General features: G+C 40.1%; 3 protein-coding genes and 3 pseudogenes across 15 annotated transcripts; 3 read left to right on the top strand and 3 right to left on the bottom strand.

The window, feature by feature from the left end:
- Positions 1–78203: 78203 nt before the first annotated feature.
- GFI1 (growth factor independent 1 transcriptional repressor) lies at positions 78204–90726 on the bottom strand. Of its 7 annotated transcripts, none has more exons than XM_033196099.1 (7): positions 90532–90726; positions 87206–87419; positions 86697–86879; positions 84387–84874; positions 84133–84270; positions 82017–82182; positions 78204–79642 (listed from the first exon to the last, which is right to left on the bottom strand). In XM_033196099.1, the coding sequence occupies exons 2-7, from the start codon at positions 87318–87320 to the stop codon at positions 79464–79466; spliced, it is 1269 nt and encodes a 422-aa protein (XP_033051990.1). In that variant the 5' UTR covers positions 87321–87419; positions 90532–90726; the 3' UTR covers positions 78204–79463. The 7 variants fall into 7 exon arrangements, with proteins under 7 accessions (XP_033051990.1, XP_033051986.1, XP_033051989.1 ...); XM_033196095.1 differs by lacking the exon at positions 90532–90726 and adding an exon at positions 89824–89953; XM_033196098.1 differs by lacking the exon at positions 90532–90726 and adding an exon at positions 89481–89727.
- Positions 90727–112094: 21368 nt separating this feature from the next.
- Positions 112095–383402, bottom strand: EVI5 (ecotropic viral integration site 5). Of its 7 annotated transcripts, XM_033200700.1 has the most exons (21): positions 382959–383402; positions 374255–374367; positions 328102–328331; positions 299992–300181; positions 298847–299071; positions 297624–297698; positions 293310–293435; positions 290403–290546; positions 289389–289478; positions 288890–288987; positions 269540–269600; positions 257196–257249; positions 254672–254704; positions 253971–254117; positions 236076–236210; positions 230671–230811; positions 228704–228862; positions 213124–213270; positions 210877–210972; positions 170586–170681; positions 117023–117337 (listed from the first exon to the last, which is right to left on the bottom strand). In XM_033200700.1, the coding sequence occupies exons 3-21, from the start codon at positions 328248–328250 to the stop codon at positions 117023–117025; spliced, it is 2481 nt and encodes an 826-aa protein (XP_033056591.1). In that variant the 5' UTR covers positions 328251–328331; positions 374255–374367; positions 382959–383402. The 7 variants fall into 7 exon arrangements, with proteins under 7 accessions (XP_033056596.1, XP_033056595.1, XP_033056590.1 ...); XM_033200699.1 differs by lacking the exon at positions 374255–374367 and having other exon boundaries at positions 115324–117337; positions 382959–383400; XM_033200701.1 differs by lacking the exons at positions 374255–374367; positions 382959–383402 and adding an exon at positions 382363–382476.
- Positions 197433–198366, top strand: LOC117076813 (40S ribosomal protein S2-like). The gene has a single exon (XM_033200706.1). It carries the CDS (start codon positions 197617–197619, stop codon positions 198316–198318), a length of 702 nt encoding a protein of 233 aa, XP_033056597.1. The 5' UTR covers positions 197433–197616; the 3' UTR covers positions 198319–198366.
- On the bottom strand, positions 296272–296393 carry LOC117076920 (annotated as a pseudogene).
- On the top strand, positions 306550–324629 carry LOC117076069 (annotated as a pseudogene).
- LOC117074171 lies at positions 344219–352558 on the top strand (annotated as a pseudogene).
- Positions 383403–426725: the final 43323 nt, after the last annotated feature.

The following is a 426725-nucleotide window of genomic DNA, read 5'->3' as shown; positions in this document are numbered from 1 at the left end:
GGTTCTAAGGCTAGAGTCAAGAAAATGCAAGATAAGCCTGGAGCATCTTATAGTACCAGAAAGTAAGCAAGTGCTCAAAAACAAAAGGATAGAAGCATGTCAGACAGACACAGGAGCCAATCTGAAAGAGCGCCCTGGCCAGGCATGGTGGTTCATGCCTGTAATCCCAGCACTTTGGGAGACTGAGGTGGGAGGATCACTTGAGCCCAGGAGTTTGAGACCAGCCTGGCCAACATAGGGAGACCCCCTCTCTACCAAAAAGTAAACAATTAGCCAGGCATGGTGGCACACGCCTATAGTCCCAGCTACTCAGGAGGGTGAGGATCACTTGAGCCCGGGCAGTCACGGCTTCAGTGAGCCATGATTGTGGCACTGCACTCCAGCGTAGGCAACAGAGTGAGACTGTCTCAAAATATAAATAAATAAAATTGTAAAATAACTGAAGAGTATAAGTGGATTGTTTGTAACACAAAGGGTAAGTGCTTGAGGTGATGGAAACCCTATTTACCCTGATGTGATTATTATGCATTGCATGCCTGTACCAAAATATTTCATGTAACCCATATATAATACACATCTACTATGTTCCCACAAAAATTAAAAAATGTTTACAGGAGTGAACCACCGCACCTGGCCAGTGGAGTCTTTTTAAGGTATTATTTAGCATCTTCTGCTTATAGTCATGTCCAAAAACCAGTTGATCTTCCTACTCATTAGGGGACAAGATCAAATCTGTAAAAAATTAACCTAGCCCAAGGTTAGTCGTACTATTCTGAAATTTGAAAATCTCTAGTAGCCTCACATTATAAGCCCTTCATAGAAAAAGAAAAGTAAGCATTTCTAGAAGCACATTTTTGTTGGACTGAGGGTGGGGCAAGGAGCAGGGGTGACTTTCATCTGAAATATACCTAGAGAGGCCAGAGTCTGAGTTGGGACTGGCTCCTGGGACTTCGCCATCCAGGCCAAGAAGCATGCTCCAATGTGCATGCACTCTCATCAAAGCCCTCCTCAGGAATCCCAGCCACTCCTCTCCTGTGCAGCACAAGCTGGAGGATAAGGTATGGGGCAGTGACTGTGTGGGGCTGCCTGTGTGATTCCTGATGAAGAAATGCCTTGATGAAATTTATTGTTCCCCAATAAAGCTCATTTTCTGTGAGAATTCATGTGTCCTTTTCCAAATTAAACTAGCAAAATATGAACTTTTGTAAAATGTCATTTTGTAAAAAGCCAGCCAGTTTTCTACTCTAAATTTTCAGGCCTTTCCCTGTCCTTCCCTCAGCAAAAATACTGTGTTTTGGAAAACATTACCAGTAAAGGAGCTGGGAGGTGGAATTGGATCAAAATACCTTTAGAGGAAAGCAGCAGCACAGCCATTCCCTTTAAATGAGCTGGCCTCACCTCTGGGGCCTATGAAGAAAAGCCTGCTTCAAGGTGATAGTTTTCATTTTGCTTCCCAGCACCTCTGTAGTCATAACCAAAGTGAAGGACAATATTGCATGACTTCAGAAGAAAGCCATCCAGCCGCCCTGCAACATGTTCAGGAAATTCTGAACTCCCTTGGGGCCTGCAAAACTCCCTATGTCTTATAGACCAAAAGCAAGTTCTCAGTCACCTAGCTCTAGTTTGCATAATTAAAGAAAGTGGAAGCTGGTTATTTTCTGGGTGACCCTTCACCCAACCAAGCTCATAAGGACTTGTGACAGAAATAAGATAGCAATAAAATGAAGTTTTAACAACAGTGAAAACTTCTCATTTAGATGAGCAGGAAAAGCCAGTCCCCTGGATGCCCACCTGACCCCTACCTTACTGGGGTCATACAGCCAAGGCAGTGTCCACTTCAGGTACTGTAATGTTTTGGAAGTTGACACACATATAATTTAATGTAATTTCATGTCATCATTTATAAGACTTTTCAGAGAAGCAATTTAGTAATATCTTCTGTAATACCCATCTCATTTTTTATATGAAAAAGCATAGCCTATGATCTGTCACCTTGCTCACTCCCAAATCTTTACCTCTTATCCTTCTCACATCGTCCCATTAACATTATCCATCTTTGGGGGAAAAAAATAAAGACACCAAATTTTAGACAGAGTCACTTTCACTATGGCCACAATGGGAGAAAAGACAGTCCACCTTCAAAGTCAACCAGAATGGCTGTAACCTCTCTTGTCTGGGTTGGGCATCCAGATAAGATTTTCTTCGTACAAAGAGTCTTGCTACTAGGAAAAAGAGTTTGAAAATCACTAGTCTGTCTAAATCTCTCACTTTAAAAAAAGCACAAACTAAGACTCAATAAGGCTTATCTTCCACAAGATCAGCCAGTTTTAGCAGAGCAGTTGCTAAAACCCACGTCTCAAACTCCTTGTCTATGGCTAATGTAAGCAACAAAAAGCACAATGAGCTCTGGAGAGAGGGAGCTAAAACAGGACTCAATCAAAACCCACTTGGGATTAGGAAGGCCACCCTGTGTGAGTGAGCTAAACTGAGATTCCCTCCCCTTCACCCCGGCTTCCTTTGAAGAACAAGGGTCACCGCCAGAGGAAGAGCTGAGTTTGCGGAGGGGATCCTGGTTGGCATCAAAGTACACCTTAGTTTTGTTTTGTGGCATTTTTTGAGACAGGGTCTCGCTGTCACCCAGGCTGGAGCACAGTGGCAGTCATAGCTCACTATAGCCTCAAACTCCTGGCCTCAAGCAATCCTCCCACCTCAACCTCCAGAGTATCTGGGACTATAGGCATGCACCACCATGCCCAGCTAATTTTTTTTTTAATTTTATATTTTGTAGAGACAGGGTCTCACTCAGTTACCCAGGTCTCAAGCACTATGTTACTCCTTGCCTCAAGCAGTCCTCTCACCTTTGCCTCCCAAAGTGCTGAGCTTACCACTGTGGCCAGCCACAAGTTGGTTTTAAGGTCCAGAATTTTTTTTTGTCTGGAGCCTTCACACTTAGTTTTAGGTTGAGAGACTGTGAACCCACCAAGCAGCCCTTTAGCTCAGCGTTTGGAAAAAGAACTCTGTTGCTTTAGGAGTTTCTCTGGGAAATCCTCTAGGGCAGAGAAGGAAAATTTACCAAATGGGAGAGTGTATTAGTCTGTTCTTACATTGCTATAAGGAAATACCCCAGACTGGGTAATTTATAAAGGAAAGAGTTTTAATTGACTCACAGTTCCACATGGCTGGGAAAGCCTCAGGAAACTTACAATCATAGCAGGAGGCAAAGGGAAAGAAAGGCACCTTCTTCACAGGGCGGCAGGAAGAAGTGCAGAGCAAAGTGGGGGCAAAGTCCCTATAAAGCCACCAGATCTCGTGAGAACTCACTATCACGAGAACAGCATGGGAGAACCACCCCCATGATCCAGTCACCTCCCACGAGGTCCCTCCCCCAACACGTGGGGATCACAATTCGGATTACAATTCAAGATGAGATTTGGGTGGGGACACAGAACCAGACCATATCAGAGAGAAAGCTATTACTGAAGACCTTTCTAACTCACTTCTGTAAAGATCAATTCAATAAAACCAGCAAACACGCATACTTTGCTCTCGTTGTGATTAACACCTTGACTTTTTTGTGGAAAGTAACACCCCAAGAAAGCCAGCTACTCATGTTGGCAATAAAGGTAAAAATATCTATGGAATAAGGACCATTTTTAGAAAGACAATACTTTCCCTACTACTTCGTTCTAGTACCTTTTTTGTAGAATTCTTAGGACTTTCTATATACACGATCATGTCATCAGCAAATAAAGATTATTGTACTTATTCTTTGCCAACCTAAATGTCTTGCCTTACTGCCCTGGTTAGGACCTTCAGAACAATATTGGATATAAGTGGTGAAAGCACACATCCTCCCCTTATTCCTAATTTTAGAGGGAAAGTACTCAATCTTTCACCATTAAGTACAACGTCAGCTCTAAGTTTTCCTAGAGACCTTTTCTCAGGTTGAAGATGTTCCCTGGTATTCATAGTTTGCTAAAAGGTTTTTGTCATTTAAATCATACATGGGTGTTGAATTTTGCCAAAGGCTTCTAATGCATCTATACAGATGATCCAAGTTTTTTTTCCTCCTTATTTCTGCTAAGGTTGTATAATTATACTCATTGGTATTTTAAATGTTAAATTAACCTTGCATTCCTGGGATAAGACCCACTGATCATGATGGATTTTCCTCTTTGTAAATTGCTGTATTTGTTTTATGTTTAGTTTGTTCAGGATTTTGCCTATGTTTGAAGGATATTGGTTTGTAATTTTTCCTGTAATGTCTTTGTCTGGTTTTGAAATTAAAGTAATACTGGCCTAATAAAATGAGTTGGAAAGTGTACTGCCCAATTATATTTTCTGAAACTTCTGCATGGATGAAGGATTCTATTATTTCTTCCTTAGATGTTTGATACAATTCACCAGTGACATCATCTTGGCCTGTGAATTCCCCTTTTGAGACAATTTGTAATTATGACTTTAAATACTTTCATTAAAATATGTATATTTAGGAATATTTTTTCTTGAATCATTGTTGAAAACATGTTTCTTCCAATGAATTCTTCCATTTCATCTATGTTTTCAAATGTATTTGCATAGTCATTCATAATATCCTCTTACTATCCCCTTAATTAATGTAGAATCTTAGTAGTGTTTTCTCTTTTTTTTTTTTTTAAGAGATGGGGTCTCACTGTGTTGCCCAGGCTGGAGTGCAGTGACTATTCACAGGCACAATCCCACTGCTAACTAGCACAGGAGTTTTTACCTGCTTCATTTCCAGCCTGGGACAGTTCACCCCTCCTTAGGCAACCTGGTGGTCCCACGCTCCCAGGAGGTCACTATACTGATGCCAAACATAGTGCAGACACCTGACTGGCATGCATATTATAGCCAAGAACTCCTGGGCTAAGCAGTGCTCCCACCTCAGCCTCCTGGATAGCTGGGACTATAGGCGTGCACCACCGCATGTGGCAGTGTTATATCTTTTCCCAGATACTGGCAATTCGCGTCTTCTTTTCTCTTGATCAGTCTCAAAATAAAAGAGCCAGGTGTGATAGCTCATGCCTGTAATCCCAGCATTTTGGGGGACCAAGATGGGTGGATCACTTGAGGTTGAGTTCAAGACCAGCCTGGCCAACATGGTGAAATCCCATCTCTACTAAAAATACAAAAATTAGCTAGGCATGGTGGTGGGTGCCTGTGATCCCAGCTACTCGGGAGGCTAAGACAGGATAATTGCTTGAACCTGGGAGGCAGAGGTTGCAGTGAGCCAAGATCATGCCATTGCACTCCAGCCTGGGCAACAGATTCTGTCTAAAAAAAGAAAAAAGAAAAAAAATACTTTATCTCGCCTTCATTTTTGAAGGATATTTTCACTTGTTTTCAAATTGTCCTTTTTTTTTTTTTTTTTTAATCCTTTTGGCACTTCAAAGATACCATTCCATTGTCTTCTGGCTTGCATAGCTTTAGACAATGAGTGTGCAGTAATTCTTATCTTGGTTTCTCTGTATATATTGTATCTTTTCTTCCTCTGGCTGCTTTTAAAATTTTTCTCTTTATCAGTTGTTTTTCAGCAAATTGATTATATGCTTTGGTGTGAGTTTGTATGTGTGTAGGTTTATCCTGTGTAGGGTTCATTGAGTTTCTTGAATTTTTGCATTAGCATTCTCATCAAATTTAGAAAATTTTTCACCAGCATGTCTTAGTATTATTTCTTTTCTTTTTCTTTTTTTGAGACAGGGTTTTACTCTGTTGCCCAGGCTAGAGTGCAGTGGCATGATCTTGGCTTACTGCAACATCTGCCTCCTGGGTTCAAGTGATCCTCCCACTTCAGCCTCCCAAGTAGCTGGGACTACAGGTGTGTGCCACCATCTCTGAGTTATTTTTTGTAGTTTTTGGAGAGATGGGGTCTTGCTATGTTGCCCAGGCTGGTCTTGAACTCCTGGAATCCAGTGAGTCACCTACCTCAGCCTCCCAAAGTGCTGGGATTATAGGCATGAGCCACCATGCCCAGCCAGTGTTATTTCTTAACATTCAGAAAATGCTTAACGAGGTCGAGCATGGTGGCTCACAACTCTAATCCTAGCACTTTGCGGGGCTGAGGTGGGCAGATCACAAGGTCAGGAGTTCTAGACCAGCCTGGCCAGCATAGTGAAATGCCATCTCTGCTAAAAATACAAAAGTTGGCTAGGCATGGTGGTGGGCACCTGTAATCCCAGCTACTTGGGAGGCTAGGCAGGAGAATTGCTTGAACCTGGGAGGCAGAGATTGCAGTGAGCTGAGATCATACCACTGCACTCCAGTCTGGGTGACAGAGTGAGACTCCATCTCAAAAAAATAATAATAATAATAATTTTTTTTTTTTTTTTGAGACGGAGTCTCGCTCTGCCGCCCAGGCTGGAGTGCTGTGGCCGGATCTCAGCTCACTGCAAGCTCCGCCTCCTGGGTTTAAGCCATTCTCCTGCCTCAGCCTCCCGAGTTGCTGGGACTACAGGCGCCCGTCACTGCGCCCAGCTTGTTTTTTGTATTTTTTAGTAGAGACGGGGTTTCACCGTGTTAGCCAGGATGGTCTCGATCTCCTGACCTCGTGATCTGCCCGTCTCGGCCTCCCAAAGTGCTGGGATTACAGGCTTGAGCCACCGCGCCCGGCCTAAAAAATAATAATAATAATTTTTAATGAGACCTCAGTGCAGATTTCTGGAGCACTTCTGCATAACACCCCCTTATCTGAATTTCTTCCCAACTTTCAGCTGCCTCACCCTTGCTGAACTATTCCAATATCTCTGTCTCTCTCTCTGTCTCTCTGTCTCTCTCTCTGTCTCTCTGTCTCTCTCTTCAACTCAGTGAGAGGATTGTGCTCTGCTTAGGATCTCTCTCCTTGCTCCATGGTCTGAAATGTGCCTCCAGGTAAAAACCTAGGTGATAATAGAGCTCACTTCATTTGTTTCTCCTTTCTCAAGAATCACAATCCTGTGCTACCTCTAATTCAATATCAGAAAACAGCTGTTTCATACATCTTGCCCAGTTTCTTGTTTACATTGACAGGATAAATATTGTCCCTAATACTTCATCATGGATTAAAGACAAAAGTCATTTATGCTTTTTAAAAAATTATTTACTTTGGCAGGCTGAGGTGGGTGGATCATTTGAGGTCAGGAATTCAAGACCAGCCTGGCCAACATGGCAAAACCTCAACTCTACTAAAAATACAAAAATTAGCTGGGCCTGGTGGCATGTGTCTGTGGTCCCAGCTATTCAGGAGGCTGAGGCACAAGAATTGCTTGAACCCAGGAGGTAGAGGTTATAATGAGTCAAAATCACCCCACTGCACTCCAGCCTGGGTGACAGGACGAGATTCCATCTCAAAAAAAAAAATTACCAACAAATTTTGGGAGGTAGTATGGGGCAAACATATGTGTTAAATCTACCACATTTAAATGGAAATCTACTTCTTTTTTTTTTTTTTTTTTGAGACAGGGTCTTACTCTGTCACCAAATTGGAGTGCAATGATGCAATCACAGCTCACTGCAGCCTCAACTTCCCAGGGCTCAAGCCATCCTCCCAGTTCAGCCTACTGAGTAGCTGGTACTACAGGTGTGCACCACCAGGCCTGGCTAATTTTTTGTATTTCTTGTAGAGATAGGGTCTCACTTTTTTGTCCAGGCTGGTCTTGAACTCCTGGGCTCAAGGGATCCCCCAACTTCAGCCTCCCAAAATGCTGAGATTACAGACATGAGCCACTGCACCCAGCCTACTTCAATTTTTAAAACTATAAACAAGACATAATAGTTTCAAATTAGTAATTATTCCAAAACAGAGGAACAAGATCATTTTCACCAGGCGCGGTGGCACACACCTGTAATCCCAGCACTTTGGGAGGCCGAGGCAGGTGGATCACCTTAGGTCAGAAGTTCGCAACCAGCCTGACTTACACGTTGAAACCCCATCTCTACTAAATACCAAAAATTAGCCAGGCATGGTGGTGCATGCTTGTAATCCGAGCTACTTGGGAGGCTGAGACGAGAATCGCTTGTACCTGGGAGGCAGAGGTTGCAGTAAGCCGAGGTCGCACCATTGTACTCCAGCCTGGGTAACAAAAGCAAAACTCCGTCTCATAAAAAAAAAAAAATTGTTTTCAACTTTTTGCCAAGGTGTCTGTGGTCATCTTGATAAGGATTGGCTTGAGCCATAAGTCAGTTCCATATCTAGTTGTTTTCTTCACTTACTTTCAACAGGATCTTTTGATAAAAGAACTATGCCAGGTTTGTTCTGCCTTCTCTCCAAGCCCTATGCTTGTCATTAGTTTAACTTAAGCTGATATTCAAGCATCCTTACAGTAGTATGACTTGTATATGTTTTTGCTCTAAATACAACTTTAAGTAATACCTCTGTAATTTTAGTCTCTGTTCTACCTTTATTAACAAAATTAATCCATATCCTCACATACTCTGGAAAATGTCCATTGATTTACCAGAGAAGTAACCATGTTTTTTTTAAACTTTGATGACCTTTGCCACTATTGGACAAAGTGTCACAAGAAACAATATCCTTACAGACCATTCACAACCCAATAAAGTCCAATTTTCAGATAATCAGCACTGTATTTCCTATTTGAACTCCTCTTTTTAGCTACTGTGCCAAATCAACACTCCTGCTGATTATATTGTCCTAGTTCATAAAGATTCATGGTGTATACCCTATTAAATATTTACATTATAACATTATTCTCTATTGCACTATTGACAACATTATTCTTCATCATTAATTTTACTCTTTGATGAACTACTTTTGAATCATGAGAAATAATGCAACACAATAGTAACAACAAAAATGTAGACTGTCTGGGTGCAGTGGCTCACGCTTGTAATCCCAGCACTTTCGGAGGCTGAGGCAGGAGGATCACTTGAGTCCAGGAGTTTGAGACCAGCCTAGGCAACATAGCAAGAGCCCATCTCCACACACACACAAAAAATTTTAATTAGCCAGCCAGCTGGGTGCAGTAGCTCATGCCTGTTATCCCAGCACTTAGGGAGGCCAAGGCGGGTGGATCACCTGCGGTCAGGAGTTTGAGACCAGTCTGACCAACATGGTGAAATCCTGTCTCTACTAAAAATACAAAAAATTAGCCAGGCGTAGTGGCAGGCGCCTGTAATCCCAGCTACTGGGGAGGCTGGGGCAGGAGAATTGCTTGAACCCAGGAGGAGGATGTTGCAGTGAGCTGAGATTGCGCCATTGCACTCCAGCCTGGGCCACAAGAGCAAGACTCTGTCTCACAAAAAAAAAAAAAAAATTAGCCAGGCATGGTGGCTCATGCCTGTGGTCCCAGCTATTCAGGACACTGAGGTGGGAGGATTACTTGAGCCTGGGAGGTTGAGGCTACAGTGAGCCATGATCATATTACTGCATACTCACCTGGGTGACAGAGAGAGACCCTGTCTCAGAAAAATAGATTTTTATGACTAATATTTTAACACTCATAATGTGAAACATATTCAAAATAAACTATAATTGATAACTGAAATTAGCTATGATGAACTAGCCAATACAGTCCTTGCAGTAAATGTCATGAAACAATTATTAATAAAATAATAAAAGTTCCATGATAGTTGTAATCTTTTTCTCTTTATCTTCTTTTAATGAGACAGAATCTTGCTCTGTCACCCAGGCTGGATGTACAGTGGCATAATCTCAGCTCACTGTAACCTCCACCTCCTGGGTTCAAGCAATTCTCCTGCCTCAGCCTCCCGAGTACCTGGGACTACAGGCATGCACCACCATCCCTGGCTAATTTTTCTATTTTAGTAGAGACAAGGTTTTACCATGTTGGCCAGGCTGGTCTTGTACTCCTGATTTCAAGTGATCTGCCTGCCTAGGCCTCCTAAAGTGCTGGGATTACAGGCGTGAGCCACCACGCCCAGCCAGAAAATCTTAATCTTATATTTTTATTTATTTAATTAATTAATTTATTTATTGAGACAGAGTCTTGCTCTGTCGCCCAGGCTGGAGTGCAGTGGTATGATCTCAGCTCACTGCAACCTGTGCCTCCTGGGTTCAAGCAATTCTCCTTTCTTAGCCTCCTGAGTAGCTGGGACTACAGGTGTGCACCAACACATTCGGCTAATTTTTGTATTTTTAGTAGAGATGGGGTTTCACCATGTTGGCCAGGCTGGTCTCATACTTCTGACCTCAGGTGATCCACTGCCTCAGCCTCCCAAAGTGCTGGGATTACAGGCGTGAGCCACTGCACCTAGTCCTTAATTTTATATTTTAAACAGTTAAGTGTATATGAACAAAACTGTTTCATTGGTCTTTACTCTGAAACTATCAAACCAGTTGCAAACTCCTTGACAGACCACCAGAGTTTTGTGGACAACCTTTGAGAAACCATGTTCCAGGATAGGCATTTGTATCTCTAATCAGTTGTAGTAATTACTGATTTTCAGGGCTCCACACATAGAAGGCATTTAATAACCATTTAGCAAATGATTAGTCAATATTTATTGGTTTTCTTCATATGTTAAGCACTATTCTAAACTCTGAGGATGTAGCAGTGAAAAGACATTGTTTCTGTCTGGAGGTGCTTCCTCTCTAGTGGTGAAAAGCACACAATACAAAGAACTACAAGTTCAAAAAATATTATTGATATAAAGTTCTATGGTTGAATGTCCCCTTGAAAACTCATGTTGAGGCCCAGTGCAGTGGCTTATACCTGTAATCCCGGCACTGTGAGAGGCCAAGGTGGGGGCATCACTTGAGCTCAGTCATTTGAGACCAGCCTGGCCACCATGGTGAAACCTCCGTCTCTACTAAACATACAAAATTAGTTGGGCATGATGGCACATGCCTGTAATCCCAGCCACTCAGGAGGCTGAGGCAGGAGAATCACTTGAACCCAGGAGGTGGAGGTTGTAGTGAGCCAAGATTGAGCCACTGCACTCCAGTCTGAGTGACAGAGCAAGACTGTAAAAAAAAAAAAAAAAAAAAAACAAGCAAAACCAAAACTCATGTTGAAACTTAATTGCCATTATGACGGTATTAAGAGGTGAGACCTTTAAGAAATGATGGCATTATGAGGGCTCTGCCCTCATGAATGGATTAATGCCATTATCACAGAAGAGGTTATCACGGGAGCTTGGCCCCTTTTTTCTCTCTGTCTCAAACACTGGTTTGCCCTTCTCCCTTCCACCATGGAATAATATAGCATGAAGACTCTCATCAGATGCCAGCACCTTGATATTGGATTTCCCAGCCTCCAGAATGGTGAGAAATAAATTTCTTTTTTTTTTATATATAAATCATAGTCTGTCTTGTTCTGTTATAGCAACACAAAACAGACTAAGACATAAAAGGAAACAGTATAATGATATAAGATGTGACTTGAAGAGGGCAAGAGCTACTTTAGATGGATGCTCAAGGAGAACCTTCTGATGAGGTGACATTTGAGAGCAGAGAGCAGAGTGATGAGGAGAAGGCAAACACTGAGGAGCTGAGACCATTCTAGGTAGAAGGTCCGTACGTGCAAAAGCCCTAAGGCAATAGTAATGGTTTGACCTTTTGGAAGAACTGAGAGAAAGCTGAGGTACCTGAAGCAGAATGAGCAAGAAGAATGATGGAACGAGAAGAGGCTGGGAATACAGCCAAGTGCTAGATTAGCAGAGACTTGTGGGCTGTGGTGAGGACTTCGGGAGGCTACTAGAAGACTGTACGCAGGGGAGTGAATGGAGCTAATTTACCCTCATAAAAGACCGCTGGATAGTGCATGGAGTATGCAGGGATTGGAGACAGGCAAAGTGAGAGTAGAGAGACCAGCTACAAGGGTTTTTAATAATCCAAGCAAGAGGTGTCTAGGGTGGAAGCAGTGAGGATGGAGAGAAGTGGATAGATTTTGGAAGCATTTTTTCATATAGAACAGGTAAGGCTTGCCATGCATTGACTGAATTAATCAAGGAGTCCATTAATGAATCATTACTAAAATGGGATGATCCAGAGAAGAAAGGTCGGTGTGTGCTGCGGAAGTTAAGGAATGCTTTCTCGGGGAGGCAGAATGAGAGCTGGGCTTGAGAGATGAGCTAACTATAGCTGAAGAAAAGTGAAACAGTAGGGATCTGATCTTAAACAACATCAGTGAGGTGGGAATGAGCTTCCATGTGTTTGAGGGATCTTGAGAACCTGCCTGCTAGCTTGGTGTGGGTATTGGTTGCTGAGCAAGATGATAGGATAGGGTGAGATGGGAAGAGCCTGGATGTAGTAGATCTGGAAAGCCTAGATGAGAGAACCTTGTACCTACCCTCTACTTAATCCTCAGAGAGGTGTACCATAGGCTTCCTATCAAGCTGACAGGCATTGAGCCCTTTCTCCAAGTTTTATTCCTGGACCCAGACATTCACTTTATTGCCTCCCAGGAGAGGTTCAGTGTGATCACTGACCTGCTCAATGTCAAGGTGACTGGTGAGTCAGTGGGCTTGGAACTGGAACAGGTCCTTGTCACATTTACCATCCCTGGCAGATATGGCAACACCTAACAGTCTATAAATGCCTCAGTTAACAAGTAAAGTATCCCATAAACTCTGAGCTATGGAGGCATCAGTTTGTCTCTGCCAAAGGTGGTGAGTTTTTGCCAGCACCAGATGGGAAGCACCTCCAGGGCTACCTGTCCAACCACCCACCCCCAAAGCAGCAGCAGCAGCTCCTCCTTCTCCCTCTCCTCTTCCTTGCCCCCACCCCTCGCCCAGCAGGCTGGCAGCCCAGCCTTTCCTGTCTCCACCAAGGAAGGTGTGTGTCCCACAATTCCATGAAAGGGCCCCTGTTACACCTGGAGAGGAGGCTTGGATTTTAAAATGTGAGACTCTTTCTAAGAGACCCTATTTAGGTGGTCAAGCTTACATTTCCAGGCCCTGTCATCTCTGTGACTATAATAGATACTTCCCTGCCATGTGGTTCCAGCTCAACTGTGAGCTCTACAAAGGCAAGGATGATGCTATCTCATACCTGCTTGTCCCCAGCAGCTGACACAGTGAGTGTTTAGAATGCATTCACTGAACAAATGATTGCCCATGATGTGGACTTAGGGATGGGACACAAAAACTGCTCAATGCCTATGCAGCTCCTCTGGAGGTCTGCTCACCACCTCCATGGAATAACAGCTGGCTTTTATTCAGTTGTACACTACGGTGGTAGGCACATTTCCCACATTAGTTCATTTAATATTCACAACACTCACCTTTTATGGGGCGCATTCTTATCTGCATTTTACTGATGAACAAACTGAAGGTAAGATGAGTTAAGGTCACACTGCTAGCAAGAAGCAGAGCCAGGACTCCCACCCAAGGCTGACTGACCCCAAAGCCCTCATCCTTTCAGACTGAAGGCCTAGAGTGCTTCTGTGAGCAAAGTCACTGGAGTCTTCCACCTGCCACTGGGATGGCAATACAGCAACCCTTTAGCTCCCCCTCCCACCTTGGCAGGAAGCGGTTTATCAGATTAACAACCTGCCTGCTCCCACAGTAGCGACCAGTGCTCTAAGGAAACAGAGTTGGGCTGGGCTCAGTCTTCTGTGGGGGTCAAGGACACAGGGATACCCCAGGCCTTGGAACTGGGGTGCTACCTTGTGATTTTCCCCTTCCCAGCGGGAGATCCTAATGTATCCTTTAACATCAATGTCAGTATGAAGTAATAGGAACTACACAGAATTTGGAGACAGACAGACATGGGTTTGAGTCCTGACAGGCTTTGTGCCCTTGGACAAGTAGCACAGCCCCTCAATTCTCAGTTCCTTCAGCCAAAGAATGGTTTCATAACATCATGGGAGTTATCTTCAGTATTGAATGAGATGGCATGTTTAAGGAGCTCACTCCACAACTTGCACCTAACAGTGCTTTTAAACAAGAGTTTTCCTTTCCTCTCAGCTGGATAGGGCAACCATTATTGGTCCCACTTGTCAGATGCGCAAACAGGTGCCAATAGGTTGAGTGGCCTACAGCTAGAAGAAGGGTGCCATCCCCTAACTCACAAGCCAAAGCTCTTTCTGCTGCTTTTTATCTGGCTCCTCAAAGCCAAAACAGTTTGTTCTCCCCAAAACTGCTGATTTTGCCTTGAATACGTAGCGGTCTGAGTCCTCTTCCTTTTCTCCTTGCTCCCTTTCCCCATATTCTTATTTTACCAGTCTCTTTGCTCACAAATCAGACTTATCATCATAAAGCAATAGAAAGGGCCATGGGCAGAATGGGAGGTAAATACAGTCCTCTCCACAAGGAAGACAAGCCCTGTCTATTGGTGCACAGTCATGACTCACCCCAGGCCTTTTATGAGGGCCAGATGCTGAGCATGTCTGAATTGCTTCGAATTACTTCTTCAGTGTGTGCTGGTGGTGGGGAGGGGAACAACCAACATCTATATATATCTATACATTTACCAGGAAATGTGTTTATATTGTTTTCCAATCAGGTTTTACCACAAGCTGGGAGTTCCACACCTAATGAGTAGGCCAAACCCAACCCATTGTCAACAGAGAAAAGTACATCTCAAACATGAAAGATTTCAAATCAAAATGGATATTAGAAGAGCATGATTCTTGGCATTGTTGAGCAGCCGGAGTTGTCTCCAGCAGCTGACAGAGTGAGTAGTAGTTGTTTCAAGGCTGACTTCATCCTGGATACCTTAGGAGCAAGGCAATGAAGGCTTCCAAGGAAGGAAAGTATCTCTTTATGGCCTGCAACTGCTATACATTCAGACCTTTGTAAATCCCTAGTGTGGCTGCTTACCACTGAGAGCCCATCCCTGAGTTGGCCCACAAGGCAGCAGCGCTGCCTCAACCTGTCTGTTGCTCTGGGGCCACAGCTTGGGTCTTCTCTAAGACAACTTGAACCTAGAGATCTGTATAGTCCCCTCACATCCAGATGTTACTTGTTACTTTCTTTTTTCCTTCCTTTTTCTTTTACCTTTTTTTTTTTTTTTTTTTTGAGACGGTCTTTCTTTGTCACCCAGGCTGGGATCTAGTAGCACAATCATAGCTCACTGCAACCTTGAACTTCTGGGCTCAAGCAATCCTCCTGCCCCAGCCTCCCAAGCAGCTGAGACTACAGGCATGCACCACCGTGCCCAGCTGATTTTTAAATTTTCTGTAGACAGGGTTTCACCATGTTACCCAGGCTGGTCTCGAACTCCTCGTCTCAAGAGATCCTCTCGCCTTGGCCTCCCAAAGTTCTGGGATTACAGGCATGAGCCACTGTGCCCAGCCCAGACATTACATTTTGTAGTCTTCAGTCAGTGTCCAAAATGTAAGCCTTCTCATTTGTTCTTTCTCACATTCTCATCACCACACTGTTCTGTGTCCTCTCCCAAACACCAGCTGCTCCCTTTCCCTTTCCCTGCAAGGCTTTCCTCTGTGCACACTGGATTCTCATTCTATGGCAAATCAATCCCCTTTGTCCTTCATCTTCTCACAGAATGTTATCTCCTCATCTTGGCCTCCCTAAGGCCAGGTCATCCCGAGTCACAGGTGTGACTATCAGCTGTTTTCAGTGATGGCTTTTTATTCTGCTACACCTGTGTATCTACCTGGGTCAGTAGATTGTGCCCACAGGTAGGGTCAGTGTTCTCACATTCCTGTGCTCCTCTAGACCATTACTCTCCTCCCCCAGGGAACTGCCTTGGGGATCACACCATCTGGCTACACCAGCTTCCCTGTATTTTGTGTCTCCTGCCATATTCCTGCAGTCCAGTGTGCAGTGGGAGGACTCTCCCAGGCCATGCCTTACCCTTCTCATATTGAGTGACCCTCATCTCCCTTCCATATCCATCACCCACTGCCATACTCACACTATCTGGTTTTTAATCCCTCTGAGATTACTAGTCCCTTTATCCCTCCTCCTTCTCCCAGCCTATCATCCCCCAAACAGCATTCTCTCCTTTCCAACATAGCTTAAACTATTCTCTCATCCACACCCTCCATGCCTGGTACTGATACTCTGCTGCCCCCCAACCTCCTGCACCATGTCCTGTTTGCCTTCTCCTTTCTGTACTGGTAGCTAAGAAGAGCTACAGAAGAAAATCACATGCCTCTACCACCCCACAAATGTGCCTGCACAGAAGCTGCTGACTACCAACCCTAATATGTCTATTACTACCACCTTAGGATCTTGATTTGGAATAAAAATATTTCCCAGCATCCCTTAGAGCAAAACATGGCCACATCACTCAGCTCTGGTCGGTAACATGTGAGTAAAATTATTATGTGGCAGCTTCTAGGACATTTCTTTAAAATACACCCGGAATGTACCCTTCATCTCATCTTCCTCTCTTCCATCCTTCTTGGAACACGGATATGATGGCTGGAATTCATCCTGGACCATAAGGATAAGGGTCACACCTGACAGATGGCAGAATGGAAAGCTGGAAGCAGTCTGGGTCCCACAGAACTGTAGAACCTGGATTGCCTACAATAGGCTTTCTTTTATATGAGAAAGAAAGAAATGTCATTCTGTTTAATCTACCGTTTTTAGGTCACTGTTACTCACAACTCCTCACAATGGAACTGACTTCTACTAACACAATGCCCTACACACACAGTTAATTCTTCTGCTTTTCCTTGGTCTGCTTCCTTTCCTGACCTACTCAGGCTCTAGGGCAAGACAGTGTCTCACAGTTTTCAACACACTCAACTGCCATCCCTTAAATAATCTCACCAAGTGACCTTCCAGTTTTTAGTTAGGTGGCTAGATACAAGATAAACATTTTAAAATTCATAACCTTTCTCTATTCTACCAGCAAGCACTAGCAAAGGAAATGGGGAAAGTATTACACTTAGGCAGCCACAATTATAACACATTTAGAGATCTGTTTCATACAAAGACACTGAAACCTAAATGAAGAAAATGTATTAGAAGATATAAAACAATATCTGGGTAATAGAAAGCTATGCCATTTTCTTGGAGAAAACCTACTAACTTAAAAAATGTCAGTTTTGGCCAGGCATGGTGCCTCATGCCTGTAATCCCAGCACCTTGGAAGGCTGAGGCAGGCAGATTGGTTGAGTCCAGGAGTTCAAGACTAGCCTGGGCAACATGGTGAAACTTCACCTCTACGAAAAGTACAAAAATTAGCTGGGTGTGGTGGCGTGCACCTGTAGTCCCAGCAACTCAAGAGGCTGAGGTGAGAGGATCACTTCAGCCTGGGAGGTTGAGTTGTGATCACGCCACTGCACTCCAATCTAGGCACCAGAGTGAGACCCTGTCTCAAAAAAAAAGTCAGTTTCCTAAAAATATGTGTGTGTGTGTGTGTGTGTATGATTAGTTCCAATTAGAATCCCAACAATGTTTTTAATAGAATTTTATAAAGATCCCTGAAAAGAATAAATGACTGAAAATACTAAGAAAATTATTTAAAAAGAACAGCAAAGGGGATTTGCCTTACCAGAACATATTATAAAGTCAAACGGAAATAGAGAAATAGATCAGTAACAAAATAGAAAATCCACAATCAATAGATGTATTTATGAAGTTACCATGATGCATGTGAAAGTCTAATTTGGTAGGAAAGAAAGTTTACTTTTTTTATAGTGTACAATGTGATATTTTGATATCTGTATACATTGTGAGATGGCAAAATCAAGCTAATTAACATACCCATCACTTCATATACTTATCATTTGTTTTTGTAATAAGAACATTAAAATACACACTCTTAGTAATTTTCATGAATATAGGCCATGGCTGAGTGCAGTGGCTCACACCTGTAATCCCAGCACTTTGGGAGGCCAAGTCAGGAGGATTGCTTGAGTCAAGGTGTTAGAGACCAGCCTGGGCAACTCAGCAAGACCCTGTCTCTAGTTAAAATAAAATTTAAATTAAAAATAAAGACACTATGGCCAGGCGCAGTGGCTCACGCCTATAATCCCAGCCCTTTGGGAGGCTGAGGCAGGTGGATCACCTGAGGTTAGGAGTTCAAGACCAGCCTGACCAATATGGTGAAACCCCGTCTCTACTAAAAATACAAAAATTAGCTGGGTGTGGTGGCAGGCACCTGTAGTCCCAGCTACTCTGGAGGCTGAGACAGGAGAATTACTTGAACCTGGGAGGCAGAGGTTACAGTGAGCTGAGATTGTACCATTGCACTCCAGCCTGGGTGACAGAGCGAGACTCCGTTTCAAAAAAAAAAAAGACTCTTATCATTCAGAAAATAAGAAAAAAAAAAGAATACAGGCCAGGCTTAGTGGCTCATGCCTATAATCCCAACACTTTGAGAAGCCGAGGTGAGAGGGTCACTTGAGCCCAAGAGTTTGAGACCAGCCTAGGCAATATAGTGACACTGTCTTTACTAAAAATGAAAAGAAATAGCCAGGTGTGGTGGCACATACCTGTGGTCCTAGCTACTTGGGAGGCTGAGGTGGGAAGATCATTTGAGCCCAGGAGGTCAAGGCTGCAATGAGCTGTGTTCATGTCACTGCACTTCAGCCTGGGTGCCAGAGCAAGACCCTGTCTTCAAAAAAAAAAATACAAAAAGAATACAATACATTCTTGGAAGACTGAGTCAGGAAGATCACTTGAACCCAGGAGTTTTAAGATTGCAGTGAGCAACCATATCATGCCACTGCACTCTAGCCCAAGCAACTAAGGAAGACCCCATTTCAAAAAAAAAAAAGTATAATCCAATGAGTATATTAGCATGACCCCAAAACTGTGTGTGTGTGTGTGTGTGTGTGTGTGTGTGTGTGTGTGTGTTAGGGCTTGAAGAAGTCTTCCATGAATAAGTAGCACCCTTCTTCTTTGCCCAAGGGTCTGAAAAAGTTGAGAGTAAACAATGAATAAACACAGGGCCAAAATATCCTTTTTTTCTTTTTCTTTTTCTTTTTCTTTTTTTTTTTTTTTTTTGAGATGGGGGTCTCACTATGTTGCCCAGGCTGGTCTCAAACTTTTGAGCTCAAGTGACCCTTCCAGCTTGGTGCCCCAAAGTGCTAGGATTATAGGTGTGAGCCACCATGCCTGGCCTTTTAACATTTTATTTATTTATTTTTTTGAGATTTTTGCTTTGCCACCCAGGTTACAGTGTTGTGATCATGGCTCACTGCATCCTCAAGCCCCCACAGGCTCAAGTGATCCTCAGCCTCAGCCTCCCAAGTAGCTGGGACTATGGGTACATGACACCATGCCCAGCTAATTTTTTTTTTGTGTGTGGAGATGGGTGTCTCACTTTGTTGCCCAGGATGTTCTCAAACTGGTGGGCTCAGTGATCCTCCCATCTTGGCCTCCTAAAGTGCTGGGATTACAGGTGTAAGCCATTGCACCGGGCCCAAAATATCCATTTTAATGATGTGGCTCATTCTCCTACCAGCAGACTGTCACTCCTTAAGCCCCTCCTCTGTTAAATTCTGGATTGCCCATAGCCAGTCCAAATATCTACATCCCAAGAAAATGACTCTTTGGGTAACTCACTCTCAAAATCTGTAGTTTTTCCTCATTTCAGTAGTTGTGAGTATACCTCTGTCCCTGAACTGATCACTGTGACAGGCAGAATGGGATATGTTGATTGGCTTAAACAATCAGAGCCCTGCCTGGAGCTTGGGGAGGAAAATCAGTCGTACCAATGAGGGGGTGGAGTGAATTTCCCAAATGGGACTCCAAGAACTGCCCGCAAGAGAAGAAGGGAAGTAAGTCCAGGAGAGGTGGCTCATGCCTGTAATCCCAGCACTCTGGGAGGCCGAGGTGGGCAGATCATCTGAGGTCAGGAGTTCGAGACCAGCCTGGCCAACATGGTGAAACCCTGTCTCTGCTAAAAATACACAAATTAGCTGGGCATAGTGGCAGTCGTCTTTAATCTCAGCTACTCCGGAGGCCGAGGCAGGATAATCACTTGAACCCAGGAGGCAGAGGTCACGGTGAGCTGACATCATGCCATTGCACTCCAGCCTGGGTGACAAGAGCGAAACTCCATCTCGAAAAAAGAAAAAAAAAGAGAGAGAGAGAGAAGAAGGGAAATAGAATTGGGGAGCTAACCAGCAAACGGGTGTGAAGTACCCAGAACTAGAGAGCCAGGTCACAGTCAAGCTGAGACCTGAAAGAGAGAAAGGACTTAACAGGAAAAGAGGGATAGAAGACATTCTGGGCAGAGGGAACAAAAGTACAAAGCTTGGAGGTAAGAGATAATATAATGCATGCAAGAACTGCTAGTATTTCAGTATGCCTAGTGCACAGAGTGATAAAAGATGACAAGAGAACATGCTGAATGGGTGAGCAGAGAGCAGACAAGGATTGTGAGCTCTTTGGTGATGGGATGGAATTTATATCTCCTAGGAGTTTAGCACAGGCTTCAGATAAATAGACCTGGGACTGAGTTCAAATCCCAACACTGTCCTTCAATGATTTTGGACAACCTCTCTGAGCTTCAGTTTTTTTTAATGTCTAATTTTATAATCTATAAAACACAGCTATTAATAGCTCTTTTTCAGAGTTGTTGAAGGGTTATACAACAGGGTATATGTATGGCCTCTGACATATAGATAGTCTGGATAAAAAGCAACTGTTATTATTACTATCAGTGCTTCTCTCAGGCCTGGCATCTCTACCCTCAAAAACCAAACAATACCTAAGTAAACATTTGTAGACTGAAGGGCTGGCATCCCCTGTGAATCAGCCTTGCCCCTGTACCTAGCTCCATATTCTAGCAACCCTTTAGCCTCGATTCCAGTTCTGCAGTGTCCTCCTCAATCTCACGGTGCTCACAACTGCCAAGCAAAACCCAAAGCACAGGTATCAAAAGACTGGGACCCCAAGCTGTTGGGCCTGCAGAGATGATGGACTCTGCCCCATATGTGTACTCTGACTAGCAGGTCCTGAAATGACACTGCAACCAGGGGTCATGAGGGACCAAAAGACCAAGGAGGACACAGCTGCCTGAGGAAGATTAGAAAAAGCTTGTCTGAGTGAGACATCCCAAAGGTGGTTTTCGTTGGCCTCCTGCAGAGCCTAGGAGACTAACTCTTACTGGTATATATTCTGGGATCTTAGCACCCCTCTCAGGGCATTTGGAAGTGAAAAGGATCACCATGTATGAAGATCTGGATGTCAAATCTGTCACTATATATCTCCCCAGAGGCTGAAGGCCTTTAGGTGTCTCTATTCAGAAGCTGCTGGACACAGACCTTTTTCAGACGTCCCTAAAGGGTCTAGGGAATTGGTAGGTGTTGACCACATTATACCTGCCTGATCATCAGTGTGCACAGTGCATAAGAACTTGTACATGGAGGCCAGGTGCAGTGGCTCACACCTGTAATCCCTGCACTTTGGGAGGCCAAGCAGGGCAGATCACTTGAGGTCAGGAGTTCGAGACCAGCCTGGCCAACATGGTGAAACCTCATCTCTACTAAAAATGCAAAACTTAGCTGGGTGTGGTGGCGCACACCTGTAATCTCAGCCACTCAGGAGGCTGAGGCAGGAGAATCACTTGAACCCAGGAGCTGGAGGTTGCAGTGAGCCGAGATCACACCACCAGTCCAGCCTGGGCAACAGAGACTATGTCTCAAAACAAAACAAGACAGAACTTGTACGTGGAACTCTCACAGAAACAGGCTTGAACCTCAGCTCTGCTATTCCATATTTGACTTTGGGCAAGGTACTTTACATCCTCATCCTCAATTTTCTCATCTGTAAACTGGGGATGGCAATGCTGAGAATTAAATAAGAAAAAATATGCATAGTGCAGCCGAAAGCGGTGGCTCATGCCTATAATCCTAGCACTTTGGGAGGCCAAGGCAGGTGGATCACTTGAGGTCAGGAGTTCAAGCCAGCCTGGCCAACATGGTGAAACCCCATCTCTACTAAAAATACAAAAATTAGCCAGGCATAGTGGCATGTATCTGTAATCCCAACTACGCGGGAGGCTGAGGCAGAAGAATCACTTGAACCCAGGAAGTGGAGGTTTCAGTGAGCCAAGATCATGGGCCACTGCACTCCAGCCCGGGCGACAGAGCAAGATTCCATCTAAAAAAAAAAAAAATATATATATATATATATATACACACACACACACACACACACACACATATATGCAAAGTGCTAAATATGAACATCCTTCCTAAATATTAGTTCCTTTCCTTCTTTTGATGTTATCAGGCTTTTTTCCTTACTGTTGGGTTCTTTTCCCTATTCTTCAGCACCCATCCATCTTGTCTCCTATTCTTGCTATGTACTGACTGTCAGGAAGCTTCATAGTGCTGTCCTCTTGGATTAACTTCCTCCCAACCCAAGGCACTTGCACTTCAGAAGACTTGGCAAGTAAAAAGAGCCATAATCATTCAGTCATGCAAACTGAGCACTCCATGCTAGGTCTTACGCTAAGTGAAGGAAATACCAAGGATAATAAGGCAGTCGGTTCTTCATGAAGCTCCACCCCAGTGAGAGACACCAGCACAAAAGAGCTCATAATAACGCTGTGTAAGAATGCAGTGACTTTGGCAAAGAAGGACCTACCTATTGGGTGTGGGAGCCTCTAGGAGGAAGTAACACACCAGATGAATCTTAAAGGATGAGTATATACTGGCTAGAGGCGGGAAGGTGAGGGGAAGCATGAGCAAAATCAAGGAGGAGACCCAGAGCGCGGCATGTGCAAAGAAACATGGGCAGTTCTGCATTGCTGGAAAATAAAGTGACACATAGCCTACAGTAGATGGCCAATTAATATTTGTTTGGGTAAGCATAGAAAGAGACTGATGGACAATACATCAAACTGTTCAATACAATGAAGTTGAGAACAGGAGGCAAGGAAATCCTTCAGTTTGCACATTATACACTACCATGTTGTTTGAAATTGTTACAAGCATGTATCAATTTTATAATTTAAAAATACACTTTTGGCCTGGTGCGGTGGCTCATGCCTGTAATCCCAGCACTTTGGGAGGCCAAGGCAGGCGGATCACCTAAGGTCAGGAGTTCAAGACCAGCCTGGCCAACATGAGGAAACCCCGTCTCTGCTAAAAATACAACAGATAGCAGGGCATGGTGCTGGGCACCTGTAATCCCAGCTACTCAGGAGGCTGAGGCAGGAGAATGGCTTGAACCCAGGAGGCAGAGGTTGCAGTGAGCTAAGATCACACCATTGCACTCCAGCCTGGGTGACAGAGTGAGACTCCATCTCAAAAAAAAAAAAAAAAAATACATTTTGAAAATAATAAAAAGTTAATTTTGGCTGCAATGTGTAGAACAAGTTGGAGTTTGGGTAAGTCTGAAGCAGGGCAGATGATGGTTTTTTTTTGTTTGTTTTTTGTTTTTTGTTTTTTTGTATTTTTAGTAGAAATGGGATTTCACCACATTGACCAGGTTGGTCTCAAACTCCTGAACTCGTGATCCGCCCCCCTCAGTCTCCCAAAGTGCTGGGATTACAGGCATGAGCCACCACACCTGGTTGATGAAGGAGTCTTAAACCAGAGAAGTGGCTATAGGGGTCAGGAGAAGGAAAAGTCAAAAGCTTCAAGATTGTACAGCTGTGTGGGTGGTGGTACCTTTACTGAGACAGAGACCATGAGGGAAAAACAGGTCTGGGTTAGGAGGGCAGGAGAGGTAGAGACAATGAAAGCAGTTTTGTCCATGTGGGAGCTGAGATGCTCATGGGATACCCAGCTGGCAACTTGACTATATGAGTCTGATGTTTAAAAAGAGACAAGAAGGGCTGGGCACGGTGGCTCACTCCTGTAATCCCAGCACTTAGGGAGGCTGAGGCGGGCGGATCACGAGGTCAGGAGATGGAGACCATCCTGGCTAACATGGTGAAACCCCATCTGTACTAAAAATACAAGATAAGCTGGGCATGGTGGCACATGCCTGTAATCCCAGCTACTAGGAAGGCTGAGACAGGAGGTCGCTTGAACCTGGGAGATGGAAGTTGCGGTGAGCCGAGATCATGCCATTGTACTCCAGCCTGGGTGACAGAGCAAGACTCCGTCTCAAGCTGGGCATGGTGGTACACGCCTGTAGTCCCAGCTACACGGGAGGCTGAGGCAGGAGAATCGCTTGAACCCGGGAAGCTGAGGTTGCAGTGAGCTGAGATGGCGCTACTGCACTCCAGCCTGGGCAACAGAGCCAGACTCCGTCTCAAAAAAAAAAAGAGAGACAAGAAGAAAATGTAAATTTGAGACATACCAGCATGTAACTCATTAAAACCAAGAGGATAGATGATATCGCACAGGAAAAATATGGCAAAAAAGAAAAAGAGTGGGTCTGGGATGGACACCAGCCTTTAAAATCAGGCGGAAGAGGCCAGGCGCGGTGGTTCATGCCTGTAATCCCAGCACTTTGGGAGGTCGAGGCGAGTGGATCACCTGAGGTCAGGAGTTCTAGACCAGCCTGACCCCATGGTGAAACCCAGTCTCTACTAAAAATACAAAAATTAGCTGGGCGTGGTGGTGTGCACCTGCAGTCCCAGCTACTCGGGGGCTGAGGCAGGAAAATTGCTTGAACCCAGGAGGCAGAGGTTGCAGTGAGCCAAGATCGCACCACTGCACTCCAGCCTGCGCGACAGAGTGAGACTCTGTCTCAAAAACAAAAAAAAAAAAAAAAGAAAAATCAGGCGGAAGAAGAATCCATGGTGACAGAGGAAGAACAGCCAGAGGAGTAGGAAGAAAACCAAGAGGTTATGCTTCCTTGGAGGAAAAATGGTTTGGAAGAGGGAATATATACCAGTGTCAAATACTTCTAAGAAGTCAAGGAAAATGAGGCCCCAAAGTGACCATGACATGTCCATCAAGACCTCTGGGTTTCCTGGGAGTGTCACTCAGAATAATCCTAGGTAGGAAGGACAGATTATGGAGCTTCCATCCTGCTAATGGCTGTATGTGTGAGCTGACTCTTGCCTTTTCCTTTCTTATCCCAATACTGCAGGACCCAAACCTTATCACTACACCTAGTCTGGCCTTGTACATTCTGAGTTCTAGAAAGTCTCAAATGGAAAAGGCTGCGAATCACATTTGGGCATCCTGAAAAAGGTGCCAATCCTGGAACATCCCTAACTTTCTTTTTGACCCTGAGTAAGCCATAGTTCTTCTGTTGGCCTCAGTTTTCCCATTAGTAATTAAGAGGGTCAGAGGGAATCATCTTTAAGGGCCCCCTCCCAATCCTCATATTCCCAATCCTCATATTCCATGATTCAAGAAACCCCATGAAGAGACAGCCTAGCTTTTTCTGAGCAGGGAGCATTTGGCTTTGGCCAGGTGCGGTGGCTCACTCCTGTAATCCCAGCACTTTGGGAGTCTGAGGCCGGCAGATCACGAGGTCACATGGACACCATCCTGGCCAACATGATGAAACCCTATCTCTACTAAAATACAAAAAGTTAGCCGGGCATGGTGGTGCACGTCTGTAGTCCCAGCTACTCAGGAGGCTGAGGCAGGGGAATGGTTTGAACCCGGGAGGTAGAGATTGCAGTGAGCCGAGATCATGCCACTGTACTCCAGCCTGTACTCCAGCTCAAAAAAAAAAAAAAAGATCTGGCTTCCTGGCTGGACCTGGCTGGATGACATGGCTGACACCTATAATCCCAACACTTCGAGAGGCTGAGGCAGGAGAATTGCTTGAGCCCAAGGAGATTGAGGCTGGACAACATAGTGAGACCCTGTAAAAGATCGGGCTGGACAACATAGTGAGATCCTGTCTCTACAAAAATAAAATTTAAAAATTAGCTGTGCATGGTGGCACATGCTTGTAGTCCCAGCTACTCGGGAGGCTGAGGCAGAAGAATTGCTTGAACCCAGGAGATTGAGGCTGCAGTGAGACATGATGGCCCCACTGTACTCAAGCCTGGGCGACACAGTGAGAAGCTGTCTCAAGAAAATAAATTTAAATTAAAATTAAATTAAATAGTAAAAATCTGGCTTTCTGATGTAAAAGCTTACTCAGAGATCACAGGCTGTGGTTTCCTTTTTTTTTTTTTTTTTTTTTTTGAGATGGAGTTTCGTTCTTGTTGCCCAGGCTGGAGTGCAATGGTGCAATCTTGGCTCACTGCAACCTCTGCCTCCTGGGTTCAAGCAATTCTCCTGCCTCAGCCTCCTGTGTAGCTGGGATTACAGGCATGCACCACCACACCCAGCTAATTTTGTATTTTTAGTAGAGACGGGGTTTCTCCATATTGGTCAGGCTGGGCTCGAACTCCTGACCTCAGGCAATCTGCCTGCCTCAAGCCTCCCAAAGTGCTGGGATTATAGGCGTGAGCCACCGTGCCAGGTCACAGGCTGTGTGTTACTTAGCCATGGGCAACAAAGCACAAGGCTTTGAGTGGCTACCTAACTCTCCAGCCAGGTGCAGAGCAGTTACCTAGATCAAACACAATGATGAAACGGTATCACCTGAATAGGTATTTGACTTCAGAGAACGCCCTACCCCTTAAGTCTCTTTTTGGTGCCCCTGTACAATGAGAGATAGCATAGGATTGGTGGTTAAGTACAGCTTCAAATCCCCACTTATGAGCTGTGTGACCTCAGGCAAGTTACCTAGCCTTCCTGTGTTTTGCTTTTCTCTATCAAAAAATTTAAAAAATAATACCTACTTCATAAGATTATGACTAAATGAATTAATATTTATAAAGTACTTAGCACAGCACCGGGCACATAAGAAACAAAACACACATGATTGTTAAATGAAATACTGTACACGTACAAGCATGCACATGCTGTTTCACCTGTATTTCTGCCCTGTCTTCTGGGATATTAGCTTCATTTTCCACACACAGTTCTCAGGCAGCTCCATGCACCACCCTCATGCTAGCAAAATAGACAAACACTATCTTTATACTATATCACATAGGGAAAGAGAGACACATCTCTTCTTTTTTTTTTTTTTTTGATTTGGAGTCTTGCTCTGTCACCTAGGCTGAAGTGCAGTGCAGTGGCGGGATCTTGGCTCACAGCAACCTCTGCCTCCTGGGTTCAAGTGATTCTCCTGCCTCAGCCTCCCAAGTAGCTAGGATTATAGGTGCAAACCACCACGCCTGACTAATTTTTGTGTTTTTAGTAGAGACAGGGTTTCACCATGTTGGCCAGGCTTTTCTTGGACTCCTGACCTCAAGTGATCCGCCCACCTCAGCCTCCCAAAGTGCTGGGATTACAGGCATGAGCCACCGTGCCCAGCCAAAAGCACATCTGTTCTAATTGCTGCCACAGAACAGAAAGGAAGCTTTTCTTTCCAAAAAAAATGTGTATTCTCTAGTTGCCTAAGGAGAAACAGAGCAGGTCAAAACGGAAAAGGTCAAAATTCCCATGCTAATCAGTAGTGGGATTTCGCCTATGAATGGGCACTGCACTCCAGCCTGGGCAACACAGCAAGAACCTGTTTAGAAATGTGTTTTTTGTTTTTGTTTTTTTCTTCATTAAAAAAAGATTTAGTATGTTTTCTTCTCACTTGCTGTAATTGGAGGAACCTATTCCTGGAGGTAGGATGAGGTCAGTCACATCCAAACCTATGGCTCAACAGAAGACAGCAGACAGGTCCCCAGAGGAAGATCAGGATATAATTTGACAGAAGGGTGGAAGATGTTTACTACAAGTCTCTGCTAGACACCAAGCACCATGCTACATTCTGGAGACATAATGTTCAAAGATACAATTCCTGCCTTCCAGTTCACAGGAGAACAGTGATGAGGAAACAGTTATAACACAGCACAAGGAGAAAAGCATGAACCTGAGAACACACAGGAGCTCATCCTGCTCAGCCACTCCAAGGGGTGAAGGGTCATAAAAGAGTGAAAGTGGGGGGTTGTCATGGAACTTCCCAAAAGAGGTAAATCTTTTAAACTTTTTTTACGTTATTTTTTACACACAGCCTCCCATAGGAGAAATCTTGAAGGATAAGTAAAGCTTTATCAAGTGTAGATGGAAGAAGGGATTTCTAAGCACAGAGCACCACATCAACAAAAGCATAAAAATTTCAAGAAAATGGGAGTAGCTGAGAATGACTGGACCATAAAGTACATGCAAGAGCCAAGGAGAAGAGGAAGCAGTCAGGAGAGAGTGGTGACACACGAGGCTGGAGAGGTGGGCAGACCCCAAAATCAGGCCGTGCTGACATTTATGCCAAGATTTAAGTGGCACTGACATAAACTCAACAGTTGAAGATCTGGGTAGGTGTAAAGCATGAGGAAAAGGTCAGGCAAAAAAAAAAAAGGAACCAGAAAAAAAGCCTGAAAATGTGTTACCATGGAGGTGGAAGGACCAAGTAAAACAGAAGGAAAAACATTTAAAAGGGAAAGATAGGAAGTGGCAGTTGCTGCAAAGAGATTAGGGAGGCTAATTCCTGAGAAGATTGTGATTAGTAATTAATATTGAGCTTGACCTCTGATAGAACAGTTTCAGTGATAGTGAAAGGGTCAGGAATTCCAAATTGCTTGGAATGTAGTGAATGGGATTTAAAGTTGAAGTGATGACGGTAGGCTACTCTTTCAAAATATTTATGTTTGCAAAAGCTATGTATCCAAATACTTAAAATATGCATTCAGTAATTCCTTCAGAAATTTATATTAAAGAAATAATCAGAAATATGTGCAAAGATGTATCACAAAGGCTGTACTTTATTAATTATAGCAAATAATTGAGAATAACCTTGTGGTTATGGTTTAAAATGGCTAAATAAATTATAATGCATCCATATAAAGAAAAGTTTAATGCAATGATTAAAAAATGATGTTGTAGAATACTTACTGGTACAGTAAAAGTGTCAGTTTACAAAATACAATATCCAGAATGCTCTCAATATTGAAATAAATGAATATTATATATGCATAGAAATAAGATTTGAAGGATATAAACCAGAATGTGAACCTCAGTAGTTACCCCCAGAAGTGTGATTACAAGTGTTTGAAACATGTGTAGTTATTTGTACTTTCTATTTTCTACTATAAATACATATTACTTTTGTAATGAAAAATACTAAGAGCTTGACAATAGAGAAAGGAGGAAGGGATTAGCTTTGAGGGAAACATGGTAGAGGCTTCTACAGTTCAAGGAAGATTTGAGCTTGTTTATGGGTCAAGAGAAAAGAGGGGAGAAATTGAAGCTATATGAGAGGAAATAATGGGAGACGCTCTGCCCTGGGCAGAGAAGAGGGGACCTGGGGACGAGGGCCCTGGGGAGATGAGGTGAGGATGGCAAAGAACCCAAAGGCAGCAGGAAAGACAACTGTTCACGGATGCATGATCACCTGCCACTGTGTTGAGAGCAGGGAGGGGATTAAGGAGATGGAGAAGAGTGGAAAAGGCTTATAACAGCTGCTGTGAAGAATTAGGAAGTCAATTAGCAATAAAAAATAAAAGGCTCCAAGGGAGGGCCCAGCTGCCACTGAGGAGCAGGACTTGATTCCATTGCCAGTTAATTTACTAACTGCAGCTAAAGAGGAGATATGTGGCCTGGATCCATCCAATGAATGTCCAAAAAATATCCAGAAAATGTGACCCAGAATAACTACAATCACTAAGGACTATACTAACATATTAACTAATTTAAGTGCTGCTTCCTTCTTCTAGTTTGGTCCCAGGCAGTTGTACATCATCACTATAATTATTATTTTTAAAAATAAGTAAGAGAGGTGAGCAAAGTTAGTAAAATGAAAAAGAATTTAAGAAAATGACATTTTATCAGCCAAAATGAAGAAGTATCAAAATACCACTAACACATTCAACCAAAAGACAAAGCTGTTTTCAGGGCTGCTGGTGCTTGTTCACATCTAGATGAATGTTTGTAGAAGCCTTCCTAGTGTCTGATGGTAAACATTTGCTTTGCTTTGGCCTTACAGGTAGGTGATTACAAGGGATTCTAGTCACATAAATAAATGATACCAGATTTTTCCAATCTGGCCAGTATAATCATTATAATTCACCTGGAAGGAAAGTATGAAGAAATTCAGGATTGCTAGCAACCAAGCAGAATCCTCTTATAATGTAGTATGTGCTTAAGGAAATTATTTCCTGGACTGAAGGAAAAGAGCTACCATCTGTTAAGCACCTACTATGTGCATGTTCTTTGTTAAGCCCTTTACGTTCGCTATTTGTATGTAATCCTCACAACAGTTCTGCAAGGTAGATATAATTTTCCTCATTTTACAGATGACAGAAGAAGCTCAGAGGTGGTAAATGGTAAAAATGATAGTACCTGCCTCATAAAACTGTTTGTGTATTAAATGAGGTAACATCTGTAAAGCATTTAACACATAGCACTTAGCATAAGCATTAGTTGCAATAATGATTTAGCCATAATAATATACCAGCATTTATGCTATTGTTTGACAAAATAAGATAGATCTTCTTATCATCATCTTTACTTCACAACAAATGAAACTGGTTTACCCAAGTTTCCAGTAAGCTCTCTATAGTCAATATTTCAGTAATCACTTTCACTAGGATCTACTGGGCCTTCATCCTTCCACACTGGATCTGAATTTATGTTTTCTCTGTGTTCCCAGTCAAATAACCTTGCAATCCCTTGAGCACACATCACTGGGAAGGAGGACAACCCACAGAAGCAGCTTAGTTAGGCTCCAGTCAAAATAAATTTGGCATCAAAAAAGTGCTGCACATAGGGAAAGGAAAATCTTTTCAGCAAATGGTGTCAGGGAAACTAGATGTCCCCAACCACAAGAATGACGTTGGACTCTTACATTATATCATATACAAAAGTTAAATCAAAATGGATCAAATACCTAAATATGAGACTGAAAACTATAAAACTCTTAGAAGAAAGTGGAGGGAAAAAGTTTCATGACATTGGATTTGGCAGAGTATATTTAGATACCAAAAGCACAATGAAAGAAGAAATGGACTGCATCAAAATTAAACACTTTTCTGCATCAAAGGGCACTATCAACAGAGAAAAGGCAACCCACAAAATGGGGAAAAATATTTGCAAATCATTTATCTGATAAAGGATTAATACCTGGAATATATAAAGAACTCCTATAACTCAAGAACATAAAAACCAAATAGCCCAATTAAAAAATGAGGCACAGTCTCGAATAGATATTTCTCCAAAGAAGATATACAAAGAGTTAATATGCACATGAAAAAGTGCTTAACATCACTAATCACTAGGGAAATGCAAATCAAAAAAACCACAATGAGGTCCGGGCGCGGTGGCTCACACCTGTAATCCCAGCCCTTTGGGAGACCTAGGTGGGTGGATCACGAGGTCAGAAGTTCAAGACGAGCCTGGCCAACATAGTGAAACCCCATCTCTACTAAAAATACAAAAATTAGCCAGGTGTGGTGGCATGTACCTGTAGTCCCAGCTACTCAGGAGGCTGAGGTGTTTGAACCCAGGAGGCGGAGGTTGCAGTGAGCCAAGACCATGCCATTGTACTCCAGCCTGGGTGACAGAGTGAGTCTCCATCTCAGAAAAAAACAAAAACAAACAAACAAAAAACTCACAATGAGATACCACTTCACATCCATTAGGTTAGCAATTATCAAAAATTGAAAATAGGCAGGACACAGTGGCTCACGTCTATAATCACAGCACTTTGGGAGGCTGAGGTGGGAGGACTGCTTGAGTCCAGGAGTTTGAGACCAGCCAGGGCAACATAGCGAGACCCCTGTTTCAATTCTTTAAAAAAAAAAAAAAGGGAAATAACAAGTGGATGTGGAGAAATTGGAACCCTTGTGCACTGCTGACAAAAATGTAAAATGGTGCAGTTACCATGGAAAACAGTACGGTGGTCCTTCAAAATATTAGCCATTGAATTAGCACATGATTCAGCTATTCCACTCTGGGTATTTTCAAAACAGAATTGAAATTAGGGACACAAACAGATATTTGTACACCAATGCTCATAGCAGTATTATTCACAACAGCCAAAAGGTAGAGATAACCCAAATGTCTACTGACAGATGAATGAATAAACAAAATGTAGTATATACATATAATGGAATATTATTCAACCCTAAAAAGGAAGGAGATTCTGGTACATGTTACAACATGGATGAACTTTAACAACATAATGCTAAGTAAAATAAGGAAGACACGGCCAGGCGCGGTGGCTGATACCTGTAATCCCAGCACTTTGGGAGGCCAAGGCAAGCAGATCACTTGAGGTCAGGGGTTCAAGACCGGCCTGGCCAACATGGTGAAACCCTGTGTCTACTAAAAAACACAAAAAATTAGCTGGGTGTGGTGGCAGGTGCCTGTAATCACAGCTACTCAGGAGGATGAGGCAGAAGAATCACTTGAACCCAGGAGGCAGAGGTTGCAGTGAGCTGAGTTTGCGCCATTGCACTCCAGCCTGGGCAACAAGAGCGAGACTCTGTCTCAAAAAAACAAACAACAACAAAAAAAAAAACATAAAATAGGCAAGACACAAAAGGACAAATACTGTATGATTTCACTTACATGAGGTACTTAGAGACATAAGGTCAAATTCAGAGAGACAGAAAGTAGAAGAGTGGTTGCCAGGGGCTGGGGGAGGGAATAATGGACAGTTATTGTTTATGGACATAGGGTTTCAGTTTGGGATGTTGAAAAGTTCTGGAGATGGATAGCCATGCCGGTTGCACCACAGTGTGAATGTAATTAATGCCACTGAATTATACACTTAGAAATAATTAAAATGTCCAGGCGTGGTGGCTCACACCTGTAATACCAGAACTTTGGGAGGCCGAGGCAGCAGATCACCTGATGTCGGGAGTTCGAGATGAGCCTGACCAATATGGAGAAAAAAACCTGTCTCTACTAAAAATACAAAATTACCTGGGCATGGTGGTGCATGCCTGTAATCCCAGCTACTCGGAAGGCTGAGGCAGGAGAACTGCTTGAACCCGGGAGGTGGAGGTTGTGGTGAGCCGAGATCACGCTATTACACTCCAGTCTGGGCAACAAGAGCGAAACTCTGTCTCAAAAAAATAAATAAATAATTAATTAAAACAGTAAATTTTACATTGTATGTGTGTTTGTGTATATACGTATATGCGTATATACATATAATTTCTGTGTGTGTGATTCTCCTGCCTCAGCCTCCAAAGTAGCTGGGACTACAGGCACGTGCCACCACACCCAGCTACTTTTGGTACTAATATTTTTAGTAGAGATGAGGTTTTGTCATGTTGGCCAGGCTGGTCTCGAACTCCTGGCCTCAAGTTATGCACCCACCTCAGCCTCCTAAGGTGTCGGGATTACAGGTATGAGCCACCACACCCAGCTGGTGCACTGTGTATATTTTATCACAATTTTAAAATGTAGTTAAAAAAAGTGCTGCAGATTAAGAAAAAAAAAAAGACAAGGAGTTCATTTAAAGCTTCACAGCGATTATCTTTGGAGTGTGGATTACAGGCAACTTTGTTTTCTTCTTTATATTTTTTCTTATTTTCTACATTTTCTTCGATGAGCTTTTAAAATGAGGGGGAAAAGTTTTGGGTTTTTTAAATATCAGTTATATTTATTTGATTGCACAGCTCCCTCTTTCCTACTTCACCCCTCTTAAAAGTAGATTGTGTATAAGCTATTTTAAAAGTAGATATGTATAAGCCATTTTACACACACACACACACACACACACTTATTTTTAGAGCAGTTTTAGGATCACATCAAAATTGAGCAGAAAGTAGAGAGATTTCTCATATGTCCCCTGCCCCACATGTGCACAGCCTCCAAGTTTTGGGTTTTTTTAACTGCTGTCTTTCCACTGGGATGACAATGGAAATAATGTCATCAAGCACCAATTTTTAAAATGCCAATAATGATTTTCTCCAGAACAAATATGGAGTTTATCTTAATATTATGCGTTAAAACAGTTAAAAGTATTCTGAAGAGCAGACAAGCAATTTTGATACTTTGGGGAAGATTGGGAATTTTTTTTAAGATGATTGTTCACTGTACCAGCAATAAACTTTAAATTACATAATACATACTGAAAACATGATCCAGTCTCTCTTAATCAATTTAACAGACATTAGTTGAGCACCCAGGATGTGTCAGATCTGAGCCTCAGTGCCCAGAAAACCCTTATCCTTTGTGCCTAAAATGTAAGGGGGTGGATCTTGACTGCTGAAAGTTCTCTCACTCGTCTATCTATCACCACTTCCACCCCAGGGGTAACTATTATAAATAAACTGAAGTATACGCTTCCAAATCATTTTGCAATGCACACCACATAAAAATACTCTTTTTACAAATATAGTTACAAAAATTACTTTTTATGTTTTTAAATTTTTATTTTTATTTATTTTTTATCAGTTATTTTATATTATTTTTAATTTTTTTATTATACTTTAAGTTCTAGGGTACATGTGCACAACGTGGAGGTTTGTTACATATGTATACATGTGCCATGTTGGTGTGCTGCACCCATTAACTCGTCATTTACATTAGGTGTATCTCCTAATGCTATCCCACCCCATGACAGGCCTCAGTGTGGGACGTTCCCCACGCTGTGTCCAAGTGTCCTCATTGTTCAATTCCCACCTATGAGTGAGAAACTTGTGGTGTTTGGTTTTCTGTCCTTGTGATAGTTTGCTCAGAATGATGGTTTCCAGCTTCATCCATCTCCCTACAAAGAACATGAACTCATCCTTTTTTATGGCTGCATAGTATTCCATGGTGTATATGTGCCACATTTTCTTAATCCAGTCTATCATTGATGGACATTTGGATTGGTTCCAAGTCTTTGCTATTGTGAATAGTGTCACAATAAACATATGTGTGCATCTGTCTTTATTGTAGCATGATTTATAATCCTTTGGGTATATACCCAGTAATGGGATTGCTGGGTCAAATGGTATTTCTAGTTCTAGATCCTTGAGGAATCACCACACTGTCTTTCACAATGGTTGAACTAGTTTACAGTCCCACCAACAGTGTAAAAGCATTCCTATTTCTCCACATCCTCTCCAGCACCTGTTGTTTCCTGACTTTTTAATGACTGCCACTCTAACTGGTGTGAGAGAGTATCTCATTGTGGTTTTGATCTGCATTTCTCTGATGACCAGTGATGATAAGCATTTTTTCATGTGTCTGTTGGCTGCATAAATGTCTTCTTTTGAGAAGTGTCTGTTCATATCCTTTGCCCACTTTTTGATGGGGTTGTTTTTTCTCTTGTAAATTTGTTTAAGTTCTTTGTAGATATTAGCCCTTTGTCAGATGGGTAGATTGTAAAAATTTTCTCCCATTCTGTAGGTTGCCTGTTCACTCTAACGGTAGTTTCTTTTGTGCAAAAGCTCCTTAGTTTAATTAGATCCCATTTGTCAATTTTGGATTTTGTTGCCATTGCTTTTGGTGTTTTAGTCATGAAGTCCTTGCCCATGCCTATGTCCTGAATGGTATTGCCTAGGTTTTCTTCTACGGTTTTTATGGTTTTAGGTCTAACATTTAAGTCTTTAATCCATCTTGAATTATTTTTTTTATAAGGTGTAAGGAAGGGATCCAGTTTTAGCTTTCTACATATGGCTAGCCAGTTTCCCCAGCACCACTTATTAAATAGGGAATCCTTTCCCAATGTCTTGTTTTTATCAGGTTTGTCAAAGATCAGATGTTTGTAGATGTGTGGTATTATTTCTGAGGGCTCTGTTCTGTTCCACTGGTCTATATCTCTTTTGGTAACAGTATCGTACTGTTCTGGTTACTGTAGACTTGTAGTATAGTTTGAAGTCAGGTAGCGTGATGCCTCCAGCTTTGTTCTTTTTGCTTAGGATTGTCTTGGCAATGCGGGCTATTTTTTGGTTCCATATGAACTTTAAAGTAATTTTTTCCAATTCTGTGAAGAAAGTCAGTGGTATCTTGATGGGGATGGCATTGAATCCATAAATTACCTTGGGCAGTATGGCCATTTTCATGATACTGATTCTTCCTATCCATGAGCATGGAATGTTCTTCCATTTGTTTATGTCTTCTTTTATTTTGTTGAGCAGTGGTTTGTAGTTCTCCTTGAAGAGGTCCTTCACATCCCTTGTAAGTTGGATTCCTAGGTATTTTATTCTCTTTGTAGCAATTGTGAATGGGAGTTCACTCATGATTTGACTCTGTTTGTCTATTACTGGTGTATAGGAATGCTTGTGATTTTTCCACATTAATTTCTGTATTCTGAGACTTTGCTGAAGTTGATTATCAGCTTAAGGAGATTTTGGGCTGAGACGATGGGGTTTTCTAAATACACAATCATGTCATCTGCAAACAGGGACAATTTGACTTCCTCTTTCCCTAACTGAATACCCTTTATTTCTTTCTCCTGCCTGATTGCCCTGGATGGAACTTCCAACACTATGTTGAATAGGAGTGGTGAGAGAGGGCATCCCTGTCTTGTGCCAGTTTTCAAAGGGAATGCTTCCAGTTTTTGCCCATTCAGTATGATATTGGCTATGGGTTTGTCATAAATAGCTCTTATTATTTTGAGATATATCCCAGCAATACCTAGTTTATTGGGAGTTTTTAGCATGAAGGGCTGTTGAATTTTGTTGAAGGCCTATTCTGCATCTATTGAGATAATTATGTGGTTTTTGTCTTTGGTTCTGTTTATATGACAGATTACATTCATTGATTTGCGTATATTGAATGAGCCTTACATCCCAGGGATGAAGCCCACTTGATCGTGGTGGATAAGCTTTTTGATGTGCTGCTGGATTCGGTTTGCCAGTATCTTATTGAGGATTTTTGCATCGATGTTCATCAGGGATATTGGCCTAAAATTATCTTTTCTTGTTGTGTCTCTGCCAGGCTTTGGTATCAGGATGATGCTGGCCTCGTAAATTGAGTTAGGGAGGATTCCCTCTTTTTCTATTGATTGGAATAGTTTCAGAAGGAATGGTACCAGCTCCTCTTTGCACCTCTGTAAATCTATCTGGCCCTGGACTTTTTTTGGTTGGTAGGCTATTAATTATTGCCTCAATTTCAGAGCCTGTTATTGGTCTATTTAGGGATTCAACTTCTTCCTGATTTAGTCTTGGGAGGGTATATGTGTCCAGGAATTTATCCATTTCTTCTAGATTTTCTAGTTTATTTGGGTAGAGGTGTTTATAGTATTCTCTGATGGTAGTTTGTATTTCTGTGGGATTGGTGGTGGTATCCCCTTTATCATTTTTTATTGCATCTATTTGATTCTTCTCTCTTTTCTTCTTTACTAGTCTTGCTTGAGTCTAATCTATTTTAATCTTGCTTGAGTCTATCAATTTTGTTGATCTTTTCAAAAAACCAGCTTCTGGATTCATTGATTTTTTGAAGCGTTTTTTGTGTCTCTATCTCCTTCAGTTCTGCTCTGATCTTAGTTATTTCTTGCCTTCTGCCAGCTTTTGATCGTGTTTGCTCTTGCTTCTCTAGTTCTTTTCATTGTGATGTTAGGGTGTCAGTTTTAAATCTTTCCTGCTTTCTCTTGTGGGCATTTAGTGCCATAAATTTCCCTCTACACACTGCCTAAATGTGTCCCAGAGATTCTGGTATGTTGTGTCTTTGTTCTCATTGGTTTCAAAGAACATCGTTATTTCTGCCTTCATTTTGTTATATACCCAGTAGTCATTCAGGAGCGGGTTGTTCAGTTTCCATGTAGTTGAGTGGTTTTGAGTGAGTTTCTTAATACTGAGTTCTAGTTTGATTGCACTGTGGTCTAAGAGACAGTTTGTTATAATTTCTGTTCTTTTACATTTGCTGAGGAGAGCTTTACTTCCAATTATGTGGTCAATTTTGGAATAAGTGCAGTGTGGTGCTGAGAAGAATGTATATTCTATTGATTTGGGGTGGAGAGTTCTGTAGATGTCTATGAGGTCTGCTTGGTGCAGAGCTGAGTTCAATTCCTGGATATCCTTGTTAACTTTCTGTCTCGTTGATCTGTCTACTGTTAACAGTGGGGTGTTAAAGTCTCCCATTATTATTGTGTGGGAGTCTAACTCTCTTTGTAAGTCTCTAAGGACTTGCTTTATGAATCTGGGTGCTCCTGTGTTGGGTGCATATATATTTAGGTTAGTTAGCTCTTCTTGTTGAATTGACTCCTTTACCATTATATAATGGCCTTGTCTCTTTTGATCTTTGTTGGTTTAAAGTCTGTTTTTTCAGAGACGAGGATTGCAACCCCTACTTTTTGTTTTGTTTTGTTTTTAAATTTGCTTGGTAGATTTTCCTGCATACCTTTATTTTGAGCCTATGTGTGTCTCTGCATGTGAGATGGCTCTCCTGAATAAAGCACACTGATGGGTCTCGACTCTTTATCCAATTTGCCAGTCTGTCTTTTAATTGGAGCATTTAGCTCATTTACATTTAAGGCGAATATTATGTGTGAATTTGATCCTGTCATTATGATGTTAGTTGGTTATTTTGCTCATTAGTTGATGCAGTTTCTTCCTAGCATTGATGGTCTTTACAATTTGGTATGTTTTTGCAGTGGTTGGTACTGGTTGTTCCTTTCCATGTTTAGTGCTTCCTTCAGGAGCTCTTGTAAGGCAGGCCTGGTGGTGACAAAATCTCTCAGCATTTGCTTGTCTGTACAGGATTTTATTTCTCCTTCACTTACACAGCTTAGTTTGGCTGGATATGAAATTCTGGGTTGAAAATTCTTTTCTTTAAGAATGTTGAATACTGGTCCCCATTCTCTTCTTTCTGCCTTGTAGAATTTCTGCCAAGAGCTCAGCTGTTAGTCTGATGGGCTTCCCTTTGTAGGTAACCCGACCTTTCTCTCTGGCTGCCCTTAACATTTTTTCCTTCATTTCGACTTTAATGAATCTGACAATTATGTGCCTCGGAGTTGCTCTTCTCGAGGAGTATTTTTGTGGCATTCTCTGTATTTCCTGAATTTGAATGTTGGCCTGCCTTCCTAGGTTGGGGAAGTTCTCCTGGATAATATCTTGAAGAGTGTTTTCCAACTTGGTTCCATTCTCCTCATCACTTTCAGGTACACCAATCAGATGTAGATTTGGTCTTTTCACACATTTCCATATTTCTTGGAGGCTTTGTTAATTTCTTTCTACTTTTTTCTCTAAACTTCTCTTCTCACTTCATTTCATTCATCTGATCTTCATTTACTGATAACCCTTTTGTCCACTTGATCAAATCGGCTACTGAAGCTTGTGCATGTGTCATGTAGTTCTCATGCCATGGTTTTCAGTTCCATCAGGTCATATAAGGTCTTCTCTACACTGTTGATTCTAGTTAGCCATTCGTCTAATCTTTTTTCAAGGTTTTTAGCTTCTTTGTGGTAGGACTGAACATCCCCCTTTAGCTCGGGGAAGTTTGTTATTACCAATCATCTGAAGCCTTCTTCTCTTCTCTCATCAAAGCCTATCCAGCTTTGTTCCATTGCTGGCGAGGAGCTGTGTTCCTTTGGAGGAAAAGAGGCACTCTGATTTTCAGAATTTTCAGTTTTTCTTCTCTGGTTTCTCCCCATCTTTGTGGTTTTATCTACCTTTGGCCTTTGATGATGGTGATGTACAAATGGGGTTTTGGTGTGGATGTCTTTTCTGTTTGTTCGTTTTCCTTCTAAGAGTCAGGGCCCTCAGCTGCAGGTCTGTTGGAGTTTGCTGGAGGTCCATGCTAGACCTTGTTTGCCTAGGTATCACCAGCAGAGGCTGCAGAACAGCAAATATTGCAGAACGGAAAATGTTGCTGCCTGATCCTTCCTCTGGAAGCTTTGTCTCAAAGGGGCACCCAGCTGTATGAGGAGTCGGTTGGCCCCTAGTGGGAGGTGTCTCCCAGTTAGGCTACTCGGGGGTCAGAGACCCACTTGAGAAGGCAGTCTGTCCATTCCCAGATCTCAAACTTCATGCTGAGAGAACCACTACTCGCTTCAAAGCTGTCAAACAGGGACGTTTAAGTCTGCAGAAGTTTTTGCTGCCTTTTGTTCAGCTATGCCCTGCACCCAGAGGTGGAGTCTACAGAGGCAGGCAGGCCTTCTTGAGCTGTGGTGGGCTTGACCCAGTTTGAGCTTCCGGCTGCTTAGTTTACCTACTCAAGCCTCAGCAATGGCAGACACCCCTCCCCCAGCCTCACTGCCTCCTTGCAGTTCGATCTCAGACTGCTGTGTAGCAGTGAGTGAGGCTCTGTGGGCATGGGACTCTTCAAGCCAGGCGCGGGATGTAATCTCCCAGTATGTCATTTGCTAAGACCTTTGGAAAAGCACGGTATTAGGGTGGGAGTGTCCCGATTTTCCAGGTACTGTCATGGCTTTCCTCGGCTAGGAAAGGGAATTCCCCAACCCCTTGCACTTCCCGGGTGAGGTGATGCCCTGCCCTGCTTCGGTTCACACTCCATGGGTTGCACCCACTGTCCGACAAGCCCCAGTGAGATGAACCCGTTACCTCAGTTGGAAATGCAGAAATCACCTGTCTTCTGGACTGCTCACACTGGGAGCTGTAGACTGGAGCTGTTCCTATTCGGCCATCTTCAGTTTTTATTTATTTCTTAGAAACAGGATCTTGCTCTTTCACCCAGGCTGGAGTGCAGTAGTGTGATCATAGCTCACTGCAGCCTCAAACTCCTGGGTTCAAGGAATCCTCTTGACTCAACTTCCTGAGTGGCTAGGACCACAGGCAAGCACCACCAGGCCAGGTTATTTTTTTTTTTTTTTTTTTAGAAACAAGATCTTGCTATGTTGCCCAGGGTGGTTTCAAACTCCTGGCCTCAATCGATACCCCCGCCTCAGCCACCCAAAGCTCTGGGATTACAGGCATGAACCACTGCACCTGGCTCAAAAAATACTTTCTAAATTCCACATTATGTTACTGACATCTTTCTATGTTACTACATAAAGACCTACCTTTTTGTTTTAACAGTTACAGAGCATTTCAAAGTGAAGGTATTCCATTATTATTTATTATTTAGTTAGGCATGTCCTTATTGATGGACATTTAAATTGCCTATAATATACAATAAAAGCATTTGAATATTTATCCTTGTAAGCACCTATGACTTTTTTTATTATTATTATTTTTAAAATTTTTATTTTAGAGACAGGATCTTTCTCTGTCTCCCAGGCTAACATGCAGTGGTGTGATAATGGCTCCCTGTAGCCTCAATCTTCCACCTCAGCCTCTCAAGTAGCTGAGACTATAGCCATGCACCATCATACCTGGCTAATTTTTTGATTTTTATAGAGATGAGGTCTCACTGTGTTGCCCAGGTTGGCCTCTAGCACTTGGCCTCAAGTGACTCTCCTGCCTTGGCCTCTCAAAGTACTGCTACTGCAGACAGCCTTCTATGACTATTTCTGAAGGACAAATATCTAGATGTGAAGTTGCTGGATCATGTCATACACTTTTAATTTATACTATTTAATTGTTTTTATAATCTATGTAGGCCACCTTAATCCATCTTATAACATGGTGCAGACACACAGAGTGAGAACTTTACTTTCAAAAGACACAAGACAAAGAGGGAACTTTGTGTCTTTTCAGGAAGCCCACAGAACTGGAGGTGGGTCAGGAATGTTTAGTGAAGGCAGAGCAGATTAAGGGATTTTATTCTTTGTGGTCATCAATCTTCTTTGTACCTCTTTCTTGTTTAGATAACAGGAAACAGTTTTGGACAACTGTCTACGGCTTGAACCAACAAATAAAGGGAAGACATTCTAACTGATGAAGCTGCTCAACAACAGAACCAGGAATCTTCTGAGACAGTGAGCTTCCCATCACTGGAATGGTTCAAGCTGAAGCCAAATGGCTTACAAGAGAGGCCACACAGTGTGTTGATTAAAAGCACAGACCCTGGAGCCAGGATGCCTGGATTTGAATCCTGATTCTGATATATAGCTGGGAACCCTGGGCAAGTTTACTTGACATTTTTTGTGCCTCAGTTTATTTATTTATTTATTTTCCAAGATGGAGTCTTGCTCTGTCACCAAGAGCTGGAGTGTAGTGGCACAATCTCAGCTCCCTGCAACCTCCACCTCTCAGATTCAAGTGATTCTCCTGCCTCAACCTCCTGGGTAGCTGGGATTACAGGTGCAAACTACCACGCCTGGCTAATTTTTGTATTTTTAGTAGAGACGGGGTTTCACCATGTTGGCCAAACTGGTCTCGAACTCCTGACCTCGTGATCCACCCACCTCGGCCTCTCAAAGTGTGGGATTACAGGCGTGAGCTACTGTGCCCAGACGTGCCACAGTTTCTTCATCAGAAAATAGGAATTACATACCTTGTAACAGTTTTTTTGTTTGTTTTGTTTTGTTTTTTAATCCCCATAAAAGTTAAATCACCCAAAATGAAGTTGGGAGAGGGAAGACCCTGAGAATAAAAAACTGATCAGGAACTTTGGCTCTGAATCCCTCAGGCCTAGGTCCATTCCTAACAAAGGGGAGTAGCATCATCATAAGGAAACTAACAAAACAAAAATGTATTTACTTCTAGGAAAATCTCTGCAGGGAAGTTGGAGGTCAAGTATTGTATCTCATCATGGTGAAGTGAAAAGAACACTGGATGGGAGTCACAGACTAGGGTTTTAGTTCTAAATCTGTCACTGTGCCACCTTGGTCAAGTGACTTCACCTGACTCTCATTTTCCCTAAAATAAAATCATCTCCATGCACTTTACACCCACTAGCTCCCCAAATCTTTGATTTTAACAATTAGTACTCAAGTTCAGAAGATAGCTGTTGGTCAAGCCCCCCACACTACGGAAAATTAAGGGCTGTCGTATGTATGTAAAAACCCCTCCATCAAGGAAGCAAATCAAGGGAATCCCAGAGGGCTGAAATGTGGAATCGTGTGCTTATTAAGGATTCTGTTCTCTGGAGAACAGTTTGATGTAGACGTTTCTTTCTAACGGTAGATTGTCAAAACTGGAAAGTACCCACTCTTACCCTCTCATTCTGCAGGTTCACAAAAGTTAACTAACCTGGCTGAGGTCATCCACCCAGGAAGTAGCAGAGATGGGACTAGACCTCATGTCTCCTGACAGATCAGAGTTTTGCCACTACCCTTGTTATTTGGAAGTGTGGGGCTCAGGGCCTAGCACACAGCAAGTGATCAGTTACATTTGGTTTTTAGTAAAATAGCATCCTGGACACAAGCTGGGCTGGGACTACAGTGAGGCACCTGGGTCAAGTACAACAAAATTTAAAAAGGACAGGCAGCAAAATGCTCAGTATTCAAAACAAATAATAATATTTTACAAGTTGAGTATCTCTGATCTGAAATGCTTGGTATCAGGAGTATTTTGGATTTCGGTACGGGTTTTGTATTTTTGTTTTTGTTTTTGTTTTGCATATACATAACGAGTTATCTAGGGGATGGGACCCAAGTTTAAACAAGAAATTCATTTATGTTTCCTTTTCTTTTTTTTTTTTTACTTATTTATTTATTTTTTGAGATGGAGTCTCGCTCTGTGGCCCAGGCTGGAGTGCAGTGGCCGGATCTCAGCTCACTGCAAGCTCCGCCTCCTGGGTTCACGTCATTCTCCTGCCTCAGCCTCCCCAAGTAGCTGGGACTACAGGCGCCCGCCACCTCACCCGGCTTTTTTTTTTTTTTTTTTCGTATTTTTTAGTAGAGACGGGGTTTCACCAGGTTAGCCAGGATGGTCTCAATCTCCTGACCTCATGATCCGCCCGTCTCGGCCTCCCAAAGTGCTGGGATTACAGGCTTGAGCCACCGCGCCCGGCCCATTTATGTTTTCATATATACTTTATAACATAGTCTGAAGGTAATTTTATACAATTTTTTTTTTTGAGACGCAGTCTCACTCTGTCGCCCAAACTGGGGTGCAGTGGCACGATCTCGGCTCACTGCAACCTCCCCCTCCCAGGTTCAAGTGATTCTTCCGCTTCAGCCTCCTGAGTAGCTGGGATTACAGGTGCTCATCACCACGCCTGGCTAATTTTTCGTGTTTTTATTAGAGACGGGGTTTCACCAGTTGGCCAAGCTGGTCTCAAACTCCTGGTCTCTGGTGATCTGCCCACATCAGCCTCCCAAAGTGCTGGGATTACAGGAGTGAGCCACTGCACCTGGCCCACAATATTTTTTTAAAATGTGCATGAAACCAAGTTTGGGTACACGGAACCATCAGAAAGCAAAGGTGTCACTATCTCAGGTCCCATGTAGACAATCTGTGGTTGTTTGGCATCACTGTCACTCCCTTGGGGATGCTGAACAAACTGTGTGTTGTGCACCTGCGTTTTGACTGTGACCTGTCACACGAGATCAATTGTGGAATTTTCCACTTGTGGTGTCATGTCAGCACTCAAAAAGTTTTGGGGCATTTTGGATTTTGAATTTTCCGATTAGGGATACTCAACCTATAGTGCACTATTTATTTTTTTTAAAATCCATGATGAACAAAAGACAAAATATAAAAATTTAATCAAAGACAGGATCTGACCCTTCACTTGGACAATCCTGTCTCACCCATCTCACCACACTCCCTAGTTCCAATAAAAGGCTGTTTACAAAAAAAGTTTGCAGATATGATAGTTTAAATGCTACACTAAAATATTATCCATTTTGGCCCGGCAGGGTGGCTCATGCCTGTAATCCCAGCACTTTGGGAGGCCAAGATGGGCAGATCACTTGAGGTCAGGAGTTCAAGACCAGCCTGGCTAACTTGGTGAAACCCTGTCTCTACTAAAAACACAAAGATTAGACAGGTATGGTGGTGCGTGCCTTTAATCCCAGCTACTCAGGAGGCTTAGGCAGGAGAATCACTTGAACCTGGGAGGTGAGACTGCAGTGAACCGAGATTGCGCCACAGCACTCAAGCCTAGGTGACAGAGTGAGACTCTGTCTCAAATAAATAAATATTATCTATCTTGATTTCCATACTTTTGTATGGCTCCTTAAATTGTATGTCCAACGCATAATTTGGACTCTCAACCTAGTCCTATCTCCGGGCACAAGAAATTCTGGGTCCTCAGGCCCAGGTCATCAGGGCATGCTGTACCTAGAATCCAAGGTTTCCTAACCTGAGGTTCATTCCCTACTCTGCCCTGGGAGTCTGTAGGTGGGTTCCTCTGATTACAGGCAAAATACTGTGTTGATATTTCTCTTCCCAGGGAAATGGCTCTTAGTTTTCATCTAAATCTCAAAAAGACCCCAAAAAGGTTAATAAATGCTGCCACAGAATGAGACATTGTTTGCTTCTAATATCTTCAACCTATCCCCCTTTACCAACCCCCCGAAATTTTCCTATGTCCCCATTAAAACGTACCACCCTGCACGTTTTTAGGTAGGGAATGGGGGACATAGGAAAATTTAAAGAATAGGCTAAGATATGCATTCCCACTGAAATGCAAATGACCTTATAAGACACAAAGCCCAGAGCACTGTTTACTTACTGCAGCTCAAAAGCCTTGGTCCAATGGAAAGTCTCCTAAGGTAGCAATTAAAGCAATGGACACAGGCCTTCTGAGGCCTTTTCCAGGCCTTTCCCCTAAAGTAACGCCGGTCACCATGCGTCCTTGGAAGCCTCCTAACCCTTCCCTGGTGTGTCACGACACCTCCAGATGGCCACAATCAACACCCTTTGAACAGGTCGTGGGGCGTGAGCAAAGACAACACCTGCCTGAAAAGGTTATTATCTCAGCAAAGCCAGCAACTCAGCAAACACACTACCTACCTGCTCAGGCATTGGCCTCTGAAAAGCTCAGGCCTCGAGGCCGGAAGCGTGGGGGCGGTGCCTGCGCGGGGGCTCACGGGAAAGGGGCGGGGCTGGGACGCCGGAGCAGCTGTGCCGGTCCGGATTGAAAGTTGATAAGTGGCTCCCTGTTTCAAGCTACCAATGTTACTGCAATCGAACTGGCAAATATTTGCCTTGGGATTAGAGTGACTGAAAATATTTGGTTGGAGCCAGATGTGTCGCGTGTCTGTCCCTGAAATATTAGCTAAAGGAGTGATTTAGCAAAATAAAATGGTGGGTGGGGCCCCTGCCTGGCGGAGCTGTTTACTCGGAGTGGAGCTTCTAACAATCCCGGAGGGAAGGCGAACAGCTGGGAAGCAGGCCAGACCCAGAGGGAGAAAGGGTCTGTTTTGGTTTGGGGCGGGTAGTCACATAAATCAGAGATGTGGGAATACACATTTTCCTTAAAAAGTTCTTTGTAACATTCTCAAAACAAATGACTCGCTGGAGATAAACTGTAAAGTGGTTTTGTTATATATAATTGTAGAGCTCATCTGAAATAAAGGCGCTTGTTACTCTGGAACCAACAGCACCACTCAGAAATGCTGCTATTCTCTGAGCGGCTTGTCTGTTCCCGAGGTGTGGGTGAGCCAAGTCATACAGCCTAGTGTTATCCAACATGCCTACTGCTTCGTACCTAGCAATGTGGTCACCTCGGATGGCGCAATGTCTAGCAGTCTCACAGCCAGCACAAACCCAAGATGCGTTATCATTAGCTCCATTTTGTAGATGAGGATCAGTTTCTGAGCCACAGCAAGATATGCCCAAGATCTCACAACTCGTAAGTGGCAGAGCTGGGATTGGAACCCAGACTCTCTCTGGACCCCTTGAGAGTCCAGGTGATTGTGTTATAGGTCCTGTAATTCTACACATGAGGGCAGTGGGACTCATGCTGCTGATTGGGACACTTGGTGTGTCTGTGGCCAAAGGTAACCTCTTTCGCTGATCCTTGTTGCTAACTATGCAGTGCTGGAAGATGCTGTTTATGAGGAAAATACAACTAAAAATAAAACAAATGCAACTACAATAAGCTGCTAGCAAAGAACTCAGAAGAAGTGGGCCGGGTGCGATTGCTCACGCCTGTAATCCCAGCACTTTGGGAGGCCCAGGCGGGCGGATCACCTGAGGCCAGGAGTTTGAGACCAACCTGGCCAACATGGTGAAGCCCCTTCTCTACTAAAAATACAAAAATTAGCCAGGCGTGGTGGTGGGCGCCTGTAATCCCAGCTACTCGGGAGGCTGAGGCAGGAGAATCACTCGAACCCAGGAGGCAGAGGTTGGAGTGAGCCGAGATCACGCCACTGCACTCCAGCCTGGGCGACAGAGTGAGGCTGTGTCCCCCACCTGTCACCAAAAAAGAAAGTGAATATTTTATTTATTTATTTTTGTTTTCAAATGTAAAGGAAATACAAAGTTTGTAGGGGCATGGACTCGATAGAAATTTTATTTCCTAAGGGCAGACAAAGATTCAGAGGAGGCAGGCTGGGTGCGGTGGCTCACGCCTGTAATCCCAACACTTCAGGAGGCCGAGGTGGACGGATCACGAGGTCAGGAGTTCGAGACTAGCCTGGCCAAGATGGTGAAACCCTGTCTCTACTAAAAATACAAAAATTAGCCGGGCATGGTGGCAGTTGCCGGTAGTTCCAGCTATTCAGGAGGCTGAGGTAGGAGAATCACTTGAACCCAGGAGGGGGAGGTTGCAGTGAGCCAAGATTACACCACTGCACTGAAGTTTGGGCAACAGAGCGAGACCCTGTCTCGAAACAAAAAACAAACAAACAAAAAACAAGAGGAGGCAAATCACCTATAACAGAATGTGTCCACTTTCTCTAACCCTAGTGTGCTTTTTAAAACTATAATCTGTGTCTAAAGACATAACTTTTGTTTTAAGAAGTTACTTTCCAATCAAATAGTTACTTTGTAACAACCGATTGCCTTTAAACTAATGATTTTTCTAGAACTGACTATTTACACAAGCCATGTAATATGAAATTACAGTTACCAAAATGTAATTTCCAGCTTCCCAATCACTTGGCCTAGAAACCTTGAAATTAGCTTCTGCCCCACCTTTGCCACTCACATCCTGCTCAAAACTTTTAGTGGCTTCCGTCTGCGATGAGACAACTGCCTAACTCTAGCCTGGCATTCAAGACACTCCTTGGTCTGTCCCAACCTAACTGAAAGCTCAAGCTGGGAGCCAGGAGAGTTTGAGGTCCAATTCCTTCCCCACCACTGAATAACTGAGAGGACCCCTGTCTCTGTGAGCCTTAGTGCTTTCATCTGTCAAATGAATGTGTTGGGATAAATGATTCATTGCCCTTTATAACTGGAACATTCCTGGCATCTGCTCTTCTAGCCTTCTTCCCTGTGTCTTCCCTTCATGTACCACATGCTCTGGCCCCTATACACCCAAGACGCTTCACATGCTCTGAACATTCCCACTTCTGACTTCCTGCCTTTATTTAGAATGCTCCTTCTCCTTCTTCTCCAGATGACCAGATCCTTCAAAGACTCAAAGATACTGCCAACCCCCCAGGAAGTTTTCTCAGTTTCCTTGATAGGAAGTCATTTATTCAGCTGAGGAATTGCATAGCCTGGTATCTGACATCAGCACCACCACCCCCTTTTGAGCACACAGCCATATGTGGATTATTTACATACTATCAGGGTCTAGATCATCTTTGTGTCTTCCCCAATGCCGGGTTAAAAGAAGCCATTTAACTAAATAACAGCAGGTAATAAATGGGTATTAAATGTTAAGCAATATTAGCTACCAGCAAGTACTAAATACCTATTAAATTGTAAACTACTATTTTTAATACTAATGATGATAATAACAGATGTTTGTTAAATACGTAAATGAATGAAATAAATTGCAAACCAAAAAGCCTATGAAAATATGCCAAGTTTTGTTGGGCTGAGTCCCTAGAAATAAAGTCAAAGGATATACATTCCCTGGAAACATCCAGGAAACAGAGACAGTGTTTGGGGCCAAGATTTCCAGTTGTACATGTGTAGATATGTTTAAATTTAAAGACGACTCATAGGAATCTTAAAGTTTTGAATGGGTAGTTTACATCAGATTTTAATCTCATCACCTCGAAATTCTCCATTCTTCCTATTTGAATAAATATCTTCACATATTGAACACTTTTTTAAAAATGAAACTTTAACGTTTCAAAAACAGCATGACTCCTTTATTAGTTTAACTGAAAATGGTATATAAATAAATTTCAAATTCAGTGGTCAAATATGACACCAAGCTACCTCAAGTATTTTAATATATAAATATCTACAGGTACATACCTGGTTGGAAACAGTCATTGCAAATGAATGAAGGCAAGAAGCTGCTATTGAGCACTGTGGAGTAAGACCTGCAGTTATGGAAAGAAAGTGTCTCTGGGTCTCAAGGAAACTTTTTTTTTTTTTTGCTTGTGAGATAGAGTCTTGCTCTGTTACCCAGGCTGGAGTACAGTGGCAAGATCTTGGCTCACTGCAGCCTCCACCTCCTGGGCTCAAGCAATTCTCCTGCCTCAGCCTCCTGAGTAGCTGGGGCTACAGGCACCCACCACCATGCCTGGCTAATTTTTGTATTTGTATTTGTATTTATTTTTATTTTTATTTTGAGATGGAGTCTTGCTCGCTCTGTCTCTCAGGCTGGATGCAGTGGCTCATCTCTGCTCACTGCAAACTCCACCTCCTGGGTTCAAGCAATTCTCCTGCCTCAGCCTCCTGAGTAGCTGGGACTACGGGCGCCCACCACCATGCCCAGCTAATTTTTGTATTTTTAGTGGAGACGGGGTTTCACCATGTTGGCCAGGCTGGTCTTGAACTCCTGACCTCAGGTGATCCACCCGCCTCAGCCTCCCAAAGTGCTGGGATTACAAGTGTGAGCCACTGCTCCCAGTTCAAGAAAACATTTGACCATGAATTCAAATCAGCACCAAATCTTCACCTTGGCTAGTGAGAGGGCACAGCAAGCATCAGTGAGGCTAGGAATGGAGAAATGTTTCTAACACTGCCTTTCTTTTTTTCTTTCTCTTTTTCCTTTTCCTTTCCTTTCCTCTTCCTTTGTTTTCCTTCCTTCCTTCCTTCCTTCCTTCCTTCCTTCGTTCTTTCCTTCCTTCCTTCCTTCTTTCCTTCCTTCCGATCCAAAAGCAATGCAAAGTTATATAAAATTCAAACATTACAGAGTACATAACACATATATCGTAATCTCCCCAAGTTCCATCCCACTTCAGCCTATCCCCAAGTAATCAGTGTTAACATTCTGGTGTACTTGTATGTTCTTCCAATTTTTTTCCCTATGTATACCAACATTATTATTGTAGCATTGATTTTTACCACTATGCAATCATACTTTATATACCACTCGGGAATTTGCTTTGCTACATGTCAAATCGCTAGCATTGTGACATATGGATGTGCCCATGTCTTTGCTGAGCAAATATTACCAAGGTTTCATTGTTTTAAATAATGCTCTGGTGAACATCTTTGTGTATTATATCTTTTGCTTATGACATTACTTTCAGACAGGGCAGACTCCATCTTCAAAAGCTGTGGAGGAGGAGATTCAGCGAATTTCTCAGTGATAAAGCAGTTAGTCAGCAGAGTAGTTTCAAGGCAGATTAGATAAACCATACATGAGAACAGCAGAAGGAATCCCACCACACCCACATTCAAGGGAACTTTCCCAGAGGCTTGGATAAACCCAGCTCTCTGCCCTCCTCCCTCAGCAGCCACCACACAAGACCGGATTTATCTCTGGAAACCAAGCCAGTTATCTTCCATACCCAGTTCTTTCTGCAACACCTAGATCTGGAGGGTATTATCATATCACAATGTGTGTCAAATGCACAAAGGGCAGGCTATCGCATCTGTGAATTAGAAGGATGATTGGTATGAGGAGTCAAGAAGTTCAACATTGAAGACTTTCAGTGGTGGGGGGGCAGCGAAGTGGGGGTACATTCGAAAAGTCTTTGTATAATTAGGAGAAAGGTTGGCAGCTTCACACCCATCTAGTAGCCCAGACCCAGTGCTTCCATGCAGAACTCTGAGCCTACAAGCTCCTCGGAGAGCCTCTGGAAATCCTTTTGACTGGCTGGAAGGGTGCCTTCCCAAGCAAGGCTCCTCTGAATGGGGGTTTGCTTTGTCCCTGCTCAGACAGCCTCCAAACCAGTCAGGTTCTGGTATGAGAGAGAAGAGCCCCTGCTTCCTATTTGGTGAGCACTGAACTTCTGAACTTGTGGGTGCTTATGATGTTGTGAGGGCTGCTCACTCAAATAAACCATTTCTGACCTTTTTCTCTTTTTTTATGGCTTGAGTCAAATTTCCTCTTTCTCTGGGTTCTTGAGGATTTCAAAATACACTATCATCCAATTTGAACTTCTCCAACCTTCTCATTTTATAGACGAGGAAACTGGGGCCAAATCAGGAAATGACTAGCCTCAGGTTACACCTTGAGAGTAACGGAGCTCTTCAGTTCCTCCACATTCCTTCCTGCCTTAGAATCAGTATCATCAACTCATTAACATCAGGAGCGATCAGAACGAGTAGGACTTGCCTATTAAAGGGTACCTGTCTTGAATGCCACAGAGAGAGATTTATCAGAAAGGAGTAACAGTAATAATAATAAATTATTACATGTAATATATTTTTATTTTTAATAGAATAATTATTATTATACTGATAACATGCCAGGCACTAGTCTAACTGCTCTAGAGCCTGTTAGTATGTGTTGCTTTTTTCTCTCTTTCTCGCTTTGCATTCTCATGAGTTGATGTTTTTTTTTCCAATTTCATTTCCCTCAACTTGTTTGGAAAGTATATTCATTGTATTTCTTATTTCAGGGGTTACACTAGCTAGTTTAGCATTCTGACTTAACGTAAATTCTGAAGTTGATATCTTTACCTTACTCCTAAATAATCAAGAACCTTGGACAACTTTAATTCCAGTATAAGCCCAGTATCTTAATTCTCTTTTTTCCCTCCAAAAGTTGAACATTGTTATAGTTTGGTGTTCCATAGTCAATGTTTGCTGAGATATGCCCTCATGTTCCATATTCACTGCTCCTTTTTATTTATTTATTTATTTTTTGAGACAGGGTCTCACTGTGTTATCCAGGCTGGAGTTGAGTGGCGCACACAGGCTCACCGCAGCCTTGACCTCCTGGCCTCAAGTGATCCTCCCACCTCATCCCCCCGAGTAACTGGGACTACAGGTGCATGCCACCACATCTTTTTTTTGTTTTTGTTTTTTTTAAGAGATGAGGTCTCACTGTGTTCACCTGGCTGGTCTCAAACTTCTGGTCTCAAGTGATCCTCTAGCCTTTGGCCTCCCAAAGCACTGGATTACAGATGTGAGCCACCACATCCATCCACTCACCACTCTTTTTTTGCATCTTGGGCTTTTCAGTTATTATTCTGCTAAAGTATATCCTTTAGGATTTCCTTTAATGAATCTCTTTGGGTGGCAAGTTTTCAAGTTATTGGGGAGGGAGATGTTTTCATGTTTTCATTGTTTTTCTCTGTTTTGCTTGCCTGAAAATATTCTTCTTCTTTTTTTTTTTTGTTAGATGGAGTTTTGCTCTTGTTGCCCAGGCTGGAGTGCAATGGCATGATCTCTGCTCACCACAACTTCCACCTCCCAGGTTCAAGCACTTCTCCTGCCTCAGCCTCCCGAGTAGCTGGGATTACAGGCATGCGCCACCATGCCCAGCTAATTTTGTATTTTTAGCAGATGGGGTCTCGAACTCCCTACCTCAGGTGATCCACCTGCTTCGGCCTCCCAAAGTGCTGGGATTAATAAGCATGAGCCACTGTGTCCGGCTGAAAATATTCTTTATAAAATTCGTTTTCCTTGAAATATAACCTGACTGGGTGTGAAATTCTAGGTTGATAGCTATTTTCTCTCAACACATCAAAGAAATTATGACATTGTGCTGTCTTAGTTGCTCTTAAAAAGTGAACTGTATGCCTAATTGCCCATTTTCTTGTAGGTGATTTGTCTTTTCTCTCTGGAAGCTTTTAAGATTCTCCTCTCTCTCTCTCTCTCTCTCTCTCTCTCTCTCTCTCTCTCTCGTTTATGTGAATATCCAGCAGTTTCACTATGATGTCTCTAGCTGAAAAGTTTCTTTAATATATGCTGCTTGAGATTCACTGAGTTCCCTGGATCTGAGAAATACTGTTCTTTTCCATTCTCATTATTATTTCCTTCTGCAACTGTTTGCTGACTTTCATACTCTAGTCTTAGTCTCTTTATAACACATCCCTCTTTCTACTCTCTCTAATACATGTGGATAACATCTTCAGATCCAGTTTTTTTTTTGTTGTTTTTGTTTTTTGAGACGGAGTCTCGCTCTGTCGCCCGGGCTGGAGTGCAGTGGCCGGATCTCAGCTCACTGCAAGCTCCGCCTCCCGGGTTTACGCCATTCTCCTGCCTCAGCCTCCCGAGTAGCTGGGACTACAGGCGCCCATCACCTCGCCCGGCTAGTTTTTTGTATTTTTTAGTAGAGACGGGGTTTCACCGTGATAGCCAGGATGGTCTCGATCTCCTGACCTCGTGATCCGCCCGTCTCGGCCTCCCAAAGTGCTGGGATTACAGGCTTGAGCCACCGCGCCCGGCCCAGATCCAGTTTTTTAATTCTTTCTTCAGCTGTGTTTAGTTTCTTTTTAGTGCATTGAGATTTTTGAAAGCAGCTTTATTGAGGCATCAGTAAAAATCAGCTGCACATATCTAAATTGTACATTTTGATAGATTTTGATATGTGAATGTGCTTATGAAACAATTACTACAACCAAGACAATGAATAAATCTTCCAGCTCCAAACGTTTCCTCATGCCCCTTTCTAATGTTTTCCTCTCATCTTTCCCTACCCTCACTCCCCGCCAAGCAACCCTGAATTTGCCTTCTGTCATTATTAGTTTGCATTTTCTAGAAATGTATAGTACAAAATCAAACAATACAACTTCTTTTTTTGGTCTGGCTTTTTTCACTGAGCAAAATTATTTGAAAGTTTATTCATGTGTTTATCAATAGTTCATTTCATTTTATTGCTGTATAGTACTCCATTGTATGAATAGACCACAGTTTATCTTGTCATTTGGGCATTTCCAGTTCTTGGCTATTACAGATAAAATTGCTATAAACATTCATGTAGATCTTCAATTTTTTTTTAAATTTTTCTATTGGTACATAATAATTGTATATGTTTATGGGATACATGTGATATTTATTTATTTTTATTTTTATTGAGACAGAGTTTCACTCTGTTGCCCAGATTAGAGTGCAGTGGCACGATCTTGGCTCACTGCAACCTCCACCTCCTGGGTTCAAGCGATTCTTCTGCCTCAGCCTCCCGAGTAGCTGGGATTATAGGTGCCTGACACCACACCCAGCTAATTTTTGTTTTTTTAGTAGAGATGGGTTTCACCATGTTGGCCAGGCTGGTCTCTAATTCCTGACCTTGTGATCCACCCACCTCGGCCTCCCAAAGTGCTGGGATTAGAGGTGTGGGCCACCGTGCCCAGCACGTGTGATATTTTAATACATACATAAAATGTGTGATGATCAACTCAGGGTATTTAGAGTATCCATTACCTCAAACAGTTATTTCTTTCTCTTGGGAACATTTCAAATCTTCTAGCTATTTTGAAATATACAATAAATTATTGTTAACTATAGTCACCCTACTATGCTATTGGACACTGGAGCTTATTTCTTCTATCTAATTCTGTGTTCATATCCATTAACCAACCTCTCTTAATTCCACCCCACCCCTACCCCCATACAGACACCCTTCCCAGTCTCTGGTATCTATCATCCTACTTTCTACCTCCATGAGATCTACTTTTTTAGCTCCCACATATGAATAAGAACATACAATATCTTTCAGTACCTGGTTTATTTCATCTAATGTAAGGATCTCCAGTTCTTTCCATGTTGCTGCAAATTATGGCTTTTTGTGGCTGAATAGTATTCCTTTGTGTATATATGCCACATTTTCTTTATCCATTCATCTGTTGATAGACACTTAGGTTGAATCCATATCTTTGCTATTGTGAATAGTGCTGTAATAAAGACAAGGATGCAGGTACCCCTTTAATATACTGATCTCCTTTCCTTCGGATAAATATCCAGTAGTGAAATTACTGGATCACATGGGAGTTCTATTTTTAGTTTTTTGAGAAACTTTCATACTGTTTCCATAGTGACTGTACTAGTTTACATTCCCACCAACAGTGAGTAAGAGTTCCTTTATAAACACAACCTTGCCAACATTTGTTATTTTTTGTCTTTTTGGTAATAGCCATTCCAACTGGGATAAGATGATATCTCGTTTTGGTTTTGATTTGCGTTTCCCTGTTGATTAGTGATGTTGAGCTTTTTTTCATATGCCTGTTGGCCATTTATTTGTCTTCTTTTGATAAATGTCTATTCAAATCATTTGCCCATTTTTTAATGTTTTTTGTTTGTTTACTGTTGTTTGAATTCAGTGTCTCTTCTGAATATTAGTTCCTTTCTGGATAAATACGTTTGCAAATATTTTCTTTTATTCTATAGGTTGTCTCTTCATTCTGTTGATTGTTTCTTTTGCTGTGCAGAAGCTTTTTACATGTATATACCTTTTTTCTTTTTCTTTTTTTTTTTGAGATGGAGTCTCACTCTGTCGCTCAGGCTGGTGTACAGTGGCTCAATCTCAGCTCACTGCAACCTCTGCCTCCTAGGTTCAAATGATTCTCCTGCCTCAGCCTCCCAAGTAGCTGGGACTACAAGCGTCCACCACCATGCCCAGCTAATTTTTGCATTTTTAGTAGAGATGGGGTTTCACCATATTGGCCAGGCTGGTCTTGAACTCCTGACCTTCTGATCTGCCCACCTTAGCTTCCCAAAGTGCTGGGATTACAGGTGTGAGTCACTGTGCCCAGCCTAAATGTATATATCTTTTTATAGACATGCGCTTTCATTTTTCTTTGGGTATATATGTAGGAATGAAATGGCTGAACTATATAATAGGTGTATGTTTTTGTTTTTGTTTTTGTTTTGTCTTGTTTTGTTTTTTCAGACGGAGTCTCGCTCTGTCACCCAGACTGGAGTGCAGTGGTGTGATCTCGGCTCACTGTGACCTCCGCCTCCCAGGTTCAAGAAATTCTCTGGCCTCAGCCTCCCGAGTAGCTAGGATTACAGGCATGCGCCACCACGCCTGGCTAATTTTGTATTTTTAGTAGAGATGAAGTTTCTCCATATTGGTCAGGCTGGTCTCAATCTCCCGACCTCAGGTGATCCGCCTGTCTCGGCCTCCCAAAGTGCTGGGATTACAAGCGTGAGCCACTACATCTACCTGGCCTGCAATTTTTTTTTTTTTTTTTTTTTTTTTAGACGGAGTCTCGTTCTGTCCCCCAGGCTGGAGTGCAGTGGCCGGATCTCAGCTCACTGCAAGCTCCGCCTCCCGGGTTTACGCCATTCTCCTGCCTCAGCCTCCCGAGTAGCTGGGACTACAGGCGCCCGCCACCTCGCCCGGCTAGTTTTTTTGTATTTTTTAGTAGAGACGGGGTTTCACCATGTTAGCCAGGATGGTCTCGATCTCCTGACCTCGTGATCCGCCCGTCTCGGCCTCCCAAAGTGCTGGGATTACAGGCTTGAGCCACCGCGCCCGGCCCCTGGCCTGCAATTTTTAAATGTTAAACTAAGCTTGCATTCCTGGAATAAAATTCTCCTGGTTACAATGTATAATCCTTTTTATATATTGTTGAATCTGATTGGCTAAAACTGTTACAAAGTTTTGCATCTATGTTTATGAAAGATATTGGTAGACTGAGGCAGGAGGATTGCTTGAGCACACGAGATTAACACCAGCCTGGGCAACATAGTGAGACACTGTCTCTATAAAAAATACATTTTAAAAATTAATCAGGTGTGGCAGCATGAGCCTGTAGTCCCAGCTACTCAGGAGGCTGAGGTAGGAGGATTGCTTGGGCCAGGAGTTTGAGGCTGCAGAGAGCTAATGATTACATCATTGCACTTCAGCCTGGGCACCAGCAGGGAAAGCCCTGTTTCAAAAACCAGAGAGAGAGAGAGAGAGAGAGAGAGAGAGAGAGAGAGAGTAGTTTTCTTGTAAGAGCGAGAGAGAGAGAGTAGTTTTCTTATAATGCCTTTCTCTGGTTTTGGTATCAGGGTAATGCTGGTTTCATAGATTGTGATGAAAAGTATTTCCTTCCCTTCACTTATCTGGAAGAGTTTTTATAGAATTTTTATTATTTCTTCTGTAAATTTTTGGTAGAACAAGGAAAAATGGGGAGGTATTGGTCAAAGGGTACGAAGTTTCAGTTATACAAGATAAATCCTAGAGAGATGTACTGTAGAGCATAGTGCCTATGTTAACAGCACTGTATTATATACGTGAAACTTTGCTAGGAGAGTAGATGTTAAGTGTTATCACACATATATACACACAAATAATAATCATAAATAAAGAGGGCAGGAAATGACTTTTGAAAGTGATGGACATGTTTATGACATTTATTAGTGATATTTTTTATAGGCATATACTTATCCCCAAACTCATCAAGTTGGATACATTAAATACATACAGCTTTATGTACTTCAATAAAGTGGTTAAAACATATTTAGGATTGTGCAGGTGCCATGGTTCACACCTGTAGTCCCAGCACCTTGGAAGGCTGAGACAGGAGGATCACTGGACCTCAGCAGTTTAAGGTTACATAGTGAGCTATGATCACACCACTGCACTCCAGCCTGAGTGACAGAGTGAGACCTTATCTAAAAAAAAATTAGGATTGTGACATTTTCTTGGAGATTCGTCTCCTTTATCTCTGTGAAATGACCTTCTTTATCTCTGGTATATTCTTTGCCATGAAATCTGTTTTGACTGACATTAATATAGCTTTTTTTTTTCTTTTTGTTTTTGAGACAGAGTCTTGCTCTGTCGCTCAGGCTGGAGTGCAGTGGCATGATCTTGGCTCACTACAACCTCTGCCTCCCAGGTTCAAATGATTCTCCTGTCTCAGCCTCCCAAGTAGCTGGGACTACAGGTGTGTGCCACCATGCCCAACTAATTTTTTGTATTTTTAGTAGAGATGGGGTTTCACTATATTGGCCAGGCTGGTCTCGAACTCCTGACCTTGTGATCTCGCCTTGGCCTTCCAAAGTGTTGGGATTACAGGCGTGAGCCACTGCACCTGGCCAGCTTTCTTTCAGTTAGTATTATCATGGTATATCTCCTTCTATTCTTTTAGTTTTAATCTATTTGTTTCGATTTTTTAAATTAATTTTTTTGAAGGCAACATATAATTAGATCTTGCTTTTTTATCTATTCAGATAATCTCTGACTTTGAATTGGGGTGTTTGGAATTGTCATGTCCAATACAATATGTGTAGCAACTAGCCATATATTCCTATTTAAATTTAATTAAAATTAAACACAATTTTAAAATCAGTTACACTAGCCACATTTCAAGTGTTTAGTAGCCACATGTGGCTACTATATTGAACAGCACTGGTTAAGTCATTTGCATTTATATATAATGGGGATTATTGTTATGGTTAAGTTTGAATTGTAACATTTCACCATTTCTTTTCTTTTCTTTTCTTTTCTTTTTGAGACAGAGTCTCGCTGTGACATGCAGTCTGGAGTGCAGTGGCACGATCTTGGCTCACAGCAACCTCTGACTCCTGGGTTCAAGTGATTCTCCTGCCTCAGCCTCCTGAGTAGCTGGGATTACAGGCGTACACCACCATGCCCGGCTAATTTTTGTATTTTTAGTAAAGATGGGATTTCACCATGTTGGCCAGGTTGGTCTCAAACTCCTGGCCTCAAGTGATCCTCCCTCCTCGGCCTGCCAAAGTGCTGGGATTACAAGTGTGAACTACCATGCCTGACCTCTCCATTTATTTTTTATTTGCCCCATCTGTACTGGTTTTATTTCTAGAAGTTATATTTACTTTCAAATCCACTTGGTCTTTTTTTTTTCTGGAGACAGAGTCTTGGTCTTGTCATCCAGGTTGGAGTGCAATAATAGCACAATCTCAGCTTACTGCAGCCTCCACCTCCTAGGTTCAAGCAATTCTCCTGCCTCAGCCTCCTGAGTAGCTGGGATTACAGGCGTACACCACCATGCCGGCTAATTTTTGTATTTTTAGTAAAGATGGGATTTCACCATGTTGGCCAGGTTGGTCTCAAACTCCTGGCCTCAAGTGATCCTCCCTCCTCGGCCTGCCAAAGTGCTGGGATTACAAGTGTGAACTACCATGCCTGACCTCTCCATTATTTTTTATTTGCCCCATCTGTACTGGTTTTATTTCTAGAAGTTATATTTACTTTCAAATCCACTTGGTCTTTTTTTTTTCTGGAGACAGAGTCTTGGTCTTGTCATCCAGGTTGGAGTGCAATAATAGCACAATCTCAGCTTACTGCAGCCTCCACCTCCTAGGTTCAAGCAATTCTCCTGCCTCAGCCTCCCGAGTAGCTGGGATTACAGGTGCCCACCACCACGCCTGGCTAATTTTTTGTGTATTATTAGTGGAGACAGGGTTTCACCATGTTGGCTAGCTTGGTCTTGAACTCCTGACTTCAGGTGATCCGCCCACCTTGGCTTCCCAAAGTGCTGGGATTACAGGTGTGAGCCACCATGCCTGGCCCTCCATGGCCATTCTTTGTTGTCATTATTCTCTGCTCATATTTTCAAGCACTTATTTTATCTCTTTAAACATAATAGATTATTTCATATCTGTTTTCCAGCATCTGAAATATTTGTGAGTCTATATTTGCTGAAATTTGTTTATATTGATTCTCATTTATGGTGCCTTGTTTTCATTGGATGTCTTGTGATTTAAAAAATATATATAAGCTGCCTGTTCTTCTTGACACTTAACCTGTAGGAATTCTTTGAGATCTGGATTAAAGTTAAATCCTTCCAGAGAAAGTTGTTTTTGTTTCCATCAGTTGCCCCAGGTGCTACCAATCTGGGACTATAATTAAACTACAGTTAGTTTAAAATTTTAGACTGAATTCTCACAAACACACATGAAGGCCAACTTGCTTTATGAACTGTCAGGGAAGATTTCCATTCCCTCCACCAGCGCCAAGGTGGAAATAGGCATTTCTTCATTATCTCCTTCAGTGCAGAGTGACTTCTTATTCATCCTTACACTGAGGGTATAGAGGGGTGAGTTTCCTAAGATTCTCCACCTTAGTCAGCCCTAGGCTTTAACTCCTGATTCTGGATCTCTTTCATACAGCTTCACACAACCTCAAAGAAGGAAGGACTCTCCAGAATTTGAAAAAAGCCTGTTTCCCCAACCAGATTTCCTACTTTCACTACTGTTTCTGAAATCAACAAATTCCTTATTTTGGTGACAAATCAGTGATTCATTTATAATTATGTAAGAATACTTTACCCAGAATTTTGGTTGTTTCAATCTAGAGAGCTATTCAGGATACCTAATTTATGATACTGCCAGAAATGGGAGTTTCCAGACCTGTTACATTTATTTTTTTTTTGAGACAGAGTTTCACTGTATTTCCCAGGTTGAGGTGCAGTGGCTCCATCTCGGCTCACTGCAACCTCCACCTCCTGGGTTCAAGCAGTTCTCCTGCCTCAGCCTCCCAAGTAGCTGGGACTACAGGCATGCGCCACCATGCCACGCCCAGCTAATTTTTGTATATTTAGTAGAGATGGGTTTCACCGTGTTGGCCAGGCTGGTCTTGAACTCCTGACCTCAGGTGATCCACCTGCCTTGGCCTCCCAAAGTGCTAGGATTACAAGTGTGAGCCACTGCTCCTGGCCAGGCCTGTTACATTTCAAAGCCATTAAGAATAATAGGATAATAACTATTACATGTTGATTGTTTTCTCTGGGCCTGGCATCTTGCAAGTATCTGCAATCCTCACAACAACCATACAAGTAGGAATTATTCTTCCCATGTATTCCCAACAGATAAAGCGACTAGGATTAAGTTGTCCAAAGGCACACAACTAGTCAGCAAAGGAATTTGAATTCTGCTCTTTGCAATCAATCTTGATCTACTTTGCTTGTTTTTTGTTTTGTTTTGTTTTGATTTTTGTTTTTTGTTTTTTTGTTTTTGAGACAAAGTCTTGCTCTGTCGCCCAGGCTGGAGTGCAATGGCATGATCTCGGCTCACTGCGACCTCTGCCTCCCGGGTTCAAGCGATTCTCCCATCTCACCCTCCCAAGTAGCTGTGATTACAGGCACCTGCCATCATTCCCAGCTAATTTTTTTGTATTTTTGTAGAGACGGGGTTTCACCACGTTGACCAGGCTGGTCTCGAACTCCTGACCTCAGGTGATCTGCCTGCCTCGGCCGCCCAAAGTGCTGGGATTACAGGCGTGAGACACCGCACCTGGCCCTGATCTACTTTTCAAGCCACAGAGACAGTTTTCTTAATATTGACAGAACACAGTGGCTTTCATATTTCAGAGGAGGCACTGAAAGCAAGGTAAGCAGAGAAGAGATTTTATGGGGTAAGTCTTTCCACTTCAGAGTTCCAACACATGGGATCCCATCAGCTCACCCCATATCCATGATAGGTTTAATCAGATTCAGAATGCTCTATAATGAAATAATCGTGCAGAAACTGACTTTATGATATTAGCAGTCAGGACTCTCAGATCTCACTTGTTCTCTATTATTTCCAAAGGTGATCTTTGTTTGCTTGAGACACAAAACCAGTTCCTTCTTCTGAATTGTCTTTTAAACTCTCATGGATCTAATGGGACTTTCTCTCAAATAAAGACTTTAGGTGTCATTTTCTTCATTTTGGGGGGTTGGTGGCTTTCGTCCTTAGCAGCTGTGGCCTTAGACTTTATCTAGGTTTGCAATCAGGAAGCTGTGATACTTCCTGAGACTGTTCTGGGTAAAATTTACACAATACAAATTGAGTTCTCTTTCTTCACTTTGGAGTTGCTCTGGGCTCTTGAAAGGACAGGCTGTGCTCTGTCCAGTTAGCTACAGGTTGAATCCAGCAGTTGGTAAGAACCAGCCTCTGTGGTTTACAGCTGCTTGTGCTTCCTGAGCAACATTCGTGGAGAATTTGGAAAGAAGGCAATGATTAGGATTAGAGTCTAGAAAACCGTTAAGAAGGAGGAAGTTTATCAACTTAGTGGGAGTAAATCTCTAAACCACTCTCAGAATGCTAACACGCACAGTTTCTCTTTGCCATGACCAACTGGCAGGCTGTTGAAGGAAACCAAACTAATAGCAGAGGCAATGGGAGAAGCTGGAGAAGAATAATCATTTAAAAATACTAGCATCTTTTGACCAAATAAGTCAGGAATGGACTTCGTTAGGTGCCCCCTTTTCTTTTTCTTTTTTTTGAGATGGAGTCTTGCTGTCACCCAGGCTAGAGTACAGTGGCACCATCTCAGCTCACTGCAACCTCCACCTCCTGGGTTCAAGTGATCCTCCTGCCTCAGCCTCCCAAGTAGCTGGGATTACAGGCGTGTGCCACTACACCCACCTATTTTTTTTTATTTTTATTTTTAGTAGAGATGGGGTTTCGCAGTGTTGACCAGGCTGGTCTCGAACTCCTGACCTCAAGTGATCCACCCACCTTGACCTCCCAAAGTGCTGGAATTACCTTAGTGCCACTTATTACACACAAGTTTTTCCATTTGTGAAATGCCCCCAAAGTTGTAACCATCATTCTGTATTTATTTCTTCACTTATAGACAGGGTCTCCCTCTGTTGCCCAGGCTGGAGTGCAGTGGTGCAATCATAGTTCACTATAACCTCCAACTCCTGGGCTCAAGCGATCCTCCTGCCTCAACCTCCCACAGTGCTGTGATAACAAGCATGAGCCACTGTGCTTAACCCTATCATTCTATATTTAAAAGTTATTTCCGGCCGGGCGCGGTGGCTCAAGCCTGTAATCCCAGCATTTTGGGAGGCCGAGACGGGCGGATCACGAGGTCAGGAGATCGAGACCATCCTCGCTAACACGGTGAAACCCCGTCTCTATTAAAAAATACAAAAAACTAGCCGGGCGAGGTGGCGGGCGCCTGTAGTCCCAGCTACCCGGAAGGCTGAGGCAGGAGAATGGCGTGAACCCGGGAGGCGGAGCTTGCAGTGAGCTGAGATCCGGCCACTGCACTCCAGCCTGGGCGACAGAGCCAGACTCCGTCTCAAAAAAAAAAAAAAAAAAGTTATTTCCTTGCTGGGTCCACCTTGGAACTCCCTGATGAACTAATCTACTTTTATATTTATGGATACATTTTTTATATTATTTTAAATACTCTTAAAAGTTTCATGAGCTTGTTACTGAGTTTGTGTGCTAGGAGTCTAGTTTCTGAGCCTTCATCCCCAGAGTGCTGTCTTTGTTTCATGTTGGTGAGAGGACTTCGAGAAGTAGCAGAGGGGGAAATACACAAGTTGGAGTCTGTGTAAGCAGATTTGGTAAATGAAAATGAGAGAACAGGGTGGCCTGAGGTTTGGGATGATGTCTGAATTAGAGTGTTCAGCTTTGCTGGCCTCCACGAACAACAGTAATATAGAACAAAATGTCAACTCACTGCCTATCAGAAAAGAGCATAAAGAATGCCTTTGATGACTATAGCATCTGACCTCTGAAATTTAAAGTACTGTCTCATTAAATCCCATAACACCCCCTGCGAAGTGAATAGGATAGGTATTAGCATTTCCGCCTGAAACCCCTTATTTCAGTAGGAGTAGATTAGGGGTAGGGAGAAGAACAGAAGAACCAGATATCTAGGAATGAGACTGCCTGATCCTCGTAAGGCTGAACTTGTCCACACATCTCATGCCTTTTCACCATCACATGCCCAGAAGACCTGATTCAAATCTTGTCTCCACCATTTAGTACCTCTCTGAGTTTCAGTTTTCTCATGTATAATACAGGTGTAATGACAATCATCTAACAGGAATGTTAAATTGGGAAAATATTGGCAACACGCTTGACACATAATAGGTGTTTAAGATATGTATAATCTCTTCCCTTCCCGACAGTTCACAAAACCGAAATTATTATCGAATGTTTCTATAATTGGAAGGGAATAAAAGTAGTAGAATATCTCTAAGGTTGGCAGATACCACAGTCAAACCACACTTCATTTAAGATGTGCTAAACAAGGTATTTAAGAAAGTGACCACATGGGGGAATAAAAGAGACATTTATAATGGCAACCAAAAGAGGCAAACCCCACAAGGACACAATGAAAACTGAAACCACAATAATCTCTAAATAGAGAAGTAATAATTGTAGCCTATATTTAAGTGTACGGGAAGCAAGGGTTTAGGTGGGTAGCGTTGTCTGCCATGGCAATCATGCTTATTATTTCAAAATTTGTGGAGAGAACTAGAACTTTTTTTTTTTTTTTTTAGTCACAAAACATTTCAGGTCTTTCCAGTCTTGTAGAAAAAAAAAAAAAGTACAGAAATAAAAGAAGTAATAAAAAGTGAGGCTGGGGAGTGGGCCAGGGCAGGAGTATACAGGTAGAGTCAATTGTATTGATAAAATTCTTTTTTTTTTTTTTTTTTTTGAGATGGAGTCTCGCTCTGTCGCCCAGGCTGGAGTGCAGTGGCACAGTCTCAGCTCACTGCAAACTCCACCTCCCAGGTTCAAGCAATTCTCCTGCCTCAGCCTCCCAAGCAGCTGGGATTACAGGCATGTGCCACGACGCCTGACTTTGTATTTTTTTTTTTATATATATATATTTTTTATTATACTTTAAGTTCTAGGGTACATGTGCATGACGTTTATATCATGTATAACTCCCCAATGCAATCCCTCCCTCCTCCCCCCTCCCCATGATAGGCCCCAGTGTGTGATGTTCCCCTTCCCGAGTCCAAGTGATCTCATTGTTCAGTTCCCACCTATGAGTGAGAACATGCGGTGTTTGGTTTTCTCTTCTTGTGATAGTTTGCTAAGAATGATGGATTCCAGCTGCATCCATGTCCCTACAAAGGACGCAAACTCATCCTTTTTTATGGCTGCATAGTATTCCATGGTGTATATGTGCCACATTTTCTTAATCCAGTCTGTCACAGATGGACATTTGGGTTGATTCCAAGTCTTTGCTATTGTGAATAGTGCCGCAATAAACATACGTGTGCATGTGTCTTTGTAGTAGAGTAATTTATAATCCTTTGGGTATATACCCAGTAGTGGGATGGCTGGGTCATATGGTACATCTAGTTCTAGATCCTTGAGGAATCGCCATACTGTTTTCCATAATGGTTGAACTAGTTTACAATCCCACCAACAGTGTAAAAGTGTTCCTATTTCTCCACATCCTCTCCAACACCTGTTGTTTCCTGACTTCTTAATGATTGCCATTCTAACTGGTGTGAGATGGTATCTCATTGTGGTTTTGATTTGCATTTCTCTGATGGCGAGTGATGATGAGCATTTTTTCATGTGTCTGTTGGCTGTATGGATGTCTTCTTTTGAGAAATGTCTGTTCATATCCTTTGCCCACTTTTTGATGGGGTTGTTTGTTTTTTTCTTGTATATTTGTTTGAGTTCTTTGTAGATTCTGGATATTAGCCCTTTGTCAGATGAGTAGGTTGCAAAAATTTTCTCCCATTCTGTAGGTTGCCTGTTCACTCTGATGGTAGTTTCTTTTGCTGTGCAAAAGCTCTTTAGTTTAATTAGATCCCATGTGTCAATTTTTGCTTTTGCTGCCGTTGCTTTTGGTGTTTTAGACATGAAGTCCTTGCCCATGCCTATGTCCTGAATGGTACTACCTAGATTTTCTTCTAGGGTTTTTATGGTATTAGGTCTAACATTTAAGTCTCTGATCCATCTTGAATTAATTTTCGTATAAGGGGTAAGGAAAGGATCCAGTTTCAGCTTTCTACTTATGGCTAGCCAATTTTCCCAGCACCATTTATTAAATAGGGAATCCTTTCCCCATTTCTTGTTTTTGTCAGGTTTGTCAAAGATCAGATGGCTGTAGATGTGTGGTATTATTTCTGAGGACTCTGTTCTGTTCCATTGGTCTATATCTCTGTTGTGGTACCAGTACCATGCTGTTTTGGTTACTGTAGCCTTGTAGTATAGTTTGAAGTCAGGTAGCGTGACGCCTCCAGCTTTGTCCTTTTGACTTAGGATTGTCTTGGCAATGCGGGCTCTTTTTTGGTTCCATATGAACTTTAAAGCCGTTTTTTCCAATTCTGTGAAGAAACTCATTGGTAGCTTGATGGGGATGGCATTGAATCTATAAATCACCTTGGGCAGTATGGCCATTTTCACGATATTGATTCTTCCTATCCATGAGCATGGTATGTTCTTCCATTTGTTTGTGTCCTCTTTGATTTCACTGAGCAGTGGTTTGTAGTTCTCCTTGAAGAGGTCCTTCACATCCCTTGTAAGCTGGATTCCTAGGTATTTTATTCTCTTTGAAGCAATTGTGAATGGAAGTTCATTCCTGACCAGGACTTTGTATTTTTAGTAGAGACAGGGTTTCACCATGTTGGCCGGGCTGCTCTCAAACTCCTAACCTCGAGTGATCTGCCCACCTCAGCCTCCCAAAGTGCTGGGATTACAGGCATGAGCCACTGTGCTTGGGCAACATAATAAAAATTACTAATTTTTATTATGTTGCAATAGGTGGTTGAAATAGGTGGTCACGTTACAATAAAAAAGAATAATCAGTATCTGCAAGGACTTCTGTCTACAATCAAAAATGAAATGTGTAATCCCACTTTCCAAATGCTGCCAGAAAACATATTTGCACTTCTGATTTTAGAGTCAATAAGTTAGTTAACAAAGAGCACAGCTTTGCCTCTGGACATTAGTAAGTTGCTGGATCAGGGGCCTCATACAATTGTACTTATTCGGGGACATAGAGAAGCCTGGTCTCCATCAGGCAGATGGAAACAATTTGGGCTATGGCATCAAAGGGCACCAGGCAATGGAATAGTACTGAGCTTGGGAGAGGTGGTCTGTAAATTGCTGCCATCAGCAATGAGTGGCTAATTTCTTAAATATCCTTGTGAATTTTTAAGAGAAAAAAAAATACACCAGGATAGACTTAACTGAATGTATGTGATTTAATAATAAGAATAATAAGATTATCAGGGTTTCCAGAATAAAAATTTGTCATGATGTAACTGAGAAATAAAATCAACCAGTGACGTGAGCTGACCCCAAAGAAATAGTACAAATAATCTGAGATCATCCTTGAAAACCAGACTGCCTGGGGTTCAATCCCAGCTGTTTCACATATTCACTATGTGAACTTGGAAAGATGGTTAACTGTGCCTTAGTTTACTCGCCTATAAAATGGTGATGATAATGATAGATACTACGCTTCATAGGAATATTGCTAGGATTAAATGAGAAAATGTATGCAGAGCATTTAGTCCATTTCTTAACATAGAGCAAAGTCTTAGTAAGTGGTGGTAGTTATTCATATTAGAAGATATCAATAATGATAAAAATAGTCATGACAGCAGGCTAGTTATTGAGTGCCCACTCTGCACCAGACTCTTGACATAGATGATATGGTATATATTTTTTTGCTGCAGATTTACCTTACAAATTGGGTTTAATTTTTAAGGTGCGGTGGTGAGCAAAGGAAACTAGACTTCTCAAAGGGACAATGATCACAGTGAAACTGAAAGCATAAAATTAAGGAAAGATCAATTACGCCCTTTTTTCAGGGACAAGTTTCAGGAATCCAGATTTTCTTTATTTGATAGACACACAAGGAGTAGCTCTAATTCCTAGACTCCATTGGACTAAAAAGAGACAGTTTCACGCTCCAGTTTAGAAACAGGTGCTCATACTCTGAAATTGATCATCATCTAATGTAAGTATGATATGGCATATCTCCAAGATAATTGGACAAAGTGCAACCCAACTGAACGCTGATGGCAGATGCTTCCTGGCTTGGAGAAACAGCAATTGCATTCTTAGTTTTAACCTTTCTGGGCCCCAAGCTTAGGATAATATAGTCTGTTATTGGCCTGTTTCTCACATTATTCTGAAATTTCTAGTGCCTACCTTGTAAGATAAAAACATTACTGGCCAGGTGCAGTGGCTCACACCTGTAATCCCAGCACTTTGGGAGGCTGAGGTGGGTGTATCACCTGAGGTCAGGAGTTCAAGACCAGCCTGGCCAACATGGTGAAACCTCTACTAAAAATACAAAAATTAGCCAGGCATGGTGGCTCATGCCTGTAATCCCAGCTACTCAGGAGGCCGAGGCAGGAGAATCGCTTGAACCCGGGAGGCAGAGGTTGCAGTGAGCCAAGATGGCACCACTGCACTCTAGCCTGCGTGACAGAACGAGATTCTGTCTCAAAAAAAAAAAAAAAAAAATTATGGAGTACATAAATATATGTATGAACTCAAACATACTCCCATCTCCCCATCCAAAATCCTATTGCACTGAACTTAGGCTAAATTTAACAACATTTAAGTAATATTTATTCATTCAAAAAAATACTTGCTTTATAGGCCCTAGAGATGTAGTAGTAAATAAGATAGACATGATCTCTGACTCATGGGAAGTCAGATAATAAACAAGAAAACAAGTAAATAAATCACGAATCATCAGAAAATGCAGAAAGGAAGGCAATTTGTGAACACAATGACTCTGACACAAGTCAGCCTTTTGTGAAGCCCTCTTCCAGGCTAATCTGGGTTCAGGATGTATATAGTCTCGGTCCGTCTCAGATGGTACTCTAACATTTTAGAGGAGGAGCCCTAGGGGTCAAGGCTTTTCACAGCATGAGAATCAGAAGGAGAGGAAATAAGGGGGAAGTGTCATGGCCACATTAGTGTTCGCACACACACACCCAGGAAGGGGTGCCGGCACTATGACCTAGGGTAAGGCTATACTCTGTAGGGGTGTGGGTGTCATCCTGATTCTTGGGAACCTGAGGAAGTGAATGAATTTCCCAGGCACTGCAGGTGTTGGCTAGAAAATCCTTGGGGGAACTCTGTTTCTTGTTCTTCCCTCTTGGGCTGGGAGAGACCACCTCCAAGCTGGGTGTTTCCAGCGCCCAGCCAAGGTTTTGATTAGAATCATAGGACTTAGATGGTCAGAGCTGGAAAGTCCCTTCGAGAGCATTTGACACATCCTCCTCACTTTACAAAGACGAAAACAAGCTCAGAGACAGGATAACCCCCAAGTTTAAAAGCTAGCTAGGGGCCAGGCATGGTGGCTCACGCCTGTAATCCCAGTACTTTGAGAGGCCAAGGTGGGAGGATTGCTTGAGGCCAGGAGCTCCAGACCAGCCTGGGCAACAGGAAACCCTGTCTCTACAAAAAATAAAAAAAATTAGCGGGGCATGCTGGTGCACATCTGTAGTCTTAGTTGGGACTATGGGACTTAGTTGCTTGGGAGGCTGAGGCAGGAGGACTGCTTGAGCCCAGGGTGTTGAGGCTGCAGTGAGTCATAATGGTGTCACTCCAGTCTAGCCTGGGTGACAAAGCAAGATCCTGTCTCTAAAAAACAAAAAACAAAAAACAACTACTTAAAGCTCTGGCCAAGACTGGTTAGATGCTCAACATTTTTTCTTCCTTAACAGAAAGGAAAATTAAATTTCCCAGCATTCTTTGCAGCAAGGTTGGGATTTTGTGTTGGGGTCTGATCAAAGGCAGGTGAACAGAAGCAATCTATACATTGCCCAGTCTGGCTTTACAGAGGTCCCATATGATCCTCTACACACCTTCTGTCTTCATTCATCAGCCCTAAATGCAGACAATGAAGGAGAGAACAAGAAATTCCTGAAAGATGGCAACACTACAAGGTAGAAGGAATTGGGAGCTCTTAACCATCAGTGAAAAAAGCAGTCTGAACACACTCAAATTCACTGTGATATGTTAATTATTTATTTATTATGTAAGCCACTGCAATTTTGGAGTTATTCGTTATAGCACTAGCGCTCTTTACTCTGATAAACATACTGGCAATTTGGAGACCATGATGGTTAGTTTTTGTGTCAATTTGAATGGGCCTCAGGTGCCTAGACAGTTGGTTAAACATTCTTGCTTGGTATGTCTCTCAGGGTGTTTCTGGATGAGATTAACATTTAAATTAGTAGACTGAGTAAAGTAGACTGCCTTCCCTAATGTAGGTGGGCCTCATCCAATCAACGGTAGATCTGAGTAGAACAAAAAGACTAAGAGGGAACTTTGCCTGTCTGACTGCTTGATCTGGGACATCTGTCTTCTCCTGGTCTTGAACTGGAACTGTATGCAAATAAGTAATCATATACCATATTTATGGATCTCCTGGGTCTCCGGCTTGCCAACTGATCTCCTGACCTCCAAATTCAATACAGTTTTTAACTAAACAATTCTGCTTCTCCAAGCTAACGGAAGGTTCCCTAGGAAAGTTCAGATCCACTTCTCACACCTGGAACCTGCCAGTCTTGGACCAACAGTGACCAGTGGAAAATAAACCTCCATAATATAGACCCCAGGGGGTCCTTAGTGATATACAAAGGATAAGTGTGTGGGTGCCCTGAAATCAAATCAGCTAAACCTTTGACACCAGCATTTGGATTGCAAAGAGTCTCCCAGTTCATTGCCCACTGGTTGGTTGGTTTGTTTGTTTGGAGACAGGGTCTCACTTTGTTGCCCAGGCAATTAAAAAAAGTTTCAGGAACAGGTGTCATTATGTTGTCCAGGCTGGTCTTGAACTCCTTGCCTCAAGGAATTCTCCCACTTCAGCCTCCCTAGTCACTGGAATTACAGGCGTGAGCCACAATGCCCAGCTCCTGGATTGAAAGAGTTTTGAAGGTCACCTGATTCTACCTTTATTTTAAACTTTTTATATGTTATTTTATATAGTACCTAAACATATGATGTAAACAATAACCATGCAAAGATGGCATGCAAAAATATTACACTGTGGTGGGACTCCCTCAGCCCAGTTAAGAACCTGTTACTCTTGTTTATTAGAGTCCCATGAACAGTGGTTTTTAGTACAGGGAAAGAGGAAGTCGAGTTTGTGTGATGTCTCTGGGAAGGTATATTCAACAGGTAAAACACAGACAATTCTCCTAAAGGTTAATGAAAGGATGGTTTCTGGCTCTCCCAAAAAGTCACAAGAGGCATCCACTCAGATCTTCCTTACTCTGAGAAAAACTGAAGAATTGCTATTGCAGCAAATCTTATAAAGGCATGACAATCAGTTCTTCTCAGAAAGGGCAACCTAGGAAATTGTCTAATTCATGTTAAAAGACAGAATTGAAACTAGGCTTCCAACTTTACCAAAAATTAAAAAACTTCTCAATGAAGTTTGTAAAACTAGCATCAAGAAACAAACCTAACTTCCTGCTTTTGAGTCTCCTCTACAGTTAAAACAAATGCAAGCTTTAAAAAACCTTGCAAGATAGAATCCTTCCCGAATACCAGCCTGGGCAACCCTGTCGCTAAGGAAAAAAAAAAAAAAAAAAAAAAAAAAAACTTTAAAAAAAAAAACCAACTAGGCCCGGCGCGGTGGCTCAAGCCTATAATCCCAGCACTTTGGGAGGCCAAGACAGACGGATCATGAGGTTAGGAGATCGAGACCATCCTGGCTAACACGGTGAAACCCTGTCTCTACTAAAAATACAAAAAACTAGCCGGGCGAGGTGGCGGGCGCTTGTAGTTCCAGCTACTCGGGAGGCTGAGGCAGGAGAATGGCGTAAATCCGGGAGGCGGAGCTTGCAGTGAGCTGAGATCTGGCCACTGCACTCCAGTCTGGGCGACAGAGCGAGACTCCATCTCAAAAAAAAAAAGAAAAAAAAAAAAAACCCAACTAAACAAACAAAAAACAAAAAACTAAAGACAATGAGTACAATAGAACAATGATTTAAAAAGGAAGAATTCACCAGGAACACATAATAGTTCAAAATTTTATGCACCTAATAATAACCATCAGAATAGGTAAAAGTAAAAGAGTTAACAGAATTCAAAGGAGATTTTTCTCAAGTTCACATGGAAAAAAGAAAAAAGAACTCAAGGGAGAAATTTATAGGTTAATAATCACCATGAGAGATTAAAACTTATATCTCTCAGTGACTGGTTGATTAAGCAGACCAAAATTATTTAGGATATAGAAAACTTGAACAATATAATCACAAGCTTAATCTAACAGACATAGAACTGGCACTTGGCAATTTGAGTATATACATTCTTTTCAAGCACACATTATCTATAAAAATTGACCATGGAGAAGGCCACAAAATAAATATCAACAAATATTAGAGAATTAATATTATGCAAGTCAGGTTCTCTGATCAAAATATAATTAAATTATAAATCACTTACAAAAATTACTGAAAAAACATGTTTAGAATTTTATTTTGCAACTCTAAGCCAGAGATGTTTAGAAATTTTAAATGTACTTCTAAATAATACATCTGTCAAATAAGAAATATTGTTAGATAAGATACAGAAATGAATGACAATGAAGATATGCTGCCAAAACTAATCAAATAGGGACCTTTGGCAATATTAAAGAAAAAAGATAAAGGTACAAATGAACAATATTGGAAAGAAAAACTGAACATCATTATAGGTGGAGTAGACATTTTTTAAAAATCAGAGCACTCTATGAAATGTTTGTGACAATTAATTTGGATACTTAGAATTAATTTGGATACTTATAAATATGCTAAATATGCTGATTGATATATAAGTATATATGATATATAAAATATATCATATATAAAATATATATCACATATATAAAATATATGATATATAAAAGCTGTATCATATATACCATATATGTGTATCATATATGTATATATCACATATATGTATGATATATATGTATGATACAGCTTTTTTTTTTTTTTTTGAGACGGAGTCTCGCTCTGTCACCCAGGCTGAAGTGCAGTGGCGCGATCTCGGCTCACTACAAGCTCCGCCTCCCGGGTTCACGCCATTCTCCTGCCTCAGCCTCCCGAGTAGCTGGGACCACAGGCATTCGCCACCATGCCCGGCTAATTTTTTTGTATTTTTAGTAGAAACGGGGTTTCACCGTGTTAGCCAGGATGGTCTCTATCTCCTGACCTCGTGATCCAGCTGTCTCGACCTCCCGAAGTGCTGGGATTACAGCTGTGAGCCACCATGCCCAGCCATGATATAGCATATTTAAGAAAAACTTAAAAACCTGAATAGACTTACAGTAACTAAAACTTAAATATACCCTCCTCTTTGCTATTCCTCATCAAAAAATCCCAGGTGAGTTCTATCAAACATTCAAAGAACATATAATCCCAGTCCTTCACAAATTGATCCAGAAAACAGAAAAAGAAGAAACGTTACCCTGTTCATTTTGAAACATGTTAAACCTTGGCCAGTATAAGAAATAAAAATTATAAGCCAATTTCACTAGTAAGTATAAATGCAAAAATCTTAAGTAAAGGTCAGCAAACCAAATCAGCAATGCTGTTTAAATGACTAAGTTGGAATTTGTTCGTTCCCCTCTAGGTGGGGGTTTGTTCCCCAAATAATACAAGGATAACTTAAAACATTAGAGTAAATTATAAATATCATTTGCCATGTTGACAAATTAAAGGATAAAATATTAAAAATATATTGATTCTCTCAATAGATGCAGAAAAATCATACAATAAAATTAAATACCCATTGATTAAAAACACACGTACACAAGTGGAAATTCTTACCAAACAGAAACAGAAATTCCTAACCTCATTTTTAACAAGTTATCACCAAACCCTACCAAAAACATCACATAAAACTGTGAAAAACTAAAAATATTTCCCTGGAATAAGGGAATAAGACAAAGATGCCTATTATTCAGCCCCTATTCAATATAGCCCTGGCCAGTGCAGTGAGGCAAGAATAAGATGGCAAGAATGAAATAAAGCTATTGTCACTTGAATATCTTAGGGCTATCTTACTCTGAAAATCTAAAATAATCTGCAAAAACCAAAAAAGAGGGTTCAGCAAAGTTGTAGGATATAAGATCAACATACAGAAAAATTAATTTTGCTCCCATACATCAGCAATTACAAAATTCAATTTTCAAAAAAAGAATTAGGAAAATAAGTTTAAAAAGTAATTAAATTATGCAGACAATGACAAAGTGTTATTGAAAGATATAAAAGAAGATTAAATAAGTAATCAATATACCATATTTATATATAGGAAGAATCAATAGCAAAATAATTTCAGTTCTCTCCTAATAAATGTAATACAAACCAAAATTCCAACAGAGTTTTTCACATGCAAGAACGAAGGGCCAAAGGTAGCCAGGATGTTCCTGAAGAGGATGAAACAGATCACAAGGCAGCCTTCCCTACTAGCTATTAAGAGTTTATTATAACTTAAATTATTTAAGACACTATGGCTTTGGCACAGAGATAGACAAAATGACCAGTGGAACAGATCAGCAAGCCTGGAAATAGAACCATACAGAAATAGAAACTTGACATATGACAGAGGTGGCATTACAATCAGAGGGAAAAGGATGAAAATAGCAATACATAATGTTGGGATAATTGATTATCCATTACTAATGGTGAAGAAAATTTTTAAAATTAGGTCCTGCTTTATACTATACACATACAAGTGGATTAAAAAGCTAATGTTTTACGCCTGTAATCCCAGCACTTTGGGAGGCCGAGGTGGGTGGATTACCTGAGGTCAGGAGTTTGAGACCATCTTGGCCAACGTGTTGAAACCCTGTCTCTACTAAAAATAAAAGATTAGCCAGGTGTGGTGGCACATGCCTGTAGTCTCAGCTACTTGGAAGGCTGAAGCAGGAGAATTGCTTGAACCTGGGAGGTGGAGGTTGTAGTGAACCAAGATTGCGCCACTACACTCCAGCCTGGGCGACAGAGCGAGGTTCCATCTAAAAAAAGAAAGAAAGAAAATCTAATGTTACAAGCATAAATTTAAACATTTTTAGAAGAAAATACAGGGAATCTAATGACCACCAGCTAGGGAAAGAGTTCTTAACTGATATGTAAGAAGCATAAACCATTGAGGAAAAGACTAATACATTTGATTACACACAAAAACAAAACAAGCAAACAAATCCTGTCTTCAAAGTGAAAAGGCAAACCATAGACTGGGATAAGTATGCAACACATTTAACTAATATAACAGTGAGTGTTTAGAATATATTTAAAGAACAAATTGATGAAAAGCAAACAAGCAACAGAAAAATGGACAAAGTACATGGAGAGGCATTTCATAGGAAAGGAAATCTGTCAGGCCCATCAACTTATAAAAAGATACTCAATCTCACTAGGAATCAGGAAATGCAAATTACAATGACATTCACATCCATCTGATTGGCAGACATGTTTAAAGTTTGACAATACCAAGTGTTGGTAAGATTTGGAGTAACAGGAATTCTCCTACATTGTTGGGGAGACTGTAAATTGGAACAACCATTTTGAAGAGCAGTTTGGTAATATCCAGCATTTTCGTTCCCAGGAATACATCCTAAAGACTCTCTCACAAAAGAGATACACAAAAGGTTGTTTGCTTCAGAATCATTTGTAATAGGAAAAACTGGAAATGACCCAAACTCTCCCAACAGGAGAATAAATTACCAAGTATTCATCCCATGGAATTCCATATGCAGTGGTTAAAATAAAGGAAGTAAACTGCACATATCAACATGGATAAATCTCAAAAACAATGTGTTAAGCAAAAAAACCAGAAAAGTGCAGAAGTATAAACTGTAATCCATTTCCATGAAGTTAAAATATGCTAAATTATATATTTACATAATTATATATTTATATATAAATATGAATACGATTATATTATATACTTATATAATTATATATTACTTATGGAATTATGCATAAATTAAAGGCATACAAATATTCATGGAAATTATATATACTGATTTTGGTATAATGGATGCCTCTGAGGAGAAAAGAAATGGGGCTAGAGAGGAACATATCCCAGGAGAAATTCAACTATACCTGTAACATGTTATTTCAAAAATAAAATCTGAAATAAATATGGCAGAACAGTGGGTACACTGATGTTTATTATTCTCTGCAATTTCCAGTATGCCTAAAATGTTTTATTCAAAAAGCGAATAACATGAAACTTCAGAAAAGACTTTTTCTCAATGATTGATAAGATTCCCAATAAAATACTAAGATTTCAATAAAATTTGGTTATAAAATTGTCCAAATTCTCACTGTGAAATATCTGTTTTAAGTATGTGTCCATATAATAAAGAGCTATCTAGACAAAAATTATAAAATATAAATATACGCACATGTGCCTAAAGACTAGAAAGGAACAAACTAGAAAGGAACACATACAAAAAGAACATAAGCTTTTAAGCTAGAAGGATTTAGGGTGCAATTTCTTTAAACTTTTTAATTTTTAAAATCAGACTTAATGAATGGGAAAAGAGGTTAAAATAAATGTATTATATACTTCCTAAAAAGTTTTTTCTATAGAATTAATATGGCAGCACAGATTTAAACAAACAGTGTGTTCTAGAAATGCACAGTAAAAAGTGATGAAGTCCTTCCAGGTTTTCCTCTGAGTTCATTTCTTTCTGTTAAATGATCAGGTTGAACAAACAGGCACACAGCAAAGTGACTTGGGTCAAATCACTATCACCACCCAGTTTTCAAGGGCAATGGCAGTCAAGAAGTCGCCGGGGAGTGATACTCTGCTATCCCTTTAATTAAGGCGGAGCTTTTAAAACTCAATTGTTCCATCCGTGTCTCAAATCAATCAGATGAAATTCAACTTTTACGTGGCCTGAATCCTGATAGCTCAGCACACTTGATAGGTAATTTAATCATGTCTGGTGTAGATGAACGCAAACTCAAATTAGCTGCTGAAAGAGTTGGTCTTCTCAGAGATAGCTGTGCTTTTCCACTTTTATGCAAGAGCTGAGCTTCACCAACTGGCTAGCTGGAGGTGTTATTAAAAATTTAGTGAAAGAAACAAAGGTGTGCTCTTGTGTCTCTTGTTACCCTTTCTACTGTTACTCCAGCAGACAAAAGGCATAGAGCCTGCCTCATGAATAATGTGACATGGAATATTCACAATCTATTTTTAATGGAGTGAAGTAATAACATTAAGAGAGATATTTGCAATCTTCAAATTTCACAAGGTAACAGGCACAGTAATTTGTTTTGATTCTGAACTGGGGATATCAAGATGCATTTTTTACCAGAAAAAAAAAAGACATACACTTACCATCAAAATTACAATTCCTCACTTAGAGCATAAACAGGGATAACGAAAATGGTCCAAATGTTCTAAATGTCATAAGGGAAGAGCAGGACAGCATAGACACCTAGATTTCAATCAGTTCTACTTACCCCTCAGTGCAACTTCTACACTTTTCAAACCAGGTTGGAAATAACCAACCAGTACACAGGGTGACTTCTGTGGGAAGGATGTTTTTCTCATCTTTATTCACTGGGAGGTTTGTCTCCCAGGACACTAGGAAGTGGTACCTGGACGCTGCAACTGTTCATCATCCATCAGTTCTGAAAAACTATCTTAAACTCCATTACAGAGCAAACAAATTTAAATTCTGAATGAGAGTAAACTGACATGGAAAGACATAGTGCTGGAAATCAGGTGAGGACAGCCAAGGACTGAGATTTGGAGAAACTGGAGAAAAGCAGCATTCAAGCCCCCCTTCCCCGCCAACCTGGAGAGAAAGTCCTGTGGATTCTATTTGTTTCTCAGGCTCTCAAGCAATCGCTCTTCTCTTTGTGCTGTAGAGAGCAGAGCCAGCCCCTGGGTTGAAGGAGTTTATTTTCTGTTTATTCACTTACCATCTCAGTAAATATATATTAATCTCCTATTGTGTGCTAGGCACTATTCTGGGAACTGAGGATTCAACAAGGAATATATAAAGCTTTGTAAGACATTGCCCTCACTGCTATATCTCCACCCACTAGAAGAGTGCCCAGCACATACTGGGTGCTCAATCATATGTGTGAAATCAATTGGAGTTGGAAATGGGCAATCTGCTGGTACTCAGCATGGGGCACGCATACCCTGAATGTCTGGCTGGGAGGTGTTAAAGCACTAGTAGTAGGGATTTTGGCCAGGACTTTATTCTGGTTTCATTCTCTTAAAGGACTGACTTATGCAAAAAGCTCCCACAGGTGGGACAGAACCAGAAATAACCCAGATCCTCATGTGCCTTTAGATTTGTGACTTGCATTAGGGGAGGCAGCTAACCAATCTCATACTTTTTCTCCTTTCCAGTCTCCACAGAATCAGAGCAGTCAGGGTTGGACTGGAATGACAGAGCTGTCTCCGTATTACTTGATCAAGGAAACCAGTATTGGGGAAGTCAAAAGATTTACCCAAGTCACATGATGTGTTGGTGACAGATCTGTGACTAAAACTAAAACCTAGACCTAAAACCTGTGATTTCTTTATTCATTTGGGAGCCTTCGGGCCCATAAAAAAATATGTTGACATTTGCAGAGGAAAGAGCTTACTTATGTGCCTGTGGAACCATCAGGGGCTCTACAAGGTAGAAGCTTAGTTTTGTTCACCTCCTAGTTTTTCTCTTATGAAAGAAGTATCTCTGAGGTATAGGAGCAAAGGAGAAAGTATATGGAAACCAGAGCAATTGGATTTTACTCTTCTGGATATTAGCTTATCTGCTTCACTTTTATACTCCACTGCAGTTTCCTTTAGTGCCAGTGTTCCCCCATAGACTAAAACAAAGGTCTTCCCCAAATTCCCTGCCTAAAGGAAAGGCAATCTGTAATAGTCTTAATACTTTATTAACTTAAAACATCACTCTAATAAATATGTATTAACAAACATAATGCATACCAGAAGATCTAAAAACATTTACCAACCTCATCAAAGTGAAAATACCACTTTTTCCCCCCTCTATGGTACACATGGAGGATCAAAGAGTTGAAGACAGAGCCTTCATTCCCACATGCCTGCTAGCTCAGACATCTTTAAAATATCAGCTTAACAATAAAAAACTGAATATACACACATATCTTTGAAGTAACTGTTCAGCTACTTTTTTTTTTACACCTGATAAAATCCAAAAGGGTCAAAAGGGAAGGTTTATAATTCTGTTGTCTTCTCAGAATTCCCTCCAAGACCCAGCCACTTGGAGGTGCAGCCGTTAGCTTTTAAGGAGCAGTCAGGGGTTATGACTTCAGTCTCTCTTCCCCAATACCTAGCGTGGTGCTTGGTACTTTGGTAGCCGGTGATCCATGAACATTTGCTGAGTGAATGAATGACATCTTGTCCACAGGCATTGCTTGTGCTTTTATCTCCACTGATGAGGTTTCACAGGCCTCCTGAAGGGAGGACCTCTAATCCCCTCTCATCACCAACTTCTCTTCTGCCCCTTCTTGGGGGTAGCCTTGATGGTGCATCTCATGACTTCAAAGTATTAAGTTCCTTCCCCAAGTCAGTTTCTGAATCAGTTTTTGAGGAGAAGAAATGATTCCTCCAAGATTTATAGGCAGCACCCAGAAGAAAGGAGTCAACAGACTCCCCAGAAGGAAAAAAAATAAAAGTTAACACTCACTCTTCTTTCTAGATAAAAATAATTAGCATTTGTCCACCTTGTAAATGGTGAGTCCTCCTCTTCCACACAAATATCTGGGGTACGTCAAGAGGGGGAGGGAAGAAACCTGAAGGGCATTCCTGTCTGCAGATTAGGGCTGGAAATGGGAGGGACTGTGGGGTCTAAGATTTATTCTGGTCCCCATTTGACCTTGCCTTTGTCTTCAGGTGTAGAGGAGCCTATTTGTGTCCGAAGCCTAGAGAGTCGCTTGGTTCTCACTCTCGGCTGCACTTTGAAAAGGTACTTCATCTCCTCTGGCAGCTCCAGGAGGTAAGGCAAAGGAGGAGCACCCTGGTGGGATCTGCAGACTGGACCTGGGGTCTGGAAAGTCAGAAGGGAGTGGTGGCAAGCAGGGAGCAGAGTGGTGGCAAGCAGGGAGGTTGCCCTCCGTAGTGTTGTGTAGCTGCTGCTTGCAGCCAGCCAGGGTGCTCATTTGAGCCCGTGCTGCGTCTCCCGGTGCCTTCGGAGGTCCACCTTCCTCTGGAAACCCTTCCCACAAAGGTCACAGCCGAAGGGCTTGAAGCCTGTGTGTTTGCGGCTGTGGGTGATGAGGTTGGAGCTCTGGCTGAATGCCTTGCCGCACACCTGGCACTTGTGAGGCTTCTCACCTGTGGGGATGGGAGTGGGAGGGGAGAAAGTACAAGCCTATGATAAAGCTAGAGGGGACCCACTGTGACCCACATGCTCTCGGCGGCAGCTGGCTGCACCACAGTCTAAGGTCTTCAAGCAACTTGGAGGGTGACGTGTTGCAACATGAACTGACTCCCAGCCTGCAATGCGAGTCCCTGGAAGCCCCATGGGTGCACCAGGTGAAAGGGAGACTTTCTGAGTGGGGGTTCCCAGCCAAAGGCCTCAAACGGTTTCCTGCTAAACGGAAACAGAGCAAAGGCCACGTGCCCTCCCCAGCTGAATCTACCCTGGGAGGACTCCCCTGACTTTATAAGCCATGAACACCCAGCGCAGATGTTCAACAGGAAGGGGGAGGAAGCTGTCCTAAAACCGTGTGACTCCGTTCTAATTCAGAGGAAGTTTTCAAATCTGAATTTCCAAGTGGGTGTTAGTTTGTATGGATCAGTGAGCCTGTCTTCTTTCTTGTTCTTAAAGGACAGCAGAGTATATCTGAAAAAACATCTTAACATGGACTGACTTTCTTTCTTTCTTCTTTCTCTTTCTTTCTTTCTTTTTTAAGTTCCAGGGTACATGTGCAGGATACGTTTTTCAATATCTTATTTTAAAAATCCACATTGGGCCACAAAGTGTTAAGGTAGCTGATACTTTTCTGTCTTGATTTTTCCTTAATTTTATGAGGTTAATAACATGATTCTTTATATACCAGCTATTCTTCACCACAAATTAATAAATAAGAGAACACAAAAAGGTTTTGTCTTGTTCCCTACCTCATGTGTTGTTAGGTAAATGGCATGAATTTCCAAATAGCCCAGCATGGCATTACAGTCAGGGCTCAGCCTTGGAAAAAATATAAAATAGATGAAGTTTGTTTTTGAGGAACCCTCTGTCCTCTTTGCTACACTCTTTTCTGTTTTCATGCTTCAGATTTCCTCGATAAGAAACCACCCATCAAAATGTATTCTATCCCTTTAGGGTCAAACAAATCTGAGAAACAAATTCTAGGTATAACGTAAATGTTTGATAAGGGCTTAATGTTTTATTCAGTCAAGATCCTAGTTGCATTTTGATGTGTCCTGAATATCTTACTTATAAGGAGTGAATTACATGGAAATTTCAGGTAAGAGGGAATGATTAAAGTAGAATACTCTTCTGGGTTTTCAATGGAAATATATACATTACCCAAGTATATTTATAAACATCAAGGGTGGGCATTTAGAATACACTGTGATTTGTTCTAAATCAGTATTCACATTCTACAATAAAATTTTCAGAAATTCTGGGTCTCATGTAAATGTCTTTTGACTATTAGAGTGTTCTTGGCATTAAAACTCCCACCTGCACATAAAGTGTTAGGCAAAGAGTTCAGGATTAAAAGCCAGAGCATTACATGGCTCCAATATTCATTCAGTCTGACTTTTGATAAATCATTCACTCTCTCTGAGTTTCAGGATGGTAAGAGCAGCTCTGTCTACTTTATTGAGTGGCAGTAAGAATCAAATGAAATGATAGATTTGAAAGTACTTTGTAAATTGTAAAGCGTTATAATAGGTAAGGAATTATTATTATGGCATGAACTTGCAGATATTTTGAAAAGGGCAATAAGTGAACAGAAGCTTTCTGTGTCTACCAACCTCATTCATGACTCTGAACATAAAATACAATAAACAGTGGTCAAGAGTGGACATTTGAGAAGTCAGACCTGAATTTGAGCTCTGGCCCCGTCATTTGCTAGCAGTATGACCCTGGACAGATTACCTGGCCTCATTTGTTTCATCTCTAAAATGGGGAGAAGTTGTCGTCTCTACCTCTCAGAGTTGTTGTGAGCATAAAATGAAATAATGCATTTAAAAAATGCTTAGCAGAGAGTTCAATCATATTTGCCATTATTTGTTCCTCTTCAATCAGAATAAGCTCTCAGACTCCTGAAAATGCAGCCGGAGAGGCCACACGAGTCCCTCCCACAAAAGGCCCGGTGGTTAGAGAAAGTCCTCAATCTCTAGGTAAGCTTTAGAGCAACTCTCTAAGAGGACCCTGGAGCTTCCTATTTTACCCAGAGCAGGCAGCAGTGGAAGCAGCTGCTAACCTAAAGGAAAATGTTCTTTCCAAGGATAGAGTAACTGTGAGCTGACCTGCTAAGTGGCCTTTCAGACACAACCCTAAATCAAGGCAGCTCTGGGGAGAATTATGCCTATAAATGAACCTAAGAACCCACCCCTTTGTTTTCTTTAACACAGAGCAGGGAAAAACTCCATCCGAAAGGCCTCATCCACCACTCACTGGGGCCAGAAATCAGAGAAGATGAGTAATGTCGGCCTCAGGGTGTTTCCTAGAAGCCAAGGGCCTTCAGCTTACCAGTGTGGATGAAGGTGTGCTTCTTCATGTCTGACTTCTGGTGGAACCTCTTGCCACAGTACTGACAGGGGTAGGGCCGAGTGTCTGAGTGGATGAGCAGGTGTGTGGACAGTGTGGATGACCTCTTGAAGCTCTTCCCACAGATCTTACAGTCAAAGCTCCGTTCCTGCAGAGAGAGAGAGATGTGGCACTCCTACGGTGGTCAACTAGACTGCTGCTCTCCTCACCCTTGAGATGACCCTAAAATCCCTTGAACACTTTTTCTTTATTTTTTTGAGACAGTCTCCTCTGTCGCCCAGGCTTGAGTGCAGTGGTACGATCTGAGCTCACTGCGCCCTCCGCCTCCCAGGTTCAAGCAATTCTCATGTCTCAGCCCCCCCACCCCGAGTAGCAGGGACTATAGGCGCATGCCACCACACCTGATTAATTTTTGTATTTTTAGTAGAGATGGGGTTTCACCATGTTGGTCAGGCTGGTCTCAAACTCCTGGCCTCAAGTGATTTGCCCGCCTCAGCCTCCCAAAGTATTGGGATTACAGGCGTGAGCCACCATGCCCGGCCCTTCAACACTTTTTCTACCAAAACATTCTTCACCCACAACCTTCCACACCCCATGGCAAAAACATATCCACACCCTGCTTTTTTTGACACCCATTAGCACACACTTCTCCACCCTCCTCAACAGCAGGCTTAGACCTCAGTCACTTGAGATGCCACCTACCCACAGCCAGTGTAGGTGCTGGAGGAGATGGGCTGATACTCTTTTTTTTTTTTTTTAGATGGAGTCTTGCTTTGTCACCCAGGCTAGAGTGCAGTGGCATGATCTCAGCTCACTGCAGCCTCTGCCTCCCAGGTTCAAGCGATTCTCCTGCCTCAGCCTTCCAAGTAGCTGGGAATACAGGCGCATGCTACTGCGCCCAGCTAATTTTTGTATTTTTAGTAGAGACGGGGTTTCACCATCTTGGCCAGGCTGGTCTGGAACTCCTGACCTTGTGATCCACCCGCCTCGGCCTCCCAGAGTGCTGGGATTACAGGCTTGAGCCACCGTGCCCTGCCACGGGCTGATACTCTTTTTAGCTACAAGTAGGCATTCTCCTGAGATATCTATTGGTATATTTACTTGCTCATCTACTCTCCATCTCTCAGCTAAACTATAATCTCCATGTGAGCATGCTGTCAAGGACCTGATGTGCTGTAAGATTCTTAAGTACTTGGCACCTAGAAGTTAGGCAACAAATATGTATTAATGAATGAATGAATAAATAGCAGGGGTGGGGCATGGTGGCTCATGCCTGTAATCCCAGCACTTGGGAGGCCCAGGCGGGTGGCTCACTTGAGGCCTGGAGTTCGTGACAGGCCTGGGTAACATGGCAAAATCCCGTCTCTACTAAAAATACAAAAATTAGCTGTGCCATAGTGGCATGCGCCTGTAATCCCAGCTACCTAGGAGGCTGAGGCACAAGAATCACTTTAACTTGGCAGGGGGAGTTTGCAGTGAGCTGAGATTGTGCAACTGCACTCCAGCCTGGGCAACAGAGCTAGACTCTGAAAGAAAGAACAGAAAGAAAAGAAAAGAGAAAAGAAAGAAAGAAGGAAGGAAGGAGGAAGGAAGAAAGGAAGGAAGGAAGGAAGGAAGGAAGGAAGGCAGGGAGGGAGGGAGGGAGGAAATAATAGCGGGGTAAATATGCTACTAGATGCTCTAAATGAGCTGAGATTTCCGCCTTTTCAGTCGAGAGGGGTCAATGCAAATTAAGTGACAACCATTTGGTGAAAAGAATAGGCACAAAGAAATAGAGCTAATAAGTCTGATATGTCAGCAGCACGAATCAGTGCATATAAACCTACCTCAAGCCCAAAGTAACAATGAGGATCACACTCTCGAGGCTCACCGTGGTGTGACACCAAAATTTAGGGCTGCCTCAAGGCCTGAGCCGGCCACCATCCTCCTTTCCCTACACACATGCACCAGGGCAAGGGGACGCAGCGGAGCGGTTGGGGGAGGAAACTGGGGGAAGCTGGGAAGAAAACTTCCAGGCAGAGGGTGGCTGGTGCTGCACCGAGGAGATGTAGATCTCTGAGCAGGGCCGCGCACGGCGGGCGGGGCGCCCCGCGCTTACCTGCGAGTGCACGGCTTTGTGCTGCTCCAGGCTCACCGCGTGCCCGAAGGTCTTGCCGCACATCTCGCAGGCAAAGGGTCTCGTACCGCTGTGGGACCTGCGCACATGCACCTCGAGCCCGTGCGGCGTGGAGAACACCTAAGGCAGGTGGGGCCGGAGAGAAGGCCGCTTGAGCGGGGCCGAGGGGCGCAGGTGAGGCCGGGGTAGGGGAAGCAGGCGCAGGGCAGGCGAGGTGGTGAGCTCGGGAGCCTCACCTTGCTGCACTTGATGCACTTGTAGGAGCCGCCGCCCAGCAGCAGGCGGGTGCACAGCAGCTCCGACTCCACCTTGACGCCAGCGCCCTTGTCTGCGTGGAGCCCGTGACCACGCTCGGGGTACAGCAAACCCGCCGCTGCCGTGGGCCTCTCATACAGCCCGGCTGCCGCGGACCCGAAGTCGCCGTAGAGCCCTAGGCCAGGGCCAGCGGTGGCACCGGCCCCTGCGCTGCAGCTCCGTGGCGCCCCGGCCCCCGCGCCGCCTGCAGCCCGCTTTGGGCCGTAGAGCGCCGCCGGGTGGTCCGGCTCCGGGGCGGGTTCACAGAAGAGGCCCAGGCCAGCACCGCGCTCCAGAGCCCCACACTGTCGGTAGCTCTGCACCAGGTGCCGCAGGTCAGAACCTGCCAGGCCGCTCCATGAGTACGGTTTGAAAGGCAGGGGGAAGGGCTGGGCTTCGTCCAGCGATGGGCACATCGACTTCTCCGAAGCTGTGGAGGCACAAGGGAGCGTCCGGTCAGGCTTCAGACGGCAGAGCGGAGGCCGCCCTGCTGCGGCTGCGGGCGTGGCGTGTTCGCGGATTGCGGGGCACCCAGCGCTTGTAGAACACTGGGTGCGCCAGGCGCGCCCCAGGGTAAAACGCGGCCCGGGCCCTGGGGCCTCGCAGGCCACTATAGAAGGCAGAGCAGCAAACGGATCATTGAAAAGACCTCGGGAGAGGAAAATTCTATGCGAGGGCAGCGGAAGCGCTCGACGTTCCGAGGATCTTTTCTGGCTGGACCCGCGCACCTGGAGATCCTATAGGGAAGGGCGCGTCTATAAATGCCCGGAGTTGAGCTGTTAGGGAGGAGAAGGCCGTTCGGCCCCGCACAGCACTCAGGGGCGGAAGGGTCCAGCCACCAGCGCAGGCACTCTCCCGCCCCTACTTGTTCCCACTCAATTCTTTTTCTTCCCGGAATCCACAAGGAAGGAGGGAGAGGGTCCATAAATGCGTCCCCGAACTACCCAGAAGGCTGGCATCTCAATAAACCCGAAGGTATTAAGATTTCACGAAGTTAAGTGCCCAGTGTACGTAGCAAAGGTGCAGCAGGAAAGGGGCTTTTGGGCTTAAATTGCCAGCCAAATACTCCCCATTCCTGTTATAGTTTGATGGAGGCAGGGAACTCGAATTTCTCAGAGAATAACTGTATAACTCGTAAGGTTTAGCCACCACCTGCAAGGAGACGGCTCTCTGAATTAGTGGCCTGCTACGCCCCCACCCACGTGAATTTTGCTAAAACTAGTGACCCCAATGCATGTGAGTGCATACAGTATTTACAAATGTGTGTGTATGTGTGTGTGCACGCGCACTCTCCCGCGGAGGGAGAGCGCGGGCCACGGAGGAGCGCAAAGGGCCCACGCACACACACATACACACACTCTCCAGTTCAGGCTGGCCACTTCAGTGAGAGGCTGTACCCGGAGTTTCGTTCGGATGGTGCGGGGCGCGCCCAATCCTTGCCCAGCCACTTGACGCCCTGGCAGGAAGAATCCTCCCGCCGCTGGCTCCCAGACACATTTGCTGGAGCTATGGTTTTCGCCAAGTCAACTCACTGATTGTGGGACAGGTGGTGGTATCTTTTAAAATCAGCAAACATGTTCTGGATATAACCGGCCCTTGGCAGAATCCGGCTGGTCTGATCATTCCTTCCCCAGGCCGGGACCCGAGACGCCCCCACCCAACGTGCAGTTTGCCTGAAGCTGGATTGCTCGCTGGAAATGAAACCCAGAGAGCAGGCCCCTGAGGCTGGGTTAGTCTGGCAAAACGAAAAATGAAACAGGCCCCCAATCTGCGCCTGTGAAGACCAAGCCGCGGGCTGAGATTTTCGTCCTGCCCCCTCCCTGCCGCCCAGCGCCTAACTCCTCTGCCTGGCCGGTTCTGCCCTGGTCTCCGTTTGTTTGAGGTTTGGGGTCTAGATTGAAGGATCCTAGCACTTTATAAAACAATCAAGTCTGGTCAGAAAATGAAAGGTCGGCGTTGCTGCCAGTAGAAACGACTGGTTTGTTTTCCGTCACCGGCCAGCTACGCGCAAACGAATCTAAGCGACGAGCAGCTAGGCTCCCTCCGCCTGGGATGGAGGCAGCAGCCCCAGCGGGCAAGCTGTCCAGGTCCCAGAGAAGACGGATGCCTCCTTCCCCTACGAATCAGCTCCCTCCTCCTGGAAAGACTCTCCAACTCCCCGTTAGCATATCTACGCCCAAGGTCGCCCCGATTCCCCCAGCACTGCCGGGTCCCTGCAGCTCCCGCCCCAGAGGTTCCCAGTGGGTTCCTACCTGGAGACGCGGAGGGTGACGGGGGCCTCCAGAAGTCCTCAAATTCCGAGCTCCGTTCGCAGACGCTGCCCTCGCAGCTGTCTGGGGATGCGGAGGCTCTGTCTGGGGCTTCGGTCAGCTGCGATTCGGGGGACAAACGGTCCCGGGACTCCGCCTTCGCCCCGCCTGCATTTGAAGTGCTGTCTGCAGAGAGGAGGCAGGTGAGGGGCTCAGGCTGCGACCAGTTGAGTCTGAGGGTTCTGAAGGCTCCCCCAATTCCCCGACCAGGGCACCCGAGCATCTTCCCCTCTCCACCCAGACCCCGGCAGGGAACCCTCTCGGATCCGAGGGCAGACGCAGAGAGGCCGTGGCACCTAGGAGACAAACCCGGAGGAACCAGCACAGTAGGAAACAAAAACGGCAGCAAAGGGGACGTTGGGGCAGCCCCTCCCAGCTCCCGACTAATGGTGTGTCGAGGTGCAGTCGGTGTCCGCGGGAGCAGCCCGGCCTGGCCCGCGCGCGCCTCGCACCTGCTCGGCTGGGCGCCGGTACATTCTCTAAACGGAGGGAATAGTCTGGTCCCGGGGAGCGCGGCTGGTGGTAGCTGTGAGCCTTCTTGCTTTTGACGAGAAATGACCGCGGCATGGTGGTCCGGCGCTTTCCCCACTGCGCCCCAAGAGTCCCTGCAGCCGCTGTCACCCACGGTCACTCCAAGGGCTTGCTTAGCCCCAGCCCGGCGAAGACCTGAGAGGGAAAGAAAACCGGGTGGAAACGCGGGTCAGTACTCTCCGGTGCGAGGGACTGGGCACCCAGGCGGAGGGAGAGCGCGGGCCAGGGAGGAGCGCAGAGGACCCACGGGAGGAGGGGCTTGGCCCCGCTGTGCCGCGCTTACCAGGTGGCACTTGGACAGGTGGCGCGAACCCGCCGTCGTTGCCGCCACTGACACAGCTCAGCGGTAAAACCTGTCCCTGGGCCCTGGCTCAGGCCCCTTTCCTCCTCCCTGCCCACGCCCCCCAGCTCCTCCCCTTTCCTAGCCAAGTTCGCTCTGGCAATCAAACTCTCTGGAAAGCCGTAGTTCCAATCGGGTAGGTTACCCCAACTCAGCTACTCAGTGCCTGCCTGGCTGTGCTTTACGGCTGGCGAGGGAGGGCGGGGACACGCGGATCGGTTGAGGGGCCGGGGATGCCCAGTGGTCGAGGACCCGGAAGGGGCAAGGAGCCAAGACATCCCAGAGCCAGCTACAAACTGGAGTGAAAAGGCAGGGGGCGGGGGGGAACGGAACACAAGATAAAACTGTGGGGCGGCGGGGGGGACAGCAGAGGCCAGAGAAAAGAGGTGGGAGAGCAAAGGGACAGGAAAGTGAGGGGAGTAACAGAGGACCAACCCCCGCCCCGGGAGAAACTCGCATCCGGTGATCTCACTCGCCCCTCACTCGTGCCCCACGTAGGAGAAACTTTGGCCCCGGACTCCCGGGTGCGGCGGGCACCGGTCGAGGCTGCGGCGAGCCATCCCGGACCATGGAAACCTAACCTCGGGAATCAGGTCCTGGGAAAAAGCACTTTCCTTTCTGCTCACCAAAAAATCTTGTCCTAGGGAAGTGGAGCCCGATCCGCGAACGTTGACTGGGAAATGCCAGGTGTCCCGAGTCGGTAGTGCACCGATAATTTAGCAGACAAATAAGACAGGACGCCAGAGCGCGCAGGCTGCTTTGGCAGATAGCAGGAGTCGGGCCCGGGCCTAGGAGGGGACTAGCTGCCCGGGGCGTCGTTCTCATTAACCCCCAATCAGTTCACCTAATACCAGGTCGAAATCTGAGCCCGGCGGGAGGGCGTGACTGCGCCTGCCACTAGGCTCCAGCCGGCTCCGGGGGCGGGACTCCACAGTCGAGGTGGTCTGGGGTAAACGAATCTGCCTTCCTCCCGGGGTGAAGGCGATGGGGACCTGGTTCACACGTGAGCTACAGTACAGCAGTTCTCCGTGGCCTTGGCTGGTTCAGAAACGAGGGTGCTGGGAACTCTGGGCCCGGGCAGGACCAGCAGTCCTCTGGCTTCGCACTGTTTCCACTGCCGGACTAGGAGCCCCTCAGCTTCCTAGGCAAGATGCCGGCCACACAGTCTACGTCTGTCCGTTGGCGCTCTCAGCTCAAAACGAATCCTACGTAGGGGCCTTGGTCCCTGTAGGGTGCAGGCCCCCTGCCCCAGATCCCCAGCCCCATTGTGTCCCCTTCTCCGGAGGAATGGGAGTAGACCTGGGAGAAAAGACGCCTGGGACGTGTCGCGGGGCACCAGCGACGTTTCCCGCTACCTAAGCGCCAGAATACCCCTAGGGGTGAGGGTGCCATCGGCCTCCCTCCGGGTTGACTCCTAGGGCTAGAGCTTTGCCGCTTCCTGCACTTCTCATCCGTACAATTAGACGCCACAAACTCCAAACCCAATTCTTTAAACAGCAGCGAAACTCGGAAGAAAAGAAAAACGGAGTGGCGTTGTCCCGAGGGTCCCGCTGCGGCTTGGCCCCGCGTTGGCTGGGAGCGGGACAGATGGGGTCGGGGTAACTGTCAGCGCTGGAGCTGGGTCTGGGCTGGCGCCACGAGAGACCAGGCGGACGCGGAGGCCGCCTTCCCACCCAGGCTGTAAGCCCACACCTCTCTCGCACCCCGGCCCGCTTTGCTGGTTCCTGTGGGGAGGGACAGAGTTTGGAGGAGATAGGGGCCCCGGGGCCTGGGCCGAGCGCGTGGGAAGGCAACCCCGCGCTGCAGCTGGCGCGGGAGGTGGGGCGGCCCGTCCGCGCGCTCAGGCCTCTCCTCACCGTCCGGGCCCGGGAAGGCGGGAGCCAAGGGCGCTAAGGGGGCGGCCTCCCGAGCGCAGCTGCCGCCGCCTCCCCACCAGATGTTTCCTTCCCGGGTGGATTTGGCTCCCCTGCCGAACCACCAGACCGCCTGCTGCGCGCCCCCGGCTCCAGATTTCCAGCCTCGCTGCGCGGGTCGCGTCCTAACCCAGCTGCCGGAGCTCTCGGGGCTCCCGCAAGGCGGTCCGCAGCAGGTGGGCACCCGCCCGCGCCCTCTGGTCGCCCCCGCAGCGCCAGCGCTCCGCGAGTCCCCGCGGCCGCCCCCACCAGGGCAGGAGGCGCAGAACAGGCTCGGCGGACCTACCTGCGGGGTCAGGGCGCGGGCACCGCTCTAGGAGAGTTTTCAAACGGAATCTTGCTTTAGGGAGAGACTGCTCTGTCTCTCTGACTTAAAAAAAAAAATTCTCCTTCCGAGCTCAGCCCCCAAAACCACAAGCTTCACTTCCTGAGCGTTACTGAATCGCTCGCATAGCCCTCCCAGACCTGCTCCCAACCCCCGTCGGGCGACCGAGCGCGCTCCTTTGCGCAAGTGGCCAGGCGGGTGGGGGACCTGGTCTTTCCAGCCCGTCCCGCGCGCCCCTTAGTCGTCCTTCTAGTTCTCTCCCTGTGGATCGACAGGGGATGGGGGAAATTGGAGGTCCGTACACTCAGGCACTAGTAAATGACTCGAAAGAAAATGAACTATTCTTGGCTCCAGGGAGACTTCCGCAGCGAGAGAAGTCACAGATTCAGGACACAGATTGACTGGCGAGAGAGGGGTGAGGGGCGCCCCGCTCCGAGGACCCTCCCTGCCCTTCAGGCCTCAGTCACCCGCTCCCCCCGCCCTACCCCGCCGCTTCCTAGGGCTGCACCACCCCCAGGTCGGGACCGTGAATCACCGGCCCGCGGTGCCGCCGGCCTGGAGCCCGGCAAGTGGCCACGGCGTCCGCAGAGCGAAACCTGCCCCGCGGCCCCGAAATAGCTTGTTGTGGAAACACTTGGGGATAAATACGCCCAACGAGGCTGAAAATACCTTGACACCCAATCCGAGAGGTTTGCTCATTTCCCTTCGGATTTAGGTAATGGTTAAATTTGGAAGAGGTGGGCGAGCGCCGAGCCCCCGGCGCAGAGGGCCCTGGCGGCGCGTCCCGCGGGCGCCCGACGGGACCGGTGGGCGCACCCTCCCAGCGCGGAGCTCGCCGGCTCTCGACCGGGTCCGCTCAGCCTTCGACTAATTTCCGGTGGTCGGAGCTGCGAAATTAAAGGCCGCGCGGGGGCAGCGCGGGCGGCTGCTCGGCTGACTCCGCCCTGCCGGGGCAAGCCAGGGAGAGCGGGACCTCGCACGCGGACTCTGCCACCGCGTGAGGTCATACCCTGGCACTGGGTGCTGGCGGGAGCAGTAAAGCGCCATAAAAGCACAACTTTATGACTATTGCAAAGTAAGCCTTCTTCGCTTGGATTGTATGTTTCATGAGGGTAGGCACTGGATCTTCATCTTTATGTCCTAGGCAGGCTCTTAAAAGGCTGTGGACTGAGTAAGTAAATGAGTGGGGTTAATTAACTAATTCTATTAAAGAACAGGAAGAAAAAACTTAAAACCTAGCTCATAGATACATAAACAAATGCAGCAACCTCCAGCGCTAGACTGTATGCCATGACGTATAGTGTGTGGCCTGCTGTGTATACTCAAAGCCTACACCCTTTGCTCATTGGATTGGATGGATGTTGTAGTCATGTTACTTTTCAAAATGAATCGAGTTGGATTTTGATCACAACTTCGTGCACAATAAGCCTCCAATGTCAGACACACACAAGGAGAAGGGATTGGTGCTCCCCAGTTCTTGCAAAATAACTACCATGTTTTAGGTTAATCTTAAATTGTTATGGGGAGAAGCCCTTAAAGCTCTTTTTCTAGAAATAGTTTTGAAATTATTCTTATTTTGCATTGTAAATTTAAAATTTTGCAGGGAATATTTGGTTAGTATAGCAGTGCTTCGAGCATGTTTTAATAAATTACACGTTTTATTAAGCAATGGCCTGTGCCTCTATTGTATGCCAGGCGCTGGGCACATCTTGCCTGCCTAGCTGTCCTACTTCATTTGCTCAACACATCCCTTCTTTATATATAAATGCAGAGGCAAGCAATCTTGGTCAGAAAGGAAAATAAAGGACATTTTGTTAATACTTTATTTATTGTGTGCTTTGTCTTGGCCTAAGGTATAAAAATCTCACAGTAGTGCAAAAACAAATATTTCCTGTATTCCCTTCTCTCCTACTCGATAGCAGAAAAAAAAAACACAAAATTTTAGAATAAAATTATAAATGGGACAAAATAAAATTTCTTATCAACCAAGTTCTAGAGAAATGGTTAGACTATTTCCTTTGCACATTAGCAAGTTCAAAGTCAAAATTTCTTGAAAAGGTGTGGTGACTATTTTATAGTTTAGTTAAGTGTTGCTATTTGAAGTCTCAGAAAACTTGAGGGATCCCCTGAAGGGGGCAGATAAGCACCTTGAGCAGTGAGCAGTATCGCCTTAGAATAAATCCCTTTCATTCAAATTTAGTCAAGTCATCTTGCTTTTCATTTGCCCTTCACAGACTCTTGGGATTTCTGAGTTTGAAAAAGAAAACTGAGAACTGGAACAGGCACACACAGAGAGGAGCAGGTGGGAGGGAGATGGCACTGAATTTCCCTTTATATCTTTTACATGTTGAACCATGTGTATGTAGTACTAACTCAAATAAATAAATACATGTTTAAAAAGTATTTAACAAGTATTCAACACAAGTTTAACAACACAACACTCCTGGATGTACAGTGTTGAAGTGTGACTCCCACACTTGGGGAAGAATAGAAGAAAGGTAAGAAGAGGGAAACCCGGAGAGGTTAAGAAACTTGCCAAGGAACAGTGAAGAGCTAGGACTAGAAATAATGATACAACGAACCCACCTCTGACTTCCTGCTTCTCCAAACTACCTCTTGCTTCTGTTAAACTAAGGGCAAAGAGAGTAAGCCACTCCTTCATGAACATTTTTAGAAGCTACAAAGACTCCCTCTCTCTCCATATATTCTTTTGGAACTGAAATAGATCTAATGATAAGCAAAATGCATATCTGAGGCACAATTTTCTGTAAATAGGGTCTTTCCAAAGAAATAATTTTACTTTTACTGACTTTTCAGTAATTTACTAATTGTTTCTAAATAGCAATAATAATGTATCTGTAGCTGCCAAATAACAACTGACTTTCTCATACTACAAACATTTCCAAGCCTTGGCCAGTAGCCCATTTATTTCAAGCAGCCTCTCATAGATCAGAATTTCCCTACAACAGAAGATTTGAGACACTAAAAAAAAAAAAAAAAAAAAAGGTGGAGATAGAGTCTCGTTATATTGCCTAGGCTGGTCTTAAACTCCTGGCCTCAAATGATCCTCCTGCCTCAGCCTCCCAAAATGCTGGGATTACAGGCGTGAACCGCTGTGCCTGGCTGAGACATTTTCAAAAAGAAAATTGTAACAGGATATTACCAGTCTCTTGTTTATTTTTTCACAAAGCTTTACAATTATGATCTATGTCCTTTGCGGGATGGCATGGGAAAAGTGGGTGATCCTGAAACCCTAGGGAGGGGTAATACCCCCATTTCCAGCATACATTTCTATGTTTGCCTAATTTGATTCTCATCATGATGATACCAGGAAGGGAAAAAAGAGTTTAGGCATTTTAAAGCTAGTAAGATGTGATTGTCAATCTCTGTTCTGCTAGTACCAGCTTTGAGACCTTGGGTAAGTTAGCTCAACTTCCAGCCTGTTTCTCACTTTGTAAAGTCGGAATACTGGTACCTACCATGCAAGAGTGTGGAGCAATCTTTTTTTTTTTTTTTTTTTTTTTGAGATGAAGTCTTTCTCTGTTGCTCAGGCTAGAGTGCAGTGGCATGATCTGTGCTCACTGCAACCTCCACCTACCGGGTTCAAACGATTCTCCTGACTCAGCTTTCTGAGTAACTGGAATTACAGGCATGCACCACCATGCCCAGTTAATTTTTGTATTTTTAGGAGAGACGGGGTTTTACCATGTTGGCTAGGCTGGTCTTGAACTCTTGACCTCGAGATCTACCTGCCTCGGCCTCCCAAAGTGCTGGGATTACAGGCATGAGCCACCATGCCCACTGGAGCAATCTTTTAAATTGCACTCTTGCCGGGCGCGGTGGCTCAAGCCTGTAATCCCAGCACTTTGGGAGGCCGAGACGGGCGGATCATGAGGTCAGGAGATCGAGACCATCCTGGCTAACACGGTGAAACCCCGTCTCTACTAAAAAATACAAAAAACTAGCCGGGCAAGGTGGCGGGCGCTTGTAGTCCCAGCTACTCGGGAGGCTGAGGCAGGAGAATGGCGTAAACCGGGAGGTGGAGCTTGCAGTGAGCTGAGATCCGGCCACTGCACTCCAGCTCGGGCGACAGAGCGAGACTCCATCTCAAAAAAAAAAAAAATTGCACTCTTTACCTGTGCATTTCGGCAGCAAGAGGGTTCCAATGTTCCAATGAGGGTTTCTGAGTTTTAAATATAAACATATAAGAAATTATGCTATATTATTTGTATATTATAAATGATAATATAAATAAGAATATATTACAAATTATGCTACATATATCTGATAAGAAAATAAAACCCTGTAAAACAACTTTCAAGTATTCTTGCTCTATTATTTAACAAAAATTTAATCATATCACAGATACAACTGAGTAGTCTGCTTTTCCCACCGAATATTATTATTTTTCTTTTTTCTATTGTCCTTATTTTCCTATTTTCTTTAATGGAATATAAACTTTTTATAGTAAAAATTATTTAAATAAAAATAATGACAATCATCTTCCTTGCTTTTTATATACCATCTTTCATCATTTTCAATTGCTATAAAAAAGTTCTATCAGCTAGTTTACTATAATTTACTCAGTCACTCTCATCTTAATATTTAGCTTGTTTCCTTTTTTTACTATTTTAAGTAATACAATGAAAGCATTTTTAAATATAGCTTTCCCTACATTTGGAATTATTTCCTTAGGATATATTTTTAGGGGTGAAATTTCTAGATCCAACAATGATTATTTTTATGGTCCTTGATACATACCAGAACAAGTTTTATGGATGGCGCTTATGTAATGCATAAGCCAAAATAATTCATATCACTTAACAGTTAAAAGACTACTAAGGAAAAGTTAGACCTGGATTAAAGACCAGATATAGAACTGGTCTTTATTTTATGTACAGGAAGTACTTGTTAGAGCCACACCCTGTCATATTGCCATAGTTTTATCTTCATGTATACTAACAAACTATTTAATTTTTATCTTTGGATTAGCTGTCATGATAGGTGTAGTCAAATTGAAATAAGAATTACATATATTTTATTTATATTAATTCAAGGAAAATAAATGCAAAGTGGTAATTGTGTGATGCCTTAACTTAAATGATAGGTAATATAATTATCCCCTTCTACTCTTATAAGAAGCAGGCTATCAAAGTAGAATTCCACTGACACCATAAGTCAGAATATTATTTAATGGTACCATCATTTGTGGGAAGTGGATAATGTTTTTTTGTACCAGCTTATGCAAAAATTGGGAAATGAAGTAAAGGAGAAACACGGAGATAAACAAGTTAATAGAAGAAGACTTATGGTATAGGAACCAACTTTGTATTAATATTTTTTATTTTTCAAACATGAAGAAAAACATTATTTGCTTTTAATAAACATTTTGGGACTGATATATTTAAATCTCATTATATTTAAAAATATTTTCTATTACTATAATGCTTAAATTAGGCTTTTACATAAAGGATTTCAAACATCTGAAGAGGGAGGAGGCTGTCAGCTTTGGTGTTCAGAGTTCAAATAAGAAAATTGTTAATCTCACCACATACATATTTTTACATTGTTCCTAAGAATAGATTGAATGAAGTGTCATCTTACTGTGGGCTGCGTGATATGACTCCTCATAGAAACATACCTAGTGTGAACTTTTATAGGAAAAAAAAGGAGTAGAGTTTGCTTGGTGAATGGAAAATAAAATGAGAGAAAATGCAAAAATTATCTTTCTTTCGAGTTTTTCATCATTTCCTCCAGTACGTTTGGTAATTAGTTCGCCCTACCCCAGATGAAACACTTCACTTTAAAACAGTACAGCCTATATATTGTAAATTTTAAAAATTACTCACAAAACACAACTCCCTTAGAGGAAATATATGACCCCATATCTGGAGTAAGGTGGGAGTTGAGGCTTCTGAAAATCTCTGGCCACTGCTGTCTGCATGAGGCAGGGCTTGGAGGATCAGCCCACATGAACACCCTCAGGCTCGCCCAAAGAGACAGACAGACAAAAGGACAGCGTGAACCGGTAATAGGTAGATGCAGCCCACTGGGTGTTCCACCTCTGCTGCTGTCCCGGGCCTCATGGAAGAGAAGGACATGCTGGGAGTTCTCCAAGGTAGGCATTCTGGTCATTTCTATTTTATGGATAAGGACACCAGTGGTCCATACATGTGAAAGGAAGGGAAAAAAAGTGGGAGACACCAGTGGTTTAAGAAGCCCAGGTTCTGATAACTAGCAGCTTTCTTATTCCAACCAAATCTGTTGATTCCAAATATTATTTCTTTCCACCAAATCACATTACTTGTTTCACATCCAGCATAGGGTAGAAAAGCTTGGAGCCAAAAGTCACGTGTCTGTCACAGACATGAGAGGTGATGAGGATGGGATGGTGGAGAAGAGACACATTCCCTCCCCCTCTGCTGCAAGGCCCAACCCATCACTCCAACAGTGTGGACCTGGCGGGCATGCTGCTCATCCAAAGGTCAGAAAATAATAGCATTTACGGGCTGGGCGTGGTGGCTCACGCCTGTAATCCCAGCACTTTGGGAGGCCAAGGCGGGTGGATCACAAGGTCAAGAGATCAAGACCATCCTGGGCAACATGGTGAAACCCTGTCTCTACTAAAAATACAAAAAAATTAGCCGGCTGTGGTGGCGGGCGCCTGTAGTCCCATCTACTCGGGAGGCTGAGGCAGGAGAATGGCGTGAACCTGGGAGGCAGAGCTTGCAGTGAGTCGAGATCGTTTCACTGCACTCCAGCCTGGGTGACATACCAAGACTCCGTCTCGAAAAAAAAAAAAAAAAAAAGCATTTAAGTTGCTGAAAGCAGCATATTATGTTAATTCAATAGAACATTTGTAAAGTAAACAAAATAAAAAGTAAAAATACAGCTCCATATCTCACTACCTTAGTTCAACCTCTAGTAACATTTCAGAGTGTTTTCCCCCAGTCTTAAAAAAAGAGTCTAGGTATGTATTTTACATACTGTGATGATATTGTATAATTGTCCATTTAGATGATGTGCTGTGATCTTATTTATTATGTTACTGGACAGTGGGATTATTTCCCTTTTTCCCTACTATAAATGATGCTGTGATTTTTTAAAATTGTACCTGGGTTTTTCTATACGTAGGATTCTTTCTTTAGGATTGATAACCAGAAGTGATTCCCCTCCTAGATCAAAGGTTAGGAACCTCCCTTTTGTTGTGTTTTGTTTTTTATGTGTTTGTATATTTGCTTTGTAGAGGTAGGCCCACTATGTTTCCCAAGCTGGTCTGGAACTCCTGGCGTCAGGTGATCCTCCTGCCTTGGACTCCCAAACTGCTGGGATTACAGGTGTGAGCGTCCATGCCCAGCTAAAGGCTAGGAACTTTGTCAAGTCTACGGACACATATTGACAAATAATTTTCCTGAATGGTTGTAATAATTACACCCCTGCCAAGAAAAATTATAAATACCACAGTAGCTAAGAGGCAGAAGAATGTAGCAATTAAGAGCATGGACTCTAAGCCAGATTTCTAATGTCTGGAAATTTTGGCTCTGCCTTCTTCTATCCTTAGACAAGTTCCTTAACCTTTCTGTACTTCAGTTTCTTCATCTGCAAACATGGTTACAATAACAACACCTACTTCATAGGTTCTTGTACAGATTCAATGAGTTAATACATGTAAAGCATAGAGTAGGCATTTACTAAGTGTTAGTTATTGTCACTATTGCAACAGGCACTATTGGAGGCCCTTTTTATATACATTATCTCTAACCATCCCATTGAACAGGCTGTGGAAATAGACTCAGAGAGGCTTGCCTTCCCCAAATCACATAGCCAGAGAAGGACAGAGTCCCGATCCAACGCAGGCCAGCCTGACTCCAGACCCTGGACTACTACAGGATGTAGGCCTCAAGGCCTCTCAGTGTAGGAGCAGTAGCTTTGTGCACTACAGGCAGCCCCTGAGACTTGCCAGGCGGCATTTTTATATAGATTTCTTTTTTTTTTTTTTGAGACAGCGTCTCGCTTTGTCGCCCAGGCTGGAATGCAGTGGTGCGATCTCGGTTCACTGCAGCCTCCGCCTCCCGGGTTCCAGCGATTGTCATGCCTCAGCCTCCTGAGTAGCTGGAATTATGGGCACCTGCCACCACGTCTGGCATGAGCCACCATGCCCGGCCGTTTTTATATGGATTTCTGATATCCCAATTAGACCTGAGAGACTCAGGCTGCCTTCCCCAGCTCATGGACCTTATCTCCCACAGGAGGCTTTCCAAGGGTCACTTCCAGCTGTCATGGTCTGTGTCCCTATAAAACCAAGCAGTTCATCTGAGCTGAGGCTGGTAGAGAAGTGTTAGGGGATCATTGCCTCTTCCTAAAATATTCTCAACTGTTCTTACTGTCTGGCAAGGAGCAATTTATCAGTAGGGACTATCATGAGTTTTCATTTGAACTTTAATAAAAACACATGAAGGGCCGGGTGCAGTGGCTCACACCTGTAATCCCAGCACTTTGGGAGGCCAAGGTGGGTGGATCACCTGAGGTCAGGAGTTCGACACCAGCCTGGCCAACATGGTGAAACCCCATATCTACTAAAAATACAAAAATTAGCCCGGAGTGGTGGTGCGCACCTGTAGTCCAAGCTACTTGGGAGGCTTAGGCAGGAAAAACGCTTGAAACTGGGAGGTAGAGGTTGCATTGAGCTAAGATCATGCCATTGCACTCCAGCCTGGATGACAGAGCAAGACTCCATCTGAAAAAAACAAAAAACAAAAAAACAAAAAAAACCATATGAACATACACACACACACACCCGCACACACACATACACATACCCCCGACCCAGCATCAGCTGGAGAATGAACAGAGCTTCTATACAAATCAGAGATTTGCTCATGTACCTCACAGTCACTTTGTTCGATAGTGGAAGAAATAATGAGTTGGTGGCAACAAAGAAACACTAGGGATAAACTCTGCTCAGGATGCTGACCCAGGGGTGACCAGTATGGAGGCTGGTTTAAAAGCAGTCACTGAGGCCTGAAGAATGGAAAGACCCAATGCTGGCACATGTCCTAAAGGAGGACAGAGTTTGTGGACTCAGTTGTACAGTTCAATTCAACAAATATTTACTGAACAATCTTTGTCCTACGCCATGCCAGATGTGAGGTACATAGACTGGATATGGGGTCTCTGCTCTCCTTCAACTCAGAAGTGATGTAGGAAGGAAGTTGAATAAAGGAGAGAATAAATAAAGAATGTTTCCCTTCTATCCCAGGCCTCTGAGATGGCTGTCTGGCCTGGGACACAGGACTTTTCTTTTGACCAATCAGCACTTTGCACAGTTGCCACTATAGTTCTGAAACCCACCTGATATGAGGCTGGGGTTAGGATTTTGCAGCCTCAAAATATTCTACTGACTGCAGAATAATAAGATCTACTTTTTGCACAAAAATATTTTTGCCTCTGGTTTGGGAAGCATTTAGCAGTTTGGATTATAGAAAGGCATTTGGCATATTCCACAATGCTTCTCTAACCCAAACTACTCATTGTTTTTGCTGGAATTCTTTGAGGAGGAAGTTGGAGGGTAGGTGGAAATGTTTTCCTTCCTTCCTTCTTTCCTTCCTTCCTTCTTTCCTTCCTTCCTTCCTTCCTTCCTTCCTTCCTTCCTTCCTTCCTTCCTCTCTCCCTTCCTTCCTTCCTTCTTTCCTTCCCTCCCTCCCTCCTTCCCTCCTTTCCTCTTACCCTCTCTTCCCTCCCTCCTTCCCCCACTTCTCTCCTTAATCACAAAATTGAGATAACTATGACTATTAACTATTCTTGATACCAGAAAGAACAGACATGTTTCCCGCTGCGATCCTGAACAGTAGTTATTGTGATAGAAATGAATAGTGTTCTTATACAATCTCAAAACAGATGCAACAAAAGTTATTTCCCATAACACTCAATATACATTGTTGACATCACACGAAAGTGCAATTTGGTAAAAACTATACTTTGGGAAACTATGACACTGTCTAGCAAGGTACCAGCTGTCTACTGATCTGGTTTAATCCACGGATATGTTTGAGACTAGACTGTCTGAAAAAGTGCATAAGCTGATATATGCTTCAAATAATCCTCTCTGAAATTGCTTCTCCTTACTGAGTTTTTAATAAATATTTGATGACAGGATGAGATTATGCTCTCAGCGAAATCCTGGAATTCTATTCTGTGTTGTTTGAATTCAGATCCATGTGCCTTAATAGACAATTCAAAGGTAGGTTTGACCTATTGTGAAAGCTGAGGTACCTAAGAACAGCCGGCTGTATCAAAGGCTTTCTCACCCACAAGGGAAAACCAAAGTCAGGTGTAAGTTTTACCCCAGGAAATTGTTTTGAGTCTGCATAGCACACAAATGAGACCCTACAAGGTCACATCCATAGAACAGGACCAAAAGAGTATTTCCCCAAATTTGCAAATAGAGAAAAGTTTAAAGAGTGGGTACAATGAACTTCCAAATAATCCAACTAAAAAGTTCAAGGAATGGTACAATGAACTTCCAAATAATCCAACTAGATTTGACATTGACATAATTTTAACATTAAACAAAATTTAAAATATTAACACCAATAGAAAAAAATCTTAATTTAATCGTGAGTTATTAGTATGAGTAGGGCTACTTCCTGTCACACCCCCAGGATTATTTGTGATGTACAGGGAGGTAATTAAACAAAGTGACTTTTATAACATTGGTATTTCTAAACCAATCAAAAGATGAAAAATACCTACCAGATACCTACCAAATGTAAATTTGCAAATATAAAATATATTTTATTTTGTAAATATCAAATCTTTCTGACAGTGATTAGCCAAAAGAGTTTTATCGGATCTGAGCTTCAGATCATAAGAATGACCTTATCTGCATATGGAATAACGCATGCCTTTCTGTTTTCTACACTAGAAATGAGTTGTCTTGCTCATCTAGGAAAACTTTTCTATTGTTCAGGTTTGTTCTTTTTTTTTTTTTTTTTTGAGACGGAGTCTTTTTTTTTTTTTTTTTTTTTGAGACGGAGTCTTGCTCTGTCGCCGGGGCTGGAGTGCAGTGGCCGGATCTCAGCTCACCGCAAGCTCCGCCTCCCGGGTTCACGCCATTCTCCTGCCTCAGCCTCCCGAGTAGCTGGGACTACAGACGCCCGCCACCTCGCCCGGCTAGTTTTTTGTATTTTTTAGTAGAGACGGGGTTTCACAGTGTTAGCCAGGATGGTCTCGATCTCCTGACCTCGTGATCCGCCCGTCTCGGCCTCCCAAAGTGCTGGGATTACAGGCTTGAGCCACCGCGCCCGGCCGAGATGGAGTCTTGCTCTGTTGCCCAGGCTGGAATGCAGTGGCACAATCTTGGCTCACTGCAACGTCTGCCTTCTGGGTTCCAGCAATTCTCTTGCCTCAGCCTCCTGAGTAGCTGGGATTACAGGCATACGCCACCACACTCGATTATTTTTTTAAATTATTTTTAAATTGTTTTGAGATGGAGTTTCGCTCTTGTCGCCCAGGCTGGAGTGCCATGGTACAATCTCAGCTCACTGCAACCTCCACCTCCAAGTTTCAAGCAATTCTCGTGCCTCAGCCTCCGGAGTAGCTGGGACTACAGGTGCCTGCCACCACACCTGGCTAATTTTTTTTGTATTTTTAGTAGAGATGGGGTTTCACCATGTTGGCCAAGCTGGTCTTGAACTCTTGACCTCAAGTGATCCACCTGGCTTGGCCTCCCAAAGTGCTGGAATTACAGGCACAAGCCACCGCACCCAGCCACGTTCCTTGGTTCTCCACATACAGTCAAAGGTATTATGTAGAGAGTCACTAAACTCCTTGCCTCGAACAAATGGTGAATCAGGAGTGTCAAATGCATTTATTTTGCATAACTCTCTAAACAGTTCATGCCAAGGACTATCAGTGTTCTCCATACTATTAGAATTAGAGCCCTTAGCATTTTTGGGTCTAATCGTATTAAGCAGCCAACCCCAGAAACCCAAAACCAACAAAATAACTCCATCCTTAATATTCTGTTCCTCTAGAACCACTCCTGGTACCAAAATCTATATTAGTCAGGGGTCTCTAGAGGGACAGAACTAATAGGATACACACACACACACACACACACACACATGCACACACACGTATGTATATAAAGGGAAATTTATTAAGTAGTGTTAACTCACACGATTACAAGGTCCCACAATAGGCCATCTGCAAGCTGAGGAACCATGAAGACAGTCCGAGTCCCAAAGCTAAGAGCTTGGAGTCCGATGTTCAAGAGCAGGAAGCATCCAGCACAGGAGAAAGATGTAGGCTGGGAAGTTAAGCCAGTCTAGTTTTTTCACATTTTTCTGCCAGTTTTATGTGCTGGCAATTGATTAGATGGTGCCCACAGATTAAGGATGGGTCTGCCATTCCCAGCCCACTGACTCAAATGTTAATCTCCATTGGCAACACCCTCACAGACACACTCAGGATCAATACTTTGTATCCTTCAATCTAATCAAGTTGACACTCAGTATTAACCATCACAATACCCAAGTCAAGATCTAGAATATGTCCAGCACCTCAAATGCTTTACTGAATTTGCATTTTAAATCAGTTGCTTAAAGTGGGAGACCATTACTGAGCTCTGGTTAAAGACTGGCTTAGGTGCTCCAAAAATCTGGGTCATTGACTATGGTTTGTAGAGTTAGGTAGAGTGGGCTTCCCATGAGCCAACTTACATCTGGGATGCCAGTCCTTCATCTTTCCTTGGAGATTGTTCACATTGCCAAATCCTCAGGTCTTCCCACAAGTTCACAGCAAAGGATGTTTTATTGTTTATTGCTTATTTGCATGGAAAATATCGAACATCTTTTTTAAAAATTTTATTTTACTTTAAGTTCTGGGATACGTGTGCTGAACATGCAGGTTTTTTACATAGGTATACATGTGCCATGGTGATTTGCTGCACCTATCAACCCATCATCTAGGTTTTCAAACATATTTTTAAAAAATCAAACTCTACCTAAGAGAATAGAAAAATACACCCAAAGTACCTATCACTCAGCTTCAGAAGTAAATCCATGGCTAATCTTGTTTCATTTTTGTCCCCTGCACTGCTTCCCTCCTCCACCAGACTACTTTGAAGTAAATTCCAATATCATATCATTTCTTCCTGAAAATATTTCAGAATGTCTCTACAAAGAATAAGGAGTCTAATTAAAATAAAGCGCTTCTGCACAGCAAAAGAAACTATCACCAGAGTGAAGGAAGGAAGGAAGGAAGGAAGGAAGGAAGGAAGGAAGGAAGGAAGGAAGGGAACTGTTCCTAGCAACGGCTTTTGAGCAAAAGGAAAATTATAGAAAATCTTTAATTTTATATGGGTCGAGTAGCCGTTCCAGATTTTAGTTTTATTCATTCATCAATTTAAATTGGTAAATAAAGATGGTATATATTTATGATGTACAACATGATATTTTGAAATATATATACATTGTGGAAAGGCTAAATCAAGCCAATCAACATGTGCATGATCTCACATACTTACTATTTTGTAGTGAGAAAATTTAAAATCTATTCTCTTAGCAATTTTCAAATACAGAATATGTTATTAATGATAGTTAATACTTAGTAGACAATAGTTAATTGTCACCATGTTGTACAACATATCTTTTTAGCTTACTCCTCCTGTCTTATTGAAATTTTGTATCCCTTGACCAATATCCCACCCCACCTCCTCCCCAACCTCCTGGTAACCACCATTCTACTCTCTGCTCTTATGAGTTCAGCTTTTATATATTCCACATATAAGTGAGATTGTGTGGTATTTGTCTTTCTGTACCTGACTTATTTCACTTACGGTTTTTCATCATTAATCCTACTAAGCTTTCTTGGCTACCCAGCAGTCCTTGACAAATCATTTACTAGGAAGATGATGGTCTCATCTGCAGTGAAAACTGGCAATGAGTTTTCTATATCCAAAGCAGTTTATTTAAAATTCAGCTAATGATAAGTCACCAGGTATCTGAAAGCTCTCAGCCATTTCACTCTTCTCAGTGCCCTGACCACTCTAATCTCCAGGTATGCTGGCCTAGGATAGGGATGCTCTTAGTTAAACCAGAGAAAGGATAACTCTCTGTAATTCATAATATCCATTCTAAGGATGGTAAGAAGCATGATAGCAATAACGTGCTGTAACTACAATCTATGAAGTTATCCTTATGATCAGAGAGGAAAATTTCCCCAATTATATTCAATATCATAAATTTCCATTTGTAACGAATATAAGTTTTCAGCCTAAACATTAGTGGAAAAACTGGTAGAATTGAATAAAGTCTGTAGTTTATACTATTGTACAATTCTTAATTTCTTAGTTTTAACAAATGTACCATGATTATATTAGACATTAGAGGAAGTTGAGAGAAGGGTATATGGAAACTCTCTACTATCTTTGCAACTTTTCTGTAAATCTAGAACTATTCCAACACAAAAAAATTATTTTAAAAAGCACTTGATTCCTACTTCTTACCATATACAAAATGATTCATCAACCTAAATGTAAGAGCTCAAACTATAAAAGTCCTAGAGGAAACATAGGAGTGAATCTTGGTGACCGTGAATTAGGCAATGGTTTCTTAGATATGACATCAAAAGCCCAAGCAACCAAAGGAAAAACAGATAAAATAGACTTCATCAAAATTAAAATTTTGTGTTTTTTTTTTTTTTTTTTTCTTGAGATGGAGTCTCACTTTGTCTCCCAGGCTGGAGTGCAGTGGCGTGATCTCGGCTCACTGCAAGCTCCACCTCCCGGGTTCACGCCATTCTCCTGCCTCAGCCTCCCGAGCAGCTGGGACCACAGGCGCCCGCCACTACGCCCGGCTAATTTTTTTTTTTTTTGTATTTTTAGTAGAGATGGGGTTTCACCGTAGCCAGGATAGTCTCGATCTCCTGACCTCGTGATCCGCCCACCTCGGCCTCCCAAAGTGCTGGGATTACAGGCGTGAGCCGCCGCGCCCAGCCAAAACTTTGTGTTTCAAAGCACACCATTAAGAAAGTAAAAAGACAACTCGTGAAATAGAAAATATTTGCAAAATTTGCAAATAATATATCTAATAAATGATTTGTATGCAGAATATATAAATAACTCTTACAATTGAGCAATAAAAAGCAAATAACCCAATTTTTTAAATGGGCAAAGGATTTAAGTAGACATTTTCCAGAGTATATATATGAAGGGTCAATAAGTATATGAAAAGATGCTCAACACTATTAGTCATTAGGAAAATGTAGATCAAAACCACAATGAGATTCCACTTCACACCCACCAGGTTGGTTAAAATAAAAAAGACATAAAGTGTTTAGCCTGATTTAATCATTCTACATTGTAAACATATATTAAAACATCACATTGTACCTTATAAACATATATAATAGTTGTTTTTCAATGAAAAATAAAATTAAATGATATTAAAAAAACAAAACAAAGAAAAAATAGTAAGTGTTGATGAAACTGTGGAGAAATTGGAACCCTTATCGTATATTGCTGGTGGGATGGTAAAATACTCCAGACACTCAAAACAGTTTGGCAAATTCCTCGAAATCTTAAACGTGGAATTATTATATGACCCAGCAATTCTACTCCTAGGTATATGCCCAACAGAATGGAAAACCTATGTCCACACGAAAACATGTACATAAATGTTCATTGCAGCATGGTTCATCATAGGAAAGAAATGACAACAGACCACATCTTCATTAACTGATGAAGAGATTAACAAAATGAGGTATACCCATATGATGGAACATTATTCAGCAAACAAAAAGAAAAAAATAATGAAGCACCAATAGATGCTACAACATGGATGAGCCTCAAAAACATTATGCTAAGTGAAGCACACACAGAAAGCCACGTTCTATTATTCATTTATATGAAATGTCCAGAATAGGCAAATCCATAGAAACAGTAAGTAGAATAATGGTTGCCAGGGGCTGGGAAGAGGAAATGGTAGGTAGTTGCTAGTGAGTATTAGGTTTCTTTTTTCATGATGAAAATATTCTGAAATTAGATAGTGGTGATGGTTGTACAACTCTGTGCTGTACTATGCAATTGTACACTTTAAAAGGTTGAATTTTATAGTGTGTGAATTATATCACAATAAAGCCATTGTTTCTAAAATGTACTCAGAGTACTTGTTGGCACAGAGTAAGTACTATGTTTCCAAATATTCACTGCCCTCTCCCTGGGATGTCTTAGCATGTGACTTACCTTAGCCAATGAAATGTGCCTCTGGCTGTGCACGGTGGCTCACATCTGTAATTCCAGCACCTTGGGAGGCCGAGACGAGTGGATCACGAGGTCAGGAGTTTGAGACCAGCCTGGCCAACATAGTTAAACCCCGTCTAAAATATACTAAATATACTAAACACACACACACACACACACACACACACACACACACACACACATTAGCCGGGCATGGTGATGCACTCCTACAGTCCCAGCTACTTGAGAGGCTGAGGCATGAAAATTGTTTGAACCTGGGAGGCAGAGGATGCAATGAGCCGAGATTGTGCTACTGCACCCCAGCCTGGGAGACAGAGTGAGACTCCAGCTTAAAAAAAAAAAAAAAGAAAGAAAGAAATATGCCTCGAAATTATGTATATCACATCCAGGGAGAAGCTTTGGGAGCCAGCATGTTGTTCACTGTATCCCTTTGCCCTCTGCCATAACACTCAGCAATGTTCAAAATAGAAGTAGCATCATCAGCCTGGGTCCTAGAGTAAAAACAGCGTAGAGCAGAGCCACAGCCAGCATTTGATGGACACACAGTATGAGTGAGAACTGATGTAAACTGCTGAGATTTTAGAGTATTTGTTAACACAGCAAAATCCAGCCTATCCTGACTAATGCAGGATATTACTGTATAATAATAACTACTATTATCATTACCACGACTAGCAATCAGGAAGTAGAGACTGTTGTGCAATCACCTCAAACAATACCTCCAATGTGCCACACATGGCAAACGTGGAGATACCATGCGGACAGAGGATGCAGGTGAGAAGTCAAGTCAGAAGGAACACTCACATCAATAACGATTTACCGAGCAGCCTGTACTGGTTCTGGGGAATTCAGAGATGCCATGTACAATCTCTCTTTCTCAGGGAACTCAGCCAACAACAGCAGCTACTGTTGATTGAACACTTACTATGTGCCAAGCCCTTCAGGCTCCAGTACATGCATTGTCTCCAGTCTCACCAAAGAGCAGTTTGGTGATGAACAAGAAACTTCTCCAATTTTCACCCACAAATAAACAATTCTATTTTAGAGAAATTAGTGAAGCAAATGAAAGGTTGTGGGATCCGTTTAAAATAGCTGCAGAGTGTCAGCGGCTGTGAGCCAGACCAAACAGCACACCTTCCCACACATCCTACTTGGGCCTGTGATTACTCAAATCCCAGCACTGGCCTGGGGAGCTGCCCACCAGGAACATCCCTCCACAGCACAACTAGAAGGCAGCTTGCCAGAAAAGGGCAGAGCTGGACCTGCCTTCAGCCTCTGAATGGACTAAAAGTTAATGGGTGGAAATGCATGAAATTGTTCTTTAAAAATTTGTGCTTAACATCATGACTCCCATGCTTTGGTTTTCTACCACCTCACCTGGCAGTTTGCTTTTGTAGTTCTGGCACTAGTTCAGCCAGGCCGAGGGAGCTGGGAGAGGGAAATGGCTCACAGACTCCTGGGAAGCCGAAGCTTGATCTTCAGTCTATTTGGTGGTAAGGCGGCTGCAGAGACAAACATTCATTCATGTGCTAAACATTTTAAAACTCTCTCTTTGTAAATGGAGCATGGTTAGTCTAATTCTGCACTCCAGTGACAGGCACAAGGACAGATGCTGTACCTTGAGACATACAAAAGTGACAAAGTAGGCTGATGAATAAGATGTCATCTCTTCTACCCACAAAGAAGTCATCCTGGTTGAGGTTAGGCAGAGACACAAAATTGTGCCTTGAATGTAGAAGTACAGCAAGTACCAAGGGGGTGCATCTTTTCCTGTCCTGGGGCGGGAAGGGCATAGGTGACACCAGAGACTAGGAAAGCCTCTGCTGGAGGGGAAGAGCCCCTCGGTCGGGGGAAGAGACAAGGTTTGACTGGTTTGCTGTGGAGGGGGTGGTGTACAGTGGCTGCCGTCCTGCCCTCTGAGGCAGAGGCAGGGAACAGTTAGGAGCTCCCAGGTGCATCTCAACTGCCACACCATCTCAGCCTTGGGAGTCTCTCATGTGTACAGTATGCATTTCCTTTAAAAAAAAAAAAAAATCAGAGAAACAACATCTTTAAAGCCAACCAGTTTCTTTCCACCTGACCCTGCTTTCTCCTGTAACTGAGGACAGCCTCAGACAAGACGCTATGCGGTCTCTGAAAAAGTGGCCAACCGTAGGTAACAGGGGAGTGAGGACACAGCAGCCTTCTGATCTCACCGTGGACACAGTAGCGAACTGAGAGTCAGTTCAGGAGGATTTAAAAACGTTCTCTGGGCCTGGTTTAAGATGCCCCATTTTCAGACATTCTTGGTAAAATCTGGAGTGCAGGAGAGATGCAGCTATAGACCCAGTTAGGTGACATCAACAGGTCACCTCTGAGCAGGTCATAGGGTAGGAGAGAATGGGGCGTGGTACATAAGGGTTGTGGCAGGGTCACCGGCACCATCCTGTACACAGGGTGGGGAATGGGCAGGGAGGGGCTAGGGATGCAAAAGAAGTCCCTCCCCCAAGTTGGATGTAACCTCTGAATTCCCATGGCGGTGCATCTGTATTCCTGTATCTCTTGCCCCATGCATGAGGGTAGGAGTTGGTATGGTTCATGTTTGCTTCCTCAACAGTAACTGATGGGTGCCTGTGCCAAAGTAATATTGTGTAATTAGAGGACTCAGGAGCTACGCTGGCTGCATTGGAATCCTGGACTTTCTACTGACATTTGTATTTCACAGATGTTGCTTATCTCATTAAAATAATGAAGACATTGAGGTAAAATGACTTCTTCAGTTATTCATGCATTCATTCAACAAATATTTATTGCGAGCCAAGACACTGCTGAGATAGAGAAAAAAATCTCTGCACTCATAATGTTCGCATTCTAGTGTGAGGAGATAAACCATAAACCAACGAATACGTAAAATGGGTAGAATGTCAGACTGTAATCAGTGCTATGGAGAAAAGTAAAGCTAGGAAGAGGCTTTTTCAACGGAAGGATCAGAAAAGGCCTCCTGTGCAGTTTGAGCAGGTGGAGGTGGGGAGCTGCCTTGTAGTATTTAGCTGAGCATCCTAGGAAGGGCAGAGTCCTGATGGGAGTCTGGTGTGTCCATGGATCAGCAAGGAGGTCATGATGTTCTGTTATTTGTCCAGGATTAATCAATCCAAAGCTTGAGTCCCAGTCTAGTGCTGTAGTGCTAGAATTTTACACCTAAACATTTTCTTACTTCGTGGGCACTGCAAATTTTATAAACACAGGTTTTACTTTTTTTCCTTCTAAATATCTTTATTTGAGTATCTTTAGTAAATAAGTTGACTTTAAGTTCATTGTTTCTTTTGAGATGGGATCTTGCTATGTTGCTCAGGCTGGTCTTGAACTCCTGGGCTCAAGTGATCCTTCTGTCTTGGCCTCCCAAAGTGTTGGGATTACAGGCATGAGCCACTATGCCTGGCTGATGCTAAATTCTTAACATGCCTAGTATATTTTAAAAAATAATTTTAACCATTTTCAAATGTACAACTCAGTGGCATTAAATACAATCAGTGTTGTGCAGCCATAACCACTATCCATCTCCAGAACTTTTCCAGCATTCCAAACAAAAGTTCTGTATCCATTAAGCCATTAACTCTCTTCCCTCACCTCCATTGCTGGGTAATGTCTACTCTATTTCTGTCTCTATGAATTTGCGGGTTCTAGATATCTCATGTAAGTGGAACCATACTATGTGTCTCTGGCTTATTTCGCTTAGCATGCTTTCAAAGTTCATCTATTTTGTAGCATTAGTAAAATTTTACTTTTTATGGCTGAATAGTATTCCATTGTATATGTAGTATATACCACATTTTACTTACCCATTCACCTGTTGATGGTCATATGAGTTGTTCCCACATTTTGGCTATCATGAGTAATGCTGCTGTGAACACTGGTGTGCAAGTATCTGAGTTACTGGTTTGAGTGTATGTCTACACGTGGAATTGCTGGGTTACATGGTAATTCTACAATTAACATTTTTAAAGACCACCAAACTGTTTCTCACAAAGGCTACACCATTTTCCACTCCCAGCAGCAATGTACAAGGGTTCCAGTTTTTCCACATCTTTGCCAATGGTTTTTTTTTTTTTTTTTTTTGAGCTCTCTAGTTTTCACAGGGCATATTTTCGTTTTTTAAATAGCCATCCTAATAGGTGTGTGAAACGTTACCTCATTGTGGTTCAGATACTACTTTTTTCACTGACTACTGGAAATAGAGTCAAATTTGTGATGCATCTTTAATAGGGGTGTGTGTGTGTGTATATATATGTGTGTGTGTATAATACACACACTTTTTTTTTTCTTTTCTTTTTTTAAAAAGAGACTGAGGCTTCCCATCTTGCCCAGGCAGGTCTCCAACTCCTGGCCTCAAAGGGTCCTCCCATGTCATCTTCCCCAAGTGTTGGAATTACAGGCATGAATCATGGTACCTGGCTGGTGTGTGTGTGTGTGTGTGTGTATATAGTTTTTGTTTCTGTATTTTACAGACCCTTGTGTCAAGGGCTGACTTTCAATATATTGCAGTGAGGGAGCTGCTCTGCAATGTACGAAACCCCAAATGATGTATACATTTTTGTTTGGCCCTAGTGGCTCTTTTTATGACCCAATTCTAAATTTATAGCAGTGGTTCTCAACTAGCAGTGATTTTCATTCTCTGTCCTTCCTGCTGGTGACATTTGACCATGTCTGGAGACATTTTGGGTTGTCACAACTAAAGGAGGGGGTGCTACTGGCATCTACTGGGTAGAGGCCAGGGATGCTGCAAAACATCCTACAATGTACAGGGGAGCCTCCCAAAACAGAATTATTTGGCTACTTCCAAATGTCAGTGCCAAGGTGGAGACTCCCTGGATTATAGCTTGTCATATTTCAGGTATCTTCAAAACGTGCCTTAATTCCTTTTGGGAGTAAAGCAGAATATACAGTAAGCTCTTGTGAACTAAATGACATTAACATTGTGATAAAGATGCAGAAGGTATAACTTTCCTTTTATGATAGTATCTATACGTGTACTCAAATTATATATAATTGAATGTATTTATTGAATTAGTTGCTAATTAATAACCTAAAGTACAATGTGAGATGAAAATACTGCTATTGATATTTCCAAAAAATTACCATGTTCCTGAAGGAAACAAATCTAGACATCTTTCACTGAAGATGGTCTTTCATTAAATTAAAAAATATTTACTGGGCCGGGCGTGGTGGCTCACGACTGTAATCCCAGCACTTTGGGAGGCTGAGGCGGGCAGATCACCTGAGGTCAGGAGTTCGAGACCAGCCTGACCAACATGGGAGAAACCCTGTCTCTACTAAAAATACAAAATTAGCCGGGTGTGGTGGCACATGCTTGTCATCCCAGCTACTCAGGAGGCTGAGGCAGGAGAATCACTTGAACCTGGGAGGCGGAGGTTGCAGTGAGCTGAGACTGTGCCATTGCACCCCAGCCTGGGCAACAAGAGTGAAACTACATCTCAAAGAAATTCACCGAATGCAATCACGTGCCAGATTATTTGTTTAGAACTAAAAATATGTGGGTGGACCAGGTGGATGTAGTCCCTGTACCTTCAGAGCACAAACCTCGCTAATGAACATTTTGCATCAGGCCAACCTTTTTTTTTTTTTGAGATGGAGTCTTGCTCTTTTGCTCAGGCTGGAGTGCAGTAGTGTGATCACAGCTCACTGCAACCTCCACCTCCCAGGTTTAAGTGATTTTCCTGCCTCAGCCTCCTGAGTAGCTGTGACTACAGGCATGCGCCACCACACCTGGCTAATTTTTGTATTTTTAGTAGAGACGGGGTTTCACCATGTTGGCCAGGCTGTTCTTGAACTTCTGAGCTCAAGTGATCTGCCCACCTCGGCCTCTGAAAGTACTGGAATTACAGATGTGAGCCACTGTGCCCCACCCATTCGTTAACAGTGTTTTGATGCCCCTCCTCTTTTAAAGTTGAAAAGCTGAAGGCAACAGAAATTCTTATAAAATGGAAAACTTTAATTGTTTAAAGCAAAGGCACAAGTAAACATTTCAGGTTATCATACAATGTTACAATAAAAAATTCCAACCATAAAATGAAACACATTATAACTTTGCTTCTTGGTAGTATATTGAATGTATTATTCTATCATCTCCTCTTTGAAGTGAAAAGAAAGGATAGGCAGATCAATGGATGTGATGTAAAAACTTGGATCATAAATAGCATCCACTATATCTTTAACCAGAAATTGAATTTCAGTAGAATTAAAATTAATTTTTAAAACTTAGTTTTGTTAATAATAGAGCAGCAATAACTTTCAAGCTAATACTCATTGTTTTAATAAGTAAATAATTGATTTCATGAAATGTTCGCTGTCAATGTCTGGTATGTTAATGTACATTAATCAAGCTGGTCATGAAACAGTTTTACCAAAATATAATTCATATACTTATTTTACTTTAAACTTGAATATTACAGTGCATTATATAAAAGATAAATGAGAATAAGGAACTAAATTATTTCTTATGATGTCAGATATAATATACTTAAAAAGGTGTAGACCTTATTTTCAATCAAAGGCACTATCTGGAGAGTTAACAAGCTGCATCATGTTCAGAGCTGAGAAAAAGTTTTTCTCCTTCCCAAATAACTGGCCGATTAGTTGAAACCTGACATCTCAGTTAGCAAACACTGAATACCTAATATCTAGCCAAAAAACAAACAAACAACAAACAAACAAACAAACAAACAAAAAGGCAGTGGGTGTAGAAATTGTGTAAAGTTACATCTTTGACTTCTTTTCCCAGGAAGAAAAAAAATTTTTCTTTTTTTTTAAAGAGTTAGTGTCTTGCCATGTTGCCCAGGTTGGAGTGAAGTGGTTATTCACTCACAGGTGTGATCATTACACACTACAGCCTCAAACTCCTGTACTCTAGTGATCCTCCTGCCTCAGCCTCTTGGATAGCTGGGACTACAGGAGTGTGCCAATTTTTAAAAAGGCTGTTGAAGTATTTTCTTGATCTAAAAGTGTCTGTTTCATTAACTCAATGCAATTTCCATTTTATTCACATCACTTGTATCCTATACTCGCAACTTGTCAACCCAGGATGGCAATGACACCAGGAATGTAATTATCCCAAGGGAGCAAGCTTTCTTATTATGAGTCATTTCATTCACTTTTCTCCCCTGAATATTACTCAACTCTAAGTGTTTAACTTAACAACATTTAAATATCACAAAGTGTCAGAGATTAAATAAAATTTATCAAGAGAACATTGTTCAATGCTTCAAAGTCTGGAACAACATACTTACATTAATTTGAATGAAAAGGAGTCAAACCAGGGCATGATATCCTATTGCATCCTAAAGGCCTGGAAGATTTTAAACTCTTCTGAGGTGTATTTGAATCAGATCTTCAAAGAAAAGAGTGTTATTTCTAGTTTTCTGTTGTCCAAATTACAAGAGTTTCAACGAATTAAGGTTTCCTTACCATGATTCTTTTAACACCTAATTCCTAATCAGAAATGGTACTTAAGAATATCAAAGTTTAGAATTCAAACATGATTCTGAAAATTTCTTATCTTAAAGTCAAATGATAACCTTTACTCAATAAAGTATACCCTTAAAGGTCTGTGATGCATGCTTTAAAGAACAGTGATGGGATTCTGGAATTCTTTCCTTTCTTTCTCCTTCTTGAAAGATACAGATATCTTTCTACAATTTTCTATGGAATAAGAGACTTCATCATATAAAATGGCTGGCACGTTTTCCCTTTTGAATAGTTCTGAGCATAAGATCCACCATGAAATTTTACGTTTCCAAATCATAAGCTTAATAGCAAAAGCAAACAATTTGACCTACCACTGAGTTAAACTGAAGAAGAAAAACCTGCATTTTAGAGTATGTTATCAAGGGTTAGCAAACTTTTTCTGTAAAGGATCAGATAAATATTTTAGGCTACCTGGGCCATACAGTCTTCCTCGCAATGACTCAACTCTGCTACTGTAGCACAAAGCAGCCATACACAATATTTAAAAGGGTGAGGATGGGTGTGCCCCAATAAAACTTTACTTATGGACACTGCAATTTGAATTTCATATAATTTTCATGTGATACAAAATATTAGTCTTTGGAACTTTTCCCCCAACTATTTAAAAAAGTAAAAACTGGCAGCTGACTGGAATAGCTTGTAGGCTGCAGTTTGCTGACCCCTAGTCTAGGTCATTCAGATCTCTTGATGTGAGGGTCAAAGCAATAATGTGGCCATGAATCATCTCACTTCACTTGGGCATCAATAGCCTTTTGAGCTGATAGTATAGAACTCTGAACGAAAAATCCCCAAAGCACAAGACAATCCTACGAGTAAGTGGTATCTACACTTATAAACTGTGTAGAGCTTGTAAGTGTTGATACTCATATATCTATCTGTATATATATTCAGGAAACATTTAAATCAAATTTATTTAAATTACATTGTCAAAAAAGCAGGGAATTGCCAGGTGTGGTGGCTTACGCCTAGTAATCCCAGCACTTTGGGAGGTCAAAGTGGGTGGATCACCTGAGGTCAGAAGTTTGAGATCAGCCTGGCCAACAGAGTGAAACCCCATCTCTACTAAAAATACAAAAATTAGCCAGTCGTGGTGGCGTGCACCTGTAGTCCCAGCTACTTGGTAGCTGAGGCAGGAGAATTGCTTGAACCCGGGAGGCGGAGGTTGCAGTGAGCCAAGATCGCACCACTGCACTCCAGCCTGGGTGACAGAGTGAGACTTCATCTCAAAAAACAAAACAAAATAGGGAATTGAGAAATTCTTCAGCTGAACCTTTTCAAAAGCTTTGGTGTTAAGGAGATCTAGGTTAAAATCTTGGCTCTCACTGGGTGCGGTAGCTCGCACCTGTAATCCCCACACTTTGGGAGGCTGAGGAAGGAGGACTGCTTGAGGCCAGGAGTTCAAGACCAGCCTGGACAACATGGTAAGACAGCTGTCTCCATATTAAAAAAAATCTTGGCTCTGCTACTTACTAGCTTGTAACCACAGGTAAGTTATTTAACTACCAGAATTTAGCCTGGTGTCAAGGACAGACACAGGGGCATGTTTTCAATTTCATTTCTCAGGCAAGCAAATACCTATAAAAACCTTGCTGGAAAGCCTAGTTCAAAATGTACCTGAAGGCTTAAGTCCTAGGTTTTGACAGAAAACTACTTATCTCTTTTACTCTATTTCATAATTTTTTTCTCCGCACGCAACATACTGTGCAAAACTGTGCCTCCATACATACTGAATTCTACTTTTCTCTTCCAAGGCTTTTTTCCATAGGTTAACAAAAAAAAAATTTTTTTTCATAGACTAACAAAAATGAGAGTAGAAAGTACCCAGTCAACATATTCATGTCATCTTTCCATAGTGCAAGTATAATTTGGGTGTTTTCTCTAATTTATCAGTGACAGGCATCCTGTTTTCTAGGAAATAATATCTAAATGATAAAGGAAAAACTGGTAGGAAAGGATTCTTATGGCTTTATCTATAGAACAAAAACTAGAGATTCTGAAGATCACGTTCATAGGTTATTTGTAGATACAATTGCTATGTTTCTTGGACCTTAGCCCATTACTTAATTTATATTCAGTAGAATATCAGCACTAATATGTGCTATAACCTCTTCAGTCATGAAAAATTTAGTAGTTACATACACATGAAATAAGATTCCACCAATAGTGTTTTCGAACAGGCATCAGTTATGAAACTGCTAGTGTTGAATGCTAAGCAAAATACTAAAGCTCTTAAAATATTAGTGTTTTATTTTTAACTTTTCATTTAACCTATTATTTACAGAAGTCCTGTTAGATGCCAAAAGCAGTCATTTTGCAACATGTATGTTCTTCATATAAAATGATGTTCAATGTTAGGTGGTACAGATTTATAAATATGTACAAATAAACAGTATGTCTGTAGTTAACCTACTACTCTGGTAACCAACACATGGAAGCATCATATGCACATAAAAGTTAAACATTAAAACAAAACTTAAAACTCTCAAAACAGATAAGCATGAATTTGTGTTTATGAAATTATATAAAGTCTTTGTGTGTGGGGACTTTCAGTGGCCCACCAATAATTTTCATGGAAAAAAAAAACCTCCCAGATACAAACATACAAGCTAGGCTGGGTGCAGTGGCTCACGCCTGTAATCGTGGAGGCTGAGGCGGGTGGATCACTTGAGGTCGGGAGTTTGAGACCAGCCCAGCCAACATGGTGAAATCCAGTCTGTACTAAAAATACAAAAAATTAGCCAGGCGTGGTGTTGCGCACCCGTAGTCCCAGGTACTTGGGAGGCTGAGACAGGGAAATTGCTTGAACCCGGGAGGCGGAGGTTGCAGTGAGCTGAGATCACACCACAGCACTCCAGCCTGGGTGACAGAGTGGATCTCTGTCTTAAAAAAAAAAAAAAAAAACAATTAAAAAAAAACAAAACACAAGGTAAATCAGACGTATGTCTTGGTCAAATGTCTGTAGACAGCCACCTTGAGAACAAATTGATAAACATAAATATACAATTTGCTCACTGAGCATAAAATATTGCACAAGAGCAGTTTTGTCTGAAGAAAACTCAATTTTCCATAGTTTTGAACTTCAAAATGGTTCCCCCATATAGATATAGTTGCATTTTCTAAACAAGAAACATTAATATTCAGTAATACTGTTAGAACTTTGTTTTACACATTAACCATATACCAGTCTACTTTATGGCAATGGTAAGTCAGTGGTAAAGATTTGGCAAAGATAAAAAGGCAGATAAGACTGTAAAATATATATATATATATATATGTATATATATATGTACATATGAAACACATTATTTCCAAAAATCCCTAATCCTATGATAGCTGATCCCTTAAATAAATCCATAGTCCAGGTCACAGTGATGGTCAGACAGTGGTTGAATACGACTCTCTTCTTCTCGGGGGCCGCTCCCTTTGAACCACTTGATCGCTCTCTCTGGTCTCCAGCACACTGTCTTCTGTTTCGCTCTCACTACCATCTGCCACTGCGGGGTCCAAAGACATCGAGCCAGATTTTCCGTGCAAAGGAAAACCAACGCCAGTTTCCTGTAAGGAATTATCTATAAAATCTTCATCGGAGGAATGGAATGATTCATCATCTCCTATTAAATGGTTGACAATGTGGATTCCATCAAAAGGAGGTTGGCCTGAGAAGCCCCTCTGGCCTTTTAGGCACCTGAGCTGTTAAAACAAAATCCAAGTTAATATAGTCAAATGGGGGAAACACACACACACCGAAAAGCAAACATTTTTAAGACTCTTAGCAAAGTTTTAATGATTTATAAATCATTTTCATCATTTACAGAACTATGGAGACATTTTAAGGAAGAAGGAAGTTTAAGGAAGAAGATGCCTTATTATTTTTCTATTTACAGGTATAATCATAGTTACTAATTTTTGAGTGCCTTCTATGTGTTATATAATGGGCTTATAACTTATTTTTATTTTATTTTTTTTGAGACAGGTCTCAGTCTCACTTTGTCACCCAGGCTGGAGTGCAGTGGTGTGATCTCAGCTTACAGCAACCTCCACCTCCCAGGCTCAAGCAATTCTTCCACCTCAGCCTCCTGAGTAGCTGGGACTACAGGCGTGTGCCACCATGCCTGGCTAAGTTTTTTGTATTTTTTGTAGACATGGGGTTTCACCATGTTGCCCAGGCTGGTCTCAAACTCCCGGGCTCAAGCAATCTGCCTGCCTCAGTCTCCCAAAGTGTTGGGATTACAGGTGTAAGCCACCACACCTGGCCTGTAACTTATTTTAATTGAATCATAACAACAGTCCTATGTGGTAGATTTTAGTATTTACTTTTCTAATTCTACAGATCAGGAAATGGAGACTCAGGAAGAGTAACTTACTAAGGACATATATAGCTAGTAGCAGAGTTTACAGTCAAACCAAATCTTCAATATACTAGAGATAATATAATAGACTCCATGTACCTATCACCTAATTTCAACAAGTAACACCCATCATGGACAATCTTTTTACATTACACCCCTCTTGTTCCTGGATAATTTTGAGATAAACTCCAGACATCCTATCAGTTTATCTGTAAATATTTTGCTGGTATTTCTAGAAGGTATGAACTTAAAAACCATAGTATCACACACAGTATCTTGAGAGAATGTCTCCATAGTTCTGTAAATGATGAAAATGATTTATAAATAAGTAAAACTTTGCTAAGAGTCTCTATCCTGTTATAATAGCCCAAAGGCCAGCATATCACGGTCACTCACAGTGGGGGAGGAATGCTGCTTCCCACTCATGAGGTTTCCTTCTGCATGGGGGGAGTGCCAGTCCAGTATAGTATTTCTGCCTTCTCTCCCCAACTCCCCCTGGGGAGAAGGTGGGGCTTTTCTTAGTGGGGAGGAGGAGAGAGGAATGGTACGCCTCGCTCATCTCTTTTCCCTTTCTTCCCATCTTTTAGAACGAGGCTCAAGTACTCAATCCGTGGAGTTTTGTAGTATAAGACCCTCACATGAGAAGGCTTAGGGTCAAAAGCTACTTGTTACTGGATGGGGAAGTCTGACCAATTCTAGAGTTTACTATTGAAAAAACTATGCCACATTTAAATCTAAACCACATTTTCCAAAACCAGTTTTATCATAATTAAAACATTTATTTTCATCATCTGCCACTTCTTTGCTCAAGTTTCCTCAAACTCCCAAACCCACAACCATGATAGTACCAGTTCTACTCACATACAATTAAGTCATCAGCTCTGCCCTCAAGAGTTTATGTTTTAAATATAAAGCTTGATTTTGACATTCTGTCACATTTCATTTCTTTCATGCACCATGAATTTTCTCCTACAATAAAGTGAAGAGTAAAAAACCAAAACCAAAAACAAAAATTAGCTACCAAATATCTACTCTATTAAGAATCTTGCTAAAATATGCTCCATGTCACGACTCCTACCCTCATCCTTGGTTCTCAGGGACAAACTCCTAGTCACAACCTTTTAATTCTTTAGATAAAGGCAATGTGAAATATTCAGGAAATATTACATACACTTTCAAAACTAATGGTTCTGAGAATAAAGACATTACAGCCTTGCCATAATACCTCCCAGCTTTCCTGAAAGACTTCCAGGACGAAGTGAAGAAACCTTAGCACTTCCCTGCTTATACAGGACAACAAGAATCAACAGGGATGCTGGGACTCAGAACAATGATGTCTGGCCCGAACAGACCTTCAACTATAAAATTCCTGTGCCCTAGACCAAGTGGACAATTTTATAGTGAGGTACAATGTAATTTAAATAATACCATTCTCCTTGGCAGAACAGAGGGATCTATACTTGGAGTTGAATTTTTGGGAAAAGGGCATAGAGCACCACAAAGGCCTCCTCAAGGTTGTGATACCCACTGCATTGTTACAACTGCCACGTTCTGATGCAACATCCTATCGCCATATTGCAACACACGATTTATAGCTTCAAGTGTTAAATTAAGTCAGTTAATCTCTTCCTTTCTCTTTTTCCCCCAGACCTTTTTGAAGAAATCATATGGAACACGTGTCTTCCTTCTTCCTGGCTGTTATAAAGGAGGAGTATGGCAGAACAACCACAACTTCCCAACTGTTTGGAAAGCTGCAGCTTTCCTTTGCTCTAACAAAATTTATTGCAATTAAAACACGCAGCCTCATCATCAGATGTAATTATAGAAAATTAACTATAGGTTGAAGGGTCATTTCCTCAAAATCAAAGGAATCTCACTAAGAGCTGTTAATATGGAATAGCAAAGGTAAAGGAATTTATTGGTGGAGAGAAAAAATGGTGAAGGTAAGCGACTATCTGGTAAAACTGAAGCTATCCCTTGGTTATCTGTCCCTTAGACTTAGGTGTGTGCACACTGGATCTGATGAGGGAGGAGTCCTGTACTAGGCCTGGAAGTGGGCATTTGGGGAAGGAATTCCAGGGTACTGAGTACCCAGAATATGTTCTAGAAGGGACTGCATGAACTTCAGGTAGACATGTCTTCTGGGAGTCCTCATCCTGTGGAAACGGGTTTGGCTAGAAGAAAGCCACAGCTGGGCCCTCTAAAGTATAGTCCTGGCTATCTGATCTAAATGGTATACTGCTTATCCTTATTACCAGACTGTCAGGGGCAAACTATATTTAGGCAACAACAAAAAGCAGGCAGACAATCAACCTTCCCAACCCCCCTTTCCCCCCCCCAAAAAAAAAAAATCCTTCATGGGTATTATATTATCAGTAGCAAACTGAGATTAGCATATTTCAAAATGTAATCCACTAGTCATCTGCATAAGAACTGAGGATCTCTGTCAAAAATGTAGAATCCCTCTTGAGATCTAAGGATTCAAAATTCTGAAATCCCAGAACATACATTTTTTACATGCATCTCAGGAAATTTTGAAATACGGTCAGACCTCTATTATCAGTGGGACCCACATTCATGGATTCAAACAATTGTGGGTCCAAAATAATTAGGAGAAAAAAGGATGGTTTCCTCTGTACTGAACATGTACAGACTCTTTTCTTATCATCATCCCCTAACTGATATAGTATAACAACTATTACATAGCATTTACATTGGATTAGGTGCTACAAGTAATCTAGAGATGACTCAAAGTATATGGGTGGATGTCTGTAGGTTATATGCAAACATCACATCATTTTATATAAGGAACTTGAGCATCCATGGATTTTTGGTATCTATAGGGATCCTGAAACCAATCCCCCATAGATACCAAGGGATGACTGTGCTCTAAACTCTCAGAATCACTGTGGTAGACCCTCTGGTTCAAATAAAATGGGGCTGAGACAGAAATAAGTTGATTTAGCTGAAATGGAACTATTGATTATTTAGGACTAAAGTGCTTCTGAACTATGAACATGCGACTAGTGTCTGGTATATAGAAATGGACGCGATCTTTCCAGTAGTACAACCAAGCTGTTCTGGGCCAATTCTACTACCTGGTGGTTGACACAAGGAAAACTGTTTAAACGAACTTTTTCTGCAACTTTCTTCTTGTGGTATAGAGGTAGGGTCTAAAGACCTATATGATTAAAAAGCCTGAATAACTCTGATGCACATCTCAGAATAGGGACCACTACTCTAGGCAATGGCTTTTGTTTATATTTTGGTTTTGTTTGAAATCTCTTGGGGCTCATTAGGGAATCAAGAATCTGATAAAAACTACCCATTTGAAAATTACACATACATAATTTATCATATGCTTTTTTTTTTTTTGGTAGGCGGGAGACAGGGTCTGGCACTGTTGCCCAGGCTGGAGCGCAGTGATGCAAACTCAGTTCACTGCAACGTCTGTTTCCTGGGCTTGAGCCATCCTCCTGCTTTAGCCTCCCAAGTAGCTGGGACTACAGGTGCCTGCCACCACACCTGGCAAACTTTCGTATTTTTTGTAGAGACAGAGTTTCGCCATTGTTGCCCAGCTGGTCTTGAACTCCTGAGCTCAAGCCATCTGCCTCCCTTGGCCTCCCAAAGTGCTGGGATTACAGGTGTGAACCACCATGTCTGGCCAAGCGTATGTTTTTCAGGCCCATTGTCTTTCCTAATTTTTGAATACATACTACATGAGTATCTTCAAACATTGAGCAACAACAAAAATTCTTTGTGAAATGCCAGTAAAAAAAAAAGTATTATATTTCCAGGTGAAATGAGACATGGGTTTTTTAAAGTCACTGAACGTGCGTGGAAGTATTTTTGAGACTCGCTAAGGAAATAGAGGCACCAGCACTCTCTGTAATTTTTAGTAAAAGACTCCTATATGAGGGAATCTTGGGATTCCCCAAAAAAGGATCTCAGTTTGATCAACCTACAATGAAGGTCAACAAGTCCTACCCAGGAATTCAGAACACCTATCGGTCTTTAGTTCCCTAGTCTTAATTACCAGAGATTTGAGGATAGTATCTACGAGAAGCCAGAAAAAAAGGCAATTAGGATAGAAGAGACTATCTGGGAAGAAGAAAACTTGTAAAAATCATTTATTGCCTCTGCAGACACTGCATCTATGTAAAAATAACAGGATGCTTTAAAAAAAAAAAAAAAAAAAAAAAGGAGGTCTTAGACACAAATTTCTCTGACCTGAAAGTAATGAGCTTCGAGACTGAAAAGGCCTATCAAGCGTCCAGGACAGTGGATAAAAGTAGACCTATACCATGATACATCACAGTGAAATTTCAGGACACTTGAAAGAAAGAAAAGGTAAAGCTTCCCGCCAAAAACAAAAACATGTTTTATATAAAAGATTTAAGAATCAGAATGGCATCAGACTCTCCAACTGCAAAAGACAAAGCAGTGGCTTCAAAATTCTGAGAAAAAATAATGTCTACATTAACATTTTTATATTTATCTTCAATTTTTTTTTTTTTTTTTTTGAGACGGAGTCTCGCTCTGTCGCCCAGGCTGGAGTGCAGTGGCCGGATCTTGGCTCACTGCAAGCTCCGCCTCCCGGGTTTACGCCATTCTCCTGCCTCAGCCTCCCGATAGCTGGGACTACAAGGCGCCCGCCACCTCGCCCGGCTAGTTTTTTTTTTTTTTGGTATTTTTTTTTTTTTAGTAGAGACGGGGTTTCACCATATTAGCCAGGATGGTCTTGATCTCCTGACCTCGTGATCCGCCCGTCTCGGCCTCCCAATATCTTCAATTTTTAAAATACCCAAACTATCAAATAAATGTGAGGCTAAGTAAGAATTAAGAGCAACAAGGCCTTTTTTTGTTTTGTTTTTTAAACTTCTTTTGGGTCAATTATGAGATGCAGAATCTAATAAAAGTTAGGAAACAACAGGTGCTGGAGAGAATGTGGAGAAATAGGAACACTATTACACTGTTGGTGGGATTGTAAACTAGTTCAACCATTATGGAAAAGAGTATGGCAATTCCTCAAGGATCTAGAACTAGATGTACCATATGACCCAGCCATCCCACTACTGGGTATATACCCAAAGGATTATAAATCATGCTGCTATAAAGACACATGCACACATATGTTCGTTGCGGCACTATTCACAATAGCAAAGACTTGGAATCAACCCAAATGTCCATCTGTGACAGACTGGATTAAGAAAATGTGGCACATATACACCATGGAATACTATGCAGCCATAAAAAAGGATGAGTCTGCGTCCTTTGTAGGGACATGGATGCAGCTGGAAACCATCATTCTTAGCAAACTATCACAAGAACAGAAAACCAAACACCGCATGTTGTCACTCATAGGTGGGAACTGAACAATGAGATCACTTGGACTCGGGAAGGGGAACATTACACACCGGGGCCTATCATGGGGCGGGGAGGGGGGAGGGATTGCATTGGGAGTTATACCTGATATAAATGACGAATTGATGGGTGCTGACGAGTTGATGGGTGCAGCACAACAACATGGCGCAGGTATACATGTGTGACGGGCCTGCACGTTGTGCACATGTACCCTAGAACTTAAAAGTATAATAATAAAAAATAAAAATAAAAAAATAAAATAAAATAAAACCTTTTTATGGTTTATCTCCCATAAACCATTTTTTTCAGGAAAGTAGATGATATGCTCCACCAAAATAAAGTACATCAAGGAAAAAAGGCATCTTTTGTCCTTGATGGAAGAAAGAGGAAGTCCAGTACTAAAGTATGGCAAAGGGAATCCCTAGGGTATTGAAAGATGTCCCCAACATCACAGCTGTGCAAGAGACCTACAGGCATCCAACCCAGACTAGAGACTGGAGCAGTCAGAAGAAAGATTTCTTCAAGAAGATGAAATTCATAGAACACCTAAACTGTTTGGATAGAGGAGATTAACACATAAAAGGAGATTTCATGACACTAGAGGACAGTTACACATAAGAGAACACACCAAACAAATGAAAAAAACAAGGCAATCATTTGGGCAAATGTATACTGGCAAAACAGTCACTTTAAGACACTATTTCCATACAACTGATGCTATTTGGCAATAAAAAGGAATGAAGTACTGATATATGGATGAACTTCAAAAATATTAAGCAGGCTGGGTGCAGTGGCTCATGCCTGTAATCCCAGCATTTTGGGAGGCTGAGGCGGGTGGATCAGTTCAGGTCGGTACTTCGAGACCAGCCTGGCCAACATGGGGAAACTTCGTCTCTACTAAAAATACAAAAATTAGTTGGGTGTGCTGGCGCATGCCTGTAATCCCAGCTACTCAGGAGGCTGAGGTATCAGAATTGCTTGAACCCCAGAGGCAGAGGTTTCAGTGAGCCGAGATCATGCCAGTGCACTCCAGCCTGGGCAACAGAGTAAGACTCTGTCTTTAAAAAAAAAAAAAAAAAAAAAAAAAAAAATATATATATATATATATATATATAGACACACACACACACACACACACACACAAATATATATATGAGCTCTTTAGTTTAATTAGATCCCATTTGTCAATTTTGGCTTTTGCTGCCATTGCTTTTGGTGTTTTAGACATGAAGTCCTTGCCCATGCCTATGTCCTGAGTGGTACTACCTAGGTTTTCTTCTAGGGTTTCTATGGTATTAGGTCTAACATTTAAGTCTCTAATCCATCTTGAATTAATCTTCGTATAAGGAGTAAGGAAAGGATCCAGTTTCAGCTTTCTACTTATGGCTAGCCAATTTTCCCAGCACCATTTATTAAATAGGGAATCCTTTCCCCATTTCTTGTTTTTGTCAGGTTTGTCACAGATCAGATGGCTGTAGATGTGTGGTAATATTTCTGAGGACTCTGTTCTTTTCCATTGGTCTACACCTCTGTTTTGGTACCAGTACCATGCTGTTTTGGTTACTGTAGCCTTGTAGTATAGTTTGAAGTCAGGTAGCATGACGCCTCCAGCTTTGTCTTTTTGACTTAGGATTGTCTTGGCAATGCGGGCTCTTTTTTGGTTCCATATGAACTTTAAAGCAGTTTTTTCCAATTCTGTGAAGAAACTCATTGGTAGGTTGATGGGGATGGCACTGAATCTATAAATAACCTTGGGCAGTATGGCCATTTTCACGATATTGATTCTTCCTATCCATGAGCATGGTATGTTCTTCCATTTGTTTGTGTCCTCTTTGATTTCACTGAGCAGTGGTTTGTAGTTCTCCTTGAAGAGGTCCTTTACATCCCTTGTAAGTTGGATTCCTAGGTATTTTATTCTCTTTGAAGCAATTGTGAATGGAAGTTCATTCATGATTTGGCTCTCTGTTTGTCTGTTACTGGTGTATAAGAATGCTTGTGATTTTTGCACATTAATTTTGTATCCTGAGACTTTGCTGAAGTTGCTTATCAGCTTAAGGAGATTTTGGGCTGAGACAATGGGGTTTTCTAAATATACAATCATGTCATCTGCAAACAGGGACAATTTGACTTCTTCTTTTCCTAACTGAATACCCTTGATTTCTTTCTCTTGCCTGATTGCCCTAGCCAGAACTTCCAACACTATGTTGAATAGGAGTGGTGAGAGAGGGCATCCCAAGAAACTACCATCAGAGTGAACAGGCAACCTACAGAATGGGAGAACATTTTTGCAATCTACTCATCTGACAAAGGGCTAATATCCAGAATCTACAAAGAACTCAAACAAATATACAAGAAAAAAACAAACAACCCCATCAAAAAGTGGGGAAAGGATATGAACAGACATTTCTCAAAAGAAGACATTCATACAGCCAACAGACACATGAAAAATGCTCATCATCACTCGTCATCAGAGAAATGCAAATCAAAACCACAATGAGATACCATCTCACACCAGTTAGAATGGCAATCATTAAAAAGTCAGGAAACAACAGGTGTTGGAGAGGATGTGGAGAAATAGGAACACTTTTACACTGTTGGTGGGATTGTAAACTAGTTCAACCATTATGGAAAAGAGTATGGCAATTCCTCAAGGATCTAGAACTAGATATACCATATGACCCAGCCATCCCACTACTGGGTATATACCCAAAGGATTATAAATCATGCTGCTATAAAGACACATGCACACGTATGTTTACTGCGGCACTATTCACAATAGCAAAGACTTGGAATCAACCCAAATGTCCATCTGTGACAGACTGGATTAAGAAAATGTGGCACATATACACCATGGAATACTATGCAGCCATAAAAAAGGATGAGTCTGTGTCCTTTGTAGGGACATGGATGCAGCTGGAAACCATCATTCTTAGCAAACTATCACAAGAACAGAAAACCAAACACCACATGTTCTCACTCATAGGTGGGAACTGAACAATGAGATCACTTGGACTCGGGAAGGGGAACATCACACACCAGGGCCTATCATGGGGCGGGGAGGCGGGAGGGATTGCATTGGGAGTTAAACCTGATATAAATGATGAATTGATGGGTGCTGACGAGTTGATGGGTGCAGCACACCAACATGGCACAAGTATACATATGTAACAAACCTGCATGTTATGCACATGTACCCTAGAACTTAAAGTATAATAAAAAAAAATTTAATAAAAAAAATATATATATGAAAGCTAAGTGAAAGACACAGGAGACCATATATTATATGATTCCATTTATGTGAGATATCCAGAATAGGCAAATCTTAATAGAGACAGAAAGTAGATGAGTGACTGCCTAGGACTGGGGGAGAAAGAAGAAGAAAGGGGGTGATTGCAAACACGCATGGAGTTTCTTTTGGGGTGATAGAAGTATTCTAAAGTTGTGCATATAGTTGCAAAACCACACAAATATGCAAAACCCATTGAATTTTATACTTAAAATAGAATTTTATGATATGTAAGTTATATCTTAATAAAGCTTTTTTTTGTTTTAAAGTAGAGCCAGAAAAACAAGAACATCATTTTCCAACCCCCCTGATAACAACATCTTGGAAACGTGTGAAAAATAAAACTTCCCAGGCCTGTCTTCAGTCTCCACTCCAGAAGAAAGGCCTGAGAAGAGGCATACTTAAGCACTTACGTGCTTGCTGTTCTGTTGTGAGTGACATTTATATAATTCTAATGATGTAAATGTAAACTAATGATGTACATCCCGTAAAGTAATCTAACAAAAATCACTAAATTAGTAGAATGGAGGGATAAAAAGTTTGTGGGTTCATGGTGGGGGTGAGGAGAATGAAAAAGAGATAAATCCTTCCCTATGTAAAGATGCCAAAACTGAACACTCAAGAATTAGAGGCCAGGCACGGTGGCTCACATCTGTAATCCTAGCACTTTGGGAGGCTAAGGCGGGTGAATCGCTTGAGCCTAGGAGTATGAGACCAGCCTGGGCAACAATGTGAGACCCTGTCTCTACAAAAAACACAAAAATTAGCTGGGCGTGGTAGTGTGTACCTGTAGTCCCAACTACTCAGGAAGCTGAGGTGGGAGGATTGCTTGAGCATAGGAGGTCAAGGCTGCAGTGAGCTATGGTCCCACCACCACTGCATTCTAGCCTGGGTGATAAAGTGCGACCCTGTCTAAAAAACCAAAACAACAAAAACAGAATTAGTTTGAAAATAGTGGCCTGCAGAAAGCAAGTATGAGATTGCTTCTTTTTTTTTTTTTTTTGAGACAGGGTATCACTCTGTCACCCAGGCTGGAGTGCAGTGGCACGATCTCAGCTCATTGCAGCCTCTAGCTCCCAAGCTCAGGTGATCCTCCCACCACAGTCTTCCGAGTAGGTGGGACTACAGGCGTGGGCCACCACACCTGGCTAATTTATGTATTTTCTTTACAGACAGAGTTTTGCTATGTTGCCCAGGCTGGTCTCAAACTCTTGGGCTCATGCAATCCACCCACCTTGGCCTCCCAAAGTGCTGAGATTACAGGCGTTAAGCCACTTTGTCCAGCCAAGACTGCTTCTTTTTGTAAAAGTCTTTTAATTATTCTTTGGCTCTTTAAATTATTTGTATGACAAATGTAAACATTAAAAAATTAAAACCTCCACTTCAAAAGAAGAAATAAAATATATGCTTTATCCAAAATTCAAAGACTGACAGCTGGGTGTGGTGGCTCACGCCTGTAATCCCAGCACTTTGGGAGGCCGAGGCAGGTGGATCATTGAGGTCAGGAGCTTGAGACCAGCCTGGCCAACATGGTGAAACTCCGTCTCTACTAAAAATACAAAAATTAGCGGGGTGTGGTGGCAGGCACCTGTAATCCCAGCTACTCGGAAGGCTGAGGCAGGAGAATTGCTTGAACCCGGGAGGTGGGGGTTCACTAGCTGAGATCACGCCACTGCACTCCAGCCTGGGTGACAGAGCAAGACTCTGTCTTGAAAAAAAAAAAAAAAAAGAATTTACACCCTCAACAACACTGAAAAGTTCTGGTTTCCCTACAACTCTGCATCACTTTTTTGCTTTTTCATTTTTGTCAGTTAGATAAGTAAAAAGTTTAAAACATTCATTCATGAGACAGGGTCTCCCTCTGTCACCCAGGCTAGAGTGCAAGGACACAATCATAGCTCACTGCATCCTTGAACTCCTGGGCTCAAGTGATCCTCCTGCCTCAGACTCCTGAGTAGCTAGGACTTAACAGGTGCATGTCACCATGCACGGCTTTTTTTTTTTTTTTTTTTTTGAGACAAGATGTCGCTGTGTTGTCTCGGCTGGAATAAAGTGACAAGATCATGGCTCACGGCAGCCTCAAAACTCTGGGCCCTAGCAATTCTCCCACCTCAGCCTCCTGAGTAGCTAGGACTACAGGAGCACTCCACCACACCAACTAGTATTTATTTTATTTCTGTAGAGATGAGGTTTCACTCTGTTGCCCAGGCTGGTCTTTAACTACTAGCCTCAAGGAATTCCCTCATCTCAGCCTTCCAAAGTGGTGGGATTACAGTCATGAGCCACTGAACTTAGACTGTGACTAACTTTTTTTGTACAGGCAGGGTCTCACTATGTTCCTTAGGCTGGTCTTGAACTCCTAGCCTCAAACAATCCTCCTGCCTCAGCCTCCCAAAGTGCTGCAATTATAGGCGTGAGTCACAGTGCCTGGCCTTTAACTTTTTATTATGAATTTTTTTAAAAAAAATAAAGTGAATAATTTAGTGAACCCCCATGTTGTCATCACCTTGCTCTAACAATCATTAAAATATGGCCACTTTGTTTCCATGTTAACATTCCCCCCTCCACCCTCACCCTGGCAACCATGGACTATTTATTTGTAAGCAAATGAAAAAGGATTTTTAAATAATGACCTTGGCCTGTTGAAATAGCTATATTTCAACATTTAAAAAAAATTTTATATATATATATTTTAAAAATTACATAATCAAATTCAGTCCTTCATATTATTTTATCTTCAAAGATGGGTATATAAAATAAGTAAAAACAAGTTTATGTTATAATCTTTGTTTCTTTCTAATGAATGTCTTCTAGTTTCTGTGACATTTTAAAATAATGTATTTCAGGTATTCATTAGATGTGCTATCTTCCAAATAACATCAGCAAAAAGAGTCACAACTACCAGAGAGACATTCTCACTGGCTATTCAACTCAGCGAGCTGCTCTAGAGTCTTTACTTCTGTGAGAATATTAGAGATGTTAAGAGTAGCCTTCTGACTTGCTAATTCGCTAGACCAGTAATTTGGTATGTATAATAACCCCCTGGGTGACTGGACATGGTGGCTCACGCTTGTAATCCCAGCACTTTGGAAGGCTGAGGCTGGCAGATCACTTGAAGTCCAAAGTTCGAGATCAGCCTGGCCAAATGAAACCCTGACTCTACTAAAAATACAAAAATTAGCCGGGTGTAGTGGTGCATGCCTGTAGTCCCAGCTTAGTCCCAGCTACTCAGGAGGCTGAGGCAGGAGAAGAGCGTGAACCCGGGAGGTGGAGCTTGCAGTGGGCTGAGATCGCACCACTGCACTCCAGCCCAGGCGACAGAGCAAGACGCCATCTCAAAAAAAAAAAAAGGAACTGCCTAGGTTTATTATTTAAAAAAAAAAAAAAAAAGGATTCTTGAGCCCTACTCTCAAACATGTGAATTCAGCAGGACAGGCCCAGGAGTTTGTATTTTAAACAAGTACCCCAGGTGATTCTGAAGAGGGTGGTCGGTCCATAGATCCTACTTTGAGATGCCCTGCTCTAAAGGAACTGGATTTGGGAATTGACTACATTAGACCATGTTAAGAAAATTTGACAAGGGTAAATAAATTTAGATGTAAAGATTCTTTGTTAATTTATCACTTCCATTTTCACACTGTCCACTGACATATTTTTAAAATACTCTAGCCTAAATGTGGACACACAACCAACCAGAGCGGGGAAAAATCAAAACGAAAATAAACATGAGGCTAGTAAATAATACCTTTAAGATATGACCTAGCCTTTGGGGTTTACAGACACCTTCACCATCTAGTTTCAAATCTAGGCCCATTAAGGTGTTTTGTGGGATTCATCACTGAAGCGCACCCAATTTTAGACATCTCAAAAATCATGTAGACTTGAGAGAACATGTGTGTTTGGGTGAAACAGCATCAGAACCTTTTCTTTTCTTCTTCCTACTAAGTGTCAGTCTTCAAGTTTTATTCCAAGGATCAGCTTCATATCCAGGTGACAAGCCATATCCTTTAAGGAATAACATGTCCACCCTTAGGAATATAGTCTTAGTTTACAGACATTGATAGATCAACTACTTTTTTGTTTTTGTTTTTAGACAAAGTCTCACTGTGTTGCCCAGGCTGGAGTGCAGTGGTGTGATCTCAGCTTACTGTAACCTCTCTGTCTCCCAGGCTCAAGCAATTCCCCTGCCTCAACGTCAGTAGCTGGGATTATAGGCGCCCACCACCACACCCAGCTAATTTTTTTTTTGTATTTTTGGTAGAGATGGGGTTTCACCATGTAGGCCAGGCTGTTCTCGAACTCCTGATCTCAAGTGATCTGCCCGCCTTGGTCTCCCAAAGTGCTGGGATTACACACGTGAACCACTGGAGCCCAGCCAGATTAAGTATTTTTTAATACAACAACTCAACAGGCATAGGAGAGACACATCGGGGTGTGTGTGTGGGGTAGGCTGGAGGGAGCATTTTGTTATAATAAGATATGAGTCAATTAAGAATCAGTGCCAATGACAATGGTTTTTGTTTTTTTTTTTTTTTTTTTTAGACAGAGTCTCAATCTGTTGTTCCAGGCTGGAGTGCAGTGGTGCAATCTTGGCTGACTGCAACCTCTGCCTCCTGGGTTCAAGCAATTCTCCTGCCTCAGCCTTCTGAGTAGCTGGGATTACAGGCCTACACTACCATACTTGGCTAATTTTTGTATTTTTAGTAAAGATGGGGTTTTGCCATATTGGCCAGGCTGATCTTGAACTTCTGGACTCAAGTGATTCACCTGTCTTGGCCTCCCAAAGTGCTGGGATGACAGGGGTGAGCCACTGCAGCGAGCCAACAATGCTATTTTGATAAAATCCCACTAATATACCTTGCTGTTTCTTGACTAGGTAATTTTAGGTTGACTTTTGGAATATTCTTATAATAATTTGTTTGAAATTTGTGGATTAAAAATGATTACGTGCCACTGCCAACATTTTAAAACCATTCTTCATGATCAGCTCGTCAGACACTGGTACTATTATTATACCATCCGTCTGTTGCTTCTTTCGGACCCAGGCGCTCATTAGAACAGTACGAAAGTTTTGCTGTAATTATGTTCCCATTTTATTTTTTTTCTTAGACCAGATATCCACACCAACCCGGTTTTAGATAGGTCTCAGAAGATTATCTCTATGGAAACCCAGGAACTTTAATATAAACGTATACATACACAAACATACAAATGAAATATACGTTTCTTAGGGTCAGGCCCTTTCCAAGACTTTGAGTAGGGTTTTGGCTTCTAGAACAACGGAGTCTGTACCAATTATTATTATTATTATTATTATTATTTTTTGAGATGGGGTCTCCCTGTGTCACCCAGGTTGGAGTGCAGTGGCACTATCACAGCTCACTGTAGCCTCCACCTCCCTGACTCAAGCAAGCCTTCTGCCTCAGCCTTCCAAGCAGCCGAGATCACAGACATGTGCCACCACGCCCAGCTAATTTTAAAATTATTTGTACAGATGAGGTCTTGATATGTTGCCCAGGCTGGTCTTGAACTCCTGGGCTCGGGTGATCCTTCCACCTCAGTCTCCCAAAGTGTAGGGATTACAGGCATGAGCCGCTGTGCCCAGCCACCAATTATTCTTTCTAGGTAGAAATTATCACATGGTGTCACATCTGAAAAGCCTAATTAGATATGAAAACATGTGCTTAAAATATGGAGGCAAGAGAGCATGGTAGGTCTGAAGAGCTGTTAAGAAGTTTAATATTAGTGTATGAGGGTGTTTGGGTTAGGGGGAGTGACATGGAGGAAACTTAAATGCATATTGCTAAGCAAAAGAAGCTTATCTGAAAAAGGCCAGATAGTGTATGATTATGACTATATGACATTCTGGAAAAGGAAAAATTATGGAGACAGTAAGCAGTGGTTGCAGGAGTTCAGGGGGCAGAAGACGGATGAACAGGTGGAACATAGGAGATTGTTAGGCAGTGCAACCATTTTCTATTCTACTGTAATGGTGGATACACGTCATTATACATTTGTCAAAACATATAGAATGTACAACACAAAGAATGAACCCTAATGTAAACTATGGACTTCAGTTAATAATAATGTGTCAATGTTGGCTCATCAATTGTAACTTATGTATTAAAATACTGCAGGATGTCAATTATAGGAGAAACGCAGGTGTTGAGGGGGCATATGGTAACTCTCTTAATTTTCCACTTAATTTTTAATTATTCTGTAACTCTGACTGTCCCCCAAGATAAAGTCTACTGGTTAACAATTAGATGTTCAGTGTTTTTTCCTATGGCCACAATGCTCTAATGGCAAAATTGCTTGAGAAAAGTTTGATGCTATGTGTGTTTCAAGAATGTATTTAGGGCCAGGTGCAGTGGTTCGTGCTTGTGATCCCAGCAGGCTGGGAAGTCGAGGCAGGTGGATCACTTGAAGTCAGGAGTTTGAGACCAGCCCGGCCAAAGTGGTAAAACCCTGTCTCTACTAAAAATACAAAAATTAGCCAGGCAAGGTGGCACACGCCCGTACTCCTAGCTACTTGGGAGGCTGAAGTAGGAGACTTGCTTGAACCTGGGAGGTGGAGGTTGCAGCGTGCTGAAATGGTGCCACTGCACTCCAGTCTGGGCGAAAGAGTGAGACACTGTCTCAAAAAAAAAAAAAAAGGAAAAAGGAAAAAGAAAATAATATATGTATTTAGGCTCATTTTAAAGTGAAATAAAACACAGGAAAATGCACAGATTTTAAGTGTACAAATTGGTAAAATTTTACTTATATACATAGTCATGAAATTATCACCCAGATTGAGCTATAGTGCATTTTCCATACCCCAGGACACTCCCGTGTGTCTTCATCCAGAAATTGCCCTACACTCTTCTGGTAACCATCATTCTGACATCTACCATCACACAATAGTTCTGTCTATTCTTGTATTTAATATAGAGGATTATATGGTATGCATTTGTTTCTGTATCCTGTTATTCAACATTATGTCTGTGAGATTCACCAATGTTGGCATGTAGCATGGTAGTTCATGCTTTTTCTGTGTGGCACAGTATTGCATTTGTGATTACATCATAATTTATCCATTCTAATGTTAATGGCCATTTGGGTTGTCTCCAATCTATTACATATAACGCCATTACAAGCATTCTTTTTTTTTTTTTTTTTTTTGTTGAGACGGAGTCTCGCTCTGTCGCCCAGGCTGGAGTGCAGTGGCCAGATCTCAGCTCACTGCAAGCTCCGCCTCCTGGGTTTACACCATTCTCCTGCCTCAGCCTCCCGAGTAGCTGGGACTACAGGCGCCCGCCACCTCACCCGGCTAGTTTCTTTTTTTTTTTTAGTAGAGACGGGGTTTCACCGTGTTAGACAGGATGGTCTCGATCTCCTGACCTCGTGATCTGCCCGTCTCGGCCTCCCAAAGTGCTGGGATTACAGGCTTGAGCCACCGCGCCCGGCCCATTACAAGCATTCTTTTTTTTTTTTTTTTTTTTTTGAGACGGAGTCTTGCTCTGTCACCGGGGCTGGAGTGCAGTGGCCGGATCTCAGCTCACTGCAAGCTCCGCCTCCCGGGTTCACGCCATTCTCCTGCCTCAGCCTCCCGAGTAGCTGGGACTACAGACGCCCGCCACCTCGCCCGGCTAGTTTTTTTTTTTTTAGTAGAGACGGGGTTTCACCGTGTTAGCCAGGATGGTCTCGATCTCCTGACCTCGTGATCCGCCCGTCTCGGCCTCCCAAAGTGCTGGGATTACAGGCTTGAGCCACCGCGCCGGGCCCATTACAAGCATTCTTAAACATGTCTTTTGATTAATATATGCACTCATTTCTCTTGAGTGTAACTTCTGCGTCATAGAGAAGATTTGGTAAATACTGCCAAACCATTTTCCACAGTTTGCAATAGGCTCCTTAATTTTTGCAAGAGAACTTTTACCTTACTTTCTGCCTAGTTAATTGTCAAAGTCGAATAATGGTCCCTTAACTGACCACACTGAATAACTTAATTCCATGTTCTTAACAGAAAATACAACACTGAATTTTCAGCTATCCAATCATGTTAGTGAAGATATGGAATAGGAAGTCTTGTACATTGCTGGTGGGAGTGTAAATTTGTATAAGCACTTTGGAAAATGGCTTTGCAGTATCAACTAAAGTTGAATGTCTACACCCTTCATACCTAGAGTAATTATACACTTCAGTGTGCTTGGGACAGTCCTGGCTTATCCCTGTTGTTACATAATAATTTTTAATTATTTTCATTCTCAAAAGTGTCCTGGTTTGAACAATTATAGTAGTCACCCAGCAATTCCATTCCTAGGCATACAAAAAACAGAAATGAATATATTACACCAAAAATTTTATAACAGGGCTCATAACAGTTTTATTCATAATAACCCCAAACGGAAATAACTCCAATGTATACAATAGTCAAATGCACAAACTATGATATATTCGTAAGAGATGAACAGACTACTGCTGCATGGGACTACATGGATAAATATCAGCGTTGAGTGAAAGATCCAAAACCCCAAATAACTCATTCTATATGATTACATTAGTAAAATGTTAAAAACCAGGGATCTCGTTTGTGATATGAGAAGTCAGGAAAATGAGGAGATGAGGGAGAGAGTGTGCGAGGAGTGGTGAGGGCCTTCTGAAATTCTGGTAATGTTCTAGTTCTTCACCTGGCTGAGAATTAAATGGGCATGCTCATTTTTGTGATAATTCATCAAGCTAGACACTTATGGTGTGTATTTTTCTGTACATATCTCATATTTTAATAAAAATGTATCCTAAATAAAAGTCTAAGAAATAATATCTATAAAAGGTTGTTGGAAAGACATGCAACTGCCATTCATTCTTCCACTAGTATACCTCTCGATCTAACCAGATGACCAGTAAGTTATGTATTTAGATCCCACTGTTTTTGCTCATTACAAAATAGATCTTTATATGTTAAACCATTACCCTAACACTTTCCTGTTTAGTACATTTCCTTATCCTCTTCATATAGACCCATAAGAGAAATTTCTTTCAAAGTTTAGATATAGGAAAAGAACAACTGGTTTGGCTTTGTCTTACTAGACACATTCTTCAACATGTTATGCTCCTTACTTTGCTTTGGCTACCAAATATGTGACCTACTTTGATACTGTATGCATTTCTGTTTGCTAATATTAACTCTCATCTTACCAGATTTCACCTTACCAATGATTCTTTTAACTGTTAGATTGAATCATATATTGCCACTTTTTAAGTGAATGTCAAGTATCAGTAATTTATTTTGGTCTAACCTAGTATTTGATTATTTTTGTGTCATATGTATTCATACAAACTGTGTAAAAATCTATGGGGAACAAGGTAGGGTATAAATACAAAAATAAACATTTGTCACTGTGCATAATGAGTCTCAGTTTCATTTATTTGTTTGGTTGTATTCTAAGAATAAGGTCATTCATAAAACAATCAAATATGGCTCCACATTTATTGGTAGTTTGACCATTTAGACAATAATAGAAAGACTAGCCAGAACCAAATCCCTAATCCAGTAACAAAATAAAAACAAACAAAAAACGTGCTTCTTTTATTTTAAAAGTCTTTTTTTGTTTTCTAGTATTATGCTGATATTGTTAAACTATTAGCATTTTTATAAACCATTTTAAAAATAATGTTTATAGTATTTAAATCAATAGGCATATTTTCATAAATACTTTCATAAAAATTGTACTTATTGTATTTTCATAAATACTTTCATAAATATTGTACTTAACACATGATTGAATGTGTTATTAAGACATGATTGAATATATGTAGATAAATTTTTTCTAAATCATATGATTTGACACTAGAGCTAAATATTTAAAATAAGCACTGTTTGGAAAAATATGGAATAACTGATTGCTGTAGATGTATTCTATCTCTTCTGTTAGTCCCTTGATGGCAGGGATTATTTCTGAATCATTTTTATATACTAGAACTTACTACTCTGACTTGATAAGAGCAGGCACATTACTTGGTAAGAGCAGGCACATGAACTACACTGAAAAGATGGTAGGATTCTTGAAAAAGCCCTAGGTAGCAAGGTCACTGAGGCCAGACTGCCTCTCCAGATTCCCTCCTCTCTGGGCAGGGCATCTCTGAAAAAAAAAACAGCGCAGCCCCAGTCGGGACTTATAGATAAAACCCCCACCTCCCTGGGACAAAGCACCTGGGGGAAGGGGCAGGTGGGGGCACAGCTTCAGCAGACTTATACATCCCTGCCTGGCAGCTCTGAAGACAGCAGCGGATCTCCCAACACGGTGTTCAAGCTCTGATAAGGGACAGATTGTCTCCTCAAGTGGGTTCCTGACCCCCGTGTATCCTGACTGGGAGACACCTCCCAGTAGGGGCCGACAGCCACCTCATACAGGAGAGCTCTGAATGGCATCTGGCAGGTGCCCCTCTGGGATGAAGCTTCCAGAGGAAGAAACAAGCAGCAACCTTTGCTGTTCTGTAGATTCCACTGGTGATACTCAGGCAAACAGGGTCTGGAGTGGACCTCCAGCAAACTCTAGCAGACCTGCAGCAGAGAGCCTGTCAGAAGGAAACCTAACAAACAAAAAGGCATAGTATCAACATCAACAACAAAAAAAAGGATGTCCACTCAGAGATCCCAGCTGAAGGTCACCGACTTCAAAGACCAAAGGTTGATAAATCCACGAAGATGGGGAGAAACCAGCGCAAAAAGGCTGAAAATTCCAAAAACCAGAATGCCTCTTCTCCTCCAAAGGATCACAACTCCTTGCCAGCAAGGGAACAAAACTGGATGGAGACTGAGTCTGATGAATTGACAGAAGTAGGCTTCAGAAAGTGGGTGATGACAAACTCCTCCGTGCTACAGGAGCATGTTATAATCCAATGCAAGGAAGTTAAGAACCTTGAAAAAAGGTTAGATGAATTGCTAACTAGAATAAACAGTTTAGAGAAGAACATAAATGACCTGATGGAGCTGAAAAACATAGCATGAGAATTTCGTGAAGCATACACAAGTATCAATATCCGAATCGATCAAGCGGAAGAAAGGATATCAGAGATTGAAGATCAACTCAATGAAATAAACCAAGAAGACAAGATAGAGAAAAAAGAGTGAAAAGAAACAAACAAAGCCTCCAAGAAATATGGGACCATGTGAAAAGACCAAATCTACATTTGATTGGTATACCTGAAAGTGATGGGGAGAATGGAACCAAGTTGGAAAAATCATGATATTATCCAGGAGAACTTCCCCAACCCAGCAAGGCAGGCCAACATTCAAATTCAGGAAATACAGAGAACAGCACACAGATACTCCTCGAGAAGAGCAACCCCAAGACACATAATTGGCAGATTCACCACGGGTGAAATGAAGGAAAAACTGTTAAGGGCAGCCAGAAAGAAACGTTGGGTTACCCACAAAGGGAAGCCCATCAGATTAACAGCAGATCTATCAGCAGAAACCTTACAAGCCAGAAGAGATTGGGGGCCAATATTCAACATTCTTAAAGAAAATACTTTTCAACCCAGAATTTCATATCCAGACAAACAAAGCTTCATAAACGAAGGAAAAATAAAATTCTTTACAGACAAACAACTGCTGAGCGATTTTGTCACCATCAGGCCTACCTGACAAGAGCTCCTGAAGGAAGCACTAAATATGGAAAGCATCAGCCGGTACCAGCCACTGCAAAAACATACCAAATTGTAAAGACTATTGACACTATGAAGAAACTGCATCAATTAGCGGACAAAATAACCAGCTAGCATCATAATGGCAGGATCAAATTCACACATAACAATATTAACCTTAAACATAAATGGGCTAAATGCCCCAATTAAAAGATATAGACTGGTAAATTGGATAAAGAGGCAAGACCCATCAGTGTGCTGTATTCAGGAGACCCATCTCACATGCAAAGACACACACAGGCTCAAAATAAAGGGATGGAGGAAAATTTACCAAGCAAATGGAAAGCAAAAAAAAAAAAAAAAAAAAAAAAAAAGCAGGGGTTGCAATCCTATTCTCTGATAAAAGAGACTTTAAACCAACAAAGATCAAAGAGACAAAGAAGGCCATTACATAATGGTAAAGGGATCAATTCAACAGAAAGAGCTAACCATCCTAAATATATGTGCACCCAATACAGGAGTGCCCAGATTAATAAAGCAAGTCCTTACAGACTTCGACTCCCACATAATAATAGTGGGAGACTTTAACACCCTACTGTCAATATTAGATCAACAAGACAGAAGGTTAACAAAGATATCCAGGGCTTGAAATCAGCTTTGGACCAAGCAGACCTAGTGGACATCTAGATAACTCTCCACCCCAAATAAACAGAATATACATTCTTCTCAGCATCACATCACACTTATTCTAAAACTGACCACATAATTGGAAGTAAAACACTCCTCAGCAAATGCAAAAGAACGGAAATCATAATAAACAGCATCTCAGACCACAGTGCAATCAAATTAGAACTCAGGATTCAGAAACTCACTCAAAACCACAAAACTACATGGAAACTGAACAACCTGCTCCTGAATGACTACTGGGTACATAATGAAATGAAGGCAGAAATAAAGATGTTCTTTGAAACCAATGAGAACAAAGACACAACGTACCAGAATCTCTGGGACACATTTAAAGCATTGTGTAGAGTGAAATTTATAGCACTAAATGCCTACAAGAGAAAGCAGGAAAGATCTAGAATTGACACCCTATCACCACACTGAAAGAACTAGAGAAGCAGGAGCAAACAAATTCAAAAGCTAGCAGAAGTCAAGAAATAACTAATATTAGAGCAGAACTGAAGGAGATAGAGACATGAAAAACCCTTCAAAAAAATCAATGAATCCAGGAGCTGTTTTTTTATTTTTTTGAAAAGATCAACAAAATAGATAGACTGCTAGTCAGACTAATAAAGAAGAAAAGAAAGAAGAATCAAATGGGTGCAAAAAAAAAAAATGATAAAGGGGATATCACCACTGATCCCAAAGAAATACAAACTACCATCACAGAATGCTATAAACACCTCTATGCAAATAAATTGAAAATCCAGAGGAAATGGATGCATTCGTGGACACATACACCCAAGACTAAACCAGGAAGAAGTCGAACCCCTGAATAGACCAATAACAAGTTCTGAAATTGAGGCAGCAATTAATAGCCTACCAACCAAAAAAAGTCCAGGACCGGACAGATTCACAGTTGAATTCTACCAGAGGTACAAATAGGAGCTGGTACCATTCCTTCTGAAACTATTCCAAACAATAGAAAAAGAGGGAATCCTCCTTAACTCATGAGACCAGCATCATCCTGATACCAAAACTTGGCAGAGACACAACAAAAAAACAAAATTTTAGGCCAATATCGCTGATGAACATTGATGCAAAAATCCCCAATACAACACTGGCAAACCGAATACAGTAGCATGTCAAAAAGCTTATCCACCACGATCAAATCAGTTTCATCGCGGGGATGCAAGGCTGGTTAAATATACGCAAATCAATAAACGTAATCCATCACATAAACAGAACCAAGACAAAAACCACATGATTATCTCAGCAGATGCAGAAAAGGCCTTCGACAATATTCAACAGCCCTTCATGCTAAAAACTCCCAATAAACTAGGTATTGATGGAACGTATCTCAAAATAATAAGAGCTATTTATGACAAACCCACAGCCAATATCATACAGAGTGAGCAAAAACTGGAAGCATTCCCTTTGAAAACCAGCACAAGACAAGGATGCCCTCTCTCACCACTCCTATTCAACATAGTATTGAAAGTTCTGGCCAGAGCAATCAGGCAAGAGAAATAAATAAAGCGTATTCAGTTAGGAAGAGAGGAAGTCAAATTGTCCCTGTTTGCAGATGACATGATTGTATACTTAGAAAAACCCATCATCTCAGCCCAAAATCTCCCTAAGCTGATAAGCAACTTCAGCAAAGTCTGAGCATACAAAATCAACGTGCAAAAAATCACAAGCATTCCTATACACCAATAACAGACCAACAGAGAGGCAAATCATGAATGAACTCCAATTCATAACTGCTAGTAAGAGAATAAAATACCTAGGAATACAACTTACAAGGGATGTGAAGGACCTCTTCAAGGAGAACTACAAACCACAGCTCAAGGAAATAAGAGAGGACACAAACAAATGGAAAAACATTCCATGCTCATGGATAGGAAGAATCAATATTCTGACAATGGTCATACTGCCCAAAGTAATTTCTAGATTCAATGCTATCCCCATCAAGCTACCATTGACTTTCTTCACAGAATTGGAAAAAAACTACTTTAAATTTCATGGCCGGGCGCGGTGGCTCAAGCCTGTAATCCCAGCACTTTGGGAGGCCGAGACGGGCGGATCACGAGGTCAGGAGATCGAGACCATCCTGGCTAACACGGTGAAACCCAGTCTCTACTAAAAAAAATACAAAAAACTAGCCGGGCGAGATGGCGGGCGCCTGTAGTCCCAGCTACTCGGGAGGCTGAGGCGAGAGAATGGCGTAAACCCGGGAGGCGGAGCTTGCAGTGAGCTGAGATCCGGCCACTGCACTCCAGCCTGGGCGACAGAGCGAGACTCCGTCTCAAAAAAAAAAAAAAAAAAAAAAAATAAATTTCATATGGAACCAAAAAAGAGCCCGTATGGCCAAGACAATCCTAAGCAAAAAGAACGAAGCTGAAGGTATCATGCTACCTGACTTCAAACTATACTACAAGGCTACAGTAACCAAAACAGCATGGTACTGGTACCAAAACAGAGATATAGACCAATGGAACAGAACAGAGGCCTCAGCAATAACGCCACACATGTACAACCATCTGATCTTTGACAAACTTGACAAAAACAAGCAATAGGGAAAGGATTCCCTATTTAATAAATGGTGTTGGGAAAACTGGCTAGCCATATCCAGAAAGCTGAAACTGGATCTCTTCCTTACTCTTTATGCACAAATTAACTCAAGATGGATTAAAGACTTAAACATAAGACCTGAAACCATAAAAACCCTAGAAGAAAACCTAGGTGATACCATCCAGGACATAGGCATGGGCAAGGACTTCATGACTAAAACACCAAAAGCAATGGCAACAAAAGCCAAAATTGACACATGGGATCTAATTAAACTAAAGAGCTTCTGCACAGCAAAAGAAACTATCATCAGGGTGAACAGGCAACCTACAGAATGGGGGAAAATTTTTTGCAATCTATATTTGCATCTGACAAAGGGCTAATATCCAGAATCTACAAAGAACTTAAACATATTTACAAGGAAAAAACAAACAACCCCATCAAAAAGTGGGCAAAGGATATGAACAGACACTTCTCAAAAGAAGACATTTATGCACCCAACAAGCATATGACAAAAAGCTGATCATCACTGGTCATTAGAGAAATGCAATTCAAAACCACAATGAGATACCATCTCATGCCAGTTAGAATGGTGATCATTAAAAAGTCAGGAAACAACAGATGCTGGAGAGGATGTGAAGAAAAAGGAACACTTTTACACTGTTGGTGGGAGTGTAAATTAGTTCAACCATTGTGGAAGACAGTGTGGTGATTCCTCAAGGATCTAGAACTAGAAATACCATTTGACCCAGCAATCTCATTACTGGGTATATAACCAAAGGATTATAAATCATTCTACTATAAAGACACATGCACACATATGTTTATTGCGGCACTGTTCACAATAGCAAAGACTTGGAACCAACTCAAATGCCCACCAATGATAGACTGGATAAAGAAAAGGTGGCACATATACACCATGCAATACCATGCAGCCATAAAAAAGGATGAGTTCATGTCCTTTACAGGGACATGGATGGAGTTGGAAACCATCATTCTCAGCAAACTAACAGAAGAACAGAAAACCAAACATTGCATGTTCTCACTCATAAGTGGGAGGTGAACGATGAGAACACATGGACACAGGGAGGGGAACATCACACACCAGGGCCTGTTGTGGGGTGGGGAGATAGGGGAGGGATAGCATTAGGAGAAATACCTAATGTAGATGACGGGTCGATGGGTGCAGCAAACCACCATGGCACGTGTATACCTATGTAACAAACCTGCACGTTCTGCACATGTACCCCAGAACTTAGAGTATAATAAAAAAAAAAAAAAAGAAAAAGCTCTAGGTACTATTTATTTATCCCATCCTTTTAAACGCTGAAGGAGAACATTAATAAGCAGACAGATGGGAGTACTAACAATACAAGACCCAAATAACATATTCATTCTTACCTGATGTGGACTGCTTCATCATGTTATGCATTAAGAGACAAAGTATAAAAAGTAAAAACATGTAGAATTTATTTAAATAATACTTAAGACATCTGACACACTCAGCACAAGTTTAATAGTTAACAAAATCTTTTTTTATAACCTCTAAATCTACTTTAACGAAATCTTAACTTTGCATTATCAATAAAGAGATTGGATTTTAGAATTTCTCTGTGTGTATTAAATAATGCTGGACTCCCCAAAACATTTAGTAATGATAAAAGGAAAGCAATAAGTTATTATACAATTTATAAAGAATAAAGTATACAAATGCAGTATAGTTAATAAGAAAACAGGAAACTGTCATGTTCATAGTCTGAGGAAAGGTTTTGACAGGAAACAGCAGAGTTTCTTACTGTATGATAGTCAAAATTCAAACACTAAAAAAACACTATTTAAAAAAGATTACAGCTATTCCATGCAACTTATCATTGAAATTCTACAGCAGGGATAACTTGTGAAGATGAATATTCTGAAGACCCAAAGGACTTCATAATCATTAACGATACATAAGTATTTCTAAATTTTGCATTAGTCTTCTTTATTGGCTAAACCACTAAATATTAAGACAAATTTCTTTTGTGAAACAGAGAAGTGTCATGGTTTTAGAGTTTTGTAGTCTTTAAATGTAGGTTCTTTATAAGTGATACAAAAATCTGTGCTGAGAAAATATGATCACCTGGGCAAGTGTCTCTGTATGGCTAGAGGAGACAATGTGCTATGTGTCTGCTTTCTTTTAGCACATCATAGGACACTGATAACTCGAAAAAGTTACGGTTTTTTTTTACACTTGGTTTTAAAGAGACATAACAAGTTATCCTTCTTCAATTTTAACATTTGGGGTAATGGAATTAATAATACAATCTTATAAATATATAATGCTTTACAGTTAAAAGTGCTTTCATGCATATTATTTCAACTTAAAAAAATTTTCCCCTGTGTGTGATTGGAGGTTGCACTGTGCAGACAACTACCACTTTCTGAGATTCAAAAGAATAAGAGGAAGGGCTGCATTGGGTATTTTGAAAGACAATCAATCCACAACAAAGTGGAAAAAAGTCATCCACACACCAAAAAAACCCCTAACCAAATGAACTTTGATCACTACTAGACAGGGTTTAAACCATTGAAGTGAATCATGTGATACCAAGTGAACTGCAAAACAGTTGCAGTAAGTTTCCAAGACTGAGTCATATCAGATTATAAAAGCTCCTATTTGTACATTTGAGTTTGTATAATCAATCTTTGTAAAACAAAGAGCTACACCTTTTTGAGCTAAATGTAGCATTTCTGTAAGTGATATACAATATATAAAATTTTAAATAACAATGCATTTTACTTTTCATGGAAAGATCTAATAATAACATAGTTTGTATTTGTAAGTTCTAGAGGCTTTACTTTTTTTTCCTTCCTCAGAGTTTGGTCAGTAATTTTGTTGGATTCCTTATAGAATACCTTTAATAGTTTTCTCAGTTTTCAAAATCTAAAATACATTTAACAGGAGATGATACGCAAAATTTATTCTCAATTATCAACTTCTTTAAACACTGAATTGTAAACATGACAAAGATTAAACTAGCAATAACCACATAAACAAAATGATTTCCAGAGAATCAGAACAGGAAATCAGTAAAAGTGATCGACTGGAGGTCATGATTTATTACTTTATTACATAGACAAGAGCCAAAATTCCAATCTACAGTACTTAAAAAAAAAAAACACTTAAAAAAATTCAAGAATTTTATTGAAATAATACTAGGTACATACTGCTGAAAATGTTTTTGGTTTTAAGTAAATCATAAAAATATAAAACATTTAGAATGAAAAAAGTGTAGATTTCACGTAAAAATGCATATAATGCAATAGTTAAAGCTGACGTTTTCAGAAGGAAAAAACATGCACCCACATTAATAAGTAAAAAAGGTAGAAAAGACAGGAAAGTTTGGAATTGAAGAAACTTACAACTGCACAATTTTTACCTGAGAAGAAGAGAGGGGGAGTCATTTACAGAGAATTCTTAGTCTTTCTACAGTGCATACTTAGATGTATTCAGTATTGTGGACAAACAAAATGAAACTGCCACTGAATGTCTTCTTCCTGGCAGCTGACACATCTTGATAAAATTGAAACCATTAACATTATTTAGAAGGTACTCTAAGGTCAATGGTGATGAGGCTAGGAATATGTGAGGCTCTATGTAAATTTATGACCAATTACAGGAAATAAATCACTTCACACTTGTTTCACTCTGAACTTTTAAAGCTACATCAAAGTACCATGTAGGTTTCATTTGATTTAACCTTTAGCAAAATGAAGCATTTAAAAATTCAAACCTTTAGCAAAACATCCTCATGAAAATGAAGTACTTCTTTTCTATTTGGATTGAATTCTGTTAAGAGAAAATTATTGTTCTCTAAAGCTAAATCATGTGTTCTTTTTAGTCCATCAATCAATTAACCAAACATGCACTGAGTGCTTAGGTAACAAGTGTTGTGATGCTGGAAAGGCAAAGACAAATGACAAGGCTCCTGCCCTCAGTTAAAAATCTGAAGGGCAAGACAAAAAAAACCAAACAGCTGATTCCAAGGTGGCACACTGTTAAGTAAACCCACAGGAGAAGCAATACACTGGCTAGAAGGGAGAATTCTTAGGGAAGGAGTAAGATGATGATGTTTGAGTTGGGTCTGTAAGGATGAGCAGAGGTGGAGGGAGGAGAAATCAGGCACAGGTGGCATGTGGCATGGGGAAAAGCCTAAGGCCAGAGAATGTATTATGTGTTAGGAAACTGCAAGTGGTTTGGCGTGGCTGGATATAGGTCTCAAAATGAGAGGTGAGAGATGAAACTTGAAAGAAAGCTGGGGCTAAACTATGAAGAATCTTATGCCATGTTAAAGAATTAGAACTTTATCATGAGGGTTATGGGTCACTGAAGCAGTGGAGTAGTGTCATTAGATTTTATCTAATCATTTATAATATCACACTGTGACTATATAATGTATAAGTGTCTTCTGGTATAGCTGGAACAATAAGGACACTTATTTAGCCTTTACTATGTCCCAGGCTCTGCTTTAAGTGCTTTTCCAGCATTAACTTACTTAATTCCCCTAATATCTCCCACAAGATAACTGAGAGATGGAGGAAAACTTTTCAGGTGTCAAATCACTCAAGAAATCTGATGAAAATCTTGAACCCATTCTCCCAAAGACTGTCCTATGTTTATACATAAAATATTTGTAAATACTTTAATAGACCCCATCCATGGGCCCCAGATTAGGAAATTGTCCAGAAGAGAAATACTATGATTTCTAAAATGACTTTGAGATATAATTTGCATTCCATACAATTTACCCATTTAGAGTGTACAATTTGATGGCTTTTAGTATATGCATAGAGTTGTGCAACCATCACCACAACCAATCCTAGAATATTTTCATGCCATAAATAAACCACACACTTCTTAGCTGTCATCCCCTGAAACCCCTCTCTTCCCCTCCAACCCCAAGGAACCACTAATCTACTTTCTTTCTCTATAAATTTACTGTTCTGGACATATAAATGAAATCATACAACATGTGGCCTTCTGTGACTGGTTTTTGAAAATTTATCATCCATGTTGTGGCATGTGTCAGCACTTGATTCCTTTTATTGCCTAATAATTGATCGTATGGATATACTATATTTTATTTATCCAGTCATCAGATGACTGATATCTGAATTGTTTCTACTCTCTAAATATTATTAATAATGCTGCTATCAATATTTACGCATATGTTTTACTGTAGGCATGTTTTCATGTTACTTGGGTATATACCCAGGAGTGGAACTGCTAGGTCATATAGCAACTCTATGTTTAACCATTTGAGGACCTGCTATACTGTTTTCAAAGTGGCGGTACCATTTTACATTCCTATCAGCTGTGTATGAGGGTTCCAATTTTTCTACATCCTTGCAACATTTTTATTATCTGTTTTATTATAGCCATCCTAGTAAGTGTGAAGTGGAATCTCATTGTCATTTTGGTTTGCATTCCCTTGATCAGCATGTTGTTGGGCATATTTTCTTATGTCCACTGGTCATCTGGTATATAATTTTTGGAAAACAGTCTATTCAGATCCTTTATCCATTTTATAACTGGATTATTTATCTTTTTATAATTCAATTGTAAGAGTTCTTTATATATTCTAGATACAGGTCCCTTATCAGGTAAATGATTTAATTTTTTTCTCCCATTCTCTAGGTTGTCTTTTCACTTTCTTGATAGTGATCTTTGAAGCACAAAAGTTTTAAATTTTGATGATGTTCAGCTTATCTATTTTCTTCTCTGTTGTTTGTGCCTTTAGTGTCTTATCTAGGACAATGAATTTTTCCGTAAGTCTCATTTCCCTTTCCTATAAAAACAGAAGCTTGGCCAGGCATGGTGGCTCATGCCTGTAATCCCAGCACTTTGGGAGGCCGAGGCAGGAGGATTACCTAAGGTCATGAGTTCGAGACCAGCCTGGCCAACATGGTGAAACCCCATCTTTACTAAAAATACAAAAATTAGCCGGGTGTGGTGGCAGGCACCTGTAATCCCAGCTACTTGGGAGGCTGAGGCAGGAGAATTGCTTGGCCCTGGGAGGTGGAGGTTGCAATGAGTTGAGATCGTGCCACTGCACTCCAGCCTAAGCGACAGAGCAAGACTCTGTCTCAAAAAACATAAACAAACAAACAAACAAAAAAGCAGAAGCTTAATCTATAAAGCCAACCACTCTCACTTTTAGCATTCCATAGAAGAAAGCCTGAAAATCATTCTAGTCATATAGAAGTTGTTTCAGTTTTAAAAATATAGTGAAGAAAAATATTTAAAAATCAGAAATCATGTATTTGATAAGGAACACACATTCAGAATGTGTAAAGAACTCTTGCAACTCAATTATAAAAAGAAAATCCAATTTAAAAACAGGCGAAGGATCTAAATAAGACATTTATCTGAAGAAGCTATAAATGGCCAACAGGCATATGAAAACATGGTCAATATCATTAGCCACCAGAGAAATGTACATTGAAACCATAATGAGATGCTACTTCATTAAAAAGATAAATAATAAATGTTAGTAAGAATGTGGATAAATCAGAACACTCATACACAGCTGGTGAGAATGTAAAATGGTATAGCTACTTTGGAAAACAGTAGGGCAGTTCCTCAAATAGTTAAACATACAGTTACCATATGACCCAGCAATTCCATTACTAAGCATATACTCAGACCAATGAAAACATATGTTTATATGGAAACTTGTAAATGAATGCTCAAAACAGTATTATTCATGACAGCCAAAAAGTGGGAATAAAGCAAATATCTATCAACTGATGAATGGATAAATTCGAATATCAGAATAAAGCGAGTCACATGAATTTTGTTTCCCAGTGCATAAAAAAGTTATCTTTACATTATACTGTAGTCTGTTAAGTGTGCAATAGTGTATGCTTAAAAACAACATATATACTTTAATTAAAAATAGTTTATTCCTAAAAAATGCTAATGATCACCTGAGCGGTCAGCAAGTAATAATCTTTTTGCTGGTGGAGGGTCTTGCCTTGATGCTGGTGGCAGCAGGCTGGCCAGTTACTGAAGGTTGGGGTGGCTGTGGCAATTTCTTGAAGACAACAATAAAGTTTGCTGCACTTCCTCACTCTGCCTTGAACGAAGGATTTCTCTGTAGCATTAGATGCTGTTTGGTAGCATTTTACTCACAGTAGAACTTCTTTCAAAATTGGAGTAAATGCTCTCAAACCCTGCCACTGCTTTATCAGCTAAGTTTATGGAATATTCTAAATCCTTTGTTGCCATCTTAACAATGTTCACAGTATCTTTACCAGGAGAAGATTCTAGCTCAAGAAACCACTTTTTTTTTTGCTCATCCCTAAGAAGCAACTCCTCATCCATTCAAGTATGATCATGAGATTGCAGCAATTCAGGCACATCTTCAGGCTCTACTACATTACTAATTCTAGTTTTCTTGCTCTTTCCACTACATCTGCAGTGACTTCCTCCACTGAAGTCTTCAATCCCTCAAAGGGTTGGAATCATCTTCTTCCAAATTCCTGTTAATGTTGATATTTTGCCCTCCTCCCATGAATCACAAATGTTCTTAACGGCATCTAGAATGGTGAACTCTTCGCAGAGGATTTCAATTTACTTTGCCCAAATCCATTAGAAGAATCACTATATATGGCACTATATGTCTTCTGGATAACTTGTTGCTTCTACATCAGCACTTGCTGCTTCACCTAGTACTTTTAAGTGATGGAGCCTTATGAAATGATGCCTTAAATAATAAGACTTGAAAGTTGAAATTACTCCTTGATCCACAGGCTGCAGAATGAATGTTTTGTTAGCAGGCATGAAAACAACATTAATCACCTTGTACATTTCCATCAGAGCTCTTGGGTGACTAGTTGCATTGTTTGTGAGCAGTAATATTTTGGAAGGAAATCATTTTCTCTAAGCAGTAGGTTTCAACAGTGGGCTTAAAATATTCAGTTTACCACGCTATAATCAGATGTGCAGTCATCAAGGCTTTGTTTTTTCATTTACAGAGCACAGGCAAAATAGATTTAGCATAATTCTTAAGAACCCTAGGATTTTCAGAATGGTAAATGTGCACTTGGCTTCAACTTAAAGTCAACAGCTGCATTAGGCCCTAATGAGAGAGCCATTTGAAGCTCTGAAGCCAGACACTGACTTCTCTGTCGCTAGGAAAGCCATAGATGGCATCTTCCTCCAATATAAGACTGTTTCATCTACACTGAAAATCTTTTGTTTGGGGTGGCCTCCTTCATCAACAATCTTAGCTAGATCTTCTGGATAACTTGCTGCAGTTTCTACACTGCACTTCATGTGAAGTGCTACTTCACCTTGCACTTTTATGTGACGGAGATGGCTTCTTTCCTTAAACCTTATGAATCAACCTCTGTTAGCTTCCCATGTTACTTCTGCAGCTTCCTCACTTCTCTCAGCCTTCACAGAATTGAAGAGAGTTATGGCCTTGCACTGGATTAGGCTTTGGCTTAAGAGAATGTTGTGGCTGGCTTGATCTTCTATCCAGATCACTCAAACTTTCTCCATGTCAGCAATGAGGCTGCTTTGCTTTCTTATCATTTGTGTGTTCACTGGAGTAGTAACTTTAATTTCCTTCAAGAACTCTTCCTTTGCAATCACAACTTGGCTAACTGTTTGGTGCAACAGACCTAGCTTTCAGGCTATCTCAGCTTTCAACATGCCTGCCTCACAGCTTAATTATTTCTGGCTTTTGACTGTATGAGTGCAATTTGTGGCACCCAAAAACAATTACAATAGCAACATCAAAGATCACTGATCACAGATCACCAGAAGGTATAATAGTGAAAAAGTTTAATAAATTGTGAGAATTACCAAAATGTGACAGAGACATGAAGTGAGCACACGCTGTTGGAAAAACGGCATTGAAAGACTTGCTCAATGCAGGATTGCGACAAACCTTCAATTTGTAAAAACACAGTAGGATATAACAACCATTTATTGAGGCATAATAAAGCAAAGCACAATAAAGCCAGGTATGCCTGTCTACCCATATGGTAGAACATTATTAGGTGACAAAAATAAATAAAGCACTGACACAGGCTACAACATGAATGAGCCTTGAAAACATTACACTAAGTGAAAAAAGCCAGTCACAGAAAACCACAGGTTTTATGATTCCATTTATATTAAATGTCCAGAACTGGGAAATCTGTAGAGACAGAAAGCAGATTAGTGGTTGCCTAGGTTGGGCGAATAAGGCTTGGGGAGAAATAGGGAGTGACTAGCTAAATGAGCACAGGATTTCTTTTTGGAGAGATAAAAATGTTCTAGAATTGACTGTGATGATAGCTGCATAACTGTGAATATACTAAAAACCACTGAATGGTAAACTTTACATGGGTGAACTGTATCATATATAAATAATGTCTCAGTAAAGTTGTTATATAGATAAAATCAGACAGCCATTTTGTATGTTTCTAATGGAGAGGATACCAGATTGAAAATAAATAATTTTCTAATTAGAAAATGCAGAAATAATTTTCAATATATTTAAAAAATATTCATCAACAATATAAATCTCCTACATCCAGTTTTTTCCTCAACAGAAAAGACATGTGGTTACCTCCTACAACTTCATTTAAAATTTAAAATGAAGTTGTAGGAAAATATTTGCAATAAAAAGCATTAGGAGATATACCTAATGTAAATGACGAGTTAATGGGTGCAGCACACCAACATGGCACATGTATACATATGTAACAACCTGCACGTTGTGCACATGTACCCTAGAACTTAAAGTATAATAAAAGAAGTTTAATGGTTTAGACTGAAATATTAATAAGTAGAAGGCGATGAATGCATTTGTAGTATTCACTTTTTTCAGAAATTATAACGCCTGATGGAAAAATAATTTTTAAAATATGTAATATACACATATAGCCACAAACCCACACTATTCTGCCACTGAACCCAAAATAAGCTTGCAAATAAAGTTACTATCCCTCTCTTCCTCCTCCTGAGGTGCTCATAGGCTGCGTAGTCAAGATTGGGCACTTGCAAACCACATGACCTCATGAATGCTATCTTATCATATCACAGGTTCCTCAGACTGACCACAATAACTTAAATCAGACAGGCAGCAAAGTAGCACTAAGTCTTTCACACGTACTATTGGCATGACATTTCTAGCTGTCCAGCTTGTGGGGAGTGAAAATCTGACTATCTCGTGTCCACCTGCATCTGCGAGATATGGTTCATAAGAAGCACATGATTTACTGCACTACATACAGACTCTCAACTACAATTTAAAATTTTAGTTTTTGTAAATCTGAGAGAGCTACCTATTCATCTTTTATCAATTCCTCTTTAATTGACACTTAGTAAATAAGTGGAGCACGTTTTCAATTTGAAAAACTGTCAATACTATGTTATTATTTATTTTTAAAAATAACATTGTTAATTAAATTTTTAAAGAGACAGGGTCTTGCTTTGTTGCTCATGCTAGTCTTGAACTTCTGGCCTCAAGTGATCCTCCTGCCTTGGGCTCCCAAAGTGCTGAGATTACAGGCCATTGTGCCTGGCTCGTTTCTTTAGAAAAAAATTGTATATTAAAATCAAATTACTTGATGTAAAAAAAAAAAAAAAGGCTTTTAAAATGAATTAGTGTATTTTAAAATCATGGTATAGTCAAAGAAATAAGACTTTTACATTTAAGAACACAGAGAATTAAAAAACAAGCATGATGTATTGGGTAGCTTAGTGGATAATAGTATTCAGATTGGCTCTGAAACACACCTCATGTAGACCAAGACTCCAGAAGTAACACAATTCCAAATGATTTTTAAAAACACAATCAAGAAAATAATTATATTTTATAGATTTCCTCTTGTTTGATTAAAAAAGCTTTACTTTCAGCCATTAGATCAGTCTCTATGAATGTTATTTTCAGTACCACATTCTAAAAACAAACTGAGCAATGTAAGTCTCTCTCTCACTTTGGCTTCAGGAATGCCCCTCTCTACTGATTTTCCTCCTACTTTTCATACTAATCCTTCTTGGTCTCCTTTATGAATTCTTTACTTGCCTCCAAGCCTCTGCATATATGCCTCTCTGCTTGAAATATCCTCTATTCTCCTTTTCCTACCAATCTTCTACTTCTTCTCTAATACACAATTTAGGCAGCCCCATGATCATAGATTTTCTGACATGTTTCTAGGCCATGGTGCCATGTGGTTCTACTACAGTACTGCCCACACGAACTGCTTATCCTTATCAGTCTAAACTCAACAACTGGAACTATGACTTTTACACACCTAGCACAGCACTGGGATGGAAGTGGCTTTAGGTACCATTTAGTATAACTGCTTTGCAATCAAGAAACTGAGGCATGGCTTAAGGCATGCCTGTGAATTAAAAGATGTTCAAATATTCACTGATTAAATAGATACATGAAGTGAATTGGCATCCTAAGGTCACCCAGCTAATCAGTGGCAAAGACAGAACTACAATCCAGGTCTCCTGACTGAACTCCACTGTTACAAAGATGACAGTTTCTCAATCACCTGTAGTATGATGGAGAACAAAGACACACAAAATCTGGAAAGAAATCTAAACTTGCCAAACGAAAAAAAAAAATAGCCTGGGCGCGGTGGCTCACACCTGTAATTCCAGCACTTTGGGAGACTGAGGCCGATGGATCATGAGGTCAGGAGTTCAAGACCAGCCTGGCCAACATGGTGAAACCCCATCTCTACTAAAAACACAAAAATTATGGGATTATGTAAAAAGACCAAATCTACGTCTGATTGGGGTGCCTGAAAGTGAGGGGGAAAATGGAACCAAGTTGGAAAACACTCTTCAGGATATCATCCAGGAGAACTTCCCCAACCTAGTAGGGCAGGCCAACATTCAAATTCAGGAAATACAGAGAACGCCACAAAGATACTCCTCCAGAAGAGCAACTCCAAGACACATAATTGCCAGATTCACCAAAGTTGAAATGAAGGAAAAAATCTTAAGGGCAGTCAGAGAGAAAGGTCGGGTTACCCACAAAGGGAAGCCCATCAGAATAACAGCAGACCTCTCGGCAGAAACTCTACAAGCCAGAAGAGAGTGGGGGCCAATATTCAACGTTCTTAAAGAAAAGAATTTTCAACCCAGAATTTCATATCCAGCCAAACTAAGCTTCATCAGTGAAGGAGAAATAAAATCCTTTACAGATAAGCAAATGCTTAGAGATTTTGTCACCACCAGGCCTGCCTTACAAGAGACCCTGAAGGAAGCCCTAAACATGGAAAGGAACAAGCGGTACCAGCCATTGCAAAAACATGCCAAAATGTAAAGATCATCGAGGCTAGGAAGAAACTGCATCAACTAACGAGCAAAATAACCAGTTAATATCATAATGACAGGATCAAGTTCACACATAACAATATTAACGTTAAATGTCAATGGACTAAATGCTCCAATTAAAAGACACAGACTGGCAAACTGGATCAAGAGTCAAGACCCATCAGTCTGCTGTATTCAGGAGACCCATCTCACATGCAGAGACATACATAGGCTCAAAATAAAGGGATGGAGGAAGATCTACCAAGCAAATGGAGAACAAAAAAAAGCAGGGGTTGCAATCCTAGTCTCTGATAAAACAGACTTTAAACCATCAAAGATCAAAAGAGACAAAGAAGGCCATTACATCATGGTAAAGGGATCAATTCAACAGGAAGAGCTAACTCTCCTAAATATATATGCACCCAATACAGGAGCACCCAGATTCATAAAGCAAGTCCTTAGAGACCTACAAAGAGACTTAGACTCCCATACAATAATAATGGGAGACTTCAACACTCCACTGTCAACATTAGACAGATCAACGAGACAGAAAGTTAACAAGGATATCCAGGAATTGAACTCATATCTGCACCAAGCGGACCTAATAGACATCTATAGAACTCTCCACCCCAAATCAACAGAATATACATTCTTCTCAGCACCACATCGCACTTATTCCAAAATTGACCACATAATTGGAAGTAAAGCACTCCTCAGCAAATGTACAAGAACAGAAATTATAACAAACTGTCTCTCAGACCACAGTGCAATCAAACTAGAACTCAGGACTAAGAAACTCAATCCAAACCGCTCAACTACATGGAAACTGAACAACCTGCTCCTGAATGACTACTGGGTACATAACGAAATGAAAGCAGAAATAAAGATGTTCTTTGAAACCAATGAGAACAAAGATACAACATACCAGAATCTCTGGGACACATTTAAAGCAGTGTGTAGAGGGAAATTTATAGCACTAAATGCCCACAAGAGAAGCAGGAGAGATCTAAAATTGACACTCTAACATCACAATTAAAAGAACTAGAGAGGCAAGAGCAAACACATTCAAAAGCTAGCAGAAGGCAAGAAATAACTAAGATCAGAGCAGAACTGAAGGAGATAGAGACACAAAAAACCCTCCAAAAAATCAATGAATCCAGGAGTTGGTTTTTTGAAAAGATCAACAAAATTGACAGACCGCTAGCTAGACTAATAAAGAAGAAAAGAGAGAGGAATCAAATAGACGCAATAAAAAATGATAAAGGGGATATCACCACCGACCCCACAGAAATACAAACTACCATCAGAGAATACTATAAACACCTCTACGCAAATCAACTAGAAAATCTAGAAGAAATGGATAATTTCCTGGACACTTACACTCTCCCAAGACTAAACCAGGAAGAAGTTGAATCCCTGAATAGACCAATAGCAGGCTCTGAAATTGAGGCAACAATTAATAGCCTACCCACCAAAAAAAGTCCAGGACCAGATGGATTCACAGCTGAATTCTACCAGAGGTACAAGGAGGAGCTGGTACCATTCCTTCTGAAACTATTTCAATCAATAGAAAAAGAGGGAATCCTCCCTAACTCTTTTTATGAGGCCAACATCATCCTGATACCAAAGCCTGGCAGAGACACAACAAAAAGAGAATTTTAGACCAATATCCCTGATGAACATCGATGCAAAAATCCTCAATAAAATACTGGCAAACCGGATTCAGCAGCACATCAAAAAGCTTATCCACCATGATCAAGTGGGCTTCATCCCTGGGATGCAAGGCTGGTTCAACATTCGCAAATCAATAAACGTAATCCAGCATATAAACAGAACCAAAGACAAGAACCACATGATTATCTCAATAGATGCAGAAAAGGCTTTTGACAAAATTCAACAGCCCTTTATGCTAAAAACGCTCAATAAATTTGGTATTGATGGAACGTACCTCAAAATAATAAGAGCTATTTATGACAAACCCACAGCGAATATCATACTGAATGGGCAAAAACTGGAAAAATTCCCTTTGAAAACTGGCACAAGACAGGGATGCCCTCTCTCACCACTCCTATTCAACATAGTGTTGGAAGTTCTGGCTAGGGCAATCAGGCAAGAGAAAGAAATCAAGGGTATCCAGTTAGGAAAAGAAGAAGTCAAATTGTCCCTGTTTGCAGATGACATGATTGTATATTTAGAAAACCCCATTGTCTCAGCCCAAAATCTGCTTAAGCTGATAAGCAACTTCAGCAAAGTCTCAGGATACAAAATTAATGTGCAAAAATCACAAGCATTCTTATACACCAGTAACAGACAAGCAGAGAGCCAAATCAGGAATCAACTTCCATTCACAATTGCTTCAAAGAGAATCAAATACCTAGGAATCCAGCTTACAAGGGATGTAAAGGACCTCTCCAAGGAGAACTACAAACCACTGCTCAGTGAAATCAAAGAGGACACAAACAAATGGAAGAACATACCATGCTCATGGATAGGAAGAATCAATATCGTGAAAATGGCCATACTGCCCAAGGTGATTTATAGATTCAATGCCATCCCCATCAAGCTACCAATGAGTTTCTTCACAGAATTGGAAAAAACGGCTTTAAAGTTCATATGGAACCAAAAAAGAGCCCGCATTGCCAAGACAATCCTAAGTCAAAAGGACAAAGCTGGAGGCGTCACGCTACCTGACTTCAAACTATACTACAAGGCTACAGTAACCAAAACAGCATGGTACTGGTACCACAACAGAGATATAGACCAATGGAACAGAACAGAGTCCTCAGAAATATACCACACATCTACAGCCATCTGATCTTTGACAAACCTGACAAAAACAAGAAATGGGGAAAGGATTCCCTATTTAATAAATGGTGCTGGGAAAATTGGCTAGCCATAAGTAGAAAGCTGAAACTGGATCCTTTCCTTACCCCTTATACGAAAATTAATTCAAGATGGATTAGAGACTTAAATGTTAGACCTAATACCATAAAAACCCTAGAAGAAAATCTAGGTAGTACCATTCAGGACATAGGCATGGGCAAGGACTTCATGTCTAAAACACCAAAAGCAACGGCAGCAAAAGCAAAAATTGACACATGGGATCTAATTAAACTAAAGAGCTTTTGCACAGCTAAAGAAACTACCATCAGAGTGAACAGGCAACCTACAGAATGGGAAAAAAATTTGCAACCTACTCATCTGACAAAGGGCTAATATCCAGAATCTACCAAGAACTCAAACAAATATACAAGAAAAAAGCAAACAACCCCATCAAAAAGTGGGGAAAGGATATGAACAGACATTTCTCAAAAGAAGACATCCATACAGCCAACAGACACATGAAAAAATGCTCATCATCACTGGCCATCAGAGAAATGCAAATCAAAACCACAATGAGATACCATCTCACACCAGTTAGAATGGCAATCATTAAGAAGTCAGGAAACAACAGGTGTTGGAGAGGATGTGGAGAAATAGGAACACTTTTACACTGTTGGTGGGATTGTAAACTAGTTCAACCATTATGGAAAACAGTATGGCGATTCCTCAAGGATCTAGAACTAGATGTACCATATGACCCAGCCATCCCACTACTGGGTATATACCAAAGGATTATAAATTACTCTACTACAAAGACACATGCACACGTTTGTTTATTGTGGCACTATTCACAATAGCAAAGACTTGGAATCAACCCAAATGTCCATCTGTGACAGACTGGATTAAGAAAATGTGGCACATATACACCATGGAATACTATGCAGCCATCAAAAAGGATGAGTTTGCGTCCTTTGTAGGGACATGGATGCAGCTGGAAACCATCATTCTTAGCAACTATCACAAGAAGAGAAAACCAAACACCGCATGTTCTCACTCATAGGTGGGAACTGAACAATGAGATCACTTGGACTCGGGAAGGGGAACATCACACACTGGGGCCTATCATGGGGAGGGGGGAGGAGGGAGGGATTGCATTGGGGAGTTATACATGATATAAACGTCATGCACATGTACCCTAGAACTTAAAGTATAATAAAAAAAAAAAAAAAAAAAAAAACACAAAAATTAGCTGGCATGGTGGCGCGCGCATGTAATCCCAACTACTCAGGAGGCTGAGGCAGGAGAATTGCTTGAACCCCGGGAGGCGGAAGTTGCAGTGAACTGAGATCATACCACTGCACTCCAGCCTGGGCGACAGAGCAAGACTCCATCTCAAAAAAATAAAATAAAATAAAATAAAAATAAAATAAAATAAAAAATCCAGAATTAAGATTAAGAACCAGATAAATTGCATGAATTTTTTTCTTTTCTTTCTTTTTTTTTTTTTGAGACTTGGTCTCATTCTGCTACCCAGGCTGAAGTTCAGTGGAATGATCTTGGCTCACTGCAACCTCGACCTCCTGGGTCAAGGGATCCTCCCACTTCAGCCTCCCAAGTAGCTGGGACTACAGGTGTGCACCACCACACAGAGCTAATTTTTGTAGAGACAGGGTTTCTCCATGTTGGTCAGGCTGATCTTGAACTCCTGAGTGATCCACCTGCCTTAGCCTCCCTAAGTGCTGGGATTACAGGTGTGAGCCACTGCACTTGGCAACTGCATGAATTTCTAACCCTCCCACTTCTCCGTTTTATGGATGTGCTTAGAAGTACTGACACGATAATGGAAGAAAAAAGTGGGAGTTAGATGAAGAGTAGGAATAATCAGCTTTTGAATGAATGGAAAAACATTTAAAAATGAACACTCAAGCCCTGAAACCAGAGTAAGTTCGCAAGATTTTAAAACTGTAGCTCATTTTAGCATCCCATATCAAGTTGAATGACACATTTGAGCACATCCTATTAGTATTACTCAAATGATAAATACGCTTAATACTACAGTCATGCTAAAAGTTTACATATAATTAAAATGGTTTTAGATGTTTATATTTAATTTTCTTATGTCTGGGATCTAAGAGTACATTACTAGTATGGTCTCTTCCTGGGAATGCTAAAAGAAAGAGAAGTCTCTTTCAGCCTTACTGAATTAAATCTGCTTAAGAATTGCTGTAAAAAACTATAAAACCTGTCACTACAGGCTTGATAGTTCCATTTCCTTCAAAAAATGCTTCTCACCATCTGCCTTTATTTTTCACAGACCCTTGACTTCCAGTTTCCCTTGAAGTGGTTTCTCATGACTTATATTTCCATTCTAATTGTCCAAGAGTAATTGTTGGGACCAACTCTTCAGAAATTTACTGGTAAGTATTAATTAACAGTTTTTCTGTTTTTCAGCTACATTTGAAATCTAGCTCTACTCATGTAATATAATGTAAAATACTATTAAAAAACTTGCCATCTAGTGCCAGGAAACACAGATGTGTTCAAGGACTAATAGGGCTGTAGAAAAAAAAAAAGACACTGAAGCCAGCTTCAAAGAGTTCCCATTGGCCAAATTTAGGACAATATGAACACCAAGAGAACTGACTGAATTCATGAGTTCAGACTACCATGCCAGGACTTTCAAAAGACCCTAAGAAATATAAGGCTGAATAAGGTAATCTTTGCTGTCAAGAAATTCACAATTCAGCTTGACTCTAAACATCAGAGAGGACATAACGACCATTAACTAGAACAAATGAAATTAAGTGCTGTGTTGTCTCACATTTCTGAACCATTAAGTACTCTCTATCAGTGCCAACCATATAGTCTTTATCAAATTAACTTTTCCGCTTTTCCCCACCAAACTAAAAGTTCCTTGAGAGTAGGGCTACTCTTCTCATTGTGTCTAGGACAATTTTAGAAAAAATTCCATCTAATGCAGCTTAATATTCAAGACTGATTTTATAATTCCACCAGGTTCTGTTTCTTGACCAGTGTGATATATCCCCTGAAGATATTTATTTGGTCCTCTGAGTACCAGATTCAAATTCCTTGTTTTACATTGATTCTGTATTCTTTAAGTTGGTTGCTCACTCGAATTTTTTCCTAGAAATCTCTTAACAAACCCTCTGGAGGCATATCCTACCTTAGTTAATATTCCTAAGATGCTTCCTTATTTGGTTTCTTACATTTTAAAAGTTCTAATATTTTTCCTCACTTGACTTTTAATTGTGGTTTTTTTCTTTTCTAGGTGGTTTCCTTATCTAGCGTCTTACCCCTCTCCTACTAGATCTTTGTGTTCATGTTTTCATTAACTAACTCCAGTTTCTCAATGAAATTACTATCATGAGAGGCACATGTTTTCATTAACAGTTTAAAAAAATTTTTCTTTTTTTACCCATGGCAGGAATTAGATAAACAGATGCACATAATGGGTAGAACACCAATTATATTTTATGAATATACCATAAAACTGAAAAGTGGTCTGAAAGTCTTGAATAAAGTAAGGTATCCTGTGTGGGATTATTTATTTATTTATTTTGAGACAGGGTTTCACTCTGTCACCCAGGCTGGAATGCAGTGGCACAATCTCAGCTCACTGCAACCTCTGACTCCCAGGCTCAAGAGATCTTCCCACCTCAGCCTCCCAAGTAGCTGGAACTACAGGGGCATGCCACCACACCTGGCTTTCTTTTTTTTTTTTTTTGAGATGGAGTCTCACTGTGTCACCCAGGCTGGAGGGCAGTGGAATGATCACGGCTCACTGCAGCCTCCGCCTCCTGTGTTCAAGCGATTCTCCTGCCTCAGCCTCCCCAGCAGCTGGGATTACAGGTGTGCACCACCACGCCTGGCTAATTTTTGTATTTTTAGTAAAGACGGGGTTTCACCATGTTGGTCAGGCTGTTCTTGAACTCCTGAGCTCATGATCCCTCTGCCTCGGCCTCTCAAAGTGCTGGGATTACAGGCATGAGCCACCGTGAACTGCCAATTTTTGTATTTTTTGGTAGAGGGTTTTGCCATATTCCCCAGGTTGGTCTCAAAGTCCTGGGCTCATGCCATCAGCCAACCTCGGTCTCACACAGTGCCAGCATCACAGATGTGAGCGACCGCGCCCTGCCCCTGTATGGGATTATTACAGTTTTTCCCAGACTACAGTATATTATACATTCTTTTAAATGGCAAGAAATACTTGGAGAAACATACTGCCTTGGAGTTTTAAAAAAATTAATCTGGAAACATCTTGCCACCAGTTAAACTTCAAACTCTTCAAACAGAATGCATTTAACAGCAAAGGTAATTTATGTCTTTGAATAAGCTTGTATTTCCTAAATAAGAGGTATATATGAATTGGATTGACTTTTTTTTTTATCATGTTCTGCGTTTCTCAAAACATCAAATATGGCTAGGAAATCTCAGTTGCCTGTTTTCAGAAAGTCATCAAATATTTAAAAGCTACAATGCTAGTAGCACCAAATGGAAACTGAAGCAGAATCTGAATGTCAAGTTGGACAAATTCTGTAGTCTCACAAGGAATAGAAGCTGCTGCAGAAAGAAAAATAAATAATTATGAGCTACGAGTAGATTTTTACTAACTAGATGTTAGGTTCTCATCTGAGAGAAGCAATTCAATTTAATTCAATTAAACAAATGCTTATAGAACTCTAACTATGTTTAATATGTCACCATTAAGTGGGCCAGCAGGATCATGGTAAGGCAGTGGGATGCAGTAGATCAGAAGCCAGAATGCCCAGGCATGATGAGTTCCATCTCAGCTACAAACTAGCTTTGTAACTTTGGGTAAGTCCCTTAACCCTTAGGGCCTCAGCTTCTTCATTTATCAAATGAAAAACAAGATAAATTTTAAGAACACTTCTGGTTTCAAAAAATATGATTCTTAAATCTCAGCTTTAAGTATTTTACATAGTGATATTGTTCCAAATATAAAAATCTGCATAATAATTTCTAAAATGGACTTCAAATAAGATAAACTGCTTATCCGAGATAAAACAGAACATATAAGAGGAAAAGGAGTAATAGCTACTCATTTAAATAAGTCATTAAGAATCAGTTTTTGCTGGGCACAGTAGTTGATGCCTGTAATCCCAGCATTTTCAGAGGCCGAGACAGGGAGATCTCTTGAGCCCAGGAGTTCCCGACCAGCCTGGGCAACACAGTGAGACCCTGTCTCTTAAAAACAAACAAATAAACAAAAAATCAGGTGCAATCTTGCACACCTGTAGTCCCAGCTACTCAGGAGGCTGAGGTGGGAGGATCACTTGAGCCCAGCAGGTTGAGGTTGCAGTGAGCAGTGATGGTACCATTGCACTCCAGCTGGGCCACAGAGCAAGACCCTGTCTCCAGAAAAAATAAAGAAAGAAAAGAATGGGTTTTTAAAATATAAATGGAGGCTGTAAGATTAAAAAGTAGTGTATGTATTTAATAGGCTTAAAGCAATTTTCACAGAATGGCAAATACAATCTTTCATCATCTACATGGGACCTTTTGGGTAGGGGGATAAAAAACCTATTTACTTGGTTGTATGAGATCCTGAAACTTCTGCATGCTACTTTACACTGCTCTGTTTAGAGAAAGAACAAATTTAAGGGAATAATTTCTTTTATTAAGAAGCTGCCACACTGGGAAAACTAATACTTTCTATTATAAAAATATGCAGGATAGCTTGTAACTCCATACACTGAAGTTTTTCTTAAACATTAACATTTTCTTAAAAGTTAAAATTCACTCATCAGTACAAAGAGATAGCACTGTTTTTAATTCTTATTTCTGTTTCTATAAGTAGACTACTGTTATCAATGGAGTTTTATGGTAAGAATGTCAATTCTGTTCTTGAGTACTACTCTGTAAACTAGGTAACATACTTGGAGCTTTGTAGTACCTAAAAGGAAATAAAGACTGGTAGAAACAGAAATAAGAATAAGCACTTTGGGAGGCCGAGGCGCGCAGACTGCCTGAGCTCAGGAGTTCAAGAACAGCCAAGGCAACATGGTGAAACCCTGTGTCTGCTAAAATACAAAAAATTAACCAGGTGTGATGGCATGTGCCTATAGTCCCAGCTACTTAGGAGGCTGAGGCAGGAGAATCGCTTGAACCCAGGAGGCAGAGGTTGCAGTGAGTCGAGATTGCGCAGAGTGAAATTCTTGTCTCAAAAAAAAAAAAAAAAAAAGAAAAGGAATAAGCATGAAGTTAAATAAACCAAAAAACAGGCCAGGCGCGGTGGCTCAAGCCTGTAATCTCAGCACTTTGGGAGGCCGAGACGGGCGGATCACGAGGTCAGGAGATCGAGACCATCCCGGCTAACACAGCGAAACCCCGTCTCTACTAAAAAAATACAAAAAACTAGCCGGGCGAGGTGGCGGGCGCCTGTAGTCCCAGCTACTCTGGAGGCTGAGGCAGGAGAATGCCGTAAACCTGGGGGGCAGAGCTTGCAGTGAGCTGAGATTTGGTCACTGCACTCCAGCCTGGGCGACAGAACGAGACTCTGTCTCAAAAAAATAAAAATAAAAAATAAACCAAAAAACAGTATCATTCAGTATGAAAGAAAAAAAAAAAAAAAAAAACAGCTGCCAACAACTATAGAACCAGATGACTAAGTTCTTTTCTACCTTTAGTATTTTAGTTTTAATCCCTAGATGAAGAGCAGTGCTGAATGAGCCTTAAAAAGGTCTTATTAACCACTTTTTTTTTTTTTTTTGAGATGAAGTCTTGCTCTGTCACCCAGCCTGGGGTGCAGTGGTGTGATCTTGGCTCACTGCAACCTCCGTCTCCTGGGTTCAAGTGATTCTCCTGCCTCAGCCTCCCGAGTAGCTGAGATTATAGGTGTGCACCACCATGCCTGGCTAATTTTTGTATTTTTAGTAGAGACGGGGTTTCACCATGTTGGCCAGGATGGTCTTGAACTCCTGACCTTGTGATTCACCCACTTCGGCCTCCCAAAGTGTTGGGATTACAGGAGTGAGCCACCGCTTTAAATAGAAAAATACAAGCATAAGGAAAAAAAAAAATCCAAAGAAATATAAAAGGGCATATAGTTAAATTCTCACTTAAAGTTTTCCACAGGTTCTTGGAAAGTGTCATTTTAAGTGAGAGGACGTACACAGAAACCAATTTTTTCCCCTCATGATTATAAACAAAACGACATTATTCATGGACATGTTATATGTCTTTTACTTTGGAGTCTCCGTTTCCAAGAACCTATTGACAATGTTGAGGACTTACTGTATTGTCATCTGATTGTTAAAATTCCTTATTTAAAACATTCCAGTTTAATAACAAAATGAGTATACGTATTAAAAACTATATTAAGAATGTCTAGGACATTAAAATACTTTTTGATATATATTTAATTAAATCCATAGCTCAGGTTTATATAAACAGATATCAGAATTTAAAAACTTAAGGAATAGTCACATAATTTTTTTCTTACATTTTTATTTTTTTCTAGAGTTAGGGTCTCACTGCCACCCAGGCTGGAGTGTAGTGGCATGATCTTAGCTCACTGCAACCTCAAACTCCTGGGTTCAGAGCAATCCTCCTGCCTCAGTCTCCCAAGTAACTAGAACTACAAGGCCCACACTACCATTCCTGTTTATATAAACATTTTCTGAATCAAACCTCAGTAAGGGCTTTATTTAGATTTCTTTTTATTTACTCAAATTCCTAATCACCTACTTAAAAAAAGATTCCTGTGACACGTAATTTAACTTAGAAAAATTGCCTTTCCCAACAAAAAAGACAGGATGACAGAAAACCAGTAGAAACCAATAGAATGATTATTCCTAGAAAGTAAGTAGGTTTTATCTACCTGAGTTGTATGTTGTTTACAGCATACCAAAATAGTTCTTTTTCTTTTTCCCAGCTTTGTCTTGAAATAGCTTACATTTCTCTTTTTTTCTTTTTCTGGTTTTTTGTTTTGTTTTGTTTTGTTTTGAGACAGAGTCTCTGTGGCCCAGGCTGGAGTGCAGTGGTGTGATCTTGGCTTACTGCAACCTCTGTCTCCCAGGTTTAAGCCATTCTCGTGCTTCAGCTTCCTGAGTAGCTGGGGTTACAGGCACGCACCACCATGTCCTGCTAATTTTTGTATTATTTATTTATTTATTTTTAGTAGAGACGGGGTTTAGCCATGTTGGCCAGACTGGTCTCAAACTCCTGACCTTAGATGATCTGCCTGCCTCAGCCTCTCAGAGTGCTGGAATAACAGGCATGAGCCACCATGCCTGGCTGTTTCTCTAATTTCTTCAGGAAGGGTGTTTCAGTAGTATTTAGCAATAGAACATTTCTCCTTTCAAGTTCTTTCTTAAATCATCCATTGTTCTTTGACAAATCATAAAAAATTCCGAAGAAATCTTTTTTTTTTTTTTTTCTTGAGACAGGGTCTCACTGTGTCGCCCAGGCTGAAGTACAGTGGTGTGATCTCTGCTCACTGCAACCTCTGGCTCCCAGGCTCAAGCAATTCTCCCACCTCAGCTTCCCAAGTAGCTGGGACTACAGGTGCACACCACCACACCCAGCTAATTTTTGCTTTTTTTTTTTTTTTTTGTAGAGACAGGGTTTCTCCATGTTGGCCACCTGCTTCGGCCTCCCCAAGTGCTGGGATTATAAGCGTGAGCCTCCATGCCCAGCCAAGAAATCTGTCTTAATAAGTTTATTCTTCAAAAGGATCTGAGAAGTTTAAAATGTAAATAACTACACTGAAATGATCCCTTCCTCCTTCAGGGACTCCTGTGTCTTCACACTCTCCCGCCTATCTCCCTGGTGGTTTTGGTTCTCCTGGCTCTCTTGACCTTAAAGGCTGGGAGAACTTCAGAACTTGCTCCTGGACACCCTTCTTTTTATATATGAATGCCATTTATATGCCAGTGAGGGCTACACCTATTTTTAGCCCTGACCTCTCTTCAGAATTTCACACTCACATAGCCACTGCCTATCTGATACCTTCATTTGAATGTTTAATAGGACTCTCAACCTTACTACAAACCTTAGAATAAAAATAGAGCTCTTGTTTACCTTTCTCTATATTGGTCAATGGCACCAACCAACCATTCACTCAATTACTCAAGCCAAAACTCTCTGGAGCCAATGAATATTTTTCCTTATGAGATAAACATACTTCTAACACAGCCACATTACATTTCCACTTCTTCCATCCTTCTAAGCCATGTTTGATCTTATCTGGACCATTGTGACAGACTCCTCATGAATTTCCCTCTTCTCACTCTTTCTCTTCTACAATCAGTTCACTGTACAGCAGGCAGAGTAAATGAAATTATAAAATTTTCTGTATGAAACCATCCAAAGAAGGCAGGCATGGTGGTGCAGCTCTGTAGTCCCAGCTACTCGGTAAGTTAAGGTGGAAGGATCACTTGAGCCCAGGAGTTAGAGGCCAGCCTGAGCAATATAGTGAGACCCCCATTTCTAAAACAAAAACAAAAACAAAAACAAAAACAAAAACAAAAACAAAAACAAAAAACAAAACAAAAAAACCTAAACAACCCTAACCAAAAAAACCCCTAACAACAACAAACATTCAAAAGCTTTCCACTACACACCCTGGTTTACAAAGCACTACACAGTTGTCCCTCGGTATCTGTGGGAGATTGGGTCCAGGATATCTCAAGGATACTAAAATCCATGGATGCTCAAGTCCCTGATATAAAATGGCATATTTGCATATAATCTATGCCTGACTTCCTGTATACTTCAAATCATCTCTAGCTTACTTATAATACCTAATACAATGTTAATGCAATATAAACTGTTATACTGTATTGTTTAGGGAATAATAATAAGGAAAACAATTTGCAGATGTTCAGTACAGCTACAGATGCAATAGTTTTTAAAAAATGTTTTTGATCCAAGGTTGGTTGAATCCACTGATGCAAAACCCATGGATACAGAGGACCAATTGTAAATAATCTGACCTCACCTGCCTCTCTAATTTTATCTTATACCATTTTCCTACCCTTCACTATACTCCAGCCACACTAGTATTGTTTCTCAAAATGACCATTTCATTTTCTTCTAAGGTCTTTGGGCTAGTTGTTTCTTCTGTCTGGAATGCTCTTTCCACTGATTTTCACATATTAAGAGGCTTCTGGATGGGCATGGTGGCTCACGCCTGTAATCCCAGCACTCTGGGAGGCAGAGGCAGGCGGATCACAAGGTCAGGAGTTCGAGACCAGCCTGGTCAACATGGTGAAACTCCATCTCTACTAAAAAAATACAAAAATTAGCCAGGCATCGTGGTGCGTGCCTGTAACCCTAGCTACTCAGGAGGCTGAGGCAGGAGAATTGCTTGAATCCAGGAGGCAGAGGTTGCAGTAAGCCAAGATCATGCCACTGCACTCCAGCGTGGGAGACAGAGCAAGACTCCATCCAAAAAAAAAAAAGCAGCTTCTTGGCATTCCCATGCAATTTATATGTGACCTCATCTGCAAAACCTTTCACAAACATCATTTTTTCATTAGAAACATTTTCACAAAGTACCCAGTACATGCCAATGTTGTTCCATATACTGGGGGAAAAGTACTCAATCTCATTAACAATCAGGGAAATGCACATTCAAACCATAATGAGAAATCTCTTCATAGTCACAGAATGGCTAAAATAAGACTGACAATTCCACATGTTGATGAAGACGTAGAACAGCAAGAACTTTCTTCACTGCTTATAGACAGTATAAACTGGCATAAATCACTTAAAGCAATGTTCTTAACAGACCAACTGGAAATAATCTAAATGTTCACCAACATAATAGATAAATAAATCATGGTATATTTATACAAAGGAAAATTACACAGTGATGAAAATGAACAACCTACAGCTACATTTTAAAATGACAAAGTAAAATCTCACAAACAATGTTGAGCAAAAGCAGGAAGACACAAAAGAACACATACTGCAAGAAGCCATTTATATAAAGTTCAAAAAGTTAAAACGACTGTATTAGAAGTCTGAGATCACGGTTACCTTTGAGTAGAAGGGAGGCAGTACGGGCTGAAAGAGTATGAACAGGGCTCTGGGGTCTATTTCTTGGGCCTGGATGATACCTACATGAGTGTGATCATTTTGTGATAATTTACTGAGCTATAAACTTTTGACTTGGACACGTCTCTGCATGTTATGCTGCTACACAAAACCTTTTTTTTTGAGACAGGGTCTCGCTTTGACACCCAGGCTGGAGTGCAGTGGTGTGATCATGGTTCACTACAGCCTTGACTTCCTGGGTTCAACTGATCCTCCCGCCTCGGCCATTGGAGTAGCTGGGGCTACAGGTGCATGCCGCCAGGCCTGGCGTTTTTTTTTTCAAGCTTGGGCTGGTCTTGAACTCCTGGGCTCAAGTGACCCTCCAACCTTGGTCTCCCAAAGTGCTGGGATTGCAGGCATGAGCCACTGCACTCAGCCTACAAAAGCTTTTTTTTTTAAGTTTCTGTTCTTTATTTAACTTTTATGATTATGAAGCCATTCAAATGTTAAGGATAATAACCAGGGAACTCACACTAGGTCTCCTTTGTGAGGAAGCAATGGAGAACTTGTTATTTAATCTTAGTATCAGGAATAGATGTGGCTCTTCTAGCTAATTGGTCTGTTTTCATAATATAGACACTCTGAAATGTTTAAGTGACCAGGTTTTATGTTGGCTGCTAAAAGCCTTAGAGCCAAATCTGAGGCCCACTTATAGGAAAGAGATATTTTTATGGTAAGCATTTTTATAATGGTCTTATTCATGCTTCCATATTATATTTCTACAGTTTTTTTCTTTCCTTTTGCTCCCAAAATTGTAGTTTATTATTTTGTAGAGGTTGCAAATTTCCTTAATTCTATCTGCAACAAGGAAGCGTATTAATAAATAAAAATGCTTTCAAGTTTTTTTTTTTTTAAAAAGATGCAGTTTGTTTGATTTCCACTCTTTAAATCTGCACAACCTAGCTTTTAATTTTCACAGTAGACAATTCTACCCTGTTGATTTTCTTTTCATGTTTGTATAAGGTAAGACTGCTTTCTTAGGCTACACGTAAAAAACTGACATCAAAGTTAAAGTTCATGTGAGTTATTTTCTGGCAGTCTATCTATCTATCTATCTATCTATCTATCTAATCTATCTACCTACCTATCTATCTATCCGTCCGTCCACTTTTCCAATCCATCCTATCTATCTATCTATCTATTGATCAATCGATCAATTGGAGTCTCACTCTGTTGCCTGGAGTGCAGTGGCATGATCTCAGCTCACTCCAACCTCACCTCACAGGTTCAAGTGATTCTTCTGCCTCAGCCTCCTCAGTAGCTGGGGTTACAGGCACACACCACCATGCCTGGCGATTTTTGTATTTTTAGTAGAGATGGGGTTTCACCATGTTGGATAGGCTGGTCTCAAACTCCTGACCGCAAGTGATCCACTTGCTTCAGCCTCCCAAAGTGCTGGGATTACAAGCATGAGCCACCACACCCGGCCAGAATATCATGATTTTTAGTCAAAGCATATGACAGGGAAAATTAATGTTTGTTGACTGATTTTTACACTAGTTTTAGAAATAAAGTCAATCTATATGTAAGTTTCAGCAACACTAAAGCTTCCTTATCATGAGACCTCAAAATTTTAAATGGGAGGTTGCTTTATTTTAATCACAATTTCCTTTGAGAACACCTTTTGAACATAAGTATTTCCTAGGGTTCTCAAAAGAATAAAGATTTCTAGAACACACTTATTTGTAACTTGTTCTTTCATGCTATGGCTATCGATTTAAAAATATGATAATAAATACACACAAATAGGTAAAGATTATATGTAAGATCCTGAATCCCTCAAACATTATCATGGCTGAAAATTAATATTTACAGGAATGATTCCCCAAATTTCAAAACAAATAAAACTGAGCCACATCTAAGACTTACTGTTCTGTTTATGTTTTATTTCTTCTTCATTTAGAATTAACTCTTAGACTGACTACCCCAGGAGGTATTACCCAAAACATACAGACTTTAACTGAAGGGTGTAATACCAGGAAAGGGTAATGTCTAAACTTTTTCCTTTGAGGTTTAAATTCACTTAGTGGTCAAAATGAGTTTTCTTTTTTTTTTTTTTCTTTCTCTTTCTTCTTCTTTTTAAACAAATGAAAGCTATACTACCTTCTCAAATCTCATTACTGTGAATAAACATTATTTTATAAATAATTCAAAACAAGAAATATGGTATTCCATTCGTGTTTAGCCAAATACTATCATTAAAATAGAAAACAATAAAGGACAAGAAAATTGACCTCGAGCCACATTAACATCTCTCTCTAATCAAAACATATTAGTTTAAATACTTTAAATTACTCAGTATAGTACTTAGTAAAACCAAAAATTTTGTGAGTTGAATCTCACAGATTCAAGGTAGTGCCAGTTTAAAAAGCATTCCGATACTAAGAAATCTGTTAACTGATATTAAGCAAGTATCCTTTTTTGCAATCTCAGTAATACCACCATGAGGGGGAAAAGAAGACTAGAGTAAAAAGACTTCCCTCTGCATGCAACGGTAAATACCACAAATCTATTCTATAGGTATAAGCACAATTGTAATTTAGTTGAAGTAACTTTGACATCTATGCAAACTATCAAGAGGTTTTACACCACAAAAAAAAAATAAAATATTTGCCATGAAAATATTAATTGATCATTCTAGGTCATGCTAATGAGGTTAAGGGGAAATAAATCCCCCATATTAGAACAGAAGATGCTTGCTAAAAAGACAATTTTCAAAAATATTATTAATTATAACCAATAATTCACAGAAGATATTCAGCACACAAGTGTCAGTCTTATAACCAGTAATAAAGTGTTGTTACAATACAGAGGAAGGAAGAAAGAAATATGTGAATATCAAAATTTATCACTTACCTCATGATTCAGCTCTGCTATCTGATCTTTCAGTTCCCTAATATACTGGTTAGAATCAGACTTGTTAAGCTGTCCTTGAAGCTTTCCTTCTTCTTTCTGTTTTGTGGCAAAACAACAAAAACAGGAGGCAATTTTTCACAGCATGTACTCAAATATTTCAAGGTATAGGAAAAGCATAGGCACATACCCTTTAATCACCTGAATTCTGAACAAATCCATTCTCAAACTACCTCTGACAAACAATTCACAGTGAGCTATGCTGTTACTTATTTATTCACTTAGAGACAGAGTTTCGCTCTTGTTGCCCAGGCTGGATGGAGTGCAATGGTGCCATCTTGGCTCACCGCAACCTCCGCTTCCCAGATTCAAGCGATTCTCCTGCCTCAGCCTCCCAAGTAGCTGGGATTAACAGGCATGTGCCACCACGCCTGGCTAATTTTGCATTTTTAGTCGAGACAGGGTTTCTCCATGTTGGTCAGGCTGGTCTCAAACTTCCGACCTCAGGTGTGATTATTTCTTTCAAAATGCTTAATAAAGGTTATTTACAATAAATATAATTTATAAAATATATCTTTTGAAGGAGTCTCAGAAATCAGTAATTGAATGGGTCTACTGATGAAAAAATTACCCTAGAATTTCAAAGTAATTTATCTAGTCATTTTGAGGGCAGACGATTCTCTATTCATACCGTAAGGGATTCAATACTTAGTCAAGAAGATGGCAAGCTTCCCATATTCTTTCATTCTTGGGAATCTGCTTTTGCTTGGGGAACAGAAAAGGGGGAAAAAAAAGAAAAAGTTGTCCAAATCACTCTACAAAGGGGAGGACAGCTTTGAGTCTCCTCTGTTTAATTAGCTCTCAGTGTGGACTGGAAGTCCTAGATATAGCTGATTAAAAGCTGCTTCTGATCCTAAGAGTTTGTTTCAGGTGAGCATTGGGACTATTTTCTAGGAATATAGATAGGTAAAGAGAGGCACTTTTTCTTATACCACCTGAAGACAAACAAATTATTTTTCAGATAAAGAGTTTTTTTTGTTTTTGTTTTTTTGAGATGGAGTTTTGCTGCCATCCAGACTGGAGTGCAATGGCGCGATTTTTGCTCACTGCAACCTCTGCCTCCCTAACTACCCTTAGTTTGTTCTTCAACTCCTTTCATCAACTTATTCCTATTCCCTGTTTTTTGTTTATTTTGCTTTGTTCTCTTTCTTTTGGCAATCTGTCTTAAAAACCTTTTACTAGAATATGGCCTGCTGACGTGGTTTAGTGTAATTAATATTGGCATAGATATAAAAGCACAACTACAGCTTCTATAGGCTTGACATTTTTTTCTTATGCAGTCATGTTCCACATAATGATTTTTTGGTCAATGACAGAAGGAATACATGATGACAGTCCCATAAGATTATAATAAGAAATTCGTAATGCCTAGTGACATTGTAGTTGTACAATGTCAGAGTAAAAAACATTACTCATGTGTTTGTGGTGGTGCTGGTGTAAATAAATCTACTGTGCAGCCAGTTGTATAAAAGTATAGCATATACAATTATGCACAGTGGATAATTGATAATAATAAATGACTATGTTACAGATTTATGTATTTAATGTACTATATTTTTTATTATTTTAGTGCACTCTTTTTACTTATACAAGAAAAATTAACTGTAAGCCTCAGCCTGGTCCTACAAGAGATATTCCAGAAGAAAGCATTGTTCTCTTAGGAAATGACAGCTCCATGTGTAATATTATTGCCCCTGAAGATATTCCAGTTGGACAAGATGTAGAGGTAGAAGACAGTGATACTGATGATCCTGACCCTACGTAAGTATAGAATGGTGTGTTTATGCCTGTTTTTGTTGTTGTTGTTTTTTGTGAGACAGAGTCCCCCTCTGTCCAGGCTGGAGTGCAATGGCACAATCTCGGCTCACTGCAACCTCCACCTCCCAAGTTCAAGTGATTCTCGTGCCTCAGCCTCCTGAGTAGCTGGGACTACAGACGCATGCCACTACGCCTGGCTAATTTTTGTATTATTAGTAGAGACAGGGTTTCACCACATTGGCCAGTCTGGTCTCAAACTCCTGGCCTCAAGGGATCCACCTGCCTTGGCCCCCCAAAGTGCTGGGATTAGAGGCGTGAGCCACCGTGCCCAGCCACGTGCCTAAGTTTTTAATAAAAAAGTTTAAAGAGTTAAAAAAAAAAATAGCTTATAGAATAAAGATATAAAGAAAGAAGATATTTTTGTACAGCTATATATTTAAACTAAGTATTATTAAGACTCAGAAAGTTAAAAGAAATTAAGTTTATAAAGTGAAAAAGTTACACTAAGCTAAAGTTAATTTATTATTGAAGGAAGAAAAATTAAGAAAATAAATTTATAGTATAGATTAACTGTACTGTGTTTATAAAGTCTACAGTACTGTGCAGTAATGTCATAGCCCTTCACATTCACTCACTGACTCACCCAAAGCAACTTTCAATCCTGCAAGCTCCATTCATGGTACCATGCTCTACACAGGCATAGCATTTTAAATCTTTTATATCATATTTTTACTATACCTCTATGTTTACATACACAACTCCTGACCTTTGTCTTACAACTGCCTACAGTTTTCAGTTGAGTAACATGCTGTATAGGTTTGTAGCCTAGGAGAAATAGGCTATACCATATAGCTTAGGTGAGTAGTAGGCTATACCATCTGGGTTTGTCTAAGTACACTCTGATTCACACACTGATGACATTGCCTAAGGATGAATTTCTCAGAACATATTCTAGTTATGAAGCAATGCGTAACTGCATATTGACACATACTAATATCAGATACAGTTATCTAAGCCAAAACTGTCTTATTTAACAATTACTATATTCCAAATATGTTAGACTTCTAAAATATACACATAATACACCTTATGCTTTTTAGCCATAAGCCCATATTTAGGAAAAATATATATTCTTCTTTTGAAAATTTGGTTAGAAATACTAGTTTAACCCAACTGCCAGAGAAAAGGCTGAACTAACAGAATAGCAGAGATACTAAGTCAGAGTCCTAATCAAATCATCTCTGAGGCCTTCTCTGTTTTCTCATTTACATGGAACAATAAAGTCCCCCTATTATTTAAACCAGTTTAAATATAAATTTCTGGCTGGGTGTGGTGGCTTATGACTGTATTCCTGCACTTTGAGAGGCCAAGGTGGGAGGACTGCTTGAGCCCAGGAGTTCAAAACCAGCCTGGGCAACATGGCAAGACCCAGTCTCTACAAAAACATTAAAAAAAATTAGCTGGGCATGGTGATGGGCACCTGTGGTCCCAGGTACCAGGAAGAGTAAGGCGGGAGGATTGCTTGAGTCTGGAGGTTGAGGCTGCAGTGAGTTGTGTTCATGTCACTGCACTCCAGCCTGGGAGACAGAGTGAAAACTTATCTTAAAAGAAAAAAAAATTACAGATTTTTGCCACTTGCAATCAAAATAATAGCTATTATATATTACACAGTTATAACACTTATAAGCCCTTCTCATTTGAGATTTCCAAAGGATTAAGCCCTAATGTCTAAAGCACCATTGTATGTGTATGATTTAATGCCTGTGCATCTAGAGTAGCACCACGTACTATCCTTGGAAGAACTGAGAAAACACAGTTGACCCATAACACAGCTTTGAACTATGCAGGTCCACAAATATGTGGACTTTCGTCTGCCTCTGTCACCCTGAGACAGCAAGACAACCCCTTCTCTTCCTCCTAGTCCTAATCAATGTGAAGATAAGAATGAAGACTGTCGCCATGATCCACTTCCATTTAATAATATTTTCTCTTCCTTATGATTTTCTTAATAACATTTTTTTTCTAGCTTATTTTAAGAATACAGTCTATAATGCATGTAACATACAAAATGTGTTCATCAACTGTTTATGTTATCAATAAGGCTTCTAGTCAAAAGTAAGCTCTTAGTAGTTAAGTTTTGGGGGAGGCAAAAGTTATACATAGATTTTTCACTGGCAGGGATCAGCACCCTTAATCCCCGTGTTGTTCAGGGTTCAATGTAGTTTACTCAAACCATTTTCTGTAGAGTTTAATTCTCTTGTGGAGCTCTGGTGGAGAAATACTGGCACTTATAATGTGCCAGGAATTTTCTAAGCTACTTATGTGTAATCATCACAATGACCCTGTGTGACATGGAATATTATTATTCCTACTTTATAGATGAGGAAACGTAAATGAAAGTCTGAATGAATTGGCTGCCTAAGAGTCATAGAGATGGTCAATACATTTTTCACCTTAATTTATAGCATTCTGAACATGAGAAACAATAAAGCAGATACAGATTTATGCAAAGAACCAAGCAAATTTGCTTTCTTGGATTTGTTACAAAAGTCTATGCATTTACTTTAATGTTTATTTTAGCCTCTGATAATTTAAATGGGAACTACAATATATAAAGAATTGAAGATGAAATGCTACAGCTACTTGCATTAATGGCCCTAAGCTAAAGACTCATATTAAACACACACGCTGTCCAATACCATTTACATGTGCTTATGCCTGCCTCTTATTTTTAATCACCCATTTTTAAAATGAAATATTTTAGGCCAAGCGCGGTGGTTCATGCCTGTAATCCCAGCTCTTTGGGAGGCCAAGGCAGGCGGATCATGAGGTCAAGAGATCGAGACCATCCTGGCCAACTTGGTGAAACCCCATCTCTACTAAAAATACAAAAATTAGCCAGGCATGGTGGCGGGCGCCTGTAATCCCAGCTACTCAGGAGGCTGAGGCAGGAGAATCGCTTGAATCCCGGAGGTGGACGTTGCAGTGAGCTAAGATTGTGCCACTGCACTCCAGCCTGGCGACAGAGGGGGGCTCCATCTCAAAAAAAAAAAAAAAAAAAAAAAAAATTCAAAGGCACAGAATAGGAACGAAAGAGTAATATAAGAAAGATAAACTAACCATTAAAATTCAGTCTGCTTCATAACTATCTCACCCTAAGATTTTCCTTGGCTCTGGACTTACTCCATTCTCAGTTCTGTCTGTATACCCTCAAAGTGGGAAAGGATGACATCAAACAGAGAATAAGAGAGTGAGTGAAACAGGAAGGAAGAATGTAGAAATAAGGGGGATGGGAACATGAGGAAGAATAGCTCATTCATATAAAAGAAACAAAATCATTATTCTCACAGGAGGTATTCTCCAAATCCCGTATGTGACAGGAGAAGTTTCTGAGTAAGCATCTGAGTAAACTGATATACTTCCAAAGGGGACTAATTTGATAAGAATCACTCATTTGGATACATATGCTCAGCTGTCCTTTTAGGTGTTTTTGTTGTTGTTGTTGGTGGTGGTGGTTTTTTTTGGTGGAAGTGGGGGTGGGGGGGGCTAATTTTGGTATGAGGTCATACTCACTCCCTTGGTTGATTAGATGAAAAATGAAATCCACTACTAGGAAGAAACCCATCTGGATGAGATAGAAAGGTTAGATGTTTGCAATATGGAATCCAACTTGGAGAAAAGTATCTTTGAATCTGGTCCTTAATAAAGGTAAAGTTCTTGAGGATTTTGGACATCTCTTGGCAATAATATGTGGGATAATATAACATTTTAAGGGCAAAGAAGATGACAAAGGCCAAGATAAACTCTAACATTGTAAGAGAGAAGTTCAAGAATGCAGAAAGACTTTAGGTTTGAAAGGCAATAGAATGACTAGTAACAATAATTAATACCAATTCTTTCCTCCAGAGAAACTTGCAAGGAAAAAAAATTCTGGTAAAACAAGAATCATTAAATTCGTTATACAAAAAGCTACCAAGTGACTCCAAAGATGTTTTTTCCAAAGGTGGGTCTTAGTAGGGTTTAGCTAAAAACTTTGTAATAGCACTTTGATTTCTTTGGAGGAAAGATAGCATTTGATGAAAAACAGGGAAGCTAAGACATTTTACAACAAAAAAGATGGATAAAACAGAGAAGCTAAGAAACTTTACGATAAAACAGATGGAATATTTTTAACTTTAAAAGTGTTTCTTGAACTTCCATTCACTGTGGAAAAAAGATGGAATTTCAAAAAGGAAAACTACATTGTTTTATTAAATCCAATTATATAGTCGTCTTATTTAGATTTAAATAAAATTTAATAAAGCTTAATGTTGGGTTTCTTTAACAAACTTTAACAAACAAAACTTTAACAAACAAAAAGTTGGATTACGATGACCATCAAGTCATTATTTCCATGGTGAGGCACACATACATAAACACATGCACACGCACTCAGAAAACAAACAACTTTTAAGGCACACTAGATAAACTGAGGAAAGAGAAAGGGTGATTAAGCAGCTCCAGGCTATGGCAGTAACCCCTGGACAAGAAAATTACTATCTCAGCATATTTGTCACACATTAGTGGCACACCAGTGTGACAGACCAGTTAGAAAGCTCTGCATGGGATATTCTGATTCAACAGTCTGCCTTAAGAAAATATAGCTGACATTGCAAAAACAGAAGTAAAAAGTGAGATGTCCTAAATGCTATTTAATAAATTAAAATATATAAATAATCATTTATCAAAAGTCTGTGATTTTTATGTTCTACATTTTATGCTCTCATTTAAACATGTCAATTCAAGCCTTTTAGGATCCTCTTTAAAAGTTAAAACAGGATAACTATATTTACAATACCAAAAGACATAGCAATGAACTACTATATTCTAAGTGGATATAAATTTAATTTTAGTTCTGGGACAGTTCATTCAATTATCTAATGTTTAAGATTTTTTTCTAAGTATTTTTATAGCTTTCTGTTTTCAAACAGTGTCCACATGGTTGTTTCTGATAAGCAGGTGGGAAAATGTCAACTACACTAATAAATTTACCAGAAACCTGCATTTTCTTGAGGTTTTCTTTTGGTCTAGCTGATAACAACAGATTGCCAGTTAACTGGTTTCCTAAGAAAAATTAATTAGGTAAGTAACAAACTTAAAGAAAGGCCCAACATATCAACAACTTTGGTATTTTGTACTTTCACTGAAGAGACCTTAAATACATACCTTTTGTCATATACCACAAATGAAACTTTATAAAGAGGGCATAACATAACATGTGTAAAAGTTATAAATGCATATTTCACTCTTGGCTCTATCTTTGAATAATTCTTTTAGAAATTACCATTATAATGTCCATAATAATTTGATTCATATTAAGGTCTTAAGCCAAGAGAGCTTTGTATGTATGAGGTTCTTAATCAAATGGTCACCAATAACTCAGTTAATGATATGCATATTTAAGTGTTTAGGGGTAAAGTATAACAATATAACTTTGAAGTGCATTAAAAAATGAGATCCCTACAATGGAAGATGAATATCTGATAAAGCAACAGAAAGAGCAAATATATCAAAATATTAATAGAGTAGAGATAGTGGGTTTATAGGTGTTCACTGTACGACTCTTTCAAATTCTATGTTTGAAATTTTTCATAGTGAAATACTGGGAGGAAAAGTTATCGACAAAAAACAATTCATCCCCTCTTTCCTCCTATCAGCTGCTAAAAAGTAAACACTGGTCTACGCTGCACTTCATTTACATATATGAAAAGATATAAGTCCCCCAAAGATTACTTTAGAGTAGGCTCAGTTAGTTTATCCCTTTAATATTTTACTAGGTTTTGTGGTTGTTACTTCAAGATCTATTTGTTCTTCCCCATTACGTAGTGGTGATAGGATTGGAATGATCCCACCCTAACTCCATGGGTAGGATCTGACTGGTCAAGTCTACACCAAACAGGATAATCATATCTGTTTTGTACAGTGATGAGTTCAGGGGCTGTTCAAATAGTGTGACTCATAACTTTTGCTGGTAATTATAGAGTACAGCTTCTTATTCTGGACACTATGATATATGGATATAAAGCTCATCTGTTAGCCATTTTAATACACTGAGGAAAACCTCCTGAGGATAGAAATGACAAAAACAGTAGAGCCTTCAGAATCATGGTTTGTTGCAAGTTGTAGCCCAAATCAAACTTTTCCTGAAGCATATTCTACTTCTAGACTTTTTACCTATATAAGCCAATAAATCCCTTTTATTATCTAAGCCAGTTTGAACTGGATATTCTATTATCTGCAATAAAAACATACTACCTAATAAGTATTTTTTAAATGGCTAAGGAAATGAATATAGTAACATGAACAACATACCCCAGAAGACATTTAAAACAGTGATCCCCAAAGATAATAAGAGAAATATCACTTTAGGAGTTTTACAAACATACAGATTAAGGAAACTCACCCCGACCTCCTAACTCTAAGTATCTAGGAACAGGACTTGAAAATCAGTGTATTTTGAAAGCTACACAAAGAGTGATTCTGACACAGCCAGTGACCTACATTTGAAGTGTACTGGTTTGAAACAACCTTTGAAAATTAACCATTTTTTAAAACATAAATTCAAAATTCTATGTATATGCCAATAATAAATGCTTTTATCCTATTTCCTAAGGATCTCAAATATTATTTTATAAGTTTAACCTCATTACAGATTTTTAGTATAGGTTTACATATAACAAAGATATAAATATTTCCTTTACCCCCACCATGGTAAATGTGGTACATGACCAAGGCTCACACACTTATTTACAAATAGTCTCCACATTTCCAGAGTGAATATATCTAAAAACAAAAATACAGGAAAACTGTCAAGGGTCCTTAAATTAATTTCTTTCAATTCTACTATCAGTTTCACTTCACATTATTTCCATGTTAGTTTTCAGCCGGTCAGTTCGTTGTCTACAGAGGTTGGTTCAATTTTGAACTCAAATCCCTTTCTTGGTTAACCCAGCTCTCGAGCAGAAAATATCATTTTAAAGTTTAGTAATATATGATGAGGAACTAAATAAAAGTTTAGGATGGGAGAAAATTCCACACATATGATTCCCATCACTGAAAACTAAGATAACCATTCTAAGGAACAGAGAAAACCCAAACATTTGGGGACCAGCAAAATAATTCTTTTAGCACTCAAAAGCACTGTATCTGTAAAGAGAAATGGCAATAAATATGGAAATAATGAATCTGATTTTCTAACCCATATATTATATAGGTAACAGCAAAAAAGCTGTGTTTTCTAATATAACACATAAGAGTGTGTAGAGGAATATTGTGCTAAGAGCAGTAATTCTGGTGTCCGATTACCTGGATTGCTTGTTAATGACACAGGCATATACATTCACTTGTTTTATCCCTGCAATCATGGAGAGCTGTAATTAGAGAAAGGATGAAGAAGAGATGGAATGTACCCAGAATGTGTCACATATTGTTTGTTGAAAAATCAATAAATGCTGCGATCCACAGGAAGATAAAAAGTGAATATGTATTTGTGCTGTGTGTATATGGCATCAAAGTAGAAAGTCAGCATTTTATTCAGAGGTGTCTTCACCTGTATCAGCTGCACTACAACATACCACTTAAAAGGTGAACAATTAAATGTGGTGGTGCATCAACCTAGGAGATTGAAGAGAAAATGAGAAAGGTTTTCTCTACAGTTCTAAGCAACATGGTTTTAGCATGTGACAGTGCAGCAAAACAGAGACCAACAGAATGTCAAGTTGCTTTGAGCAAGTGTTTGGGTAAAAGTGGGGTTTAGTAGTGTATAATATTGAAAAACACTGGGGAGGTAAGAAAGACGTGGATCTCAAGCATGTTTAAATCCATACATTTAGTCAGGTTCATTTTTAAAGAGAAGTGTAAAGGATAAGAGTCCATTCTTTATGTTTTTGCTTGTTTTTCTATAAACATAGTGGGGGAACATTTTAAAACATTTAATAAACTATGTTTATAAATATATCTATACATACTTTATAAGGTCCTAAAAATGAATTTTTTTAATCTTTGTTTTTAATGTTGGTTATAACTTACCCTAACTTTCTTAGATAGGAAGATAGCAGATTTTAAAAGCTGTGTTTCAAGCCATAGGCTTTTAAATACACTATACAATTGGATAGTTTGCTTACAAGTTGTGTTTTTATTTTTTGAGAATTTAATCAGTTAACACCTAGTTAGTGTATCAGATGCATAACTGAGGTACTAGAAAGTGCCCCAGACTAGGAGGCAAATATAAAAACATTGAGTTCATTATTTTACATCTTACAAAATTTTCCCCTAGTTTAGTTTTCAAAATTTTCAAATCTATAGAAGAGCAGAAATAATAGTACAATGACACCTGTATGCCCTTCAGCTATATTCACCAATTACCATTTTGCTATGTGGGCTTTTGTTCTTTTGCTCTCTATGTGTATATATGTGTGCACACACATAGATTTTTTTCCTGAACCACGGGAATGTAAATTGCAGGTGTCATGACATTTTACTATCGTATATTTCAGCATGCGTCCTCTAAGAATAAGGAACTGCCCTATATAACCAAATATCATCATAACACTTACATTTACAGTAATTCCATAATATCACTGAACAGAAAGTTCTTATTCAAATTTCTCCAAAATGACCCCAAATATTTTATTACTGCCCATAATCAAACCAAGGTTCATGGTTACATTTGGTTATTATATCCTTTTAGCCTCTTTTAATCTACAAGAGATCCTGTGCTTGCTTTTTTTTTTTGAGACAGAGTCTCACCCTGTTGCCTAGTCTAGAGTGCAGTGGCACGATCTTGGTTCACTGCAACCTTTGCTTGCTGGGTTCAAGCAATTCTCATGCCTCCGGAGTAGCTGGAAGTACAGGCATGCACCACCACACTTGGTTAATTTTTGTATTTTTAGTAGAGACAGAGTTTCACCATGTTGGCCAGGCTGGTCTCAAACTCCTGACCTCAAGTGATCAACCCACTTCAGCCTCCCAAAGTGCTGGGATTACAGACATAATCCCAGCCACCTTGCCTGACCTTATGCATTTTTAAAATTTTTATCATATTATTAACTTTTTTAAAGAGTCCAAGTCTGTAGATTGTATACTAAGTTGAAACAGAAACATTTTCCATTCCAACATTATTTCAAATAAAATACTGTTTTTATTCCTTTTTCTCAAACCAGGCAGCAGAGTACACTAATACAATGCATATTTAAGGGTTAGATGAATCAAAGGATTAAGTATAGAAGACATGGGCACTAAAACTTAAATATCTGACGTGAAGGACTCAGAAAACATAGGAACAGTGCTAAAAGAAACTGGTAAATATGTATGACATGTATTCCATTTTAGAGTCATATGTATGGTATTAGGTATACATGTCATACACATATGTATATTATGTCTATGTGTACATATGTATATTAGTTAACATACATATTTTGTATATGTACATTAAAAGTTAAACATAACACTGGCAGTTATAATTTTTAAATTTTTTTGACTTATGTTAAACATAAGTATTGGCAGTTATAATTTTTAAATTTTTTGCCTCTTATTAAGAGACTAACCTATAGATTTAACCTTTCAGTGCTATGCAGTCCAAAGAATTCTCTCCATACTTAACATGACTTTATTTTTAAATTTTTACTAAAATATAAGTAAAACTATTAAGAAGAATATTGATAAAATTTATCAAGAGAGACAGCTAACAGGGGTAGAGCAAAAAGGTCAAATACAAAATACTGGTAGGCAAGTAAATGAATAATTTTTAGAGCAGCATTCCTACTAAAATGTCTGGTACAGAAGTGGCTTTTGAATGGCAGATTTTTACATATGAATTTACCTGTAGTTTAAGACATCTGACAGACTTCCACCCCACTGATTCTGGTTCCTAGTTCTATCTACATCACTGGGCAAATACAAAAGTGATATACATTCTCCCAGTTAAAAATAAGAATCTGAGCCCTTTGATAAAACTCTCAATGGCTGAGCCTCTTGTCAATCTTACATTTTCATTGTCATCTTTGGTAGTTCAATGGAATAACATGGGGAGCATTTAAAACTTGTCAGAAACCTGGAATTCCCTTCGAGCTTTGGGGCTAGGATTGCCAGTAATATCCAAAGCATGAAAATAAGTACTGAGTGCCAGAAAAGGACATGAAAAAAACCTTATAAGATACTTAAGACTTGCGAATATATTGAGAAAATGGCACTATCTCTATAACAGGGTGAGAGAGCTCTAGGCCATACTCTTGCCAAGTCCAAATCAGCCTATATAGATGTTAGTATACCAGTTCAGCAGAAGGGTCCCAATATAATTCCCTTTAAGGAACACAGGCTTCCCCTTTCACCCCATGAAGCTTCTCCTGTTCTGTCAGGCAAAGGCAGAATAAGGCTTGCTTATCTTCCCCAAGATCCTGCCCATTTCTCCTCCTCCCCTAATTTTCACTCCAGAATATGCTGGTCTGATCTGAAATATAAATTTAAGGAATTAGCTCACACCACTTGCAGGGGCTGGCAGCCTAGAAGTTTTTGTACGGCTTGCCGGCAGGGTAGAATCCAGGTCAGAGTTGATGCTGCAGGGTAGAATCAGTAGGGTGGGCCAGCAGGCTGTCTCGAGGAAAGCTGGTTAGTGAATGCTTCATAAGTTTTCATCTGAACCAAAACCGGTTCCTAAGATGCCTTCTTCAAACTGCTGGCATTACTTTAAATACACAACAAAGCCTTTCAGCCTCTTCTGTCATTTGCCTCTTTGCAAAAAATATTCTATAGAGTAGGTGGATGACTTTAAATTCTGGGAAAAGCATAGGGTTAGTCACAAAGAAACCTCTAAGAAAGGGAGGATCTGCCATAAAAGGAAAGCATCAAATATCCACTCATTAGCTTCATCTTGCTCATGGGACATTGCTCACACAGCTGGAAAATTCTGTAGCTGAAGAAAATGTGATTCATCTTCTAGACAGATATTTTAATATCCTCACATTCCATGGCATGGGGATTATCTCGGTGAAAGTTTTACGCCCATTTTTGCTTTCTGGCTTTGTTGTTGGCTTTTTTTGTTTTTGTTTTTGTTATTTTTGGATACCATAAACTCTAAACAGATGCTTTTGTTTAGTGCAAGGTAGCTTTTGTCTTTTCCCTATAAGGACAAGAGCTACGGTGCTATATTTCATTTACTAGTGATAAACACTGTCATGCTAGACTAAGTAAAGATTCTGACAAGTCTTTTGGGCAGTGGTGCACTGGATACCATGACTTTTAAAGAATTAGTTTGAAAAGGCCTTTCTGGATCCATGTGAATGCTATTTCATCTTTTTGTCATTCTACTGATCCATATTGTTATTTCTCTAGATGCTCTTCTCCCAGCTTGATGATTATTATGGTCTAGACCTATTACCTCCATATGGTAGATTCTTCTTGTCACCATTTCTTTCTTTTAGCAAAACTGAAGTCTGGAAAAATCTGGAATGAAAAAGTAATACTAAATCCTCTTTTTTTTGGCATGGCCTCTACCTGTGTGTGTCTTCATAGGTGGCTTGAACTAAACATAGCCTGAGCCTGGCCCCAAAAGCACTAGAGATTAAAAATGGACAGCTGGGCACAGTGGCTCATGCCTATAATTCCAGCACTTTGGGAGGCCGAGGCGGGTGGATCATGAGATCAGGAGATTGAGACCATCCTGGCTAACATGGTGAAACCCTGTCTCTACTAAACAAAATACAAAAAATTAGCCCGGCATGGTGGCAGGTGCCTGTAGTCCCAGCTACTGGGAAGGCTGAGGCAGGAGAATGGCGTGAACCCGGGAGGCAGAGCTTGCAATGAGCCGAGATCGTGCCACTGCACTTCAGCCTGGGCGACAGAGCAAGACTCCATCGAAAAAAAAGAAAATGGACTCAATGGTTAGGTAACTTATCAAGGACCACATGACTAGCCAAGAAAAAGCAAGGAGTAGAAGTCAGGTTTCACTCTTAGTCCCACACTCTTTATATCATTATAAATGGCTCCAATATAAACCATGGTTTTGTTTGTTTTTAAATAGAGACAGAGTCTTGCTACATTGCCCAGGTTGGTCTCAAACTCCTGGGCTCAAGTGATCCTCCTGCCTCCGTCTCGCAAAGTGCTGGTATTACAGGTGTGAGTCATCACACCCAGCCTAAACCTGAAATCATGATTTTGATTTGAGACAGATCATAGCAGGATATGTGCTAGAATTGTTTTTCTAAAAATGCTGTACTTATGTTATTCATGTATCTTTTCCTGAGCCCTCTGTAAAGAGTGCTATCAAGTCAAAGTTGGGAAGGAGAGCTGTCAAAGTTTCTTGTGTATCTTCTGTAGCACTGGATGATCAGATAGCTCCTATATATTCATCTTATTAATAAACCATTCCCTTCCCTAGTCTGTCTGAATGGCCCAAGTAGAGTTTATTTTGCCTTAAAATATCTAAATCAACTGATTAGACTATTAGTGTATTAGAATTTAACAGAGAGCCAATGGAAAGAGGTCAGTGTGGAAAACCAGATTATAATTACTTATGGATTCAGTAATCCCTTCTCATATGAGGTCAAGGGAGACCAAGGTACAAAGAATAAAACAAAGATAAATCAAAGCCTATATAAAAATATCAAAGAGGGCAAGTTCCTACTATACATTTAGGCTATTCAGTATAGCCTACTGTTCGTGGGCTACAAGTAAGTACAGCATGTTACTGTATGGAACACTGTAGGCAACTGTAACACAGTGGTTAAGTATTTGTGTGTCTAAATATCTAAACATAGAAAAGGTACAGAAAATATACTGTATTATAATCTTATGGGACCTAGATGATATATGTAGTCCATCGTTGACTGTAACATCATGGGGTGTGAGAGTTAATTTTTAAAGTAAAAATAATTTCAGGCACTGACAAGAGCCATAAAGAATATAAAACATGATAAGAGACACAGTAACAATGTGAGGGGCCTACTTTACGAAGGTGGTCAGGCAGTGACTTCTATCTAGGCTGAGATTTAAATGATGAGAAGGTATGAGTCATGGGAAGATCAGGGAGCACAGAACTGCAATCATAAAAAAGAGCATGAGCAAAAGCCTTAATGTAAGAATGAAAGAGCTTGATTCAAGAAGCAAAAAGGAGGTGAGTAGTTGCTAGAACTAACTGGTGAAGGAGAATACCATTTGAAATGGGTCAGAGAAATGGGCAGGAGCCAGACAACACTCAGGGACTTTAAGGCCAGAAAAAAAGGTGGCACTTTTGCTTGGTAGACCAAGTTTCTTTTGTTGCTTTTTCTCTATAATTATTTGGAAGTTCTAATTCTTATTTCCATCCTAGCAACAGTTACTTTAAATGTCATTTAAATATACATAAAATATTATAATGATAATCATATAAATTCACACAGAATAAAAAGTGAACTCATATCCTCCAGTCTTTTGCACCAAGGCCTTTACTATCTCCTGAAGGAATATTTCAACAGTTTTGATAGGATCACTGCAGCCAATTTCAAGGCATTTAAGTACATATGCATGCAACAAATAAACATATGAACAGGCATATGTACTTAATATATATAAATACAATACATATACTTACATATGCTTTTTAATACATACAAATGGGAATATATATTCTGCTTATAATTTGCTTTTTTCACTTAGTTTGTCTTGTAGATCTTTATTCTTTCTGAAAGATGCAGAATATTCCAGAGTATAAATATACCATAGTGTAACCATTCTCCTACTGATGGGTAGCTACCATTTTTTCTAAATATTAAAAATAACATTGGGGCCAAGTGCGGTGGCTCATGCCTGTAATCCCAGCACTCTGGGAGGCCGAGGTGGGTGGATCACTTGAGGTCAGAAGTTTGAGACCAGTCTGGCCAACATGGTGAAACTCCATCTCTAATAAAAATGCAAAAAATTAGCCAGGCATGGTGGCATATGCCTGTAATCCCAGCTACTTGGGAGGCTGAGGCAGGAGAATCGCTTAAACCTGGGAGGTGGAGGTTGCAGTAATCCAAGATCGTGCTACTGTACTACAGCCTGGGCAACAGAGTGAGGTTCTGTCTCAAAAAAACAAAAAACAAAAAACAAAAAAAAACACAAATTAGATTTTTTCCTTCACTTTAATCAGTTACATAAAGAATACAAAAGAAATCTAAACTAGAAGGAAAAAATAAGAATAGGAATAAAATTTTTAAAAAGATGGCTTATTTAAATTTGCAATTATTTTCTAGTATTGTACTGGCCAATGGTAGGAGAAGTATAGGCTACTGGAAGTACCAATGCCTTCTCTCTCACTTTTTTTTTTTTTTGGTACATTCTTTCTAGGTATCTAATATAACAAACTGAAACTTATAATTAGTTATTAAATTTTCACATATTAACTTTAGGATAGGAAACCACCACTTAATATATTTTAACATTTTACTCCTGGCTATGAACATTTACAACATGGGTTACAATAGATACCATACACCTAAAGGAAGTAACAGAAACAATTAGTAATCTCTCTGTGCTCTTTTTCATAGAGATTTCAAAATAAATCTAAGGTTATGCATAGGATGTGGGTTTTTCTCCGGGAGTAGTATTACAGAAGGTTTGTGGTATTAGAAGGGTCATGACACAATGCAAGTTGCTTAGTCTCAAACACAAGTGTAAAGCTTTCCTTTTAAGAATATTTTATATTATACCCACAGATGAAAAATCTAACAAAAAGAGAGACTGTGGTACATAAAGATATATTCAAGCGCTCTCTCTTTTGTAAAAAATCAAACCTTTTTAGAGACAGTTTAAAAAGCAATCTCTTGATTAAAAGGTTAAATAATGTGTTTTTTTTTCCAGGCTTTATTATGAAACTATGCTCAACGGTCACAGAGGCAACCACATTAACTTGCAGCATGGACACAAATTTTAAGTTCTACATTGATATTTTCAATGCACATATGAAGCAAAACGTCTTAAGCAAATTATTACTGCATATGAAATTACTATAGTAGAAGAAAACCCAATAATTTGAGTAAATCTGTAACACTTGGTAAGTAATCACTCTGATTAATCAACATCACCTTACTGAAACATCAACAGCAACTACTAAGCTTTAGTAGGTTATTACTGATTTGTACTTTGCCAAAGAAAAATTAATCAGAATGGTAAATGTGGTAAGTGGTAGCCTCTCCATGACTTCAAGGTGACTCATTTGAAACTTCTAAAAACAAATCATACTCATATCATGTACTACTGATAAGTTTTTGAAACAGTTTCCTGTAATTTAAAGTCATGAGCAAAGGTTTGAATATTCTTCTTAGTAATTAGAAAAAGTAAAAGTACACATAAATATCTTTTAACAACCAATAATGCAATCTGAAAAATATATAAAGGATAAAAGAAATCAGTATTTGGCTAGTATCTTTCAGTATTAAGACTGATTTAATTCCATTTCAGAAGAGAAATATACATATACACACATTTTTCAAAGTGATGTTTCTTACAGGACTAGCTAAAGGCACCGTTAAAAAATACCAGCCCAAGGCCGGGTGTGGTAGCTCACACCTGTAATCTCAGCACTTTGGGAGGCTGAGGTGAGCAGATCACCTGAGGACAGGAGTTTGAGACCAGTTTGGCCAACACGGTGAAACCCCACCTCTACTGAAAATTAAAAAATTAGCCAGGTGTGGTGGCAGGTGCCTGTAATCCCAGCTACTCAGGAAGCTGAGGCAGGAGAATTGCTTGAACCCAGGAGGCCAAGGTTGCAGTGAGCCAAGATTGTGCCATTGTACACCAGCCTAGGAGACACAGTGAGACTCCATCTCAAACAAACAAACAAAAAAAACATCAGCCCAGTGCTTTGCATGGCTGAGTCAGGAGGATTATTTGAGGCCAGAAGCTCAAGACCAACCTGAGCAACATAGCAAGACCCCATCTGTACAAAAAATTAAAAAATTAGCAGGGCATGGTGGGGTGTGCCTGTATTCCTAGCTACTCGGGAGGCTTAGGTAGAACTGCTTGATCCCAGGAGTTCAAAGTTGTAGTATGCTATGATTGTACCACTGAACTCTATCCTGGGCAACACAGCAAGACCCTCTCTCTCTTAAAACAAGTCAGTATTCACACAAGGTCTAAAAGGTAGAAAATATTCCTCATAAATCATAATTTAATTGGAAACAAATCAATTTTGTGACCAATATTTAAAATTTGATATAATTTCAATGGCTCCTAAAAACTATGTACTCACAAACTAGTTTCTAAAAAAATTAGACACTTTTAAGAAAAGTTTTAAATTTACAGAAAAATTGAGAAGATAGAGAGTTCCCACATACCCTCCCACAGTTTCCCCTATTATTAATATATTAGTGTGGTACCTTTGTTAAAATTAATGAACCAATATTGATACATTACTAATAAAGCCCTTCATTTATTCAGATTTCCTTTGCCTTTGTTTTTTAACCAGTTTTTTTTTTTTTTTTTTGGTCTGTTTTTAGAATTCTACCCGGGATACATTACATAAAGTTGTAATGTCTCCTTAAGGTTCCTTTTGGCTGTGACGGTTCCTCAGACCTTGCTTGTTTTTGATGATCTTGTCAGCCTTGAGTCATTACTATTCAGGTATTTTGTAGGATCTCCACAAGTGGAATCTGTCTGATAGTTTTCTCATGGTAAGACTAGGGTTATGGGTTATCAAGAGGAATACCAGAGAGGTAAAGTGCCATTTTCATCATGTCACGTGATATCAAGGGTATGTACTATCAGTGTAATTTACGACTGCTGATGGTGATCTTAATCACTTGGCTTAGGTAACCTTTGTCAGGTTTCTCCACTGTGAAATTACTCGTTTTGTCCCCCACACGTATCCTTTGGAGGGAAGTCACTAAGTGCAGTCCATGCTTATGGAGTGGAGATTTATACTTCCCCTCCTTGAGGGTGGAGTAGCTACAAAAATTATTTGAATTCTTCTGCATATTTGTCTCTTATCTCCCATTTATTAATTTAATCACCATTTATATCAATATAGGCTCGTGGATATTTATTTTATACTTTGGATTATAATGTACTTTGGGTTATTATACTTTGGCTTGTGTATTTCAAGTATATAATACTTCAAATATTTTTTTTCTCAAATTATTCTACCTTTGGCCATTGGGAACTCTTTCAGTTGGCTTCTCTGTCCCTTCAATATAATTCTAATTAATGTAGGGTTTTTTTGGGTGTTTTTTTTTTGGGGGGGGTGTATTTTGAGCACTTCCTTACTTACTGGTATTATAAGATGCTCTAGGCTTATGTTCTCTATTTCCTGTACCAGTCCTAGAATCAGCTATTTCTGTGAGGAGCCCTGGTTCCCTTTATTGGAGAATGGTATTAAAAACAAAAATCTGGGCACTAAGTGTACATAAACTAATTTTTAATAACACCAAGTGAGCACATATATTATGGTACTTAAGAGCCCAAACTCCCCTAATTCTTAACTGAGATCTTACTATGAGCTCATCTTGGGGGAGCCAAATGATGTTCTTCAATTCCAGATATAGCAATATCCTAAAAACCTCTAGCTACTTCATCCCTTTGAATTTAACTGCATACTGAAGTTTGGACACCAAAGAATCTCTGAACACTTCAGAAAAAAATTTTTAAACAGAATCTCACAATCCCTAATGACTAGATAGCAAGCTAGGTAAAGCAGTCTATATACGTATCTTCCTGAGAATTAGTATTAAGACTAGATACAATTATAGAATAGATATTTTTTCAAATTAAAAATGCTTAAAATTGAGAAATGCCTTAAAGAAAAATGAAAAATATTTTAATATTTAGGTGAGTTGCTCAAAACAAAAGCCATAAATGATTGTGCTTCAGGGGCAAAAAAAAAAAAAAAAATACTATTAACAAGCTAGCTCAGGAAACTGGAAAGTACAAACTAATCACAAAGCTTTATGATAAATTCCATCATTTAGTAATGTCACAGTAATTTCACATAATTAAAAAATATAATATTTTTAAGTTAATGGTAAAGGTTTTATCACTTCCTCTCCATCTCTGTCAAAACTACATACTGATCTGAGCACAGTGATTTAAACCTAGCACCCTCATTCTATGTCAGAACAGAATTTTGAGTGGGCGTTTTTTAAGCCAAGAGTGGTTGGGGTATTGCCCATCTGAGGCATCCCTAGAGGTTATCTGTTGGGCAAACTAATCAAAATGGGTAAATGTTACTGGGTACCAGGAAAAAAACCAAAAGTTGGATTTGAGTAGACCCACACTCTTTTAAATGAAAAACTTTCCATTACTTGTAACAAAGCAGCATTAATTTTATAGATATGCCTAGCCCACAGAAGCTTTCAACACGGTTACAAAAATCTATATGCTTATCTTTATAATAACCAAAATACAAACTCAATCCCAGGTTAAGTATTAGGAGGCTTGGGTTTAATTCTCACCTATTTTCCTTAACTGAGTAAAAAATTAACTTTTCTATGTTTTGTTCTACTCCCTGGAATTTAGAGATAGCTCTATTTAGTATTAATGTAAAAATTAGGTCTTCAAATAATAAATGGCATTTAGATTGTGGAAAACTCCAGTAACAAGAGGAAACTTAATTTTTAACCTCATTTCCCTCCAAACTAAATACTATGAATTCTTACAAGTATTTTTTTGAATCAGTTCAATTAAATCTTTTTAATAGCTTAAATGTCATCTAACTGATCACTCCCATGCTCAAAACCCTCCAGTGATTTTCCATCTGAGTAGGGAAAGGTCAAAGTTCTTAGGTCCTACATAATTGGCTCTACTTACCTCTCAGACTTCCCCTATCCCCATGTCTCACTCTATCCAGACTCTCCTTCAGACATGCTCCTTATGTCAGACCCTTTGCCTGTACTATTTTCCTAGTAAGTAGTTCTTCCCCTAAATCTTCATGCCTCATCTGCTTCAAATGTTTGTTTAAATAAGTATCCCCTTCTAATGAACCTTTATAGACCACATTATTAAAATAGCAACAGTCCTCCACCCCTAATACCTTCTCTTTCCCACATTTTTCTCCATTGTCATTCATTGTCTAAATTACACACCATAAGATTCATTTATTTTTTTCTTCTAACTTCTTGTTCTACCATAAAGCTCAATGAGGAAACGGATTTTTGTATTTTGTTCACTAATCCAGGTAGTGTTTAGAATAGTGACTGGCACATAGTAAGTACTCCATAAATATCTACAAAATTGAAACCAATACTCCATTTAAATTTGTAACTTAATCTGTTCTTCACATGTGGGTTTTAAAATTAGAATAACATTTAAAGTCAAATTGATATTTCAAGAAATAAACTATTACACACAGATTATTTCAGTAAATAAAAATATTTTAACTGTTGCTAGTATGCTGATATTGGAAATATAAAGTCAAATAATGGTCCTTATCCTCAATGAACTTCAGCTGCACATGGTGGACAGAAAAGTTGAAAAGAATTAATTACAGTAGTGTGAGATGGTATAAGAAAGGTCTCTAACAAAGGGTGTTAGAAGAGCAGACACACAAAATCAGGTAAGATGGCATTATCAGGGAATGCTGATCACAACCAGTCAAGCTTAAGCTGACTTTTGAAATAAAAAGCAAGATCAAAGGAGGAGGAAGAAAAACATGGAGTAAAATGGGATGACAGATTTGAAGGATTCTTAACTAGTATACTGGGCCTCAAGTACAGGGCATATATACGTTAGGGTAACTGGGAAATAAAGCTAGCAAAGTAGGCAAGAATTCGAGTAGGAAGGATCTTACGAGGAGAGTCAGAGTTTGAATTTTTCTCCAATGCCAGGGGAAACAACTGAAAAATTTTAAGTAATGAACAGGGAACTAATAGTAACTTTAGTTGTATAATAAGCAGATTTACAGGAGGCTGTCAATATGCTAATAAGAAAACTTATAAAACTACCATGACAGTACGTTGAAATACTAAAGAAAAGAAATTCATTTTATTCCTGGAAAAAACTCAAGAGTGGGTTTTCATACAAACAACAAAATCTCATTTTAAAATCTTCTCTATGCCTCAGTTTCCTTAACTATAAAATGAAGATATTAACAATATCTTGCTGGGCTTGGTGGCTCATGCCTGTAATCCCCGTACTCTGGGAGGTCAAGGCGAGTGGACTGCTTGAGCCCAGGAGATCAATACCAGCCTGGGGAACACAGTGAAACCCCACCTCTACAGAAAATACAAAAATTAGCTGGGCATGGTGGCATGTGACTGCAGTCCCAGCTACTTGGAGGCTGAGGTGGGAGTTCCCTTGAGCTTGGGAGGCCAAGGCTGCAGTGAGCCGTGATCGTGCCACTGCATTTACAGCTTGAACGACAAAGTGAGACCCTGTCTTGAAAACAATAACAAAAAACCCCCCAAAACCAATATCCCATATGATTTTTGTGAGGATTAAATACGTGAATATCCTCAAATGGCTTAGAACACTGCCTGATATGTACTAAGTGTTCGGTATGCCAGCTATTATTACTCTTATTATTAGTATCCTGGAGTAAAGTTGTTAAGTAGTAAGCTCTATATTTCCAAACACAGCAAACACACAAAAATGAAGTGTAACTAAATAGGGGTTCACAGAGGACAGAAAGAAGCTTACTTAAGTATATATTACAGAAAAAACAAAAAGCCCAGATAATTATTGAACTCCTGACCCCAAGTGATCAGCCTGTCTCAGCCTCCCAAAGTGCTGGGATTACAGGTGTGAGTCACCACACCAGGCCCCAAGATAATTCTTAATTTCAGGCTTTACATAATTTTTGGAAAGGAATACATATTCAGTATCTAAGGTTGTTAAAGACTATCTTGAAGGAAACCCAAAGAGTTTCAGAACTTTCTAGTTTGGTTATAATTTTTGGGACTCCACAATATTGAATGTGACTTTTTACATAAAGTCTACGAGCTGTTTTTCTGGATATTATGTAGGCAAGAAAGAACACTTTACATGAGCTTTCTCATTTGATCCCAACAACTGTAAGGCAGATAGCTTTAGAATCCTCAGTTATGAATGAGTGAATCAACAAATACATTAAATAACTTGCCAAAGATAAGAGGCTAATAAGACGTTGGACTCCAAAATCCATTCTTTTAACCAATACAGAATCTCTAGCAATTAGAAGAAAACAAAAAGACAAAAAGTTGGGACCACAGAGACATTCAGGATTTTAAAATCCTCTTGTTCTTCATAACTAAATTTCTTGAAGCTCTTTATTCTGATTAAGATATGTCATATTTATTTTTGCAGGCTACTAAAAGAAGTTCCTTTAGACTGAGACATTCAACCAGAAAACTGGGTTCTAAAGCATATGTGAGGATAGAAAACAAAAAATTCTGATAAGAGTTAGCATCTTCTCACATATTATTACAGTCATTAATACAAACAATAAATATACATTAATTTTCAGAGGTTTAAATTCTATTCAAAAACATGTCAAAGAAGGGACCTAGGCTCACTCACTCCGACTCTGTAATGGTAAATACATTTGGACGGAGGCTGAATTCATTTTCTCCTTCCTAACTGGTAGTGACCTAATAATAAAAGAACGTATACAAGTTGATGCATGTGTGAATATGGTGACAACTGCATACATTAAAAATCATTTACTGTAGAAATAACATCAGCAGATGAATTAATTATTATCAAAATTCAAATATCTACTGGTCAAATTTGGTCAAATACAAATATCTACTGAATGATGGTTATGTATCAGGCATTATATAGTAAGCACTCAATACAGCAACGAGGCTGTGTGCAGTGGCTTACACCTGTAGTCCCAGCACTTTGGGAGGTCCAGCACTTTGGGAGGGCAGATCGCTTGAGCTCAGGGGTTCGAGACCAGCCTGGACAACAGAGCCAAACTCGATCTCTACAAAAAAACACAAAAATTAGTCAGGTGTGGTGGTGTGCTCCTGTAGTCCCAGCTACTTGGGAGGCTGAGGTGGGTGGATTGCTTGAGCCCAATAGGTCAAGGCTGCAGTGAGCTATGATCACACCACTGCACTCTGGTCTGAGCAACAGAGTGAGACCTTTTTTTTTTTGAGATGGAGTCTCGTTCTGTCACCCAGGCTGGGGTGCAGTGGTGTGATCTTGAGACCTTGTCTCCCCCACCACTGCCCAAAAGAGAATATAGTAATGAATAAGACAGACAAAAATTCCACTCTTGCACTCCCATGGAGCTTATGCTCCAGTGGGGAATGTGGACAATTAAAAATAAAACTATGTTGAGGAGGAAGGGGGGGAGGAGGGAGAGGAGCAGAAAAGATAACTATTGGGTACTGAGCTTAATACCTGGGTGACGTAATAATACGTACAACAAACCCCCATGACATGTGTTTATCTACAAACCTTCACATGTACCCCCACATCTAAAATAAAAATAAAAAATAAAAATATGTATAATTTATGAAAAAAGTAATAATTGTTATGAAGAAAAAATAAAACAACATAAGAGTCTAGTAACTAGAATAGGAAGTTATTTAAGGTAAAAACTTGGCCAAAGAGAAAGTCACAAGGTGGCCGGGCATGGTGGCTCTCGCCTATAATCCCAGCACTTTGGCCAAGGCGGGCAGATCATGAGGTCAGGAGACTGAGACCATCCTGGCTAACACAGTGAAACTCCATCTTTACTAAAAAAAAAATACAAACAATTAGCCAGGCGTGTTGGCAGGCGCCTGTAGTCCCAGCTACTTAGGAGGTTGAGGCAGGAGAATGGCGTGAACCCGGGAGGCGGAGCTTGTAGTGAGCTGAGATCAGGCCACTGCACTCCAACCTGGGCAACAGAGTGAGACTCTGTCTCAAAAAAAAAAAAAAAAAAAAGGAAAGAAAGTCATAGAGGTATTAATAAAGTGAGATGAGTACATAATAATTAAAATTCATGGTAACTCAGAATTGTCAAAAAATATTTAAATGCTATATAAGGTATAATATTGTTTTGTATGTGATAGAACCTTAGAGTTCAACTTCTTAATTTTACAGGTTGTATAATCTGTTCCAAACTGAGCATTACAGCAGAACAATGTAATAATTTTATAGCAAAAAACCCACCAATAAGTAATTGTCATTCATTTAGAGAAGAAAACTAGGTAACAGTAACTTCTAAAAACAGTTCTAGGAAAATGTCTAAAATTTGAAAGCTGCTACACTTAAAAATGGTTAAGTTCACTGTAAGACACAAATACAAAACAGCTCCAACAAAGACAGGGTGGTGGAGGAGGCATTATTATAAACAATATAATTAGATTACAGATGTAGTTGTTACGTCAGAATAACAACATGGCAGTAGATGGTAAATCTTAAATTAGACCTAAAAATTCTAAGTAGACTGAATAATCTTTGAAAATAAATTTAATAAATTTCAGTCTACCTATATCTATATGCTACATAGTATATATATAGATATACTATAATCTATATATAAGTATCTATATATTACAATGTTATAGTATTTATAAAAATGAGTATTTCTTCATCTAATGTATTTTCTCATCGAAATAAGATGTTTACAAAAGTATAATTTTCATAGCTACATTAAAAAGCAGGCTTTATATGAATAACAGATTAAATAATAATATAATTTATTAAAAGAAGAGTTTGAGAGAATTCGGTTTGTGCAAAAAAATTTTACTCACAAGACAGTACCAGTAATTGGAAGAGTTAATCTGAAGAGATCTGAAGTACAAAAATCTTAGACTAAGTTGAGTTCTCCCCCTAGTGGAACTTGAAAATGATCTAATATATTTCCATGACTAAGAAATAACCTAAAATATATTACTTTGATAACTGAAAAAAGTTTCAGGTTTTAATGAAAGATCTATTTATGAATCTTAATCTGCATTAAAAATATACCTCTATACATCTGTATCTATATAGATATATACATATAATTAAATATTGAAGCCTGTTTAAGACATCTACTGAAAACTCATTTACTAAGCAAATTAACAGAAAGTTAGCCAAAAAGCACTCAGTCTTAAGACCTGAAAGAGAAACAGAAATACTTCAAAAGTAGAGGAGTAGGAAGTTCAGAAAAATACAGCAATTTAGGAAGATAGAGCAACATGCAGAATGGCACAGAATTTTGAAAGAATGTCATAGGTGCAGGAATAGGATAATTCACAGTAGGCAGAATACAGCATGTAAGTGTTGGGGATGAGGATGGGGAGATAATGGTGAGAGATGAAGCTAGAAATTCAGTTTGGGCAATAATAAAAAGGATGCTAAGGAGTTTTGATATGATTTGGTATTTAAAAGGCAGTCAATGAAATTTCTATGTTTTAGAGAGACAGCTTTTGTAATTTATAGAAGAGCTGAAGCTGGAGCAAAGGAAACTGGAAGGGGGGTTACAACAACAGTTCAGGTAAAGGATAAGCAGATGAACTAATGGAGTGGTAGGGAGAAGAGAAATGTTATAAAAGACTCAAAAAAAGTTTGAAAAATGACTCAAATTACCTTTTATTTAGTTTTTTACTTAAGACTTTTCTATTTTGAAAGATTGAGGAGTTGGGCGATACACTTTAATCTGTACGAACTCTTATTGTAGAAGGTTAATCTACAATAGCTAACAGGTTGATGGGAAAGAAAAACTAGCACAAGCACTTTGTGAAATAATGTTAGCTGCTAAAACTGAATATTTGCATACCTTACATATACACCCTTGGTATATCTGGTAGAGGGTAAGAAAGAGTAAGTGAGATTACCAGTAGGTTGAAAAATTTGATAAGAGATGATCTTTTATTTTGTTTCCTTTTTTTGGGTTTTTGTTTGTTTGTTTTTTTGAGATGGAATCTCATTCTGTCACCCAGGCTGGGGTGCTGTGGCATGATCTCAGCTCACCACAACCTCTACCTCCTGGGTTCAAGGGATTCTCCTGTCTCAGCCTCCCGGGTAGCTGGGATTACAGGTGTCTGCGGGTAGCTGGGATTACAGGTGTCTGCCACCACGCCTGGCTGATTTTTGTAAGAGATGATCCTTTAATAAAGACTTGAAAAAGCTCTTCTCCAAGAAAACACCAAATGGCGGATGACGCCGGTGCAGCGAGGGGGCCCGGAGGCCCTGGTGGCCCTGGGACGGGGAACCACGGTGGCTTCCGCTGAGGTTTTGGCAGTGGCATCCGGGGCCGGGGTCGGGCCGTGGATGCGGTCGGGGCCGAGGCCGCGGAGCTCGCGGAGGCAAGGCCGAGGATAAGGAGTGGATGCCCGTCACCAAGCTGGGCCGCCTGGTCAAGGACATGAAGATCAAGTCCCTGGAGGAGATCTACCTCTTCTCTCTGCCCATTAAGGAATCTGAGATCATTGACTTTTTCTTGGGGGCCTCTCTCAAAGACGAGGTTTTGAAGATTATGCCGGTGCAGAAGCAGACCCGTGCTGGCCAGCGCACCAGGTTCAAGGCGTTTGTTGCTATTGGGGACTACAATGGCCACGTCAGCCTGGGTGTTAAGTGCTCCAAGGAGGTGGCCACCGCCATCCGTGGGGCCATCATCCTGGCCAAACTCTCCATTGTCCCGGTGCGCAGAGGCTACTGGGGGAACAAGATTGGCAAGCCCCACACCGTCCCTTGCAAGGTGACAGGCTGCTGCAGCTCTGTGCTGGTGCGCCTCATCCTTGCACCCAGGGGCACTGGCATCGTCTCAGTGCCTGTGCCCAAGAAGCTGCTCATGATGGCTGGTATTGATGACTGCTACACCTCAGCCTGGGGCTGCACTGCCATCCTGGGCAACTTAGCCAAGGCCACCTTTGATGCCATCTCTAAGACCTACAGCTACCTGACCCCTGACCTCTGGAAGGAGACTGTGTTTACCAAGTCTCCCTATCAGGAATTCACTGACCACCTTGTCAAGACCCACACCAGAGTCTCCGTACAGCAGACCCAGGCTCCAGCTGTGGCTACAACATAGGCTTTTTATACAAGAAAAATAAAGTGAATTAAGCCTGGAAAAAAAAAAGACTTGAAATATACAATAAGGAAAACATTTTGGAACACATCTGATTTTAAACATGTTAAATTTAAACTTTCTGTACTGCTTCCAGGTAGAATGGTTCAGTACCCATTAAAACTACTAGTCTACTCATCAAAAGACACAATAAAGGAAAAATAACAACAGAGGACAAGTTACAGAGTGGTAGTAGCTATTTGCAACATATAACATCAATATATAAATAACTCCATATCCATAAGAAAAAGACAACCTAATAGAAAAATATAAACAAAAGACATTAACAGGCACTTTACAAAAACAGAAATCCAAAATGGCCAACATCCTTAGTAATCAAGAAAATGTAAACGAAAAACACAGTGAAATACCACCAGATTGGCAAAAATTAAATCATGTGACACCACCAAGTATTGGAAGGGTGTGGAATAACAAGAACTTCAACATGCAGCTGTATGGAGTTTAAACTACTACAAGCAATTTGGAAAATAAAGTTGAAGATTTGCAAGCTGTACAATGTGGCAATTTCACACTTTGGTATACATGCTAGAGAAACTTATGCACAATAAGAGTGCTCATAATCACCATATTATTTGTAACACTCCCAACCTGGAAATTCCCAAACATCCACTAATAGTAAAATGAATACACTGTGATATACTTTAAAAAATGAAATATGTACAACAAAATGATTTTTACAAAAATAATGTTGAACAAGAAGACACAAAATATTCCATATGACTCTGCAAAACTGAGAAGCTGGGAAAACTAACTGTATAGATCAGAGATGTATGGGAAGATGACACAATTATAAGGAAAGGCGAAAGAGTGAGTGTCATAAAAGTCCAGGATAGGGAACAGGGTGTGATTGGATAGACTTCTTGAGTACAGGCAATTTTGTCTGTCTTAACCTCGGTTAGAAGTTTTACATATATATTTTTATACATACAATGTAACTTTGTTTTATTAACTTTTCTGTACATCATGTTTCATAATTTTTAAATTATTAAACTATTTAGAAAATTATTGGTAAGAGGAAACAGGCTAGGGCTGGAGATAAATTATGATTCACTGTTGCAACGATTAGTGGTCCCCAACCTTTTTGGTACTAAGGACAGATTTCGTGGAAGATAATTTTTCCATAGAGAGGTAGGAGAATGGTTTCAGAATGAAACTCTTCCACCTCAGATCATCAGGCATTAGATTCTCTTATAAGGAGAGTGCAACCGAGATCCCTGGCATGTGCAGTTCACAATAGGATTTGTGCTCCTGTGACAATCTAATGACACCACTGATCTGACAGGAGGCAGAGCTCAGGCAGTATGCTGCTGGTTGCCCGCTCACCTCCTGCTGTGCGGCCCAGTTCCTAACAGGCCACGGACTGATACCTGTCTGTGGCCTGGGGGTTGGGGAACCCTGGTAAAGACGGCTCCTGAAGCCATGTGAGACCCTTCATTCGGGTATAGTTTGTAAAAGCCAAAACCTTGGATTTCAGAGGAATACACACATCCACAACTGATAAAGATGACTGTAAACAACAGTTAAACAAGAAAGAAGAGAGTCAAAAGTAAGTGGTGGTAGCAAAGTTAGGGGAGGTGAGAATGCAAGGAGGACGAAATGGTCAACAACAAATGCAATAAGCACGAGCTGGCAAATACTGAAAAAATAGCAACAAATTTGGCAATTAGGATTCCAGTGATCACTTTATCAAGAGCCTGTTGATGATAATATATCCCTACTGTAATAACAGTAACCATTCTATCACCTCACACCTGTTAGAATGGCCATTATCAAAAAGATGAAAGACAGCAAGTGCTGGAGAGGATGTGGTGGAAAGGGAACTCTTACACACTGTGGGTAGAAATGTAAATCCTCAAAAAATTAAAAACAGATGATACGATCTAACAATTCTACTACTGGGTATATATCCAAAGGAAATGAAATCAGTATGTTGAAAAGATATTTGCACTCCCATGTTCACTGCATCATTCACAATAGCCAACACATGCAACCAACCTAAATGTCAATCAGTGGATGAATGAATAAAGAAAAAGTGGTGCACATACACACAATGGAATATTATTCAGTCTTAAAAAGGAAGGAAATTCTGTCATTCACAACAATACGAATGAGCCTGGAGAACATTAAGTGAAATAAGCTAGGCTCAGAAAGACAAACACTGTGTGATCTCACATGTGGGATACAAAAGCTGAACTCAAAAGTACAGAGTAGAATGGTGGTTACCAGGGGCTAGATGCGGGGATAGGGGTAAAGGATTGGAAGATGTTAAAAAAAAAAAAAAAAATCCATGAATTTTCTATTTTTCAAAAACAGTGTAACGCATATCATATTTCATTTTAAACAAAAATTCTGCATGCCAGGTTCTTCATTTTAATAAATATTTCAGAATCAACAAAAAGAGTGATTTAAATCTTACTATTCTGTGACTAAGATGTATAGAAATGTGGTAAATTCTTAGGATTTTCTTGATGTTAGAAAAGTACAGACTAATGCTAAAATCACATATGACAGCATGATTTAAACAACTGATTACAAATATATTATGTAGTTGGTTCATATTTGAGGTTTTCCTGAATATGTGCACTTTATGGGGATTACTACCAGCAAAACACAAAGGATACCTTTTCATAAACATACAAATCGTAATGTGTTGTGGTTACCTTTGATCCAGATTAAAAGATGAGGCTATAATATAATATGTAAGTTTGGAAATCAACTACATTTTAAATTGAAATTTAAGGACAAAAGGAAATTTCAGGTGAGAAGAAAATTCTACATGTTGCAGCAAAGACTATTGTGACTTGGAGTACAATGTAATTAAAAACTTTGAAAGACAGATTTTAAACATAACATTTCATCCACAGGGAAAACTTAACACTTTTATCATATTATACAAGAAGAAGTAACGCATAAGAAGTGACAAAACACATTTACTTTTATTTAAAAAATTTATTTTAGAGACAAGGTCTCACTCTGTCACTCAGACTGGAGTGCAGTGGTTTGATCACAGCTCACTGTAATGTGGAACTCCTACTTCTGGCCTCAAGGGGTCGTTCCACCTTAGCCTTCCAATTAGCAAGGGCTATAGGAGTGTATTATCATGGCCCTAGCTAATTTTTAAAATTGTTTTGTAGAGACAGGGTCTTACTCTACTGCCCAGGCTGGTCTTGAACTCCTGGCCTCCAGCAACCCCCTGACCTTGGCCTCTCAAAGCACTGGGATTACAGGCGTGAGCTACTGTGCCCTGTAAAAACATATTTATTTTTAAAGCTTTGAATTTTATTTTGAAGATGGTTTTATAATATCGAAATATGATAAATTTTCACTGGACCTGGAGCACAGTAAACAACACCAAAAAAAAAAAAAAAAAAAAAAAACCCAGGTAGGTTGATTCAGCACAATTAAAAACTTTTGTGATAAAAACACTATCAACAGAGAAAAGGCAACAAACGTAATGGGAGAAATATTTGCAAACCATATATCTGATAAGAAAGGGATATTGAGAATATTTAAATAACTCCTATAACTCAACAACAAAAACAACAAACAACCTGGTTCAATTAAGCAAAGGACCTGAATAGCCATTTCTCTGAAGAAGATACATAAATGCGAAATAAGCACACGAAAGTATGCCCAACACAGCAAATCATCAGGGAAACGCAAATCAAAACCACAATGAGATACCACTTCACACCCATTAGGATGGTAATTATAAAAACAACAACAGAAAATTAACAAGTGTTGGTGAGAATGTGGAAAAGATGAAATCCTCATGCATTGCTGGTAGAAATGTAAAATGGTGTAGATTCTCTGGAAAATGGTGTGGCAATTTCTTAAAAAATTAAACAATTACTATATGATCCAGCAATTCCACTTCTATGTACTCAAAAGAGGTAAAAGCAGGGACCTGGAGGGGGCGGAGCAAGATGGCCGAACAGCTCCAGTCTCCAGCTCCCAGGGCGAGCAAAAAAGACAGGTGATTTCTGCATTTTCAACTGAGGTACTGGGTTCCTCTCACTAGGGAGTGCTGGACAATCGGACAATCGGTGCTGGTCAGCTGCTGCAGCCTGACCAGCAAGAGCTGAAGCAGGGTGAGGCATTGCCTCAACTGGGAAGCGCAAAGGGGAAGGGAATCCTTTTCCTAGCCAGGGGAACTGAGACACACAACACCTGGAAAATCACGTAACTTCCACCCCAATACTGCGCTTTACCAAGGGTCTTAGCAAATGGCACACCAGGAGATTACATCCCATACCTGGCCAGGAGGGTTCCACGCCCACGGAGCCTCCCTCATGGCTAGCACAGCAGTCTGCCATCTAAGGGCAAGGCAGCAGCAAGGCTGGGGGAGGGGCGCCCGCCTGCCATTGCTGAGGCTTAAGTAGGTAAACAAAGCTGCTGGGAAGCTCGAACTGGGTGGAGCCCACAGCAGCTCAAGGAGGCCTGCCTGTCTCTGTAGACTCCACCTCTGGGGACAGGGCACAGCTAAACAAAAAAAAAAGCAGCAGAAACCTCTGCAGATGCAAACGACCCTGTCTGACAGCTTTGAAGAGAGCAGTGGATCTCCCAACACAGAGGTTGAGATCTGAGAACAAACAGACTGCCTGCTCAAGTGGGTCCCTGACCCCTGAGCAGCCTAAGTGGGAGACATCCCCCACTAGGGGCAGACCGACACCCCACACCTCACACAGCGGGGTACACCCCGAGACGAAGCTTCCAAAGCAAGAATCAGACAGGTACACTCTCTGTTCAGCAATGTTCTATCTTCTGCAGCCTCTGCTGCTGATACCCAGGCAAACAGGGTCTGGAGTGGACCTCAAGCAATCTCCACCAGACCTACAGCTGAGGGTCCTGACTGTTAGAAGGAAAACTAACAAACAGGAAGGACACCCACACCAAAACCCCGTCAGTACGTCACCATCATCAAAGACCAGAGGCAGATAAAACCACAAAAATGGGGAAAAAGCAGGGCAGAAAAGCTGGAAATTCAAAAAATCAGAGCGCATCTCATCACCAGCAATGGATCAAAGGTGGATGGAGAATGACGTTGACAAGTTGAGAGAAGAAGGCTTCAGTCAATCAAACGTCTCAGAGCTAAAGGAGGAATCATGTAACCAGCGCAAAGAAACTAAAAATCTTGAAAAAAGAATGGAAGAATGGATAACTAGAATAATCAATGCAGAGAAGGCCATAAACGAACTGACAGAGATAAAAACCATGACACGAGAAATACGTGACAAATGCACAAGCTTCAGTAACCGACTCGATCAACTGGAAGAAAGAATATCAGCGATTGAGGATCAAATGAATGAAACAAACCGAGAAGAGAAGTCTAAAGAAAAAAGAGGAAAAAGAAATGAGCAGAGCCGTCAAGAAGTATGGGATTATGTGAAAAGACCAAATCTACGTCTGATTGGGGTGCCTGAAAGTGAGGGGGAAAATGGAACCAAGTTGGAAAACACTCTTCAGGATATCATCCAGGAGAACTTCCCCAACCTAGGAAGGCAGGCCAACATTCAAATTTAGGAAATACAGAGAAGGCCACAAAGATACTCCTCGAGAAGAGCAACTCCAAGACACATAATTGCCAGATTCACCAAAGTTGAAATGAAGGAAAAACTGTTAAGGGCAGCCAGAGAGAAAGGTCGGGTTACCCACAAAGGGAAGCCCACCAGACTAACAGCAGATCTCTCAGCAGAAACTCTACAAGCCAGAAGAGAGTGGGGGCCAGTATTCAACACTCAAAGAAAAGAATTTTCAACCCAGAATTTCATATCCAGCCAAACTAAGTTTCATAAGTGAAGGAGAAATAAAATCCTTTACAGATAAGCAAATGCTTAGAGATTTTGTCACCACCAGGCCTGCCTTACAAGAGACCCTGAAGGAAGCCCTAAACATGGAAAGGAACAACCGGTACCAGCCATTGCAAAAACAGGCCAAAATGTAAAGACCATCGAGGCTAGGAAGAAACTGCATCAACTAACGAGCAAAATAACCAGCTAATATCATAATGACAGGAACAAGTTGACACATAACAATATTATCCTTAAATGTAAATGGACTAATGGTCCAATTAAAAGACACAGACTGGCAAACTGGATCAAGAGTCAAGAGCCATCAGTTTGCTGTATTCAGGAGACTCATCTCACATGCAGAGGCACACATAGGCTCAAAATAAAGGATGAAGGAAGATCTACCAAGCAAATGGAGAACAAAAAGAATCAGGGGTTGCAATCCTAGTCTCTGATAAAACAGACTTTAAACCATCAAATATCAAAAGAGACAAAGAAGGCCATTACATAATGGTAAAGGGATCAATTCAACAGGAAGAGCTAACTCTCCTAAATATATATGCACCCAATACAGGAGCACCCAGATTCATAAAGCAAGTCCTTAGAGACTTACAAAGAGACTTAGACTCCCATACAATAATAATGGGAGACTTCAACACTCCACTGTCAACATTAGACAGATCAACAAGACAGAAAGTTAACAAGGATATCCAGGAATTGAACTCAGCTCTGCACCAAGCAGACCTAATAGACATCTACAGAACTCTCCACCCCAAATCAACAGAATATACATTCTTCTCAGCACCACATCGCACTTATTCCAAAATTGACCACATAATTGGAAGTAAAGTACTCCTCAGCAAATGTACAAGAACAGAAATTATAACAAACTGTCTCTCAGACCACAGTGCAATCAAACTAGAACTCAGGACTAAGAAACTCAATGAAAACCGCTCAACTACGTGGAAACTGAACAACGTGCTCCCGAATGACTACTGGGTACATAACGAAATGAAGGCAGAAATAAAGATGTTCTTTGAAACCAATGAGAACAAAGATACAACATACCAGAATCTCTGGGACACATTTAAAGTAGTGTGTAGAGGGAAATTTATAGCACTAAATGCCCACAAGAGAAAGCAGGAAAGATCTAAAATTGACACTCTAACATCACAATTAAAAGAACTAGAGAAGCAAGAGCAAACACATTCAAAAGCTAGCAGAAGGCAAGAAATAACTAAGATCAGAGCAGAACTGAAGGAGATAGAGACACAAAAAACCCTTCAAAAAATCAATGAATCCAGGAGTTGGTTTTTTGAAAAGATCCACAAAATTGATAGACCACTAGCAAGACTAATAAAGAAGAAAAGAGAGAAGAATCAAATAGACGCAATAAAAAATGATAAAGGGGATATCACCACCAACCCCACAGAAATACAAACTACCATCACAGAATACTATAAACACCTCTACGCAAATAAACTACAAAATCCAGAAGAAATGGATAATTTTCTGGACACTTACACCTCCCAAGACTAAACCAGGAAGAAGTTGAATCCCTGAATAGACCAATAGCAGGCTCTGAAATTGAGGCAATAATTAACAGCCTACCAACCAAAAGAAGTCCAGGACCAGATGGATTCACAGCTGAATTCTACCAGAGGTACAAGGAGGAGCTGGTACCATTCCTTCTGAAACTATTCCAATCAAAAGAAAAAGAGGGAATCCTCCCTAACTCATTTTATGAGGCCAGCATCATCCTGATACCAAAGCCTGGCAGAGACACAACAAAAAAAGAGAATTTTAGACCAATATCCCTGATGAACATCGATGCAAAAATCCTCAATAAAATACTGGCAAACCGAATCCAGCAACATATCAAAAAGCTTGTCCACCATGATCAAGTGGGATTCATCCCTGGGATGCAAGGCTGGTTCAACATACACAAATCAATAAACGTAATCCAGCATATAAACAGAACCAAAGACAAAAACTACATGATAATAGATGCAGAAAAGGCCTTTGACAAAATTCAACAGCCCTTCATGCTAAGAACTCTCAATAAATTCCGTATTGATGGAACATATCTCAAAATAATAAGAGCTATTTATGACAAACCCACAGCCAATATCATACTGAATGGGCAAAAACTGGAAGCATTCCCTTTGAAAACTGGCACAAGACAGGGATGCCCTCTCTCACCACTCCTATTCAACACAGTGTTGGAAGTTCTGGCTAGGGCAATCAGGCAAGAGAAAGAAATAAAGGATATTCAGTTAGGAAAAGAAGAAGTCAAATTGTCCCTGTTTGCAGATGACATGATGGTATATTTAGAAAACCCCATCGTCTCAGCCCAAAATCTCCTTAAGCTGATAAGCAACTTCAGCAAAGTCTCAGGATACAAAATTAATGTGCAAAAATCACAAGCATTCTTATACACCAGTAACAGAGAGCCAAATCATGAATGAACTTCCATTCACAATTGCTTCAAAGAGAATAAAATACCTCGGAATCCAACTTACAAGGGATGTAAAGGACCTCTTCAAGGAGAACTACAAACCACTGCTCAGTGAAATCAAAGAGGACACAAACAAATGGAAGAACATACCATGCTCATGGATAGGAAGAATCAATATCGTGAAAATGGCCATACTGCCCAAGGTAATTTATAGATTTAATGCCATCCCCATCAAGCTACCAATGACTTTCTTCACAGAATTGGAAAAAACTGCTTTAAAGTTCATACGGAACCAACAAAGAGCCCGCACTGCCAAGACAATCCTAAGTCAAAAGAACAAAGCTGGAGGCATCACACTACCTGACTTCAAACTATACTACAAGGCTACAGTAACCAAAACAGCATGGTACTGCGACCAAAACAGAGATATAGACCAATGGAACAGAACAGAGTGCTCAGAAATAATACCACACATCTACAGCCATCTGATCTTTGACAAACCTGACAAAAACAAGAAATGGGGAAAGGATTCCCTATTTAATAAATGGTACTGGGAAAATTGGCTAGCCATAAGTAGAAAGCTGAAACTGGATCCTTTCCTTACTCCTTATACGAAAATTAATTTAAGATGGATTAGAGACTTAAATGTTAGACCTAATACCATAAAAACCCTAGAAGAAAACAGAGGTAATATCATTCAGGACATAGGCATGGGCAAGGACTTCATGTCTAAAACACCAAAAGCAATGGCAACAAAAGCCAAAATTGACAAATGGGATCTAATTAAACTAAAGAGCTTCTGTACAGCAAAATAAACCACCATCAGAGTGAACAGGCAACCTACAGAATGGGAGAATATTTTTGCAATCTACTCATCTGACAAAGGGCTAATATCCAGAACCTATAAAGAACTCAAACAAATTTACAAGAAAAAAACAAACAACCCCATCAAAAAGTGGGCAAAGGATATGAACAGACACTTCTCAAAAGAAGGCATGCATACAGCCAACAGACATATGAAAAAATGCTCGTCATCACTGGCCATCAGAGAAATGCAAATCAAAACCACAATGAGATACCATCTCACACCAGTTAGAATGGCAATCATTAAAAAGTCAGGAAGCAACAGGTGCTGGAGAGGTTGTGGAGAAATAGGAACACTTTTACACTGTTGGTGGGATTGTAAACTAGTTCAACCATTATGGAAAACAGTATGGTGATTCCTCAAGGATCTAGAACTAGAAATACCATATGACCCAGCCATCCCACTACTGGGTATATACCCAAAGGATTATAAATCATGCTGCTAATAAAGACACATGCACACGTATGTTTATTGCGGCACTATTCACAATAGCAAAGACTTGGAATCAACCCAAATGTCCATCTGTGACAGACTGGATTAAGAAAATGTGGCACATATACACCATGGAGTACCATGCAGCCATAAAAAAGGATGAGTTTGTGCCCCTTGTAGGGACATGGATGCAGCTGGAAACCATCATTCTCAGCAAACTATCACAAGAACAGAAAACCAAACAGCACATGTTCTCACTCATAGGTGGGAAATGAACAATGAGATCGCTTGGACTCAGGCGGGGGAACATCATACACTGGGGCCTGTTGTGGGGAGGGGGGAGAGGGGAGGGATTGCATTGGGAGTTATACCTGATGTAAATGATGAGTTGATGGGTGCTGACGAGTTGATGGGTGCAGCACACCATCATGGCACAAGTATACATATGTAACAAACCTGCACGTTGTGCACACGTACCCTAGAACTTAAAGTATAATAATAAAAAATTTAAAAAAAAAAGCAGGGACCTGAACAGAAATTTGTACACCTGTGTTCATAGCAGCATTATTCACAATAGCTGAAACATGAAAGCATCCTAAATGTCATCAATGAATGAACAGATTAAAAATGTGGTATATACATACAATAGAATATTATTCAGCTTTAAAAATGAAGAATATTTGTACATACACTATAACACGGATGAACATTGAGAACATTAAGTGAAATAAGCCAGTCACAAAAGGACAAATACAGTCACACATCTCTTAACAATGGGGATGTGTTCTGAGAAATGCATCGTTAGGCAATTTCATCATGCAAACATCATAGAGTGCACTGACACAAACCTACATGGTATAGCTTCCTGTACACCTAGGCTACATGGTATAGCCTATTGCTCCTAGGCTACAAACCTGCACAGCATGTTAGTGCACTGGGCACTGTAGGTGACTATAACACAATGGTCTGTATTTGTGTATCTAAACACAGAAAAAGCACAGGAAAAGTATGTTATAAAAGATAAAAAATGTATACCTGTATAAAGCACTTACCAAGAATGAAGCTTGCAAGACTGGAAGTTGCTTTAGGTGAGTTAGTAAGTAAGTGGTGAGTGAATGTGAAGGCCTAGGACATGACCCTACTGTAGATTTTATAAACACTGTATACTTAGGCTACACTAAATTATAAAAAATGGTTTTTCTTTCAATAATAAATTAACTTTAACTTACTGTAACTTTATAAACTTTCAATTTTTTAAACTTTTTGACTCTCTTGTAACATTTAGCTTAGCAAACATATTATACAGGTGTATAAAATATTTTCTTGTTTATATATTTATTCTGTAAGCTTTTTTCTATTTTTAATTTTAATAAATATATTTTTTGAAACAGGGTCTTACTCTGTGGCCCAGGCTGCAGTGCAGTGGTGTGATCATGGCTTACTGCAGGCTTGACCTCCCAGGCTCAGGCAACCCACCCACCTCAGCCTCCTGAGTAGCTAGGACTGGGACTATAGGTGCACCACCAGGTCCCACTAATTTCATTTTGTATTTTTTGTAGAGACGGAGTCTCACTTTGCTAGCCAGGTTGGTTTCAAACTCTTGGGCTCAAGTGATCTGCCCGCCTCAGTCTCCCAAAGTGCTGGGATTACAGGCATAAGCCATTGTGCCTGATGAACAAAAAATTTTTTTAAGTTAAAAAAAAATTAAGGCTGGGCGCGGTGGCTCATGCTTGTAATCTGAGCACTGTGGGTGGCAGAGGTGGGCGGATCACTTAAGCCCAGGAGTTCGAAACCAGCCTGGCCAACAAAGTGAGACCTCACTGCTACTAAATAAATAAAAAAATAAGCTAGGCGTGGCCACGTGTGCCTGTAGTCCCAGGTACTGGGGAAGCTGATGAGGACTGCTTGAGCCAGGAGTTGGAGTCTGCAGTGAGCTATGACTGTGCCACTAAACTCCGGCCTGGGCAACAGAGTGAGATCCTGTCTCAAAAAAAAAGAAAAATTAAAACATTTGTGTTAAAAACTAAGATACAAACACACATACTAACTTAGGCCTACACAGGGTCAGCACCACCAATATCACTATCTTCAACCTCCACATCTTGTCCCACTGGAAGGTCTTCGGGGACAGTAACACGCATGAAGCTGTCATCTCCTATGAAAACAATGCCTTCTGGAAAACCTCCTGAAGGATCTGAGACTGTCTTAGAGTTAACTGTTTTTTTGTATAAGTAGAAGTAGACTGTAAAATAGCAATAATAGTATAGCAAAACAACCAATAGTATAGTAAACATATGAACCAGTAACATAGTCATTTATTATCAAGTATTATGTGCTATACACAACTGTATGTACTATACTTTTATAAGAGTGGCAGTGCAGTGGGTTTGTTTATACCAGCCTCATCACAAACACATGAGTAATGTGTTGCACTATAACATAATGATGGCTATAGTCACTAGAAAACAGGAATTTTTCAGCTTCGTTATCATCCTATGGGACCATCATCATATATGCTGTCCGTCACTGAAATGTCCTTATGCAGCATATGACTGTATTGTATGATTCCACTTACATGAGATAACCAGAGTGGTCAAATTCATAGAGACAAAGTAGAATGGTGGTTTGTAGTTGCCGGTGGTTGCCAGTTGCTGGGGGAATGGGAAGTTAGTGTTTAATGGGCAAAGAGGTTCAGTTAGGGAGGATGAAAAAGGTCTGGACATGGATGGTGGTGATGGCTGCACAACAATGTCAAGTACACTTAATGCCACAGAACTGTATACTTTAAAATAGTAAGTGTTAAGTCTATTTTACAACAATAAAAAAAATAAAGTTGGAAATGAATGATTATTGAAAAAAGAATCACAGTCACGAGGATAAAGACTAAGTTACTGTTCAGACAAAGAGGATAGAAGAAACCATATTTTTACATGTACTTTATTATTTTCACATAGTACCTGGATTTCAAGCTCAGCAATGTGTTGTCGTAGTTCAGCCACAGCAGCTATGCTATCTGCTTCCCGGAGCCTCACAGCCATCACTTCTTCCTTATTCTAGTGTGGTAAACCAATCCAAAACAAAATAAACCAGATGTGTTTGGAATTCAGATTTTAGAAAAGTAATAGGAGGCATAAACCATACATTAGTATTATCTAGCAGAGTCTAAGGCAGGATCCATAGTGAAACAATATGCTCAATGCATACAGTGAAGCAGTGAGACATAAATGTTCACATCAAGTGGAATAAATAACAATTATAAATGGCCATGTATCAATTCAAATTTTAAGTTTCGCCAACAAAGCAATTTGTGTGAAATTTATGAAAAAACTCTAGGGTTTTAGAGTGTTCTGCATTTTGAAACTGGAGTTCACAGGCTTGTAATACCTCAACTTTAAGGGAGAACATTCAAATTAAGTTGAGAGGGAAAATAACATTAATATTATAAACAATATCCACACATGTTACACAAAAAATAAAAAAGCTTTAATAATTATAAGTTAATCATAAGCTATAATCTTATAATACTAAATGAAAATGAATCAGATTTATATAATTCAAGGACTGGCATTCTTGAAAAATTAACTTTGTTCCTGAATCATTCCAACATAACAGGGTAAAGTATACACATTTAATCAGAATGTACTAGGTGCTAGGGTAACAATACATTGGTCATTCTCAAAATCTGCAAAGGCATTATGAAAGATTGAATAAATTAACACACAGCTTAAACACGGGGGAGATATCAGAGTCTGCAACTGTAACATACTTCACAGAAGTATTAATGAACAATTAAAAATTAAACAAAATCCCATATTAGTTCATAAAATCCGCTAATATTCTAAATCTGAGCCCATTACTTAGACAAGTTCAAAGAAAATTATTATTTTCAACAGTAAGTTCCTTAAAGATTTATTTCCAAAGAACACTTTACTTTTCTCAACAGGTACTAGGGCATTTGAGGAGCAATATTAAATCTAGTAACACCGTTATCAAAATATGTTTAAGGAAAACTAACATCAATAATAAATAAAAGATTAAATTTAGTTATCGACAAGATGTCAACACAGACAATTTAGCATCATAAAAACTCAATCAGATATTGGTATGACAAATCAGATTGATACAACCTCATTTAATATTATTTTATTTATAAATTAGTTTAGTCATATCCTTCAAAAGTGACTGTGCTTCAGTATGAATTTCAGTACTGCCTACAGATTTCTGTCAGTATACATTGTACCAGCCATGCATATTTATAAGGATGTAATTTCATCTCTGGATTTCAGTGACACTGATAAACCATTCAAGCTTCACTCTTGGTTTTTAATGACACCAGAATAAGTTGATGGAATTACAGCTTTATATGTGCCATCAAAAGTCTTATTTCTTATACAACAATAAGGCTGGAATCTTTAACGGGTATCATTCCTACTATCTCACCATGGAAAGGTGGATGCCTAGTTTATTTTTTTTAAATCCCATAACTTGCCTCTAGTAATCCATTCTAATGCTGAGTCTACAGTCATTTCTTTAGTTATTTCACACACACACACACCCCCCAAACCCTCCCTCCTCTCCTTCCATCTTTGTGCCTTTCCCCCACTCTCTCACCACTGCTATACTGTAAATTTATTTCAGGAAAGAATATACTTGCATTCAAATACTTTTGATGCTTTTTGAATCCAAACACCTCACAAAAAAGTAAAAGTATGTAACTTATTAAAATAATAATGGGTAATATACCCATTTTTGCCAACACACTGGTACATACACATTTCTTTTGCTCTCTAGTCTCTCCAGAAAACATATATCAATGTTAACTGCCCACTAATAAGATAACAATCAAAGCAGAGGAGCCCTAACCTCTCTAAATGACCCACCTTTTTTGATCAAGCCATTAAAAGCTCCGGTTTTAAAGGGTTACCAGTCAAAAGAAAAACTGTAAAGAGATACTAGTAAATGCCAGTCCAGGAAATTAAATTAACCAAGGAAGTGACTGAAAATGTTTCTTGACTGAAATCCACCCCAGAAGCAAGATGAGCTAACCTGGTCTGACAGCAACTACCAAAACAAGTTCAGGAAAAGTAGAAAATAGGACAAGCTTTTTTGTTTTGTTTTTAAGATAATATAATCACGATAAGGCAAACACAAAAAAGGCATTATTATACTGACAAAAAACAAAATCAGTTAATTGATATATTTACCTTGAATTCAATCTCTGCTTGTTTGCGCTTTGCTTCACTTAACTGAGTAAGGAGTCCTTTGTTCTGCGCAGAAAGATACTGCACTTTCTCCTGTAGGTTAACCACCTCTTGTTCTGCTCTTCGAAGATGGTTACTATTGATCTGGTTCTAATAATCAGAAAAATAAATACTCAGACTATAGTTACAAGACCTAAAAATTTAAAAAAATTACCTATCCATTTTACACAACATTATTAAAAATGTTACTAGTTATAGGTCAGTGTTATTCAACAAATCAACATTAAAAAATACGATAAAACTGCCTTTAAAATCAAGTCATCCAAAGGAATGCATACTGTCAATATTAGAAACTCTCATTATAGCTCAATATACCATTTATACAAAAAATAGCTGTAAACTATAAAAATGCTTATACACAACTTGAAGGCATTCCTTTCTAAGATTGGCAATGGGAGTACAAAGTGGATAGACAGAGGAATGGTGAGTTTAATTCCTCTTTCTGGTTCTGGAAAGAAAGCACAAACCAGTCAAAAGGTACCATCATGCCCAGCGCAGTGGCTCATGCCTATAATCCCAGCATTCAAGACCAAGGTGGGCAAATCACTTGTGGCCAGGAGTTTGGGACCAGCCTGGCCAAAATGGTGACACCTGTCTCTACTAAAAACACAAAAATTAGTCAGGCATGGTGGTGCATGTCTGTAATCCGTTACTTGGGAGGCTGATGCACAAGAATCACTTGAACCCAGGAAGCGGAGGTTGCAGTGAGCTGAGATCACACAGCTGCACTCCAGCCTGGGTAACACAAGACTCTGTCTCAAAAAGAAAAAAAAAAAAAAGGAAAGGAAAAAAAAAGGTACCATCACTATTTATTGGGCTGTAAACTTGATGTCACACAATACGGCATATGTGTATTTCTACATGCTCTCAATGTCTAGCACAGTCTCTTTTGATGAAGCACAGATTTTGAATTCTGGTTTTAATATTTGGTCATTAAGCAAACAAGCTAGTATCTCTGAGTCTCTATTTCCTTATTTGGAAAATGCATATAAAATACTTTCTATTTCTCATTTTGGTGTCTTCAGAATTAAATGAGATAATATGTGTAACAGGGCCTAATATGTAGCAATAAATGCTAGCTGTTTATTGTATTAGAATTACAGAATGTGCTTAAAAAAACATCTAGACTTTGAACTAACATGAGACAGTTTTCACACTCAGGTATGACCCAGCCTGAATTCTCTCAACCCTAAATTACTCTATCAGAGGCCTGAAAGAAACAGTAGGGACTTTCATAGCAGAAAGAAGTAAAAATCTAACTTCTCATTTAACAGTTCTTAAACCTTGGCCAAGTTATTTAATCCTACCAAATTTCAGTAGAGATAGTATTACTTGCCTTTTGAGGCTATGTTGTGAAGATTAGATTATGAGAGAAAAGTTTATGAAAGCAGTCTCATACAATCATGTCATGTTATGTCATGTCATTTCATTTTATTTTTTTGAGACAGAGTCTCACTTTGCTGCCCAGGCAAGAGTGCAGTGGCATGACCTTGGCTCACTGCAACCTCCACCTCCTGGGTTCAAGTGATTCTCCTGTCTCAGCCTCCCAAGTAGCTGGGATTACAGGCACCCACCACTATGCCCGGCTAAATTTTGTATTTTTAGCAGAGACAGGGTTTCACCCTGTTGGCCAGGCGGATCTCGAACTCCTAACCTCAAGTAATCCACCTGCCTCAGCCTCCCAAAGTGCTGGGAGATTACAGGCATGAGCCACTGCACCCAGGAAATTTTAGATACTTAATAAATGTTCAGTTGTTGCCATTATTATACCTACTTTACCTCATCCTGTGAAAAAGACCCTGCCTCTAGTTTTAATGAAAAAATGTAGGTCATCTAACAGATGTAAGCTCCAAAACTTTCAACCACTTACAACTTTCTTCATCTTTACTTTTACTTATCTTCCTGTAACACATACTGTAGTCTTTCTCATTCTCTCTTTTTTCTTTTTTTAGATATCATCTCACAGGAGCTTGCTGTGTTGCCCAGGCTAGAGAACAGAGGCACAATCATAGCTCACTTGTAGCTTCAATCTCCCAGGCTCAAGCTATCCTCCCACCTCAGCCTCCTGAATAGCTGGGACCACAGGCATGTGCTGCCACGCCCAGATAATTTTTTTGATTTTTAGTAGAGATGAGGTCTTGCTATGTTCCTCAGGCCAGCCTTGAACTCCTGAACTAAAGTGATCCTCCCATCTTGGTCTCCCAAAATCCTGCAATCACAGGCAGGAGTCACTGCACCTGGCCTCTTTCTCATTTTGAATCAACAAATAAGTCTGTCTACAAAATTAAGTAAACTTCTTAGCACTGTATTCAAAATGTATCACAGCCTCTTTTTACTGTCTTACCTGCTACCATCAAAACAAATAACTACACTTCAGAGGGACACATCTTTGACATAAGCTGCAAATAATTTCCACAGATAAAACCCCTCCCTGTACCCCTGAACACAAGACCATAATTCCACATTATGGTTGATAAATAATACACATAAAACCCAATTATTGACCATGAGTGAGAGACAGCAGAAAAAAACATATTTTAAGAACTCTGAAGATAAAAAATTATAGGACTTTATATAACATAGGTTATGTCTAAAATTACAATATTAATGACATAAAAGGAAGATGCCAAAACATAAGCAAAGAACAAGTCACTATCAAAAAAACATTAAGCAAATCAGAAAAATAACCAAAGAAAATTTCTATAAATACAGCCACTGAATTCAATGAATGGGTTAGACTGGAGATTAGCTATACTGAAGAAATAGTTAGTGTCCCAGAAGAGGTCATTAGACACAGAAAAGAGAGTAAGGTCCAAAATATACCTAATAGGGGTTGCAGGATAAATAGTAAAAAAAAAGTGAGATACGATAGTTTAAGAGATGGTAATAGTTGAGAATTGAGAATCTTTTACAATTTAAGAAATAAAAGATATAAATCTATACTTTAGGAAACACGATTAGTTCCAACCAGGATAAAAACAAATAAATCCCCACCAAGATACACTGTAACAAAACTTAGAATGCTAAAGAGGCAAATCAAGGGAAAAACTGAGACCTATAAAGGAAGGGTAATGAAATGTCCAGCAGATATTTCAACAGCAAAAATTCATAATGCTTAAAAAAGAAACTTCACCCTATAGTAGTACACTGAGCTAAACTATCATACAAGAAAAAAAGTAAATTTACTTTAAGAAAGTGGGCCGGGTGCGGTGGCTCACACCTGCAATCCCAGCACTTTGGGAGGCCGAGGCGGGCAGATTACAAGGTCAGGAGATCAAAACCATCCTGGCTAACACGGTGAAACCCTGTCTCTACTAAAAATACAAAAAAAAAAAAAAAAAAAAAAAAACTAGTCAGACGTGGTGGTGGGCGCCTGTAGTCCCAGCTACTCAGGAGGCTGAGGCAGAAGAATTGCTTGAACCTGGGAGGCGGAAGTTGCAATGAGCTGAGATTGTGCCACTGCCCTCCAGCCTGGGTGACAGAACAAGACTCCATCTCAAAAAAAAAAAAAAAAAAAAAAAGCCAGCCAAACTCTAAGTTCAACCCCAGAGCCTCCCAGGAGAGATGCAATGGGATTTAAGCACTTTCTCACCTGGGGCAGAGCAGATGCAGCCACAAGCTAAGAATGATACAGTTAGAATAAATATCAAACTGGTGGAAGCTAAGTATTAGCTGGCTAGACAGTGTGGAGGCTCAGGAGGCAGCAGACTTAGAGCCTAAGTTCATAAACTCTTGCACACTTTTCTTCAGGTACTCAAACAGGTACACACAAAAAAGACTGGTGAGAGTCTTGTGAAAAAAATCTTCATGATACAGGACTCAGGAACAGCAGTCACTATGGGAAGGCGCTAAACTTTGCCTGTCTCCTCTAGGGAATATATGCTTTAATCTGTGTGGATCAGGGCCAACTATTGTCTTTGGGGCACTGGTGAAAGCCATCGCATCTTAGGGGAGAGCAGAACTGCGTTTTGTGCCTAGGACTACATCTAGGGGTAGGCAGGAGCACTAAAGACCAAATACACCAGATCAAAGGACATAATGAAGCCTAAGACTGAATTTATTTATTTTTTACTTTATTTATTTATTTTTTTCATGGAGTTTCACTCTTGTTGCCCAGGCTGGAGTGCAATGGTGTGACCTCAGCTCACTGCAACCTCTGCCTCCCAGATTCAAGTGATTCTCCCGCCTCAGCCTCCCAAGTAGCTGGGATTATAGGTGTACACCACCACGTCTGGCTAATTTTTGTATTTTTAGTAGAGACGGGGTTTCACCATGCTGGCCTCGAACTCCTGACCTCAGGTGATCCACCCACTTCAGCCTCCCAAAGTGCTGGGGTTACAGGTGTGAGCCACCACACCCGGCCATTTATTTTTTTTAATTTAGAAACAGGATCTTGCTTTGTGGCTTAGGCTGGAGTGGCTTAGGCTGGACTGCAGTGGTGTTATAGTTCACCAGAGCCTCAAACTCCTGGGCTCAAGCAATCCTCCCACCTCGGCCTCTCAAGTAGCTGGGACTACAGGCACATACTACCACACCTGGCTGATTTTTAAAAATTTTTATATGAGACAAGGTCTCACTATGTTGCCCAGGCTGGTCTCAAACTCCTGGCCTCAAGTGATCCTCCTGCCTGGGCCTCCCAAAGTCCTGCGGATTATAGGCATTAGCCACCGTGCCTGTCTAAGACTGAGACTTCATCAGAACAATAGAAAACACTGTTGCCCCTCCAACTCTTCTGTAATAAGTAACAAATGGAATACTGCTGAAGACAGACCCTTTTAAAGTGTTATGCAAAGGGAAGACCTAAAGACACAAAATCCCTCTGGCAAACCAGCTCCTACTCTAAAAATACGGTATTGCTAAGGGAAAAATAAGGTATTGCTAAGGGAATTTGAAGCCTGTGGTGCACTGATGATAACGAAAGAAACAACAAACCTCAAAGTCAGCCCATCTCTGGACTGTATTAACTGCAATCTCCCATATTAAAGGCCTAGCAGAAGGAAAAATGTGCCCATTTCCAGGCAGAAACACTATTTGACTTAGTCCGCAGTCCTACACAAGCTATCCAGCCTTCAACAAAAAAAAAATTACAAAGTGGGGCCGGGCGTGGTGGCTCAAGCCTGTAATCCCAGCACTTTGGGAGGCCGAGATGGGCGGATCACGAGGTCAGGAGATCGAGACCATCCTGGCTAACACGGTGAAACTCCATCTCTACTAAAAAATATAAAAAACTAGCTGGGCGAGGTGGCAGGCACCTGTAGTCCCAGCTACTCGGGAGGCTAAGGCAGGAGAATGGCCTAAACCCGGGAGGCGGAGCTTGCAGTGAGCTGAGATCCGGCAGTGGCCGGATCTGCACTCTAGCCTGGGCGACAGAGCGAGACTCCGTCTCAAAAAAAAAAAATTACAAAGCATAGAAAAAGGCAAGGAAAAACAAAGCACTCCCAAGAGACAAAGCCATCAACAGAACCAGCATTACATATGACACAGATGATAAAAATATCTGTGATGGTTAATACTGAGTGTCAACTTGATTGGATCGAAGGATACAAAGTATTGATTCCGTGTGTATCTGTGAGGGTGTTGCCAAAAGAGATTAACATTTGCGTCAGTGGGATGGGAAAGGCAGATCCACCCTTAATCTGGTGGGCACAATCTAATCAGCTGTCAGCCAATATAAAGCACGCAGAAAAATGTGAAAAGGAGAGACTGGCCCAGCCTCCCAGCCTGCATCTTTGTCCCATGCTGGATGCTTCCTGCCCTCGACCATCAGACTTCAAGTTCTTCAGTTTTGGGACTCAGACTGGCTTTTCTTGCTCCCCATCTTGCAGATGGCCTATTGTGGGACCTTGCGATCATGTAAGTTAATACTTAATAAACTCCTATATACATATATATGTATATATAGGAGTTATATATATTTATATTATATATAACATACATATTATATAACATAACATATTACATATGTTTTATATATATAATTATTCCTGTATATATCCTATTAGTTCTGCCCCTCCAGAGAACCCTGACTAATACAGATATTGGTACCAGGAGTGGTTCTAGAGGAACAGAATATTAAGGATGGAGTTATTTCATTGGTTTGGGGGTTTCTGGAGTTGGCTGCTTGATATGATAAGACCCAAAAATGCTAAGGACTCTACTTCTAATAGTATGAAGCACACTGATAGTTCTTGGCATGAACTGTTTAGAGAGTTATGCAAAATAAGTCCATTTGACACTCCTGATTTACTATGTGTGAGAGGCAAGCAATTTAGTGACTCTATACATAGTACCATTGACTATATGTGGAGAACCAAGGGATGTAATGAAGTTGGTTGGTTGCTCCTAAGTTCACTGGACAAAGTGATGAAAGAAAATGACGAACTCAGGAATTCTGTCTCCCAGCTTCAGGAGCAGATACTAAGCCTCAAATCTGCTAAGATTGCCTTGAATGAGAGTAGACAGTCACAAGCTATTCATGCAAGTGGCTGACCTGCAACGAAAGATGCATGCACAGCCTTGTCAGGTGTCTACTGTTAAAGTGAAGGCATTGATTGGAAAAGAATGGGACCCTAAAACTTGGAATGGGGATGTGTGGGAGGACCCTGATAAAGCTAGGGACACTGAGTTTGTAAACTCTGATGAACCTTTTTTATCAGAAGGAACAGCTTCCCCATCCCTAGTAGTGGTAACATCCCCTCCCCGACCCATGCTGCCATCAGCCTTTCTACCTTTGTCTGAGGAAATAAACCCTGCACTGCCTGAGGCAACAGTGATGCCCTCCCCTGAGGAAGTTGCCAGGCAAGATAATGTTGATTCTTCTCAGGAGCCACCTGCAACACCCGTTTGCTTCTAGACCTATAGCTAGGTTAAAGTCTCAGTGGGCCCCTAGAGGTGAGGTTGAGAGTGTGACCCATGAGGTGTGCTACACTTGAAAAAAAAAGTTTGAGTTCTCTAATTTATATAAACAGAAATCTGGAAAACAGATCATGGGAATGGATATTAAGGGTATGGGATAATGGTGGAAGGAACACAGAGTTGGATCAGGCTGAATTTATTGATTTGGGCCCACGAAGTAGGGACTCTGCATTTAATGTTGTAACGCGGGGAGTTAAAAAAGGTTCTAATAGTTTATCTGTTTGGCTGAAAGATGGATTAGAAGATGGCTCATGGTGAGTGAGCTGGAAACTCCTGATCTCCCTTGGTTTTTTTTTTTTTTGAGACGGAGTCTCGCTCTGTCGCCCAGGCTGGAGTGCAATGGCCGGATCTTGGCTCATTGCAAGCTCCGCCTCCCGGGTTTATGACATTCTCCTGCCTCAGCCTCCTGAGCAGCTGGGACTACAAGTGCCCGCCACCTCACCTGGCTAGTTTTTTTTGTATTTTTTTAGTAGAGATGGCATTTCACCGTGTTAGCCAGGATGGTCTCAATCTCCTGACCTCGTGATCTGCCCGTCTTGGCCTCCCAAAGTGCTGGAATTACAGGCTTGAGCCACCATGCCCGGCCTCTCCCTTGGTTTAATGTAGAGGATGGGATCCAAAGGCTTAGGAGATTGGGATGGTGGAGTGGATTAGTCACTTTAGACCTACTCATCTCAGCTGGGAGGGTCCAGAAGACATACTCTTGACCAATGCCTTTTGAAATAGATTTGTGAGGGCAGCACCTGCATCTTTGAAGAGCCCTGTAATTGCTCTTCACAGTATGTCAGATCTAACGGTGGGAACTGCAGTTACTCAACTACAAAATTTAAATACAAAGGGAATAATTGAATCCCAAGGTGGCAGAGGCCAAGTGACAGCACTTAACCATCAACGGCAATGTGGACGTAGCTACTGTAATGAACAGCAGCGGCAAAGGGGCAATCAAAATAGTCTGACTTGTTTAGAACTCTGGCATTGGCTAATTAATCATGGTGTTCCTAGAAGTGAAATTGATAGGAAGCCTGCAGGATTCCTACTTAATTTATACAAGCAGAAAACTTCTAGGTCGAATGAACAAAATACTAATTTGAATTATAAAAACAGATTCATGGCCCCCACAGGTGAATCACAGCAGAGACCTCTAGGATTTTGGAGCGAGACCCTGCCATCTTCTGCAGATAACTACTCTCCTTTTGAGAGACAGCTGTTGGCCTGTTATTGGGCTTTGGTGGAAACTGAACCTTGGTTCATCACAGTCACGAACTGACTATGGGTCATCAAGTCACCATGCGACCTGAACTGCATATCATGAACTGCGTACTTTCTGACCCATCCAGTCATAAAGTGGGCTGTGCACAGCAGCACTCCATCATCAAATGGAAGTGGTATACACGTGATCAGGCTTGAGCAGGTCCTGAAAGGACAAGTAAATTCCATGAGGAAGTAGCTCAACTGCCCATGGTCTCCACTCCTGCCACCCTGTCTTCTCTCCCCAAGCCTTCACTGATGGCCTCATGGGGAGTTCCCTACAATCAGCTGACAGAGGAAGAGAAGACCAGGGCCTGGTTCACAGATGTTTCTGCACGATATGCAGGAACCACCTGAAAGTGGACAGCCACAGCACTACAGCCCCTTTCTAGGACATCCCTGAAGGACAGCAGGGAAGGTAAATCTTCCCAGTGGGCAGAACTTTGAGCAGTGCACCTGGCTGTGCACTTTGCATGGAAGGATAAATGGCCAGATGTGCGAGTATACAATGATTCATGTAGCTGATGGTTTGGTTGGTTGGTCAGGGACTTGGAAGAAGCATGATTGGAAAATTGGTGAGAAAGAAATCTGGGGAAGAGGTATGTGGATGGACCTCTCTGAGTGGCCAAAAACTGTGAAGACATTTGTATCCCATGTGAGTGCCCACCAACGGGTGACCTCAGCAGAGGAGGAGTTTAATAATTGAGTGGACAGGATGACCCCTTCTGAGGACACCACTCAGTTTCTTTTCCCAGCCACCCATCGTCGCCCAATAAGCCCATGAACAAAGTGGTCATGGTGGCACGGAGGGAGGTTACACATGGTCTCAGCAACATGGACTTCCACTCACCAAGGCTGACCTGGCTACAGCCACTGCTGAGTGCCCAATTTGCCAGCAGCAGAGACCAATACTGAGCCCTTCATATGGCACCATTCCTTTGGGTGATCAGCTAGCTACCTGGTGGCAGGTTGATTATACTGGACCTCTTCCATCATGGAAAGGGCAGAGGTTTGTCCTCACTGGAACAGACACTTACTCCGGATATGGGTTTACCTATCCTGCACGTAATGCTTCTGCCGAGACTACCATCTCTTGACTCACAGAATGCCTTAACCACCATCATGGTGTTCCACACATCATTGCTTCTGACCAAGGCACTCACTTTATGGCCAAAGAAGTGTTGCAGTAGGCTCACGTTCATGGAATTCACTGATCTTACCATGTTCCCCATCATCCTGAAGCAGCTGGATGGATAGAATGGTGGAATGGCCTTTTGAAGTCACAATTACAATGTCAACTAGGTGACAATACTTTGCAGGGCTAGGACAAAGGTCTCCAGAAGGCCGTGTATGCTCTGAATCAGCATCCAATATATGGTACTGTTTCTCACATAGGCTGGATTCACGGGTCCAGGAATCAAGGGGTGGAAGTGGAAGTGGCACCACTCACCACCATCACCCCTAGTGATCCACTAGCAAAATTTCTGCTTCCTATTCCCTCAACATTAATTCTGCTGGCCTACAGGTCTTAGTTCCAGAGTGAGGAATGCTGCCACCAGAAGACACAACAACAACTCCATTAAACTGGAAGTTAAGATTGCCACCTGGACATTTGGGCTCCTGCTACCTTTAAGTCCACAGGCTAAGAAAGGAGTTACAGTGTTGGCTGGGATGATTGACCCAGACAATCAAGACGAAATCAGCCTACTACTCCACAACGGAGGTAAGGAAGAGTATGCATGGAATACAGGAGATCCATCAGGGCATCTTAGTATTACCATGCCCTGTGATTAAGGTCAATGGGAAACTACAACATCCCAATCCAGGTAGGAATACAAATGGCCCAGACCCCTCAGGAATGAAGGTTTGGGTCACTCCACCAGGAAAAAAAACCCGACCTGCTGAGGTGCTTATTGAAAGCAAAGGGAATACAGAATGGGTAATAGAAAGCAGTCATCAATACCAGATACCACTACGTCACCAGCTGCAGAAACAAGGACTGTAATAGTCATGAGTATTTCCTCCTTCTTTTGTTAAAATCATGTTTGTGTATGTATACGTTTGTACTAAGAAAATATATTTTATCATGTGACATAAGATTTATTGACTTCATATCAGCATTTAAGTATTGTCAACTTTATGTAATAGTTTTTGAGTCGGGGATTGGTGCGTTTCCGGTTATACAAAGAATAGTTGTATTATGTTAGGTGTAATTATTACCGCATTATTGTCTTTATTTGAAGATTATGTATGATCTCAGAAGATGTGCATAGGTTCAAGTTGACAAGGGGCGGACTTGTGATGGTTAATACTGAGTTAATATCCAAGATCAATACAAAGTATTGATCCTTGGTGTGTCTGTGAGGGTGTTGCCAAAAGAGCTTAACATTTGAGTCAGTGGGCTGGGGAAGGTAGATCCACCCTTATCTGGTGGGCACAATCTAATCAGCTGCCAGCGGATATAAAGCAGGCAGAAAAATGTGAAAAGGAGCGACCGGCCCAGCCTATATATTTCCCCCAGGCTGGATGCTTCCTGTCCTTGAACACTGGACTTCAAGCTCTTCAGTTTTGGGACTTCGACTGGCTCTCCTTTCTCTTCAGTTTGTAGACAGCCTATTGTGGGACCTTGTGATCGTGTAAGTTAATACTTTAAATAAACTCCCCTCTCTCTATATATATATCCTATTAGTTCTGTCCCTCTAGAGAACCCTGACTAATACAATATCTGACAGAGAATTTAAAATAACTGTGATTACTATACTAAAGGCTCTAAGGTAAAGGTGAAAATCATGTAAGATTAGACAGGTAATATCAGCAGAAAAATGAAAACTGTGAGTCAAAAAGAAAAGCTAGAGATGGGCTGGGCACAGTGGTTCGTGGCTGTAATCCTAGCACTTTGGGGAGGCTGAGGTGGGAGGATCACTGGGCTCAGGAGTTCGAGACCAGCCTGGGCAACACAGTGAGACCCTTTCTCTTTGAAAAAAAATTTTTTTTAAAGAAAAGCTAGAAATGAAAAATGGTAACAGATGTAAAGAATGCTTTCAGTGGCTCATCAAACAACTCGACAAAGCAATGGAAAGCATGAGTGAACTTAATAACTTGTCAGCAAAAATGTTTTAGTCAATGGAAACTGAAAACAGAAAGAGAAAAATAATAGGGACAAAAAGAACAGAGCAACCAAGAGTTGTCAGACAACCTTGAACAATCTAACATATGTATAATTGAAACCCCTGAAGAAGAGAGTGTGCGAAGAAATACTTGAAGAAATAACAACCAAGGGCCGGGCATGGTGGCTCACGCCTGTAATCTCAGAACTTTGGGAGGCCGAGATGGGCGGATCACCTAACGTTGGGAGTTTGAGACCAGTCTGACCAACAGGGAGAAACCCTGTCTGTAATAAAAATACAAAATTAGCCAGGCTTGGTGTCACATGCCTGTAATCCCAGTTACTTGGGAGGCTGAGGCAGGAGAATGGCTTGAACTCAGGGGGCAGAGGTTGCAGTGAGCTGAGATCACGCTATTGCACTCCAGCCTGGGCAACAGGAGTGAAATTTCATCTCAAAAAAAAAAAAAAAAAAAAAAAAAACCAAGAATTTTCCAAAATTTATGGCATACACAAATCTATAAATCAAAGAAACTCAGAGAAAAAAAAAAAAAAAAACAGATCTAGGTATATCATATTCAACCTGCTACAAATCAAAGACAAAAGTTTGAAGGCAACCAGAGGAAAAAATATGTTACATGTTGAGGAACAAAAATAAGAATTACAACAGAGTGCTGGCTGGCATGGTTTCTGACAAGAAGATAGTAGAGTGATTTAAAGTGTTATAAGAAAAAAACTGTCAAGGCAGAATTCAATATCCTGCAAATATATCTTTTAAAATTGAAGAAATAAACATTTTCTCAAACAAAAACCAGCACTAAAGAAAATGATAAAATAAGTTCTTACAGCAGAAAAAATAAGATACCAGACAGAAACATGGATCTGCACAAGAAAGAGTGTTGAAACAGAATATCTTGAAGGAAAAACACACTTCACTAAAAGTTTTTCAATTTCTATGAAAGATAACTTTAATGCAAAATTAGTAGTATATATGTTTGGACAATATGTAAAATGTATGACAATTTCACAAAAGAGGTAGAGAGATTTGAAAATACACTGTTGTAAGAGCCTTAGATTACACATGAAGTGTATATTTATTCATTTATTATTTATAATTTATTATTTGAAGGTACACTCTATTTATTGTAAACCTAGAACAACCACTAAAAAAACTCTTGAAAGATGTATAAATAGCCAAATGTGAAGATAAAAATGGAATCACAATAAATATCTAATAAATCAAAGAGAAGGTAGAAAAAAAATAAAGAAACAAAGGACAGAATAAACAAAATAGCTAGCAAGGTGACAGATATCAATTCAAATAAAATCACAAAATTGAGACCAAACATGATGGCAAAAGAAACTATGAGACTAAATGGTTTTTAGTTTTTAGTTTTTTTGTTTTTCTTTGAGGTGGAGTCTTGCTCTGTCACCCAGGCTGGAGTGCAGTGGCGTGATCCTGGCTCATTGCCGCAACCTCCACCTACTGGGTTCAATTGATTCTCCTGCCTCAGCCTCCCGAATAGCTGGGACTACAGGCATGTACCACCACGCCCGGCTAATTTTTTTGTATTTTTAGTAGAGATGGGGTTTCACCGTGTTGGCCAGGCTGGTCTCAAACTCCTGACCTCAGGTGATTCACCTGTCTTGGCCTCCCAAAATGTTAAGATTACATGCTTGAGCTACTGAACCCAGCCACTTTTTACAGCTTTATTGAGATATAGCTCACATATTATAAAATTGTATGGAGACTCAAGTGTACATATATTCAGTGGTTTTTAGCCTATTGAGAGTTGAACAATCATTTATCAGACTGTATTTTTAAAAGTACCCATCTATATGCTGTTTATCAGAGATATAAACACATACAAACAAATTAAGATGGGAAAAAATATATTACAATTTATCTTAAGAAATCTAAATCTAGACAGGGCGCGGTGGCTCACACCTGTAATCCCAGCACTTTGGGAGGCCGAGGTGGGTGGATCACAAGGTCAGGAGTTCGAGACTAGCCTGGCCAACATGGTGAAACTCCGTCTCTACTAAAAATACAAAAATTAGCCGGGCATGGTGGTGGCCGCCTGTAATCCTAGTTACTCAGGAGGCTGAGGCAGGAGAATAGCCTGAACAAGGGAGGCCGAGGTTGCAGTGAGCCGAGATCTGGCCACTGCATTCCATCCTGGGAGACAGAGCAAGACTCCATCTTAAAAAAAAAAACAAAACTAAATCTAAAATATTAAAAACCTGAATCGAGCAATGGGAATGTGTTGTATCTCTGTGTATGTGATCTCCATCACAAATATGTTTTTAGTATTTTGATAACTGTACCTCAATAAAAGTGGCTTGCTTTGCAATCCTTTGTATATGGATTTATGCATTAAAAAATACTATTTTAAGAAGGGGTCCACAGGTTCCAGACTGCCAACAGTGTTGATGGCAGAGACAAACACAAAAATAAGAAACTTTGTACTTAAGAAACTCTTGAAGATATACACAAGGAAACCTAAGCAAGAATGTTCAGAGTAGCACTGTTCACAAGAGCAAAAAGGAGAGTGGATCAATAAATTGAGGTATAGTCACTGACAGATTTTTCTAAAAGTCCTTAAAATGACAAAACTGGAGTTACATATATAAACATGGACAAATTTCTTAATCTAAATGGTGGATACATGGGTGTTTGATAAAATAGTCTTTAGATTACTATACACCACCACCACTACACCATACTGTTTGTTTTGTTTTGTTTTGTTTTCATTTACCAATGTGAAAATTTCATGGATCATCACCAGTCCAAATACTGGCTGGCATTTAGGAACCAGTGCTTCATACCATCCTGCTTCCAGCAAAATCCATCCAAAATCACACTTATTAGTCAGCGACGGTGTTAGGCACAACACAAATTCCTTAGGAAACCTTTCTCCAAACCACCTAGTTGAAATTAATTTTCCCCTCCTAGTCTCCACACAATTCCTGTCAACTCTCTACTTACCAAATTTCTGAGTTATATTAAATACGGTCTGTGCATACCTGATTTCTCAAGTGTAAGTCCTTTAACGGCTGAGGCAGTGCTTTGTGTTTCACAAGTTCTCAAAACCATGTCTGTTGGGTTTGATTTATTCACTTCTACCCACTGCGAAATAAATCCTCAACACTGGCTTAAAAGCTGTATTTTCATCTTTAGTATCTATACTAAAATAAAATCTGATTACAAAAATAAAACTTCCCATTGTAAAACTTAAGATTTCTACTATTCATAATCTCAAGTGTACCTCTTCCTATTTTATACTGAATAATGTGTGAAAAGTATTTTATATAGAATAATGCAAGAAAAATATAAGAAAATAACTTTGAACAATGTAAAACAAGATATATTTATTCTGAAGAAATTACATATTCATGTTACCATGTTTGAGATTATGATCATTTTGCACACTGGAATACAGAATGATGTACGAGTTAAGTATGCCCCCTAATGACTGAATAAATACTTTAAAAGCCAAAAAACAACATTCAGAGAGTGTAAGAATATGGTCCAAACAAATGTACCACTTGAAAACCAAATGTGCCTTTACCACGCAAATGGGTTTCATAAAAAGACCTTGGCAGATCTTAAATATATTTAAGAGAGAATTTATTGGAGAAAAGAGAGACCTGAGAAGAAAGAAGGGCAATTTTAGAATTTACTGCCCAGGGTCACCACATTAAACAACTTTAGGAAGCATCATTCACATTATAGTATACATCAGTGGTTCCCAACTGGGGCAATTTTGCCCCTCAGGGAACATTTGGCAACGTGTGTGGAAACAGTTTTGGTCATCACAACCTGGGGTAGCAGAGACGTTACTGGCAACTAGTGGGTAGAGGCCAGGGATGCTGCTAAACATCTACAACGCATGGACCAGCTCCGTAAAACAAAGTATCTTCTAGCCAAAAATGTTAAAAGCGTTGAGGTTGAAAAATTTTGCTCTACAGTGTTCCTTCTCAAGTCATGCAGCAGGGCAATGCTATGAGTTTTACCCAATAAATATTGTCAAATAAAATTTGACTGGCTTGAACTTTGTTGAATGGGTCAAAGAAGGATTAAACCTCTGAAATCCAATGTAAAAATTTTTTGCCATCTTCATTTGGGCTAGAAAACTGCAGTCTATACAGTTTCATATCTTCACCTTTTATCTCTATTCTAGATGATACAATCTGTGCACAAACCCTTGATCAGCTAATGATACTTTTTAAAGATACTGGGCTTTCCCATCATACCTGTGTTTCCATTTCCATCATCTTTTGTTTTATTTCTCTTATTTCTGCCTGTGTTTCAGCTTCTCTAAGTCGAATGGTCATCAGTTCATCTTGTAACTCATTCATAGCATTTTTCTTCGGTGGGTCTTTCCATTTCCCAGTAGTACGAGCTAAGTGGCGCTAAAGCATAAAAAATTATATTGCAGCAAGTACTCTCAGTATCAAAATAAGAGCTAATATTACTGAGCACTTATTTCAGGCCTGTGCTATATAAAACACTTTCCACACATTATTTTATTTAATCCCTAGAAAATTCCATTAATCAGGCACTATTATCATCTGAATAAAAGGGTTTCATAAAAAGACCTTTGCAGATCTTCAGCATATTTAAGATAAAATTTATTGGCCAGGCACGGTGGCTCACACCTGCAATCTCAGCACTTTGGGAGGCCGAGGCAGGCAGATCATCTGAGGTCAGGAGTTCGAGACCAGCCTGGCCAACATGATGAAACCTCGTCTCTACTTTAAAAAAAAAAAAAAAAGATAGAATTTATTGGAGAAAAGAGACCCAAGAAGAAAGAAGGGCAATTTTAGAATTCACTGCCCAGGGTCACCACATTAAACAACTTTAGAAAGTATCATTCACATTATTGCCATTATTGGTTCTCAACTGGGGCAATTTTGCCCCCCCAGGGAACATTTGGCAATGTGTATGGTAACATTTTTGGTTTTTCACAGGTAAGAAAATGAACACTATGATTAAATAACTTCAGGAGTATCACACAGCCAGTGCAGAACTGGGACACAAACTCAAATATAGTTCAAATTTTTTTCTCTATATACTGCAGATTAATTCTTGAAAAGAATACAATTTTCACTGTAATTTTTTTAATGAGAGATTTTTCATATTATCTTCAATGAAATCCCAATAAATTAGAAAAAAAATGGGGCCATCCTTAAGGAAGGAATGTTAGAAGTTAAGGGCAGTGTTTCTCAAAGTATCTGTGATAAAGTACAAATTTTGTCTTTTTTGTTTTAAAATTTCAAGTTTAGGGCCGGGCGCAGTGGCTCAAGCCTGTAATCCCAGCACTTTGGGAGGCCGAGACAGGCGGATCACGAGGTCAGGAGATCGAGACCATCCTGGCTAACACTGTGAAACCCCGTCTCTACTAAAAAATACAAAAAACTAGCTGGGCGAGGTGGTGGGCGCCTGTAGTCCCAGCTACTCGGGAGGCTGAGGCAGGAGAACGGCGTAAACCCGGGAGGCAGAGCTTGCAGTTAGCTGAGATCCGGCCACTGCACTCCAGCCTGGGCGACAGAGCGAGACTCCGTCTCCAAAAAAAAAAAAATTCAACTTTATTGCAATCTGATACTTTGTAAAAACACATTTTAAAAAAAAGGCATGATAATGTCAAGGCCTAATTTCGGTCCTTATATAGAATACGTATTTTGTTACTTGTCAACATTTCCCTCATACATGAATAAATTTGTGGTCATATACCAGATAAATGTCATTTATTTGGTGAGGTAACTAAGTTACTAATTTATACACTAAATTTATAACGTTTCTGGATATATATATATATGTATATATATATATATATATATAACATTTATAACCAGAAACATCTTCTGGTGTTTCACACTAACCATTGTTAATGGACTTAATATCAACATAAGATAAAATATGTACTATATAGAATATTTTTACAGTTTTTCAGAAAAAGTTATACAAGGCACAATGGTACAATGACAAAAATATGATCTGATGTCTACTGTATCTTTTATTTTATTGTAAGAATCAATGAGGGAGAAACAGCTTAAAAGCACTTTCAGTTTATAAATACTCTCAATTTTGACATTAAACAGGGTCTCTCTCACTTTAAACTCATCTCCTACTGTAGGTCATCAGGTACTTCAAACTCTCACATATTGGAAATTTGGGTTTTACTCTCTTTTTAAAAAGCACGCAAAATATATTAAAATACCTGCCAGTGTTCCTCTAAATCCTTGACTTGCTGTCTAAGTTCTTTCAAACCCATAATGGCTTCTGCTTCCCTCAGTTTCACAGCAATGAGTTCTTCCTGAAGCCTTGCGATATTATTCTCATCAGGAAGGGAGTTATTCCTCTAAAGAAGAAGAAAATTTAATTTGGGATTTTTAAATTTAAGGAATAAAATACAGCACACATAACAGCTATTTTGTTCCACACTTAAATGTATTTAATTTTATGCAGCTGTACTGAAATATAATTCACAAACTCTGAAACTCACCCTTTTAAAATACACAAGAGTCAGTGGTTTTTAGAGTATTTACAGAGTTGTTTAAACATCACCATGATCTAATTTCAGAATATTTTGATCATGCAAAAAAGAAAACCTATACTCATCACCAGTCATTCTACATTCTCCACTTCCACAGCCCCTGGCAACCACCAATCTACTTTTTGTTTCCATGAATTTGCCTATCTGGACATTTCTTGTAAGTGAAATCATATGTATTTATAGCTTTTTGTGACAACCTTACTTCACTTAGAACAACGTTTTCAAGGTTCAATCTTTTTTGTATGCCAAATGATATTCCACTGTATAGATATACCACATTTAATCTATTTATTCATCGGTTAATACAAATTTGGGTTGTTTCTACTTTTTGACTATTATAATGTTGCTATGAATATTGGTGCAAAAGTTTGTGTGTAGACTTAGGCTTTCAATGTTCTTTTTTTTTTTTTTTCCCTAAATATATTTTTTTTTTTCTTTTTTTTTTTTTTTTATTATACTTTAAGTTCTAGGGTACATGTGCATAACGTTTATATCATGTATAACTCCCCAATGCAATCCCTCCCTCCTCCCCCCTCCCCATGATAGGCCCCAGTGTGTGATGTTCCCCTTCCCGAGTCCAAGTGATCTCATTGTTCAGTTCCCACCTATGAGTGAGAACATGCGGTGTTTGGTTTTCTCTTCTTGTGATAGTTTGCTAAGAATGATGGTTTCCAGCTGCATCCATGTCCCTACAAAGGACGCAAACTCATCCTTTTTGATGGCTGCATAGTATTCCATGGTGTGTATGTGCCACATTTTCTTAATCCAGTCTGTCACAGATGGACATTTGGGTTGATTCCAAGTCTTTGCTATTGTGAATAGTGCCGCAATAAACATACGTGTGCATGTGTCTTTGTAGTAGAGTAATTTATAATCCTTTGGGTATATACCCAGTAGTGGGATGGCTGGGTCATATGGTACATCTAGTTCTAGATCCTTGAGGAATCGCCATACTGTTTTCCATAATGGTTGAACTAGTTTACAATCCCACCAACAGTGTAAAGTGTTCCTATTTCTCCACATCCTCTCCAACATCTATTGTTTCCTGACTTCTTAATGATTGCCATTCTAACTGGTGTGAGATGGTATCTCATTGTGGTTTTGATTTGCATTTCTCTGATGGCGAGTGATGACGAGCATTTTTTCATGTGTCTGTTGGCTGTATGGATGTCTTCTTTTGAGAAATGTCTGTTCATATCCTTTCCCCACTTTTTGATGGGGTTGTTTGTTTTTTTCTTGTATATTTGTTTGAGTTCTTTGTAGATTCTGGATATTAGCCCTTTGTCAGATGAGTAGGTTGCAAAAATTTTCTCCCATTCTGTAGGTTGCCTGTTCACTCTGATGGTAGTTTCTTTTGCTGTGCAAAAGCTCTTTAGTTTAATGAGATCCCATTTGTCAATTTTGGCTTTTGCTGCCGTTGCTTTTGGTGTTTTAGACATGAAGTCCTTGCCCATGCCTATGTCCTGAATGGTACTACCTAGATTTTCTTCTAGGGTTTTTATCAATGTTCTTAAGATATACTTAGGAGTAGAACTGCTGGCTCAGATGGTAGTTATTCTTTGTTTAACTTTTAAGAAACTGCCAAACTTTTCCAAAGCAGCTGTACAGATTTTCATTTCCACTAGCAATGTATGAGGGGAACTGTACTTAATTTTGAGAACACAGAAATCTAACTCTGATTTGTTAATAAAATACTAATCAAAGTTACGGAGCAACAGGATTAAAAATTTTTTCAATATGGCAATAAACTTACTAACCTCTGATCAGGACTCCAGATAAAGCATGAACATCATTTACTTTTTAAATATTTATAGAAAACAGTAGTCCAAAATCTGTTTTTGTTGTATTTCCTCACTGTTATTTTTGAGAGAGGCATCAAATCTCTGTGTATTAGTCACTATTTACATCAACAGTCAAGAAATTAATGCAAATTAAATAATTTAACAATTGATTCAAATGAAACGACTGAAATTAAACAACTTGATTCATGGATACAAGACTTATTTATTTATTTATATTTTTCCATAAGTTATCAGGGTTCAGATAGTAGCTGGTTACATAAGTTTTTTAGTAGTGACTTGTGAGATTTTGGTGCACCCATCACCCAAGCAGTATACACTGCACCTTATTTGTAGTCTTTATCCCTCACTCCCCTCCCACTCTTCCCGTCAAGTCCCCAAAGTCCACTGAATTATTCTTATGCTTTTGAGTCCTCATAGCTTAGCTCCCACGTATCAGTGAGAACACACGATGTTTGGTTTTCCATTCTTGAGTTACTTCACTTAGAATAATAGTCTCCAATTTCATCCAGGACAGTGCAAATGCTGTTAATTCATTACTTTTTATGGCTGAGTAATATTCCATCATATATATATGCACCACAGTTTCTTTATCCACTTGTTGACCAATGGGCATTTGCGGTGGTTCCACGATTTTGCAATTGTGATCTGTGCTGCTATAAACATGCGTGTGCAAGTATCTTTTTCAAATAATGACCTTTTTTTCCCTCTGGGTAGATAGATACCCAGTAGTGGGATTGCTGGATCAAATGGTACTTCTACTTTCAGTTCTTTAAGGAATCTCCACACTGTTTTCCATAGTGGCTGTACTAGTTTACATTCCCACTAGCAGTGCAGAAGCGTTTCCTGTTCATTGCATCCATGCCAACATCTACTGTTTTTTGATTTTTTTTGATTATGGCTAATCTTGTGGAAGTAAGGTGGTATTACATTGTGGTTTTGATTTGCATTTCTCTGATCATTAGTGACATTTAGTACTTTTTCTTCTCTTTTCTTTTTTTTTTTTTGAGATGGAGTCTTCCTCTGTAGCCCAGGCTGCATGGACTGCACTGGCACGATCTTGGCTCACTGCAACTTCTGCCTCCCAGATTCAAGCAATTCTCTGTCTCAGCCTTCCGAGTAGCTGGGATTACAGGCGCCTGCCACCATGACTGGCTAATTGTTTGTATTTTTAGTAGACACAAAGTTTCATTATCTTGGCCAGGTCTTTATTATTATCAAGGCTGGTCTTGAACTCTTAACCTTGTGATCCACTCACTTTGGCCTCCCAAAGGGCTGGGATTACAGGCGTGAGCCACCTCACCCAGCCGATGTTTAGTATATTTTCATATGTTTGTTGGCCATTTGTATATCTTCTTTTGAGAATTGTCTATTCATGTCCTTAACCCACTTTTTGATGAGAGTATTTTCTTCTGACTGATTTGAGTTCATTGTAGATTCTGGATATTAGTCCTTTGTCAGACGTATAGATTGTAAAGATTTTCTCCCACTCTGTGGGTAGTCTGTTCACTCTGCTGACTGTTCCTTTTTCCGTGCAAAATCTCTTTAGTTTAATTAGGTCCCAGCTACTTATCTTTGTTTTAATTGCATTTGCTTTTGGGTTCTTGGTCATGAAATCCTTGCCTAAGCAAATGTCTAGAAGGGTTTTTCCAATGTTATCTTCTAGAACTTTTATAGTTTCCAGTCTTAGGTTTAAGTCCTTAATCCATCTTTTAAGTTGATTTTTGTATAATGTGAGAGAAGAGGATCCAGTTTCATGCTCCTACATGTGGCTAGCCAATTATCCCAGCACACGGATACAAGATTTAGATCAATTTCCCACCATATTAAAAGATAAAAAGGACACAGGGTAGTCCAGTATCAAACTTCTCCGTAGAGTTACCAAGAGATCCAAAATGAGGCCTTAGGGAAAGCTCCCTAGGTAAACAGGTAAACTGAGGCAACACTGAGATTTCAAGGCCTGATTCTATGAACTTTTCTATCTCTAAATATCTCATGGTACACATGCAAATTTCTGCTCACAGGGATGATGAAATGAAGTTATTCTCACCATTACACATTCTTATGATGGACTTTAAATATTTTCTCAGTTGAAAACCAAAAATCTACTGCATATCTATTTAAAAGATTGCTGGAAGCAGAAAAAAAGAGAATGCTGCATGAAGAAATTACCATAGGAAGCATGCTACCTTCCAAATTCCTTTCTACTTTATAACGTGAAAAATGAAAAACACCACAGCCACTTACGAAATCCAGTTTTGAATGGAATCCAAATACACTTCTATCAAATATTCAAAATCTTTCTAACTGCAAGACACAGATTCTTCTCTAAATCATGTAACCCAGAATACACCTAAGTTAGAGACCAAATATTCTGTTAGCCATTTCTTTCAGCACTCTTGCTGGCTTTTTTTCTCAACAAATCGAAAGAATACATTTTCCAGAAATATAAAAATAGCAAGGAGCTTTCTAGCAAAATTATTCCATTACTGTTTCTCGTTACACTTGTCCTATTTCATTAAGAAAATGGTTAAAAATACCTGAGAGTGTTATGTCCATTATCTATCAGGTTTTTGGATTCAGTAGCTAGCTATTACCTAAGAGTAAAAAGGAACTAACGACACAGAGCACAGGCCACCAATAAATTTACAGATGAGAAAACAAGAGATTCAGAGTTTGTAATCTAGAACTTTTAAATCTGAAAGTTATAAGAAACCTGAAGTTCTTCTATTCCCATTACTTATCTGATCTTTGATGTTCTTCAATATCCTTGAAAAGAAGTAAGTTAGCTTCTGTAAGTACACTCAGGCTAAAAGGAACTTCCTACATATCCTGAGGTAATTTGTTCTAGATTGGACAGTTCTAACAACTACACTCAGATGAAATTTTCCCTGAAATGTCTATGTATTAGTCCTATCTCTTCCACATGAAAATATTGCAATATTTGACGACAGCAGTTAATTTCTGTCATCCGAGTTTCTCTTCTGCAACATTTAGATACTCTTTTTATAAAAATTATTCTGGTCATTTTCCTCCAAAAGGGCTCTAATCTCCATTTTTATCCTTAAATATGGGGTTTGATTAGTATGAAGGCAACAAGGAAAAACTGGCAATTTTAAAAATCTTTTTTTCTTTTTCCTCTTAGTAACTAATATGTAAGGCTTCTAATGTATAAAAACACCAAGTCAATTAAATTGCTCAGTAAGTACTTAATTAATATCACATATCCCCTCTAATCTGGAAGTGACTGCATTTGTGTAGGTTTCTTACCTTCTCTATATCCAAGACTTTATCCTGCATCTCTTTTAGTGCACACTGAGACTCAGCTTCACTCAGTCGGGCTTGGACCAATTCCTTCTCTAGCTGTAGCACAAAATCTTCATTGTAGTTGGAACTGCATTTATGCTAAAGGTTACAGATACACACTGAAATTTCATGGAAGTATAAACATGTATATACAGTAAAAACAATGCAACTACATAATACAGTTATATTAAGGGCAACTAAATAGGAGAAGTTCCATCTACCCAATATTACCAATGTATCTCCTCCAATTAACTTTTCCAGTGAGTAAAAAAGCCCAACTTTGATCTGTATAAAGATGACCACATTATTGGGCTTTGATAACTAGTTATTACACTGATCAAATCTGATTCATATAAGATAAACATCTCCTTTTATCCGTCCACCCATCCATATACAAAGAATTTGTTCTGACTTTACAGACCTACACCACACAATAAATAGGATAGCAATTAGCCACATGCGGCTACTGAACATTTGAAATGTGGCTAATCAAGATTAAAACAAGCTTTAAGTATAAAATACAAACTGGATTTTGAAGACTTAATATGAAATTTAAAAATCTCAATGATTTTTATATCAATTACATGTTAAAATAATATTTTGAATATACTGAGGTAAATAAAAATATTAATTTTACCTTTTTTCACTCCTTTTAATGTGGCTATTAGAAAATTTTAAATTACATCTGTGACACATTATATTGCTATTTGATAGTACTGTTATGTACTACAGAAGACATGTAAACATTACTCAAAAATATATTTTAATCTAATAGAAAAAAAACAGGGTACCCACAATAATGTGAACCATCTAAATTCCAAAATAACAAAATTGTATTTGTGCTTAGATATCTTCTTCAGAAGATATGCATGGTTTCCCAGCACTTTGGGAGGCCAAGGTGGGTGGATCACTTGGGGCCAGAAGTTCAAGATCAGCCTGGCCAACATGGTGAAACCCTGTCTCTACTAAAACGATAAAAATTAGCTAGGCATGGTGGCACACACCTGTAATCCCTGCTACTAGGGAGGGTGAAGCAGGAGAATGGCTTGAGCCCAGGAGGTGGAGGTTGCAGTGAGCCGAGATCGTGCCACTGTACTCCAGCCCAGGCAACAGAGCAAGACTCTTGTCTCAAGAAAAAAAGAAAAAAAAAAAAAAGATACACATAGAAATAACTGCTGGAAGCAGAGAAGACGCAGATGCTGCACGAAGAAATTAACCCCAGAAGCACGCCATGTTCCCATTTGCTTTCCTACTCTATAAAACATGACTATTGATGCAAACACTTAAGTCATCATTTTTAAGCCAGTGCCCACACAAAAGCTTCTGTACAGAAGCAATATGCAATTCATCATTATAAAATACTTTCTAAAATAAATTGTCTATTACTTCACATTTAATTCATGTAGTAAAGAAAATGTGGCAACTCAAAACTACAAAATAAAGTCATAAAAAACAATCTTCTACTGAACTAGCATGAATAAAGCACAGTTATTTTTACTCTTTAATACGTTAGGAACAAAACAGATGTCAAATTAGAACTATTAAAAATAACCAGATGCTTAATACATGGTACTTTCCTGCCCCAGTTACCCTAAAAGATGTGCAAATGAGGACTTTAATTCAATGCATTATACATTATTTCTTCTAGTAATTTTGATACTACTGAAACAATATTTCAATACGAGAAGAGAATCTGCAACAGACACATCATCTTAGCAAATACTTACCTTCTATCAATTAGGAAAAAGGCATTCTTTTGGAATGATCACATCCAAACTAGACGTGCCATAATTTATTTAATTAATTAGATCATAGTTATTTCATGGGTACTGGTAGAATTTTTTTGCCCTCAACTTAAAGCCCTGGCAACTGTAGTACAGGTTTGTTTGCCAAGACTTTATATTAGGAGATCCCCAAGAAAACATCAAAACTCAAAGGCTCATATGAGAATGGAACTCTTGATTGGAATAAACCAACTAATCCAATCAAGTACAAAAGGCTATAGTAATGTTGGGAACAAATCTTTATTAATAAAATTTACAGAGAGCTGAAATGCTCTGATAACAAGTCATTCTGAATAATATGTATCTTATGCTTTTTATACACTAAAACATATTATTTTAGTCTTCTGGATTAAAATAATTCTAAATGTATTATGTAATATTTTTGCCACTGACACAGTTTACAGAATATAATTCTCTTAATTATCAGGTCTTCATGATGATAGTCAACTAACACACTGCAAATTACACAGCATCTAAGGAAAAGATGCTGCTGTGAACTATAAATTGCCTGAAGCTAACCACTGTAGTTTCAATTTATTCTATTTTCCACAGGGGGAAAAGCAGTTTTATAAACATGTTTTACTGTTTGACAGAAATGACAATTATGATAGCAGCTAACATCTACTCACCATTTACTATGTGCCAGATACAAGTTAAGCACTTTATATTCTCCTTTAACCCTCACCACAATTACTACCTTACTAACAAGGAAACTAATAGGGTGCACCAAGGTCAAACAGCAGTTGATAGGGCTATTAATTGAGTGTTTGTATTACAGAGCCCATGTTCCTCACCTTTAAGCCATATAGGTGTTGAAGAGTTTAATATATTGTTTTAATATATACTGTTCTAAAAATCAATGATATAATATTAAAAAAATCCAAACTTCTAAAAAAAATCTAAGCATATAGATCTCACATGTTCTTGTATTAAGAAATTCCTAGAAGAGTGCATTTCATATTCAAGTGAGTAACTTGGACAAATACACAATTTGTTTTACCAAATGACAACTGCCACAATTATGATGGCTGGCAGTCTCAGCAAGGGGGGGCTTTTATTTAAAAGCATACAAATAACAGATTACTTCCCTATACTTATATCAAGTTAATTTATGTAAATGAATCTCATAATGTTTCTGTGATACCAGCAATCCCATTCCAATGAAACTGACAGAAATTCTTTTTAGTAAGCAGAGTCTGCTTTTCAATCCTATGTGCTTTTCTGGTGTTGCAAAAATTACAAAGGTAAAGGTAAGTTAGAAAGTTCTCAGTAATCTTTTTGCTTGTGTCTTGAGCTTAAAAAAAATCTTCAATATTTGAAGGATATAGGAGTAATACAGTAAAAGTAAATATTTGTATTGGGGGAAGTTTCTCATATTATTAAGTGAAAAAAATTGAAATTAGAAAAAGGGTTGTCCACACAAGTGTATCAAATATTGCTTGAATTTAAGTATACATTAAGCTTTTAACTAAGTTCAAGATATAACATTTATATGTTCTTTTCAGGAACCCAAACATTTCATGGAACCCTAGTCTCATCTCTTTTGTAACACTTATCACAACTCTAAAAAAAAATTGTGCAAGCTGCCCAAAGTAATTTATAGATTCAATGCTATTCCCGTCAAACTACCACTGACATTCTTCACAGAATTAGAAAAAAACTACTTTAAATTTCATATGGAACCAAAGAAGAGCCTGTATAACCAAGACAATCCTAAGCAAAAAGAACAAGGCTGGAGGCATCACGCTACCTGACTTTAAACTATAATACAAGGCTACAGTAACCAAAACAGCATGGTACAGGTACCAAAACAGACATACAGACCAATGGAACGAAACAGAGACCTCAGAAATAACACCACACTTCTACAACCATCTGATCTTCGACAAACCTGACAAAACAATGGGGAAAGGAACTCCTATTCAATAAATGGTGCTCGGAAAACTGCCTAGCCATATGCAGCAAACTGAAACTGGATCCCTTCCTCACACCTTATATAAAAATTTATTCAAGATGGATTAAAGACTTAAATGTAAAACCCAAAACCATAAAAACCCTAGAAGAAAACCTAGGCAAGGTATTACTCAGGACACAGGCATGGAGAAAGACTTCATGATGAAAACACCAAAAGCAATTGCAACAAAAGCCAAAACTGACAAATGAGATCTAATTAAAGAGTTTCTGCACAGCAAAAGAAACTATCATCAGAGGGAACAGGCAACCTATAGAATGGGAGAAAATTTTTTGCAATCTACCCATCTGACAAAGGTCTAATATTCAGAATTATTGAGGGAAACCAGCCCCCAATAATTCAATGTTATTTCACGTAGGTTCTTTTCTATTTCCCTAAGTGTCAGCCGGTCTCAGAAATAAAGGGAAAGAGTACAAAAGAGAGAAATTTTAAAGCTGGGTGTCCAGGGGAGACATCACATGTCGGCAGGTTCCATGATGCCCCCCAAGCCACAAAACTAGCAAATTTTTATTAGTGATTTTTAAAAGAGGAGGGAGCATACGAATAGGGTGTGGGTCGCAGAGATCACATGCTTCACAAGGTAATAAAATATCACAAGGCAAATGGAGGCAGGGCGAGATCACAGGACCAGGGCAAAATTAAAAATGCTAAAGAAGTTTCGGGCACGCACTGTCATTGATAACATCTTATCAGGAGACAGGGTTTGAGAGCAGACAACCGGTCTGACCAAAATTTATCAGGTGGGAATTTCCTCATCCTAATAAGTCTGGGAGGGCTACGGGAGATGGGCACTTATTTCATCCCTTATCTACCACCGTAAAAGACAGACGTCCCCAAAGCAGCCATTTTTGAGACCTCCCCTTGGGAATTCATTCTCTTTCTCAGTGATGTTCCTTGCTGAGAAAAAGAATTCAGCGGTATTTCTCCTATTTGCTTTTGAAAGAAGAGAACTATGCCTCTGTTCCACCTGGCTCTCAGGCAGCCAGACCTAATGGTTATCTCCCTAGTTCCCTGAACATTGCTGTTATCCTGTTCTTTTTTCAAGGTGCACAGATTTCATATTGTTTAAACAGTTTGTGCAGTTAACGCAATCATCACAGGGTCCTGAGGTGACATTCATCCTCAGCTTATGAAGATGATAGGAGTAAGAGATTAAAGTAAAGACAGGCATTGGAAATCACAAGGGTATTGACTGGGGAAGTGATAAGTGTCCATGAAATCTTTAAAATTTATGTTCAGAGATAGCAGTAAAGACAGGCATAAGGAATTATAAAAATATTAATCTGAGGAACTAATAAATGTCCATGAAATCTTCACAATTTATGTTCTGCCATGGCTTCAGCCAGTCCCTCCATTCGGGGTCCCTCACTTCCAGCAACACAGAATCTACAAGGAACCTAAACAAATTTACAAGACAAAAACAACCCCATCAAGAAGTGGGCAAAAGATATGAATAGACACTTCTCAAAACATGACATTTACATGGCCAAAAAAACATGAAAAAAAGCTCAACATCACTGATCATTAGAGAAATGCAAATCAAACCCACAATGAGATACCATCTCATGCCAATCAGAATGGCAATTATTAAAAAGTCGAGAAACAATAGATGCTGGTGAGGCTGTGGACAGATAGGAATGCTTTTACAGTGTTCATGGTAATGTAAATTAGTTCAACCATCATGGAAGACAGTATGGCAATTCCTCAAAGTTCTAGAACCGGAAATACCATTTGACCTAGCAATCCCACTACCGGGTATATACCCAAAAGAATATAAATCATTCTACTATAAAGACACATACGGCCGGGCACAGTGGCTCACACCTGTATTGCCAGCACTTTGGGAGGCCGAGGTGGGTGGATCACGAGGTCAGGAGATAGAGACCATCATGCTAACACGGTGAAACCCTGTCTCCACTAAAAATACAAAAAAATTAGCTGGGCGTGGTGGCGGGCACCTGTAGTCCCAGCTGCTGGGGAAGCTGAGGCAGGAGAATGGTGTGAACCCAGGAGGCAGAGCTTGCAGTGCCTGTGTGACAGAGCGAGATTCTGTCTCCAAAAAAAAAAAAAAAAGACACATGCATGCATATGTTTACTGCAGCACTGTTTACAACAGAAAAGACTTGGAATCAACCCAAATGTCCATCAATGATAGACTGGGCTAAGAAAATGTGGTATATAAACACCATGGAATACTATGGAGCCATAAAAAGGAATGAGATCATGTCTTTTGCAGGGACATGGAAGCCATCATTCTCAGCAAACTGACACAGGAACAGAAAACCAAACACCACATGTTCTCACTCGTAAGTGGGAGTTGAGCAATGAGAACACATGGACACAGGGAAGAGAGCGACACACACCAGGGCCTATTGGGGGTTGAGGGGGAAGAAGAGGACACTGAGAGGATGAGTCAGTATGTGCAGCAAACCACCATGCCACACGTATACCTATGTAACAAACCTGCACATTCTTTTTTTTTTTTTTTTTTTTTTGAGACGGAGTCTCGCTCTGTCACCCAGGCTAGATTGCAGTGGCCAGATCTCAGCTCACTGCAAGCTCCGCCTCCCGGGTTTAGGCCATTCTCCTGCCTCAGGCTCCCGAGTAGCTGGGACTACAGGCGCCTGCCACCTTGCCTGGCTAGTTTTTTGTATTTTTTTTTTTTATTTTTTATTTATGACATGGAATCTCACTCTGTCACCCAGACTGGAGTGCAGTGATGGGATCCTGGTTCACTGTAACCTCTGCTTCCCGGGTTCAAGCAATTCTCCTGCCTCAGCCTCGTGAGTAGCTGGGATTACAGGTGTGCGCCACCACGCCTGGCTAATTTTTGTATTTTTAATAGAGACAGGGTTTCACCATCTTGGCTGGTCTGGAACTCCTGACCTCCAGTGATCTGCCTGCTTCGGCCTCCCAATGTGCTAGAATTACAGGTGTGAGCCACTACACACAGCCTACAGTTTTTAAATTTTTTCCTAGACTTAATTATTACCTCATTTTTTTTTCTTTTTTTTTTTTTTTATTTTTATTTTTATTTTTATTTTTATTTTTTTTTTTTTTGAGGCGGAGTCTCGCTCTGTCGCCCAGGCTGGAGTGCAGTGGCCGGATCTCAGCTCACTGCAAGCTCCGCCTCCCGGGTTTACGCCATTCTCCTGCCTCAGCCTCCCGAGTAGCTGGGACTACAGGCGCCCGCCACCTCGCCCGGCTAGTTTTTTGTATTTTTTAGTAGAGACGGGGTTTCACAGTGTTCGCCAGGATGGTCTCGATCTCCTGACCTCGTGATCCGCCCGTCTCGGCCTCCCAAAGTGCTGGGATTACAGGCTTGAGCCACCGCGCCCGGCCTTTTTTATTATACTTTAAGTTCTAGGGTACATGTGCATAACGTGCAGGTTTGTTACATATGTATACTTATGCCATGTTGGTGTGCTGCACCCATCAACTCGTCAGCACCCATCAATTCATCATTTATATCATGTATAACTCCCCAATGCAATCCCTCCCTCCTCCCCCCTCCCCATGATAGGCCCCAGTGTGTGATGTTCCCCTTCCCGAGTCCAAGTGATCTCATTGTTCAGTTCCCACCTACGAGTGAGAACATGCGGTGTTTGGTTTTCTCTTCTTGTGATAGTTTGCTAAGAATGATGGTTTCCAGCTGCACCCATGTCCCTACAAAGGATGAAAACTCATCCTTTTTGATGGCTGCATAGTATTCCATGGTGTATATATGCCACATTTTCTTAATCCAGTCTGTCACAGATGGACATTTGGGTTGATTCCAAGTCTTTGCTATTGTGAATAGTGCTGCAATAAACATATGTGTGCATGTGTCTTTGTAGTAGAGTAATTAATAATCCTTTGGGTATATACCCAGTAGTGGGATGGCTGGGTCATATGGTACATCTAGTTCTAGATCCTTGAGGAATCGCCATACTGTTTTCCATAATGGTTGAACTAGTTTACAATCCCACCAACAGTGTAATAGTGTTCCTATTTCTCCACATCCCCTCCAACACCTGTTGTTTCCTGACTTCTTAATGATTGCCATTCTAACTGGTGTGAGATGGTATCTCATTGTGGTTTTGATTTGCATTTCTCTGATGGCGAGTGATGATGAGCATTTTTTCATGTGTCTGTTGGCTGTATGGATGTCTTCTTTTGAGAAATGTCTGTTCATATCCTTTCCCCACTTTTTGATGGGGTTGTTTGTTTTTTTCTTGTATATTTGTTTGAGTTCTTTGTAGATTCTGGATATTAGCCCTTTGTCAGATGAGTAGGTTGCAAAAATTTTCTCCCATTCTGTAGGTTGCCTGTTCACTCTGATGGTAGTTTCTTTTGCTGTGCAAAAGCTCTTTAGTTTAATTAGATCCCATTTGTCAATTTTGGCTTTTGCTGCCGTTGCTTTTGGTGTTTTAGACATGAAGTCCTTGCCCATGCCTATGTCCTGAATGGCACTACCTAGATTTTCTTCTAGGATTTTTATGGTATTAGGTCTAACATTTAAGTCTCTAATCCATCTTGAATTAATCTTCGTATAAGGGGTAAGGAAAGGATCCAGTTTCAGCTTTCTACTTATGGCTAGCCAATTTTCCCAGTACCATTTATTAAATAGGGAATCCTTTCCCCATTTCTTGTTTCTCTCAGGTTTGTCAAAGATCAGATGGCTGTAGATGTGTGATATTATTTCTGAAGACTCTGTTCTGTTCCATTGGTCTATATCTCTGTTGTGGTACCAGTACCATGCTGTTTTGGTTACTGTAGCCTTGTAGTATAGTTTGAAGTCAGGTAGCGTGACGCCTCCAGCTTTGTCCTTTTGACTTAGGATTGTCTTGGCAATGCGGCTCTTTTTTGGTTCCATATGAACTTTAAAGCAGTTTTTTTTTTTTCTGTGAAGAAACTCATTGGTAGCTTGATGGGGATGGCATTGAATCTATAAATAACCTTGGGCAGTATGGCCATTTTCACGATATTGATTCATCCTATCCATGAGCATGGTATGTTCTTCCATTTGTTTGTGTCCTCTTTGATTTCACTGAGCAGTGGTTTGTAGTTCTCCTTGAAGAGGTCCTTTACATATCTTGTAAGCTGGATTCCTAAGTATTTTATTCTCTTTGAAGCAATTGTGAATGGAAGTTCATTCATGATTTGGCTCTCTGCTTGTCTGTTACTGGTGTATAAGAAAGCTTGTGATTTTTGCACATTAATTTTGTATCCTGAGACTTTGCTGAAGTTGCTTATCAGCTTAAGGAGATTTTGGGCTGAGACGATGGGGTTTTCTAAATATACCATCATGTCATCTGCAAACAGGGACAATTTGACTTCTTCTTTTCCTAACTGGATACCCTTGATTTCTTTCTCTTGCCTGATTGCCCTAGCCAGAACTTCCAACACTATGTTGAATAGGAGTGGTGAGAGAGGGCATCCCTGTCTTGTGCCAGTTTTCAAAGGGAATTTTTCCAGTTTTTGCCCATTCAGTATGATATTAGCTGTGGGATTGTCATAAATAGCTCTTATTATTTTGAGGTACGTTCCATCAATACCGAATTTCTTGAGCGTTTTTAGCATGAAGGGCTGTTGAATTTTGTCAAAAGCCTTTTCTGCATCTATTGAGATAATCATGTGGTTCTTGTCTTTGGTTCTGTTTATATGCTGGATTACGTTTATTGATTTGCGAATGTTGAACCAGCCTTGCATCCCAGAGATGAAGCCCACTTGATCATGGTGGACAAGCTTTTTGATGTGCTGCTGAATCCGGTTTGCCAGTATTTTATTGAGAATTTTTGCACTGATGTTCATCAGGGATATTGGTCTAAAATTCTCTTTTTTTGTTGTGTCTCTGCCAGGCTTTGGTATCAGGATGATGTTGGCCTCATAAAAAGAGTTCGGGAGGATTCCCTCTTTTTCTATTGATTGGAATAGTTTCAGAAGGAATGGTACCAGCTCCTCCTTGTACCTCTGGTAGAATTCAGCTGTGAATCCATCTGGTCCTGGACTTTTTTCGTGGGTAGGCTATTAATCGTTGCCTCATTTCAGAGCCTGCCATTGGTCTATTCAGGGATTCAACTTCTTCCTGGTTTAGTCTTGGGAGAGTGTAAGTGTCCAGGAAATTATCCATTTCTTCTAGATTTTCTAGTTGATTTGCATAGAGGCATTTATAGTATTCTCTGATGGTTGTTTGTATTTCTGTGGGGTCAGTGGTGATATCCCCTTTATCATTTTTTATTGCGTCTATTTGATTCCTCTCTCTTTTCTTCTTTATTAGTCTTGCTAGCGGTCTGTCAATTTTGTTGATCTTTTCAAAAAACCAACTCCTGGATTCATTGATTTTTTGGAGGGTTTTTTGTGTCTCTATCTCCTTCAGTTCTGCTCTGATCTTAGTTATTTCTTGCCTTCTGCTAGCTTTTGAATGTGTTGCTCTTGCTTCTCTAGTTCTTTTAATTGTGATGTTAGAGTGTCAATTTTAGATCTTTCCTGCTTTCTCTTGTGGGCATTTAGTGCTATAAGTTTCCCTCTACACACTGCTTTAAATGTGTCCCAGAGATTCTGGTATGTTGTATCTTTGTTCTCATTGGTTTCAAAGAACATCTTTATTTCTGCTTTCATTTCGTTATGTACCCAGTAGTCATTCAGGAGCAGGTTGTTCAGTTTCCATGTAGTTGAGCGGTTTGGATTGAGTTTCTTAGTCCTGAGTTCTAGTTTGATTGCACTGTGGTCTGAGAGACAGTTTGTTATAATTTCCGTTCTTGTACATTTGCTGAGGAGTGCTTTACTTCCAATTATGTGGTCAATTTTGGAATAAGTGCGATGTGGTGCTGAGAAGAATGTATATTCTGTTGATTTGGGGTGGAGAGTTCTATAGATGTCTATTAGGTCCGCTTGGTGCAGAGATGAGTTCAATTCCTGGATATCCTTGTTAACTTTCTGTCTTGTTGATCTGTCTAATGTTGACAGTGGAGTGTTGAAGTCTCCCATTATTATTGTATGGGAGTCTAAGTGTCTTTGTAGGTCTCTAAGGACTTGCTTTATGAATCTGGGTGCTCCTGTATTGGGTGCATATATATTTAGGATAGTTAGCTCTTCCTGTTGAATTGATCCCTTTACCATGATGTAATGGCCTTCTTTGTCTCTTTTGATCTTTGATGGTTTAAAGTCTGTTTTATCAGAGACTAGGATTGCAACCCCTGCTTTTTTTTGTTCTCCATTTGCTTGGTAGATCTTCCTCCATCCCTTTATTTTGAGCCTATGTATGTCTCTGCATGTGATATGGGTCTCCTGAATACAGCAGACTGATGGGTCTTGACTCTTGATCCAGTTTGCCAGTCTGTGTCTTTTAATTGGAGCATTTAGTCCATTGACATTTAAGGTTAATATTGTTATGTGTGAACTTGATCCTGTCATTATGATATTAACTGGTTATTTTGCTCGTTAGTTGATGCAGTTTCTTCCTAGCCTCGATGGTCTTTACATTTTGGCATGTTTTTGCAATGGCTGGTACCGGTTGTTCCTTTCCATGTTTAGGGCTTCCTTCAGGGTCTCTTGTAAGGCAGGCCTGGTGGTGACAAAATCTCTAAGCATTTGCTTATCTGTAAAGGATTTTATTTCTCCTTCACTGATGAAACTTAGTTTGGCTGGATATGAAATTCCGGGTTGAAAATTCTTTTCTTTAAGAACGTTGAATATTGGCCCCCACTCTCTTCTGGCTTGTAGAGTTTCTGCCGAGAGATCTGCTGTTAGTCTGATGGGCTTCCCTTTGTGGGTAACCCGACCTTTCTCTTTGGCTGCCCTTAAGATTTTTTCCTTCATTTCCACTTTGGTGAATCTGGCAATTATGTGTCTTGGAGTTGCTCTTCTGGAGGAGTATCTTTGTGGCGTTCTCTGTATTTCCTGAATTTGAATGTTGGCCTGCCCTACTAGGTTGGGGAAGTTCTCCTGGATGATATCCTGAAGAGTGTTTTCCAACTTGGTTCCATTTTCCCCCTCACTTTCAGGCACCCCAATCAGACGTAGATTTGGTCTTTTTACATAATCCCATACTTCTTGCAGGCTTTGTTCATTTCTTTTTCTTCTTTTTTCTTTTGGTTTCTCTTCTCGCTTCATTTCATTCATTTGATCCTCAATCGCTGATACTCTTTCTTCCAGTTGATCGAGTCGGTTACTGAAGCTTGTGCATTTGTCACGTATTTCTCGTGTCATGGTTTTCATCTCTGTCATTTCGTTTATGATCTTCTCTGCATTAATTAGTCTAGCTGTCAATTCTTCCACTCTTTTTTCAAGATTTTTAGTTTCTTTGCGCTGGGTACGTAATTCCTCCTTTAGCTCTGAGAAGTTTGATGGACTGAAGCCTTCTTCTCTCATCTCGTCAAAGTCATTCTCTGACCAGCTTTGATCCGTTGCTGGCGATGGGCTGCGCTCCTTTGCAGGGGGAGATGTGCTCTTATTTTTTGAATTTCCAGCTTTTCTGCCCTGCTTCTTCCCCATCTTTGTGGTTTTATCTGTCTCTGGTCTTTGATGATGGTGACGTACTGATGGGGTTTTGGTATAGGTGTCCTTCCTGTTTGATAGTTTTCCGTCTGACAGTCAGAAGGACTGTCTGTTCGTCTGTTACAGACCCTGTTTGCCTGGGTATCAGCAGCAGAGGTTGCCGAAGATAGAATATTGCTGAACAGCGAGTGTACCTGTCTGATTCTTCCTTTGGAAGTTTCCTCTCAGGGGTGACTCCACCCTGTGAGGTGTGGGGTGTCAGACTGCCCCTAGTGGGGGATGTCTCCCAGCTAGGCTACTCAGGGGTCAGGGACCCACCTGAGCAGGCATTCTGTCCGTTCTCGGATCTCAACCTCCGCGTTGGGAGATCCACGGCTCTCCCCAAAGCTGTCAGACAGAGTCGTTCGCGCCATTTTCTGTATTTTTTAGTAGAGACGGTGTTTCACCGTGTTAGCCAGGATAGTCTCGATCTCCTGACCTCGTGATCCGCCCGTCTCGGCCTCCCAAAGTGCTGGGATTACAGGCTTGAGCCACCGCGCCCGGCCAAGAAAAGAGGTTTAATTGGCTCATGGTTTTGCAAGCTGTACAAGAAGCACGGCACTGGCATTTACTTCTGGGAAGGCTTTTACTCATGGAGGAAGACGAAGCAGGAGCAGGCACATCAAACAGTGAGAGTGAGTGCAAGAGAGAGTAGGGGTGGGGGTTGCCACACAGTCTTAAACAACCTGATTTCACAAGGACTCACTCATATGAGGACAGCACCAAGCCATGAGGTCTTTGCCCCCATGATCCAAACACATCCCACTAGGAACCACCTCCAACAATGAGGATTACATCTCAACATGAAATCTGGAAGGGAGATCCAAGCCATATCATAGGCATTGAAGGAATATACCTGAAAATAATAAAAACCATATAAAACAAACCCACAGTCAACATCATAATGATTGGGGAAAAGTTGAAAGCACTCCTCTAAGATCTAGAACAAGACAAAGGATGCTTACTTTCACCACTCTTATTCAAAATAGTACTAACAGTCTTAGCCAGAGCAACCAGGAAAGAGAAAGAAATAAAGATATTCAAACTGGAAAAGAAGAACTCAAATTATCTGTTTGCTGATGTTACAATCTTATACCTAAAAACCCTAGAGATCCCTCCAAAAGGCTCTTAGATTTGATAAAAGAATTCATTAAAGTTTCAGAAAATCAATGTACAAAATCAGTAACATTTCTGTACACCAATAACAATCAAGCTGAGATACAAATCTAGAAGTAAATTCCATTGACAACAGCTACAAAAAAATTTAAATACCTGGGAATACAGTTAACCAAGGAGGTGAAAGATCTTTGCAAGGAAAACTTCAAAACACTGATGAAATACATTGCGGATGACACAAACAAATGGAAAAAAAATTCCATGCTCATGGATTGGAAGCATCAATGTCATTAAAATGACCATATTGCCCAAAGCAGTCTACACAGAGTCAACATATTTCCTATAAAAATACCAATGTCTGTTTTCACAGAGTTAGAAAAAAAAAATCCTAAAATTCATATGAGACCAAAAAAGACCCAAAACAGCCAATGCAATCCTAGGTAGAAAGAACAATACTGGAGGTATTGCATTACTTAACTTCAAATTATACTACAAGGCTATCGTAACCAAAACAGCATGGTACTGGTTTAAAAACAGACACACAGATCAATGAAACAGAACAGAAAACCAGAAATAAATGCACATACCTACAGCCTCCAGATCTTCAACAAAGTTGATAGAAACATACACTGAGAAAAGGACACCCTATTCAATAAATGTTGCTGGGAAAATTAGACAGCCATATCAAGAAGAATGAAATTGGATTCATATCTCTCATCATTTACAAAATTAACTCAAGATGGATTAAAGAGAAGGAAGAAAATATGGATTAAAGACTTAAATTTAAGACCTGAAATTTTTTAAAGCCTAGAAGAAAACCTGGGAAGGACCTATCTGCTGATTGGCCTAGGCAAAGAATTCATGACTAAGACCTCAAAAGCAAATGCAACAAAAACAAAAATAGACAAATGGGACTTAATTAAACTACAAAGCTTCTGCACAGCAAAAGGAATAATCAACAGAGTGAAAAGACAACCTACAGAATGGGAGAAAATATTTGCAAACTATACATAAGACAAAGGACAAATATCCAGAATCTACAAGGAACTCAAACAACTCAACAGGAAAAAAAAAAAAACAAACACTCCATTAAAAAGTGAGCAAAGGCCATGAACAGATGTTTTTCAAAAGAAGACATACAAATGGCTAACAAACATATGAAAAAAAATGTTCAACTTCACTAATCATCAGATAAATTAAAATTCAAACCACAATGTGATACCATCTCACACCAGTCAGAACGGCTATTAAAAAGTCAGAAAATAACAGATATTGGTGAGGATGTGGAAAAAAGAGGACACATATGCACTACTGGTGGGAATGGAAATTAGTACAACCTGTATGACATGGTATGGAGATTTCTCAAAGAACTAAAAACAGAACTGCCATTCAATCCAGCAATCCTACTACTGGGTATCTACCCAAAGGAAAAATCATATCCAAGATATCTGTACTCATACATTTCTCATAGATTTATTCACAATAGCAAAGATATGGAATCAACCTAAGTATCCACTGATGGATGACTGAATGCAAAAAAATGGTGTGTATATACACCATGAAATATTACTCAGCCATTAAAAAGAATGAAATTATGTCTTTTGCAGCAACATGGATAAAACTAGAGGATATTATCTTAAGTAAAATAACTCAGAAAGTCAAATATTGCATACTGTCACTTATAAATGAGAAATAAATCATGCATACACATGGACATAGAGCACAGAATAATAGACACTGGAGACTCAGAAAGGTAACAGGGTGAGAAGGGGTGAGGAATGAGAAATTAGCTCATGGATACAATGTACACTAGTCAGCTGATAGTTACACTAAAAGCCCCAGACTCCACTATTAGGAAACATATCCATGTAACAAAATGCACTTGGATCCCCTAAATGTATAAAAATAACACTATTTAGCCATTTAAAAAAATGAAATTGTCATTTGTGACAACATGGATGAACCTGGAAGATATTATGTTAAGTGAAATGAGCCAGACACAGAAAGACAAATACCACATGATCTCACTCATATGTGGAATCTAAAAAAGCTGATCTCATAGAAACAGAATAGAATAGTGGTTACTAGAGACTAGGGAGGGGATTGGGAATATGGTGATGGGAAGAGAATGGTCAACAGGTACGAAGTTACAGTTAGATAGGAAGAATAAATGCTGGTGTTACATTGCACAGTAGAGTGACTATAGTTAACAATAATGTATATTTGAAAATAGCTAGAAGAGTGGATTTTGAATATTCTCACCACAAAGAAATAAATGTTTGAGGCAATCAATGTGTTAGCTAATTACTCTGATTTGATGTGTCAATTAAAAATAAAACGTTCAAAAATCATCAAAAAAGTGAATAGATATGCTAAGTAAAAGAAGCCAGACATAAAAGTCACATACCTTACAACTCCACTTATTTGAAATTCTAGAAGAGGTAAAACTATAGTGAAAGAAAGCAGACAAGTTGCTGGGGTTGGAGGGTGGAAAACTATAGTGAAAGAAAGCAGACAAGTTGCTGGGGTTGGAGGGTGGTGAACCATAAAGGGAATGATAGACATATTTGTTTTGATTACAGTAGTGTTTCACAACTACACACATTTCCAACACATCAAGCTTCATACTTACATTTGATGAATTTTATTACATGTAAATTATACTTTAATAAAGTTAATTTTAAAAGTGAAAGACCTGAGAAGGTCTAGCCCTATTTAATCATTTAGGGGAAAACACACACACACACACACACACACACATACACGCACACACACACAAAACTGTCTTTGAGTATACAAGATCACACAGTTAGTAAAACAGGACTAGAATCTAGTTCCATAAATAAAATCCAAAGCTCTTTATATCATATAAATTGCCACTATTTGGCAGTAGGGAGTGGTGGTGGTGGATGCTTATACTGGTAATTCAATACCTCCTGCTGGAACACAGATTAAAAACCCTTATTCTGAAACTTTGAAGAATTCATAAAGTTATATTAGGGAAGGCTATAATCAAAACACTGAGCAACAGATGTTCACTTTCTACCAGTAATATGCTCATTCACTTTATTCTGGCCATTTTTGCTCACCAAGTTAAATTTTTTACTATAAACCAGCATTCTATCCCTTTGATATACATCTATCGATTGGTCTCAATATTTGAAAAACAATGTAAGAAGTTTAATTCATGATTCTAATATATTATGACTGTAGCTTATGCTAAATGCAAACAATACTTAGTTTTCTTTAAAAAATCACATTGAAGTAACTTATTTCAGGTAAATTCCTAACGTAACTCCACAACTGTTTTTTCTTTTGAATGCTTTGATATTATTGACATTTCATACAAAAGTGGAGCAAAATATGAGTTCCCTTCTTTTTAGTATTATTTTATCACTCTCCTATTCACTTTTCTTAGCAATCTACAATAACAGAAAAAAAAAAAAAAAAAGATGTTTATGGCTCCCTCAATTGCCAATTTTTCTTTTTGCTTTTGGTTTTCTGATTTTTCTGTACCAAGATGATGATGCTGTGTCTTAATTTTACTGAATAAAAAGAATGTCCTCCTCTGTAGTCACTCTATTTGCCTTCCAAATCTGCATAGAGTTCTAGGATTAACACAACTTTTTCTGCTTACTTATTACAATGTAGTGCCTACCTGAGGATGGAAAACTGAAACAAGAAATAATATGTTTTCAAAGATAAACAGTTGGCTTTTCTTCTACCCTCATATTCCTGATTAAGATCGCCCTAGTCTGAATTTGCCAAAGGAAAAGGTCTAAGCTGCAAAAGATACCTGAGGCTAGATGTACAATTAGTAGCTGTTTAGTACATACCCTAGGTTGATTAAGATAATTAGAAACACACTCTAGGTTAATTAAGATAATTTTTAAAGGGTTAATCTTTTTCATCTTTGCAACTTCTCTCCCTCTGAAATAAAGGCATACACCTTAACCCATAATTCAATGTCTTGATGTAGGAAGTCTAAGCAATAGTATTTCGTAAGACACAAATTGCCACATTGCCGAAGCTTTAAATGAGATAACTGCATATATTGTGCATGTTGGGTAATATTTCATCTGCACAATGAACAAAAACTAGCTGAAGTTGGGATTTAAAATTTACTGTTAGCAAAATGACAGCTATTATGAAAACAGGTTTCTAAAAACTTAAAAGCAATTCTGACATACACTGCTTATTTACCATTACTTAAAACACAGTGTAAGGAAAGAAAATATTACCTATTTCTAACAAAACTATGTAGACAGAAAAAAAATTAGAACAGGAGTCCTTAGGCCACAATAAGACCCCTAAATATCACAGAACATAAAATTGTATAATTTAAAAGTTCAATTAAAGTTGAAAACAGAGTTATTTAAAACAACAGCACAGAATCTGTGCTATGAAAAAAAAAATGATTGAAAGGAAGGGGGATGAGAAAGGTGAGAAAAGCACTACCAGACTCCTTACCCATTGTTGTTGGTGCTGGAGCTTCCTGATGGTATTTTCAGCTTGCTCCAGCTTAGCACTGGCCTCATCACTCTGCTGTTTGATGGTGGCCAACTCCCGTTTTATGAGGTAGTTTTCCTCAGCCTCCTGGGCTCTTGTCACTTGTCCCTTAGGACATAATTTTTTTGTGTGTAAAGCAATTTAGGATAGATTCAAGAAAGACTGCCTTTGTGAGGTTTAGTTATTTACTTTGACATGTTAAAAAAAAAAAAAAGTCACCTCAGCGAATAGAAAAGCCTAGGTAATCATTAGCTAGCAGCTTGTTATTGCTTCAGCAAAGTTTGGGAAACTAAACGAAAAGTTCACCTGACAAGAACAATTCTTCTTTCAGTCAATAACAATTTAATTCATGCAATATTACTGAGTTGTACATGCAGGACTAAAATTTTCAATGAATAGTAGTTAATTTCACAGAATCCACTTATTGCCATTTTGAAACAAACACTTAAAAAAATAAGGTTAGCTTTAAAACGTGCAAAAATAAACCAAGATAACACTGTTATAAAAAATTAAATTTATACCCACATATACCACCCAAAAAATTATTTCTAGAAAAACGCATGTAAAATTGCATGCATTAAAATATGAATTTTGAGGTTTAGGACTTTCCTTAGAAGTTAGAGAAGATGTTTAAAAGAACTAAAACAAAACAAAAACTATACCTGTATCAATCTATCTGCCAAGGAAGCACTTTCCTACAAAAGGAAAATTCAGATAGAATATAAGAGAAGGAAATAAAAGTGATAAAATTAGGAAAAAAGAAACAAATATATGCAAATTCCATCTGCTTTTCATTGCTAATTAAAATGGACATTTAAATTTTAAAACCATTTTTTACTGAATGTGTTTTCATTTTTAAACCTTAAGAAAAATATATAAAAACAAGGATAGGTGGTTGAAAATCATGTGTTTCCTGAAGATACCAAACACAAATTCCAAGTGGTTTTTCATTACCTGGAACAAGCACAGTTTCTTGTTTGTTTGTTTTTTTTTTAAATAGAGACAGGGTCTCGCTCTGTCACCCAGGCTAGAATGCAATGGCATGATCACATAGCTCATTGTAACCACCAACTCCTCGGCTCAAGGAGTTTATCCTTCTGCTTCAGCCTCCTGAGCAGCTAGGACTACAGGTGTGTGCCACCATGCCCAGCTAGTTTTAAAGTTTTTTGTAGAGATACAGTCTAGCCATGTTACCCAGGCCAGTCTTGAACTCCTGGCCTTACGCAATCCTCCTGCCTCAGCCTCCCAAAGTGTGGGGATCATAGGCGTGAGCCACTGCACTCAGCCAAATATTTCTTCTTCTTTTTGATGTATTTACATCTTTTAGACTTAATCCATATTGTCAACCCACTTATATGAAAGGGAGAAGGAATTTGAGTAAGCAATTCCACTTAAAAAGTGTGACAGCAATTTGTGCAACAGCAACTTTCAAAGAAACAAAGCAAGGAAAATATGACAAATAAAATTAATGAGCTAAACTTAAACTTTAGCAATAACTGAGAAAGTATACCTTTTAATTACAGAATTTAATTGATACATAGTATTTATAGAATTCTAAGTGCTAAGTGACACACCTGGGCCATCTAAGCCAATAAAAAAAGGCACTTAATTTTCCAGAAGCAAAATCCAAACTTAACATTTTCTTACAGCATTGTTATCATTCCGAAGGTTCAATGAAATACTATAAGGCTTTTACAGTTTAAACGTCCTACTCCAAAGATTAAAAAAAAAAAAAAAAAAAACTAAGAAGACACGCATATTTGATTGTAAGTTAGATATTTAGTGGGAAAAAAGAGTATATAATTAAAACAACTTAAAAGCAAGCTCAATCTTCCTGTGGAGTCACCAAAAGTAGAATTATTCTTATAGCAACCCTAACATGATGACAGAAAAACAGGGAAACTATTTTTGACTTAATATGATGTATCTGCAATTATTATACAACAAAGGCAGACATGTAATAAATATCCTGTACTTATTATGCACTTCTATTTAATACGAAATCATCAAAACTTTTCAAACAAATGACAAATACTACAAAATATTCATATTTCCCATGTATTTATTTCTTGAATATTTATCTGTAGATTTTCAGGGAAGATTTTAAGATCCTTGGCAGTATGATGAGGGGTATGTTTAAATCTACTTACTCTCATCTCTAGTTAAAGAAAGAAAAAAGCAGTCAGGCACGGTGGCTCATGCTTGTAATTCCAGGACTTTGGGAGGCCGAGGCAGGCAGATCACAAGGTCAGGAGATCAAGACCATTCCTGGCCAACATGGTGAAACCCCGTTTCTACTAAAAACACAAAAATTAGCTAGGTGTGGTGGTGCACACCTGTAATCCCAGCTACTTGGGAGGCCGAGGCAGGAGAAACGCTTGAACCTGGGAGGCGGAGGCTGCAGTGAGCCATGATTGAGCCACTGCACTCCAGCCTGGGCAACAGAGCGAGACTCTGTCTCAAAAAAATAAAATAAGAAAAAAGCACCAAAAGAGTGTGAATTTAGATGTCTTTCTTTTAATAAAACAAAATTCTTAAACCATACTTTTACTACTCAATTCATTCTTATAGCATCTGAAATGACTAGAAAAGATTTTTCATCAGAAGCACAGTACGAAAAATAACGCAAAATTTCCCTATTTGCCCAGTTATTCTATGTAAAACAGAAAATGTAACAAGTAGATACCAAAATAATTATAAGAACTAAAAGTTTATGCACAATTCCTTTGTGTTGAAAATCAACATGAGAGTGAATTTTTATGTAAGGAATCAGTCAGCCACTTCAACTAAAAGCAATCCTAGGCCTTAAAGGAATCACCGCCACGTTCAATACGCTAGGAAGTCCAGGGCAACATTTGAAACTCATCTTTAAAGTGCTATATTAGAATGGACTCCCAACTAAATTCTAAAAGAACATACTTTTTAGAAATTATGTGTAAAGAAAACAAATAGTATCAATATGTTACTCTTAATCTCAGTTAAAACTTGAATATTAAAGTTTAAGAACCACTACAACAGATCAATTTTTATTAGTAACAAATTATCTGGCTAAATAGTAAGGTAAGCAAGCTAAGCATTCAATACCTACAACATAGAAGACATGTGCCAGAATTTTTGAGGATTTTTAATAAATATACAGAAAAAACACTAGGCATTCAACAGAAGCTTGCATAAGTAGTCACTTACTTTTTCTAATGTCTCGATGCGCTGTTTTAAAAGTCTATTTTCTGTGCGTAACCTCTGCCAAGAAGAAAAAAAAGTTTTATTTGCAAGCATTTTTGAGAGGAAAAAGAAGATTCCTAAATCACAGTCCTGAAAATGTACCACCTTTTATAAATAAGAAAGGAGTCTAAGGGATGATTACATTATCAAATGTCAAAGACTCAGAGTAAGAAATACACAGAAGGCAGGGCACCATGGTTCACGCCTGTAATCCCAGCTCTTTGGGAGGCCAAGGCGGGCAGATGGCTTGAGTTCAGGAGTTTCAGATCAGCCTGAGCAACATGGTGAAAGCTCGTCTCTATGAAAACTACATACACACACACACACACCACACACACACACACTCTTTAGCCAGGAATGGTGGTGATGAGCCTGGGCAACAGGGTGAAACCTTGTCTCTATGAAACACACACACACACACACGAACACACGCACACACGAACATACACACACACACACACACACAATTTAGCCAAGAATGGTGGTGCGAGTCTGTCGTCCCAGCTACCTGGGAGGCTGAGGTGGGAGACTGGGAGGTAGGGGCTGAGGTGGGGGCGGCGGAGGTTGTAGTGAGCCGAGATTGGACCACTGTACTCCGGCCTGGGTGATACAGTGAAACCCTGTGTCCAAAAAAGGGAGGAGAAGGGAGGGGAGGGGAAGGGAGGGAAAGGGAGGGAAAGGGAGGGGAGAAGGAAAGGAAAGGAAAAATGAAAAGGAAAGGAAAGAGATAAAGAAAGAGAAATAAATACACCACGGCAAAGGAAATAATCACATTCATCATTCCAGCTGTGACTAAATTTAAAATACACCCTACAGTACATATAGAAATAAGCCATTTCATTTCTATACTTACCATAATGACTCACAATCAAATATTTATGTGTTTTAACATCCTCATTAGACAGAAAAGATTCTAACTTGCCTACCTCCAACAGAGCCTACCTATGTAATTAATATTCAAATGTCAGTTGAATGAAGACATAGGAGATCTAAAAAATGCACATTCATAGGCTGAACATCAAATTTTCCATTTAGGGCCTGGCTCAGTGGCTCACACCTGTAATCCACTTTGGGAGGCCAAAGGCAGGTGGATCACTTGAGCTTGAGTTCAAGACCAGCCTGGACAACATGGTAAAATCCTGTCTCTACAAAAAATATAAAAATTAGCTGGGCATAGGGGCATGTGCCTGTAGTCCTAGCTATTCAGGAGGCTCGGGGGAGGATGGCCTCAGCCCTAGAGGTGGAGGTTGCAGTGAGCCAGTATCACATCACAGCAATCCATCCTGGGCAACAGAGCAAGACCTTGTCTCAAATTAAAAAAAAAAAAAAAATGCCCATTTAGGCTTCAATAGTCTCCATTTATAATATAGTATAGATGATGAGTTGCAAAATTCTGAAAATACAAAGAATTTATTAATTTTTTCTGAGAAAACAGCTCCAATTACTAGCACTTTCTCATAGTTCAAAAAGTAAAACCAGATTTTTTAAACAAACACTTTACCTAATTATTCAATGCCTGGTTCCCAAAAAGTTGTCTAATTACTGTTATCACGTATTAAATCCAAGTCACTCTACATTTTAAAAAAGTTATTTTTGCATATCCACCAATATAATTGCTTATTAATCCCCTTTAGAAGTTATCTTTTTCATTTTCAAATTCCTCAGATGTTGCCCCTTCATTCTGCCATCACTCAAATTTCAGTTTCAAGGTAATCGCACTTTTTTTTTTTTTTTTGAGACGGAGTCTCGCTCTGTTGCCCAGGCTGGAATGCAGTGGTGCGATCTCAGCTCACTGCAACCTCTGCCTCCCAGGTTCAAGTGATTCTCCTGACTCCGTCTCCTGAGTAGCTGGAACTACAGGCCGTGCCACCATGCTCAGCTAATTTTTTGTATTTTTAGTACAGACGGGGTTTCACCGTGTTAGCCAGGAAGGTCTCGATCTCCTGACCTCGTGATCTGCCTGCCTCAGCCTCCCAAAATGCTGGGTTTACAGGCATGAGCCACTGCGCCCAGCCTCAAGGTAATCACTTACATTTTTGTACCAATTTGTTCCAGAACTTAATCAAGCCTTTTTCCAGCCCCACCTTCCTATAAATTTCTGCTGAAAAATGTTTGTCTCAGAAAATTCTTCCATCAATTCAACCTATTATTTTGCCAGTAAACGCTTAAATATGGTTTATTATAACATATAAAGTCTTAGTGCAGGGAAATGAGAGCCTCTATGAATTCAATTACTGTATCTTATTAAGTGGATCACAAATTGAAACAAATCTTAGAGTTATTACAAAGATACTTTGCAAATTAGATTTCCTGTTCTATTCACTACAATTCAGATGATCTGAAATGGACATTATGATATATAGGAAAGCGAATAACTAATCTCAGACAAAATAATAGCTTGAGAAGTAGAAAATGTTCTCATGGCTTGGCTCCTCCTACTGTGTGCAGCATAGTGGTCTACACAAATAAGCAATTATTAAATGCTGCTAAACTCTAGAGAGTCAAAGAAATAAATGGGATTCTCACGATATTCTCAATCATACTACATCAACAAAAGGTAATGTTTTATCTCAAAAGACTCAGAAAACTAAGGTCCTACCAGACAACTGAGTGAATGAAGTTATGACAGAAATCATGCTAAAATAAAATTTAGAACTGAAAACACTCATCTGGATTTCCTTCCCCAACCCCCTTTAAGGCTTCTGAAATCTATTTCATTGTAAATAAAAATCTAAATTGATTTTCTTCCACAAGCAACTAACCAAATGCTTAACACCATTTAAAAATAAATCACCACTTCCTCATTTGTATAATATTTACATCAGGAGCCGGGCGCGGTGGCTCAAGCCTGTAATCCCAGCACTTTGGGAGGCCGAGACGGGTGGATCACGAGGTCAGGAGATCGAGACCATCCTGGCTAACACAGTGAAACCCCGTCTCTACTAAAAAAATACAAAAGGTGGCTGGCGCCTGTAGTCCCAGCTACTCGGGAGGCTGAGGCAGGAGAATGGCGTAAACCCGGGAGGCAGAGCTTGCAGTGAGCTGAGATCTGGCCACTGCACTCCAGCCTGGGCGATAGAGCGAGACTCCGTCTCAAAAAAAAAAAAAAAAAAATATTTACATCAGGAATTGATCAATAGAATAGACTTTTTCGGTTAATACAGACCATTTCAGGCTTTTTGCTTTTTTTTTTAGTTTTTTTGTTTGTTTGTTTATGTTTTTTTTTTTTTTTTTTGAGACAGAGTCTCACTCTGTCGCCCAGGCTAGAGTGCAGTGGTATGATCTTGACTCAGTGCAAGCTTCGCCTCCCGTGTTTACGCCATTCTCCTGCCTCAGCCTGTGGAGTAGCTAGGACTACAGATGCCCGCCACCACACCCAGCTGATTTTTTGTATTTTTAGTACAGACGGGGTTTCACCATGTTAGCCAGGGTGGTCTCGATCTTGTGATTCACCCGCCTCGGCCTCCCAAAGTGCTGGGATTATAGGCATGAGCCCTGTGCCCGGCCTCAGGGTTACTTTTAAGTTTCAAGTGTTACTATATATATATATATTTTTTTAACCGAATATAACAGTATTTTGGTAATTATAGCTTTGCAATCTGTTTTAATACCTGGTAGAGCTAATATCCCCCATTCTTATATTTGTCTATTATTCCCAAAACCCAAATACTAGTATATTAAAGTAGTTAAGAAACTAGGTTTTGAAGTTAGGTAGATTTAAGTTCAAATTCTCATTCTACAATTAATACTTGTATATGACATTCAATGTTTTAGAATCTCCATTTCCTCATCCAGAAATTAGAGTAATAAAACCTACAGGGAAATGAAAAATTAAATGAGATAGTATAGCATCTAATATATGCCAAATACTCAATGATAAGCACTGCCCACAATATTTTTGAAGTTAGGCATGAATATTATTTTACTACTTTTGTCTATTTTTAGAATTATTCTTAAGCTTTTTTAATGCCCCGGAATTTTACAAGGAATTAAATTTCACTGAATTTGAGGGCCGGGTACAATGGTTTACAGCTGTAATCCCAGAACTTTGGGAGGCCAAGGCAGGTGTATCACTTGAGGCCAGAAGTTCGAGACCAGCCTGGTCAACATGGTGAAACACTGTCTCTACTAAAAATACAAAAATCAGCCTGGCGTGGTGGCGTACGCCTGTAATCCCAGCTACTTAGGAGGCTGAGGCAGGAGAACCACTTGAATTCAGGAGGTGAAGGTTGCAGTGAGCCAAGACCGTACCACTGCACTCCAGCCTGGGTGACAGAGCAAGGCTCTGTCTCAAAAAAAAAAAAAAAAAAATCACTGGGAAATTCATATCTTTATATAACATGGAGCTATTTTTGTCTATCTTTAGTTTTCTTTTTAAAATGTCTGTGTGTAAAGTTTTCCAGTGTTTGTTAGGTCCTGTTCTATTTTTCATTTAGGTTACTCCTGGATATACTTTTATTTTTATTTCAAATTGAACTTCTTCCAGGATATTTTTGAACTGTTTATTGATGATACACAGAAAAGTTAATAACTAAAATCTACCACCTGATTGATTCTCAATAATTCTTCCATATCTTCCTCACATTTTCTAGAATAGAGTGCTTCCTAAACTTTAAAGTGAAAACCACAAAGAGGAAGATACCTAGATATAGCTACATAAAAATATTTGTCTTGTACATTGAAAAAGAAAATAGAGCCAATATTTTGACCTACCAAATTAGAAAAAAAGAGGACTAAAAGTGAGAGTAAGAATGAAATACTTAGTGTTGGCAAAGTAGTCATGAAATGGAAACTTTTCATGTTGCCAAGACAAACATACCGTGGACACATTCTTTAGGAAATTTATGTACTGCACAGAAAAATCTTTAAAGTGCTAATATCCTATAACTTATTAATTCTACTTTTTACAACTGGCTATGGAAATAATAATAAGAGACAAAAAACCTTGTTATATACAAAGATGTTAACCATTAGCATTACATAATGAAAAACTAAAAGCAACCTTAATATCCTGAAATAGGATAATCTCGTTTCAAATAACCCACTCTTCAATCACCATTTCCTATTCTTTCCAGCTTACTCAGTTTACAAAGTAACCCAACCCCAACAATTGTTTTCATTGAGACAATCTAGTGATCCCAACAACTTTTCACTGTCCCTCAATCCTTGATGTTCTTTCTTCCTTCTTGATAAAGTTTAATTTGCAATCATTATACACTTCCCTTGCTTTTAAGCCCCCTTGCCCTTCTCTCCCTTCGTAGTATACCTGCCTGGAAAAAACACTACTCTGGATCAACTCTCTGACAGTTTTGAGCCTGTACCTATGCCAGTAAATATGAGCCAAGAAAAACAAAACCATGATGTTTATTTAAATTACTGATCACTAAATTCAATATGGTTCTTAGCAATAATAATGTCCTTCTATCCCCCTAAATCACTATTTCACACCTATTCCTCTCTCTTCAAACCAGCAACTCTCCAATCCATTGTCTCTCAGTTGATAATCTTGCCTATGACTTCACTGAAAAAAACTGAGGCAATTAGAAGAGAATTTCACAAGCTCCCAAAACCACATCCTATATCCTAACTGCATTTTTGTCCGTATATTTTGATTTCCTGTTATTGTGGATTAACTATTCATGCTAGCATACTAAGTAACATCTCCTAACTTTGCACTAAATTCCATATCCTTCTGACTCCAGTGATTATCCCCCATTCATAATGATCAATTTTTCCTACTTGATTATCACCGTAAAAGCATGTAGTTATTTCTTCTATCTTAAAAAAAAAAAAGAAAACAGAAACAAAAAATTCAACATAATTACCCTCTCTAGCTACTGTCCCATTTCTTTCATCCTTATAGCAAATTCCTTGAAAAATATCTCTAATTTTTCTACTTCTATTCCAATTAGGTTTTAGTACCTACCATTCTGCTCCACTTGTTTCTCGGATAAATTATAATCATGCTGAAAAATGCAATGGCTGTTTCTCTATCCTCATTTCACAAAAACTATCTTCAGTATTTGACATGGTAAATCCTTCTCTCTTTCTCACTGTCCCTTGGCTTCTAGGAACTACACCTACCTGGTTTTCTCCTACTTTACTACTTTCTACTTGTCTTCCTCATCTTTAAATGCTGGTTTATTCTCAGGCTCAATTCTTGAACTCTTCTCTATTTTATCTACACTCATTTTCCAAAAAATCTCACCCATTCTCATGGCTTTCAATACCATGAATAACAGCCAATAACTGCCAAATTTATATTTTGAGCTCTGCTTCTCATAATTTCAGATCTGAATATTTAAGAAGCTAATTGGACATCTCCTAGGCATCTCATTCCCAAAATATCCAAAATTGGGCTCCTGGTATCCCCACTAAACCAAATTCTTCTGTAGTCTTTCCTATCTCAGGTAACGGGAACATCATTTATCTACCTGCTCAGACCACAAGGCTTGATTCCTCCTCCTCACACATCTCTACATTCTAGCTGTCCACTTTATATTTAAAATCTATTCAGAATCCAATTACTTCTTACCTCAGTCCAAGCCACCACCTCTTTTTTTTTTTTTTTTTTTAAGACAGGGTCTCACTCTGTCACGCAGGAAAGAATGCAGTGGCATGATCACAGCTCACTGCAGCCTCAGCTTCCCAGGTTCTAGTGATCCTCCTGCCTCCACCTCCTGAGTAGCTAGGACTACAGGCATGCACCACTATACCTGGCTAATTTGAAAAACAAATTTTGTAAAGACAGGGGCCCACTACGTTGCCCAGGCTGGTCTTGAACTCCTGGGCTCAAGGAATCCGCCCACCTTGGCCTCCCTAAGTGCTGGGATTACAGGCATAAGCCACCCTGATGGTAGGCATGCCTGGCCCACCATCATCTTTTGTCTGCATTACCACATCAGCCTTCACCAGAACTGCTCTCAACCCCTGCAATTTACTCTCAACACAGCAACCAGAAGGATCAACTGAACTTAAATCACATTTTGTCCTTCTCTACTGAAAACTGCCATCTAACCAGAGTAAAAGTCAAAGTCCTTACCACTGTTGACAACATCCTACATTATCTACAACCTGCTCCATCTTACTTCCTACCACTTTTCTCATCATACATGCTGTCCCATCCACAATGCCACTTTACTGTTCGTCACCAGGCACACTCCTGAATAGGTTCTGCCCTTCTTCCAGATAGTCACATATCTAGCCCCATTACTTCCTTCAGGTCTTTTTTCAAAAATCACCTGGTTAACTTCTCTAAATTTTCCACCCAAACACTATCGTTTTACATTCCCCCTCCCTGAGGCTATTTTTTCTCCTTAACACTTAATCATCATCCGAAATACTGTACATTTGACTTTTCTGTTTATTGTTATTTCCATATTAAAATATAACCTCCATGAGGACAGAACATGGTCTACTTCATAGCCACATTTCAAGTGCCTAGAATAGTGCTTGGACATCTAGTAGGCACTATAAATTATCTGTTAAATGAAGTGTTATTGAATAAATCAGGCTAGCATACCTCCCTTGGATATTATTACGTAGCCATTAGTTTTTTAATGAAAAGTTTGATATGCCAGAGAAAAACGGGCATCCAAATCTTACATCACAAATACATCAAAATTTCTCTGGGAAAGCAGCAGTAGCACCATGTATATACTGAAGAATACACATGGGCCTTAGAATAACACAAATCAGACTTCAAATCCTTGACTCTGTTTCCTCGCAGTGTGACCACTGGCATATTATTTGAGCTTTCTGAAGCCTAATTTCTTCACAGGTAAGGGTAAGAACCCTTTAATAATTCTGCTCTAAGAATAAGGGGAAATAATGCATGTAAGTGACCCATCATATATTAAGGGCTAAATAAATGTAAGCTTCATTTCTAATACTTCACATTGATTGTCAAAATGTAATTCCTGGGCAACTTAGGTAATACTTTTCTTTTTTTTTTCTTTTTTTTTTTTTCATTTTTATGCCAGGCAGTAAATATGTGAGCACTTTTATATTATTTTCTGGCTTTCAGCATATCTGAAATGTACCATAGTTTTTAAACAGGAAAAATACTTAACTTTTGACTAAAAACCGGCCAGAATTTCTCATACTTCCCTTTATATGGCTTTAGATCTCTGCATCCCAGAGCATAAATTTAAACATAAAAATTAGATTATCTGTTCGTATGTCTATCTGAATCAAAGTTTTTTTCCTTTTTAAAGATTTGTGGGTTATCCTAATATAAGTTAGAATTTTATTTTTATAATGTTTTTCTTTTTTAAAATTGAGATGGGGTCTTGCTATGTTGTCCAGGCTGGTCTCAAACTCCTGGGCTCAAGTGATCCGCCTGCCTCGGCCTCCCAAAGTGCTAGGATTACAGGTGTGAGCCACCGCACCTGGCCAAACTAGAATTTTAATATTTCTTACCTCTTCCCCATCAGGCAGAACATCAATAGACTAGAAGAAGATACTGATAAAGATGTTTCTATTAACAAAAAATTTCACACAGCAAAATTTAAGCTTCTCCATATGAAGACATTATTATCAAAATCTTCCTATAACACTTTTAGGGAAGAGGTGAAAAAAATATTTAAAAGTCACATCTTAACCAGGAGGCTCACTGACAAATATGGTTCTTAGAATAGAAGGTCATCACCCCAAAGGTCTTATAATTAAAGTAAAAACAACACATTTCACAACACCGAAGGCTGATTTTATACTTCCACATCAAAACATCAAACAATTTGATGATCATACCAATGGCCTTTAAAAATAATGGCACAAAACTATCTTCCCATGGACTTTTAAAAAAAACCAAAGCAAGAAAGTACTAGTTTACAACTAGAACCCATTCTCTTGTAAAAGAGACTTTTGTGGGAGGGAGGGAGTGTGCACAAGGGGTAGCATTTCCCATTTTACAGCAAGGCTCAATTAATATTATATCTGGTTAATGAATTGTAAATAAGGTGGTCATCTGATCATGATTAGAATGAGTTGTCAGGGTCTAAGCAAAAAAATCAGACACCCTGGAACCAACCCAAATGCCCATCAATGATAGACTGGATAAAGAAAATGTGGCACATATACACCATGGAATGCTATGTAGCCATTAAAAAAGGATGAGTTCATGTCTTTTGCAGGGACATGGATGAAGCTGGAAACCATCATTCTCAGCAAACTAACACAGGAACAGAAAACGAAACACCACATGTTCTCGCTCATAAGCAGGAGTTGAACAATGAGAACACATGGACACAGGGGAGGGGAACATCACACACTGGGGCCTGTCAAGGGGTGGAGGGCTAGGGAAGGGATAGCATTAGGAGAAATACCTAACGTAGATGACGCGTTAATGGGTGCAGCAAACCACCATGGCACGTGTATACCTATGTAACAAAACTGCATGTTCTGCACATGTATCCCAGAACTTAAAGTATAATAATAAAAAAAAAGTATTCAGTTGAAAAAAAAAAAAAAGAGACACTCCTAAATATGAAGTTAAAAAAACTAGATATTCAAAAGTTGTTTTGGTTTTTTTTTTTTTTTTTTGAGGCGGAGTCTCGCTCTGTCGCCCGGACTGGAGTGCAGTGGCCGGATCTCAGCTCACTGCAAGCTCCGCCTCCCGGGTTCCCGCCATTCTCCTGCCTCAGCCTCCCGAGTAGCTGGGACTACAGGCGCCCGCCACCTCGCCCGGCTAGTTTTTGTATTTTTAGTAGAGACGGGGTTTCACCGTGTTAGCCAGGATGGTCTCGATCTCCTGACCTCGTGATCCGCCCGTCTCGGCCTCCCAAAGTGCTGGGATTACAGGCTTGAGCCACCGCGCCCGGCCAGTTGTTTTGGTTTTTATATTTTGTGGAATTGGGGAGTGAAGAAAGAGATGAAAATGGTGTAAGAAAGAACTACATGGAAACAATACTATACAAAGAGAACAGACTACCTTTGAGATCAGCACTTTATTTACCTGATGTGTTCCATTAACTTTCTAAACTCTTTTTCCCAGATTCTTCTCTATAGACAATTTTATGCCAACTGCCTGAGACATATGGAGCTAGATGCAAAAGCATTTCTTTAGGAATATGAACTATAACTTTCCCCAAAAAACAAAGTATAGAAAATACTGCAAATGGCTGGGCGTGGTGGCTCATGCCTGTAATCTCAGCACTTTGGGAGGCCAAGGCAGGCAGATAGCCTGAGTTCAGGAGTTCGAGACCAGTCTGGGCAACATGGTGAAACTCTGTCTCTAGCAAAAATACAAAAAATTAGCTGGGCATGGTGGCATGCACCTGTAGTCCCAGCTACTTAGAAGGCTGAGGTGGAAGGATCACTTGAACGTGGGATGTCAAGGCTGCAAATGAGCCAAGATTGTGCCACTGCACTCCAATTTGAGTGACAGAGGGAAGGCGAGGGGAGAGGAGGGGGAGGGCTGAGAGGAGGGGGGTGAGGGGAGGGAAGGGGAGGGGAAGGGAGGGGAGAGGAGAGGAAAGGAAAGGAGAAAAAAGAAAAAAGACTGCAGGTATAGGTGAAAGTCAGCTAAAAATCTGTTTTCTGAAAATGCCTTTTGGTATTTGTACATTCATGTACTTAATTTTATAAGAAACCCCTTCAAGAGTAAGGATTGTCCATAGAACTGTGATTTTTTTTTTCAATAACATAGTGTGGTGAAATGAACAGGATGGCTTCCCCATCCTCAGATTCTTGGTTTGCAGTTCCAAATATTCGTAGTATGTGAAAACTCATACTCTCTCCTCACTCATCATGACGACGTACTTTTTACTTTCAGTAAAAGTACCCTTATTCATGTTACCTAAAAGAAAAGCAAATAGGGCCAGGCGTGGTGGCTCACACCTGTAATCCCAGCACTTTGGGAGGCCAAGGCGGGTGGATCACAAGGTCAGGAGATCGAGACCACTCTGGCTAACCCGGCGAAACCCCATCTCTACTAAAAACACAAAAAATTAGCCAGGTGTGGTGGCGGGCACCTGTAGTCCCAGCTACTCGGGAGGCTGAGGCAGGAGAATGGCGTGAACCCAAGAGGTGGAGCTTGCAGTGAGCCAAGATCGCACCACTGCACTACAGCCTGGGCGACAGTGCAAGACTTCATCTCAAAAAAAAAAAAAAAAAAGAAAAGAAAAAGAAAAAAAGAAAAGCAAATAGTAGAGCAGCAGTTGGGTGACAGAATAAAAAAAAAAAAAGGAAGGGAAAAACATCCACATGGGTCTTTTCTCTATATATAAAAAATGTGGAAGTATCTATTTCCATTTGATAAGGTTCAGTGATAGAAATGGGAATAGAATCTCTAGAAAACGGAGGACAGAGTTGGTAAGAGAGAGTTAACATAAGAAAACTGGAGAGGCTGTCTCCTAGAGGCTTTTGAGGAGGACCAAGTAAGGAGAGAGTATTAGTTTAACAGAACCCATTCCCTTATAAAAGGAGAAAAATAAGGCGGTCATATAATGTCTTGCCAGGTCCAAGTCAAAAATCAGACACATTCAAACATGAAGTTTAAAAAGGGAGGAGGGAGTCACTCCATTAAAATTATTTTACTTTTAACCCTTTTCTCCAGGGGCTTGGGGGGTGGAAGAGAATAAAGAGATTAGAAATTGAATTGGCCAATCACTAAGCTCTTTGACTCATGCTTCCACTTATCATCCCCATCCTACAATATCAGCATAAAAGGCAACACAATTTTTCTCAAGTCCCAGCTCCAAGAGTGCCACAGACCCTCAACTCAATAATTCCTTGGTTTATGGGGACAGGGGGGGAACAAATTTTATATTTTTAGGGTACATATAGGGTATTTACATGCCCTTTGAATTGAAAATCTCCTTGATTTTCTGGAAAGAAGTAGTTCAAAAGTATAACCCTTGCTTAGAGAAGAAAAAGTCAAATCAGTCAAAGCTTTCTGTAGCTCCAGAGCAACCACAATTAGTTCTAGTGTAATATGTGCTCTATTTAATGTTTGCCTGAGATTATACTCTTGTTGGTCTCAGCATAGAAAGTGTTATTACAGATTGTCTTCTCTGCAACTTTAAAAAACATGCTTAAATGGAATGATAATTATCTTCCCCATGGAAGTGTTTTCTCCTGATGAGCCACCAACAAATCTAGAAAAAGGGAAAAGCTTGCTCTCCTTCACACTGGAATGAAAGCCACTTCAGTCGCATTAGTCTACTTTTTTGAAATGTCTATTTTTAATTATAATCTAGTAGGATGGTAAACACAGTTATGAATATAAGAAGTATAAACTTTAAACATCTACTGTCTAATAATTGATTTCAATCAATCAGTACTTTAAAAAGCCCCAAAATGCTTACTTTAATTTCAACTTGCTCTTCCATTTCTTTCGTTTTTATTGTAGTATATTCCTTTTCAAGCCTAAGAAAGGAAAAAAAAAAGAGTTAAAGGTAATGTTTTCATCCAAAAGTAGTTATCAAATTACAAAACTTAAAAATACATATGAACATAAAATACAATTTATTTAGTTTCCTCTAGCTTATAACTTGGAGATATTTGATGTGAGAAAAATCATGTAGTTTCATGAGTTCTTATTAAAAACTCACTTTACAAATGACAAAAATAAAAATCACATAAAAAGAAAATTTAGAAAGTAAAATGTATAAATCACAAAATACAACTGAGTTTACGATTCTATTCAGCTCTAAACTTACAAATGAAGCATCTATTCTTTTTCCTCAAATTAAAACACACCTGTAGGTTCAACTGGTTCTTAACTTAAAAATCCTGGTACCAACATGGACTTTAAAATTTTTTTTTTTTTTAATGAGACGGAGTCTCGCTCTGTTGCCCAGGCTGGACTGCAGTGGCCGGATCTCGGCTCACTGCAAATTCTACCTCCTGGGTTTACGCCATTCTTCTACCTCAGCCTCCCCAGTAGCTGGGACTACAGGCGCCTGACACCTCGTCTGGCTAATTTTTTTGTATTTTTTTAGTAGAGACGGGTTTTCACCATGTTAGCCAGGATGGTCTCGATCTGACCTCGTGATCCGCCCGTCTCAGCCTCCCAAAGTGACTTTAAAAATTTTAATGAGGGAAAGAGGACAACTCTTCCTTACAGAAGAATTTCAATTAATAGACATAGGAGGAACAAGGTAAAGATAAAAATCACCTTTAGAATTCCACAGTAATAACCACTGCGGGAGGAAACACTAACGGATGCTAAAGTTAGTGGGTGCAAGTTTTAAGCATAGTCTCAAATTATTACTCCTAAAATATTTCGTGTTAAAGGAAAATACTAAATTTACAGTACAGAATCCTAGCAGACTGCACCTGAACTGATTAAGGTTAACATCACCAGTAATACATACTGACATCATGTATCCCTGTTAAGATGTACTGAGTTAAGTGAATTAACACAGGAACAGAAAACCAAAACCCATGTTCTCCCTCACAACTAGGAGCTAAACACTGGGTACTCAGGGACATAAAGATGGGAACAACAGACACTGAGGACTAATAGAAGGGGAAGGGAGGGAGGAGGACAAGGGCTGAAAAACTAACCGTTGGGTACTATGCTTGCTATCTGGGTGATGGGATTATTCATATCTCAAACCTCAGCATTATGCAATATGCCCATGAAATAAATATGTGCATGTACCCCCTGAATTTAAAATAAAGGTCAAAATTATTTAAAAATAAACATAATTTAAAACATGATACTGGGCACAGTGGATCATGCCTCTAATCCCAGCACTTTGGGGGGCCCAAGTGGGCCAACTGCTTGAGGCCTGGAGTTCAAGACCAGCCTGGGCAACATGATGAAACCCAGTCTGTACAAAAAATACAAAAATTAGCCAGGTGCAGTGGGTGCATGCCTGTAGTTGCAGGTACTCAGAGGCTGAGGTGGGAGGATTGCTTGAGCTGGGGAGGTCAAGGTTGCAGTGAGCAGTGATCAAGCCACTGCACTCCAGCCTGGGAAACAGAGCGGGACCCTTCCCCCCAAGCCACCAAAAGTGATAAACCATTAAAAAAAAAAAAAAAAAAGATGTACTGAAAAGGGCATATCACCTCTCTGATCTGTCACTGACTGGAGGAGAGTAAGCATGATATGCAATTCTACTGTAAGTCTAAAATTACCTTTATAAAAATGTATAGGCCACACAAAAATTAGTACCACCAAATTTTTTTATCTTGCTCTTGACAAAAAATATTAATACCAAGTTTACTTCAAATATAAACCAGACCAGGCTCCAAATAACTTATAGCTGCTTTCAAAAATAAAATTCTCCATCAAAGGACAGAAATCTATTATCTCATTTAGCTCACAACAACTTTTTAATATAAGTTGTTATACCTACTCTGAGGTTTAGAAAGCTTGAGAAACTTCTGTATGGTCACAGCTTTGACTGCTACATTACTCTGTCTCTCACTCAAGTGTATCTTAAAACAGGGGTCCTCAACCCTTGTGCAGTGGACCAATACCAGTCTGTGGCCTGTTAGGAACTGGGTCACACAGCAGTAGGTGGACGGCAGGCAAGTGAACATCACTGCCTGAGTTCCGCCTCCTGTCAGATCAGTGGCAGCACTAGATTCTCATAGGAGTGCAAACCCTATTGTGAATTGTGCATGTTGGGGATCTAGGTTGTGCGCTCCTTATGAGAATCTCATGGCTGATGATCTGACGTGAGGTGGAACAGTTTCAACCTGAAGCCATACCTGCAGCCTCCATAAGTAGATAAATGGTTTTCCATGAAAGCAGTCCCTAGTGCCAAAAAGGCTGGAGACCACTGTCTTAAAAGACTATAAGATAGCTGAAAGAATTTATTAAAGACTCCAAAGAGCTGCAAAACATTTTGAACAGCTGCACTATTAAATTTATAGCCTTCACAAACGACTACTCTGAAGTAGTTATCATGACGCATTATGTAAAAACATCACTCATTTACTCACCTAAAAATAAACCCTACTTATTTCACTCCACTGATAGTGTTTTTTAATAAACTTAATTTTTTTAAAAAAGTATTGTTTACAAAAAGACTGTGAAGATAGTACAGACATTCCATGCATCTCATCCCAGTTTCCCCTATTATTAATATGTTACAGTAGTATGGTACATTGTTATAATGAATCAATATTAACATATTGCTGTTACCTAAAGCCCATGACAGTTTTGATGAGAACCTTGACAGTTTTGAGGAGTACCGGTCAGGTATTTTGTAGTTATCATTATGTAATCTTCAAATGGGACCATTATGTAATTCAAATGGGATCTGTCTCATGTTTTTCTCATGATTATACTAGGGTTATTGGGTTTTCAGGAGGAAGACCACAGACATAAATGCCATTTTCATTACCTCATACTAAGGGTACAAACTATCAACAGAACATCACTACTGATGTTGACCTTGATCACCTGGCTGAAGCAGTACACACCACGTTTCTCCAGTGTAAAGTTATTTGTTCCCCCTTCACTGATAGTGTTTTTAGACCCGCATTATAGTTTGTCTAAATTACTAGAAAATACTCATAATTGTTCTTTCTATGGCCAGTTTCATAACTCAGTGTTTTCTATTCACTATTAACAGAGTGATCTTTTTTTAAAATGTTGATTTGGATCATACCACACCCAGAGTGTCCGTGGTTACTCATTACCCTCAGACTAAATTTCAAACGCTTACAAAAAAGTAATCAAAGCTCTCTGGAGAAATAGCTCATTACTGCGCAGGAGGCAAGCAGGTATAAGTGGAACCTGGAACATTTTGTTACCCTAAAGAAATGAAATTCCCAAAGAATAACGGGAAAAATATCCAAAGAACAATGCACCCAGCTTGCAAGGGTTCCCACTGGACAAAGCAGGGACAATTTAATAGTAATGGATTATAGCTCACTGAATAAAATAATTCATGAATTCACACTGATGTAAATAAATGAATAAATAAATGAGGGTGAAGGGAAAGCTCTTCCTTACAGTAGAATGCTGATTAATAAATGAAGAACAAGGGAGTGTAGGAAAATCAAAAATGGATATAAAACTGGTATGGTAAAGTTTGGTAAAGAAAGAGGTTACTACGGCTGGGCGCAGTGGCTCACGCCTGTAATCCCAGCACTTTCGGAGGCGAAGCGGGCGGATCACAAGGTCAGGAGATCGAGACCATCCTGGCTAACACAGTGAAACCCCATCTCTACTAAAAACGCAAAAAATCAGCCGGGTGTGGTGGTGGGCGTCTGTAGTCCCAGCTACTTGGGAGGCTGAGGCAGAAGAATGGTGTGAACCTGGGAGGTGGAGCTTGCAGTGAGCCAAGATCACGCTGCTGCACTTCAGCCTGGGTGACAGAGCGAGACTCCGTCTCAAAAAATTTAAAAAAATAAAAAGAAAGAGGTCACTACATAATCTCAAAGTAGGCTGCCACAAATTACCTATTACAAAAGGGGAAATAACTTTACAGTAGTAAAATCTGGCGGACATCACCTTAATCAAGTGACCAAAGTTAACATTACCAGTTTTGAGAGAAAACAATATCATATATATCGTATGGTGAACCGAGAAGATAAATGCACAACCTGAATCTAATCCTGGGGAAATCCCAGAAAAACTCAAACTTCGAGATTTTCTACAAAATGATTGGCCTGTACATTGTTTAAATATATCAGAAACACAAAGACTGAGGAAATGTGTCAGATTAAAGAAAACCAAATAGGTATTAACACCTAAATCCTACACATGATCCTAGGGTGGACCCTGGATGGAGGGGTGGGGAGATAGTTATATAGCATATTATTGTAACCGGTGATAAAATCTGAACATACACTGTGGATTAGATAATAATATTGTATCTATTAGGTTGGTCGAAAAGTAACTGTGGTTTTTGCCGTTGAAAGTAATGCAAAAACTGCAATTACTTTTGCACCAACCTAATATAATTTCCTTGTTTTGATTAACTACTGGGCTTATGTTAAAGGAGAGAAAAGTAGTTGTTCATAGAAGTACACAGTCAAGTATTCATGGATAAAAGGCACAATATCTAAATTTACTCTCAAATGGACCTCCCCCAAAATGGGAATGGATTTTGCATACACACACACACACACACACACACACACTACATTTACTTACGCATACGGAGGAGAGAGGATGATAAAAGCAAATGGGATGAAATGTAAATAATTGCTGAGTCTTGGTAAAGAGTATATCAGACCCCTGGTACTATATTTGTAACTCTTTTATAAGTTTAAAAGTATACCAACATAAAAATTCACCAAAAAAAGTCAAAGGCTAAGACTCAATTCTTACAACTTTTATGTAGTAAAGGAACCTCTGAGCCTTTGTACTTATTACCGTTCTTCTCACAATGCCCTCCTTCTCTTCACCTGGCCAACCTTTATTACAGCAGAGAGTAAAATTTTTAAAACCAGATCATGTCACTTTTCTCAAAATCCTCTACTGGCTTCCCTTCAGATGTGGAAAAAGTCTGGCCCACGAGGAGGACAATAACCAACAAAACGTTTGACAGTAACGAAAATGTGCTAGATCTGTATTGTCCAATAGAGTAGCCATTAGCCATATGTAACCAATTAGCACTTGAAATATAACTGATGAAATAAATTTTTAATCATATTTAGACTAAATAGCCACACGTGGGTAATGGCTACCACAGCAGATGGCATGGCTTTAAATACCCCTAGCCCCCCGACCATGTTTCTGACCTCACTGCTCACCACACTCCGATTTGCCTACGCTACTCCAGTCCCATCGGTTTTCTTCCTTTTCATTTTTTGCAGAGATGAGATTTTACTATGTTGCCCAGGCTGGTCTCAAACTCCTGGGCTCAATGGATCCTCCCACCTCAGCCTCTCAAAGTGCTGGGATTATAGGTGTGAGCCACTGTGCCTCGCCTCTCACTAGTTTTCTATTCCTTGAATGTATCAATCACATTCTTGCCTCAGTCTTTACATTTACTGTTATCTTACTGTAGGATATACTTCCCCCAGACAATCCCATGACTCCCACTCTTACTTCCCTCTGGTGTCAGCTCAAATAGTACCTTATCAGCCTGTGAGCCCTATCTCTGCATGCCCTGGTCTAAAAGAGTGCCCATCTCTCCATGTCCTTTATCTGGCTTTGTTTTCTTCATGGCACTTTCACTGCTGGATGTTACGCTGTATATTGTTCTATGTCAGTCTTCTGTATTTCAGTAAGTTCCATATCAGCAGGGATTTTCTGTTGCAGTCATAATTTAACCGTAGCAATTAGAAACAAAGGTCTTCAGCCAGGCATGGTGGTTCATGCCTGTAATCCCAGTACTTTCGGAGGCCAAGGCGGGTGGATCACCCGAGGTCAGGAATTCGAGACCAGCCTGGCCAACATAGTGAAACCCAGTCTCTACTAAAAATACAAAAAAAAAATAATTAGCTGGACATGGTGGCATGCGCCTGTAGTCCCAGCTACTCAGGAGGCTGAGGTTTAAACCTTGGAGGCGGAGGTTGCAATAAGCTGAGATTGTACCATTGCACTCCAGCCCGAGGGACAGAGCAAGACTCCGTCTCAAAATAAAAGAAAAAAAAGAAAGAAACAAAGGTCTCCAAAATTGTACTCAGGTATCATCTCCTTCAGAGAACTACCTGAAACTTCCTCCTCTGCCATCATCCTTGCCATGTCTGTGGTCTTATTTTTCTGCTCATGTATCTGCTAAAAGAATGTTTCCTCATATACATTTTAAAGACTTCTAAATTTTGTTTTATCTCAAGTATAAATATAGTTTAAAAGGACATATCGTTGTAATTTATATGTACTTTAACATTTTTCCACTACAACTTAAGTGACATTTATCTTATTTATGGACAACGTCTACTCTAGGACCTAACTGGCAAAGGCAGTCGTTATTATTAAACCAATGAGCCAAATTATATTTACTTCCTCTCATTAAAGTGTTACGTTCACTTTTCAATTCAAATAAACATGAATTAATAATTTGTCCCATGATTACAATTCTACTTCTGAATTCTAATTGTAAGAAAGATAAAGCAGGCTTGCCAAGCATTTCTCAGCTGGATGAAAACAGAAACCCAAATTAGAAATGAGAAAAATTCCATTTTTCAGATTGGCTTCCAAGATGGCCAAATATGAACAGCTTCGGTCTGCAGCTCCCAACGAGACTGACACAGAACACAGGGAATTTCTGCATTTCCAACTGAGATACCTGGTTCATCTCACTGGCACCAGTTGGACAGCGGGTGCACCCTTCAGAGGGCAAGCAGAAGCAGGGCGGGGCATCGCCTCACCCGGGAAGCACAAGGGGTCAAGGGGATTTCCATTTCCTAGCCAAGGGAGACCATGACAGACTGCAGTTGGAGAAACAGTACACTCCTACACTCCTGAGCAAATACTGAGCTTTTCCCACAGTCTTAGCAACCAGCAGACTAGGAGATACCATCCGGTGCCTGGCTTGGCGGGTCCCACGCTCATGGAGCCTTGCTCACTTTTAGCACAGCAGTCTGAGATCGACATTCAAGGCTGCAGCCTGGCGGTGGGAGAGGCGTCCACCATTGCTGAGGCTTGAGTAGCTCAGAGTGTAAACAAAGAGGCCTGGATGCATGAACTGGGCAGAGACCACCACAGCACAGAAAGGCCTACTGCCTCTACAGATTCCCCCTCTGCGGACAGGGCATAGAACAAAAGGCAGCAGACAGTTTCTCCAGACGTAAATGTTCCCATCTCACAGCGCTGAAGAGAGCAGTGGTTCTCTCAGCATGGCGTTTGAGCTCCAAGAATGGATGGACTGCCTCCTCAAGTGGGTCCCTGACTCCCGTGTAGCCTGACTGGGAAACACTTCCCAGTAGGGGACGACAGACACCTCAAACAGGCGGGTGCCCCTCTGGGATGAAGCTTCCAGAGGAAGGATAGGGCAGCAACATTTGCTGTTCTGCAGCCTCCGCTGGTGATACCCAGGTCTGGAGTGGACCTCCAGCAAACTCCAACAGATCTGCATCTGAAGGGTCTGTTAGAAGAAAAACTAACAAACAGAAAGAAATAGCATCAACATCAACAAAAAGGACTTCCACACCAAAACCCCATCCGTAGGTCACCAACATCACAGACCAAAGGTAGATAAAACCACAAAGATAAGGAGAAACCAGAGAAGCTGAAAATTCCATAACACAGAGCACCTCTTCTCCTCCAAAGGATTGCAGCTCCTCACCAGCAAGAGAACAAAATTGGACGGAGAATGAGTTTGACAAGTTGACAGAAGTAGGCTTCAGAAGGTTGGTAATAACAAACTTCTTTGAGCTAAAGGAGCATGTTCTAACCCATCACAAGGAAGCTAAAACCTTGAAAAAAGGCTAGATGATTGGCTAACTAGAGTGTAGAGAAGACCTTAAATGACCTGATGAAGCTGAAAAATACGCCACAAGAACTTCGTGACACATGCACAAGCTTCAGTAGCTGATTCAATCAAGGGGAAGAAAGCAATTGAAGATCAAATTAATGAAATAAAACGAGAAGACAGATTAGAGAAAAAAAGAGTGAAAAGAAATGAACACAGCCTCCAAGACATACGGGACAATGTGAAAAGACCAAACATACGTTTGATTGGTGTACCAGAAAGTGACGGGGACAACAGAAGCAAGTTAGAAAACACTCTTCACGATATTATCCAAGAGAACTTCCCTAATCTAGCAAGGTAGGACAACATTCAAATTAAGGAAATACAGAGACCACCACAAAGACACTCCTTGAAAAGAGTAATTCCAAGACACATAAAATGTCAGATTCACCAAGGTTGAAATAAAGGAAAAAAAATGTTAAGGGCAGCCACAGAGAAGGGTTGGGTTACTTACAAAGGGAAGCCCATCAGACTAATAGTGGATCTCTAGGAATAAACCCTATAAGCCAGAATAGAGTGGGGTCCCACATTCAACATTCTTAAAGAAAATAATTTTCAACCCAGAATCACATATCCAGCCAAACTAAGCTTCAGAAGTGAAGGAGAAATAAAATCTTTTTTTTTTTTTTTTTTGAGACGGAGTGAGTGGCAGTAGGCCACTCACTCACGCCCAGGCTAGAGTGCAGTGGCGCGATCTCGGCTCACTGCAAGCTCCGCCTCCCGGGTTTATGCCATTCTCCTGCCTCAGCCTCCCGAGTAGCTGGGACTACAGGCGCCCGCCACCTCGCCCGGCTAGTTTTTTGTATTTTTTAGTAGAGACGGGGTTTCACCGTGTAGACCAGGATGGTCTCGATCTCCTGACCTCGTGATCCACCCATCTCGGCCTCCCAAAGTGCTGGGATTACAGGCTTGAGCCACCGCGCCCGGCCGAGAAATAAAATCTTTTACAGACAAGGAAATGCTGAGAGATTTTGTCACCTCCACGCCTGCCTTACAAGAGCTCCTGAAGGAGGCACGAAACATGGAAAGGAACAACTGGTACCATCCACCACAAAAACATGCCAAATTGTAAAGACCAGTGACACTATGAAGAAACTGCATCAGTTAACAGGCAAAATAACCAGCTAACATCACAATGATGACAGGATCAAATTTAAACATAACAATATTAACCTTAAATGTAAAAGGGCTAAATGCCCCAATTAAAAGACACAGACTGGCAAATTAGGTAACAGTCAAGACCCATTGGTGTGCTGTATTCAGGAGACCCATCTCACGTGCAAAGATGCACACAGGCTCAAAATAAAGGGATGGAGGAAGATCTACCAAGCAAATGGAAAGCAAAAAAAAGAGGAGGGGTTGCAATTCTAGTCTCTGATAAAACAGACTTTAAACCAACAAAGATCAAAAGAGACAAAGAAGGCCACTACATAATGGTAAAGAGATTAATTCAACAAGAGCTAACTATCTTAAATATAAATGCACCCAATACAGGAGCACCCAGATTCATAAAGCAAGTCCTTAGAGACCTACAAAGAGACTTAGACTCCCACACAGTAACAATAGGAGACTTTAACACTCCACTGTCAATATTAGACAGATCGACAAGATAGAAGGTTAACAAGGATGTCCAGGACTTGAACTCAGCTCTGGACCAAGCAGACCTACTAGATATCTACAGAACTCTCCACCCCAAATCAACAGAATATACATTCCTCTCAGCACCACACTGCACTTATTCTAAAACTGACCACATAATTGGTAGTAAACACTCCTCAGCAAATGTAAAAGAACAGGAATCACAATAAACTGTCTCTCAGATCACAGTGCAGTCAAATTAGAACTCAGGATTAAGAAACTCACTCAAAACTGCACAACTACATGGCAACTGAACAACCTGCTCCTGAATGATTACTGAGTAAATACTAAAATGAGGGCAGAAATAAAGATGTTCTTTGAAATCAATGAGAACAAAGACACAACGTACCAGAATCTCTGGGACACATTTAAAGCAGTGCATTTAGGGAAATTTATAGCACTAAATGCCCATAAGAGAAAGCAGAAAAGATCTAAATTCAACACACTAACACCACAATTAAAAGAACTAGAGAAGCAAGAGCAAACAAATTCAAAAGCTAGCAGGAGGCAAGAAATAACTAAGATCAGAGCAGAACTGAAGGAGACAGAGACATAAAAAACCCTGCAAAAAATCAATGAATTCAGGAGCTGGTTTTTTGAAGAGATTAACAAAATAGACAGACCGCTAGCAAGACTAATTAAGAAGGAAAGAGAGAAGAATCAAGTAGATGCCATAAAAAATGATAAAGGGGATATCACCACCGATCCCACAGATATACAAACTACCATCAGAGAATACTATAAACACTTTTATGCAAATAAACTAGAAAATCTAGGAGAAATGAATAAAATCCTGGAAACATACACACTCCCAAGACTAAACCAGGAAGAAGTGGAATCTCTGAATAGACCAATTAACAGGTTCTGAAACTGAGGCAATAACCAACAGCCTACCAACCAAAAAAAGTCCAGGACCAAAGGGATTCACAGCCAAATTCTGCCAGAGGTACAAAAAAGAGCTTGTACCATTCCTTCTCAAACTATTCCAGTCAAAAGAAAAAGAGGGAATCCTCCCTAACTCATTTTATGAGGCCAGCATCATCCTGATACCAAAGCCTGGTAGAGACACAACAAAAAAAGAGAATTTTAGGCCAATACCCCTGATGAACATCAATGTCAAAATCCTCAATAAAATATTGGCAAACCGAATACAGCAGCACATCAAAAAGCTTATCCACCATGATCAAGTCAGATTCATCCCTGGGATGCAAGGCTGGTTCAACATACGCAAATCAATAAACGTAATCCATCACATCACCAGAACCAATGACAAAAAACACATGATTATCTCAATAGATGCAGAAAAGGCCTTTGACAAAAGTCAACAGCCTTCATGCTAAAAAAACTCAATAAATTCGGTATTGATGGAACATATCTCAAAATAATAAGAGCTATTTATGACAAACCCACAGCCAATATCATACTGAATGGGCAAAAGCTGGAAGCATTCCCTTTGAAAACTGGCACAAGACAGGGATGCCCTCTCTCACCACTCCTATTCAAAACAGTGTTGGAAGTTCTGGCCAGGGCAATCTGGCAAGAGAAAGAAATAAAGGGTATTCAATTAGAAAACGAGGAAGTCAAATTGTCACTGTTTGCAGATGACATGGTTGTATATTTAGAGAACCCCATCGTCTCAGCCCAAAATTTCCCTAAGCTGATAAGCAACTTCAGCAAAGTCTCAGGATACAAAATCAATGAGCAAAAATCACAAGTATTTCTATACACCAATAATAGAGAGCCAACAAATCATGAGTGAACTCACATTAACAATTGCTACAAAGAGAATAAAATATCTAGGAATCCAACTTGCAAGGGATGTGAAGGACCTCTTCAAGGAGAACTACAAATCACTGCTCAACAAAATAAGAAGACACAAACAAATGGAAGAACATTCCATGCTCATGGACAGGAAGAATCAATATTCTGACAATGGCCATACTGCCCAAGGTAATTTATAGATTCACTGCTATCCCCATCAAGTTACCACTGACTTTCTTCACAGAATTGGAAAAAACTAAAGTTCATATGGAACCAAAAAAGAGCCCGCATAGCCAAGACGATCCTAAGCAAAAGAACAAAGCTGGAGGCATCATGCTACCTGACCTCAAACTACACTACAAGGCTACAGTAACCAAAACAGCATGGTACTGGTACCAAAACAGAGATATAGACCAATGGAACAGAACAGAGGCCTCAGAAATAACACCACACATCTACAACCATCTGATCTTTGACAAACCTGACAAAAACAAAATATGGGAAAAGGATTCCCTATTTAATAAATGATGCTGGGAAAACTGGCTAGCCATATATAGAAAGCTGGAACTGGATCCCTTCCTTACACCATATACCAAAATTAACTCAGGATGGATTAAAGACTTAAATGTAACATCTGACACCATAAAAACTCTAGAAGAAAACCTAGGCAGTTCCATTTAGGACATAGGCATGGGCAAAGACTTCCTGACTAGAACACCAAAAGCAATGGCACCAAAAGCCAAAATTCACAAATGGGATCTAATTAAACTAAAGAGCTTCTGCACAGCACAAGAAACTATCATCAGAGTGAACAGGCAACCTACAGAATGGGAGAAAATCTTTGCAATCTACCCATCTGACGAAGGGATAATATCCAGAATCTACAAAGAACTCAAACAAATTTACAAGAAAAAAACCCCAGCAAAAAGTGGGCAAAGGATATGAACAAATACTTCTCAAAAGAAGACATTTATGCAGCCAACAGACATGTGAAAAAATGCTTATCATCACTGGTCATCAGAGAATGCAAATCAAAACCACAATGAGATACCATCTCACACCAGTTAGAATGGCAATCATTAAAGTCAGAAAACAACAGATGCTGGAGAGGATGTGAAGAAATAGGGATGCTTTTACAGTGTTGGTGGGACTGTAAACTAGTTCAACCATTGTAGAAGACAGTGTGGCGATTCCTCAAGGATCTAGAACTAGAAATACCATTTGACCCAGCAATCCCATTACTGGGTATATACCCAAAGGATTATAAATTATGCTATTATAAAGACACATGCACACGTATGTTTATTGCGGCACTATTCACAATAGCAAAGACTTGGAACCAACCTAAATGTCCATCAATAATGGACTGGATTAAGAAAATGTGGTACATATATACCATGGAATACTATGCAGCCATAATAAAGGATGGGTTCATGTCCTCTGCAGGGACATGGATGAAGCTGGAAACCATGATTCTAAGCAAACTAGGACAAGGACAGAAAAACCAAATACCACATGTTCTCACTCATAGGTGGGAGCTGAACAAAACCTGTACATTGTGCACATGTACCCTAGAACTTAAAGTATAATAATAATAGTAATAAAGAAAACTTCCATTTTTCTTGCTTTGCTCTCTCAGGGGATACTCCCTCAGGAGCAAGTCATTCTGAAACTGCTCTTTTTATTTGGAGCTGCAGAGATTTTTTATAAACTAAAGTAATGTACCATAGTAAGATCTAGATTGGCTGACAGGTTTTCCTTCCTTCCTTCCTTTAATAAAGTGGGAGAAGGCATGCTGTAAAAGGGAAGGTGCAAAGGAGAATCAAGGCACCTCTACTACAAAAATGTTATCAGACAGATAAACTGTAGGAAAGAATATGGATAGAAATTGAAAATCTACTTAACCAAGCTCCGAACATTTTCCTGACACCCAGCAGACTGTGTATGCCAGTTTGAAGACATACGGGTTAGGTATCTCTAACATATAATTTTAATAATCTGTTATATATTTGCATGTAATAAGCCATTTACTTTTCTGTGCTGCCACCCTCCAACCAACAGGAAGCTTGAGCATTTTTGAGAGGTAGGTCCAATTTTGAGTTTATTATATATTCCAAGACTGATACTTGGTAGAAATGGACAAGACTTATCTTTTAATACAGACAAAAGATTACAACCCAGATTACAAACAACTAGCAACCACTAAGAAGTCAAAGCAGTATGAAGTAGACACTGCAAGAGAAAAGGGAGGAAAAAAAAATAGAAGAAAAACATGAGGCCAATAAACGTACGAAAAGATGCTTACTCTTATTAACAATCAGAGAAATGTAAATTAAGTAGAAAATGAGACATTTTATACTGGCCACAATGAGAACTCATACACTGCTAGGTTAGACTATAAATTAGTGTCAGTTTGGCAAAATTTTGTGATGCTGAACACAGCTTACTTTGCAATGTTAAAGCATTCTGAATATAAGCCTGCAAGCCCTTAATAATGCCCCCTGTGATTGATAAAAATTAAGCAGATTGGCAAAAATTAAGAATAACCAAGCACTGATGACAAAGTAGAACAATGAGACCATTTCTTTAGACAGGGTCTCACTCTGTCACTCAGGCTGGAGTGCAGTGGCACAATCGTGGATCATTGCAGCCAGGACCGCCCAGGCTCAAGTGATCCTCCCACCTTGGCCTCTTGAGTAGCTAGGACCACAGGTGTACTGGCGCCACCACACTCAGCTAATTTTTGTATTTTTTTGTAGAGACAAAGTTTCACCATGTTGCCCAAGCTGGTCTCAAACTCCTAGGCACAAACAATCTGCCTGCCTCAGCCTCCCAAAGTGAAAGGACTACAGGTGTTAACCACCGCACCTGGCCACAATAAGAACTCATACACTGCTGGGTTAGACTATAAACTAGTGTCACTTCGGCAAAATTTTGTGATGTTCAACACAACTTACTTTGCAACCTTAACACATTCTGAATATAGGCCTGTAAGTCCTTAATAATGCCCCCTGCAAAAGAATAGACTAATTCAAAAGAACACCATTCCCACTAACTCTTTTCTCTGGAATTTGGTATTTAAAGGGAATAATGAAGTTTTTGTTTTGTTTAAGAGAGAGGGTCTTACTCTGTCACCCAGGCTGGAGTGCAGTGCTGTGATCATGGCTCACTGCAGCCTCCAACTCCAGACTCAAGCCATCTTCCCACCTCAGCCTATGGAGAAGCCAGGACTATAGGCACCTGGCTAGCTTTTTTTATTTCTTGCAGAGATGGGGTCTCGCTATGTTGCCCAGGCTGGTCTCAAACTCCCAGGCTCAGGCGATCCTCTTGCCTGGGCCTCCCAAAGTGCTGGTATTGTGGGTGTGAGCCACCATGCCTGGCTGAAATAATGAAGTGTTTATATGTGTTTCCAGTAGAATGAAGTTAGCTGCAGTTAAAGAAGAAAAGGTTATGAAGAAAGCTGACTGATAAAAGTAAGAAGAACGACATTTTATTTTATTTTATTTTTATTTTTTATTTTTTATTTATTTTATTATACTTTAAGTTCTAAGGTACATGTGCATAACGTTTATATCATGTATAACTCCCCAGTGCAATCCCTCCCTCCTCCCCGCTCCCCATGATAGGCCCCAGTGTGTGATATTCCCCTTCCCGAGTCCAAGTGATCTCATTGTTCAGTTCCCACCTATGAGTGAGAACATGCGGTGTTTGGTTTTCTCTTCTTGTGATAGTTTGCTAAGAATGATGGTTTCCAGCTGCATCCATATCCCTACAAAGGACGCAAACTCATCCTTTTTTATGGCTGCATAGTATTCCATGGTGTGTATGTGCCACATTTTCTTAATCCAGTCTGTCACAGATGGACATTTGGGTTGATTCCAAGTCTTTGCTATTGTGAATAGTGCCGCAATAAACATACGTGTGCATGTGTCTTTGTAGTAGAGTAATTTATAATCCTTTGGGTATATACCCAGTAGTGGGATGGCTGGGTCATACAGTAAGTACATCTAGTTCTAGATCCTTGAGGAATCGCCATACTGTTTTCCATAATGGTTGAACTAGTTTACAATCCCACCAACAGTGTAAAAGTGAAGAACGACATTTTAAAAATCATGCTTTTGTTATCCTAAATGAAACAATTTAACACGAAAAGTATCCCCAATGATACTTTTTTTTTTGGAGACAGGGTCTCACTCTGTTGCCAAGGCTAAAGTACAGTGACGCAATCATAGCTCACTGCATCCTTCTTGACTTCTCAAGTGATTCTCCCAACTTAGTCTCTTGAGTAGCTGGAACTAAAGGTGCACACCACCACACTTGGCTAATTTTTGGTCTTTCTTTTTTTTTTTTTTTCTTTCCTTTAGAGACAGGATTTCACCATGTTGCCCAGGCTGGTCTTGAATTCCTGGCCTCAAAGTGATCTGCCTACCTCAGCCTCCCAAAGTACTGGGATTATAGGTGTGAGCCACTGTGCCTAGCCCTCATTAATACTTTTGAGCAGACTGAGCCAAGAGGTGGAAAGTCATAAGGAACTGGATATTCTTACGATGCCAAAGTATCAACTTACAAAATACTTACTGGGTGCCAAGAGGGCCATCACGGCTATTATAATAAAGAAATCTGTCATTACCTTAATCTAATCATCAATCATGGCATCTCTAATAACAGTGAGACAGACATTATACATCTTTTAAGATGAATAAAGTACATGGTATCACCTATTAAGTACTCTTGCCAGAAATGTTCATGCTTAATTAGATTAAGTCTTCACATTAGCTCTCAGTTTATAGAAAACACAAGAGATACAGAAGTTATATGAGATGACAAGGAAATAATCAGATGAATCCTTCAGGTTTGATATTCTCCATAAAACTGACTTGGTCTCTTCAACAAGTCAATACATTAAAAAGGAAGATTGGAATAGATGGTGCTGATCTAAATTTTTAAAAATGTAAGTGAATAACCGAATACAATGCAATCAATGGCAAATAAATTTTTGGCACAACTGAGGAAATGTGAACATAGATTGAGTATTAGGCAATATTATGGAATTACTGTTAAGTGGTGAAAGCAATGTGGTAAAGGAGGCAAATTACTTTATGGACATGAATACTGACGTATTAAAGAGTGAAGTGTCACAATTTCTGAGCTTTACTTTGAAATACTTTGGAAAAAAAATGACAAAATATTAACAATATTTACTTTGAAATACTTTGAAAAAATAAATATGACAAAATATTAACAATTGTTAAATGTAGACAATAAGCAATGGATATTTCTTATTCTATTTTTCTGTATGTCTGAAAATTTTCCCAAGTGAAAAAAAGCAAATAGAATGTGATCTGTAGCTAATGAGTAAATCTATTGTTTTCTTCACAGCTAAGCTTCATAAAAGGAAAATGAAATGCTATGTTGAGGAAGGTTTTATTTTGCTGCTTCTAAGTCAGAACTAAAAATTATTTTCTTAGATTGAAGAAAATGAAACAACAGAGAGAGAGAAGTTGAAGATAGAGGACAGAAGGAATAGTTAATGGAGCAAGGAGCTGGAAGAGATGGAAACGAGTAACATCATGTATTCTGAATTAGCATTATAAAGGAAAAAAATACTGTATTCTAAAAGGAGAAGAAAAAGAACATAGCTAAGTCTACAAGCTGGAAGACAGCAAGTTTAGGAAGTTTGAAAATGATTGCTGAATTAGGAATAAGGTAATCTGGTGAGAGTTAAGTATGGCAAAAAGGGGATGGGAGTTTGGGAAGAATGGTAAGGTTTGAAGTAACCACTGTGAGGAATGAGATAATTAATCAAAGCCAATATAAACACACATGGAAGGCCACTGGAAACATAATTTACTGTCAGCAATCTCAGTAACTATGCAACAACAATTGGCTACATGAATACAGGAAACAAAAGGGCAGAGGAAGTACAGTTGTTCATATCAGAAGAAGGCTTTTACACCTCAATCTAGAGATCTTGATAAAGCACAATGGGGAGAGCATGAATAAGGAAGTGAGGCCGGGCACGGTGGCTCAAGCCTGTAATCCCAGCACTTTGGGAGGCCGAGACGGGCGGATCACGAGGTCAGGAGATCGAGACCATCCTGGCTAACACGGTGAAACCCCGTCTCTACTAAAAAATACAAAAAACTAGCCAGACGATTTGGCGGGCGCCTGTAGTCCCAGCTACTCCGGAGGCTGAGGCAGGAGAATGGCCTAAACCCAGGAGGCGGAGCTTGCAGTGAGCTGAGATCCCGCCACTGCACTCCAGCCTGGGCGCGAGACTCCGTCTCAAAAAAAAAAAAAAGGAAGTGAAAGAACTAGGGAGCCAGAAATCTGATAAGTAAACAGGATTAACTGAAATTTCAGAAATGGATTGTACATATGACAAGATCTATACAAGGAGAATTAGTTACCAAGAAGGTTAAGGAACCTCATTCTCTATCAGACTTCTAAAGTAAAATAAATTCTCTGCCTGGCTAGTGTGAGTTCAATGTTGTTTTACCATGTGACAAAAATTGAGATAATTCATTTTTATCAGTTACAAGGCACAGCAGCTTTTTGGTCTATATGATGTCTCCACATGATGGTAGTTATTTAAAATGTATCAACATGATGGTGGTTATTTAAAACATCACAAGTAACTTATTAATAATAAAAGTTGAAGCTCAAAAATCGGCCCGGCTTGCTTTTGTCAATTAGAGCTAACTTTTTAATGCTTTTTAAAGAGATAAGGTATCACTATGTTACCTAGGCTGATTGTGAACTCCTGAGCTCAAGCAATCCTCCTGCTTCAGCCTCCCGAGTAGCTGGGACTACATATCATTTGTGCATGGAAAAGCTAACTAATTTTAATAACAAAATTCTCACTCATATTTAAATATACTTTGTGGAGTAGGAATATCCATGGGAGTAGTATGTTGTACGTTAATGTAATTTCATATTGCAGCAGAAAAGAAACTGCTAACTGCTAGCATACAGTATTGTTATCATTTTAAAGCATTTTATGCCATAGAAAGTACATGACCACAGGTTAAGAATTAAGTACTGGAAGCTAGAGAAATCATGGCTATTATTTTAATTAATACACTTAATCTGTTTCAAAAATAAAACTAATGAGCTGAGACTGTTTATTTTGAACTTTTAGGACATGCATACCAAAAAAAGCTTCATTAGAAAGTAGCACAATACATAAAATTTGACCAGGTGCAGCGGCTAACATCTGTAATCCCCACATTTTAGGAGGCTGAGATGGGAGGATCACTTGAGCCCAGGGGTTCAAGACCAGCCTGGGCAATACAGTGAGACTCTGTCTCTACAAAAAATTTTTTTAAATTAGCCAGACATGGTGGTGTGCACCTGTAGTACACCTGTACTTTAGTAGAGACAGGGTACTTCCTGTCCTTAGGAAGCTGATGTGGGAGGACCACTTGAACCCAGGATTTCAAGGCTACAGTGAGCAGCCATGATCACACCACTGTACTCCAGCCTGGGTGACAGAGCAAAAGCCTGTCTCTAAAATAAATAAATAAATTTTTAAGTTCTCAATCCATACCTCATGTCTATCTTGCTGGTTATGCTAATTTTGAACTTAAGTGACACTCTGGGGTCAAACTAAGAGGAAAAGAATGCCAATGAATGGGACCACACCAGAAAAGTGGTTTCAAAAATAACAGCATCCTCATATATGTATATCCATTCCAGGCTCCTATTTCTAGTCAATATGTAAAAGGAGGAAAGTTTTAAAGGTAGTACATGCTAGTCCCACGCACCACTATTAAAAGCTGTATATTCCAACATTAGCTTTATGTTATAATGAAACCAATACCACCAAAGAAAATAAAACAGTTCTATAACCTAAGGAGGAAAACTGTATCACTAGAATGTTTTGCAACTTCCACTGAATTTCCAACAAAAATATAAAATACTTACTTTTTCATTTTCTTTGAGTTGTATTTGACTTGGTAAGCTGCTTGGATTAGCTTGTCTGGGACACCATCAAACTGATGTGGAATGACCTTTTGAAAGTGCTAAGATACAATAAAAGAAAAACATAAGAATGACTTAAGTGCTGTTAATAGTGAAATCCAAAGACATTCAAGAAATTACAGGCTGGGCATGGTGGCTCATGCTTGTAATCGAAGCACTTTGGGAGGCTAAGGCAGGCGGATCACTTCAGGTCAGGAGTTCAAGACCAGCCTGGCCAACGTGGTGAAACCCTGTTTCTACTAAAAATACAAAACTTAGCTGGGTGTAGTGGTGCACGCTTGTAATTCCAGCTACACAGGAGGCTGAGGTGGGGGAAGGATCACTTGAACCTGGGAGGTGGAGGCTGCAGTGAGCAGAGATCACGCCACTGCACTCCAGCCTGGGCAACAGAGTGAAACTCTGTCTCCAAAAAAAAAAAAAAAAAAAGGAATTATGAACTTACCTGTAACATCCCTTCCATGTCAAGTTGCATCAGTTCTGCCTGATTCATCTGAAGAAGTGCTAATCCTACACGAAACACTATTTCTAAACCCTGAGGAAACAAATTAAATAAATCCAAATTTATCTTACTCTTCCATCAACAAAAACAAGTCATTTGAAATAATACTAAGGTAAGCATTTAGGGATCTAAACTAGAGGCTGGTAAACATTTTCTGTCAAGAGTCAGAAAGCAAATATTTTAGATTTGATGGGCTACACTGTCTGTCAGAATTACTCAGCTCTGTCACTACAACCCCAAAGCAGACATACACAACATATAAATAAATGGGCAGGGTTGTGTTCTAGGAAAACTTTATTAAAAACAGGTGTGGAAGGACAGATTTGGCACAAAAATCCATCCATCTGATTGGGACATGAATCACAGTTGGCCAACTGTGATCTGAACTAATTTAGATAGGTAATACAAATTGATTTTTCCCAAGATGTAATTAATAGCAACACTGAGTTCACAGACTAGAAAATAAAGGATTACCTCTATGTACTACTGACAAAAGGACAACAACCTGCAATGTGTTCATAGAATAGAAGAAACATGCTTATTACTTCTTACTCTTTGGATGACAGATGCATTGCAACAATTTTAACTGTAAGACAAATATTTTACCTCTCATGAACTTTCACTGTGTTAGGAGGTGATAAAGAGGTATGATTAACAGTGTAGGCTCCAAACTGCCTATGTTTGAATCCTTGTTACAAACACCACTTATGTATTGTGTGTCCACAGACAAGCTACTTAACCTTTCTCTAAGTCTCAACTTCCTCATCTATCATCTAACAAATGGAATAAAAACAGTATCTACCTGATAGGGTTATTATAAGATTTAAATGGGATTATCCATGTAAGCAGTTTTGCATGGGACACATGGCTTTCCTTCATTGCTCTCCTCATTGCCCTGCTCTCACTAACTCAGTGACCCCTTTGCTCAGCTCCTGCTCTGTCTGCCCATTAGCTTACCTCAGACATAAAGATATCAAATATCCTTGTTGCAATTGGTAGTGGAAAAGTTGTAAGAAAGATAGTCAGAAACCAGGATGATGCATACATTGAGGTATGAAAACTCTGAGATTGAAAATGTACAAAGAGCTCCGGAAGATGCTCCTAAAGAGAAGAAAGCAGTTAGTTATAACACAGTAAAACTGAGTATTTCAAATTAGATCATTATATTTATACTAGATCATCCTATACCAAACACAAAGATTAGATCAAGCATCATATGGAAAACGTAAGACATAGAAATTGAAACATTTGGGACAGTGGCTAGTATCTAGGAAAGAAAGAAGGGGAAAAGAATGCGTCGTTGGAATTTTGAGTATAACATTTAATTTATTAATAAAAAGAAACCAATAAAAGTTTTATATTTGTTTAATCCTGTTGGTGGATACAAGAGTGACTGATATTTTCTATACTTTTCTATCAACTATAATATTTCAAAAAGACGTTTAAAAAGAAAAGAAATGCCATGTTAAAATACTTTTAGGCACTATCTACCATTGATCACCTAATTCTTACCTTCCTAAAGAATAGGAAAAATACTCAAAATACAGATGTTTCAGCAAGTCTAGTAATTCAAAACATAAATGAGACTTTCTTTTTTTTTTTTTTTGAGACAGGGTCTCACTCTGTCACTCAGGCTAGGGTACAGTGGTGTGATCTTGGCTCACTGCAACCTCTGCCTCCCAAGCTGAAGCAATCCTCTCATCTCAGCCTCCCAGGCAGCTGGGACTACAGGTGCACACCACCATACCCAGCTAATTTTTTTTATTTTTAGTAGAGACAAGGTTTTGCCATGTTGCCCAGGCTGGTCTCAAACTCCTAGGCTCAAGTGATCTGTCCACCTCAGCCTCCTAAAGTGCTGAGATTAGAGGCATGGGCTACTGCATCCAGCCATAAATGACACATTAATTGAAAAATATAACATTGGCCGGGCACGGTGGCTCAAGCCTGTAATCCCAGCACTTTGGGAGGCCGAGGCGGGCGGATCACGAGGTCAGGAGATCAAGACCATCTTGGCTAACATGGTGAAACCCCATCTCTACTAAAAATACAGAAAATTAGCCGGGCGTGGTGGCGGGCGCCTGTAGTCCCAGCTACTCGGAGGCTGAGGCGAGAGAATGGCACGAACCCGGGAGGCGGAGCTTGCAGTGAGCCGAGATCACGCCACTGCACTCCAGCCTGGGCGACACAGCCAGACTCCGTCTAAAAAAAAAAAAAATCTATCTATCTATCTATCTATCTATCTATCTATCTATCTATCTATCTATATAACATTAAAAGAGTTTAAGGCTGCTAAAAACAAGCTTACTATTTCAGAAAAGAAATAATTAAGAATAATCTCAAGTCCAGGCACAGCGGCTCATGCCTGTAATCCCAGCACTTTGGGAGGCTTAGATAGGAAGATCACTTGAGCCCAGGAGTTCAACATCAACCTGGACAACATAGTGAAACCCTGTCTCTACAAAAAATAAAAAAATAAAAAATAAAAATAAATAAAAAACTATTCAGTTGCAGTGGTATACACCTGTAGTTTCAGCTACACAGAAGGCTGAGGTAGGAGGATGGCTTGAGCCCAGGAGGTCAAGGAGGCAGTGAACCATGATCGTGTCATTGTACTTCAGCTTGGGCGACAGAGCTAGACTCTGTCTCAGAAAAAAAAAAAAAAAATTCATCTTAAGACCTATTCTGGCTTTTTCTTTAAAATATATAGAAACAAAAAGTATGTACTCCATAATGTACAACCATTGTATGTCAATTAAAAAATCAGCTGGGCACGGCAGTGGCTCACGCCTGTAATCCCAGCACTTTGGGAGGCCAAGGTGGGTGGATCACAAGGTCAGGAGATCGAGACTATCCTGGCTAACATGGTGAAACTCCGTCTCTACTAAAAAAAATACAAAAAATTAGCCGGGTGTGGTGGTCCCAGCTACTCGAGAAGCTGAGGCAGGAGAATGGTATGAACCCAGGGGGCAGAGCTTGCAGTGAGCCGAGATTGCGCCACTGCACTCCAGCCTGGGCCACAAAGCAAGACTCCATCTCAAAAATAAATAAATGAATAAATAAAAAATAAAATGTAAGAACACTTTACATATCCCCTTGCTCCCATCATAGATAGAAAAACTTGGAGTTTATAAGGCTGCCAGGAGACAGGAAACTAATAAAAATGGCTCCCATGCCAGCTGATTCATTAACCTATTTTCTTATATTCTGCTCATTTAATTGAAATTGAAATTGAAATAAGTGAAAATATTTACATTATAGCAAACTTAAATATACAAAATATAAAAATTAAATCCAGAAAGGTAAAATACTTCAAAGGTATTTTTCCCTTGATTTTGATTCTGCTCCTATTCTCTCCACCTTCATTCAGTCACTAGATAACTTGAGTCTTAAACTAGCAACATAAAAAGAAAACATTACAGGAAAAAAAATTACGGGCTAGTAAAAAATAAAAATAAAATAAAAGTAAAAAGGCAGAGGAAAGGACTCAAAGAGACAGAGTCTCAAAGTAAGGGGACTGATGTCAGTGTGATAATATCATAAAGCTCCTGTAAGAGAGCTTAGACCATGTAACAATAATAGGATATAATAAGGAAATTCATGTGCTTAGGTAAGGGGTGTATAGTACATTTGGCAGAAATGCTTAAGGATTGAATAAGAAAACTGGAGTCAAGCTCTAGACTGTGATCTACCTAATGTGAAGGGTCAAATCGTACATAAACCAACCAAAAAAAAATCATGTAATTAAAACACTTACACATTCAAGTGCTTTAATGCTTTTAACATTAAATTTGCTCAGTTGGCACTCAGAACAAGATATAAAAAATACAAAGGCAATATGCCTTTTTATCAACACTGCACTTTTACCTGTATCATACATTCAAACTGGTACATACAAAGGCCCAATTCTGCCATACTTGGTTTAAAAAGTTCACGAAGTCTATAATCTTGCATTAATTTAACAAATACACAGAAAGCTTCTTCTTCTGGCATCTACATTGGAAGGAAAAAAACAACATAGGTTAATGTTCTATGATACACAAATAAACCAATGATATTTAAACTAAGTACCCAGCCAATCATAAGCACTGTTTGAGTGGCTGTGTGCTGCAATGCTAAGAGCAATTAGCTAAGAATCAGAAAGTTCTAGTCTCCCATTCCATCACCAAGAACGAGAAGTTAAACAAATCTTACAATCTCTGAAACCAACTGTCTTAACTTGCCTCATTCATTAATTCAACCAACAAATACTGATTTATAACCAGATACTTTTCTCTTTCTGGGTATGCAGCAGTGAACAAAATAAACACAATCTCTATTCTCAAGGAAACTGAACTTTCTAATGGAGGGAGGCAGACAAGACACAGAATAAATCAACTAATATGTATGTCAGATGGTGACAGATGCTACAGAAATAAAATAATGTAGGGTAACAGGGAATGCTGGGGAGACACACGGCTATTGATGTAGATCAGGAAAGGTCCCCTGATATGGTAACAGTTGAGCAGAATCCTGAAGAAAGCAAGGGAGCATTTGAGGAAAGAATAGTTCCAGAAGACCAAAGAGTACAAAAGTCCTAAAATGGAATCACACTTGGCATGCTCAAGAAACAGCAAATAGAGAACTACTAAATTAGAATACTATGAGTGAAGCTTACGTCATGGAGGAGAAATAACAGGGAACCAAAATGCAGAGGGCTGTAGAGGCCATGGTAAGGATTTTGACTTTTACCTTAAGCGAGAGAGAAGGTTTTTTGAGGATTCTGAGCAAAAAGTCATATGACATGGTGTAAGTATTAAAAGGACATGTTAATTATGTTTTCATATTATCTGAAATTAGGGTTTAAAGTTATCAATTTCACATTTTATGTGTAAATCACCAGAAAATCATATCAAATAAGATAATCAATATGAAAGCTCTATAAAGAGCTACAAAGATATTCAGAATACTTAGGCAAATAACTACCCAAAGTGTTAAGCCATCTTTCTCAAAATTATAAAATTTGCTAATTCTCATTCATTCCCATTATACCGGTGTGTTTCAAAAGAGAACATCCCAAAGGATCGCCAGGCCTTCTTCCTGCTGAAGACTGCTGCTAATAACAAGACATTTTCCCTGGCCTTGACACAGCCACGGACAGGAGCCAAGAGTTACTCTTGGCAAAACCTGCACTTCTTCCTTCCTCTCAACACACATGGCCACAATTCTACTTTGGAGGTTATCTCTATTAATTATATCAAGCTCCACAGTCCCACTGAATTATGTCAGTCACTACGAGAAGCCCCAAATCCCAGGACTCTCATCCTACATGATTTTACTGCTCCCCTAATCTGACCCCATTTCCAATCTTTCCTAAATCTTTTCCATAGCATTTTCTGGAACCCATATCCTACCATGAACAGAATAGTCTACCTATATCCTCAATTTCTTTTCCAAATGTTGCTCTCTTTCTTTAGCTGAAATCTGGATCTCCCTTAAGAATATTTCAACACTGAAACCTGGCTCTCTCCTAAGGTAGTTGTGTTCTCTTTTCTCTCCCACAGCACTGGAAAGGGACAGCGATTACCGAGGTATATGTCCTCAGGCGATTTAATCATTGTACGAACATCATAGAGTGCACCTACACAAACCTACATCATATAGCTTACTATACACCTAGGCTATATGCTATATAGCCTATTGCTCCTAGGCTACAAACCTGTACAGTATGTTACTGTACTGAATACTGTATGCCAACTGTAACATATTTGTATATCTAAACATAGAAAAAGCAAAGTAAAAATAGGGTATTACAATCTTAGGCGCGCACCATCATACATGCAGTCCACTGTTGACCAAAATGTCATTATGGAGTATGTAATTATAATTTCCCTTTTTGTCTTACAACAATTTCTTGTCTTCTGAACATATCAAAACAAGTTTCATTCCCTCTCCTCTTTGCAATAGCATTAATATGGGAACTAGAGGAGAATTTTTTTAATGGCAACATTTTAAAAAATAAGTTGAGGTAATTTGGCAAAAGAGGAAAAGGGGACAGAAAAAGTATCACTAGGTCCTTCTCAAAAAAATTGAAACTATGGTGACAAAATGAAAAAATGTGACACGGAGTGGCATATACCAAGTTGTTTTATAGTCATTCCTTTCCATTAGAAAGAAATCAAGATGCTTGAGTCCTAGAGCAATGTGCTGCTACATACTTTCTCTGTGACTCTGAGCTGATGAGAATCCATGTCTTTTGCAAAGGTCTAATGCAGACAATATACCTAATTTTATAGGAGTGAGATATACACAAAACATACATATCCATCACTTTTAACCATTTTGATACAATATGTACTAACTTTGCAAATTTTATCAGACTCTCTGAGTTACATTTCTAAACTGAAGTTACGGGACAACAATATACCATAAGGTGTGAGCATAAACTTCAGAAACAAAAAGAGGAGCTTTTCTACCTTATGGCCCTGGGCCATAAGTGACTACTGTTGTGTTAATATATTGCTGCCACTGACAACAGCTAAGTAGATCAATCACCAAAATATTATTTATTACTCCAATGGTAGTAATAATACTTATTGAAGTTAGTATTTCTACCACCACTGCTTGCCCTGTCTTGAAGGAAACTGTGATTCCTAGAGGATTCACAGGATCCACAGGATTCCTAGAGAGCTAGGTCAGCTGTTCAGAGATCCAGACCACAAGCAGAGAAAAACTGCTCTTTAGATGCCCAAGAGAAATAACTACTAAAAGGTTATTGTAGAGCTAACAGGAAAATAAAAGGACCAGAACAGCAGCAAAAATCACTAGACTGATAATAAGGATGTCTGAGTTCAATAATGAAGGATCTACCAGTACTAAACAATCATAAAGTAGGAAAATCATAATTTCAATTAGCAATAATTGTGCCTCGGATAGACCTCATTGGCTAAGAAACTGCCACTGCGCAAAGCTGGAAAATCATAATTTTGTTAAACAACTATACCTTAACATTAACAAATCTAGTTTTGCATTGTATTATTTATAACCTAATTCCACTTAGAAATCAATAACCACTGGGAGCCCTTCTTATGTGTTCTTACATATGCTATAACACAGAGTAAAAATTATTTTTATTATAAACCAGTGTCTCTGACATCAGGTTTATCAGGTTTATTCTACTCAGAAAAGAGGGGTGTGTATACTCCTGACAGCAACAGAGCTTTAAAACTCAAAGCAGTTGGGAAACTGAAGCAAAGCATCAGGAAACAGTTTGTGATTCCTGCTTTGTTTTTATCTACCAGGATGCATGATCTTGGGTAAATCACTGAACTTTCACTGCCTATCTCCTATGGGCCAAACACCATGCTAGGCTTTTCTACATACATTACCTCAAATAACCCTCACAAATAATCTGAAAGTAGATAGTATTATCTTATTAAGGCTCAGAGAGAGATTAAATAATCTAGCCTAAATTCATACAGCATGTGCAGAACTGAGTTGCAAAACCACCCTATATGACTCAAACCAAGTATCTCCATAATTCCTTTTCAGGACTAAAATCTGAGACTAAACAAAGAGTAACATGGACTTAACATTTCAACAAAGTTGAAGAGATAATACTATATGCCATTTCCCTTCAAAGCTATGATTATCCTACCCCAAATTCTGAAAACATCCCACCCAAACCCACTACACAATCACTCAATAACAAAGTTATATCCTTAGGGGGTGAAAGTGGCTGAGTACCACTATTTTAGAGCATACAGTGAGGTATGCATAACGAGCTTTTAGCTCCGTGATAAATTAAATTCACTATAAATCTCTAAAGATATTGTACAATATAAACAAGATTTTCTTACCAACACTTTAATTATTCCCTCCTTGATTAGAAAAAGATTACTCTTCATTAAATGTTAACAAATAAGATTTTAAACTACTATAGATACAAGCTTTAGTAGAATATTATAGTAAAAATGTATACATCATTAAGTTGAAATTTCATTTGGTGGTAAGGTATTATTGTATGTTATTTTAACATGTTTAATCTTTTAAAGTGCAAACTAAATATTTGTATTCAAATTATGCCTAGGAAACAATACCCATATCCACTTATATTTAATAAAAACAAAGATGCTTTTTAAACTCTCCAATCCAACTTTAACAAAGAATTTCATTGGACATTTAATACTTATATTAACTTACCTGCATAAGTAACAATCCAACTATAAAAGCACTTCCTTGACAGTAACCAACCTCACGATCTACTAAAGAATAAGCCTAAAAAGTAAAAAAATGTTGTTCAAAATACATGGTAAGTTATAACTTCCTTCTCCAAAAAACCTAAAATTGGCAAGACAGGCAGATTAAAAGACCATTTGTTTTTGAGAAAAGCTTTCGCTTGCTTGTTATAGATGTTACCCTATACATATTTAAAAAGCAAATGTTTTATTACATGAAATTTTTATTTTGACAATTTCCCAATCCAAACTTGGTAGCTCCTAAAGACATAAAATAAAATAAAATACAGGAATTTGTAACAGGGCTTAAACATCAAGTAAAATTGAGCCAGGCATGGTGGCTCATGCCTGTAATCCTAACACTTTGGGAGGCGGAAGCAGGTGGATCACCTGAGGTCAGGAGTTCGAGACCAGCCTGCCAACATAGTGAAACCCTATCTCTACTAAAAGTAAAACTTAGCTGGGTGTAGTGGCAGGCGCATGTAATCCCAGCTACTAGGGAGGCTGAGGCAAGAGAATCACTTGAACCTGGGAGGCGGAGGTTGCAGTAAGCTGAGATCACACCACTGTACTCCAGCCTGGGCAACAAGAGTGAAATTCCATTTCAAAAAAAAAAAATCAAGTAAAATTTATATTGATGTAGATAAAACTAGACTAGGTTTAAGGCAAAGGATTGGCAAAATTGAAATGATTTAACAAGAAATCAGTATTTCACAGAGGTAGCTGAAATAAAAAGTAACTGTGAGAAGGGAAATGGTAATATTGAAGAAAAAATGTCAATGGTACACCTTTCAAGGGCTAAGTGCTCTTAACAATGCTGGTCATAGCAAGCAGAAAAATTTGCTAACTGTAGGAATGCAGAGATGATAGGAGAAACCCACATCCCAGGTTTTGAATTTCACAGATGGTGAATTATCCATTTTTATGAGGATCCCTCTATGGTATGTGATTGACTAAGCTATTCCATTTCCATCAACTAATGCTGAATAATGTAGTAAATGTTCTAACAAGTTCTCTACACTAGACAGTAATGTAGCATCAGAATTAAGGCAAAAATAATGCTAACACCAATTTCATTGCCAAAGCAACTGATTATTGTGGTGGGAGGTCATGCCTCGTCGTGAAAAATGTATAATTTCAACCTTCCAGAAATTCATTTCATTTCAAAAATGAATAAATAAAACTTACCTTCATTACATTAAATAAAACCTCCTGTCCAAGGCTATCTTTTTCCTTAAAAAAGTTGTGTTCAGGATAAGTTCTAGCAATGTCCCTTCGGATCAATTTTTCACAAGGCGAGGTCATTTTCAGGAGTTCCGAATACTGATCCTTAATTGGCATACTTTGTGCACTGCATAAAAGCTGCCAAACTATTGCTCTAAAGTGATGGGGTATCCCTTTACGAACAAGTTCCTAAAAATAAAATAAAATTATAAAAATGAATGATTTAAGTCTCCTATCTTGCAAGCCAAGGAAGACTTATTAGGGGGTTGGAATGAAGTGGAAGACTTCATTAAATTTTTAACTCACAAAGCTAGCTTTACAAGAAGACTAGGGAACCCTGTAAGTCAAGGATAAGATTGGGCCCTGGGTGTATCCTGTTCTGGTCAGGGGATTAATAATGGTCACTTCACCTCAGTGTGTGGCCTCTTAAGGTAATGGACTTGAAACCTGCAGAGCTATGAATGACAGTACAGTACCCATCATTCAAAGGGCTGTTGAAGGCAAAAGAAAAAAAAAAGTAAAATACTGTTATCAAGAATGCAGTATGTCATAGCTTCATTTCTGAATCGATAAAATGAGAGAATTTAACTTCTAAAACAATTTTCGGGCCAGGTGGGGTAGCTCACAACACTTGGGGAGGCCAAGGCGGGAAGACTGCTTGAGGCCAGGAGTTTGAGACCAGCCTGGGCAACAAAGCAAGATCTTATCTCTACAAAAAAGTGAAAATAAAAAATTATACAGGTGTGGTGACACACACCAGTAGTCATAGCTACTCAGGAGCCTGAGGCAGGAGAACAGCTTGAGCCCAGAAATTCGAGGTTATAGTGAGCTATGATTGCACCACTGCACTCCAGCCTGAGTAACAGTCTCCATAAAATAATAATAAGTAAATAAAATAATTTTCAGTTACATATTTCTACATTATCAGGACCTCTGTAACAACTGATGTCTACAAATTAAAACTTCCAGGGGTACAAGTAAGTTAAAACAAATAAAGCGGACCTCTTTAATACATAGCTTGGAAGTTATATTTGGGGGGGGACGGCTTCTAACCCTCTATTATGTCTGACGCACTTTAGAATAAGAACTTCAACAAAGAACATGAATACCTTAACTTGCTTTTCCTTCTTTTTGCGTACATCTTCCCATTCATTAACAATTCTTCCCCAAAGAATCCAAGAATCTTCTTCAAGGTGACTGAGGTTGCTAGAGGCTGAAGAACTCGACACAAGAGAAGAGCCACTGTTTCTTCTTGACCCATTTACAGATCTTAAAGACTTACTATCCGTTTCTAACAATCTAAAACATAATTAAAAACTGTTCAAGATCTAATCTGACAGTGATATTAGAAGAGGCAGTGATGATACTTAGAGCTTTATTACTGCAATTTAACCATTGTTTTAAAATATAGTTTTAATAATATACGTAATGTAAATAAATTTTGGTCAGCATCAAAAAAAATTACCGCTATATTTTTTTCACCTATCATAGCAGTTTGAAAATTTGAAAAAGCAAATTATGTTACAACTTTTTGAGCTACTAGCCCCATTATAATTTCCCTTCATCTCCATTAAAAATTCAAATTAGGGGAAATCTGATGAGAAAAGTATTTGGGTAGGCTTCAGGAAAAAAGAACTTATACTTGGAAGAGGTACAACAAATCTATGAAATAACTAATCCTAAAATCTTTACAATGTGTCTAAGGTTTAAAAGTAAGGCAGAGCCCCCAAAATTAACCAAATCACTTTTCTTTTTTCATTTTTCTTCACACATGCATAACCAATCTCCCCAAAAAGTATTTATTTAGCCCATGCAGTGTTTGTATAAAAACTGAGCTTATTACTAATATATTAAAATTGGAGGATTTCACATATTTGTTTATATGCATTTATACTTTATAATTCTAGATTATCTTGAAAAATAAAAAGATAAGGCAAAACCGGTCCATATTTCTGCACAGTAAAAACAGGATATAGCTGCATGGGAGCTTCTTCCTTCAAATGCAGAAGGACTTTAATCCACTCACTTTCCATAATCCCTACAGTTTCCCCTAAAACTCAGGCCAGCTAACACTGCTATTTATTACTAGGCTTACACTGTTAAACTGGGACCTCCTCACTCATAAGACCCCTGTTGACTTTTGAGCTTGCAACCCCATGTTAGGCCTCCTCCTTATCTGTTGAAAGATGGGTTAAGATAATTTCCAAGATCCAATCCATGACTAATCACTACATTAAGTCTTTTATTTCTTTCACATATGCACCAGCTTAAAGGAAGGTGGCAAATGTGGCTCCATCACTATTTAACACAGCTACTACTCCTTCCAGTAATTCTTCAGGAAAAGTCATCTGCTTTGGGTACAAAAAATGCTCACAATACTAATTCATAAAATACAAAAGCTGAGAAAGAAAATAAACATATAGAGGTCAAATCCTATTTAACAGATTACAGAACCACCCTTTGAGAGCCAGATTTATATGCTACTCATCTTTATACCACTTAGAACATTTAGCTCACTGCAAAGCATATTAACTGTCAAAATGAAATAAAATCCTAAGTCCAAATTTTAAAATTCCAAATTCCAGGTATGTCATATTCAATAACACAATAGTATAAACTGAATAAACAAATTCTATCCTTATTGAGGAAAAATTTAATATATTTTCATGGCAACAATAATTAAAATAAAATTTCCCAAATATTGCTAAAAACATAAAAACATACTAAACAGCCAAAGTGAGCATGAACTAATTACTATAATTTTACTTGAAAAAAAGAATTCAGAACGAGGTCTCTGAGGAAAAGAAAAAGACAAAAAAAGAATTAATGATGATGTTTTACTTTAAATACTGTTTTAAAATACATATTATTTCACTAAGTCCATAATATATCTTATGAAAAAATTAGTTTACATAGGTAATTGTCCACGATTCTAAACCCTAAGAATTGTAAATGCAATAGAGAAACAAATTTTACTGAAATAACCTGAATCTTAGTTATCTGCTTCACTTATTTACTGACTGCTTGCTACGTCTCAATTAAACTGCATCACTATCAACAGAGATATGCAGTTCAAAGAAAATAATGGTTTTCCTAAGTTAAACCTAAGTTCGAGGTGTAATCCAAGTATAGATGAAGCAGCACCTATACAGAAGGCTTTTACAGAGTCAAAAAGTCTTGGATTGCTGAGTTATTAATACAGGTTCTAGGACAGGCATGAATATCAAGTGAATTCATAGCATTCACGAGTTAGAGAAGATTAAGCAGTTAACCTTCTAAGAACACTGAAATAGCACATCCAATTATACAAAGCTGTGTGGAATGTTTACAAACAAAATATCTCAAGACATTACACTATTTAAAGATACTGTCTCTGCTTTGTATTATTTCATATGTAAAAATGATGTAAAATAGATAAGCCCAAATATAGCAAAACTATAAAACTCCTAAAAACAAAATATAGGAAAACCTATTCACAACCTTTGGGGTAGGCAAAAATTTGTTTGCAGGACATAAGGAAACAGTAACTACAAAAGAAAAAATTGATTTAAAAACTAGACTTCACCAAAATTAAAGAGCTGTGCTCCTCAAAAGATACTATTTTAAAAAATGAAAAGGCAAGCCAGACCAGAGACTAAGAAAAAAAAAAAAAAGTCTAAATACAGGAATCTGACAAAAGATAGCACATGAATATATGAACCAGTCTTAAAGAAACCAAACACCACACTTCAAAAAATGAGTAAGAGACGTAAACTGATACTTTCTAAACAAGATAATCAAATAGCCAATAAGTACTTGAAAAATGTTAACATCTTTAGTCACCAAGGGAAATGCAAATTAAAACCAAACTATATACATATTAGAATGGCTACGATTCTAAAGACTGACCATACCAAATGTTGGCCAGGACGGAAGCAATTCTATCAATATTAAAAGTATAAAATAGTACAACACATTTGAGAACTGCTTGGTAATTCCTCATACAGTTAAAATACATTTCCATATGGTCCAGCACTAAAATGAAAACATATGTACAAAGAAGGCATAGCTGAAAGTTCATAGCAGCTTTACTCACAATAGCCCCAAACCAGAAACAATCCAAATGTTCAGAAAAATAGGTGATCAAATTGTGGTACATTCATTTCGTGTGATACTACTCAGCAATAAAAAGAAATAAACTGCTGATACGTGCATCAACATGGATGAATCCTATAGAGGTTAGGCAGAATGAAAGAAGCCAGGTGCAAAAGAGTACAGACGATATGATTCCATCTATATAAAGTTTAAGAACAAGCATAATATAGAAGAAAATACAGGAATAAATCTTCATGACTTTTGAGTTAGGTAAAGCCTTAAATATGACCAAAAGCACAAGTGACAAAAGAAAAAACAGATACACTGGAATTCATCAAAATTAAAACATTTTGCACTTTATTGGCTACCACCAAGAAAGTGGAAAGACAATCTACAGAATGGGAGAAAATATTTGCAAATCATAAGGGACTTGTATCTAGAATACATAAAGAACCTTTACAAATCCTTACAAATCAATAATAACATGATTTTAAAATAGACAAAAGATCTGAATAAACATTTTTCCAAAGAAAATGGCCAATAAATACATAAGATGTTCAATGTCACTAGTCATCAGGAAAAAGCAAATTGAAAACACAATGAGATACTTTACAACCACTAAGATAGTTACAATCAAGATGACAAATAACAGTAAGTGTTTGTGAGAATATGGAGACAATGGAACTCTCATACACTACTTGTGGGAATGTAAAATGGTACAGCACTTCAGCCTGGCAGTTCCTCAAATGATAAGCAAACAATTACCATGACTCAGCAATTCCACTCTTAGGTATATATCCAAGAGAAATGAAAATTTATATCCATCAAAAACTTATATACAAACATTCATAGAAACATGATTCATGATATAAAAAAAAAAAATCCAAATGTCCATCAACTGATGAATGGATAAAAAACATATGGTATACCCAAACAATGGAATACCAGCCACGAGAAGGAATTATATTCTGATACACACTATGACATCAATGAACCTTGAAAACATTATGCTAAATTAATGAAACCAGTCACAAAAGGGCACATATTCCATGAATACATTTATATGAAATATCTAGAAGAAAGAGAATGGAGATTAGCAGCTGCTGAGGGCTGTAGTAAGGGTGAAGGTAGTCAGGGAAACATGGACTGCTAATGAGTGTGCAGTTTCTTCTTGGAGTGATGAAAAAATTCTAAAATTGATTGTGTTGACAATTGCACAACTCTTGAGTACACAAAACACAACTGAACTTTACACTTTAAGTGGGTGAATTAAATATACGGTATACAAATATCTGAATAAAGCCATTATACAAAAAAGAACAGGTAGAAGAGAAGTTTTGACAGAGGGTGGGGTTGCTAGAAAGGACACAAAGGAATTTTCTGAGATGATGGACATTTTCTAATATAATAGAAACTTTCTAAGTCTTAATAGGTATGTGGGTTATACATAGGTATACACATTTTTTGAAACTCAAACTCTACACTTAAGAACTACACATTTCTCTGCATATTATTCATCAATTTTTAATCACTTCATCAATATCTGTAAAAAATACTATCTACTTAATGGCACTAGGGATAGTAAAACTTCAGTGAGAAACAACTGCATTTTATTATTGTAAGCCCTTCTGAACTTTTTAAAACCATAACTATTACTTTTTGTAAAAGATTATTTTGGGTATATTTTATAAATAAAGGAAGATATAAACATTACTTCATATTTGCCTTTTCCAATTTCCTGGTCATTCCAGAAAATTTTTAAATTCTCTAGAGAAAAACTTTAGAATTTTTATAATGAAGAAGCCCTTTTCTGTGAGAGAGTCAGAACATTTTGCAGAAGTAGTAATACTTGAATTGATACTATGAAGTCTCCCCCCAGTGAACTATAGCATGTATTTTTCTACAGCATGTAGAAAAATAAATTACATGTTCCTCAAGAATATGTAAACTTTATAGACTATGTAGTTAGAATCAAGCATTTTTATTCCTTATTGCTAAATGTGATGATGAACAACTCAAGACGGCTTTTAAACAGGTTTCCACCTAGTGTCAGTATAATTAAGATATTCTGACATGGCAGGGGAGGGGGGCACTGCCTGAAAGTCAACAATTTACAAAGCCTTGAGCTTGGCAGCTGAGAAATTGGTAATACAGCATTACTCATAGGTTTGTGGGCTAGTGAGAAGTATATCTAAAACTTTTTCACATATTTTCCTCCTCCCAGATCACATGGGTGCACTGCCTTACATGGATTTATTGCAAAGCAAAAAAAAAAAAAAAAAAAAGGGAGGCCAAGGCAGATGGATTGCTTGAGTCCAGGAATTTGAGACCAAACTGGGCAACATGGAGAAACCCCATCTCTACTAAAAAATACAAAAAAATTGCCAGGTGTGGTAGTGCACACCTGTAGTCCCAGATAGTGGGGGACTTTGGTGGAAGAATTGCCTGAGCCCCAGAAGTTGAGGCTGCAGAGTGCCATGATCGCACTGCACCACTGCACTCTAGCCAGGGTGAAAAGTGAGATCCTGTCTCGAAAAAAAAAAGCAGGGGGGACGGTGGGGGAATAATTCACCTCACTTCCCATTCCATCCCATCATAATCTCCTTCTAACACAAGAAGTCTGACTATCACAGATTAAAGAAAAAGAATACTGTCCAAGCAGGAATATTGTACATTGTAATCTAAGGTGTCCCTGTAGGTTTGTGTAGCCTCCTGGCCATTTCTTATACGCCACTTTTATACAGTAAGTAATTCACAGGCCTAAATTCATTCATTCTCCCAGAATGACAGACTAGGACATAAGAGGTTGTTTTTCTATCAACAAGGGAACACACAATCCTGTCTCCTAATTGGGTCACTACAAGTTTCTCTTAGAGTAGCTCCAGATCCAAGGGCAGCCATTCAAAATGGCTACAGTCACACATTAGTGAGACGGGGCAGGCGGGGGTGCCAATATACCATCTGGACTACAAATAGTATTAAAAATGGAGAGTCTAGGAGTTGTTGCTTCCAGAAGTTTGGTAAACTTTGTAGGGAGAAGGCATTTCCAGTTCCCTAATGGGTGGGACTGGGGAACAAGCTGAGAACGAGAAAATATTCCAGCACAGAGAATAGTCTCGGTCTTATCTTACACAGATGAACTTCACCATATCTTTGCTTCTGAGAATCAAAACTTCTCCTTACCAAGATGCCACCAATGTAAGGAAATTGACAGAGTACACACTTCATGATGGCCATGTAAGAAAAAAGAATAGCTTGTGTATGGCAGCATGCAGATGATAAACAGCTCCCCAAAAAAGCTTATCTGTAATACTATGATTTGAAAATACAAAGGAGGAAAGGGAAAAGAATGCATTCTCTTTTGAGTATCGGGAGTTTGAAGTACTTGGGAGAAAATCCATGTAGATAATAAGCACAGCAGTTGAAAAGACAAATCTGAAGTTCATAAGCAAGGTGAACACTACAAACAAAAATCTGGTAATTATCTGAAAACAGTTGATATTAAACTTTTTGAATATCCTACTGTACTCAGCTTAATGTTTTCCTATGGATACCAGAACTCAGAAAGCAGGATACAACAGCAACTGGTCAACATGCCAGTTGGTAATTTATCAACTGCTAAGATAATTTATAAGGAACTAAGAAAAGATCTAAGGAAAAAAAAATGCTGTATGATACAAACACCTGGGAAGCTAAACACACTGGCACTTAAAAGTTCAGAGATGCTGGGAAAGGTGGCTCACACCTATAATCCCAGCACTTTGGGATGCTGAGGCAGGTGGATCACTTGAGCCCAGGAGTTTGAGACCAGCCTGGGCAACACGGCGAAAGCCCATCTCTACCAAAAAAAAAAATATATATATATATATTAGCCAAGTGTGGTGGAGCGCGGCTATAGTCCCAGCTACTCAGAAGGCTGAAGTGGAAGGACTGCTTGAGCCCAGGAGGTCAAGGCTTCAGTGAGCCATGATCACACCACTGCACTCTAGTATACGTGACAAAGCAAGACCCTGTTTCAAAAAAAAAAAAAAAGGCAGAGAGACTTATTATGAAGGAGGCAACTTTTCAAACACAACTTTTCAAACACAAATGTTTGTAATTTCAAACATCTCTTTGTAATGCAACACCAGAGAAACAGGACATGAATGTGCAGCAACTTGCCAGGTAAAAGAATGGAAAATGAGTAACAAAAAACTTATTTTAGTCCATTTGAGCTTCTATAACAAAATATCTTGGACTGGGTAATTTTTAAAAAACAGAAATTTATTGCTCACAGTTCTGGAGGGTTGGAAGCCCAAGATCAAGGCATCAGCAAGTCTGGCATAAGGTAAGGACCCATTCCTCACAGATGGAGGCTTTTATGGGCCCTCACATGGTAGAATGGGCAAAAGGGCTCCCTCAAGCCTCCTATAATGGCACTAATCCCATTTATGAGGATTACAGACTCCCAAAGGTCCAACATATTAATACCATCACCTTTGGGATTAGATTTCAACACATGAATTTTAGAGGGTAACAAACAGACCATGGCAAAACTACATGCCTAACCTAGAGAGGAATCACATCCTTTCACATCAACAAAATCAAGCACAAATTCATGTCTCACAGCAATAGAAATAATGTAACAAAGACAGAATTTGGAGAAGACACAAGGAATTATGACAGGAAACAACTCAGAGACAACACAGAAGAAAGATACCTAAATGACAGGGATTTCTCTAGTTCTGAAAAATAGAGATTTCTTTTTTTTTTCTGTGTTTAAGATCAGGGCTTGGAGAAGGTTTATAGGCTCCTCCCAAATATTATGATCAGAAACTAAGAGTATGGAAATTACTTTATACAGACATTCCAGACAGATAAGCCTAGCAGACTTCACTTTTAAGATTTCTCAATTTCAAGAGACTATCTTAGGCTAAGCTAGTTGCCACAGAAAAGGTAGTATAATAAATTGTTTAATTAATTATATCATCAAATTCTTTAGGAAATCAGACAACTGACAAAAATTTTAAAACAATCCTCAATGAAAATAACAAGAATAAAGACTTCCAATAAAGATTTAAAGACCTTTCCTATGGTTAAAAATCATGAATTTTTAAATAGAGACTTGAAAATACCTATTTTGCTTGCAAGCTCTTCACTTCCTTGGTGCTGCTGGATGTTTTATGGAGAGTATCCTCAGGAAAACTGAGGTAATGCTATGGTGGTAAAATTATAAATATAAGATGGACATTAGGTCATCTAGATCAGCCTGTCCAAAAGAAATACAATTCAGTCCACTTATGAAATGCTAAAAGTTCTAGTCACTACAATTAAAAGCTTTCAGAAAAAGATGAAAAAATATATATATATATCTTAAATAGAGATGGGGTCTTGAGAGCCTGGTCTCAAACTCCTGGGCTTAAGCAATCCTACCACCTAGGCCTCCCAAAGTGCTGCCATTACAGGAGTAATCTACCAGGCCCAGCCTGAAATTAATTTTAATAATTTATCAAATACAGTTGAAATGTCACTTCAACAGGTAAACAAATTTTTTTTCAATTACTAAGACAGTCTCTTTTTCAAATCAAATTTTAATATCTAGTATATATTTTACTCTTATAGCATATCACAAGTCAAACCAGTCAGATTTTGGGTACTCAATTGCCACATATGGTTACTGGCTACCATACCAGACAATACAGATCTAGATTTTGGTAGGATATAACGATATATAAACTAAGTTTTCAAAGATTCCTGTTTACTATATTTTTTTAAAATCACAAAATACATTTATTACTTTAAAAAGAACCCTTTCTGGCCGGGCGCAGTGGCTCAAGCCTGTAATCCCAGCACTTTGGGAGGCCGAGACGGGCGGATCATGAGGTCAGGAGATCGAGACCATCCTGGCTAACACGGTGAAACCCCGTCTCTACTAAAAAATACAAAAACTAGCCGGGCGAGGTGGCGGGCGCCTGTAGTCCCAGCTACTCGGGAGGCTGAGGCAGGAGAATAGCGTAAACCCAGGGAGGCGGAGCTTGCAGTGAGCTGAGATCTGGCCACTGCACTCCAGTCCGGGCGACAGAGCGAGACTCCGCCTCAAAAACAAACAAACAAACAAAAAAAACAAAAACAAAAAAAGAACACTTTCTGGCCAGGTGCAGTGACTCACACCTGTAATCTCAGCACTATGGGAGGCTGAAGTGGGCCAATCACTCGAGGTCAGGAGTTTGAGACCAGCCTGGCTAACATGGTGAAAGCCCATCTCTACCAAAAAATACAAAAATTAGCCAGGCACAGTGGCGAGCGCCTGTGAACCCAGCTACTTGGGAGGCTGGGGTCAGAGAATCGCTTGAACCAAGGAGGCAGAGGTTGCAGTGAGCCGAGATGGCCCTACTGCATTCCAGCCTGGGTGACAGAGTGAGACCTTGTCTCATAAATCAATAAACTCTTTCTTTTTCTTCATTCTCATATCTCAGTCCCCAAAATATACTAAAAAGCCAAATATGATTCCAAATAACAGAATGTAAAAGAGAACAAATATGGCTGCAATGCCTAAGTTTTAAACCACGCAAATAATGGCTCACTCAAAATTTAAATTAGCAACATTCCCCTCCTTAATTAAAATGCAATCCTATTACACTTGAGACTTACCTCCATAAATTCATCTCTGCCAAAGCCTTTGTGTTTTTAAAATGAAAAAAGAAAAGCACATTTAACATGCAAGGGAAAAAAAAACTATCCGATTACAACTTTAAAACTATCAATTATTAACTTTCATCAAATAGATCTTTGACATTACATTAAACCATTTCTTCACATCTTTCTGGGGTTGCCACATGTACTTATTTTTAAAAAGTAACAGCTGCAGTAAAACTATAAAAAGAAAAATATTTCTTTATAGAATTTGATATTTTCATGTTCCTTAAATTTTAATTTTCTCAAATGTTGCTATTTTTACACTTTCTGAATCAAAGACAGTTAACACAACCAGAGAATCATCTACATTTGGGGAAGGGAAGAATAAACATCTACTTTATTATGCTACAAAGTGTAAGTCGTATCTCATAATTTTTACTTTAGATCTATAACTTACATTTGTAATATATATATAATATATAATATATAGGTTACATATATAACTTACCTACATTACAAACCACAGATGTAGAGAGAATTTAAATTATTATTCTTACAATTTTTCCACAGACTTACTAGTTGGTGGGGTGATAGGACACATAATTGTCAGATTCACCAAGGTTGAAACGAAGGAAAAATCGTTAAGGGCAGCCAGAGAGAAAGGTCAGGTTACCCACAAAGGGAAGCCCATCAGACTAATAGTGGATCTCCTGACAGAAACTCTACAAGCCAGAAGAGAGTGGGGGCCAATATTCAACGTTCTTAAAGAAAAGAATTTTCAACCCAGAATTTCATTTCCAGCCAAACTAAACTGCATAAGTGATGGAGAAATAAAATCCTTTACAGACAAGCAAACGCTGAGAGATTTTGTCACCACCAGGCCTGCCTTAAAAGAGCTCCTGAAGGAAGCACTAAACATGGAAAGGAACAACCGGTACCAGCCACTGCAAAAAACATGCCAAATTGGAAAGATCATCAATGCTATGAAGAAACTGAATCAATTAATGGACAAAATAACCGGCTAACATCATAATGACAGGATGATATTCATACATAACAATATTAACCTTAAATGTAAATGGACTAAATACCCCAATTAAAAGACACAGACTGGCAAATTAGATAAAGGAGTTTCCATCAGTGTGCTCTATTTAGGAGACCCATCTCACATGCAAAGATGCACACAGGCTCAAAATAAAGGGATGGAGGAAGATCTACCAAGCAAATTGAAAGCAAAAAAAAGCAGGGGTTGCAATCCTAGTCTCTGATAAAACAGATTTTAAACCAACAAAGATCAAAAGAGACAAAGAAGGCCATTACATAATGGTAAAGGGATCAATTCAACAAGAAGAGCTAACTATACTAAATACATATGCACCCAATACAGGAGCACCCAGATTCATAAAGCAAGTCCGGAGAGACCTACAAAGAGACTTAGACTCCCACACAATAATAATGGGAGACTTTAACACCCCACTGTCAACATTAGACAGTTCAAAGAGACAGAAAGTTAACAAGGATATCCAGGAATTGAACTCAGCTCTGCACCAAGCAGACCTAATACACATCTACAGAACTCTCCACCCAAATCAACAGAATATACATTCTTCTCAGCAATACATGGCACTTACTCCAAAACTGACCACATAGTTGGAAGTAAAGCACTCCTCAGCAAATGTAAAAGAACAGAAATCACAACAAACTGTCTCTCAGACCATAGTGCAATCAAAGTAGAACTCAGGATTCAGAAACTCACTCGAAACTGCACAACTACACGGAAACTGAACAACCTGCTCTTGAATGACTACTGGGTACATAATGAAATAAACGCAGAAATAAAGATGTTCTTTGAAACCAATGAAAACAAAGATACAATGTACCAGAATTTCTGGGATACATTTAAAGCAATATGTAGAAGGAAATTTATAGCACTAAATGCCCACAAGAGAAGCAGGAAAGATCTAAAATCGACACCCTAACATCACAATTAACTAGAGAAGAGCAAACACATTCAAAAGCTAGCAGAAGGCAAGAAATAACTAAGATCAGAGCAGAACTGAAGGAGACAGAGACACAAAAACACTCTTCAAAAAATCAATGAATCCAGGAGCTGGTTTTTTGAAAAGATCAACAAAATTGATAGGCCGCTAGCAAGACTAATAAAGAAGAAAAGAGAGAAGAATCACATAGACTCAATAAAAAATGATAAAGGGGATATCACCACCAATCCCACAGATATACAAACTACCATTAGAGAATACTATAAACACCTGTACCCAAATAAATTAGAAAAATCTAGAAGAAATGGATGAATTCCTGAACACATACACCCTCCCAAGACTAAACCAGGAAGAAGTGGAATCTCTGAATAGACCAAGAACAGGCTCCGAAATTGAGGCAATAATTAATAGCCTACCAGCCAAAAAAAGTCCAGGACAAGAGGGATTCACAGCCAAATTCTGCCAGAGGTACAAAAAAGAGCTTGTACCATTCCTTCTCAAACTATTCCAGTCAAAAGAAAAAGAGGGAATCCTCCCTAACTCATTTTATGAGGCCAGCATCATCCTGATACCAAAGCCTGGTAGAGACACAACAAAAAAAGAGAATTTTAGGCCAATACCCCTGATGAACATCAATGTCAAAATCCTCAATAAAATATTGGCAAACCGAATACAGCAGCACATCAAAAAGCTTATCCACCATGATCAAGTCAGATTCATCCCTGGGATGCAAGGCTGGTTCAACATACGCAAATCAATAAACGTAATCCATCACATCACCAGAACCAATGACAAAAAACACATGATTATCTCAATAGATGCAGAAAAGGCCTTTGACAAAAGTCAACAGCCTTCATGCTAAAAAAACAATAAATTTGGTATTGATGGAACATATCTCAAAATAATAAGAGCTATTTATGACAAACCCACAGCCAATATCATACTGAATGGGCAAAAGCTGGAAGCATTCCCTTTGAAAACTGGCACAAGACAGGGATGCCCTCTCTCACCACTCCTATTCAAAACAGTGTTGGAAGTTCTGGCCAGGACAATCAGGCAAGAGAAAGAAATAAAGGGTATTCAATTAGAAAACAAGGAAGTCAAATTGTCACTGTTTGCAGATGACATGGTTGTATATTTAGAGAACTCCATCGTCTCAGCCCAAAATCTCCCTAAGCTGATAAGCAACTTCAACAAAGTCTCAGGATACAAAATCAATGAGCAAAAATCACAAGTATTTCTATACACCAATAATAGAGAGCCAACAAATCACGAGTGAACTCACATTAACAATTGCTACAAAGAGAATAAAATACCTAGGAATCCAACTTGCAAGGGATGTGAAGGACCTCTTCAAGGAGAACTACAAATCACTGCTCAACAAAATAAGAAGACACAAACAAATGGAAGAACATTCCATGCTCATGGACAGGAAGAATCAATATTCTGACAATGGCCATACTGCCCAGGTAATTTACAGATTCACTGCTATCCCCATCAAGTTACCACTGACTTTCTTCACAGAATTGGAAAAAACTAAAGTTCATATGGAACCAAAAAAGAGCCCACATAGCCAAGACAATCCTAAGCAAAAGAACAAAGCTGGAGGCATCATGCTACCTGACCTCAAACTACACTACAAGGCTACAGTAACCAAAACAGCATGGTACTGGTACCAAAACAGAGATATAGACCAATGGAACAGAACAGAGGCCTCAGAAATAACACCACACATCTACAACCATCTGATCTTTGACAAACCTGACAAAAACAAAATATGGGAAAAGGATTCCCTATTTAATAAATGATGCTGGGAAAACTGGCTAGCCATATGTAGAAAGCTGGAACTGGATCCCTTCCTTACACCATATACCAAAATTAACTCAGGATGGATTAAAGACTTAAATGTAACATCTGACACCATAAAAACTCTAGAAGAAAACCTAGGCAGTACCATTCAGGACATAGGCATGGGCAAAGACTTCCTGACTAGAACACCAAAAGCAATGGTAACGAAAGCCAAAACTGACAAATGGGATCTAATTAAATTAAAGAGCTTCTGCACAGCACAAGAAACTATCATCAGAGTGAACAGGCAACCTACAGAATGGGAGAAAATCTTTGCAATCTACCCATCTGACGAAGGGCTAATATCCATAATCTACAAAGAACTCAAACAAATTTACAAGAAAAAAACAACCCCATCAAAAAGTGGGCAAAGGATATGAACAGACACTTCTCAAAAGAAGACATTTATGCAGCATACAGACAAATGGTCATCATCACTGGTCATCAGAGAAATGAAAATCAAAACCGCAATGAGACACTATCTCACACCAGTTAGAATGGCGATCATTAGAAAGTCAGGAAACAACAGATGCTGGAGAGGATGTGGAGAAATAGGAATGCTTTTACACTGTTGGTGGGAATGTAAAAAATTAGTTCAACCATTGTGGAAGACAGTGTGGCGATTCCTCATGCATCTAGAATTAGAAATACCATTTGACCCAGCTATCCCATTACTGGGTATATACCCAAAGGATTATAAATCATGTTATTATAAAGACACATGTACACGTATGTTTACTGTGGCACTATTCACAATAACAAAGACTTGGAACCAACCCAAATGTCCATCAATGATAGACCAGATTAAGAAAATGTGGTACATATATACCATGGAATACTATGCAGCCATAAAAAAAGGATGAGTTTATGTCCTTTGCAGGGACATGGATGAAGCTGGAAACCATCATTCTTAGCAAACTATCACAAGAACAGAAAACCAAACACTGCACGTTCTCACTCACAGGTGGGAACTGAACAATGAAAATACTTGGACACAGGGAGGGGAACATCACACACCAGGGCCTGTCAGGGGATGGAGGGCTGGGGGAGGGATAGCATTAAGAGAAATACTCAACGTAAATAACGAGTTAATGGGGGGAGCAAACCAACATGGCACATATATACCTTTGTAACAAACCTGCACATTGTGCACATGTACCCTAGAACTTAAAGTATAACAATAATTAAAAAAAAAAAAGACTGCAGTAATTATTCCTTAGTTGTCAACATATACATTAAACACATCTGGTATTCTGGGGTAAATTGTGAATTGTTTGGGAACAAGCAATTCATCTATACCCATGCCTTACCTACAACAATTTTAATATAGTGCTTTGTGTATTTTAGTTGCACAGTAACTATTTATCACAACCATAAAAATAAATTCAACTTTGGTCATCTACAAAATCTATACCAGAAGTTATCTTTACTGTAAACTACTTCATCCTTGTATATAATAATCAGTTGAACACTTAAAAATACTTTACACCCTTCAGCACCGTCTGTAAGTGCTTTGTCAGCCCTGCCCTAGCTTCATGTCTCACTATTTTTCTATCACATACCTCCTTTTGCTTTATTTAATAGTCCCTGTCATTTCCTTTTCTCTAAGAAACTATTTACTCATAACAGCCCTCACACAACCTAACACTCCACTTTGATCTTTCAAGATCCTCTTCTAATTTCATCTTATCCAAGAAACTTTGAGAATCTACATATTATTTTAAAAGACTATCTCTTCCCAAAACTTCTGACCAGAGGATTTGTCCAAAATCTTTCAAATGCAGTAAACAAAGGGGTAGAAAGTTAAAACCAAAACATATATACACACACTAAACCCACATAAAGTTATCATGTGGCACACCCAGCTTTCTACCTTATAAAACCAAAACATATATACACACACTAAACCCACATAAAGTTATCATGTGGCACACCCAGCTTTCTACCTTACCCATTGAGTGCTGAGAGCCAAAGAAAACCTTTAAAAGGGCTTTCTAGGAAATGATCATAAGAAAGCAGTATTTTCTATCACCAGGTTTGCATGAGTTGGTATTAGGTCCTATTCTTGGGGCTCAATGAGGTCAGACTCAAAATCTATAGTTCCTAAATCCTGTTCCCTGTGAATTTCCTTCAAGCTTCTGTTGTGTGTCTCCATCTCAAAAGAAAGGGACCAAGTCTGAGGACAGGTAACTATTTAAAGTAAAAATTACCTCAGCGGTAAAAGCATAAAATTACTTCAATAATTACCTTGGCAGTAAATTTTTTTAAGGCTAAGCAGAGGTAACATTCAGAATATATTTATATATGATATTAACTCCAATATCTAATTGTCAAATAATATAAATCAATTTTTCTAACTCTGTTCAGACTTCTTCCCATGCCAAAGGAAAACATAAAACTTTATATGAAAAATTATTTCATTCTTGCCATGATGAAATAATAGAGACTAGATTTACCCTCTTTCCCGAAACCAAAAAAGACTGAACAAAATACATTGTTATATCAAACAATTATTTTCAAGACTTTAGGCTTGGAGCAGTCACTCATACCCATAATCCTAACACCCTGGGAGGCCAACGTGGGCAGACTGCTTCAGCCCAGACGTTCGAGACCAGCCTGGGCAACATGATGAAACCCCATCTCTATTAAAGTACAAAAATTAGCTGGGCATGGTGGCACACACCTGTAGTCCCAGCTACTCGGGAGGCAGAGGTGGAAGGATCACCCAAGCCCAGGAGGTCAAGGATGCAGTGAGCTGTGATGGCACCACTGCACTCCAGCCTGAGCAACAGAGTAAGACCCTGTCATTAAAAAAAAAAAAAAAAAAAAAAAACTTTAGACAACAGGCAGCATTGGAGAAGAATTCCTGAGACTCAGCACATAAGTAAAGTAAACTCTATGACTGCCATCTTAACCACCTTGAAATCCAGTTTCTAGGCCTTATAACAGGTGGGGAAAATTGAGATACAGTCTTGTGTGCTCCCTGAATTGAGGAGATGATGAGGAGAGTCATCGCAAGTCAGACAAGCCACATTTCAGGTACACAATGGCAGTGAGACCAAGGTGGCTAAAGTTCAGAGGACACCACCAGAGATGAAAGAACTATACAGAGATCTTCAGAGATTAGTAGATCTCCATCATATATTCAGCTGGGAACTGATCAATGCATTCATGTAAGGAAACTACCCATGGTCAGAGAATCAACCACCAGAAAAGATGAGATATAACCACGCCTAACATTCACAGAGGGTAGAGAATTATACCTATCTCCACCAGCCATACTGGAAAAGCTACTGTTTCAAGACACATTGGGAAGAGTGCACAGAAGGATCTCACCTCGGTAGAGTGGAATAATAGTCCTAGGCTCTGCATTACTCTAGAACAAATTCTTTTGAAGTAATTTAACTGCATACCAGAACAAAATTCAAGAATATTTACAGGAAAATAGAAAACAGTCAAACACAACATGATAAAATTCACAATCTCAGGTATTCAATAAAAAATTATCAGGCTTTGAGACCAGCCTGAGTAACATGGTGAAACCCCATCTCTACAAAAAATACAAAAATTAGCAGGGCATGATGGGGCACACCTGTAGTCCCAGCTACTTGGGAGGCAGAGGTGGAAGGATCACTTGAGCCAAGAAGGTCAAAGCTGCAGCGAGCCATGATCACGCCACTGTACTCAAGCCTGGGTGACAGAGTGAGATTTTGTTTCAAAAAAAACAAAAAAACAAAAAAATTGGCATGCAAAGCAGAAGAAAGGTATAACCAATAATGAGGCAGGGGGGAAATCAATCCATCAAAAGCAAACCAGCATTAACTCAAATGTTAGAATTACCAGACAAGCCCATTAAAAGTTACTATAACTGTATCCTATATATTCAAAAGTTTAATAGAGACATATTAAAAAATACTAATCTCTAACTTCTAAAGATAAAACTATAATACAATGTGAGAGAGAAAAAATACACTAGATGGGATTAATATCAACTTAGATATGGCAAAAGACAGTAGTAGTGAATTTGAATATGTAGCAACTTTCCAAAAAATAAACAAAGCATCAGTGAGCTGTGGAACAACTTCAAGTGGCCTAATATGTGTGTACTTCGAGTCTCTAAAGAAGAGGCAAGAAAGGGACAAAAAATTATTTGAAGAAAACACTGGCTCCAAAATTTCCACATTTGAAGAAAACTATAAATCCATAAGAAGTTCGACAAATCACAAATGTAAGAAACATGGAAAAAACAATGACACTTCAGAAAAAAATGCTTAAAACCAGTGAAAAAGCAGAGAAAAAAGACATATACAAAGAAATGTCCTTGAGAGTAACAAATAAACAAAAAGATAAGGAACACATCAAATTTCTCACTGAAAACACGAGAGAAATCAATGAAATCACATGATTAAAACATTTGGAAAATAAAAACTGTCAACCTATTAAATAGAATTCTATAGTCAAAGAAATATTTTTAAAAATCAAAGCCAAAATTACGACTTTCTCAGACATACAAAAGCTAAATAATTCATCACCAATACCACCACACAACATGAAATGTTAAAAAAAGTATTTCAAGAAGGAAATATCAGATGGAAATCTGGATCTAAAGAAAGGGCAGAAGAGCATTAGAAATGGTAACTAGGTAAATACATAAAAGTTTTTTCTTATTATTTCAATCTCATTTAAAGATAACTGACTGTTGAGTTAAAAAATAATGTTAGAGTTTATAACATAAAAGTAAAATGTATGACAAAACTGGTACAAAGGACTGGACAGGAGAAATGCAAGTGTGCTATTATAAGGTTCTTACAGTACATGTGAAGTCGTATAACCCTCAAAGGCAGACTTACAAGTTAAATATTTATATTATAAATCTTAACACAACCACTAAAATAACAGAGTTATAGCTTATAAATCAATAAACTATAACAAAATCATAAAAAATTCAATAAAGTCAAAGATGGCAGAATTAAAGGAAACAACAATATAAGATGATGACAAGTTTAAATATAACAATATTAATAATCACCTTAAATGTAAATAACCTATTTTCCTCAAAATCTCAAAAAAACTATGTTGTGTGAAAGAAGAGTTACAAAAGGCCACTTATTGTATCATTCCATCATAATTAAATGTCCAGAATAGGCAAATCCATAGAGACAGAAAATATATTAGTGGTTACCAGGGGTTGGAAGGAGGGTGAAACGAGGAGACTAATGGGGACAGAGTTTCTTTTTGGAGTGATGGAAATATTCTGATTGGGAGTTTGGATAGTAGTAATAATTGCACAAATTTTGTAAACATATTAAAAACCACTAAACCATACTCTTTAAAACTGTGAATTTTAGATCCATCCCTGCTAGATTTGCTCATAAAAGGTTTGGCGATCTGACTTACTTTGGCCAATAAAATTTAAGTAGAAATTATGTATACCACTCCCTAGGGGATGCTTTAAGGTATTTCAACTAGATCTCTTTTCCATCTGTCGTGAGTCTGGTTTATCCCAGATAGACACTGATTGCTGGTCACAAAACAAAGCAGTGTAAAGCAAAGATATATCCAATCTACCAATTGAGATGAATGAAATGTGAGCAAAAAATAAAACTTTAATTTAAAAATAAAATAAAATGGTTTAAGGCCGGGCGCGGTGGCTCACGCCTGTAATCCCAGCACTTTGGGAGGCCGAGACGGGCGGATCTCAAGGTCAGGAGATAGAGACCATCCTGAGTAACACGGTGAAACCCCATCTCTACTAAAAATACAAAAATTAGCCGGGCGCGGTGGCAGGCGCCTGTAGTCCCAGCTACTCGGGAGGCTGAGGCAGGAGAATGGCGTGAACCCGGGAGGCCGAGTTTGCAGTGAGTGGAGATCGCACCACTGCACTCCAGCCTGGGCGACAGAGCAAGACTCCGTCTCAAAATAAATAAATAAATAAATAAATAAATATAAATAAAATAAAATGGTTTAAATAACCCAATTAAAAGACAAAGATTGTCAGATTGTATTTCTAAAAGCAAGACCCAACTATATGCTACTAACAGACAAACTTTAAAGATTTTTCCTAGGTATGATGGCTCATACATGTAATCCAAACATTTTGGGAGGCTGAGGCGAGAGGATTGCTTGAATCCAGGAGTTCAAGAACAGCCTGGGCAACATAGTGGGACCCCCATTTCAAAAAATAAAATAAAATTTTGTAGTACCAGCTGCTTGGGAGGCTGAGATGGGAGAATTGCTCGAGCCTGGGAGATGAAGGCTGCAGAGAGCCATGATCATATCATTGCACTCCAGCCTAGGTAACAGAGTGAGACCCCGTCTCAAAAAAAAAAAGTTAAAGATAAACAAAAAAAAGAGACTACAAGCAAAAAGCTGGGAAAATATATGAGATGTTAACACTATTCAAAAAGAAGTTAGAGTGACTATATTAATATAAGATAAAGTAGATTTCCAAGCAAACAACATTAACAGAGACAAAGAAGGTCATTTTACAAGAGGATATAACAATCCTAAATGTTTATATACCTAAAATAGAACTTCAAATTACATGAAAGACAGAATTTAAAAGGAAATAGATAAATCCACAATTATAATTTGAAGTTACTACTCTTCTCTCAATATGATATAATATGTAAACAGAAAGCCAACAAAGATACACAAACAGTAGCCATCCCTTATCCACAGTTCTACTTGTCATGGTTTCTTTTTTTTGCGGGAGGGGGAGACAAGTCTCCCTCTGTCGCCCAGGCTAGAGTGCAGGGTGCAGAGGCGCAATCTCTGCTCACTGCAATCTCTGCCTCCTGGGTTCAAGCAATTCTCCTGCCTCACCCTCTGGAGTAGCTGGGATTACAGGCGCCCGCCACCATGCCCAGCTAATTGTTGTATTTTTAGTAGAGACAGGGTTTCACCATGTTGGCCAGGTTGGTCTTGAACTCCTGGCTTCAGGTGTTCCACCCACCTCAGCCTCCCAAAGTGCTAAGACTACAGGCATGAGCCACTGGGCCCAGCCAATCATGGTTTCAATTACCCACAATCAACTGTAGTATAAAAATATTAAACAGAAAGTTCCAGAAGTAAATAATTCAAAAGTTTTAAATTGTGTACCATTCTGGGCAACACGATGAAATCTCCTGCCATGCTACTCTGTCCTGCCTGGGAAGTGAATCATCCCCTTGCCCAGTGTATCCATGTTGTAAGTGCTACCAGTCAGCTAATACTTAGTAACCATCTGAGTCAGTTATCAGATATACTATTGTGATATCACAGTGATTACATTAAACCCACCCTTATTTTACTTAATAATGGCCCCAAACCACAAAAGTAGTGACGCTGGCAATTTGAATATGTCAAAGAGAAGCTATTAAAGTGCTTCCTTCAAGTGAGACGGTGGAAGTTCTCTACTTAATAAGGAAACAAACAAAATTGAATGCTGAGGCTGCTAACATTTATGGTAAAAACAAATCTATCTGTGAAACTGTGAAGGAAAAATAAATTTATACTAATTTTACTCTTGCACTTCAAACTACAAAAGTTATGGTCACAATGTATGATAAATGCTTAATTAAGATGAAAACAGCATTTTTGCTGTTTGTGAGTAGAAGTCATGAACAGAAATATGTTTCAATTGATGACAATGAGGTCTGAAACTATCCACAGTTTTTAGGTATCTCCTGGGCGACTTGGAAAATATGGCCCACACATAATGGGGGATTACTATATAGCACTAAACAACTTTATTAGAAAAGAAAGGTCACACAGACATTACAAGGTGACAAGATATTACCAATAAAGGTCAAGGACATTTCAAGACAACTTCATATCCATTTCCCTCATGAACACAGATGCAAATATATTCGTCTCTCTGTATCCTTCAGAGATTGGTTCCAGGTCAAAGATACCAAAATGTGCAGGTGGTAACGTCCCTTAGATAAAATGGTATAGTATTTACATATAACCTATGCACATCCTCCTTATATGTTAAATCAGCTCTAGATGACTTTTAGTACCTAATACAATGTAAATATTATATAATAATTATATGTATTTTTTATTTGTATTATTTTTTATTGTTATATGTTATTTCTTATTTTAAAAAATATCTTCCATCTGTGGTTCTGCAAATGCAGAATTTGTGGATATGGAGGGCAGACTGTATTTCAAACAAAATTTTAGCAAATTGAATCCAATATTTTACAAAGACAACATATAATGAAGTGGGGTTTAGCTTATGAATGCAAAGTTGGTTGAACATTGAAAAATCAATGTAATTTGCCATATTATCAGACTGAAAGAAGAAAACCATTAATGATCATTTCAGTAGAGGTAAAAAAAAAAAAAAAGCATTTGACAAAATCCAAAATCTGTTTTACATAAATTCTCAGCAAACAAGAAATAAAAAGGGGTGTCAAGTGCAGTAGCCAATGCCAGTAATGTCAGCCTTTGGGAGGCAGAGGCAGGAGGATCACTTGAGCCCAAGAGTTTAAGACCAGCCTGGGCAACATAGCAAAACCCTGTCTCTACAAAAAAGTACAAAAATTAGCCAGGCATGCTGGCATATGCCTGTAATCCCAGGAGGCAGAGTTTGGAGAATCGCTTGAGCCCAGGAGGTCAAGGCTACTGCACTGACTGTGACTGTGCCACTGATTGTGCCACTGCACTACAGCAGCCTGAGTGACAGAGCGACACCCCATCTCTAAAAGAAAGAAAGAAGGAAATGGAGAAAGAAAGAAATGGAAAGGGGCTGGTCACAGTGGTTCACGCCTGTAATCCCAGCACTTTGGGAACCCAAGTCCTTGAAGCCAGGAGTTTGAGATTAATCTAGGCAACAAAACAAGACCCCGTCTCTACAAAAAAAATTTTTTTTTACATTAACCAAGTGTAGTAGTGCACGCACGTAATTCTAGCTACTCAGGAGGCTGAGGTGGAAGGATCACTTGAGCCCAGGAGACCGAGGCAGCAGCGAGCCACTGCATGCCAGCCTGGGTGACAGAGCAAGACCTTCTCTCACAGAAAAAAAAAAAAAAAAGGAACTTCCTCAATCTGACAAAGGGCATATCCAAAAAAATACAGTTAACATCAAGCTTAACACTTTCGGCCGGGCGCGGTGGCTCAAGCCTGTAATCCCAGCACTTTGGGAGGCCGAGACGGGCGGATCACGAGGTCAGAAGATCGAGACCATCCTGGCTAACACGGTGAAACCCCGTCTCTACTAAAAATACAAAAACTAGCCGGGTGAGGTGGCGGGCGCCTGTAGTCCCAGCTACTAGGGAGGCTGAGGCAGGAGAATGGTGTAAACCCGGAAGGCGGAGCTTGCAGTGAGCTGAGATCCGGCCACTGCACTCCAGTCCGGGCGACAGAGCGAGACTCCGCCTCAAAAAAAAAAAAAAAAAAAAAAAAAGCTTAACACTTTCTTCTTAAGATCAGAAAAAGAGCAGGTATGTCTGTTCACCACTTCCATTCAAATTTATACTGGAGGTTCCAGTAAGTAGCAATAGTCAAGAAAATAGATAAAAGGCATCCAGATTGGAAAGAAGCAAAAGTGCTCTTATTCACAGATAATAGGCTCATCTATATAGAAAATCTAATGGAATCTAGACAAAAACCAAAAAAAATACCAAAACAATAACTGAGTTTAGCAAAGCTGCAGGATACATGAATCAATATAAGAAAAACAATTGTAGAGCCAGGCACAGTGGCTAACGCCTATAATCCTAGCACTTTGGGAGGCCAAGATAGGCAAATCACTTGAGGTCAAGAGTTCCAGACCAGCCTGGCCAACAGGGTGAAACCCCATCTCTACTAAAAATACAAAAATTAGCCGTCATAGTGGCACAGGCCTATAATCCTAGCTACTCAGGAGGCTGAGGGAGGAGAACTACTTCAACTCAGGAGGCAGAGGTCACAGTGAGCAGAGATCACACCACTGCACTCCAGCCTGGGTGAGAGAGTGAGGCCCCATTTCAAAAAAAACAAAAAAAAAATACAACTGTATTTTCTTTTTAACACAGAAGGTGTTAACAATTGTATTTCTATATGCTAGCAATGAATAATTAAAAATGAAGTTTACAAAAACAATACCATTGACAAATAATAATTGAGAAATACATTGTGTTCACAGGAAGGAAGGTAATACTGTTAGGGATTTAATGCAAATCCCAACCAAAATTCCAGCAGGCATTTTTGTAGAAATTAACAACTTGATTGTAAAATTCATTTGGGAATGCCAGGGACCAAAAATAGGCCAAAAAAAAAGAACAATGTTGGAGGCCTAACACTATCTGATTTCAAGACTCAGTATAAGCCTACAATAATCAAGGCAGTATAGTGCCAGCATTAAGATAGACATAAGCCTATGTCTTTTTTTGTTTTTTTGAAATGGGGCCTCACTCTCTCACCCAGACTGGAGTGCAGTGGCGTGATCTCTGCTCACTGTGACCTCTGCCTCCTGAGTTGAAGTAATTTTCCTCCCTCAGCCTTCTGAGTAGCTACGATTATAGGCACAATCCATAAAAGAACAATTTGAAATTGTGACTTAATCAAAATTTAAAATTTCTGCTCTTTAGTGGCATGAGAGAGATGGCACAGTTGAACACTGGGCAGCACTGCCAGATTTTCTTTCATTTGTGTGTGATACTCAGGAATACTTTGCCTTGAACACAAAAGCTGGCAGTCTCGTGGTTGTCCTGAGATGACTGTAATCAATGAGACTGAGGACATAAACATAAACTTTACCCATGTTCATTCAAGGGCCGTGTTGAAAGAGAACTTGTGGCAGTTATACGTCCTTACTGTGAGAATAATTTTTGCCTGAGACACCATCATCAGTCAGATCACAAGTGTGAAAAACTGGAAATCCCAAAGGCTTACACGGCTGCCACTCAGAAACTTGTTAAAGACATCAATTGCAAAACAGGAGAGACAGCAAGTAAACAAGGGAAATGTGACAAAAAATAGTGTAACAGCTGCAAAGGAATTGTACCGATAAAATAAAGGATATACACTGATGGGGATAAATCACTGCCACAGGCAGAAAGTATTTGCTTTCAAGTTTTCCTACCTAAGGGGAACAAAGAAAAGGGTAAACCAATGTTCTTTTCCATGGATGAAGCATCAAAAAGGTCACAGACTTTGCTGCTTCTCTGGCCAGTCTTAAAGATGGCAATAGGCCGGGCACGGTGGCTCACGTTTGTAATCCCAGCACTTTGGGAGGCCGAGGAGGGCGGATTACAAGGTCAGGAGTTTGAGACCAGCATGGCCAACATAGTGAAACCCTGTCTCTACTAAAAACACAAAAAATTAGCTAGGTGTGGTGGCGGGCACCTGTAATCCTAGCTACTTGGGAGGCTGAGGGAGGAGAATTGCTTGAACCCAGGAGGCAGAGGTTGCAGTGAGCAGGGACAGCGCCATTGCACTTCAGCCTGGGAGACAGTGCGAGACACCATCTCAAAAAAAAAAAAATGACACTAACAGGCCAGGCACACTGGCTCACACCTGTAATCCTGACACGTTGGGAGGCCGAGGCAGGAGGATCACTTGAGCCCAGGAGTTTGACACCAGCCTGGACAACACAGTGAGACCTCATCTCTATTTTATTTAAAAAAAAAAAGAAAAAAAAATTAACAGCTAAGAAATTAAGGTTGTGTCACATTACTTCAGGAGAAGCTTTATCCTTGGAACTTACTTTGGAAACCTGGATTGCTAAATTGGACTGTCCTTTATAAAATGGTGGAAATATAATCTTGGAATATCTTAATGATGAATGACAACTTTGTAAAAATGTTGAATCTTACTTGGAATAGTCATTCAAGGATTCAGGCCAGAAATCACAAAGAAAATTCTACATACATGTTTAAGTCAATTTCTTTAACGACAAATACAATTTTTTAAAATTCTTTAAAGTTGCTTTTTAACTTATTTCCACTGATGTCATATTTCACATTATCATCTTTCTTTTTTTTTTTTTCAAATGAGATGGAGTCTTACTCTGTGGCCCAAGCTAGAGTACACTGGCACGATCTCGGCTCACTGCAACCTCCACCTCCCAGGCTCAAGCAATTTCCTGTCTCAGCCTCCCGAGCAGCTGGGACTACAGGCACGCGCCACCACGCCCAGCTAATTTTTTTTTTTATTTTATTTTAGTAAATACGAGGTTTCACCATATTGCCCAGGGTGGTCTCGAACTCCTGAGACTGGGCAATCTACCCACTCAGCCTACCAAAGTACTGGGATTTACAGGTGTGAGCCATAGCGCCCAGCCTACACTATCACCTTTCTATTAAGGTGATAGAGTGTTTGTGTTTTAACTATGTACTGATCCTCAATTATTAGCAAATTCTTATAATTAATTAGCTTTCATTAGGTTATGCTGCAGTTAACAACAACAAAGGTGCATTTCCTGGTGAGTATTGCCAGCTGTTGACTGGCTGTAGCACTGCTCCAAATCATCTTCACTCCAGGATCAAAGGTGAAGGAAATCCCCTTTTGGGAGATTGTCATTCTTTTGGCAGAGGAAGAAAGAGATGAAAGAAACCTCAGTTTTGTCTTACAAGACACATGTACCATATTTGCTTTAAGCAAGTTATATGGCCACGCCCAGCATCATGGGGGCCAGAAAGTACAGTCTCGCTGTCTACCTACATCATGATGTATAAATTGATGTGTATACATGAATTGTAGGAACTTACAGATCACAGTCATTCAATCTCCTAATTTTTGCATAAAGAATGTTAGGCCTAGGATGGGAAAATGATTTTCTTGGTATCACTTAACTGCATTGGGGCATATTTCTGATAAAGACCCACTTCCAGGAGGATTCATCTTTTTTGTTCGTATGAATGTGTTACAAATGAGAAGAAAGTTGGGATAGCTCAACCTCATTACAGTCCGTGTATAAATACTAAAGCAAAACACTTGCCAAAAGTAACTACATTTTACCAACAAATTGAGATAAATGCTCTTGACTGATGTTTTATATTGATACCCAGAAAAACACTACTATAAGCAGAACAGAAACTATTTCTATTTGTCAACTGTCTCTTTTCTATTCTAATTGTCATGGACATGTATAGTGGCTTTAGATTTACTTAAAGGAGTAAACTTAAAATGCTCAAAAATAAATAAAATAAGATAAAACTTCTGCTTTTTGGAAGATGCTTTTAACAGAATGGTAAGCTGCCAGCTGGGGGAAGAATTTGAAAGTCATGTGCTTGATATAAGACTTTTACCTCAAATATATAAAGAACTTTCAAAACATAGTAATAAGAAAGCAAATAATCACATTTTTAAAAACTCAATATATACAGATGACAAATAAGCACACAAAAAGATGCTCAAAACCAACAGAAAAATGCAAATTAAAACCAGAGATACTAATACCTAATAAAATGGCTTAAACTAAAAAGACTGATCATACCAAGTGTTGGCAAGGATGTAGAAGAACTGGAAATTTCATACACTGCTGGTGGGATATCAAAAAGTACAGGCCCTTTGAAAAACAGTTTGGTAGTTAAACATATACCTACCATATGATCTGGTAATTCCATTCCAAGAGAAATGAAAGCATACATCCATGCAAAGGCTTATACACAAATGCTTATGGCATTTAATAGCAACAGGTGGGAGAATAACCTATGATATTTCCACATGATGGAATACTATAAAAAGGAATCAACTATTTATATGTGCTACAGCATGACTTTCAAAATTACGCTGAGTGAAATAAGCCACACCAAAAAAACTACATACTGTATGATTCCATTTCTACAAAATTCTAGAAAATGCAAACTACAGTGGCTGCCTGTGGATAGCGAGGGGGATAATGGAGATGTTCATTTTCTTGATTTTGGAGACAATTTCACAGGTGTATACGTATGTCAGAATGTATCAAATTGTACAGTTTAAGTGCGCATAGTTTATTACACCAATGATACATCAAAAAACCTATTAAAAGTTATTTTTGTTATGATTTTAAGCCACTAGCATATAGCTTGACTGAGCACAAAAGGGTGCTCTTCCATATGTATATAATGTATATATATTATATTATAGTATTTATAACATATACTATATATTTACTATATATGTATAATATATTATATAATATATTATAATAATATAACCTATTATAATATAATATATTTATATATATAAATAAATATATAAAAGAGATGATGCCCTAAAGAGTTTCTGACAACAACATGGTAAGGAAACACACAGAGTCAATATGCATTCCTAGCAGAGCAGAAAACTATTCTATTTAATACCCATTAGGAGAAAAGGATATTTTGCTTTCTATGAATAATTTATGAAAAGATTTTCCATTCTAAATCACAAATCAGTTATCTATACTGGATTAAATTATTTTACGATTTACCAAAGGAGACTGTTCAGAGAGCTGAAAATTAAAAAGTGATAGTCTCATTTACTTTTTAAAAAACTGATAAAATTCAAGAAGGATTCAGGGAATTTGCTATAGTAAGAAAACAAACCTATATAGCTATTTGAGCCAGAAGAAAATTTTAGTCTCTTTTAAGACCAATCTTCCCCCAAAAAAGACGAACACTTCTGAAAGCAACTTTGATAAATAAGGAGCCAAAAAATAGAAAAAAAAAATCTTAATGTAAGTAAATATGAATGGCTGGATTTGTATGACAATTGGAGAGAAAAAAGCCAAGCAACCTCACTCACCTATTCTGTTCTTCCAGTTTAGCCAGGAGTTCTAAGTCGTCTGGACTCAACTGTGATGGGGAAGATGGTGAAAGGGCTGGTGTTGATAGTGTGGTAGATGAGGATGTGGTATGTAATGAAGCAGATGGACTCGCCACCTGACTGGCCATCTGACTGACTGTATGCGATACTGTGTTCTTCACCCATGAGAGAGTAGAGCTCAGCTTTTCTGCAACCTTGTCTGTCGCCACCTAAAGACAAAAATAAAAGTTGCATATACTTTAGTTTCACTGTATTCATTACCGAGAACTTAATAATTCTGTCAGGATTTACTTAATAACCATCATCAGAATACTCTCTTTGAGGAATTAAAGGTAAAACCTGTTTTAGCAACAACCCATAATATCCAGCTTTTGCAAACTGTTTATTTCAGTTCTGCAGCATGAACAAATCAGAACAGTGTTCCAAACAGAGATCCATCAGGAAGTGGAAAAAATCAACCAGCGTGTTTTAAAAATGAAAAACAGCAAAAATATCAAATTAAAGGTATGTTGTCTAATGAAATTCTTATTTTAAAAATACACCCTCATGTATGTATGTATATGGGTGTACTGAGTCAGGATGTAAAATGTATTCTTTCTTGGGGTTTTAGTCAAAAATATATGCAAGTCAAGGAATTAACACATGTCCATTAGATGATCACAGAAATCCTGTAACATGACTAACAATACAATAAAAACTGGGTGTATTTAGCATAAATAAAACGTAGTGAGGCCCTTGATCGATCTCTCTTCAAACCACTAAAGAGTGTTGTTATAGAAGAGGGACTAGCACCACAGGAACAAAATTATGCTAAATGACTGGGTTAATAGAATGAGAGGGGTTCAAGGTAGAATTTCTAATAGTAGGTTTATTGAGAAATAGAATGGGATGCATAGAAAGAGTAGTACATTCCCTACCAATAGCTACATTAATGTGGCAATTGTAAAAGCCAAATGTCAAGAGTTGGTTAAGGGTAAGTTTCTGTTTTAGGTGGCTAACCAGGAAGAAAAAAGCCTTTAAGATTCCTCTCTAAGATTCAATGAATTATACATATGCTCACATATTTGTCATAAACCATGCCAACCTCCTAAACAGGTATGTATACAACAAATTCAGCTGAAAAAAAATGTACATACTGTTCAAAGCTAATACTGGTTTATATATGGCAATCCATACAAACACATGTACACACACACAAAAAATCCTGTCCAGACTCCTGGTAGTAGGTACCACGCTCCTCATTGGTTACCCAAGCATTTCCTCCTCCCCTCAATATATACATGGCTCTTTCTCTGTCTCCACTTCCTCCACTTCAATTTAGCAGAAAAATTCCAAGTATGGAAAGGATAAAATGGAAAAGCAATTCTAAGGACATAGCTAAGCCACTTAACCTGAGGACGGGGCATCTAAAAGGACAAAGATTCCATTACAAGCGCTGAATAGGGGCAAGAGTTTTATTAAACTCAAGATACCTCTCATTTTCTTTTCATTTGCTAATAATTTTCCCCTTTTAGAACTTACTTCCTTTAGAAATGATATTATAGAAAGGACCAGTGGGCTGTTACCGTTGAGAGAAGAATCCTAAGAAAGAAAAGTTGAATGGCATAAGAGATCTAAGAAAGAGAAGCATGAGGCGATCATTTACGCCCGCTTCCAGGCAAAAGAAGTCCTTCCTGTCAACTCATAGATGAGCACAGCTCATCAAGGCAAAAAGCCATATAGGAACCAAATAATAGTTTAGCCAAAACGTTATTTGTGCCAGGAAATGACAGAAGCCATAGTAGGCACCAAGATAGCCTACTGTATGATTTGTTATCCTATCAATCTTAGGATAACAATTACAAACTCAATTGCGAAAACGGCACAAATTTGCATTCCCAAAGCACACTCTAATATATTAAAAAGAGAAAATCTAATGTATGAAATTTACAGAAAAATGGAAGAAAACCTAATGTATAAACTTTATAGAAAAATGGTACACTTTACTAATATATTAATTTCAAATATACTTACAATTTTCAAGAATTAATGCTTTACATTTTCATTATATTAAACTCCCCTACTCGGTACGTTAATTACCACAAAAGCAAAAGATACCTATTAATTGCTTCATTAAAAGAAATTTATATCATACCCCTTCTGCACACCATAGCAACAGGCTTCGATTTAAAGAGTTTGGAATAATCAAGAGCACAATTCTGCCATGCTTTCGACCTCACTGAAATGGAATTCAGCCTATAACTACTGAAGACTCAACTTCAAATTTTAAGTTCTTAAATATAGTTAGAGTATTTAATTGCAGTTGCAATTTAATCAAGTTTAATATTCATAGAATCGAGAAATCCCACAGGGCTAAATTATTTTTTCATATATCATCATGTACTATTTTTCTTTAATTTTACTTTTCCAAACTTCCACCCTGCCACCTTTGTATCTCTTTTCCTCAACCTAGGGTAAATTGAGGTCACATAAATAAATAGAAATAAATCTGACAATACAACTATGTCACAAAGTTCCTGTCTATCTCATAGAGGTGTTATGCATTTATTTTAAAAAGTGAACATAGTGAACGGCGCGGAGGCTCACGCCTGTAATCCCAACACTTTGGGAGGCCGAGACGGGCAGATCACCTGAGGCCAGGAGTTCGAGACCAGCTTGGCCAACATGGCAAAACCCCGTGTCTACTAAAAATAAAAAAATCAGCTGGGCATAGTGGTGGGCGCCTGTAATCCCAGCTACTCAGGACTCTGAAGCAGGAGAATCGCTTGAACCCGGGAGGCAGAGGCTGCAGTGTGCCAAGATTGCGTACTGCACTCCAGCCTGAACGACAAAAGCAAAACTGTTTCAAAAAAAAAAAAAAAGTGAACATACTTTGAAAATGCTAAAACCATCATTAAAAAGGCTTAGTAATCACACACAAAAGGCCACATATTGTATGATTCCATTTACATAAAATTTCCAGAATAGGAAAATCCAGAAGTAGACAGCAATTTCCAAGGCCTGGGAAAGGGGATGGGAAATGACTACTAATGGGTACAGGATTTCTTTATGAGGCGATGTAAATATTCTGGGATTGGTCAGCAGTGATGGTTGCACAACCTTGTGAATATAATAAATGCCACTGAATTTTACACTTTAAAACGGGCAACTTCATGGTATATAAATTATATCTCAATTTTTAAGTGTACTAAAAGCATTATATACTATTACAATATTTGAATACAATCTCCCATGAGAAACAGACATGATTATATCACTTTATATTTTATTAAGAGAATGCTCTTAACTTCCCTAAAACTTCCCTATTTTTAAAGATTCTGATTTTAGATCAAAAATCATAAGGGAGAAAAGGCCATGGCTATGGTTAATTACCTCCTGAATCATACTGTGAAACTGCATCACATTTCTAGAGTATAATATTCCCTTCTGGGTAAAGGGTACTATTGTGGCTAAAGAGGAACTATGAGCATGGAGGGTACCTGTGCCATCACTGAGAGTCAAAAACCCAACAGATCTTTAAATGTCAAAGGTCAAGTTACCTTTAAAAAAAAAAAAGTGCAGTACGGCAGTACACATTTCATAATGTCAGGACTTCAGCTATATACAGATGTCACAAAGATTAATCAATCACTTTGAAGTTCTATCTTTTTAACCTTCCTTACAGCCAGGGAATATTTCCTAACACTTTTTCATATCTGTTTACTGAAATGAATGCATGAGATGATTTTAAAATATAGTTAACGTTAGTGTACATACAGCTTGCTTATATAAACAGTTCACTATTATCATTTTATAATCTTCCTTCAAAAAGTACAGAAAGCAGAGACAAGTAGCTTTTAACACAGAAGTTCAAACACTTTCAAGGGCTATTGAGGACTAAGAGAATTTTCCACCACCACACCACAGTGCAAAACTGCTTTATTTTCCGTCTCTTATGAGCTTCTCCAAAGTACCTGCTGTTTATTCCCACCCCTCTAATCTGTGTTACACTCATTTTTCTCTCTGCTTCTTCTTTTCTTTTCTGGTTTCTTATCTCTTGACAATTTTCTTACACTCTTTGATTCTCACAAAGCTGGCCATTATGAGGGACTGCCAACCAGACATCTCATATTCCTTCCTTGAGATGAGTGGACCAAAAACACACAGGTCAAGATTTGGGTTTTATTTTTTATTGGGCTCACTTTCACTGTGTCAGATATACATATGTGTATATGTGTGTGTCTGTGTACACGTATGTATAAAATCAACTAATATTTACTGAGTATTCTGTGTAAGTCACTATGCAAAGCATGGAGACTGCTATAATTAAAGATAGTCCCTTATCCTGTCATTATTCCTGTATTTCTTTTTTTTTTTTTTTTGAGGCGGAGTCTCGCTCTGTCGCCCGGACTGGAGTGCAGTGGCCAGATTTCAGCTCACTGCAAGCTCCGCCTCCCGGGTTTCCGCCATTCTCCTGCCTCAGCCTCCCGAGTAGCTGGGACTACAGGCGCCCGCCACCTCGCCCGGCTAGTTTTTTTTTTTGTATTTTTAGTAGAGACGGGGTTTCACCGTGTTAGCCAGGATGGTCTCGATCTCCTGACCTCGTGATCCGCCCGTCTCGGCCTCCCAAAGTGCTGGGATTACAGGCTTGAGCCACCGCGCCCGGCCTATTCCTGTATTTCTTAAAGTCATATGGAAAAGTATCTAAAATAGATCCCTATCACTCCCTTTAGTATCTTTGTTTATTGTATGGCAGTCTCAGACTTAGTGCTGAAAGCCAGTAAAATAGTTTCCACATGGTATGGTTTTTAGGGACTTTGATGTGAAATTTTGACCAGCCTTCTGCGCTACCTCAACTCTACATTCCATGCAACTCCCACTGTATGGTACCACAGAGGTTTGGAAACAAAGTTTCAAAGAGGAGGGGAATATATCAGCAAACACTTTTTCAGCATTTAAATCGAGTCAGGTACTGTTCTAACACTTTATATGTATTAAATCTATTTAATCATTAAAATGCTATAAAGTAGGTATTACTATTTTCCACGTTTTACAAGTGAAGAAATGATGACACAAAATGCTATACAACTTACATAAGGTCACAAAGCTAATAAGAATCAAACACAAGCAATCTGGTTGGAGATTCCTTGCTCTTAACTACTATCAACAATGAGCAAGACCAAAGGTTGGCAATGGATATGGTCACTAATGACTTCAGTGACTCCATTTCACCAAGAGAAGGCAGAAACCAGATTATAGTAAGCTGAGGAGTATCTGAGAGATAAAGAAATAAGAGCTGCAAAATATTCCTATTCCTACCACAATGACGTTTATTCTTGAGATTTCTTGAATCAGACTAATTCCTAAAGGCTGGAGATTCCAAAAGGATAGTCAGAATATTATTACATAACTAATCCTATTATCGAAAAAAGCCTTTGAACAGACAGTAACTTCTTTTGATTTTATTTAAAAAAGAAAAAACAAATGGTACAATTCAGAAAACTGGGCTGATGGGGTTATTCTTTGTCATTGTGGGGTTAGCTTGCCTCATAATATAAAGGCTGATTCGACAACTCTATTTTATTTTTTGAGAACTTTTCACATCATTTAATATTAACTCATTTTAGTGCTGATTCATAATTCTATAAAGTAGGTAATGTTTCCATTTTCGAGATAAGAAATCAAAGATTCAGCTCATTTAAAAGACCTCTTAAATGACAATGGATTGAAGACCTAACTAATAGAACAAAAACTATAAAACTTAGAAGAAAACGTAAAGAGTTCATGACAATGAACTTCATGACAATGATTGAACTTCATGACAATGAACTTCATGACAATGAACTTCATGACAATGATTTGGCAATGATTCCTTAGACTGACACAAAAAGCACAGGCAACAAAAGGAAAAAAAAAGATAAATTGAACTCCATCAAAATTAAAAATTTGTGTGTATCAACAGAGTAAAAATAACCCACAAAAATGAAAGCAAATATTTGCAAATCATATAGCTGTACGGGTTTAATATCTAGACTATATAAATTATTCTACAAAATAATTCTACAAATTAATAATACACACACAAAAACAAATAATCTGATTAAAAGATAAGCAAAGGATTTGAATAGACATTTCCCCAAAGAAGATACATAAATGGCCAATAAGCACAGGTGCTCATGAAAATATGTTCAACATTACTAATTTTTTTAAGAGATGAGGTCTTGCTATATTGCCCAGGCTGGTCTTGAACTCCTGGCCTCAAGCAACCCCCTGCCTCAGCCTCCTGGATAGCTGGTACCATAGGCACGAGCCACTGTGCCCAGCTAACATCACTAATCATTAATAAAATGCAAATCAGCCAGGCACGGTAGCTCATGCCTGTAAACCCAGCACTTCAGGAGGCTAAAGCACGTGGATCACCTGTGGTCAGGAGTTCGAGACCAGCCTGGTCAACATGGAGAAACCCTGTCTCTATTAAAAATACAAAAATTAGCTGGGTGTGGTGGCAGATGCCTGTAATCTCAGCTACTCAGGAGACTGAGGCAGAAGAATCGCTTGAAACCAGGAGGCGGAGGTTGCAGTAGCTGAGACAGTGCCATTGTACTCCGGTCTGGGTGACAAGAGCAAAACTCTGTCTCAAAAAAAAAAAATTAAATTAAAATTAAATAAAATGCAAATCAAAACCACAATGAGGTATCATTTCACACACATTTTGATGGCTATTATCAAAAAGGAAAATAACAAGTGTTGATATTGTTAATGGAAATATAAATGGCACAGCTCCTATGGAAAACAGTATGGCAGTTTCTCAAAAAATTTAACACAGAATTACAAGATCCAGGAATTCCACTTCTGGGTATTTATCCAAAGAACTGAAACAAGGACTTAGACATTTATATACCCATGTTCATAGCAGCATTATTCGCAATAGCCAAAAGGGATAAACAACCAAGCGTACATCAATGGATTAATGGATAAACAAAATGTGCTATCTCTATACAATGGACTATTATTCAGCCTTAAAAAGGAAGGCGAGCTGGGTGTGATGGCTCATGCCTGTAATCCCAGCACTTTGGGAGGCCGAGGTGGGTGGATCGCCTGAGGTCAAGAGTTCGAGACTAGCTTGGCCAACATGGCAAAACTCTGCGTATACTAAAAATACAAAAATTAGCTGGGCATGGTGGCGAGCGACTGTAATTCCAGCTACTTGGGAGGCTGAGGCAAGAGAATCGCTTGAACCCGGGAGGCGGAGGTTGCAGTGAGCCAAGATCGCGCCACTGCACTCCAGCCCAGTGACAGAGCAAGACTCCGTCTCAAAAAAAAAAAAAAAGGGAAGGAAATTCTGACATATCACAACATGAACAAACCTTGAGGACATTACAGAAAGTGAAAAACACCAACCATAAAATGACAAATATTGTGATTCCACTTTTATGAGATAGTCAAATCCACAGAGAAAGAAAGTAAAATGGTGGTTGCCATGGGAAGAGGAAATAGGGAGTTATTGACTAATGGCCACAGAGTTTGCCTGGAAAGATGAAAAAATTCTAGAGATGACGGTGATGATGGCTGTACAACATGAATATACTTAATTATAAACTTAAAATGGTTAAAACTAAATTTTGTTATGAATACTTTATCACAATGAAATCTGGGGGAAAAAACTACTCCTTTCATTCTTGACATCAGTAATTTCTGTCTTCTCTCTTTTATTCTTGGTTACCTTGGCTAGAGATCTGTCACTTTCACTGACCTTTTAAAAGAAACAGTTTTTCTTTCATTAATTTTGTAATTATTTTCCTGTTTTCTATTTCACTGATTTCTAACAATTTTTATTATTTCTTTTATCCTGCTTGCTTTAGGTTTATATTGCTCTTCTATCTCTAGTTCCCTAAAGTAGAAGCCTAATCACTGATTTTTTAATCTTTTTTTCTACTATATGATTCAATATAAATCAAACTCCAAGCATTGCTTTGCCGCCTTTCATTGTCCTTTAGTTCAAAATATTTTTACTTTGTCTTGAGACTTCAACTCGTGTTATTCAGAAGTGTGTTTTTTAATTCCCAAGTATTTTCAGATTTTCCAAATATCTTTCTAACTATACAACACAAGTTGTATAGATAATTGTTAGTGATCTCTAACTTAATTCCACCGCGGTCTGAGAATACAAGTTAAGATGTGTTTTACATCCCAGAATGTGGTTCATCTTGGTGAAGGTTCCATATGACTATGAGAAGAATGTGTTTTTTGCTGTTGTTGGATGAAGCAGTCTATATATATCAATTAAATCCAGTTGATAAATGGTGCTATTCAGCTATAGCCTGATTTTCTGTCTGCCACACTATATATTACTGAGAGGTGTTGAGGCATCCAACTATAGTAATGAATTTGTCTGTTACTCCTTACATTGCTATTGGTTGTTGCCTCGCAGACTATTTTGTTTTCCTGGAGAACGGACCCATTTATCACTATGTAATGCCTGTCTTTATCCCTGATAATTCTCCTTCTTCTTAAGTTTGCTTTGTCTGAAATTAATATAGTTATGCCAAATATCTTTATATTAGTCAAAAGTAAATAATTAAGTAAAACATCTACACACATACACACACACATACAGGACAGCGAACGTGAAGACAATGGTGGTTTCTCGAGTGGCTCTGTTTTTGGAGAAGGGGCATTTCTCTTACATTCTTGAAAATACAACTTTGCATTTAAAAGGATGTTTGCATTTTGAGGTGCTTTATAGAGGAAGAGTTTTTCTAAACGATGTAGTGAATCACATTATTAAAAGCTTTGAAGTCCTAAAGTAAAATTTTTTTATTACAGAAATTCTCAGACATTATTATACACTGTCAAAAGTAGAAGGTAAAGGAATTTACTTTCCAAACTTGACTAGTCAGGAATCGTTTCTCTCTCTTTTTCTTGAGACAGGCTGGAGCACAGTGGTGCAATCATGGCTTACTGCAGTCTCAACCTCCCGAGCTTAAGCAATCCTCCCACCTCAGCTTCCCAAGTATCTGGGACCACAGGCACACAACTACCACGCCTGGCTTTTTTTTTTTTTTTGGTAGACAGGGTTTCACCATGTTGCCCAGGCTGTTCTCAAACTCCTGGGGCTCAAGCGATCCACCTGCCTCGGCCTTCGAAAGTGCCGGTATTACAGGCGTGGGCCACCGCACCCAGCCTTTTTCACTCTTTACTGCAAAACAAATTCTGAGAAATGCTGCTCAGTTGCCAACAGTACTCATTCTTTAAGGTGTTTGTGTGCTCTGTGTCACATTTCTCTTCACTTCTATGGTACTTCTTGTTTATATTAAACATTGTGACATTCATTAATAATGATAATAATATTCACTGAGTACTTTCAGATACATTGTTATCACCTAATTTAATCTCCACAGTGCTATATGTGCCATATTATGCTTACATTATTATATTATTAACCATTAGATGTACTACTGCCTCTCACTACCTTAAGAAAGAAAAATAGGTCAGGTGCGGTGGTTCATGCCTATAATCCCAACACTCTGGGAGGCAGGAGGATCACTTGAGATAAAAAAATTCAAGACCAGCCTGGACAACATAATGAGACCTCATCTCTACAAATGGGTGTGACGGCACAGACCGTAGTAGAGGCACTTGTGAGGCTGAGGTGGAGGATCGCTTGAGCCCAGGAGCATGAAGCTGCAGTGAGCTATGATTATGCCACTGCACTTTAGCCTGGGTGACAGAATGAGAGCCTGTCTCAAAAATCAAACAAAAACATTATTTCATATATATTCCTGTAGGTCAGAGAGACCATTCATTACTTTTCATGAATCTTCTCGATGACTTGAAAACAAAATTGGTGAATAGTGTTAAATTAAACTTGACCTAAGGATAGCTATGTACTTGAGTCCTTACATAACAAAGAGCAACCTAACTTAGTTGGCAAACTAACTGAAAGCCTAAATTGGGTGTACAGTATACTTATGTAATAAATAGCTAAGTCTCAATCAATCATAGCAACTGAGCTTTAGGCAGCCAACATTCAACTCATGTTCTAATAAAGCAAATGCCAAGCTGTAACCAAAAGAGCTGTCTCTTTATCGCGCTTCTGTTTTCTGTCCATAAATGCTGCTTGACCACATTGCAGGCCAGAGTTCTCTGAACTTGTTCTGCTTCTGAAGGCCGTCCGAGTTGTGAATCGTTCTTTGCTCAAATAAACTCTGTTAAATTTAATGTGTTTAAGGTCTTTCCTTTTTACCAGTATTCAACACTTTCTCAATGACTTTTGATTAATTTTGATTGTTAAATAGCACATTTCAGTGAAGGTATCTCCTATTCAAAATTCCCTTTGCAGCTATACACACTAAAAATAACTTTTAAAATATTATACTGGCTGGGCACAGTGGCTCACGCCTGAAATCCCAGCACTTTGGGAGGCCGAGGTGGGTGGATCACTTGAGGTCAGGAGCTGGAGATCAGTCTGGCCATCATGGGGAAACCCTGTTTCTATTAAAAACACAAAAATTAGCTGGGTGTGGTGGTGCACGCCTGTAGTCTCAGCTACTTGGGAAGCTGAGGTGGGAGGATCACTTGAGCCCAGGAGGCGGAGGCTACAGTGAGCCAAGACTGCATCACTGCACTCCAGCCTCAGCAACAGAGCTAGACTCCATCTCAAAAAACAAAAAAAAAAAACAGAAAGTATTATACTCATTCGCCAAAGAAAAAAGTTAACATATAAATTAGTCTGATGGCTATTAAAATAGTCCCTTCTGATAAATTGCTGTTGGATACAGAAAAGTGTAAATGGGCGAGGCACAGTGGCTCATGCCCGTAATCCCACTACTTTGGGAGGCCAAGGCAGAAGGACTGCTTGTGTCCAGCAGTTCAAGATCAGCCTCGGCAACAGAGTGAGACCCTGTCTCCACAAAAAATTAAAAAGAAAATTAGCCAGACATGGTGGCGTATGTCTGTGATCCCAGCTACTTGGGATGCTGAGGTGGGAGGATCACTTGAGCCTGAGAGGTCAAGGCTGTAGTGAACTGTGATCATGCCACTGCTCTCTAGCCTGGGCAACAGAGCAAGACTCTGTCTCAAAAAAAAAGTGTTTTCAAAAAAAAGTGTAAGTGGGTAAAACAATCATGTATTATTACCCGACACAAGTAATGAGGGGAAAGCTATAGAATAATTTTTACGACATATTTGTAACAGTCTGTATTTTCCAAAGATGGCCTATATAGTCCGCAGGTTCCACATCTGCAGGTTCTAAACCAATCACGCATCAAAAATATTCAAAATAATACAATTAAAAGTAATACAGATTTTTAAAAACAGTACTGTATAACAACTACTTACACAGCATTTACATTGTATTAGGTATCAATAAGTAATCTAGAAATGATTTTAAAGTATACAGGAAGAAGTTTGTATGTTATACACAAATACTGCACTATTTTATATATATAGGACTTAAGCATCCATGGTAGTATGAGGGCAGTGATCTTGGAACCAATCCCCTGCAGATGCAGCAAGAAAACTAATTGTTATCTTAGTTTCCTAGTACTGCCGTTACAAAGTACCACAAACTGGGTGGCTTAAAATAACAGAAATAAGCTGGGTATGGTGGCTCATGCCTGTAATCCCAGCACTTTGGGAGGCCGAGGCAGGTGGATCACTTGAGATCAGGAGTTTCAGACCAGCCTGGCCAACATGACAAAACTCCATCTCTACCAAAAATACAAAAATTAGCCGGGCATGATGGTGGGCGCCTGTAGTCCCAGCTACTCGGGAGGCTAAGACAGAAGAACTGCTTGAACCTGGGAGGCGGAGGTTGCAGTGAGCCGATATCACGCCACTGCACTCCAGCCTGGGTGACAGAGCCAGACTCCATCTCACAAAAAAAAAAAAAAAAGAACCAGAAATGTATTGTCTCACAATTCTGGAGGCTAGAAGTCCAAAATCAAGTTGTCAGAAGGGTCATTCTCCCGCTAAAACCTGTAAGAAGAATGTTCCCTTGCCTCTTCCTAGCTTTGGGTGGTTTGCCAGCAATGACCAACATTTCTTGGTTTGTAGTTGCAGCACTTTAAACACTTGGATCTCGGCCTCCATGATTACGTGACATTCTCCCCTCCGGTGACTGTGTCTTCCCTAATTATATTTGCAACAACCTGTTTCCAAATAAAGTCACATTCTGAGGTGCCAGGGTACTATGATAGCTGGACTTCAACATATCTTTTTGAAGGACACAATCCAGTCCATAACATGGCCACATTTCTATCCCACGTCTTCCCATAGGGTGGTGAAGTCCACATCCCCTCCCCTTGAACCCAAGCAAAGCTGGTTGACTGCTTCAACCAAAAGTGGGCACCAAAAGTGATTACTGAGCTTAACTCTTGGAATCTGGCTACCATGCTTTCAAGAAGCCCAAACTAGCCCACACAGAGACCACATGGAGAGTACAGGCATTCTCACTAACAGTCCAGCTGAGGTCCCAGCCTCAACCACCAGGCACAAATGTAAATATACCCCCAACTGATTCTAGGCCCTAAATGAAGAGTCAACCCCAGCCTGTAAGTCTTCCCAGCTGAGACCAAAGACATGAAGCAGAGACAAGTCCTCTTCTTAATCCTCTGTCTAAATTCCTGACCCACAGAATGTAAGCACATACTAAAATGATTATTTGAAGCCATGAAGTTTCATGGTGGTTTGTTACACAGCTACAGTAACTGAAACAGTATCACATTATCCCACAAAACAAAATTAAAATATTTAACAGTCTTTGAAATAAAACCAGGAAACTAAAAGTATATAGTATCAGTAAAGACAGCATATCAGACTTATTTTTATTTTTGAGGAGACAGAAGATTCAAATAATTGAGAAAAAAAATATTTTCATTTGTCTATAGTGTGCTATGAGGAGTAGGTATAAGGACACTAAGAAAATATAAATAAATATTGGCAAGGCACGGTGGCTCACACTTGTAATTCTAGCACTTTGGGAGGCCAACACAGGTGGATCACCTGAGGTCGAGAGTTCAAGACCAGCCTGACCAACATGAAGACACCCTATCTCTACTAAATATATAAAAATCAGCTGGGCATGGTGGTGCATACGTGTAATCCCAGCTACTCGGCAGGCTGAGGCAGGAGAATCACTTGAACCCGGGAGGCAGAAGTTGCAGTGAGCCGAGATCGTGCCATCGCACTCTAGCCTGGGCAACAAAAGTGAAACTCTGTCTCAAAAAAAAAAAAAGAAAGAAAATCCTATTAATGCTCTGGAGGCCTGAGAATAACATTTAATTAGGGTAGGAAAACTTACTGATTTGTGGCTCAGAGTCACGATGCATATAAACCCTGAATACAAAATTAAACCACATCATTACTTTTTCACTGCTATTAAAACAGTATTTTGATTAGCATGCTAAGGCAATGCTGAGATACATGATCTCCAATTTAGCCTTTTGTTTAATATGTAGACTATATCCATGAAATCAGAATCTTGTTTTTTTTATGTAATATAGGAAACAAGTTGAAGATCTTATTGTAAATATTCATATCTTCACTGACTAAAATAAAGCAGAAACATTTCAGTAAAGATACTGAGATGAGATTGGGTCAATGTCATAGCAGTTCCTAATTAAATTTACATTTTAGAAAATTAGATCACAGCCATAAAAACGAATGAAGTACTTACATATTCTACAACTTGTGTTGATCTTGAAAATACTGTGTTAAAGTGAAAGAAGTCAGTGACAAAAGACCACATATTACGATTCCATTTATATGAAATGTACAGAGTAGCATATTTATAAACAGAAAGTAGATTACCAGTTGCTTGGGGCTGGGGAGGATAGAAGGATGGGGGGCAATAACTAAAGGGTACAAGGTATATTTTCGAGGTGAGGATATTGTTCTAAAATTGACTATGATGATGGTTGTACATATCTATGAACATACTAAAAACCACTGAATCGTACCCTTTAAATGGGCACATTGTCTGGGGTGTGTGAACTATATATCTAGAAAGCTGTTTTTAAAAATTTGTCAGCTGGGCGCAGTAGCTCACACCTGTAAACCCAGCACTTTGGGAGGCCAAGGCGGGTAGATCACCTGAGATCAGAAGTTCAACACTAGCTTGGCCAAAATGGTGAAACCCTGTCTCTACTAAAAATACAAAAAAATCGGCCAGGCATCGTGGCGCGGGCCTGTAGTCTTAGCTACTCAGGAGGCTGAGACAAGAGAATCGCTTGAACCTGGAAGCCGTGGAGGTTGCAGCAGTGAGCCGAGATCCGCTGCACTCCAGCCTGGGCAACAAAGCAAGACGGTCTATAAAAAAAAAAAAAAAATTATCATACAAATTCGTCCATAAAGTAACAAAAAGCACAGTATGATGCAAGCAATGTTTGATGACCCTATTCCTTCCTAATCAAGACTCTAGTATATTCCAATCTTCATTTCTTTTTCCAACTTTCTTCACCATGTGGCTCTTTACACATTGCCAAGTGGCTTCAACTTAATAAAGCAGAAGTGATCTAATATTAAGTTCCCCATTTCCTTCTCCATCCACTTCAAGACATCTTATAGTTTAATGTATCTTAACAGCAAACTTATAGGAACAGCACAGAAGACAGACAACATTAAAAACTATACTTGCATGTAGGACAACTCAGAAAAGTATCATGAATAGATGGAATCTACTGAATGATAAAAATGCTACAAACACCATTTAGTTGCCGTCAATAAGAAATTTGCTTGTTTTAAAAAAATCCAGGCCAAGTGCAGTGGCTCACGCCTGAAATCCCAAATGAAATCCCAACACTTTGGGAGGCCAAGATAGGTGGATCACCCAAGGTCAGAAGTTCAAGACCAGCGTGGCCAACATGGCGAAACCCCGTTTCTACTATAAATACAAAAATTAGCAGGCCTGGTGGCACGTCCCTGTAGTCCCAGCTACTCAGGAGGCTGAGGCAGGAGAATAGCTTGAACCTGGGAGGCAGAGGTCACAGTGAGCCGAGATCACGCCACTGCACTCCAGCCTGGGTGACAGAGCGAGACTCCATCTCAAAAAAAAAAAAAAAAAAAAAATCCAAATGCTGGCATTATCTAGAAAATTTTAACAGGTTTATTTATAATTGTCATAAAGTTGAACTGCTGAAATTTAACATCGACTCGGATTAATGCTTTACACCGCCACATTTATATTAAAAATTCACACAAAGGCCAGGCACAGTGGCATGCACCTATAGTCCATCCCAGCTTCTCAACAGGCTGAGGTAGGAGAATCACTTGAACCCAAGAGATTGAGATTGCAGTATGATATGATGGTGCCACTGCACTCCAGCCTCAGCGGCAAAGCAAGACTGTCCCTAAAAAGAAATTCACACACAAAGGAAAACGGAAAAACTGCCCATACCTGATTTCTGATCCTACTTTTTCCATTCACAATCATATACTTAGGAACCTTTTGACCTCATGAGAAAAAAAAAAAATCTAATGTTCAGAACTACTAAGAACAAGAAGAAGAGAATTTTTGTTTTTTATTGAAATGTTTTCCACCATGGTGACTTTTTTTTTTTTTTTTTGACAAGGTCTCACTCTGTCACCCAGGCTAGAGTGCAATGGCATGATCTCAGCTCATAGCAACCTCCACCTCCCAGGCTCAAGTGACCCTCCTGTCTCAGCCTCCCAAGTAGCTGGGACTATAGGTGTGCACCACCACACCCGGCTAATTTCTGTATTTTTAGTAGAGACGGGGTTTCGCCATGTTGACCAGGCTGGTCTTAAGCTCCTGGGCTCAAGTGATCCACCCATCGGGGCCTCCCAGAGTGCTGGGATTACAGGTGTGAGCCACTACGCCCAGCCCAGATGAGGCATGCTAGTGAAATGTCTTGGCATAATTGTTACACATTTGGCATGGAGAGCACACAGGGTGGTGTCTTCAAAAAGGACAACCAGATAGGCCTCACTTGCCTCCTGCAAAGCACCAATAGCTGCATTCTGGAAGCACAGGTCTGTTGTGAAGTCTTGAGCAATTTCTCACACCAGACGCTGGAAGGGAAATTTGTAAATTAGAAGTTCAATGGACCTGATAATACCTAACTTCATGGAGTGCCACAGTACCAGGACTGTAATGATGAGGCTTCTTCACTCCTCCAGCAGAGGGCACACTCTTGCAAGCAGCTTCTGTAGCCGGTTGCTTCCTGGATGTTTTATCACTGGTGCATCTGCTGGCAGTAAGCTTTGTACCAGCCATGGTGTAGAGCTCACCTTTCTTAACCTCCTTCTCCTTCAGCTGAAGCTCCTAATATTTAACTTCTCAAAAGGCAACCATTCTACAATATGAACAAATAAGCCTGGGCATTCAGAAGCTTTTAATATGGATACTCTAACACATCTTTAATAACATATACAAAGTTCAGTTTCATCTACTATTTAACTTTCCAAAAGGAGAGACTGCCTTGAATACCTCTATATCCCCAGTATCAAAGATCTTGTCTATCATAAACCAGATGCTCAATAAATGTCTCTGTGGAATAAAGAGTAATTTCTACATATATATATAGTATATATAAATATATATACCTAGTTAAGCAGGAAAGTACTAACTACTGAATATGAGTATTCACTTAATTAGCCAAATCATGCTAACTTCAGACAGGGAAAAACTCCCTCCCCATTTAGAGCACAGAAAGTGTTATAAAATAATGTACTTTGCCAAGCATTCGAAGAGTCACTAAAAGGTAGATCCAACCTTATCATACATAATCTACATCCCGCTAAAAGTGGGCCCACAGCCTCAGATTTCCAAATATCCATACTAAGTCATGTTCACATAACTGTTCTCTAAGTCTCTTAAAATACTCAATCAAGCCACCAAAGTTGACACAGATGAAAATAAGCTCACCATTCAAAAATATAACTCACGGCCGGGCACGGTGGCTCAAGCCTGTAATCCCAGCACTTTTGGAGGCCGAGACGGGCGGATCACGAGTTCAGGAGATCGAGACCATCCTGGCTAACACGGTGAAACCCCGTCTCTACTAAAAAATACAAAAGGCCGGGCGCGGTGGCTCAAGCCTGTAATCCCAGCACTTTGGGAGGCCGAGACGGGCGGATCACGAGGTCAGGAGATCGAGACCATCCTGGCTAACACGGTGAAACCCCATCTCTACTAAAAAATACAAAAACTAGCCGGGCGAGGTGGCGGGCGCCTGTAGTCCCAGCTACTCGGGAGGCTGAGGTAGGAGAATGGCGTAACCCGGGAGGCGGAGCTTGCAGTGAGCTGAGATCCGGCCACTGCACTCCAGCCTGGGCGACAGAGCGAGACTCCATCTCAAAAAAAAAAAAAAAAAAAAAAAATAGCCAGGCGAGGTGGCGGGCGTCTGTAGTCCCAGCTACTCGGGAGGCTGAGGCAGGAGAATGGCATGAACCCGGGAGGCGGAGCTTGCAGTGAGCCGAGATAGCACCACTGCGCTCCAGCCTGGGCGACAGAGCGAGACTCCATCTCAAAAAATAAAATAAAAAAAAATAGCCAGGCGAGGTGGCGGGCGTCTGTAGTCCCAGCTACTCGGGAGGCTGAGGCAGGAGAATGGCATGAACCCGGAGGCGGAGCTTGCAGTGAGCCGAGATAGCACCACTGCGCTCCAGCCTGGGCGACAGAGCGAGACTCCGTCTCAAAAAAAAAAAAATATATATATATATATATATATACACACATAACTCACACAAGAGACAAAACTCAATAAATGACAGCTGAGCATAGAATCAGACCCACAAGCACTTCAACTATTGGAATTATCAAATACAGAATATATAACTGACTCTAAAATGCTTAAAGCAATAAAAGAATTCTTTAAATGAGCAAGGAATAGGATACAAAGACCGTGCAAATTTTTGAAGTATCCAAATGGAACTTATAGAAATAAAAAATTAAATAAATGAAATAGGAAAAAAAAGGAGGTGAGATGTGGGGAAGACAGAGGGGTAGAGAATTAAACAGGCATAAACAGAAAATGAAGAAGAACAGCTGAGGATATTAACTCAGAAGGCAGCACACATACAAAGCAATACTTAAGAGATTTATTTTAATATAAAACCAAATAAAAATGGTATTTGGTTTACCAAACTAAGTCGTCTTCCATATAACAAGATAATGAAATAATTTAATACATGAAAACATAAAAATAAATCAAAAATCAAAACTAAAACTAACACTTTCACGAACACGCTGAAAAACACTACCATCACCACACTACACTATGCTCTTTAGACATTTTAGGGGTCACAAACTCCTTTGAGAAATTCATGCACATATGAACAAAATTTTGCAAATAATTTTTGAACATTTCTATCACCCCCAGATCCAGAAGTAGAATTCCTGACCCTCCTTTGGCTATAATAAATGTCTACCCCATTGCCTTTTTCCCCTTACTTTTAATTTTTACCACTTATATGAGGCCTGCGACCAGAAAAAAAAAAGTAATATTTTATCTGTTGACTTCTTCCTGTGAAAAAGGTCAACTAGTTCTTTCCCCATCATCCATATCATCAACCTTGCCCACCACAACATACAAACACTTCATACATTCCATCATCCCTATGTAATTAAAACATATTTTTGGTTACACCAATATTCAGTGTATGCATTAACATGACTATGTAACTTTAGTCACAGTTGTTCTATGAGGTATACTCTGATTACTTTTACTTTTACTTTCTTTTTTACCTTCCCTGGAGTTAATAAATGTCTTAATTGTTTAGCTTTATTTGTACTTATAAATTCACCCCAATTCATCCAATTATATAAATCTCAACATATTCAAGCATATCACATGTGCTATCAATTTTATATTTTTGTACAAGTCCTTTCTGTAATCTGACTTGCTCCATTCTGGACTAGTTGCTCTACACGTGGTACACAACTGTGATCCCAGGTATTCCTTTCAACTCTCTTGAGTTGGATCATTTGTTTCCTAAACCCTATGTCTTCCCTTTGCTCAAAACACTTTTATTTTGGTGGAGTACCTCCTCTACTACCTTCCTGAAAGGGGTTGCATGAGAGGTGAGTTTGAGATACTGCCTATGTGAAAATGCTTTTTCTACTGTTACACTTGAAAGTGACTGCACTGTAAACTCTTAGATTACAAATAATTTTCCCAATTGGGCACAGTGGCTTACATCTGTAATCTCGGCACTTTGGGAAGCCAAGGTGGGTGGATCATCTGAGCTCAGGAGTTCAAAACCAGCCTGGGCAACATGGTGAAATCCCATCTCTACTAAAACTACAAAAAATTAGTTGGGCGTGGTGGTGCATGCCTATAATCTCAACTACTTGGGAGGCTGAGGCAGGAGAGTTGCTTGAACCCAGGAGGCAGAGGTGGCAGTGAGCCGAGATCACGCCACTGCACTCAAGCCTGGGCGACAGAGAGAGACCCTGTTTTAAAAAAAAATAAAAATTTTCCCTTATACTTTTAAAGATATTGCCCTCTATTGTCTTTTTGCTTCTAGTATTCTTGTTGAAGTGCCTGAAACTACTCTAATTTTATTAACTAACCTATTTTTCCTTTACCTCTGGGAACTTCTCTATCTTCTCCTTAGCCCCTTATTTGTGAAAATTCAATAAAATGTTTTTTTCTTTTTTTTTTTTTTTTGAGACGGAATCTTGCTCTGTTGTCCAGGCTGGAATACAGTGGCGCAATCTCAGCTCACTGCAGCCTCCGCCTCCTGGGTTCAAGCAATTCTCCTGCCTCAGCCTCCTGAGTACCTGGAATTACAGGCACGTGCCACCATGCCTGGCTAATTTTTGTATTTTTAGTAGAGACGGGGTTTCACCATGTTGGCCAGGCTGGTCTCAAACTCCTGGCCTGAAGTGATCTGCCCGCCTCGGCCTCCCAAAGTGCTGGGATTACAGACGTGAGCCACTGCACCCAGCCTAATGAAATGTCTTAATACAGATCTTTTTTTCACCTGTTGTGCTTAGCACTCCAATGGATCCTTTTAATTTAGAAAAGGACCCATCAGAGCGCTAAACACAACAGGCTGTTCAGTTCTGGGAACTCTTCCTTTTTTGTGGGGAGCAGGGAGTCAACCTGCACGTGCCGAGGGACCGCGGTGTTGCACAGCCCTGTTTTCCTAATTTCTTTTATGACATCCTCCTCTATATTTTCTTTCTTAAACTCCTGTCTTCTTGCCAGTCAGCTCACAATAAAGCCCTTTTTCTTTTCTCAAAAGCCGGTGCCATAGTATTGGATTCTATGAGCATCGAGCAGTGAACCCACTGCTTAGTAATACCAGTATCACTCATTTAACAAGAATTTACTTGGAATCTAATCTAAAAGAACACTTTATTGGGTGCTAAAAGAATCACCATAAACAAAATAGACATGCTCCTTTTCCTCACAGAGCTAAGTAAGAAGTCAAATCATGAACAAATAAATGCAGAGGATACATGACATAGGGCAAAACACTAAATAACTTAATTTGATAGGGTGGAGGAGGACTGCCTTTCTGAGGAGGCAACGTTTAAGATAAGATCTCTGAAATGAGCAGGAAGAAGACAGATAGACAAAGAGCCAGGCAAAAAAAAAAAAAAGAAGGAAAATATACAAAGGCCCTGAAAAACTGAACATGTTGATGGGTTAAAAAGCCCTCTCATCCAGTCGACATGGCTCATGCCTGTGATCTCAGCACCTTGGAAGGCCGAGGCAGGAGGATCACTTGGGCCGGGGGTTCAAGACTAGCCTGGGCAACACAGTGAGACTTCATCTCAATCAATCAACCAATCAATCAATCAATAGAAAAGCACTCGCTAATAGAAATAAAAAGGAAAGCCACAAATGCAAGCCATATCAGTTATTTAAGATTTTCTAGTAGCTATATTTTAAAAAGTAAAAACAAGTAAAACAAATGAAATTAGATTTTTTAACCCAATATACTCAAAACATTATTTCAATAGATAAGGAATATGAAGAAATTATTAGTGTAATATTTTACATTCTTTCAATACTAAGTCTGAAATTCAGTATGAATTTTACATGTACACCACATCTCAATTCAGACTAGTCACAGTTCAAGAGCTCACTCATCACATATAGCTAGGGGCCTCCCTATTAAACAACACAGGTTACAAGAACTAAAAAGTACCAAATGTGTGACTCAAAATTATACCTAATTTTGGAATCTAATTTTGGAATATATTTTCTGAACATAATTAGGTATAATACTCTGTAGTAACACTGTCTCTCCATAATCTATAAATAAAAATAATCCACTAGGATATAGTTAAGTACTGTCTCTTGCTACATATACCAGCAAATCCTAAACTGACAGGACTTTAGGTCTTTGACATTCTTCCATATTTTGAAAAAGAAAAAAAAAAAAATTTAGCTTCAGTTAGTATGCCTAGGAGGAAGTCTGAAATAAAAAGTCATCTACAGAAAAGACTGTATCCTAACCCAAGCCCCAGAGAACAATAGTGAAGTAAAAGCCACATGCCATAACTTCAAAATCAATGCCATACTCCCATAGCCAGGGTAGCATTAGTAGCTGAGAGGCTTACTTTTACTACTATCAGAAGAAACAATGTGGTTTTTACATGTTATCCAACAATGACTCATGATTCAAACATCAGCTTTAGGGATTTAATATCCCTTCTAAATTTTTTACCTCCACAAGAACACTATCAATTTCACTCAACAAATACTTACTAAACATAGGTATAAGGCTAGGCATTGAGTGGGAAAACAAGTAAGATATAGGGCTCTTGTCCTGTCTTCAAATTGCTCACTCGTAATGAAGTATGGGGAGGCAAACATGGAAACAATTACAAGTCTCTTTCTCTCATCCATTGCTACCAAACCTAGTAGCTTAATACATTAAATATTTATTATCTCACAGTTTCTGTATGTCAGAAACTGGAGTACAGTTTAGCTGGGCAATTCTGGCTCATGGTCTCTCATGAGCTTGCAGACAAGATCTTGGCGAGTGCTGCTGTCATCTGAAAGCTTGACTGGGGCTGGAAGAGCTGCTTCAAAGATGGTTCCCTCATATGTTTATTGGCAAAAGGAGCTGAGTATAAGACTGAGTATAAGACTGCTGAGTATCCTCACCATGTGGCAACTGGCTTCCCCCAGAACAAGAAAGCAAGACAGAAAATCCTTACATGACTTAGCACAATAAGTCACTCTGACGTTTTTGCAATATTCAATTGGTTACACAAGTCAGCCCTATTCAATGTGGGAAGAAAGTACATAAGAGTACAAATATAAGGAGGTGGAGACCATTGACAGCCATCCTGGAGGCTAATGACCTCATGTGACATATTATGTTCAATACACAAAGTTGAGCAAAACTGAAAATGTAAAAGGGCATGTTTATATGATATACTGTTTATAAACATACATATAAGTATAATGTTATACCTTAAAGAAGATGGGGACTATATTTACAAGTACATTTATAATGTTTATTTCTTATGGTGGGTGATATGAACATAGGTTTTTTAAATTTTTTTTTTTTGCATCTGAAATATTCATTATAAAAAACTGATGCTTTGGGCCAGCTGTAGTGGCTCACATCTGTAATCCTAGCACTTTGAGAGGCTGAGGTGGGTGGATGACTAGAGGTCAGGAGTTTGAGACCAACCTGGCCAACATGTTGAAACCCCGTCTCCACTAAAAAATATAAAAATTAGCTGGACGTGGGTGGCACACACCTGTAGTCCCAGCTATTCAGGAGACTGAAGCAGGAGAATCACTTGAACCCAGGAGGCAGATACTGCAGTGAGCCGAGATCACACCACTGCACTCCAGCCTGGGAGACAGAGCAAGACTCCGTCATAAAAACAAAACAAACAAACCAAAAAACCCAAAAACAAAAAACGGATGCTTTGTCTAAAGGAAATTAGTATTTTTAAAGACATTATTGCTGAATACATTCATTAATACAGCTGTTTAGAATGACTATTTGGAAGTATCCATGATACATGCCCATGGGCTGACTCAGAAATCTGTCCCAATGAAATACTCAAATAAGCAAGGATCTACATACTGAAATTAATCACAGAATTGGGAGCCTCCTGCCAGTCCTTTAACAATGGGGGGAGCTCGGCCAGAGCTGAGACTGGTGCTTCGCAGCTGGCTGTCTGCAGCACCAGCAGGGCAGATGCCAAGAGGACTGAGGCTGTGAGGGCTGCAGGGCAGCACTGTAGTTGTCGTGTCTGGCTGCGTGCACTTCAGGATCCCAGGGAGCTGGAAAGGCAGTGATGGCGAGGAGAGCTGGCCACCAATATTCACCAAGCACTTGCTACAAAGAGCTGAAGTTGCCCTCCTAAGAGGCCAGTCCCCTCAACTGAGTCTCAGCCAGTATTTTGCTGACGACTGCCATTGTGAGTGATAACGTCACACTCTGCCTTTCTATCCCAGCATCTTGCTATTTACTAGAACTATTTATGGATTGCTATGACATCTGTATCTAGCAGCTGATTTTAGCTGCAGTTTCCTATCTGCTTCTAGCAAGTAAATTTGAAGAAAAAGAAGATAGTGTGCCTAAGCTGGAACAGCTCAACATCTGTGTGACTAATATGAATGTAGTAATAACAAAACAAAATTTGCTACATGTGTAACTATTATTATTAGAAACCTATCAGTGGAATGGACCTCTGCCTTCCAACAGCTGCCCATTTCACTGAATTTGCTCTCTCTGAAGTATTACACAAAACAGATCTTCATGATGGCTGGCCAACGATTTGCCTGGAAAAGGTTAAACACCACATAGCCAAATGTGCAGATTTCCTGGAAGTACTGTTGCAAAATTACCCCTTTCTAAATTATGCACTTTCTTCAGTAGCTGCTACATGTATGGCTTCTTTGAGGATTATACTTCATCTTTCTCCAACATGGCCTACAGGACTACATCACTACATCATCTTACTGCTTACTCCTGGGATTTCTTAGTGCAGTGTACTGAACAGCTACTGACTGCTCATAATAATGATATGAAAGAAGCAAAGAGAAGACAAGCAGGACCTCAACTGGCACAACTAAGTATGTTCTAGACAGTCTCCCAGCCCTTGCAGCCAGTTCACTTTCAGCAACCTCAGCATGTCAAACAGTCACATAGACCTCACCGCTGTATCACCATCCTACATCAACCAAACTGTCAGCACATGGTATCTACCACGCACACCTCATCTTACAAGCTACAGACATGTCCTCCTGGCTTCCAAACTAGTGTTCAGGGCCTTGGGCACATGCAGACTGGTATTGGGATGTCCCTCACTGGCAACAGCAGCAGAAGTTAAGCCCTGTCTGAATGTTTCTTACAACCAGAGCTTTCACACAAATGAGCATTACCCTTGTATTACTCCATGCTTTGAAAGGTGATTATGTGTAAGGTTAATAACTGACCCAGATTGCCTTGTGACTTGAAGCTCTGGGTAAGCTTTTTGTAAACTTCCATTCCAAAGTAAAGAGATCCAAATGACATCAGAACTCTTCAGGTACCAGCACCACGAAGACTGAATATCTCTTTCAATACACCATGAATACCTGGGAGGACTAAACAAACACTATGACGGTGTGTGTGTCAAATTCAGTTACAACAAATCCCTGTATGACAAAAATGCTCAAGTCCTGGCTAATACTCCAAATAGTTCAAAAATATTCAATACAACAGAAAATTTGGACAGACTCCAATTTGCCATTTTGAGATTTGACCTATGGGAGATTCTGGGCCTAACGTTGGCTTGTAAGTCAAAAACGTTTATCTTGCCAAACAGTCTTTTATGATGTAAAGTTAAAGGATTAATTTTTGAAGAGGTTTTTTTTTTTTATTCTACAGTTTTGAGTTTTATCTTTGTTCTACAGATGAAATTTTGAGTAAAGTCATGAATTCCTATGCTATACCAATCTGTAAAATAAAAAAAAATTTAGATTATTCTACATAACTTCCTATTATAAATAGTATAGGTATATGGATTTATGTACTAAAATTAAGGCTGGAGTAGATCTCTTATTTTTAAAAAGAAAAAAAAAAAAATTAGGCCAGGTATGGTGGCTCACACTTGTAATTCAGCACTTCGGGAGGCCAAGGTGGGTGGATCATTTGAGGCCAGGAGTTTCAGATGAGCTTGGCCAACATGACAAAACCCCGTCTCTACTAAAAATACAAAAATTAGCTGGGCATGGTGGTGCATGCCTGTAATCCCAGCTACTCAGCAGGCTGAGGCACAAGAATCACTTGAACCCAGGAGGCAGAGTTGCAGTGAGCTGAGACTGAGCCACTGCATAATCCAGCCTGGGTCAAAGAGCGAGCGAGACTGTGTCTCAAAAAAATAAATAAATAAATAAAAATAAAGAGTTACTTACAATAAGAAAAAACTGGTAACAACCACAATGTTCATCAATCAGAAAATAAGCAAATAAATTATGACACTACCATACAACAGAATGTGATGAAGCCATTAAAAGCAACATGGTTCCCAATTGGATGGAGCCAATCAAATATAGGTAAAGAATAGGATATACATACAATATAATACCATTTTTTGATAGGCTATCAATCTATTAACAGCTACCTCAAGATAGTGAGAATGTAGCAAGGGAAATAAAAACAGAAAGAAAACTTTCCTACTTTAGTGACTTCTGTATTTAAAAATTTTTAGTATCATGTAAGCCTTTTGTAATTTTGTTTTAAAAAGTTGGTTAAGGCTGGCCACACGCAATGGCTCATGCCTGTAATCCCAGCACTTTAGGAGGCCAAGGCGGGAAGATCACAAAGTCAGGAGATCGAGACCATCCTGGCTAACACAGTGAAACCCCGCCTCTACTGAAAAACAATACACAAAACATTAGCCCAGCATGGTGGCAGGCGCCTGTAGTCCTAGCTACTCAGGAGGCTGAGGCAGGTGAATGGCAAACCCAGGAGGCGGAGCTTGCAGTGAGCAGATATTGTGCCACTGCACTCCAGCCTGGGCGGCAAAGCAAGACTCAATCTCAAAAAAAAAAAAAAAGTTGGTTAAGGCTAGGCGTGGTCGCTCATACCTGTAATCCCAGCACTTTGGGAGGCCAAAGCAGATGGATTGCTTGAGCCCAGGAGTTCAAGACCAGCTTGGGCAACATGGCAAAACCCCATCTCTACAAAAAATACAAAAATTAGCCAGGCATAGTGGCACACACCTGTGGTCCCAGCTACTCAGGAGCCTGAGGCACGACAACTGATTGAATCTATGAGGTCAGAGGCTGCAGTGAGCCATTCATTATTCAGCCACTGCACTCCAGCCTGGGTGACAGGGCAAGACCCTGTCTCACTAAATAAACAAACAAACAAACAAATAAATAAAATAAAAAATCTGGTTAAGACAACAATCAGGCAGACCATATGCAAAATGTTAATGCAACAAAAAGTGAAAACAGAACTCAAATTACATATATATTCAAATTAGATCAAAGATATAGGCAGAGACATGAAGAAAATACATCAAAATTAAAATAAAGGTTATGTCAGAATACGAAATTTGGGGTCAGAGGGAGTCCTTTCTCTTTTTTCTAATTATCTCCAATGTGGTTATATAAAACTTATAATGAAAGAATGAGATCCACACATCAAAAAAAAAAGGTGAAAGAAGATCTAAAAAAAAAAAAGACACTAGACAGTAGCCTAAAGAAGATAAATACTGTCTAATGTAGTTTTGTTTTTAAAGTAATTCTTGGCTGGGTGCGGTGGCTCACGCCTGTAATTCCAACACTTTGGGAGGCCCAAACAGGCAGATCGCCTGAACTCAGGTGTTAGAGACCAGCCTGGGCAACACAGTGAAACCCCATCTCTACCAAAAATACAAAAACTTAGCCGGGTGTGGTGGCACGCATCTGTGGTCCCAGATACTTAGGAGGGAGAACTGCTTGAGCTCAGGGGGCAAAGGTTACAGTGAGCCGAGATCACGCCACTGTACCCCAGCCTGAGCAACAGTGAGATCCCATCTCATAAAGAAAAAAAAAAAGTAATTCTTATGTGTAAATGTTTTCATTATAAGTGATCCATATTTATGGGAAAAAAAACCAAGAAGAAAATTTAATTGTCCACAAACTCACCACTCACATAATCAGTGCTTTTTCTTGAAAAAATGATGGAGCATGAATAATATACAGAGAGACACCTAAGCCTCACTCAGAAGTAAAACTGTGAACTAGCTACAAGTCCTTAAGGATTTCAAACAGACTTTTTTTAAAAGTATATTTATAGTAAAACATATAAAATTTGTCATTCTCATTATTTTTAAATGTATGGTTCATGGCATTTAAAACATTCACAATCTTGTGCAACTATCAGCATTATTTCCAAAACTTTTTCATCATCCCAAACAGAAATACTATATCCATTTCCCTTTCTTGCATCCCTGGGTAACCTCTAATTTACTTTCTGACTCTATGAATTTGCCTATTCTATATATATCATACAGGTGGGATCATACTTGTATGATTATATGTAAAACTAGCCTTTTCTGTCTGGCTTATTTTACTCAGCATAATGTTTTCAAGGTTCATCCATGTTGTAGCATGTATCAGAACCTCATTCCTTTTTGTGGCTAAACAATATTCACATTCATACATATACAGACACCCCCCACATACATTCTGTCTATTAATTCATCTCTATGCTGAGGGACATTTGGGTTATTTCCACCTTTTGACTCTTGGGAATAATGCTGCTATAAACATGAGCATACAAGTATCAAACTGAGTTTTAATAGTTTGCTCTGGCTAAACTATAAAGAAAACACAAGTAACAGAAACTGCCAAAAGCAATCACCACAATAAAATTCAATATAAGACATTAAGTTTGTGATTTTTAATATTATTTATACTTATTTTTCCAAATTTTCTTAAATATGTATTATTTTGCATAAATGAGGGGAAATTAATTTTTGTAGAGACCTTTGCCATGACAAGAAAAATATATTCTAATCTGAAAAGATATAAAGTAAGGAAATAAAAGGGAGAGAGCAACACAATGCTGAAGATATCAGGAGATCATTACTGAAGTCAGGATTGCAGGTTAGCAGCACAGCTGAGAAGGGAGCTGACTTGGAGCCTAAAAGCATCTTTTTTTCTTTTTTCTTGTTCTGAATAAGAGAGGGTACTAGTCTTCCCTCCATAATGACGAGCACAGCAGCTAGTATACACTAAACAACAAAAGCTGGCTGAAACAAGCTGGGCACAGTGGCTTATACCTGTAATCCCAGCACCTTGGGGGGCTGAGGTGGGAGGATCACTTGAGGTAAGGAATTTGAGACCAGCCTGGCCAACATGGTGAAACCCTGTCTCTACTAAAAATATAAAAAAATTAGCTGGGTGGCCGGCGCGGTGGCTCAAGCCTGTAATCCCAGCACTTTGGGAGGCCGAGACGGGCGGATCACGAGGTCAGGAGATCGAGACCATCCTGGCTAACACGGTGAAACCCTGTCTCTACTAAAAATACAAAAAACTAGCTGGGCGAGGTGGCGGGCGCCTGTAGTCCCAGCTGCTCGGGAGGCTGAGGCAGGAGAATGGCGTGAACCCGGGAGGCGGAGCTTGCAGTGAGCTGAGATCCAGCCACTGCACTCCAGTCCGGGCGACAGAGCGAGACACCGCCTCAAAAAAAAAAAAAAAAAAATTAGCTGGGTGTGGTGGCACACACCTGTAATCCCAGCTTCTTGAGACACTGAGGCAGGAGAATTGCTTGAAACCAGGAGGTGGAGGTTGCAATGACCCAAGATCACGCCACAGCACTCCAGCCTGGGCGACAGAGTGAGACTCCATCTCAAAAAAAAAAGGGTGGAATAAAGAATTAATGAATAGGCCGGGTGTAGTGGCTCACACCTGTAATCCCAGCACTTTGGGAGGATGAGGCGGGCGGATTACGAAGTCAAGAGATTGAAACCATCCTGGCTAAGACGGTGAAACCCCGTCTCTACTAAAAACATACAAAAAATTAGCTGGGCGTGGTCGCGGGCACCTGTAGTCCCAGCTACTCGGGAGGCTGAGGCAGGAGAATGGCATGAACCCGGGAGGCAGAGGTTGCAGTGAGCTGAGATCGCACCACTGCACTCCAGCCTGGCTGACAAAGCAAGACTCCGTCTCAAAAAAAAAAAAAAAGAATTAATAAATAGATAAGCTCTATTCATTTCAAAAATATGACATAAGCTCTACCACGTATATCATATTTTTTAAATTATTCATATTTTTATTCTCAAATTGACTATTACAAGTACCTCATGTTTCATAGTAAGTTTTATAGAAACCATAAACTCGGGGAAATTGGCAGGTAGGTGAATGACATGTAATTATGTCTCAGGGATCATTATTTAAACTGCAACTTTGCTTAAACAAAACTACAAACCAGAATGTGCAGACTTATAGCACGACTTTTTTTAGTGGGTATTTGTCTAAGTATATGTAACACCAAATGTATCCAGAGTTCTTTTCTTATTTGCTTCCAAAATAAATAGCAATATATCAAATTGAGAAGCACATCCTAAAATGTTTGCTCAAATATCAAAATGCTGTATCAATGCAAATATAAAAGGTCATTAATTTGTATCTGTATACATTGTTATGTCTCCCACCTCAAGGAGTTTTCAAGGAGTTAGAAACTCTGAGCCCACAAAAAACCTGATATACAACTGAATTAGTATGTGGAAAGTTAAAAATAATATTTACACCAGTTCCAGGAAGATTTTTTTAAGAGATGGTGTCTCGCTACATTGCCCAGGTTGGTCTCAAACTCCTGGGCTCTAGTAATGCTCCCACCTCAGTCTCCCAAGTAGCTTGGACTACAGATGTGTGCTACAACACATGGCTTAGTTCCAGTAAGATTTAAGGTTGGTACAAATATCTTATTACAGTAGGATTTAAGACTAGTACAAATGTAATATCTACCTTCAATCTTTTAATAGGTTATAAGAATTGTTGTTCCAATTCTGTAAATGGGAATAAACACCCATGCAATGTCTTACATATTATTATTATCAAAATACTTGATATTAAAATGGAATATAAGTTTTAAAACATATCCAAAAAGAAGAATTTCAAGTTATGTCTTTCACTTATTTAAGCTAACAACTATCAAAGAGAGATGGAAGCTGCAAAGATACACAAAGCACTGGCTTCAGAAGAAATAAAAAAACAGAAGAGTAGGAATTACAGAGAAAGGCAAAAAAGAGGAAATAATAGTAACACGACAGACAATTATCTTCTCTTAGATGTCTATATGGCATGTTTCTCCAAGTTAAGATTATCTGTAAGCATATTTCTATCTCTCTCTGATCCTTCCTGCCTTACAGCTAACTTTCAGGAAAACAAAACATGTCCACAATGATACATTACTGCTGCTGCCACCACCATCATTTACTATATGCTTTATTACATGCCAGGGACTGTGACAAGACTTTAGATTCATTATCTTATTTAATCCTCACCATAACCCTGAGATAGATTTTACTGAAGCTTATAGAGGTTAAACAATTTACTCAAGATCCCTTAGCTAATTAACAAATGATAGAGCCAAGATACTAAACATTCAGCCCTAAATGTTCTGACAACTATAAATCACTGCTAAGAAGGTAAGCTAAAACTAACTGTAGAACATAAAAGTCAAAACACAGCATATCAGAATATGTCATGACCCTGAGGATTTTACTGCCTGCCTAAAACTAATCTATTACCTATTTAAGAAATTCTATTAACTAAAATATTAAAGCAGAAATTATATTTGAAAATGAAGTTGTCAACATGAAAATTCCTAACTTATCTGAAAACAGCCTATTATAGACTATACTTAATCATTTTCTGCTACATCAATGTAGTAATACTAGTATTTTTTAAAAGGTCTGAGAGTGGGAGGGTGGGAGGCAGGTAAGGAAGGAGAAGTTACTGGGTACAATATACACCATCCGGGTGATGGCTACACTAAAAGTCCAGACCTCACCACTACACAATACAACCATGTAACGAAAACTGCACTTGTACCCCTAAATCTGTAAAAACAAAAAAAAAGGGGCTGTGCATGGTGGCTCACACCTGTAATCCCAGCACCTTGAGAGGTCAAGGCAGGAGAATCAATCCCTTGAGTACAGGAGTTCGAGACCAGCCTGGGCAACATAGGAAGACCTTGTCTCTACAAACACATTAAAAATTAGCCAGGTGTAGTGGCACATGCCTGTGGTCCCAGCTACTCAAGAAGCTGAAGTGGGAGGACTGCTTGAGCCTGGGAGGTCAAGATTGTAGTGAGCCATGATCACACCACTGCACTTGGCCTGGGCAGCAGAGTGAGAGTTTGTCTCAAATAAATAAATAAATATATATATATATAAAATAAAAATGTTTAAAGGTCTCAAGAATATCAACAAAAATTTTTATAATTTTTGTATTAAATATAAACCCTATAAACCCAAACAGAAACATTTTAAATTTTCCTGACTTTAAAATTAACATTTTGAGGCAGGCACGGTGGCTCACACCTGTAATCCTAGTGCTTTCAGACGCCAAATTAGCCGGGCATGGTGGTGTGTGCCTGTAGTTCCAGCTACTTGGGAGGCTAATGCAGGCGGATCACTGGCACCCTGGAGTTTGATGCTGCAATGAGCTATGATCATGCCACTACACTCTGGCCTAGGTGAAAGAACAAGACTCTGTCTTTAAAAATAAATTAATTAGGCTGGGCGCGGTGGCTCAAGCCTGTAATCCCAGCACTTTGGGAGGCCGAGACGGGCGGATCACGAGGTCAGGAGATCGAGACCATCCTGGCTAACACAGTGAAACCCCGTCTCTACTAAAAAAATACAAAAACCTAGCCGGGCGTGGTGGCGGGCGCCTGTAGTCCCAGCAACTCGGGAGGCTGAGGCAGGAGAATGGTGTAAACCCGGGAGGCGGAGCTTGCAGTGAGCTGAGATCCGGCCACTGCACTCCAGCCTGGGCAACAGAGCAAGACTCCGTCTCAAAAACTAAATAAATAATAAATTAATTAATTAATTTAATTAACATTTGGGGCTGGGCATGGTGGCTCACACCTGTAATCCCAGCACTTTGGGAGGCCCAGGAGTGAGAATCACTTGAGACCAGGAGTTTGAGGCTGTAGTGAGCTATGATTGTGACACTCCACTCCAGCCTGGGTGACAGAGGGAGTCTCTTAAAAAATAAATAAATAGAATTTAAATGAAAGGAAACCTCTTAACTTCATAAACTATAAGCAACAGTTTCTAAAGAAAAAGAAAGGAAGACGAGAAAATGAGAGAAAATCAATAGAGAAAAAGCATCAAATGGCTACCACATCATAATTATACGCCTATATCAGAGGCAAATGGAAGTTTTCAAAGGGTAAGAGAAACACTAAACTAATCTAAGTTGGTTACAGGACTTAAGTTTAAAAAAAAAATCTAAATATAAAATGTCAGGTTTGTGGTTAATTTTTTATATTTAATGCTCCAGTAGTATGAGTTTGTGTTTTAGTTGCAAATTTATATTTATATTCACTGTTAGAGAACTTTACTAAACAGTACCACATGCACTGCTCTCCGGCTAAATAAAACCCCTAAACCAGCTAAACAGCTCAGAAATATCTTGAGCTACATACAAAGTTACCACATATACCTACACTCATTTTTGCAACAGTTCAAAACATCTGAGTATTGCTGATATTTTTGTGTTATCTGATCAAGGCATTTCACATGAATAAATGAAGTATTACTCAGTTTTAGCATTTTCAATGTTTGTTAATCTAGGAATATTTAAAATGATAGTAGACCACAGGTGTGGCAAGAAGTCTTTCCATAATTCCGTTTCTACTCTGAGACAGAACACATTTTTAAATTTCCTCTTCCTGGTCCTTACATGTAAGGAAAAATACCAGCCATACTCTTAGATTCAATAAAACCAGAGTTAGTAGCTAGTGATACTGATTACCAAACTTATTTCAAGATATCCAAAACTATACGAGATAGAGCATGCAATTACCTTGAAGAATTAGCATTTATTTGGTATCTGAAACCTTTTGAATTATACAAGTGCAACTTCACTCAAAAATACTTAATGAAATTCTTTAACCAGCCATTTAATCTACTACCTAGTATTAAAAGATTTTTCAAGTTAATATGTCCAGTATATTCATTGCTAGGTTATACTTATATCTTATGAAGAAATAATGATTTTAAAACTATAAATAACAAATTACAATTTATTTGTTACAAATAACAAAAATTACCATGGTCTGTGAATCTGAAGTAAGTTTCCTACATGCTAAAAAATTATGTCTTATTTAATGTTATATGCTTTGGTAAACACAATCTATAAAAGAATTATACAAACCCAGGACCTCTTCTGCTACTAGGCCAACCTAAATCATCCAATGAACAGAATAATTAATATTTTTAAGTACATACATCAGTTTTATAAGGTGGACAATATAATCCATATTACCACAAGAAAACTGTCATATAGGCAATTTCAGTAATATATTTAACCATTTGGTAATTCAACAAAACTGAAATCAGTTTTGCTACCAGATATTCCTTAGATATATCTTCAATTTCATTTGAGGTTTCTGCATTTTTTTCCTTTCTTTCTTTTTTTTTTTAAATAGAGATGGGGTCTCACCATGTTGCCCAGGCTGGTTTTGAACTCCTGGGCTCAAGTGATCCTCCCGCCTCAGCCTCTCAAAGTGCTAGGATTACAGGTGTGAGCCGCTGTGGCTGGCTGCTTTATGCATTTCGCTTTCCTTTAATATTATAATCACAAAATTAATATAGCTGCTATTTATACTGACCACCAAAACATATAGCAAGTACTGTTCTAGGCACTACATGCTATTATTTCCACTCCTCATGACCAACTTTACACAGTAAATATCAAGACACATATTTTTCTGATTAAAAAAAAAAAGACCCAGAAAGTTTATAAACAACAAAGACATGAAACAAAATCCATGTTCTACTACACCATGCCACTTTTTTTCCCAGGCATCAATTCTTTTTACAATCAAATTATTTTCAACACAGAATTTTGCTGGATTCCCTACCAAACCTAAAGTTGCCTTCCTTCATAGAGAAGGAATTATTATTACATGAACCATTTTGCTGTATTACTAAATTACTGATTTCCCCACAAATCCTTTTGTATTAAAACTCCGGGAAAGGGCGGGGCACAGTGGCTCATGCCTGTAATCCTAACACTTTGGGAGGCCAAGGCAGGAGGGTCGCTTCAGACCACAAGTTCGAGACCAGCCTGGGTAACACAGTGAGATCTCATATCCACAAAAAAATCTGTTAAAAACTAGCCAGGCATGGTGGCATGTGCCTCTAGTCTGGCTACTCAGGAGTCTCACACAGGAGTCTGTCCAAGTGTCAGGAGTCTGACACTTGGGATTACTTGAGCCCAAGAGTTCAAGTTTACAGTGAGCTATGATCATGCCACTCCACTCCAGGCTGGATGACAGATTAAGACCCTGCAAAAAAATAATAATAATAATAATAAATAAATAAAATATATTGAATAAGAACACTGGAAAACTGAAATTTGATTATTTAAGCTGCACCTAAAATTGTTATACCTAAGCTGTTCAAGCTCACAAGTGAGGAGCTAAGCCTATTCCCTAACCTCAACCTTCCAATGCCACAACAAAATTGTTTTGTTTCATTTTGTTTTTTAAAAAAAAGGATATCCACACACAATTTTTTCTTGACAGCAGCAAAGGTATTAAAATACCTGTTTCCTTATGTTTCATGCTAGTGCTTAAAAATACAAATTCAGAACAAGTAACTCTTAAAATACAGCATATATTATATGAATTTTAAATTTCAGTAGACACAATATATCGAGCACTGTGTTAAGTATGCTCAACAGCATTATCATTCCCTGCCCGATGTGAAATAAGAATGAATTACCACTGTTTTGAAAAATCCTAAAATGTCAACAAGAATCTCAATATAATCCTCCAAATGGGTAAATAGTGCCTAGATCATAGCAAAGGCCTAAAAACTCTATTTTAATGCTACACATTTTAATTACTTTAATTACTCAGGTAATTACTTTAATTACAGTAGTTCCTCCTTATCTGAGGTTTCACTCTCCACAGTTTCAGCTACCTGCCATCAACCTGGTCCAGAAATATTACTTGGAAAATTCCAGAAATAAACAATTCATTAATTCTCGGCCGGGTGCGGTGATTCAAGCTTATAATCCCAGCACTTTGGGAGGCCAAGGCAGGCGGGTCACTTGAGGTCAGGAGTTCGAGAACAGCCTGCCAAAATGGTGAAACCCTGCCCCTACTGAAAATACAAAAATTAGCTGGGCGTGGTGGCATGCACCTGTAATCCCAGCTACTCGGGAGGCTGAAACAGGAGAATCACTGGAACCTGGGAGGCGGAGGTTGCAGTGAGCTGATATCACACCACTGTACTCCAGCCTAGGCGACCCAGCAAGACTCCATCTCAAAAAAAAAAAAAAAATTCAATTCATCAATTCGAAATTACATGCCATCTGTCCTGTTCCACCTGGAACATGAATCATCACTTTGTCCAGTGTATCCATACTGTATATGCTATCCGCCTGTTAGTTACTTAGTAGGCATCTCGGTTATCAGATCCACTGTTGTTGCTGTATGACAGTGCTTGTGTTCAAGTAATCCTTATTTCACTCAATAATATTTGACTAGTAATAATTAATTGTTGTCTTTGTTACTGTGCCTAATTTATAAATAAAACTCTATCATAGGTAGGTAGGAACAGGTAAACACATACTACGCATAGAGCTTGGTCCTATCCACAGTTTCAGGTATCACTAGCAGTTTTGGAATGTATCTCCTGAGGATAAGGGGGAACTACTGTGTCGGTAAAAGAAAAGAGCAATGAAATTATGAGGTGGAAAAAATGTTCTATCTTAATGAAAACTGGATAAAAGATACATGTGAAAAATCAGGGAATCCTGACACAAATATACTAAATATCAATAAAATAATTTTTTAAAGGTCTTCTGCATCTCAGCTAGTAAAGTACTATGTTCTATTAACAAGATGCGTGGCTTTAACAAGTTATTTAAGCTCTCTTTTTTTATTATACTTTAAGTTCTAGGGTACATGTGCATAACGTGCAGGTTTGTTACATATGCATACTTGTGCCACGTTGGTGTGCTGCACCCATCAACTCGTCAGCACCCATCAACTCATCAATTACATCAGATATAACTCCCAATGCAATCCCTCCCCCCTCCCCCCCTCCCCGTGATAGGCCCTGGTGTGTGATGTTCCCATTCCCGAGTCCAAGTGATCTCATTGTTCAGTTCCCACCTATGAGTGAGAACATGCGGTGTTTGGTTTTCTGTTCTTGTGATAGTTTGCTGAGAATGATGGTTTCCAGCCACATCCATGTCCCTACAAAGGACACAAACTCATCCTTTTTTATGGCTGCGTAGTATTCCATGGTGTATATGTGCCACATTTTCTTAATCCAGTCTGTCACTGATGGACATTTGGGTTGATTCCAAGTCTTTGCTATTGTGAAAAGTGCCACAATAAACATACGTGTGCATGTGTCTTTATAGCAGCATGATTTATAATCCTTTGGGTATATACCCAGTAATGGGATGGCTGGGTCACATGGTATTTCTAGTTCTAGATCCTTGAGGAATCGCCATACTGTTTTCCATAATGGTTGAACTAGTTTACAATCCCACCAACAGTGTAAAAGTGTTCCTATTTCTCCATATCCTCTCCAGCACCTGTTGTTTCCTGACTTTTTAATGATTGCCATTCTAACTGGTGTGAGCTAGCCATAAGCAGAAAGCTGAAACTGGATCCTTTCCTTACTCCTTATATGAAAATTAATTCAAGATGGATTAGAGACTTAAATGTTAGACCTAATACCATAAAAACCCTAGAAGAAAACCTAGGCAATACCCTTCAGGACATAGGCTTGGGCAAGGACTTCACGTCTAAAACACCAAAAGCAACGGCACCAAAAGCCAAAATTGACAAATGGGATCTAATTAAACTAAAGAGCTTCTGCACAGCAAAAGAAACTACCATCAGAGTGAACAGGCAACCTATAGAATGGGAGAACATTTTTGCAATCTACTCATCAGACAAAGGGCTAATATCCAGAACCTACAAAGAACTCAAACAAATTTACAAGAAAAAAACAACCCCATCAAAAAGTGGGCAAAGGATATGAACAGACATTTCTCAAAAGAAGACATTCATACAGCCAACAGACACATGAGAAAATGCTCATCATCACTGGCCATCAGAGAAATGCAAATCAAAACCACAATGAGATACTATTTAAGCTCTTTGAACCTTGGTTTCCTTGAATTATATAATAATTCCAACACTTTCCTGTTGTAACATTTCAGAGAAAATTTATACAGACTCAAAAAAGCAGATTTTTTTGGCAGAGCACGGTGGCTCACACCTGTAATCCCAGCACTTTGGGAGGCCAAGGCAGGTGGATCACTTGAGGCCAGGAGTTCAAGATCAGCCTGGCCAATGTGGCGAAACCCTGTCTCCACTAAAAATACAAAAATTAGCTGGGCATGGTGGTGCACGCCTGTAATCCCAGCTACTTGGGAAGCTGAGGAAAGAGAATCACTGGAACCTGGGAGGCGGAGGTTGCAATAAGCCAAGATCACACCACTGCACTCCAACCAGGGCAACAGAGCGAGATCCTATCTCAAAAAAAAAGAACTCACATAAGACTGTCTTTTATGCAATGGTTAGTTTCAAATATAACAGGTAAAAAAATTCTCAAAATGTTATACTATAATAGAAAACTAAGGTCTTAATTCCCTGAGCTCCATATACTAGGCTACAGAAACAATTACACATTTCTGGGACAAGTCAATACAATGAGAGTACATTAGCAAGACTAAAGATACATAGCTACACAATAACTGACTTTCAGAAAATGCCAAAAAAGCATTTAGGACTGCAAGAGATTTTTTAAAATCTGATATTAAAGGAATCTAAAGTGTTACACACTTAACTCTGACACATATTCACACCTCTCTAGTTCTCACCTGCCACAGGCAAGTAAGTGTTCTGTCTAAAGTCACAAGACTTCCGTCAGAGCTTATGCTCTTTGGACTCTCCTAGAGCTCAGGTGATTGCTCCCTTCTTCCCAGTTTCTGCTCTCAATTTTTAAACATGCTCCTCCGCCATATTTAAAAATCTTGGCTGGGTGTGGTTTCTGATTGACACCTGTAATCCCAGGACTTTGGGAGGCCAAGACAGGTGGATTGCTTGATCCCAGGAGTTTAAGACCAGTCTGGGCAACAAGATGAAATCCCATCTCTGCAAAAAATACAAAAAGTAGCCAGATATGGCAGCACATGCCTGTAGTCCCAGCTACTCGGGAGGCTGAGGTGAGAGGACTGCTTAAGCCCAGCAGATCAAGGCTGCAGTGAGCCATGAATGTACCACCGCACTCCAGCTTGGGCGACAGGGCAAGACCCTGTCTCAGAAAAACAAAACAAAAACAAAATCTCGCTGGATCTTACATCCCCCAAAGTACGCTGTGTCTCACTGTATCCTCCCTTCCCCATAGCTAAGCAACTACAAAAAATGTTTACCTTTTCACTCTTTCCTTTCTCACCTCCCACTTTTTCATTGCAAACTGGCTTCTATTCTACCATTTTTCTGAAACCACACTTAACCAAGGTTACTTACTGAGAACCTCTTTGTTGCTAAATCAACTAAACACTTGACAGTCCTTATCTTACTTGATCTCTCTGCAACATGTGCCCCAGTACCATTCTCTCCTTTTATTCTGATTTTTCTGATTACAAAATACATGTTAAGAATCCAAATATCACAGAAAAAAATGGAAGTCCAAGTACTCTGTAATCTCTCTCTCAAAGACAGTCACAGTTAACAACATGGTAATGCATTCATCAAGATTTCTTTTCTAATAATACATATGACATATAGGTATATAGGTAATTTTTTAGATTTTACAAAATTAGAAAATTTTACATAATTCCTTGACAATTTATTTTACTTAACGTACTTTGATCTTCTGTCCTTGTCTGTATTTGCGGCATGAAGATTAATTCCTCCCCTCCCCACGTACCCCCACCACCCTACCTGAACCAGGCAAAGAGCTCCATATCCTAATACCTGGAACCTGTGACTATGTTATCTTATATGGCAGAAGGTGCTTTGCAGCTGTGATTAAGTTAAAGATATTGAGATAGGCCAGGCACAGTGGCTCACGCCTGTAATCCCAGCACTTTAGGGGGCTGAGGCAGGCAGATCACGAGGTCAGGAGATCGAGACCATCCTGGCTAACATAGCAAAACCTTGTCTCCACCAAAAATATATAAAATTAGCCAGGCGTGGTGGTGGGCACCTGTAGTCCCAGCTACTCGAGAGGCGGAGGCAGGAGAACAGCGTGAACCCGGGAGGCGGAGCCTGCAGTGAGCTGAGGTGGCGCCACTGCACTCCAGCCTGCATGACACAGTGAGACTCCGTCTCAAAAAAAAAAAAAAGATCTTGAGATGGGAGGTTATCTTACATTATCTGGGTTGTGCCTGATATAATCACAAAAGTCCTTATGAGAGAGAAAACAATGTGAAGGCTCAAACAGAAAAAATTTGAAAATGCTATACTGCTGGGTTTGAAGATGGAGGATGCGGCCAAGGAATGCAATGCAAGGAATACAAGGAACACAGCTCCAGAAGATGGAGAAGATTCTCCCCTCAAGCCTCCAGAAGAAACCAGCCCTGCTACCATCTTGACTTTAACCCAGTGAAACATTTTGAACTCTGACCTTCGGAACTGTGAGAGACTAAATTTGTTTTGTTTTAAGTCACTAAGTTTGTACTAATTTGTTACAGCAGCACCGGAAAGTAACACAGTATATATACCATATTCCATAAGCTGTATAGCATTCCATCACACAAATGTACTATACTTTATTTAACTAATCCTCTATTGATGGATACTTGGGGTGCTTCCCATTTTTTACTATTATTAATATATGTTAAACACATTTTTCCACATGTGTACGTTTCTCTAGGATTTATTTCATAAAGTGTAACTACTGGGACAAGTAACATGATATTATAAGTTTTAACAGATATAAAAAGAAACCTCCAGAAGTCTGGGTTTTTTTGTTTGTTTTTTGAGACACGGTTTCAATCTGTCACCCAGACTGGAATGCAATGGCCCGATCCCAGTTCATTGCAACCTCCACCTCCCGGGTTCAATTGATTTTCCTGCCTTAGCCTCCCAAGCAGCTGGGATTACAGGCACCTGACACCACGCCCGGCTAATGTGTATTTGTATTTTTGTAATTTGTAATTGTATTTTTAGTAATGACAGGGTTTCACCATGTTGCCCAGGTTAGTCTTGAACTCCTGACCTCAGGTGATCCACCCACCTCGGCCTCCCAAAGTACTGAGATTACAGGAGTGAGCCACAGCGCCCGGCCAGAAGTCTGTATTTTTACTCACACTAACAACATTCCAGTCCCTCCCTCCCTCTTCAAAGTTTTATTCTTTTTAACTTCTGTTAAATCACTTTCCTTGGTTTCCTTTTATAGTGGCTACTCCTTTTGTTCTTACGCAGACTCTTCTTCAGTTCATTTCTTAAATGTTAATGGTCCCCAACATTCCAATTCCATTCTATCCTTCCTACACACACTCCCAGAGATATTTCATACTTCCTTTTACCCCCAATTACTACTTACAAACAAAATGCAATTCATTACTCCTTCCCTTTAAATCTTTTCCTCCACAGTGTTCCAACATCCAGCAACCTATCACAGATATATAGGGGTCACCTGATCCCTACCTTATCCTCACCCCATATATCAAGTCTAAGGAGTTCATGTCCTTATAGCACTAGAATCCATTAGCTTATCTACCTCCCTACCAATTCCTTGGATAAGGAATACATCAATTTTCTTTTTTCCTTTTTTTTTGAGACGGAGTCTCCCTCTGTCGCCCAGGCTGGAGTGCAGTGGTGCAATCTCAGCTCACCATACTCTCCGTCTCCCAGGTTCAAGCAATTCTCCTGCCTCAGTCTCCCAAGTAGCTGGGATTATAGGCGTGTGCCACCACGCCCGGCTGGAACACATCAATTTTCAAGTGTAGTACTTTACTGTGTGTTTTCCCTATTCCAAATCTTATACCCCACTGTACTAGAATATTCTTTTTTTTTTTTTTTGAGACGGAGTCTCACTCTGTCGCCCAGGCTGGAGTGCAATGGTGCGATCTTGGCTCACTGCAACCTCCGCCTCCCAGGTTCAAGCGATTCTCCTGCCTCAGCCTCCTGAGTAGCTGGGATTACAGGCATGCACCACCACACCCAGCTATTTTTTGTATTTTTAGTAGAAACGGGGTTTCACCATGTTGATCAGGCTGGTCTCAAACTCCTGACCTCGTGATCCACCCTCCTCGGCCTCCCAAAGTGCTGGGATTACAGGCATGATCCACTGCACCAGCCTGCCCACTGTCCCAAAATAATCCTTCTAAAACTCAATTCTGATTTATCACTCAACTAGATGGCAGGTTGGAATGTAAAATGGTGTAATTTCTTGGGGAAAATTGTTCAGCATTGTCTTCTAAAGTTAAACATACATCTTCCCTATGACTCAGTAATTCCACCACTATTTATTTATCCAAGATAAATGAAAGTGTATGTCTACAAAAAGACTCACAGTCAAAACTTCATAGCGGCCGGGTGCAGTGGCTCATGCCTGTAATCCCAGCCCTTTTGGAGGGTGGGGCGGGTGGATCACCTGAGGACAGGAGGAGTTCAGGACCAGCCTGCCCAACACGGTGAAACCCTGTCTCTACTAAAAATACAAAATTAGCCAGGAGTGGTGGTGCACGCCTGTAATCCCAGCTACATGGGAGGCTGAGGCAGGAAAATCACTTGAACCTGGGAAGTGGAGGTTGTACTGAGCTGAGATCACGCCATTGCACTCCAGCCTGGGCGACAAGAGCAAAACACCATCTTAAAAAAAAAAAAAAAGGGCCAGGCATGGTGGCTGACACCTGTAATCCCAGCACTTTGGGAGCCCAAGGCGGGCAGATCACCTGAGGTCAGGAGTTCAAGACCAGCCTGACCAACATGGAGAAACCCCATCTCTACTAAAAATACAAAATTAGCCAGGCATGGTGACACATGCCTGTAATCTCAGCTACTCAGGAGGCTGAGACAGGAGAATGTCTTGAACCCGGGAAGCGGAGGCTGCAGTGACCCAAGATCACCAGATTGTGCCATTGCACTCCAGCCTGAGCAACAAGAGCGAAACTCTGTCTCCAAAAAAAAAAAAAAAAACCTTCATAGCTACTTTATTCATAATAGCCAAATAGGAGATAGGACAAATAAATTGTGTTATATTCATACAATGTATTAATATGCATGGATTAAGAAGAACTATTGATATGTGCAAGATCATTGATGAATTTCAAAAACATTTTTTTGACCAAAAGAAGCAGACACAAAAGAATACACACTGTTATTCTACTTATGTGAAGTTCAAGAACAAGAAAAACTAATCTATGGTAAAAGATATCATCACTCCAGACTGGGCAACAGAGCAAGACCCCCAAAAATTAGCCAAGTGCAGTGGTACAAATACTGTTGTCCCAACTAACTTGGAAGGCTGAGGCGTGAAGATTGCTTGAGCCCAGGAGTTCAAGGCTGCACTGAGCTATGATCACGGCACTGAACTCCAGCCTGGGAAACAGGGCGAGACCTCATCTCTAAAAACAAAACAAAACAATCACAACAATGGGGATTAAAGCAACTACAATATAAATGATTCACATAGGTGAATCAAAACTCATTAAATTGGTCAGGTGCAGTGGCTGACGCCTGTAATCCCAACACTTTGGGAGGCCGAGGCAGGAGGATCACTTAAGGCCAGGAATTCAAGACTAGCCCTACGTAACATAACAAGACCCCATCTCTGTGAGAAAAAAAAATGCTTTTTAATTAGCCAGGTGTGGCGGCACAAACCTGTAGTCCCAGCTACTCAGGAGGCTAAGGTGGGAGGATTGGTTGAGCCCAGGAGGTCAAGGCGGCAGTGAGCCATGATCACCCCACTGCACTACAGTATGGGTAACAGAGCAAGACCCTGTCTCCAAAAAAACAAAAAACAAAAAAATTATAAATTATTTCTGGAATTTTCCATTTAATATTTTCAGACTGTAATTGACCACAGTTAAGTAAAACTGCAGATAAGAAAGAACTACTGTATTCAAAGACATTACATTATTCATGACTTATCCCCAAAATTCATTTTCAATTTACTTCAAGGTCCTTTCACCATCAAATTATGCTCAGTTTTCCAAACTATCCTGATTTCTGGTATGCCTGAACATATTACATTTTTCTTCTACCTTTCTCATGTATTTCATTCAAATATATTACACAATTAATCATTAAAGCTACACTTTTATACAGTATCTGCTAATGCTGTTCTGATAAAGTCACTAGCATAATTTATGAGCACACTGATTCATTTCTGATACACAAAAGATTCAGGACAAAGACAACAGCAAATAATCATTTGAGCACCAACTCAGAGACAAAATTCCCATCCTTCCTTCTATCTCAGTGCTTATACTTTCCTATGAACAAACAAAAAAAGCATTTATCCATAATAAAGCAAGTTTTGTTCCTATCTCTCATCAAGGTCCCTTTCAAGAACAAAGGAGCTAGTAGTTACTTACGAAGAGTCTGGATAACAAACTTACAAGACACTAAATAGCAAAAACAAGGAAAATCCAGATAACAGCCAGTTTAACAAACTTTAGGGAACACTTTTCAGAGAGTTGGATGAGCACAAAGAACAATTAACAAGCCACTAAACCCACATTGTCTTTGGCCACTTAAAAGGATAAACTGCAAACAGTACAAGCAGAGAAAGCTCTCTTGAAGTAAACAGCTAAAAATGCAACAAATAAACATACCAGGCTAGTAGCAAGACCTAGTGAGAAACAAGATGGCACTTTGCAAGCAAATTTATGGGGTCACTATCAACAGGTTTTAACAACAATTAATTAATCTACATTCTTCCAATGAGGAAGGACTATCGTAACACCATGAGAGATAGTAAAAATTCCCATGTCATCTGATTGATATCTTGAATTTTATACACAAACACAAAAGTAAAATACAGTCATACACCACATAAGAACATTTCAGTTAATGGATACCATATATCCTGGCCCTGGCTGGGCGTGGTGGCTCATGCCTGTAATCCTAGCACCTTGGGAGGCTGAGGCGGGTGGATCATTCGAGGTCAGGAGTTCAAGACCAGCCTGGCCAATATAGTGAAACTCCGTCTCTAATAAAAATGTAGAAATTAGCCAGGCGTAGTGGTGTGCGCCTGTAATCCCAGCTACTGGGAGGCTCAGGCAGGAGAATAGTTTGAAGTCAGGAGGCAGAAGTTGCAGTGAGCCAAGATAGCGCCACTGCACTCCAGCCTACGAGACACAGCAAGACCCCATCTCAAAAAAAAAAAAGAGGGTGGCTTCACAAGATTATAATATAGTACTTTTGGTGTATCTTTGCTGTTTAGATACACATGTACCACTGTGTTACAACTGCCTACAGTATTCCATACAATAACAAACTGTACAGGTTTGTAGCCTAGGAGCAAAAGGCTATACTATATAGTCTACGTGTGTAGTAGGCTCTACTATCTAGGTTTGTCTAAGTGTACTCCATGATGTTCATGCAGCAGTGATATTGTCTAACAACTCATTTCTCAGAACGTACCCCCATTGTCAAACAACACATGACTGACTGTTATTAACTTGTGGTAGAAAGAAAAGGCCAGTGGAGATTTTGTGCAGTGAGAAGCAGGCTTTTGTATTTTATAAGACTTGTTAAAAATTAATTTGAAAAGCAATACGTAGGGCTCGCAGGTTTTTATTTTTTGCCAAATATTAGAAGGAAAAATCTATCTACTATCTAGAATCACAACTTCATAAGAAAAAGGGCATTTTAATACAGAAAAAGGATGGATATAATTTAAAGGTGAATAAATTGTATAAACATTGACAACATTTCTATTTCATCATGAACTGCATGGTAAAAACTCTGACTCAAAGAGCAGCATTTGGAAGCTTCTGAGTTAGTAAGTGTTTTAAAGAAAATAAAAATATAGAATGTCAAAGAATAACAAAGCTATTAGAGATAATTAAAATAAAGACTTCAATGGGTGGTTTTATCATTCACTTCATGTTAACTAGACACTAAAATCTCCACCTTATTAATCTTTAATAATAGCTGATAACTTTTTCTAGTTTAGAAGCTTTTCTCAAAATAAAAAGTTCTGAGTACTACCTCTCTCCATGATTGGATTTAAATATTACTAACTGAAATGATAAAACTATCATGACTTTTTTTTTTTTTTAAGAGATGGAGTTTCACTCACTGTCACCCAGGGTGCAGTGCAGTGGTGTGATCTCGACTCACTGCAGCCTCTGACTCCCATGTTCAAGTGATTCTCCTGCCTCAGCCTCCTAAGTAGCTGAGACTACAGGTGCACACCACCACACCCAGCTAATTTTTGGGGTTTTTTTTTGTTTTTTTATTTTTGTTTGAGATGGTGTCTCGCTCGTCGCCCAGGCTGGAGTGCAGTGGCAAGATCTCGGCTCACTGCAAGCTCTGCCTCCTGGTTCATGCCATTCTCCTGCCTCAGCCTCCCAAGTAGCTGGGACTACAGGTGCCCGCCACCACGCCAGGCTAATTTTTTTGTATTTTCTGTAGAGACGGGGTTTCACCACGTGTTAGCCAGGATGGTCTCAATCTCCTGACCTCGTGATCTGCCCGCCTCGGCCTCCCAAAGTACTGGGATTACAGGCGTGAGTCACCGTGCCCAGCCAATTTTTTGTATTTTTAGTAGAGATGGGGTTTCACTATGTTGGCCAGGCTGGTCTTAAACTCCTGACCTCAGATGATCCACCTGCCTCAGACTCCCAAAGTGCTGGGATTACAGGCGTAAGCCACCACCACACTCGGCCCATTATGACTTTTTAATAAATTTTATTATATATTACAAATAAGCAAGATCTATTATTCACACAACATTTAATGCACACACGGATTTTCAGATCCCTTGTAGAGATCTACAGCCCAATCCATTTCTCCAGGCACTCATCTCCTCTTACCATGAGTTTCTCACATTTTAGGCTGGACGATTCCTTTAGAGAAGGTATCAAATAGCTTGTTAAACCGGATCATCTTCAAAATCACTTCCAATCTTGAGATTATAACATCCTGGGACAACGAGTACTTCTGAAAAGAATTTTGAGACTGCTAAAGAAATGACAGCTTGACCAATATTTAGGTCCTCTACCTCCTGACACTCTTTTCAGACAACTGTGAAGAAATTTAAAAGGAGGAGACAACAATGGAGGACAGGTGGCAACAAGTTTCTGTATAATGGAAAGCATACAGTGGACTTCCAGGGTGAGATGGCAGATTGAACACACACACATCTAATTTTGCTTTCTCCCAAAACTTTACTGAAACAAGGATAAAGAAAGTTGTGTAATTGTTGTTTGTTCTGTTTTTAGGACACACCCCATTAGGACAGGGACAATGAGACAATAGCAATAAAATTTTGGAAGCTCGAAAGCAGCTGGATAACTGACCTAGTCAAAGATGCCAAATTTTTTGTGTATGTGTGTGACGGTGTCTCACTCTGTCACCAGGCTGGAGTGCAGTGGCTCAATCTCAGCTCACTGCTACCTCCGCCTCCTGGGTTCAAGCAATCCTCCTGCCTCAGCATCCTGAGTAGCTGGGACTACAGGCGCCCACCACCACGCCCAGCTAATTTTTGTATTTTTAGTAAAGACGGGGTTTCACTATGTTGGCGAAGACGGTCTCAATCTCTTGACCTCATGATCTGCCTGCCTCAGTCTCCCAAAGGGCTGGGATTACAGGGATGAGCCACTGCACCCTGCCAAAGATGGCCAAATTCTAAGCCAGCAATGCTGACAACTAAGAACAAACCAGTTTATGCCACAGATTCCTCAAAAGGCTCAGGAACTGCCAGAACAAAGAGGGGAAGAGGGACTAAAAGAAAAGAGCAACTGAATGCTGAACAGTTAGAAACCCAGATTTCCTCCAAGCTGCCCCACCCTCAATGTGGCAGGTGACAGATTTCTTTTCTCAAGAGGGTAAACCATACAAGGTGGAAGACATAGGTATCTTAACAGAGACAGGTTGTGTGAGCCCATATACTAAATGTTCTATGGCTCCTCCTTACCCAACCCTCTTTTCCTGAGTTCCCAGATACTGACACTAGACCTCAACTCTCCAAACAGAAAACTGGAAGATACTCTCTGGAAAATATGACCAGGACAAAAGGAAAGATAAATACACTGGAGATAGCCTCAAACAATCCACCCAGACCAATCATTTCAATCTTGGCCACACACTGGAATTATCTTGGCAGCTTTAAAAAATACTAGTGCTAATCTACGGAGATAGAAATCAGAATAGTGGTCACCTCTGAGCTGGGAGTGAGACAACAGAAGAAAGGGATATAAAGGAATTTTCCAGAATTTTTTGCCATGCTCTACATCTTGTGTCAGCTACATGGTAAAAATCAAACTATACACTTAAATTCTGTGCATTTTATTGTATGTAGCCACACCTAATTTTTTTTTAACTGTCACTACCTGGGACCTAGTCTCAGAAATTCTGACGTATTAGCAGTAGGGATTTTTTTTTTTAAAGCTCTCCATGTGATTCTAATGTGCAGCCAAAGCTGAGAATCACTGCTTTAGACTCTAGAATATAGGGTAAAACTACACATCCTTAAGCCCTACTTACAAGTTCAGGACTTCCCATCAGCTTTCAGTAGCCCACTCTTAATCATGAACAGACAACCAAGGATTACCAGTCTTCCAAGGAGGGCCTCTACTAATAAGACTATATCAAATAAGGAAAAAAAGTAACTTGGAGGAAACTATTCAAGGAAAAGAAGGTCTAGGTCAGGCACAGTGCCTCACGCCTGTAATCCTAGCACTTTGGGAGGCCAAGGTGGAAGGATCACCTGAGGTCAGGAGTTCAAGACCAGCCTGGCCAACATGGTGAAACTCCGTCTCTACTAAAAACACAAAAATTAGCTGGGCATGATGGCGGATGCCTGTAATTCCAGCTACCTGAAAGGCTGAGACACGAGAATCGCTTGTACCCGGAAGATGGTGGCTGCAGTGAGCCAAGATCACACCACTGTGCTCTAACCTGGGCGGCTGAGACTCCGTCTCAAAAAAAAAAAAAAAAAAAGGAAGGTTTAAGAAAATGATTTTTTTTTTTTTTGAGACGGAGTCTTGCTCTGTCACCCAGGCTGGAGTGCGGTGGCCGGATCTCAGCTCACTGCAAGCTCCGCCTCCCGGGTTCACGCCATTCTCCTGCCTCAGCCTCCTGAGTAGCTGGGACTACAGGCGCCCGCCACCTCGCCCGGCTAGTTTTTTGTATTTTTAGTAGAGACGGGGTTTCACCGTGTTAGCCAGGATGGTCTCGATCTCCTGACCTCGTGATCCGCCCGTCTCGGCCTCAAGAAAATGATTTTTAACATTCTCAGAGAGATAAGAACAGATATGGCACCCATGAAACAAGAAGAAATAGAGAAATAAATGACTGAGTAGAGGAGGCTGAACCTACCGGCCTGCAAAAGGGAATACAATCAAGAAACAAGCTGAGGGAGTCTCTCTGAGCCTATTCTGGCTCAGGAGACTGCCGGATAAAGTGATATAAAAATTTTTTTTAATTTAAAAAATAAAAAGCAAGCTGATTTGGCTAACTCACAGAATCCCGGAAAGGCTCAGGATCCAGGAGCCTAGGAGTTCCCAGGTATAGGGTCAGTGGTGGAGAGGCATGGGGTTAAAGAGAAAGTAAATAGTTTAAAGTCTATATAAGGTACAGTTGCACTCTACTCTAGGTTCCCTCCTCTGCCACCATTCCTATCTCATAAATTTATTTTCTAGAAACACTGACCTGGTGATATGGTTTGGCTTTGTGTCCCCACCCAAATCTCACCTTAAATTGTAATAATCCCCACATGTCAAGGGCAGGACCAGGTGGAGATAACTGAATCACAGGGGCAATTTCCCCCACCCTGTTATCGTGATAGTGAGTGAGTTCTCACGAGATCTGATGGTTTTACAGGGGGCTTCACCCTTTGCTGGGCATTCATTCGCTCTCCTGTTCCCCTGTGAAGAGGTGCCTTCCACCATGGTTGTAAGTTTCCTGAGGCCTCCCAGCCATATGGCACTGTGAGTCAATTACACCTCTTTTCTTTATAAATTACCCGGTCTTGGGTATTCTTCATAGCAGCATGAGAACAGACTAATACACCTGGTGAGACTCCAGACTCAAGAAAGGTAAAGTGAGGCTCAAGGCTGAAAGCCAAGGGGTTAAACAGAAGTGTGTTTCATGAAAAACAGCCCCTGCCCACAGCCCACTTCCTTTGTCCACCTCTCAGAACACTGGGAGCCAAGCATAGACTCTCTTCCCCTCCTCTAGGTTTGATTCAGATACCCCTCTGCATGCTGCCAAGCCAATTTCCATCATAGTACTTCTCCTAGTGGAAGATAATTATCTTTTTTTAAAATTTCTACTATCTCCACTAGACTCCGAGCTCCTTAAGGGCAGAAGCAGCATCTTAAACAGTTTTGTATCCCCAGAGCCTAACACAATGACTATCAATATACTAAATACCATATAAATCTTTAATTGGTCCAACACACTGGCGATACCATGTTAAAAAATAACACCATGCAAAACTTAGTTGGAAACACTAGAACACAGAAGGTGTACTTTGGATTAGGTCATGAATAAAGAGTAAAGATTTAGAATTTATTGATAAAATGATGTCTCGGATTAGTTTAAAATAATCTCAGTGCCACCCCTCCCTCACCCTGCAAAAAAATCAGATGTTTTTCTACATGCAGGTCACAAATGTTTTAAAATATGTTACAATAACATCAAAACACATCAAATATCTAAGAATAAGTAACAAAAATATGCAAGGCTTCTACACAGAAAACAGAATATTACCAAGAGAAATTCTTAAAAGACCTAGATACAGAGATATACCATGTTCATAAATTGACTCTCAATATTGAAACATCAATTATCTCCAAATTTATATATATTCAACTGTAATTCCAAAATTTGTGGAAATTGACAAGCAGATTCTGAAAATTATATGAAAATGCCAAGAGCCAAGAACAGCCCAGAAAACCTTAAGGAACAAAGTTGGAGAGCTTATATTACCACATATCAAGGTTTATTATAAAGTTACATTAATACAGTGATATTAGTGCAAGGATAACAAATACACAAATAAAACAGAACAAAGTATCCAGAAACAGACCCACACTAATTTCATAAATTAGCTGACCATACTGTTATCTGATTTATGAAAAAAAGTGCCACACAGTGGAGAGGACAAGGATGGTATTTGCAATAAATGGTGCTGGAGCAAATAGATGTCCATACAGTAAAAAGTGAAGAAAAAAAAAAAGTAAATCTTTTTCAGCATCTTAATCAGTTTTGTATCCTCCAAAAAAAGTAAAAAAAAATTTTTTTTTTTTTTTTTGAGATGGAGTCTCACTCTGTAACCCCGGCTAGAGTGCAATGGCACGATCTCAGCTCACTGCAACCTCAGCCTCCTGGGTTCAAGTGATTCTCCTGCATCAGCCTCCTGAGTAGCTGGGATTACAGGCGTATGCCACCACACCCAGCTAATTTTTTGTATGTTTAGTAGCGACAGGGTTTCACCACGTTGGCTAGGCTGGTCTCAAACTCCTGAGCTCGTGATCTGCCCACCTCAGCCTCCCAAAGTGCTGGGATTACAGGCATGAGCCACCACGCCCAACCTAAAAAAGTGAATCTTGACCCCTGCGATTCATCAAGAATTTACTGTAAATTATACACCTTAAATGCAAAAAGTAGGGGATGGGTACAGTGGCTCACACCTGTAATCCCAGCACTTTGGGAGGCCGAAGAGGGCAGATTGCTTGAGCCCAAGAATTTGCGACCAGCCTGGGTAATATGTTGAAACCCTGACTCTACAAAACATACCAAAATTAGCTAGGTGTGGTGGCATATGCCTGTAGTCGTAGTCACAGCTACTCAGGAGGCTGAGGTGGGAGGACTGCTTGAGCACAGGAGGTAGAGGTTGCAGTGTGCTAAGATTGCACCACTGCACTTCAGACCCTATCTGAAAAAATATATATTTTTTTTTGCAAAAAGTAAAATAAAATTGTTATTAAGGCAACACAAAAAAATATGTTCATATTTTCAGGTTAGGCACTGATTTCTTAAACAGGATACAAAAAGCAGTAACCATAAAGGACAAGATTGATAAAGTATACTTTATTAAAATTAAGAATCTCAGGCTGGGCACAGTGGCTCATGCCTGTAATCCCAACACTTTAGGAGGCCAAGGCAGGTGTAGGTGTATGACTTGAGCTCAGGAGTTCGAGAACAGCCTATGCAACATGGCAAAACCCCATTTCCACTAAAAATACAAAAATTAGCTGGGCATGGTGGTGCTCACCTGTAGTTCCAGCCTAAAAAAAAAAATTAGGCAGGAGGATTACCTAAGCCTTGGGAGATCAAGATTGCAGTGAGCCATGATCATGCCGCTGTACTCAAACCTGGGCAACAGAGTGAGATTCTGTCTCAAAAAAAAAAAAAAAAAAAGGCCAGGCACGGTGGCTCACACCTGTAATCCCAGCACTTTGGGAGTCCGAGGCGGACGGATCATGAGGTCAAGAGTTCAAGACCATCCTGGCCAACATGGTGAAACCCTGTCTCTACTAAAAATACAAAAATTAGCGAGGCATGGTGGTACACACCTATAGTCCCAGCTACTCAGGAGGCTGAGGCAGGAGAATTGCTTGAACCCAAGAGGCAGAGGTTGCAGTGAGCCGAGATTGCACCACTGCACTATAGCCCAGCAACAGAGTGAGACTCCATCTTACAAAACACACACACACACACACACACACACACACACACACAAATTAAGAATCTCCAGGCATAGGCCGGGCGCAGTGGCTCACGCCTGTAATCCCAGCACTTTGGGAGGCCGAGGTGGGCAGATCACAAGGTCAGGAGATCGAAACCATCCTGGGTAACACAGCGAAACCCTGTCTCTACTGAAAACACAAAAAAAAAATTAGCCGGGCGTGGTGGCGGGATTCTATAGTTCCAGCTACTCGGGAGACTGAGGCAGGAGAATGGCATGAACCTGGAAGGCGAGGCTTGCAGTGAGCTGAGATCGCGCCACTGCACTCCAGCCTGGGCGACAGGGCAAGACTCCGTCTCAAAAAAAAAAAAAAAAACTCCAGGCATGAAAAAAACACCATTAAAAGACTGACAAGGCAAAATACAGACGGAAAAAATAAAAATGCAATACATATATATCCTAGAAAGGACTCATATCCAGAATAAAGTATTATAAATCAAAGAAAAATAAGCATATCAATGAAAACTGGGCAAAAAGACTTAACAGGCACTTCACAAGAGGAAATATAAATGGTCAACAAAAGATACTCAACCTCAGTACCAGGAAAATGCAATATGAAACCACACTGATATATTACTGTACCTCTACTAGACTAGCAAAAAAACATTTCAACTGACACGCACCAGCAAGGATGTGGGGTAACCAGAACATTCCCTGCTATTGGTACAACCACTTTGGGAAAATGTTCAACAATATCTAATACTAAAGTTTTATCATGCATATACCTCTAAAATCAACAATGCCACTCCTATGTACATACTCCAATCTAGTAATGTTCTATTTCTTGATCTTTGGTGGTTCACTTAGTAAAAATTCATTACCCACAATGTTTTTTGTTTTTGTTTTTTTTGAAAGACGGTCTCACTCTGCCGTTCAGCCTGGAGTGCAGCGGCATGATCAAGGCTCACTGCAACCTCGACCTCCCTCGCTCTGGTGATTCTCCCACCTCAGCTTCCTGGGTAGCTCGGACTACCAGCACACACAACCACACACAGCTAATTTTTGTATTTTTAGTAGAAATAGGGTTTTGCCATATTGCCCAGGCTGGTCTCGAACTCCTGGGCTCAAGTGATCCACCTGCCTCTGCTTCCCAAAATGCTAGGATCACATGTGTGAGCCACCGCACCCGGACCACTTGAACATTTAGAATTGTGAACTTTTTCTCTATACTTCAGTAACTTAGTTCTAAGATTTATTTGACACAAAGTTCTCAGAAATCTTAGTTATCATTTTAGAATAGAAAAAAAGAGCTTCTGGGCCGCACCAGAAGTGCTCACGCCTGTAATCTCAGCACTTTGGGAGGCTGAGGCGGGAGGATCATTTGAGGTCAGGGGTTCGAGACCAGCCTGACTAACACGGTGAAACCCCGTCTCTACCAAAAATACAAAAAAAAAAAATCAGCCGGGCGTGGTGATATATGCCTGTAATCCCAGCTACTCGGGAGGCTGAGGCAGGAAAATATATCCAGCCTGGGCGACAGAGTGAGAGTCAGCCTTAAAAAAAAAAAGGAAGAAAAGAAAAGAAAAAGAAGGCCGGGCATGGTGGCTCACACCTGTAATCCCAACACTTTGGGAGGCCGAGGTGGGTGGAACATGAGGTCAAGAGATCAAGACCATACTGGCCAACATGGTGAAACCTCGTCTTTACTAAAAATACAAAAATTAGCTGGGCGTGGTGGCACGCGCCTGTAGTCCCAGCTACTCGGGAGGCTGAGGCAGGAGAATTGCTTAAACACAGGAGGTGGAGGTTGCAGTGAACCAAGGTCGCCACTGCACTGCAGTCTGGCGACAGAGCGAGACTCCGTCTCAAAAAAAAAAGAAAAGAAAAAGAAAAAAGAGATTCTGGTACACTGGTGAAATTCTACTAACAAAATTTTAATACAAAAAAAAGTTACTAACATATATCAGCTCTGAACAAAGATTAAAAACTACCAGCAGATCACTTTTCTTTAACTTCAGTAAGCACTGGAATTCATTCTTTCGGCAAAGAAAGGAGTTTATTATTCAACACTGTAACCCAAAGAAAAGATACCACTTCAAGAAAATACTTCTTTTTCGAAAGCAGCCCTAGCAGCAATAGATAGAAGGAAAGCGAGGAAACCATTCCAAAAGGCTTGATTAACTCTTGGGTGAAAGGATGCCAAATGAGATGATCTAAGAAGCCCCAAAGACAGACAGACACAGGGAAATCACAGCAACTCTTTGGAGTGCAAACACCACCACCACCACAATCCAACCTACCGGATATCCTGAGGTTAATTTGAGGCTTGCCCCACAGTCATAAGGTGATTCAGGGATGGCTACAAACTCTCCTCAAGTGCATCCTGGACCTGGCACATCTGCCTTGCCCATCACCAGCCTGGAGACAAGCCATGCGCAGAATCCCGGAGGCCAAATAAAGACGCCAACTTTGCAAGTCAGGGGCGCGAGCGCTCTCTCCCCTGAAGTGCCCAGAGGGAACCGACTTCTGGCCTCGAGGGTGGGGTGCAGGGTCAGTGTCCTCCACGGGATTTACGAGGACGTGCCCCCGAAGCTGCTCCGTCCCTCCACCGCCCTGGGACGCCACAGTTAGACCCGCCGACGAGTTTCTTCCCCAGTGCCCACGAGAAGGAGGGCTGCGACCGACGGGGGCGGCGACAAGCGAGGAAGCGAGTGCAGGGAACTTAGGCCCTGGCGGGGCCGGGCGCGCCCGCCCCGCTCGCAGAGCAAAACTTGCGGCGCCCCCGCCCGCCGCGCCTGGGCCCAGCTGTGCGCCAGCGGAGCACGGACTCACCGCCCGCTCTACCTCCCGGCCTCCCGGCCTCCCGGCCCGCCCGGCCTGGCGCGGCGCCCCTCACCTTGGAAACGTTGAGTAGACTTCGCCGTAAACATTAACTTCCCATCCAGCCGGCAGCCGCGCCGCCGCGTCTCAGCGCCTCGGCCCCGCTCCTGGCTCCACGGGTCGCCCGTCCCGCCTTCCCAAAAGCACCACGCTCACTTAGAAGCTCAGGGCCGCCTCGCGACACTCATCTACCCCTCCCGGTACCACCGCTGTCGGAATCGCCGCCAGCCACTCGCCTGCCGGCCAGCTGGCTCCTCCGGGGTCCGGCCCGGCCGCGTCAGGAGAGCCCAAGGCGCAGGCGCAGCAGGGCCTTAAAGAGACCCGGCCGCCTCTACCGCAGAATGGGTTCGAGCAGGTTAGGGGCCGGGCCGGCAGGCAGAGAAAAGGAGAAGGCGAAGGGATTGGACGGAGTGCAGCGGGGGCGGGGAAATCCCTCTTTTCCCCTCCGCCTCTCTTTCAAAGCACCAGCCCTCAGCCCGGTAAGACGCCGACTTCCCCCGCCACTTGAACCGCCCCTTCCATGTTAAAGCCGTGGAAGACACACCCCCTCGGGGGCCCGAAGCGACCCCGAGCTTAGGACTGCAGGCCTCGCGCTGCCGCACTGGCCTGGAGCCTGACTTCCAGGCCCTGGGCACGCGGTGCAGACGCGCAGGCTTCGGAAGGCAGCCCCGAGCTCCCACAGAGGTGGCCTTAGGGCACTCTGAAAAACAATAATCAACGTGTAAATGACACTTGTAATGTGCTCTTCCACGTCTCTACGCACTGGGTTTATGCAGACTCCTGCAGGGGGCAGAACATGGGCACAAATATGTAAGATTCAGCTGGGCAGCCCTCCAGCATCAACGAATTCTTAGAAGGAAGGTACTTCGTTTCTGACAGAAACAGCCTATTCTGGTCCAGGGAAAGCAGGCAAGAAAAATTAAAAAGGCAATACAGATTACTTTCATTATATGTTTAGAAGTGACAGCTAGGCAGGCCGGGCACGGTGGCTCACGCCTGTAATCCCAGCACTTTGGGAGGCCAAGACGGGCGGATCACGAGGTCGGGAGATAGAGACCACCCTGGCTAACACGGTGAAAACCCCGTCTCTACTAAAAATACAAAAATTAGCCGGGCGTGGTCGCGGGTGCCTATAGTCCCGGCTACTCGGGAGGCTGAGGCAGGAGAATGGCGTGAACCCGGAAGGCGGAGCTTGCAGTGAGTGGAGATCGCGCCACTGCACTCCAGCCTGGGCGACAGAGCCAGACTCTGTCTCAAAAAAAAAAAAAAAAAAGAAGTGACAGCCAGGCGCAGTGGCTCACACCTGTAATCCCAACACTTTGGGAGGCGAAGGAGGGCGGATTGCCTGAGGTCAGGAGTTCGAGACCAATCTGGCCAACATGGTGAAAACACCGTTTCTACTAAAAATATAAAAAAAAAATAGCCTGGCATGGTGGCGTGCGCCTGTACTCCCAGCTACTCTGGAGGCTGAGGCAGGGGAATTGCTTGAACCCCGGAGGTGGAGGTTGCAGTGAGCCGAGATTGCGCCACTGCACTCCAGCCTGGGCGACAGAACGATACTCTGTCTCAAAAAAAAAGTGACAAAAATTGTAATAATTAGCAGCACAAGAAACTCCAAAATTATTGGTCTAGAAATTAGATATCCCTAGTTATTTTCTAATTTAAATTTATAAGACAGAATTCGCAGATGGGTTTTCACTGAACTAAGCATTTCAGAAAAAAAAAAAAAAAAAAAACTTTTTTTTCAACAAGATTAGGAAATACCAAGAAAAAGGAAGTAAAGCCATGCCCTCCACCCAGCTAAAAACTTTGAAAACTTGAAATTTTATCTGAGGCAAATGTTTGCATAACTTTAGGTTGTGCCATTATTTAAAGAAATTTCAATTAACAGTTTTATTGCAACTGAATCCTTGTGTAAGAAAACTAAGACACATCCTTGATAATGTACCTCTCCCCTCTTATATTCCATCCGTCAGCAAATTCTATTGGTTTTTACCTTACAAATGGTCCTTGAATCTGTCCTCTCCTATCTCCTCCATCACCACCCTAGTCTAGGCTACCTTCACCTGGGGAGTGGGGATGGAAGGATTACTGACCTAGTCTTCTTGTAGTTTACCCATATCCCTTTTATCCCCTCTCTAATCTCAACACAACAGCAGAGTGACTTTCTCAAAATACAATGTGACCCTGTCACTTCCCAGCCTCAAACACTTAAACACCTTCCCATTCTCTTAGAAAAAACCCTCCTAACTAACCAAGCCCTGAATGGCCAGGTGCCTTGCTCACCTCTCCACCTCTTCTCACTGCTCAGACCAGTTCCACCCTGCTCTCTGTGCTCCAGCCACGCTGGCCTCTTTTATTGCCTATTTACCAGCTTCCTGGCCTCAACAGAACATTTGCTCATGCTTTGCTCTGTGCCCGGAAAGTTCCCCCAGCCCTCATCCTTTGACAACAGCTCTAGTATCCACCTCTGAGAAGCACCTTCTGACCTCCCTACGGTGGTCTCTTACTCCTTTCACATCGCATGAAACTGTAATTGGGTGGTTATATTGGTGACTTTTTTACTATTAGCTCCGTAAGTCCAGGATTTGATTTTGTTTCATGGTTGTATTTTCACATTTGTTAGATATTTATTTGTTCAGTAAATGAAAATTATAGATGCTAGAACTTAAACTAAATTTTGCATAAAGTCAGAGAAAGGTAAAATGTCACAATCTGACATTTGGAATCAGAATCCAAAAACTTCAGTTATGTTAAAATTGATTTTATATCATTTTAGCTGGGTTGTCACAAGATTCTTTGGGTAACCTTTAAAACAGTTCTCAAAGAGCCTTTTTGTAAGCACCTGAATTAATAATGATAAGACATGGGATGGCCCACATAAAACTAATAACATTGGTTGCTTCAAGAGAGGACAACTGAGCCAAGCACCGTGGCTTACGCCTTTAAGCACTTTGGAAGGCTGAGGCTGGTGGATCATTTAAGATCAGGAGTTCAAGACTAGCCTGAGCGACATGGCAAAACCCCATCTTTATAAAAAATACAAAAAAACTTTAGACAGGTGTGATGGCAGGCACCTGTAGTCCTGCTACTTGGGAGCCTAAGGCAGGAGAATTGCTTGAGCCTGGAAGGATGAGGCTGCAGTGAGCCATGATCGTGCCACTGCACTCCAGCCTGGGCGGCAGAGAAAGATCTTGTCTCAAAAAAAGAGAGAGAGAGGAAGACTGGGTGACTGGTGAGTACCCGTGGGAAGGAGATTTTTACTGCATGCCCAAAAGGTTTAAAATTGTACCTTTTTTTATCTTAAAGTGTGTGAATTATCTATGTGAAGATAAATAAATGACACAAAGTATGTGAATTATCTATGTGAAGATAAATGACACAAAAGAGTGTCATACTGTTCCATTTATTTGACATTCTAGAAAAGACAAAATTAATCTGTGGTGAAAAAAATCGTAACAGTGGTTCCCTGTGGCAGAGAATTGACTGGGATGGTACATGAGTGAAATTTCTGGGTGGTAAAAATGGTCTCTATCTTGATAGGGATGTGAGTTACATAAGTATATTCACTTATCAAAAAATATGCAGGTAACATTTCAGTGAATGTAAATTTTACCTTAAAAACTATAAAAAATAGTGGCCGAGTGCGGTGACTCACACCTGTAATCCTAGCACTTTGGGAGGCCGAGGCAGGTGGATTGCCTGAGCTGAAGAGTTCAAGACCAGCTTGGGCAACATAGTGAAACCCCATCTCTACTAAAAATACAAAAAAAAAAAAAAAAATTAGCTGGGCATGGTGGTGTGTGTCTGTAATCTCAGTTACAAAGGGAGGCTGAGACAGAAGAATCACTTGAATCCGGGAGGTGGAGGTTGCAGTGAGCCGAGATCACACCATTGCACTCCAGCCTGGGCAACAGAGTGAGAGACTCCGTTTCCAAAAAAAAAAAAACTAGGCCAGGCCTGATGGCTCATGCCTGTAATCCCAGCACTTTGGGAGGCCGAGGCAATGGATCTCGAGTTCAGGAGTTCAAGACCAACCTGGCCAACATGGTGAAACCCTGTCTCTACTAAAAATACAAAAAAATTATCCAGGCATGGTGGCGGAAGCCTGTAATCTCATCTACTCGGGAGGCTGAGACAGAGAATTGCTTGAACCTGGGAGGTAGAGCTTGCAGTGAGCTGAGATCGTGCCACTGCACTCCAGTCTGGGCAACAGAGCAAAATTATGTCTCAACAACAACAACAACAAACAAAACCATAAAAATTAAATAAACTTTTAAAATCTAATAGCTAACACCTGGTTGAGCACTCAACATGTATGGGTATTAGCTAAGGCTATACATACACTATTTTGTTTAATCCTCAGACTGCCCTCATGGGGTAGATATTATTATCATAACCCCCTTGCATATGAAGAAGCTGAAATTTAGTAAATATTAAATAACTTGCCTCAATCTATACCCCTGGAAAGCGGTGGCAGAGCTTTGAACACAGTCAGTTGAATGCCAGAAGTGGTTAAACATTAGGCCCTATAGCACTTCTCTGAAATTGTAATATTTTGATTTATATGTATTACTCATCTACTAGATCAAGAACTTCACAATGATTGAAATCATATTTTGTCTTTTTGTTTGTTTGAGGTTTGTGGTTTCGTTTTATTTTATTATTTTAAAAGACTGGGTCTCACTATGTTGCTCAGGCTGGACTTGGACTCCTGAATTCAAGCCATCCTCCTGCTTCAGCTTCTTGAATAGCTGGGACTACAGGCACACACTATCACACCCCATATTTTTGTCTTAAGCTTCTCAGTAGTCCCAGCACTTTGCGCAGTAGCTGTTCAATGTATTTTGAATGAATGATTAAAAATAAGCCTGGTGTTGATTTTATTGGTACAATTTATATTTACATATGTAATATTCATATCATATGCTTTTATATATTCATATGTGTGTGTATATATAATTTATACCAGCTTAGCACTGTTGTGCTTAAGTGCCTGAGATGTATCTCAAATGCATAGGCTGGAGGAGAGAAGCTTGTGTCATTAGCTCTGACCCCCCAGCACTAACCCTGATTTACCCCTTTCTTTCACTTGCCTGAGCACATCAATTTATTTGGTGAAAGAGCTTACACTTTAACATCTCACTGAAATAGCTCATTCTAACCGAAGAAAGAGCTAATTCTGACCTCCCACGAGTGCTTGAGCATTTGCCTAAGTGAAATTCCACTGTGTGAATTTCACCAACACCACCTCTGCTCCAGCTCCTGCCACTCTACTGCTCATACCCTGGAACTCCACATGTGGAGTAGAAGACTGAGGATGCAGGGTGCAGTGGGCAGTAGCACCCTCCTCAGATAGTTTTTCTTTTTTTTTTTTTTTTTTTCCTCTCGCTCCTCCGTCGCCCAGGCTGGAGTGCAGTGGTGCGATCTTTGCTCACTGCAAGCTCCACCTTCCGGGTATACGCCTTTCTCCCGCCTTGGCCTCCCGAGCAGCTGGGACTACAGGCGCCTGCCACCATGCCTGGCTAATTTTTTTGTATTTTTAGTAGAAACGGGGTTTCACCATGTTATCCAGGACGGTCTCAATCTCCTGACCTCGTGATCCACCAACCTCGGCCTCCCGAAGTGCTAGGATTACAGGCGTGAGCCACTGCGCCCGGCCCTCAGATAGTTTTATTTGCGGTAAATTCGGTGAGCAATTAAACGTTTTCTATGTTCTAATACTGTACACCCTTAGCATTGATTTGGGTCACTGTCTGGGAGGGGAACCCCTCTAAACCTGGCAAGGGTTAAACCCTGGAACACCATGCTCTAAACTGCCAAAGGTGTTTAAGTCAGTCATGTTAGCTCCATTGTTCACAGAAAGGAAATGCAAGGGAGATATTCCTCTGAAGGGCAAAAACAACCCAAGGTACAAAGAAGGAACTCACCAGAGAAGTCAAACCCACTGATGAGCAATATTCCTCCCTCACCCTGGGCACTTGTATTTGGGAGCTTTTTTAGAGAACCAGACCATCTCAGTTACATTCTAGGATTGCACTGTCTAATACAGCAACCACTAGAGACACTGGCAGCATGTGACTATTTACATTTAAACTTAAATTAAGCAAGGCATGGTGGCTCATGCCTGTAATCCCAGCACTTTGGGAGGCCAAGACAAGAGGATCGCTTGAGGCCAAGAGTTTGAGGCCAGCCTGAGCAACATAGTCAGACCCCATCTCTACGAAAATAAAAATTAAAAAATTAGCCAGGTGTGTTGGCACAACTGTAGCTATTCTGGAGACTGAAGTGGGAGGGTCACCTGAGCCCAGGAGGTGGAGGTTGCAGTGAGTTAAGATCATGCCCCTGCACTCCAGCCTGTGTGCCAGAGCGAGGCCCTGTCTCAAAAATAAATAAATTAAAAGTTCAGTTTCATAGTCACACTCACATACTTCAAGTGCTCAATAATAGCACATGTGGCTAGTGGCTACTGTCTGACAGCACAAATATAGAACATTTCCACTCATCAGAAAGTCGTATTGGTAGCACTATTAAAGAAAAAGGAGACATAACACTACATTTCAACTCCTACTAATGTTCAAAACTGTTTTGTTGTTTTGTTTTGTTTTTTAAATGAAGGTTCACAATGAAATAGTGACAGCCTATCTTACTAGGCTCGTTACTTTCTACAATATGAATCTGAAAGATACTCAAATAAAAAGCTATGGCCTTCATTCACTGGAGTTATAAGAATAGCTTTAACTTAGCAGGGCATGGTGGCGTGCACCTGTAGTCCCAGCTACTAGGGAGGCTGAGGTGGGAAGATCACTTGAGCCCAGGAGGTGGAGGTTGCAGTGAGCTGACATCACGCCACTGCACTGCACCGCACCCTGGACAATAGAGCAAGATCCTGTCTCAAAAAAAAAAAAAAAAAAGAATAGCTTTAACCTCACCACTTTACCACTTTACCTCCACCATATTCATTCTTTAGAAGACCCTGACATCATCTTAGGAAAGAACATTATTAAGAGACACACAATTCTGTTTATCTCTTGATACTTGTGCACAGGTACTAGATCTGCCATGATTATGGAAAAGAACAAGCTCTCTGGCTGTATAGCTCAGACATCACTTCTATATGTGATCCTACACATTAACACGGTCAGCCCAAAAAACTTTTGAAATTGAGCCACCAGAATGGGACATCAGTAGTGTGCCAGTTCCTACCCACCAAAAGGAGAAATTCATTCATTTCTTGACTTTCCAAAATACTTGTTTTAAAGCAAGATAAAATTTGGTGGAACTAGAGTTAGTAATTCCACTTAAACTATCCAATTATCCGGGAACTAGTAACTTCTACATTAATACAAGTGACTAGACTGTGACCTAAAATTTCAAGTGTTCTTGCCAAAAATGTGATCAACCCCTTTGAGTTCTTCGAGCTCCAATCTTCTCATTCATAAACTGGAGATAATAATATCTACTTAAGCACTGAAGTGACAGTTAAATGGAATAATATAGACCATATGTATAACAAGTATTCAAAAATAGTAGCTATTGTAATTGCTATTTTCCAAACCCACAAAGCACCAATGTGCAAAAACAAAAAGACGAATAAAAAAGACTGAATTTGAAGAATCCTGATTTTGACACCTGCTAATAGTCTGGCTTTTAACCTCTGTAAGCTTCAGTCTCTTCATCAAGCAAATAAAAATAAGAGTCCCAATCATAGATGCGACGTGAGATGTGTTTTTATTCCATGCGAAATTGTCTCATTAAAGCCGGGTACAAACATTAGCTAATGTTAATTAGCAGTCTCTCCCACCTCCACCAAAAAAAAAAGGACGAAGTGAGGAAACTATTTTAGAAACATGATACTTTACAGAAAAATTAATGTAGCTTTTATTATGAACTGTGTTCCCAAACACGACGGGAGGCAACACTTCTGAAATCATTATTGAGAAGCCATGCAACCATCAACATTGCCACCAAATAGTTTGTGAACAAATGCTATGGTAACCAGTCATTTTCTTCTTCTCCATATGAGAAATTTGAAGCCCATACAGACACGCTAGGTCTCCTCTGTGAATATATATTCAAAGAAACGTAAACAGCAGCCAATTACTGCTAGGAGAGAATTGCGACAAATGTTGAATTACGAAAAGCCAATTACTAAAATACCTTTCTTGCAGGTGTGGAATTAAACCTAACACTTAAACCTAACACTTCATAAATTTTGTTCATCACTCGAATGGCTGCAATACAATGAGATAACAGTCTTAAAATAAAACTGAAGAAATGTTAACAAGCTGTTCCTGTGTTTTGAAGATGAAGCGAAATACACAAATCCTAACTCAATAACAAAATACTTTCTGTTAGAGCAGTTACATTTTTATAAATTTTAATGTAAAATCAAACATTGTTTTACACATTTACCTGTTTCCCACTAGGGTTTCTAAAGGCAGCAGTCATTTTGGTGGTAACCATGATAAGCAGAGAAGACAGGGAGACTGGGGATTTGAATTGAATTTATAGCTGACTCATAGGGAGTGTTAACGACATTGCCACTGGGATCCACCCATTTAACACCCTTTCAGTTCCACCTTATACACTTGTTAGGTAGTAGGGAGCTGGGAATGTGGAGGACTAGGAATGCTGAAACCAAAGCTTTTTTGTCTTAGGTATGCTAATTGATTTTGGTTTCTCATTCCTTCTTTCCTTCTTTTCTCCCCTCCCTCCCTCCCGCTCTCCCTTCTTTCCTTCCTTCCTCCCTCCCTCCCTCCCTTCCTTCCTTCCCTCTTCCATATTCCTTCTTCTGTCCCTCCTTCCTTCCTTCTATGACTTGATTTATCTCAGAATGACGTTATAATTGTTATTGTGTTTGAGTGCCGATGCTGAGGCATTGGTTAGAAACTTCTATAATTAGGTGTTTTCTGACACAAGACAAAATTATTAATTTGGTAGAACTTTCCTCTTTGGCTTTTTTTTTTTTTCACTCGTTACCTGAGGTTTTGGAATTCTGCAGGCTATATTGTGTTCTATTAATGGATGTTGCAGTTGTGTTACTCAGGGGCTATTGAGAGTTTACCATGCAATACAGAAGCAAAAAATATACCTCACAAGTGATATACCTTGTGAAAGCTACCTAAATAGAGAGAAAGCCACTTCTTCAATTCTTTTCTAGGAGATCTGATATATTGGTTTTCAAGGATTACCTCTCTCATGATGGCTTCCATTTTGTTTTGTTTTTTAAAGACAGGGTCTCGCTATGTTCCCCAGGCTGGCCTTGAACTCCTGGGCTCCAGTGACCCTCCTGCCTCAGCCTCCTGAGTGGCTGGGACTATAGGTGAATACCCCCATGTTGCTGATGGCTTATGCTTTTAAAGCACTTACCATAGCTGGGCACTGTGGAAGCGCTTTTCATCTATCATCTCACTTAATCTTTATCATAATCCTATTGTTATCCCCATTTACAAGTGAATCCCTAAACCAGTCACTAAGAATGCTGAATTTATTACTCCTTCATTTATTCACAAATATATTAAAGATGTTCAACTATGTCAGCTACTTTCCTAAGAGCAAGGACAGTAACTAACATTTTCAGCTCCTACAACATGTCAAAAATAATGTTACGTGCTTCCACATGAGGCAACTATTATTTGGCCCATTTAAAAGACAAGGAAGCTATGCCTGGTCCAAAGTCAGATCGTTAGTAAAAGGAAAAAGCAAAAATGCAAGCATGAGTCTCTCTTGACTACAAAACCTGTATCATTTGGAGTTACAAAAATGTGGTACCTGTGTTCACACTCTAGTGTAAGAATGTGTAGTCTAGTATAGAAGACAAACATATGAACAAGTAAATGAACAATAACATTATATGTTCTGTTGTACCAAGATATAATATGGTGGGAACGTATAGAAAGGGGAGTACCTAGCATGGCTGAGTTGTACTATTTTTATTGTCCATACCCCCTTCCATCTTTTTCCATTAACAGGTATAGATGCCTGACTCAAATGAAGCCAGTCACATTACCTTAACTGCCTGATCATACTGATTGATTCAAGGGGTTAGGCCTGGGAGAATCCTGCCCTGGGGTTTTTCAAACCAAAGCTGGAAAAGTAAAAGACCTTTGCCCTCTCATTATGAAGCTCTAAGGATGAAATTCTAAGGAGATCCTGGCTATACTCAGAGAAGCTAAATGAGATGGAGAACATCCTGAGGATATTAAAGTCCCTGGTTCCAGTAATCCTGCCTTTCCTAAGCCTTTGCTGTTCTAATCTTTCTTTAATGCTGTGACCACCCCCATAACCTTCAAAGGAAGGAGAGAAGGAGGAAGGGAAGGAGAGAAGGAGGAAGGGAAAAAGGAAAGAAGGAAGGACTCATGTACTCATCAAACATTTTTTTGAACATGTCATACCAGACATTGTTCTAGGCACTGGAAATAGATACATGTGGTAGCCATCCTCTGATTTGACCATGAGTGATCCTTGCTTTTGACCCAATGATCCTCTTTGCCTGTTATTCATTTATGTATCCACGTGTAATCCCTCCTACATCGAATAAGGCTTGTCTGTGGGACCAATAAAATATGGCAAAAGTTACCAATTATGGCTGGGCATGGTGGCTCACGCCTGTAATCTCAGCACTTTGGGAGGCCAAGGCAGGAGAATCACCTGAGGTCAGGAGTTCGAGACCAGCCTGACCAACATGGTGAAACCCCATCTCTACTAAAAATACAAAAATTAGCCAGGCCTAGTGGTGTGCACCCATAGTCTCAGCTACTTGGGAGGATGAGACAGGATAATTGCTTGCACCAGGGAGATGGAGGTTGCAGTGAGCCGAGATCACGCCACTGAACTCCAGCCTGGGTGATAGAGGTGAGACTCTGTCTCAAAAAAAAAAAAAAGTGACCAATTATAACCTCTGAGACTAGGTCATTGCAGTTTTTGCCTTGTTTTCTTAAATCGCATGCTTTAGGGGAAGCCAGCCACCATGTGTGAACAGCTCTGTGAAGGAAAAAGAACTAAGGCCTCCCATCAACATTCAGGACCAACTTGACAGCCATGCCAATGAGCCACCTCAAAAGCAAATCCTTCAGCCCCAGTCAAGCCTTCAGATTACTCTAGTACCAGCTCACATCAGACTGAATCTCATGAAAAACCAAAAGCCAGAACCAGTCAGCAAGCTGCTGCTGAATTCCTATTACATAGAAACTGTGAGTGCACCATTGCACTCCAGCCTAGGCAACAGAGTGAGACCCTGTCTCAAATTTAAAAAGGGTGGGGGTAGCAAAGGACTTGAACATTTCTCCAAAGAAGATATGCAATAAGCACATGAAAAGATGTACCACGTTATTAAGGATTAGGGACATGCAAATCAAAACCAAATGATACACCACTTCACACTTACTAGAATGCTATTATGAAAAAAGCAGAAAATTACAAATGTTGGTGAGATGTGGAGAAATGTAAACCCTTGTGCATTGCTGGTGGGAATGTAAACTGATACAGCCACTGTGGAAAACAGTTTGGCAGTTCCTCAAGTTAAAAATAGAATTACCATATGATTCAGTAATTCCACTCCAAGCCAAAAGAATTTAAAACAGGAGCTCAAATAGATACTTCTTCACCAATATTCATAGCAGCACTATTTACAATAGCCAAAAGGGGGAAACAACCCAAATGTCTATCAAAAACTAAATGAATAAAGAAAATGTGATACATCGAGGTCAGGAGTTCGAGACCAGCCTGGCCAACATAGTGAAACCCTGTCTCTACTAAAAATACAAAAAAATTAGCCAGGCATGGTGGCAGGCACCTGTAATCCCAGCTACTTGGGAGGCTGAGACAGGAGAATCGCTTGATCCCGGGAGGTGGAGGTTGCAGTGAGCCAAGATTATACCACTGCACTCCTGCCTGGGTGACAGAGCTAGACTCAGTCTCAAAAAAAAAAAAAAAAAAAAAAGAAAATGTGCTACGATGAAATATATTATTCAGGCATACAGAGGAATGAAGTTCTGCTACATGCTATAACATGAATGAGCCTTGAAAGCATTATGGTAAGTGAAATAAATCCATCATGAAAGGACAAATATTGTATTATTCCACTTATATGAGGTATCTAGAGTAGTCAAATTCATAAAGACAGAAAGTAAAATGATGACTACTAAGGTCTGGGACAACAGGGAATGAGGAGTTATTGCTTAATAGACAGTTTCTGGTGGAGTAATAAAAGGGTTTTGGAACTAAGTAGTTAATGATGGTTATCAATATTGTAAATGTACTTAATGCCACTGGATTATACACCTAAATATGGTTAAATCAGCAAACTTCACGTTATATATATTTTCCCATAAAATATACATTAAAAATATATCTATGCACAAAATATACATAAAGAGAACAGCTTCTGGGAATTTAGAAAATTTTCTTGGAAAAGAAAAATAAACAGAAAAAGAATCTTGATTTGACTTCGTCAAAATAATAAGTTGAACACATTAATAAATGTATATATAATATATATGATATGAGATGGTATAAGTGAAGGAGAAAGGGAGTGTGAAGAAATGTTATTACAAATTTATTGTATTTTATTTTATTTTATATTGAAACAGGATCTGACTCTGTTGCCCAAGGTGGAATAAGATCAGAGCTTACTGCAGCCTCAACCTCCTGGATTCAAGCGATCCTCCCACCTCAGCCTCCCGAGTATCTGAGACTACAGGCACATGCCACCATGCCCAGCTAACTTTTATGTTTTGTTTGTTTGGGGGGTTTTTTTGTGTGTTGTTGTTGTTGTTGTTGTTGTTTTGTTGTTGTTGTTTGTTTGTTTGGTAGAGACAGGGTTTCACCATGTTGCCCAGGATGGTCTAGGACTCCTGAGCTCAAGTGATCCAACTGCCTCAGCCTCCCAAAGTGCTGTGATTACAAGCAAGAGCCACTGCACCTGGTGGTTATTATAATTTTAAACAGGACAGTCAGGGAAGACCTCACAAAGTAGGTGGTGGCAGCTGGGTACAGTGGCTCACACTTGTAATCCCAGCACTTTAGGAGGCCGAGGCAGGTGGATTGCTTGAGCTCATGATACTTGAGACCAGCCTGGGCATTTTGGCGAAACCTCGTCTCTACAAAAAATACAAAAATTGCTGGGTGTGGTGGTGCATGCCTGTAATCCCAGCTATTTGGGAGGCTGAGATAGGAGGATGGTTTGAGCTCGGGAGGTGGAGGTTGCAGTGAACTGAGATTGCACCAATGCACTCCAGTCTGGGTGATAGAGCCAGACCTTGTCTCAAAAAAAACAAAAGGTGGGCTGGAAGCGGTGTCTCATGCCTGTAATCCCAGCACTTTGGGAGGCCGAGGTGGGTGGATCACGAGGTCAGGAGTTTGAGACCAGCCTGGCCAACATGATGAAACCCCGTCTCTACTAAAAAAAAAAAAAATACAAAAAATTAGCCAGGTATGGTGGCGGGGGCCTGTAATACCAGCTAATTGGGAGGCTGAGGCAAGAAAATTGCTTGAAATTGGAAGGCGGAGGTTGCAGTGGAGCCAATATCGCACCACTGCACTCCAGCTGGGCAACAAGAGCAAAACTCTGTCTCAAAAAAAAAAAAAAAAGATGACGGTGGGCAAGCAAGCCATATCTTGAGAAGAGCATTCTAAACAGAGAGAACAGCAAGTACAAAGGCTTTGAGGCAGAAATGTACTGGGCATATTCAAGGAACACCAAGGAGACCAGTGGTGTGGTTAGAATGAAGTAAGCAAGATAAATACTGCGATATGAAATCAGAGAGAAAACAGAATCGGATTACATAGAAGGCCCTATAGGCCTTTTCAGGACTTTGGTTTTTATTCTAAATTGGATGGATAAGCAAAGTGACATCTGACTCCTGTAGGATGTGTATGTGTGCATGTGTTTTAAGAGACAGAGTCTTGCTATATTGCCCAGGCTGGAGTGCAGCAGCTCTTTACAGATGCAATCAAAGTACACTGCAGCCTCCCAAGTAGCTGAGATTACAGGTGCATGCAGCTGTGCCCAGCTTTCTGACTCATGTTTTATGTTTGAAATCATTGGCTGCTAAGAGTTCTGATTAAATACTTGAGTAGCCAGAGAAACAAAGTAAGTAATATTTGAGGCAGATCTTAGTGAACAAGAATTCCATTCTTTCTGTTAGGGAATGAAGTGTGTGGGTGTAGTTAATGCTTATTGAACTATCTTTGGAATCTCATCTGCTGGTCCATCTGTATGTGTATATTCTATATGCTGTATCATTGAGCTTTTGCTGGTTATGCTACATTAACAAAAGCCCCAAAAATCTTAGCAGCCGTACATACAATGGTTTATTTTTCATTTGCATTTTCTTTTATGGCAGGTTGGCTATGACTCTGCCCTATACAATCTATTTCATTTGTTAGATGGTCAAACCTGTAGTACTTGTAGAATTGTTAAATGTGGTATCAGTATTTTTATTCACTCATTCATTTAACAAATATTTGTTCAATATCTGTTTCAGGCAAGACAAGGTCTAGTACTGAGAATAGAGTGGTGAATAAGATAGCCAAAATCTCTAATTTCCAGGAGCTTATATTGAAAATGAGATTAAACACATACAAAATAATCATAATAACAATAATGAATACTATATTCTTTTTTTTTTTTTTTTTTGAGACGGAGTCTCGCTCTGTCGCCCAGGCTGGAATGCACTGGCTGGATCTCAGCTCACTGCAAGCTCCGCCTCCCGGGTTCACGCCATTCTCCTGCCTCAGCCTCCCGAGTAGCTGGGACTACAGGCGCCCACCACCTCGCCCAGCTAGTTTTTTTGTATTTTTTAGTAGAAACAGGGTTTCACCGTGTTCGCCAGGATGGTCTCGATCTCCTGACCTCGTGATCCGCCTGTCTCGGCCTCCCAAAGTGCTGGGATTACAGGCTTGAGCCACCGCGCCCGGCCATGAATACTATATTCATAAATAATAGCTGTAAGAGAATTTAGTACCTTTTTTAAATTAGAAAAATATAAAAATTATTAAAACTAAAATGGCCAGCCGGACATGGTGGCTCACGCATGTAATCCCAACACTTTGGGAGGCCAAGGCGGGCGGATCACGAGGTCAAGAGACCGAGGACATCCTGGCCAACACGGTGAAACTGCATCTCTACTAAAAATATGAAAATTAGCTGGGTGTGGTGGCATGCGCCTATAGTCCCAGCTACTCAGGAGGCTGACGCAAAAGAATCGCTTGAATCCGGGACGCAGAGGTTGCGATCTCAGCCGAGACAGTGCCACTTCACTGCAGCCTGGCAACCAAGCAAGATGCTCTCTCATAAAAAAAAAAAAAAAAAAAAAACCTAAAATGTCCAGGTGTGATGGCTCACACCTGTAATCCCAACACTTTGGGATGCCAAGGTGGGAGGATCATTTGAGCCCAGGAGTTTGAAACCAGCCTGGGCACCATAGAAAGACCCTGTCTCTACAAAAAATGAAAAATTAGCCAGGCATAGTGGTGCATGCTTGTAGTCCCACCTACTAGGGAGGCTGAGGAGGGAGGACTGCTTGAGCCTGAGAGGTCAAGGCTGCAGTGAGCCAGGATCGTGCCACAGCACTCGAGCCTGGGTGACAGAGCCTGTCTCAAAACAGCAAAATGTAATCAACGTAGACCTGAAACTATTGTGTAGAATACTATTGTCTACATCACATCACATCAGTCCTTTAAATGACTTAATGCTTATTTAGGTATGATCCACAAGGTTTTCCTGGTACTTAAGTATACCTAAGTACAATTAAGTATAAAAGAGTTAATGCCTTGACAGGAATATTGTAAACATTTTTAAAAGGTAAATAATAAATAAACAGTAAAAACTGTAGCTTTGTGAGTCTCAATGTCTAATTCAAGTCACAATGAACATCTAGAAATAATTCTGAACACCATGTAATTAACTTAATACACTTTGCCTGAACGCCCAATAGATCTGAGTTACCAACACCTGTATGTAGCCAATAAATTGACAATCATTTATAAATTATCACCTATGACTCCATCCGCTCTACTCATTTATTTTGTAAACTTTTATTTATTTTTATTTTTATGTATTTATTTATAAATAAATACATAAATACACTGCCCAGACTAGAGTGCAGTGGCACGATCTCAGTTCACTGCAACCTCCGCCTCCCAGGTTCTAAGCGATTCTCCTGCCTCAGCCTCCGGAGTAGCTGGGATTACAAGCTTGCACCACCATGCCCAGCTAATATTGTATTTTTAGTAGAGACAGGGTTTCACCATGTTGGCCAGGCTGGTCTCGAACTCCAGACCACAGGTGATCCATCTGCCTTGGCCTCCCAAAGTGCTGGGATTACAGGCGTGAGCCACCGTGCCTGGCACTGTTGGGGTTTTTTTTTTTTTTTTTTTGAGATGGAGTCTCGCTCTCTTGCTCTGTCATCAGGCTGGAGTGCAGTGGTGCGATTTCAGCTCACTGCAACCTCCGCCTTTTGGGTTCAAGCGATTCTCGTGCCTAGGCCTCCTGAGTAGCTGGGATTACAGGTGCGAGCCACCACACCCAGCTAGTTTTTGTATTTTTAGTAGAGACAGGGTTTCATCAAGTTGACCAGGATGGTCTCCATCTCCTGACCTCGTGACCTGCCTGCCTCAGCCTCCCAAAGTACTGGAATTACAGGTGTGAGCACCACACACGGCCAATTTAGTTATTTATTATTTATTTTTTGTAGAGACGGGATCTCACTGTGTGGCCCAGGCTGGCCTGAAACTCCTGGCCTCAAGAAATTCTTCTCCCTCAGCCTCCCAAAGCACTGGGATTACATGCATGAGCCACTGCACCCAGCCTATTTTTTAAAATCATAACTATTTCTTTTACATTTTTATCTTAGATCTTTCCACACCTATACCACAAGAAAAATTCTGAATCTATCCAAAGTTAGCAACATTGTAATAAAACTGAAGAATATCAAAGAAAATATCTCAACAGCAGCCTGAGATAAATGAATAGCAGATTTAAGAGTAAATAAAGCAAGCTAGAAAACAATAAAGTAAGATTATTTAAAATGCTAAGAAAAAGTAATTGTTAGGCTGGGCATAGTGGCTCACTCCTGTAATCCCAGCACTTTGGGAGGCCGAGGCAGGTGGATCGCCTGAGGTCAGGAGTTCAAGACCAGCCTGGCCAACATGGTGAAACCCCGTTTCTACTAAAAATACAAAACTTAGCCTGGCGTGGTGGCGCGCCTGTCTGTAATCCCAGCTACTTGGAAAGCTGAAGCAGGAGAATCACTTGAACCTGGAAGGTGGAGGTTGCAGTGAGCCAAGATTGCACCCCTGCACTCCAGCCTGGGTGACGGAGCAAGTCTCTGTCTCAAAAAAGTAAATAAATAAAAAATAATTTTAAAAAATTAAATGAAAATAAATAAAAATAATTGTTAATGTAGAATTGTGTGCCCATTCAAGAGTGGTGAAATAAGGACCCTTTTGAATAAATAAGAACTGTTTACCACAAGAGACCTGCACTAAGGGAATTTCTAAAAGGAATTCTTTGGGACAATGCTTTTCAAACTTTAATGTACACACAAATCACTTGGAGATTTTTATTAAAATCAGATCCTGGTTCTGCATTTCTCATAATTGCCCAGGTGATGCCAATGCTGCTGGTCTTAGAGCCAGAGCCGCAAAAGAGGTAAGAAGGAAAAACTTAGTTGGAAGGTAGGAGACGAACTAATGAGCAAAGGTATAGATGAGCATGTAGTTAAACCTAAACAAATACCTATATAACAATAAACATTTCTAATTTGGAGGATTAAGAAAAAGATAGAACTAAAAAACTGGAAATAATAAATCAATAGAGAGTAGCTACATAATGAAAATCTACCAATTCACCAAGAACAAATATAGCAACTCTATTTTTAAAACATTGTTATGGAAATATTCAAACATACACAAAAATAGAATAGTATAATACAGTGGTTCTCAAACTTTGGCATGCATCAGAATCACCTGGAGAGTTTGTTAAACCACAGATTGCAGGGTGCTGACTCCAGAGTTTCTGATTTAGTAGGTGTCAGGTGGGATCCAATGCACTTCCAGCAAGTTCCCAAGTAATGTTGATGCTAATGGTTAAGAGACCACAATTTGAGAAACTCTCATATGATGATGAACCTCTAAGTACTACCATACTACCATCCATTTCAGCAATCTTGTTTCAGATATTTCCTCAATTTTTTTTCAGAGGGTAGAGGTGGTGAGTGAAAGGAACTGGAATTTTTTTTTTTTTTATTTTGAGACAGAGTCTTGCTGTGTCACCCAGGCTAGAGTGCAATGATGTGATCTCGGCTCACTGTGACCTCTGCCTCCTGGGTTCAAGCAATTCTCCTGCCTCAGCCTCCTGAGTAGCTGGGATTACAGGTGTGCACCACCATGCCTGGTTGATTATTGTATTATTAGTAGAGACAGGGTATCACCATATTGGCTAGGCTGATCTTGAACTCCTGACCTCAAGTGATCTGCTCGCCTCAGCCTCCCAAAGTGCTGGAATTAAAGGCGTGAGCCACCGTGCCCAGCCTGGAACTGGAGTATTTTAAAGCAAATTCTGACAGCATATCATTTCACCTGTAAATACTTAAAATTTTTGTAAACACAGTAATTAACAGCCTTAATTTATTATGTGAAGATAGAACCCTATATCCAGCTGTGTGAAAATATTCATTCTTCTAAAGCACACATAGAACATTTATAAAAATTAATATGAGACTGGGAGTAGTGGCTGATGCCTGTAATCCCAACACTTTGGGATGTTGGGGAGGGGCAGATGGCTTGAGCTCAGGAGTTCGAGACCAGCCTGGGCAACATGGTGAAACCCCTATCTTTACAAAAAAAATACAAAAATTAGCGAGACGTGATGGTACGTGCCTGTAGTCCCAGCTACCCGGGGGTCTGAGCTGGGAGGACTGCTTGAGCCTGGGAGGTCAAGCCTGGGAGGTCCTGGTGCAGTGAGCCAAGATCACACCACTGAACTCCAGTGAGACCCTGTCACAAACAAAACAAAACAAAACAAAACAAAACAAAACTGGGGATTCTCGAATCTCAGGTTCTCCCATTGTCTTTCCTTAGGTAATGCCCCTAACTCTCAGTTACTCAATGCCTGGGAAATATAAGTAGGCCCCATCCCGGAAAATGCATGCAAATTGGCATAGTTTTTGATAACCAAAGCTTTTTCTCTCCCAACTTTAAGGAATTGCTTCAACTCTGCATGCTTCACATTCATTTCCAAAGTGTTCCAGTGCTTAGGGTGGGAAGTAAATGTTTCAAAGTTCACTGGGTAAGTTTCTCTGCACTCTTCCAGGCATACATCCTTTTTGTTTTGTTTTTTAATCGGATTAAATAAATATTACATATTAATTGTGTAAAATGTGAATACAGAAAAGCATAAAGATTAAAATCACTTGTAACCTAGCTGAGCCAATGGCGGGTGCCCGTAGTTCCAGCTACTAGGGAGGCTGACACAGGAGAAACTCTTGAGCACAGGAGTTGACCACAGTGGATATGATCATGCCTGTAAATAGCCACTGCACTCCAGCCTGGGCAATACTGCAAGACCCCATTTCTAAAAAAAAATCACTTCTAATCTAATCACCAAATAATAATCACCATTGATGTTTTGGTCTTTTTCCTTTCTGTTTCATTTCTGAGTATATAAACACATAGAATTTATTTGTTTATAAAAAATGGGATAACGGGCCGGGTGCAATGCTGTAATCCTAGCACTTTGGGAGGCCGAGGCGGGCGGGTCATGAGGTCAGGAGATGGAGACCATTCTGGCTAACACAGTGAAACCCTGTCTGTACTAAAAATACAAAGTATTAGCCGGGCGTGGTGGTGAGCGCCTGTAGTCCCAGCTACCCTGGAAGCTGAGGCAGGAGAATGGCACGAACCTGGGAGGTGGAGCTTGCAGTGAGCTGAGATCGCACCACTGCACTCCAGCCTGGGCGACAGAGCGAGACTCCGTCTCAAAAAAAAGGGGGGGGGATAATGAAAAAATGGAATAATACTTCCTGATACACACATATATATGTATGTATATACATACATATATACGTATACGTATATATGTATGTATATAAAGCTGGAGAGCAGTGGCTCAATCTTGGCTCACTGCACCCTCCACCCCCTGGGTTCAAGCAATTATTCTGCCTCAGCCTCCCAAGTAGCTGGGATTACAAGTCCATGACACCACACCTGGCTAATTTTTGTATTTTTAGTAGAGACGGGGTTTCACCATATTGGCCAGGCTGGTCTTGAACACCTGACCTCAGGTGATTTGCCCACCTCCACCTCCCAAAGTGCTGGGATTACAGGCGTGAGCCACAGCACCTGGCCATTCCTGGTATATTTAAAGCAATTAAATTGAATGAGAGCTGAGATCCCTAAGGGTGTGAGTATAGATGGAATACAGAAGTTCAAAGGCTGAGTCGCAGCTAGAGCACAATTAGAGGTTGGGAGAAAGAGGAGCTAACAGACTGAATGGCCAGTGAAGTAGAAGGGAAATCAGGAGAGTGTAGTGTCTGGGAAGACACACAGAAAAAAGTACACAGAAAAAGGTACTACAAGAATATTGAGTTGGCCCGGTCCAGTGGCTCATGACTGTAATCTTAACACTGGGAGGTTGAGGCAGAAGGATTGCTTGAGGCTAGGAGTTCAAGAGCAGCCTGGGCAACATAATGAGACTCTATCTCCTAAATAAAATAAAATAAAATAAGATAAAATAAAATAAAATAAAATAATACTGAGTCATTGCTACTGATAGGTCAAGAGAAATGACCATTGGATTCAGCAACATGGAAATGTCAACCAAAGGAAAAAAAACACTAGAGAAAATGATCTCTAAATATGTTGACTTTACACAGGAATATAAATAAAGATTCTAATCTGGAATGCACAGAATGGCAAGCCACCAGTGCATTTGGTGAGAGATGAGTTAGAGAATCTTTTATTAGCAAAATAAAGATTTACATAAACTGCCTAGAAACAGAGTTCATTGGTTCCAGAGGTTCAAAGCCAGAGTTATTGTCAGTTCATTGGTGGAGATGCCGTTGCTGGGCAAGTGTTCTTTCAAGAACATCTTATCTGAGTTACTGCAGTTCTAAAGAATGTCTAGTGAAAAACCTTATCGAAACAGGACATGCTGGCTGGCCTGGTGGCTCACGCCTGTAACCTCAGCACTTTGGAATGCTGAGATGGGAGGGTCACTTGAGCTCAGGAGTTCGAGACCAGCCTGGGAAACATAGTGAGACCTCATCTCTACTAAAAATTAAAACAAATATAAAATAAAATAAGCAGGAGATGCATAAAGGATCAGAAAGTGTCTTTAGAAAGTACTAGAGGCCTGTGTGGTGGTTTATAACTATAATCCCAGCACTTTAGGAGGCTTAGGCAGGAGGATCCTTTGAGCTCAGAATTTTGAGGCTACAGTGAGCTATTTTGCCACAGCACTCCAGGTTTGGTGACAGAACAAGACCCTGTCTCTCAAAAAAAAAAAAAAAAAAGGACTTGGAAACGGTTTTTATCTCAGACATGTAGGCATGAACTGCCTCTACTTTGGGGCTTCCCAGCCCTAGTTTGTTTGGATATAACAAAAGTGATTTCATCCTGATATCTGCAACTTTCACAGTAGTCATTGGTGACCATGATAGGACTTATTTTCATGAAATGGTAGAGGCAAAAGCCTGACTGTAGTGAATCCAGGAGAAAACAGGAGGAGAGAGTGTAGAGTCAGAGGAACAGACAAATCTTGTAAAGGATTTTGTTTTACAGGAAAAGAGAAAAACGGAGGGATAGTTGTAAGGAAGAGCATTTTTTGTTGGTTTGTAAAGTGGGACAAATAACAGCATGTTTGCATGCTGATATGGTTTGGCTGTGTCCCCACCCAAATCTCAACTGGAATTGTATCTCCCAGAATTCCCATGTCTTGTGGGGGGGACCCAGGGGGAGGTAATTGAATCATGAGTTCTGGTCTTCCCCATGATATTCTTGTGGTAGTTAATAAGTCTCACAAGATCTGATGGGTTTATCCGGGGTTTCCACTTTTGCTTTTGCTTTTTTCTCATTTTCTCTTGCCACCACCATGTAAGACGTGACTTTCATCTCCTGCCATGACTCTGAGGCCTTCCTAGCCATGTGGAACTGTAAGTCCCATTAAACCTCTTTTTCTTCCCAGGCTCAGGTATGTCTTTATCAGCAGCGTGGACTAATACACATGCTGATAGGAAAATCCATTAGAGAGGGGAATTGAGGGCGCAGTAGAAAAGGGGGAGAATTACTGGAGCAACATCACAGAGTAAGTGAGAAGGGATGGGATCTAGTGCACTGGTGGAAGGGTTAGCCTCACAGCCTCATGTGAGAACACGGACAATTCCTCTATTATTACAAGAAAGAAAGCAGGATATATGTACACAAAAGCATGTAGATGTGTGAATATGCTGCGAATTTGTAGACATTCTTTTCTGATTGTGCTTATAATTTCTTTTTTTTTTTTTTTTTTGAGACTCTCGCTCTGTCGCCCAGGCGGGAGTGCTGTGGCCGGATCTCAGCTCACTGCAAGCTCCGCCTCCCGGGTTTATGCCATTCTCCTGCCTCAGCCTCCCAAGTAGCTGGGACTACAGGCGCCCGCCACCTCGCCCGGCTAGTTTTTTGTACTTTTTTAGTAGAGACGGGGTTTCACCGTGTTAGCCAGGATGGTCTCGATCTCCTGACCTCGTGATCCGCCCGTCTCAGCCTCCCAAAGTGCTGGGATTACAGGCTTGAGGCACCGCGCCCGGCCATGTGCTTATAATTTCTCAGTGAAATAAGAAGAAAGGTCATCATCTGAGATTGAGGGTAGAGGAAATATGGGCAGTTTGAGGAGCAAAGAGAAGGTATGAAATTGTTGTCTGAGTAAGTATGGTCTAAATGTTTGTGTCCTCTCCTGACCCAAGTTCATATATTGAAAAACTAATAGCCAACGGGATAGTATTAGGAGGTTAGGCCCTTGGTCGGTGATTAGATCATTAGGATAGAGCCCTCAAAATGAGACTCATGCCCTTATCAAAGAGGCCCCCAGAGACCTGCTTTGTCTGTTCCACCATGTGAGGACACAACTAGAAGATACCATTTATGAACAAGAAAGTGGGCCCTCACCAGACACCAAATCTGCTGGCACCTTCATCTTAGACTTCCCAAACTCTAGAACTGTTAGAAATAAATTTCTGTTGTTTATAAGCGACCTAATTTATTGTATTTTGATATAGCAGTCAGAATGGACTACAACTCTAGGAGAATGAAAAAGCAGGCCGGGCTCGGTGACTCACGCCTGTAATCCCAGCACTTTGGGAGGCCGAGGCAGGCGGATCACTTGAGGTCAGGAGTTCGAGACCAGCCTGGCCAACCTGGTGAGACCCCCCCCCCACATCTCTACTAATAATACAAAAATTAGCCAGGAGTGGTGGTACACACCTGTAATCCTCGCTACTCAGGAGACTGAGGCAGGAGAATCGCTTGAACCTGGGAAGTGGAGTTTGCAGTGAGCGGAGATCCCACCACTGCACTCCAGCCTGGGCGACACAGCAAGACTCTGTCTCAAAAAAATAAAGCAAATTCACTAGAGAAATATAATATAGGAGGCAAAGATACAAATAAGATTAAAACTCAGATTTTGGTCAAATGATTTTCTGTGGCTTTAAAACTGCATTTTTCCCCAAATTATTTTTCTTTCTTTCTTCTTTTTTTTTTAATACAAAGAGTCTCGCTCTATCATCCAGGCTGTAGTGCAGCGGTATGATGACATCTCACTGCAGACTTGACCTCTCATGCTCAAGGGATCCTCCTATCCCCCTCCCAAGTAGCTGGGACTACAGGCACATGCCACCATGCCCAACTAATTTATTTTATTTTTTTCATTTTATTTTATTTATTTTTAGATAACGTCTGTCACCCAGGGTGGAGTGCGGTGGCATGATCACAACTCACTGCCACTTTGAACTCATGGGCTTAAGCAATCCTCCTGCCTCTACCTTCTAAGTAGCTGGGACTACAGGCTGCATCACCTCGCCCAATTTTTAAATTTGTTTTGTAGAGACAGGATCTCACTATGTTGCCCAGGCTAGTCTTGAACTCCTGGGCTCAAGTAATCCTCCTGCCTCAGCCTCCCAAAGTGCTGGAATTATAGATGACAGCCACCATGCCTGGCCCCCAAATTGTTTTTCCGATGGAAAATAAAATGAAACATATTTTTACCAATACAACACTTTAGTAATATCTGTTCACTATTCCTATCTTCATTCTAGTCTTTTAGTTTCGTAGTTACCAATCTCACTGCCTACCTAATTCATCGTGCCCCCATAGTTTGATGCGTGAGTTAGTCCTCCAAGCTTTTATCAGCATTTTCCACCCGTAGCTGCATTTCTTATTCCTATCACCTCCGTTTTGACTTTCTGTCTTGGCAAATTCTTGGATACTCTAAGAGTCACACCTTTCCCTGTTTAATCTTGTCCACAAAACCCTCTTTCCCTACCCTTGAGTAGGACCTAGAACACATATAAACCCTTGATGGGAGGTAATTAATTCCTCACTCAGACTAAACATTTTCTCTTTTTGAGACGAAGTTTCACTCTTGTTGCCCAGGCTGGAGTGCAGTGGTGCGATCTGGCTCACTGCAATCTCTGCCTCCCAGGTTCAAGCAATTCTTCTGTCTCAGTCTCTCAAGTACCTGGGATTACAGGTGCCTGCCACCATGCCTAGCTAAGTTTTTCTATTTTTAGTAGAGACACCGTTTCACCATGTTGTCCAGGCTGGTCTCGAACTCCTGACCTCAGGTGATCCACGCGCCTCGGCCTCCCAAAGTGCTGGGATCACAGGCATGAGCCACCGCACCTGGCCAGGCTAAACTTTTTCAGAAGTAATTTTTCCAACTCCTAATTTCCAAAAAATACCCACTGCTATTACAATGATGTTGTGCCATATTTGGAAATGTTTTTAAAATGGGAAGAAAATTTCATTTTTAATCAGAAAATATCAATACATATTGCTTACTGTTTTATGTACTTGAAGTTAGAGGAAGCTCATTATTAATCATGATCTGATAAAAGTGGAGTTTTAGAAAAGTGAAACTTACGGAAGCATGAAGAACAGATGGAGGAAGAAAATGCTGGTGATAAGTTGGAAAATTATCCATGGTGCAGTAATTTAAGTGAGATAAAAGGATGTGTTTGTTTATTTATTTACTTGAGACAGGGTCTCATTTTGTCACCTATGCTGGAGTACAGCAGCATCATCATGGCTCACTGCAACCTCCACCTCCTGGGTTCAAACAATCTTCCTGCCTCAGCCCTCCAAGTGGCTAGGACTACAGGCCTGCACCACTACACCTGGATAATTTTTGTATTTTTGTACAGACAGAGTTTTGCCATGTTGCCCAGGCTAGAAGTGTGTTTAATTGGCCATGTTTAATCAGACAGCCATTTAATATTTATAATATCAAAAAAAAGTTTCTCACTGAGACAATCCATGGTATTACTATGTCTATTAGGTTTTCCTTTGTTCAGATGGTCCTCAAAAGTATAGTAGTCCTTTGATTTTTAAGTACTTTTTTTAAGAATGTGAAGTGAGTAGTTTTTGAGTCATTTGGCAAGTTGAATTTTCAAAATCTGAACCATTAATATGAGTAATGTCTGAACAAATCCTGGTTACATAGCCACTCCTTTCCCAGGTGTAGCAATTACTTTATCTGAGTTTTAATCAATAGCTGGGTGCCCTTTGGGACTCCAAAATAGAAATTTCTAACTTGGGCCGGGCGCAGTGGCTCAAGCCTGTAATCCCAGCACTTTGGGAGGCCGAGACGGGCGGATCACGAGGTCAGGAGATCGAGACCATCCTGGCTAACACGGTGAAACCCCGTCTCTACTAAAAAAATACAAAAAACTAGCCGGGCGAGGTGGTGGGCGCCTGTAGTCCCAGCTACTCAGGAGGCTGAGGCAGGAGAATGGCGTAAACCTGGGAGGCGGAGCTTGCAGTGAGCTGAGATCCGGCCACTGCACTCCAGCCTGGGCGACAGAGCAAGACTCCGTCTCAAAAAAAAAAAAAAGAAAGAAAAAAAAAGAAATTTCTAACTTGGATCCCAAGCAATATGTTATATCTATAGTAGTTTTGGAAGCATATAATGGCTGATACATGACTTAAGCCAGGAAAGGGTCTATCACTCGACATCTTTAGGGGTTTGGAGGCTATTTCTGTTTCCCATGCTTTTTTTTTTTTTTCTTTTTTCTTTTCTTTTTTTGTCTTTACCTTTTGTCCTTAAGGAGTAGAATGCTGAGACGGCCAGTCTTCCTGCGGTGATCCTGGTACAGTGGGATCCGCAGTCTAACTGTAAAGTCCCTGAGCCACGAGAAAAGAGACACCTCTGACAGCTCCTCCCTGGGGATCCCAGAGGCCACAGAGGAAAGTGGCAGAACAAGCAACTCATAGTGGGCAAATATTCTCAGTAACAGTGAAGTGAAAATTCTCTGGAGGGACCAGGACCAGCTTTGTGTAGCCGCTTTGCATTGAGAACGAGTTGAGGGTCTCGCATTTCCTGTGGGAGTTCTCATTCTGGTCCTATTTTTATTAGAACCTTTCTTGCATTATCTCCCTCCTTTTAGTGTCTCTATTGGATTTTGTGGAGCTTGTTTTGACCTATGCCCAAAGTATACCCCATGTATCAGAGAAACAGAACCAACAGGACACACATCCAGTCTACCCTACACACAATTCCTTTATTTTAGGAAACTGGCTCATGCGATTGTGGGGCTTGGTTAGTCTGAAATCTGTAGGACAGGCTGGCAAGATAGAAAATCGGGTAGGAATCGATACTTCAGTATTGAGTCTGAAATTTGTAGGGCAGACTGGTTGGGTAGAAGCCCAGGCAGAATTTTAGGCTGCTTTTCTTTTTCTCTAGGAAACCTGTTTTACTCTTTAGGTCTCCAGCTGATTAGATGAGGCCTACCCACATTATAGAGAGTAATCTCCTTTACCCTCAGTCAACTGATTGTAGATGTTAACCACATCTTCAAAATACCTTCACCCAACTTCTGCATTAGCACTTGATTAAGTAAGTGGGTATTATAGCTTAGCCCAGTTAACACATAAGGCTAACCACCATACCTAACATAAAAACAATTACAAAAATAACTATGTGCCAAGTTTAAGGCTAAGCACTTCAAATGAACTATATTATTTAATACAAAAAACCCAAGAGGTATTATTATTATTATTATTATTTTGAGACAGAGTCTTGCTTTGTCTCTCACACTGGAGTACAGTGGCCCAATCTCGGCTCACTGCAAGCTCTGACTCCCAGGTTCACATCATTCTCCTGCCTCAGCCTCCCGAGTAGCTGGGACTACAGGCGCCTGCCACCACGCCCAGCTAATTTTTTGTATTTTTAGTAGGGACGGGGTTTCACCATGTTAGCCAGGATGGTCTTGATTTCCTGACCTCATGATCTGCCTGCCTCAGCCTCTCAAAGTGCTAGGATTACAGGCATGAGCCACCACGCCCGGTGGTAAGTAGTAGTATTAATCCCATTGTACAGATAGGAAAACTGAGGGTTAAAGTAGTTAAGCAATTTACTTAAAGTCACACAATGAGTGAGGCATTGAGTCAGTACTCAAACTTAAGTCTGTCTAATTCCTGAGAAGTTCATGTTCTAGGAAGTTCTTTATAACTAATAGATCTCCTGTACTTAGTTCCCAAATCTCCAGTAAAATCACTGAAACTGCCTCAAAGCTGAGAGCCACAAGCCTGAGAGTGGCCAACACACTGTGATTCTTAGTTCTAGTTCTTAGCCTTCAAGACCACATGAGCTTCCAGAGAAATTAGCCCAGTACAGTATGGTTAAGCAACATAAGAATGAAAGGCAGGTAGGCAAGCCTAACCACTTAGTCTGGTTTTGAAGGCAATACCCACAGACGGAAGTTTCCACTCTCCATTTTGGCTTATCTAACATTATCCAGATTCATCATCTACTATACTCTTAAGATTTTGAAGATGCACTCTCTTAATTCCTAACATTTTAATCACTAAATCCTTCAAGTTTGCCTTTGGGATCCTCCTCTTTTTTCTATTTATTTTTTCTCTTTTTATCATTATCAGAAGCCCATTGTCCCATACTTTCTCTTTCTTAGTTTCATTCAAAGCCTTTCCTCTTAGGAAAAGAATATTTAAAATTATTCACTCCATGGTGTGAATAATATTCATTCCAAGGTTATCTTTCCTAGCAGCATTTGCATTTACATTTAAGTAAAACCTTCATTTAAATGACTAGATTTCTAATTATGGCATGTTAGGCATTAGCCAAGGAGGCATTTAGTAGCTACTGAACTTTCCAGTCGAGGTTGTTCTGAGAAATTCTTTGTTATCACTGCCTGCCTTGTTTATGTCTAGCTGTATTTGGAAGAAACTCTCTTTGTGTTCAAGTACTGACACTTTCCCCATATCCATTTCAAGCGATAAACCTGAAACCAAGATGATAGTGAAATAACAGGGTAGGAATTAGGCTTATATGTTGCTGTGGTCTATGTCACTTCCAAAATTCATGGTGAAATTTAATTGTTGGCTGGGCCTGGTGGGTCATGTTTGTAATCCAGCACTTTGGGAGGTCAAGGCAGGCAGATCACTTGAACCCAGGAGTTTGAGACCAGTCTGGGAAACATGGCAAAAACCCATTCCTACAAAAAAGACAAAAAATAGCAGGGTGTGGTAGCACACACCTGTAGTCCCAGCTACTTGGAAAGCTGAGGTAGGAGGATTACTTGAGCCTGGGAGGTCAAGGCTGCAGTGAGCTGAAATCATGCCACTGCACTCCAGCCTGGGCAACAGGAGACCCTGCCTCAAAAACCGAAAGAAAGAAGGAAAGAAGAAAGAAGGAAGGAAGGAAGGAAGGAAGGAAGGAAGGAAGGAAGGAAGGAAGGAGGCAGCTTCCATTTAAAATAAATATTTTTTAAAATAAAATTTAATTACCATTATAACAGTATTAAGAGATGAGACCTTTAAGAGGTGATTAGAGGCTGGGCGCGGTGGCTCACATCTGTAATTCCAGCACTTTGGGTGGCCGAGGTGGGCAGATCATGAGGTCAGCAGATCGAGACCATCCTGACTAACACGGTGAAACCCTGTCTCTCCTAAAAATATAGAAAATTAGCTGGGCGTGGTGGCAGGCGCCTGTAGTCCCAGCTACTCAGGAGGCTGAGGCAGGAGAATGGCATGAACCCGGGAGGCGGAGCTTGCAGTGAGCCGAGATCAAGCCACTGCACTCCAGCCTGGGCAACAGAGCGAGACTGCGTCTCAAAAAAAAAAAAAAAAAAAGAGGTGATTAGAGAATCCTCTCCTTGTCTTTGACTTTTAAGAGGTTGATTACCACATGTCTTGGAGTAGACTTATTTGGGTTGAATCTGGTTAGTGATATTTTACCTTCCTGTAAGATATTTGTATCTTTCTCTAAATTTGGGAAGCTTTCTCTTACCTCTTTGAAGAAGCTTTCTACTCCTTTGGCATTTTCAAGAACCTCTTGAACCCCAACAACCTACATGGTACTGGCATAAAAACTAATACAACAATGGAGCAAAACAGAAAGTCCAGAAATAAACTCATGCATCTACAGTCAACTGATTTTCAACAAAGGTGCCCAGTACACAAACTGGAGAAAGAGCAGCCTCTTCAATAAAAGATGCTAGGAAACCTGGCTATCCGGATGCAGAAGAATGAAACTAGACCCTTATCTCTCACCATATGCAAAAATTAACTCTAAATGGATTACAGACTTAAATGTAAGACCCAAAATGACAAAACTACTAGAAGAAAACACAGCGGGGGAAGCTCTGTGATATGTGGCCTAGGCAAGGATTTTCTTTTTTTGTATAAAACCTCAAAAGCACAAACAACAAAAGCTAATGTAGACAAACAGGATTACATCAAACTCAAAAGTTTCTGCACAGCAAAAGAAACAACAAGCCAGGCCCAGTGGCTCATACCTGTAATCCCAGCACTTTGAGAGGCTGAGGCGGGTGGATCACCTGAGGTCAGGAGTTCCAGATCAGCCTGGCCAATATGGTGAAACCCCATCTCTACTAAAAATACAACAGTTAGCCAGGCATGGTGGTGTGCGCCTATAATCCCAGCTACTGGGGGCGCTGAGACAGGAGAATCGCTTGAACCAGAGAGGCGAAGGTTGCAGTGAGCCAAGACTGTGCCACTGCACTCCAGTCTGGGCAATAGAGTGAGACTCCATCTTTTAAAAAAAAAAAAGTCAACAGAGAAAAGAGATAACCTACTGAATGGGAGACTACATTAGCAAACTATACATCGCATAAAGGATAATAACCCAAATATGTAAGGAACTCAAACAACTCGGCAACAACAACAACAATCATCTGATTTTTAAATGGGCAAAAAACCTGAATAGACATTTCTCAAAAGAAGACATGCAAATGGCCAGCATATATATGAAAAATGCTCAACATCACTAATCATCAGGAAAATGCAAATCAAAAATGCATGAAATATCATCTCTGTCTCATCAAAATGGCTACCATTAAAAAATAAAAAAATAGGTATTGAAAAGGTTATGGTGAAAAGGTTACCCTTACACACTGCTGATAAAACTACCATATGATCCAGCAATCCCACTACTGGATATATAAAATCAGTATGTCAAAGAGATATCTTTACTTCTATGTTTACTGCAGCAGTATTCATAATAGTCAGGATATGAAATCAACATAAGTGTCCATTGATGGATGGATGAATTTACCACATTTCATGAAATGTGGTAAATTATACCCAATGGAATACCAGTCAGCCTTAAAAAAGACTGAAAGCCTGGCAATTTGTGACAACATGGATGAACCCGGAGGACATTATATCAAGTGAAATTAGGCAGATATAGAAAGACAAATACCACATGATCTCACTCATATATAGAATCTAAAAAGTTTTTATCATACAAGTACAGAGTAGAATAATGGTTACCAGTGGATGGAGAGAGTAAGAAGGAGGAGGGGATGATGAGTTAGATAGGAGAATTAAGTTCTGATGGTCTATTATATAGTAGGATGACTAGAGTTAACAATAATGTGTATCTCAAAATAGAAAACATTTTAAAATATTCTTATCACAAAAAATGATAAATGCTTAAGGTGGTGGATATGGTAATTACTTTGTTTGATCATTAAGTAATTTATATATGTATCTAAATACTACATTGTACCCTATAAACAAGTATAATTATTTGTGTGTCAATTGTATTTCTTTTAAAAGAGGTGACTAGGTCATGAGGGCTCTGCCCTCCTGAATAAATTAATGTTTTGGGTTTTTGGTTTTTTTTTGAGACACAGTCTCATTCTGTCACCTAGGTTGGAGTACAGTGGTGTGAACACAGCTCACTGCAGCCGTGACCTCAGTCAAGCTGGGCTCAAGTGATCCTCCTGCCTCAGCCTCTCATGTAGCTGGGACCACAGACATGTGCTACCATGCCTGGCTAATTTTTTTTTTTTTTTTTTTTGAGACAGAGTCTCACTCTGTTGCCCAGGATGGAGTGCAGTGGCATGATCTTGGCTCACTGCAACCTCCACCTCCAGGTTCAAGGGATTCTTGTGCCTCAGCCTCCTGCATAGTTGGGATGACAGGTGCCCACCACCACACCCGGCTAATTCTTGCTTTTTTTTGTTGTTGTTGTTTTTAGTAGAGACAGGGTACCACCTGTTGGCCAGACTGGTCTTAAACTCCTGGCCTCGAGTGATCTGCCCACCTCGGCTTCCCAAAGTACTGGGATTACAGGAGTGAGCCACCACGCCTGGCCTAATTTTTTAATTTTCTGTAGAGATGGGATCTCCCTGTGTTGCCCAGGCTGGTTTCAAACTCCTGGGCTCAAGTGATCCTCCTGTCTCAGCCTCCCAAAGTGCTTGGATTATAGGCATAAGCCATGATGCCCAGACTAAATTAACGTTGTTATTGTGGGAGTAGGTTAGTTATCGTGGGAGTTTGGCTTTCTTTTCTCTCTATCTCACATGCTCACTTGTCTCCCACTTTCCACCATAAATTATCCTCACCAAACACTAGACTATGCTGTCGGACTTCTCAGTCTCCAAAACCTTGAGCTACATAAACTTCTACTCTTTACAAGTTATCCAATCTGTGGTATTCTGTCTTGGCAGCAGAAAATGGATCAAGACATATGTATTTCCATCAATACTACTACTAACAATGAATATTGAGCATTTATTTAATTCTCACAATAATTCTGGGAGGTAGTACTATTATTATTGCCATTTTATGGGTAAAAAATTGGGGGCTTAGGGAGGTAGGAAGTGTTGGAGCCACACAGAAACCTAGAACCTGCTCACTCTCAAGCTCAGGCCTTAACAGGTACAGCTAACATTCATCCCAAAGAACAGGATGCAGAGGGATAGAGCAGGAAAATGACACAAATTATCTCTGGGGATTTCTCAAAGTTGACTTGAGTTTATCAAAATTTCAGTCTTAAGCCTCATTTTCTAACAGGTAATTAGTTTAAAATGAGATGTATTTCTGCAAAGTTTTGGGGATGGGAGAGAGTGTTTTGGTTTTTTGGTTTTTGCTTTTTTTTTTTTTGAGATGGACTCTTGCACTGTCACCCAGGCTGGAGTGCAGTGGCATAATCTCAGCTCACTGCAACCTCTGCCTCCCAGGTCCGAGCAATTCTTCTGTCTCAGCCTCCTGAGTAGCTGGGACTACAGGCGCCCACCACCATGCCCAGTTAATTTTTGTATTTTTAGTAGAGACAGGGTTTCACCATATTGGTCAGGCTGGTCTTGGACTCCTGACCTCAGGTAATCTATCCGCCTCGGCCTCCCAAAGTGCTAAGATTACAGGCATGAGCCAGTGCGCCCAGCGAGAGTGTTTTTAAAAACATAACCAGTAGATTCTTTTTGTTTTTGAGTTAGAGTTTCACTCTTGTCACCCAGGCTGGGGTGCAATGGCTTGATCTTGGCTCACTGCAACTTCTGCCTCCAGGGTTCAAGCAATTCTCCTGCCTCAGCCTCCTGAGTAGCTGGGATTACAGGTGCCCGCCACCATGCCTGGCTAATTTTTGTATTTTTAGTAGAGAAGGGTTTTCGCCATGTTGGCCAGGCTGGTCTCAAACTCCTGACCTCAGGTAATCCGCCCATCTCGGCTCCCAAAATGCTGGGATTACGGGTGTGGGCCACCATGCCCGGCCACAACCAGTAGATTCTTAAAGGTAATATGGAAAAGCCAATTCTGGTTTTGTTTGTTTGTTTTGGGTTTGTTTGTTTTTGTTTGTTTGTTTGTTTGTTTTTGAGGCCGGGTCTCACTCTGTCACCCAGGCTGGAATGCAGTGATGTGATCACAGCTCACTGCAGCCTCTACCTCCCAGGCTCAATTGATCCTACCACTTCAGCCTCTCAAGTAGCTGGGACTACAGGCACATGCCGTCACACAGAGCTAATTTTTTTTTGTATATAAATATACGATTTTACTGGCCTAAATTTTGGGAAGGGAAGGAGGATATAGGGAAAGCCTGGGAGAAGCTTGCCAAGATTCCGCTGTTTCCAATAATGGAGGGGCAGGAGCAGGCACCATCTTCTCTCTCTGAGGCACACACTCTCAGTTTGAGTGTGTGTGTGTGAGTGTGTGTGTGTGTGTGTGTGTATTCGTGTATGTAGAGATGAGGTTTCACCATGTTGCCCAGGCTAGCCTCAAACTCCTAGGCTCAAGTGATCTGCCTGCCTTGGCCTCCCAAAGTGCTGGGACCACAGGCGTGAGCCACTGCACCTGGCTACCAATTCTTATTATATGGATTTTAAATTTCCAAATCATAAAGTTAGAAACTAATTACCCTTCCATGTGACATGAACTTTTAGGCCTGAAGATTTGTATTAGGCAGTGCTTTACCTTTCCAAAATAATTCTGAGAATTATTTCAGATGTCAACTAGGGAAGCTCTTTCCCCTCAGAAAAGCAGTTAAATTCCACTCAATCTTTCAGTTTCTGAGGTCTGTAAAATCCAATGTCCTAACTAGGATTCCTGCTAATTCCCAGTGACTTATATTTCTGATCATTTCTGCCTTCAGCTCATATTTTGGGGCTTGCTGTTTTTGTTCCTCTTTCATTCATGCCAGCCCAGAATTTAGGCCTACATAACTTTTCACAGGAAATTCATTTCCACCAACATTTTGCAGATTTTAGTAGACTTCACTGAAGACACTGGGATGACGGAGAAGGGTCAATTCATAGAAAGGCAACATGGTGGCTTCACTCTCCTCTCTTTCCTTTCCCCTGTCTCATTCATGACTTCCTTTTAGAAGCAAAGCAAATTCTTCCCCCTGCTCCACCCCCTAATGGAGATGGAGTCTTGCTGTGTTGGCCAGGTTTGTTTGTTTTTTAGAGAGATGAGATCTCACTCTATTGCCCAGTCTGGAGTGCAGCTGTGTGATCCTCCTACTTCAGCCTCCCAAAATGCTAGGATTACAGGTGTGCAAAGCAAATTCTTCACTTGACTTTCTGCATAGCAGTTTATCAAGCCTGATGCAAGGCCAGGCGCGGTGGCTCAAGCCTGTAATCCCAGCACTTTGGGAGGCCGAGATGGGCAGATCACGAGGTCAGGAGATCAAGACCATCCTGGCTAACACGGTGAAACCCCGTCTCTACTAAAAAAAATACAAAAAAAAAAAAAAAGGCCTGATGCTTCAGCATGTCCTTGAGGCCTCACCCTCCACAGCAGCACCTTATCCAAGTATTTCCTCCAGCAGAGGATTGTAGTAGAAAAAGAAAAAATGTAGCTATTCTATTATAGAAAAAAAAAAAGCTTATTTTATTCTGGAAAAGAGGACTTGTTCTATATTCTTCAACAAGTGTGTAAGTAATGGTGACAGTAAAATTTAAAAAGTCTCATCTAGGAAGTCATGTTAAGTTTCTACTTTTGATGAATAAAAAAATTATTCTAAATTGGGTGGTTTTAAAGGAAAAAAATCATCTAGAGATTTTCTTGCCTGGGCCTTTACTTCATCTATGATGGGGACGACACCAAGGTTTAATGATTATTTCAACAGTAAATGACCAAAGAAAGTACACATGGTGATCTAGAGGCAAATATTCTAGTTTAGCAAGGAAGTTAAAACTATACTCACTTGTGCCCATACTAATGCTGATCAGAACCTGTTTTTCCAATGTAAATACTGCAACTACACTGGTTGTGTTAGACTTAAAATGGGCAAAGTTCAAAGAATCTCAATTGCACCTACTCCAGGACACCAAATGTTACGGGTTGTTGCAGATAACCAACCAGGGACGGCTTTAGGATTTTTACACAGCAGGAGCATACATCAGCTTACTAGGTGGGGAGGTAGGATGAGGAAACAGGTATTGAAGGTGCATGTACATAGCACTTTATAGAAATTGAGAAAATACTAATAGTCTATATCAATGATGGGGGTGCTAATGAAGACTGTGGGGATACTAAAGCTCGTTCTCTCCTTTGGTGCTACCCATGGCCCTGGGGGCTGAAATGGTCTGGAGTCTTTCTGACTTGTTGGTTTCAAACTTGAAGTCATCCAAGAATTGTTTCAGCCCCTTTTGGTATTGAGAATATATAAATTCACTACTACTGATAGCCTCAGACATTCTTGAAAAAAGGAGTCCCCACCCAAGGCTGGTCTTTGTCTCAACCAAAGACTGGCAGCAGGGATTCATGGGTTAAAGAGAGGGGCAAGAATTAGGAGGTAGTGGGTCTAGGAGGTAAAATCAATTTCATAGCTGAAGGAAGAATGGCCATTTGTGTATTATAGAAGATAAAATGCAAAAGACAGTTGTGGAACACACACAGGTTATACCATATTTTTGGACCAAACTCAGAAGTGCACATGAATATGACCTGTGTAAAATCCATGAGGTCCTGTGCTTACTTCCTGGTTTTAGGATAGCAACACTTTGAATTGCAAAGTCACTTACTGACATCTAATGACCCTGTCATTAGCCATCTTCTCTCTCTGAGGCATCACCCCAAACACCCACAAACACACAAACTCAAACTCACCTGCTCCTGCCCCTCTGTTACTGGAAATAGATGAATCTTGGCAAGCTTCTCCCAGGCTTTCACCAATATCTTCCTTCCCTTCCCAAATTTTAGGCCAGTAGCCAGAGCTGCACCCTTCTTCAGGTATACTTGGATGGAAAGAAGTAGGTCATTTGTTCATTTCCCAATTTTCTTTTTTTTTTTTTTTTTTTTTTTTTTTGAGACGGAGTCTCGCTCTGCCGCCCAGGCTGGAGTGCAGTGGCCGGATCTCAGCTCACTGCAAGCTCCGCCTCCTGGGTTTACGCCGTTCTCCTGCCTCAGCCTCCCAAGCAGCTGGGACTACAGGCGCCCGCCACGTCGCCCGGCTAGTTTTTTTGTATTTTTTAGTAGAGACGGGGTTTCATCATGTTAGCCAGGATGGTCTCGATCTCCTGACCTCGTGATCCGCCCGTCTCGGCCTCCCAAAGTGCTGGGATTACAGGCTTGAGCCACCGCGCCCGGCCCATTTCCCAATTTTCTTTTTGCCTCTGGAAATACAGCTTCATCTTCTGGCAGCTTGCTGGTCACACTCCTCCTTCTGGTGAGTAGAAGCATTGCAAGCAAGACCAAATTACCCCTAATGCACTGCAAGCCTGTATTTGTCAAAACAAAACAAAACAAAAACACCTCAAATAAAATTAGAGGCCAGACCTGGTGGCTCATGCCTGTAATCCCAGCAATTTAGGAGCCCAAGGAGATGGTATTACCCGAGGTCAGGAGTTCGAGACCAGCCTGACCAACATGGCAAAACCCTGTCTCTAATGAAAATACACAAAATTAAGCCGGGCGCAGTGACTCATGCCTGTAGTCCCAGCACTTTGGGAGGCTGAGGTGGGCGGATCACTTGAGGTCAGGAGTTCGAGACCAACCTGGCCAAAATGGTGAAAGTGTGTCTCTACTAAAAATACAAAAAATAGCTGGGCATTCTGGTTGGCGCCTGTAGTCCCAGCTACTTGGGAGACTGAGGCAGGAGAATCACTTGAACCCGGGAGGCAGAGGTTGCAGTAAGCTGAGATTGTGCCATTGTACTCCAGCCTGGGTAACAGAGCAAGACTCTGTCTCAAAAAAAAAAGAAAAAGAAAAAGAAAGAAAGAAAGAAAGAAAAAACCCACAAAATTAGCTGGGTGTGATGGCGTGTGCCTGTAATCCCAGCTACTTGGGAGACAGAGGCAGGAGAATCACTTGAATCCTGGAGGAAGAGATTGCAGTGAGCTGAAATTGCACTGCAGCCTGCACAACAGAGTGAGACCCTGTCTAAAAAAAAAAAAAAAAAAAAAATTAGAAGGCCAGGCTCAGTGGCTCACGTCTGGAATCCCAATACTTTGGAAGGCCAAGACAGAAGGAGAGCTTGAGCCCAGAAGTTCAGGACCAGCCTGGGCAACATAGCAAGATCCTGTCTCTACAAAAAAAATTTAAAAGGCCAGATGCAATGGCTTACACCTGTAATCCCAACACTTTGGGAGGCAGAGGTGGGAGGATTGCTTGGGTCCAGGAGTTTGAGACCAGCCTGGGCAACATAGCAAGATTCCATCTCTACAAAAAATTTAAAAATTAGCTGGGCATGGGGGCATACATCTGTAGTCCCAACTACTCAGGAGGTTGAGGTGGGAGGATCCCTTGAGCCCAGGAGGTCAATGCTGCAGTGAGCTCCGATAGCACCATTACACTACAGCCTGGGTGACAGAGTGAGACCCTATCTCAAAATAAATAAATAAATAAGTGTCATTATTTTAAGCCTCTATATTTTCAAGTAGATTGTTACATACTAATTGATAAGTGGAACAACTAAAATAAATGGTGAGAGGTTATAATGTGCCTGCCATAATAGTATACTCATTTCATTTACTCATTAAATTTATTTTATACCAAACTCTGGTATGCATGCTGGGAATACAGCAGTGATTGCAACAGATAATGTCCCCTTCCTGACTTCACAGACTGTTTGGGGTAGGGAGGGTAGATGCACTAAACAAATTAACAACTAAATGTGTAATTCCTAGGCTGTGGAGAAAAAGCAGGATACAGGGAAGAGAGAGTGATGGAGTATTTTATTTTAGATGTAATGATGAGGGAAGGCCTTCCTGAAAAGAAGACCTGAAGAAGTAAAGCAGCACACCAAATGAATATTTGGTGCCTGACAGTCAAAGCAGAGGGAACAGCTAGTACCACAACTCTGAGAGAAGTGTGCCTAGAGGCCAGTATTTGGAATGGAATGAGGAAAGGATGAAAGGAGAAGAGGTGAGGTCAGAGAAACATGTGGAGTCCAGAGCATGTAGGATTTTGTGGGCTGTGATGAGGAATTTGACCACTGGAGAATTCCGAGCACAGGAATAACATACTCTGACTTGTATTTTTAAAATATCAGTCGGGCTGTGTGGAGAATAACCTACAGAAGGGCAAAGTTTGAAGCAGAGTGAACTGTTGAAGTTAATGCAATGACCTGGGCAATGATCATGGTAGCTTGGACCAGGGCAGTAGCAGTGGAGGGTATGAGAAACGGTTGGCTATTTTATATATATGTATTTTAGAGTACAGTCACCAGGATATGGATGTAGAACTTGAGAAAAAGAGAATAGTCAAGTGTGACTTGGGTTTCTGGTGTTATTTGCTCTTTGTCAAGTATTCTTAATGTACTTGTCCTGCCTCTTCCATCAGAGCTCCTAGAGTCATTCTGTGTATTCAAACACTCATCTGATGGCTGTGGTGTCAGTGCTACGTGCCATTGAGATGACTCCTTTAGGCACAGACTCTTTAAGATGCTGACCCCATGCAGAAACATGAAAATGACTAAGAGCATTATGAACATCACTTAGAGGTTGTCTATAACAAATATAATTACATCTTTATATTTGCAATATTTCCTTGAAGAAGTTGGCTTTATTGTTATGTGCTAAGGGAAAAATCCGTAATTTATGTTGTTTCTCCCAAAGAACTTGGTGAGCTTTCATGTATATATCTTAGGTCCTCTTTATATGCCCAAATAACTGAAGAGGGAGACAGACATTGGTGTAATTTAACAGGTAGATTCTCAAAAGGGTTTATAAAGTTTGTCATTTGTCATACATGTTAAACCTTGATGAACTGGCAAAATAAGACCATAGTCACTTTCAATAATTCCAGAAAGGATGTAGACTCATAATTTTTGTTCTCAGGTAGTATTCCTAGCTTGTAACACACTCCCAAACACACACACACACACGCACACTGTATATATATATGTATATATTAGACAAGCAGTGTGAATGAAAACTAATTTATTTATTTATTTATTTATTTTTGAGATGGAGTCTCTCACTGTCCTCAAGGGAGGAGTGCAATGGTGTGATCTCAGCTCACTGCAACCTCCACCTCCTGGGTTTAAGCGATTCTCCTGCCTCAACCTCCTGAGTAGCTGGGACTACAGGCACCCGCCACAACACCCAGCTAATTTTTTGTATCTTTAGTACAGACAGGGTTTCACTATGTTGGCCAGGCTGGTCTCTAACCTCTGACCTCATGACCCCCCCTCGGCCTCCCAGAGTGCTGGGATTACAGGCGTGAGCCACCATGCCTGGCTGAAAACTGCTTTTAAAGTGGCATTGAATTCTAAAGTTTAGCAATCCTTGGGCATTCCAACTTTCTTTTTTATGACTTGTAAACTTCACCTCTAGGAAGCCATCTAAATATTACAGAATTACCTAAATATTTTGACTTTTGTATATTAGCTATCTGAAAAATTGATGTTTAACTTCCCAGAGTTGTCCTGAGACTGCCTTCTTTAGGTTTGCAGGGCTTCCCTCATATTTCTTTTTTCATTTTTTTCTCTTTTTTTTTTGAGACAGAGTCTCACTCTGTCGCCCAGGCTAGCGTGCAGTGGTGTAGTTGGGATTACACCATGGAGTAGTTGGGATTACAGGCGTGCACCACCTTGCCTGGCTAATTTTTGTATTTTCAGTAGAGATGGAGTTTCACCATGTTGGCCAGGCTGGTCTTAAACTCCTGATCTCAGGTGATCCACCCGCCTCAGCCTCCCAAAGTGCTGGGATTACAGGTATGAGCCACCGTGCCTGGCCTGACATTTCTTTCTATTCATAGGGGCTTTAATCTGGTAACAGGACTATGTCCCTTAGTTCATGCTGATCAGAGTTTTGAAAGTCTTCATTTTCTAGAAGATTGTAATGCTTCAGTTTCAGCCTGAGGACCTGGGAGATAATAATCAGCTTCCTAGCTACAGTTTCATCTTTATTTTGTTTGTTTGTTTGAGACAGGGTCTCACTCTGTCACCCAGGCTGCTCAGGAGGCTAAGGCAGGAGAATCGCTTGAACCCACAAGGCGGAGATTGTGGTGAGCCAAGATTGTACCACTGCACCCCAGCCTGGGTGACAAAGTGAGACTCTGCCTCAAAAAAAAAAAAAAAAAATTTTTTTTTTTTGTTTTTGCAGAGACGGGGGTCCCCCTGTATTGCCCAGGATGGTCTCAAACTCCTGGACTCAAGCAATCCTCTCACCTTGGCCTCCTAAATTGCTGACATTACAGGCGTGAGCCACTATTTGTGCCCAGCCCACTGTTTTTAATATGCAGAAATCTGACAGCCCCCTTTCCTTTCCCCATGCCCTGTCCTAATCAAATCTGAGTCATCAACAACAGGTCAGTGGAAGCCAGTGAAAATCTAGCACAATCCAGGCCAGGCATGGTGGTGCGTGCCTATAGTCCCCGCTAGTGCAAAGGCTGAGGCCAGAAGATTGCTTGGGCCCAGAAGTTCCGGCTGCGGTTACCTGTGGTTGCACCACTGCACTCCAGCCTGAATGACAGAGTAAAACCCTGTCTAAAAGCAAAACAAAACAAAACAAAAGTCCAGCACAGCAGACCAGGAGGGAGGGGCTCAGGAATTGTGATCTTAGTGGGGTGAGAAGTTTCCATGAAGTATCTCCCTTTGACCCAGGCAAGAGGGAAACTTCCTCTGACCCTGCACTTTATAAAACTCACGTCACGAACATACGGAAAAGTAAATTTAAAGAATGCATGGTGACAGGCCGGGTACAGTGGCGCACGCCTGTAATCCCAGTACTTTGGGAGGCTGAGGCAGGGCGGATCACAAGATCAGGAGTTCACGACCAGCTTGGCCAACATGATGAAACCCCGTCTCTTCTAAAAATACAAAAATTACCTTCGTGGCAGGCACCTGTAATCCCAGCTACTCGGGAGGCTGAGGCAGAAGAATAGCTTGAACCTGGGAGGCGGAGCTTCCAGTGAGCCGAGATCGCACCATTGCACTCCAGCCTGGGCGACAGAGCAAGACTCTGTCTCAAAAAAAAAAAAAAAAGAATGCATGGCTACAAAACAAAAACAAAAACAAAAACAATGCATGGCTATGGTTGCCTCTGTCACTTAGGACTTGGTACTCAGTTCTGACCAGAAACTCTAAGCATCTGCCCTGGAAATCAACACCTTCCAGGCCCTAGGGATATGCTCCTTCTCATTTCTCATGCTGTGACCTGAAAACAAAAGGCAACTGTGTCTGAATGTCATGAAGATTTTGGAGTTGTGCTGCAGTTGACATTTGAAATGGACACTGCTTTGGAGAGCAGGGAGGTTTGAGTAATGGAAAGTTTTTTACCTAATAGGGAAAAAACAAATTAACTTATCAAATCTTGTCTTTCTCATAATGGGAATGCAAAGGATCTTTAATAACAAAGTATCATGCCTTGAGTAATGAAGAAAGTGTATTCATTTTCTTGCTTGTATTTATGTTCTAATTCCTGGTTCCAGGGGCATTCATCATATTGAAACAGTTAGATTTGATTTAGGCGAGATATGAGATGATCTAGAGGAGAAAAGTGAAATAACAGAAGGTGCTCAAGTAAAGACCAAATCAGGGACCTAGGCAGAAAATGATTTGTTTTGAGTTTGTACTATCTAGTTTTTTGATATGTAGCACTGCTTGCTCTTTTAATTTATTTTTAGGACAGGGTCTCACTCTGTCACCCAGACTGGAATGCAGTGGCAGTATCATGGCTCTCTGCAGCCTCGGCCTCTTGGGCTCAAGCAATCCTCCCACCTCAGCCTCCTGAGTAGCTGGGGCTACAGCGACTCACCACCACACTTGGCTAATTTTTTCTATTTTGTGTAGAGACGGGGTCTCACTATATTGCCTAGGCTGGTCTTGAACTCCTGAGCTCAAGTGATCCTCCTGCCTTGGGCTCTCAAAGTGCTGGGGTTACAAGCATGAGCCACCACACCCAGTCTTGCTTGCTTTTAATAATGTTAATACGGACAGGTGCGGTGGCTCACGCCTATAATCTCAGCACTTTGGGAGGCCGAGGCAAGCGGAACACAAGGTCAAGAGATCGAGACAATCCTGGCCAACATGGTGAAACCCTGTCTCTACAAAAAATATAAAAATTAGCTGGATGTGGTGGTGCACGCCTGTAATCCCAGCTACTTGGGAGGCTGAGGCACGAGAATCACTTGAACCCAAGAGGTGGAGGTTGCAGTGAGCCGAGATCATGCCACTGCACTCCAGCCTGGCGACAGAGCAAAAAAAAAAATCTCAAAAAAAAAAAGTTAATACAAGTTTTAAAAACTCAAATACATTTAAATTGTAAAAGAATTAACTTTTTTTTTTTTTTTTTTTTTTTTTTTTTTTTTTGAGACGGAGTCTCACTCTGTGGCCCAGGCTGGAGTGCAGTGGCCGGATCTAAGCTCACTGCAAGCTCCGCCTCCTGGGTTTACGCCATTCTCCTGCCTCAGCCTCCCGAGTAGCTGGGATTACAGGCGCCCGCCACCTCGCCCGGCTAGTTTTTTTTTGTATTTTCTTAGTAGAGACGGGGTTTCACCATGTTAGCCAGGATGGTCTCGATCTCCTGACCTCGTGATCCGCCCGTCTCGGCCTCCCAAAGTGCTGGGATTACAGGCTTGAGCCACCGCGCCCGGCAAGAATTAACATTTTTTAGAGAAATTTTTTTTTCTGAAGTGAATGAAACTGAATGAAAACCAACAAAATTGACATTCCAATTCAATACAAGGGAATTAGAATGAGGAAACACAAGTTCACATAACTGTAAGGAAGAAAACTTACGTAAAAATATACCTAAAACTAATTTTTATATTGTTTTCTGAACCTGATAAATTAGTGTATAGTCTAATTGAAAAGACATTTGAACAAATCAAGCAACATACTGCTAGTTTTGTTTTTCTTTATTATACCCTAGCATTGAAATATTGGAAAGGAGAAGAATTTACCAAAACCTTCATGGATGTAGATACAACTACAAGATAGTGAAAATAGCAATCAGGCCGGGTGTGGTGGCTCACGCCTGTAATCCCAGCACTTTGGGAGGACGAGGTGGGCGGATCACGACGTCAAGAGATCGAGACCATCCTGGCCAACATGGTGAATGTTGAAACCGCATCTCTACTAAAAATACAAAAATTAGCTGGGTGTGGTGTCACGTGCCTATAGTCCCAGCTACTCAGAAGGCTGAGGCAGGAGAATTGCTTGAACCCAAGAGGCAGAGGTTGCAGTGAGCTGAGATCACGCCATTGTACTCCAGCCTAGGTAACAGAGCGAGACTCCGTCTCAAAAAAAAAAAAAAAAAAAAGCAATCAAAGTGACAATGATTTACGTGGCAATATTAAAATATATAGTAATAGTTTCTGTGAAAACAATGAATGATCGCATGTGAACCATCACATTGTTTAAATGTGATGTGTAAAA

Source organism: Trachypithecus francoisi, unplaced genomic scaffold (assembly GCF_009764315.1).
Source record: "Trachypithecus francoisi isolate TF-2019V2 unplaced genomic scaffold, Tfra_2.0 Lachesis_group5, whole genome shotgun sequence".
NCBI classification, from domain to species: domain Eukaryota; kingdom Metazoa; phylum Chordata; class Mammalia; order Primates; family Cercopithecidae; genus Trachypithecus; species Trachypithecus francoisi.
This window is presented reverse-complemented; position numbering and strand designations above follow the sequence as displayed.

Excerpts from the sequence above, each read along its gene's own strand:
- EVI5 (XM_033200700.1), bottom strand. The coding sequence starts at position 328,250 with ATGGCCAGTCAGGTGGCGAGTCCATCTGCTTCATTACATACCACATCC. Across the intron at positions 293,436-297,623 it reads TTGGATTGTTACTTATGCAG|ATGCCAGAAGAAGAAGCTTT; the intron begins GTAAGTTAATAT and ends CTTCCAATGTAG. Across the intron at positions 170,682-210,876 it reads TTGCTGAGCTTGAAATCCAG|AAAGAAGAAGGAAAGCTTCA; the intron begins GTACTATGTGAA and ends GCCACAAAACAG.
- LOC117076813 (XM_033200706.1), top strand. The coding sequence starts at position 197,617 with ATGCCCGTCACCAAGCTGGGCCGCCTGGTCAAGGACATGAAGATCAAG.
- GFI1 (XM_033196099.1), bottom strand. The coding sequence starts at position 87,320 with ATGCCGCGGTCATTTCTCGTCAAAAGCAAGAAGGCTCACAGCTACCAC. Across the intron at positions 86,880-87,205 it reads ACCGGCGCCCAGCCGAGCAG|ACAGCACTTCAAATGCAGGC; the intron begins GTGCGAGGCGCG and ends TCCTCTCTGCAG. Across the intron at positions 84,875-86,696 it reads GTCACCCTCCGCGTCTCCAG|CTTCGGAGAAGTCGATGTGC; the intron begins GTAGGAACCCAC and ends GTGCCTCCACAG.